Genomic DNA, 576,716 nt, shown 5'->3' with positions numbered 1-576,716 from the left:
TTGAAATCCCAATAGTACAGGGGTTTGGGGAGCTTTCTGATTGGTGAACACATCCATGTGCTGGGGGAGTGAGGAACTCCAGCTCCACAGGGACGGGAGTTCCTATGCTTGGAACCTTTCCATGTGGGTGGAGTGCAGAGCGCATTCCTAGCGGCTGTGGCTGATGCAATGCTGCGAGAATACTCCAGCTCCCAGAAGCCTCCTGGGCATACCCAGGAAGGGAGCTTGCCCACTATAAGGAAGTGACTTAGCGCCAACCACACAGCTCCCTGATCTTTTCAGCCATTGGCTATGAAGGACATGCTGTAACACCCTATAGGCTGAACCCTGGCCTTCTCCACACCAACTATGCCTGAGGGAAAGAGGTCCTCAGTGCTCCAGAAGAAGACCTCGCAGCTGGTGTGCGCCCCATCACCTGGGGGGATGTGGAGGCTTTGGCAGGGCGGGTCCAGAGAATTGCCCCTGATGGGCCCCCAGGCCCTGGTGCTCTGTTCTTGCTTATGTGTGCTATAGTAACCACTGACTCCCAGACACAGGCGGCGGCAGCCCGGGGCTTGAGCCCAGTAGCGCGAGCTGGTGTTTTCAGTTCATCTTTGCAGGATGAGGAGAATTGGGCTGGAGTTGCGATTCACAGACTCCAGAAGATAAACAGCAGCAGCTGTGGTGGGAGGATGAACGGAAGCCAGGGTTGCATTGCTGAGTGGCTGCTGGAAAGGCAGGGAGTGCCTGCTAAACTGCTGGTGGGCTCACTGATACTTTGGGACATAGGGGTGGATGCCATCATGCTCTCCAGAGCCGAGATGGAAATGCTGGCTGCCATTACCACATGCTCCTCCTTGGGACAGTGTAAGACCTGCCAGGATGGCAGGGATGAGGGGGATGTCTGAGGCCTCATGTTTGTGGACTGATTTCCTGGACTACGACCCGAGTGAGCACTGGCTCCTTTGTTGGATGGACTTAGGGATTTTGGACAATGTGAAATACCCTGATGGGGGTGGGGGACGGCTTTGCTGGAGGCCCTTCCCCTGCCCCAGGAAGCTTTTCCCATGGCTAGAAAGAAGGCTGAGGACATTTTGCGCTTTTGGCAAAGTTCTCAGAGACTGGTGAAGTGTACCTCTGTAATTGTTGAAATTGTATGATTTGTCATGTTGTAATTTGTGTAATGTGCCTTGCAACCATATGCAGTATGCAGCCCATGGCAAGCCATCCGTTCTGTGTTTGGATGCTGGGACCTTTGTAGGAAGGGGGCGTGCATTGACCTACGTTCATTTTTTACAATCAAAATGGAACTGTGTTTAATGGCACCTAGAAGGTCTCTGTAACACAATGGGAGGGAAATGACATCCTGACCCCTAAGAGGAATCCCCTGTTTAAGACCCCCATTCTATTTCCTAACTAGTCAAACATTACAGAAGCTTGCTTCATTGTTTAATCCAGCTAATCTATTAGCATATAGTATAATAGGTATTATAGTTGTTTTAGTTCTACTAGGGTTCCGTTGCATAATGTGTAGCATTCAGAAGCTACAACAGCAAGCTGTCATTCATCAAGTCCAATTAGCCTTAATTAAAAGAGAAGGGGGAGATGTGGGTGGAGTGCAGAGCGCATTCCTAGCGGCTGTGGCTGATGCAATGCTGTGAGAATACTCCAGCTTCCAGAAGCCTCCTGGGCATACCCCGGAAGGATGCTTGCCCGCTATAAGGAAGTGACTTAGCGCCAACCACACAGCTCCCTGATCTTTTCAGCCATTGGCTATGAAGGACATGCTGTAACACCCTATAGGCTGAACCCACGTATGTAAGCTAGCTTACTTCCTGAATAAAGTGGATCTGTGTCACTGAACCTGGTCCCCAGAGTCGGATCTTTGCATCTCCATTGTCCTCACCCCGGCATGACTTCTCTACATTTCCAGACTTCATCTTATGTACCTCTTTATCTGGTTGTTCATCTGTATCTTTTATCACATTCTTTATTATATAATGACCCAGTAGACATAAGTAAGCATTTCTTGAGTTCTGTGAGCTATTCTACCAAATGACCAAACTCGAGGAGAGTCATGGGAACCTCGGATTTATAGCCAATTGGTTAGAAGTACAGGTGATAAACTAGGACTTATAATTGGCATCTGGGATGGTAGGAGCAGGCTTGTGTAACTGAGTCAAACTGTGGGCTCTGAGCTAACTCTGGTTAGTGTCAGGATTGAATTGAATTGTGGGACACACAGTTGGTATTGTAGAGAATAGCTTGGTGTGAGGAAAAACCCCACACATCTGCTGTCAGAAGTGTTGTGAGTATGAGAGTAGTGTGAGAATAAAAGAGAAACACAGGACTGTTTTTTCCAGACACCTGGGATGCATCCCCATATACCCTACTCCTGGTCAGGCAGGGGCCAAGAGAGCAAGAAGTCTCCAGGCTACCATTGCCCAGGAAACTCTGGCCCAGAGAAAAGTCATGAAACTTCCTTAAAACTTCTCTACAGGACTCACAACAGGAGGGTCACCTGGTGAACACACACTGGAACCCTGAAGGAGGGCCTCCAAACTACAGGTTGGAACTCATGAAAAGGTCAATAGAATACTGCATAGAACCTGAGAAAAATTTCATGGTTTTTAAATTTTTTATTTATTACTTTTATTTATTTGTTTGTTTATTTATTTATTTATTGTATTTTTCTGAAGTTAGAAGTGAGGATGCAGTCAGACTCCCTCATGCACCCAACCGGGATCCACCTGGCATGTCCACCAGGGGGCGATGCTCTGCCCATCTGGGGTGTTGCTCTGCTACAATGGGAGCCATTCTGGCACCTGAGGGGGAGGCCATAGAGCAGTTCTCAGCACCTGGGCAAACTTTGCTCCAATGGAGCTCTTGCTGCAGGAGGGGAAGAGAGAGATAGAGAGGAAGGAGAGGGGGAAGGGTAGAGAAGCAGATGGGTGCTTCTCCTGTGTGCCCTGACCAGGAATCAAATCCAGGATTTCTACACACCAGGCTGACACTCTACAGCTGAACCAACTGGCCAGGGATATTTATTCATTTTAGAGAGGTTGGGGAAGAGAGAGAGAGAGAGAGAGAGAGAGAGAGAGAGAGAGAGAGAGAGAGAAGGGCAAGGAGAGGAGCAGGAAGCATCAACTCTCATATGTGCCTTGACCAGGCAAGCCCAGAGTTTGAACCGGTGACCACAGCATTCCAGGTCGAAGCTTTATCCACTGCGCAACCACAGGTCAGGCTCATGGTTGTTTTAGGATTTTATTTATTGATTTTAGAGAGAAGAGAGAGAGAGAAAGGTGATGAAGTTAGAGTTGGGAGGAATAGGAAGCATCAACTCATACTTCTCATATGTGCCTTGACCAGGCAAATCCCGGGTTTTCAACTGGTGACCTCAGCATTCCATGTTGACGCTTTATCCACTGTGCCACCACAGGTCAGGCAAAAATTTCATGTTTTTTAATGAATTAGAATGGAATAACATAGTATATCACAGAACAGAACAGAAAACACCAGAATTTATCATGTTTTAAGGGACAGTATTTTTTTGTGAAGCATTCATTTTAAAGTCCCTGCAAAATGTGTTCTTTGCTGTGGGTCTTGGTGAATAATTCTCAGAAATTTCTTCTTGTGGTGCATGTACTGTTCTCACACATCCCCTGCATTTTCCCAATTCTCTACTAAAAATAGATATTAGCTTTAGAAACAGTTTTAAAAATTACTGGAAGACAAACAGATAGGAAGATTAAAACAGTACTTTTGGAGTCTCATCAGAAGGGCCCCAGGCTTGGTGAAGGAAGGGAGGAGAAAAATTGGGGTGTACTTGAGATGTGTACTGGCTGACTTCTGAGGTGGAGCAAAACCATAGTTCCCTGGATATCAAAATTTAGATCTGTCATGTGAAGGAGGATGAGGAAGAAAGTTCTATGTACCCATGGCACCTAAAGAGTTTTCCATTTTCCCTTGGCTGCACCAGTCTCACATGTTGGACAGCCAGTCGGTGGGTCCCATCTTCCCGGGGATAAAGAAAAATAAAATCTTTCAGGATCTCTTTTAGGTATTCGCTTATGTATTTGCATGGAGAGAAATGTAGTCAATGTTTATTAGCAGAATATTATCTTTGAGGAATGCAGAACTATATTAGGATAAAAGAGAATGTTTCTGCTGAGGCTTAGGTAGAGCATCTTCCTCACTGACCCAGGCCACACTCCCCTCTCATTGCAGCACCACTCAGGGTGTGCACCTTGTCCTGGAGGATCTTGGCCTTGGATGAGCTGACCCCTCACACTCTGCTTCCTGATGCCCTCTCCCTCCAGTAGCTTTGATTGCCCACTCTGGGCCTTGGGTCTCCATTTCCTCCATGCCAGCCCTTTCACACCCTGTGCATCTGTGTCCTCCTTTGCCCCCGTTATCACCAGGACCCTGCCTCTCCCTCTCTGCAGGCTCCCTCTCTGGAAGTTCTCATTTTTGGAAAAATGATCCCACATCTTCTGCCCTGAGATCTGAGGCAGATTCCAGAGCATCTCTGTCTCCTCTCACACTCCACAACGGACAATACCAGCTCCTGACCCTGAAGACCTGACAGAGAGTAAAGGCAAGGCCTCCAACCAACTGTAGAAACCTGTTTCTGGATTGTGGTGTACAGAGTCCATCAAGTAAAAACTGGAATTATCCCCCAGTAGAATGTCAAGTTCACGTAGGCCAGGACATTTCTGTATTGTTCCCTGCTGTCTCTTCAGCACCGGGGACAGCGCTCAGCACACAGTGCACGCCCATTAAGACGTTTGTGAAATGAATTAAACGCTTGACGTAGCAATTCCACTTCTGAGGATGTGCGCAAATAAAGCACGCACACATGTGCACAGCATTGTGTGTACAAGAACTAGAGGAGCAAACAAGTAAGAAAAGCCTGTTATTGTCCATTAACTGGCAGTGACTGACGCAGGGTAAATGAATAATGGGGGGGGGTTTGAGCAGCTGCTGAACAGAAAACAGAATATAAAGGACATGCCCAGTTCCCTCTGTTAGTGGAGAAAAGCAGGTGGGAGATGCTCATAGTCCCACCCTGTGTGTTACTATGTGTATGTGTGTAAATGCCAAAAGTCTGGAATCAAACCCCCAGAACTGCCTTCAGTAGTCACATCTGGGGAAGGCAAGGGTAGTGCTCTTCTGCAGACATTGCTGACAACGCTTGTTTCTGGGGGTAAGGCGCATGAGCTCATAGACAGAAACATGTATTAGTTATATGTGTTACTCACTAATGAAACTAACATTTAACAGAATATTTGGCATATTGTAAGAAACATAATGCTGAACTTTTTACTGTTGTTGAATGTTTTCTTTTACTTACTGTACACCTGCTGGTCAGGAGTTCATAGCCTTGCCCATGTATATGAAAGGCTGCCAGGATCTGTCTCTTGTCATGAGCACTTGTCATATCGCTGAGGTAAGGCAAGGAGAGAGAAGGAAAATAAGTGGCAGTGAGCTCCCACTGCCTGATCCATTGATACCTAGATATCTAACCCATTGTCCTGGCTTTTAGGACCCCAAGCACAGTGATTCTACCCTATCTCATAATCTGCATGTACCTCCCACTACTCCTTACAACGAATCTTCTGCTCATGCTAAAGAGACTGTTACCTGTTCTATGAGTTCCTAAGCTAGAGGAAGGTGTGGCCCACACAACAGGAGCAGCCCAAGGGGTTGGTAGCTCAGGGCATCATGGATGGGGACTATCCCTGGACATACAGAACAGAAAGTAAGGAGAGGGAGGAAAACCTCATCATTTAGTCTCAATGCTGCACTTTAAGGGTCTCAGAGAAAGAATGATTTGGGAATGAGTGAAAAGTTGGGATACCAAGAGTGTAACAGAATAGTGCTTTTTTACAAGGGCATGACTTGGATTGAAGTGTCATCTCTTCTTACGCAACTGGGTTCTCTATTTCCCTCAGCCTGTGGGCCCACACCTTAGTCTTCACTTTCCAGTGTCCTGAAGTGAAAAAAAGTTGGTCAAGAGGCATAAGTTGGGTTCTGTTTTTATCAGATTAGATGTCTGCATCCTGCCAAGTGCCCATGGGCCTTCTACTTGGTCTGTTGTCCACATTCTCTAGCTCAAAGACACTGAGATATCAGATCAACATAAATGCTCACCAAATGCCAGTTTGAGTTTTAGCTTTGGCTCCTCTCACTGTCAGATTTAGATTCCCAACCTCTTTACTTACCAGAAGGTCTATTTATTTAGACCTTCTTTCTCTCAGCATATATTGTTAAGGGCGTACTGTGTGTCAGACTTCAGCTGAGGGTGGGGGATACAACTCTGAGTTATATAATGTTCCCAGATTATCACAGATGGAATTACTTGAGCACTTTTCATGCTGTCAACCTTCTAGATTTCACTTAATGTCTTTAAACATTTTACAAACAATGATTATTTCTATTTTATTGACTAGGACTCTAGAGATCAGAAAAATTGGGTGCATAACCCAAAACAACATGGCATTTATATGGATGATATTCATTCTGTGATGCTGGAAGTCATGTTCTCAGGTCTGAGCTGGATATGATCTAGCTCATAAGTCTGCCTGGTCCCACGCTTGCCCAGGATCCACTCCTGACTTCAGGGGAGCTAGATGAGTTGTTCCCAGGTGGTTTCCCCTTACCTGCTGACTTCTCCTTCTCCTTCCCCTTCCCCTTCCCCCTCTCCTCTTCTTCTTCCTTCTTCTTCTTCTTCTTCTTCTTCTTCTTCTTCTTCTTCTTCTTCTTCTTCTTCTTCTTCTTCTTCCTCTTCCTTTAGCAACACAGACAGAGACAGAGAAACCAAGAGAGGAACTGATAGGGACAGACAGGAAGGGAGAGAGATGAGAAGCATCAATTCTTCATTGTGTGTCGGGAGGCGATCCACTAATGCTGGCTAACAAGGTCACAGCAGGAGAAGATCCACAACTGCTGGTTGACAAAGTCACAGCAGAAGAAGACCAATGACTGCTGGTTGATAAAGTCACCGCAGTGAAGACTAATAGCTGTGGGTTGACAAAGTCACCGCAGAAGAAAGGCACAACAATACTTCCCCCTTTGACCTTTTTGAATTAATCTGGCCTTATATCCCCCCTTTTCTGGGTGTGTGCTATTATTTATGGCACAGGGATAATAGTACCGTGCTTTCCCTGTAGATTCGTAGTAATTTCTTTGGAAATGAGACAGAAGGTGTAAGTTCCACAGAAAAGCCTGTAAGCCCCTTGAACTGGGCTCATAAACATAAGAGGCTGGCCATGATATCCCTCATAAAGGGTTAAGTTTGTAGGAGAATTTCTTCTTATTAATCATGTTAGAAAGAATAAAGTTAGAACTTAACTAGTGTATGAATATAGTAAATGAATAAAGTTTAACTAGACATTAGAATCTTAGGTAAGGTGTAGTGGAGTGGCCCGTTGTGTGGCCTTGGATGGGAGCGCAGCTGGCAAGTAAAGAATGTTTTGTTAAAAGACTTGTTTTGTGACTGAAGGCAGTTGCTGGGCTTTTCTCAGTAAAACATTCTCATGAGATTTTTGTATTTTCCAAGAATAAGGAGAGGAATGTAGTGGAATCCATAGCAGCAATAGCAATTAATGCCTTCTGATATTATGTTGCTACTAAGCTATCTTGCAGGTGCACTCTATGTATTTTTAAGCAAAAGTTACTCTTGATGTTATGCCAATTTCTCAGTAAAACACACTTTTTGTAGTCTTGTGAAAAAATTAGGACACTGCATGAACTCAAGGCCATTTGCCTGAGCAAGCGGTGGTCCTTTGCTAGTCCTTGATGATTTCGTCTGCTAATCTCTCTCTGCACCCTTGACTCACAACAACAGTGAAGTAGAGTTATTAATTAGTACTAATCTTTTAGAAGTTTGTACCGATATTGTTATTGCTATTCAAGTTATTGTATAACTGTACTTTGAATGACTTACCACCTGACTTGTAGCTTATAGATATGAATTAACTGTTATCTGGAAATAGATAACCATAGTAAAACTAAAACAATGATGTATTCAAAATACCATGTGATTGTAACTTAGTGTGTGCATAAAAAGAAAGCTAGACCAGCATTTGGCAGAGATGCTTGGCAGTAAATGCTAACTAGAGAATAAAGAGAAAGAAAAGAATTCAGCTCTCTCATTCGATTTCGCCAACGCCGTCTCTTCCTGTGGGACCCCTGGATTCCCCCTGGGGCTGGACCCCGGCAATTGTGGCACCTTAGTTGCTCATCGATTGGTTTCTCATATGTGCCTTGACCAGGGGATTCCAGCAGAGCCAGTGACTCCTTGCTTAAACCAGGCCATGGGATCATGTCTATGATCCCATGCTTAAGCCAGTTATCCTGCACTCAAGCTGGTGAGCCCGTGCTCAAGCCAGATGAGCTCTCGCTCAAGCTGGTGACCTCAGGGTTTCAAACCTGGGTCTTCAGGGTCCTAGACTGATGCTCTATCCACTGTACCACCACCAGGTCAGGCACCTGCTGACTTCTTGATCTGCTGACCAGACAGACACACTTGCATTTTCTGAGAAGCATAGATGTTTCTGCGCCAGCTCTGAGACAGGAGTTATTGGTAGTGACTTCAAGTCATTTTCTTATCTTTTGAGATTCTTGGCTATCACCTTGTGAATATAAAGGTCACACACACACACACACACACACACACACACACACTCTAAGTGCTTTAGAGCTTACAGTAGTACCCTAGGTCACATGCAGTACCATAATTAATGATCCCTACAACTCTGGGAGATCACAACACGAGCAGTATCTTAATTGTGAAGAATCTAGGAGGCTAGAAAGAAGAGAAATGGCCCCAAATAAGGGTGTTTTAAGGACTAGGACACTTATCTTCATGCTCTTTCCAGACAGACACTCTCACAATCAGCAGAAGTCTTCCTGTTAGCAGAAGTGTGGTATACAGAAGATTTGAGAAACAAGAGCATTCTAAGAATCCACAAGGTCTGTGAAAGCAATAAAGGGCTTCTATCAAGTATAAGTGATTGCATATAAGTGAGTAGACAGATGCCAGGAAAATAAATGTAAGAGTAGGGAGAAAACACTACTGGAAGATGTTGTGGAGGAGATGCATTTGAGGAAGGTAGAGAAAAGGCATGGTTCACAGATATTAATGGAGACAGCTAAGAAAATGATGCCTGATGTGACATACTGTCCTACCCTGACATGATCATTTAATGTAGAATGAAGGAAGTGGTTCCCACATCAATTCTGCATGTGTCAAGGTATATTGTGTCATGACTAACAATCTTAGGTTACCTTTCATTCAGTCTCCTCCTTTGGGAAACAGTGAACAATAAATGTAAAACAGGGGAAGTGAAACTATGTTCTTGCTTGTAAACACAGTTTAAATGTGGTAATAATAAAAATTAATCTGGTCTTTTGTGGTCCTTCAAATTCTCTTCTCAACTGTCTCCATACTTGAAACCCAACTCTTAGATCCCTTTCCCCTCTCAGCTAATTTCATCTGCAATTGTGGAATCATTTATTCAGTAAACATTCAGGCACCCCTGAGGCTCTCTAGGCTGAGACTGAGCCTTCAGAGTTGCTTAGGTGCAGACGAGGTCTGAAGGAGTTTCACAGTAGTGAGGAGCTCACAGTCTAAGTGGGTCCCCAGCCATGGAGAGTGGTCCTGTCACAGGCAGAGGGGACTGCTGCTTCCTATTGTGATAGGAAGTGTCCAAATGGAAGGACAGCAGCATATGGTGCAGCAATACCCCTATGGAGACAGTTTGAAGTTCATAAATATTTGAAAACAGGTTGGGTGGAAGGGAGTAAAGGGGGACAAATACACAGTGGTGGAAAATGCTTTGACTTTGGGTTATGGGCACCCAACACAATCAACAGTTCAACTGTTATGGAGATATATATTTTATTTTATTTTATAATTTTATTTTTTTAATGGGGTGACATCAATAAATCAGGATACATATATTCAAAGATAACATGTCCAGATTCTCTTGTCGTTCAATTATGTTGCATACCTATCACCCAAAGTCAGATTGTCCTCTGTCACCTTCTATCTAGTTTTCTTTGTGCCCCTCCCCCTTCCCCTTTCCCTTTCCCTCTCCCCCCTCCCCCCATAACCACCACACTCTTATCAATGTCTCTTAGTCTCACTTTTATGTCCCATGTTCATTGCAGCATTGTTCACAGTGGCCAGGACATGGAAACAACCAAAAAGCCCATCAATAGATGACTGGATAAAGAAGATGTGGCACATATACACTATGGAATACCACTCAGCCATAAGAAATGATGACATCGGATCATTTACAGCAAAATGGTGGGATCTTGATAACATTATACGAAGTGAAATAAGTAAATCATAAAAAACCAGGAACTGCATTATTCCATATGTAGGTGGGACATAAAAATGTTATGGAGATATTTACATGAAACTTATGTACTCTTATTCAGTGGTCCCCAACCCCTGGGCCACGGACCGGTATTGGTCCGTGGGCCATTTGGTACCAGTCCGCAGAGAAAGAATAAATAACTTACATTATTTCCGTTTTATTTATATTTAAGTCTGAACGATGTTTTATTTTTAAAAAATGACCAGATTCCCTCTGTTACATCCATCTAAGACTCACTCTTGATGCTTGTCTTGGTCACGTGATACATTTATCCGCCCCACCCTAAGGGCCGGTCCGTGAAAATATTTTCTGACATTAAACTGATCCGTGGCCCAAAAAAGGTTGGAGACCACTGCTCTTATTGACCAATGTCACACCATTAAATTTAACTTCTAAATAAAAAAATAATTAAGATTTTTTTTAAGTGAGAGGAGGGGAGATTGTGAGATAGACTCCCATATGCTCCCTGACTGGGATCCACCCGGCAACCCTCGTCTAGGGATGATGCTCAAATCAACCAAGCTATTTTTAGTGCCTTAGGCTGACTCTCAAACCAATGAGCTATCTTCAGTGCCTGGGACTGATGTCAGAACCAATTGAGCTACTGGCTATGGGAGGGGGAGAGGGGAAGAAGGAGGAGAGGGAGACGAAGAGAAGCAGACGGTTGTTTCTCCTGTGTGCCCTGACTGGGAATTGAACCTGGGATATCCATATGCCAGGTGGATACTCTATCCACTAGCCAGCAGGCCAGAGCCACAACTAAGATTTTAAAAAAACATATATGAAAACATTTATTAGCTTGGGTATGGTTTGGTCTTTGGATTAAACTACTATCACTGCCTTTGTGGTCTCAGGGAAATTATTTGACATCTGTGTAACATAACATCCTTATAATTATTATGTGCTATTATTGTTATTAATATTCATACAATTATTGGGTATAATAATAGTTACAAAGTCATAAAAATTTCTTATGGATTATGTCACATAAATTAATCCATTGATCTGCTTAAAGTAATATCTGATATCAGTATGAAAACAAAAGAAATATTAGCTATCACAATAGTCTCCCACTCTTACCATATTTACATTCATGCAGGAAAAAAAGGCTATGCCATCCTTCAGATTTGTGAAATGCCTTAGGTGTTTTCTTGGTTGTACATTGGAAACCTCCCGAGGATGTTCATTGAAAAGAAGGTGATCAAGCAGAGTTTTACCTGTTGGTAAAAGTTCCCAAAGTCCAGGGAGACTCCTGAACTATAAGGAAAATGTCCAGCAGATGGAATGATTCACTGTCCAGGTATTATTTTGAGCCTTGATTCTGAATTATCCTTAATAATGGCTTAATATTAATTTAGGGCATAAATTAATAACTTTTCTTATGATGGTTTATAAAATGTAAACTAAATCCCATCACTGCCTCATTCTACTCCATGACATATTTCTTACTTTTTTAAAACACAGAATCGAATGGATTCGTTGGGAATTTGAACTGTATCCACTTAAAATGTGTGGCAACTAGTAATCACTGTAGTCTTAAACTGGGTGAATTTTACAATATGTCAACTATACTTGAATGAAGTTGTTAATTGTTTGATGAAACATGGATGATTTAGTCCAATGGTTCTGGAGGGTTTCCAGTATGGAGACAGTTCTCAAATGTCAAGAACTTTGCAGTGTCCTAGCCACAGCAATCAGACAAGAAAAAGAAATAAAAGGCATCCAAATTAAAAGAAGTAAAACTATCGTTATTTGCAGATGATATGATATCATATATAGAAAACCCTAACGTCTCAGTCAAAAAACTACTGGACCTGATAAATGAATTCAGCAAGGTGGCAGGATATAAAATTAATACTCAGAAATCAGAGGCATTTTTATACACCAACAATGAACTGTCAGAAAGAGAAATTAAGGAAGCAATCCCCTTCACTGTTGCAACCAAAAAAATAAAGTACCTAGGAATAAATTTAACCAGGGAGATTAAAGACTTGTACTCAGAAAATTATAAAACACTGATAAAAGAAATCAGGGAAGATACAAACAAGTGGAAGCATATACCGTGCTCATGGTTAGGAAGAATAAACATCATTAAAATGTCTATATTACCCAAAGCAATTTATAAATTCAATGCAATACCGATTAAAATACCAATGACTTACTTCAAAGATATAGAACACATATTCCAAAACTTTATATGGAACCAAAAGAGAACACGAATAGCCTCAGCAATCTTGAAAAGGAAGAATAAAGTGGGAGGTATCACACCTCCAGATATCAAGTTATACTACAAGGCCATTGGTACTGGCATAAGAACAGGCATATAGATCAATGGAACAGAACAGAAAACCCAGAAATAAACCCACACCTTTATGGACAACTGATATTTGACAAAGGAGATAGGAGCATACAATGGAGTAAAGAGAGCCTCTTCAACAAATGGTGTTGGGAAAATTGGACAGCTACCTGCAAAGAAATGAAACTAAACCACCAACTTACACCATTCAGAAAAACAAACTCAAAATGGATAAAAGATTTAAGTGTAAGCCATAAAACCATAAGCATCTTAGAAGAAAATATAGGCAGTAAGCTCTCTGACATCTCTCGCAGCAATATATTTGCCGATTTATCTCCACGGGCAAGTGAAATAAAAGACAGGATAAACAAATGGGACTATATCAAACTAAAAAGATTTTGCGCAGCTAAAGACAATAAGAACAGAATAAAAAGACAAATTACACAATGGGAAAACATATTTGACAATACTTCTGATAAAGGGTTAATAACCAAAATTTATAAAGAACTTGTAAAACTCAATACCAGGAAGACAAACAATCCAATCAAAAATGGGCAAGCCCTGGTCGGTTGGCTCTGTTGTAGAGAGTCGGCCTGGCGTGCAGGAGTCCCAGGTTCGATTCCCAGCCAGGGCACACAGGAGAAGCGCCCATCTGCTTCTCCATCCCTTCCCCTCTCCTTCTTCTCTGTTTCTCTCTTCCCCTCCTGCAGCCAAGGCTCCATTGGAGCAAAGTTGGCCCGAGCGCTGATGATGGCTCTGTGGCCTCTGCCTCAGGCGCTAGAATGGCTCTGGTTGCAACAGAGCAACGCCTCAGATGGGCAGAGCATCGCCTGCTGGTGGGCATGCCAGGTGGATCCCAGTCGGGCGCATGCAGGAGTCTGTCTGACTGCCTCCCCGTTTCCAACTTCAGAAAAATACAAAAAAAAAAATGGGCAAAAGAAATGAATAAACACTTCTCCAAAGAGGACATACAGATGGCTAATAGGCATATGGAAAAATGCTCAACATCACTAATCATTAGAGAAATGCAAATTAAAACCACGATGAGATATCACCTAACACCAGTCAGAATGGCGCTCATCAACAAAACAACACAGAATAAGTGCTGGCAAGGATGTGGAGAAAAGGGAACCCTCCTGCACTGCTGGTGGGAATGCAGACTGGTGCAGCCACTGTGGAAAACAGTATGGAGATTCCTCAAAAAATTAAAAATCGAACTGTCTTTTGACCCAGTTATCCCACTTTTAGGAATATACCCCAAGAACACCATAGCACTGTTTCAAAAGAAGAAATGCATCCCCATGTTTATGGCAGCATTGTTCACAATAGCGAAGATCTGGAAACAGCCCAAGTGTCCATCAGTGCACGAGTGGATTAAAAAGCTTGGTACATATATACTATGGAATACTACTCAGCCATAAGAAATGATGACATCGGATCATTTACAACAACATGAATGGACCTTGATAACATTATACTGAGTGAAATAGGTAAATCAGAAAAAACTAAGAACTATATGATTCCATACATAGGTAGGACATAAAAATGAGACTCAGAGACATGAAAAAGAGTGGGAGGGAGGAGAGGGAGAGGGAAAGGGGGAGGGGAGGGGCACAAAGAAAACCAGTTAGAAGGTGATGGAAGACAGTTGGACTTTGGGTGATGGGAATGGAGCTTAATCAAATGTCAAAATAACCTAGAGATGTTTTCTCTGAACATATGTACCCTGATTTATCAATGTCACCCCATTAAAATTAATTTTAAAAAAGAACTTTGCAGTGGATTTTCAGCCCCCTGACATTGATTTTGGGGAGTTGGCCTATTGAGCTGGGAGTCATAGGTCTATTGAAGACAGTATGAACATTCTAACCCTGTCTTCTTACAACTGTGCTGTCAGAGGAGAAGAGCAAGTGAACATATCCATCCCCTTTATGGTGAGTAAATACACTGCTTCCATGAGCTAAGATATCTAGACTGTGTCCTATTAATCTGTTACTCTATGTTGCCTAAGCTCACTGACAAATGGGAAAAAAGGGACAGCTCAGTGTGTATGTGTGTGATTACTCTCTCAAACCCCATCCCACAGTCAACACTTTGAATTCAATTCAATTAAGAGTGAGAAAACCATTCAGTTTGGTAAAGTAAAAGTTGATGTCATTAGTGAATGCCTTAATCATTTTGTCTTTTAAGGTGTTTATTTTTTATTTAGAAATTTAATTTAATGGGATGACATTTATCAATAAGAATACATAGTTGTTTTTTGTGTGTGTGTGTGTGACAGAGACAGAGAGAGAGAGAGAGAGAGAGAGAGAGAGAGAGATAGGGACAGACAGACAGGAAGGGAGAAAAATGAGAAGCATGAATTCTTCGTTGTGGCACCTTAGTTGTTCATTGACTGTTTTCTCATATGTGCCTTGACTGGGGGTCTACAGCAGAGCGAGTGACCCCTTGTTCAAGCCAGCAAACTTGGGCTCAAGCCAGTGACCTTGGGCTTTAAGCTAGTGAGCTCACACTAAAGTTGGATGAGCCCACACTCAAGCTGGAAACCTTGGAATTTCAAACCTGGGTCCTTCGCATCCCAGTCCGATGCTCTATCTGCTGTGCCACCGCCTGGTCAGGCAGAGTACATAGGTTTTTTTTTTCTTTTTCCAATTTTCATGGCTTTATACATAAGATACTTGTTAAGCTGGTACATGTCTTTTTAAATTGAATCCGGCTTTAGAGGCCAATTAGACATTACAGATAATCTGTCCGCCATTTTAAAACAAAAGTTACGTAAAAATTTAATATTTAAACAAATGATGAATATAAAATGGTGCTTAAAGAACACTTAAATATATCTCTTTGTAAAGCTGAGGGCTTTTAACAGAAAAGAGAATGAAATGTTTTTCTGATGAAAACAACCCAAGTGTTCAGTGCATAAATTCTGAGTACATAGGTTTTTAAAAAAACAGAACATAGGTTTCAGGAAAACATTTCTGTAGCATTTGAACTGTTAACTGTGTTGTGTGCCCATCATCGCAAATCAAAAATTTTTGTCACCCTATATTTGTCCCTCTTTTTCCCCTCTCCCTGGTAACTATTTCACTTTAAGCCTCAGTTTTATGTCCCACCTATGAGTGCGATAATATATTTCTTAACCTTTTTTAAAAATTTATTTATTAAATTTAATGCAGTGACATTGATAAATCAGGGTACATATGTTGAGAGAAAACATCTCTAGATTATTTTGACATTTGATTGTGCTGTATACCTCTCCCCCAAAGTTAAATTGTCTTCTGTCACCTTCTATCTGGTTTTCTTTTGCCCCTCCCCTCCCCCAACCCCTGTCTCCTTCTTCTCCCCATCCCCCCTCCCCCCACCCCCACCCCTGTTGCCATCACATTCTTGTTCATGTCTCTGAGTCTCATTTTTATGTCCCTTCTATGTATGGATTCATATAGTTCTTAGTTTTTTTTCTGATTTACTTATTTCACTCCGTATAATGTTATCAAGGTCCATCCATGTTATTGTAAATGATCCGATGTCATCATTTCTTATGGCTGAGTAGTATTCCACAGTATATATGTACCAAAGCTTTTTAATCCACTCGTCCTCTAACGGACACTTGGGCTGTTTCCAGATCTTCGCTATTGTGAACAATGCTGCCACAAACATGGGGGTGCATTTCTCCTTTTGGAGCCATTCTATAGTGTCCTTGGGGTATATTCCTAAAAGTGGGATAGCTGGGTCAAAAGGCAGTTCGATTTTCAGTTTTTTGAGGAATCTCCATACTGTTTTCCACAGTGGCTGCACCAGTCTGCATTCCCACCAGCAGTGCAGGAGGGTTCCCTTTTCTCCACATTCTCGCCAGCACTTATTCTGTGTTGTTTTGCTTAACCTTTTTTGATTTACTTATTTCACTTAGTGTGATGTTCTCAAGGTTTATCCATGATGTTGTAAATGGCACTATGTCATCATTTCTTATGGCTGAGTAGTATTCCATTGTATATATATTTATCACATCTTCTTTACCCAATCCTCTATCAAGAGGATTGGATTGGAAACAACACTTTGGTTGTTTCCATGTCTTGGCCACTGTGAATAATGGTGTGATTAACATGGGCATGCATGTGTCTTTACATACCAATGTTTTTGAGTTTTTCAGGTAGATACCCAGTAGGGAGATTGCTGGGTCATATGGCCACTCTATTCTTAATTTTTTGAGGAACTGACATACTGTCTTCCATAATGGCTGGACCAGTTTACATTCCTACCAGCAGTGAATAAGAGTTCTTTTTTTCTCCATAACCTCTCCAACACTTGTTATTACCTGTCTTGTTGATAATAGCCAGTCTAACAGGAGTGAGGTGTCATGGTAATTTTGATTTGCATTTCTCTAAAAGCTAATGAAGATGAGCATCTTGTCATATATCTGTTGGCCATTTGTATGTCTTCTTGGGAGAAGTGTCTGTTCAAGTCCTCTCTCTGTTTTTTAATTAGATTGTTTGCTTCTTTGTTGCTGAGCTTTGAGTTCTTGATATATTTTAGATATTAACCCCTTATTGGAGCTGTTGCTTATAAATATAATCTATTTGGCTGGCTGCCTTTTAGATTTCTTGTCAGTTTCTTTTGATATGTAGAAGCTTTTTTTTGTGTGTGTGTTTTTCTGAAGCTGGAAACGGGGAGAGACAGTCAGACAGACTCCCGCATGCGCCTGACCGGGATCCACCCGGCACACCCACCAGGGGGCGACGCTCTGCCCCTCCGGGGCGTCACTCTGTTGCGACCAGAGCCACTCTAGCGCCTGGGGCAGAGGCCAAGGAGCCATCCCCAGCGCCCGGGCCATCTTTGCTCCAATGGAGCCTCGGCTGCGGAGGGGAAGAGATAGACAGAGAGGAAGGAGAGGGGGAGGGGTGGAGAAGCAGATGGGCGCTTCTCCTGTGTGCCCTGGCCAGGAATCGAACCCGGGACTTCTGCACGCCAGGCCGACGCTCTACCACTGAGCCAACCGGCCAGGGCGATATGTAGAAGCTTTTTAGTTTAATGTAATCTCATTCATTTATTTTTGCCTTTACTTCTCTTACCTTTGGGGTTAAATTTATAAAATATTCTCTACAGCCAAGGTCTATAAGTTTAGTATCTATGTGTTTTTTCTATGTAATTTATTGTTTCAGATCTTATATTTAGGTCACTGATTTATTTTGAATTAATTTTTGTGCAGGGGGACAAACTGTAGTCAAGCTTCATTCTTTTGCATGTGGCTTTCCAATTTTCCCAGCACCATTTATTGAATAGGCTTTCTTTTCTCCATTGTGTGTTTTTCACTCCTTTGTCAAAGATGATTTGCCCATATATATGTGGTTATATTCCTGGGCTCTAGATTCTGTTCCATTGGTCTGTATGTCTGTTTTTCTGCCAATACCATGCTGTTTTGATTATCGTGGCTCTATAGTATAATATAAAGTCAGGTAGTGTGATACCTCTGGCTTCATTCTTTTTTCTCAGGAGTGCTGTGTTTATTCTTTTTTTTTTCTTCTGGTTTCACACAAACCTGGTGATATTTTGTTCCACTTCTTTAAAAAATGACATTGGAATTTTGATGGGAATTGCATTAAATTTGTATATTGCTTTGGGTAATATGGCCATTTTCACTATATTGATTCTTCTGATCCATGAACATGGAATATTCTCCCATTTCATTGTGTCTCTTTCAATTTCTTTTAGTAATGCTTTGTAGTTTTCTGTATATAGGTTCTTCACTTCCTTTGTTAAGTTTATTCCTAGATATTTTATTTTTTGTTGCAATTATAAAAGGAATTTTTTTTCAATTCCTTTTCTGAAGCTTCATTGTCTATGTATAAGAAAGCGGTAGACTTTTGTATACTGATTTTGCATTCTGTGACTTTATTGCATTTGTCTATTGTTTCTAATAGTTTTTCAGTGGAATATTTGGGGACTTCTATATACAGAATCACGTCATCTGCTAAAAGTGATATCTTTACTTCTTCTTTCCATATATGGATGCCTTTTACTTCTTTCTCTTGCCTGATTGCTCTGGCTAAGACTTCCAGTACTACACTAAATAAGAGTGGAGAGAATGGACAACCTTGTTTTGTTCCTGACTTTAGAGGAAAAGCTTTCAGTTTTTCACTATTTAGTATGATATTGGCTGATGTTTGTCATATATAGCCTTTATTATGTTGAGGTACTTTCCTTCTATACCCATTTTATTGAGTGTTTTAAACATAAATGAATGTTGTATCTTATTGAATGCTTTTTCTGCATCTATTGAGATGATTAGGTTATTTTTTCCTTTGTTTTGTTTATGTGGTCTGTTGCATTGATAGATTTGAATATGTTAAACCATCTTTTTGCTCCTAGAATAAACCCCACCTGATTGTGATGTATTTTTTAAATGTATTTGATTTACTAGTATTTTGTTTAAGATTTTTCTATCTGTTATCATTAGAAATATTGGTCTGTAGTTTTTTTTGTGTGTGTGTTGTTCTTGCCAGATTTTGGTATCAAAGTTATGTAGGCCTCATAAAACGTGTTAGGGAGTATTGCTTCTTCTTCTATTTTTTGGAAGACTTTGAGGAGGATAGGTACCATTTCTTTGGATGTTTGGTAAAATTCACTAGTGCAGCCATCTAGTCCTGGACTTTTGTTTTTGAGAAGGTTTTTGATAGTTGTTTCTATTTCCTCTCTGCTATGAGTCTATTTTGGTTTTCCACTTCTTCGTGACTCAGTCTAGGAAGATTGTATAGTTCTAGGAATTTAGCTATTTCTTCTAGATTGCTAAATTTGGTGGCATATAATCTTTCATAATATTCTACTATAATCCTTTGTATATCTATGATGTCTGTGGTAATTTCTTCTCTTTCATTTTGAATTTTGTTTTATTAGTCCTTCCTACTTTTTCTTTAGTGAGTCTAGTCAGTGGTTTATTAATTTTGTTGATCTTTTCAAAGAAGCGCACTTTGTTGTATTAATTTTTTTCTATAGTTTTTTTTTGTTCTCTATTTCATTTAGTTCTGCTCTAATTTTTACTATTTATTTTCTTTTGCTGACTTTGGGCTATCATTGTTCTTCTTTTTCTAGTTCTTTAAGATGTGATGTTAGGTTGTTTACTTGGGATCTCTCTTGTTTCTTGATATAAGCCTGTAATGATATAAACTTTCCTCTTATTACTGCTTTCACTGCATCTTAGAAATTTTGATATGTTGTGTTGTCATTCTCATTTGTCTGTATATATCTTTTGATCTCTGCTTTTATTTGTTATTTGACCCAGTTATTTTTTAGAAGTATGTTGTTTAATTCCCACATTTGAGGGGGGGTGTTATTTACTTCCTTTTTGCAGTTGGTTTTCAATTTCAGAGCCTTATGGCCAGAGAATATGCTTGGTATAATTTCAACCCTCTCCACCTCTCCTACACACCCTTTCCCCTGGTAACCACCGCACTCTATGTCCATGAGTCTCAGTTTTATATCCCATCTATGTGTGAAATTCTTGCCAATCCCTTCTGGCCTGCAAAGTTTCTGTTGAGAAATTAGCTGACAGTCTTATGGAAGCTCCCTTGTAGGTAACTAACAGCTTTTCTCTTATTGCTTTTAATATTCTTTCCTGTCTTTAACTTTGGCATTTTAATTATGTTGTGTTTTGGAATGGGCCTCTTTGAATTCATCTCTCTGTGCTTCCTGGACTTGTATGTTTATTTCCTTCATCAGGTCAAGGAAGTTTTCTGTTACTATTTTTTTCACATAGGTTTTCAATTCCTTGCTCTCTCTGTTCTCTTTCTGGCACCCTCATGATGTGATTGTTGGTACACTTGAAGTTGTCGCAGAGACTCCTCATTTTATCCTAATTTTTTTTGATATTTTTATTGTTCTGAATGGGTATTTTCTGCTTTCTTATCTTCCAAATCTCTAATTTGATCCTGTGCTTCATCTACTCCACTATTGATTCCTTGCAATGTATTCTTTGTTTCAGTTAATGTATTCTTCTTTTCTGACTGGTTCTTTTTTATGTTTTCTAGTTTCATTTTTGTGTTTCCTATCTCTTTGTTGAAGTTCTCACTAAGTTCATCTACTCTTTCCCTAAGTTCATTGGCATTTTTGTGTGAGTGCGTGCATGTGGCAAAGACAGAGAGACTCAGAGAGAGGGATAGATAGGGACAGACAAAGAGGAAGGGAGAGAGTTGAGAAACATCAATTCTTCATTGCAGTTCCTTAGCTGTTCATTGATTGATTTCTCATATGTGCCTTGACCGGGGGGGTTACAGCAGACCGAGTAACCCCTTGCTCGAGCCAGTGACCTTGGGCTCAAGCTGGTGAGCCTTGCTCAAACCAGATAAGCCTGCACTCAAGCTGGTGACCTCGGGGTCTCAAACCTGGGTCCTCCACGTCCCAGTCCAATGCTCTATCTCAGGAGTCGGGAACTTTTTGGCTGAGAGAACCATGAATGCCACATATTTTAAAATGTAATTCCATGAGAGCCATACAACAACCCATTGTACATTATGCATTATCCAATAAAAATTTGGTGTTGTCCTGAAGGACAGCTGTGATTGGCTCTAGCCACCCGCAACCATGAACATGAGCAGTAGGAAATGAATGGATTTTAATACATGAGAATGTTTTATATTTTTTTATTAAAGATTTATCTGCAAGCCAGATGCAGCCATCAAAAGAGCCACATCTGGCTCGTGAGCCATAGGTTCCCGACCCCTGCTCTATCCACTGTGCCACCGGCTGGTCAGACATTGAGCATTCTTATAACCAGTGTTTTGAATCTTGCATCTAGTAGGTTGCTTGTCTCCATTTTGTTTAGTTCTTTTTCTGGAGTTTTGTTCTCGTCTTTCATTTGGGACATGTTTCTTTGTCTCCTCATTTTAGTAGCTGCTATACTTCATCGACTTGGTGGAGTGGTTTTATAAAATAAATATCCTGTCGGGCCTAGTATTCATCCAAGCTTGGCATTCAAGGTGTGCCTCCCCCCCATATGGGTTGTGTACAGCCTCCTGTTGTAGTTGAGCCTTGATTGTTGTTGGCATGCCAATGGGAGTGATTTACCCCCAGGCTGATTGGCTGCAAGGACTGGCTGCAATCACTGTTGACAATCAGCTATGCAGCAGTACACCCCACAGAGCAGGACTTACTTTAACAGGGCTCTGATGTACACTGAGTCTGCCCCTTGAGTGTATCGCTTGTGGGGTGGTTGGGTGGTGCTTTGATATGGTCTGAAGCTGCCCATTGGGTGTGCTGGCTCTGAGGCCTCCTGGGAGGTGCAATGTCAACCATTGCATGTGCCCTGTTTGGGGTCACCCAGCATAAGCTACAGAGTCATGTGCAGATAGCTGCTACCTGTGCTAGACTTGGAAGTGCCTGAGAGAGGTCAAGCTGTGAACCAAGGCCAACTGCCACTAACGTCAGGCTTAGGTCCACTTAACGAGAGGTATTGGGCATGCAGAGGCCAGATGCTGCTTGTTTGAGAGATTTTAAGAAAGTCTGAAGCATGAGCCAGGACAGGTCATTTGTTTGTAAAAGCCACTGGAAACAGCCTGGGTGGGCCCACGAGTTGGTGGTGTAGGGTCTCAGGAAATCACCTTGGTGGGGCTAACAGTGTTAGCCAGGTTGATGGATACTCAGATATAGCAACCACTTGCTGGTTCTGTGGTAAAGGGTTCAGAAAAGGAACAATGGCCTCTGACAGCACTCTGTCTGATAGAAAATTGCCTATCCAGCTCTCATTCTGATGCCAGACACTTCTATTCCTCCCTGTATGTCCCTGCTGCCTTTTAAACTGCTTCCTCAGCATTGGAGCTTGGAGCAAGCATGAGTAAATCCATGTGTGGGCTATTTAAGAGGATCACCTAGAATATCAGCAGTCTTCTGTCTCATTCAGCTGCAATCCATGCTGGTTTTTACAGCCAGAAGTTATGGGGAATTCTCTTCCTGGCATCAGAACCCTGGGGTGGAGAGGCCTGGTGTGGAGCTGGGACCCCCTGCTCTTTGAAGGGACCTTGGAAGGTAAGATAACCTTCCCAATTTTTTTTAAAAGGAAGCATTTTTTTCCTTTTAATTTTTTATTTTATTTATTCATTTTAGAGAGGAGAGAGAGAGACAGAGAGAGGAGAGAGAGACAGGAGAGAGGAGCTGGAAGCATCAACTCCCATATGTGCCTTGACCAGGCAAGCCCAGGGTTTCGAACCAGCGACCTCAGCATTTCCAGGTCAACGCTTTATCCATTGCACCACCACAGGTCAGGCTCCTTCCCAATTTTTATCTGCCACATGTGAGTATGGGACCAGCCAGTTCTGCATCTCTGCCCCTTCTACAAGTCTCAGTGTGACTTTTTCATTATAGGCTTAGTTGTAGCACTACTGTTCAACCAGATTTCAGGCAGTTCTGAATGATGGTTGTTCTGCAGTTTCATTACAATTTTGATGTGGTTGTGGGAGGATGGGAGTACTACATTTGCCTATGCCACCATCTTGACTGGAAGCCAAAGTGTTGTATTTTCATCTCCCAAGTGAAATTTATACTGATTAAAATGTACTTCTCAAATTACTTTGTGATTTACTCTTTGGAGAAGAGAGGACTTTGGATCATGGAGGAAGAAATCCCAAATTTGAGTTGTACAGCTATATAAGAAATGAACAGGTGGGAAATAATGAGAGAAAGATCCCAGTGGATCAGTGAGGGATGGACATCTTTGAAGGCTCAGAAATATCTTTTTAAAGGACATGAACATTTGTTTTCTAACTCTAAATTGTTAGTTTTGTGAATTACTGCTTGATGGTAATCTTGGAATGAGATGGTGAAGAACTAAACTACAATCTAGCCTGTCTTTTTTGCTGATTCTCTTGGTCACCTCAGGTATTTTCAGCTTTCCTGAAAGTCTCTTTTTATTCTATTTGAGTCCTCTCCCTCCAAATCCTGAATCTACTGCCTTTTCAAAATCCTTTCTTCCTATTCATGGCTCCCTAAACTTATCTTCACCATCTCTCCTCAATTTTAAGGTATTTTTCTGAAACAATCCAAGCCACTTATATTTATTACTTTCCTGTTCCAATTTCTATTATGGAAATTTGAGGTTTCCCCACCTCAGGCTCAGAGCATAGGAGAGACATGTACCTCATATCTTTTTTTCTTCTTATTATATACTTAAAATAAAGGTCAACCGCACCAGAGATCTGCTTATGGCAAAGGTGTATTCACAAGGTATGGCTTCTTTTTCTTTCTAGAAGTCTGGTAAGTTGATGACCAGTTGGAGAGGCACTAAGAAAACCAAAACAGGTACTTGAGGCAAGCTATATCTATCAACAAGAAGAATATAACTTAGGAGAGAAGTCATGAATGTCATGGATTTCTAAACCTATTTCCTTAGAATACTTGGGTGGGTTCTTCACACACACACTATAAATATATGGTTCATATGGGAAAAGTTCTAAAGATAATTTAGTCTTACTGAGTCCTAATAGAGGTTTTGTAACTCAGAAATGTTATGAATGTAATGAATGTGGTAAATTATTAATTCATGGCAGGTATGAAAAAAGAATGGAATGAAATCTCATCACTGTACGGTGGGTAAGAAAAGTCATAATCATGACTCATCCTTTGTTCAGCACAATATAATTCAAGTTGGAGAAAAACTGAATTAATTCCCTGAGTGTAGAAAAACTCTCAGCAAGAATCCTCTCCTTACTGCTCATCAAATCATGCAAGCAGGAGAGAAACCCTATGAATGTGAAGAATGCAGAAAAGCCTTCAATAAGAAGGCACACCACAGTGTACATCAGAGAATACACACAGGAGACAAACCCTTTGAATATAACGAATGTGGCAGATATTTCAGAGAGAAATCAACACTGCATATATATCAAAGAACTTGCACAGGTGAAAAACCATATAAATGCAGTAAGTATGACAAAAACTTCCAAGAAGAGACAAAGTTCATTGTACATCAGAGAACTCACAAAGGAGAATGTTCTGAGTGTGGCAAAACCTTCAATCAAAAGGCATACCTCAGTGTACACCAGAGAGCACACACAGGAGAATAACCATATGAATGTAATAAATGTGGCAAATCTTTCAGAGAGAACTCAACATTGCATAAACATCAAAAAACTCATACAAAAGAGAAACTTTATATGTATTCAGGCTGTGAAGAGCCTTAACCCTTAAGCTGAGTCTCGGTGATCATCAAAGAATTTATTCAAGAGAAAAAAACTGATGAATGTACTGTTTGTAGAAAAATATTTTCCCAGAAGTCATATCTCATGTTATATCAGAGAGCTCATACAGGAGAAACATTTGAAAAATCCTAGGAATGCAATTAATGTGATAAAACTTTCTCCCAGAAATCATATCTCATTATATATGAAAGCACTCATATAGGAGAGAAATCTTCTAAGTGTGATAAGTGTAGTAGAGCCTTCAGCAAGAAGTCAAAACTCACTGAACCCACATAGGATAGAAACCCTATGACTGTCCTGAATATGAGAAAAATCTTCTCTAGAAGTTAAGGCTCATGATGGATTAAAGAGCTCAGAGAAGAGAAACTTTGTGAAAAGTCAAAGGAAAAGATGAGGTGGGGGATCATGCTTTAGCTGAGGTGTCAGGCAAGGCCTTTCTGAGGACATGACATTTTGAGCTTAGACCTAAAAATGAGGTGTCAGCCATACTGGGGGTAAGAACATTCCAGGCAGAAAGAATAGCAAGAGGCAAGGTCCTGATGCAAAAACTTGGCCTCTGTACTTGTTATCATGGATGTATATTGAATGACTATTTTATATCACAGAGGTTGTTCAAATCTGTCATCTTTTTTTTAAGTCTGTAATCTTTTAAAGCCTTGAATATATGAGAGCTTTCAGCTAAAAACCAAACCTTCTGTAAATCTTAGCACATATTTACAGCAGACACCCAATTTATCTCAATAAACTTAGTCCCATGGAAATAAGTAGAGAGATATTCCAGTATTATACCAAAGTCTTACAGGAAAAAAAATCTACTATTTAGAATAGTTATTTTGGCATCTTTCATAATGAGGACTAAGTACCATCTATAAGGGAAAAAGATGGTTTACCAGTTAGAGATTTAAAGATAACCACTAAAGGAACAGTGACTATAAATATACTGTAAGTGTTATAAAATATTAGAAAAGGATGTGTAATCAGAACAATGTAAAAAAAACAATGCTAGGGTATCAGACCCAGTTTCCCAAAGTAGCAACAGTTTATAATATAGTATTTCTTCCCCAGTTTCTTCTATGGTCAAGAATTTTGGGTGGATTTCTTGGTGTGGACATTCCCCCTTTTTGAGCTTGATCATGCAGTCTTCTCAGAAATACCTGACAAGATTTTAGAAAATCCACTTGTTGCTTAAAATCAGAATTTATTTCTGCTGCTTTTGGTGAATAACTATCACATTCAGAAATTGGTACCCGCCTGGCTGGGCGGTGGTGCAGTGGATAGAGAGCATTGGACTGGGGTGCTGAGAACTCCAGTTTGAAGCCCTGAGGTCACTGGCTTGAGTGCGGGCTCACCAGCTAGAGCATGGGGTTGTTGGCTTGAGTGTGGGATCATAGACATGAATCCATGGTTGCTGGCTTGAGCCCAAAGGTCGCTGGCTTGAGTCCAAGGTTGCTGGTTTGAGTTAGAGGTCACTGGCTCAGCTGGAGCCCTCCCCCAATCAAGGCACATATGAGAAAGCAATCAATGAACAACTAAGGTGCCACAACTAAGGAGCCACAATGAAGAACTGATGGTTCTCATGTCTCTCTCTTCTTGTCTGTCTATCTCTGTCTGTCTCTCTATTTTTCTCTCTCGTTAAAAATAGAAAAAAGAAAAGAAATTGGTATCCAGTGTGATGGCACCCTTTATGGTCCCTTAAGAAAATGTGAGATTTGTTTATCCAGGCTGATAACAGGATTGGGTTGAAGGCAGGGAAAATCCGGTTGGTATAAAGGAGGGGGACTTGAAAATTCCTTGACATGCAGTGGAAGACAGCTGCTGAAAACAAGGCTTTGGGTAGTTGAGTATCCACCACTAACCAAAGAATACAAAGGACATGAAGGACTGCTTCCTCATGGGGGTGGCTGCTCCAGTGAGGGTGGCAGCACTTAAAGAAAGAGTGGCAAGTTCAAATTCCTAAATTCTCTGCTCAAGAACAGTCTGAAACCCAGGAATTCTGTAAAGAGAAACTTAACTTGTGCATTCATTGAATCCCTGGCTTAAATTCATCAGTTTATCATTTGAAACTTAGGATACTGATTACTGATTGTGAAAGAGTGAGCAGGGGCTGAGAGTTAGAATGGCAATATGTGGGAGGATGTGGGAGAAAGTGAATACTTTTAAACTTTTTTTTTTCTCACTGAGCTTGCTGAAGACACTGTATCTGCTTTAATTAAAGACTCTAGTAACCTCAACTGAGAGTGATACTTTTTAAGGGAAGCCAATTATCTCTACCCTTCGATATTCCACCCTATAACTGGCTTCTATATCAAGCACTTTATGTACTTTACAAACATTAATTCATTCAATTCTTCGAACAACCCCATGAGATAGTTACTGTCATTATCATCCTCATTTTACAAATGAGAAACAAGCACAGAGATATCAAGTGTCTCCCCCAAAACAACATGGCTAGTAAGTAGTAGAGATGGTATTTGAATCCAAGAGAACTAATGCTCTTTTTTTGTGTGTGTGTGTGTGTGACAAAGACAGAGAGAGTGAGAGACAGACAGACAGGAAGAGAGAGAGATGAGAAGCATCAATTCTTCGTTGTGGCACCTTAGTTGTTCATTGATTGCTTTCTCCTATGTGCCTTGACTGGGGGCTACAGCAGAGTGAGTGACCACTTGCTCAAGCCAGTGACCTTGGGATCAAGCCAGCAACCTTGGGTTTCAAGCCAGAGACTTTTGGGCTCAAGCCAGTGACCATGGGGTCGTGTCTATGATCCTCCACACCTCCTACTACCCGGAGTGATCTGGTGTCCCCTGATTAGAGATTTGAATATATGAAAATGATTGAATGGGAGTACTTCTAGGCATTGAAAAAAATGAAGAGAATCAAGCACCAGAGTTCTCTTGAATTCTTTACAGGTACTGCTCTTTATTGAATCCACAAAATAAAGAAAAGGAAGGAAAAGAATATCTGTCTCTGGGAATGAGTTATGAAGTAATTTTCTTTGGGTCAGGTTTTGCCTGCATATTACACCCCTTGAGCCATTGAGATAAATCATGGCCATGACAGTTCCGGATCCAAGAATCCCTGGAAAATGGAAGAAGGGAGGGAAGATGAAGTGGACAGGCTGATGGGGTGTCAGTGCCACTATTCTGGCTGCCCAGGGTTCAAGCTATTCTCATGAACTTACCAGGCATTCATACCATTCCGTAAGGACATCACCTGCTTGGCACACAAGATGTCATCTAGAATATGGCGGTTGAGAAGGTCTAGGGGAGAGGGACATAATGATCTGGTGCATTGGGGACAGGGTGACAGTATATGTGGGGCCCAGGGTGTCTGGATTCCTTGGGGCCTGAATAACATCAACTACTACATTAACTGATTCTGGATAACCTTGATTTACTTGTCTGCTGGTTACCTCAACTGCCATGGTGGCTGGTTATGTACGACTTTAACTCATGTTGACTGACTCTAGATGACCTTGACTGTCATTTTTAGCGGGTTATGAATAATCTCAGACACCATATTGGTTGGTCCTGGACAACCTTAAACTCCATGTTGGCTAGTGCTGGATGATTTCAACTGTCATTTTATGTGGTTATGAATGATCTCAACTGCAATGGTGGCTGGTCTGACATCACCTCAACCACCATGTTGGCTGATTGGAAAGCTATTCAACTGAAAGGTTGGTTAGCCTTGGTAACTTTAATCGTGTATTGTCAGGTCCTGGATGATCTCAACTCCCATTTTTACTGGTTACAATATGAATGACCTCAATCTCCATGTTGGCTAGTCCTTTTCAACCTCAATTACCATGGTGATCGACTATGATGGTAACTGGACTACGATGGGCTTAACTGCCATTCTTACTAGTTAATGATCTCAACCTCCATGTTGATTTTTCCTGGACAACCTTAATTGTCAATTCCATGTTGACTGGTTATAAATAACTTCAACCTCCATGTTGATTGGTCCTCAACTTTCATTTTAGCTAATTCTGGACTGCTTCAACTTCCATATTGACTCAAAGTTAACAACATTACTTTCATTTTAGCTAGTATTGAAAAACCTTAATATTCACTTTACCCTGTCCTAGATAACCTCAACCTCTATCTTGGCCAGTCCAGGACAACCTTAACATTCATGTTGGCTAATCCTGGGTGACCTCTTCTGTCACTGTGGCAGGACTTGGACAATCTCAAACTGGACCCAAGTAACTTCAGTCTCTTTTTATCTATCTTGGGCAACCTCAAACACCATTTTGGCCAACCCTGAACAATTTCTATTGCTATTCAATTTTGTCTTCAACAACACCACACTCTTATCTGGAGACTTCTCTCTTTTCTGCACAGAGGTACCTTGTTTGTGTTACTACAGCCAGATATCTGCTTCTTCCCTTAGAGGCTGAAAAACTTCAATCCCAAATCAGGACAATCTCAATTTCACATAGGGCTAACATTCCTGTTTCCTGAGTCCCAGAAAACTGAAACCTCTATTCTGGGTGAGGTTTGGGAACTCTGAGTCCTCTTGACCTAGGTAACATTTCAGTGCAGTCTGGGTAACAGACTCTAACAGTCCACATAACTCTGTTCCTTTCCCTATTGTTTTTAAGCTTGTTACTGGAAATTATGACATAGATAACCTTTCCCCTGTGTGTTGGGCTAGGCAGGTCTTCAGGGTATCCCATTGCTGCCTTACCATTACAGTCAATGTGACAGAGGTTCTTGGTGGGTGTAACACCATCGTCACACCACCAGGCAGAGTTCAGCTGGAAAATGCCATATTGACGGCTGCCATCAAGATTGTGGTCCACGAGGGAGGTGTCAAAACCACTCTCATAATGTGCCATGCACAGCCCTGGGGTAGGGAGAAGAAAGGTTGCAGATATACATAGGTTAGGTAGAGAGGGGGGGACAAGGAAGTTGTGGGGGTGATGATCTTAGTTTGGTGGTGGTGTTGATGTTGGTGATTTTGGTGAGATGTCAGTGATGGCAGCGGTGATGATATTCATGGTGGTAACAGCAGTGATGATGTTGATGGTAGTGATGGTGTTGATGGTAGAGATGAGGGTAATGGTTGTGAAGGCAATGATGGTAATGACATTAGAGTCAGTTTAAACACTCATTACAGTCAGTCAAGGGGTGATTGAGGATCATGCTCTAGCCTGGGGAGGTGATAAATGACAAGGGAGGCCTGAATCTGAGTATGGTAAGGGGCATAGAATGAGGATGGGGAATGGGGCAACTAGGTCTCACAGTCTCCAATTTTGTAGCCTTGGAAGCCATTGAGGCCTGCCTTCTCCAGCTTCATTGCCAGGTCGCAGCGTTCATAGATCTTGACATTCACAGTGGCCACTATCAGCATGGTCAGGGTCACCACAGTACCCCAGGCTTGCATTATGACTCCCACAAGCCTTCCTAGCAGACTCCTTGCTCCAGACTAATCCTGCAGTGTTCAGAACTAGGGTATTCCGGAACTCTGGGCTCTATGAGCAAAGACCTAAGTGATAGATTCTGGAACACATCTTCCTCAGTGCCAGCTCTTTTAGACTTACACACACACATGCACACACACACACACACACAGAAAAATAAAGACACTGACTTATACACTGAGATGGAAGGAGACAAAAACAAACAAACAAACAAACAAAAAACAACAAAAAGAGAAAGAAGACAAAAACAGAGAGAAACTGAGATGTCAAAAAGAGATACAGAGAGAGTGGGGCTGGGAACACACAAAGGACAGACAGGTCTCACACTTGGCCCACATTCCCCTGCAGTCCTGAACACTGCCCCAGTTAATCTGCTCTGCTGTTAATCATTCTCTAGCACTCGGCTCCCTCCATTTCCACTCACTCTGCCCCTCATCACCTCCATTCCCCTCATTCTTCAGCATAGTCAGCTCTGTTCACTACACTGTGCCTACTATCACCTAGGATTCCTCATGCTTTGCAAAATATGACCACTACGCCCTCACCCTTTGTTCCCCGTTACCTGTGTTTATTCATTCTTAGCACCTTCTTCATTTATTGTGCCCTGTTCTACCCTAATTTATTGAAATCTGCCCCACATTACCCCCATTCAATGACACTGCACCCTGTTACATATTATATGTTATATATTATATGTATACGCATTCTACTGCTTTTCACCTCCATTCTCATTCTGCCTTTTATTCCCCATTCACTTACACTGCCTCTCATCTACTCATATTTATTCACATCAGGCCTCATATTACAGCAACTCCCTAACCCTCTATTTATCGTTACCCAAATTCTCTCACATCATATTTCTTCTTCACCTCCATTCACTCTTTTTTTTTTTTTTTTTTTGTATTTTTCTGAAGTTGGAAACGGGGAGGCAGTCAGACAGACTCCTGCATACGCCGGACCGGGATCCATCCGGCATGCCCAGCAGAGGGCGATGCTCTGCCCATCTGGGGCATTACTCTGTTGCAACCAGAGACATTCTAGCACCTGAGGCAGAGGCCATAGAGCCATCCTCAGCGCCCGGACCAACTCTGCTCCAATGGAGCCTTGGCTGTGGGAGTGGAAGAGAGAGACAGAGAGGAAGGAGAGGGGGAGGGATGGAGAAGCAGATGGGCGCTTCTCCTGTGTGCCCTGGCCAGGAATCGAACCCGGGACTCCTACATGCCAGGGTGATGCTCTACCACTGAGCCAACCGGCCAGGGCTCATTCACTCTTAGTCACATTCATTTCTCACTTTTACCTCCACTTCCTGACACTGTGTCAGATGACTCGCGTTCACTCTCACATGGCACATCCTTCAGCTTTGTTCATTGACTCTGGACCTCATTTTCTCCCTAATTCTCTCTCTACCCCCTTTCACCTCTGCTCTCTCTAATTCTGCCCCCATATTGCCCCCATTTCCTGGACCTGTGCTCTGCATTACTCCTAAACACTAGCTCAAGTTACTTAGGTATACTCACGCTATGCTTGTTCAACTCCATTCTTTCTCGGTTTTCTTTTTATTGTCTCCACTTACTCTCAGTCTGCCTTTCATTATGTCATTCGTTTAAATTCACTCACAGCATAACCCTTATTTCCCTTTGTCACTCCCATTCTGTTCCTGATTCAAGTCTAGTTGCTCCCACTCTGCCCCACACTACCCCTATTCAGTCACACTCTGCCTTGAATTCACCACTTTTGGCTCACATTGGGTTGCATTTCCCCCACCTTACTCACCTTGGGCCATGTGAGTGGACCTTCATACCCTCTCTCTTTGCCTCACAATACCTGTTACTCACCTTCCTCTGCCATTTACTTCCATCCCCTCTCACCCTGCCCAACATTACCTCCATTCATGCACACGCTTCAACTCATTCACCTGGGCCGACTCACACTGGGATTCCTGTACGTCCCTGGAACACTGCCCTGCATTACCTCTATGTAATCCCAGCTTGTCTCTCATTCACCTTTCATCACTCTACTTCCCCTCATAGTATCGCCACTCAAACTCAACCTGATTCACATATTCACATTCTACCATGGATTCATCTTGATTCCTTCTTATTTTGTCCCTGTGTGCACCATTCTTTCCTCTATGCCTCACATTACCTCCATTCACTCCTACTTTCCCCTGAAATTCATCTCTCTTTACTCATATTGTACCTCATAAACCATCATTTATTCACACTTTAACCCTAGTATTCATATCAACTCTAATGTGTTATCAACTCCATTTACATTTATCATCTTTCATTCACTCACAGTCTGCTCCCACTTTAATTCTTTGCTACTTATACCGTGTCTCATTTTCCCATCATTTACTCAGTCTCATCCATAACTTCAGACTAGGGCACAATCTAATGCATAGCTGCTTCCTCACTCTGCACCACACTAGTCATATTCACTCCAGTCTATTGCTTATTCACCTATCTTCTATAGCCCTTTGTCTCACCAAATTTATTCCCAATTTATCCTTCATCTACCATTATTCTCCACCCTCCCAGTACCATGTATCTCCTGTTTACCAACACTCACACCAACCAAGATGGAAAAGTGTGATGTATTGTTCAGGATTCAGTTAGACTGCACATACCAACACCACCACAAATACCAGCAGCTTCAAGAGGTTGGAAGGCGATTCCTCACTTGGAGGCCAGTAGTTCAGGGCGAGTGTGACAGCTCCAAGGTTACCAGAGAACTGTCTCCTTCTGTGCCTTTGCTCCATCAAACACACCTGTTACATCATGGTCCAAAATGACTGCTCACAATTGGCAACAGCTTCACAGTTTTGATAAAATGAATCTTAAGAGCAACTGTCATGATGACTCACCATCAAAGTGGAAGGCCTTTGGGTGGGAGGGTCACATGGGTAGGACCAGCTATCAGCTTTCCATATCACTTCACCTAGCTATCTGCTGCTTAGGACACTGTATGAGGAGGTCTTGCCTATTGGGACTGATGGTAGAGGATGCCCAGGATAGATGGTGGGGGTCCTAGCTCTGCAGCAGAAAAGCTGGCCTCACAGAGTTTGTGGATGTGCACTGTGAACACTGGGACAGTTTCTGAAGGGCTGTATTACTGACTTAGGAACATTTCTGGAGCTTGCAATCACTGTACCCCAACACCTAAAGGATTTCCCTTCCACATGGATGCGTGTATGTATGTATGTATGTGTGTGTACAGGTGGTGGGGAAATGGTGCTTACTGGCTGGAAAAGGCCAGACTGGGATGGGCCTGAAGGTCTGGCTCCTCCTATTTTCTACATTCTAATGCATTCACAGGGTTGATAAGTTTTGCACCCTGGGAGCCAGAGATCTGAGTTACTCCCCTGCTTTCTCACATTGCTTTGTCTGCTAAGAAGCTCCATCTATATTTTTGGTAAAAACATTCCCTAGCTAGTTTTAATGGTTCTAGAATGAGTACCTCAAATACTTTCTGGGAGTTCTGTGCGATGTTAAATAAACAAGAGTATTATTGGGTAGAAGTTGAGGATTTGACCTTGGGAAACTATGTGACCTTGGGCAAGTTACTTAGTCTCCCTGGGACTCAGTTTCTTTATCTGAGAAGTGTGTGGGGTGAATAGGACTGTTCACAGATAGTGAGGACTATCTGAGGCAGGTCATGTCATGTGTTTCACATAGTGCCTGGCACAGAAGAGATTCCGAGGTAGGTCTGAGTCTTCATTATCATTCATCAGGCCTGTTGGCAGAAGCCTCCTCATTGGTCTTCCTGTTTTCGTCCTTGCCCTCTGCAGTCTGGTCTCAACAAAGAAGCCTGTAGATTACCGTTTTACTTTTTCTTATTACTAAAAAAGTTTTATACACGCAGCCTAATTTTATTTAAATCATTATTAACATTTATATAACATTTGGTATGTGCCAGGCATTGTTCTAAACCCTTTACAATTATCAACTAATTTGTCACCACAACCCCAACGAGGAAGGTATTGTCAGTACCCCTGTATTAGAGATGAGGAAATGTAGCACAGAGAAGTTGAACCCTGCCCTAAATTACACAGCTGGTAGGTGAGGGTTTGAAATGAGGTTGTCTCCAACATGTTTATCCGTCTTTGTTTTGTTTTTCTTTTTTCCAAGTGAGAGGAGGGGAGATAGTGAGACAGACTCCTGCATGCACCCCAACCAGAATCCAAGCTAGCCTCAGGGCCTGGATGCTTGAACCAACCAAGCCACTGGCTGCAGGAGGAGAAAAAAAAGAGAAGGGGGAGAGGGAAAGAAGCAGATGGTTGCTTCTCGTGTGCCCTGACTGGTAATCGAACCCAGGATGCCCATAAACTGGGCTGACGCTCTCTCCACTGAGCAAACCAATCAGGGCCCATTTTTTTGGGGGGGGGTTCTGTTTTCTTCCCTGCTGTATTCCCACTATCTAGAACAATACCTGCTGTATAGGAGGTACTTAAGCAAATTCCTGTGGAGCTTATGTTCTGATGGTGCAAGACAAGCCATAACAGAAGTCAAATATATGTGTATTTTTTTCCTTTGTATTTTAGTTCATTTTACAAACACAATGAAAAAAAATCCTGCTAATAGGATTGCCAACTGAGCAGGCCTCAGCAAGCAATTCCAAGTAAATATAGAGCATCCTGGCACACTTTGAGATTGAGGACAAGTCAGGAACCATGACAAGCGACCAGAAATCAGTCAGGAGAGTTGCTTTTACTGAAGGGAGGTTGGGTGGGGTAGGAGAGAACAAGTATGAGGCTGCAACCATTATGACCAACTCCTTTTGATTTTGTGCCTCTTTTTCTTGGGGTCCCCACAACTCCCAGGAGCAGAGGAAGCAGTCAGGTGGTTCTCTGGGCTGCCAGAGTGCTTGCTGCTCTGACTTCACCAGCTTCTCCTACTCCTCTGGGAGGGAGTCCACTGCCTGCGAAGGAGGGGCTTCTTCTGGGCCAGGGATAATAAACCATCTGTGGTCCTGAGCCCTGCCCTCCTGACCTCACTGGGAAGCACAAATATGTGTATTTTTAACATTAATATATAATGTTAGATTGCTTCAGACAGGTCTTTAAAATATCTGATCCCTTTTATGGCTTCTCATTACGTCCAGAATGAAACGTGAGCTCTGTTCCTGGCAGAGGAGACCCTACAGCATCTGGCCGCCACTCTCCTCTCCCTTGCTCACACCTCCTACACTCCCAATACAATAACACTTGTTTCCGTTTCTCCAAAGCGCCAAACTAAGTCTTACTTCAGGGCCTTTATCATTCGTGCCCTCCACCAGAAAGCTTTTTGCTTTAGGTATTTGTGGTCTACTCCTTTTGGACTAAGGAAGCAACTTGACTGCTCCTGCTTTACACATCCCTTTTGCTCCGAAGTGTGTGTGTGCGCGCGCGCGCCTGTATCCCAAGTCGCCATTTATGTATTCTTCACCTCGTTTGCCTTGAAACGCTTGACTGTCAACTTCCAGCCCTAGCCACTGGATGGAGCCAGCGACCCTTCCCTACTTCCTAGATTTTGTGCATGCCTAGCAATCCTGCTTCGTACCCCGTCTTACTGTTCAATTTACACCTGCAAACCCAATGCTGCCCTACAAGTTCAAGACACCAAAATCCTGTCTGCCAGAGCTTTCCTTAATTGGGTGCTTCCCCTTCCTGCAATAAGAAAATTGGTCTTGGAAGTGTTAGGAATGGCGTCCACCGCAGAACAAAGTAAACACCTGTTCAATTCGGCTACCCTCCAAGGTAGAAGATGCGAGGGGCGTAGCCATCTCCTTGGAGTGACATCATCGCGCGGCCATCTTCCCTCTGCGCCTGCGCAGCGGCCCTGTCGCTCTCGCTACAGGCCTTGGGAGGGGGGCTGCGTGTTGACTATTGGCGGACACGGGCTCCAAGCTCCAACTGAGCGTGCGCACACACGGGCCTTGCAGCTCTGTAGGCTGCGCAGCCCGAATTGGTCCCGAAGCGGAAGTGTTTCTGCGGGGTAGTTCTTTTAATGGTCTCTTCTGCAGCAAGCAGAAAAATCTGTTGGGGGGGGGGGGGAGGGCGAGTGCTAGGGGTGATGGGCCGAATGATGGGCGTTCTGGGGAAAGAGTAAAGGGGGATTTGTGAGGGTCATTGATGTGGAGAGTTGTAAGGGAGAATGATAGGATGGTCAGTGAATGAGGTTCTTTGGGGTCAATCGAGGGCAAAGTTATGGGGCTAGTCAGGGTTGGATGGGGCTTGTTAAACGTTGAATTTTACACATTTTCCAGCACAGTGGCCTGCGCTAAGGGTTCTTAGCACCCCCCCAGGCTCCTTAGGGGTGCCCTGTCTCTCCCTCTGCCCTTCTCCCCTTGCCCAAGTCCCCAGTTAGGGACCTGGGGTCAGTGTTCCAGCTGAAGTGAATCTGCACTCGAAGGCTTCCTTCTGGCTCTTGAGCAAGACGGCCCCAGTGAGGTGAGGAGAAGAAAGAAGGCACCTGAGAGGACTCACCTGCCTAAGAGCCTCGCTCAGAGCCTGGGGCTTGGGGGTGGGGGGAGCAGGCCCTGGGGCTACGGGGGCTGCGGAGGATCCGGCTAACGTCCTGGGGTAATGTTTGAAACTGGTTTTCTTGGCGATTAATAGATAAGTAACACATTTGGATTCTACATTAATTACAAAATAGAGGAAAAAACTGAAAAGGAATTAATTATATCTCCCTACATTTAAATGCCCATTCTTAGGCATTTTTTAGAGTGTATAAAGGGTATGCATTTTTAAACATTTTAAAAAAAGTTTTAAAAATGGGTTCCTGCAGTTTTATAACCTTTTATTTTTCATTTAGTTTACTGTGATTCAGCTTAAACATTTATTCTATAGTATTTAAAAAACTTAATTTAGATATATGTACAGAAAAGTACACAGATAGGTGAGGGCTATTATTATGTACAGGGCCAAACTAATGTTGCACACCTGAAACTTACATAATGTAATAAACTGATGTTGCCTCAATAACAAAGTACACAGATAATAAGTACAGTTCTATACAACATTATTTTTAATAGCTACATAGCATTTCATCTCTTGTATTTCCTTAGTTTAATGTTTAAATTTGGCATTGTTAAAATCAATGCTCAGATGAAGGTACTTACAGAGAAATGATGATACATTATTTCATTAAAGAGAATACCTAGAAATACAATTTATAGACCAATATATAAGTATATATAGAAAACCCTTTGTGTTAGATGTTCATATGAGGAAAAGAGTCAAGAAGACACAGGTGGTTAAAACCACATGGTTGCCCAAACTTTCACAGAGCAGCTTCACGTCTAGTTGGTGTGAGGGGATTTCTAGACAGATAATTCTGGACACTGGAAGCCTGATGGGGTCTCTCATATGCTCTATATTTCTCCACTCTTCCAGCTCAGCCTTCACACATCTGCCTTTTCCCAAGAAGAGCAGGAAATGGCCGAAGCACAGGTAAGACTTGTCTGTTTCGTCCTCTGTTTAATCATAGATGTGATGAGCTATGTAGGAATCTCTGATATAAAATGGGAAATTATTTGTAAATAAGCATTGGGATCAGGGAAAATGAGAGACAGCAGCAAGGTCAGTGTAGACATGTGGAAGACTTAGGGTATTGCAGATACTAATGATGAGTTACACATTTCTCTTTGAGCCTCTGGCAGCCAAAGGAAAGGAAATGCAACCAGTAACTTGGCTCACCTTGTTCATTATAGAGAGAGCACACCAAGTCCTCAGTAAAGAAAAGTTTCCTACAATTGGCTTTCAAGACTTTTTTTTAGTATTTTTCTGAAGTGAGAAGTGGGGAGGCAGAGAGACAGACTCCCCCATGCGCCTGACCTGGATCCACCTGGCAAGCCCACTAGGGGGCCATGCTCCATTGCAACTGGAGCCATTCTAGCACCTGAGGCAGAGGCCATGGAGCCATCCTCAGTGCCCAGGCCAATTTTGCTCTAATGGAGCCTTGGCTGTGGGAGGGAAGAGAGAGACAGAGAGAAAGGAGAGGGGAGGGGTGGAGAAGCAGATGGTCGCTTCTCCTGTGTGCCCTGGCTGGGAATTGAACCCGGGACTTCCACACACTGGGCTCATGCTCTACCACTGAGCTAACTGGCTAGGGCCTCAAGACATTTCTTTGCTGGGTCTTCCTGTGGGTGGTGGAGTTTTCTTCAACCACAGCCTGGTGAAAAACACAGTCCCTGGTTTCCTGAAGACGTTTCTTACAGCATTCCTCAGTGAGGTGTAGACTAATGTCAAAATATAGTAATTTGGAAATGAAATATCTTAGGGAACTGCTTGTCTTTCAGATGATTTTCCTGAATTAATTTTCTCAGAATTTTAATTCTCATTTGGCTAAGAGACAAAATCCTGCAGACACCCATAGCCCACCATGTTTTTCTTTTCATTTAAAAATTTTAAACAAATTAGAAACAGACTCCCCTGTCAGAGGGGAGTGGGTTTGGGAGGCTGGGTGAAAAAGGTGAAGGGATTAAGAAAATAAAAAGCACCTCAGACACAGAGAACAGCATGGTGATTTTCAGAGGGAAAGGGGTGTGGGGGCAGGTAGAAGAGGGTCAAGAGGGGATAAATGGTGATGGAAGGAGACTTGACGTTGGGTGTTGAACACACAATACAATATGCAGATGTATTATAGAATTGTACACTTGAAACCTATATAATTTTATTAACCACTGTCATCCCAATAAAGTCAATAAATTTAATTTTTTAATTTAGTGTGTAGTAAATTTAATTGTGTTGTCCAGTTCAATAAATGTTAACACATGTATAAATTGGTGTAACTAATCTGTAGGGTAGGGAATAGTTTCATCAAACCAAAGAACTGCCACATGCTATTCCACCTGTAACCTCAGGCAACCACAGATCTGTTCTGGGTCACTATACTTTTATCTTTTCAAGAGTGTCATATAGGCCCTGGCCGGTTGGCTCAGTGGTGGAGCGTCGGCCTGGCGTGCAGAAGTCCCGGGTTCGATTCCCGGCCAGGGCACACAGGAGAAGCGCCCATCTGCTTCTCCACCCCTCCCCCTCTCCTTCCTCTCTGTCTCTCTCTTCCCCTCCCGCAGCCGAGGCTCCACTGGAGCGGGGATGGCCCTGGCGCTGGGGATGGCTCCTCGGCCTCTGCCCCAGGCGCTGGAATGGCTCTGGTTGTGGCAGAGCGGCGCCCCAGAGGGGCGGAGCATCGCCCCCTGGTGGGCGTGCCAGGTGGGTCCCGGTCGGGTGCATGCGGGAGTCTGTCTGACTGTCTCTCCCCGTTTCTGGCTTTGGAAAAAAAAAAGAAAAAAAAAAAGAAAAAAGAAGAGTGTCATATAAATGGAATCGTGTGGTATGTAACCTTTTTGAAAAGAAACTAAACTGTCTTTTGAGATGATTGACATGCGATTTTAAAATAATACAGAGAAATCCTGTGTATTCTTTATCCAGTTTCTCCCAATGTTAACATCTCGCAAAACTGTACTACAATGTCACAACCAGGATATTGACGTTGATATGGTCAAGACACAGTTCCATCACTGTGAGGATCCCTTGTGTTGTCCTTTTATAGCCTCACCCACTCTTCCCCCCCTCATCCCTTTCCTAGACTCTTAGCAATTACTGATCTGTTCTCTATTTCTAGAATTTTGTCATTTCAAGAAAGTATATAAATTGAATCATATAGTATGTGACCTTTTGATATTGGATTTTTTTCTGGGTATAATTCTCTGGAGATTCAGACAAGTTGTTGTGTATGTCAGTTCTTTTTTATTGCTGAGTGGTATTATATGCTATAGATGTACCAGTGCTTATTTACCCATTCTCCTGTTGAAAGACATTTGAATTACTGTATTTCCAGTTTTGGGCAATTATTAGTGGGGCTCCTTTAAACATAACAGGTTTTTGTGTGAACATCTGTTTTCATTTCTCTACAGTAAATATCGGATTTCTGGGTCATATGGTAAATGTACGTTCACCTTTTTAAGAATCTGCCAAATTGTTTTCCAGAATGGTTGAATAATTTTTCATTTTCACCAGCAAATGTATGTGAATTCCAATTGCTTCACATTTTTGTCAGCTCTTGGTATTGTCAGTATTTTTTTTAAGTGAGAGGAGGGGAAATAGACAGACTCCCACATGCGCCCTGACCGGGATCCACCTGGCAACCCCCGCCGGGGGCTGATGCTTGAATCAACTGAGCTATTCTCAGCACATGGTGCCTATTGTTAGTATTTTTTGTTTTAGTCATTTTAGTAGCATAGCAGTCTATAGTTATGGTTTTAATTTGCATTTCACTAATGGCTGATGACGTTGGATATCTTTATATATGCTTATTTACTTTTTGTATATCCTCTGTTGAAGTGTCTGTGAAGTCTTCTGCCTATTTTTTTAATTGAATTTACTAGGGTGACACTAGTTAACATAATTATACAGGTTTCAGGTACCCAATTCTACAATACATCTCTGTACACAATATTATGTGTTCACTCCCCCAAGTTAGGTCTTCGTTCATTACCATTTAGGCCCCCATGCCCTCTTCCACCTCCCCTCTTCCCAGTGATCACCACACTGTTGTCCATGTCCATCAGTTTCTTTTGTCTTTCTTTTGCTCTATCCCTCTAGCTTACTGATCTAGCCCCCCCCAACCTCTCCCTCCAATAGCTGTCAGCCTACTCTCTATGTATGAGTTTGTCTCTCTTTTGCTTGTTATTTCATTTTGTTCACATATCAGTGAAGTCATATGGTACTCTCTTTCTCTGCCTGGCTTATTTCACTTAGCATAATGATCTCGAGGTCTCTCCATGCTGTTACAAAAAGGTAAGTTTTCTTTCTTTCTTTTTTTAAGTGAGAGGAGGGGAGATAGAGATACAGACTCCTGCATGCACCTCGACTGGGATCCACCCGGCAACCCGCATCTGGGGTTGAATCAAGTGAACTATCTATCCTCAGTGTCCAGGGCTGACACTCGAACCAATCAAGCCACTGGCTGCAACTGGAGAAGAGGGAGAGAAGGGAGAGAGGGAGGAGAAGAGAAGCAGATGGTTGCTTCTCATGTATGCCCTGACTGGGGATTGAACCTGGGACATCCGCTTGCCAGGCCAATGATCTATCCACTGAACCAGCCAGCCAGCACCCTAGGATTTCCTTTTTTTTTATGACCATGTAGTATTCCATTGTGTAAATGTACCACAGCTTTTTTTATCCACTCACCTACTGATGGGAACTTGAACTGTTTCCAGATCTTGGCTATTGTAAATAATGCTGCAGTGAACATAGGGGTGCATATATTATTTGGAATTAGTGTTTCAGATAGAGAGTCACAGAGAGGGACAGATAGGGACAGACAGACAGGAAGGGAGAGAGATGAGAAGCATCAATTCTTCATTGCAGCACCTTAGTTGTTCATTGATTGCTTTCTTATATGTGCCTTGACTGAGAGGGGGCGGCTACAGCAGAGCGAGTGACTCCTTGCTCAAGCCAGTTTCTTGGGCTCAAGCCAGAAACCTTGGTCTTCAAGCCAGTGACCTTTGGGATCAAGCCAATGACCATGGGTTCATGTCTATGATCCCACACTCAAGCCAGAGACCCAGTGTTCAAGCTGGTGAGCCTGCGTTCAAGCTGGATGAGTCTGCACTCAAGTCAGCAACCTTGGAGTTTTGAACCTGGGTCCTCTGTATCCCAGTCTGATGCTTTATCCACTGTGCCACTGCCTGGTCAGGCTGTTTCAGGCTTTTTAGGATATATTCCCAGTAGTGGGATTGCTGTGTCAAAAGGCAGCTCCATTTCTTATTTTTTTGGGATCCCTCTATACTGCTTTCCACAGCGGCTGTACCAATCTGCATTCCCACCAGCAGTGCACGAGGGTTCCCTTTTCTCCAGACCCTGGCCAACACTTGTTTGTTGATTTATAGACAGGTGTGAGGTGATATCTTACTGCACTTTAATTTGCATTTCTCTGGCAGTTAGTGATTTTGAGCATCTTTTCTTGTGCCTATCGGCCATCCATATGTCCTCTATAGAAAAGTGTTCAGATTCTTTGCCCATTTTTTTTTTTGAGTTTTCACCATTTATTTATGACAAATTTCACATCGGTGATGCTCTCCAGTCAGAAGTTCTTTGAGATGATGCTGTCGGCCTTGGTCAGTCGGAGAATGGAGTCATCTGACTCGCCTATCCAGCGAATAGCCCCGCATAGGTTTTAAATTGGCCGTTGAACCTGCCTGTCACTTTGTCAACCTCGGCCACGTTCATCTGGATGGACGCCTGATCCTTGGCGCCGATGATGCGTTTGCTGGCAGAGCATTTCCGTGGCACGTACAGGTCCACGAATTCGCCGGCGTCGTTCTGCCTGTTGGCCGCATGCCTGCTGCCACCACCAGGAGCCCGTCCACGGAAAGAGAGCGCTGCATGCCCCGGCAACTCTATGGGTGTCTTTGCCCATTTTTTAATTGCATTATTTGGGGTTTTTTGGTGTTGAGTTTTATAAGTTCTTTATACATTTTGGGCATTAATCCCTTATCAGATGTATTGGCGAATATGTTCTCCCATTTAGTGGGTTGTTTTTCAATTTTGTTGATGGTTTCCTTTGCTGTACAAAACATTTTAGTTTGATGTAGTCCCATTTGTTTATCTTTTCTCTCCTTTTCCTTGCCTGAGGAGATATATGAGAAAAAATATTGCTATGGGAAATGTCTGAAATTTTACTGCCTGTGTTTTCTTCCAGGATTTTTATAGTTTTGTGTCTAACATTTAATTATTTAGTCCATTTGAGTTTATTATTTTGTATGGTGTAAGTAGGTGGTTAGTTTTATTTTTTTCACATATCTAGTTTTCCCAACACCATTTATTGAATAGGTTGTCTTTACTTCATTGTATGTTCTTGCCTTCTTTTCAAATATTAATTGACCATATAGGCGTGGGTTGATTTCTGGGCTCTCTATTCTGTTCCATTAATCTGTATGTCTGTTTTTATACCAGTACCATGCTGTTTTGGTTACGATGGCTTTGTATTATAGTTTGATAGCAGGTAGCATTATTCTTCCAACTTTGTTCTTTTTTTTTTCAGGATTGTTGTGGCTATTTGGGGGCTTATGTGGTTCCATATAAATTTTTGGAATATTTGTTCTAGTTCTGTGAAATATACTGTTGGAATCTAGATAGGAATTATGTTGAATCTATAAATTGCTTTGGGTACTATGGACATTTTAATAATGTTAATTCTTCTTATCCATGAACGTGGTATATACTTCCATTTGTTTCTATCTTCAATTTCTTTCTTTAGTGTCTTATAATTTTCTGAACAGTACAAGTCTTTTACATCCTTGGTTAAATTGGTTCCTTAATATTTTATTCTTTTTAAAACAATTGTGAATGGTATCATTTTCTTAGTTTCCTTTTCTGATAGATCATTATTAGTATATGAAAATACAACTGACTTCTGGATATTTATTTTGTATCCTACTACTTTACTGAATTTATTTATCAGTTTTAGTATTTTTTTTTTTTGGAATTTTTAGAGTTCTCTGTATACAGTATCATGTCATCATCTGCAAATAATGACAGTTTTACTTCTTCCTTTTCAATTTGGATGCCTTTTATTTCTTTTCTGATTTCTGTGGCTAGAACTTCTAGTACTATATTGGATAAGAGGTGATAGTGAACATCCCTGTCTTGTTCCTGATCTTAGAGAAATGCTTGGCTGTGCTTGTCATATTTGGCTTTTATTACGTTAAAAAAATGCTCCCTCTATTCCTCCTTTACTGGGAGTTTATAACATAAATGGGTGATGAATTTTATCAGATGCTTTTTCTGTATCTATGACATGATCCTGTGATTTTTTCCCTTTATTTTGTTTATGTGGTATATAACATTTATTCATTTGTGGATGTTATATCAACCATGCATACCTGGAATAAATTCCACTTGATCATGATGTATGACATTTGTAATGTATTGCTGGATCCCATTTGCTAATATATTTTGTTAAGGACTTTAGCATCTATTAATCAGGGATATTGGTTTATAACACTTTCTTTGTAATGTCTTTATCTGGTTTTGGAATTAAGATAATGCTGGCTTTGTAAAGTGAGCTTGGGAATCTTTCCTCCTCTTGAATTTTTTGGAATAGTTTGAGAAGGATAGGTGTTAGTTTTTCCTTGAATGGTTGGTAAAATTCACCTTTAAAACCTTCCAGTCAAGGACATTTGTTGGGAGGTTTGTGATTACTGATACAATTTCACTGACTGTAATTTTGGGTTGTTATATTCTCATTTTTATTTGTTTCAGAGTATTGTTTGGTTTGTTTCTTGATCTCATTTTTAGTTTATTCATTGTTTAGTAGCATGTTTTTTTTAGCCTCCATGTCTTTGTGCGTGTGTTTTTTTCCTTCTTTTTGTGATTGATATCTATTTTATACCATTATGGTCAGAGAAGATGCTTGGTATGATTTCAATCTTAAATTTATTGAGACTTGTTTTGTGTCCTAAAATGTGGTCTATACTAGAAAATGTTTCATGTGTATTTGAAAAGAATGTATATTCTGCTTCTTTTGGGTGAAATGCTCTGTAGATATCAATTAAATCCAGCAGATCTAATGTGTCATTTAAGGCCACTGTTTCCTTATTGATTTTCTGTCTAGATGATCTATACATTGATGTCAGTGGGGTGTTAAAAATCTCCTACTATAACTGTATTCCTGTCCATTTCTCCCTTTATTTCCATCAATATTCTGTTTACATATTTAGGTGCTCCTATGTTGGGTGCATAAATGTTTACCAGGGTTATCTCCTGTTGTTAGATTGCTCCTTTATCATTATGTAGTGACCCTCCTTCTTTGTCTCTTAATATAGCCTTTATTTTAATATCTGTTTTGTCAGATATAAGGATTGCTACCCAAACATTTTTTTTTCATTTCCATTTGCATGAACTATTATTTTCCATCCCTTTACTTCTAATCTGTGTGTATCTTTTATTCTGAGGTGGATCTCTTGTAGACAGCATATATATGGGTCTTGCTTTCTTATTCATTCATCTACATTATCTTTTTTTTTTTTTTACAGAGACAGAGAGAGTCAGAGAGGGATAGACAGGGACAGACAGACAGGAACGGAGAGATGAGAAGAAGCATCAATCATTAGTTTTTCATTGCGCATTGTGACGCCTTAGTTTTTCATTGATTGCCCTCTCATATGTGCCTTTACCGCCAGTCTTCAGCAGACCGAGTGACCCCTTGCTTGAGCCAGCGACCTTGGGACCTTGGGTCCAAGCTGGTGAGCTTTTTGCTCAAACCAGATGAGCCCACGCTCAAGCTGGCGACCTCAGGGTCTCGAACCTGGGTCCTCGGCATCCCAGTCTGATGCTCCATCCACTGTGCCACTGCCTGGTCAGGCTCTGTCTTTTTTTTTTTTTTTTTTAATTTTTTTTATTTTAATTTATTCATTTTAGAGAGGAGAGAGAGAGGGAGAGAGACAGGCAGACAGAGAGAGAAGAGAAAGAGACAGGGGGGAGGAGCTGGAAGCATCAACTCCCATATGTGCCTTGACCAGGCAAGCCCAGGGTTTCGAACCGGCGACCTCAGTATTTCCAGGTCGACGCTTTATCCACTGCGCCACCACAGGTCTGTCTTTTTTTTTTTTTTGTGAAAGAGATATATATAGACAGACACAGAGAGGGACAGATAGGGACAGAGAAGCAGAAAGGGAAAGAGATGAGAAGCATCAATTTTTCATTGTGGCTCCTTAGTCTCCTTAGTTGTTCATTGATTGCTTTCTCACTTGTGCCTTGTCCGGGAGGCTACAGCATAGCGAGTGATCTCTTGCTCAAGCCAGCAACTTTTGGGCTCAAGCCAGTGACCATGGGGTCATGTCTATGATCCCACACTCAAGCCAGCGACCCCATGCTCAAGCTGGTGAGTCCCACTCAAGCTGGATGAACCTGTGCTCAAGCCAGTGACCTCAGGGTTTTGAACTTGGGTCCTCTGTATCCCAGTCCAACCCTCTGTCCACTGTGCCACCAACTGGTCAGGCCGTACACACATACTTTTAATTCATACAGTATCTTAGGAATCTTCCTAGTCTTCTCTTATTCTATATTTACATCTCCCTTTTCCAACAGTAAGAGACTGGCTCCTAGCATTAATATGTTGACTCATTTACTCAGTCTTATAATACATAGAAAGTAGAATTAGAATTCCTGCACCCATATCTGTGACAAACCAACCTACTGAGTACAGTACATGATTTGTTTGCATGTCATTTATACTGAGGATATGTAATCAAGGTACTCTGTTTAGAAATTATTTGGATTAATTTTTCACTTTCTCCTATCCAGTGTGCTTATGTTATTTGTTTGGTAGTTTAGTTCATTTATTCTTTTTGCATTCAGTTTTATATTTTATTTTTCATTTTTGTGGATTTTGTTTTACTCTTAACTATATTATATAAAATGTTAACATGTTTTGGAGATAAACTATACAAAAATACATACATAAAATTGTTACCTCTCCCCTGGACCTTCTACCCTACTCTAACTTTACCATGGAGATAACCAATCTTGTTAGTTTCTGATTTATGCTTATGATGTTTCATTTAAAAATAAGCAGATGAATGTATATTTTAAAAGTTTCCTCTTCCATATTCAAAAGGTAATGCAGCAGGTTCTTGGATAACATCATTTTGTTTAATGTCTTTTTGTTATAATATTGATGAAGTGCTGTAGGAATTTAACTCTTTTTTTTTTTTAAATAATTTTATTTTTTTTAATGGGGTGACATCAATAAATCAGGATACATATATTCAAAGACCAGGGTATCTTGTCGTTCAATTATGATGCATACCCGTCACCCAAAGTCAGATTGTCCTCTGTCACCTTCTATCTTGTTTTCTTTGTGCCCCTCCCCCTCCCCCTTTCCCTCTCCCATTCCCCCCTCCCCCCCGTAACCACCACACTCTTATCAATGTCTCTTAGTTTCACTTTTATGTCCCACCTACGTATGGAATAATGCAGTTCCTGGTTTTTTCTGAGTTACTTATTTCGCTTCGTATCATGTTATCTAGATCCCACCATTTTGCTGTAAATGTTCCGATGTCATCATTTCTTATGGCTGAGTAGTATTCCATAGTGTATATGTGCCACATCTTCTTTATCCAGTCATCTATTGACGGGCTTTTTGGTTGTTTCCATGTCCTGGCCACTGTGAACAATGCTGCAATAAACATGGGGCTGCATGTGTCTTTACGTATCAATGTTTCTGAGTTTTTGGGGTATATACCCAGTAGAGGGATTGCTGGGTCATAAGGTAGTTCTATTTTCAGTTTTTTGAGGAACCACCATACTTTCTTCCATAATGGTTGTACTACTTTACATTCCCACCAACAGTGTATGAGCGTTCCTTTTTCTCCACAGCCTCTCCAACATTTGCTATTAGCTGTCTTGCTAATAATAGCTAATCGAACAGGTGTGAGGTGGTATCTCATTGCTGTTTTGATTTGCATTTCTCTAATAGCTAAAGAAGATGAGCATCTTTTCATATATCTGTTGGCCATTTGTATTTCTTCCTGGGAGAAGTGTCTGTTCATATCCTCTTCCCATTTTTTTATGGGATTGTTTGTTTGTTTGTTGTTGAGTTTTATGAGTTCTTTGTATATTTTGGATATTAGGCCCTTATCTGAGCTGTTGTTTGAAAATATCATTTCCCATTTAGTTGGCTTTCTGTTTATTTTGTTATCAGTTTCTCTTGCTGAGCAAAAACTTCTTAGTCTGATGTAGTCCCATTCATTAATTTTTGCCTTCACTTCTCTTGCCATTGGAGTCAAATTCATAAAATGCTCTTTAAAACCCAGGTCCATGAGTTGAGTACCTATGTCTTCTTCTATGTACTTAATTGTTTCAGGTCTTATGTTTAGATCTTTGATCCATTTTGAGTTAATTTTAGTACAGGGGGACAAACTGTAGTCCAGTTTCATTCTTTTGCATGTGGCTTTCCAGTTTTCCCAGCACCATTTATTGAAGAGGCTTTCTTTTCTCCATTGTGTGTTGTTGGCCCCTTTATCAAAAATTATTTGACAATATATATGTGGTTTTATTTCTGGACTTTCTATTCTGTTCCATTGGTCTGAGTGTCTATTTTTCTGCCAATACCATGCTGTTTTGATTGTCGTGGCCCTATAATAGAGTTTGAAGTCAGGTATTGTAATGCCCCCAGCTTCATTCTTTTTCTTTAGGATTGCTTTGGCTATTCTAGGTTTTTTATAGTTCCATATAAATCTGATGATTTTTTGCTCTATTTCTTTAAAAAACGTCATTGGAAGTTTGATGGGAATTGCATTGAATTTGTATATTGCTTTGGGTAATATAGCCATCTTGATTATATTTATTCTTCCTAGCCAAGAACAAGGTATATTCTTCCATCTCATTATATCTTTTTCAATTTCCCTTAACAATGGTTTATAGTTTTCATTATATAAGTCCTTTACATTCTTTGTTATGTTTATTCCTAAGTATTTTATTTTTTTTGTTGCAATCGTGAAGGGGATTATTCTTTTGAGTTCCTTCTCAGTTGTTTCATTGTTGGCATATAGAAAGGCTATTGACTTCTGAATGTTAATTTTGTATCCTGCGACCTTACTTTATTGGCTTATTGTTTCTAGTAGTCTTTTTGTGGATTCTTTGGGGTTTTCGATGTATAGGATCATATCATCTGCAAAAAGTGATACCTTTACTTCTTCTTTTCCGATATGGATGCCTTTTATTTCTTTGTCTTGTCTGATTGCTGTGGCGAGAACCTCTAGTACCACATTAAATAAGAGTGGAGAGAGTGGACAACCCTGTCTTGTTCCTGATTTAAGGGGGAAAGCCTTCAGTTTAGTGCCATTTAATATAATGTTAGCTGATGGTTTATCATATATGGCCTTTATCATGTTGAGATATTTTCCTTCTATACCCATTTTGTTGAGAGTCTTAAACATAAAATTGTGTTGTATTTTATCGAAAGCCTTTTCTGCATCTATTGATAAGATCATGTGGTTTTTGTTCTTTGTTTTGTTGATATGGTGTATTACGTTAACCGTTTTACGTATGTTGAACCATCCTTGAGATTCTGGGATGAATCCCACTTGATCATGATGTATTATTTTTTTAATATGTTGTTGTATTCGATTTGCTAGTATTTTGTTTAGTATTTTAGCATCTGTATTCATTAGAGATATTGGTCTGTAGTTTTCTTTTTTTGTGCCATCCTTGCCTGGTTTTGGTATGAGGGTTATGTTGACCTCATAAAATGTGTTTGGAAGTATTGCTTCTTCTTCAATTTTTTGGAAGACTTTGAGTAGAATAGGAACCAAGTCTTCTTTGAATGTTTGATAAAATTCGCTGGTATAGCCGTCAGGGCCTGGACTTTTATTTTTGGGGAGGTTTTTAATGGTTTTTTCTATTTCTTCTCTACTGATAGGTCTGTTTAGGCTTTCTGCTTCTTCTTGACTCAGTCTAAGAAGGTTGTATTGTTCTAGGAATTTATCCATTTCTTCTAGGTTGTTGAATTTAGTGGCATAAAGTTTTTCATAGTATTCTACAATAATTCTTTGTATATCTACGTTGTCCGTGGTGATTTCTCCTCTTTCATTTTGGATTTTGTTTATATGAGTTCTTTCTCTTTTTTCCTTGGTAAGTCTTGCCAAGGGTTTGTCAATTTTGTTGATCTTTTCAAAGAACCAGCTCCTTGTTCTATTAATTTTTTCTATAGTTTTTCTGTTCTCTAATTCATTTATTTCTGCTCTGATTTTTATTATCTCCTTTCTTCGGCTGCTTTTGGGTTGTCTTTGTTCTTCTTTTTCTAGTTCCTTAAGGTGGGAAGTTAAGTGGTTCACTTGGGCTCTCTCTTGTTTGTTCATATATGCCTGAAGTGATATGAACTTCCCTCTTATCACTGCTTTTGCTGCATCCCATAGATTCTGATATGTCGTATTGTCATTTTCATTAGTCTGTATAAATCTTTTGATCTCTGCACTTATTTCTTCTTTGACCCATTCATTTTTTAAAAGTATGTTGTTTAGTTTCCACATTTTTGTGGGATTTTTTTCCTCTTTTTTGCAGTTGAATTCTAGTTTCAAGGCTTTATGATCAGAAAATATGCTTGGTACAACTTCAATTTTTCTGAATTTGCTGATGTTGTTTTTGTGGCCCAACATATGGTCAATTCTTGAGAATGATCCATGTACACTGGAGAAAAATGTATACTCAGTCACTTTGGGATGAAATGTCCTGTAGATGTCTATCATATCCAGGTGCTCTAGTGTTTTGTTTAAGGCCACTATGTCTTTGTTGATTCTCTGTTTGGATGACCGATCTAGAGCCGTCAGCGGTGTATTGAGGTCTCCAAGTATGATTGTATTTTTGTCAGTTTTTGTTTTAAGGTCAATAAGTAGCTGTCTTATATATTTTGGTGATCCTTGGTTTGGTGCATATATATTAAGAATTGTTATGTCTTCTTGATTCAGTGTCCCCTTAGCCATTATGAAATGGCCATTTTTATCTCTGAGTACTTTTCCTGTCTTGTAGTCAGCATTATCCGATATGAGTATTGCTACACCTGCTTTTTTTTGGATGTTATTTGCTTGGAGTATTGTTTTCCAGCCTTTCACTTTGAATTTGTTTTTATCCTTGTTACTTAGATGAGTTTCCTGTAGGCAGCATATAGTTGGATTTTCTTTTTTAATCCATTCTGCTACTCTGTGCCTTTTTATTGGTGAGTTTAATCCGTTTACATTTAGTGTAATTATTGATACTTGTGAGTTCCCTATTGCCATTTTATATCTTGCTTTCTGTTAGTTTTGTGTCTTGTTTGATCCTTCTCTTTCGTTTTTCTATCTTTTGTTTTTATTTGGTTGTATTCCATACATCTTTCCTCTGTTGCTATCTTTTTTATCTCATGTGCTTCTGTGGTGGTTTTTTCAATGGTGGTTACCTTTGAGTAATGAAAAGGGTCCCTACCCTGTTCATTGTAGCAAACTATTTTGTGAGTACTTTTGCACTCCATCGTCCTTTGCTACTGTTAATCTCCATCTTCTCCCCCTCTTTCTTTTTGTTGTTGTCACAGTTTAAATTTGGTTTTATTGTGTTCTTCTTGGAGCTTTTACTTGTGGCTCTGTTTTTTTTTTTGTTCTTTGTATCTGATTGGAGAACCCCCTTTAGTAATTCCTGAAGTGGGGGTTTTCTGATGATAAATTCCCTCATCTTTTCTGTATCTGTGAATGTTTTTATTTCTCCTTCATATTTGAAGGATAGCTTTGATGGGTATAGTATTCGTGGCTGAAAGTTTCTCTCTTTCAGGACTTTAAATATTGGGGTCCACTCTCTTCTAGCTTGTAGAGTTTCTGCTGAGAAATCTGATGATAATCTAATGGGCCTTCCTTTATATGTTGTATTCTTCTTTTCCCTGGCTGCCTTGAGAATTTTTTCTTTGCTGTTGGTTTGTGTCAATTTCATTATGATATGCCTTGGAGTAGGTTTGTTGGGGTTAAGAAAACTCGGTGTTCTGTTTGCTTCTTGAATTTGAGGCTTTAGTTCTTTCCACAGGCTTGGGAAGTTCTCATCTATTATTTGTTTGAGTATGTTCTCCATTCCATTTTCTCTCTCTTCTCCCTCTGATATACCTATTATTCTTATGTTATTCTTTTTGATGGAGTCAGATAATTCTTGTAGGGCTATCTCATTTTTTTAAATTTTTGAGTCTCTTTCTTCTTCTCTCTGTTGTGCCTCAAGTTGCTTGTCTTCTATTTCACTAATCCTCTCTTCTATCTGACCTGTTCTATTAGCTAAGCTTGTTACTTTGTTTTTCAGCTCGTGAATTGAGTTTTTCATCTCTGTTTGATTTGTTTTTATAGTTTCAATTTCTTTGGACATATATTCTTTGTGTTCATTGAGTTGTTTTCTGAGCTCCCTAAATTGCCTTTCTGTGTTTTCTTGTATATCTCGGAGGATTTTTAGGATTTCTATCTTGAATTCTCTGTCATTTAGCTCCAAGGTTTCCAATATATTAAATTTTTTCTCCATAGATTTTTCCTCATCTAGCTGTGTTACTTCTCTTTCTTTTGTATCCATGATATTCGATTTTCTCTTACTTAATGGCATCTGAGGGTGGTTTTGTTGATAGTATTAATGAGATTAATAAAGAATAAAAAGTTAAAAAAAATAAAAAATCAAAAAGAGTTTTATTTTTTTAAAAAATTAATAATGAAATAAAGAAAAATAAAATAATAATTTTTAAAAAAAGGAAATTATTCCCCCCCTCCTTTTTTCCTCTCCTCTCCCCTTTTTCTTGAGAAAATCTTGTGGTGAACTGTGAATTATAACAAACAATGCCTGTGATGGAGGTCCTGAATCGGGGAAAAGTAATAAAGGGGCAAAAAAAAAAGGAAAAAAAAAAGGGGGGGGCGGTATGGACCCACAAAAAGCAAATAAAGAAAAAATTTGGGTCAAGAATAAAATGATTTGCTTTTAGGTGTTGGTGTTGTCTAAGAGTTATGATGAGAGGAATAAGAGGACAGAAAAATGGGGGGACAAATTTAAAAAACAATATTGTATTTAGTGGAACAAGAACTAGATAAAATGGAGAGCCAGGGATGGGAGCACTGCTAGTGAGTTAAAAAGGTGAAGTAAAAAACCCCCAAAATGCCACAAACATAAGTTTGAGTCCCAGATAAGATAATTTGTTTGTTATTGAGGTTTGAATGAGAGGAGATGTAAAGGAGAAAGGAAGAAACTAATATAGAGGGAGAAAAGAAAGAGAGAGAGAGAGAAAAAAGAGGGAACCAGTAAAAGAAGAAAAAAGAAAGGAGAGAGAGAGAGTTAAGGGTTTTGGAGTGCAACCCTCATAGAAAGGAAGAGGAGAAAAAAGATAATGGGAGATGTAACACTTATGGGTAGTGTAGTTCAAGGAGAGGAGAGAGTAAGACCGGCAGAGAGTTAATCGGCCAAATTGGAGGAGGAAAAAAAGTATCAAGAATGAAGATAAGAGAAACAAACGAACAAATATAATAAAATGGGATAGGTTATAAAGTCTGCGTATTATTCTTGATTTTGAGAGGTTATCTTCTTGTTTTTTCTTTTCTCTCCCTCTTCCTGGTCGGTGACTCTATACCCCAGGTTCTGCCCCTTTGGCACGCTCAGGTAGAGGTTTGCAGTTGATAAGTCTCTATGGCAATGTCATGTATTGTGCTTTAGTCTCGTTGGGAGTCAAGGCTCATTAGCTTTCATAGGCTCCGACAGTGAGAGAGTCCGTGTTCCTGGAGCCTTTCTCCTAGTCTTTCGTTTCTCAATTAGTAGCCTGATAATCCAGCTATGGGTTTGTTGCTGCCTCTGCCTGGAAAGTAAGAGGTTCAAAGAGCTGGCAACTCCCCACTCTATTTCCACTCAGCACAGGGCTCTGGGTAAGGCTCAGTCAGTCAGAGCTGCTAGCATAATCAGGCGGGCTTTCCGCCCACTCAAAGACCTCTGGCTCTGCCACTCTGTCCGGTAACACAGGCGGGCACCCACTTCCGGGGTGCTTGGAGGAAACTCTCATTCACTATCTGCGCGCGCCGACCAGGATATCCAGCCAGTAGTCTCACGCTCTGAGTGAAACCCCCAACCGCATGGAAATTTGCAGCGCTGGAATTCGCTCTCACTCCGTCCCCGTGCGCGGCTTTTGCAAGGCGCTGGGGCGGCCCGAGATTCCGCTTTTGCCCACACAAAGGCCCCTGACTCTGCCCCTTTGTGAAATAACACGGGCGCGCCCTGCCGAGGCACTTGGAGGAATTGCTCACTACCTGTCTGCGCGCGCACACCAGGATATGAGGCCGGCCGCGTTTCCCTGAGTGAAACCCTCACCAGCACGGAAAATTTCCACTGTTGGAATTAGTACTCGCTCCCTCCCGTGCGCGGCTTTCCCAGGGCGCTGGGGCTGCCCAGAGATTCTGCTTTCGGCCCACAGAAAGGCCTCTGACCCTGCCTCTCTGTGGGGCAACACGGACACCCACTTCTGGGGCTTAGGAAGAGATCTCTCGCCCACTAACTGTGCACCAACCAGGAGAACGGGTAAAATGGCTGCCCCGCTTGTCTTTCTTTGTTTGGGTTTGGCGCGAGTGTTAGCTTGTATTGCCCGTCTTGCCACAGGAACAGTTTTTCCTCCGCTAGGATCTCCGTGCCACAGCCTGGTTCGGCCTTTTGTGCGCGGCCTGGATGTATTCACCCCCTTTGCCCGCCTCAGTTTCTATATTCACAGTTACCAGAGAAAGCCGCCCTGTTTAGGTTAGTGAGGAAGGCGGAGCATTTCTTACTCCCTATTTCCTTCAGGATTTGGTTATATATTTAGCCAATTTTTCACTCGACCATACCTTCGGGTGTATTGTGAAGCATCTGGAGGCTCCAAGTATAGGTTTTTCTGTTTCTGGTTGAAGATCTTGTTGAGTTTTGGGGGAGATTTATCGGTATCGCTTCCTACTCCGCCATTACTCTGACGTCATCAGGAATTTAACTCTTGTTTATATCAGTTAGCCTATAGTAAAATTTGTTTCATTGTATGTAGTTTCTCTTGAAGTCACAGAACCTATCAACGATATTAAGCAAGGACTCACTGTATACTTTTTTTATAGATTCTTTTGTACTTTGCTTTATTCCCTTGACAATATATCCTGGAAATTGCTCTGTGTATATTTACAAATATTGTCCTTATTCATTTTTTTTTCTCTGTTCCGTTGAGTGACAGCTGCCACTGGCACAGGCCCAGGGCAAGGATGCAATCAAGGCTTTTCTTTCAGCACCAGCTACCAAGTCCTGGCCCCACTGTCTCGAGGAGGACCTGTGAAAGTGCTAGTGTCCTTATTCATTTTTGAGATATAATTGACATATAACATTATATTTCTGGTATACAGCATAATTATTTGATTATTGTGTATGTTGTGAAATGATCACCACAATAAGTGTTAACATCCATCACCACACAGTTAGATATTTTTCCTTATAATGAGGACTTTTAAAATTTACTCTCTTAGCAACTTTCAAATATCCAGTACAATAATATTAACTATAGTTCCCATGATTTACATTAAAATCGCTACTTATTTTATAATTGGAAGTTTGCACCTTTTGACCACCTTCACCCGCTTTGTCTGTCCCCTCCCCTAACTCTTGCCTCTGGGAACCACCAGTCTGTTCTTTGTATCTATGATTTTTGAGTTTTTCGAGATTCCATGTATATGTGAGATTATACGTATATTGTTTTTCTCTCTCTCACTTATTTCACTTAAAATAATGCCTTCAAGGTCATTCCATATGTTGCAAATTGTTTTATAGTTTCAATTCTTACATTCAGATCTTTACTCAATTTTGAGTTACCTTGTAGGTGTGGTGTAAGATAGTAGTCTAGATTTGCATGTGGCTGCCCAGTTTTCCCAGCACCATTTATTGAAGAGACTGTTTTTTCCATATTCCATATTCTTGGCTCCTTTGTCATAAGTTAATTGACATATATATATATATATATATATATATATATATATATATATATGTATTTTCTGGACTTCATATTCTGTTCCATTGATCTAAGTGTCTGTTTTTATGTCAGTACTACACTGTTTGGATTAATGTAGCTTTGTCATACAGTTTGAAATTAGGGAGCATGAAGCTTCCAGCTTTGTTCTTCTTTCTCAAGATTGTTTTGGCTATTCAGGGTATTTTGTGCTTCCATACAAATTTTAAGACTTTTTGTTCTATTTCTGTGACTCATTTGTTTTTATAGCAGCACAGTATTCCATTAGTGGATGTATGAGTTTGTTCAACCATTGTCCTATGTATTTGAGAATGTTGGTTGTTTACACCAGGGGTAGTCAACCTTTTTATACCTATCACCCACTTTTGTATCTCTGTTAGTAGTAAAATTTTCTAACCACCCACCGGTTCCACAGTAATGGTGATTTATAAAGTAGGGAAGTAACTTTACTTTATAAAATTTATAAAGCAGAGTTACAGCAAGTTAAAGCATATAATAATAATTACTTACCAAGTACTTTATGTTGGATTTTCGCTGTTTGGCAGAATAAATCTTTATAAAACAACTTACTATAGTTAAATCTGTCTTTTTATTTATACTTTGGTTGCTCTGCTACCGCCTACCATGAAAGTTGGAATGCCCACTACTGGGCGGTAGGGACCAGGTTGACTACCACTGGTTTACAGTATTTAGCAATTAAGAATAATGCTGCAATGAACTATATTATGTATATGTTGTTTCCTTTTTGTTTAGGTATATTTTCTATATAAATTTATACAAGTGGCATTGCTAGATCAAAAAGTAAATATAATTGCAGTTTTGTTAGGTACTTCTAAATTCACTCCTGTAGAGGCTGTGCTTTTTCCACTCCCATTAGCAATGTATCATAGTGCCTGTTTCTACATGGCTGCACTAACAGAGTATGTTGTCAGGCTTTAAATTTTTTCAATCTGGTAGAAAAGGAATAGTATCTTTCTATAGTTTGAATTGGCATTAATCTTACTATGAGTAAATAGAAAATAATTTCATATATTTATTTTTTTAAGATTTATTTTTACTAAATTTAATGGGATGGCATTAGTTAATAAGATCATATAAGTCTCAGGTGTATATCTCTATGGTACACAATTTCTTTACCCACTTTTATCCTTTATCCACTGCCACCCCACCCCATTCCCTCAGTAATCACTGCGGCGGACTAGCATGGCTTGTAATTCTGGATCTTGAGGGAGAACGGTGCAGAATTAAGAAAACAGATTTATTGAGAAAAAAGGATAGGATTGGGAGGCCTCTTCAATGCTGATGGCAATATCCAAGTGCCCCATAGCCCCAGTTTGCTTTATTATATAGCCATATGCAAATCAAGGAAGGCCTTGATAGAAAGTTATACATCTGAGGCAAAAACAGGAACTCTCCCAAGGCATAAACAGGAATCCCTCCACCATGCATAAGCGAAATCAACCAACATCTGAATCAAACAAAGAATGAGAGGAAGGGCATGTAAATTGCTTCCAGAAACTTAAGCAAGCAAGTGAAGTGGGTGCAAATACTCAGCATCATAGCTGATATGGAGGTGGTGGGGGGAGAACTTAGCCTTTTGCTAAGCCTCGAATTTACAGAGGATTTTTGCCATTTGCAGTCTACAACAAATCACCATACTATTGTCTGTCTGTGACTTTTATTTTTATATCCCACAAAGCAGTGAAATCATACAGATCTTAGCTTTTTCTGATTTACTTATTTCACTTAGTATAATGTTCTGAAGGTCCATCCGTGTTGTCATAAATGGCAGTATTTCATAATTTCTTATAGCTAAGTAGTGTTCCATTTTATATATGTACCACATCTTCTTTATCCAATCATCTATTGAGGTACTTTGGTTGTCTCCATGTCTTGGCCACTGTGAACAATGCTGTGATGAATATTGGGGTGCATGTGTTTTTGCATACAAAAGTTTTTGAGTTGTTTGGGTAGATTCCCAGTAAAGGGATTGCTGGGTCATAAGGTAATTCTTTTCTTAATTTTTGAGTGACTACCATACTTTCTTCTATAATGGTTGTCCTAATTTACATTCTCACCAGCAGTGAATGGGGTTCCTTTTTCTCCACAGCCTCTCCAACACTTGGTATTACCTGTCTTGTTGATAACAGCCAATCTGATAGGTGTGAGGTTTTATCTCATTGTGGTTTTGATTTGCATTTCTCAAATAGCTAGTGAAGATGAGCATCTTTCCATATATCTATTTGTTTGTGTGTCTTCGTGGAAAAAGTATCTGTTCAGGACCTCTCCCATTTTTTTCATTGGACTGTTTGCTTGTTTGTTGCTGAGCTTTGTGAGTTCTTGACATATTTTGGATATTAGCCTGGAGCTGTTTGTTAATATCATCTCCTATTTGGTTGGTTGCCTATTTGTTTTGTTGTCAGTTTCTTTAGCTGTTCAGAAGCTTTTTAGTTTAATATAGTCCCATTCATTTATTTTTGCCATTATTTTCTTGCCTTTGGTGTCAAATTCATGAAATGTTCTCTACAGGAGAGACAAGATGGCCACAGAGTAGGCTGACGTTCTAACTCCCACATCCCAGAACCAAAGTGGATTACAACTTAATTTTGAGAACAGTCATCTTAAAAGACCAATTTTGGACTAAACAAAGAGGATTCTATAGCCAAGGACCACCAAAGAAGCCACACTGAGACTGGTAGGAAAGGCGGGTATGTGGAAAGGGCTGCCCCACTTCCGGGAGCAAGCAGCAACCTGGAAGGACTCTCGGTGGGGAGAGTTGCTGGGAGAGTTTTGGGTCCTCAGCCACAGAACCGGTGTCTCAGCCTAGAGCCCTGGAGCCTGGAAGGGGTGAACAGACTATCTGGCTGGGAAAGGAGCCTAGATACTGTTTGAGAGGAGACAGAACTCTTGGACCCAGGCTCTGTATTAAAGGGACCGCACGGAGAGCCTCGCTCACAGCTACCTGCCCGGGGCTCCGGTAGCGAGGAGTGCTGGGAGGACTGGGATTGCCAGGAGAGAGTGTGGTTTTGGAGGCACAAAGGGAGACACTTTAAGGGATAGATGCACTAACCCTTGGGCTGAATCACTCCCCAAATCTAAAGTGAACATTTTTCCTTGGAGCAGCAATACCAGCAAAGGGAAGAAATTACCCTCTATACCAGAGGCTCTCCTGCTCCAGTCAGAACAAAGAGGTGCTTAGAGGTAGGCAGCACATTAGGGACACAGGAAGTGAGTGATGAGGTCTGAGCTATACCCCCCCCCACTCTGTTGAGTGCTCGTTGGGGGCCAGCGAGCTGGTGGCGGTGAGGTGTGGCTGCAGGAGCCAGAGTAGTTTGAGCAAGCACATGCAGGCTCACTCACAGAGGCAGAAGCCACAACAGCCGCTGTGGAGGTTGGAGCGAGTGTGCAAGCCCACCCATGGAGTGAGCCTGGGCTACCTTGGAGGCGGTCCGAGTGGGTGCATGTGGGCCTGCCAGGGGCAGCGAGCTGGCACTAGCAGTGCTTGAGTCCAAATGCCCGAGATAGCAACAGCAGAGGCAGGGGCTGGCAGACAGACCACACATCGGGAGCACAGAGGCCACACCCACTGAACCCCTGTGACCACACCCTTCTGAGTGCTGAAAAGGAAGAAAAAATGAAAATAAAGTAAAATAAATAAAAAGTCTGCATAGAATGACATCTGAGGCTAAGGGGCAAGCCACATCTAATGTTGTACCTAATCACTGAATTATAGTACTGAGCCCAACAAGAAGCCAGCAATAAGAGGCAGCAGAAAGTGGATCTCAGGTGAAGTTGAACTTTTAAAGGAACTTCCCCTAGGTCAAGAGTAGATAAAAGTTGGTCTGGGAGTGCAGCTGATATCTACAATGGCACCTGGGCCCAGCAGAGGCAACCACAATATCTGGATCGCCTGTAGCTCCAAAAACATTGATAAGAGCCAGTCATAGGCAGTGACGCCCCACTGATCTGCACCAGGGTCCAGCCAGAGAGGTCCAGGGTAGGCACATCCAGTGGCCAGATATGGAGAGCATCAGTTCAGGACCCAACAACCCTTGTTAGAGTGGTAGCTTAAGGAAGGGCTCCTCACACCTGACCCAGCTAAGACATAGAAAACGCCAACACAAATAGCAAAAAGAATAGTGATAGCAGATAAGTAGCCCACAGCAGATTACAAACAACAGCTCATGCCAACCCAGGAAGACCTAGAAATAACACAACTGAAAATTTGAGGCAGACAATACCAACCCTAGACTCAGCTAGCTATGCAAACAACACATCCAAAAGAAGAGTGTATACACAGATAAAATGGGAAGACAAAGAAACGCAATCCAAATGAATCAACAAGAGAAATCATGAGAAAAAGAACTGAGTGAGATGGAAATAACCAAATTACTGGATGCAGAGTTTAAAATAATAAGATGCTCAAAGATCTTAGAGCAACATCAAGATGGACATAATGAACACCTAAATAAAGAGATAACAAGCATCAAAAAGGACATTAAAATAATAAAAATGAACCAGTCAGAAATTACAAATACAATATCAGAAATGAATACACTAGAAGGAATTAAAAGCATGCTGGATGAAGCTGAGGATCGAATCAGTGATTTAGAAGACAAGATATACGAAAACATGGAAGTGGAGCATCAAAAAGAAAGGAGGCTCCAAAAGTCTGAGGAAACTCTAAGAGAGCCCTGTGACAACAGGAACAGAAATAACATCTACATCATAGTGGTTCCTGAAGGATAAGAGAAAGAAGAAGGAATAGAGAACTTGACTGAAGAAATCATAGCTGAAAACTTCCCTAAATTGATAAAGGAAAAAGTCACAAAAGTTCAAGAAGCACAGAGAATCCCAATAAAGAGGAACCCAAAAAGACCTACACCAAGACACATCATGATTAAAATACCAAAGCTAAGAGATAAATAAAATACTAAAAGCTGCAAGAGAAAAGCAATCACCTACAAAAGAGCCCCCATAAGGATGACATCCGACTTCTCAACAGAAACACTTGAGGCCATAAGGGAATGGCAAGAAATATTCAAAGTAATGCAGAACAAGAGCCTACAACCGAGACTTCTTCTTCTTCTTTTTTTTTTTTGAAAAAAAAAATTTTTTTAATTTATTTATTGGTTTTTAGAGGGGGGAGAGAGAGAGAGAGAGAAAGGGGAGGAGCAGGAAGCATCAACTCCCATATGTGCCTTGACCGGGCAAGCCCAAGCTTTCGAACCGGCAACCTCAGTGTTCCAGGTTGACGCTTTATCCCACTGCGCCACCACAGGTCAGGCACAACCGAGACTTCTTTATCCAATGAGGCTGTCATTTAAATTTGAAGGAGAAATAAAAAGTTTCTCAGACAAAAAAAAAAAAACAACCAAAAAAAAACTCAAGGAATTCATTACAACCAAACCAATGCTGCAAAAAATGTAAAGGGGCCTGTTGTAAACAGAACAAAGGGGGGAAAATCTAGTAAAAGAGGAATGTAGATTTAAAGAATAAAATGGCAATAAACAGCTACATATCAATAGCAACCTTAAATGTAAATGGATTAAATGCTTCAATCAAAAGACATAGGGTAGCTGCGTGGATAAGAAAACAGGACCCATACATATGCTGTCTACAAGAGACCCACCTCAAAACAAAAGATACACATAGACTGAAAGTAAAAAGTTGGAAAAAAATATTTCATGCAAATGGAAATGAAAAAAAAAAAAGCTGATGGCCCTGGCCAGTTGGCTCAGTGGTAGAGCGTCAGCCTGGCATGCAGAAGTCCTGGGTTCAATTCCCGGCCAGGGCACACAGGAGAAGCGCCCATCTGCTTCTCCACCCATCCCCCCTCCTTCCTCTCTGTCTCTCTTCCCTTCCCGCAGCCAAGGCTCCACTGGAGCAAGGATGGCCCAGGCACTGGGGATGGCTACTCGGCCTCTGCCCCAGGTGCTAGAGTGGCTCTGGTCGCAACAGAGCGACGCCCTGGATGGGCAGAGCATCGCCCCCTGGTGGGCAGAGCGTCGCCCCCTGGTGGGCGTGCTGGGTGGATCCCGGTCAGGCGCATGTGGGAGTCTGTCTGACTGTCTCTCCCCGTTTCCGGCTTCAGAAAAATACAGAAAAAAGAAAGAAAAAAAAAGCTGATAGCAATATTTATATCTGACAAAATAGACTTTAAAATAAAGATATAGTAAGAGATAAAGAAGGTCACTCCATAATGATTAAAGGAATAATCCAACAGGAAGGTATGCCCATTATAAATATCTATGCACCTAATGTAGGAGCACCTGAATATATAAAGCAGACTTTGATGGACAAAAAGAGCGAGATCAACAGCAATACTATAATAGTAGGAGATTTCAATACCCCTACTGGATAGATTCTCAAGAAAGAAAATTAACAAAGAAACATCAGACTTAAAGGATACACTAGATCAACTGGATTTAATAGATATCTTCAGAACCTTTCACTCTAAAACAGCAGAATATACATTCTTTTCAAGTGCTCATGGTACATTCTCTAGGATAGACCACATGTTAGCACAAATGAGTCTCAACAAATTTAAGAAGATTGAAATCATATCAAGCATCTTCTCTGATCACAGTGGCATGAAACTAGATATCAACTACAATAGAAAAACTGAAAAACACTCAAACACTTGGAAACCCAATAGCATGTTATTAAATAACGAATGGGTTAACAATGAGATCCAGGAAGAAATAAAAAAATTTCCTTGAAACAAATGAAAATGAGCATACAACAACTCAAAATTTATGGGATACAGCAAAAGCAGTCCTGAGAGGGAAATTCATAGCATTACAAGCATACCTTGAGATGCTAGAAAAAGCTCAAATAAACAACTTAACCCTGCATCTAAAAGAACTAGAAAAAGAACAGCAAGTAAAGCCCAGAGGAAGTAGAAGGAAGGAAATAGTAAAGATCAGAGTAGAAATAAATGACATAGAGCAGTGGTTCTCAAAGTGTGTGCCAGGGCACACTGGTGCGCCCTAGAAGATTTCCAAATGTGCCCTATGGTATTCCTGAGAAATATGTGCCTATTTGGGAACAAAAAACCAATAGGGTTTTCAGAGTTTAGATTTTTGGGAGACAGAGGTGTAGGGAATTGGCTGTAAGCTGACAGTCTGCCCAGCCCCCCCCCCTCCCCACCTCACTTGCCTGATTAGGTTGCAAAAGGCTGTTAAGCTATGGTGCTGGATTGTTTACACTACCCCCCCATGTTCCCCAGAAAGACTGGAGGCAAGTTTCTTCTATCCTTTGTTTGGTTAAGTCGATATGTGTGGTGGGTTTTTGGATTGATGATTAAACATAAGGAATTGTCTCTTGAAGCCTTTTGGATCTTTATAAAAGAAGAATATGTGGCAATATCTAAAAAAGCTTTGAACATTTTACTACAATTTTCAACATCCTATTTGTGTGAATTAGGATTTTCTACCCTCAACACAATTAAGAGTAAAAAGAGAAGAATTCTTCAATGTATTGATGAGGAAATGAGAGTTTGCCTCTCAAATATATGCCCAAACATTGAAGAAATTACCAGGACACATCAGGCTCATGTTTCTCATAAACTCAAGAATGAAAAAACTTAACACATTCACAACAGGACCTGCCAAATTTACTAAAATTTACTAAGAATGTATTTATATATATATAAAGATAACTTTTTTGTCATTTTTCTATTTTTTAACCCCTCTTTTTTATTAATTCTTAAAAGCATAACTGATAAAATATAACATAAAAATGATTTTTATTGTCAGAATAAATGTAATTTTGTCATATTTATTTCATTTAATTACCATAAAATCACGCTTGGACTTTATTTTTTTCTATAATATTTGACTTAATTATTATAACATTTCTCAGAAATTTTTATATAGTGCACCTACAATTATTTGTAGGATTTAAATGCGCCCCAACTTAAAAAAATTTGAGAACTACTGACATAGAGGCTAAAGAAACAATACAGAGGATCAGTGAAACCAAGAGCTGGTTCTTTGAAAAGGTAAACAAGATTGATGAATCTTTAACCAGACTCACCAAGAAAGAAAGGACTCAAATAAATAAAATTAGAAATAAGAGTGGAGAAGTAACAACTGACACAGCAGAAATACAAAGGATTGTAAAAAAATAGTATTAAGAACTATATGCCAAAAAGTTAGACAACCTAGGTGAAATGAACATATTCCTTGAAACATATAATCTTTCATAAAACAATCTGGAAGAATCAGAAAACTGAAAGACAGATTACAACAAATGAGATCAAAACAGTTAAAAAAGAACTTCCAACAAACAAAAGTCCTGGGCCAGATGGCCTCACAGGCGAATTCTACCAAACACTGTATTCAAAGAAGAACTAATTCTATCCTTCTCAAGTTATTTCTAAAAAGTCAAGAGGAGGGAAGACTTCCAAGGTCCTTTATGAGGCGAGCATAGTTTTGATTCCAAAACCTGGCAAAGACAACACAAAGAAAGAAAACTATAGGCCAATATCCCTGATGAATTTAGATGCTAAAATTCTCAACAAAATATTAGCAAACCAGATCCAGCAATACATGAAAAAACTCATACATCATGATCAACTGGGATTTATTCTGGGGAGGCAACACTAGTTCAATATTTGCAAATCAATCAATGTGATTCATCACATAAACAAAAGGAAGGAGAAAAACCACATGATTGTATCAATAGATGCAGAAAAAGCATTTGATAAAATCTAGCACCCATTTATGATCAAAACTCTCAGCAAAGTGGGAATACAGGGAACATACCTAAACATGATAAAGGCCATCTATGACAAACCCACAGTCAATATCATACTCAACGGGCAAAAATTAAAAGCAATCCTCTTAAGATCAGGAACAAGGCAGTGGTGCCCCCTTTTACCACTCTTATTCAATTCAGTTCTAGAAGTCCTAGGCACAACAATCAGACAAGAAGAAGAAATAAAAGGCATCCAAATTGGAAAAGAAGAACTAAATTATCATTATTTGCTGATAATATGATACTGTCGATAGAAAACCCTAAACTTTCAGTCAAAAAACTACTGGACCTGATAAATGAATTCAGCAAGGTGGCAGGATATAAAATTAATATTCAGAAATCAGAGGCATTTTTATACACCAACAATGAACTGCCTGAAAGAGAAATTAAGAAAACAATGCCCTTCATTATTGCAACAAAAATAATAAAGTACCTAGGAGTAAATTTAACCAAGGAGGTTAAAGACTTGTACTCGGAAAATTATAAAGCATTGATAAAAGAAGTCAAGGAAGATACAAAGAAGTGGAATCATATGCCATGTTTGTGGATAGGAAGAATAAACATCATTAAAATGTCTATATTACCCAAAACAGTTTATAAATTCAATGCAATTCCTATTAAAATACCGATTACATACTTCAAAGATATAGAACACATATTCCAAAAATTTATATGGAACCAAAAAAGAGCACGAGTAGCCTCAGCAATCTTGAAAAAGAAGAATAAAGTGGGTTGTATCACACTTCCTGAGATCAATTTATACTACAAGGCCATTGTAATCATAACAGCCTTGTACTGGCATAAGGAACAGGCATATAGATCAATGGAAGAGAACAGAGAACCCAGAAGTAAACCCACACCTTTATGAACAATTGATATTTGACAAAGGAGGTAAGAGCATACAATGGAGTAAAGACAGTCTCTTCAACAAATGGTGTTAGGAAAATTGGACAGGTACCTGCAAAAGAATGAAACTAGACCACCAACTTATACCATTCAGAAAAATAAACTCAAAATGAATAAAATACTTGAATGAGGTGGGATATAAAAGCGAGACTAAGAGACATTGATAGGAGTGTGGTGGTTACGGGGGGTGGGGGAAGAGGGAGAGGGGGAGGGGGAGGGGCACAAAGAAAACTAGATAGAAGGTGACAGAGGACAATCTGACTTTGGGTGATGGGTAAGTAACATAATTGATTGACAAGATAACCTGGACATGTTTTCTTTGAACATATGTACCCTGATTTATTGATATCACCCTAGTAAAATTAATAAAAAAAATACTTGAATGTAAGTCGTGAAACCATAAGGATCTTAGAAGAAAACATAGGCAGTAAGCTATCTGACATCTCTCACAGCAATTATATTTGTTGATTTAGCTCCACAGGCAAGTGAAATAAAGGACAGGATGAACAAATGGGACTATATCAAACTGAGAAGCTTTTGCACAGCTAAAGACAATATGAACAAAGTAAAAAGACAAACCACACAATGGGAGAACATATTTTATAATATGTCTGATAAGGGTTTTTTTTTTTTTTTTTTAATAAATTTTTATTAATGGTAATGGGATGACATTAATAAATCAGGGTACATATATTCAAAGAAAACATGTCTAGGTTATTTTGTCATCAAATTATGTTGCAAACCCCTCGCCCAAAGTCAGATTGTCCTCCGCCACCATCTATCTAGTTCTCTGTGCCCCTCCCCCTCCCCCTAACTCTCTCCCTCCCTCCCTCCCATGTCCTCCCTCCCCCCCCCCTTGGTAACCACCACACTCTTGTCCATGTCTCTTAGTCTCATTTTTATGTTCCACCAATGTATGGAATCATGTAGTTCTTGTTTTTTTCTGATTTACTTATTTCACTCCTTATAATGTTATCAAGATCCCACCATTTTGCTGTAAATGATCTGATGTCATCATTTCTTATGGCTGAGTAGTATTCCATAGTGTATATGTGCCACATCTTCTTTATCCAGTCTTCTATTGAAGGGCTTTTTGGTTGTTTCCATGTCTTGGCCACTGTGAACAGTGCTGCAATGAACATGGGGCTACATGTGTCTTCACGTATCAATGTTTCTGAGGTTTTGGGGTATATACCCAGTAGAGGGATTGCTGGGTCATAAGGTAGTTCTATTTGCAGTTTTTTGAGGAACCACCATACTTTCCTCCATAATGGTTGTACTACTTTACAGTCCCACCAACAGTGAATGAGGGTTCCTTTTTCTCCACAGCCTCTCCAACATTTGCTATTACCCGTCTTGTTGATAATAGCTAATCTAACAGGAGTGAGGTGGTATCTCATTGTAGTTTTGATTTGCATTTCTCTAATAACTAATGAAGCTGAGCATCTTTTCATATATCTGTTGGCCATTTGTATCTCTTCCTGGGAGAAGTGTCTGTTCATGTCCTCTTCCCATTTTTTAATTGGATTGTTTGTTTGTTGTTGAGTTTTATGAGTTCTTTGTAAATTTTGGATATTAGGCCCTTATCTGAGCTGTCGTTTGAAAATATCAGTTCCCATATAGTTGGCTGTCTGTTTATTTTGATATCAGTTTCTCTTGCTGAGCAAAAACTTTTAATTCTGATGTAGTCCCATTCATTTATCTTTGCCTTCACTTCTCTTGCCATTGGAGTCAAGTTCATAAAATGTTCTTTAAAACCCAGGTCCATGATTTTAGTACCTATGTCTTCTTCTATGTACTTTATTGTTTCAGGTCTTATATTTAGGTCTTTGATCCATTTTGAATTAATTTTAGTACACGGGGACAGGCTGTAGTCGAGTTTCATTCTTTTGCATGTGGCTTTCCAGTTTTCCCAACACCATTTGTTGAAGAGGCTTTCTTTTCTCCATTGTGTGTTGTTGGCCCCTTTATCAAAGATTATTTGACCATATATATGTGGTTTTATTTCTGGGCTTTCTATTCTGTTCCATTGGTCTGAGTGTCTATTTTTCTGCCAATACCATGCTGTTTTGATTATCGTGGCCCTATAATATAGTTTAAAGTCAGGTATTGTAATGCCCCCAGCTTCATTCTTTTTCCTTAGGATTGTTTTGGCTATTCGGGGTTTTTTATAGTTCCATATAAATCTGATGATTTTTTGTTCCACTTCTTTAAAAAATCTCATAGGGATTTTGATGGGAATTGCATTAAATTTGTATATTGCTTTGGGTAATATGGCCATTTTGATTATATTTATTCTTCCTATCCAAGAACAAGGAATATTTTTCCATCTCATTGTATCTTTTTCGATTTCCTTTAACAATGCTTTGTAATTTTCATTATATAGGTCCTTTACGTTCTTTGTTATGTTTATTCCTAGGTATTTTATTTTTTTTGTTGCAATCGTGAAGGGGATTATTTTTTTGAGTTCGTTTTCTAATATTTCATTGTTGGCATATAGAAAGGCTATGGACTTTTGTATGTTAATTTTGTATCCTGCGACCTTACTGTATTGGTTTATTGTTTCTAATAATCTTTTTGTGGAGTCCTTCGGGTTTTCGATGTATAGGATCATATCATCAGCAAAAAGTGATAGCTTTACTTCTTCTTTTCCGATATGGATGCCTTTTATTTCTTTGTCTTGTCTGATTGCTCTGGCCAGAACTTCTAGCACCACGTTGAATAAAAGTGGAGAGAGTGGACAACCCTGTCTTGTTCCTGATTTAAGGTAGAAAGTCCTCAGTTTTGTGCCGTTTAATAGGATGTTGGCTGATGGTTTATCATATATGGCCTTTATCATGTTGAGATATTTTCCTTCTATACCCATTTTGTTGAGAGTCTTAAACATAAAATTGTGTTGTATTTTATCAAAAGCCTTTTCTGCATCTATTGATAAGATCATGTGGTTTTTGTTCTTTGTTTTGTTGATATGGTGTATTACGTTGACTGTTTTGCGTATGTTGAACCATCCTTGAGATTCTGGGCTGAATCCCACTTGATCATGATGTATTATTTTTTTAATATGTTGTTGTATTCGGTTTGCCAGTATTTTGTTTAGTATTTTAGCATCTGTATTCATTAGAGATATTGGTCTGTAGTTTTCTTTCTTTGTGCCATCCTTGCCAGGTTTTGGTATGAGGGTTATGTTGGCCTCATAAAATGTGTTTGGAAGTATTGCTTCTTCTTCAATTTTTTGGAAGACTTTGAGTAGAATAGGAACCAAATCTTCTTTGAATGTTTGATAGAATTCACTAGTATAACCGTCTGGGCCTGGACTTTTATTTTTGGGGAGATTTTTAATAGTGTTTTCTATTTCCTCCCTGCTGATTGGTCTGTTTAGGCTTTCTGCTTCTTCATGACTCAGTCTAGGAAGGTTGTATTGTTCTAGGAATTTATCCATTTCTTCTAGATTGTTGTATTTGGTGGCATATAATTTTTCATAGTATTCTACAATAATTCTTTGTATATCTATGATGTCTGTGGTGATCTCTCCTCTTTCATTTTGGATTTTATTTATTTGAGTCCTGTGTCTTTTTTCCTTGGTGAGTCTTGCCAAGGGTTTGTCAATTTTGTTGATTTTTTCAAAGAACCAGCTCCTTGTTTTATTGATTTTTTCTATAGTTTTTCTGTTCTCTATTTCATTTATTTCTGCTCTGATTTTTATTATCTCCTTTCTTCGGCTGGTTTTGGGTTGTCTTTGTTCTTCTTTTTCTAGTTCCTTAAGGTGTGAAGTTAAGTGGTTTACTTCGGCTCTCTCTTGTTTGTTCATATAAGCCTGAAGTGATATGAACTTTCCTCTTATTACTGCTTTTGCTGCATCCCAGAGATTCTGATATGTCGTATTTTCATTTTCATTTGTCTGTATATATCTTTTGATTTCTGCGCTTATTTCTTCTTTGACCCATTCATTTTTTAGAAGTATGTTGTTTAGTTTCCATATTTTTGTGGGTTTTTCCCCCTCTTTTTTGCAGTTGAATTCTAGTTTCAAGGCTTTATGATCAGAAAATATGCTTGGTACAATTTCAATTTTTCTAAATTTGCTGATATTGTCTTTGTGGCCCAACATATGGTCAATTCTTGAGAATGTTCCATGTACACTAGAGAAAAATGTATACTCTGTCGCTTTGGGATGAAGTGTCCTGTAGATGTCTATCATATCCAGGTGTTCTAGTATTTCGTTTAAGGCCACTATATCTTTATTGATTCTCTGTTTGGATGACCGATCTAGAGCCGTCAGCGGTGTATTGAGGTCTCCAAGTATGATTGTATTTTTGTTAGTTTTTGTTTTAAGGTCAATAAGTAGCTGTCTTGTATATTTTGGTGCTCCTTGGTTTGGTGCATATATATTAAGGATTGTTATGTCTTCTTGATTCAACTTCCCCTTAATCATTATGAAATGACCATTTTTGTCTCTGAGTACTTTTTCTGTCTTGTAGTCAGCATTATTAGATATGAGTATTGCTACGCCTGCTTTTTTTTGGGTGTTGTTTGCTTGGAGTATTGTTTTCCAGCCTTTCACTTTGAATTTGTTTTTATCCTTGTTACTTAGATGTGTTTCTTGTAGGCAGCATATAGTTGGATTTTCTTTTTTAATCCATTCTGCTACTCTGTGTCTTTTTATTGGTAAGTTTAATCCATTTACATTTAGCGTAATTATTGACACTTGTGGGTTCCCTACTGCCATTTTATAAATTGCTTTCTGTTAGTTTTGTATCGAGTTTGATTCTTCTCTTTTGTTTTTCTATCATTTGTTTTTGTTTGTTTGTGTTCCATACTTCTTTCCTCTGTTGCTACCTTTTTTAAGTCAAGTGTTTTTGTGGTGGTTTTTTTAAGGGTGGTTACCATTAAGTAATGAAAAGGGTACCTACCATATTCATTGTAGTACCCTATCTTATAAGTATTTCTGCACTTCATCATCCTTTGCTACTGTTAATCTCCATCCTCTCCCCCCTTTTTTTCCTTTGTTGTCACAGTTTAAGTTTGGTTTTATTGTGTTCTTGGTGGAGCTGTTACTTGTGGTGTTGTTTTCTTTTGTTCTTTGAATCTGGTTGGAAAACCCCCTTTAGTATTTCCTGGAGTGGGGGCTTTCTGTTGATAAATTCTCTCATCTTTTCTGTATTTGTGAATGTTTTTATATCTCCTTCATACTTGAAGGATAGCTTTGATGGTATAGTATTCTTGGCTGAAAGTTCCTCTCTTTCAGGGGTTTAAATATTGGGGTCCACTCTCTTCTAGCTTGTAGAGTTTCTGCTGAGAAATCTGATGATAATCTAATAGGCCTTCCTTTATATGTTGTACTCTTCTTTTCCCTGGCTGCCTTGAGAATTTTTTCTTTGTCATTGGTTTGTGTCATCTTTATTATGATGTGCCTTGGAGTGGGTTTGTTGGGGTTAAGAAAACTTGGTGTTCTGTTTGCTTCTTGAATTTGAGGCTTTAGTTCCTTCCACAGGCTTGGGAAGTTCTTGTCTACTATTTGTTTGAGTATATTCTCCATTCCATTTTCTTTCTCTTCTCCCTCTGATATACCTATTATTCTTATGTTATTCTTTCTGATGGAGTCAGACAATTCCTGTAGGGCTTTCTCGTTTTTTATTATTTTTGAGTCTCTTTCTTCTTCTCTCTGTTGTGCCTCAAGTTGTTTGTCTTCTATTTCACTAATCCTATCTTCAATCTGGGCTGTTCTGTTAGCTAAGCTTGTTACCTCATTTTTCAGCTCGGGAATTGAGTTTTTCATTTCTGTTTGATTTGTTTTTATAGTTTCAATTTCCTTGGTAATATATTCTTTGTGTTCATTGAGTTGTTTTCTGATCTCCCTATATTTCCTTTCTGTGTTTTCTTGTATATCTCTGAGTATTTTTAAGATTTCTATTTTAAATTCTCTGTCATTTAGCTCCAAGGCTTCCAATATGTTAAGTCTTTTCTCCATAGATTTTTCCACATCTATTTGTGTTACCTCTTTTTCTTTTGTATCCATAATATTCTATTTCCTCTTTCTTATCGGCATCTGAGGGTGGTCTTATTGATAGCACTAATTAGAATTAATAAAGAGTAAAAAGTAAAAAAAAAAAAAAAAAAGGGTAAAACACCCCACAAAAAAAAACAGTAATAATTTATTATTTCCCCCTTTTTTTTCTCTCTCTTCTCTTTCCCTCCTCTCCCCTCCTCAGGGAGATATCGTGCCTATAATGGAGGGTCTGATTTGGGGTGAAGAGTTCAAGGGGCAAAAAAAAGGGAGTAGGGACCTACTAAATGCAAAAAAAAAAAAAAAAAAGGAAGAAAATCTTAGACAAGCATAAGATGATTTGCTTGTAAGTGATGGTCAACTAAGAGATATAATGAGAGGGGTAAGAGGGAACCAGAAAAAAGGACCAAAAAAGAATAATAAAGAAGAAAAAATAAAAATAATAAGTAAAAATCTGTTGTATTAAGTGGAGCGAAGACTAAATACAATGGAGATCTTGGGTTGGGAGGACCCAAAATGCCACAAAAATAAACAAACAAGAAAAAAAAAAAATAAAAACGAAAGCAAAAAAGAGAAATAAAGCCAAAAAAAAGCCTTGAGTCCCAAATTAACTAATTAGTTCGTGATTGAGGATTATATGAGAGGAAAGTAAAATGAGAAAAGAAAAAAAGAATAGAAAGGAAAAAATAAGAAAAAGAGAAAAACGAAGGAAGAAATAAAATAGGAAGAGAAAAAAACAAAATAAAGCAAGACAAAAAAAAAAAAAAGAGGAGAGAGTGAGAGTTAAGTGTTTTGGAGTATAACCTTAAAGGAGGGTGAGGATGAAGAAGAAAAATAAAATGCAACACTCATGAGTAGTGTAGTTCAAGAAAGGGGAAGCATAAGATGGGCAGAGAATAGAAGGACCGAGGTGGAGGAAATAAAGGCAAAAAGATAGAAGAAACAAACAGCAACAACAACAAAAAAAAATTAGTGGATCAAGTTGTAAAGTCTGTGGGTTTTTCTTGATTTTGAGAGGTTAACTTCTTCCTTTTTCTTTTCTCTCCCTCTTCCTAGTCGGTGACTCTGTACCCCAGGCTCTGCCCCTGTGTCACTCTTAGGTAGGGATTTGCAGTTGATGGGATTCTATGGCAATGTCATATAATTGGCTTTAGTCTTGCTGGAAGTAAAGGCTTGTTGGCGTTTGCAGGGTCCAACGATGAGAGAGTTTGCTTTCCTGGATTCTCTCTCCTAGTCCCCCCTTTCTGAATTAGCAGCCTGGTGATCCAGCTATAAGGCTGCAACTGCTTCTGCCTGGGGAGTAAGAGGCTCAAAGAGCTGGGAAATCCCCACTCTATCCCCACTCAGTGCAAGGCTTTGGGAAAGGCTCTGACAGTCAGGGCCTCCAGTGTAATCAGGCGGGGGTGGGAGTCAATTGTTGTCAAGGTGACTGTTCAGCGCCTATCATTTAGTTGGACCTCTCAACCCAGGCTTTCCACACTTTGTAGCCTGTTTTTGCAGGGAAGAAGAGGCACTAGTCTCTGCTTACGACTAGTGTAGTATAGACCTTATTATCTACCAAGTCCTTCTTGTTAGCATTTATCCCTGAATATGGAGGCTCTATCAATCAGAAGTTGCCCCCGCCCCTTTAGCGAGAGGCACTAAAAAATATCAGGCCTCTTGTCTTGGATCGCTGAACTGAGAGAGATCTTATCAATTAGAACCGAGGGTGCGCAGATTTCATGGGTTAAGCTAATTTCAGTGATTGGGTCGCAGCTGTGCTTCCGAAGGTATTTTAAGCTGCCTGCGCGCGCCCCTCCCCCAACGCTTGATTGTTAGCTTGAATGGCTGGGTGAGATGCCCCGCCCACGGAGAGAATCTCCCAAGCCTCTCCCGCTTGCCCCGCCGCTGGCGGCTGGACCGCACCAGGCGCAGGATAATGGAGCCCCCTGGGTGTGCGGGCCAGCAGGGCGCCCTGGGCACGTGGAATGCCCAAGGCACGCGCGCGAATGGGGCGCTCCGGGCACCGGTGGCCGGCGACCCCCACTCGCAGTGTGCGGGCCGCTGGGAACGTCAGCGGTGCTCAACCGGACCGGGCGTGCGCACGGCTGCTCGCGGCGGCAGCTCGTGGCGGCCGCTGGCGGTGGCGGTTCGCGTCGGCCGCTCGCGGCGGCTCGCGGTTCCCAAGTATATGGGCTGACTCACCACAGGCGCACTTCCTTGCGGTTTGAAAGAACGTCCCTGTGGTAGATTCCTCCACACCCTCGTCTCTCAGATTCAAGTGATAACAGTCCTTTCGCTATCAGTTTGTGTGGAACTCCGGAATGCTCCGAGGATAAATTTTTCTGTTTCTAGTTGATAAATTTGTTGTGATTTAGGGGAGAGCTGTCGGACGCGCTGCTCACGGCGCCATTTCCGTGACGTCACCCTGATAAGGGGTTAATAACCAAAATTTATAAAGAGCTTGTAAAACTCAACACCAGGAAGATAAACAATCCAATCAAAAAAATGGGCAAAAGAAATGGACACTTCTCTAAAGAGGACATAGAGATGGCCAATGGGCATATGAAAAAAATGTTCAACATCACTAATCATTAGAGAAATGCAAATGAAAACCACAATGAGATATTATCTCACACCAGTCAGAATGGTGCTCATTAACAAAACAACACACAATAGGTGCTGGCGAGGATGTGGAGAAAAGGGAACCCTCCTGCGTTGCTGGTGGGAATGCAAACTGGTGCAGCCACTGTGGAAAACAGTAGGGAGATTCCTCAAAAAATTAAAAGTCGAACTGCTTTTTGACCCAGCTATCCCACTTTTAGCAATATAATCCAAGAACACCACATCACTGATTCAAAAGAAGAAATGCACCCCCATATTTATGGTAGCATTGTTCACAATAGCCAAGATCTGGAAACAGCCCAAGTGTCTATCAGTGGACGAGTGGATTAAAAAGCTGTGGTACATATACACAATGGACTGCTATAGGGCCATGAAAAAGAAGGAAATCTTACCTTTTGCGCCAACATGGAAGGACCTAGAAACTATTATGTTAAATGAAATAAGCCAGGCAGAGAAAGAAAAATATCATATGACCTCACTCATCTGAGGAATCCAGTGAACAATGTGAATTGAGAAACAGAATATAGACAGGCGGGATCAAAGGAACTAGAGGGAAAGCAGACAGAGGGAAAGGGAATGATATGACGGGATAATTCTGGAGGTAAAGGGGGAGGGTGTTCCGGGGAGGGGGGAAAGGGGCATGTTGAGGGAAACACAGGGGACAGGGAATGCATTCAAGGGGACACTAGAATCTATGTAAACACAATAAATTAAAATCAATTTAAAAATGAAAAAAGATACATGTATAAGAAAAGAAACGTTACTCACATTGTTATATGGGCATAAAATCTGGACAAATTTGTGTTATCGATAAACAAAGAAATGGCTTATAAATTATGGCACATTAATACTATACAATATTGTGCATCTAGTTAGAAATATGGGCTAGATAAGAGTATGAATGATAAACTATTGAGGAAGAAAAAGTTTCAGAACAATATAAATGTTGTGATTTATTTGTAAGAATAAAAATCAGAACCTTCAAAAAGAGATGTTCTCTACGGCCAAGGTCCATGAGATTAGTACTGTTTTCTTCTGTGTAATTTATTGTTTTATATTTTATATTTAGGTCTTTGATCCATTTTGAATTAATCTTTGTGCAAGGAGACAAGGTGTAGTCAAAGTTTCATTCTTTTACATGTGGCTTTCTAATTTTTCAAGCACCATTTATTGAAGAGGCTTTCTTTTCTCCATTGTGTGCTTTTGGGTCCTTTGTCAAAGATTAATTTGCTCATCTATATATAGTTTTATTTTTGGTCTCTCAGTTCTGTTCCATTGGTCTGTATGTGTGTTATTCTGCTAATATCGTGTTGTTTTGATTATTCTGATGCTTGAGGATTTCCTATAGTCATTTTATGTTTTGTTTTCTGGTAGGTCTGTATCTCTCTTGGTTCTTCTCTTTTGTGTTTCAGTTATTTTTGTTTGGTGGTATTCCATACTTCTTTCACCTGTTTCTTCATTAAGCTATCTGTTTCAGTAGTGGCTGTTTTGTGGGTGGTTACTATTAGTTTATTAAAGAATAATTTTCATATATACAAGTCTTTTGTCCTACGAGTGCTTCTGCACTCCATCCTCCTTTGCAACTTCAGATCTCTTATCTTCTTCCCTTTTATGTTATTGTCACAGATTATCCTTGTTTATATTGAAACCTTGTTGGTGCTTTTATTTGTAGTTTTATATTGTTTTGTTCTTTTATTCAGTAGAATAACCCCCTTTGAGTATTTCTTGCAATGGGTTTTTCTGGTGATAAATTTCCTCAGCTTCTGTATGTCTGCAGACGTTTTTATTTTTCCTTCATATTTGAAGGATAACTTTGATGGATATAGTATTCTTGGCAGGTAATTCCTCTCTTTCAGTACTTTGAATGTTTGGGTCCACTCTCTTCTGTATTGTAGAATTTCTGCGGAGAAATCTGATGAAAACCTGATGGGCCTTCCTTAATGTTATGTTCCTCTTTTCCTTAGCTGCCTTGAGAATTATTTCTTTGTCATTGACTTTTTACAGTTTTATTACAGTGTGACTTGGAGAAGGTCTGTTTGGGTTGACGTAACTCGGCATTCTGTTTGCTTCTTAGATTCAAGGATATAACTCTTTCTATAGGCTTGGGAAGTTCTCATCAATTGTTTGAATAGGCTCTCCTTTCCCTCCTCCCTCTCTTCTTCTTCTGATATACCCAATAGTCTTATATTGCTCTTTCTGATGGAATCAGAATGAATTGTAGAGCTCCCATTTAGAAAAATTCTTGAGTCTCTTCTTCCTTCTGTATCATCTTAGTTGCCAGTCTTCAATATTACTGATTCTCTCCTCTGTATGTGCTATTCTATTAGATAAACTTGCTAGCTCATTTTTCAGTTCATATATTGAGTTTTTCATCTTTTTTTAAAGTTTCAGTCTCCTTGGTGAGGTACTCTTTTTTCTTTATCTGAGTTCATTAAATTGACTACCAGTGCTTTCTCTCATCTCATTGAGTATTTCCAGAAATTCAATTTTGAATTCTCTATTGTTTGATTTCACAGTTTCTATGTGATTGAGATTGCTTTCTAAAGATTTTTCATTTTTTTCCCTGAACTATGTGTTTTTCTTGTGTAGCCATGGTATTAGTTTTTTTCTGCCTCAATGGCATTTGGGAATGGTATTGTTGACATCAAACAACTTCAAGTACAAAAAAATACAATAAAAAATAGAAAAATTTAAAAATTCCTAAAAAGTAAAAAAATTATACACACTAAAAGAACAAAAAGCATAAAACAATAATAAAAAACAGCCTGACCAAGTGGTGGTGCAGTGGATAGAGCATCAGCCTGAGATGCAGAGGACACAGATTTGAAACCCTGAGGTTGCAAGTTTGAGCCTGGGTTTACCAGCTTGAGTGTAGGGTCGCTGGCTTGAGTGTGGGATCATAGACATGACCCCATGGTTGCTGGCTTGAGCCCAAAGGTTGCTGGATTGAAGCCCAAAGGTCGCTGGCTGAGCCCAAGGTCACTGACTTGAGCAGGAGGTCACTGGCTCAGCTGTAGCCCGCTAGTCCAGGCACATATGAGAAAGCAATAAATAAACAATGAAGGTGCTGCAATGAAGAATTAATGCTTCTCATCTCTCCCCCTTCCTGTCTGTCTGTCCTTCTCTGTCTGTCTTGCAAAAAGAAAATCAAAACAAAGGAAATATCCACAAAAATAAAATTAAAAGAGAATAAAATTCAAAAAAAAAGAAGAAAAAGTTTCAGTTCCGAGAGTTTTTTCTGTTTTTTTTTTTGTTTTGTTTTGTTTTTTTTTTCCTGCTGTACCATTGGATCACAAGATTTAGCTCTGTAATTCCTGTGCTGACCTCTGCTGAGATTTTGCTGTGGTGATGATGGAGATAGCCTGCAGTTGTAATGATGAGTAGGGTGTATTGTGAGGACTTTACCACTTTAGCAATGGTTATTTCAGGCCTCTGGGTGCTCCTGCCCATGTCTCAACAAGCCAGGGGACCAGACAGAGAGCACTTCTGTTTGTCAGGGCTAAGAGCGGCCCTGTAGAACTAGCTGTGGGTTATGTCTCTGCACCTTTCTGTACCCTGCGAGGGGAGGGAGGTGAGATCAGGGAGGATGGGAGGCTGCACTTTGTTATTCTATGTCTCTGTGCTGAGTGCTGGCTGCCAGCAGGCCATGGGGATGCTGGAAGTGAAGTGATCCCGTTTGCCAACACTTTGGTTTACCATCTCTCAAACTGCCCCGCCTCCCGATCTCTCTGCTCCTCCCCACAGAAGATGACCCAGTCTGGGTTTCTTCCCTCTCTGGAGCCCCAGCAGACAGAAATCCACACAGTCCAGGTTTCTCTCCAGACCGGAACATGAGTGCGTCTTATCTTCTGTCCCCTCTTCTCAACACTTCCTGCCTTTAGTCGATTGCATGTATGGATCTTTTCAGGCAAGCCTGCTGGCCTTACTGGGGTTCTTTTACTGCATTATAGCTATTCAGTTTGTTGAAATTTCAAGGGGAGAGATTAAGGGTATCTCTCATACCACCATTACTCTGACATCATCCTCAATCTATTCATGCTCCCTTGCCCTTACTGCGAATAGCAGATTTTCCTTTGTTTATTAGCTCTTTCTCTTTTGTTGTTTATTTTCTCATCTGCCTTTGCAAGCCTCCAATAAATGGATATAGCCTGATACTTTCCGACTCCACAGTTTCTCTACCATCAGCCTGAATACAATATGAACCTGCCTGCCTCGGCCACTGGCATTACACTCAGTAATATTACATTTTATGGATTCCAGTTTGTGTATTCATTTGCTGGTTGAAAAACATTTAGTTTGTTTCTGACTTGGGTGATTGCAAACGTAAATATAATAAATATAAATAAATATTCATGTACAAGTTCTGGGGTTTACATAAGTTTTCATTCAATTTGGGTAAATATACCCATGAGTGGGATTGCTGGGTCATATGGGAATCTATGCTTAACTTCTTAAGAATCTGGAAAACTGTTGTCCAAAGTGGCTGTGCCATTTTGCATTCCTACCATTGAGAGTTCCAGTTCCATATCCTCACCAACACTTGTTATTTTCAAGTATTTTTTTCCTTTCTCATAGGTGTGTAGTGGTGTCTCATTATGGTTTTAATTTGCAGTTTACTCATGACTAATGATGTTAAGCCTGTTTGTACGTGCTTGTCATTTGTATATCTTCTTTGGTGAAGTGTCTCTCTTTTGCCCTTTTTCATTCTTAGCTTTGAGAGTTCTTTATATATTCTCATTACAACTTCTTTGCCACATATGTGACTTGTAAATATTTTCTCCCATTGTGTGACTTTTTATTTTCATTACAGTGTCTTTTGAATTTTGGTGTCACATTTAAGAAATTATTTGGCTAACCTAAGGTTAAAAAGATTTTCTCATAGTTTCTTCTAGAAATTATATAGGTTTAAATTTTACATTTAGGTCTGTAATCCATTTTGAGAATGTATTTTTATTTTTTTTATTTAGAAAATTAACAGGGTGACATTTATCCACAAGAGTAAATAGGTTTCAGATAAACATCTCCATAGCATTTGAACAGTTGATTATGTTGTATACCCATCACCCAAAGTCAGATCTTTTTCCGTCACCTTATATTTGTCCCTCTTTGTGCCCTTCTCCCTACTCCCTCCTCCTGAAGAGTTTATTTCTATATGTGTTGGAGGTATTAAGTAAAGTTCTTTTTTTTTTTTTTGCACCTGGATATCTAATTGTTCCAGTATCAATTGTTGAAACGAGAATTCCCATTTTCCATTGAATTGCCTTTGCACTTTTGTTATGAATAATTTAAGTATAAATATATAAAATGCATTTAATTATACATGAAGTACAGTATATAAGTCTCCAGCTTAATGAATTATTGCAAAATGAACACACTATGTAACAACCTCATAGGTCAAGATTAGAACATAATTAGGACCTCCAAATCCCCGCTCATGCTCTCTTCCAGTAAATGCCACTCCCAAAGGCAATCACTTGCCTAGCTTCTAACATCATGTATTGGCCTTGCCCGTTTTCTTACTATATTTAAATAGAATCATGCAGTATATAACCATTTGTGTCTGGATTCTTTTACACAACAGTATATGTGTGAGATTCATCTATATTGGATATTCAGTTGTAGTTCATTCATTTTTATTACCCTGCAGTATTCCACTGAATGACTGGGCTACAATTTACCCATTGTATAGTGAGGGCCATTTTTTTTCCTCCACAGTTTAGTCTTAGAAATAGGGCTACAGTGAACATCACTGTACTTGTTTCCTAGAGCACATGTTCATGTTTTTCTCTAAGGTGTGTACCTTTGAGTAGAATCACTGGATCATAGTGTGTGCAAATAATTAACTTTTGTAGAAACTGTTGTCCCAAGCAATTATACCAGTTTATATTCCTACTAACAGTGTGTGAAAGTTCCCACATCAAAACCATCTTATGGTATTTTAGTCTGCTTAATTGTAACCCTTCTGGTGGGTGCCTAGTGGTGTCTCATTGTGGCTTAAATTTTCATTTGCCTAAGTGCTAATAGATTGAGTCCATTTCATTGATTACCTGAATGCTAATGCGGTCAAATACATTTTCTCATGTTCATAGATCATTTGGTTTTTCTTTTTAGTTAAGTGCCTATTCACATATCTTGTCTATTTTTTGTGTTGTTTGTATGATTCTTACTGATTTGTAGAGGTTATTTTATATGTCCCAGATAAGATCCCTTTATCACTTCCGAATGTTGTGGATAATCTTTGCATCTGTAGGTTGCCTTTTTACTGTTGTGCTTGTAATTTTGTAACATTTATAAGTCTTTTACTTTAAGAGTAGTGCTTTTCATGTTTTATTTTAGAATTCTTTCCTTATCCCAAGACTGTGAAAACATTTTTCTATATTATTTTCTACACACTTTATTGTGTTACCTTTCACATTACATTTACAATTTACCTATAGCTCATTTTTATGTATGGTGAGTGTTAGGGGTTAAATGTCATTTTCCCTCATGTAGATATCAGTAACTCATCCACATTTATTTGGAAAGATCATCTTCTCCCCATTGCTTAGCAAGCCAACTTTGTTGTAACTCAGGTGTCCATACATATTTGGATTCTTTCCTTAGTTCTACTGGACTATTTGTCTAGCCTTGTGTTAATACTACATTGTCTTACATGTTCTATTATTTAATGGAATAGGTTTTTTACCATGATTTGTGATTTCCTCACTAGGTAGGTCACTAACTTGATGTTAATTAGGCATCCTGTATTAAGACATCATCCTGAACTGGGAACCCAATCAAAAGTTTCCCTAAATTCCATCCTCATCACCCAGTGATCAGCATTTTAGAATAAAAGATATGTGTAATTACAGGGACTCGTGACATTTGAGGAGGTGGCTGTGTATTTCACCCAAGAGGAGTGGCAGTACCTGAACCCTCCACAGAGAACCCTGTACAGGGATGTGATGCTAGAGACCTATAGCCACCTGGTCTCTGTGGGTAAGAATGACTTCCTCAGGTAATTTTTCTATTTTTGATTATTGTGTCCAATAGAGGGCCCTTACTTTCTCAATTTCAGAATTTTGCAAGGTCTCTGAACTGTTTGAAGAGTTTGACACTGAGTTCCAGGGATCAGAGTTTCTTTTCCCCTTTTGCCCTCCTGACAAGGTGTTTGTGAACTCAAAACCCAGGTGAAATGATTTGACTTAAACATTTTGTCAAGCAATAGGTCTCTTGTGTTGCCCCAGACTCTACCTTCCGCTTTCTTAGAGGCTCTGAAGATCAAGGAGGTGTTGCTGTCATTTTTCATTAGCAGGGCAACAGGCTACCAAACCAGATCTCATCCTCAAACTGGAGGTAGAAGAGCTGTGCCTGGCAGAAGGAACCGTCCCAATTCAGAGCTTCTCAGGTAAGTGGGATTGAACCAGGCTATGGGGACATGAGGTCCCAGCTTGTCAGTCAGGAGTGAGGACCTCTGAAAGGGCTTTCAGGAATATCTGGGGAAAGGATGTGGCTCTTTGATGTTGTTCAAGGACAGGAACATAACACCCCAGACAGAAGAATGACTCCCCTGCCCCATGCCACACCTACCAGATCATTCTCCTTAAATTGGTGCTTACTCACAAGTTTCTGCATAGTTCCTATCCCCATTGCGTATGCCGATCCCCTGCCTCCAAGCTCTGCCACTTCTACCCTCGTCAGTTCTCACTGTTTTATCTTTATCTGAAGACAGGCCCACATTAGTCACAGCCCTAGGCTAATGCTGCACTTCCAGATGGAATTAGCTGATTTTATTCAGCTTAGAGATTCCTATCAGATTTACCTTAAAACATCTTGCTTATCTCTTTTTAAAAAGAGCTTTATCTCAGAATTTACATACTCTAGAATTCACTCTTTTGAAATACACAAATTCATTGATGTTTAGTATATTTAGGGTTGTGCAACCATCACCACTACCTAATTTTAGAACATTATCATCAGCCCAAAAAGGAACCCCTCTTATCAGTCATTCTCCACCCACCCCCGGCCCCTGGCAGCCACTAATCCATTTTCTGTCTCCAAGGTTGTGCCTATTATGTACATTTCATATACTAAATTGAACATAAAAAATGCAGCCTTTTATGTCTGGTTTCTTTCACTTCTTGGCATGTTTTCAAGGGCCGTCTGTCCATATTGTAGCATGTGTCGGTACTTCATTTATGGCACAATGATATTCCATTGTACGGAGACTGTGTTTTATTTTTCACTTGATGGACATTTAAGTTGTTTCCACTTTAATGTTTCTGTGAACATTAATGTAGTTTTTGTGGTGATGTATGTTTTCATTTCTTTTTTTTAAAATTTTATTGGGTGACACTGGTTAACATAATGATAGAGGTTTCAGGTGTCCAATTCAACAGTACATCTCTGTACACTGTACTGTGTGTTCGTCCCTCCAATCAAGTCTTCATCCATCACCATTTATCCCCCTACACCCTCCTCAACTCTTCCTCCCCAGTGGTCTCCACACTGTTGTCCATGTCTGTGAGGTGTTTTTTTTTTCTTTTTGTATTTTTCTGAAGCTGGAAACGGGGAGAGACAGTCAGACAGACTCCCGCATGCGCCTGACCGGGATCCACCCAGCACGCCCACCAGGGGGCGACGCTCTGCCCACCAGGGGGCGATGCTCTGCCCCTCCGGGCGTCGCTCTGCCACGACCAGAGCCACTCTAGCGCCTGGGGCAGAGGCCAAGGAGCCATCCCCAGCGCCCGGGCCATCTTTGCTCCAATAGAGCCTTGGCTGCGGGAGGGGAAGAGAGAGACAGAGAGGAAGGGGGGGGGTGGAGAAGCAAATGGGCGCTTCTCCTATGTGCCCTGGCTGGGAATCGAACCTGGGTCCCCCGCACGCCAGGCCGACGCTCTACCGCTGAGCCAACCGGCCAGGGCCTGTGAGGTGTTTTTATGTCCTTTTCTGCTCTATCCCTCCACCTCCCTCACCGAACCCCTCCACCTGGCAGCTAGCTGTCAGCCTGCTCTCGATGTATGAGTCTGTTTCTATTTTCGATGATTTCCTGTCTTTAGAGTACATACACAGGAGTGGAATTGTTGAACAATGTAATAACTGTGTTTAACATTTTGTGCAACTACCAAACTGTACATATCCTGTTCATCAAAATCTTTTATCCAGTGGTTTTAACATTCCCTGATGCTTCTTGCTTAAATCAAATTTTACTGAGACTGTTGAAAAATGATGAAGTTTTCTATCATTCCCTTTACATTTGTGAGTTGGCACTCTTCTGTAATGGACTCTCTCATACTGCATCTCCATTACTGTACTTCACTAATTAATTTTAGTCTCAGTAAGAATTCATGGATTTCTGTTTTCCAATGTATTGTAGCCCATTAATTTCTACTGTCATGATTCACTTTGATGTTCAAATTATTCTCAGTTTGGCTAGTAAGAATCCCCTCGGCTGGTTCTGATGTCTTTTGACATGTTTCCATCATTCCTTCAGCACTTTATAGCTCAAAAATATGTTGCAAGTTCACCTTGTATTTTCCTCATTTCTGACCTGGAATGAGTCACTTCTCCAAGGGCCTCTGATTGCATTTAGTGGGGAATGGTACATAGAAATCAGGATTTAGATGCTGGGTTTGCTCATAGCTACTCAGATTCTTGCCTTATAATTTACAGACGATTCCCCTTCATCTGCTTTTTCCCCTTGTACTTATTTAAGTAACTGGGTCATTTGTCCTTTAGTGTCTCACATTCTGGATTTTGCTGTTAAGTACCGCATAGTGGTATTCAACATATTCCTCTCCCCTGTTTTTCTTGCAAATTGATAGTTGGATCTCAAAGCTTCATCAGATTCAGGGTTCTAGTTTATTATTTTTTTTCTTTTAGCAAGATTACTTACTAGGTGATGTAACATACATCTATCTGGAGGCATGTTATATATGATTGTCTCTTTTTTTCTGTTATGAGTCATTTATAATTATTTAGATTTAACAATTCATTAATGGTTGCAAAATGGTAATGCTCCATCATTCCTTATTTGTTGATTAACTAAAAATAATTCTGTAAAGAGGGATTGCTCTGTTTCGTTATATATGAGTTTTATATTATACAAAATGTACATAGTATACATATGAGTTTTTCCATTTACTTACTAGTTTTCAAAATAAGGAGTTGGACAGTGTACAAAGATGAGTTGTATAATTAGGCATCTGAAACCTGCATAATTATGTTAACCAGTCTCACCTCAATAAAACAACTAAAAAAAATAAGGAATTGGTTTTGTAGCATCATTTAAAGGTGACTAATGTGCCTTTTTAAGTATCACTTATGGATTAGGGATTTAAACATGTTTATGTTTTAATCCATTGCCTTATCCCTGTTATGAATCAAAGTGTTCCATCTCTGGCCAATGAAAACTCTTTCAAGTTGGCTTCCGAATCCTTGGTAGATTCCTTACTTTCTGGTGTTACAAGATGTTCCAGGATCATTTTACATATTTCCTATCTCGTATTTACTTGTGGCACTGGAGAAGACTCAAGTCCCTGGGGCTTCTTCCTCCTCGGTTCTTGTCACGATTGTGAGAATAAATTTAGGTGAGAGACAGGGTGCAGTGTTCAAGCAAAGCAAGCAGTTTATTAAGCAAAGCTAAACACTTGGCACAAGCCATAAATGGGCAAACTCAGCTAGTCTGAGCGCCCTGCCTGTTGGGGTCTTAGGAGTTATATACTCTTACCTTCAAGGCTTTGTTTCCCTGTTATCAGGGCTAATAGGGTTTCAAAGTTCCCCTTTGTAGTTTTTCTTGTAACTGTTGGGACACCTGCTTATCTTATTTTGTCAGGTCTTGGGTCTGCTGACTCCTTCATTCAGTGGGTGAGATAACCCACCTTTTGTTCCCCTTCTGCTTTTCCTGCCCTGATAACTGTCTATGCTCTAATACCCGGAATCAGACACTTCTAGGAGCCCTGGTTCTTTTCAGTGATAAATGTTGTGAAACCACAATTTGAATGTTAGAGAATAGTTTCATTGACAGAGCTAGTAATTATGTAAATAAATTTTTTTAAAAGAAAAAATACACCATGTATTTAAACTGGTATTTCCAAATCAAATTCTAGACTTAAAAGTTTTTATTAATATTCCATCTGATGATAGTGTTAACCTAAAAATAAAAGACCAAAGTGTGAGGCAGTAAACATTTATTTGAGATAAAAAAGAATAGCTATTCAGTACAAATTGGTAGTTACAAAATAGTCACAGGGATGTAAAGTACAGCATAGGCAATAGAGTCAATAATACTGTAATAACTATGTATGGTGCCAGGTACTGGAAATGGGGGGCAACCACTTTGTAAAATATCTGATTGTTTAACCACTCATTTATGCACCTGAAACTAATACAAAATAATATTCAATGTCAACTATAATTGAAAAAGTTTCAAGTTCTTTAACAACAAAAAGAAAGAAATAGCTATTTGGGAAGCACTGATTCAGGCAGAAACCCAAATGATGTTCTGATGAGGAGAAAAAGGCAAGGGGTATTAATAAGAAAGGGAAGGGAAACAATTACATTAACAGAAGGAAGTCATTTCTATAGGTGCAGATAAGCTAACATAGTGATGCCAGTTCTAAGCAATATTTTTAATTTTCAGTTCAGCAGTTTGGTAGTTATCAGTCTGGTAGTCATAATATCTGCTTTCTTCTTATCTTTTCAAACAGTTGTTTGAGATACAACAGGCCCAGTCCAAAGTCCCCCCCCCCCCGTTTTTAACATTCCAAGGTTTGAGGAGTACCATGTATAAGGCAGTTCCTCGAGGATGGCAGCTCCAACTCCATTTGAAAGTGGTTCCATTTATATTATATTTTACAGTTGGATTGTTAGTATTATTTTGAGACTGCTGAATGTGTATAGAGGGTTGAATCAGTTGAAGTAATCATGTTGGTGCCACTGAGAATCAAGACTTCTAAGCATGGTAATTACGAAATACAGATGAGAGGACATTTATTATTAGGGAACCCTTTTATATTCTATTTTCTTGTCTGGTCATATAAAATTTGCAAATGTTAAAGAACAAAAATTCAGCCAAGTAACTTGTAAGACATAATTGACAGTATTAAACAATTCATGAACCGGGGAGCATTCCATCTAGCAAACAGAAAGGAGCTCCAAAGAGCTGTACAACCTGGAAAGTGTTTATAGACAGGAGAGTGGGGTAAGGAGGCTTAAAAGAGTGTATTATTTCAGGCAAGGTCACCTTCCCTTAGGGGAAGTCAGGGATTCTTATCAGACAGATTACCTCATTAGTATTGATCAGGAAATCCAAGAGTGGTTTTAAAATTCTACTACTGGCAGAGAATGAAACTGCAATTATTAAGCCTTGGTGAGGCTTACCACCACAAGTTACTCCATTTTGGGTCTATTGTTTCTTTTTCTTTTTTTTTTTTTTTTATTCAGTGAGAGGAGGACAGGCAGAGACAGACTCCCACATGTGCCCCAACTGGGATCCACCCAGCAAGCCCACTAGGGGGCGATGCTCTGCCCATCTGGAGCTGTTACAATGGAGCCATTTTTTAGCACCTGAGGTGAGGCCATGGAGCCATCCTCAGTGCCTGGGGCCAACTCGCTCTAATTGAGCCATGGCTGGAGGAAGAGGAGGAGGAGGAGGAGGAGAAGGTGGAGTAGGAAGGGGGAGGGGGAGGGGGACAGAGAGGAGGAGGAGGAGGAAGAGGGAGAAGTGAGAGGCAGAGGGGTAGAGAAGCAGATGGGCATCTCTTCTGTGTGCCCTGACCGGAAATCGATCCCAGGACATCTACACGCTGGGCTGACGCTCTACCACTGAGCCAACTGGCCAGGGCCTGTTTCTTTTTAACACAAATGTTTGCTTGGTTCTAAATTCAAATCTAGAAAACAGGTATAATCCAAGAAATCCAGCTTCTTTCCCAATACTACTGTCAGATATAACTATTTACTACAGTTTTAAAGTTTATCCTTTTTTGTAACATGAGCCCATATAAACATATATTTATATATTTTTCCTTCTTTAGAAAAATGCAGTTTTATTAACCTAGTTTTCACTTGATATTCAAGAACATGTGTAATATGCTGAAATATTCCTTATTTTATAGTAATATAGTGGCTCTTAGTAATAATAACAGTAGTAGTAGTAGTATAGTCATTGTTTTAGTTCACATTTTTTTTTTTGTATTTTTCTGAAGCTGGAAATGGGGAGAGACAGTCAGACTGACTCCCACATGTGCCCGACTGGGATCCACCCGGCACGCCCACCAGGGTTGACGCTCTGCCCACCAGGGGGTGATGTTCTGCCCCTCCGGGGCATCGCTCTGCTGCGACCAGAGCCACTCTAGCGCCTGGGGCAGAGGCCAAGGAGCCATTCCCAGCACCCGGGCCATCTTTGCTCCAATGGAGCCTCGGCTGCGGGAGGGGAAGAGAGAGACAGAGAGGAAGGAGGGGGGGTGGAGAAGCAAATGGGTGCTTCTCCTGTGTGCCCTGGCTGGGAATCGAACCCGGGTTCCCCGCACGCCAGGCCAACGCTCTACCGCTGAGCCAACCGGCCAGGGCCATTTTAGTTCACATTTGAAAGTACTTTCTATGTGCCATTCATACTTTTATAGATACTTTAGTCATATCAACAACCATTTGGGTGGGCGCTGTTATAATTCCTGTTTTCCAGGTGGGAAAGTAAGATACAGATGGATTAGATAACTTGCCTAAATTCACAGAGCAAGTGAAAGGCAAAGACAGGGGTAAGGCCAGTAGCTGCAGCCATCACAGCCGCCTGGTTCGTGCAGGTTCCCATTTAATTCAGATAGATCATAATGAAACAACGGAGCCAAGAACTGGTGGGCCATCCTTTATTCCAGCTCACAATTGGCGGGTGAGAAAATACACACAGCAGGAAAACAGTTCCCTTTCCATTCAGGGTTCCCAAAGCCACGGACTTTCTCCATTTTTTTCTAGAATCAAAGGCCTCACCAGCCTTATTCACCTCTGTTCCCCATCTCCTTCTCTCTGCACAAACTGGCTTCTCATTCAGCTCCCCGCCATCTTGCTGTCTGCCTCCTCTGCCACCATGTGGCCTTTCTTTCCTGCAACAACGTGGTCTCTCCTCCCTTCTCTGCAACAATGTGGTCTCCCCTAAAATGGCCTCCTATCTCCTCCTTTTAAAACTTTTTTTTAACTTAAAATTTTATTTTTAATTTATTGTGTTGATATGGTTTCAAGTGTCCCATTCAGTATAACACCCTCTATACACGGCATTGTATCCCCTCCCCCATTTTTTGATTAATTTTAATGGGGTGTCCTTTTAAAACTTTTAAGTGCAAAAGCCCTTCCCTAGCACACATTAGTATAACCAAGCCCCTTCCCAAGCAGGAAGGCAATTAGCTGCCCCATGTGGGCAGCACCATTTTAATAAAAGCAAAACCAAATAACACAAATTTTACAAACTTATTTGCCTAACAACAGGATTTGATCCTGGGCTACACAGGGCCCATGACCCTAACCACATGTGCTATGCTGCTTTTTACAACCTAAGAGGATTCAGATGCAATGGCTCCTTGATGGGGCTTGGGTCCCATCAGACGTATTTTGTACAAGCTTTTTCTGTGATTCTAATGTTTACTCCTGGTTAAGGATCTATGCTTTGCAATCCAAAGAAAGGATGTCACAGGAAGAGAAACCACAGTTGCATGCGCCATTTTAAAATTCAGTATTATTATCATAAATATTGTTCTTATTAAGTCTAAGCAGTGATATGAGTAGTTTAGTTATTGTTATTTCAATTTCTCTGTATGTTTGAAAATTTTTATATAAAATTTTAGGAAAAGGTAAGAGGAAAAGTAAACTTCAAAATTGATAAAAATTAAATATATGTGCAAAAAGTATTTACCATATTTTATTGCCTTCAAGATACCATTGGATTTTAAGACACACCATTAATAAAGAAAGTTGCCACCAATTTATTTTTGACATGTCATTGATTGTGAGGTGCATCTGGATTCATTAATGTTAAAATGTGGAATGATACTCATCTTGTGGTTAATGAAACATGATATATTAAAGGCAAGGTTTACAATTTTAACTGTCTGAGTGGTACAGATGAACAACTACTTTAGGAGTCAATAAAAATTAAAGTTGTAGAGGTAAGTTTTGAAAAGACTGAACTTCTTGAAAATTATCTAGATTCTGAATTTAGCAAAATATGGAGGGCTAGGCTGTATGGGTGATGGAACGTGAGAAAGGGTTTGGAGTTCATCATAGACATAACTCTTAGTGGAAATAGTATGGACAGGAGCAGAAGGAGCTGTTGAAGAACTGAATACAATGGTAGATGGATACAAAGATGAATCCAGATTGGTCAGAGATCTTTAGATTTTTCTTTGTTTTTTTGTATGACTAATTATTCTGAAATTTTCATTTACTGGGATTGTTGTAAACAGTGTAAGTCAGGTACAGTTAATATGGTAAATGAAGATTAAGGGTGATCACCACAGTTGATGGGAATCAGAGATGATGTAAATGTGGAGATAAAGACTTTGGTGTCAGCGTCAGATTGTTCTTGGTAACAAAAAAGGCTAGTAGGTGGGAGTTGAGTAAAAGAACAGAATTTAACAATCAAGTTTCTCTCTGTAGGAACTCTGGTAAAACAAGATAATAATATCAGTTTTCCTATGGCAGGGCATTTCTAAAGAGGGTCCATTTCACAATGTCAAAGTATAAAAATGGTTTATTCTACTTCTTTCTAGAAGAATACTGCCAAATTGATGAACAGATTGAGAGACAGCATCAGGATGACAAAGATAAATGTTTGTTGATGCAAGTTGGATTCCCAGACAAGAAAACAATTACTACCAAGAGTGAACATGACTATAATGAATTTGGAAACATACTTTATCTGAGTACAAACCTTGTTGCTTCAATACAAAGACCGCATAAACATGAGTTGTTTGGAAATGATATGGTAGATAATTTAGACTTACTTAGTAGAAGCTCTGTAGGAAAGAAACATGATAATGGACGTGCAAAATTATTATTCTATACTGAATATGAGAAAACAACTCCTGGAGTGAGAACCTATGGATATAAAGAGTGTGGGAAGACCCTCAGGCGAAAGAAAGGTCTTAGTCTACATCAGAGAATTAAAAATGGAGAGAAACCCTTTGAATGTACTGCATGCAGGAAATCTTTCAGCAAGAAGTCACATCTCATTGTACATTGGAGAACACATACGGGAGAGAAACCTTTTGGATGTACTGAATGTGGAAAAGCATTTAGCCAAAAATCACAGCTCATTATACACCTGAGAACTCATACAGGAGAGCGACCCTTTGAGTGTCCAGAATGTGGAAAAGCTTTCAGAGAAAAGTCAACTGTCATCATACATTACAGGACTCACACAGGAGAGAAACCTTATGAATGTAACGAATGTGGAAAAGCCTTCACTCAGAAGTCAAACCTCATCGTCCATCAGAAAACCCACACAGGAGAGAAAACTTATGAATGCACTAAATGTGGAGAATCTTTCATACAGAAGCTGGATCTAATTATACATCATAGTACTCATACAGGAAAGAAACCCCATGAATGTAATGAGTGTAAGAAAACTTTCAGTGATAAGTCAACTCTCATTATACATCAAAGAACTCACACGGGAGAGAAACCTCATAAATGCACTGAATGTGGGAAGTCTTTCAATGAGAAGTCAACTCTGATTGTGCATCAGAGAACTCATACAGGAGAGAAACCCTATGAATGTGATGTGTGTGGGAAAACCTTCACCCAAAAGTCAAACCTTGGTGTACATCAGAGAACTCATTCAGGAGAGAAACCCTTTGAATGTAATGAATGTGAGAAAGCATTCTCTCAGAAATCCTATCTCATGCTCCATCAGAGAGGTCATACAGGAGAGAAGCCCTATGAATGCAATGAATGTGAAAAAGCATTTTCCCAGAAATCATATCTCATTATACATCAAAGAACTCATACAGAAGAAAAACCCTATAAGTGTAATGAATGTGGCAAAGCCTTCAGAGAAAAGTCGAAGCTCATCATACATCAGAGAATTCACACAGGAGAGAAACCCTATGAGTGTCCTGTATGTTGGAAAGCTTTTAGCCAGAAGTCTCAGCTCATAATCCATCAGCGAACACACACAGGAGAGAAACCCTATGCATGCACTGAGTGTGGCAAAGCCTTTAGAGAAAAATCAACATTCACTGTCCACCAAAGAACTCATACCGGAGAGAAACCCTATAAGTGTACAGAATGTGGGAAAGCATTTACCCAAAAATCAAACCTTATTGTACATCAGAGAACGCATACAGGAAAGAAAGCCCATGGGAAAGGCCATACCCGGAAGTCAAAGCTCATTGCACATTAGAGGGTAAATCAGTAGTGTCTGTTATGTTCCCTGAAGGAAAGTTTTGTCAATTAACATTTTTTAAAGTGTGTTTTGACTTCTCGTTTAAATCTAGGGAATAAAGTCAGTCTTTTTTCTTTTCATCTCAGTCTTCACCCAAAAACTACACGGAGAAAAAGAAGCAGAAGTGTAATCTCTGTATGTGACAAAATTAGGACATATCAGAAACCCTGATGAGAGGGCTGCCACAGGCTGATATAGGAGATCTCAGAGAGAGACTGCTCAAGGCTCCAGATGTGAGAACACTAGTAATAACTCACAGCTGAGGTTCAGGACACACTCTGAGTGCAGCACCATATACAAACACAACAGCAGTCACCCAGGGAATGGGTAGATGGGAGGAAGGATGTTTCCAAGACCCATTTAGTGTCTGAGTAGAGACAGGCAGGGGCTTAGACAAGGAATTTCCCAGACAAGCCATATTTAGCAGAAGCTAGTCTGTACTAATCAAGGAGCAGTTGGTGGGGGCTGAGGCAAGAGAAGGGAGTGTTTCTTGTGACAGACCCTACAGCTGCCCTTATTTACTGATTCCAGAAAAGTCAAGTCTGAAAAAACTACCAAATGGGGAAACAATCCTGGTTCTAAGAAAACCTCTAATCTACCTTAAATGTGGCCCCAGTTTCTTTTTCTACATGAATCTCCGGCAAATATCGAGTCCAAGAAAAACTCTTATTCAAAGAGGAATGATTTCAAAGTAATCAAAACCACAAGTGTACATGGTTTTGCCAGCAATTCCACTTCTAGGAGTGATTATCTCAGGCAGGTACAAAATGATGAACACATACAGAGGCATTCATTGATGCACTGTTTGTGACTGCAAAAGGTTGGAAGCTGTCTAAATGACAACACCAGGGGTCTGGTTCCTGAGATCCTGGTATGTTGATAACAGCAAATTCCTAGGTAGACAAATGAATAAAATATATAAAGAATTTGTACACTACTTATGTAGTGATGTGAGATGATCTCTAACATACATTATTACTTGGGAAAAGCAAGGTGCAGGATACTGAGTATAATGTGTGACCATTTGTATATAAAAAGGAGAACAAATGGTAAGTACATAATTGAGTGTATGCATAAACTGTTTCTGGAAAGATACACAAGAATCTGGGAACCATAATTACCTCTGGGAAAGAAAAAGAAAGTGGGTGGCTGGGGGGATGGGATTGGAGGGAGGTAACCATATCCTTTTATAACTTTTGAAAATTATACTATCTGTATGTACTACCTTTTCAATAAATAAATAAAACTTTTAAGAAGCATAGTTTGTTTTATTACTATTATAATGAAGTCAGATTCTAATACAGGGTTTCATGGTATTTAATAGAGATATGCTCAATGTGGAGTTTTAATTTTTTAGTGTGAATAAACTGAATAATCAGCCTGACCAGGTGATGGCGCAGTGGATAAAGTGTCGGACTGGGATGCAGAGGACCCAGGTTCGAAACCCTGTGGTCGCCAGCTTGAGCATGGGCTCACCAGCTTGAGCCCAACGTCACTGGCTTGAGCAAGGGGTCACTGGCTCGGCTGGAGCCCCCCCAGTCAAGGCACATATGAGAAATCAATCAATGAACAACTAAGGTGCCGCAACAAAGAATTGTTGCTTCTCATCTCTCTGCCTTCCTGTCTCTGTCATACAAAAAAAAAAATTGAATAATCAGATAGAACAATAGATATCCAGTGCGTTTCAAAGGCACACAGGTATGACTTTCCTGGAAGTGTCAAAGTGAATCTCACATCAGCTGGGAGCACATCATGTAACCTAAAATAATTGAGACTGGTACGCATTTCTTAGTATGCACAGTGACATCTGAAAATATTCCTTACTAAAGCCTGCTACTGGCTTTCCATATCTTAACAAAATGATTTAAATTATTTCATTTGTATTTATGTGTGTGTGATTTTAACAAGAGTTATAAAGCATGAATCCACAGAAAAGTTAAGTAACTCGACCCCCAGATCATACTACTGCTGGGGACTACATTTTCCAAGGTGAGGGACAGATTGGGATCTATAGTCTGAATGGATACAGGCAAAGACTACATAACAGCACATCTGCTCCGAAATAAGACCCGGTGTGTGAATGACTGTATTTGTAGCCCTCATGTTTCTGTGGTGGAATAGGACAACCCAATCTATGTAAAACCTGGGCATGGTCAGTGGATTCAACAAAACAGGTGGATGAGTGAGACCTGAGACCATGCCTACACCCTCCCAGGCTTTGTTTATTCCCTAAATTAGTCTGTAAGAAAATAAGTCATGGACTCATTTTTTTTTTTTTTTTTTTAGTTACGTTAAGTCAGACATGTCACACACGGTGGGGCAAAAGTAGGTTTATAGCTGTAAGTACATAAAACAAGTTTATTCTTGTATTATTATTTATTAATTATTGCATTATTTTCCATACAGACTGTAAACCTACTTCTGCCCCACCCTGAATTTAGTGCTTTTCTAGGGAGAAGGAGACTTGGGGCAAATGTGAGCTGACTTTCTTGCTCTTTGTGCGGGCTGCTGAGAGAATGCCCAGAGGCACTAGAAGAGAAACATCATTTTCCTGCTGATAAAGAATATTCCTGGGGTCAGGGCCAGCAAAGGTCATCCTGGTGTGGGGTAGAGGAAGTCATATCTTGCCATTTCAGGTTAATCTTGGACTTCTGCTGCCTGGGACACAGATGGCAATCTAATGGGTCACATGTCGGTGAATGTTGATGAGGGCAGTGATGGGTGAACAGCAGGATGTGGATAAATGGACTGGAGTTAGGAGAAGAGAGATACAGGAGTAATGAAAGGCCAAATGTGGGGGAATGGAGTATTGAGGGGCAGAGTTGGGGTGTATAGGAAGAGTATGGAGAGAGAGGAATATACAGTGGAGTGGTTCCTGGAAGAAAACAAGTAAATAAGAGTAATGCTGGGAGAGTGGGAGTGAGTGGAGTTTAACTGAACGGGCAGACTGATAGGAGGTACAGTGGGAATGATGGTGGTGAACGAGGCTGAGTAGGGGTGATTGGGGCAGAGTAAAGAGCAGCCAAGCAAATGGCAAAATGTGGCAGAGCGTTAGTGAGTGCAGAGACAAAATATGGGCTGTCAGTGTGGGAACTGGGAAGTGAATGGCACTCTGTGCAGTGAGCAACGGATCTGTGGAGTTGGCCTGTGGGGTCTTGGCTTCTCATTAGTGCAAGATCTCATGTTGATGGTGAGAAGTTGGTGAGGAATAAGTGAGTAGAGGAGGCAGGACATGGTCACTGGAATTTCTCTTATTGCTTTAATTAAAAGCTCTAAAATGAGATTCATTATGATCCCTCTTTAGTCTGTTCCCCAGGACCACTCTGGGATAGGGATCAGCTCTATGACTCTTTATTAGCCCTATTAGCACCCAGATCAGTTCAAGGTCCCCAGTATTGTAAGACAAAATATGACATAATTGGTTCTTTAGCAAGATTCCAAACTATGAATTATCCCTTCTCACCTCATCTTCTGGGACTTGTTAATATGAGAATTCCCTTGATACAATGATGAACTCCAACATACTACCAGCAAGGTATGCCAGAGGTCTCAGAATAGAAAGGCTTACAGACTAAATTAAAATGCTTGTTGTATGGCTTATTAAATCAATGTAAAATATATTTAAAAGTACATCAAGGAAGAATGAGTTAACACATTTAGGGCGAAAATATAATGAACCATATTTTCTGAATCCTTTGTTATGTAATGTTGATACACCTTTTCTATGTCTCTTGCATCAGCTTCATTGGTTACTAGTATCAGAGTTGAGGTTTGAACAAGGGTCCCAAGAAGACAGAAGGTGCTCAGAGCCAGTGGCATACTCTGCTCACCTAAGATCTAATTCACCAATTAGCCTCCTGCATGGTCATGGGATTTACCTGTGTTCAGTGGAACAATACTGAGTGTCACCAATTGATGGCTGATTTTACTAAAATGTAACTCTTGGCTGAGGTGATAGGATTACTTATGGCTTGGTCATTGCATTCCTTCCATCTTTAAGTAACACTCTTGTTTGTTCCATCATATATTCCATTTATTCTATTATTTTTTGTATATTCCACACACTACTAACCTACTTGATAACTACATTTAACATGTCTTAAGAATTCTGCCTGTGTCTCTAAAGCTGCTTGCTTCCTCATTATCTAGATTTCACACATGAAGCTAGTTCAAGTTCCTAACTCACTATCTATACTTAACACTTATGAGTTACCTCCATTACATTTATTTTCATATCATCTGGAGAACAAGCAATTGAGAAAAATCAAAAGAAGTTCTTTCAAAAGATTTTAAAAAGTCAGAAACCCTAAACTGATCAAGAAACAAAGAGAAACCCAAATTTTCAAATCAGGAATGATATAATGGACTTCACCACATGCTATAACATTAAAATGACAGTAAGGGGATTATGAAAATACTTTATGCCAAGAAAGTTGATAATTTAGTCATTGTAACCAATAAAGGATAAAAATCACAATAAGCCATATAGATGCAGAAAAAGGGATTTCATAATTCGATACCCATTCATAATAATTCTTAACAAACTGGAACTAGTAGAGAACTTACTAAGCTTGGTAAAGGGTGTGTTTTTTAAAAAGACAGCAAAATTTAATGCTGACATGATACCTTTCCTCCTGAGATTAGAAATGAAACAAGGATGTCCACTTCTATTTAACACTGTTCTGGAGACCCTAGTCAGTGAAATAAAGCAAGAAAAAGAAAAGTAACAACTGAAAATAAAACTCAATCTCTGCAGTTGATATCTGTGCACACAAAGTCCAAAAGGATCTACAGATAAATTATTAGAATTAATAAGTGAATTTAGCAAGGTTTCTAAATATAAGTTCAAACACAGAAATTGTTTTTCTTTGTACCAGTAAGAAACAACTAGAAGACAACTTCAATTTGGGGGAACAGAGAAGACTAATGGGGTTCTATAATGGACATCCTTGGAAGAAGACATTTAAATGTGGGTGGGGCGGAATCTGCTTGTAAGACTCGGAGAAAACCCCTTGAAGGATTCTCCCAAGGATGAGAGAAGAAAGTAGAAAAAAAAACAAGCCACAAAGTTAAGGACAGATCTATAAATGTCTGAATGTATCAGCAAAGGAATTGATGACAACTGGAGGCAGGAGAAGTGAAAAAGCCAGGGAAAGGGATAATGACCTAGAAAGGCTAAAGGAGTCAGGGATCAGATCTTGAGGACAAAGATGGAAGGAAGGTATGGTTCTTTCTCAAAGCCAAGCAAAGAATTGAGGGAGACATGTGGAAAGGTCATTTAATCCGAGGAGCTTACATCTACGTCATGTAACTGCCAGAGGCCTACCTCCTCTTTTTTAAGGAAGACTGATGGAAAAATATCAAAGGAACCACGCCCCCCAGACAGCAGCGAGAATCTTCCATCTACCATACCCAGTCTTTCTAGTTATCACTCACCCAGGAGACTTAAAATTTTTCTCTCTTCTTTCTCAAACATGAAGATCAGTTCTGGTTTGGTAACTTGACTGTAAGAAGACATGATTCATGCCAGGGTTTGGGAGGCCTCAGAAAACTGAGGAAGAGACAACTTCAGGAACTATACAATGAAGCTGCCCAATTATATCTTGGCAAAGTCTGGTCATTTCCCTTGGGAGGTAAAAGAACAAACACCGAGAGTAATGGCGGGGTAGGAAGCGATACCGATAAATTTTCCCCAAAACTCAACAAGATCTTCAACCAGAAACAGAAAAACCTATCCTTGGAGCCTCCAGATGTTTTGCAATACACCCAAAGGTATGATCGAGTGAAAAATTGGATAAATATATAACCAAACCCCAAAGGAAATAGGGAGTAAGAAATGCTCCCCCTTCCTCACTAACCTAAACAGGGCGATTTTCACTGGAAACTGAGAATATAGAAACTAAGGCGGGCAAAGGGGGTGAATAGATCCAGGCCGCGGCACAAACGGCCGAACCAGGCTGTGGCATGGAGATCCAAGCCAAGGAAAAACTGTTCCTGTGACAACCCGGGCAATACAGCTAACACTCGCGCCAAACCCAGACAAAGAAAGACAAGCGGGGCAGCCATTTTACCTGATCGCCTGGTAGGCGCATAGTGGGTGAGAGATTCCTTCCAAAGCCCCCGGAGGGTGTGCCTGTGTTACTCCACAGAGAGGCAGAGTCAAGGCCTTTGTGTGGGCCGAAAGCCTCCGGGCTGCCCCAGCACCCGGGGAGAGCCACACACGGGGAGGGAGCGAGAGCTAATTCCAACACTGGAACTTTTCAGTGCGGGTGGGAGGTTTCACTCAGAGGGCAAGACTCAGGCCTCACATCCTGGTCTGCGCACACGGAGAGTGGGAAGGAGACTCCTCCCAGCACCTCCGGAGTGGGAGCCCATGTTGTCCCACGGAGGGGCAGAGTCGGGGGCCTTTGTGTGGGCCGAGGGCGGAGTCACAGGCTGCCCCAGCGCCTTGAAAAAGCCACACACGGGGACGGAGCGAGAGCCAATTCCAACACTGGAACTTTTCAGTGCGGGCGGGGGTTTCACTCAGAGGGCGAGACTTCCGGTCTAACATCCTGGTCTGCGCGTGCAGACCCTCCCGTGTTACCAGACAGAGTGGCAGAGCCAGAGGTCTTTGAGTAGGCGGAAGCCCCGGCTGATTATGCTAGCGGCTCTGACTGACTGAGCCTTACCCAGAGCCCTGTGCTGAGTGGGAATAGAGTGGGGAGTTGCCAGCTCTTTGAGCCTCTTACTATCCAGGCAGAGGCAGAGGCAGCAGCAACCCCATAGCTGGATTCTCAGGCTACTAATTGAGGAAGGAAAGACTAGGAGAGAGGCTCCTGGAACACAGATTCTCTCACTGTCGGAGCCTATAAATGCTAATGAGCCTCGACTGCCAATGAGACTGAAGCACAATACATGACATCGCCATAGAGACTTATCAACTGCAAACCTCTACCTGAGTGTGCCAAAGGGGCAGAACCCGGGGTACAGAGTCACCGACCAGGAAGAGGGAGAGAAAAGAAAAAGCAAGAAGATAACCTCTCAAAATCAAGAATAATACGCAGACTTTATAACCTATCCCATTTTATTATATTTGTTCATTTGTTTCTCTTATCTTCATCCTTGATTTTTTTTTTCTTTTTTTTTCCTCCTCCAATTTGGTCATTTAACTCCCTACCGGTCTTACTCTCTCCTCTCCTTGAACTACACTACCCATAAATGTTACATCTCCCATTATTTTTTCTTTCCTCTTCCTTTCTCTCTATGAGGGTTGCACTCCAAAACCCTTAACTCTCTCTCTCTCTCCTCTTTTTTCTTTTTTCTTCTTTTAGTGGTTCCCTCTTTTTTTCTCTCTCTCTCTCTTTCTTTTCTCCCTCTATATTAGTTTCTTCCTTTCTCCTTTACGTCTCCTCTCATTCAAACCTCAATAACAAACAAATTATTTTATCTGGGACTCAAACTTATGTTTGTGGCATTTTGGGGGGTTTTTACTTCACCTTTTTAACTCACTAGCAGTGCTCCCATCCCTGGCTCTCCATTTTATCAAGCTCTTGTTCCACTAAATACAATAGTAATTTTTTAATTTGTCCCCCCATTTTCCTGTTTCCCTCTTACTCCTCTCATCATAATTCTTAGTCAACCAACACCTAAATGCAAATCATTTTATTCTTGATCCAAATTTTTTCATTATTTGCTTTTTGTGGGTCTATACCCCCCCTTTTTTATTTTATTTTATTTTTTATTATTTTTTTTCTTGCCCCTTTATTACTTTTCCCCAATTCAGGCCCTCAATTACAGGCATTGTTTGTTCTATTAAATACAATATAATTCACAGATCACCACAAGATTTTCTCAAGAAAGAGGGGAGAGAAGAGAGAAAAAAAGGAGGGGGGGAATAATTTCCTTTTTTTAAATTTTTATTTTATTTTATTTTTCTTTATTTCATTATTAATTTTTTTATTAAAAAAACAACTTTTTTTCAATTTTTTATTTTTTAACCTTTTATTTTTTATTAAATCTCATTAATACTATCAACAAAACCACCCTCAGATGCCACTTAGGAAGAGAAAATCGAATATCATGGATACAAAAGAAAGAGAGGTAACACAGATAGATGAGGAAAAATCTATGGAGAAAAAATTTAATATATTGGAAACCTTGGAGTTAAATGACAGAGAATTCAAGATAGAAATCCTAAAAATACTCAGAGATATACAAGAAAACACAGAAAGGCAATTTAGGGAGCTCAGAAAACAACTCAACGAACACAAAGAATATGTCCAAGGAAATTGAAACTATAAAAACAAATCAAACAGAGATGAAAAACTCAATTCACAAGCTGAAAAACGAGGTAACAAGCTTGACTAATAGAACAGGACAGATAGAAGAGAGGATTAGTGAAATAGAAGACAAGCAACTTGAGGCACAACAGAGAGAGGAAGAAAGAGACTCAAAAATTAAAAAAATTGAGATAGCCCTACAAGAATTATCTGACTCCATCAGAAAGAATAACATAAGAATAATAGTTAAATCAGAGGGAGAAGAGAGAGAAAATGGAATAAAGAACATACTCAAACAAATAATAGATGAGAACTTCCCAAGCCTGTGGAAAGAACTAAAGCCTCAAATTCATGAAGCAAACAGAACTCCGAGTTTTCTTAACCCCAACAAACCTACTCCAAGGCACATCATAATGAAATTGGCACAAACCAATGGCCAAGAAAAAATTCTCAAGGCAGCCAGGGAAAAGAAGAATACAACATCTAAAGGAAGGCCCATTAGATTATCATCAGATTTCTCAGCAGAAACTCTACAAGCTAGAAGAAAGTGGACCCCAATATTTAAAGTCCTGAAAGAGAGGAACTTTCAGCCACGAATACTATACCCATCAAAGCTATCCTTCAAATATGAAGGAGAAATAAAAACATTCACAGATACAGAAAAGATGAGGGAATTTATCATCAGAAAACCCCCACTCCAGGAATTACTAAAGGGGGTTCTCCAATCAGATACAAAGAACAAAAAAAAAGCCACAAGTAAAAGCTCCAAGAAGAACACAATAAAACCAAATTTAAACTGTGACAACAACAAAAAGAAAAGGGGGAGAGGATGGAGATTAACAGTAGCAAAGGATGATGGAGTGCAAAAGTACTCACAAAATAGTGCACTACTATGAACAGGGTAGAAACCCTTTTCATTACCTAAAGGTAACCACCATTGAAAAAACCACCACAGAAGCACATGAGATAAAAAAGATAGCAACAGTGGAAAGATGTATGGAATACAACCAAATAAAAACAAAAGATAGAAAAACGAAAGAGAAGGATCAAACAAGACACAAAACTAACAGAAAGCAATCTATAAAATGGCAATCGGGAACTCACAAGTGTCAATAATTACACTAAATGTAAATGGATTAAACTCACCAATAAAAAGACACAGAGTAGCAGAATGGATTAAAAAAGAAAATCCAACTGTATGCTGCTTACAGGAAACTCATCTAAGTAACAAGGATAAAAACAAACTCAAAGTGAAAGGCTGGAAAACAATACTCCAAGCAAATAACATCCAAAAAAAAGCAAGTGTAGCAATACTCATATCTGATAATGCTGACTACAAGACAGGAAAAGTACTCAGAGACAAAAATGGCCATTTCATAATGGCTAAGGGGACACTGAATCAAGAAGACATAACAATTCTTAATATATATGCACCAAACCAAGGAGCACCAAAATATATAAGACAGCTACTTATTGACCTTAAAACAAAAACTGACAAAAATACAATCATACTTGGAGACCTCAATACACCACTGACGGCTCTAGATCGGTCACCAAACAGAGAATCAACAAAAGATTTTGTGGCCTTAAACAAAACACTAGAGCACCTGGATATGATAGACATCTACAGGACATTTCATCCCAAAGTGACTGAGTATACATTTTTCTCCAGTGTACATGGATCATTCTCAAGAATTGACCATATGTTGGGCCACAAAAACAACATCAGCAAATTCAGAAAAATCGAAGTTGTACCAAGCATATTTTCTGACCATAAAGCCTTGAAACTAGAATTCAACTGCAAAAAGGAGGAAAAAAATCCCACAAAAATGTGAAAACTAAACAACATACTTTTAAAAAATGAATGGGTCAAAGAAGAAATAAGTGCAGAGATCAAAAGATATATACAGACTAATGAAAATGACAATACGACATATCAGAATCTAAGGGATGCAGCAAAAGCAGTGATAAGAGAAACCACATGATCTTATCAATAGACGCAGAAAAGGCTTTCGATAAAATACAACACAATTTTATGTTTAAGACTCTCAACAAAATGGGAATAGAAGGAAAATATCTCAACATGATAAAGGCCATATATGATAAAACATCAGCTAACATATCACTTCAGGCCTATATGAACAAACAAGAGAGAGCCCAAGTGAACCACTTAACTTCACACCTTAAGGAACTAGAAAAAGAAGAACAAAGACAACCCAAAACCAGCCGAAGAAAGGAGATAATAAAAATCAGAGCAGAAATAAATGAAATAGAGAACAGTAAAACTATAGAAAAAATTAATAGAACAAAGAGCTGGTTCTTTGAAAAGATCAATAAAATTGACAAACCCTTGGCAAGACTTACCAAGGAAAAAAGAGAAAGAACTCATATAAACAAAATCCAAAATGAAAGAGGAGAAATCACCACGGACACCGTAGATATACAAAGAATTATTGTAGTATACTATGAAAAACTTTATGCCACTAAATTCAACAACCTAGAAGAAATGGATAAATTCCTAGAACAATACAACCTTCCTAGACTGAGTCAAGAAGAAGCAGAAAGCCTAAACAGACCTATTAGTAGAGAAGAAATAGAAAAAACCATTAAAAACCTCCCCAAAAATAAAAGTCCAGGCCCTGACGGCTATACCAGCGAATTTTATCAAACATTCAAAGACTTGGTTCCTATTCTACTGAAAGTCTTTCAAAAAATTGAAGAAGAAGCAATACTTCCAAACACATTTTATGAGGCCAACATAACCCTCATACCAAAACCAGGCAAGGATGGCACACACAAAAAAAGAAAACTACAGACCAATATCTCTAATGAATATAGATGCTAAAATACTAAACAAAATACTAGCAAATCGAATACAACAACATATTAAAAAAATAATACATCATGATCAAGTGGGATTCATCCCACAATCTCAAGGATGGTTCAACATACGTAAAATAGTTAACATAATACACCATATCAACAAAACAAAGAACAAAAACCACATGATCTTATCAATAGACGCAGAAAAGGCTTTTGATAAAATACAACACAATTTTATGTTTAAGACTCTCAACAAAATGGGTATAGAAGGAAAATATCTCAACATGATAAAGGCCATATATGATAAAACATCAGCTAACATCATATTAAATGGCACAAAACTGAAGCCTTTCCCCCTTAAATTAGGAACAAGACAGGGTTGTCCACTCTCTCCACTCTTATTTAATGTGGTAGTAGAGGTTCTAGCCAGAGCAATCATACAAGACAAAGAAATAAAAGGCATCCATATCGGAAAAGAAGAAGTAAAGGTATCACTTTTTGCAGATGATATGATCCTATACATCGAAAACCCCAAAGAATCCACAAAAAGACTACTAGAAACAATAAGCCAATACAGTAAGGTCGCAGGATACAAAATTAACATACAAAAGTCAATAGCCTTTATATACACCAACAATGAAACAATTGAGAATGAACTCAAAAGAATAATTCCCTTCACGATTGCAACAAAAAAATAAAATACTTAGGAATAAACATAACAAAGAATGTAAAGGACTTATATAATGAAAACTATAAACCATTGTTAAGAGAAATTGAGAAAGATATAATGAGATGGAAGAATATTCCTTGTTCTTGGCTAGGAAGAATAAATATAATCAAGATGGCTATATTACCCAAAGCAATATACAAATTTAATGCAATTCCCATCAAAATTCCAATGACATTTTTTAAAGAAATAGAGCAAAAAATCATCAGATTTATATGGAACTATAAAAAACCCCGAATAGCCAAAGCAATCCTATAGAAAAAGAATGAAGCTGGGGGCATTACAATACCTGACTTCAAACTCTATTATAGGGCCACGACAATCAAAACAGCATGGTATTGGCAGAAAAAATAGACACTCAGACCAATGGAACAGAATAGAAAGTCCAGAAATAAAACCACATATATATAGTCAAATAATTTTTGATAAAGGGGCCAAGAACATACAATGGAGAAAAGAAAGCCTCTTCAATAAATGGTGCTGGGAAAACTGGAAAGCCACATGCAAAAGAATGAAACTGGACTACAGTTTGTCCCCCTGTACTAAAATTAACTCAAAATGGATCAAAGATCTAAACATAAGACCTGAAACAATAAAGTACATAGAAGAAGACATAGGTACTAAACTCATGGACCTGGGTTTTAAAGAGCATTTTATGAATTTGACTCCAATGGCAAGAGAAGTGAAGCCAACTAAATGGGAAATGATATTTTCAAACAACAGCTCAGATAAGGGCCTAATATCCAAAATATACAAAGAACTCATAAAACTCAACAACAAGCAAACAATCCAATAAAAAAATGGGAAGAGGACATGAACAGACACTTCTCCCAGGAGGAAGTACAAATGGCCAACAGATATATGAAAAGATGCTCATCTTCTTTAGTTATTAGAGAAATGCAAATCAAAACTGCAATGAGATACCACCTCACACCTGTTAGATTAGCTCTTATTATTATTTTTTTTAATAAATTTTTATTAATGTTGATGGGATGACGTTAATAATTCAGGGTACATATATTCAAAGAAAACATGTCTAGGTTATCTTGTCATTAAATTATGTTGCATACCCCTCACCCAGAGTCAGATTGTCCTCCGTCACCCTCTGTCTAGTTTTCTCTGTGCCCCTCCCCCTAACTCTCTCTCTCCCTCCCTCCTGCGTCCTCCCTCCCCCCACCCCTGGTAACCACCACTCTCTTGTCCATGTCTCTTAGTCTCGTTTTTATGTTCCACCAATGTATGGAATCATGTAGTTCTTGTTTTTTTCTGATTTACTTATTTCACTCTGTATAATGTTATCAAGATCCCACCATTTTGCTGTAAATGATCTGATGTCATCATTTCTTATGTCTGAGTAGTATTCCATAGTGTATATGTGCCACATCTTCTTTATCCAGTCTTCTATTGAAGGGCTTTTTGGTTGTTTCTATGTCTTGGCCACTGTGAACAGTGCTGCAATGAACATGGGGCTACATGTGTCTTTACGTATCAATGATTCTGAGGTTTTGGGGTATATACCCAGTAGAGGGATTGCTGGGTCATAAGGTAGTTCTATTTGCAGTTTTTTGAGGAACCACCATACTTTCCTCCATAATGGTTGTACTACTTTACATTCCCACCAACAGTGTATGAGGGTTCCTTTTTCTCCACAGCCTCTCCAACATTTGCTATTACCCGTCTTGTTGATAATAGCTTAAAAGGAATCCTCATACACTGTTGGTGGGAATGTAAAGTAGTACAACCATTATGGAAGAAAGTATGGTGGTTCCTTATGACCCAGCAATCCCTCTACTGGGTATATACCCCAAAAACTCAGAAACATTGATACGTAAAGACACATGCAGCCCCATGTTCATTGCAGCATTGTTCACAGTGGCCAGGACATGGAAACAACCAAAAAGCCCGTCAATAGACGACTGGATAAAGAAGATGTGGCACATATACACTATGGAATACTACTCAGCCATAAGAAATGATGACATCAGATCATTTACAGCAAAATGGTGGGATCTTGATAACATTATACGAAGTGAAATAAGTAAATCAGAAAAAACCAGGAACTGCATTATTCTATACGTAGGTGGGACATAAAAGTGAAACTAAGAGACATTGATAAGAGTGTGGTGGTTACAGGGGGAGGGGGGAAAGGGAGAGGGAAAGAGGGAGGGGGAGGGGCACAAAGAAAACTAGATAGAAGGTAACAGAGGACAATCTGACTTTGGGTGATGGGTATGCAACATAATTGAAAAACAAGATAACCTGGACTTGTTGATCTTTGAATATATGTAACCTGATTTATTTTTGTCGCCCCATTAAAAAAATAAAATTATAATTAAAAAAAAACAAAAAAAACTATTAAACATAAAAAAAAGAACAAACACCTCCTCCCAGGTCCAAAAGGGATGAGGCCTCTTTCACCCCTGAACTATTTCAGTACTTGAGACGTAAGAAGTTCCCATATAACTTTTCCTCATCTCCCAGGGATGATGTTGGTTCTTAAATTGGCCCCTGTTCTTGGAAGGCAAGTAGACACTGAAGAAAGAGGCAGACCACTCCAGATTGGTACGGGGCAGTTTTCATAAGCAAGAGCATTTACTTATTATGCTTGTCTTGAGTGGCTGCAAGACAAGTAGATCTCTGCACTGACATGCCAAATCTTAAAAGTTAATATAAAGGCCTTAGCTGGGCTCAGTCACTATACTATCCAGATGGCCTCCATGACATGACATGTTTCTTTCTCAAGGCTGAATCTTTGAAAAGAGTCCCCACTGAGGGAACAGTGGGGGAAGTGTACATTCCAGCTCAGCTCCAGCTCACAGGCCAACTGGCTGTTATGCCCTCTTCAATTACCTTCTCCAGCTTACCTTGACCACTTCAGATGGAGCCATCATGTCATTACAGGACCAGTGACAACTGAGGATGAGGCTAAGGACTTCACCTGGCAGGAGTAATAGCACCTGGACCCTGCTCAATATGAAGATTTGATCATTGAATTATGGCAGCCCCCACCTGGTCCCTGGGTAGTTTTGTATTTGTCATTCTTGTGTCCTGCATAGCACTTTTTATTTTTAGGTTTTAGAAGTTATCTTTCTTATTCATCTTCATATGCCACTGATTCTGTGATAACATGGTAAGTCCTTCTGAAGTGGGCATCCCTGGGTGATGAGGTAAAAATATATGGGACATTCTTACTTCTCTGTTCACAAAAAGTATGCCTTCAACCTGCTTTTGTTATGCATTGGAAGAGAAACAAACATTTAATTTCTAAATAATAATAATAAAAAGAAATGTCTGCTTTCGGTGATGACAGAGAAGATTTTAGCATACTGATATTCCTACTAAGAACAACTAAAAAACTGGATAAAGGACAAAAAATATTTGGAGGCATCAGAAAGCTGCCGAGGCACCTGAGATTTAAGAAGCCAAGATGCCAGAGACTTAAAAGACCAAAGTTGTTAGACCAGATGATGACCAAGCCCAACCATAGCATGTGCTACGTATAAGAGCCGTAGCTGTTCTAAACAGTCCCTCCCTTAGACCAGGGGTAGTCAACATTTTTACACCTACCACCCACTTTTGTATCTCTGTTAGTAGTAAAATTTTCTAACTGCTCACCAGTTCCACAATAATGGTGACTTATAAAGTAGGGAAGTAACTTTATAAAATTTATAAAGCAGAGTTACAGCAAGTTAAAGCATATAATAATAATTACTTACCAAGTACTTTGTCGGATTTTTGCTAAGTTTGGCAGAATAAATCTTTTTTTCTTTTTTAACAGAGAGAGAGACTCAGAGAGAGGGATAGACAAGGACAGACAGACAGGAATGGAGAGAGAGGAGAAGCATCAATCATCAGTTGTTCTTTTTTGTTTGTTTTTTTTTTGTATTTTTCTGAAGCTGGAAACGGAGAGACAGACAGACCCCCGCATGCGCCCGACCAGGATCCACCCGGCACGCCCACCAGGGGCGACGCTCTGCCCACCAGGGGGCGATGCTCTGCCCCTCCGGGGTGTCGCTCTGCTGCGACCAGAGCCACTCTAGCGCCTGGGGCAGAGGCCAAGGAGCCATCCCCAGCGCCCGGGCCATCTTTGCTCCAATGGAGCCTTAGCTGCGGGAGGGGAAGAGAGAGACAGAGAGGAAGGAGGGGGGGCGTGGAGAAGCAAATGGGCGCTTCTCCTGTGTGCCCTGGCCGGGAATCGAACCCGGGTCCCCTGCATGCCAGGCCGACGCTCTAACCGCTGAGCCAACCAGCCAGGGCCAGAATAAATCTTTATAAAACAACATACTATAGTTAAATCTTTTTATTTATACTTTGGTTGCTCCGCTACCGCCCACCATGAAAGCTGGAACACCCACTAGTGGGCGGTAGGGACCAAGTCGACTACCACTGCCTTAGACCCTGCAAGTTGGGACTCTGGGCCTTTTGTGAGTACCTCCTTGAAATTTGATAAGTCTCTCTCCAGTGCCTGAAACTAAGTGGGCCCAGTGCCATCCAGAAAAGTCACCAGGCCTACTTCTAGTACTGCAAGCAGATTGCTCTTGCTGCATGGCATTACATTTATTTCATGGGCTCTTGTGAGATTATGCCATCGGGATGATGCTCACATTGAGTACAAGATGTGTTCTGCACTCTGGGCTATATGGACCCATCCCCAACCCTTAGGCTTGAGCGACATGTGTGGGCCCATGTATCAGCTCATCTGTCACTGTTCCAACTGTACTGTCACCTCTGTCTTCAGCACCCAAGAACAGTGAGTGCCTTTATTACGCAAAAATGTGGAGAAAGATATACCATGCAAAGACTAACTCAAGAAAGCAGGTGTGTCTACACCAATATCAGGCAGGGGGACATGAACCTCCAAATTCAGCATATTCATGAACACTATGGAGAGAGCAAGAGGAAAAAGAGAAGGGAGGTGTACTTAGGCAGCTTCGACTGCATCTGTCTATAATGGTTTGTTTGGTTTTTTTGCAAAGGAGAAAGAGAGAGACAGAGAAGGACAGACAGGAAGGGAGAGAGATGAGAAGCATCAGCTTGTAGTTGTGGCACCTTAGTTGTTCATTGATTGCTTTCTCATATGTGCCTTGACCAGGGAGCTCCAGCTGAGCCAGTGACCCCTTGCTCAAGCCAGCGACCTTGGATTCAAGCCAGCGACTTTTGGGCTCAAGCCAGCAACAATGGGGTCATGTCTGATTCCATGCTCAAGCCAGTGACCCTGTGCTCAAGCTGGTGAGCCTGCACTCAAGCTGACGACCTCGGGGTTTCAAACCTGGGTCGTCAGCATCCCAGGCTGATGCTCTATCCACTGCACCACCACCAGTCAGGCTGTAACGGTTTATTTATAAAAAAATATCTGAAGCAAACATGGAAAATTATAGAGAGCTATTAAAACTGGGCAGAGAGATTACTCAAGTATTGTTCTCTACATTTGGGTTGAAATATTTCATAATTTCAAAAACTAATTTTGAAATAAAAAGACATGCTAATAAAATAACAATGGACATATTTTTCTTTTTTTATTTTATTCATTTTAGAGAGGAGAGAGAGAGAGAGAGACAGAAAGAGAGAAGGGGGGAGGAGCTGGAAGCACCAACTCCCATATGTGCCTTGACCAGGCAAGCCCAGGGTTTTGAACTGGTGACCTCAGCATTTCCAGGTCGACACTTTATCCACTGTGCCACGACAGGTCAGGTGACATATTTTTCTTTTAAAAAATATTTTTCTGAAGTTGGAAACAAGGAGGCAGTCAGACAGACTCCCGCATGCGCCCGACCGGGATCCACCGGCATGCCCACCAGGGGGCGATGCTCTGCCCATTTGGGGTGTTGCTTTGTTGCAACAATGGACATTTTTAAAGGCAAAAACATTAAGCAGGACAAAGATGGATATTTTATATTAATAAAAGGTAAAATTCATCAAAAGACATAATGGCATTGCATGTTTATGTACCTAACAACATAGAATTAAAAGGTATACAGCTGTTAAAATAAAAGAGTGGGATAAATTTTCAATTACTGAGACATAAACTGGCACACTTCTCTTGGCATAAACAGAAAAGAAGTAGATGACTCACTTGAGCAGCACAATTACTGGGCCTGATATATACATAACACATGGATATGAGTGCACATATTCATATTTAAATCTAATGGAGAATAAACAGGAAACATTTACAAATATAAATTACTGGGAAAATCACAACTAAAATTCCACAAATCAGGGACGTTTTATCTATGCACAATGCAATAAAATGATCTTTGAATTAAAGAAATTATAAACAATTTAGAAATGAAGAACAATGAATGAGCATAAAATATCAGTATGTAGAATGTGGGTAAAACGGAATTAAAAGAAAACTGCACATACTTAATATATAAATTGTAAGTAAAGTCTAGAAAAAAATGAATCAAACATTTAATGCAAAAACAGTAAAATAAGTTCAAACAATGTTAAAAGTAGGAATTAATAATGATAAAATTAGATATTAACAAATAAGACAAATTACTAGGTTTTATTAACAAAATCACTAGATTATACCAAAGATATCTGGTTAATAAAAAAGATCAAAGAGCCTGGGGAGATGACGTCAGAGTAATGGCGGGGTAGGAAGCGATACTGATAAATCTCCCCCAAAACTCAACAAGATCTTCAACCAGAAACAGAAAAACCTATCCTTGGAGCCTCCAGATGTTTCACAATACACCCAAAGGTATGGTCGAGTGAAAAATTGGCTAAATATATAATCAAACACCGAAGGAAATAGGGAGTAAGAAATGCTCCGCCTTCCTCACCTAAACACGGCGGCTTTCTCTGGGATCTGTGAATATAGAAACTGAGGCGGGCAAAGGGGGTGAATAGATCCAGGCTGTGGCAAAAACGGCCGAACCAGGCTGTAGCACGGAGATCCAAGCCGAGGAAAAACTGTTCCTGTGGCATCCCGGGCAATACAAGCTAATACTCGCGCCAAACCCAGACAAAGAAAGACAAGCAGAACAGCCATTTTCCCCGATCCCCTGGTCGACGCACGCAGATAGTGGGTGAGGGATTCCTTCCGAAGCCCCGGGAGTGGATGACCATGTTGTCCCACAGAGAGACAGAGTCACGGGCCTTTGTGTGGGCTGAAAGCGGAATCTCTGGGCAGCCCCAGCACCCTGGGAAAGCCACACATGGGAGGGAGCAAGAACTAATTCCAATGGTGGAACTTTTCCGTGCTGGTGGGGGTTTCACTCAGAGGGAAACGCGCCCGACCTGAGATCCTGGTCTGCGTGCACAAATAGTGAGCGAGAAATTCCTCCAAGTGCCTCGGCAGTGCGCGCCCGTGTTATCGCACAGAGGAGCAGAGTCAGGGGCCTTTGTGTGGGCCAAAGCAGAATCTCGGGCCGCCCCAGCACCTTGCAAAAGCCACGCACGGGGATGAAGCGAGAGCCAATTCCAACGCTGGAACTTTTCCATGCGGTTGGGGGTTTCACTCAGAGCGTGAAACTGCCGGTCTGATATCCTGGTCTGCACACGCAGATAGTTAGTGGGAGTTTCCTACAAGCGCCCTGGGAGTGGGTGCCCGCCTGTGTTACTGGACAGAGTGGCAGAGCCAGAGGTCTTTGAGTGGGTGGAAGCCCCGCCTGATTATGCTAGCAGCTCTGACTGACTGAGCCTTACCCAGAGCCCTGTGCTGAGTGGAAATAGAGTGGGGAGTTGACAGCTCTTTGAACCTCTTACTATCCAGGCAGAGGCAGAGGCAGCAGCAACCCCATAGCTGGATTATCAGGCTACTAATTGAGGAAGGAAAGACTAGGAGAAAGGCTCCAGGAACACGGACTCTCTCACTGTCAGACCCTATAAATGCTAATGAGCCTCAACTGCCAACAAGACTAAAGCACAATACATGACATCGCCATAGAGACTTATCAACTGCAAACCTCTACCTGAGCGTGCCAAAGGGGCAGAACCTGGGGTACAGAGTCACCGACCAGGAAGAGGGAGAGAAAAGAAAAAGCAAGAAGATAACCTCTCAAAATCAAGAATAATCTGCAGACTTTATAACCTATCCCATTTTATTATATTTGTTCGTTTGTTTCTCTTATCTTCATTCTTGATATTTTTTTTCCTCCTCCAATTTGGACGATTAACTCTCTGCCGGTCTTACTCTCTCCTCTCCTTGAACTACACTACCCATAACTGTTACATCTCCCATTATCTTTTCTTTCCTCTTCCTTTCTCTCTATGAGGGTTGCACTCCAAAACCCTTAACTCTCTCTCTCTCTCCTCTTTTTTTTTCTTCTTTTAGTGGTTCCTTCTTTTATTCTCTCTCTCTCTTTCTTTTCTCCCTCTATATTAGTTTCTTCCTTTCTCCCTTACATCTACTCTCATTCAAACCTCAATAACGAACAAATTATCTTATCTGGGACTCAAACTTATGTTTCTGGCATTTTGGGGGGTTTTTACTTCACCTTTTTAACTCACTAGCAGTGCTCCCATCCCTGGCTCTCCATTTTATCTAGTTCTTGTTCCACTAAATACAATAGTAATTTTTTAATTTGTCCCCCCATTTTTCTGTTTCCCTCTTATTCCTCTCATCATAAATCTTAGTCAACCAACACCTAAAAGCAAATCATTTTATTCTTGACCCAAATTTTTTTCCTTATTTGCTTTTTGTGGGTCCATACCCTCTTCTTTTTTTTTTTTTTTTTTGCCCCTTTATTACTTTTCCACAATTCAGGCCCTCCATTATAGGCATTGTTTGCTATAATTCACAGTTCACCACAAGATTTTCTCAAGAAAGAGAGGAGAGGAGAGGAGAGGAAAAAAGGAGGGGGGGGGAATAATTTCCTTTTTTTAAAATTTTTATTTTATTTTATTTTTCTCTATTTCATTATTAATTTTTTTTTTAAAAAACAACTCTTCGATTTTTTATTTTTTAAATTTTTATTCTTTATTAAATCTCATTAATACTATCAACAAAACCACCCTCAGATGCCATTAAGAAAGAGAAAATTGAATATCATGGATACAAAAGAAAGAGAGGTAACACAGATAGATGAGGAAAAATCTATGGAGAAAAAATTTAATATATTGGAAACCTTGGAGCTAAATGACAGAGAATTCAAGATAGAAATCCTAAAAATCCTCCAAGATATACAAGAAAACACAGAAAGGCAATTTAGGGAGCTCAGAAAACAACTCAACGAACACAAAGAATATATGTCCAAGGAAATTGAAACTATAAAAACAAATCAAACAGAGATGAAAATCTCAATTCACGAGTTGAAAAACGAAGTAACAAGCTTAGCTAATAGAACAGGTCAGATAGAAGAGAGGATTAGTGAAATAGAAGACAAGCAACTTGAGGCACAACAGAGAGAAGAAGAAAGAGACTCAAAAATTAAAAAAAATGAGATAGCCCTACAAGAATTATCTGACTCCATCAAAAAGAATAACATAAGAATAATAGGTATATCAGAGGGAGAAGAGAGAGAAAATAGAGTGGAGAATATACTCAAACAAATAATAGATGAGAACTTCCCAAGCCTGTGGAAAGAACTAAAGCCTCAAGTTCAAGAAGCAAACAGAACTCCGAGTTTTCTTAACCCCAACAAACCTACTCCAAGGCATATCATAATGAAATTGGCACAAACCAACAGCAAAGAAAAAATTCTCAAAGCAGCCAGGGAAAAGAAGAATACAACATCTAAAGGAAGGCCCATTAGATTATCATCAGATTTCTCAGCAGAAACTCTACAAGCTAGAAGAGAGTGGACCCCAATATTTAAAGTCCTGAAAGAGAGGAACTTTCAGCCACGAATACTATACCCATCAAAGCTATCCTTCAAATATGAAGAAGAAATAAAAACTTTCACAGATACAGAAAAGATGAGGGAATTTATCATCAGAAAACCCCCACTCCAGGAATTACTAAAGGGGGTTCTCCAATCAGATACAAAGAACAAAAAAAAAAAAACAAAGCCACAAGTAAAAGCTCCAAGAAGAACACAATAAAACCAAATTTAAACTGTGACAACAACAACAAAAAAGGGAGGGGGGAGAAAATGAAGATTAACCGTAGCAAAGGACGAAGAAGTGCAAAAGTACTCACAAAATAGTTTGCTACAATGAACAGGGTAGGAACCCTTTTCATTACTTAAAGGTAACCACCATTGAAAAAACCACCACAGATGCACATGAGATAAAAAAGATAGCAACAGAGGAAAAATGTATGGAATACAACTAAATAAAAACAAAAGATAGAAAAACGAAAAAGAAGGATCAAACAATACACAAAACTAACAGAAAGCAATATATGAAATGGCAATAGGGAACTCACAAGTGTCAATAATTACACTAAATGTAAACAGATTAAACTCACCAATAAAAAGGCACAGAGTAGCAGAATGGATTAAAAAAGAAAATCCAACTGTATACTGCCTACAAGAAACTCATCTAAGTAACAAGGATAAAAACAAATTCAAAGTGAAAGGCTGGAAAAAAATACTCCAAGCAAATAACATCCAAAAAAAGCAGACGTAGCAATACTCATATCTGATAATGCTGACTACAAGACAGGAAAAGTACTCAGAGACAAAAATGGCCATTTCATAATGGCTAAGGGGACACTAAATCAAGAAGACATAACAATTCTTAATATATATGCACCAAACCAAGGAGCACCAAAATATATAAGACAGCTACTTATTGACCTTAAAACAAAAACTGACAAAAATACAATCATACTTGGAGACCTCAATACACCGCTGATGGCTCTAGATCGGTCATCCAAACAGAGAATCAACAAAGACATAGTGGCCTTAAACAAAACACTAGAGCACCTGGATATAATAGACATCTACAGGACATTTCATCCCAAAATGACTGAGTATACATTTTTCTCCAGTGTATATGGATCATTCTCAAGAATTGACCATATGTTGGGCCACAAAAACAACATCAAAAAATTCAGAAAAATCGAAGTTGTACCAAGCATATTTTCTGATCATAAAGCCTTGAAACTAGAATTCAACTGCAAAAAGGAGGAAAAAAATCCCACAAAAATGTGGAAACTAAACAACATACTTTAAAAAAACGAATGGGTCAAAGAAGAAATAAGTGCAGGGATCAAAAGATATATACAAACTAATGAAAATGACAATACGACATATCAGAATCTATGGGATGCAGCAAAAGCAGTGATAAGAGGGAAGTTCATATCACTTCAGGCATATATGAACAAACAAGAGAGAGCCCAAGTGAACCACTTAACTTCACACCTTAAGGAATTAGAAAAAGAAGAACAAAGACAACCCAAAACCAGCTGAAGAAAGGAGATAATAAAAATCAGAGCAGAAATAAATGAAATAGAGAACAGAAAAACTATAGAAAAAATTAATAGAACAAGGAGCTGGTTCTTTGAAAAGATCAACAAAATTGACAAACCCTTGGCAAGACTTACCAAGGAAAAAAGAGAACGAACTCATATAAACAAAATCCAAAATGAAAGAGGAGAAATCACCACGGACACCATAGATATACAAAGAATTATTGTAGTATACTATGAAAAACTTTATGCCACTAAATTCAACAACCTAGAAGAAATGGACAAATTCCTAGAACAATACAACCTTCCTAGACTGAGTCAAGAAGAAGCAGAAAACCTAAACAGACCTATTAGTAGAGAAGAAATAGAAAAAACCATTAAAAACCTCCCCAAAAATAAAAGTCCAGGCCCTGACGGCTATACCAGCAAATTTTTCAAACATTCAAAGAAGACTTGGTTCCTATTCTACTCAAAGTCTTCCAAAAAATTGAAGAAGAAGCAATACTTCCAAACACATTTTATGAGGCCAACATAACCGTCATACCAAAACCAGGCAAGGATGGCACAAAAAAAGAAAACTACAGACCAATATCTCTAATGAATACAGATGCTAAAATACTAAACAAAATACTAGCAAATCGAATACAACAACATATTAAAAAAATAATACATCATGATCAAGTGGGATTCATATCCGAATCTCAAGGATGGTTCAACATACGTAAAACAGTTAATGTAATACACCATATCAACAAAACAAAGAGGAAAAACCTCATAATCTTATCAATAGACGCAGAAAAGGCTTTTGATAAAATACAACACAATTTTATGTTTAAGACTCTCAACAAAATGGGTATAAGAAGGAAAATATCTCATCATGATAAAGGCCATATATGATAAACCATCAGCTAACATCATATTAAATGGCACTAAACTGAAGGCTTTCCCTCTTAAATCAGGAACAAGACAGGGTTGTCCACTCTCTCCACTCTTATTTAATGTGGTACTAGAGGTTCTAGCCAGAGCAATCAGACAAGACAAAGAAATAAAAGGCATCCATATCGGAAAAGAAGAAGTAAAGGTATCAATTTTTGCAGATGATATGATCCTATACATCGAAAACCCCAAAGAATCCACAAAAAGACTACTAGAAATAATAAGCCAATACAGTAAGGTCGCAGGATACAAAATTAACATACAGAAGTCAATAGCCTTTCTATACACCAACAATGAAACAATTGAGAACGAACTCAAAAGAATAGTCCCCTTCACGATTGCAACAAATAAAATAAAATACTTAGGAATAAACATAACAAAGAATGTAAAGGACTTATATAATGAAAACTATAAACCATTGTTAAGGGAAATCGAAAAAGATATAATGAGATGGAAGAATATACCTTGTTCTTGGCTAGGAAGAATAAATATAATCAAGATGGCTATATTACCCAAAGCAATATACAAATTTAATGCAATTCCCATCAAAATTTCAATGACATTTTTTAAAGAAATAGAGCAAAAAATCATCAGATTTATATGGAACTATAAAAAACCGCGAATAGCCAAAGCAATCCTAAAGAAAAAGAATGAAGCTGGGGGCATTACAATACCTGACTTCAAACTATATTATAGGGCCACGACAATCAAAACAGCATGGCATTGGCAGAAAAATAAACGCTCAGACCAATGGAACAGAATAGAAAGTCCAGAAATAAAACCACATATATATAGTCAAATAATTTTTGATAAAGGGGCCAACAACACACAATGGAGAAAAGAAAGCCTCTTCAATAAATGGTGCTGGGAAAACTGGAAAGCCACATGCAAAGAATGAAACTGGACTACAGTTTGTCCCCCTGTACTAAAATTAACTCAAAATGGATCAAAGATCTAAACATAAGACCTGAAACAATTAAGTACATAGAAGAAGACATAGGTACTCAACTCATGGACCTGGGTTTTAAAGAGCATTTTATGAATTTGACTTCACAGGCAAGAGAAGTGAAGGCAAAAATTAATGAATGGGACTACATCAGACTAAGAAGTTTTTGCTCAGCAACAGAAACTGACAACAAAATAAACAGAAAGCCAACTAAATGGGAAATGATATTTTCAAACAACAGCTCAGATAAGGGCCTAATATCCAAAATATACAAAGAACTCATAAAACTCAACAACAAACAAACAAACAATCTAATAAAAAAATGGGAAGAGGACATGAACAGACACTTCTCCCAGGAGGAAATACAAATGGCCAACAGATATATGAAAAGACGCTCATCTTCTTTAGCTATTAGAGAAATGCAAATCAAAACTGCAATGAGATACCACCTCACACCTGTTCGATTAGCTATTATTAACAAGACAGGTAATAGCAAATGTTGGAGAGGCTGTGGAGAAAAAGGAACCCTCATCCGTTGTTGGTGGGAATGTAAAGTAGTACAACCATTATGGAAGAAAGTATGGTGGTTCCTCAAAAAACTGAAAATAGAACTACCTTATGACCCAGCAATCCCTCTACTGGGTATATACCCCAAAAACTCAGAAACATTGATATGTAAAGACACATGCAGCCCCATGTTTATTGCAGCATTGTTCATAGTGGCCAGGACGTGGAAACAACCAAAAAGCCCGTCAATAGATGACTGGATAAAGAAGATGTGGCACATATACACTATGGAATACTACTCAGCCATAAGAAATGATGACATCGGATCATTTACAGCAAAATGGTGGGATCTTGATAACATGATACGAAGCGAAATAAGTAAATCAGAAAAAAACAGGAACTGCATTATTCCATACGTAGGTGGGACATAAAATTGAAACTAAGAGACATTGATAAGAGTGTGGTGATTGCGGGGGCAAGGGGGGAAAGGGAGACGGAAAGGGGGAGGGAGAGGGGCACAAAGAAAACTAGATAGAAGGTGACAGAGGACAATCTGACTTTGAGTGATGGGTATGCAACATAATTGAACGACAAGATAACCTGGACTTGTTATCTTTGAATATATGTATCCTGATTTATTGATGTCACCCCATTAAAAAAATAAAATTAATTAAAAAAAAAAAAAAAAAAAAAAAAGAAGAGCCTGACCAGGCGGTGGCACAGTGGATAGAGCGCTGGACTGGGATGCGGAGGACCCAGGTTTGAGACCCCAAGGTCTCCAGCTTGAGCGCGGGCTCTTCTGGTTTGAGCAAAGATCACCAGCTTGGGCCTAAGGTTGCTGGCTCAAGCAAGGGGTTACTTGGTCTGCTGAAGGCCTACAGTCAAGGCACATATGAGAAAGCAATCAATGAACAACTTGCAGGGGTCCCCAAACTACAGCCCGCAGGCCGCATGCAGCCCCCTGAGGCCATTTATCCGGCCCCAGCCATACTTCGGGAAGGAGCACCTCTTTCATTGGTGATCGGTGAGAGGAGCACTGTATGTGGCGGCCCTCCAACGGTCTGAGGGACAGTGAACTGGCCCCCTGTGTAAAAAGTTTGGGGACCCCTGAAAGGTGTTGCAACGAAAAACTGATGATTGATGCTTCTCGTCTGTCTCCGTTCCTGTCTGTCTGTCCCTATCTATTCCTCTCTCTGACTCTCGCTCTGTCTCTGCTAGAAAAAAAAAAAGAAAAATTATAAGTGAGAAATGGAACATTATTAGACACACAAAAAAGATTTTAAATAAATAAGACCCTAATCTAAGATTTCTAGTTAAAAAGGTAAATGACCACATATACTTATCCCTTGTCTCTCGAGACACAAATATATTGCCTTTAAAATTTTATTTGAAAAGAATTATAAATCCATCAGAATTGAAGGAATGGGAGAGGCATTTCCATTCATGTTAAAAACTTAGCAAACGAGAAATAGACAAGAACTCTTTTTTTAAAAAAATTTTAATTTAATTAGGTGACAATAATAGTATATAGGTTTCAGGTAGACATCTCTATACAATTGGAACTGTTGATTGCATTATGTGCTCATCACCCAAAGTCAAATCCTTTTCCATCACTGTATATTTGTCCCTCTTTAGTCCCCTCCATGCCACCTCCCTCGCCCTGGTAACCACTTCACTTTTTTCTATGTCCATGGGTCTCAGTTTTATCCCACTGGCGTGTAAAATCGTATAGTTCTTAGCTTTTTCTGATTTACTTATTTCACTTAATAGAATGTTCTTAAGGCCCACCCATGTTGTCATAAATGTACCACTTCATCTATCCAATCCTTTATCAAGGAACACTTTGCTGATTTCCATGTCTTGGCCACTATGAATAAGGCTGCAATGAATATGGGAGTGCACGTGTCTTTGCATACCAATGCTTTCCAGTTTTTCAGGAGATACCAGTAAAGGAATTGCTGGATCATATGGTTATTTTATTCTTAATTTTTTGAGGAACCACCTGTTTTCCATAATGGGTGTACCAATTTACATTCCCACCGGCAGTGAACGAGTGTTCATTTTTCTCCAAAACCTTTCCAACACTTGTTATTACTGTCTTTTTGATAATAGCCAATCTAACAGTGCGAAGTGGTATCTCATTGTGGTTTTGATTTGCATTTCTCTAACAGCTTGAAAAAATGAACATCTTTTCATATATCTATTTTTGTATGTCTTCATGGGAAAAGTGTTCTGGTTCTCTCTCATTTTTCAAAATAAATTTTTATTAATTTTAATGGGGTGACATCAATAAATCAGGGTACATATGTTCAAAGAAAACATCTTCAGGTTACCTTGTCATTCAATTATGTTGCATACCCATCACCCAAAGTCAGATTGTCCTCTGTCACCTATCTGGTTTTCTTTGTGCCCCTCCCTCTTCCCTCCCCCCCCCCCCCGCAACCACCACACTCTTGTCCATGTCTCTTAGTCTCGCTTTTTTTTTTTTTTTTTTTTTTTACAGAGAGAGAGTCAGAGAGAGGGAAAGACAGGGACAGACAGACAGGAACGGAGAGATGAGAAGCATCAATCATTAGTTTTTCGTTGCATGTTGCACCACCTTAATTGTTCATTGATTGCTTTCTCATACGTGCCTTGACCACAGTCCTTCAGCAGACTGAGTAATCCCTTGCTCGAGCCAGCGACCTTGGGCTCAAGCTGGTGAGCTTTTGCTCAAACCAGATGAGCCCTTGCTCAAGCTGGCGATCTCGGGTTCTCGAACCTGAGTCTTCCGCATCCCAGTCTGACACTCTATTCACTGCGCCACTGCCTGGTCAGGCTCTTAGTCTTGTTTTTATGTCCCACCTATGTATGGAATCATGCAGTTCTTAGTTTTTTCTGATTTACTTATTTCACTCCGTATAATGTTATCAAGATCACATCATTTTGTTGTAAATGATCCGATGTCATTATTTCTTATGGCTGAGTAGTATTCCATAGTGTATATGTACCACATCTTCTTTATCCAGTCATCTATTGAAGGGCTTTTTGGTTGTTTCCATGTCTTGGCCACTGTGAACAATGCTGCAATGAACATGGGGCTACATGTGTCTTTACGTATCAATGTCTCTGAGTTTTGGGGGTATATACCCAGTAGGGGGATCTCTCCCATTTTTAAATTAGATTGTTTGCTGGTTTGTTGCTGAACATTGTTAGTTCTTTATATATTTTAGATATTAACCACTTATTGGAGCTGTTGTTTGCAAATATTTCCATTTAGTTGGCTGTCTATCTGTTTTGTTGTCAGTTTCTTTTGCTGTGCAGAAGCTTTTTAGTTTGATGTGTCGCCATTCATTTATTGTTACCTTTACTTCCCTTGCCTTTGGGTTCAAATTCATAAATTGTTCTCTATGGCCAAGGTCTATGCGTTTAGTACCTATGTTTTTTTCTATGTAAGTTATTGTTTCAGATCTTATATTTAGATATTTGATCCATTTTGAATTAACTTTTGTGCAGGGGGACAAGGTGTAGTAAAGTTTTGTTCTTTTCCATGTGCTTTTCCAATTTTCCCAGCACCATTTATTGAGGAGGCTTTCTTTATTGTGTGTTTTTGGCTCCTGTGTCAAAGGTTATTTATCCATATATATCTGGTTTTATTTCCGAGCTCTCAATTTTATTTCATTCAACTGTCTGTCTGTTGTATTTCTGCCAATACCATGCTGTTCTGATTATCCTGGCTATGTAGTACAATTTGAAGTCAGGTAGTCTGATGACTCTGGCTTTGTTCTTTTTTATCAGGATTCCTTGGACTATTCAGAGTCTTTTATGGTTTATTCAAATGTTGTGATTTTTTTCGTCTATATCTTTTAAAAATGAAATTAGGATTTTAAAGAAGATTGCATTAAATTTGTATATTACTTTAGGTAATATGGCCATTTTAACTATGTTGATTATTTCCATCCATGAATATGGCATATTTTTATTTTATTTTAGTTTGCTGTGTTAATATAGTTACAAGTGTTCCCTTGAATATAACTCTCTCTCCCCTCCATGTTCTCCTTGATACCCCTTTGGCCCCTTCCCCCTACTTCCTTCCCCCCTTTCCTCCATGATTTACTATCCTGCCCTCTATCTCTCTGTTATGTGTATATACTTTCCCTAATGTCCTTCCTTTCTTTGATCCCCTCCTCTCATCATGACCCTTTCCCTCTGACCTCTTTCACTCTGGACTCTTTAACCCCTTCTCTGCCTCTCTTCTGTTCCTCAGTTCACATTGTTCATTGGATTCCTCATATTAGTGAGGTCATATAATATTTCTCTTTCTATGCCTGGCTTATTTCGCTTAGCATAGTAGACTCCAGGTCCATCCATGTTTTCGCAAAGGATAAGATTTCCTTTTTAAGACAAACTACACAATGGGAGAACATATTTGACAATACGTCTGATAAGGGGTTAATAACCAAAATTTATAAAGAACTTGTAAAACTCAACACCAGGAAGACAAACAACCCAATCCAAAAATGGGCAAAAGAGATGAATAGACACTTCTCCAAAGAGGACATACAGATGGCCAATAGGCATATAAAAAAATGCTCAACATCACTAATCATTAGAGAAATGCAAATTAAAACCACAATGAGATATCACCTCACACCAGTCAGAATGGCGCTTATCAACAAAACAACACAGAATAAGTGCTGGCGAGGATGTGGAGAAAAGGGAACCCTCCTGCACTGCTGGTGGGAATGCAGACTGGTGCAGCCACTGTGGAAAACAGTATGGAGATTCCTCAAAAATCTGAAAATCGAACTGCCTTTTGACCCAGCTATCCCACTTTTAGGAATATACCCCAAGGACACCATAGAACGGCTGGAAAAGGAGAAATGCACCCGCATGTTTGTGGCAGCATTGTTCACAATAGCGAAGATCTGGAAACAGCCCAAGTGTCCGTCAGAGGACGAGTGGATTAAAAAGCTTTGGTACATATATACTATGGAATACTACTCAGCCATAAGAAATGATGACATTGGATCATTTACAATAACATGGATGGACCTTGACAACATTATACGGAGTGAAATAAGTAAATCAGAAAAAAAAAAACTAAGATGAATCCATACATAGAAGGGACATAAAAATGAGACTCAGAGACATGAACAAGAATGTGATGGCAACAGGGGCGGGAGGTTGGGGGAGGGGGGAGGGGGTGAAGAAGGAGAGAGGGGTTAGGGGAGGGGAGGGGCACAAAGAAAACCAGATAGAAGATGACAGAAGACAATTTAACTTTGGGGGAGGGGTATACAGCACAATCAAATGTCAAAATAATCTAGAGATATTTTCTCTCAACATATGTACCCTGATTTATCAATGTCACTGCATTAAATTTAATTTAAAAAAAACTGAAAAAAAAGGAAAAAAAGACTTACATTAAACATTTGTAAAATAAAAAAAATAAAAAAATAAAAAAGATTTCCTTTTTAACAGCCCATAGTATTCCGTTGTGTATATGTACCACAGCTTTTTAATCCACTCATCTACTGATGGACACTTGGGCTGTTTCCAGATCTTGGCTATTGTAAACATTGCTGCAATAAACATGGGGTTGCATTTCTTCTTTTGAATCAGTGATTTGTTATTCTTAAGATGTATTCCTAGAAGTGGGATAGCTGGGTCAAAGGCAGTTTTTTAATTTTCTGAGGAATCTCCATATTATTTTCCACAGTGGCTGCAGCAGTCTGCATTCCCACCAGCAGTGCAGGAGGGTTCCCTTTTCTCCACATCCTCGTCAGCACTTATTATGTGTTGTTTGTTAATGAGCACCATTTTGACAGGTGTGAGATGGTATCTCATTGTGGTTTTTAAAAAATTTATTTATTTATTTAATTGTGTTTACATAGATTCTAGGGTCACCCCGAATGTATCCCCCCTCCCCCATATTCCCCTCAACATCTCCCTTGCCCCCCTCCCTACAGCACCCTCCCTCCTTCCCTTCAGATTTATCCCATCCTATCTTCCCCTTTCCCTCTGTCCTCTTTCCTCTGGTCCCTTTGATCCCTTCTCTGTCTCAATTCCGTTCCTCAGTTCTTATTGTTCCTTGGATTCCTCAAACAAGTGAGGTCATATAATATTTTCTTTCTCTGCTTGGCTTATTTCACTTAACATAATAATTACCAGGTCCATCCATGTTGTTGCAAAAGGTAATATTTCCTTTTTCATGGTCCCATAGTATTCCATCGTATATATGTACCACTACTTTTTAATCCACTCATCCACTGACGGAACTTGGGTTGTTTCCAGATCTTTGCTATTGTGAACAATGCCACCATAAACATGGGGGTGCATTTTTTTTCAGTTGGTGATACTTTTCTTTGGGATATATTCCTAAAAGTGGGATGGCTGGGTCAAAAGGCAGATCCATTTTTTAATTTTTTGAGGAATCTCCATCCTGTTTTCCACAGTGGCTACACCAGTCTGCATTCCCACCAGCAGTGCAGGATGGTTCACTTTTCTCCACATCCTCGCCAGCACCTATCATGTGTTGTTTTGTTAATGAGTGCCATTCTGACTGGTGTGAAGTGGTATCTCATTGTGGTTTTAATTTGTATTTCTCTAATGATTAGTGATGAACATTTTTTCATCTGTCTATTGGCCATCTGTATGTCCTCTTTAGGGAAGTGTCTATTCATTGTTTTTGCCCATTTTTTGATTGTATTGATTGTCTTCCTGGTGTTGTTTTACAAGTTCTTTATAAATTTTGGTTATTAACCCCTTATCAGATGTATTGTCGAATATGTTCTCCCATTGTGTGGTTTGTCTTTTTATTCTGTTTTATTGTCTTTAGCTGTACAAAAGCTTTTTAGTTTGATATAGTCCCATTGGTTTATCCTGTCTTTTATTTCACTTTCCCATGAAGATAAATCAGTAAATATATTGCTGTGAGAGATGTCAGTGAGTTTACCGCCTATGTTTTCTTCTAAGACCCTTATGGTTTCATGACTTACATTTAAGTCTTTTATCCATTTTGAGTTTATTTTTGTGAATGGTGTAAGTTGGTGGTCTAGTTTCATTTTTTTGCAGGTAGCTGTCTAATTTTTCCAACACCATTTGTTAAAGAGACTGTCTTTAGTCCATTGTATGCTTTTACCTCCTTTGTCAAATATCAATTGTCCTTAAAGGTGTAGATTTATTTCTGGGTTCTCTGTTCTGTTCCATTGATCTATATGCCTGTTCTTATGCCAGTACCAAGCTGTTTTGAGTACAATGACCTTGTAGTATAACTTGATATCAGGAAGTGTGATACCTCCCACTTTATTCCTCTTTTTCAAGATTGCTGAGGGTATTCGTGTTCTTTTTTGGTTCCAAATAAATTTTTGGAATATGTGTTCTATATCTTTGAAGTATGTCATTGGTATTTTAATTGGTATTGCATTGAATTTATAAATTGCGTTGGGTAATATAGACATTTTAATGATGTTTATTCTTCCTAACCACAAACATGGTATATGCTTCCACTTGTTTCTATCTTCCTTGATTTCTGGTTTTAAACTGCATTTCTCTAATGTTTAGTGATGTTGAACATTTTTTCATATGCCATTGGCCATATGTATGTCCTCTTTGGAACAATGTCTATTCAGTTCTTTTTCCCTATTTTTGGTTGGATTGTTTACTTTCCTGGTGTGGAGTTTTACAAGTTCTTTATAGATTTTGGTTATTAATCCCATATTGGACGTGATAGCAAATATGTTCTCCCATTGTGTGGGTTGTCATTTTATTTTGCTCATGTTGTCTTTAGCTGTGCAAAAGCTCTTTAGTTTGATATAGTTTCATTTGTTCATCCTGTCCTTTATTTCACTTGCCCTCAGAGCTAAATCAGTAAATATATTGCTGCGAGAGATATCAGAGAGCTCACTGCCTATGTTTTCTTCCAAGATAATCATGGTTTCATGACTTACATTCATGTCTTTTATCCATTTTGAGTTTATTTTTGTGAATGGTGTTAGTTGGTGATCAAGTTTCATTTTTTGCATGTATCTGTCCGATCTTCCCAGGATCATTTGTTAAAGAGACTGTCTTTACTCCATTGTATGCTCTTACCTCCTTTGTCAAATATCAATTGGCCATAAAGGTGTGGGTTTATTTCTGGGTTCTCTGTTCTGTTCTATTGATCTGTATGCCTGTTCTTATGCAAATACCAAGCTGTTTTGAGTACAATGGTCTTGTAATATAACTTGATATCAGGAAGTGTGATACCCCCCCCCACTTTATTCCTCTTTTTCAATACTGCTGAGGCTATTCGTGTTCATTTTTGGTTCCATATAAATGTTTGGAATATTTATTCTATATCTTTGAAGTATGACATTGGTATTTTAATAGGAATTGCATTGAATTTATATATTGCTTTGGCTAGTATAGACATTTTAATGATATTTATTCTTCCTATCCATGAACATGATATATGCTTCTGATTGTTTGTATCTTCCTTGACTTCTTTTATCAATGTTTTATAATTTTCTGAGTACAGGTCTTTAACCTCCTTGATGAAATTTACTCCTAGGTACTTAATTTTTTTTTTTTTTGCAATAGTGAAGGGGATTGTTTCCTTAATTTTTCTTTCAGACCATTCATTGTTGGTGCATAAAAATGCCACTGATTTCTGAATATTGATTTTATATCCTGCCACCTTGCTGAATTTATTTATCAGTTCCAGTAGTTTTTTGACTGAGACTTTAGGGCAGTAGTTCTCAAAGTGTGCACCAGGGTGCACTGGTGTGCTCTATAAAACTTCCAGGTGCGCCTTTATGGTATTACAGAGAAATATGTACCTGTGGGGACCAAAAAACAACAGGGTTTTTGAGTTTAGATTTTTGGGGGACAGAGGTGTAGGGAATTGACTCTCTAAACTGACAGTCTCCAGCCCCCCACATCACTTGCCTGATTAGGTTGCAAAAGGCTGTTAAGCTGTGGTGCTGGATTGTTTACACTGCCCCCATGTTTCCCAGAAAGACTGGAGGCAAGTTACTTCTATCCTGTGTTTGGTGTAAAGTTAAGATGATATATATGGTAGGGGTTTTCTGCACTCAGCACAATTAAGAGTAAAAAGAGAGGAATTCTTCAATGTATTGGTGAGGAAATGAGAGTTTGTCTTTCAAATATATGCCCAAACATTGAAGAAATCACTAGGACACATCAGACTCATGTTTCTCATAAACACAGGAATGAAAAAACAACACATTTGCGCTGGGACCTGCCAAATTTACTAAATCTTACTAAGAATGTATCTATATATATAAAAAGATAACTTTTGTCATTTATTTATTTATTAGCCCTTTTTTCACAAATGCTAAAAAGTATAACTAAAAAAATGTAACATAAAAATGTTTTTTAATGTCAGAATAAATTTAATTTTGTCATATTTATTTCATTTAAGTACCGTAAAGGCATGCTTGGACTTTATATTTTTCTTTCATATTTGACTTAATTATTATAACATATTTCTCAGAAATTTGTAAATAGTGTGCCTGCAGTTATTTGTAGGAGTTTAAATGCACCCTGACTTCAAAATGTTTGAGAACCACTGCTTTAGTGTTTTCTATGTACAGTATCAAGTCATCAACAAATAATGAAAGTTTTACTTCTTTTCCAATTTGAATGCCTTTTATTTCTTCTTCTTGTCTGATTGCTGTGGCTAGGACTTCCAGAACTATGTTGAAAAGAGTGGTGAAAAGGGGCACCCCTGCTTTTTTCCCGATCATAAGAGGATTGCTTTTAATTTTTGCCCATTGAATATGATGTTGGCTGTGGGTTTGTCATAGATGGGCTTTATCATGTTTAGGTATGTTCCCTGTATTCCCACTTTGCTGAGAGTTTTGATCATGAACAGGTGCTGGATTTTATGAAATGCTTTTTCTGCATCTGTTGATATTATCATGTGATTTTTCTCCTTCCTTTTGTACATGTGATGAATCACATTGATTGATTTGCAAATATTATACCAGCTTCACCCCCCCAGAATAAATCCCATTTGATCATGATGTATGAGTGTTTTCACATATTGCTGGATCCGGTTTGCTAATATTTTGTTGAGAATTTTAGCATCAACGTTCACCAGGGATATTGGCCTATAGTGTTCTTTCTTTGTAGTGTCTTTGCCTGGTTTTGGTGTAAGGATTATGCTCCCCTCATAAAAGGAGCTTGGAAGTCTTACCTCTTTTTGAATTGTTTGAAGTATCTTGAGAAGACTAGGAGTTAGTTTTTCTTTGATTATTTGGTAAAATTTGCCTGTGAAGCTGTCTGGCTCAGGACTTTTGTTTGTTGGGAGTTTTTATGATAACTGTTTCTATCTCATTTGTTGTAATCAGTCTGTTTAGGTTTTCTGATTCCTCCAGATTGATTTTTGAAAGATTATATGTTTCAAATAATTTGTCCATTTCACCTAGGTTGTCCAATTTTTTGACATATAGATCTTCATAGTATTTTCTTAAAATCCTTTGTATTTCTGTGGGTGTTAGTTATTACTTTTCCACTTTCATTTCAATTTTATTTATTTAAGTCTTCTCTCTTTTTCTCTTGATGAGTCTGGTTAAAAGTTGATAAATCTTGTTTACCTTTTCAGAGAACCAGCTCTTGGTTTCATTGATCTTCTATTGTTTTTTTTTAGCTTCTGTGTCATTTATTTTCACTCTGATCTTTATTATTTCCTCTTTCTACTTCCTCTGAGCTTTACTTGCTGTTCTTCTAGTTCTTTTAGATGCAGGGTTAAGTTGTTTATTTCAGATTTTTTCTTAAAAGTATGCCTGTAATGCTATGAAGTACAATCTCAGGACTGCTTTTGCTGTGTCCCATAAATTTTGAGTGATTGTATCTTCATTTTCACTTGATTCAAGGAAATTCTTTATTTCTTCTTTGGTACCATTGTTAGCCCATTCACTATTTAATAACATGTTATTTAGTTTCCAAGTGTTTGCATGGTTTTCATTTTTTTCTATTTAGTTGATTTCTAGTTTCATGCGATTGTGACCAGAGAATATGCTTGATATTATTTCAGTCTTCTTAAATTTGTTGAGACTCGTTTTGTGTCCTAACATGTGGTCTATCCTATGAAAATGTACAATGAGCTCTTGAGATACACAGACAAGATGGCAATGGAGTAGGCGGACATACTAACTCCCACCTCCCATAACCAAAGTGGATTACAAACTAATTTTAAGAACCATCATCTGGAAAAACCAACTTTGGACTAAACTAAGAGGACTCTTCAACCAAGGAACACTGAAGAAGCCACACTGAGACTGGTAGGAAAAGCAGAAATGTGGAGAGGGCTGCCCAGCTCCCTGGAACAAATGGCAGTTAGGAGAGACTCATGTGGCAGGAAGTGAATTTAGCAGAGAGGGCAGGGTCCTAAGTCCCAGGAACAAAGCCCCAGCCTGCAGCCCCACAGCCTAGAAGAAGCGTATGGACAGTATTTAGCTGGAAACAAGACAGGATACTATTTGTGAGAAAAAGACTGATTTCTCAGACCCAGGATTCTTCTGAAAGGGACCGTGCAGAAAACCTCTCTCACAACCACTCACCTGGGGCTCCAGGGGACAGGGAGAGAGGAGAGAACCAGAGTAGCAGAAGAAAGTATAATCTAGGAGGCACAGGGAGAAACATTTTGAGAGACAGCCACCCTAACCCCTGGGATGAGTCATTCCCCAAATCTGAAGTGAATATTTCCCCTGGAAACAGCAATACCAGCAAAGGGAAGCAGGACACCAGCCAAAAAGCTCTCCCGTGGCACTCAGAGCAGAGTCACTTAGAAGGAGCGAGCTTTCAGGACTACAGTAGTGAGTGTTAGGGTCTGAGCTGCAGCGCCCCCATCCACACAGCTGAGGGCTTGCATGAGGTCGGGCGGTGGTGGGACATGGAAGCGCGGTACTGTCGGCAAGGGTGGATGCCAGCTGGCCACCACTGAGGCCCAGGTGTGAGCTCAGTCTTGCCCGACTGGGGAGTAGGGGGTGTGCAAAAGTGGTCAAGCCCAGCTGCAAGCCAGGCCGCCTGCAATCCAGCCTGCGGGGGAAGGGCAGGAGCCCCGGAAGGGGTGGAGACCACCCTTGAGCAAGGGCACAGGAGCACAGTCCTGCCCTGCCCACAGAAACAAGGCTTGTAGCCTGACTTGGGAGCCGGCTCCTCCAGCGGGGGTGGAGCCAAAAGCCCAGAACAGGCAGAGTCCCACTACTGAGCGTGGGCTTGCAGTCCGGCCTGGCCTGTGGAGCCAAGGCTTGCAGCTGTCCCACGAGTGGGCTCCTCCTGCAGGGGCGGGGTACAAGCCCAGAATTAGGCAGAGACCCACAGCTGAGCAAAGGTGCTCACCCCTGCCCTCAGAGCCGAGCATAATGCCACTTGCGGGGGCGGGTTGAAGGCCATAGCCAGCGAGGCTTGTACACCTGAGCACGTGATCACAGCCACTCCTGTGAAGGAGAGGCAGAAACCACAGCAACAGCCCCAGTGGGCAGGCACCAGCAATGCCTATACCCGAACGCCCTAGGCAGAAACAGTAGAGGGTGTGACGGGCCTGCAGACAGACCAGACCTAGGGAACACAGAGGCCACACCCAGTGGACTCCAGTGGCCAAAACCTTCTTTTACACAGACAAAATAAGAAGGCAGAGAAATGCAACACAAATGAATCAAGAGAAATCCCCAGAAAAGGACCTGAGTGAGTCAGATATAACCAAATTACCAAATGCAGAGTTTAAAATAACAATTGTTAGGATGCTCAAAGATATTAGAACAACTATATATGGTCATTATGAATACCTAAATAAAGAGATAGCAAATATAAAAAAGAACATTGAAATAATAAAAAAGAATCATTCAGAAATGACAAATACAATATCAGAAATCAAGAACACAATGGAAGGAATTAAAAGCAGGATGGATGAGGCTGAGAATCAAATCAGTGAGTTAGAGGACAAGATAAATAAAGGCATGGAAGCAGAGCAGAAAAAAGAAAAGAGACTCGGCCCTGGCCGGTTGGCTCAGTGGAAGAGCGTCAGCCTGGTGTGCAGGAGTCCCAGGTTCGATTCCCGGACAGGGCACACAGGAGAAATGCCCATCTGCTTCTCCACGCCACCCCCTCTCCTTCCTCTCTGTCTCTCTCTTCCCCTCCTGCAGCCGAGGCTCCATTGGAGCAAAGATGGCCCTGGCGCTGGGGATGGCTCTGTGGCTTCTGCCTTAGGTGCTGGAATGGCTATGGTTGCAACAGAGTGACCCCCCAGAGGGGCAGAACATCGTCCCCTGGTGGGCATGCCGGGTGGATCCCGGTCGGGCGCATGCGGGAGTCTGTCTGACTGCCTCCCTGTTTCCAGCTTCGGAAAAAAGAAAAAAAAAAAGAAAAAAAAAAGAGACTCAAAAAGTCTGAGGAAATTCTAAGAGAGCTCTGTGACAACATAAAGAGAAATAACATCCACATCATAGGGGTTCCTGAAGAAGAGAAAGAACAAGGGATAGAGACTTTGTTCAAGCATATCATAGCTGAAAACTTCCCTCAATTAAGGCAGGAAAACATCTCACAAGTTCAAGAAGCATAGAGAACTCCATTAAAGAGAACCCCCCCCAAATCTACACCAAGACACATCATAATTAAAATGCCAAAGCTAAGTGATAAAGAGAAAATATTAAAAACTGCTAGAGAAGCCTGATCTGTGGTGGCGCAGTGGATAAAGCGTCAACCTGGAAATGCTGAGGTCACAGGTTTGAAACCTTGGGCTTGCCTGGTCAAGGCACATATGGGAGTTGATGCTTCCAGCTCCTCCCCCTTCTCTCTCCTCTCTCTCTCTCACACACTCTCTATCCTCTCTAAAAATGAATAATAATAAAAAAAAACTTAAAAAAAATAAAATAAAAACTGCTAGAGAAAAAAAGAGACTATCACCTACAAAGGAGCTCCCATAAGAATGACTTCTGGCCCTGGCTGGTTGGCTCAGTGGTAGAGCATCAGCCTGGTGTGAGGGGGACCCAGGTTCGATTTCCGGCCAGGGCACATAGGAGAAGCGCCCATTTGCTTCTCCCCCCCCTTCCTCTCTGTCTCTCTCTTCCTCTCCCGCAGCCAAGGCTCCATTGGAGCAAAGATGGCCCGGGCGCTGGGGATGGCTCCTTGGCCTCTGCCCCAGGAGCTAGAGTGGCTCTGGTCGTGGCAGAGCAACACCCCGGAGGGGCAGAGCATCGCCCCCTGGTGGGCAGAGCTTCGCCCCTGGTGGGCGTGCCGGGTGGATCCCAGTCGGGCGCATGCAGGAGTCTGTCTGACTGTTTCTCCCCGTTTCCAGCTTCAGAAAAATACAAAAAAAAAAAAAAAAAAAGAATGACTTCTGACTTCTCAACCGAAACACTTGAGGCCAGAAGGGAATGGCAAGAAATATTCAAAGTAATGCAGAACAAGACCCTACAACCAAGATTACTTTATCCAGCAAGGCTATCGTTTAAAATTGAAGGAGAAATAAAAAGCTTTACAGACAAAAGAAAAAAACTCAAGGAATTCACTACAACCAAACCAAGGCTGCAAGAAATGCTAAGGGGCCTGTTGTAAATAGATCAAAGGAGAAAAAGAATATAGTAAAAGAGTAATATAGTTTTAAAGAATAAAATGGCAATAAACAATTACATATTCATAACAACCTTAAATGTAAATGGCTTAAATGATCTGATCATAAGACATAGGGTAGCTGCGTGGATAAGAAAACAGGAACTATACATATGCTGTCTACAAGAGACACACCTTAAAACAAAGATGCACATAGACTGAAGGTAAAAGGATGGAAAAAATATTTCACGCAAATGAAAGTGAGAAAAAAGCTGGGGTAGCAATACTTATATCAGACAAAATGGACTTTAAAACAAGGACTATAGTAAGAGGTAAAGAAGGTCACTACATAATGTTAAAGGGAGCAATCCAACAGGAAGATATAACCGTTATAAATATCTACACACCTAATATGGGAGCACCTAAATATATAAAGCAGACTTTGATGGATTTAAAGGGCTAGATCAACACCAATTCTACAATAGTAGGGGATTTCAATACCCCACTAACACTACTAGATAGATCCTCAAGAAAGAAAATTAATGGCCCTGACCAGTTGGCTTAGTGGTTGAGCATCAGCCTGGTGTGCAGGAGTCCTGGGTTCGATTCCCAGCCAGGGCACACAGAAGAGGTGTCCATCTGCTTCTCCACCCCTCCCCCTCTCCTTCCTCTCTGTCTCTTCTCTTCCCCTCCTGCAGCCAGGGCTCCATTTAAGCAAAGTTTGCCTGGGTGCTGAGGATGGCTTTGTGGCCTCTGCCTCAGGCGCTAGAATGGCTCTGGTTTCAACAGAGTGACACCCCAGATGGGCAGAGCATCGCCCCCTGGTGGGCATGCCGGGTGGATCCTGGTCGGGCATACACGGGAGTCTAACTGCCTCCCCAATTCTTAACAAAGAAACAGCAGACTTAAAGGACACACTAGATCAACTCAATTTAACAGGTATCTTCAAAACCTTTCACCCTAAAGCAGCAGAATATACATTCTTTTCAAGTGCTCATGGTACATTCTCTAGGATAGACCACATATTAGGGCACAAAAGTGGTCTCAACAAATTTAAGAAGATTGAAATCATATTGAGCACTTTCTCTGATCATAATGGCATGAAACTAGAAATGAACCACAACAGAAAAGCTCAAAAACTCTCAAACACATGGAAACTAAATAGCAGGTTGTTAATAATGAATGGATTAAGAATGAGATCAAAGAGAAATAAAAAAATTCCTAGAAACAAATGACAATGAGCATACAACAACTCAAAATCTGTGGGACACAGCCAAAGCAGTACTGAGAGGGAAGTTCATAGCACTACAGGCACACTTGAAGAAACTAGAAAAAGCTCAAATAAACAACTTAACCCTGCATCTAAAAGAACTAGAAAAAGAACAGCAAGTAAAGCCCAAATATAGTAGAAGGAAGGAAATAATAAAGATCAGAGCAGAAGTAAATGACATAGATGCTAAAGAAACAATACAGAAGATCAATGAAACTAGGAGCTGGTTCTTTGAAAAGGTAAACAAGATCGATGAACCTTTAACTAGACTCACCAAGAAAAACAGAGAGAGGACTCAAATAAATAAAATTAGAAATGAGAGTGGAGAAATAACAACTGACACAACAGAAATACAAAATATTATAAGAAAATACTATGAAGAACTGTTTGCCAAAACCTAGACAACCTAGATGAAATGGACAAATTCCTTGAAACATACAATCTTCCAAAGATCAATCTGGAAGAATCAGAAAACCTAAACAAACTGATTACACCAAATGAGATCGTAACAGTTATCAAAAAACTCCCAATAAAGAAAAGTTTGGGGCCTGATGGCTTCACAAGTGAATTCTACCAAATATTCAGAGAAGAACTAACTCCTATCTTCCTCAAGCTATTTCAAAAAATTCAACAGGAAAGAAGACTTCCAAGCTCCTTTTATGAGGTGAGCATAATTCTGATTCCAAAACCAGGCAAAGACAACACAAAGAAAGAAAATTATACACCAATATCCCTGATGAATATACATGCTAAAATCCTCAACAAAATATTAGCAAACCAGATCCAACAATATATGGAAAAAATCATACACTATGATCAAGTGGGATTTATTCTGGGGAGGCAAGGCTGGTACAGTATTTGCAAATCAATCACTGTGATTCATCACATAAACAAAAGGAATGAGAAAAATCACATGATAATTTCAATAGATGCAGAAAAAACATTTGATAAAATCCAGCACCTGTTCATGATCAAAACTCTCAGCAAAGTGGGAATACAGGGAACATACCTCAACATGATAAAAGCCATCTATGACAAACCCATAGCCAACATCATACTCAATGGGCAAAAATTAAAAGGAATCCCCTTAAGATCAGGAACAAGGCAGGGGTGCCCCCTTTCACCACTCTTATTCAACATAGTCCTGGAAGTCCTAGCCACAGCAATCAGACAAGAAGTAGAAATAAAAGGCATTCAAGTTGGAAAAGAAGTAAAACTATCATTGTTTGCCAATGAGATGATATTGTATATAGAAAACTCTAAAATCTCAGTCAAAAAAGTACTGGACCTGATAAATGAATTCAGAAAAGTGGCAAGATATAATAAAATTAATACTCAGAAATCAGAGGCATTTTTATACGCCAACAATGAACAGTCAGAAACAGAAATTAAGGAAACAATCCTCTTCACTATTACAACCAAAAAAAAATAAAGTACCTAGGAGTAAATTTAACCAAGGAGACTAAAGAGTTGTACTTGGAAAATTATAAAAAATTGATAAAAGATATCAAGGAAGATACAAACAAGTGGAAGCATATATCGTACTCATGGTTAGGAAGAATAAACATCATTAAAATGTCTATATAACCCAAAGCAATCTATAAATTCAATGCAATACCAATTAAAATACCAATGACATACTTCAAAGATATAGATTACATATTCCAAAAATTTATAGGGAACCAAAAAAGAACACGAATAGCCTCAGGAATCTTAAGAAAGAAGAATAAAGTGGGAGGTATCAGACTTCCTGATATCAAGTTATACTACAAGGCCATTGTACTCAAAACAGCTTGGTACTGACATAAGAACAGGCATATAGATCAATGGAACAGAACACAGAATCCAGAAATAAACCCACAGCTCGATGGACAACTGATATTTGACAAAGGAGGCAAGGAAATACAATGGAGTAAAGACAGCCTATTTAATAAATGGTGTTGGGGAAATTGGACAGCTACCTGCAAAAAAATGAAACTAGACCACCAACTTACACCATTCACAAAAAGAAACTCAAAATGGATAAAAGACTTAAATGTAAGTCGTGAAACCATATGTATCTTAGAAGAAAACACAGACAGTAAGCTCTCCGACCTCTCTTGCAGCGATATATTTGCCTATTTATCTCCGTGGGGAAGAGAAATAAAAGACAGGATAAACAAATGGGTCTTTATGAAACTAAAAAGCTTTTGCACAGCTAAAGACAATAAGAACAGAATAAAAAGACAAACTACACAATGGGGGAACATATTTGACAATACATCTGATAAGGGGTTAATAACAAAAATTTATAAAGATCTTTTAAATCTCAACACCAGGAAGACAAACAATCCAATCAAAAAATGGGCAAAAGAAATGAATAGACACTTCTCCAAAGAGGACATACAGATGGCCAATAGGCATATGAAAAAATGCTCAACATCACTAATCATTAGAGAAATGCAAATTAAAACCACAATGAGATATCATCTCATAACAGTCAGAATGGCGCTCATCATCAACAAAACAACACACAATACGTGCTGGCAAAGATGTGGAGAAAAGGGAATGCTTCCTGCACTGCTGGTGGGAATGCAGACTGGTGCAGCCTCTGTGGAAAACAGTATGGAGATTCCTCAAAAAATTGAAAATCGAACTGCCTTTTGACCCAGTTATCCCACTTTTAGGAATATACCCCAAGAACACTATAGAACAGCTCCAAAAGGAGAAATGCACCCCCATGTTTGTGGCAGCATTATTCACAATAGCGAAGATCTGGAAACAACCCAATTGTCCGTCAGAGAACTAGTGGATTAAAAAGCTTTGGTACATATATACAATGGAATACTACTCAGCCATACGAAATGATGACATCGGATCATTTGCAATAACATGGATGGACCTTGATAACATTATACAGAGTGAAATAAGTAAATAAAAAAAATCTAAGAACTGTATGAATCCATACATATAGGGGCATAAAAATGAGACTCAGAGATATGGACAAGAATGTGATGGTAACAGGGTGTGTGTGTGGGGAAATGGGGCGAGGAAGGAGAGAGAGGGGTTAGGGGGAGGCGAGGGGCACAAAATAAATCAGATAGAAGGTGTCGGAAGGCAATTTGACTTTGGGTGAGCGGTATGCAGTATAATCAAATGTCAAAATAACCTGCAGAAGTTTTCTGTCAACATATGTATCCTGATTTATCAATGTCACTGCATTAAACTTAATAATAAAAAAATCAATGGGAAGTACAAAATAAAGGAAAAGAATGTATATTCTGCTGCTTTAGGGTGAAAGGTTCTGAAGATGTCTATTAAATCCTGTTGATCTAATGTGTCCTTTAAAGTTGCCATCCTTTGTTAATTTTCTGTCTTGAGGGTCTATCCATTGATGTTAGTGGTGTATTAAAATCCTCTATTATAATATTGCTGTTGATCTCACCCTTTATATCCATCAAAATCTGCTTTATATATTTAGATGCTCCTATATTAGACACTTAGATTTTTTTTTTTTTATAATTTTATTTTTTTAATGGGGTGACATCAATAAATCAGGATACATATATTCAAAGATAACAAGTCCAGGTTATCTTGTCGTTCAATTATGTTGCATACCCACCACCCAAAGTCAGATTATCCTCTGTCACCTTCTATCTTGTTTTCTTTGTGCCCCTCCCACCCCCTATCACTCTCCCATTCCCCCCTCCCCCCCGTAACCACCACACTCTTATCAATGTCTCTTAGTTTCACTATTATGTCCCACCTACGTATGGAATAATACAGTTCCTGTTTTTTTCTGATTTACTTATTTCGCTTCGTATCATGTTATCAAGATCCCACCATTTTGCTGTAAATGTTCCGAAGTCATCATTTCTTATGGCTGAGTAGTATTCCATAGTGTATATGTGCCACATCTTCTTTATCCAGTCATCTATTGATGGGCTTTTTGGTTGTTTCCATGTCCTGGCCACTGTGAACAATGCTGCAATAAACATGGGGCTGCATGTGTCTTTACGTATCAATGTTTCTGAGTTTTGGGGATATATACCCAGTAGAGGGATTGCTGGGTCATAAGGTAGTTCTATTTTCAGTTTTTTGAGGAACCACCATACTTTCTTCCATAATGGTTGTACTACTTTACATTCCCACCAACAGTGTATGAGGGTTCCTTTTTCTCCACAGCCTCTCCAACATTTGCTATTACCTGACTTGCTAATAACAGCTAATCGAACAGGTGTGAGGTGGTATCTCATTGCCGTTTTGATTTGCATTTCTCTAATAGCTAAAGAAGATGAGCATCTTTTCATATATCTGTTGGCCATTTGTATTTCTTCCTGGGAGAAGTGTCTATTCATATCCTCTTCCCATTTTTTTATTGGATTGTTTGTTTGTTTGTTGTTGAGTTTTATGAGTTCTTTGTATATTTTGGATATTAGGCCCTTATCTGAGCTGTTGTTTGAAAATATCATTTCCCATTTAGTTGGCTTTCTGTTTATTTTGTTATCAGTTTCTCTTGCTGAGCAAAAACTTCTTAGTCTGATGTAGTCCCATTCATTAATTTTTGCCTTCACTTCTCTTGCCATTGGAGTCAAATTCATAAAATGCTCTTTAAAACCCAGGTCCATGAGTTGAGTACCTATGTCTTCTTCTATGTACTTAATTGTTTCAGGTCTTATGTTTAGATCTTTGATCCATTTTGAGTTAATTTTTGTACAGGGAGAGAGACTGTAGTCCAGTTTCATTCTTTTGCATGTGGCTTTCCAGTTTTCCCAGCACCATTTATTGAAGAGGCTTTCTTTTCTCCATTGTGTGTTGTTGGCCCCTTTATCAAAAATTATTTGACTATATATATGTGGTTTTATTTCTGGACTTTCTATTCTGTTCCATTGGTCTGAGTGTCTATTTTTCTGCCAATACCATGCTGTTTTGATTGTCGTGGCCCTATAATAGAGTTTGAAGTCAGGTATTGTTATGCCCCCAGCTTCATTCTTTTTCTTTAGGATTGCTTTGGCTATTCGGGGTTTTTTATAGTTCCATATAAATCTGATGATTTTTTGCTCTATTTCTTTAAAAAACGTCATTGGAAGTTTGATGGGAATTGCATTAAATTTGTATATTGCTTTGGGTAATATAGCCATCTTGATTATATTTATTCTTCCTAGCCAAGAACAAGGTATATTCTTCCATCTCATTATATCTTTTTCGATTTCCCTTAACAATGGTTTATAGTTTTCATTATATAAGTCCTTTACATTCTTTGTTATGTTTATTCCTAAGTATTTTATTTTTTTTGTTGCAATCGTGAAGGGGATTATTCTTTTGAGTTCCTTTTCAGTTGTTTCATTGTTGGCATATAGAAAGGCTATTGACTTCTGTATGTTAATTTTGTATCCTGCGACCTTACTGTATTGGCTTATTGTTTCTAGTAGTCTTTTTGTGGATTCTTTGGGGTTTTCGATGTATAGGATCATATCATCTGCAAAAAGTGATACCTTTACTTCTTCTTTTCCGATATGGATGCCTTTTATTTCTTTGTCTTGTCTGATTGCTGTGGCGAGAACCTCTAGTACCACATTAAATAAGAGTGGAGAGAGTGGACAACCCTGTCTTGTTCCTGATTTAAGGGGGAAAGCCTTCAGTTTAGTGCCATTTAATATGATGTTAGCTGATGGTTTATCATATATGGCCTTTATCATGTTGAGATATTTTCCTTCTATACCCATTTTGTTGAGAGTCTTAAACATAAAATTGTGTTGTATTTTATCGAAAGCCTTTTCTACATCTATTGATAAGATCATGTGGTTTTTGTTCTTTGTTTTGTTGATATGGTGTATTACATTAACCGTTTTACGTATGTTGAACCATCCTTGAGATTGTGGGATGAATCCCACTTGATCATGATGTATTATTTTTTTAATATGTTGTTGTATTCGATTTGCTAGTATTTTGTTTAGTATTTTAGCATCTGTATTCATTAGAGATATTGGTCTGTAGTTTTCTTTTTTTGTGCCATCCTTGCCTGGTTTTGGGATGAGGGTTATGTTGGCCTCATAAAATGTGTTTGGAAGTATTGCTTCTTCTTCAATCTTTTGGAAGACTTTGAGTAGAATAGGAACCAAGTCTTCTTTGAATGTTTGATAAAATTCGCTGGTATAGCCGTCAGGGCCTGGACTTTTATTTTTGGGGAGGTTTTTAATGGTTTTTTCTATTTCTTCTCTCCTGATAGGTCTGTTTAGGCTTTCTGCTTCTTCTTGACTCAGTCTAGGAAGGTTGTATTGTTCTAGGAATTTATCCATTTCTTCTAGGTTGTTGAATTTAGTGGCATAAAGTTTTTCATAGTATTCTACAATAATTCTTTGTATATCTACAGTGTCCGTGGTGATTTCTCCTCTTTCATTTTGGATTTTGTTTATATGAATTCTTTCTCTTTTTTCCTTGGTAAGTCTTGCCAAGGGTTTGACAATTTTGTTGATCTTTTCAAAGAACCAGCTCCTTGTTCTATTAATTTTTTCTATAGTATTTCTGTTCTCTAATTCATTTATTTCTGCTCTGATTTTTATTATCTCCTTTCTTCGGCTGCTTTTGGGTTGTCTTTGTTCTTCTTTTTCTAGTTCCTTAAGGTGGGAAGTTAAGTGGTTCACTTGGGCTCTCTCTTGTTTGTTCATATATGCCTGAAGTGATATGAACTTCCCTCTTATCACTGCTTTTGCTGCATCCCATAGATTCTGATATGTCGTATTGTCATTTTCATTAGTCTGTATATATCTTTTGATCTCTGCACTTATTTCTTCTTTGACCCATTCATTTTTTAAAAGTATGTTGTTTAGTTTCCACATTTTTGTGGGATTTTTTTCCTCTTTTTTGCAGTTGAATTCTAGTTTCAAGGCTTTATGATCAGAAAATATGCTTGGTACAACTTCAATTTTTCTGAATTTGCTGATGTTGTTTTTGTGGCCCAACATATGGTCAATTCTTGAGAATGATCCATGTACACTGGAGAAAAATGTATACTCAGTCACTTTGGGATGAAATGTCCTGTAGATGTCTATCATATCCAGGTGCTCTAGTGTTTTGTTTAAGGCCACTATGTCTTTGTTGATTCTCTGTTTGGATGACCGATCTAGAGCTGTCAGCGGTGTATTGAGGTCTCCAAGTATGATTGTATTTTTGTCAGTTTTTGTTTTAAGATCAATAAGTAGCTGTCTTATATATTTTGGTGCTCCTTGGTTTGGTGCATATATATTAAGAATTGTTATGTCTTCTTGATTCAGTGTCCCCTTAGCCATTATGAAATGGCCATTTTTGTCTCTGAGTACTTTTCCTGTCTTGTAGTCAGCATTATCCGATATGAGTATTGCTACACCTGCTTTTTTTTGGATGTTATTTGCTTGGAGTATTGTTTTCCAGCCTTTCACTTTGAATTTGTTTTTATCTTTGTTACTTAGATGAGTTTCCTGTAGGCAGCATACAGTTGGATTTTCTTTTTTAATCCATTCTGCTACTCTGTGCCTTTTTATTGGTGAGTTTAATCCGTTTACATTTAGTGTAATTATTGATACTTGTGAGTTCCCTATTGCCATTTTATATCTTGCTTTCTGTTAGTTTTGTGTCTTGTTTGATCCTTCTCTTTCGTTTTTCTATCTTTTGTTTTTATTTGGTTGTATTCCATACATCTTTCCTCTGTTGCTATCTTTTTTATCTCATGTGCTTCTGTGGTGGTTTTTTCAATGGTGGTTACCTTTGAGTAATGAAAAGGGTCCCTACCCTGTTCATTGTAGCGAACTATTTTGTGAGTACTTTTGTACTCCATCGTCCTTTGCTACTGTTAATCTCCATCTTCTCCCCCTCTTTCTTTTTGTTGTTGTCACAGTTTAAATTTGGTTTTATTGTGTTCTTCTTGGAGCTTTTACTTGTGGCTCTGTTTTTTTTTTTTCTTTGTATCTGATTGGAGAACCCCCTTTAGTAATTCCTGTAGTGGGGGTTTTCTGATGATAAATTCCCTCATCTTTTCTGTATCTGTGAATGTTTTTATTTCTCCTTTGTATTTGAAGGATAGCTTTGATGGGTATAGTATTCGTGGCTGAAAGTTCCTCTCTTTCAGGACTTTAAATATTGGGGTCCACTCTCTTCTAGCTTGTAGAGTTTCTGCTGAGAAATCTGATGATAATCTAATGGGCCTTCCTTTATATGTTGTATTCTTCTTTTCCCTGGCTGCCTTGAGAATTTTTTCTTTGCTGTTGGTTTGTGTCAATTTCATTATGATATGCCTTGGAGTAGGTTTGTTGGGGTTAAGACAACTCGGAGTTCTGTTTGCTTCTTGAACTTGAGGCTTTAGTTCTTTCCACAGGCTTGGGAAGTTCTCATCTATTATTTGTTTGAGTATGTACTCCATTCCATTTTCTCTCTCTTCTCCCTCTGATATACCTATTATTCTTATGTTATTCTTTTTGATGGAGTCAGATAATTCTTGTAGGGCTATCTCATTTTTTTTTAATTTTTGAGTCTCTTTCTTCTTCTCTCTGTTGTGCCTCAAGTTGCTTGTCTTCTATTTCACTAATCCTCTCTTCTATCTGACCTGTTCTATTAGCTAAGCTTGTTACTTCGTTTTTCAGCTCGTGAATTGAGTTTTTCATCTCTGTTTGATTTGTTTTTATAGTTTCAATTTCCTTGGACATATATTCTTTGTGTTCATTGAGTTGTTTTCTGAGCTCCCTATATTGCCTTTCTGTGTTTTCTTGTATATCTCAGAGGATTTTTAGGATTTCTATCTTGAATTCTCTGTCATTTAGCTCCAAGGTTTCCAATATATTAAATTTTTTCTCCATAGATTTTTCCTCATCTAGCTGTGTTACCTCTCTTTCTTTTGTATCCATGATATTCGATTTTCTCTTCCTTAATGGCATCTGAGGGTGGTTTTGTTGATAGTATTAATGAGATTTAATAAAGAATAAAAAGTTAAAAAAAATAAAAAAAATTAAAAATCGAAAAGAGTTGTTTTTTTAAAAAAAATTAATAATGAAATAGAGAAAAATAAAATAAAATAAAAATTTTTTAAAAAAGGAAATTATTCCCCCCCTCCTTTTTTCCTCTCCTCTCCTCTCCACTCTTTCTTGAGAAAATCTTGTGGTGGACTGTGAGTTATAACAAACAATGCCTGTGATGGAGGGCCTGAATTGGGGAAAAGTAATAAAGGGGCAAAAAAGAAAAAAAGAAAAAAAAAAAGGAAAAAAAGAAAAAAGAAAAAAAAAAGAGCGTATGGACCCACAAAAAGCAAATAAGGAAAAAATTTGGGTCAAGAATAAAATGATTTGCTTTTAGGTGTTGGTTGTCTAAGAGTTATGATGAGAGGAATAAGAGGAAAACGGAAAAATGGGGGGACAAATTAAAAACTTACTATTGTATTTAGTGGAACAAGAACTAGATAATATGGAGAGCCAGGGATGGGAGCACTGCTAGTGAGTTAAAAAGGTGAAGTAAAACCCCCCCAAAATGCCACAAACATAAGTTTGAGTCCCAGATAAGATAATTTGTTTGTTATTGAGGTTTGAATGAGAGGAGATGTAAAGGAGAAAGGAAGAAACTAATATAGAGGGAGAAAAGAAAGAGAGAGAGAGAGAAAAAAGAGGGAACCAGTAAAAGAAGAAAAAAGAAAGGAGAGAGAGAGAGAGTTAAGGGTTTTGGAGTGCAACCCTCATAGAGAGAAAGGAAGAGAAGAGAAAAGATAATGGGAAATGTAACACTTATGGGTAGTGTAGTTCAAGGAGAGGAGAGAGTAAGACCAGTAGAGAGTTAATCGGCCAAATTGGAGGAAGAAAAAAAAGTATCAAGAATGAAGATAAGAGAAACAAACGAACAAATATAATAAAATGTGATAGGTTATAAAGTCTGCAGATTATTCTTGATTTTGAGAGGTTATCTTGCTTTTTCTTTTCTCTCCCTCTTCCTGGTCGGTGACTCTGTACCCCGGGTTCTGCCCCTTTGGCACGCTCAGGTAGAGGCTTGCAGTTGATAAGTCTCTATGGCAATGTCATGTATTGTGCTTTAGTCTCGTGGGAGTCGAGGCTCATTAGCATTTATAGGCTCCGACAGTGAGAGAGTCCGTGTTCCTGGAGCCTTTCTCCTAGTCTTTCCTTCCTCAATTAGTAGCCTGATAATCCAGCTATGGGGTTGCTGCTGCCTCTGCCTGGATAGTAAGAGGCTCAAAGAGCTGGCAACTCCCCACTCTATTTCCACTCAGCACAGGGCTCTGGGTAAGGCTCAGTCAGTCAGAGCTGCTAGCATAATCAGGCGGGCTTTCCGCCCACTCAAAGACCACTGGCTCTGCCACTCTGTCTGGTAACACAAGCGGGCTCCCACTTTTGGGAGGCGCTTGGAGGAAACTCTCACTCACTGTCTGTGACCAGGATATCCAGCCAGCAGTCTCACACTCTGAGTGAAACCCCCAACCGCAGGGAAAAGTTGCAGCGTTGGAATTGAGTCTCGCTCCGTCCCCGTGCGCGGCTTTTGCAAGGTGCTGGGGCGGCTCGAGATTCCGCTTTGGCCCACACAAAGGCCCCTGACTCTGCCCCTCTCTGCGATAACACGGGCGCCCAGTGCGGAGGCACTCGTTGGAATCGCTCACTCCTTATCTGCGCACGCAAACCAGGATATGAGGCCGGCCGCGGTTCCCTCTGAGTGAAACCCTCACCAGCACGGAAAATCTCCACCGTTGGAAGTAGTTCTCACTCCCTCCCGTGTGTGGCTTTCCCAGGGCGCTGGGGCTGCCCAGAGACTCTGTCCTCGGCCCACAGAAAGGCCTCTGACCCTGCCTCTCCGTGGGGCAACACGGGCACCCACTCTCGGGGCCTAGGAAGAAATTCTCGCCCACTAACTGCGCACCGACCAGGAGACCGGGTAAAATGGCCGCTCCGCTTGTCTTTCTTTGTTTGGGTTTGGCGCGAGTGTTAGCTTGTATTGCCCGGGTTGCCACAGGATCAGATTTTCCTCGGCTTGGATCTGTATGCCACAGCCTGGTTCGGCCGTTTGTGCCACGGCGGCCTGGATCTATTCACTAGATCTATTCCTTTGCCCGCCTCAGTTTCTATATTCACAGTTACCAGAGAAAGCCGCCCTGTTTAGGTTAGTGAGGAAGGCGGAGCATTTCTTACTCCCTTTTTCCTTCAGCGTTTGGTTATATATTTAGCCAATTTTTCACTCAATCATACCTTTGGGTGTATTGCGAAGCATCTGGAAGCTCCAAGTATAGGTTTTTCTGTTTCTGGTTGAAGATCTTGTTGAGTTTTGGGGGAGATTTATCGGTATCGCTTCCTACCCCGCCATTACTCTGACGTCATCCTCTGGGTTCCTCTTTAATGGGACTCCTGTGCTTCTTGAACTTGTGTGATTTTTTCTGTCATCAATTTAAGGAAGTTTTCAGCTATGATTTCTTTAATCAGGTTCTCTATCCCTTGTTCTTTCTCTTCTCCTTCAGGATCCCCTATGATGCAGATGTTGTTTCTCTTTGTGTTGTCACAGAGCTCTCTTAGGCTTTCCTCAGACTTTTTGAGCCTCTTTCCTTTTTGCTGCTTTGCTTCTGTGCTTTTGTTTATCTTGTTCTCTAAATCACTGATTTGATCCTTTGCTTCATCCAGCCTGCTGTTAATTTTTTCTAGTGTAGTCTTTATTTCTGACATTGTATTTTTCTATTCTGACTGATGCTTTTTTATGATTTCAATGTCTTTTTTGATGCTTGCTATCTCTTTATGTAGGTGTTCATTACGGCCATCCATTGTTGCTCTAAGATCCTTGAGCATCCTAACAATCATTATTTTAAATTCTGCATCTGGTAATTTGGTTACTTCCATGTCATTCAGTTCTTTTTCTGGGTATTTCTCTTGTTGATTCATTTGGATTGCATTGCTCTATTTTCCCATTTTTTTTTCTGTGTATAGACTCCTCCTTTGAGTGTGATGTTAGTATAGCTAGCTGAATCTAGGGTTTAAGTTGTCTGTTTCCAGCTATCTGTTGTGTTGGTTGTAGATTTTCTTGGTTTGGTATCATCTGTTGTTTGTAATCCACTGTGCAGCTACTGTTCTTTTTGCTGTTTGTGTCAGTGGTTTCTGTGCCTGGGTAGTGTGATAGGGGCCAACCTGTCTATAAGGATCAACTTCCTCCTACTTAGAGCTGTCAGTAGCTCCATACAAGTGGCAAGCTCTGAAAGATTTGCCTTCACTCTTTAGCTGTTCCAGCTCCTCTTGCAGCTGCTTTGTCTTTCTAGAGTATTTTGTTGAAAGACTGTAGTGTGGGCCTGACTGGCCTCACCTAATTAACCCCTATACAGATTGCAAGCTTGTTAAGTTAGGGCAGCTGAAGTTGGGACTACAACATTAGTGGGATCCCCTACTTCAGGGGTCTTGGGCTGTAGCTCAGTACAGGGATTGTGGCCCCTATTCCAGGGCCTAATCTCTCAGCCTCTGCTGGATACTCGAATTTTATTTCTCCCCAACAAGGTGAGCTGAAGAAAAGTGAATTTTTCTGAGTTTCTCTTTCTTTGCCTTTGGCTGCTCGCTGGGTCCAGCAGAGAACTCCAGGAATTAGGATGGGTAGTGGGCATAGCTTGCTCCTTGGCCCCAGTTGTCACTCTATCCAGACTTTTTTTTTTTTTACAAATCTCCATAGGGCATTGCCACAGGAGTGTGGTGGGTATGGCCTCTGAGATCCAGAGGTGTGGACTGCCAGCCAGCTCTCCAGGGGCAGGGTGCATTCTCAGCAGTGGAGAGGGGAGATGTAGCTCGGGTGTCATGGGAAATCTGAGTCTCTGACCGTCCCCCTGCTTCCTCGTGTTTCTGAACAACCCTTTTTCATGGCTGGATCTGGAGAGATTTCTGGAGGTGGGGCAGCTGCCTTTCCCCAAGCTGGTGCGGGAAAAAGGGATTGCTCTTCCTATGAAAATGGTTGCTCCAGCACTGGAGAATGACTTAGCGTACATGTTCTGGTCACTGTCATTATGTCTCTCCCTGTGCCTCCAACTTTACTCTCTCCTCATGCAAGTGCAGTCCTCTCAGCTCTCCTACCCCTGGAGCCTCAGGTAAGTGGCTGTGAGATTTTCTTCTCTTTTCACCACTCAATGCTATCTGGTTGCCTCTTTTAGTCACTGGGGCTCAAGGCTGGGTGTAAAGCCAGTAGCTATGGTCACCATCACAGCCACCTGGCCCATGTAGGTTTGCATCTGATTCAGACAGACAGTAATGAAACATTGGATCCAAGAACTGGTGGGCCATTAGTTTTAATCTTAGCTTGCACCTGGCAGGCAAGAAATACACACAGTGGGAAAACACTTCCCATTCCATTCAGGGCTCCCAAAGCCACTGACTTATCCGGGTTTCCTAGAATCAAAGTTTTCTAGCTCACCAGCCTTATTCACCTCTGTTCCCCATCTCCTTCTCTCTGCACAAACTGGCTTCTCCTTCAGCACTCCACCATCGTGGCTGCTTCTCTTCTCCCCCACATGGACTTTCTCTGCTCTCTTTTATAGTGTAGAAATCAAAACCTTTAATCTAATATACAAACAAGGAAGTCTCTGATACAAAGCCACTTATCTGAGACATAATGGGATTCCTCATGAGAGTGCACCATCCCCCACCATGCAACAGTCAAGGGTGTGGGGAAAAGCTTAGTTTTAAAACTAAGCCCGTTAAGCTATAAGGATCCTGCCTGCTTACAGCCTGTCCCCCATACCCAATGCAAATTATAAGTGAGCAAACATATATTTACAAACTTATTTGACCAACACTGGGTCTCCGGGCCTGGGGATGAGAACCCCCATCTCTCGGGGTCCCTTCCCTGCAGTTAGAGTCCCTCTGGACACTCTACCACCCCTCGCTCCTGGGAGTGGGGCACCCCTACTGTGTCTCTGCCCTTCCTACCAGTCTCAGTGTGGCTTCTTTGGTTATCCTTGGTTATAGCGTCCTCTTCGATTCGTCCAAAGTTGGTTTTTCAGGATGATTGTTCTTAAATTAAGTTGTAATCCAATTTGGTCCTGGGAGGTGGCCGTTGAAACATCTGCCTACTCCATTGCCATCTTGGAATCCTCCCTTATATTACTCTTTCTGATGGAATCAGACAATTCTCATAGAGCTCTGTCAAAATTTTTAAAATTTGTTAGTCCCTCTCTTCTGTCTGTAGCATCTCTATTTTCTTTTCCTCAATGTCACTGTTCCTCTCCTGTATCTGGCCTATTCTATTAGCTTAACTTGCTACCTCATTTTCCATTCATGTATTGAGTTATTCATGTCTGTTCGGTTCTTTTTAAAAGTTTTAATCTCCTTAGTGAACTACTAATTTTGTTCATTAATTTGTATTTTTGAGCTCACTAAATTGCCTATCATTGTTTTATTTAATCTCATTGTTTTCAGAACTTCAATTTTGAATTCTCTCGTTCACTTCCAAGGTTTCCATGTGATTGAAATTTCTTTCTGGAGATTTTTCATTTTACTTCTGAACTAGTTGTCTTGTGTAGCCATGGTATTTTATTTCTTCTTTCTTGATGGCCTTTGAGAGTTACATTGTTAAGAACTCTAACAACAACAAAAAACAACTAGAAAAAGAAAAACAAAAAATAAATATATAAAAATTGAAAACAAAATTTAAAAATGATAAAGAGAAAAAAGAAAAAAGAAAAGGAAAAAAATTTTCAGTTTTGAGAGGTTACTGTTTTATTCCAGTAAGTGTTGCTGTATTACAAGTTTTAGCTCTGTGAACTCACTGGGCTGACCTCCACTGAGATGTTGTCACTGTGATCTGTCTGTGCCTCTCTCCATCCCTGCAAACTGAGGGAGACTAGATCCAGGAGGCTAGGGGCCACACTGTTTTTTTTTTTGTCTCTGCACTGAGTGTGGGCTGCCGGCAGACTGTGGGAACACTGGTTGTGACCCCCACACTCTGCAGCCACTTTGGTTTAGTATCCCTGCTGTGCTTTCCAACCTCTCAGCTCCTCCTGGAAGAGTAGACTCAGTCACTCCAGGCCTCTCCTCTCTCTGTAGCCCCAGCAGAAAAAAAACCCAGTCATCCCGGACTTCACCCCTCTTTGTAGCTCTAGTGGGGAAAAACAAAACAAAACCCGGTCACTCTGTGTTTCTCTTCTCTCTCTGGAGCCTACTGTAAGTATGTTTTATCTTTTGCCCCCCTTTTCAAACCTTCCCACCTTTAGTCCATTTTGTGCATGGATTTTTCAGGCAAGCCTGCAAACCCAGCTGGGGTTGCTTTGCTAAGTTATAGATGTTCAATTTGCTGACATTTCAAGGGGAGAAATCAGGAGTATCTCTCATGCTGCCATTACTCGGACACCATCCCAGTTTTTCTATTGTAGTAGATACTAGTTTTGTGCCATTGTGGTCAGAGATGTTTGATATGATTTCAAACTTCTTAAATTGAGATGTTTTTTGTGTCCTAACATGTGGTCTATCCTAAAGAATGTACCATGTGCACTTGAAAAGATTGTATATTCTGCTCCTTTGGAGCTGAAATGTTCTGAAGATATCAATCAAATACAGTTGATTAAGTGTGTCATATAAGGCCACTGTTTCTTTGTTGATTTTCTGACTGAAGGCTATTTTTTAAAATTTATTTATTAAATTTAATGCAGTGACATTGATAAATCAGGGTACATATGTTGAGAGAAAACATCTCTAGATTATTTTGATATTTGTGCTGTATACCCCTCCCCCAAAGTTAAATTGTCTTCTGTCACCTTCTATCTGGTTTTCTTTGTGCCCCTTCCCTCCCCCAACCCCTCTCTCCTTCTTCACCCCATCCCCCCTCCCCCCACCCCCCACCCCTGTTGCCATCACATTCTTGTTCATGTCTCTGAGTCTCATTTTTATGTTCCTTCTATGTATGGATTCATGTAGTTCTTAGATTTTTTTTTCTGATTTACTTATTTCACTCCGTATAATGTTATCAAGGTCCATCCATGTTATTGTAGAGGATCCGATGTCATCATTTCTTATGGCTGAGTAGTACTCCATAGTATATATGTACCAAAGCTTTTTTTTTTTTTTTTGTATTTTTCTGAAGCTGGAAATGGGGAGAGACAGCCAGACAGACTCCCGCATGCGCCCGACCGGGATCCACCTGGCACGCCCACCAAGGGCTACGCTCTGCACACCAGGGGGCGATGCTCTTCCTCTCTGGGGCATCGCTCTGCCGTGACCAGAGCCACTCTAGCGCCTGGGGCAGAGGCCAAGGAGCCATCCCCAGCGCCCGGGCCATCCTTGCTCCAATGGAGCCTTGGCTGCGGGAGGGGAAGAGAGAGATAGAGAGGAAGGAGGGGGTGGGGGTGGAGAAGCAGATGGGCGCTTCTCCTATGTGCCCTGGCCGGGAATCAAACCCAGGTCCCCCGCACGCCAGGCCGACGCTCTACCGCTGAGCCAACCGGCCAGGGCCTGAACCAAAGCTTTTTAATCCACTCATCCTCTGACGAACACTTGAGTTGTTTCCAGATCTTCGCTATTGTGAACAATGCTGCCACAAACATGGGGTGCATTTCTCCTTTTCAAGCCGTTCTATGGTGTCCTTGGGGTATATTCCTAAAAGTGGGATAGCTGGGTCAAAAGGCAGTTCGATTTTCAGATTTTTGAGGAATCTCCATACTGTTTTCCACAGAGGCTGTACCAGTCTGCATTCCCACCAGCAGTGCAGGAGGGTTCCCTTTTCTCCACATCCTTGCCAGCACTTATTCTGTGTTGTTTTGTTGATGAGCACCATTCTGACTGGTGTGAGGTGATATCTCATTGTGGTTTTAATTTGCATTTCTCTAATGATTAGTGATGTTGAGCATTTTTTCATATGCCTGTTGGCCATCTGTACGACCTCTTTGGAGAAGTGTCTATTCATCTCTTTTGCCCATTTTTGGATTGGATTGTTTGTCTTCATGGTGTTGAGATTTACGAGTTCTTTATAAATTTTGGTTATTAACCCCTTATCAGACGTATTGTCAAATATGTTCTCCCATTGTGTAGTTTGTCTTTTTATTCTGTTCTTGTTGTCTTTAGCTGTGCAAAAGCTTTTTAGTTTGATATAGTCCCATTTGTTTATCCTGTCTTTTATTTCACTTCCCCATGGAGATAATCATCAAATATATTGCTCCGAGAGATGTCGGAGAGCTTACTGCCTATGTTTTCTTCTAAGATGCTTATGGTTACACGGCCTACATTTAAGTCTTTTATCCATTTTGAGTTTATTTTTGTGAGTGGTGAAAGCTGGTGATCTAGTTTCATTTTTTTGCAGGTAGCTGTCCAATTTTCCCAACACCATTTGTTAAAGAGGCTGTCTTTACTCCATTGTATTTCCTTGCCTACTTTGTCAAATATCAGTTGTCCATAGAACTGTGGGTTTATTTCTGGGTTCTCTGTTCTGTTCCATTGATCTATATGCCTGTTCTTATGCTAGTACCAGGCTGTTTTGAGTACAATGGCCTTGTAGTATAACTTGATATCAGGAAGTGTGATACTTCCCACTTTATTCTTCTTTTTTAAGATTGCTGAGGCTATTCGTGTTCTCTTTTGGTTCCAAATAAATTTTTGGAATATGTGTTCTATATCTTTGAAGTATGTCATTGGTATTTTAATTGGTATTGCATTGAATTTATAGATTGCTTTGGGTAATATAGACATTTTAATGATGTTTATTCTTCCTAACCATGAGCACAGTATATGCTTCCACTTGTTTGTATCTTCCTTGATTTCTTTTATCAATGCTTTGTAATTTTCCGAGTACAAGTCTTTAGTCTCCTTGGTTAAGTTTATTCCTAGGTACTTTATTTTTTTGGTTGTAATTGTGAAGGGGATTGCTTCCTTAATTTCTGTTTCTGACTGTTCATTGTTGGTGTATAAAAATGCCTCTGATTTCTGAGTATTGATTTTATATCCTGCCACTTTGCTGAATTAATTTATCAGGTCCAGTAGTTTTTTTACTGAGACTTTAGGGTTTTCTATATACAATATCATATCATCTGCAAATAATGATAGTTTTACTTCTTCTTTTCCCACTTGAATTCCTTTTATTTCTTCTTCTTGTCTGATAGCTGTGGCTAGGACTTCCAGGACCATGTTAAATAAGAGTGGTGAAAGGGGGCATCCCTGCCTTGTTCCTGATCTTAAGGGTATTGCTTTTAATTTTTGCCCTTTGATGGATTTAAAGGGCGAGATCAACAGCAATACTATAATAGTAGGGGATTTCAATACCTCACTAACATCACTAGATAGATCCTCAAGAAAGAAAATTAACAAAGAAACAGCAGACTTATTGGAAACACTAGATTAACTCGATTTAATAGATATCTTCAGAACCTTTCACCCTAAAGCAGCAGAATATACATTCTTTTCAAGTGCTCATGGTACGTTCTCTAGGATAGACCACATGTTAGGGCACAAAAGTACTCTCAACAAATTTAAGAAGACTGAAATCGTATCAAGCACTTTCTCCGATCACAACGGCATGAAACTAGAAATGAATCACAACAGAAAAGCTCAAAAATTCTCAAACACATGGAAACTAAATAGCAGGTTGTTAAATAATGAATGGATTAAGAATGAGATCAAAGAAGAAATAAAAAATTCCTAGAAATGAATGACAATGAGCATACAACAACTGAAAATTTTTGGGACACAGCGAAAGCAGTGCTGAGAGGGAAGTTCATAGCACTACAGGCACACTTTCAGAAGCTAGAAAAAGCTCAAATAAACAACTTAACCCTGCATCTAAAAGAACTAGAAAAAGAACAGCAAGTAAAGCCCAAATGTAGTAGAAGGAAGGAAATAATAAAGATCAGAGCAGAAATAAATGACATAGAGGCTAAAGAAACAATACAGAAGATCAATGAAACTAGGAGCTGGTTCTTTGAAAAGGTAAACAAGATTGATGAACCTTTAACTGGACTCACCAGGAAAAAGAGAGAGAGGACTCAAATGAATAAAATTAGAAATGAGAGAGGAGAAATAACAACTGACATAACAGAAATACAAAATATTATAAGAAAATACTATGAAGAACTGTATGCCAAAAAACTAGACAACCTAGATGAAATGGACAAATTCCTTGAAACATACAATCTTCCAAAAATCAATCTGGAAGAATCAGAAAACCTAAACAGACCGATTACAACAAATGAGATCGAAACAGTTATCAAAAAACTCCCAACAAAGAAAAGTCCAGGGCCCGATGGCTTCACAACAGAATTCTACCAAATATTCAAAGAAGAACTAACTCCTATCCTTCTCAAACTATTTCAAAAAATTCAAGAGGAAGGAAGACTTCCAAGCTCCTTTTATGAGGCGAGCATAATTCTGATTCCAAAACCAGGCAAAGACAACAGAAAGAAAGAAAATTATAGGCCAATATCTCTGATAAATATAGATGCTAAAATCTTCAACAAAATATTAGCAAACCGGATCCAACAATATTTGGAAAAAATCATACACCATGATCAAGTGGGATTTATTCTGGGAGGCAAGGATGGTACAATATTCGTAAATCAATCAATGTGGTTCATCACATAAACAAAAAGAAGGAGAAAAACCATATGATAATTTCAATAGATGCAGAAAAAGCATTTGATAAAATCCAGCACCCATTCATGATCAAAACTCTCAGCAAAGTGGGAATACAGGGAACATACCTCAACATGATAAAAGCCATCTATGAGAAACCCACAGCCAACATCATACTCAATGTGAAGGCTATTTATTGATGTCAATGGTGTGTTAAGATCCCTTACTATTACTGTATTGCTGTTAGTCTCTTTATTTCCATCAAATTCTACTTTATATATTTAGATGCTCCAAATTGGGCACATAAATATTTACAATGGTTATATCCCTTGTTGGATTGCTCCCTTTATCATTATGTAGTGACCTTCTTTGTCCTATAGAGAGAGGGACAGGAACAGACAGGAAGGGCGAGAGACGAGAAGCATCAAGTCTTTGTTGTGGCACCTTAGTTGTTTATTGACTGCTTTCTCATGTGCCTTGATTGGGGGCTACAGCAGAGTGAGTGACTCCTTGCTCAGGTCAGTGACCTTGGGCTCAAGCCAGTGACCTTGGGCTTCAAGCCAGTGACCTTTGGGCTCAAGCCAATGACCCTGGGGTCATGTCTATGATCCCATGCTCAAGACAGCAACCCCACATTCAAGTGGGATGAGCCTGCATTCAAGCCAATTACTTTGGGGCTTCAAACCTGAGTCTCTGATAGTGAGAAAGTGCTGGACATCATAAATCCAGAGGAGAGCTTGACACTGGACTGAGGGAGAGCTATCCCTGACTCTATAACAGGTTACAGAAGGAAGAGGTTGCTGCAGCCAGGCCCATAATTTGGGGGTACTCTGAAATGAGATGTCTGCATCCCTGGGGACTACTAAATGAGAGGTAAATTGAAAAGGCAGAGACATCAGTCTGATACTAGTCACCTAAGTTCAGGTGGGGTGAGCACATTTAAAAGCAACAAGCATATCTCAGCTGTTGTGACATTCAATTATTCTGCTGTAAATGACATTATTTTACCCCTATCATAGAGGTATATTGAGATCTTAACTTTTGGGCTGAGTTGGCTAAAGCATTACTTAAAGTGACTACAGGAAGTTTATATTGTTCCTCACAGGACTCTGAGGAGGTTGCTGTATTGCTTAACAGGGGTTGTCAACCAGGAGAAGTGTGCTGGACCTTGCTCCCAGGCAGCTCTTTATCACATGCAACCTGGCGAGAAGGTAGAATCTCAAACTCCAGGGAAAGACAGATGGAAAGTAGAATGTGGGGAGGCAAAATGGTGCTCTCTACAGGCACGGGCAGCATGATACCACCATGGTAGTGGTGAGAAGAATTTAGCATTTGCCAATGATTCTCAAAGTAATAAAGACAGAAGAAGCATGACGGGAAAGTCAATAAGGAGGGGCTGATTCTCATTTGGAGGAGACACATCTTCTCTCATCCTGAGGCCTAGTCTTAAGGAACTAGCAATGGAACCAAATTAGAAAGTAGCTGCCAGTATTTTTTTTAAATTTATTTCCCTTAGCTTAATACTGTCTAGGTATATACATATGATCGAAAATGGTAAGATTTCATTCTTTTTTATGGCAGAGTAATATTCCATTCTATATATTATATGTACCACTTCTTAACCAATTGTCCATTGATAGGCACTTAGGCAACTTAGGTTGCTTCTGTATGTTTGCTATTGTAACTAATGCTGCAATGAACACAGAGGTGCATATATTCTTTGAAATTAGTATTTTAGATTTCTTTGGATAAATAACTAGAATTAGAATTGCTGGGCTAAAAGGTAGTTATATTTTTAATTTTTTGAAGAACCTCCATACTGTTTTCCACAGTGGCTCTATCAATTTTCAATCCACAAACAATGCAGAAGGGTTCCCCTTTCTCTACATCCTCACCAACACTAGCTGTTTGTCTATTTATTGATGATAGCCATTCTGACAGGTATGAGGTGATCTCTCATTGTGGTTTTAATTTGCATTTCTCTGACAATTAGTGATGTTGAGCATCTTTTCACATGTCTATTGGCCATCTGTATGTCCTCTTTGGGGTAATGGCTATTTAGGTTCTCTGCCCATTTTTTTATTGGATTGTTTTTTGGTGTTAAATTGTATGAGTTCTTTATACATTTTAGATATTAACCCCTTATCAGATGTATCATTGGTGAATATTTCCTCCGAATCAGTAGGTTGTCTTTTGTTTTGTTAATGGTTTCCTTTGCTGTGCAAAAACTTTTTAGTTTGTTTGATGTAGTCTCATTTGTTTATTTTCTTTTGTTTCCCTTGCCTGAGGAGATAGATCAGAAAAAACATTACTAAGAACAATGTCAGAGAGTTTACTGCTTGTTTTCTTTTTGGAAGTTTATGGTTTCAGGTCTTACATTTAAGTCTTTATTCCATTTTGAGTTTATTCTTGTGGTCTAGTTTAATTTTTTTGTCTATGTATCTGTCCATTTGTCCCAATGCAATTTATTGAATAGACTGTCTTTACACCATTGTATATTCTTGCCTTCTTTGTCATAGATTGACGATACAGGCGTGAGTTTATTTCTGGGCTCTCTATTCTGTTCCATTGATTGATGTGTCTGTTTTTATGCCAGTAACACACAAACAAACAAAACACAAACAACCCCCCCAAGCCACTTAAAAAAAACTAATGTACAATTGACATATTACATTGTGTAAGTTTAGGTTGTACAACATGTTGATTTGATGTATTTAGGTATTGCAATATGATTACCACCATAGTGTTAGCTAACACCTCCATCATGCCATATATTTTTGTGTTTAGAACATTTAAAATCTAGACTCTTAGCAAATTTCAAGTATATAAAACAGAATTAACTATAACCACAATGCTGTACATTAGGTCACCAGAACGTATTTATTTTCTAACTGCAAATTGATACCATTTGATCAACATCTCCCTATCTCCTCACCCTCTAGTCCCTTATACCCACCATTCTACTTTGTTTCTGAGTTTAGCATTTTTATATTTTGTGTATATGTAACATTATACAATATTTGTCTTTCTCTGTCTTACTTATCTCACTTAGCACAGTGCCCGTAAGCTCCACCCATGTGGTTACAAATGGCAGGATTTCCTTCTTTCTCATGAATAATATTCCCGTGTGTGTGTGTGTGTGTGTGTGTGTGTGTGTGTGTATGTGTGTGTGTGTACACACATATATACCACATCTTCTTTCACAAAATAATTCCAGTACCAGGTGGCTTCAGTGTCAAATTCTACCAAACATTAAAGGAAGATATAATACCATTTCTACACCAACTCTTCACAACTCATTTTATAAGCCCAGCACTACCCTGATATCAAAAGAAAAATATAATCAGACAAAAATTAAGAAAACTAAAACCATTGTTCTACATAAATAATCATGCCAAAATTCTTAACAAAATTTTTAGCAAATTGAGTCCAGTGATATATAAAATGATAATACATCATGACTAAGTAGGGTTTAATTCTAGGAATGATAGATTTAACTATCAAAAAGTAATCTAATCACTAGTTTTACATAAATAAGTCACAAGGATGCAATGAACAGCACAGAGAATATAGTCAATAATATTAAAATAACTTTGTATGGTTACTAGACATATAATGACCACATCATAAGGTATAAAAATGTAGAATCACTGTTGTATACCTGAAACTAATATAATATTGTCAACTATACTTTAATTTAAAAACCTATGTAATTCAACAGATTAACAAACTAAAAAATAAGAAAGATCAGCCAAATAGCTGGAGAAGAAAACATTTGACAAAATCAAACATCTGTCCTTGGTAAAAAACTATCAACAAATAAGGAATAGAAGTAACTTTCTCTTCTATTTTCTTTTTTTTTTTTTTTGTATTTTTCTGAAGCTGGAAAACGGGGAGAGACAGTCAGACAGACTCCCGCATGCGCCCGACTGGGATCCATCCGGCACGCCCACCAGGGGCGAAGCTCTGCCCATCAGGGGGCGATGCTCTGCCCCTCCGGGGCATCACTCTACCGCGACCAGAGCCACTCTAGCGCCTGGGGCAGAGGCCAAGGAGCCATCCCCAGCACCCGGGCTATCTTTGCTCCAATGGAGCCTTGGCTGCGGGAGGGGAAGAGAGAGAAAGGAAGGAGGGGGAGTGGAGAAGCAAATGGGCGCTTCTCCTATGTGCCCTGGCCGGGAATCAAATCTGGGTCCCCCGCACGCCAGGCCGACGCTCTACCGCTGAGCCAACCAGCCAGGGCCAGAAGTAACTTTCTCAACCTGATAAACAGCATATTTGAAAAACCTACAGCTAACATCATACTCAACAGTGAAAGACTAAATGTTCTCTTTCTAAAATCAAGAAAATGGCCAAGCCTGACCAGGTGGTGGTGCAGTGGATAGAATGTTGACCTGGGATGCTAAGGTCCCAAGTTCGAAACCCTGAGGTTGCTAGCTTGAGTGTGGGTTCATCTGGCTTGAGCATGGGCTCACCAGCTTGAGTGCAGGGTCACTGGCTTGAGTGTGGGATCATAGACCTGACCCCATGGTCATTGGCTTGAGCCTAAAAGTCACTGGCTCAGCTGGAGCCCCCCAGTCAAGGCATGTATGAGAAAGCAATCAATGAATAGCTAAAGTGCTGCAACTATGAGTTGATGCTTCTCATCTCTTTCCATCTCTGTCTGTCCCTGTCTGTCTCTCTCCCTTTTACAAAAAAAAAGGAAAAAGGCCAAGATATTCACTCTGATTACTTCTATTCAGTATTGTACTACATGTTCTAGTCAGTGCACTAAGACAAGAAAATAAATAAAAGGTCATAGTGGAAAGGAAGAAGCAAAATTATTATTTATTACAGGTGACATTACTGTCTATGTAGAAAAGTTTACATAATCTACAAGAAAGCTATTAGAACTAATAACTGAGGATAGCAAGATTATGGGATACAAGATTAATATATATAAGCCCATTGTATTTATATATACTTAAATAACTACTGCAAATTTAAATTAAAAAGTAAGTAATACTATTTAAAATATTATAGACATATGAAATACTTAGGGATAAATTTGACAAAATGTGTAAAATTTGTACTGTAGAAAACTATAAAATACTTTTGAGATAAATTAAAGAAGACCTAAATACATGCAGAAATGTACCCTTCTTCATGGACCTGAAAATTCAATTTTGTTAAAATGTCATTTCTTTCCAAATAAACCTGTAGATTCAATTCAATCCCAATCAAAACCCAAGCAGACTTTTTATAGTAACCAGCAAGCTAATTTTAACATTCATTGGGAAATTCAAGTGACCTAGAATTGCCAAAAGAAATGTAGAAGAAAAAAAAAAAAGAAATGTAGAAGAGTAAAGTTGGAGGACGCATACTAACTGACTTCAATACTTATTATGAAGCTACAGTAGTCAGAAATACTACAATATTATAGAAGCTACAGCAATGACAATAGTAGTACTGTCATCAAGACAGATAAACAGAGAAACTGAACTGAAGTACTTCCAGAAATAATTCAACAGACTGATTTTTTTACAGAAGTGACAAGGCAATTCAATGGAGAAAGGATAATCTTTTTCAACAAATAGTTCTGGAGCAACTGGAAAGCCATATACAAAACAAAATAAATCTAAACCCTTTCCTAAGACCACACACAAAATTAAATAAAAATGGACCACAGAACTAAATGTAAGGGCTAATATTATAAAACATCTAGAAGCAAGCGTAGGATAAAATCTTAGTGACCTTGAGGTTTGCAAAGATTTCTTAAACCTGACTCAAAAAGCATGGACTATAAAAGAAAGTATAAATGGACTGGAATTATTAAATTAAAAATTTTGCTCTTCTGTTATTCAAATGAAAAGGCAAATCTGAAAGAAAAAAGTTTGTAAAATATTTACTCAATAAAGACCTTATGTTTAGATATATAAAGACTTCTTTCAACTCAATAAGACAAACAGCACAGTTAAAAGTGGGCAAAATGGCCCTGGTCCATTTGCCCAGTGGATAGAGCATCAGTCCAGCATATGGATGTCCTGGGTTTGATTCCCGGGCAGGGCATACAACAGAAATGACCATCTGCTTCTTTCCATATCCCTGTCCTCCTTCTCTCCTTCTCTCCTCCCACAGCCAGTGGCTCAATTGGTTTGTGTCGGCCCCAGGTGCTGAGGATAGCTCAGTGGTTCTGAGTGAATCAGCCTAAGGTGCTAAAAATAGCTCAGTTGATTCAAACATCAGCCCTAGATGAGGCACATGTGGGAGTCTGTCTCATTATCTCCCCCACTTCTCACTTAAAAGAAAAATTGGCAAAGTATTTTAAAAGATACATCAACTAAGAAGATATATAAATGACAAATAAGCCCAAGATGCTTAATGGCATTAGTTATTAAGAAAGTATAAATTAAATCCACAGTTGGATACCACGCCATTCCCACTGAAGTGGCTAAAATTAAAATGGCAAAAATCCGAAGTGAATGGACACATAGCCTGCTGGTGGGAATGTAAAATAGTACAGCTCTTTGTAAAACAGTTTGGAGGACGTCAGATAAATGGCGCCGTGAGGAGCATGACTGACAAATCTCTCCAAAATTTCAATAAGTTCATCAACCAGAGACAGAAAAATCTATCCTTGGAGTGTCCGGGAGTTCCACACACTGAAGGCGAAGGTAGGGTCGAGTGAAAAATGGACTAAATATATAATCAACCCTGAAGGAAATAAGTTGGACAAAGGAACACTCTGCCTTCCTCACTAACCTGAGCAAAGGCTGCTTTCACTTGGAACTGAGAGTTGGGGGAGCTAAGGGTGTGGAGGAAGCTAGGCTGTGGCACAAACGTTGGTTCAAGCCGAGGAAAGAGTGTGCCTGTGGTGAATCAGCAAATGCAAGCAAACACCCGTGCGCCACTAGCAGCAGCTGCCAGCAGCACGTAGGGAGTGTGCCAAAGCAAACTTCCCTATGCCCCAGCTTCTCTAGGCGGGTGGGGTGCCTCACCCAGCCATTCAAGCAATCAAGTGTTGGGGGAGGGGGGCACAGGCAACTTGCAGTCCTTTCTGGAGATCAGCGGACCCAATCGCTGAAATTAGCTCAACCCAGTCTGCTCACCTCCCAACTGACCTACGTGACTCTAATTAACAAGATCTCTCTCAGTTCAGCGATCTAAGACAAGAGGCGTGATATTTTTTAGTGCCTCTTGCTAAAGGGGTGGGGGCAACTTCTGATTGGCAGAGCTTTCATACGCTAAAAAGAGGGACTTGGCAGATGTTAAGACCTCCTGTACTGAAGGCAGCGACTAGGGCATCTTCTCCCCAGCCAAAACAGGTTACAAAGTGTGGAAAGCCTGGGGAGAGTGGTCTCACAGAGTGCTAGGCATGGTGAATAGGCCTGGAGGCTCATAGAAAGTCACCTTGAGAGCAACTGGCTCCCAGCCCCGCCTGATTATGCTGGCGGCTCTGACTGCCAGAGCCTTACCCAGAGCACTGCATTGAGTGTGGATAGAGTGGGGATTTGCCAGCTCTTTGAGCCTCTTACTCCCCAGGCAGAGGCAGCAGCAGCCTCATAGCTAGATCATCAGGCTGCTAATTCAGGAAGGAGAGACTGGGAGAGAAGCTCTGGAAAAACGGACTCTCTCATTGCCGGAGCCTGCAAACGCTAACAAGCCTTGACTACCAACGAGACTGAAGTCTAATATATGACATCACCTGCAAATCTTTACCTAAGTGTGCCACAGGGCAGAGCCTGGGATACAGAGTCACCAACCAGGAAGAGAAAGAGGAAAAAAAAGGAAGAAGTTAACCTCTCAAAATCAAGAAAAATCCACAGACTTTATAACTTGTTCCAATATTTTTTTGTTTCTTTCATCTTCTTGCCTTTATTATTATTATTATTTCTATTTCCTCCACCTTGGTCCTTTTATTCTCTGCCCATCTTATTCACTCCTCTTCTTGAACTACACTACCCATAAGTGTTACATTTTATTTTTCTTCTTCCTTACTCTCCATGAGGGTTACACTCCAAAACCCTTAACTCTCTCTCTCTCTTTGATTTTTCTTCTTTTCTTTTCTCCTTTATCTTATTTCTCCCTCTCTATTAGTTTCTTCTTTTCTCTCCTTTTACTTTTCCTCTCATTCAATCCTCAATCACGAACAAATTATTTAATTTGGGATTCAAGTGTTTTTTTTTTTGTGGCATTTTGGGTGCTTTTTACTTTGCTTTTTAACTCATTAGCATTCCTCCCAACCCAAGATCTCCATTCTATTTAGTTTTTGCTCCACTAAATACAATAGTTATTTTTTTCCTTTTTCCTTTTTCCTGTTTCCCTCTTATCCCTCTCATTATATCTCTTAGTCAACCATCGCTTACAAGCAAATAATTTTATACTTGACCCAAATTTTTTTCTTTTTTGCATTTTGTGGGTCCTTACTTCCTTTTTTGCCTTTTAAACATTTCCCCCCAACTCAGGCCCTCCATTATAGGCAGTTTTTGTTCCATTTAGCATAATATAATTCACAGTTCATCACATTTTCCTAAGGAGGAGGGAAGAGGAGGGAAAGAGAAGAAAGAAAAGGGGGGGCAGAATCATAATTATTTTTTTCCATTTTTTTTTACTTTTTATTCTTTATTAATTCTCATTAGTGCTATCAACAAGACCACCCTCAGATGCCATTAAGAAAAAGGAAATCCAATATCATGGATAAAAAGATAGAGAAGTAGCACAGATGGATGTGAAAAAAATCTATGGAGAAAAAATTTAATATATTGGAAACCTTGGAGCTAAATGACAGAGAATTTAAAATGGAAATCCTAAAAATACTCAGAGATACACCAGAAAACACAGAAAGGCAATTTAGGGAGCTCAGAAAACATCTCAACAAACACAACGAATATATTACCAAGGAAATTGAAACTATAAAAACAAATCAGAGATGAAACACTCAATTCATAAACTGAAAAACGAGATAACAAGCTTAGCTAATAGAACAGGCCAGATAGAAGGTAGGATTAGTGAAATAGAATACAAGCAACTTCAGGCACAACAGAGAGAAGAAGAGAGAGACTCAAAAATTTTAAAAAATCAGAAAGCCCTACAGGAATTGTCTGACTCCATAAAATAGAATAACATAAGAATAATAGGTATATCAGAGGGAGAAGAGAGAGAAAATGGAATGGAGAATATATTCAAACAAATAATGGACGAGAACTTCCCAAGCCTGTGGAAAGAACTAAAGCCTCAAATTCAAGAAGCAAACAGAACACCGAGTTTTCTTAACCACAACAAACCTACTCCAAGGCACATCATAATGAAAATGGCACAAACCAACAACAAAGAAAAAATTCTCAAGGCAGCCAGGGAAAAGAAGAATACAACATATAAAGGAAGGCCTAATACATTACCATCAGATTTCTCAGCAGAAACTCTACAAGCTAGAAGAGAGTGGACCCCAATATTTAAAGCCTTGAAAGAGAGGAACTTTCAGCCAAGAATACTATACCCATCAAAGCTATCCTTCAAATACGAAAGAGAAATAAAAACATTCACAAATACAGGAAAGATGAGGGAATTTATCAGCAGAAAACCCCCACTCCAGGAAACACTAAAGGGGGTTTGCCAACCAGATTCAAAGAACAAAACAAAACAATACCACAAGTAAAAGCTCCACCAAAAACACAATAAAACCAAATTTAAACTGTGACAACAAAAGTAAAAAAAGGGGAGAGGACGGAGATTAACAGTAGCAAAGGATGATGAAGTGCAGAAATACTCATAAGATAGTGGACTACAATGAATATGGTAGGTACCCTTTTTATTACTTAATGGTAAGCACCCTTGAAAAAACCACAACAGAAGCACACGACTTAGAAAAGGTAGCAACAGACGAAAGAAGTATGGAATACAAACAAACAAAAAAAAAAGAGAAGAATCAAACAAGATACAAAACTAACAGAAAGCAATTTATAAAATGGCAATAGGGTAGCCACAAGTGTCAATAATTACACTAAATGTAAATGGATTAAACTCACCAATAAAAAGACACAGAGTAGCAGAATGGATTAAAAAAAATCCAACTGTATGCTGCCTATAAGAAACACATCTAAGCAACAAGGATAAAAACAAATTCAAAGTGAAAGGCTAGAAAACAATACTCCAAGCAAATAACATCCAAAAAAAGCAGGTGTAGCAATACTCATATCTAATAATGCTGAGTACAAGGCAGAAAAAGTACTTAGAGACAAAAATGGTCATTTCATAATGATTAAGGGGACACTGAATCAAGAGGACATAACAATTCTTAATATATATGCACCAAACAAAGGAGCACCAAAATATATAAGACAGCTACTTATTGACCTAAAGAGAAAAGCTGACCAAAATACAGTCATACTTGGAGACCTCAATACAGCGCTGATGGCTCTAGATCGGTCATCCAAACGGAGAATCAATAAAGATATACTGGCCTTAAATGAAACACTAGAGCACCTGGATATGATAGATATCTACAGAACATTTCATCCCAAAGCGACAGATATACATTTTTCTCTAATGTACACAGAACATTCTCAACAACTGACCATATGTTGGGCTACAAAAATAACATCAGCAAATTCAAAAAAATTGAAGTTGTACCAAGCATATTTTCTGAACATAAAGGCTTGAAACAAGAATTCAACTGCAAAAAAGAGGAAAACCCCCCACAAAAATGTGGAAACTAAACAACATACTTTTAAAAAATGAATGGCTCAAAGAAGAAATAAGCACAGAGATCAAAAGATATACACATACAAATGAAAATGACAATACGACATATCAGAATCTCTGGAATGCAGCAAAAGCAGTAATAAGAGGGAAGTTCATATCACTTTAGGCCTATATGTACAAACAAGAGAGAGCCCAAGTGAACCACTTAACTTCACACCTTAAGGAACTAGAAAAAGAAGAACAAAGAAAACCCAAAACCAGCTGAAGATAGGAAATAATAAAAATCAGAGCAGAAATAAAGGAAATAGAGAATAGAAAAACTACAGAAAAAATTAATAGAACAAGGAGCTGGTTTTTTGAAAAGTTCAACAAAATTGACAAACCCTTGGCAAGACTTACCAAGGAAAAAAGAGAAAGGACTCATATAAACAATCCAAAATGAAAGAGGAGAAATCACCACAGACATCATATATATACAAAGAATTATAGAATACTATGAAAAACTATATGCCACCAAATTCAACAATCTAGAAGAAATGGATAAATTCCTAGAACAATACAACCTTCCTAGACTGAGTCATGAAGAAGCAGAAAGCCTAAACAGACCAATTAGCAGGGAGGAAATAGAAAAAACTATTAAAAACCTCCCCAAAAATAAAAGTCCAGGCCCACACGGTTATACTAGTGAATTCTATCAAACATTCAAAGAAAACTTGGTTCCTATTCTACTCAATGTCTTCCAAGTAATTGAAGAAGAAGCAATACTTCCAAACACAGTTTGTGAAGCTAACATAACCCTCATACCGAAAGCTGGCAAGGACGGCACAAAAAAAGAAAACCACAGACCAATATCTCTAATGAATACAGATGCTAAAATACTAAACAAAATACTGGCAAATCGAATACAACAACATATTAAAAAAATAATACGGCCCTGGCCAGTTGGCTCAGTGGTAGAGCAACAGTCTTGCGTGCGGAAGTCCTGGGTTCGATTCCCAGCCAGGGCACACAGGAGAGGCGCCCATCTGCTTCTCCATCCCCCCTTTCTCTCTGTCTCTCTCTTCTCCTCCCGCAGCTGAGGCTCCATTGGAGCAAAAAGATGGCCTGGGCGCTGGGGATGGCTCCTTGGCCTCTGCCCCAGGTGCTAGAGTGGCTCTGGTTGCAACAGAACGACGCCCTGGGTGGGCAGGGCATCGCCCCCTGGTGGGCGTGCTGGGTGGATCCCGGTCGGGCACATGTGTGAGTCTGTCTGACTGCCTCCCCGTTTCCAGCTTCAGAAAAATACAAAAAAAAAAAATAATACATCATGATCAAGTGGGATTCATCCCACAATCTCTAGGATGGTTCAACATGTGTAAAACGGTTAATGTAATACACCATATCAACAAAACAAAAAACAAAAACCGCATGATCTTATCAATAGATGCAGAAAAGGCATTCAATAAAATACAACACAACTTTATGTTTAAGACACTCAACAAAATGGGTATAGAAGGAAAATATCTCAACATGATAAAGGCCATATATGATAAACCATCAGCCAACATCATATTAAATGGCATAAAACTGAGGACTTTCCACCTTAAATCAGGAATAAGACAGGGTTGTCCACTCTCTCCACTCTTATTTAACGTGGTGCTAGAAGTTCTGGCCAGTCTAATCAGACAAGAAAAAGAAATAAAAGGCATCCATATTGGAAAAGAAGTAAAGGTATCATTTTTTGCAGATGATATGATCCTATCTATCGAAAACCCCAAAGACTCCACAAAAAGATTACTAGAAACAGTAAACCAATATAGTAAGGCCTCAGGATACAGAAGAAACATACAAAAGTCCATAGCTTTTCTATATGCCAACAATGAAATATTAAAAAACGAACTCACAAAAATAATCCCCTTCACGATTGCAACAACAACAAAAAATACCTAGGAATAAACATAACAAAGAATGTAAAGGACCTATATAACAAAAACTACAAAGCATTGTTAAGGAAAATCGAAAAAGATACCATGAGATGGAAAAATATTCCTTGTTCTTGGATAGGAAGAATAAATATAATCAAAATGGCCATATTACCCAAAGCAATTTATAAATTTAATGCAATTTCCATCAAAATTCCTATGACATTTTTTAAAGAAATGGAACAAAAAAGCATCAGATTTATATGGAACTATAAAAAACCCAGAATAGCCAAAGCAATCCTAAGGAAAAAGAATGAAGCTGGGGTCATTACAATACCTGACTTAAAACTATATTATAGGGCCACGACAATCAAAACAGCATGGTATTGGCAGAAAAATAGACACTCAGACCAATGGAACAGAATAGAAAGTCTAGAAATAAAACCACATATATATGGTCAAATAATTTTTGATAAAGGGGCCAACAACACACAATGGAGAAAAGAAAGCCTCTTCAACAAATGGTGCTGGGAAAACTGGAAAGCCACATGCAAAAGAATGAAACTGGACTACAGCTTGTCCCCTTGTACTAAAATTAATTCAAAATGGATCAAAGACCTAAATATAAGACCTGAAACAATAAAGTACATAGAAGAAGACATGGGTACTAAACCCATGGACCTGAGTTTTAAAAAGCATTTTATGAATTTGACTCCAAAGGCAAGAGAAGTGAAGGCAAAGATAAACGAATGGGACTACATCAGAGTAAGAAGTTTTTGCTCAGCAAGAGAAACTGACAACAAAATAAACAGATAGCCAACTAAATAGGAAATGATATTTTCAAACAGCAGCTCAGATAAGGGCCTAAATATCCAAAATATACAAAGAACTCATAAAACTCAACAACAAACAAACAGACAATCCAATAAAAAAAATGGGAAGAGGACATGAACAGACACTTCTCCCAGGAAGAAATACAAATGGCCAACAGATATATGAAAAGATGCTCATCTTCATTAGTTATTAGAGAAATGCAAATCAAAACTTCAATGAGATACTACCTCACACCTGTTAGATTAGCTATTATCAACAAGACAGGTAATAGCAAATGTTGGAGAGGCTGTGGATTAAAAGGAACTCTCATTCACTGTTGGTGGGAATGTAAAGTAGTACAACCATTATGGAAGAAAGTATGGTGGTTCCTCAAAAAACTGAAAATAGAACTACCTTATGACCCAGCAATCCCCTCTACTGGGTATATACCCCCAAAACTCAGAAACATTGATACATAAAGACGCATGTAGCCCCATGTTCACTGCAGCACTGTTCACAGTGGCCAAGACATGGAAACAACCAAAAAGCCCTTCAATAGAAGACTGGATAAAGAAGATGTGGCACATATACACTATGGAATACTAGTCAGCCATAAGAAATGACGACATCGGATCATTTCCAACAAAATGGTGGGATCTTGATAACATTATACGAAATGAAATAAGTAAATCAGAAAACACCAAGAACTACATGATTCCATACATTGGTGGGACATAAAAACGAGACTAAGAGACATGGACAAGAGTGTGGTTACTGGGGGGGGGGGCGTGGGAGGGAAGGAGGGAGAGGGGAAGAGGGAGGGGGAGGGACATAAAGAAAACTAGATAGAGGGTGACGGAGGACAATCTGACTTTGGGTGATGGGTATGCAACATAATTGAATGACAAGATAACCTGGACATGTTTTCTTTGAATATATGTACCCTGATTTATTGATGTCACCCCATTAACATTAAAAAAAATTATTTATTAAAAAACCCAAAAAACAAACAAACAAACAAAAAACAGTTTGGCAGTTTCTTAAATAATTAATATATACTCATCATGTGACCAAATCATTCATTCCTAGGTATTTACACAGGAAAAATAAAATGATATCCACACAAAGACTTGTATACAAATGTTCATTATCAGTTTTATTTTGTAACAGCCCAAAACTAGAAACAACAGATTTCTATCAACACATAAATGGATAAACACATTTGGTGTATCTATATAATTAAATACTACCTAGCAATAAAAAGGAATATAGATGCGTGTAGCAACACAAATGAATTACAAAACAATTGTGCTGAAAGAAGCCAAACAAACTATAATACCTATAGTGTAATTCTATTTATATAAAATTTTAGAAAATGCAAACTAATCTATAGCAACACAAACAGATCAGTGGTTGCCTGTGGATGGAGGGAAGGCTGTGGAGAAAGAGGGTTGGATGATAAAGAGGCATAAGGAAACTTTTTTTTTGTATTTTTCTGAAGCTAGAAACGGGGAGACAGTCAGACAGACTCCCGCATGCGCCCTACCGGGATCCACCCGGCATGCCCACCAGGGGGCGACGCTCTGCCCACCAGGGGGCGACGCTCTGCCCCTCCGGGGCGTCGCTCTGCTGCGACCAGAGCCACTCCAGCGCCAAGGAGCCATCCCCAGCGCCCGGGCCATCTTTTGCTCCAATGGAGCCTCGGGCTGCAGGAGGGGAAGAGAGAGACAGAGAGGAAGGAGAGGGGGAGGGGTGGAGAAGCAGATGGGCACTTCTCCTGTGTGCCCTGGCCGGGAATTGAACCCGGGACTTCTGCACGCCAGGCCGATGCTCTACCACTGAGCCAACCGGCCAGGGCCGCATAAGGAAAGTTTTGGGGGCGATGGATAATTTTTTAAAATTCTAATATTTTTCAGTGGAGAAATTTTTGAAATGTTATTTTTGCTGTAGTGATGGTTTTAAAGGTCCATACGTATATCAAATGTCATCAAATTGTACACTTTAAACAAGTTCTACTTACTTATGCTAATTATACCTCAGTAAAGCTGTAAACTATGTTTTGGGGACAATAGGAGAAATTTGAAAATGAATTAGAGGGGGTAGAGGATGGGTGAAAAAGGTGAAGGAAAATATAATGAATAAAAGAAAATGGACTGAACATGAGATATTATGGAATTAGTTTGATAATGATAATCTAGTTATATGGGAGAATGTCCTTATTTTTAGGAGATAAATGCTCAAGTATTTGACTGTAAAGTTATAATGTCTATAACATGAATTTTCAGAAAAAAACTTACATGGTTGAATCTAGATGAAAGTTGTATGTGTGTTCATTATACCACTTTCAATATTTCTACATGACTGAAAATTTACATAATTAAAATAAGGGAAAAACACAATAATGTTATGGAATATTGTTTTATTGACCATCCTCCTCTTCAGAGAAAGAGACGTTATCTGTACTGTCCTGGAACATAAATAAGTCTCAGTACATTGACTGTTAATGTTTAGACAATAAGAAATATGAGAGATTCATGGAGAATTAACTCTGAACAGGAGGCTAGAGCCAATCACATACAACCAAAAAGAATGATATGAAACAAATATCAACTGTTATTAAATGGATGGAGAGGGTTACAAAGACACATTACTTATGTAATTGATGTCCCTGAAGAGGAAAAGAAATAGATCAGAAAAAAGTTAAACAAAATAAACCTTCCATGAAATAAAAGGCTTGAGTCATGATTGGAACAGCTTACTATAACCTAAGTAAAATCAAATTAACAATAAACTCAAGATTAAGGCATATGCTTTTAAACATCCCTAACTTCAAGCATAAGGAAAGAATCATGTGGCACAAAGATAAAAGAGAAAAAAAGAGAGGATGGTTTAAGACTTCTCAGTGGAATCACTCAATTTTATTTTATTTTATTATTATTTTTTTTTTGTATTTTTCTGAAGCTGGAAACGGGGAGAGACAGTCAGACAGACTCCCGCATGCGCCCGACCAGGATCCATCCGGCACGCCCACCAGGGGCGATGCTCTGCCCACCAGGGGCGATGCTCTGCCCCTCTGGGGCATCGCTCTGCCACGACCAGAGCCACTCTAGTGCCTGGGGCAGAGGCCAAGGAGCCATCCCCAGCACCCGGGCCATCTTTGCTCCAATGGAGCCTTGGCTGCGGGAGGGGAAGAGAGAGACAAAAGAGAGGAAGGAGGGGGGGGGATGGAGAAGCAAATGGGCGCTTCTCCTATGTGCCATGGCCGGGAATCAAACCCGGGTCCCCCGCACACCAGGCCGACGCTCTACTGCTGAGCCAACCGACCAGGGCCGAATCACTCAATTTTAGAGAAGACCCTGACCTGTGGTGGAGCAGTGGCTAAAGCGTCGACCTGGATTGCTGAGGTTTGAAATCCCAGGCTTGCCTGGTCAAGGCACATACAAAAAGCAACTAGTATGAATTGATGTCCCCCACCATTCCTCTCTCTTCTCTTTCTAAAATCAATAAATAATTCTTTTAAAAAATTTTAGAAAAGAAACATTTACCAAGTTCTCAGGAAAAGAAAGTGTAACATTAACACTCAGGTTCAATCAAGTAGGTTCCCTATGAGTATTATAAAATAAGAAATTTTTATATGAATTAGAGCATGCACAACTGTGGGAGTAGCAGAGGAAGTAAAGGTATGGAAGTGGTAGTTGGAAGATTAGAGAGGTCAATAAACCTGACCTTTTGAGACACTGGCATGGATGGATAAGTCAGAGCGTACAGGAAAATCTGAGAAGCCAGGCACATCCAGTTGCTGAAGTGAGACTGTGATGGGGGGAGCTGATAGAAAAGTCTGAAGCCTTTCTGAGCCTCTGATAGTAGTCCTGGGCTGCTGTTGACCACCAAGGCTGGGGAATGCAAAGAAGGACTAAACACGGAGTGGAAGAGAGTAAGAAAGAATTAAAACCTCCTGGCCTGACCAGGCTGTGGCGCAGTGGATAGAGCGTCGGACTGGAATGCGGAAGGACCCAGGTTCGAGACCCCGAGGTTACCAGCTTGAGCACGGGCTCATCTGGTTTGAGCAAAAGCTCACCAGCTTGGACCCAAGGTCACTGGCTCCAGCAAAGGGTTACTCGCTCTCCTGAAGGCCCACAGTCAAGGCACATATGAGAAAGTAATCAATGAACAACTAAGGTGTTGCAACGCGCAAGGAAAACCTGATGATTGATGCTTCTCATCTCTCTCCTTTCCTGTCTGTCTGTCCCTGTCTATCCCTCTCTCTGACTCTCTCTCTGTCTCTGTAAAAAAAAAAATAATAATAATAATAAATAAAATTTAAAAATATATATTAAAAAAAAAAAAGAAAAAAAAAAAAATTAAAACCTCCTGGGTACCTCTGTGTCTGTCCTTCGCTGAATATAATAGCAAACTTTTAGAGTAATGGTTTGCTCCTTCCCTTTGACCTCCCAAATCTCTTGCAATTTCTACTTCTGGCCAACTCTAACCTGGAGTAAAACAGGATTCTTGAAAACGCATATCTCAGTATAACCCAGATAACAATAGAGCGATATAGCCCAGTGACCTAATGTTTTTACTACAGGGAAAGCTTCATGGTGAAGTAACATTACCTGAGTTCAGTAATCCCTTGGAGTTTGCTATTTTCTTTAAAGTTAAATCCATTTCTCAAATAATGCTCACCAAAGTCAACAATGACCTCCTTATCACAAAATGCAAGAACCAGTTTTCCATCCTCATATGAATTTAACGTCTGGAATGGCTAATTCTTCCAAATGCAATGCTCCTTAAGAACACTGCCAACTGCAAACATCCTGCTCACCTGGCATGTTTCTACCTCTTGGTCTGCTCCTTCCCATTATCCTCTATAATTAAATTCTTCCTGACCTACTCCTCAGAGATGTTGATAGCATAGACTGTGGTCCTAGGCCTGCTTTTCCTGTTACTACATACATTTCCTGTTACTACATTTCTTTAGAGGGTTGGATGAGATGAAGATATCACAGACAAAGCTCTCAAATCCTACCCAAGTAGAGAGTTGTAGGGGACCTAGGCAGGCTCAGGAAGTAGGGTGTATTTAATATTCATCAAGAACTTCTTTCCATGCATAGTTCTAAGTACTTTATACAGATTAGTGCATTAACTTCTTCTTATGGGTTGAACTGTGGTCCCCCAAAAAAGGTATTGAAGTTCTAAGCCCCAGTACTTCAGAAGTACAACCCTTTATTTGGAAATAGTCTTTTCAGAAGTAATTAAGTTAAATTAAGGCCATTAGGGTGGGTCTAATCCAGTGGTTCTCAAAGTGTGCGCCAGGGTGCACTGGTGCACCCTAGAAGATTTCCAGGTGCGCCTTATGGTATTCCAGAGAAATATATGCCTGTTGGGGACCAAAAACACCAACAGGATCTTTGGAGTTTAGATTTTTGGGGGACAAATGTGTGGGGAATTGGCTACAGCTGACAGTCTGCCCAACTTCCCACCTCACTTGCCCGATTAGGTTGCAAAAGGCTATTATGCTGTGGTGCTGGGCTGTTTGCACTACCCCCCATGTTTCCCGGAAAGACTGGAGGCAAGTTTCTTCTATCCTTTGTTTGGTGTCAAGTTAAGGTGATATGTATAGTGGGGGTTTTGGATTAATGATTAAATGTAAGGAATTGTCTCTTGAAGCCTTCTGGATTTCTATAAAAGAAGAATATGTGAAAATATCTAAAAAAGCTTTGAACATTTTACTACAATTTTTAACATTCTATTTATGTGAATTAGGATTTTCTATCCGCAACACAATTAAGAGTAAAAAGAGAGGAATTTTTCAATGTACTGATGAGGAAATGAGTTTGTCTTTCAAATATATGCGCAAACATTGAAGAAATCGCTAGGACACATCAGGCTCATGTTTCTCATAAACACAAAAATGAAAAAACTTAACACATTCATGCCGGGACCTGCCAAATTTACTAAATGTTACTAAGAATGTATCTATATATATAAAAAGATAACTTTTTTGTCGTTTGAAAAAAATTTTCAACCCCCTTTTTTTTTTACAAATTCTAAAAAGCATAACTCAAAAAATGTAACATAAAAATGTTTTTTAATGTCAGAATAAATTTAATTTTATTGTATTTATTTTCTTTTTTTTTTTTTTTTTTTCTTTCTTTTTTCATTTTTCTGAAGCTGGAAACAGGGAGAGACAGTCAGACAGACTCCCGCATGCGCCCGACCGGGATCCACCCGGCACGCCCACCAGGGGCGACGCTCTGCCCGCCAGGGGGCGATGCTCTGCCCATCCTGGGCGTCGCCATGTTGCGACCAGAGCCACTGTAGCGCCTGGGGCAGAGGCCACAGAGCCATCCCCAGCGCCCGGGCCATCTTTGCTCCAATGGAGCCTTGGCTGCAGGAGGGGAAGAGAGAGACAGAGAGGAAAGCGCGGCGGAGGGGTGGAGAAGCAAATGGGCGCTTCTCCTGTGTGCCCTGGCCAGGAATCGAACCCGGGTCCTCCGCACGCTAGGCCGACGCTCTACCGCTGAGCCAACCCGGCCAGGGCTATTTATTTTCTTTAATTAGCATAAAAGCACACTTGGACTTTATATATTTTTCTTTAATATTTGACTTAATTATTATAACATATTTCTCAGAAATTTGTATATAGTGTGCCTACATAGGATTTTAAATGTGCCCCAACTTCAAGTTTGAGAACCACTGGTCTAAACTAATATGACTGGTGTCTTTATAAGAAGGAAAATCAGACACAGACACAGAGAGGGAACATGACACACGGAGAAAATGGCCATGTGGCTAGAGTAACACATCTACAAGCCAAGGAATACCTGAGGCTACTGAAAACTAGGAGAGATATAGGGAATAGTTCCTGACACCTTGATTTCAGACTTCCGGCCTCCGAAACTGTGAGACAATAATTCTTTTTTTAAGCCACTCAGTTTGTGGTATTCTGTTACAGCAGCCCTAGGAAGCTAATACACTTCTCATGCCAAATCTGAGATAAGTACTAGTGTGAAATCTTTTAAAGCTGAAGAAATCAGGACAGAGAGTTTAGTCTATACAAGGTCACATAACTAATAACGAGTAGATTGAGGCTTGAAACCATAGCATGCTTGTTTGTGAGCCTATCTATCTAATCACTATGCAAACTGCCTCTTAATAATTTTAACAGCTTTGTTCCTAGTGACAAAAAAGTTGAATGAGGGAGGGGTTATAAATCTTAATATGCAAATGTTGAATAAACTGTTGCATATTCATCCCATGAACTATCTCCCAACCATTCAAAAGAGCTATTGTTGAGTAATAAAGCAAGATACAGATATGGTTGTTTAACATGATCCCACCCTTGAAAATCAAAGAAAGCAAACCTTATATAGCTTCTATCTGATTACAAGCATGGTAACATATATGTACAATCACGTGCCAAATAATGACATTTTGGTCAACAACAGACCATATATACGACAGTGGTCCTGTAAGATTATAATTGAGCTGAACAATTCCTGTCACCTGGTGCACGGTAACATCATAGCACAATGTGTAGTATAAATAAACCTATTGTGCTGCAAGTCACATTAAAGCAGAGTACATACAATTATGTACAATACATAATACTTGATAATGATACTAAATGACTGTTATTGGTTTACATATTTACTATACTGTATTTTTATCATGCAGGCGTCCCCAAACTACGGCCCGTGGGCCTCAATGCAGCCCCCTGAGGCCATTTATCCAGCCCCCACTGCACTTCTGGAAGGGGCACCTCTTTCATTGGTGGTCAGTGAGAGGACCACTGTATTTGGCAGCCCTCCAATGGTCTGAGGGACAGTGAACTGGCCCCCTGTGTAAAAAGTTTGAAGACCCCTGCTAGAGTGTACTCTTTCTTAGGAAAAATGTTTGCTGTAAAACAGTATGTTATGTTGCCTGACCAGCGGTGACCCAGTGGATAGAGGTCCCAGGTTTGAAACCCCAAAGTCACCAGCTTAAGTGCAGGCTCTCTGGCTTGAGCAAGGTATCACTGGCTCGGCTTGAGCCTCCTGGTCAAGGCATGTACAAGAAACAATCAATGAATAACTAAAGTGAAGCAACTATGAGTTGATGCTTCTTAGTCTCTCTGCTCCCTCTGTCTCTCTCTCCTTTCCTCTGTCTCCAAATCAATAAAAATGACAGACACATCCTATCAAACAGTATGCTGTGTTAAACCAGCAGCAGCCTCATACATTTTGTGTTTGTGCATCTCTTGATAGCATCATTTATCTCGTGCTTGATTCAGTCTCATGTTGTTTTATAAATTTGTTTAGCCTAAGTATGCAGTGTCTGCAAAGTCTACAGTAGTGTACAGTAATGTCCTAGGCTTTCACATTCACTCACCACTCACTGACTCACCCAGAGCACCTTCCAGTCCTGTAAGCTCCACTCATGGTAAGTGCCCTATGTAGGTGCACTATTTTTTATCTTTTATACTGTTTTACTGAACCTTTCCTATGTTTAGATACATGGATACCATTGTGTTATAATTGCCTATAGTTGAATAAACTGTTGCATATTCATCCCGTGAACTATCCCATTACCTCTGCTTCATTCAATTTACTAGAGCCAAGTCATTAAACCCAGCCCAAACTCAAGGGGAGGAGATTACACAATGTGTGGAGACAGGAGAGGGGCTCATTCAGGGTCATCTTGGAGGCTTCCCACCACGGTAGGCTTGACCACGGTTTGGTGGCTAGGATAGCTTCATTTAAATGTCTGGCGGTTGAAAATCTGGTTGGTCTAGCTAGGGCACCTCAACTCGGACGGCTCATTTCTGCTCCATCACTGCTCCATGTGGTATTCAGCACAGTAACATGCGGTACACATTTGTAGTCTAGGAGTGATAGGCCATACCATAGAGCCTAGATGTGTAGTAGTTTATAACATCTAGGACTGTGTAAGCACACTATGCTTGCACAATGACAAGATCACTTAAGGATGCATTTCTCAGAATGTATCTCCATCATTAAGTGGTGCGTGACTGTCTATGTGCACAGATTAAAACTTTAAAGTATTTATAGTAGTTGATTAGTACTGGTTATCTGTTAGAATTGAATAGTGGAGGAGGAAATTCAGGAAATAATAAATATATTGGTTAGTTTTTTTCTGGGTCACAAGCCACCTAAAACATAGTGGTTTAAAACAAACATTTTAATCTATGATTAGGTGAGTTGTCTGGGATGGGTGGGATACATAGATGGCAGGCTTTTCTAGTCTGGGATGATGTATTACTAATTCATTCTTCTATAACAAATTACCCTAAAATTTAGCTTTTTTTTTTTTTTAGCGAGAGATAGGAAGAGAGAGAGAGATGAGAAACATCAACCAGTAGTTACGTCACTTTAATTGTTCATTGATTGCTTCTTATCTGTGCCTTAACTGGGGGGCTCCAACTGAGCCAGTGACCCCTTGCTCAAGCCAGCAACCTTGGGCTCAAGCCAGTGAACATGGGGTCATGTCTATGATCCCATGCTCAAGTTGGTGACCCCACACTCAAGCTGGTGAACCTATGCTCAAGTTAATAAAAATGACACACACATCCTATTAAACAGTATGTACAATGTAAAAGCCCACACTCAAGTCAGTTACCTTGAGGTTTCAAACCTGGGTCCTCAGAGTCCCAGATCGATGCTTTATCCACTGCACCACCACCTAGTCAGGCAAATTTAGCATCTTAAAACAACAAACATGTATTATTTTAGTTTTTGTGGATCAGGAATTTAGGTGTGGCTTAGAGGTGTGACTTTGGCTGAAGGTCTCTCATAAGGTTGCAGTCAAGCTGTCAGCTGAGGCCATGGTCTCCTTTGAAGGTTAGACTACGGAGCTCCCAAGCTCGCTTATATGAGGCCTTCCACAGAGCCGCCTCATGAGATGGCAGCTGGTCTTCCCTAGGGTGAGCCATCTGAGAGCACCCCAAAATGGAAGCCATAGTCTTTCTATAACCTAATCTTTGAAGTGACATCCATTACCTCTGCTTCATTCAATTTACTAGAACCAAGTCATTAAACCCAGCCCAAACTCAAGGGGAGGAGATTACACAATGTGTGGAGACAGGAGAGGGGCTCATTCAGGGTCATCTTGGAGGCTTCCCACCACGGTAGGCTTGACCACGGTTTGGTGGCTAGGATAGCTTCATTTACATGTCTGGCAGTTGAAAATCTGGTTGGTCTAGCTAGGGCACCTCAACTGGGATGGCTCATTTCTGCTCCATCACTGCTCCATGTGGTCTCTCATTGTTCAACATCACAATCCAGGCTTTACCACATGAGGGCTCAGGAGGCCAAAGAGCAGCAGAAATTTAGTACTTTTCAAGCCTCTGCTTGGGTCATATTTGCTAATGAGCCACTGACCAGATATGGTATCTAAAAGGAGACCATTCGGACTTCTGGAATCTTCCTGTGGTGTAGACATCTTTAAAGAACACAGTTCCCATTTGTATAACAAGATAAAATCTGGAAAATCTACAAAATCGTAACTTTTCTTGATCTCATCAGAGAGCTAACATCATAGAGCAACCAACTAACTTGACATATGACAAGTTTTTCACTGGGTCACCTGTGGCAGTGCAAGAAGGAAGATGGGCTCACCATACCAGCACTAAGAATTCAGCAAGAATTTTTAATAAACCTCTAAAAGCTGAGTGTGGGATAGCGTGGGACTATAGAACCCCTGAGAGCTGGAGACCTAAGAGTTATTGGCTCTCACCTACAGGCTCTTTCCCAGAGACCTCAACTAGGTGCTCCTAAAAAACATCAGGGGTAGGCCAGGAGATTAGGGAATACCTCTCTCAGTGGTGTAGGTCTGCAATGAGACAGTTGCCGATACAGAAATGGTACAAAGCCTCAGTGGGACCCTACTCCTTTATAGAACAAAAGCCTTAAGCCACTGGGGAAAGTGCAGCAAATTCTGTTGTCTCCAAGACACAAGTAAGATCCACTGTGCCTAGAGGAAGGGAAAAGTAAAAAAATGCCTACTCATGGAGTTAGAGCAAGTGACCATCCTGGGCCCATGGTCATTAAAAGCCTTCTACCAGTAGGAAGAGGCAGGATCACTGAAAAAGCCCCACCCACAAGACCTAGGATACAAACTTGTCTAAAACTGAGGCTGGCCCAGGATAACTCCTACCCTCTCAACAATAGGTCACTTAGACCCAAGTAATAATAGCAGTCTGCTACTAAGGGAGAGGCAAGAGCATGGACAGAGATCTTCCCTGAGGTGCGGGCACACAAGAAAGCCTAAAGATCAGGTGGTGCAGGAACACTGAGAAAAATTCTCTGAAAAATCAGTGCCTATCCTAAGCATAAAGCAACACTAGAGAAATCTGAAGTCTATGGTACACTGAAGGTAACCAGAGCAACAACAAAACCCAAACCCAACCTAAATCCTGACTAGATAGACTCAATCCCCCTACACTAATGACCTATCAGAAAAGTAACCATGTCTATTTCCATGAAAAAGTAATATTTACCTCGGTTTCTACTCTCCTACATACAACATCCGACATTCAGCCAAATATTACTATTGTTAGATGCAAAAATAGCAAGAGAAAGCAATCCACTGTCAAGAGACAATAGCAATCAACAGATACAGACTCAGGTGACGTGGTTGTTGGAACTATCAAAAAGGAAAGTTACAATAACAGTGATTTAATATGTTAAAGAGAATAGTAGAAAATGTGAACAATAGACATGAACAGATAAGGAATTTCAACAGGAAGGTGGAAACTCTTGAGTCGAATGGAAATAGCAGAAATAAAAAAAAATAACATAACTGAGATGAGGAATGGCTTCAATGAGTTCATCAGTAGACCTGACAAAGCCAGAGTAGGGGTTAAAATCAGTGAACTTGAAAACAAGTTAATAGAAATTATCCTAACTGAAATACAGAGAGAAATAAAGGTTTAAAAAGAGCATACATGTAGGGATAGGAGAAACTTGTAGCATTTTTCTAGCTAACACTGTCTATCTTCTGATCAGAAATTATGTACAATACCATACCATCCAACAATATGTTCACCCCATTCCAAGATCTCCAAATGTCTCATCCCAAATTCTGGCACCGTGTTTAAATCCAGGACCTCAAGTCTCCTTTCTGTAGCATGTTCAGATGTGGCTGAGGCTCTTCGGGTGCAGTTTCTCAGTTTCTTGATCCAGAGACCTGTGACTTGAATGACAAGTTATATAAACACCACCCCTCCGACACACACACACACACACACACACACACACACACACACACACACAACATAGGGACAGAATTAACTGCCATACTCCAATTCAAAAAAAGGGGAAGAACAAAAAGTCACATATCCATCACTGTTCTGTAAGAATTCTGATATCCCACAGAACAAATGTTGTCAGGTCTCCCTGCTCCAGGGGCAGACGTTTCTTGATTAGGTCACAGTTCTGCCTGGGAATGGCTGCCCCGTCCATTTTAATATATTGTTCTTGGGTCTTCTCTCTGAGACTTCCTTCTTTTCCCATAAGAAATGGCCCATGTGTGCCACTGAGTAACTTTCTCAGCTTTACTCCTATTCATAGAAGTCAGAGAGGGAAGTCCAGAGGTCACTTTTCATTCTGGACTGTTTCTGTCTCTTTAAGTCCAACTTGGAGGAGGTAGTTTCATTAGTAAAACATAATTAGAAACTTTAGAGGTTTTGTATGAATCTGGTATGTGCTATATTTATTCTATGCCTCAAACGCCACATTGACAATTCTTTTTAAGACAGGCTCCTCCCTACTTTGAGCAGTGTGTCAGATTACTGGGGACAATGCCATGAAGCTTACAGAAGCCAGTTAGCTAGCTGAGACAGTCTCCTAAATACCAACTTTAAAATTTCATACATTTTAAGAGGGTATTACAGCCACTCATGACTTGATCTATATCCTGAGCCCATTTTTCACCTTGAAAATATTTTGATGGCTGGAGAGACCAGAGATGTAAAACAGTTATTTTCTAACCCAGCAAGTCCTGGATTTTTAAAAATAATTCTTCTGAATTCTGCTTGTAAATGGAACAGTCATTCTCTTAAATCATGCCTCTCTTTCTGTGCCTTATATGCAGCTAATGGAAGCAAACTAATCCAAGGTTCGGTTCAAAATCTCCTTAGCCAGATCCACAGGTTCCTTTTGTACATTCTGTATCTTCCCACAGAGTATGGGGACTGTTTTGCTATTTATTCCCTTACTAAATAACATGGGATGCCATCTCTTTCAGCCTTTCTTAACACTTTTTCTCATTGTTTTTCCAGTCTCTACCTGCTGCCCAGGCCCAAAGCCAATGTACAAAACTTATGTTTTAATACAATGCCCCCCCATGCATACATTAAGTATTATTAGCATTTGCTGTTCAACAAAGTACCCCCAAACTTAGCAGTTTAAAACATGATTTTATTTATCTCACAATTCTCCAGGTTGGCTGGGGTAACTGGGACAGCTCTTCTGCTATGCACTGGCTTGGCTGGGGCTGGAGGTCAAGGAAAGCCATGCTCCCATGTCTGCCAGTTGGCCTAAGGGGCTTGGCTGGGCAGACTCATCTTTGCTCCATCTGCTTACTCATCCCTAAGTAGAATAATCTGAGCTTCTTCATATAAAGGTCTTAGAATTTCAAAGAGTAGCAAGACAGTAAGCCTCAAAGTAAGATTTTTCACACTTCTTGAATCTCTTTACTAATGTACAGTGGCCAAAGCAAGTCACATGGCCAAGCTCAGAGTCACAGAGTAGAGAGAAAGCTCTACCTCTCAGTAAGGGGAACAACAGAGTAACACTGCAAAGGAGCATGCATAAAAGGACGGGAGAGATCTGTGGCTATTTTGCACTGTACCACAATGAAAGAGGATAAAGCCCTGGCCGGTTGGCTCAGCGGTAGAGCGTCGGCCTAGCGTGCGGAGGACCCGGGTTCGATTCCCAGCCAGGGCACACAGGAGAAGCGCCCATTTGCTTCTCCACCCCTCCGCCGCGCTTTCCCTCTCTGTCTCTCTCTTCCCCTCCCGCAGCCAAGGCTCCATTGGAGGAAAGATGGCGCTGGGGATGGCTCTGTGGCCTCTGCCCCAGGCGCTAGAGTGGCTCTAGTCGCAACATGGCGACGCCCAGGATGGGCAGAGCATCGCCCCTGGTGGGCAGAGCATCGCCCCTGGTGGGCGTGCCGGGTGGATCCCGGTCGGGCGCATGCGGGAGTCTGTCTGACTGTCTCTCCCTGTTTCCAGCTTCAGAAAAATGAAAAAAAAAAAAAAAAAGAAAGAGGATAAAAATACGATGTCATGGGAACCAGTATGAATGATAGGATTACATTTATGTGTTCATGTAAAATTATATCTGCAGATATGTGTATATATAAAACCATCATGACTAAAACTGAATTCATGTGAGAGAAAATTCAATAGAAAACATATTTGATAGACATTCAATTAAAAAAATGAACTTCAATTATTCCTCTTGTGCAATGTGTTTGTTCAGCCACAGCCGACCTACAGCACTAGTAGGTCTACACATCAAATATATTATTTTCTTGTCCACCTTTCAATTGTTGTCACTTTAAATTGCTTAATATAACACAGTAAACACGACTGACATTTACATAAGTTTACACACTCCCTTATAAAGAATTGGTAACAATTTATCTTATAATGCTTTCTTTACAATAGAAAGTCTTTTCCTTAATGTATCAAACTGACAGCATTTTTCCCATGTGAGTTCTATTATATTTTGTGAGGTTGTACAAATAAGAAATCTCCTCTTCATTCAATGCATTCTTAGAGGATCTCTTCTAAATAATTCTTTTCATCTCAGGCAAGAGAGTCTGATGAATACTTTTTATTATGCAGTATAGTCATAAAATCTTTCTTGGATGAATTTTATGATATATACTTAGACCTGACTTCTGTGATAAGGCTTTCTCATTTTCAAGAAACGGTTACTTTCACGTATGATTATTGCGATGCATACTAAGAACTGATTTCTGGGTAAAGCCCTTTCCACAGTCACTGCATTTATAGGGTTTCTCTCCAGTGTGAATGGTCTGGTGTTTATTGAAATTTGACCTGTCAGTGAAGGCTTTCCCACATTCTGCACATATATATGGTTTCTCTCCTGTGTGAATTCGTTGATGCACTTTGAGATGTGGTTTTTTGGAGAAGGATTTCTCACAGTCAGGGCATTTATAAGGCTTCTCTGTAGTATGAATTCTCTGATGTGTAATTAACTCTGACTTCTGGATAAAGGCCCTTCCACAATTAGCGCAAACATAGGGTTTCTCTCCAGTGTGAATTGTCTGGTGCTTATTGAAATTTGATCTGTCAGTGAAGGCTTTCCCACATTCAGCACATATATAAGACTTCTCCCCAGTATGAGATTTCTGATGAGTATTGAGATTTGACCTGTTGGTGAAGGCTTTCCCACATTCAGTGCAGACATAGGGTTTCTCACCTGTGTGAATTCTCTTGTGCATCTGGAGCTGTGATTTAGAAGGGAAAGATTTCTCACAGTCATTGCATTCATAAGGTTTCTCTCCAGTATGGATTCTTTGATGTGCTACCAAGTGAGCCTTCTGGATGAAGGCCTGCCCGCATTCGGCACATATGTAGGATCTCTCTCCTGTATGGATTCTCTGATGCATCCTGAGTGTTGATTTTTGGGTGAAGGCTTTCCCACACTCACTGCACTTGTGGTGTCTCTCTCCAGTATGAATTTTCTGATGTACATTGAGGGCCGAGTTCAGGGAGAAGCCTTTTCCACATTCACTGCATTCATAGAGTTTTTCTCCGGTATGAGTTGTCTGATGCCTAAGTAGAGATGACACCTGGAAAAATGATTTTCCACATTCACTGCATTTATAGGGCTTTTCTCTAGTATGAGTTTTCTCATGCATAATTAATTCTGAATTCTGGATGAATGCCTTCCCACATTCAGTGCATATATATAGTTTTTCATCTCTATGAACTCTCAGGTATATACTGAGTAGTGGTTTCTGTGTAAAAACATTTACACATTTCTTAATTTCATGAGGTTTTTCCATAGTATGCATTCTCTGAGATGCAAAGAGGTGTGACTTCTGGGTGAATATCTTCCCAAACTCAGTACACATATTTGCTTTTTCCCCAATAGGAAATTTCAGATTGTGACTGAGTGCTTGTTTGAGGTTAAGGGCTTTTCCACACTGATTACTCTCACAAAATTTCATTCCTGTATGCCTGTTTTCATGGTTAGTATAAGAAGAACTCTGAGTGGAAATCTGACTGTGTCCAGCAATTTTATCAAAGTTTTTTGTTGCTTTGTTTTTAGTATGAATATGTAAGTCTAAATTATGCTTAAAATGCTTTTCAAATGAGTCACACTTATGGAGTCTTTTTTGTGAAGCAATAATATGATCTGGGCTTGGATGAACACATATTCCACTGTCTTTATATTCATAATACCACTCTGTGTTCAGTATTTCCTTATTGGTGAATGTAGCATGACTCACAGGTTTGTTCTGTTTTTCTTGATATCTTTCCATCTGTTCAGCATTGTGCCACAGTTCCAAAATGGAATACAAAGAATTATCTCTTATATCTTCACCCTCCATTTCACTAGGAAATGAAGCTTTCCCAGAAATTCTTTTTTGCGAGGTCTTAATACCAAACTTCCCATCTAAAAAGAGAGAAAAAAGTAAAATCGACACAGAGTAGATAACAGAAAATTAAAAGGCACATATAAAATAATCCACATAGAACACAAGAAAACCAGCAAATCTCATGATGATGACAATGATGATAGGAAATACATCTATAGCACTTATTATGTGCCAAACTCTTACAAGACACTTAAGATGTTTCAGGCATTGTTCTAATAAATACATACATGTGAACTCATTTAATCCTTTCCAAAGTCCTATGACGTATTTTTTCTATTATTCACCTACTGTAGATCAGAAAAGTAAAGCTCAGAATGGTTATATGTATAATTTGTCTTAAAACATGTTTATTAAGTATTGGAGATTAAAGTTCAACATAAGCTCAGTTTAGCTCAATTTTGGTAGGGGGCTTGCATATTAAGTCGAGGGACCGAAGATTTAAAGGACAAGGTTTTTCAGGGAAAATGTTGATGGAGAGCCGAGGCTTGGAGGGGGTGACCCAGAGCTTAAGTCCTAATTAGCTTGAGATTCTAAATCCTCACTAATCTTGTTGCTTCTTGCTCATTAGCAACAATATCAAATTTATGTGATCAAAATCCAAATTTGCTAAGAGAGTATATCCTAAAAGTTCTCATCACAAGGAAAATAACATTTTTATATCTATATGAGGTGAGTGTTAACTAAACTTATTGTAATCATTTCACAATGTATGTAAGTCAAGTCATTAGGCTGTATACCTTAAACTTATACAGTGCTGTGTGTCAATTATATCTTTTAAAAAAACCTGAAAAAATTATTCATGCCTCTAGGAAAGATATTGTGGTAACAGCCATCTTGACCAATATAAACAATAAATGGATGTCTGTACTATAATTCTCTATCACATGTAATTGTTTACTATTAAATGTAACACCCTCAAGAGCTGAATATACACATAGAACATTTGCTAAAATTGTGCAGAGTGTATTCTCAGACTACAACAAAATTAAATTAGACAACATAAAGGAAACAGACAAATTACTTGAAAAAATACAACCTATGTATGACAAAAGATGAAACAGGAAATCTAAAGAGCCCTATCTATGTATATAAAGAAGTTTAATTTGTTATTAAAAGTTTCCCATTAAGAAAACTCCAGGGCTAGACAGTTTCACTGGTGAATTCTGTGAAACAGCATAAGAATAATAACGTATACACAAACTATTTTAGAAAATAGAGAAAAAAACTCATTCACAACTCATATTATGTGGCCAAGCATAACCCCAATACCAAAACCTGACAAAGGCATTTAAAAATAAGAAAACTACAAACCAATTTCACTCATGAAAATATTTAAAAATAAAACATAAAAAGAGAATCTAACAATATACAATTAAGGTAATATATCATAATCACTAGTATTTATCTCAGAAATACAAGGTTAATTTAACGTTTGAAAATTAATAACCTGATGAGGAGGTGGCACAGTAGATAGGCATATGACTGGGATGCAGAAGACCCAGGTTCAAAACCCTGAGATCACTGGCTTGAGCGCGGGCTCACCAGTATGAGCACGGGGTCACTGGCTTGAGTGTGGGATTATAGACATGACCCTATGTTTGCTGGGTTGAGCCCAGAGGTTGTTGGCTTGAAGTCCAAGGTCACTGGCTTGAGCAAGGGGTCATTCACTCTGCTGTAGCCCCCCATTCAAGGCACATATGAGAAAGCAATCAATGAACAACTAAGGTGCTGCAACAAAGAATTGATGCTTCTCATCTCTCCCTTCCTGTTTGTCTGTCCCTGTCTGTCCCTTTCTCTGTCTCTCTGTCTGTCACACAAAAAAGAAAATGAATAAATTTACATATTCACAAAATAAAAGCATTAACTCTTATCACTCTAGTAAGATGAAGAAAAAGCATTTGACAAAATTCAACACTTAACTATGATATGATTTAAAAAGAACAACAACCTCTTTAATAAGCTAGGATTAGAAAGGAACTTATTATATAACCTGATAAAAGGCAGATTCAAAAAACCTGCAGCTAACATCGTACCTAATGATATGATATTTTGTCCCTGCTATTGAAAACAAGGCAAGCATGCCCACACTCACACTTCTATTCAAAATCAAACTGAAGGTCTTAGACAGTGAAATAAGGAAAGGAAAAGAAATAAAAAACATGAGTTTGGACAGGAAGAAGAAAAAGTATCCCTAAAGTGATAATGATACTTACATAAAAAATCTCAAGGAAAGAACTAATAGGTGGATTTAGTTATGCCTCAGGATACAAAGTCAATGTGCAAATATCAATCACTAGTAATCTATGCTAGCAATGAGCAATCTGAAAATAAAACTTTAAAAAGCAATGCCATTTACAACAGTGTCAAAAACATTAAATACTTAATGAAGAATGCATAAGACTTCTACACTGAAAACTATAAAATCTAGCTGAACTAAATCAAAGATCTAATAAACAAATATAAAAAATATCTGTGTTGGTGGATTAGAAGGCTCAACATTAAGATACCAATTCTCCTAAAATTGATCTACAGAGTCAACTTGACTCCAAATAAAATCTCAGCAGGCTTTTTAAAAATAAAATACAAACTAATTCTAAAATTACATGGAAATGCAGGTACCTAAAAGAGACAAAGTAATGAAAACAAGCAAAGCTGGAGAACTTATCCTATCTGATTTCAGGACTCACTATAAAAGCAAGTATGGGTTTGCCAAAAGGACTGTGTATTAACTATATTTTCTTATAGTCTGTATTCTTCATACTCTGCTACCTGCTGCCTTGCTGATCCCGGAGAGACTGTCCCTCTCAGGGCTAGTTAATTTCTAGAGATAGCAAATGACTTCCCTGAGAGCATACCTTTCACATGCAAACCAACCAATCCAGAACCTATATCCACCAACTATCTCCTGTATCAATTTTCATAAGTTGAGCCACTCTGTGGTCTAATCACCTCAGGGCCAGTTACTAGGCAACTAGGGACAGTCTTTACATTCCAGAGCCTTCAAAGAAGTACTCAAACTAGCCAATAACCTGTCCAGCCTGCTTACTCTGCCTCACTCATTCTTTCCCATGAAAATCACAATAAAGGATCTTGTCCCATGAAAATCACAATAAAGGATCTTGCCTATGTTCTCCCCTCACAACTTCTGCCTCCTGACTGAACCTGGTGATTTCCTTTGGGGTCTTGCATGGTGTGGCATGATCCCTCCTGCTGGGAGCTGTGAATTACAAACTATCTTTTCAATGGCAGTCATCTCTGGATCTCATATGGTGGCCTCACCATATCTAAATAATAATAACACCAATATTTTAAAACAGAAAGACATATTGATCAATTGTGCAGAATAAAGAGTCTAGAAATAGGTTCATATATGTAAAGTTAATTGATTTTGATTAACATTTTAGGAAATTCAATGGGGAAAAGGAAGTCTCTTCAGCAAATGGTTCTGGAACAACTGGATTTCATATTGAAAAAATGAACATCTGTCCTTACATCAAACACACAAAATGGATGATAGACCTAAACTGAAAAAGCTAAAACGATTAAACTTATAGAAGAAATGTGAGAAAAACCTTTGTGACCTATGGTAGGCAAAGGTTTGTTTTTGTTAAACAGTTCACAAAAAATACTGACAAGTTTTTAAAAGATGATAAATTAAACTCCATCAAAATTAAAATATTTTGTCTTTGACAGACACCATATAAGAAAATAAAATTGCAAGCCACAGATTGAAATAAAATATTGGCAATACATAGATTTGGCAAAGGAACTGGTTCCAGCAAATATATACAACTCTTACAAACTCAATAAGAAGACAAACAACTCAACAAAAACGAGAAAAATACTTGACTAGACACCTCACAAAAAAATGTATGAACGGTCAATAAGCACATGGAGATACTTAACATCATTACCACTAGAAGAATGCAACTTAAAATCATAAGGAGATACCATTACATATCTACTATAATATAAAAGTTAAAGAGACTGATGATAGCAAGTGTTGGCAAAGATGTGGAGCAACACGCATCCTCGTGTATTGCTATTGGGAATAAAATGGCACAACCACTTTGGAAGACAGTTTGGCCTTTTCTTATAAAGGTAATCATACAGTTACTATATGACTGAGCAACTCCATTCCTAGGTATTTATCCAAGAGAAATATAAACATATGTTCACACAAAGACATATTAAAATGTTTACTGCAGCTCATAATAACCAAATAATAACCACCTGTCATCAATGGGCATATAGACAAATTACCATGTATTCATACCATGGAATAGTATTCAGCATCTAAAACAGGGTTCGGGAAACTTTTTGGCTGAGAGAGCCATGGACGCCACATATTTTAAAATGTAATTCCGTGAGAGCCATACAACAACCCGTGTACATTACACATTATCCAATAAAAATTTGGTGTTGTTCCAGAGGACAGCTGTGATTGGCTCCAGCCATTCGCAACCATGAACATGAGCAGTAGGAAATGAATGGATTGTAATACATGAGAATGTTTTATATTTTTAATGTTATTATTATTATTTTTTTACAGAGACAGAGAGAGTCAGAGAGAGGGACAGATGGGGACAGACAGACAGGAACGGAGAAAGATGAGAAGCATCAATCATCAGTTTTTTGTTGTGGCACCTTAGTTGTTCATTGATTGCTTTCTCATATGTGCCTTGACCGTGGGCCTTCAGCAGACTGAGTAACCCCTTGCTTAAGCCAGCGACCTTGGGTCCAAGCTGGTGAGCTTTGCTCAAGCCAGATAAACCCGCGCTCAAGCTGGCGACCTGGGGGTCTCGAACCTGGGTCCTCTGCATCCCAGTCCGACGCTCTATCCACTGCGCCACCACCTGGTCAGGCAATGTTATTATTATTTTTAAAGATTTGTCTGTGAGCCAGATGCAGCCATCAAAAGAGCCATATCTGGCTCATGAGTCATAGGTTCCCGACCCCTGATCTAAAAGGAACAAACTAGTGATATACTCAATAACATGGATAAATCACAAAATCATTATGCTGAGTGAAAAGATTAACACAGTATGATTCCATTCATATATAACATTAATAGACAGAAATATAATCTATAGTGACAAGAAGCATGTCAACAGTTGCCTGGAGCTGAAGTGGTGGTAAACATTGACTACAAAGGGCATGAGAAAGAATTTCTGTGTGATGGAACGTTATATATCATGACTGGGTGGTGGTCATACTAGTGTGTCCTTTGTTAAAACTCAGTAAACTGTACACCTGAAATGAATAGTTTTTTGTAAGCAAATTATACCTTAATAAATAGAATCTAATGAACAAAATGAACTAACAAGCAAAATAAAGACAAACTCATAAATAGAGAGCAGGCTGACAGCTGTTGAGGGGTTTAGGGGACTGTGTGTGGGGGGGTGGAGGGATTGAGCAAAAAAGAGAACTCATGGACAGGGACAACAGTGTGGTGAGTGCTGGCGGAAGGAAGGAGGGGAGGTAGAAAAGGGTAGGGGTAGATAAACAGTATGGACAAAGACTTGACATGGGAAGGGTGAACACACAATACAGTATACAGATGATGTGTTACAGAATTGTGCACCTGAAACCTGTATAATTTTGTTAAACAGTGTCACCCCAATAAATTCAGTAAAAAGGAAAAAAAATATTTCTTTTTAATTGAGAGCAGGGGAGGCAGACAGATAGACTCTCACATGTACCCTGACTGGGATCCACCTGGCAAGCCCCCTATAGGACAATGCTTTACCCATCTGGGGTGTTGCTTTGTTGCCCGGCAACTGAGCTATTCTTAGTGCCTGAGGCAAGGCCACAGAGATATCCTCAGCACTGGGACCAACTCTCTCGAGCCAATCAAGCCATAGCTACAGGGAGTATGGGGGGAGAAAGAGAAAGAGGGGAGCGGAAGGGGTGGAGAAGCAAATAGTTGCTTCTCCTGTGTGCCCTGACCAGGAACTGAACCTGAGACATCCACACATCGGGCTGATGCTCCAACACTAAGCCAACCAGCCAGGGTCCAAAAATAGTGTGTTTTTTGTTGTTGTTGTTGTTGTTTTTTGTATTTTTCTGAAGTTGGAAACGGGGAGAGACAGTCAGACAGACTCCCGCATTTGCCCGACCAGGATCCACCTGGCACGCCCACCAGGGGCAACGCTCTGCCCACCAGGGGGTGATGCTCTGCCCCTCCGGGGCGTCGCTTTGCCGCGACCAGAGCCACTCCAGCGCCTGGGGCAGAGGCCAAGGAGCCATCCCCAGTGCCCGGGCCATCTTTGCTCCAATGGAGCCTTGGCTGCGGGAGGGGAAGAGAGAGACAGAGAGGAAGGAGGGGGTGGGGGGTGGAGAAGCAAATGGGCGCTTCTCCTATGTGCCCTGGCCAGGAATCAAACCCGGGTCCGCCGCACGCCAGGCCGACGCTCTACCGCTGAGCCAACCGGCCAGGGCAAAATAGTTTATTTTTAAAAGAAAAAAATAATACATTACAGGTATCACAAAGTCAGAAGATGGGAGAGAGGCATGGACATGGGGGTGTGTGTGGAGAGGAGTAAAGAATCTGAAGGTGACATGTACAAAGAGAAGAGGTGAGGCTGGTTGCAGGTGACAGTTTATTGGTATCTTAAAGTGAGAATCCTGGTATCTTAAAGTGAAAGGAAGAAGAAATTGAAAGCATAGTAGGAAAAACAGGAGTGAGGCAAAGAAGAAAAATTCATTAAAACCTGAGTATATATGATAAGACTCTAAGACCCTGGGGTTGGGGTTAAGTAATGAAGCACAAACATGTAATGAAAGAAAAGAATATCCAAGAAATCAACATTCATAGTGAAGAAGACTGGCATATGATCCAGAGTACAGGAATTGTGGGAATTCTCCTGGAGGGAACCCAAACAAAGACAGTTGATAACAGTAGAGAAAATAAAAGGAGAGAGCAATTTGGTACCTGAGAGGCCAATGTTATTTATTCTTAAGCAGTTTCTAAAGTTTAAATCTTCAAGACAAGCAGCAACAATAGCATTTTAAAGGCAACAGCCTCTTTTAGGAAAAATTATTTCTATGTCCTCCTTTTGCCTGGGTCACACTCACTCACCTGAACAGCTTTGATGTGGGGTTTCTTCCTCCAACATCCATGGCTCCTCTCCTTGTTCCAATTTGAAGATGACCTCTGGTTTGGGAACTTCATATCCTGTTAATAAGACATAATAGAGAACTGGGTCTAGCCAATTGCTTTCCATTTGTTCTTTAGAAAAGTACCTACATTTCATCGGGAAAACACTAATAATCACAGAGGTTGAAAGGGACCAAAGAATGTCAAACCAGTCAAGGATGACATCATCACACACTTACAATGTCCCAGAACACTCAGCAGCTGAGAATGGAAATACCCTTACTAAGATTCTCTCTTAGCTTCCTAGATCTGCTATATCAAACTACCATTAACTGGTTGACTCAAAACCACAGAAATATACTGTCTCATATTTCTGGAAGCTAGAATTCTGAAATCAAAGTATTAGTAGGGTTATGTTCTGTCTGGAGGCTACAAAGGGAGAATCCTTTCTTGCATCTTCTCGTTTCTGCTGTTGGCAATATTTGGCATTCTTTGGGTTGTCAATGCATCACTCTAGTCATTACATGGCTGTCTTCTCCTTGTGTGTTTTCTCATCATCTTCCCTTTATGCTTGTTTATTTCTGTGCCCAAATTTCCCTTTATTATAAGGACAATAGTTAGATTAGGGCAAAATCCCATGACTTCATTTTAACCCGATTACCTCTGTAAAGACCCTATTTTCAAATAAGGTCACATTCTGAGGTACTGGGGGTTAATACTTCCACATATCCTTTGGGAAGGGCATAATTCAACCCATTAGAGCTTGCCCTCTAAGTCTTAATCATTCCAGCATCGACTCCTAAGTCAAAAATCACCAACTCAAAGTGTCAAATATCATCTAAATCAGCCAAATCAGTTATGGGTCTGACTTGAATATGAGTCATCTTGGGACTAAATTACCCTCCCTGATAGCCTATAAAAGCTGACAAATTACCTGCTTCTAAAACACAATGGTGGGACAGACATAGGATAACTATTACCTTTTGAAATAAAAAAAGGGATTGCAAGCAAGTTTGAAAGCTAGCAGGGCAAATTCCATTCAATTTTAAAGGTTTGAGAATAATCCTCATTAAATAAATGATCTGTCCATCAAGTCCACTGGGGTTGTGCTATTACCCCCTTGGCCCTGGGCCAGGAATGGCAGCACTCACTATTACCTTTAGTGGTTCACTAGCAAAATGATTGCTTCTTGTTCCCACGACCTTATACTCTGCTGGTCTAGAGGTCTTCATGCCAAAAGGAGGAATGCTTTCACCAGGAGATAGAACAATGATTCCACTGAACTGGAAGTTAAGGGTACTGTGGGCTGCTGATGCCTTGGAATCAACAGGCAAAGAAGGGAGTTCTTGTGCTGCCAGGTGTGATTGAATCTGTCTACAAAGGAGAAATTGGACTGCTATTGCACAACGGAGGTAAGAAATACAGTACAGGTAATCCCTTAAAGCATACTACCATTGACTTTACTATAAGTAAAGTCAATGGAAAATTACAACAATCCAATTCAGGCAGGTCTATTAAATGGCCCCAGACCCTTCAGGAATGAAGGTTTGGGTCACTCTAACAGGTCAAGACCACAACTAGCTGGGGTGCTTGCTGAGGGCAAAGGGAATAAGGAATTCTGCCTCAAGGCCACACACAGAAACCTTGCCTCAGTTTACAGTCTGTTGGTCTGCCCTCCAGATTCCCAACTCAACACTGCAATCAGCTCTTATCTAAATTTCAAGTCTGCTGGCCTACAGTATAAATTTCAGACTTACAGTCTCCACAATCGACTGAGCCAATTCCTTAAAATAAATCTCTTCCATCCTATGTATATGAAAGTATCTAATATATATACATGTGTGTATGTGTGTGTGTGTCTATTCTGTATATATGCACATACATATGTATTGTTGGTTCTATTTCTCTGGAGAACCCTAATACAGATTTTGGTACCAAGAGTAGTTCTAGAGGAACAGAATCTTGAATCTTAAGGATATCTTAAGGATGCACTTTTTGAATTGGTTATGGGGTTTCTAGAATTCATTCCCTATTCTAATTACATTTAAAGGCATTAATGACTGTTTCCAGAAGTAAAGATGACACCAACAGTCTCTGGCATGAAGCAACAATATATATATATATATATATATATATATATATATATATATATATATATATATATATCACCATTGGATACTCTTAAATGCTTATAAGAGGGAAGATTCTGGATGACCATGCAATTTAAAACATTAGAAATTTTTGGAGAGACTGTGGGATGACATCAGAGTAATGGCAACTTGAGAGATACCCTTGATCTCTCTTTTTGAAATTTCAACAAATTGAACAGCTGTAACTCAGTGAAGGAACCCCAACTGGGATCCTAGGTTTGCTGAAAAGATCTGTGCATTGAATCAACTAAAAGTAGGAAGGGTAAAAACAGAGGGTGGGGAATAAAGTAATTGGTGAAGCTCCAGAGAGAAATGAGGCCGAGAGCCTCTGAATTTTTGCCTGCTGGGGCTCCTGAGAAGCATGAAACCTGGAATGATGGGTCTTCTTCAGTTGGGAGGAGCAAAGAGATTGAGGAACATCTGGAGGGACACTGAACATAAGCAGTGGCAAAGCAAGAGGTCACTGCCAGCAGCCTGTATGTACTCAGGACAAAGACAGAGAAATAAACAGTGTGGTCCCCCAGCCTCCCAGATCCTGTCTCACTCCCCTTGTGTCTACAGAGAGTGACAGGGAGATACCCCACTCTTTCCCTGAAAACAGAGGTGCTCTGGGTCTAGTTCCTTGGTCTGTTGAGACACAATAAGGAGCATCCAGAGGCTTCAGATTGCCATTGCTAATGTTGTAAACCTCACAGGATGCCCTACCCATCACCATGAATGCATCTCCACCTCTAACTCATCATAGTAGCTTCTCACAGAGCTAAAACTTTAAATCCAGCACCACCTACTGGAAAATAATAGAATAACTTCTCCTTTTTCTATCTGAGGTATTTTGGGGTTCTTTTGCTGTTGTTTTGTTTATTTTTGTGGTTTATCTTTTTTTATTTTTAAAATTAATTCTTTATTTTTATTTCTCTTTAATTTTTATTCTTTATTTTTATTTCTTGTTTGATTTCTTAACAGAACCACTCTCAAATGCTATCAAGGCAGAAAAAAAGAATACCATGACTACTCAAGAAAGAGACGCAGTTCAGGAAGAAAATGAAAAATCTCCAGAAAGTGATCTCAATCACTTGGATACCTTGGAGGTAAACAATTGAGAATTCAAAATTGAAGTTTTGAAATACTCAATGAGATGAGATAAAACACTGATAGGCAATTTAGTGAGCTCAGAAAACAAAACAAGTACCTCACCAAGGAAACTGAAACTTTAAAAACAGAGATGAAGAACTCGATGCATGAATTGAAAAATGAGCTAGCTAGTTTACCTAGTAGAAAAGGCCAGATAGAGGAATCAGTGACATCAAACACAGGTAACTAAAGGTGATACAGAAGGAAGAAGAGAAACTCAAGAATTAAAAAAAAAATGAGAGAGCTCTATGAAAACTATGTGACTGCTTCAGAAAGAGCAATATAAGAAAAATGGGTAACCTGGCCAGGCGGTGGCACAGTGGACAGAGTGTTGGACTGGGTCACAGAGGACCCAGGTTCAAAATCCCAAAGTCGGTGGTTTGAGCACAGGCTCATCTGGCTTGAGTGTGAGCTCACCAGCTTGAGCGCAGGGTCGCTGGCTTGAGCATGGGATCATAGGGATGATCCTATGGTTGCTGGCTTGATCCTAAAGGTCACTGACTTGAGCAAGGAGTCACTCGCTCTGCTGTAGCACCCCAGTCAAGGCCCATATGAGAAAGCAATCAATGAACAATTAAGGTGCTGCACTGAAGAATTGATGATTCTCATCTCTCTCCTTTCCTGTCAGTCTGTCCCTAACTGTCCCTCTCTCTGTATCTCTCTCTCTGTCTCTGTCACGAAAAGAGAAAGAAAAGAAAAGAGGATATGTCAGAAGAAGAAAGTGAGAGGCTATTGAAACAAATTATTCATGGGAACTTCCCAAGCTTGTGGAAAGAATTAGAGCCTCAACTCAAAGAAGCAAACAGAAAGTCAAGTTACCTCAACTGAAACAGGATTTCTCCAAGTCACACTAATAAAACTGTCAAAAATCAGTGGCAAAGAAAGAATCTTCAAAGCAGTCAGGGAAAAAAAAAGAGCATAACATACATAAGTAAAGTCACAGGATAAAAATATCAAAATACAAAAGTCTATTGCTTTCCTATATGCCAACAATACAACTTCAGAAAATAAACTGAGAAAAAATTCCTTTCACAATTGTAACCACCACAACAACAAAAATACCTAAAAATAAACTTAAAAAAGGATGTGAAGGACCTATATACTGAAAAGTCCAAAGCTTTACTAAAAGAAATTGAAAAAGACACAATGAAATAGAAAAATATTCCATGTTCATGGATTGGAAGAATCAACATAGTTTAAATGTTACCCAAAGTAATATACAAATTTAATGTCATCCCCATTAATATCCTAACTTCATTTTTTAAAGAAATAGAACAAAAAAAATCACCAGATTTCTTTGGAATCATAAAAGACCCTGAATAGCCAAAGCTAACCTGGGAATAAAGAATGAAGCTGGAGGTATCACACTACCTGACTTCAAATTATACTATAGAGCCATGATAAAACAGTGTGATACTGGCAGAAAAACAGACATACAGACCAATGGAACAGAGAGCCCAGAAATAAAACCACATATACATATATGGACAAATCATCTTTGACAAAGAAGTAAAAAACACACGATGGAGAAAAGAAAGCCTTTTTAATAAATGGTGCTGGGAAAATTGGAAAGCACGTTCAAAAGAATGAAACTTGACTATACCTTGTCTCCATGTATGAAAATTAATTCAAAGAGGATCAAAGGTCTGAATATAAGATCTGTAACAATAAATTACATAGAACAAAACACAGGTACCGAACTTAAGGACCTTGGCTGTAGATAATATTTTATGAATTTGACTCCAAAGGCAAAAGAAGTAAAGGCAAAAATAAATCAATGGGACTATATTAAAATAAAAAGCTCCTGCACAGGAAAAGAAATCAACAACACAAAAAGGCAGCTAACTAAATAGGAGATAATAGTCACAAACAACAGCTCTAACAAAGGGTTAATATCCAAAATATGTAAAGAACTCACAAAGCTCAACAGGAGAGAAGCAAACAATCCAATTAACAAATGGGGAGAGGACCTGAACAGACACTTGTTGCAAGAAGCCATACAAATGGCCAAAAGATATATGAAAAGATGCTTGTCTTTGCTAGCTATTAGAAAAACGTAAATCAAAACTGCAATGAGATACCACCTCACACCTGTTAAGTTGGCTGTTATCAACAAGACAGGTAATAACAAGTGTTGGAGAGGCTGTGAAGAAAAAGGAACCCTCATTCACTGCTGGTGGGAACGTGAACTGGTACAGCCATTATGGAAGACAGTTTGGTGGTTCCAGTAATCCCTCTACTAAGTATCTACGCCCAAAACTCAAGAACATTGGTACATAAAGACACATGCACCCCCATGTTCATCGCAGCATTATTCACAGTGGCCAAGACATGGAAACAACCAGTGTCCTTCGATAGAGGATTGGATAAAGAAGATGTGGTACATATATACTATGTAATACTACTCAGCCATAAGAAATGATGACATTGTGACACTTACAACAACATGGATGGACCTTGAGAACATTATGCTGAGTGAAACAAGTAAATCAAAAAAGCTAAAAACTATATGATTTTATGCATAGGTGGGAAATAAAAACAAACTCACAATCATAGATAAAAGTGAACTGGTTACCAGGGGAGGGGAGTAAAGAGAGACAAATATTTCATACATGGTGACGGAAAATGATTCGGCAGTTCAAATGCTATGGAAATGTTCACCTGAAACCTTGTACTTTTATTGATTAATGTCATCCCATTAAATTTAACTTCTAAAAAAAAATTCTGTCAAAAAGCATACAAATACAATATAATATGATTGGCTCATTGCTCCTGATGTCTCTGGACACACTGGGAAAAGCAAAGGATGAGCTCAGGGGGTTCGCAGCTCAAGCACTGCATGAATGACTGAAAATGCCACTTTGTCCTGAAACAGAAATAGCTTCTGTAGCTGTAGCGCTGAGATTGTTGAAAACCAAATCCAGAGTCTCATCCTGAGAGTGTCTACATTTCAACCCAAATGGAATTCCCAACTTGTAGGACATGTGCTGTGAGAGTGAGGGCACTGATTGGAAAGGGAGGAGGGCCTGAGCACTGAAATGTGGTCATATGAAGACACGGAACTTCTAAATTCTGATGAGTCTTTTTTGCCAAAAGAAGCAGCCTTTCTACCCCCGACTGAGCAGACTACCCCTGCTTTGCCTGAGGAGCCTGCAACAGCCTCTCCTGGGGTACTCACCTTGCAAGGCACTGCTGATTCCCATTAGAATCCACCCCTACACCCCCCTTTGCTTCTAGATCTATAACTAGACTCAAGTCCCATCAGGCCCCAAAGGGTAAGGTGCAGAGTGTGACCCATGGGAAGGTTACACATTAAATGAACTGCATGATTTGTCCAATTGATACAGATAGAAATCTGGGAAATACAAGTGGAAGTGGATATTAAGAGTGTGGGGTAATGGAAGAAACAAAGGTGGATCAGTCTGAATTTATTGATTTGGGCAAACTAAGCAGAATCTGAATTTAATATTGCTAACTTGAAGGGTTAGACAGGGCTTGAACAGTTTGTTTGGTTGGCTGAAACATAGACCAAAAAGTGACCTATACTAAGTGCAGTTTAAGTGCCAGAACTGCTCTGGGACTGTAGAGAAAGGTATCCAGAGGCTTAGGGAAATTGGAATGTTAAAGTGGATTTATCATGTAAGATCTGCTAACCCACACTGGGAGGGTCCAAACAACACATATGTCATCGTGACTGAGAAATCAATTTGTGAGGGGGCTCCCAGTGTCCCTGAAGAGAGCTCTGTGAATGCGCTTCTCTGTAGGCCAGAAATTACAGTAGGAACTGCAGCCAGCTAATTGGGAAATCTAAATGCAATGTCCAGGGGTGTCAGGGGCCAAGTAGAGGCACTTAACTGCCAAATGCAAAGTGGACGTGATTATGGTAATAAACAGCAGGTTCAAACCAGATTCAGCACAGTCTGATTTGCAGAGAACTACTGTTGTTGGCTACTTGATCATGATATCCCTAGAAAAGAGATAGATGGGAAGCTACTAAATCCTTACTTGGTCTGTATAAGAAGAAGAGTTCTAGGTCAAATGAACACAAGTCTAATTTGAAACATAAACAGAGTACTGAGTCATCAATCAATTTCCAGGCTTGGGCCAGTTTATAGACTCAGGAACCTCTGAATGAGAGAAGACCAGATCCCTTGAGGAAGGGCTCCACTAAACTACCAAAAAGTAATACTATATCGCCTGACCTGTGGTGGTGCAGTGGATGAAGTGTCGACCTGGAAATGCTGAGGTCGCCGGTTCGGGACCCTGGGCTTGCCTGGTCAGGGCACGTATGGGAGTTGATGCTTCCAGCTCCTACCCCCCTTCTCTCTCTCTGTCTCTCCTCCCTCTCTCTCCCTTTCCTCTCTAAAAAATGAATAAATAAATTTAAAAGGTTGCTAAAACTATTAAAAAAAAAAAAAAAGTAATACTATTAACATTTCTCCCAACCTTCCCTGAAGGGACCGACAGCCCTTGACCAAGGTGAATGTGCACTGAAGACAAGTAAATAATGAGGCTTTTCAGAAATTACTGGGCACTGGCTCTGAACTAACCACTGATTCCTGGAGACCCAGAAGGTCACTGTGGCCCGCCAGACAGAGCAGGGGCTAATGAAAGTGGTGTGATCACTGGAGTTTTAGCTCAGGTATGTCTCACTGTGGGCCCAGTGGGTCCATGAATCCATCCTGTGGTTATTTCCTGAGTTCAGGAATGCATAATTGGAACAGACATATACAGCAACTGGCAGAATCCTCACACTGGTTCTCTTACCTGTTGAGTGAGGGCTATTATGGTGAAAGGCCAAGTGGAATTGCAGAGAGTGCCACCATCAAGGACTTGAAGGAGGCAGGGATGGTGATTGCCACAACAGCCCCATTCAACTAGTCTATCCCGCCTGTTCAAAAGATAAATGGATCTTGGAGAATGACAGTGGATCATCAGAAGCTTAACCAGGTGGTGACTGCAATGGCAGGTGCTGTACCAGATGTGATTTCATTGTGAACAAATTAACACACCCCTTGGTACCTGGTATGCAGCTACTCATCTGGCAATTGTTTTCTTCCCTCCCTCCCTCTTTCTCTCTCTTTTTTTTCAATACCTGTTAGTAAAGACCACTAGAAGCAGTCTGCCCTTTACCAGGGTGACTGTGCTATAAACAAGGTGTATATATAAGGCAAGTCCTACTATACGTCTTTACCATCTTACCTCAGAGGTATATCAACTCTCCTGCCCTATACCATAATTTGGTCTACAGTGATCTTGATCACGTTTCTCTTCCACAGGATATCATCCTGGCCTATTACACAGATAACATTATGCTGATTGGACCTAGTAAATAAGTAGCAACCATTCTAGACCTTTGGGTAAAATATCTGTGTATCAGACACTGGGAAATAAATTTGACAAAAATTTAGGGGCCTTTACTTCAGTGAAATTTCTAGAGGTTCCTTGTTGTATGGGTCATGTTAAGATATCCCTTCTAAGGTAAGAAAGTTTTCGCCTCTGGCTCCTCCTACAAGTAAAGAGACACAATGCCTCCTGGGCCTGTTTGGATTTCAGAGGCAGCATATTCCTCATGTGGGTGTGTTACCATGGCCCACTTACCGAGTGACCGAAAAAGCGTTAGTTTTTTTTTTTTTATTTTTTTTATTTATTTTATTTTATTTTTTTAATAAATTTTTATTAATGGTAATGGGATGACATTAATAAATCAGGGTACATATATTCAAAGAAAACATGTCTAGGTTATTTTGTCATCAAATTATGTTGCAAACCCCTCGCCCAAAGTCAGATTGTCCTCCGTCACCCTCTATCTAGTTCTCTGTGCCCCTCCCCCTCCCCCTAACTCTCTCCCTCCCTCCCTCCCATGTCCTCCCTCCCCCCCACCCTTGGTAACCACCACACTCTTGTCCATGTCTCTTAGTCTCATTTTATGTTCCACCAATGTATGGAATCATGTATTTCTTGTTTTTTTCTGATTTGCTTATTTCACTCCTTATAATGTTATCAAGATCCCACCATTTTGCTGTAAATGATCTGATGTCATCATTTCTTATGGCTGAGTAGTATTCCATAGTGTATATGTGCCACATCTTCTTTATCCAGTCTTCTATTGAAGGGCTTTTTGGTTGTTTCCATGTCTTGGCCACTGTGAACAGTGCTGCAATAAACATGGGGCTACATGTGTCTTCACGTATCAATGTTTCTGAGGTTTTGGGGTATATACCCAGTAGAGGGATTGCTGGGTCATAAGGTAGTTCTATTTGCAGTTTTTTGAGGAACCACCATACTTTCCTCCATAATGGTTGTACTACTTTACAGTCCCACCAACAGTGAATGAGGGTTCAAAAGCGTTAGTTTTGAGTGGGGCCCAGGATAAGAGAATCCTATGCAACTGGTCTGGGCTGCTGTGAGAGCTTCTGTTCCTGAGCCCTTAGACCCAGTAGATCCAGTGGGTTTTGAAGTGGCAACGGCAGGTAGAGACGGAACCTTCGGCAGGCCCCTCTAGCTGAACCACAGCACAGATCCTAGGGTTTTGGATCACAGTCATGCCACCCTCTGTGAATAACTGGTCTCTTTTTAAGAAACCGCTTTTGGCTTGCTACCGAGTCTCAGTGTACTCGCTCACTGAATTTAAGCATATTAGTCAATGGAGAAAAAAAACTTCCCATGGATCTTCTCAGTAACAATGAGTGAACACAGAAGAGCCCAGTACTGACTGAATCGAATCCTTGTCCTGTGATGGGACACAGGACATGTGCCATATGGAAGACCCACCTCCTGCATCACTCACGGGAAACCCAGGTCCTTCTGATCAAGGCCTAACCTGTGGATGGTGTGAGACCAGTAGCAGTCCCTGGGCACTGAGCCTGGGTCTTCTTGGAGTTGTGTTATTTGAGAATGTAGCCTAAAGTGCAGCCTAAAGTGAATGGTAAACTCCACCTAAGGCTAAATCTCAGCATGAAATCAATAGTCAACAAGTAAGGGGAAATTGAAAAGAACTTTGAAGAAAGTGTGTAACTGTTGAGAGGTATGACTTCAAATCAGATGTGGCAAGCTAACACCTTCTGCCCTCGGTGGTAGTCCTGCCCCCTCATCCGTGGAACCAAGTGGATGATGACCCACCATCTGGAACCAAAGAGATGACAGCTTGTCTCCCTGCGTCTGCTTGGCCTGTGCCCTCTGGGCCCTTGGTGGCCGTGACCGCCGGAACCATTCTCGGGCTCCTTCATTCCTTTTCTTGAAGTTTAACACACGTTCACAGCCAAATAGTTTTATCAGACTGTTTCCTGTCTTTAGAATCCAACAAATCTAAAGCCTTCCTTCATTTTTTTTCCTGTCTGTCCTCTTCAGACTGACTGGATCCACAAGTCATACACCAATTTCTTTAGCAACTGTTTGTCCAGCCACACTCTTGGTGTTCTTTCTAGAGTACACCTCATTTTTTTGCAATATGGATAGGCTGAGAATTTTCCAAATCTTTACGCTCTGGTTCCTTTTTACTAACAATTCCTTCTTCAATTTCCTTCTTTCTTCTAACATTTTACTCTAAGTTATAAGGAGAAACCAGTCCATGTCTTTAATACTTTGCTCAGAAATCTCCTCAGCAAAATATCCAAGTTCATCGTTTACAAGTTCTACTTTCCATCCAAGAGAACACAATACAGCCAAATTATCTGCCACTTTATAACAAGATTGCCTTTCCTCCAGTTCCCAATAACACGTTCCTCACTTCCACCTGAGACCTCACCACACCACTGTTAGCATTCACATTTTCACCAACAGTCTCTTCAAGGAAATCTAGGCTTTTTCGATCAAGCACCTCAAAACCTTTCCACTCTCTACCCATTGCCTCATTACAAAGTCACTTCCATGTCTTTTTAGGTATTTGTTATAGCAGCACCACACTTCCGGGTGTAAAAATCTGTATTTGTTTTTTAGGGTAACTATAACAAAGTACCACAGACTGGGAGGCTTAAAACAACAGAAATTTTTGCCTTACAGTTCTCGAGGCTAGAAGTCCAAAATCAAGGTTTCAGCAAGGCCAAGCTCTGCCTCTTTCTGGGCTTCTGGTGGTCTCAGGCATTTCAGTCATATGGCCATCTTCTCCTTGTGTGTATTCACATTGTCTTCCTTGTGTGTGTGTTTGTGTCTGTGTTTAGATTTCTCTCTTTTCTTAATAAAGACACCAGTCACAATGGATTAGGACGCACCTGAAGAATCTAATTTTAGCTTGATTACTTCTGTAAAGACCCTATCTTCAAATAAGGCAACATTCTGAGGTACCGGGGGGTTAAGACTTCAATATATCTTATTTAGGGGACACAATTTTACCCATAACAGGCTTCTCACAGATTCACAGAGTGGCTGTGCTCACCCACTGAGAGCAGATGTCTGTAATTCTCCAGCATCACCTCCTGGTACAGGCGCCTCTGTCTAGAGTTCAGTTGCTGCCATTCCTCCCTGCTGAAGTCCACAATCACATCCTCAAATGACACTGAGACCTGTAACAACACAATCCTGTTCAAGGTGACATGGTCAACACTGGGGAGTGGGGAGAAAAGAAATAGAAAACAGTTTTTAATGATCTTTCACCATAATATAACATATAGTATGCTTATTAAATACCTAGTTATAGATAATGCTGTGTAAACTACAAACATCAAATCATATATTTCTGCTATTCACTGTATACAACATTTAGTCTTTCATTTTTAAAAAGAAAAATTTTGTACAGAATTTGACCTTGATCCTATTTTGTTGCTTATTTTAATAAGAAATTTGTGTTCTATAACTTTTAGGAGGAAGCATTATACTTTTTTTTAACTTCACATGGCTCTCTCTACTGTTGCATATATACTTTCAAAAATATGGCCATTTCTTTAAGGTCTTTTTATTGCTCATGTCTAATTTAATTCCATAGTGGTCAGAAAATATATTCTGTATGATTTCAACATATGGTCTATCTATGTGACTGTGTCATATGCCTCTGGAAAAGAATAATATTTGGCTGTTGATGGGTGTAGTGTTCCATAATATATAAATCAAGTTGGTTGAGTGTTGCCAAAATTCCCTATCACTTTACCCATTTGTCTTCTACGCATTCAACCAGTTATTTGTTAAGTTTTTGGTAAAAACTGACAAGGAGATGTTAGTTTATATGGTTATGCAAAGGACACAGAATAGCCAAAACAAGGAAGAGTATGAAATATTTATACCATGTAATGTTAAGACTTCCTATAAGTTTTGGTACTGATGTAAGTACAGTTACATAGATCAATGGAACATAATAGAGAATCCAGAAACAGGTCTGCACATATATTGGTGATTGTTTTTTTGACAAAGATGCCAATGTGATTTAATGGAGAAAAGAAGAATCTTTTCAAAAAAATTGTGCTTGAACAAATGGATAACAGTATTGGAAAAAAACAAACCTTGAACCATACTTAACACCACATATAAAAATTAACTCCAAAATTAAGAGAAATTAAGTTCCAACATGACTGAATTGCTTTTATTAGACCAACCCTCAACAGACAAAAACTATAAACTCTAAACAAAATATAAAAAAAAATCAACAGAAGACACTGAAGAGCAACCAAAATCAGGCATCTACTAGAAGAGAGTTGGCACAAGAAGGGATGATATTGGATATGCTTACCATTTTTACAGCTTTTAGTTTGCAAATAGGCCCAGTCAGCCATGCAAGGTAACTAAAAGTCCAATGAAAAATAACTTTAATCTCACTGACTTGAATCAGAGTGTTTCGCAGTTATCAACGCTCACTGGAAAGTCAAGGGGAAATCCAGACAGAGAAGAGTGCTTACATTCTGTGTATGAACTCTGCCCAAATCTCTGCTTAGACGAGATCGGGCGCGTTCAGGGTGGTATGGCCGTAGACACCTGGCAAAATCTCTGCTTAGCTAATTAGATTAACTAAAATTTGAACTACTACACACCACAGAGAAGGTAGTTTCCAGTTTTAGTCCAGCCAACTTAGTGCTTACTAAACAAACAAAAAAATCAGCAATGTTTAAGAGAACTAAACAAAATCTCAAATCTCTACAATTTATGATTTATAACGACCAAAATGCAATCCCAAACAACACAGAAAGAGACAGAAAGGTGAAAAGAGAAAGAGAAGAGGTTCAAGAGTAAATACAGAGACAGACCCTGAGATGATCCAAATGCTGGAATTAACAGAAAAGAACTTCAAACCAGTTATGTATAAGTGTGCTCAAGAACATAAATAAATAATACGATCATAATGAATAATAGGATAGCTCAGTGGTCGGCAAACCGCGGCCCGCAAGCCACATGCGGCTCGTTGGCCCCTTGAGTGTGGCTCTTCCACAAAATCCCATGTGCAGGTGTGCAGGTACGCACGGGGGTGTCAGTTGGTGGGGGGGGCAGGAGACACGGCGCAGGCAGGCTGTGGGATATGCAGTATGGGGGAGGCGCACATGATCCATGCACGAGTTGAGTAAGCCAGTCAGTCAGCAGTCTCCTGTGCAGTGGTTAGTGCTAGTCGCGTCCGCAAATCACGCGGGTGACAAAAGTACCTACTTGAAGCATAAAGTTACCTGTATTTTTCCAACCAGCTGCAAATCCTAAGGTATTTTTGTCATCAATTTAAGAATTGTAATTATTTTGTGTTGGTGGCTTTATTATTATAAAATGAAACAGTTTTTAGGCCCTGGCCAGTTGGCTCAGTGGTAGAGTGTCGGCTAGGCGTGCAGAAGTCCCGGGTTCGATTCCCGGCCAGGGCACACAGGAGAAGCGCCCATCTGCTTCTCCACCCCTCCCCCTCTCCTTCCTCTCTGTCTCTCTCTTCCCCTCCCGCAGCCAAGGCTCCACTGGAGCAAAGATGGCCCGGGCGCTGGGGATGGCTCCTTGGCCTCTGCCTCAGGCGCTGGAGTGGCTCTAGTCTCAACAGAGCGACGCCCCGGAGGGGCAGGGCATCGCCCCCTGGTGGGCGTGCTGGGTGGATCCCGGTTGGGCACATGCGGGAGTCTGTCTGACTGTCTCTCCCCATTTCCAGCTTCAGAAAAATACAAAAAAAAAAAATGAAACAGTTTTTTAGGTGCCCTGTCTGACATGGCTACAAAGAAAAAGCAAAGAAAAACGGAAGAAGAAAACCATGAATTTAAAGTTGAATGGACCGAGACTTTCACGTTTATTCAAAATTTAAATGGCCTTCTGATCTGTTTTATTTGTCAGGGAAAACTGGTGCATAACAAGAAATCAAATTTGGAGAGACACTTTACAACTAAACACGTGTCATTTAGTACTAAATGTCCTGTCGGTGATGCAAGGAAGAAAGCAGTTGAGGAACTTCAGAACAGTTGAGAAAAATCAAGTTCTGTATTTAATTACTGGATGCAATCTACCAACAATGTTAATATTGCAAGTTTTGTGGTTAGTCAAGAGATTGCAAAGAGAGGAAAACCATATACAGATGGCAAATACATAAAAAAGTTGTTTTATAAATGCATCTGAAGAGCTATTTCGGGATTTTAAGAACAAAGCAGATATTCTAAAAAAAATTAAAGAGTTACCATTGTCTGCTAAAACAGTAGAAGATAGAACAGTCAAAATGTCTTAGAATATAATCAACTAGCAAGTTGAAGATCTTAAATTGCTTTCAGCTTTATCAATAGCAGTTGATGAGTCTTGTGACATAAATGATACAGCGCAAGTTTCACTTTTTGTATGATTTATTTCATCTACAGGTCCTAAAGAAGAACTTTTAGGATTATTGCCACTCAAAGGTCAAACATGTGGAGAGGATATAGCAAATGCTGTAAACGAGTGCATTGAAAGCCATCATATTCCACTTGATAAAAGTGCCTCAATTTCAACAGGGCGAAAAGTATGACGGGCATAAGAAAGGGGTTTGTTGCTATTTTGAAAGAAAAAATTAATCACGAGATACTTACCATTGCATTATTCATCAAGAAGCCCTTTGTGTGCAGACATTTCCAGAAGAAATCTGCATAGTTATGGAATTGGTGATTAAGATTATCAACTCCATTATAGCTAAAGCTCTTAATCATCGCCAATTTAAAGAACTTTTAGTTGAAATGGAGAGTGAGTACGCAGATCTTCTGCTGCATAACAAGGTACATTGGTTGTCAAGAGGAAACATTTTGAAACGTTTCGCTTCCTTATTAACAGAAATTAAAGCATTTCTCCTTGAGAAGGGTGTTCACTATCCAGATCTAAACAACGATCAGTGGATCCAAAATTTTTATTTCATGGTAGATGTTAATGTCTCATCTAAATCAGCTTAATCATAAACTACAGGGGAATGGGAACACAATTTTTTTGATGTTAGAAGAAGTTATTTCATTCGAAAACAAATTATTTTTGCTCAAGATTTTGAAAGAGAAACTTTGATTCACTTTCTAGCCTGTTGAAACATTGCCAAGAAAATAATTCTGATATTGACATTTGTTATTTCAAAACAACACTTTTAAATATGAGGGAAGCTTTTCTCAACAGGTTTCAGGAATTCAGAAACAGCAAAGCAACGTTGTTAGACGTTTGTTTGCCTTTGTTAAAAAACATCTTAATGCTACTGTAACAGAATTAAAATTTTCTCCCTTTAATATTGACATTTGGCAACTTTGAAATGCAGTTGCTGGATTTAAAAGACAAAGAATTGTGGAGCTCGAAATTTGAACGTCTATACACTGATATAGAAATATTCGAGAAAAACAAATGTGAACTCAGTTCAAAGCACAAGTGATTTGCTTTGAAAGACTTGGAGAAGAAAGATATGTTGATTTTTAACACCTGGAACAGTATTCTTGACTCATATAATCAGCTGAAAAAACTAGCATTTGCTGTTCTTTCCTTATTTGGGTCTACATATTCATGTGAACAATCATTTTCAAGGATGAACCTTATCAAGAGTAAATTGAGAAGTCGTCTTATTGATGAGAACCTAGAATTGTGCATAAAATTAAAAACAACAACATACAAACCTGACTTACCCAAACTTTCCAAGGAAATGCAAGGCCATTGTTCACATTAGTGTTTGTCAGTCATTGTCATGATTTCATTTTCTGGTTACCTTACAATTTAATTTTATCAATAAATAATATCGTTTGTTTGTTGTTGAGTTTTATGAGTTCTTTGTAAATTTTGGATATTAGGTCCTTATCTGAGCTGTGGTTTGAAAATATCAGTTCCCAATTAGTTGGCTGTCTGTTTATTTTGATATCAGTTTCTCTTGCTGAGCAAAAACTTTTTATTCTGATGTAGTCCCATTCATTTATCTTTGCCTTCACTTCTCTTGCCATTGGAGTCAAGTTCATAAAATGTTCTTTAAAACCCAGATCCACGAGTTTAGTACCTATGTCTTCTTCTATGTAGTTTATTGTTTCAGATCTTATATTTAGGTCTTTGATCCATTTTGAATTAATTTTAGTACACGGGGACAGGCTGTAGTCGAGTTTCATTCTTTTGCATGTGGCTTTCCAGTTTTCCCAACACCATTTGTTGAAGAGGCTTTCTTTTCTCCATTTTGTGTTGTTGGCCCCTTTATCAAAGATTATTTGACTATATATATGTGGTTTTATTTCTGGGCTTTCTATTCTGTTCCATTGGTCTGAGTGTCTATTTTTCTGCTAATACCATGCAGTTTTGATTATTGTGGCCCTATAATATAGTTTAAAGTCAGGTATTGAAATGCCCCCAGCTTCATTCTTTTTCCTTAGGATTGCTTTGGCTATTCGGGGTTTTTTATAGTTCCATATAAATCTTATGATTTTTTGTTCCATTTCTTTAAAAAATGTCATAGGAATTTTGATGAGAATTGCATTAAATTTATATATTACTTTGGGTAATATGGCCATTTTAATTATACAAATGGCCAACAGATATATGAAAAGATGCTCAGCTTCATTAGTTATTAGAGAAATGCAAATCAAAACTACAATGAGATACCACCTCACCCCTGTTAGATTAGCTATTATCAACAAGACGGGTAATAACAAATGTTGGAGAGGCTGTGGAGAAAAAGGAACCCTCATACACTGTTGGTGGGAATGTAAAGTAGTACAACCACTATGGAGGAAAGTATGGTGGTTCCTCAAAAAACTGCAAATAGAACTACCTTATGACCCAGCAATCCCTCTACTGGGTATATACCCCAAAACCTCAGAAACATTGATACGTGAAGACACATGTAGCCCCATGTTCATTGCAGCACTGTTCACAGTGGCCAAGACATGGAAACAACCAAAAAGCCCTTCAATAGAAGACTGGATAAAGAAGATGTGGCACATATACACTATGGAATACTACTCAGCCATAAGAAATGATGACATTAGATCATTTACAGCAAAATGGTGGGATCTTGATAACATTATACGGAGTGAAATAAGTAAATCAGAAAAAAACAAGAACTACATGATTCCATACATTGCTGGAACATAAAAACGAGACTAAGAGACATGGACAAGAGTGTGGTGGTTACCAGGGGTGGGGGGAGGGAGGACGCAGGAAGGAGGGAGGGAGGGAGGGAGTTAGGGGGAGGGGGAGGGGCACAGAGAAAACTAGATAGAGGGTGACGGAGGACAATCTGACTCTGGGCGAGGGGTATGCAACATAATTTAATGACAAGATAACCTAGACATGTTTTCTTTGAATATATGTACCCTGAATTATTAATGTCATCCCATTAACATTAATAAAAATTTATAAAAAAATAAATAAATAATATCATTATTAAGTATGATGTCAAGTTTTATTCAACATACCTATAGTTTAACTAAGACTTAAAACATTAAGTTTATTAAGTTAATTTTAGGGAGTATTGTGGAGTGAAAGAAGATGTAATGTCAAGGACTGAGAAAGGTATGTTGAGACGGTTTAGAAATATAAAGAGGATGAACAAAAGGAGATAGACAAAACAAGTATACAAGATGAATGTGGATGGGAGAGTTGGAAGGGGCCGACTTCAGTGAACGTATAATACTTCAATCAGATTGAGGATGTTTTTAGCAAAGGCCAGCTTAGAAGTACCCTAATTAAGTTAATAACAATGTAGCTACCTATATAGTTTAAGTTTAAAAAATTTGGCTCTCAAAAGAAATTTCAATTGTTGTACTGTTGATATTTGGCTCTGCTGACTAATGAGTTTGCCAACCACTGGGATAGCTCAACTGAGAAATAGAAACTATAAAAAATAACCAACTGAAAAGTCTAGAACTGAAAAAAACAACCTGAAACTGAACAAATCAAAAAAATCTCTGGATGGGCTTAACGGCAGAGTAGAGGTAACAGAAGAGCTAATGAACATAAGACAAACCAACAGAAATGATCAAAAGTGAAAAGCAGAGAAAATCCTTGAAAAAACAAAACAAAACAATAGAGTCTCAGGGATGGGTAAGAAAAAATCAAATAATATACATGTAATTTGAAGCCCAGAAGGAAAGGAGAAAGGGGAAGAAAAGATTTTTTTAAAAAATAATAGGCAACAGAGGTTCAAAACCCCAAGGTTGCCAGTTTGAGTGCGGCTCATCTGGCTTGAGTGCGAGCTCACCAGCTTGAGTGCAGTCTACTCAGCTTGAGGGTAGGATCATGGATATAACCCTATGGTCACTGGCTTGAGCCCAAAGGTCGCTGGCTTGAGCCCAAGGTCACTGGCTTGAGCAAGGGGTCACTGGCTTGGCTGAAGCCCCTTGGTCAAGGTACAAATGAGAAAGCAATCAATGAACAACTAAGATGCCGCAGCTATGAGCTGATGCTTCTCATCTCTCTCCCTTCCTGTCTGTCTATCCCAACAATGGCTTTAGGTGACCCCGTGTTTTGGTCGTTCGACCCCCGCCGGGGTCGTGACCCACAGGTTGAGAACCGCTGGTCTATCCCTTCACCTCTTGCTATTAAAATATAAAATAAAATAATAAATGACAAATACAGTAAAGTTGCAGGATACAAAATCAATATACAGAAGTCTACTGCTTTCTTATATGCCAACAATGAAACTTCAGAAAATGAATTGAAAAAAACAATTCCTTTTACAATTGCAATAGCAACAACAACAAAATACTTAGGAATAAAGTTTTCAAAGGATGTGAAGGACCTATATATTGAAAAATACAAAGATTATTAAAAAAATTGAAAAAGACACAATGAAATGATAAAATAGTCTATGTTCATGGATGGGAAGAATCAACATAATTAAAATGGCCATATTACCTAAAGTAATATACAAATTTAATGCATCCCCATTAAAATCCCAATGTCATTTTTTAAAGAAATAGAACAAAAAATCACCAGGTTTGTGTGAAACCATAAAAGGCCCCGAATAGCCAAAGCACTCCTGAGAAAAAAAAAGAATGAACCTGGAGATATCATACTACCTGACTTCAAATTATACTACAGAGCCACGATAATCAAAACAGCATGGTACTGGCAGAAAAACAGACATACAGACCAATGGAACAGAATTGAGAGCCCAGAAATAAAACCACATATATATGGACAAATCAGCTTCAACAAAGGAGACAAAAACACACAATGGAGCAAAGAAATACTCTTCAATAAATGACATTGGCAAAACTGGAAAGTGACATGCAAAAAAAAAAAGAAACTTGACTACATTTATCATCTTGCACAAAATTTATCATCTTGCACAAAATTTAATTCAAAATGGATCAAAGGCCTAAATATAAGATCTGAAACAATAAATCACATGGAAGAAAACAATAAACTCATGGACCTTGGCCATAGAGAATATTTTATGAATTTGACCCTAAAGGCAAGGGAAGTAAAAGCAAAAATAAATGAATAAAAAGCTTCTGCACAACAAAAGAAACTGACAACAAAACAAAAGGCAGCCAACCAAATGGAACATGATATTGATAAACAACAGCTCTGACAGGGGGTTAATATCCAAAATATATAAAGAACTCCAAAGCTCAACAGCAAACAAGCAAACAATCCAATTAAAAAATGAGGAGAGGACCTGAACATTTTGTTATGAAGACATACAAACTACAAATATATAAACAAAAAGATGCTCATCTTTGCTAGCTATTAGAGAAATGCAAATCAGAACTACAATGAGATACCACCTCACACCTGTTAGATTGGCTATTATCAACAAGACAGGTAATAACAAGTGTTGGAGAGGCTGTGGAGAAAAAGTAACCCTCATTCACTGTTGGTGGGAATGTAAACTGGTATAACCAGTATGGAAAACAGTATGGCAATTCCTCAAAAAATTAAGAATAAAGCTACCATATGACCTAGCAATCCCTTTACTGGGTATCTACCTGAAAAACTTGAAAACATTGATACGCAAAGACAGAAGCACCTACATGTTCATCGCAACATTATTCACAGGGTCCAAGACATGGAAACAATGAAAGTGTCCCTCGACAGAGGATTGGGTAAAGAAGATGTGGTACATATGTACAATGGAATATATCCTCAGCCCTAAGAAATGATGACATATTGCCATTTATGACAACATGGACACTGAGAACATTATACTGAGTGAAATAAGCAAATCAGAAAAAGCTAAGAACTTTATGATTTCACTCATAGGTGGGATATAAAACTGAGACTAGTGGGCGTGGACAAAGTTGAAGTGGTTACAAGAGGGAGGGGGAGGGTAGTAAAGAGGGACAAATATATGGTGACAGAAAATGATTTGACTTCGGATAATGGACACACAATGCAATCAACAGTTTAAATGCTATGGAGAAGTTTTCCTGAAACCTGTATGTTCTTATGAACCAATGTACCTCATTAAATTTAATTCTTAAAAAAGAAAAAAAAAGATATGTAATGTGTCAATACAACAGCCCCGTGTGGCCAGTGGAATAGCCTAGCAAAAGCTGCAAGGTCACTGTGGATTACTGCCAGTGAAATTCAGCTGTCACTCCCATGGCCCTGGCCGTTCAAGACATTGTGGTTGTAACACATTGCACAGACTGATGATGGCACTTGAGATGCTGGGTTGGATGCTGCCTGGGTTTTCCTTTTTTATCCCAGTGGAGATGGAAGACACTTCATAGATCTCTTGTGCTCCTATATCTCTTGCTGGGTATGACAAAAAAGCAAGAGAATGTCTTTTCCCTGGCATTTTTCAGGTTTGTATTGGCAGCAAGTAATGCTGAGGTTGGCTTCCAGGCTGTTATTGAGCAACAGGTTTCCCGGGTTCAGTGTTCATTTCCCATGATGCAACTCATAGCACACACTGGCAGCTGTGCAGGATGACCTGAACCGCCTGTGGGAACTGGGCCTTAGGGAAACCGCAGCCAATAAGTTTTTTTTTTAAAGGAATTTTCCCTGTGGCCAAAGGCAAAACGACCTTTCCCCACCCCTTCCCTTTTCTTAGAGCATTTGCTTGACAAAACTACATGTATCTTTCCTCTGCCCCTTTGATAGGTATTCAATCTTTTGAAAAGCTAAATAAACCTGTTATCAGAATTACAGCCTGGGAGCCACCTCTATGAAATACAAACATCGAGAACAAAAGAGCCCCTATCTGCCTGTCACCTTTGGAGCTTAGGCTAGGTGCCTAGCTCCAAGCTGTAAACCACCTGCTTGTCATAGAGACAGGAGAAGTTTCATTTTGTTTTTGAATACAGCCAATTAACTAGCACAGATGGCTAACCCAATTACTAGGTAAATTTAGGATGAACTATGAAAGAATGCAGAGAACACATGCTGTCATATCCTTTTGCATGAGAACAAATTATCATTTATTTTGAGAACATGTATGTGATGGACTCTATCTGCTCTGCTACACAAAAGAGTGACATTGCTTTTCATCTTCGCAATCTCATTAGCAGATTGCCCATGATGCAAATCAGTGTGGTTTAATATTCAGAAATAAAATTATTTTCTTTCTTTTATACAATTGTAAAAAGTATAAAAACGACGATTTCCTAGGTTTCCCGGAGATTAAAAAAAATTTCCCCAATCATCTGCTGACGAGAATGAGATGGCCTGAAAGTTTCTCAACTGATCAGACCAGCTGAAGAGCAGTGAACTATAGAATGTTTCCCTCCTAGCTCTATGCTCTTTCAAAATACTAGCCAAGTGAATCATACTCTCCAAATTTCAGATTTTATTCGAGTAAGCATATGTTATAGAAGACCTAAAGTCCATCAAGATTACTGTTAGCCGTGATGGTGGGAAAATATGGGAAGCCAAAAATGTTGCCTGCAGTTCTGTCTCTTAAAGGGTTAATACACAGAGTGGGGCAAAAGTAGGTTTACAGTTGTGAGTAGGTGAAACAGAGTTTATTCTTGTATTATTATTATTATTAATTAGTGGCCTGAGGATGATGCCTTTGATTTCAGCAAATTAACTAAAGATGTGGTAAGTTTTAGTAGCATCTCATGCCCTGCAAATGAATTACTTGCGTTCACAGGATGAATATTGTAGAGCCAGTAGCTGCGGCCACCATCACAGCCGCCTGGCCTGTGCAGGTTCAGGTTTAATGCAGACAGACGGTAAGGAATCAACCGAGCCAAGAACTGGTGGTCTATTTTCCTTTATTATAGACTCGTGCTGGCAAACAAGTAAAAAACAAACACACAGGACACCAAAACCCACTCATATGTTCCTTCAATTCCACATCAAGAGAATCTTTCCAGTTTTCCTAGAATCAAAGGCCTTCACTAGTCTTATTCACCTCTGTTCCCCATCCCCTTCTCCTGCACAAACTGGCTTCTCCTTCAGCAGTCTGCCATTTTGGCTGCTTGCTTCTTCCACCACCACGTGGCCTCTTCCCTCTCCAACAACATGGTCTCCTCTCTAAAATGGCCTCCTCGCTCCTTCTTTTAAAACTTTTCAGCGGGACAACCCCCTCCTCCAGCACACATTAGTATAACCAAGCCCCTTCCCAAACATGAAAGGCAATTAGCTTTATCACACGAGAGCATCATCATGTGAGCAGTGGCCATCTTTAACAATAAGAGTGAGAAAAAAACAGAAAATACATTTTACAACTCATTTGCCCAACAAATATCATTCTAGGAAGAAAGTTTAAAATTATTTGGAAAGATTGAAGAAAATGGAAGAGGAAATGGGAGAGGAATGGTTTCAACAAACCCTCCTCCTTTCTCAGCTGTCGCCACTCCCATTGTTTTCCTTCCAGCCTCAAAATGACTCCCGGTAAGAGGGAAGCTTTGAGAGAGCCAATTCTGATAATTAGCAGATTTCCTTGCAAAGAGAGATGAGGATACAATTTTTTGAGCCAGTATGAATTATCTTCCCTGTGTGATATTTGTGTGCCTCATGCCCTAATTCCTGAGGGGAATCCAAGTTGTGCTGCTCCAAAATAAGCCTGCTGGGATACTGATTTTTCACCTGGACACTAAGGAGCAAGACTGAGAAGAACCTTTGACCCTTCCCCCTTACCTGCCTAAAGAAATTCAAATAGAAAACCCTGCTCAAGAAAGGGACCATCACCTTAGCATCATAATACAAAACTAAATGTGACAGACAAGGATAAATCCAGCAAAGCCTCTTTGTTGGACTTCCTTCTATGTCCCATTGTTTGTGGGTGACCCAGCAAGAATTTGTTTACCATGTTTTTGTTCTTTCTCATCCACCTGTGAACTTTACCTTTGAAACACCAGACCCTGCCTCCTTTCTCCTTAGTTCAAAAACGGCATATAAGCCTCAGTTGCTCAATGTCTTCTTGGGACTCATATTCTTACGGAACCCCCATGTGTACATCCATAATAAACATTAAACAATTTCTTATGTTAATGTCTCATGTTAATTTGATTATCCCAGCTAGAAGAACTTCGAAGGTGGGAAGAGAGGCTTTCTTTGATCCCCACACTCCAATTCCATTTCCTGCTTAGCCTACATTCCACCTCTAAGAGTCTCTTCTCATCCACATATCATATAGCTAAGGAAGCAGAGATGATAAAGCAACATTATCAGGGAATAATTGAGAACTTGGATAAGAGACTGTGATCCTTAAAGACAACAAGATGGAGAGCCTTTGCAGTCATCACTTGGAAAAGAAAAACAAAAACAAAAAAAAGGTGCTAGGCTGATAAGAATCTACATGGGATACATTGGTGGGACATAAAAATGAGACTAAGAGACATGGACAGGAGTGTGGTGGTTACGGGGGGTGGGAGGAGGGAAGGAGGGAGAGGGGGAGGGGAAGGGGGAGGGGTACAAAGAAAACTGGATAGAGGGTGAAGGAGGACGATCTCTCTTTGGGTGATGGGTATGCAACAGAACTAAATGACAAGATAACCTGGAAATGTTTTCTTTGAATATATGTACCCTGATTTATTGATGTCACCCCATTAAAATAAAAATTTATTTATATATAAAAAAAGCAGACTTTGCTTTGTTCTATAATCAGTACTTCTATTTAAGGAACAGTTGGTCGTTCACAACCCACTTTCATATGGACCATGCCAGCTGATCCAGTGCGAGTATTTTATAAATATGGAGGAAGTGTGGAATAAAAGGGGAGCATGCTGGTTTAGAGCCCTGTGAAGCTCTGCTCAACTCTGACCCCTTCCCTTGGACAAGCCATGGCGGTTCTCTCGTTGGCTTGCTATGTAAAATGAAGAAACATGCCAGTTACCATTGATAAAACGGTAGAGTTCCATCAGTGGTTATTTTGTTTTAGAAAGTAAGCAAAAAAGGACATATTCCTGCCTAGCTACGATAGTGATTACTCAGATAAAAAGGGAAATGATAAAAAAAAGAATCTACATGGGAAAGGAAACTAAAACGCCATCTAATTCTACATATTTCTTGACTCAATGAAAAGATAGCCAGTCCTTCCTACCCACATGACTCATAAAGGAGGGTGTAGGGCAGGGGTCCCCAAACTACGGCCCACAGGCCACATGCGGCCCCCTGAGGCCATTTATCCGGCCCCACTGCACTTCCGGAAGGGGCACCTCTTTCATTGGTGGTCAGTGAAAGGAGCATAGTTCCCATTGAAATACTGGTCAGTTTGTTGATTTAAATTTACTTGTTCTTTATTTTAAATATTGTATTTGTTCCTGTTTTGTTTTTTTACTTTATTATCGTGGCTCTATCATGTATTTTTTTTTTTGTATTTTTCTGAAGCTGGAAATGGGGAGAGACAGTCAGACAGACTCCCGCATGCGCCCGACCAGGATCCACCCGGCACGCCCACCAGGGGAGATGCTCTGTCCCTCCAGGGGGGGGGTCGCTCTGCAGCAACCAGAGCCACTCTAGCGCTTGGGGCAGAGGCCAAGGAGCCATCCCCAGTGCCCGGGCCATCTTTGCTCCAATGGAGCCTTGGCTGCAGGAGGGGAAGAGAGAGACAGGGAGGAAGGAGGGGGGGTGGGGAAGCAAATGGGCGCTTCTCCTATGTGCCCTGGCCGGGAATCGAACCCGGGTCCCCCGCATGCCAGGCCGATGCTCTACCACTGAGCCAACCAGCCAGGGCCTAATTAACAGGGATTTTTAAAGCATTAGACTTACTACCCTTACCAAAAAGACAAACTTATTCAAAATATATTCAAGAGATGTGCTATTTGTCAGCAGAATTCTTTACAGGCAACTACTAAGGTAAGCACCAGACGCCTTTCCCTACCAATTGGTGGGAGTTGGATTTCACAGAAGCAATGCTTGCAGAAGGTAAGTTTTGTCCAGTTATGGTGTGTATGTCAGGATAGCTTCAAATAATTGCTTTCTTCAAAAAGCCAATACTTAAGCAATGGTAAGGATTCTCTAAATAAACATAATTTCCATTTTGAAGCTACCAGTATACTGAATCAGACAGAGGAAGTCAATCTATTTCCACTGTTTTTCAGGATAGAAAGAAAGGGAATTTTTCAATTCCAAGATGGTGATGGAGTAGGCAGATGGATGTTCCACTCATCTCCTCCCAGGACCAAACTGAAGTTATAATTATAACTATATTTAAGAACAATCATCCTGAAAAACCAACTTGGGACTAAAAGAAGAGTAGTTTATAACCTTCATTCACAGAAGAAGCCATATGGAGACTGGTAGGAAGGGCAGAGATGCAGAAAGGGCTGCCCCACTCCCAGGGGCAAGCAGATGCAGGAAAGTTTGCCATGAGAGGTGTGGATACTAAACCCCAGGCTGGGTACTCCAGCCTAGAGCACCAGAGCCTAGAAGAGGTGACCACATCGCATTTGACAGTGAAAAGAGGTGAAGTTTCCATCTACGAGAAAGAGATGGGAGATCTCAGAGATGTGGGCACCCTCTTAAAGGTCCAGTGCAGAAAATCTCGATCATAGCCACTTACCCTGGGCTCTGGCAGAGGGAGGGCTGAGAGGGCCAGAGTCACATGAGGAGAATGTGAAATTGTTAAACTCAGGGAGAAGCTCCATGAGGTCACAGCCACCGGAACCCTTGTGCTGAATCATTCCCCAATACTGCAGTTGTCATCTTTCTTGGGTGGAGCAGTCCCCTCTGTGTGGCATCAGCCTGGGGAAAGCAACTGCCTCTTCTTTGGAAATCTCTCTTGCCCCACCCTATAGACATTGGGTCTTGCTGAGAAGTAAGGAGTCTTAGCCAGGAATCAAGGGCTGAAAAAATTCAGGGATGACAGTGACTCAATTGTTTGGTGTTGAAGCTTGAGCTTTCCCCCTCACTTTCCTGAGAATATGACTGGTGCTTCTGCCCCACAGGAGATTGAGTAGAAGCTGTCTGGACTGTGGGCAGACCAAATCTCTGGGTGTCAGAGGCCTCATCTACTGGACTCCTAGTGAAATCCTTACAAAGGTCTGTGAAAAAATTCAAGACAGACTGACCCCTGGGACCCTGGGGTGAGAATCATACCCACTACCTTTCTTAACACCTGATTAGCCCCAGCATCTATACTCTACCAGAAGTTTCTTCAGGGGACAAGCCCAACAAACAGCCAGCAGACAGAAGCAGCAGGAGGTGGATCTCAGGGAAATTTGGGCTTTTTACTGACCTGCCCCAGGCCCAGGGCTAATAACAGCCAGCCTAGGTGTGCAGCCTGGACCTTCCACGTGCACCAAAGACAAATTCTGGATTGCTTGTATCTCCAAAAAGGTTGCTGAGTGCCAGTCATGGGCAGTGTCTTACACTGGTCTGTACCAGTTTTCCTCCTAAGAGGTCCAGAACCAAAATATCCAGAGGCCAGCTACAAACAACATCAGAGCAAGACCCAATTACCCTTACTAGCGCATATCCAAAGGAGAGCTTGTCAGGTGCCAAATCCAGCTGAAGCTAATTCTGTTTTCTGTGGTCAGCACCTACACAGCAGCTCGTATACACTGAATGAGGTAGAGCATCACAGTTGGTCAGCCAAAGTCTCAAATATCCTGCCCCACTGGCCTAAGATCCACAAGGGGAAAGGAGAGAGGCTGAGCTCAGATATTCAAAAAGTGAGTTCCTTGGAAACTATTGTTGGGATTGGTAGAAGGGCTTAGCCACCTTCTGGGAAGTCAAAACAAACCCCAGTGGAAGACTCTCTCAACCTTCCTCCCTGGCACCAGGAACTCTCCAGGTAAAAGAACTACTGCAGAGAGGACTGTTGGCCCCACCAAACATGACCTTGTGGGTTGCCTTGATGGGGAGAAATAGAATTAGAACACCTAGCAGTGGCCAAGGGACTATGCCCTGGAGTAGAGGCCACAGTCCCCATACTGAGCTTCTGACCAAGAGACCCTAAAGTAGGGGGTCCCACTAAATTTATCTTCTTGATCTCAGTTGCCCTAACCCACCAAGCTTGTGACCTGTGAAGGGGTTGGTGGGATGAGGTCAGTCTGAGCCCACTTTACAGTCTTTCTAAGGAAGACCAGGCAGTTGTAAGAGGAAATGTGGAGGCAAATCATAAGGAACATGGGCCCTTTTATGGAGCTGCTGTCAGCTCTAAGCAGGATGAAGTCGATCCTTACACACAGGTTGGCCCCTACCACAGACATCCAGGCACAGAAAATGCAGAAACAAACAGTTAACAGAGTTGTCGGTCCAGACAGGTAGGCCACGGTGGGTTACAAACAACGTCTGACATCAACTTGTAACTAAACTCCTCCCAGGAGGACCCAGAACCAGCACAACCAGTAGTAGGATGCAGACCACAACAATGCTGGACTCAACTAGCCACACAAGTTGCATGCCCAAAGGCAGAATTCTGCAGGCACCAGACACTGCTGAGAATAACTGTGCCCCATAGGACAGACACTGCACAGCTGACCCTTAGAGTCAGCCAGCCTGAAGGGTTAACTCCAGCCATGAAAGGACCAACACATTCAAGACTCATATAGAACAGGAGGGTAAATATAACCCTCAGGAAACATTGCTAAGCAAGGAGTTTAGGTGGTCTGAAGGTTATTATCATTGAGACCACCTTTGTCATAAGATGTTACAACAAATTTGGGAGTCACAGCAGAGCTACCTAATACAAAGACAAAATAGGAAGACAAGAAAATATGCCCCTAATGAATCAACAAAAGAAATACTCACAAGAGGATGACGTCAGAGTAATGGCGGAGTAGGAAGCGATACCGATAAATCTCCCCCAAAACTCAACAAGATCTTCAACCAGAAACAGAAAAACCTATACTTGGAGCTTCCAGATTCTTCGCAATACACCCAAAGGTATGATTGAGTGAAAAATTGGCTAAATATATAACCAAACCCCGAAGGAAATAGGGAGTAAGAAATGCTCCGCCTTCCTCACTAACCTAAACAGGGCGGCTTTCTCTGGTAACTGTGAATATAGAAACTGAGGCGGGCAAAGGGGGTGAAGAGATCCAGGCCGCCGCAGCAAAAACGGCCGAACCAGGCTGTGGCTCAGAGATCCAAGCCAAGGAAAATCTGATCCTGTGGCAACCCGGGCAATACAAGCTAACACTCGCGCCAAACCCAAACAAAGAAAGACAAGTGGAGCGGCCATTTTACCCGGTCTCCTGGTCGGTGCGCAGTTAGTGGAAGAGAGATTTCTTCCTAAGCCGCGGAAGTGGGTACCCGTGTTGCCCCACGGAGAGGCAGGGTCAGAGGCCTTTCTGTGGGCTGAGGGCAGAGTCTCTGGGCAGCCCCAGCGCCCTGGGAAAGCCACGCACGGGAGGGAGTGAGAACTAATCCCAACGGTGGAGATTTTCCGTGCTGGAGGCTGTTTCACTCAGAGGGAACCGCGGCCGGCCTCATATCCTGGTTTGCGCGCGCAGATAAGGAGTGAGCGATTCCTCCGAGTGCCTCGGCAGTGCGCGCCCGTGTTATCGCACAGAGGGGCAGAGTCAGGGGCCTTTGTGTGGGCCAAAGCGGAATCTCGGGCCGCCCCAGCGCCTTGCAAAAGCCGCACACGGGGACGGAGCGAGACTCAATTCCAACGCTGCAACTTTTCCCTGCGGTTGGGGGTTTCACTCAGAGCGTGAGACTGCTGGCCGGATATCCTGGTTGCAGACAGTGAGTGAGAGTTTCCTCCAAGCGCCCCGGAAGTGGGCGCCCGCTTGTGTTACCGGATAGAGTGGCAGAGCCAGAGGTCTTCGAGTGGGCGGAAAGCCCGCCTGATTATGCCAGCAGCTCTGACTGACTGAGCCTTACCCAGAGCCCTGTGCTGAGTGGAAATAGAGTGGGGAGTTGCCAGCAATTTGAGCCTCTTACTATCCAGGCAGAGGCAGCAGCAACCCCATACCTGGACTATCAGGCTACTAATTGAGGAAGGAAAGACTAGGAGAAAGGCTCCAGGAACACGGACTCTCTCACTGTCGGAGCCTATAAATGCTAATGAGCCTCGACTCCCAACGAGAATAAAGCACAATACATGACATTGCCATAGAGACTTATCAACTGCAAACCTCTACCTGAGCGTGCCAAAGGGGCAGAACCCGGGGTACAGAGTCACCGACCAGGAAGAGGGAGAGAAAAGAAAAAGCAAGAAGATAACCTCTCAAAATCAAGAATAATCTGCAGACTTTATAACCTATCCCATTTTATTATATTTGTTCGTTTGTTTCTATTATCTTCATTCTTGAGACTTTTTTTTCCTCCTCCAATTTGGCCGATTAACTCTCTACCGGTCTTACTCTCTCCTCTCCCTGAACTACACTACCCATAAGTGTTACATCTCCCATTATCATTTCTCTTCTCTTCCTTTCTCTCTATGAGGGTTGCACTCCAAAACCCTTAACTCTCTCTCTCTCTCTCCTTTCTTTTTTCTTCGTTTAGTGGTTCCCTCTTTTTTTCTCTCTCTCTCTTTCTTTTCTCCCTCTATATTAGTTTCTTCCTTTCTCCTTTACATCTCCTCTCATTCAAACCTCAATAACAAACAAATTATCTTATCTGGGACTCAAACCTATGTTTGTGGCATTTTGGGGGGTTTTTACTTCACCTTTTTAACTCACTAGCAGTGCTCCCATCCCTGGCTCTCCATATTATCTAGTTCTTGTTCCACTAAATACAATAGTAAGTTTTTAATTTGTCCCCCAATTTTTCCATTTTCCTCTTATTCCTCTCATCATAACTCTTAGAAAACCAACACCTAAAAGCAAATCATTTTATTCTTGACCCAAATTTTTTCCTTATTTGCTTTTTGTGGGTCCATACGCTCTTTTTTTTTCTTTTTTCTTTTTTTCCTTTTTTTTTTTTTTTTTTTTTTTTCTCTTTCTCTCTTTTTGGCCCCTTTATTACTTTTCCCCAATTCAGGCCCTCCATCACAGGCATTGTTTGTTATAACTCACAGTCCACCACAAGATTTTCTCAAGAAAGAGGGGAGAGGAGAGGAGAGGAAAAAAAGAGGGGGGGAATAATTTCCTTTTTTAAAAAATTTTTATTTTATTTTATTTTTCTTTATTTCATTATTAATTTTTTTTAAAAAAAACAACTCTTTTCGATTTGTTATTCTTTTATTTTTTTTAACTTTTTATTCTTTATTAAATCTCATTAATACTATCAACAAAACCACCCTCAGATGCCATTAAGGAAGAGAAAATCGAATATCATGGATACAAAAGAAAGAGAGGTAACACAGCTAGATGAGGAGAAATCTATGGAGAAAAAATTTAATATATTGGAAACCTTGGAGCTAAATGACAGAGAATTCAAGATAGAAATCCTAAAAATCCTCCGAGATATACAAGAAAACACAGAAAGGCAATATAGGGAGCTCAGAAAACAACTCCATGAACACAAAGAATATATGTCCAAGGAAATTGAAACTATAAAAACAAATCAAACAGAGAAGAAAAACTCAATTCACGAGCTGAAAAACGAAGTAACAAGCTTAGCTAATAGAACAGGTCAGATAGAAGAGAGGATTAGTGAAATAGAAGACAAGCAACTTGAGGCACAACAGAGAGAAGAAGAAAGAGACTCAAAAATTAAAAAAAATGAGATAGCCCTACAAGAATTATCTGACTCCATGAAAAAGAATAACATAAGAATAATAGGTATATCAGAGGGAGAAGAGAGAGAAAATGGAATGGAGAACATACTTAAACAAATAATTGATGAGAACTTCCCAAGCCTGTGGAAAGAACTAAAGCCTCAAGTTCAAGAAGCAAACAGAACTCCAAGTTTTCTTAACCCCAACAAACCTACTCCAAGGCATATCATAATGAAATTGACACAAACCAACAGCAAAGAAAAAATTCTCAAGGCAGCCAGGGAAAAGAAGAATACAACATATAAAGGAAGGCCCATTAGATTATCATCAGATTTCTCAGCAGAAACTCTACAAGCTAGAAGAGAGTGGACCCCAATATTTAAAGTCCTGAAAGAGAGGAACTTTCAGCCACGAATACTATACCCATCAAAGCTATCCTTCAAATACGAAGGAGAAATAAAAACATTCACAGATACAGAAAAGATGAGGGAATTTATCATCAGAAAACCCCCACTCCAGGAATTACTAAAGGGGGTTCTCCAATCAGATACAAAGAACAAAAAAAAACAGAGCCACAAGTAAAAGCTCCAAGAAGAACACAATAAAACCAAATTTAAACTGTGACAACAACAAAAAGAAAGAGGGGGAGAAGACGGAGATTAACAGTAGCAAAGGACGATGGAGTGCAAAAGTACTCACAAAATAGTTCGCTACAATGAACAGGGTAGGGACCCTTTTCATTACTCAAAGGTAACCACCACTGAAAAAACCACCACAGAAGCACATGAGATAAAAAAGATAGCAACAGAGGAAAGATGTATGGAATACAACCAAATAAAAACAAAAGATAGAAAAACGAAAGAGAAGGATCAAACAAGACACAAAACTAACAGAAAGCAAGATATAAAATGGCAATAGGGAACTCACAAGTATCAATAATTACACTAAATGTAAATGGATTAAACTCACCAATAAAAAGGCACAGAGTAGCAGAATGGATTAAAAAAGAAAATCCAACTGTATGCTGCCTACAGGAAACTCATCTAAGTAACAAGGATAAAAACAAATTCAAAGTGAAAGGCTGGAAAACAATACTCCAAGCAAATAACATCCAAAAAAAAGCAGGTGTAGCAATACTCATATCGGATAATGCTGACTACAAGACAGGAAAAGTACTTAGAGACAAAAATGGCCATTTCATAATGGCTAAGGGGACACTGAATCAAGAAGACATAACAATTCTTAATATATATGCACCAAACCAAGGAGCACCAAAATATATAAGACAGCTACTTATTGATCTTAAAACAAAAACTGACAAAAATAGAATCATACTTGGAGACCTCAATACACTGCTGACGGCTCTAGATCGGTCATCCAAACAGAGAATCAACAAAGACATAGTGGCCTTAAACAAAACACTAGAGCACCTGGATATGATAGACATCTACAGGACATTTCATCCCAAAGTGACTGAGTATACATTTTTCTCCAGTGTACATGGATCATTCTCAAGAATTGACCATATGTTGGGCCACAAAAACAATATCAACAAATTCAGAAAAATTGAAGTTGTACCAAGCATATTTTCTGATCATAAAGCCTTGAAACTAGAATTCAACTGCAAAAAAGAGGAAAAAAATCCCACAAAAATGTGGAAACTAAACAACATACTTTTAAAAAATGAATGGGTCAAAGAAGAAATAAGTGCAGAGATCAAAAGATATATACAGACTAATGAAAATGACAATACGACATATCAGAATCTATGGGATGCAGCAAAAGCAGTGATAAGAGGGAAGTTCTTATCGCTTCAGGCATATATGAACAAACAAGAGAGAGCCCAAGTGAACCACTTAACTTCACACCTTAAGGAACTAGAAAAAGAAGAACAAAGACAACCCAAAACCAGCCGAAGAAAGGAGATAATAAAAATCAGAGCAGAAATAAATGAATTAGAGAACAGAAAAACTATAGAAAAAATTAATAGAACAAGGAGCTGGTTCTTTGAAAAGATCAACGAAATTGACAAACCCTTGGCAAGACTTACCAAGGAAAAAAGAGAAAGAACTCATATAAACAAAATACAAAATGAAAGAGGAGAAATCACCACGGACACCGTAGATATACAAAGAATTATTGTAGAATACTATGAAAAACTTTATGCCACTAAATTCAACAACCTAGAAGAAATGGATAAATTCCTAGAACAATACAACCTTCCTAGACTGAGTCAAGAAGAAGCAGAAAGCCTAAACAGACCTATCAGTAGAGAAGAAATAGAAAAAACCATTAAAAACCTCCCCAAAAATAAAAGTCCAGGCCCTGACGGCTATACCAGCGAATTTTATCAAACATTCAAAGAAGACTTGGTTCCTATTCTACTCAAAGTCTTCCAAAAAATTGAAGAAGAAGCAATACTTCCAAACACATTTTATGAGGCCAACATAACCCTCATACCAAAACCAGGCAAGGATGGCACAAAAAAAGAAAACTACAGACCAATATCTCTAATGAATACAGATGCTAAAATACTAAACAAAATACTAGCAAATCGAATACAACAACATATTAAAAAAATAATACATCATGATCAAGTAGGATTCATCCCAGAATCTCAAGGATGGTTCAACATACGTAAAACGGTTAATGTAATACACCATATCAACAAAACAAAGAACAAAAACCACATGATCTTATCAATAGACGCAGAAAAGGCTTTCGATAAAATACAACACAATTTTATGTTTAAGACTCTCAACAAAATGGGTATAGAAGGAAAATATCTCAACATGATAAAGGCCATATATGATAAACCAGCAGCTAACATCATATTAAATGGCACTAAACTGAAGGCTTTCCCCCTTAAATCAGGAACAAGACAGGGTTGTCCACTCTCTCAACTCTTATTTAATGTGGTACTACAGGTTCTAGCCAGAGCAATCAGACAAGACAAACAAATAAAAGGCATCCATATCGGAAAAGAAGAAGTAAAGGTATCACTTTTTGCAGATGATATGATCCTATACATCGAAAACCCCAAAGAATCCACAAAAAGACTACTAGAAACAATAAGCCAATACAGTAAGGTCGCAGGATACAAAATTAACATACAGAAGTCAATAGCCTTTCTATATGCCAACAATGAAACAACTGAGAAGGAACTCAAAAGAATAATCCCCTTCACGATTGCAACAAAAAAAAAATAAAATACTTAGGAATAAACATAACAAAGAATGTAAAGGACTTATATAATGAAAACTATAAACCATTGTTAAGGGAAATCGAAAAAGATATAATGAGATGGAAGAATATACCCTGTTCTTGGCTAGGAAGAATAAATATAATCAAGATGGCTATATATACAAATTTAATGCAATTCCCATCAAAATTCCAATGACATTTTTTAAAGAAATAGAGCAAAAAATCATCAGATTTATATGGAACTATAAAAAACCCCGAATAGCCAAAGCAATCCTAAAGAAAAAGAATGAAGCTGGGGGCATAACAATACCTGACTTCAAACTCTATTATAGGGCCACGACAATCAAAACAGCATGGTATTGGCAGAAAAATAGACACTCAGACCAATGGAACAGAATAGAAAGTCCAGAAATAAAACCACATATATATAGTCAAATAATTTTTGATAAAGGGGCCAACAACACACAATGGAGAAAAGAAAGCCTCTTCAATAAATGGTGCTGGGAAAACTGGAAAGCCACATGCAAAAGAATGAAACTGGACTACAGTCTCTCCCCCTGTACAAAAATTAACTCAAAATGGATCAAAGATCTAAACATAAGACCTGAAACAATTAAGTACATAGAAGAAGACATAGGTACTCAACTCATGGACCTGGGTTTTAAAGAGCATTTTATGAATTTGACTCCAATGGCAAGAGAAGTGAAGGCAAAAATTAATGAATGGGACTACATCAGACTAAGAAGTTTTTGCTCAGCAAGGGAAACTGATAACAAAATAAACAGAAAGCCAACTAAATGGGAAATGATATTTTCAAACAACAGCTCAGATAAGGGCCTAATATCCAAAATATACAAAGAACTCATAAAACTCAACAACAAACAAACAAACAATCCAATAAAAAAATGGGAAGAGGATATGAATAGACACTTCTCCCAGGAAGAAATACAAATGGCCAACAGATATATGAAAAGATGCTCATCTTCTTTAGCTATTAGAGAAATGCAAATCAAAACGGCAATGAGATACCACCTCACACCTGTTCGATTAGCTGTTATTAGCAAGTCAGGTAATAGCAAATGTTGGAGAGGCTGTGGAGAAAAAGGAACCCTCATACACTGTTGGTGGGAATGTAAAGTAGTACAACCATTATGGAAGAAAGTATGGTGGTTCCTCAAAAAACTGAAAATAGAACTACCTTATGACCCAGCAATCCCTCTACTGGGTATATATCCCCAAAACTCAGAAACATTGATACGTAAAGACACATGCAGCCCCATGTTTATTGCAGCATTGTTCACAGTGGCCAGGACATGGAAACAACCAAAAAGCCCATCAATAGATGACTGGATAAAGAAGATGTGGCACATATACACTATGGAATACTACTCAGCCATAAGAAATGATGACATCGGAACATTTACAGCAAAATGGTGGGATCTTGATAACATGATACGAAGCGAAATAAGTAAATCAGAAAAAAACAGGAACTGTATTATTCCATACGTAGGTGGGACATAATAGTGAAACTAAGAGACATTGATAAGAGTGTGGTGGTTACGGGGGGGAGGGGGGAATGGGAGAGGGATATGGGGTGGGAGGGGCACAAAGGAAACAAGATAGAAGGTGACAGAGGACAATCTGACTTTGGGTGGTGGGTATGCAACATAATTGAACGACAAGATAACCTGGACTTGTTATCTTTGAATATATGTATCCTGATTTATTGATGTCACCCCATTAAAAAAATAAAATTATAAAATAAAATAAAAAAAAAAAAAGATATACATTCTCAAAAAAAAAAAAAAAAAAAGAAATACTCACAAAAAGAGTTAAATGAAATAGAAGTAACAAAACTACAAGATGCAGAGTTTAAAATAATGGTATTAGGATTCTCAAGGATCTTAAAATGTTAGAGCAAGAACGAATGATCTAAGTGAGAATTTAAACAAAGAGATAGTAAGCATTGAAAGGACATTGAAATCATAAAAAAGAACCAGTCAGAAATAGGAAATATGAAAACAATCTCCTTCACTATTGCAACAACAACAAAAATAAAGTACCTAGAATAAATTTAACCAAGGTAATAAAAGACTTGTACTTGGAAAATTATAAGACATTGATAAAAGAAATCAAGGAAGATACAAATAAGTGGAAGGATATACCAGGTTCATGGATAGGAAGAATCAACATCATTAAAATGTCTACACTACTCAAAGCAATCTATAAATTCAATGCAATTCCTATTAAAATACCAATGGCATACTTCACTGATCTAGAACAAATATTCTAAGAATTTATACGGAACTAAAAGAGAACCCAAGTAGCTTCAGCAATCTTGAAAATGAAGAACAAAGTAGGAGGTATCACACTTCCTGATATCAAGTTATATACTACAAGTCCACTGTAATCAAAACAGCTTGGTACTGGCATAAGAACAGGCATATACAAATCAAAACTGCAATGAGATACCACCTCATACCTGTTAGATTAGCTATTATTAACAAGACAGGTAATAGCAAATGTTGGAGAGGCTGTGGAGAAAAAGGAACCCTCATACACTGTTGGTGGGAATGTAAAGTAGTACAACCATTATGGAAGAAAGTATGGTGGTTCCTCAAAAAACTGAAAATAGAATTACCTTATGACCCAGCAATCCCTCTACTGGGTATATACCCCAAAAACTCAGAAACATTGATACGTAAAGACACATGTAGCCCCATGTTTATTGCAGCATTGTTCACAGTGGCCAGGACATGGAAACAACCAAAAAGCCCGTCAATAGATGACTGGATAAAGAAGATGTGGCACTTATACATTATGGAATACTACTCAGCCATAAGAAATGATGACATTGGATCATTTACAGCAAAATGGTGGGATCTTGATAACATTATACGAAGTGAAATAAGTAAATCAGAAAAAACCAGGAACTGCATTATTCCATACGTAGGTGGGACATAAAAGTGAAACTAAGAGACATTGATAAGAGTGTGGTGGTTACCGGGGGAGGGGGGAGAGGGAAAGGGAAAGGGGGAAGGGGAGGGGCACAAAGAAAACTAGATAGAAGGTGACAGAGGACAATCTGACTTTGGGTGATGGGTATGCAACATAAGTGAACGACAAGATAACCTGAAGTTGTTATCTTTGAATATATGTATCCTGATTTATTGATGTCGCCCCATTAAAAATAAAATTATTAAAAAAAAAAGAACAGGCATACAGATCAATGGAACAGAACAGAGAACCCAGAAATAAATCCACACCTTTAAGGACAATTGATATTTGACAAAGGAGGCAAGAGTATACAATGGAGTAAAGACAGCCTCTTTAATAAATGGTGTTGAGAAAACTGGACAGGTACATGAAAAACAAATGAAACTAGACTACCAAGTTACACCATTCCAAAAACAAACTGAAAATGGATAAAAGACTTAAATGTAAGTTGTGAAACCATAAAAATCTTGGAAGAAAACACAGGCAGTAAACTCTCCAATATCTCTCAAGCCAATATTTTTGCTGCCATATCTCCATGGGCAAGTGAAATAAAGGAAAATGTAAATAAATGGGACTATATCAAACTAAAAAGCTTTTGCACAGCAAAAGACACCTTTAACAACATAAAAAGACAACCCACACAATGGAGAACATATTCACCAATACATCCAATAAGGAGTTAATAACCAAAATTTATAAAGAACTTATAAAACTCAATACCAGGAAGGTAAACAATCAAAATGGGCAAAGGACTTGAACAGACACTTCTCCAAAGAGGACATACAAACTGTCAGTAATCATCAGAGATGCAAATTAAAACCACAATGATATATCACCTCATACCTGCCAGAATGGCTCTCATTAACAAATCAACAAACAAGTGCTGTTGAGGGTGTGGAGAAAAGGGAACCTTCCTGCACTGCTGGTGGGAATGCAGACTGGTGCAGCCACTGTGGAAGAGTATGGAATTTCCTCAAAAAGTTAAAAATGGAACTGCCTTATGACCCAGATATCCCACTTCCAGGAATTTGTCCTAAGAACAAAAAACACTACTTCAAAAGATATGCACCCTCATGTTCACTGCAGCATTGTTTGTAATAGCAAAGATCTGGAAACCACTCATTTGTCCACCAGTTGATGAGTGGATAAAAAAGCTGTGGTATATTTACCCAGTGGAATACTATGTGACTGTGAAAAAGAAGGAAATCTTACTTACTTTTTGTGATGGCATGGATGGACCTGGAGATTATTATGGTTAGTGAAATAAGTCAGGCAGAGAAAGACAAATACCATATGATCTCACTTATATGTGGAGTTTAGTGAACACAATAAACTGAGGAACAAAACAGAAATAGAGGCAAGGTCACAAGAAACAGATGGACAGCTGTCAGAGGGAAGGGGGAAGAGGTGATGGGACCGAAGAAGGTGAAGGGATTACGGAAAATCATATATACATAACACATAGATACAGGCAACAGGGTAGCAACAGCCAAAGAGAAAGGAGGGGTGGAAGTAGGAGGAGGGGGAAATATGGGGGCAGAAAGAGACTGCATAGGGCATGGAGGGTGCGATGTGGTGTGTAGAGTGTGTTATATTGAGTAGAGCAGTTGAAACCATGTGAACACAATAAATTAAAGAATTTAAAAAGGTGGAAATTACAAGCCACAGTGTACAGGGGTCCCCAAACTTTTTACACAGGGGGCCAGTTCACTGTCCCTCAGACTGTTGGAGGGCTGGACTATATAAAAAAAAAACAACTATGAACAAATCCCTATGCACACTGCACATAACTTATTTTAAAGTAAAAAAACAAAACAGGAACAAATACAATATTTAAAATAAAGAACAAGTAAATTTAAATCAATAGACTGACCAGTATTTCAATGGGAACTATGCTCCTCTCACTGACCACCAATAAAAGAGGTGCCCCTTCGGAAGTGTGGAGGGGGCCGGATAAATGGCCTCAGGGGGCCACATGCGGCCCGCAGGCCATAGTTTGGGGACCCCTGGTGTAGGAAAAAGGAGAGACAACAGAGGACTTATAGCCAGAACGTATCAAGAACAACAAAATAGTAAGAAAAAGCAGACTACAGAACAGTCAGAGGTCTTATTTGAACAGACATGTAACAGGGTGCCCAATCTCATTAATTGTAAGGGAAATGCAATATTTAAACCATAATGTAATACCACCAACTCCCAACAGAATGGCTAAAATGAAGAAGACTGACCATGACAAATTATAGCAAGGATGAGGAGCCATATGAGCAGCTCATATGCAGCTGGGGAGAGTATAAATTGGCACAATCTTTTAGGGAAACATCTTAGCCTTCATCAAAGCACATTTAGACCATATGAGGAAACAATTCTAGGAAAATAACAACAGAAACCCTTGGCTGATGCACCAGGACACATGTATAAATGGTCACTGTAGCATTTATATTATAACACGAGACATGTGGAGAACTGTCTCCCCACAATATCCTCCCTTCATTTGTGCACTGTCTTGCCTTCTGCAAAATTTCCCATTAGTATACTACTCTGTCAGCCACTCTGATTAATGTCACTGACAGAGATGAAGGCCAAAACTGTTCAGTTTATCTTATGCAACAATTAATTAATCAACAGGACTCCAGGTGGCAGAATGAGGCCAATCTGCAGTATTTTGTTCAACCATGATATCCATGGTTCCAGATTCAATCAGCTGAACAAATCCTTTAAAGCCATCAAGGCTTATCTTACAAAGCCAGGTGTCTTTCTATCTAAATTTCCAAATTGACTTTTCCACTTGGTGTGAGACACTAGTCCAGGTACAGCAGGATGTATTAGTGATTGCACAGCTTCTGCTTTGGCCCAAGGGGGCAATTTCATCATCTGTAACAACCCTGTATGGTAAGCTGAGCCTGACTTGCCTTCCAGTGCTAAGATAGTGTGTGGATCACCTCAGATAAAAGCAGGGACAAATGTTCTACCACTTTTTTAAATTGGATGATTCCTATCATAGGACTATGTACCCTTATGGTGTGCATAAATAACAAGCCATTCACTCTTCTAGAAAGCTCTTGCTAGCAGCCAAGTACGTAGCCTCCTTTTGGAGAGATCCTGAAAATCATTTAAAGGCTACCTGAACCACCAGCCACCATGTTAGACACTTGCAGGTCGCTTATGACCACCCTTAAGGTGCAGATCACATTATTTTTGGAAGGAAGGAGAGTTACTGCCTGGCTTCTGCACAAGAATGACAATCCCAGGGTGCTCCCAGAAGGAAGTATTGTTTACAAGTGTAGGGACCCCCTAAGGGGGGGTCAGGAGTCATAGGTTAACAGTGCCTCCAGTATGGCCTCTCAGATGTACTGGATGCACTGGAAGATAATCTAACTGTTAAAGACAAAACTGAACAGGAAAGGAAACTGATTTTATTCAGGCTATTGCAATCAGGAGAGCACAGATGTGAAGATCAGTGTCTCGGCAGGATGGTTTTGCTTTTACTTTCATAGTGAGGATTACACAAGTTATGATGGAGAGAGATTTACAGGTGAGATTGTTTCTGTATTCAGAAGTCTCTGTCAGCTGGAAAGGAAATTCTTATCTCTGTGTCTAGCTATAGTTTAAGGGGACAAATTTCTAATCTCAGTTAATCATTCATGAGGCAATGGGGAGTTGGAGGGTCTGTGTCTGGCCTTTTAGCAAGTTCAATAAAAGGAGAAAGTTTTGTGCTTGGCCTTGTCACAAGTCAACCCCAGGAGTCTTATAGGGGAGCTCATAAGAAAGAGTGGACAGCAAATCTTATCTAAGTCATAAGGGGAAAGGTGTTATTTGCGGTAAGTCATTTCTAAGGTCATAAAAAGGTGACGGGATTTCTTAATTGTTGACTGGGAATTTTACACAGAAGTTATCTCATGTCACTGGCTATTTTTTCGTAATTGAGTATGAAAGTGAAACAATCTAAATAAATTCAGTATAATATATTTATACATAATGAATTTAAATGAAACTTTGTACATATCTGCTACATTATATTTTATACATATTATATATTTTAGTAATTATTTTGGTGTGGTATACTGTATAGCAATCACCTACATGTAATGATACTTTTGTAATACTATAATTGCGATAAAAACTTAGTATCAGACTCATGGACTTGGGTTTTAAAGAGCATTTTATGAATTTGACTCCAATGGCAAGAGAAGTGAAGGCAAAAATTAATGAATGGGACTACATCAGACTAAGAAGTTTTTGCTCAGCAAGAGAAACTGATAACAAAATAAACAGACAGCCAACTAAATGGGAAATGATATTTTCAAACAACAGCTCAGATAAGGGCCTAATATCCAAAATATACAAAGAACTCATAAAACTCAACAACAAACAAACAAACAATCCAATAAAAAAATGGGAAGAGGACATGAACAGACACTTCTCCCAGGAAGAAATACAAATGGCCAACAGATATATGAAAAGATGCTCATCTTCGTTAGTTATTAGAGAAATGCAAATCAAAACTGCAATGAGATACCACCTCACACCTGTTAGATTAGCTATTATTAACAAGACAGGTAATAGCAAATGTTGGAGAGGCTGTGGATTAAAAGGAACCCTCATACACTGTTGGTGGGAATGTAAAGTAGTACAACCATTATGGAAGAAAGTATGGTGGCTCCTCAAAAAACTGAAAATAGAATTACCTTATGACCCAGCAACCCCTCTACTGGGTATATACCCCCAAAACTCAGAAACATTGATACGTAAAGACACATGCAGCCCCATGTTCATTGCAGCATTGTTCACAGTGGCCAGGACATGGAAACAACCAAAAAGCCCGTCAATAGATGACTGGATAAAGAAGATGTGGCACATATACACTATGGAATACTACTCAGCCATAAGAAATGATGACATCGGATCATTTACAGCAAAATGGTGGGATCTTGATAACATTATACGAAGTGAAATAAGTAAATCAGAAAAAAACAGGAACTGCACTATTCCATACGTAGGTGGGACATAAAAGTGAAACTAAGAGACATTGATAAGAGTGTGGTGGTTACGGGGGGAGGGGGGAGAGGGAAAGGGGGAAGGGGGAGGAGGAGGGGCACAAAGAAAACTAGATAGAAGGTGACAGAGGACAATCTGACTTTGGGTGATGGGTATGCAACATAAGTGAATGACAAGATAACCTGAAGTTGTTATCTTTGAATATATGTATCCTGATTTATTGATGTCGCCCCATTAAAAATAAAATTATTAAAAAAAACTTAGTATCAAGAAAAGTCACTTTTTTATAATAAACAACATGACTGAACACGACAAAGAAAATATTTTACAATATCCTTGATATGTATGTTCAAACTGCGAGCAGTTAGAAGATAGTCCAAGTTTAGACAGCTCAACACTGTGATTGTTTTTGTTTACTGTACCTTTGATTTTAGGGTCTCACATCTGGAGGAGTGGGAAGAAAAGGAGTCCGCATGACAATATAGAACGGTGTGCTGTTTTTTGAACTTTGACCTTCAGGGTGAAGAGTCACAAATACAATAATCCTATATTAACCTGAGCTTCAAAAGTTGAAATAGCTAATGTAAGTGCAAACACGAGTTAACTCGTGAGCAGTCAACAATGTGTTAACTGTCACCGTTTTCAGGGCTCAGGTGAAGCTGAGGATTGTCAAGGTTCTTCAGTTCTATTTGGAAACTTGATCTAGTTCTTGTTATTGGAGAGCCTGCCTGAAGGTGTTCATTCTAACCCATCCTATATGTTCATGCCACCAGCTGCATGGTATTCTTCCACCCCACAGAATGACTAACAGCTAGGGGAGGTGGTTCCAGGAGAGGAGACATTTGGAGGTGTTTACAGGTATTCTGTGTGTGTGATGCAGGAGCTGGGGCCCTCCCTGCTGTTTCCAATAGACTTCTCAGCAAGCTTAAGGGGAATGATGATAAATTTAAAGACCTTGCATCAGTTTGGGGGAGATGTTACCAGGGCATATTCCTTTGTGAGGAAGGATCCAGAGGTGATTTTAAAAGACAGAGATTATTAATGCTCTTCCCTTTCCTGTACCTCCCAGAGTCTAAGGTTTTTCATGTTCAGTTTCTGTGTTGTTGCTCAACCTATACTGTAGTGGAATAATCCATTGCATGACCTTGGATGGGAACACAACCAACAAGAAAAGAATGTTTTACCAAGAGAATTGTTTTGTGATTTGAAGGCTAGTCACTGAAACAAGTCTATGTGACCGAAAGCATCTGCTAGACTCTCTTCTTAGGCTATTCATTGAGATAAAAGAAAGGAATGTTGTGAGAACCATAGAAGCAATAACAGTTAATGCTTTTTGATATTGTATTGTTATTAAGCTATCATGCAGATGTATTCCATATATCTTTAAGTAAAGGTTATGCTTGATGCTATGCCAATTTCTAGGTAAACAAGCTTTTGGAAATCTTGTGAATAAAAATAGGACACAGCGTGAACTCGGTGCCATTTGCCTGAGCAAGCGGTGGTCCTTTGCTAGTTCACTGACATTTCGTCTGCTGATCTCTCTCTCTCTGCGCCCCCGACTCACAACAACATTTGGCACCCACTGTGGGGCCTTAAGGGAAAATTAGGAACGGATGAAACCGAAAGGGTAAGTTGGACGCGCTGTGTACGAGAAACTTTCGGGATCTACTAGCAAAGTCATGGGGAATTTCCACTCATTATTACATGATTATGTACAAGTTTTAAAATCCCTTTTAAAGGGCTTTGTTACGTCTTCTAAATGCTATTCAGAAACATTGTTATTGGTATACTCCTGAACATCTAATCAATTGAATTTGAATGTTTGGCAACAAGTAGGGAAATCTTTAGCCACACTCATCAGCACGGAGATCTGTTTGATGCTGAAATGTGGGCTGCTTATAATCTTATTGCTACAGCCCTTGGCCCTTTGCAATCAGATGGAGATTCTGTTAAAGACTTGAGTGAGGTTATTTATAATGACCCTGAAGGACCTGATTCAGCACAGAATAAACAGAATAATGACTTGGACAAAACTGTCTCTGCTTCTGAAGTTACTGATAATCTTAATGAAATTCAGCCATCCACAGGCTTTCATCTCTCTTTCTTAAAAAATGAGGGAGCCCTATAGATGATGTTGCCTGTCTAAAACATTGATTAAATAAACTACAATTTACACTAGAACAACAGAGGATGGAAATCAGTTTACTGCTTTTCCTGTTCAAAAGCAAAATACATGTCAGCCTACAGCTCCTCCAATTCAAGGTCAAGAAGTAATTGGTACTGGCAGGAAAAGGATTTTTCAATTCCCTGAAATCTCTGAAATGCCAACAGGCGCTTATGCATCATGATGGTTTAGAATCTAATTCTAGTAATTTTTCTGCATCTATTTTTCCAATTATTCAAAAGCCTTTCCCTCCTAATGCACAATATCCTGGGGGAGGGCATAATGTCCAATTCGACCAAATTGAATTTACTTTCTTAAAGCTAGTCAAACAATCTGTTGCTACGTATGGACCTCAGTCCTCATATGTTCAAGGCCTTATCTCTTCCTATTGTAATGATCATTTAATGATTCCTTTGGATTGGGATTTACTTGCTAGTATGGTTTTGGAACCAGGACAATATTTACAATTCAAATCTTGGTGGAGAGAGGAGGATCTTTGAATAAATAATCCCCTGGGAGCTACTTTTTTTTTTCATTTTTCTGAAGCTGGAAACAGGGAGAGACAGTCAGACAGACTCCCGCATGCGCCCCACCGGGATCCACCCGGCACGCCCACCATGGGATGATGCTCTGCCCACCAGGGGGCGATGCTCTGCCCATCCTGGGCGTTGCCATGTTGCGACCAGAGTCACTCTAGCACCTGAGGCAGAGGCCACAGAGCCATCCCCAGCACCCGGGCCATCCCCGCTCAAATGGAGACTTGGCAGCAGGAGGGGAAGAGAGAGACAGAGAGGAAAGCACGGCGGAGGGGTGGAGAAAGAAGCAAATGGGTGCTTCTCTTGTGTGCCCTGGCGGGAATCAAACCCGGGTCCTCCGCACGCTAGGCTGACGCTCTACCGCTGAGCCAACCAGCCAGGGCCCCCGGGAGCTACTTTTGAAATGCTCATCACGTTGGCGCTTATGCAGCTGTGGGACAACAAACTGGTTATACTGATGCTGTTATAGCTCAGATTAGATCGCTTGTCTTAAAGCCTACTTGCAAATCACTGGAGTGACAAGGGAGAAAAGCTTGCAGCTTTACATTAGTTGGTACAAATTCAATTAGAATTAGGACATATAGAAGAATCATGAAGTCCTTAGAATTCTCTAGTCTTTGTAATAATAAAATAAATACTGATTTTCTTTGGTGTTTTAGCTACAATCCTCTGAGCTATCATTTTGTTTCTTTCTTATTCTTTGCCTAGAAACTGAGGCAGGGGACATGTGTTAGGTCTACTATAGAAAATATCCCAGCAGCTGCCAAGAAAATTTTCTTGGGGAAATTGTTTAGTCCCATCCATCATCAGTCTCTCTGTCAGAAAATGCCCTGATTAAAATCAGGCAGGCATCTTTTTAGTCTGACTGTGCTCTGAAATCCTGGGTTTCTCTTTGGTTTGTCTGGTCCTTTTTGTCTGATTCTAATTTCTGTTTAATTTTTGTTTAATGTTGTCTAAAATGTGATTTTTAAGGCCTGAATTAAGTGTTTACATGCAAAAACTAAAAATGCCGGCTTTTATATTGAAAAAAGTTTCACCCATATATTTTTTGCTTTAAAATTAGAAATTATTCGGAGCACTCATTTAAATTTAAACTGAATTGAATATGGATCCTTAAGACTTGCTAATTTGGTTAATACATTGTAAGGTGTATTCAAAGTTTGAAGTCAAATAAGAATTCAAGTATTAGGATTAATTAAAGTTATATGTTATACTTGTGTTTCTGTGTTGAAAATTATCTTGTTTGTGTGTAAAAATATGCTCAAATCTGTAAAACTAAGGAATTAAGTAAAATTAAGTCATCTTAAGAATTTATCTCGGCCCTGGCCGGTTGGCTCAGTGGTAGAGCGTCGGCCTAGCGTGCGGAGGACCCGGGTTCGATTCCCGGCCAGGGCACACAGGAGAAGCGCACATTTGCTTCTCCACCCCTCCGCCGCGCCTTCCTCTCTGTCTCTCTCTTCCCCTCCCGCAGCCAAGGCTCCATTGGAGCAAAGATGGCCCGGGCGCTGGGGATGGCTCTGTGGCCTCTGCCCCAGGCGCTAGAGTGGCTCTGGTTGCAACATGGCGACGCCCAGGATGGGCAGAGCATCGCCCCCTGGTGGGCAGAGCGTCACCCCTGGTGGGCATGCCGGATGGATCCCGGTGGGGTGCATGCGGGAGTCTGTCTGACTGTCTCTCCCTGTTTCCAGATTCAGAAAAATGCAAAAAAAAAAAAAAAGAATTTATCTCAAGCTGCTTCAGGCAGTTGGCTGCTTGTAAGGCCACATCCTGAAAAGGGAGGCACCGAGGAAAGCAGGAATTTAGTTCCTCTGATGCCCTACTTTAGACTTAACAATACAAGACTTTTAGATATAGCTGATGCATCTCTTATTTCTAAGCAACATTAGTTTTCTTTTTAGCTTGCTTAGGCAGTAGTCACTAAGCTGCAAGGCTTAGGGAAAGTCCCTAACAAAGCTCTAAGATTTTTTTTTACAATAGGAAAATAACAAGGGTCATTTAGCCTCTGATGGGGAAAAACTGTTATCTTGTAAATAATTAAAAAGAGCAACTTTTTAATTTAGAGTCTAAACTTTCTGACAAGGAGATTTTTATACTATGACCAAATTTTTGACAAAGTTCTTAAAGAGTTAAAAATGGCTTGCTCCCGGTATACAAATAACTGTCTTTATACGCAGGAACTGCTATCCTCCTTTGTGGACTCTGAATGTTTATCTCAAAAGATTTAGAAATGTTAGCTCGGATTGTTCTTTCAAAAGCGAAAGAGTTACAATTTATGACTTAGTAGGAGAATCAGGCTTGTATTCAAGCTAATCGGAATGCTAATCCTAACCATCTTATTAATATTACACAAGATGAACTTTTTAGATGAACAGTTTGCTAATTTACAACAGCAATGTAGGCAAAATGTAGGGGTGAGGATTTGCTCTTATCTCCACAGATACGGGGCCAGTAGATACCTTCCAGAAGATTGAAGCCTCGGCATAAGTCGGAAATAGAAAAAAGGGAGATTTGACAATTAAATAAGCTTATCCAGGAGGCAAAAAAAATGTTTTAATTAAGACTAAGACTTCAAAAAACACCTTTAACTGTTTCTAACAATGCTAGCTGTTGTGTCTATAACAATAAGCAGAACTAACTATTCTTACTAAGTTTATATTACTTCCACAAGCAATGTTGAATAGTCCGACACTGTATCAACATTATGTAAATAAACCTTTAGAAAAAATTCATCAGAAATATCCTCAATCTTTAATAATCCATTATATAAATAACATATATATTAATAGCTTGTAAAAATAATGCTTAACTTTCAGTAGTTCTTAAAGATGCTTCTGAAACCTTAAATGGGTATAGTTTAATTATAGCTGAAGATAAAATTCAAATATCCTCTCCTATTGTTACTGATTCACAATATATAGAACGTATAGTTAAACTTACAGAAGCTATTTATATTTCAAATGATAGTTCTAGATTGCACAAATTGTTTCAAGAGTTACAACTTTTATTGTAAAAACAAAGTTTGCCTGTCTATATAACACACATTCGTTCTCATACAGCTTTACCAGGACCTATGTCTACTACAAATAATAAAGTTAAGCAATTACTCATTAGGTCAATAGAAATAGCTACTAAATTTTATACAGAGACTCATACAAATAGAAAAGGTTTAATGCAAAAATTTTAAATGACCAGGCAGGAAGCTCGGAATATTGTTAGAAACTGTCCTCAGTATATAGTACAGTATGTCCATAAAGTCATGGTGCACTTTTGACCGGTCACTGGAAAGCAACAAGACGATAGAAATGTGAAATCTGCACCAAATAAAAGGAAAACTCTCCCAGTTTCATACCTATTCAGTGCAGTTCAATGTGGGCTCACACACAGATTTTTTAGGGCTCCTTAGGTAGCTATCCTATATAGCCTGTACAGACTTATCACTGACTGATGGCCTACCAGAATGGGTTTCTCCACCAAACTGCTGGTTTCTTTCAACTGCTTATCCCACCGAGTAATGTTATTCCTATGTGGTGGCGCTTCGTTATATACGTGCCAATTTCACGTTGCACTTTGGTCACGGATTCGAATTTAGCGTGCCACAGAACACACTGAACTTTCCTTTGTACCATCCACATCTCGACTGACATGGCCATGGGCTGCTCCGCTGCGCTGTATACATGGTGTTATGTCATCATCTGCACATGTGCACATGCTGCCACATCATCCTACAGAAACTGGGAGGGTTTTCCTTTTATTTAGTGCAGATTTCACATTCCTATTGTCTTTTGTTGCTTTCCTGTGACTGGTCAAAAGTGCACCACGACTTTACAGACATGCTGTATAATAAATGCTCCACCATTACCGAGAGGAATGAATCCTAGAGGACAACACAGTAATAACCTGTAGCAAATAGATATTACTCATATTTCTTCTTTTATAAAACTATCTTATGTACAATTTTACTGACACTTATTCTTCCTTTCAATAGACCACACCTTTGCCTAGAGAAAAGGCTGAATGTGTCATTCAACATCTTATTGAAGCTTTTAATGTTATAGGCATTCCTAAAGCAATTAAAACTGACAATAGTCCTGCCTATACATCTGCTAAATTTCAACAATTCTCAGCCTTTTAGAATATTAAACATACTACTAGAATTCCATATAATCCACAAGGACAAAAAGCAATTATTGAACGCAGTAATTGCACTCTGAAAAATATGTTACTTAAAAAAAAAGGAGAGAGAAGGAAGATTATCCCCTAGACTTATGTTACACAAAGCTTTATTTACTTTAAATTCCTTAAATACAGGACAAAATAATTTTACTGCTGCAGACAGACATTGGACAAAAAATAACAGTTCTAAGATTAATCAACCTGTGCATTATAAAAATGAGTTGGATCAATAGGTACCTAGTGTAGTACAACATTGGGGAAGAGGGTTTGCTTGTGTCATTGCAGAATCCAGTGAAGTCCTTTGGAGTCCTGCTCGCAGAATTAAACTAACAACATGAATAAGAACAATAGATTCTTTCCATATCTACCCATTGCTGAGATGGAAGAAATGGATTTTGAAAAAAAAACCTAACACCATGATCAAGTGGGATATATTCTTGGGAGGCAAGGCTGGTACAATATTCGCAAATCAATCAATGTGATTCATCACATAAACAAAAGAAAGGAGAAAAACCACATGATAATATCAATAGATGCAGATAAAGTCCAGCACCCATTCATGATCAAAACTCTCAGCAAAGTGGGAATACAGGGAACATACCTCAACATGATAAATGCCATCTATGACAAACCCACAGCCAACATCATACTCAATGGGCAAAAATAAAAAGCAATCACCTTAAGATCAGGAACAAGGCAGGGGTACCCCCTTTCACCACTCTTATTCAACATAGTTCTGGAAGTCCTAGCCACAGCAATCAGACAACAAGAAGAAATAAAAGTCATCCGAATTGGAAAGGAAGAAGTAAAACTATCATTATTTGCAGATGATATGATATTGTATATAGAAAACCCTAAAGTCTCAGTCAAAAAACTACTAGACCTGATAAATAAATTCGGCAAGGTGGCAGGATATAAAATCAATACTCATAAATCAGAGGCATTTTTATACACTAATAATGAACTATCAGAAAGAGAAATCAAGGAATCAATCCCCTTTACCATTGCAACCAAAAAAATAAAGTACCTAGGAATAAATCTAACCAAGGAGATTAAAGACTTGTACTCGGAAAATTATAAAACATTGATAAAAGAAATCAGGGAAGATACGAATAAGTGGAGGCATATACCGAGCTCATGGTTAGGAAGAATAAACATCATTAAAATGTCTATATTCCCTGGCCGGTTGGCTCAGTGGTAGAGCATCGGCCTGGCGTGCAGAAGTCCCGGGTTCGATTCCCGGCCAGGGCACACAGGAGAAGCGCCCATTTGCTTCTCCACCCCTACCCCTCTCCTTCCTCTCTGTCTCTCTCTTCCCCTCCTGCAGTGAGGCTCCATTGGAGCAAGGATGGCCCGGGTGCTGGGGATGGCTCCTTGGCCTCTGCCCCAGGCGCTAGAGTGGCTCTGGTCGCAACAGAGCAACGCCCCGGAGGGGCAGAGCATCGCCCCCTGGTGGGCGTGCCGGGTGGATCCCGGTCGGGCGCATGCGGGAGTCTGTCTGACTGTCTCTCCCCATTTCCAGCTTCAGAAAAAGAAAAAAAAATGTCTATATTACCCAAAGCAATTTATAAATTCAATGCAATACCGATTAAAATACCAATGACTTACTTCAAAGATATAGAACACATATTCCAAAAATATATACGGAACCAAAAGAGAACACGAATAGCCTCAGCAATCTTGAAAAGGAAGAATAAAGCAGGAGGTATCACACTTCGGATATCAAGTTATATTATAAGGCCATTGTACTCAAAACAGCATGGTACTGGCATAAGAACAGGCACATAGATCAATGGAACAGAACAGAGAACACAGAAATAAACCTACAGTTCTATGGACAACTGATATTTGACAAAGGAGGTAAGGAAATACAATGGAGTAAAGACAGCCTCTTCAACAAATGGTGTTGGGAAAATTGGACAGCTACCTGCAAAAAAATGAAACTAGACCACCAACTTACACCACTCACAAAAATAAACTCAAAATGGATAAAAGACTTAAATGTAAGCCGTGAAACCATAAGCATCTTTGAAGAAAACATAGGCAGTAAGCTCTCTGACATCTCTCGCAGCAATATATTTGCTGATTTGTCTCCACAGGCAAGTGAAATAAAAGACAGGATAAACAAATGGGACTTTATCAAACTAAAAAGCTTCTGCACAGCTAAAGACAATAAGAACAGAATAAAAAGACAAACTACACAATGGAAGAATATATTTGACATTGCACCTGATAAGGGGTTAATAACCAAATTTATAAAGAACTTGTAAATCTCAACACCAGAAAGACAAACAATCCAATCAAAAAATGGGCAAAAGAAATGAATAGACAGTTCTCCAAAGAGGGCACACAGATGGCCAATAGGTATATGAAAAAATGTTCAACATCACTAATGATTAGAGAAATGCAAATTAAAACCACAATGAGATATCCCCTCACACCAGTCAGAATGGCGCTCATCAATAAAACAACACAGAATAAGTGCTGGCGAGGATGTGGAGAAAAGGGAACCCTCCTGCACTGCTGGTGGGAATGCAGACTGGTGTAGCCACTGTGGAAAACAGTATGGAGATTCCTCAAGAAATTAAAAATCAAACTGCCTTTTGACCCAGCTATACCACTGTTAGGAATATACCCCCAAAACACCATAGCACTGTTTCAAAAGAAGAAATGCACCCCCATGTTTATGGCAGCATTGTTCACAATAGCAAAGATCTGGAAACAGCCCAAGTGTCCATCAGAGGACGAGTGGATTAAAAAGCTTTGGTATATATATATACTATGAAATACTACTCAGCCATAAGAAATGATGACATAGGATCTTTTACAACAACATGGATGGGCCTTGATAACATTATAATGAGCGAAAGAAGTAAATCAGAAAAAACTAAGAACTATATGATCCCATACATAGGTGGGACATAAAGATGAGACTCAGAGACATGGACAACAGTGTTGGGGGTACAGGGTGGGGGAAGGAGAGGGAGGGGGTTGGGGGAGGGGAGGGGCACAAAGAGCATGGCTTTTCAGCATTTGCCATATTCCCCCTTTAATCTATAGACAGACAGCAAATATTTACTTATGGTGTTTCCACTATAAAGACTGCTGTCTTAGGGACAAATGCTGATGAACTATTTCAGTAGTTCCTCCTTCTTCAAAGACTTATATGTCAACATAGAGCTCCATGTTTCATAGGACATACTCAAGCTCACTCCCATGCTCCCTGGAGCTTTAACACAAGGGAATGCCCCCCCCTTTTTTTTGGTTGTATTATTTCTTTCTTTCTTTCTTTTATTTATTTTTTGTATTTTTCTGAGGATGGAAATGGGGAGACAGTCAGACGGACTCCCGCATGCGCCTGACCGGGATCCACCTGGCATGCCTACCAGGGGAGAATGCTCTGCCCATCTGGGGTGTTGCTCTGGTACAACCACAGCCATTCTGGTGACTGGGGTGGAGGCCATGGGGCCATCCTTAGTGCCCGGGGTGGCTTTGCTCTGGTGGAGTCTTGGCTCGGGGGGGGGGAGGAGGTGAGAGACGCAGAGGAGGGAGAGGGGGAGGGGTGGAGAAGTAGATGGGCGCTTCTCCTGGGTGCTCTGGCCAGGAATCGAACCCGGGAATCCTGCACAGCAGGCCAATGACTCCTACGGGTCTACCATATCATGCTTTTTACTTAAAAAAAAAAATTTACATTTCTTTTGAAGGCTGATGAACAGGAGACACCAAATCTTTTTCGCCTGCAAACTACTACCTTCTTTATTAGATCCAGATAATAACACTGTTTTGTCTTTTCCAAATAGCTCCAGGTATATGGAAAAGGTTTATATAGATGGATGGGGATCCTCAAACCCCTCAGCGAGATCTTCTGAGAATGGCTTTTAAGATACCTAGAGGCAGAAAAAGCCCAATAGAGATCAGGGGAACTACCAGCTTTTAGGATACACCCTTAAAGGCTCCAACGCCCCAAAGGGGTCTCATAGGATGCCATCTGGGTCCTGCTTCAATAGTGGAAAGGAAGGTCATTGAGCTAAAGCCTGCCAGGCTTACATTCCTTTGCTGTGAGGAAACAAGGACACTGGAAGGTAGGCTTCCCCCTTGCTCCTCTAAGGAAGGGTTCAGTCTCTTCCAGCCCTGCTCCAGCCACCTATGACCTAACCTTGCCCAGAAAGCTGGAGTTTGCCACTGAAGGCTGAAGGTGCCTAGTGCCGTCAGACCCATCTATGACACTGTGGATGAGCCTAGGGTATTTCTTCCAAGAAGCAGGTAAACTGATCTCATTTGCACAAGGGCCACTTAACTATGTCTTGCCTGAATAGTCAGGTGTTTTATTCTTCCCTCGAAGATCTCTGTTGTGGGTGTTGATAGTCCTACTTTCTGCTGCTTTGCTTAATATATAGTGTTTCCTTTATCCCTCCTACCTCAATGTCCCACTCATTTTTCAGGCTGGGACCTACTCCTAATTTAGAGCTCTCTTTCCCCCTTTTGCCAACTTGTATTATGAATCTACCTTTGCCACCCAGCTTAGTGTATCCCAAGGTTCTCTTTACCATGCCACAGTTGCAGAGCTCCAGGAAAAAGCAACCTGGTCTCAACTCTCCAGGCAGAGGAGAACAGAAGCTCCATATCTACGCATGCTGCAAATGGCTTTTCCAGTCTACCTGAATCATTACCAGCTAGAAGCAGCAGTCATTGGGACTTGGTCATGATCTGCAAAATATAGAATGGTGACAACAATTCCAGTGCCATGTGGACTTTTCCTGTGTGGACTTTTCCTGGACTCCTGCTCCCTGTGACAGCTCCTAACAGACTGAACTGTGGTTGGGTTGCATTTTTCAGGGATTTGGCATGGTGATGGGGCCAATTTGGACTTGGTGAACAGATTAAGGACACTACTTTTTTATGGATTCTTGCTGTATTGGCCAAGAGTTTGCTTAAAGGCTTCTAATCACTGTAAAAAAAATAGAAGACTGGATAAAGAAGATGGGGCACATACACACCATGGTATACTATTCAGCTAGAAGAAATGATGACATCGGATCACTTACAGCAGAATGGTGGAACCTTGATAACATTATGTGGAGTGAAATAAGCGAATCAGAAAAAAACAAGAACTGCAGGATTCCATACATTGGTGGGACATAAAAGCTAGACTAAGAGACATAGACAGGAGCGTGGTGGTTACGGGGGGTGGGGAGAGGGAAAGGGGAAGAGGGGGAAGGGGAGGGGGAGGGGTACAAAGAAAACTGGATAGAGGGTGATGGAGGACAATCTCTCTTTGGGTGATGGGTATGCAACAGAACTAAATGACAAGATAACCTGGAAATGTTTTATTTGAATATATGTACCCTGATTTATTGATGTCACCCCATTAAAATAAAAATTTATTTATAAAAAATATGAAAAGAAAAAAAACCTTAGAGGTGCTGCTGCTTGATATTGAAAAAATTAAAATACCAAAGTTGGGGTCAACTTAAAAAGCTGATCTTTAATAGTAAAAAGATGCTACAAGCTTCTAGAAAAGAAGAAAATGCTACCAACCTATTTTTAGCAATGATTGCTTTGGTAACAATTCCAGTAAGTAGAGCTGAAAATTTTAGTTATTGGGCATATGTCCCTAATCCTCCATTAAGTAGAGCTATTCATTAGGAAAATAGTGCCTTTCCTATTTTTGTTAATGACTCTAATTGGCTTCCAGGACCTTTTAATGATAGAGGTCCCTTAGCACCTTTGGAAGAAGGCATGAAATTAGAAAATTATACAACAGGAGTTGAGGGATTACCTATATGTACAGGACATGAGCCACATTGTTTGAAAATAGAAGCTCAAGCTTGGCTCTCTATTGTCAAAAGTAACAGTAAAGGAGAAGGAAAAAAACGTTTGTTACAAGGATATGGATTTAAAAGTAATACATCTGTACATGAAACATCATAGATTAAAGCCCTCATGGTTCTGCCCGAGTTAAAGGGCAGGGTGCTGATCTAAGGTGGCATAAGAACAATGGTTTAATTATAGCTGGTGGTCAAGGTAATTATACTATCATATGCCATGGAGGAGGGATGTCACCTCAAGCTCCACATACAAAATTTGGTCCTATGCAATATCATTTGTGGAAAGTTGCCACGGCACTTAAACATATGTTAGTGTAGAAAGGAAAAATCTGGAGAAGTTATCCTTCTAATCATACTATGTTAATCTTTAAGAAAAATGAAACACATTTCATATCTGCTTATGTTAGATTGCCTTATATGTTTATTATAGATGAAACCAAATAGACAGCTGAAAATTATTCAATAACTTGCAACAAGTGTACTTTTTATATATGTATTAACTCTTCTATTTTTTTTTTAATGAAAATAGTCAAAATCTTTACATTTTAAGAACCTGAACAGGAGTCTGGATTCCAGTACAGATGCATTGGATGTGGCAGGGTTCCCCTTCCATGATGCTGTTACAACATCTTATTAAGTCCTTGAAGCGAACCAAGAGACTGGTTGGACTGATTATTGCCATCGGTGTAGAACTAATAGCTGTAACCACCGCAGCTGCTATATATGGAGTTGCATTACATCAAAGCATATAGACTGTGGACTTTTTGCAAAACTGGCATGAAGATTCTGAACAACTGTGGACTTCTCAATAACATATAGATAGTAACATTAATACTAAAGTTAATTATTTAGAGCAGACTAAGATTATGTTAAGAATTCAAATTGTTAGCCTGCAAAGACAAATTAAACTAAGATGTGATTAGAATGTAACTACTTTTTGTGTTACCCCTATTCCTTAAAATCATACTTATTTCCCTTAGGAAAATGTTAAAAAGCATTTGTTAAATCATGATAATATGACTAAAGAAATCATTGAATTACAAAGATATATTCATGAAGCTTTTCAAAGAAAATTAGAAATTCTGACAGGTCAACCTATATTGAAGGGATTAATAGATAATTTATCATAATTAAATCCTATTGAACATATTAAAGGATTTTGGGGATCTACTGTGGGACTTTTTATAATAGTATTAATTCTATGTTTTCTTTTATATATAGTCTGTCGACAAATTAAAGCAAGAGAAATAAGGGATGAATAACAGAAGGCTGTGTTTTCTGTGGTGCATCATAACATTCAGCATAAACAAAAAAGGGGAAATGTAGTGGAATAATCCATTGCATGACCTTGGATGGGAACACAGCCAACAAGAAAAGAATGTTTTGCCAAGAGAATGTTTTGTGATTCAAAGGCAAGTCACTGAAACAAGTCTATGTTACTGAAAGCGGCTGTTAGACTCTCTTCTTAGTAAAACATTCTCATAAGATTTTACTGCTCTCTCCAAGGCAATTCCTTGAGATAAAAGAAAGAAATGTTGTGGGAACCATAGAAACAATAACAGTTAATGCTTTTTGATATTGTATTGTTATTAAGCTATCATGCAGATGTAGTCCATGTATCTTTAATTAAAGGTTATGCTTGATGCTATGCCAATTTCTAGGTAAACAAGCTTTTTGAAATCTTGTGAATAAAAATAGGACACAGTGTGAACTCGGCGCCATTTGCCTGAGCGAGTGGTGGTCCTTTGCTAGTTCACTGACATTTTGTCTGCTGATCTCTCTCTCTCTCTGTGCCCTGATTCACAACAACACTACACTGACACAAAATCATTGTGGTTTATTCTAGAAGCTATGAATTCACTTCCCCTCCAATCATCTCCTACTAGTTTCCAGACCTTTCATTTCAATGTGTCAGATATAAGAGGGACAGGGCTATTTTTGTAAATTTGTAGAGATCTGTTATATTCTACTCTTTGGCTCACATGGAACACAGTAAGCAATGTAATGAACCAAGTGCTAATTATCTTTATGATCTAGGACAGTGTCAGTACAACCAGAGAATCAGGTGACTGCACCAGAATTAAATTTAAATCTCAGCTGAACAGATGGGGATGACATCACAGTAATGGCGGTGTGAGAGATACTCCTGATCTCTCCGCTTGAAATTTCAACAAATTGAACAACTATGTAGCAACGGAATACCAGCTGGGCTCACAGATGCACCTGAAAGATCCACATACCGAATGGACTAAAGGTGGGATAGTGTGAAAAGGGGGAGGAACATAAAATGCATTCATGATGGGCTTTGGAGAACAGAGGAGACAAGCCTGGAGAGACTGTATTTTTTTCCCTCAAGTGGGCTACAGGTAGGAGGGAAGCTCAGTCTCTCTGGATTTTGTCTGAGGGGTACGGAGAGGGAAACTCAGAGTGACTAGGTCTTCTTCTGCCAGGAGGAGTGGTGAGATAGAGGGGCAGAGGGAGAGAGAATCCTAAGCATCCAGAGCAAGAGGTCATGGTCAGTGTTCCTGTGAGTTGCCTGCAGCCTACACTTGGCTGAGACAGAGAAAGCTAAAGTGTGGCCCCTAAGCATCTGAGAACATGTCTCCCTCACCTCCTGGATAAGAGAATAGCAGAGAGAGACACCAGAGTGAGCTCTGCAGATCAACACTCTCCCTTGAAGAACAGAGGTGCTACAGTCTGGTCCCCAGATCTGTTGAGATGTGGGAGGACTGCCCAGAAACCTGAGGTCACCATTGCTAGAATGGTAAAGCCAGAAAGCTGAAGCTGTAAAACCCTCACAACACACTCCACCCACTAACGCAACTGTAGGCCCACCTACATCATTGCCAAAGAAAAGTCTCAATGGAAGACAGCCCAGGAACTTCACAGAGCTAAAAATTGTAATACAGTGACACCTACTGGAAGAAACATCTCAAAACCAAAATTCATATTTCCTTTTTATCCCTTTTTCCTTATTTCTTTTTATTCTTATTCTTTTTCTCTTACTCTCTTTTGAATTTCATTTTCTTTAATTTTTATATTTTTATTCTTATTTTTGTGGGTGTTTTGTTTTTCACTTTTTTGTTTGCTTTCAATCTTTTCTGTGATACTTCTTGTCAAAAAATTTTAAGTTTTTATATTTTTATTGTATTTTTTATTTTAATTTTTTAGTGGTTCTTTTGTTAGATTTTTTTTTATGTGCCCTGACGACAGGCATTCAGCAACCAAGAAACCCCTTGCTAGAGCCAGCAACATTGGGCTCAAGCTGGTGAGCTTTTTGTTGCTCAAACCAGATGAGCCCTCGCTCAAACTGGCGACCTCGGGGTCTCGAACCTGGGTCTTCCGCATTCCAGGCGGACACTCTATCCACTGCGCCACTGTGTGGTCAGGCTAGTTAGGGTTCTTAACAATACCACTCTCAAATGCCATCAAGAAAGAAAAAGTCCAATACCATGGCTAAACAAGACAGAGAAGTAGTACAGAAAGAAAATGAAAAATCTTCAGGAAAATTTCAATCACATGGAAACCTTGGAGTTAAATGACAAAGAATTCAAAATTGAAGTTCTGAAAATACTCAGTGAGATGTAAGAAGATGCCAATAGGCAACTTAATGAGCTCAGAAAACAAATTAATGAACAAAACAAATACTGCACCAAGGAGATTGAAACTTTACATACAGAGATGAAGAACTCAATGCATGAACTGAAGATTGAGGTAGCAAGTTTGGCTAATAGAACAGGCCAGATAGAGGAAAGAATCAGTGACATCGAAGACAGGCAACTACAGATGCTACAGAGATAAATGGAGAATGACTTATGAATTAAAAAAACTGAGAGACCTCTACAAGAATGGTTTGATTCCATCAGAAAGAGCAATATAAGAATAATAGGTATATAAGAAGAAGAGAGGAGAAAGGAATGGAGAGCCTATTCAAACAAATAATTGATGAGAATTTCCCAAACAAATGAAAGGAGTTAGAGCCTCATATCCAAGAAGTAGACAGAATACTGAGTTACCGCAACCCAAAGAGATCTACTCCAAGGCATACTGTAATAAAATTGTCAAAATCAATAATAAAGAAAGAATCTGAGAGTGGGTCCAAATATTCAAAGTACAGAAAGAGAAATTACAGCCAATAATACCATATCCATCAAAGTTATCCTTCAAATATGAAGGAGAAATAAAAACATTTACAGACATGCAGAAGCTGAGGGAACTTATCACCAAAAAAACCCCACTATAGGAAATACTCAAGGGGGGTTATTTGACCAGATACAAAGAACAAAATAAATCAAAACTACAAGTAAGCCTGACCAGGTGGTGGCACAGAAGAAAGAGCATTGCCTTGTGATGCTTAGGAGCCAGGTTTGAAACCCTGACATTGCTGGCTTAAGCGTGGGCTCATCCTGTTTGAGCATGGGCTCACCAGCTTGAGCACGGGGTTGCCAGCTTGAGTGTGGGATCACAGACAAAATCCCATGGTTGCTGGCTTGAGCCCAAAGGTCACTGGGCTGAGCAAGGGGTCACTAGATCTGCTGGAGCCCCCCGGTTAAGGCACATACGAGAAAACAATCAATGAACAACTAAGATGCCACAATGAAGAAAAGATGCTTCTCATCTCTCTCCCTTCCAGCCTATCTATCCCTGTCTGTCCCCCCCTTCTCGTTTAAAAAAAAATAAAACTACAAGTAAAAGCTCCAACAAGGTCACAATAAAAACAAGAATAATCTGTGACAACAATAACATAAAAGGAGAGAGGATAAAGATCTGCAGTAGCAAAGGAGAATGGATTGCAGAAGCACTCATAAGACAAAGGACTCTTGTACAGATGAATATTTTTCTCTTACTAACCTAATGGTAGCCACCCACAAAAAAGCCACCACTGAAACACACAGCTTAAAAAAAGAAGAAACAGGGGAAAGAAGTATGGAATACCACCAAACAAAAACAACTGACAAACAAAAAGGAGAAGAACCAAACAAGATACAGAGCTACCAGAAAACAAAACAATAAATTGTTATAGAAATCCTTGTGTCAATAATTATCCTCAATGAAAATGGACCGAGCTCACCAATAAAGAGGCACTGAGTAGCAGATTGGATCCAAAAGCAAAATCCAACCATAGGCTGCCTTCAAGAGACACATCTAAGCTGCAAGGACAAAAGTAGACTCAAAGGTTGGAAAACAATTCTCCAAGCAAATAATATCTAAAGAAAAGCAGGTATAACCATATTCATATCTGACAATGCTGACTTCAAGACAACAAAGGTAACCAGAGACAAAGTTCAACATTTCATAATGACACAGGGACACTGTATTGAAAAGACATAACATTTCTCAATATATCTGTACCAAACCAAGGAGCACCAAACTGTATAAGACATCTACTAACTCAGTGGTAGTCAACCTGGTCCCTACTGCCCACTAGTGGGCGTTCCAGCTTTCATGGTGGGTGGTAGCGGAATAACCAAAATATAAATAAAAAGATAGATTTAACTACAGTAAATTGTTTTATAAAGATTTATTCTGCCAAACAGCGAAAATCCGACATAAAGTACTTGGTAAGTAATTATTATTATATGCTTTAACTTGCTGTGACTCTGCTTTATACATTTTATAAAGTAAAGTTACTTCCCTACTTTATAAATCACCATTACTGTGGAAACGGTGGGCAGTTAGAAAATTTTACTACTAACAGAGATACAAAAGTGGGCGGTAGGTATAAAAAGGTTGACTACCCCTGTACTAACTGATCTAAAAATAGAAGCAGACAAAAACATGATCATACTTGGAGATTTCAAAACACGATTGATGGCTTTAGATACATCATCAAAACAGAAAGTCATTAAGAAATATAGACCTTAAATGACACACTGGACCAAATGTACATAATAGACATTTTTAGGACATTTCATCACAAAATGACATATTACACATACTTCTCCAGTGTGCATGGAACATTGCAAAAATAGTCCACATGTGGAGCCACAAAGTTAACATCAACAAAATCAAGAAGACTGAAACTATACCAAGTATACTTTCTGACCATAAGGTTTTGCAATTAGAATTCAACTCTAAAAAGCAAGTAAAGAAACCCAGAAAAATGTGAAACTTAAACAACAGCCTTCTAAAAAATGATTAGGTCAAAGAAGAAAGAAAAGCAGAGATCAAAATATATATACAGACAAATGAAAATGACAACACGACACATCCAAATTTCTGGGATGCAGTGAAAGCAGTAATAAGAGGGAAGTTTATTTCCTTACAGGCTTATATCAAGAAACAAAAGATTCCAAGTAAACAACCTAACATCACACATTAAGAATCTAGAAAAAGCCCTGGCCGGTTGGCTCAGTGGTAGAGCGTCGGCCTGGTGTGCAGAAGTCCCAGGTTTGATTCCCGGCCAGGGCACACAGGAGAAGCGCCCATCTGCTTCTCCACCCCTCCCCCTCTCCTTCCTCTCTGTCTCTCTCTTCCCCTCCCGCAGCCAAGGCTCCATTGGAGCAAAGATGGCCCGGGCGCTGGGGATGGCTCCTTGGCCTCTGCCCCAGGCGCTAGAGTGGCTCTGGTCGTGACAGAGCAATGCCCTGGAGGGGCAGAGCATCGCCCTCTGGTGGGCAGAGCGTCGCCCCCTGGCGAGCGTGCCAGGTGGATCCTGTTCGGGCGCATGCAGGAGTCTGACTGTCTCTCCCTGTTTCCAGCTTCAGAGAAATACAAAAAAAAAAAAAAAGAATCTAGAAAAAGAAGAACAGAGGCAACCCTAAGTCAGCAGAAGAAAGAAAATAGTAAAAATTAGAGCAAAACTAAGTAAATAAAGAACAATATCTATAAAAAATTAATTCAACAAAAAGCTGGTTCTTTGAAAAGATCAATAAAAATCGACAAACAACTGGCTAGACTCACTAGAGGAAGGACTTGTGTAAATTAAATCGAAAATGAAAGAGAAGAAATTACCACAGACATCATAGATATACAAAAGATTATAGTAGAATATTATGAAAGATTATATGCCACCAAATTCAACAACCTAGAGGAAATGAATGAATTCCTAGAACTATACAATCTTCCTAGACTGAGTCACGAAGAAGTGGAAAATTTAAATAGACCTATAAGCAGAGAGGAAATAGAAACAACTATCAAAAATCTCCCAAAAAACAAAAGTCCAAGGCCAAACAGCTACACTGCTGAATTCTACCAAACATTCAAAGAATATTTGGTACCTGTTCTTCTCAAAGTCTTTCAGAAAATAGAAGAAGCAATATTCCCCAACACATTTTATATATAACCCTCATAACAAAACCTAGCAAGGACAATACAAAAAAACAAAACTACAGACCATTATCTCTAATGAATATAGATGGAAAAATCCTAAACAAAATACTAGTAAAATAATACATCATGATCAAATGGGATTCGTTCCAGCACAAGGGTGGTTCAACATACAGAAATTGATCAACATAATATTCCACATCAACAAAACGAAGAACAAAAATCATATGATCCTATCAACAGTTGCAGAAAAGGCATTTATAAGATACAATATGCTTTTATGTTTAAAATACCTGTACTCAATAAAATTGGAATAGAAGGCAAGTACCTCAACATAATAAAGGCCATACATGACAAACCATCAGCTAATATCATACTAAATGGTGAAAAAATGAAGGCCTTTCCTCTGAAATCAGGAAAAAGACAAGGCTGTCCACTCTCTCCACTCTTATTCAACATAGTTCTGGAAGTTTTAGCCAGAGCAATCAGGCAAGAAAAAGAAATAATTCGACTTCTTCTTTTCCATATCTAGAAAGAAGTAAAGGTATCACTTTTTTGCAGATGACACGATCCTGTATACAGAAAACTCCAAAGCTTCTACTAAAAAACAATTAGAAACAACAACAAAAAATACAGTAAAGTCACAGAATACAAAATCAGTATGCAAAAGTCCACAGCTTTTCTATACGCCAACGATGGAACACCGGAAAATGAACTCAAAAAAACAATTCTTTTTACATTGCAACATTAAAAAAAAACACCTAGGAGTAAACTGAACAAAGGATGTGAGGGACCTATATACTGAAAACCACAAAACAATATGGAATGAAATTGAAAAAGACAATGAAATGGAAAAATATTCCATGTTCATGGATTGGAAGAATCAACATAATTAAAATGGCCATATTACCCAAAGTAATGTACAAATTTAATGCAGTCCCCATCAAAATCCAATGTCATTTTTTAAAGAAATAGAACAAAAAATCACCAGGTTTATATGGAACCATAAAAAACTCTGAGTAGGCCCTGGCCGGTTGGCTCAGCGGTAGAGCGTTGGCCTGGCGTGCGGGGGACCCGGGTTCGATTCCCGGCCAGGGCACATAGGAGAAGCGCCCATTTGCTTCTCCAACCCCCCTCCTTCCTCTCTGTCTCTCTCTTCCCCTCCCGCAGCCAAGGCTCCATTGGAGCAAAAGATGGCCCAGGCGCTGGGGATGGCTCCTTGGCCTCTGCCCCAGGCACTAGAGTGGCTCTGGTCGCAGCAGAGCGACACCCCGGAGGGGCAGAGCATCGCCCCCTGGTGGGCAGAGCATCGCCCCTGGTGGGCATGCCGGGTGGATCCCGGTCGGGCGCATGCGGGAGTCTGTCTGACTGTCTCTCCCTGTTTCCAGCTTCAGAAAAATACACAAAAAAAACAACAACCCCCAAACAAAACAACAACAACAAAAAAAACTCTGAGTAGCCAAAGCAATCCTGGGGAAAAAGAATGAAGCTGAAGGTACCACACTACCTGACTTCAAATTATACTATATAGCCACAAAAATCAAAACAGCATTGTACTGGCAGAAAAACAGACATATAGACCAATGAAACAGAATGAAGACCCAGAAATAAAACCACATATATATGGACAAATCATCTTCGACAAAGGAAGCAAAAACACACAATGGGGGAAAGAAAGCTTTTCAATAAATGGTGCTTGGAAAATTGGAAAGCCACATGCAAAGGAATGAAATTGGACTACAGTTTGTTCCCATGCACAAAAATTAATTCATTGTACAATTTCATTCCTTTGCATGTGGCTTTCCAATTTTCTCAGCACCATTTATTGAAGAAGCTTTCTTTCCCCCATTGTGTGTTTTTGCTTCCTTTGTCGAAGATGATTTGTCCATATTTGACAGTACGTATGATAAGGGGTTAATAACCAAAATTTATAAAGAACTTGTAAATCTCAACACCAGAAAGACAAATAATCCAATCAAAAAATGGGCAAAAGAAATGAATAGATACTTCTCCAAAGAGGATATACAGATGGCCAATAGACATATGAAAAAATGCTCAACCTCACTAATCATTAGAGAAATACAAATTAAAACCACAATGAGATATCACCTCATACCGGTCAGAATGGTGCTCATCAACAAAACAACACAGAATAAGTGCTGGCGAGGATGTGGAGAAAAGGGAACCCTCCTACACTGCTGGTGGGAATGCAGACTGGTGCAGCCTCTGTGGAAAACAGTATGGAGATTTCTCAAAAAATTGAAAATTGAACTGCCTTTTGACCCAGCCATCCCACTTTTAGGAATATACCCCAAGGACACCATAGAATGGTTCCAGAAGGAGAAATGTACCCCCATGTTTATAGCAGCATTGTTCATAATAGCGAAGATCTGGAAACAGCCCAAGTGTCTGTCAGAGGATGAGTGGATTAAAAAGCTTTGGTACATATATACTATGGAATACAACTCAGCCATAAGAAATGATGACATCGGATCATTTACAATAACACGAATGGACCTTGATAACATTATACGGAGTGAAATAAGTAAATCAGAAAGAACTAAGAACTATATGAACACATGCACAGATGGGTCATAAAAATGAGACTCAGAGACATGGACAAGAATGTGATGGTAACAGTAGGGTAGAGGGGTGGGGAGGGGGCGAAGAAGGAGAGGGAGGGAGTTGGGGGAGGGGAGGGGCACAAAGAAAATCAGATAGAAGGTGACAGAGGATGATTTGACTTTGAGTGAGGGGTATGCAGCACAATCAAAGGTCAAAATAATCTGGAGATGTTTTCTCGGAACATATGTACCCTGATTTATCAATGTCACTGCATTAAAATTAATAAAAATAAGATTAAAAAATTAATTCAAAATGGATCAAAGATAAATAAATTACATAGAAGAAAACATAGGTACTAAGCTCATGGACCTTGGCCATAGAAAACAATTTATGAATGTGACCCCAAAGGCAAAGAAAGTAAAGGCAAAAATAAATGAATGGGACTGTATTGAACTAAAAAGATTCTTCAAAGCAAAAGAAAACTGACAACAGAACAAATAGGCAACCAACTAAATGGGAGATGATATTTGCAAAAAACATCCTTGATAAGGGGTTAATATCCAAAATATATAAAGAATTCACAAAACTCAACAAGAAACAAGCTAACAATCCAATTAAAAAATGAGGAGGACCTGAACAGACACTTCTCCCAAGTGGACATACAAATGGCCAACAGATATATGAAAATATGCTCATCTCCACTAACAGAGAAATGCAAATCAAAAGTACAATGAGATACCACCTTACACATTAGATTGGCTGTTATCAACAAGACAGGTAATAACAAGTTGGAGAGGCTGTGGAGAAAAAGGAACCCTCATTCACTGCTGCTGGGAATGCAAATTAGTACAACCATTATGGGAGAAAGTACGGTGGTTCCTCAAAAAATTAAGAATAGAACTACCATATGACCCAGTAATCCCTCTACTGGGTATCTACCCCCAAAACTCAAAAACATTGATACCTAAAGACATATGCACCCCCATGTTCATTGAAGCATTATTCATAGTGGCCAAGACATGGAAATAACCAAAGTGTCCCTTGATAGAGGACTGGATAAAGAAGATGTGGTACATATATACAATGGAATACTACTCAGCCATAAGAAATGATGACATATTGCCATTTACGACAACATGGATGGACCTTGGGAACATTATACTGAGTGAAATAAGTAAAGCAGAAAAAGCTAAGAACTGCATGATTTCACAAATAGGTGGGATATAAAACTGAGACTCATGGACATAGATAAAAGTGAAGTAGTTACCAGGGGAGGGGGACATGAGGGACACGGACAAAGGAGGAGGTGGGGAGAAGGGTGTAAAGAGGGACAAATACCAGGTGATGGAAAATTATTTGACTTTGGATGATGGATATACACCATAGACAACAGTTCAAATGCTATAGACATGTTTATCTGAAACTTATGTACTCTTATTGATCAATGTCACCATATTAAAGTTAATCTTCTGAATAAAATTAAAAAATTAAAAAAAATTAAAGTCTCTTGGGTGCCCTTCCTTCAGGCTGATATTGCCACCCAGAGGGTTAGCGTTGCTTTTAGGTGGGGGGGGGGGAAAGATTATACTGAAGAATGTTTGAGACAAGATCCCAAATTGTCAAAATATGTCCATCCATATAATCCCTAACACCTTTTATCCAGATCATTACCCAGGGAACGGCTGACAAGAGATGACTCCTTTTTGGGGCCAGCCATATTCATGGACTAAACTGCCTTACTAGAGAGTGTGCATGGAAGAGGAAGAGTTGAGGGAAGTAGTGTCTGAAATCCTGTTGAGTTCCTTTTTTGAGGAGGTCATTCCAATGCTCAACAGTACCATATGCTGGTGGATGGTATGGAGCATGGAAGTCCACTGAATATCTTGACTATCAGGCCATTGCTGTATGGCTTTTGCAATAAAACATGTTCCGTTTTTAGTCTGCAAATAGTCTAGAAAGTAGAAAACCTGACACAGGTTAATTTTAACTGCCACAATTGTGTGGCTGGAGTGGGCTGAGCAGACTGAAACATGAAACAGCTACCTTTTAACCTGAAAAACCAACATTAACCTGATGCAATGTTAGTGAAAGCTCTGAAAGGGGTCTTGGGGTGTTATGCAGTCAGTTGACCGGGAGCAGGTGCTATGTACCCTTCCTCATCACAACAGGTCATCTTTTGGAAGGAGTCACAAGTTTGGTATAAAATAATAGCTTCTGCATCAGAAAGGCAGAATGTGTTATTTGTGCCCAGTCTGTGATGATGGATGTATTGCCATGTATCATGTGATGAAGGATCCAGAAATCAATGGCAGTAATCTGGCAGTGAAGGCTCAGTCAGCAGCTTGATTCCAGTCAGTGTTATCAGAGAATAGATCTTTACCATGGGCATCTACATGGGTAACCCAGACGATTCAATTAGTAGCTGCAATTTGTTTCCACAGTCCATACCACAGAGGGCTGTTTATTCTTTCAGTCTGCAATCTTCCAAGTGGGAGACTGAACAGCTGGGCATTGGCAATAGCTCAGAAATAAATAAATATCAAAGAGATTATTGTCCGGAGTTATGAGAATGGCCTTGAGTTCTGCCTGTTGAGTAGAGTGCCCGCATCCAATCTCAGTGTTGCTTTGGTGGAACAGCCCAGTGGGAATCATTAGATTCCAATTTAGCCAGACCATTAGTGGATCAGGTCCAGGCATTGGGGGAGCCTCTGTAAATCGAGAGCCCATTAAGCTCAGCAGCCTTGCTCCAGTTGGCAGAGTAGGAAATAAAATTTCCCCCAAAGGATGGCTGTCCCATTTTTATGTAATGCCAAGATGCTGCTGGGACCAGGCCAGTTGTGGTCTGGAATATACTCTTTTTTATTGACAGGTGAAGCTTGTTGGGTCCCTCCCACCTTGTTAGTCATTGAGTTTGAATTGACCAACCCCCAAATGGAACTCTCAGGCTGCAAGAGAGGTGCAAGGCCATCATGGGTCAGGTGTCCAGTTTTGACAAAGGCCCAGTAGCAAGCTAATAGCTGCTTTTCGTAAGGGGAGTAGGTGATAGCTATGTAAGGAGGATGACAAGGCCAAAACCACAAGGGATTGTTCTGAGTAGACGCTGCCTCCCTTTGCAAGAACCTCAATTGGCAAAATCATCAGTTATGCAGTTGGTAGCTCCAGAGGGTCATATAGGCTTTTTGGGACTGAAGGTAGGAAGCCAAAAATGTGCCACAGCCTGCTGGACAGCATTCTGCACTGCCTGTTGGTTTGTGCCCGACTCAGAGGACATTAGTTTGCAGTTTAGGATCCAGAAGAATGGCCAGGTGAAGAACATACAGTCTCCCATACCCAGACAGTTTAGTAGGGTGCTGGGCTTCCTTTTTGCTGTGGGGTTCAAAGAGATAGAAGTTTTTCCTTTACTGAATGGAAGATAGAGCATTGTGAATCCACCCAGAGATCCCAGGCACTTTACTTGGTGATCTAGCCCCTGAATTTTGTCAGTGTTTACCAGCCACCTCTGATGGCAAAGGCATGATTAACCACAGAAGAGCTGTTGAGACCGAGGCTTCTGACTGGCTGACCAAGAGGACTTCACCTATATAGTGAAAAGTTTGGAGAGCAAAAGGTAGAGGCTGTCACCCTAAAGCTTGACCCACTCACTGGTATTAAACACCAGGGTACGCTCATTACTCCTGGGACAGCACTGCAAAAGTGTATTGAAGGTCTTACCATGTGAATGCAGCTTGGGCTCAGTCCTTGGTGTCAAGAACTGGGAAAGGTATGAAATTTTTACCCTACTTGTAAACTAAGAGGTGCCAAGTATGTACCAGCGGTTCTCAACCTGTGGGTCGCGACCCTGGTGGGGGTCGAACGACCAAAACACAGCGGTTGCCTCAAGCCATCGGATGTAGACAGAAGTCATGAGACTCCTGAGTCAGAGATGAAAGACTTTATTACTCACAGAAAAAAAACCCCACAGATGACGTCAGAGTAATGGCGGGGTAGGAAGCGATACCGATAAATCTCCCCCAAAACTCAACAAGATCTTCAACCAGAAACAGAAAAACCTATACTTGGAGCTTCCAGATTCTTCGCAATACACCCAAAGGTATGATTGAGTGAAAAATTGGCTAAATATATAACCAAACCCCGAAGGAAATAGGGAGTAAGAAATGCTCCGCCTTCCTCACTAACCTAAACAGGGCGGCTTTCTCTGGTAACTGTGAATATAGAAACTGAGGCGGGCAAAGAGGGTTAATAGATCCAGGCCGCCGCAGCACAAACGGCCGAACCAGGCTGTGGCACGGAGATCCAAGCCGAGGAAAATCTGATCCTGTGGCAACCCGGGCAATACAAGCTAACACTCGCGCCAAACCCAAACAAAGAAAGACAAGCGGAGCAGCCATTTTACCCGGTCTCCTGGTCGGTGCGCAGTTAGTGGGAGAGAGATTTCTTCCTAAGCCCTGGAAGTGGATGCCCATGTTGCCCCACGGAGAGGCAGGGTCAGAGGCCTTTCTGTGGGCTGAGGGCAGAGTCTCTGGGCAGCCCCAGCGCCCTGGGAAAGCCACGCACGGGAGGGAGTGAGAACTAATCCCAACGGTGGAGATTTTCCGTGCTGGAGGGTGTTTCACTCAGAGGGAACCACGGCCGGCCTCATATCCTGGTTTGCGCGCGCAGATAAGGAGTGAGCGATTCCTCCGAGTGCCTCCGCAGTGCGCGCCCGTGTTATCGCACAGAGGGGCAGAGTCAGGGGCCTTTGTGTGGGCAAAAGCGGAATCTCGGGCCGCCCCAGCGCCTTGCAAAAGCCGCGCACGGGGACGGAGCGAGACTGAATTCCAACGCTGCAACTTTTCCCTGCGGTTGGGGGTTTCACTCAGAGCGTGAGACTGCTGGCCGGATATCCTGGTTGCAGACAGTGAGTGAGAGTTTCCTCCAAGTGCCCCGGAAGTGGGCGCCCGCTTGTGTTACCGGATAGAGTGGCAGAGCCAGAGGTCTTCGAGTGGGCGGAAAGCCCGCCTGATTATGCTAGCAGCTCTGACTGACTGAGCCTTACCCAGAGCCCTGTGCTGAGTGGAAATAGAGTGGGGAGTTGCCAGTTCTTTGAGCCTCTTACTATCCAGGGAGAGGCAGCAGCAACCCCATAGCTGGATTATCAGGCTACTAATTCAAGAAGGAAAGAATAGGAGAGAGGCTCCAAGAACACAGACTCTCTCACTTTCGGAGCCTATAAATGCTAATGAGCCTCGACTCCCAACGAGACTAAAGCACAATACATGACATTGCCATAGAGACTTATCAACTGCAAACCTCTACCTGAGCGTGCCAAAGGGGCAGAACCCGGGGTACAGAGTCACCGACCAGGAAGAGGGAGAGAAAAGAAAAAGCAAGAAGATAACCTCTCAAAATCAAGAATAATCTGCAGACTTTATAACCTATCCCATTTTATTATATTTGTTCGTTTGTTTCTCTTATCTTCATTCTTGAGACTTTTTTTTCCTCCTCCAATTTGGCCGATTAACTCTCTACCGGTCTTACTCTCTCCTCTCCTTGAACTACACTACCCATAAGTGTTACATCTCCCATTATCATTTCTCTTCTCTTCCTTTCTCTCTATGAGGGTTGCACTCCAAAACCCTTAACTCTCTCTCTCTCTCTCCTTTCTTTTTTCTTCTTTTAGTGGTTCCCTCTTTTTTTCTCTCTCTCTCTTTCTTTTCTCCCTCTATATTAGTTTCTTCCTTTCTCCTTTACATCTCCTCTCATTCAAACCTCAATAACAAACAAATTATCTTATCTTGGACTCAAACCTATGTTTGTGGCATTTTGGGGGGTTTTTACTTCACCTTTTTAACTCACTAGCAGTGCTCCCATCACTGGCTCTCCATAATATCTAGTTCTTGTTCCACTAAATACAATAGTAAGTTTTTAATTTGTCCCCCCATTTTTCCGTTTTCCTCTTATTCCTCTCATCATAACTCTTAGACAACCAACACCTAAAAGCAAATCATTTTATTCTTGACCCAAATTTTTTCCTTATTTGCTTTTTGTGGGTCCATACGCTCTTTTTTTTTTCTTTTTTCTTTTTTTTTTTTTCCTTTTTTTTTTTTCTTTCTCTTTTTGCCCCTTTATTACTTTTCCCCAATTCAGGCCCTCCATCACAGGCATTGTTTGTTATAACTCACAGTCCACCACAAGATTTTCTCAAGAAAGAGGGGAGAGGAGAGGAGAGGAAAAAAGGAGGGGGGGAATAATTTCCTTTTTTAAAAAATTTTTATTTTATTTTATTTTTCTTTATTTCATTATTAATTTTTTAAAAAAAAAACAACTCTTTTCGATTTGTTATTTTTTTATTTTTTTTTAACTTTTTATTCTTTATTAAATCTCATTAATACTATCAACAAAACCACCCTCAGATGCCATTAAGGAAGAGAAAATCTAATATCATGGATACAAAAGAAAGAGAGGTAACACAGCTAGATGAGGAAAAATCTATGGAGAAAAAATTTAATATATTGGAAACCTTGGAGCTAAATGACAGAGAATTCAAGATAGAAATCCTAAAAATCCTCCAAGATATACAAAAAAACACAGAAAGGCAATATAGGGAGCTCAGAAAACAACTCCATGAACACAAAGAATATATGTCCAAGGAAATTGAAACTATAAAAACAAATCAAACAGAGATGAAAAACTCAATTCACGAGCTGAAAAACGAAGTAACAAGCTTAGCTAATAGAACAGGCCAGATAGAAGAGAGGATTAGTGAAATAGAAGACAAGCAACTTGAGACACAACAGAGAGAAGAAGAAAGAGACTCAAAAATTAAAAAAAATGAGATAGCCCTACAAGAATTATCTGACTCCATCAAAAAGAATAACATAAGAATAATAGGTATATCAGAGGGAGAAGAGAGAGAAAATGGAATGGAGAACATACTCAAACAAATAATAGATGAGAACTTCCCAAGCCTGTGGAAAGAACTAAAGCCTCAAGTTCAAGAAGCAAACAGAACTCCAAGTTTTCTTAACCCCAACAAACCTACTCCAAGGCATATTATAATGAAATTGACACAAACCAACAGCAAAGAAAAAATTCTCAAGGCAGCCAGGGAAAAGAAGAATACAACATATAAAGGAAGGCCCATTAGATTATCATCAGATTTCTCAGCAGAAACTCTACAAGCTAGAAGAGAGTGGACCCCAATATTTAAAGTCCTGAAAGAGAGGAACTTTCAGCCACGAATACTATACCCATCAAAGCTATCCTTCAAATACGAAGGAGAAATAAAAACATTCACAGATACAGAAAAGATGAGGGAATTTATCATGAGAAAACCCCCACTCCAGGAATTACTAAAGGGGGTTCTCCAATCAGATACAAAGAACAAAAAAAAACAGAGCCACAAGTAAAAGCTCCAAGAAGAACACAATAAAACCAAATTTAAACTGTGACAACAACAAAAAGAAAGAGGGGGAGAAGACAGAGATTAACAGTAGCAAAGGACGATGGAGTGCAAAAGTACTCACAAAATAGTTTGCTACAATGAACAGGGTAGGGACCCTTTTCATTACTCAAAGGTAACCACCATTGAAAAAACCACCACAGAAGCACATGAGATAAAAAAGATAGCAACAGAGGAAAGATGTATGGAATACAACTAAATAAAAACAAAAGATAGAAAAACGAAAGAGAAGGATCAAACAAGACACGAAACTAACAGAAAGCAAGATATAAAATGGCAATAGGGAACTCACAAGTATCAATAATTACACTAAATGTAAACGGATTAAACTCACCAATAAAAAGGCACAGAGTAGCAGAATGGATTAAAAAAGAAAATCTAACTGTATGCTGTCTACAGGAAACTCATCTAAGTAACAAGGATAAAAACAAATTCAAAGTGAAAGGCTGGAAAACAACACTCCAAGCAAATAACATCCAAAAAAAAGCAGGTGTAGCAATACTCATATCGGATAATGCTGACTACAAGACAGGAAAAGTACTCAGAGACAAAAATGGCCATTTCATAATGGCTAAGGGGACACTGAATCAACAAGACATAACAATTCTTAATATATATGCACCAAACCAAGGAGCACCAAAATATATAGACAGCTACTTATTGATCTTAAAACAAAAACTGACAAAAATACAATCATACTTGGAGACCTCAATACACCGCTGACGGCTCTAGATCGGTCATCCAAACAGAGAATTAACAAAGACATAGTGGCCTTAAACAAAACACTAGAGCACCTGGATATGATAGACATCTACAGGACATTTCATCCCAAAGTGACTGGGTATACATTTTTCTCCAGTGTACATGGATCATTCTCAAGAATTGACCATATGTTGGGCCACAAAAACAACATCAGCAAATTCAGAAAAACTGAAGTTGTACCAAGCATATTTTCTGATCATAAAGCCTTGAAACTAGAATTCAACTGCAAAAAAGAGGAAAAAAATCCCACAAGAATGTGGAAACTAAACAACATACTTTTAAAAAATGAATGGGTCAAAGAAGAAATAAGTGCAGAGATCAAAAGATATATACAGACTATTGAAAATGACAATACGACATATCAGAATCTATGGGATGCAGCAAAAGCAGTGATAAGAGGGAAGTTCATATCGCTTCAGGCATATATGAACAAACAAGAGAGAGCCCAAGTGAACCACTTAACTTCCCACCTTAAGGAACTAGAAAAAGAAGAACAAAGACAACCCAAAAGCAGCCGAAGAAAGGAGATAATAAAAATCAGAGCAGAAATAAGTGAATTAGAGAACAGAAAAACTATAGAAAAAATTAATAGAACAAGGAGCTGGTTCTTTGAAAAGATCAACAAAATTGACAAACCCTTGGCAAGATTTACCAAGGAAAAAAGAGAAAGAACTCATATAAACAAAATCCAAAATGAAAGAGGAGAAATCACCACGGACACCGTAGATATACAAAGAATTATTGTAGAATACTATGAAAAACTTTATGCCACTAAATTCAACAACCTAGAAGAAATGGATAAATTCCTAGAACAATACAACCTTCCTAGACTGAGTCAAGAAGAAGCAGAAAGCCTAAACAGACCTATCAGTAGAGAAGAAATAGAAAAAATCATTAAAAACCTCCCCAAAAATAAAAGTCCAGGCCCTGACGGCTATACCAGCGAATTTTATCAAACATTCAAAGAAGACTTGGTTCCTATTCTACTCAAAGTCTTCCAAAAAATTGAAGAAGAAGCAATACTTCCAAATACATTTTATGAGGCCAACATAACCCTCATACCAAAACCAGGCAAGGATGGCACAAAAAAAGAAAACTACAGACCAATATCTCTAATGAATACAGATGCTAAAATACTAAACAAAATACTAGCAAATCGAATACAACAACATATTAAAAAAATAATACATCATGATCAAGTGGGATTCATCCCAGAATCTCAAGGATGGTTCAACATACGTAAAACGGTTAACGTAATACACCATATCAACAAAACAAAGAACAAAAACCACATGATCTTATCAATAGATGCAGAAAGGCTTTCGATAAAATACAACACAATTTTATGTTTAAGACTCTCAACAAAATGGGTATAGAAGGAAAATATCTCAACATGATAAAGGCCATATATGATAAACCATCAGCTAACATCATATTAAATGGCACTAAACTGAAGGCTTTCCCCCTTAAATCAGGAACAAGACAGGGTTGTCCACTCTCTCCACTCTTATTTAATGTGGTACTAGAGGTTCTAGCCACAGCAATCAGACAAGACAAAGAAATAAAAGGCATCCATATCGCAAAAGAAGAAGTAAAGGTATCACTTTTTGCAGATGATATGATCCTATACATCGAAAACCCCAAAGAATCCACAAAAAGACTACTAGAAACAATAAGCCAATACAGTAAGGTCGCAGGATACAAAATTAACATTCAGAAGTCAATAGCCTTTCTATATGCCAACAATGAAACAACTGAGAAGGAACTCAAAAGAATAATCCCCTTCACGATTGCAACAAAAAAAATAAAATACTTAGGAATAAACATAACAAAGAATGTAAAGGACTTATATAATGAAAACTATAAACCATTGTTAAGGGAAATCGAAAAAGATATAATGAGATGGAAGAATATACCTTGTTCTTGGCTAGGAAGAATAAATATAATCAAGATGGCTATATTACCCAAAGCAATATACAAATTTAATGCAATTCCCATCAAAATTCCAATGACATTTTTTAAAGAAATAGAGCAAAAAATCATCAGATTTATATGGAACTATAAAAAACCCCGAAAAGCCAAAGCAATCCTAAAGAAAAAGAATGAAGCTGGGGGCATAACAATACCTGACTTCAAACTCTATTATAGGGCCACGACAATCAAAACAGCATGGTATTGGCAGAAAAATAGACACTCAGACCAATGGAACAGAATAGAAAGTCCAGAAATAAAACCACATATATATAGTCAAATAATTTTTGATAAAGGGGCCAACAACACACAATGGAGAAAAGAAAGCCTCTTCAATAAATGGTGCTGGGAAAACTGGAAAGCCACATGCAAAAGAATGAAACTGGACTACAGTCTCTCCCCCTGTATAAAAATTAACTCAAAATGGATCAAAGATCTAAACATAAGACCTGAAACAAGTACATAGAAGAAGACATAGGTACTCAACTCATGGACCTGGGTTTTAAAGAGCATTTTATGAATTTGACTCCAATGGCAAGAGAAGTGAAGGCAAAAATTAATGAATGGGACTACATCAGACTAAGAAGTTTTTGCTCAGCAAGAGAAACTGATAACAAAATAAACAGAAAGCCAACTAAATGGGAAATGATATTTTCAAACAACAGCTCAGATAAGGGCCTAATATCCAAAATATACAAAGAACTCATAAAACTCAACAACAAACAAACAATCCAATAAAAAAATGGGAAGAGGATATGAATAGACACTTCTCCCAGGAAGAAATACAAATGGCCAACAGATATATGAAAAGATGCTCATCTTCTTTAGCTATTAGAGAAATGCAAATCAAAACGGCAATGAGATACCACCTCACACCTGTTCGATTAGCTGTTATTAGCAAGTCAGGTAATAGCAAATGTTGGAGAGGCTGTGGAGAAAAAGGAACCCTCATACACTGTTGGTGGGAATGTAAAGTAGTACAACCATTATGGAAGAAAGTATGGTGGTTCCTCAAAAAACTGAAAATAGAACTACCTTATGACCCAGCAATCCCTCTACTGGGTATATACCCCCAAAACTCAGAAACATTGATACGTAAAGACACATGCAGCCCCATGTTTATTGCAGCATTGTTCACAGTGGCCAGGACATGGAAACAACCAAAAAGCCCATCAATAGATGACTGGATAAAGAGGATGTGGCACATATACATTATGGAATACTACTCAGCCATAAGAAATGATGACATCGGAACATTTACAGCAAAATGGTGGGATCTTGATAACATGATACGAAGCGAAATAAGTAAATCAGAAAAAAACAGGAACTGTATTATTCCATACATAGGTGGGACATAATAGTGAAACTAAGAGACATTGATAAGAGTGTGGTGGTTACGGGGGGGAGAGGGGAATGGGAGAGGGATAGGGGGTGGGGAGGGGCACAAAGAAAACAAGATAGAAGGTGACAGAGGACAATCTGACTTTGGGTGGTGGGTATGCAACATAATTGAACGACAAGATAACCTGGACTTGTTATCTTTGAATATATGTATCCTGATTTATTGATGTCACCCCATTAAAAAAATAAAATTATAAAATATAAAAAAATAAATAAATAAATAAACTACATTGAAATCTCAAAAAAAAAAAAAAAACAAAACAAAAAAAAACCCACAACAACAGCCAAGTAGCTTAGTTGCATTTTAAGGGGAAAAACATTAAAAATAAACTCTACTGCAAATCCAGGAAATCCATTCCACGAATGTAGAATAGAAAGAAAACCATTTTATTAATGAAAAAGCACTAAACCAGACTGCATTGCACATCACAGGCAATTGGCAAAGGAGATTGCAAAACTGAAATCTCACCCTTTTGTTTAGCTGAGCAAATACAGTCCATCACGTGCATATTCTCTAGATAAATGATAACTTGTTCTCATGCAAGAAGACTTGACAATGTATGTTCTCTGCATTCTTTCAAAGTTCATCCTAAATTCACCTGGTATTGGAATGGCAATCTGTGCTAGTTAATTAGCTTTTTCCAAAGGTAAAATCAAACTTCTGTCTTATGACAAAAGGTGGTTACATCTTAGAGCCAGTCACCTACCCTTAGCTCCCAGGGTATCTCTGACATTTGTATTTCAAAGAGATGACTCTCGGACCCCTAAGGAAAAAAAACTTCAAAAAAAGAAAAGAAAAAAAACATTTCTGGGCTGTAATTTCAACAAAAGCTTTATTTACCTTTTAAAAAGATTTATATTCATATCAAAACAGAGGAAGGACTTACAAATACCAGTTTTCTCCAGGAAATGCTATAGGAAAAAGAAAGTTCTCTTTCCTGTTCAGCAACAAGGAAGATCCCCCTCCCTTTTTTAATGGGTCATATGGTATTTGTCTTTCTCTGCCTGGCTTAGTTCACTTGGCATAATAATCTCCAAGTCTATCCATGCTGTTGCAAAAGGTAAGATTTTCTCCTCTTCACAGCTGCATAGTATTCCACTGCATAAATGTAGCACTGCTTTCTTTTTATCCACTTGTCCACTGATGGACACATAAATTGTTTCCAGATCTTGGAAACAATGCTGCAGTAAACATGGGGGTACATATCTTCTTTCGAAGTAGTGTTTTGGGATCCTTAGAAAAAAATTCCTAAAAGTGGGATAGCTGGGTGATAAGGCAGTTTCATTTTTAATTTTTTGAGGAAACACCATCCTATTTTCCACAGTGGCTGCACCAGTCTGCATTCCCACCAGTAATACAGGAGGGTTCCTTTTTCTCCACATCCTCACCAGCACTTACTGTTTGTTAATGAAAGCCATTCTGGCAGGTGTGAGGTGATATCTCATTGTGTTTTTAATTTGCATTTCTCTAATGATTAGTGATGTTAAACATTTTTTCATATGCCTATTGGCCATCTATCTGTATGCTCTCTTAGCAGAAGTGTCTATTCAGGTCCTTTGCTTATTTTTTAATTGGATTGTTTACTTCTCCAGTGTTGAGTTTTACAGGTTCTTTATAAATTTTGGTTATTAACTCCTTATCAGATGTATTGACGAATATGTTCTACCATTGAGTGGGTTGCCTTTTTAATTTTGTTTAAATGAGAGGCCAGGATAGTGAGACAGATTCCTGCATGCACCCAAACTGTGATCCACCTGCAACCCCCGTCTAGGGATGATGTTCATATCAACAGAGCTATTCTCAGTGCCTGAGGCTGAAGCTCAGACCAACCGAGCTATCCTCAGTGCCTGGGGCTGACACTTGAACCAATCAAGCCACTGACCAATGAAAGGGGAAGAAAGAGAGAGCAAGGGGAGAGAGAGGGAAAGAGAAGCAGATGATCAATTCTCATGTGTGCTCTGACTGAGGATTGAACCAGGGATGTCCGTATGCCAGGTCAATGTTCTATCCACTAAGCTAACCAACCAGGGCCCTTTTAATTTTGTTAATGGTGTCTTTTGCTGTGCAAAAGCTTTTTAGTTTGATATAATCCTATTTATTTTGTCCTTTATTTCACTTACCCATAGAGATATATTGGCAAAAATATTGCTACAAGAGATGTCTGAGAGTTTACTGCCTATGTTTTCTTCCAAGATTTTTATGATTCCATGACCTACATTTAATGACTTTTATCCATTTTGAGTTTATTTTTGTGAATGACATAAGTCGGTAGTCTAGTTTCATTTTTTGTTTTGCATGTATCTTTCTAATTTTCCTAACATTTATTTTATTATTCTTTGACAGACAGAGAGAAGGACAGATAGGGACAGAGAGACAGGAAGGGAGAGATGAGAAGCATCAAGTCTTTCTTGTGGCACCTTAGTTGTTCATTGATTGCTTTCTCATGTGTCTTGACCAAGGGGCTACAGCAGAGCAAGTGAATACTTGCTCAAGCCAGCAATCTTGGGCTCGAGCCAGCGAACTTGGGCTTCAAGCCAGTGACCTTTGGGCTCAAGTCAGTGACCATGCTTCACATCTATGATCCCATGCTCAAGGCTGCGACCCTGCACTCAAGCCGGATGAGCCCATGCTCAAGCCACCGACCTCGGGGTTTCGAATCTGTGTCCTCAGCATACCAGGTCAAAGCTCTATTCCCTGCATCACCGCCTGGTCAGGCTCTTTTTCTACTTCTTTTAAGTGCCAGGTTAGATTATTTATTTGAGTTTTTTCTTGCTTCTTCAGGTAGGCCTGTACAATAATGTGATGAACTTCCCTCTTGGGACTGCTTTCACTGTGTCCCACAGATTCTGAGTTGTATGTAGATCTTCATTTGTTTCAATAAAATTTTTTATTTCTTCTTTGATTTCATTGTTAACCCATTTGTTATTCAATAACATGCTATTTAGCCTCCAAGTGTTTGAATGTTTTTCAGTTTTTCTGCTTTAGTTGATTTCTAGTTTCATGCCACTGTGGTCAGAGATGAGATGTTAGATATGATTTCAATCTTCTTAAATTTATTGAGACTTGTTTTGTATCCTAACATGTAGTTTTATCCTAGAGAATGTACCATGAGCACTTGAAAAGCATGTATATTCTGATGCTTTAGGCTGAAGTATTCTGAAGATATCAATTAAATCCAGTTGACTTATTATGACATTTAAGACCACTGTTTCTTTGATGATTTTATATTTGAAGGATCTCTCCATTGATATTAGTGGGGTATTAAAACACCCTACTATGATTGCATTGCTGTTAATCTCTCCTTTCCTGTCTATCAAAATCTGCTTTATATATTTAGGTGCTCTTATACTGGGTGCATAAATTTTTATAATGGTTATATTCTCTTATGGGATCACTCCCTTTATCATTCATTATGTAGTGATCTTCTTTGCTCCTTGCTAGAGCCCTTGTTTTAAAGGCTATTTTGTCAGATATAAGTATTGCTACCCCAGCTTTTTTTTTTCCTTTTCATTTGCATGGAATATTTTTTTCAATCCCTTCAATCCCTTCAGTCTCTGTGTATCTTTTGTTCTGAGATGGGTTTCTTGTAGACAGCATATATGGGTCATGTTTTCTTATCCATTCAGATACCCTATGCCTTTTGATTGGAACATTTAATCCATTTATATTTTTTAATCTATTTTTAAATCCAGTTACATTTAAGGTTACTATTAATATGTATTTTTTTGGTCTGGAAAGCTCTTTATTTCTTCAGTTTTAAATGATACCTTTGCTGGATAGAGGTCTTGGTTGTAGGTTCTTGTTTTGCATCACTTTGAATGTTTCTTGCCAATCCCTTCTGTCCTGAAGTGTTTCTGTTGAGAAGTCAGATGTCAGCCTTATGTGGTCCCTTTGTGGGTAATTAATTGCTTTTCTCTTGCAGCTTTTAGTACTCTTTTCTTTGTCTCTTATCTTTGGCCTTTTAATTATGATGTGTCTTGGTATGGACCTCTTTGGGTTCATCTTTTATTTATTTTTTTAACAGGGACAGAGAGAGAGTCAGAGAGAGGAATAGATAGGAACAGACAGACAGGAATGGAGAGAGATGAGAAGCATGAATCATCAGTTTTTCATTGCGACACCTTAGTTGTTCCCTGATTGCTTTCTCATATGTGCCTTGACCGTGGGCCTTCAGCAGACAGAGTAACCCCTTGCTTGAGCCAGCGACCTTGGGTCCAAGCTGGTGAGCTTTTTTATTTTTGCTCAAGCCAGATGAGCCTGCACTCAAGATGGCAACCTTGGGGTCTTGAACCTGGGTCCTCTGCATCCCAGTCCAATGCTCTATCCACTGTGCCACCACTTGGTCAGGTTGGGCTCATCTTCAATGGGACTTTCTGTGCTTCTTGAACTTGTGTGACTCTTTCATCAGATTAGGGAAGTTTTCAGCTATAATTTCTTCAAACAAGTTCTCTATCCTTAGTTCATTCTCTTCTTCAGAAATCCCTGTGATGCAGGTGTTGTTTTGCCTGAGTTTCTTAGAGTTTCCTCAGGTTTCTTGAGCCTCCTTTCTTTTTGCTGCTTTGATTCTGTGCTTACGTCTATTTTGTTCTTTAAATTCCTGATTTGAGGCCCTGGCCGGTTGGCTCAGTGGTAGAGCATCGGCCTACTGTGCAAGAGTCCCAGGTTCGATTCCCGGCCAGGGCACACAGGAGAAGCGCCCATCTGCTTCTCCACCCCTCCTCCTCTCCTTCCTCTCTGTCTCTCTCTTCCCCTCCCGCAGCCAAGGCTCCATTGGAGCAAAGTTGGCCCGGGTGCTGAGGATGGCTCCATGGCCTCTGCCTCAGGTGCTAGAATGGCTCTGGTTGCAACAGAGCAATGCCCTGGATGGGCAGAGCATTGCCCCTTGGTGGGTGTGCCAGGTGGATCCTGGTTGGGTGCATACAGGAGTCTGTCTGACTGCCTCCCCATTTCCAACTTCGGAAAAATACAAAAAAAATAAAATAAATTCCTGATTTGATTCTCCACTTCATCCTACCTGCTGCTGATTTCTTCTAGTGCAGTCTTCATTTCAGATATTGTATTTGCTGTTTCTGACTAGTTATTTTTTATGGTTTCAATATCCTTTATAACAGTATTTTTCATTTAAGTTCTCACTAAGATCATCGATTGTTATTCTAAGATCCTTGAGAATCCTAATAACCACTATTTTAAACTCTGCATCTGGTAATTTGGTTACTTTCATTTCATTTAGTTTTTTCTCTGGGTATTACTCTTGTTGATTCATTTGGGGCATATTTCTTTGCTCATATTGTCTGTGTATTAGGTAACTCTGCTCTAACTCCCAAATTTGTTTGATGTGTTTATGAAGAAGGTGGGTTCAGTGGTAATAACCTCCTGACCACCTGAGCTCCTTGCTCTAAAAATGTTTCTTGAGAGTTATATTTATCCTCCTGTTGTATGTGAGTTTTGGATGTGTTGGCCCTTTCATGGGTGGAGTTAACCTTTCAGGCTAGCTGGCTCTATGGGTCAACCTTGATCATGTGTATTAGGCACTATTCAGTGTCTCTCCTATGGGGTGTAGATATTTTCAGCAGGATTTGGTGCCTGCTGGACTCCTCCTTTAGGTGTGGCACTTGTGTGGCTAGCTGAGTCTGCCATTGGTGCAGTCTGCAACCCTCTACTGGTGGTGTTGGATCTGGGTGGTCTTGGGCAGAGTTCAGTTACGAGTTAATGTCAGGCATTGTTTGTAACCCAATGTAGGCTACCATCTGGAGCTACCTCTCTGTTCACTGTTTGTGTCTGCATTTTCTGTGCCTGGGTGTGTGTGGGAAGGACCAACCTGTGTATAAGGATTGACTTCCTCCTGCTTAGAGCTCACAGTAGTTACGTAAAAAGGCCCAAGTTCTTCAGGATTTGCCTCCACGTTTCAGTTACTCCACCTCCTCTCACAGCTACCTTGTTTTCCTGTAGAGTCTTCTGTAGAAAGACTATAGAGTGGGTTCAGAGTGGCCTCACACCACGAACTCCTCTGCAGGTTGCAAGTCTGGTGGGTTAAAGCAACTGAGGCCAGGAGGACAACATTTGTGGGACCTCTATTTGGGGAGGTCTCTTGGTCAGCAGCTTGGGTATGAGGAAAGGGGCCCCTACTCCAGAGCCTAAACCCTCAGTCACTGCTGGAACTCCAATTCTGTTTCTTTCCAGAGAGATGAGCAGCAATTTCTGGTTGCATGGGTTTGGCAGTACACTCAGCAGAAATTCTTTCAGCTGAGCAGCCCCTGGTCTCAGGGAAGATTGAGAGAATCTTCCACTGGGGCTTAGCCTCCTTCTGAGGAAGGTGATCAGTTTCAACAATAGTCTCCAAGGAACTCACACTTTGAATGTCTGGACTCTAAGACTCTCTCCCCTCCATGTGGGGAACGTAGCTCAGTGGGGCAGGGTATCTGGGACTTGGGCAGCTGACAGGAGGCTCCAGCTCATCCAATGTGTGCAAGCTGCTGTGCAGTTGCTGACCACTGAAAGCAGAATTTTTCTCATCTGTGTTTGTTGCCTGATGTGCTGTCCCTTTGGATACGATTCTAGTAATGCTGGTTGGATCTTTCTCTGACATTGTCTGTAGCCTTTTACAAGGGAACCTGGTACAGACCAGTGTGAGACAATGCCCCTGACTGGCCCTCAGCAAACATTTGGTTCTATAAGCAATCCAGAGTTTGTGGCTGCCTCTGCTGAACTTAGATGCACATGGAAGGACCAAGCTGCACACCTAGGCTGGCTTTTACCACCACTGGGCCTGGAGCAAGTCACCAAAAGACTCAAGGTTCCCTGAAATCCTCCTCCTATTGCTTCTTTCTGCTAGCTGTTTGTTAGGCTCGGCTCCTGGAAAAACTTCTGGTAGAGTATAGGGGCTGGGGCTAATCCGGCATCAGGAAAGGTGGCAGGTGTGGTTCCCACCCCAGGGCCCCAAAGTTTCAGTCTGTCCTGAATTTTTTTATGACTTCAGTAGGGTGTGGCCACTAGGAGTCCAGTGGGTGTGGCCTCTGTCACCAAGAGATTTGGGCTGCCCACTGTCTGAACAGTTTCTACTGAATTTCCTGTGGGGCAGAAGCACCATATTCTCAGAAGAGTAGGGGGGAAAGTTCAGGTCACAATGCCAGACAACTGAGTCACTGTCACCTCCTGAGTCTTTTCTGTCCCTACTTTCTGGCCAAGACAACTTACTTCTCACAGGGCCAATGTCTATAAAGTGAGATAAATGAGATTCCCAAGGTGAGGCAGTTGTTTCCCCCAGGCTGATGCTGCACAGAGGGTACCGCTCCACCCAAGAAAGACTCCAACTGTGGTATTGTTGAATGATTCAGCAAAGGGGTTCTGGTGGCTGTACCCTACCATGTCTCTCCCCTGAGCTGCTAATTTCATACTCTCCTCATGTGACTCTAAGTCTTCTCAGCCCTCCCTCTGCTGGAGCACAAGATAAGTGGATGTGATGAGATTTTCTAAATTGACCCTTTAAGAGGGTGGTTGCATCTCTGATAACTCCTGTCTCTTTCTCACAGACAGAAACCTTGCCTTTTTTCACTACCAAATGATATGTGGGCACCTATTCTAGGCTCTGGTGCTCTAGGATGGAGCGCCCAGCCTGGGGCTTGGGACCCACACTTCTTAGGGTTCATCTCCCCACAGTGAGAGTCCCCAGAGCCTCAGCCACCACTTGCCCCTGGGAGCAGGGTAGCCCTTTCCGCATCTCTGCCCTTCCTACCAGTCTCGGTGTGGCTTCTTCTGTGTACCTTTGGTTACAGACTTCTATTCCCTTAGTCCTGAGTTTATTATTCAAGATGATTGTTCTTAAATTTAGACATAACTCCAGTTAGGTCTTTGGGGAGGTGAGTGGAACATCCATCTGCCTAGTCTGTTGCCATCTTAGATCCGTAATTTTCTTCTTTGTGGAAGTGATTATCATAAAAGTCAAGATAGTAATTACCTTTGGAGTAGGACAATTCTTAAATGTTGACTATGAATACTTTCTAGACTGACATAGTGAAAAATCACCAAGCTGTAAATGTTTTTTGTATACTTTTCTGTATATATGTTGTATTTCACAATAAAAGCATTTTTATAAAGATAGGTTTTGCCTGGTCTGTGGTGACACAGTGTAGACAGCATTGACTTAAACTACTGAGGTCACTGGTTTGAAACACTGGGTGTGCCTAGACAAGGCACATACAACAAGCAAGAAGCAAGCAATGAATAACTAAAGTGAAGCAACTATGAGATACTACTTCTTGTTCACCCCACTCCTCTGTAAAATCAATAAATAAATATTAAATATATATATACAGGCTTAATTGCCTTGGCTGTTTTGTTCAGTGGTAGAGCATTGGCCCATGCATGTGGATGCCCCAGGTTCATTGCCGGTCAGAGCACACTGAAGTGCCCATCTACTTCTCCACCCATCCCCCTCTCTCTTTTCTCTCTCACTCTCTCTATTCTCTACTCCTGCAGCATTGCTCGATTAGAATGAGTTGTACCAGGAGACTGAGGATGGCTCCATAGCCTCCGCCTAAGGCACTAAAAAATGGCTCAGGTAGCAACAGAGCAAGGGCACCAGATGTGCAGAGCATCGCCACCTATTGTGCTTGCCAGGTGGACCTGGTCAGGGCACATGCAAAACTCTGTCTCTGCCTCTCCTCCTCTCATTAAATTTAAAAAAATGCATATAGTTAAGAGAGGGGTATACACATACACATGAGAAAAAATGAACAAAAATTCTTTGTTCATGGCAGCATGATTTATACTTTGTATTATATTTTACCAAAATATTTTAAATTAACATAATTATAAATGTTTGTTCACTAGGGTATCTTTTATGAAAAAGGAGAAAGTAAAAATGTATCCTTAGTTGCTTTTATTTTTATAAAGAAACCCTAATCATGTGGAAAAAACTAACCTGGCTATACGCATGAGATATAGGTGAACATACAGAAGAAAGGTAGGTAAGAAAATTTAGATTATGTAGATTTTTATATTTTTAAATTGTGTTTTTCATTTTTGAGCTCTGTTTTTATATTGTTATTCAAAATTAAATTTAAAAACTGTTACTGCCCTGGCTGGATAGCTCAGTTGGTTAGAGCGTCATCTCAAAGCACAGAGGTTGCCAGTTTGATCCCCAGTCAGAGCACATACAGGAACAGATCAATGTTACTGTGTCTTTCTCTGTCTCCCTTCCTCTCTCACTAAAATCAATAAATAAAATTTTAAATAAAATGTTACTAACATTTTTAGTGACAAAATGCTGCATCCATTAAACAAAAATAGCATGTTCTTAAAAGGGAATATTCTGAAAAAAAGCAATTTAACATAAAAATATATAACAGCATTAATGAGAGACACAAAACATTTAGAAGATAAAGTTTTCATAAAAACCTACTTGAAGGATTCCAAGATGGCGACAGAGTAGGCGGACATTCCAACTGCCACCTCAGAGGACCAAATTGGATTACAACTTAATTTAAGAATAATCATCTTGAGAAACCAACTTTGGACTAAAGGAAGAGGACTCTATAACCAAGAATGACAAAAGAAGCCACACTGAGACTGGTAGAAATGGCAGAGAAACGGAAAAGGCTGCCCTGCTCCCAGGAGCAAGGAGTCCTTTTGGACCCTCACTGCAAGGAGGGTTGCCCTGAGAGGTGTGGGTGCTCAGCCCTAGGATCGGAGTCCCAAGCTAGAGCTCCAGAGCCTAGAAGTGGTGCCCAGACAGCATTTGGCAGTGAAAAGAGCAGGGTTTTTGTCTTCAAGAAAGAGACTGAGCTTTCCAAAATGCAGACTCCACCTTAAAGGTCATGTGCAGAAAATCTTGTTCACAGCCACTTACCAGGGCTCCGGTGGAGGGAGAGCTGAGAGGACTGGAGTTTCATGAGGCAAGTGGAAAGTTGGAGGCCAGGGAGAGATACTGTGGGGGATGGCCACCAGAACCCCTGTGCTGAGACATTCTCCAGTACTGCAGTCACCATCTTTCATGGGCCGAGCATCTCCTTTGTGCAGCATCAGCCTGGGGAAAAGCAACTTCTCTGCCCTCAGGAGTCTCTCCTACCCCAATCATGGTCATGGGTCATTCTGAGAGGCCAGGAAGCAGGGGGCACATCAGTGGCTCAGTTTTTTGGTGTTGAGACCACAGAGTTTCTCCACACACTCCCAATTCTAGGACTGGTGCTTCCACCTCACAGGGGATTCAGTAGAAACTGTTCAGAGAGTGGGCAGACCACACCTCTGGGTTTGAGGCCACACCCACCGAACTCCTGGGGCCACACCCTACTGAGGTCTGTGAAAAAAGTCTGGACTGATACCTGGGAGCAAGAGATGGAGCCACACCCACCACCCTTCCTAATTCCTGAATTGCTACAGGAACTAGACTCTAGCAGAGGTTTTTTTCAGTGGCTGAGCCCAACAAGGATCCAGCAGACAGAGGCTGGAAGGACTCAGGGAAACTTGGTGTTTTAAGCGGAACTTGCCCTAAGCCCAGTGTAGGTAAAAGCCAGCCTAGGAGTGCAGTTTGGTATTTCCATGTACACCTGGGCCCAGCAGAGGCAGCCAAAAATCTGTATTGCTTGTAGCTCCAAGAAGGTTGCTGAGGGCCAATCACAGGCAGTGTCCCCCACTGGTCTGTGCTGGGCTTCTGCTTGGGAGGCCCAGGGCTGGCAAATCCAGGGGCCAGCTGCAGAAAGCATTGGTTCAGGACCTAAAAAACCTTGCTAGAGTGGTATCATAAGGAAAGGTTCTTCACACCTGGCCCAGCTGAGGCAAGTTCCACTATCTGTGATCAGCAATGGTACAGCAGCTCATGTGCATTGAATAGGGTGGAGCTTCGCAGTCAGCCTGCCTGGGTGCTGGATATCCTGCCCTGCTGGCCTAGATTCCATAGGGGAAAGGAGACAGGCATGCACCATGGACATTTATTGTGTTGGTCCCTGTGAGTCTATTGTTGGAGCTGGTTGAAGGGCTTAGCCACCTTTGGGGGAGCACAGTCAGCCCCAGGAGAGGACTCTCTCAGTCTTCTTCCTGAGACCAGGGTCTCATCAGCTGAAAGAACTTCTGCAGAGGGAAATGTTGGCCACAATCAGTATGAACCTGCTGCTCACCCTGTTGTAGAGAAATAAAATTTGAGTTTCCAGCAGTGGCTGAGGGATTAAGCTCTTGAGTAGGGGCCACATTCCCTGTAATAAGGTCCCGACCAAGGACCCCAGAAGTAGGGGTCCCACTAACATTGTAGTCCCAACCTCAGCTGCCTTAACCCACCAAGCATGCAACCTTTAAAGGCATTGCTTGGGTGAGGCCAGTCTGAGCCCACACCACAGTTTTACTATAGAAGACTGTGGGAAGACCAGGCAGCTGCAAGAGGAAGACGAGCAGCTGAAAAGTGGAGGCAAATCTTACAGAGCTTGAGGTTTTATGAAGCTGTTGCCATTATAAACAGGTGGGCCCCTCCAACACTACTGAGGCAGAGAAAACACAGACACAAACATCAAAAAGTACAGTAGCTGCAGACAAGTAGTCCACAGAAGGTTACAAACAACAGCTGATGCCAACCCAAGAAGTGGGTGGCAGACAGCACCAACCCCAGACTCATCTACATGCATAAGCAGCACGCCCAAAGGTAGAGTCTAGCAAGCACCAGACACTGTAAGAAATAAATATGCCCAACAGGACAGACATTGCACAGTGTGTAAGACAAATGATTGAGAATGACCCTTAGACTCAATCACCCTGAAGGGATAACCGTACCTAGGAAAGGACCAACTGCATGGAATACTCAAATATATAGTAAGAGAAAAAATAGTACCCTCAAGAAGCATTTCCAGCCATGGCCGGTTGGCTCAGTGGTAGAGCGTCGGCCTGGCGTGCAGGAGTTCTGGGTTCGATTCCTGGCCAGGGCACACAGGAGAAGCGCCCATCTGCTTCTCCACCTCTCCTTCCTCTCTGTCTCTCTCTTCCCCTCCCGCAGCTGAGGCTCCATCGGAGCAAAGTTAGCCCGGGCACTGAGGATGGCTCCATGGCCTCTGCCTCAGGTGCTAGAATGGCTCTGGTCACAACAGAGCAATGCCCCAGATGGGCAGAGCATCGCCCACTGGTGGGCATGCTGGGTGGATCCCGGTCGGGTGCATGCGGGAGTCTGACTGCCTCCCCATTTCCAACTTCAGAAACACACACACACACACACACACACAGAAAAAAGAAGCATTCCTAGAACAAGGAAGTCAGGTAGCCTGGAGGTCAGTACCACTGAGCCCATCTTTATAAAGACACCACAAAAATTTCAAAGTCAGACAGCACTACCTAATGTAAAAATGCACAGAGAAAATGGGAAGATAAAGAAATGCAACCCAAACCAATCAACAAGAGAAATCCCCAAAAAAGAATTGAATAAGATGGAAGTAACCAAACTACCAGATGCAGAGTTTAAAACAATGATTTTTAGGATGCTCAAGGATTTTAGAGAAATAATAGATGGACATAATGAGCTCCTAAATAAAGAGATAGCAAGCTTAAAAAGGACACTGAAATCATAAAAAAGAACCAGTCAGAAATGACAAATACAATATCAAAAATGAAGGCTACACTAGAAGGAATCAGTAGCAGGATGGATGAAGCAGAGGATCGAATCAGCGATTTAGAGGACAAGATAATTGAAAGTACAGAACAGAGTAGCAAAAAGAAAAGAGGATCAAAAAGACTGAGGAAACTCTAAGAGAGCTCTGTGACAACATGAAGCAAAATAACATCCATATCATAGGGCCATGATGGCGAACCTATGACGCGTGTGTCAGCACTGACACATGTAGCCATTTTCTTTTCTTTTTTTTTACACATAGCCATTTTCGATGACACTCGGCCGCATGTGGCTGCATACCAGAGAAGTATGGGGCCGCATGCCAAGAAGGACGTTTCATCCTTGGCTCCTGCACGGCCAGGTGCAGTAGCTGAGGACAAAACATTTGCTGTAGTGTAGACACTCTGTGCCAGAGGTCTGTAGGCCAAAACAACAGAACCCAGGCATAGAGTGTCTAGTTCTGGGACTTCCGGTTAGATCGTTAGGGGATCTTTGACCTCACTTCTGGCCGGCACAGTAGGGCGCAGCGGAAAGCCACGGGGGACACATCTCTGGGGGCCCTGTGATCGCCATTACCAGCAACCACATAACCACAGCAACCATCATCCAATCTACTGTTCTGGGGTGTTGTGGATTTCTAATTGACCATCATTACTGAGATAAGTGAGGGGGAGGTTGGGAGAGGCAAGGGCCTGTGCTATGGGTGCCGTTTCCCACCATTAGAAATAGTGGCAGCCATCTTAATTTACATAAGATGCAACTTGCAGAATTTCAAGACAGCATCTGGGCTCAGGTGTTTGTTGACTTGAGGTCAAAGCTTGAGAATCTGGAAAGATGCTGCTTGGAGAATCAAGAGGAATGCCACTACGAACAGGAAATTTGGAGTGCCTGGAACCGATTACCAGACACTTTTAGGACCCTGAAAAATATAGCAATGGTTTTATTCACAATTTTTCCCCCTATGTACTTTTGTGACACCTTATTCTCAGCATTAAATAATATCAAAACCAACAAAAGAAACAGATTGACAGATGAAGTTAGTAGCGCTTGCTTGGGCTTGAAGTGTACAAAATACCAACCTTCAATTGACGATTTAGCCAATGAAATTCAGCAACAAAAAAGTCATAATAGGCAGGTTAGTTAAAGAATTTCCCCCTCCCCCACTTATCTTAGTTCACAGGACCCCACACAAGTTAAATAATATCAAGACCCACAAAAGAAACTGACTGACAGATGAACAAAGAAGTCACTAAGCAGGTAAGTTAAATAATTAGTTTTTGGTTTATTAAGTACAGTTATATATTACAATTATATATTTTTGTTATTTAAACTATAAACATTGTGAAATTATGGGTTTTTTCTCAAAGTGATATACCACCGAAGTTATGCATGGTTTTTTGGTGAATTTTGACACATCAAGCTCAAAAGATTGCCCATCACTGTCATAGGGGTTCTGGAGGGAGAAGAGAACGAACAAGGGATAAAGAACCTGTTGGAAGAAATCAAAGCTGAAAACTTCCCTAAATTGATGAAGGAAAAAGTCACATAAGTTCAAGAAGCACAGAGAGTTCCATTAAAAGATATTTCATAATTAAAGTGCCAAAGTTAAGAGAAAAAGAAGGACTACTAAAAGCTGAAAGAGAAAAGCAGTTAATTACCTCAGAGGAGCCCCCATGAGGATGACATCAGACTTCTTGACAGAAACACTTGATACCAGAAGGGATTGGCAAGAAATATTCAAAGTGATGCAAAGAAAGAACCTACAATCAAGCCTCGTTTATCCAGCAAGGCTATTGTTTAAAATTGAAGGAAAAATAAAAACCTTCAAAGACAAAAAAAAAAACCAACAAAACTCAAAGAATTCATTACAACCAAACCAGTGTTGCAAAAAATGTTAAGGGGTCTGCTGTAAAAGAGCGAAGGGGGGAAAAATTCAGAAAAGGAGGATTGTAGATTTGAAGAATAAAATGGCAATAAATAAGTACATGTCAATAATAACCTTAAATGTTAAATGGATTAAATACTCCAATCAAAAAACACAGGATAGCAGCATGGGTAAGAAAACAGGACCCGTACATACGTTGTCTACAAGAGACCCACCTCAGAATAAAAGAGATACATAGATGGAAAGTGAAGGGATGGAAAAAAGTATGTCATGCAAATGGAAATGAAAAAAAAAAAGCTGAGGTAGCAATACTTATATCTGACAAAACAGACTTTAAAACAAAGGCTATAGTAAGAGATAAAGTCACTACATAAAGATAAAAGGAGCAATACAATAGGAGGATATAACCATTGTTAATATTTACACACATAATATAGGAGCACCTAAATATATAAAGCAGATTTTGGTGGACATAAAGGGCAAAATCAACAGCAATAGTATAACAGGGGATTTTAATACCCCTCTAACATCAATGGATAGATCCGTCAGACAGAAAATTAACAAAGAAACAGCAGCCTTAAATGACACACTAGATCAACTGGATTTAATAGATATCTTCAGAACCTTTCACCACAAAGCAAAAGAATATACATTCTTTTCAAGTGCTCATGGTACATTCTCTAGGATAGACCACATGTTAAGACACAAAACAAGTCTCAGTAAGTTTAAGAAGACTGAAATTATATCAAGCATCTTCTCTGATCGCAATGGCACAAAACTAGAAATTAACTTCAATAGAAAAACTGAAAAAACATTCAAACACTTGGAGGCTAAATACCATGTTATTAAAAACAAATAGGTTAACAATGAGATCAAGGAAGAAATAAAATATTTCCTTGAAACAAATGAAAATGAACATACAACAACTCAAAATTTATGGGACACAGCAAAAGCAATCCTGAGAGGGAAGTTCATAGCATTACACACATATCTTATGAAGCAAGAAAAAGCTCAAATAAACAACTTAACCATGCATCTAAAAGAATTGGAAAAAGAACAACTACTAAAGCCCAGAGGAAGTAGAAGGAAAGAAATAATAAAGATGAGAGCAGAAATTAATAACATAAAGGCTAAAAATATATATATATAAAAGATCAATGAAACCAACAGCTGGTACTCTGAAAAAGTAAACAGGATCGATAAACCTTTAACCAGACTTATCAAGAACAAAAGAGAGAGAGGACTCAAATAAATAAAATTAGAAATAAAAAAGGAAAGTAACAACTGACATGGCAGAAATAAAAGGATTGTAAAAAAAAAAATACTATGAAGATCTAAATGCCAAAAAATTAAACAACCTAGGTGAGATGAATAAATTCCTAGAAACATACAATCTTCCAAGACCTGACCTGATCTGGAAGAATCAGAAAACCTAAACAGACCAATTACAACAAATGAAATTGAAACAGTTATCAAAACACCCCCCCCCAAAAAAAAGTCCTGGACTGGATAGCTTCACAGGTGAATTTTACTAAATATTCAAAAAGAACTAACTCCTATCCTTCTCAAACTATTTCAAAAAATTCAATAGGAGGGAAGACTTCCAAGCTCCTTTAATGAGGCAAGTATTATCCTCATTCCAAAACCAGGCAAAGACAATACAAAGAAAGAAAACTATAGGCCAATATCCCTGATGAACTTATATGCTAAAATTCTCAACAAAATATTAGCAAACCAGATGCAGCAATACATTAAAAAACTCATACATCATGATCAAGTGGGATTTATTCCGGGGAGGCAAGGCTGGTACAATATTTGCAAATCAATCAATGTGATTCATCATATAAACAAAAGGAAGGATAAAAATCACATGATTGTTACCAATAGATGCAGAAAAAGCATTTGATAAAATCCAGCATCCATTTATGATCGAAATTCTCAGCAAAGTTAGAAAACAGAAAACATAACTTAACACAATAAAGGCCATCTATGACAAACCAACAGCCAACATCATACTCAATGGACAAAAGCAATCCTCTTGAGATCAGGAACAAGGCAGGGATGCACCTCTCACCATTCTTATTCAATATAGTTCTGGAAGTCCTAGCAACAGCAATCAGACAAGAAGTAGAAATAAAAAGCATCCAAATTGGAAAAGAAGTAAAATTATCATTATTTATTGATGACATGGTTTTGTACACATAAAACCCTAATGTCTCATTCAAAAACTACTGGGGACGTCAGAGAAATGGCACCATAAGGAGCGATACTGATAAATCTCCCCAAAAATTCAACAAGATCTTCAACCAGAGACAGAAAAATCTATCCTTGGAGCCTCCAGAAGTTCCACACTAAACGTGAAGGTATGACTGCGCGAAAAATTGACTAAATATAAAATCAACCCCGAAGGAAATAAGGAGGAAGAAACACTCCGCCTTCCTCACTAACCTAAATAAGGGCTGCTTTCACTGGGAACTGAGAGTATGGGAACTCACGCGGGCATAGGGTGTGAATAGAACCAGACTGCGGCACAAACGTCAGAACCAGGCTGTGGCACGGACATCTAAGGCGAGGAAATACTGTGCTTGTGGCAATCCAGTAAACACAAGCTAATGCTCGCTCCAAATCCAGACAAAGAAAGGCACTTGGGACAGTCATCCGCCCAGATCTCCTGGTTGGCGCGCGCAGATAGTGGGAGAGAGATTCCTCCTAGAGCCCCAGCAGTGGGCGCCCGTGTTCCTGGACAGAGGGGCAAAGTGAGAGGCCTTTCTGTGGGCCGAAACCAGAGTCTTGAAATCGCCCCTGTGCCCTGAAAAGCAGTGCACGGGGAGTGGAAGTGAAATTGCCTATGTTCGAACTTTTTTGTGAGAACGGGGCACCTGACTGGGAGTGAGAGACGGCTGGCCGAATATCCTGGTCAGTGAGCGCAGATAGTGGGTGAGAGATTTTCCTGGGAGTGGGCGCCCGTGTTCCTGGACAGAGGGGCAGAGTCAGAGGTCTTTGTGTGGGCCAAAGCCCCGCCTGATTATACTAGCGGCTCTGACTGATTGAGCCTTACCCAGAGCCCTGCGCTGAGTGGGAACACAGTAGGATTTGCCAGCTCTTTGAGCCTCTTACTCTCCAGGCAGAGGCAGCAGAAACCCCATAGCTGGATCATCAGGCTACTAATTCAGAAAGGAAAGACTAGGAGAGAGGCTCCGGAAATACGGACTCTCTCATTGGCGGAGCCTGCAAATGCTAATGAGCCTCGACTGCCAACGAGACTGAAGCCCAATACATGACATCGCCATAGAGACATATCAAATGCAAACCTCTACCTGAGCGTGCCAAAGGGGCAGAACCCGGGGTACAGAGTCACCCACCAGGAAGAGGGAGAGAAAAGAAAAAGCAAGAAGATAACCTCTCAAAATCAAGAATAATCCACAGACTTTATAACCTACCCCATTTTATTATATTTGTTCGTTTGTTTCTCTTATCTTCTTGTCTTGATTATATTCTTCCTCTTCCAATTTGGTCGTTTAATTCTCTGCTGGTCTTACTCTCTCCTCTCCTTGAACTACACTACCTACAAGTGTTACCTCTCCCATTATCTTTTCTTTCTTCTTCCTTTCTCTCTATGAGGGTTGCACTCCAAAACCCTTAACTCTCTCTCTCTCTCCTTTTATTCTTTTTTCTTCTTTTTGTGTTTTCCTCTTTCTTTTTTTTTCTCACTCTATATTAGTTTCTTCTTTTCTCCTTTACTTTTCCTCTCATTCAATCCTCAATCACAAACAAATACTTTATCTGGGATTCAAATTTTTCTTTGTGGCGCTTTGGGGTTTTTTTACTTCGCTTTTTTAACTCACAAGCAGTGCTCCCAACCCTGGCTCTCCATTTTATCTAGTTCTTGCTCAACTAAATACAATAGTAATTTTTTATTTTTTCCACATTTTCCTGTTTTCCTCTTATTCCTCTCATCATATCTCTTAGTCAACCATCGCCTAAAAGCAAATCATTTTATTCTTGACCCAAATTTTTTTCCTTTTTTGCACTGTCTGGATCCATACCCCCTTTTTTGCCCCCTTATCACTTCTCCCTAACTCAGGCCCTCCATTATAGTTTTTGTTCTATTAATCACAATATAATTCACAGTTCACCACAAGATTTCTTCAAGAAGGAGGGGAGAGGAGAGGAGAAGGGGAAAAAAAGGGGGGTATAATAATTTTTTTTACTTAGTCTTTTTTATTTTTATTTGTTTAACTTTTTATTCTTTATTAATTCTCATTAATACTATCAACAAAACCACCCTCAGATGCCATTAAAAAAAAGAAATAGAATATCATGGATACAAAAGACAGAGAGGTAGCAGAGATAGATGAAGAAAAATCTATGGAGAAAAAACATAATATATTGGAAAACTTGGTGCTAAGTGACAGAGAATTTAAAATAAAAATCCTAAAAATACTCAGATATATACAAGAAAACACACAAAGGCGATTTAGGGAGCTCAGAAAACAACTCAGTGAATACAAAGAATATATTACCAAGGAAATTGAAACTATATAAACAAATCAAACAGAGATGGAAAAACTCAATTCATGAGCTAAAAAATGAGTTAACAAGCTTAGCTAATAGAACACACAATGGAGAAAAGAAAGCCTCTTCAACTAATGGTGCTGGGATAACTGGAAAGCCACATGCAAAAGAATGAAAATCGACTACAGTTTGTCCCCTTTTACGAAAATTAATTCAAACTGGATCAAAGACCTAAATATAAGAACTGAAACAATAAAGTACATAGAAGAAGACAGGTTCTAACTCATGGACCTTGGTTTTAAAGAGCATTTTATGAATTTGACTCCAAAGGCAAGGGAAGTGAAGGCAAAAATAAATGAATGGGACTACATCAGACTAAGAAGTTATTGCTCAGCAAGAGAAACTGATAACAAAATAAACAGACAGCCAACTAAATGGGAAATGATATTTTCAAACAACAGCTCAGATAAGGGCCTAATATCCAAAATATACAAAGAACTCATAAAGCTCAACAACAAACAAACAATCCAATAAAAAAAAAATGGCCCTGGCCGGTTGGCTCAGCGGTAGAGCGTCGGCCTAGCGTGCGGAGGACCCGGGTTCGATTCCCGGCCAGGGCACACAGGAGAAGCGCCCATTTGCTTCTCCACCCCTCCGCCGCGCTTTCCTCTCTGTCTCTCTCTTCCCCTCCCGCAGCCGAGGCTCCATTGGAGCAAAGATGGCCCGGGCGCTGGGGATGGCTCTGTGGCCTCTGCCCCAGGCGCTAGAGTGGCTCTGGTCGCAACATGGCAACACCCAGGATGGGCAGAGCATCGCCCCCTGGTGGGCAGAGCGTCGCCCCTGGTGGGCATGCTGGGTGGATCCCGGTCGGGCGCATGCGGGAGTCTGTCTGACTGTCTCTCCCCGTTTCCAGCTTCAGAAAAATGAAAAAAAACAAAAATAAAAAAATAAAAAATAAAAAATAAAAAAAATGGGAAGAGGACATGAACAGACACTTCTCCCAGGAAGAAATACAAATGGCCAACAGATATATGAAAAGATGTTCATCTTCATTAGTTGTTAGAGAAATGCAAATCAAAACTGCAATGAGATACTACCTCACACCTGTTAGATTAGCTATTATTAACAAGACAGGTAATAGCAAATGTTGGAGAGGCTGTGGAGAAAAAGGAACCCTCATTCACTGTTGGTGGGAATGTAAAGTAGTACAACCATTATGGAAGAAAGTATGATGGTTTCTCAAAAGACTGAAAATAGAACTACCTTATGATCCAGCAATCCCTCTACTGGGTATATACCCCCAAAACTCAGAAACATTGATACATAAAGACATATGTAGCCCCATGTTCATTGCAGCATTGTTCACAGTGGCCAAGACATGGAAACAACCAAAAAGCCCTTCAATAGAAGACTGGATAAAGAAGATGTGGCACATATACACTATGGAATACTACTCAGCCATAAGAAATGATGACATCGGATCATTTACAGCAAAATGGTGGGATCTTGATAACATTATACGAAGTGAAATAAGTAAATCAGAAAAAAACAGGAACTGCATTATTCCATATGTAGGTGGGACATAAAAGTGAGACTAAGAGACATTGATAAGAGTGTGGTGGTTACGGGGGGAGGGGAGAGAGGGAGAGGGAAATGGGGAGGGGCACAAAGAAAACTAGATAGAAGGTGACAGAGTACAATCTGACTTTGGGTGATGGATAGGCAACATAGTTGAATGACAAGATAACCTGGACATGTTATCTTTGAATATATGTATCCTGATTTATTGATGTCGCCCCATTAAAAAAATAAAATTAAAAAAAAAAGAGTGTGGTGTTTGGGGGGGAGGGAGAGGGAAAGGGGGAGGGGGAAGGGCACAAAGAAAACTGGATAGAAGGTGACAGAGGACAATCTGACTTTGGGTGATGGGTATGAAACATAATTGATTGACAAGATAACCTGGACATGTTTTCTTTGAACATATGTACTGTGATTTATTGATGTCACCCTAGTGAAATTAAAATAAATAAATAAAAAAGTGATTAGTCAATACGACTCTAATGAGGTTATCACTACACAGCTCTACATGGGGAAAGTCTCAGTGCTATAGGTTGAGAAACAGTTCCAGAAATTCCTTTATAATTTGTTTGGCGTAAGGTTTTTATTGTGTCTTTAGCCAGTAGAGATTTTGATATTTTTTCTATCTGAGATTGATACATGATGCAATTGTCTATACTACTTTATACACAATAGCTTTATTTCAGTAATACATACATATACATTTTATATTAGGTACATGAACAAAAGAATGAAAACTACATTGCTCAAAAGTATGTTCTCAAACTGGCTACCAAAACTGGAGAACTGGAGTAATATTTAGTTTCCCATAAAAATTGGGGCTTCTGTTCTTAATTAAAATTTAATATCATCATTTCAATCTTTATTTTAACATTTATCATGCAAATTATAAAATCCAGAGAACCGCCTGACCTGTGGAGGCGCAGTGGATAAAGCGTCGACCTGGAACGCTGAGGTCGCCGGTTTAAAACCCTGGGCTTGCCTGGTCAAGGCACATATGGGAGTTGATGCTTCCTGCTCCTCCCTCCCCCCCCTCTCTCTCACCCTCTCTCCTCTCTAAAAATTAATTTAAAAAAAGAAAAATTAATAAAATCCAGAGAACCATCTCAGTCATCCTAAGGTAACACGTATTGAACCTTGCCTATGGAGAGCCACAACATGAAGAATTTTACATGTATTATCTCATTCAAACCTTACACCAACTCTGTGAGATAAGCAATTGAGGTTTGAGATACTTAAAAACACATATAGTCACACAGCTAGTTATTTATGGAGCTAGCAATTTATGGAACTAGTAATTTGTGAACCAAAATTTGATTCAGATTTTATTTTCCTTTTGTGATATTTTCCTAAAACATGTGCATTAATTATTTAGCTTTACCCTGGGAGACCTGTATTTGTATGTGTTGCTTGTGTTTTACTAAAAACCAAAATATAGCCTGACCAGGCGGTGGCGCAGTGGATAGAGCGTCGGACTGGGATGCAGAAGGACCCAGGTTCGAGACCCCAAGGTCGCCAGCTTGAGCGTGGGCTCATCTTGCTTGAGCAAAAAACTCACCAGCTTGGACCCAAGGTCGCTGGCTCCAGCAAGGAGTTACTTGGTCTACTAAAGGCCCCTGGTCAAGGCACATATGAGAAAGCAATCAATGAACAACTAAAGTCTCACAACAAAAAACTGATGATTGATGCTTCTCACCTTCTCCGTTCCTGTCTGTCTGTCCCTATCTACCCCTCTCTCTGACTCTCTCTCTGTCCCTGTAAAAACAACAACAACAAAAAAACCCAAAATATATTATAGGTAAAGGGATTTAAAACATTTTCAATAGTAATACATTAAAGTTTTACAATAAGGAATTTAACAATCTATTAAAAGTAGTTATTTAAAAGGTAATAAAGTTACCTTTCGAACAAAAACAAAACAAAACAAAAAAACTACTGGACCTGATAAATGAATTCAGCAAGGTGGCAGGATATAAAATTAATATTCAGAAATGAGTGGCATTTTTATACACCAACAATAAACTGTCTGAAAAAAAATTAAGAAAACAATCCCCTTCACTATTGGAACAACAACAACAAAAAGTATCTAGTAGTAAATTTAACCAACAAGGTAAAAGACTTGTATTCGGAAAATTATAAAACATTGATAAAAGAAATCAAGGAAGATACAAACAAGTGGAAGCATATACCGTGCTCATGGTTAGAAAGAATAAACATCATTAAAATGTCTCTATTATCCAAAGCAATTTATAGATTCAATGACATTCTTATTAAAATATCCATGGCATACTTCAAAGATATAAAACAAATATTCCAAAAATTTACATGGAATGAAGAAAGAACAATAATAGCCTCAGCAATCTTAAAAAGGAAGAATAAAGTGGGAGGCATCTCACTTCCTGATATCAAGTTATACTACACGGCCATAGTAATCAAAACAGTTTGGTACTAGCATAAGAACAGGCATACAGATCAATGGAACAGAACAGAGAACCCAGTAATAAACCCACACCTTTATAGTCAATTGATATTTGACAAAGTAGGTAAGAGCATACAGTGGAGTAAAGACAGTCTCTTTAATAAATGGTGTTGGGAAATTTGGACAGGTACCTGCAAAAAAAATGAAACGAGACCACCAACATATACCATTCACAAAAATAAACTCAAAATGGATAAAAAATTTAAATGTGAGTTGTGAAATTATAAACATCTTGGAAGAAAACATAGGCAGTAAACTCTCCGATATGTCTCGTAGCAATATTTTTGCCAATTTATCTCCATGGGCAAGTGAAATAAAGGACAAAATAGACAAATGGCAGTACATAAAACTAAAAAGGTTTTGCACAGCAAAAGACACCATGAACAAAAGACAACCCACACAATGGGAGAACATATTCACCAATACATCTAATAAAGAGTTAATAACCAAAATTTATAAAGAACTTCTAAAACTCAACACCAGGAAGGTAAACAGTCCAATGAAAAAATGGGCAAAAGAATTGAATAGACACTTCTCCAAAGAGGACATACAAATGGCCAATAGGTGTTGTGGACCGTAAATGGTAAAATGCCTTTGTAGACTCGAGGCTTAGCAAAAGGCTAAGTTCTTCCCCCTTCACCTTCATATTGGCTATGAAGCTGAGTATTTGCACCCACTTCACTTGCTTCCTTGACTTGCTGGAAGCAATTTACATGCCCTTCCTCTGACTCTTTGTTTTCAGATGTTGGTAGATTTCACTAATGCATCCTGTTTATGCCTTGGGAGAGTTCCTATTTTAAGCCTTGGATGTGTAACTTTGTATCAAGGACTTCCTTGATTTGCATATGGCTACATAATAAAGCAAACTGGGACTATGGGGCACTCGGATACTGCCATCAGCATTTGAAGAGTCCTCCCAGTCCCGTTTTTTCTTAATAAGTGTGTTTCCTTAATTCCGCACCATTATTAGGAGCCACGCTGGTCCACGGGAAGTGGCGCCCGAACAGAAGACTTGAGTATGAGTACGAGGAAACTAAAACTGAAGGAAGGTGACGGAACTCCCCAAAGTGAAGTGCGCACAGTGAGTAAAGAAAGTTTTTGGGGAAAGTGTAGTCAGGAGTAAAAGATTATGGGACAGATAGGGTCAAAAATAAGGGACCTTTTTGTAGAAATGTTTCTGTATGAAGACAAATTGTTGTCTGAAGAGTATCAGGGTGAGCTGGAAACAGAGGGATGTGAATACGAGGATAACTTGGAGTCTGAGGAAGACTCGGGGAATGAAAAATCTGTGGCTATAACTGCCTTAGCCACAGGGCCTTCACTGCGCTCAGCTCCTTCCTACATTCAACCCTCTGCTCCTCCGTTTCCTTATTGGGCTGATTGCGGAGTCTATAGCTCAAAATCTGGGAAATCCCCTCTCCAACAATCTATAGACCAGGCTCAAAATGTAGGGGAAACAATAAATGGCTTTACCTGTTTTCTTGTTGTAGATAGACAGGATGATACAGGGAGACTAGTGCGAGAACATAAACCTGTACCTTTTAGAACTCTGAAAGAGCTTAAACTTGTTTGTGTTCAGTATGGGCCTACTGCCTCTTTTTCACTTGATTTATTAGATACTATTAGTGCAAAGCCTCTTCCCCCAAATGACTGAAAGGGGATTGCTTGTGCTTGTCTCTCCAAGGGTAATTATTTGCTGTGGAAGTTGGACTTTCTTGAGACTGGATAGGAGACTCAGGTATTAGGAAAACTACAGCTTTTCCCGTCATGGTCTGATTTTCTTTCATGTTTTAATTACAATCTTCTGAACTATCATTTTGTTGCTTTCTTATGCTTTGCCTGGAAATTAAGGCAGGGAATCTGTGTTGGATCTGACTATAGAAAATATCCCAGAGAGTAATGGTGCGGTAGGAAGCGATACTGATAAATCTCCCCCAAAACTCAACAAGATCTTCAACCAGAAACAGAAAAAACTATCCTTGGAGCCTCCAGATGTTTCGCAATACACCCGAAGGTATGGTCGAGCGAGAAATTGGTTAAATATATAATCAAACCCAAAAGGAAATAGGGAGTAAGAAATGCTCTGCTTTCCTCACTAACCTAAATAGGGCTGCTTTCACTGGGAACTGAGAATATAGAAACTAAGGCGGGCAAAGGGGGTGAATAGATCCAGGCCATGGCACAAACGGCTGAACCAGGCTGTGGCACGGAGGTCCAAGCTGAGGAAAAACTGTGCCTGTGGCAACCCAGGCAATACAAGCTAACATTCGTGCCAAACCCAAAGACAGACAAGTGGGACAGCCATTTTCCCCGATCTCCAGGTCGGCGTGCGCAGATAGTGGGCGAGAGATTCCTTTGAAATCCCCGGGAATGGGCACCTGTGTTACCCCAGAGAGAGGCAGAGTCAGAGGCCTGTGTGGGTTTCACTCAAAGTGTGAGGCGGACAGCTTGAAATCCTGGTCTGTGCGCATGGAGAGTGGGTAAGAGTTTCCTCCGAGCACCTCAAGAGTGGGCACCCATGTTATCCCACAGAGGGGCAAAGTAAGGGGCCTCTGTGTGGGCCAAAAGTGGAATCCGCAGGCCACCCTAGTGCCCTGAAAAAGCCGCACATGGGGAGGGAGCGAGAGCCAATTCCAATGCTGGAACTTTTCCGTGCGGGTGGGGGTTTCACTCAAGAGGGTGAGGCGGCCGGCCTGTTATCCTGGTCTGCGTGTGCAGATAGTGAGCGAAAGATTCCTCCGAGTGCCTCGGCAGTGGTCGCCCGTGTTATCCCAAGGAGGGGCAGAGTCAGGGGCCTTTATGTGGGCCAAAAGCAGAATCTCCAGGTCGCCTCAGCGCCCTGAAAAAGCCGCGCACTGGGAGGGAGCAAGAGCCAATTCCAACGCTGGAACTTTTCCGTGTGGGCGGGGCTTTTACTCAGAGTGTGAGACTGCCGGCCTGACATCCTGGTTTGCACACAGATAGTGAGCAAGTTTCCTGCAAGCGCCACGGGAATGGGAGCCCGACCGTGTTACCGGACAGAGTGGCAGAGCCAGAGGTCTTTGTGGGCGGAAGCCCCGCCTGATTATGCTAGCAGCTCTGACTGAACGAGCCTTACCCAGAGCCCTGTGCTGAGTGGGAATAGAGTGGGAAGTTGCCAGCTCTTTGAGCCTCTTACTATCCAGGCCGAGGCAGCAGCAACCCCATAGCTGGATTATCAGGCTACTAATTCAGGAAGGAAAGACTAGGAGAGAGGCTCCAAGAACACAGACTCTCTCACTGTCGGAGCCTATAAATGCTAATGAGCCTCAACTGCCAACGACACTGAAGCACAATACATGACATCGCCATAGAGACTTATCAATTGCAAACCTCTACCTGAGCGTGCCAAAGGGGCAGAACCCAGGGTACAGAGTCACCGACCAGAAAGAGGGAGAGAAAAGAAAAAGCAAGAAGATAACCTCTCAAAATCAAGAATAATCTGCAGACTTTATAACCTATCTCATTTTATTATATTTGTTCATCTGTGTCTCTTATCTTCATTCTTGACTTTTTTTTTTCCTCCTCCAATTTGGTCGTTTAACTCTCTGCCGGTCTTACTCTCTCCTCTCCTTGAACTACACTACCCATAAGTGTTACATCTCCCATTATCTTTTCTTTCCTCTTCCTTTCTCTCTATGAGGGTTGCACTCCAAAACCCTTAACTCTCTCTCTCCTCTTTTTTCTTCTTTTAGTGTTTCCCTGTTTTTTCTTTCTCTCTCTTTCTTTTCTCCCTCTATATTAGTTTCTTCCTTTCTCCTTTACGTCTCCTCTCATTCAAATCTCAATAACGAACAAATTATCTTATCTGGGACTCAAACTTATGTTTGTGGCATTTTGGGGGTTTTTACTTCACCTTTTTAACTCACTAGCAGTGCTCCCATCCCTAGCTCTCCATTTTATCTAGTTCTTGTACCTCTAAATACAATAGTAATTTTTTCATTTGTCCCCCCATTTTTCCGTTTTCCTCTTATTCCTCTCATCATAACCATTAGTCAACCAACACCTAAAAGTAAATCATTTTATTTTTTTTACAATTTTATTTATTTATTATAGAGAAGGGGGGGAGGAGCAGGAAGCATCAACTCCCATATGTGCCTTGACCAGGCAAGCCCAGGGTTTTTTTTGTTGTTGTTGTTGTTTTTATTGTTGTTTTTTCTTTTTGCATTTTTCTGAAGCTGGAAACAGGGAGAGACAGTCAGACAGACTCCCGCATGCGCCCGACCGGGATTCACCCGGCATGCCCACCAGGCGCGACGCTCTGCCCACTAAGGGGCGATGTTCTGCCCATCCTGGGCGTCGCCATGTTGCGACCAGAGCCACGCTAGCGCCTGGGGCAGAGGTCACAGAGCCATCCCCAGCGCCCGGGCCATCTTTGCTCCAATGGAGCCTTGGCTGCGGGAGGGGAAGAGAGAGACAGAGAGGAAAGCGCGGCGGAGGGGTGGAGAAGCAAATGTGCGCTTCTCCTGTGTGCCCTGGCCGGGAATCGAACCCGGGTCCTCTGCACGCTAGGCCGACGCTCTACCGCTGAGCCAACCAGCCAGGGCAAGCCCAGGGTTTTGAACCAGCAACCTCAGTATTTCCAGGTTGACGCTTTATCCACTGCATCACCACAGGTCAGGCAAATCATTTTATTCTTTTTTTTTTAAATTTTTTAATTATTTATTTATTCATTTTAGAGAGGAGAGAGAGAGAGAGAGAGAGAGAGAGAAAGGAGAGAGAGACAGGGGGAGGAGCTGGAAGCATCAACTCCCATATGTGCCTTGACCAGGCAAGCCCAGGGTTTCGAACCAGCAACCTCAGTATTTCCAGGTTGACGCTTTATCCACTGCATCACCACAGGTCAGGCAAATCATTTTATTCTTGACCCAAATTTTTTCTTTATTTGCTTTTTGTGGGTCCATACCCCCTTTTTTTCTTTTTTTCTTTTTTTTGGCCCTTTATTACTTCTCACCAATTCAGGCCCTCCATTACACGCATTGTTTGTCCTATTTAGTACAATATAATTCACAGTTCACAAGATTTTTCTCAAGAAAGAGGGGAGAGGAGAGGAGAGGGAAAAAGGAGGGGGGAATAATTTCCTTTTTTAATTTTAATTTAATTTTTCTTTATTTAATTATTATTTTTTTGAAAAAAACTTTTATTTTTTTAACTTTTTATTCTTTATTAAATCTCATTAATACTATCAACAAAACCACCCTTAGATGACATTAAGGAAGAGAAAATCGAATATCATGGATACAAAAGAAAGAGAGGTAACAGATACATGAGGAAAAATCTATGGAGAAAAAATTTAATATATTGGAAACCTTGGAGTTAAACAACAGAGAATTTAAAATAGAAATCCTAAAAATACTCAGACATATACAAGAAAACACAGAAAGGCAATTTAGGAGCTCAGAAAACAACTCAATGAACACAAAGAATATATGTCCAAGGAAATTGAAACTATAAACACAAATCAAACAGAAATGAAAAACTCAATTCACGAGCTGAAAAACGAAGTAACAAGCTTAGCAAATAGAACAGGTCAGATAGAAGGTAGGATTAGTGAAATAGAAGACAAGCAACTTGAGGCACAACAGAGAGAAGAAGAAAGAGAATTAAAAAATTTAAAAAATGAGATAGCCCTACAAGAATTATCTGACTCCATCAAAAAGAATAACATAAGAATAATAGGTATATCAAGGGAGAAGAGAGAGAAAATGGAATGGAGAACAAATTCAAACAAATACATGAGAACTTCCCAAGCCTGTGGAATGAACTAAAGCCTCAAATTCAAGAAGCAAACAGAACTCCGAGTTTTCTTAACCCCAACAAACCTACTCCAAGGGACATCATAATGAAATTGGCACAAACCAACGGCAAAGAAAAAATTCTCAAGGCAGCCAGGGAAAAGAAGAATACAATATATAAAGGAAGGCCCATTAGATTATCATCAGATTTCTCAGCAGAAACTCTACAAGCTAGAAGAGAGTGGACTCCAATATTTAAAGTCCTGAAAGAGGAACTTTCAGCCACGAATATTATACCCATCAAAGCTATCCTTCAAATACGAAAGAGAAATAAAAACATTCACAGATACAGAAAAGATGAGGGAATTTATCATCAGAAAACCCCCACCCCAGGAATTACTAAAGGGGGTTCTCTGTTCAGATACAAAGAACAACAACAACAACAAAAAGCCACAAGTAAAAGCTCCAAGAACACAATAAAACCAAATTTAAACTGTGACAACAACAAAAAGAAAGGGGGGTAAGAGGATGGAGATTAACAGTAGCAAAGGACGATGGAGTGCAAAAGTACTCACAAAATAGTGTGCTACAATGAACAGGGTAGGAACCCTTTTCATTACTTAAAGGTAACCACCATTGAAAAAACCACCACAGAAGCACATGAGATAAAAAAGATAGCAACAGAGGAAAGATGTATGGAATACAACCAAATAAAAACAAAAGATAGAAAGATGAAAGAGAAGGATCAAACAAGACACGAAACTAACAGAAAGCAATGTATAAAATGGCAATAGGAAACTCACAAGAGTCAATAATTACACTAAATGTAAACGGATTAAACTCACCAATAAAAAGGCACAGAGTAGCAGAATGCATTAAAAAAGAAAATCCAACTGTATGCTGCCTACAAGAAACTCAAATAAGTAACAAGTATAAAAATTCAAAGTGAAAGGCTGGAAAACAATACTCCAAGCAAGTAACATCCAAATAAAAACAGGCGTAGCAATACTCATATCTGATAATGCTGACTACAAAACAGCAAAAGTACTTAGAGACAAAAATGGCCATTTCATAATGGCTAAGGGGACACTGAATCAAGAAGACATAACAATTCTTAATATATGTGCACCAAACCAAAGAGCACCAAAATATATAAGACAGCTACTTACTGACCTTAAAACAAAAATTGACAAAAATACAATCATATTTGGAGACCTCAATACACCGCTGACGGCTCTAGATCAGTCATCCAAACAGAGAGTCAACAAAGATATAGTGTGGCCTTAAACAAAACACTAGAGCACCTGGATATGATAGATATCTACAGGACATTTCATCCCAAAGTGACTGAGTATACATTTTTCTCCAGTGTACATGGATCATTCTCAAGAACTGACCATATGTTGAGCCACAAAAACAACATCAGCAAATTCAGAAAAATTGAAGTTCTACCAAGCATATTTTCTGATCATAAAGCCTTGGAACTAGAATTCAACTGCAAAAAAGAGGAAAAAATTCCCACAAAAATGTGGAAACTAAACAACATACTTTTAAAAAATGAATGGGTCAAAGAAGAAATAAGTGCAGAGATCAAAAGATACATACAGACAAATGAAAATGACAATAGGAGATAATAAAAATCAGGGCAGAAATAAATGAAATAGAGAACAGAAAAACTATAGAAAAAATTAATAGAACAAGGAGCTGGTTCTTTGAAAAGATCAACAAAATTGACAAACCCTTGGCAAGACTTACCAAGAAAAAAAGAGAAAGAACTCATGTAAACAAAATCCAAAATGAAAGAGGAGAAATCACCACAGACACCATAGATATACAAAGAATTATTGTAGAATACTATGAAAAACTTTATGCCACTAAATTCAACAACCTAGAAGAAATGGATAAATTCCTAGAACAATACAACCTTCCTAGACTGAATCAAGAAGAAGCAGAAAGCCTAAACAGACCTATCAGTAGAGAAGAAATAGAAAAAACCATTAAAAACCTCCCCAAAAATAAAAGTCCAGGCCCTGACGGCTATACCAGCAAATTTTATCAAACATTCAAAGAAGACTTGGTTCTTATTTTACTGAAAGTCTTCCAAAAAATTGAAGAAGAAGCAATACTTCCAAACACATTTTATGAGGCCAACATAACCCTCATACCAAAACCAGGCAAGGATGGCACAAAAAAAGAAAACTACAGATCAATATCTCTAATGAATACAGATGCTAAAATACTAAACAAAATACTAGCAAATCGAATACAACAACATATTAAAAAAGTAATACATCATGATCAAGTGGGATTCATCCCAGAATCTCAAGGATGGTTCAACATACATAAAACGGTTAATGTAATACACCATATCAACAAAACAAAGAACAAAAACCACCTGATCTTATCAATAGGCGCAGAAAGGCTTTCGATAAAATACAACACAATTTTGTGTTTTAGACTCTCAACAAAATGGATATAGAAGGAAAATATCTCAACATGATAAAGGCCATATATGATAAACCATCAGCTAACATCATATTAAATGGCATAAAACTGAAGGCTTTCCCCCTTAAATCAGGAAAAGACAGGGTTGTCCACTCTCTCCACTCTTATTTAATGTGGTACTAGAGGTTCTTGCCACAGCAATCAGACAAGATAAAGAAATAAAAGGCATCCATATCGCAAAAGAAGAAGTAAAGGTATCACTTTTTGCACATGATATGATCCTGCAAAAACCCCAAAGAATCCACAGAAAGACTACTAGAAACAATAAGCCAATACAGTAAGGTTGCAGGATACAAAATTAACATACAGAAGTCAATAGCCTTTCTATATGCCAACAATGAAACATTTGAGAACGAACTCAAAAGAATAATCCTTTTCACGATTGCAACAAAAAAAAAAAAAAATACTTAGGAATAAACATAACAGAGAATGTAAAGGACTTATATAATGAAAACTATAAACCATTGTTAAGGGAAATTGAAAAAGATATAATGAGATGGAAGAATATTCCTTGTTCTTGGTTAGGAAGAATAAATATAATCAAGATGGTCATATTACCCAAAGCAATATACAAATTTAATGCAATTCCCCTCAAAATTCCAATGACATTTTTTAAAGAAATGGAACAAAAAATCATCAGATTTATATGGAACTATAAAAAACCCCGATTAGCCAAAGCAATCCTAAAGAAAAAGAATGAAGCTGGGGGCATTACAATACCTGACTTCAAACTATATTATAGGGCCAAGACAATCAAAATTTTTCTTCCAACATGGTATTGGAAGAAAAATAAACACTCAGACCAATGGAACAGAACAGAAAACCCAGAAATAAAACCACATATATACAGTCAAATAATTTCTGATAAAGGGGCCAACAACACACAATGGAGAAAAGAAAGCCTCTTCAATAAATGGTGCTGGGAAAACTGGAAAGCCACATGCAAAAGAATGAAACTGGACTACAGTTTGTCCTCCTGTACTAAAATTAACTCAAAATGGATCAAAGATCTAAACATAAGACCTGAAACAATAAAGTACATAGAAGAAGACATAGGTACTAAACTCATGGACCTGGGTTTTTTCCTGTGGTGGTTTTTTTTTTTTTTGTATTTTTCTGAAGCTAGAAACGGGAAGAGACAGTCAAACAGACTCCCGCATGTGCCCGACCAGGATCCACCCGGCACGCCCAACAGGATGCGACGCTCTGTACACCAGGGGGCAATGCTCTGCCCCTCCGGGGCGTTGCTCTGCCACGACCAGAGCCACTATAGTGCCTGGGACAGAGGCCAAGGAACCATCCCCAGCACCCGGGCCATCTTTGCTCCAATGGAGCCTTGGCTGCGGGAGGGGAAGAGAGAGACAGAGAGGAAGGAGGGGGGTGGAGAAGCAAATGGGCGCCTCTCCTATGTGCCCTGACCGGGAATTGAACTCGGGTCCCCTGCACGCCAGGCCAACGCTCTACCGCTGAGCCAACCAGCCAGGGCCTGGACCTGGGTTTTAAAGAGCATTTTATGAATTTGACTCCAAAGGCAAGAGAAGTGAAGGCAAAAATTAATGAATGGGACTACATCAGACTAAGAAGTTTTTGTTCAGCAAGAGAAACTGATAACAAAATAAACAGACAGCCAACTAAATGGGAAATGATATTTTCAAAAACAGCTCAGATAAGGGCCTAATATCCAAAATATACAGAGAACTCATAAAACACAACAACAAACAAACAATCTAATAAAAAAATGGGAAGAGGACATGAACAGACACTTCTCCCAGGAAGAAATACAAATGGCCAACAGATATATGAAAAGATGCTCATCTTCTTTAGTTATTAGAGAAATGCAAATCAAAATTGCAATGAGATACCACCTCACACCTGTTAGATTAGCTATTATTAACAAGACAGGTAATAGCAAATGTTGGAGAGACTGTGGAGAAAAAGGAATCCTCATACACTGTCGGTGGGAATGTAAAGTAGTACAACCATTATGGAAGAAAGTATGGTGGTTCCTCAAAAAACTGAAAATAGAACTACCGTATGACCCGGCAATCCCTTTACTGGGTATATACCCTTAAAACTCAGAAACATTGATACGTAAAGACACATGAAGCCCCATGTTCATTGCAGCATTGTTCACAGTGGCCAAGACATGGAAACAACCAAAAAACCCTTCAATAGATGACTGGATAAAGAAGATGTGGCACATATACACTATGGAATACTACTCAGCCATAAGAAATGATGACATCGGATCATTTACAGCAAAATGGTGGGATCTTGATAACATTATTCGAAGTTAAATAAGTAAATCAGAAAAAAAACAGGAACTGCATTATTCCATATGTAGGTGGGACATAAAAGTGAGACTAAGAGACATTGATAAGAGTGTGGTGGTTACAGGGGGAGGGGAGAGAGGGAGAGGGAAAGGGGGAGGGGGAGGGGCACAAAGAAAACTAGAAAGAAGGTGACAGAAGACAATCTGACTTTGGGTGATGGGTATGCAACATAATTGAACAACAAGATAACCTGGATATGTTATCTTTGAATATATGTATCCTGATTTATTGATGTCGCCCCATTAAAAAAATAAAATTATTAAAAAGAAAAGAAAAGAAAATATCCCAGCAGCTGCCAGGAGCAAATTTTCTCGGGGAGATTTTGTTTAGTCACATCCTTCAGTCCATCTGTCTGAAAATTCCCTGACTAATATCAGGCAGGCATCTTTCTAATCTGTATGTGAACTGAAATCCCGGGTTTCTCTCTGGTTTGTCTGGTTCGTCTAATTCTTGTTTCTGTTTAGTCTTTGTTTAATGTTGTCTAAAATGTGTCTGTTTTTAAGGCCTGAATTAAGTTTTATTTTGCATGCACAAATTGGAAATGCTGGCTCTAATATTTAGAAAAAATAAAATGTTTTTAGAACTTATAAGGAGTGCTCATTTAAATTTAAATAGAATAGAATGTAGATCCTTAAGACTTACTGATTTGGTTAGTGCATTGTGAGGTGTGTTCAGAGTTAGGAGCCAAATAGCAATTTAAGTATTAGGATTAATCAAAGTTATATGTTATACTTGTGTTTTTTTGTGTGTAAATTGTCTTGTTTATGTGTAAGGTTATACTCAGACAAAACAAAGGAATTGAGCAAAATTAAGCAGGGCCCTAATAAGTCATTTCAAGAATTTGTCTCACAGCTAATTCAGGCAGTTAGAAGAATAGTATAAGGATGCTAATTCTGCTTCTCAGGCCACATCCTGCAAAAGGGGCTCCAAGGAAATTGGTGATTTGGCTCCTCTGATTTTGCCAATTGGATTAAAAAAATAGGTCAGAAACGCCCTGAAATGGAACTAACAATACAAGGGTGTAAACTTAAAGGACTTTTAGATACTGGAACTGATGAATCTGTTATTGCTAAGCTACATTGGCCTCCTTCCTGGCCCACTCATGCAGCAGTCACAGAATTACAAATCCCCTCAACAAAAAGCTCTAGTTTTTATAATGGGAAGATAACGAAGGTCATTCAAGATTTTTTAATCCTTATATGCTTTCTGGATGGCCATTTAATTTGTGGGGTAGAGATGTTTTGAAAAATACGGGAGCATTGCCTGTCAGTCTTAATGGTTTAGTCAGTACTGAGATGCTTGATAGGGGATTTTTGCCCACTAAGGGACTAGGAAAAAGAAGAGCGGGAAATTCTAACTCCCATAGAAGTGGCACCCAATACTAGAAGGCATGGATTAGGATATCAAAATTTAGCATAGGGGCCTTGGTAGCTCCTGCTACCTCAATAATGCATTGTGCCGACCCAATTACTTGGAAATCAGATAATCTGGTATGGGCAGACCAATGGCCCCTTTCTCAGGAGAAACTTAAGGCTGCTGCTCAATTGGTACAAGAGCAGTTACAGCTCGGTCACATTGAACCATCTAATAGTCCATAAAATACGCCTATATTTCTCATTAAAAAGAAATCAGGAAACGAGGCTATTACAAGATTTGAGAGCAATAAATAAGACTATGGAAATTATGGGTCCTCTCCAGCTAGAACTTGCTTTCTCTACTGCCATTCCATGGAATTTTCACCTTGTAATTATTGATTCAAAGGATTGCTTGTTTACTATTCCTTTAAGCCCTCATGATTGCAAGCGTTTTGCATTCAGTGTTCCTTCAGTTAATTTCCAGGCTCCAATGGAGCGATACCAGTGGAGAGTTTTGCCTCAAGGTGTGGCTAACAGTCCCACCTTGTGTCAAAAATATGTTGCTCAAGCTATCTCTCCAGTACAAAGGCAGCACCCTAAGGCATACATAATTCATTATATGGATGATATTCTTATCGCTCATCCAGATAAATACACGGTGTTGATCATTTTGCAACAACTAGAATATTCTTTGAAAGAATCAGGACTTTATACAGCTCCTAAAAATGTACAGCAATCTTTACCTTTTTCTTATTCAGGACAAATTATTGAGGGACAACAAATTTGTCCACAGAAATTAGAAATACAGATCATTTGCAAACTTTAAACGATTTCCAGAAACTGTTAGGAGACATTAATTGGTTTAGACCTTCCTTGAAATTAACTACCGGGGAACTGAAACCACTTTTTGATAGTCTTAGAGACTCTGCTGAACCAGCTTCTCCTCGGCTACTTACAGCTGCAGGACAGAAAGCTTTAAAGTTTGTAGAAAAAGCCTTGCAACAAGCACAACTAAAATGCATAAATTCTGAAGAATCAATTGCCTTACTAATTTGTCCCTTGAGTTACACTCCAACGGGACTACTGTGCCAAGTTTCACGTCCTATTAAATGGATTCATTTAGCTGTTACTCCTAAGAAAGTTTTATCTCCATATTTTGATCTTGTTGCCTCCTTGACTATCAAGAGGCATAGGCGACCCTTACAGCTTATAGGTTTTGAGCCTCAAATTATTGTTGTTCCTTTTTTCAAAGGATCAATAACAATGGCTCTGGAAAACTTCCACTAAGCAAATCGCTTTTGCAAATTTTACAGGCCAAATTGATTCTCACTACCCAGCTGATAAAAGTTACATTTGTATTTCCTAAAACAATTGTTAATAAGCCCATTCCTGAAGCACCTACAATCTTGACTAATGGGTCCAGCTCAGGAATGGCAGGCTTAATAATCAATGGACTTTATACTAAAACAGTCAACTTAAAATCAGCTCGAAGAGTAGAATTACATACCATAATCATGGCTTTTCAGCATTTGCCATATTCCTCCTTTAATCTATATACAGACAGCAAATATTTACTTATGGTTGTTTCCACTATAGAGACTGCTGTCTTAGGGACAAATGCTGATGAACTATTTCAGCAGTTCCTCCTTCTTCAAAGACTTGTATGTCAACATAGAGCTCCATGTTTTATAGGATATACTTGAGCTCACTCCATGCTCCCTGGAGCTTTAGCACAAGAGAATGCCCTTGTTGATCAAGCTATCCAAAAGAAAATGATTTGGAGCAACCATGACGGATTGAGCAATTCAGTCTCATACTATTCATCACCAGAACGCTGCAGCCCTGTGTAAACAGTTTCAACTTTCTCGGGAAGCAGCACGGCAGATTCTTAAATCCTGTCCAAGGTGTCCTATACTATAATCTGTCCCTTCATTTGGAGTTATCCCTCAAGGACTCCTACCAGGACAACTTTGGCAAATGGATGTTTACTCATATACCTTCATTTGGCAAACAGTCCTATGTCCACGTTACAGTGGATACATATTCTGGATTTATAGTATCCTCTGTCAGAACAGGAGAGGCTGCTAAGCATGTTATAACTCATTGTTTGTACGCACTTTTTATTATTGGACTTCTTGATGTGATTAAAACTGACAATGCTCCTGCATATGTAGCAAAAGTATTTACTGTATTTTGTCAAACCTTTCAAATTACGGGTATTTCTTATAATCTTTAAAGTCAAGGTATTATTAAAGTGTACCCAGAAAATATTTTAAGGTCAATTTTAAAAAATTTAAAGGGGGGAGTCATATCCTGGAACTCCTATGGGTCTACCATATCATGCTTTTTACTTTTAAAAAAATTCTTTTGAACGCTGATGAACAGGAAATGCCAAATCTTTTTCTCCTGCAAACTTCTACCCTCTTTTATTTGATCCAGCTAATAACACTGTTTTGTCCTTTTCCAAATAGCTCCAGATATACGGAAAATGTTTATATAGGCAGATGGGATCCTCAAACCCCTCAGCAAGATCATCTGAGCATGGCTTTTAAGATACCTAGAGGCAGAAAAAGCCCAATAGTGATCAGGTGAACTATCAGCTTTTAGGATACACCCTTAAGGCTTCAGCACCCCAAAGGGGTCTCATAGGACTCCATCTGGGCCCTCCTTCAATAGTGGAAAGGAAGGTCATTGAGCTAAAACCTGCCAGGCTTACATGCCTTTGCTGTGAGGAAGAAGGGACACTGGAAGGTAGGCTTCCCCCTCGCTCCTCTAAGGGAGGGTTCAGTCTCTTCCAGCCCTGCTGCAGCCACCTGTGACCTAACCTTGCCCAGAATGCTGGGGTCTGCCACTGAAGGCTGAGGTGCCCAGGGCCATCGGCCCCATCTACGACACTGTGGATGAGCCTAGGGTATTTCTTCCAAGTAGCAGGTAAACTGATCTCATTTACAGAGGGGCCACTTAACTATGTCTTGCCTGAATATTCAGGTTTCTTATTCTTCCCTCAAAGATCTCTGTTGTGGGTGTTGATAGTCCTATTTTCTGCTGCTTTGTTCAATATATAGTGTTTCCTTTATTCCTCCTGCCTCAATGCCCCAATCATATTTCAGGCTGGGACCTACTCCTAATTTAGAACTCCTTTTTTCCTTTTTGTCCAATTTACAGATTTACCTCTACCACCCAGCTTAGTGTATCCCAAGGTTCTCTTTACCACGCCACATTTGCAGAGCTCCAAGAAAAAGCACCCTGGTCTCATCTCTCCAAGCTTAGGAGAACAGAAGCTCCATCTCCACATATGCTGCAGATGGCTTTTCCAGTTTACCTGAATCATTACCAGCTAGAAGCAGTGGTCATTGGGACTTTGACGCTAGCTGCAGAGTGTGGAAGTGTGACAGCAATTCCAGTGCCATGCAGACTTTTCCTGGATGTGGACTTTTCCTGGACTCCTGCTTCTGTGACAGCTTTTGATGGACTGAACTGGGGTTGGGTTGCATTTGCAGAGATTTGGAATGGTGTTGGGGCCAACTTTGACTTGGTGAACATGTTAAGGACATTACTCTTTCATAGATTCTTGTTATATTGGCCAAGAATTTGCTTAAAGGCTTTAATCACTGTAATGTATTAGAATGTTTGTTTGGGTATCTGTTAGCATTGGCTATACTAATATTGTGTTTGTTCTGTATTTTTTCAGCCTGCTTCCAAATTAGAATCAGGGAAACTAGGAAATCAGATGAGTGCAAATCTCAGCACACAAATTAAAAATAAAAAAGGAAAGGAGGACATGTTCTGGACCGTAAATGGCAAAAAGCCTTTGTAGACTTGAGGCTTAGCAAAAGGCTAGGTTCTCCCCCCTTCACATTGGCTATGAAGCTGAGTATTGCACCCACTTCACTTGCTTACTTGACTTGCTGGAAGCAATTTATATGCCCTTCCTCTGACTCTTTGTTTGTTTTCAGATGTTAGTAGATTTCACTAATGCATCCTGTTTATGCCTTGGGAGAGTTCCTGTTTTAGCCTGGATGTGTAACTTTGTATCAAGGACTTCCTTGATTTGCATATGGCTACATAATAAAGCAAACTGGGGCTATGGGGCACTCGGATATTGCCATCGGCATTTGAAGTCTTCCAGTCCGATTTTTTCTTAATAAGTGTGTTTCCTTAATTCTGCACCATTATTAGGAGCCGTGCTGGTCCACAGCAAATAGGCATATGAAAAAATATTCAATGTCATTAAATCATCAGAGAAATGCAAATTGAAACCACAGTGAGATATCACCTCACACCTCTCAGAATGGCGCTCAGTAAAAAATCAACAAACAATAAGTGCTGAAAAGAGTGTGGAGAAAAGGGAACCCTCCTGCACTGCTGGTGGGAATATAGACTTGTGCGGTAACTGTGGAGAAGAGTATGGAGTTTTCTCAAAAAATTAAAAATGGAACTGCCTTTTGACACAGCAATCCCACTTTTAGGAATATATCCTAAGAATACCAAATCACTGATTCAAAAGAAGATATGCGCCTGACCAAGCAGTGGTGCAGTGGATAGAATGTTGGACTGGGATGCCGAGGACCCAGGTTCAAGACCCTGAGGTCGCCAGCTTGAGTGTGGGCTCGTCTGGTTTGAACAAAAGCTCACCAGCTTGGACCCGAGGTCGCTGGCTCCAGCAAGGAGTTACTCAGTCTGCTGAAGGCCCACGGTCAAGGTACATATGAGAAAGCAATCAATGAACAACTAAGGTGTTGCAACACGCAACGAAAAACTAATGATTGATGTTTCTCATCTTTCCATTCCTGTCTGTCTGTCCCTATCTATCCTTCTCTCTCTGACTCTCTCTGTCTCTGAAAAACAAACAAAAAAAGAAGATATGCGCCCCCATGTTTATGGCAGCATTGTTTACAACAGCCAAGATCTGGAAACAGCCCAAGTGTCCATCAGTGGACAAGTGGATCAAAAAGTGTGGTACAATGGAATACTACACGGCCCTGAAAAAGAATGAAATCTTACCTTTTGCAACAGCATGGATGGACCTGGAGATTATTATGCTAAGTGAAATAAGCCAGGCAGAGAAAGACAAATATCATGTAATCTCACTTATATGTGGAATCTAATGAACAAAGTGAACTGAGCATGGAATAGAGGCAGATGTGGGGTTACAGGGAGCAGAGGGACAGCTGTCAGAAGGAAGGGGGATGAGGGGATGGCATCAGAGAAGGTGAAGGGATTAGTGAAATTATATATACATAACATGTAGATATAGATAACAGGACAGCAAATCCCAAAGGGAAGGGGGGAGGGAGCTTGAGGGAAGGGAGCAAAGGAACGGTAATGGGGGATAAGGGGTTGGGGGTGAGGAAGTTATATTGAGTGGGACACTTGAATTCATGTTAACACAATAAATTGAAATTAATGAAAAAATTTTTAAAAAATGAAAAAAAACAAGTGCTAGAATAAAGAACTGTTAAGTGCAAAAAAATAAAAATAAAAACTACTTGAAAGAAAATCAAAAGGGAAAGAAATGGAAATCTGTAGAATAAAGACTAAAAGAAAAAAGGATCAAAAACCAAATACGAAAAGTTTTTTGAAAAGCAGAGAAAATATGTGTGTGAGAAGAAAAGGACTAAATTGGAAAAAGGCTTTTAAAATTCTGCACAAAAATAATTTCCAACCTAAAATTCTGTATCTAGGCAAAAAGATATATTTAGCATCAGAGGCATTTATTACTTTTTTACTTGTATAAATTTATTTCTACAATTATATATATATTAAATAAATATATTTTGGCATGACATTTTCAGACATGCAAAGTTTCATAAAATCTATCTGTCATGTATCCATTTTCACGGATAGATTGGAGGATGTGCTCCCACAAAATGAGAGGGTAAACCAAGAAAGAGAAAGACACAGGATCCCTAGGAAAGCGGATATGCAACAAGACAGAGGTGAAAAAGATTTCTTGGGGGATGGCAAAGAGAAGACACCAAGATAACTGCTGTGTGTGAAGCTGAGAGAGCAACCAGATCAGCCTCCAGCAACGCAGTAAGTTCCAAAAAAGATTTCTATAAAGAGAAGACATTGATGCCCAGAGTTGAGATCAGCCACACCTACTACTAGCTGTATGATCTTAGGCCACATTGCTTTTCTCTATGCTTTAGTTTCCCTCTATAAAATGAGAATAACAATGGCATCCACTTCTTGAGGTTGTTATGAAGATGTATTAGTATGTTTTGTGTGTGTATAATAGTGCTGGGCACACAGTAAACATTATATGTGTTTACAATTATTGTCACTATGATTATTACCTAATATGTCTGAATACACAGAGAGGAGATTTAAACAACGAGGAAGAATTTGGAGTTGAATTATTGATATGTATATAGTAAAGGAAAGAAATTACTAAACTAGAAAACTGTTAATTCTAAGGAAAATAAAAAGTTGTATAGAAATAGTAACTACAGCATGGATATCACATGATTCATACTATAAACATTCACAGTAATAAACATTGATGGTGGATCTGATCAAAATAATGATACTTACAGACAGATGTGTATGTGAGTGAGGGTGTGCAGAAAAGCTAAATCTCCACCTCCTACAGTGGAAAGTCAATAAATAATGCCCAAAAATAAAAATAAAAATAAGAAAACCTGTTAAAAAGATTAAGTGCTTACCTCTAGGGAACTGGAATCGGGGAGAAACAAAGCTGGAAAGAGCCATTTTTTAAAAGAAGACTTAGAGAACTACTGACAATTTTTACCATTTGTAAATCAAACTAAAAAATGACTTTAAATTACGATGTGAAAAGATACAAAAATATACAAGAAATGATAATGATGATAATGGATTATTAACCTTAATATTAAGCCTGACCTATGGTGGTGCAGTGGATAAAGTGTCAACCTGGAACTCTGAGGTCACTGGTTCGAAACCCTGGGCTTGCCTGGTGAAGGCACATATGGAAGTTGATGCTTCCTGTTCCTCCCCCCTTCTCTCTGACTCTCTCTCCCCTCTCTAAAATGAATAAATAAAACCTAAAAAAACCTTAATATAAAAAAACTATTTAAAATAAATAAATCAGCAATGAATAGGAGAAGGAAATTCACACAAGGGATTAATAAATTACCAATAAAAATCCTCTGATTATGCTACCTAATTTTTTTAAGTCATACATATTAAAATAATGCAATGTTATCATTCATTCTGAATAAATTCCTGCCCTTGGGTGCCTCTTCCTCCTCCTTACCTCACAGGAGTTTTCTCTTCTTCCTGCAGTCAGGGCCAAGGACCACTGGGGAGAGCTCTGGTTGGCTGGCATGTTTACTCTGGGACTCAGCCCTCAGGATCTCTTGAGGACAACAGCTTTTCCCAGGAGCCTATGGCTGGGCAGGGTCCACGGACTCAACCAGAGCTGCTGGGACCAGAGGAAAGATCCTGCAGCCTTCACTATGGAGTCTAGTCTGGGGACTTCACAGAGACTCCAAGAAACCTAGAAAGAAAAGTATTCACATGGTCAGTCATTGAGCATTCACCCCACAAACGTTACTTGGGGGCACCAGAGTTCAGCTCACGGCACTGGATGCTGTGGGATAGACAAGGTCTAACAATACCAATTCCAGTTATTAATCAAAATAAAATGTGAGTGAGGCCACAGATTTACACTAAAATTAAAAAGGGTTTAAATTCTATCTTGGCCAACTTTTAGCTATGAGAATATAAAATGCTTCTTCAGTTATTTTTTTTTTTTCAAAATGAGTCAAAACTGTCTCAAGGGCTTGTGAAAATTAAATAAGATGGTGTTTGTAAGGCACTTAGCACCAGAATGGCCCAAGTAAAGTTTTAATTGATATTAGCAAGTATTGTTATTACGAGGAATCATATAATGTGCAAAAGCAGGTACCTCATTTAATTTGCACAACAATCCTGTCATCTATGTGTTGCTGTAATCATTATATCACTTTATACATGCGACAATCTATCTGGCTTCAAAGTTCACATTCTCAACACCATACCAACGGCACCTGTTAGTAGTAGGCTAAAAATAAAAGTAGTTCTGAGTAGATACTGAAAACATGACTGTGATTTGGAATAAGGAAAATATTAATAGCCTGGGACTAAAATTCTTTAATTACCTCAAAATACTCAAAGGTAAAAAACTGTTTATCCTCCTATTGAGGGAGGAAAGGGTGTCTCAGTGTCCAAGCTGAGGTACAATTTTATTCTAGTCAACCAATAGAGGAGAGGCACTACAGATTTAGTCATTCTTTATAGGAATGGGAAAATATCCACATAAAATGAAGAGGAATTTAATTAAGACAACAAAAATGAGAGACAGGATGAAGAGAAAACAAGGAAGTAAAGTAAGGAGCAAAGTAAAAGGCATGAACAAGTAAGTTTTTAAACTCATAAAGATGATGTCATACCAAAGAAAGAGAATATACTTTTTTTTTTTGTAGTTTTCTGAAGTTGGAAATGGGGAGGCAGTCAGACAGACTCCCACATGCACCCGACCAGGATCCACCCAGCATGCCCAACAGGGGGCGATGCTCCGACCATCTGTCGCAACCAGGGCCATTCTAGCGCCTGAGGCAGAGGCCATGGAGCCATCCTCAGTGCCCGGACCAACTTTGCTCCAATAGAGCCTTGGCTGCAGGAGGGGAAGAGAGAGGCAGAGAGGAAGGAGAGGGGGAGGGGTGGAGAAGCAGATGGGCACTTCTCCTGTGTGCCCTGGCCGGGAATCGAACCCGGGACTCCTGCACGCCAGGCCGAAGCTCTACCACTGAGCCAACCGGCCAGGGCTGCTTTCTTTTTTTATGCCCATGGAACTTTTACAAAACTCTATCAAGTAACTTGTCCACAAAAAAAATCTGATAGGTGTTTTAATGTTGGAAATTAACAGGCTACATTCTCTGATCATAGTATAAAGTGTTCAATTTCATTAGTCATTAGGGAAACGTAAATCAAAACCAAAATTTTCCATTAATTAGGAGACAACAGCAAGTCTTCCTAAGGTGTGAATAACCTGGAACTCTCATACATTGCTGGTAGAATTGTAAAAAAAAAATGCAGCCATTCTGAAAAACAGTTTGGCAAAATGTTACCCACAGAGTCACCATATGTCCCAGGAGTTACAGTCCTAGGTATCTACCCCAAAAAAGTGAAAACACATGTCTACTCCAAAACTGTACACAAATATTCATAGAGTCAAAAAATGAAAACTACCTAAATACACATCAACTGAAGAATGGATAACCAAATGTGGAATATCCATACAATAAAGTTATTTAGCAATAAAAAGTAATAATACATGCTACAACATGAATGAACCTTAAAATCATTATCTTACATGAAAGATGCCAGTCACAGAAGAACACATATTTTCTAATTCCATTCATATGAAATGTCTAAAATGGGCAAATATACAGAGACAGAAAATTAATTAAAGATTTCCCAAAGCTGGGGGTTTGGAGGTGGCATGAATGGTGAATGTCTGCTAATGTATACAAGGTTGAAAATGTGCTAAAATCACATTGTGGTGATGATCGCATAATTCTGTGAATGTACTTAAGACTATTGGATTGGGTCCTGGCCAGTTTTGCACAGTGGATAGAGCATCAGCCTGGCATGTGGACGTCCCAGGATCGATTCTGGTCAGGGCACACAAGAATTGACTATCTGCTCTCTCCCTCTCTATCTCCTCTTTCTCTCACTCTTCTCCTCTCGCAGCCAGTGGCTCGATTGGTTTGAGTGTTGGCCCTGGGTGCTGAGGATAGCTCGGTTGATTCAAGCATCAGACCCAGACAGGGGTTGCAGGGTGGATCCCGGTTGGAGCACATGCAGGAGTCTATCACCCTTCCTCTCACTTTAAAACAAAACAAAACAAAAAAACACTGAACTGTATACTTAAAATGGGTGAATTTTATGATACTGGAATATATCTAAATAAGTCTGTTTTAAAAGAAAAGAAACCGTTTCCTAAATAACCCAGGACCAAAGTGGGAAATCAATACAGAAGCTACACAATGTTTACCAGCAGTCACAGAACATACTAAACTTATATATAAAGTGAAGTGTGCAGCTTTAAATGGCTTTATTTTTAATTAAAAATAAATATTACAAAAAAGAACTATGTTCCACCTAAAACATTCAAAACAGAAAAAACGGAATTAAACTAACCTCCCCCAAAATAAAGTAGTACTGAATAAAAATAAAATTTTGAACGATCAAATAAGTATAACAATAGGAAGTTTAAAGCAAACAAAGAGTTGGATCTTTGAGATGACCAATGTCGTAAATAATGCACTAACAAACCAGATAGAGAAGAGTTTATATATGTGTGTGTGTGTGTGTGTGTGTGTGTGTGTGTGTATATATATATATATATATTGAGAGGAATAATCTTTCCCAGATAAGGCAGTGGTTCAAAGTAGTTATTGTGGGATATCATGTATAACTGTGCAGCAACACAGTTTAATATTGATGTGAAAGAGGTGCTCCCCCAGCAAAAAACATAAATTAACAAGGTTAACAGAGAAAAAGACATAGAAGAGAACAATGAATGTAGAAGAGACCAGAACAAGAAGGACATAAGACAACAAATACAAAGACTGAAAAGCAGAAAGGAAAGGTGGCCAGCCCAGACCTCAGGGACTGGAGAACATTACAGCGATAAGTTCCCTGGGTTTCATTCTCCCTCCCATGTATCAGACAAGGCGCTGGAGAAGCCTGTAACTCAAAATTGTCAACAGGCACAGGCAAACAAAACTCTAAGAAAAGCCTACTCCCCTTAATCACAAAGAACCAAGGAAAGTGTGGCTGAACTGAATATACTCACCCTACTCCAGCCAAATAGTAACAGAACAAACACACTTTCTCTTCAAGCACCCATGCAACATTCTCCCAAACATACAATATCTAGGGTCATAAAACAAACCTAAACAAATTAAATTATAAAGCATATGTTCCTTATTTTAAGAGCATTGAACTAGATAATCAATAACAAAAAGATAACAGGAAAGCCTCCAAACACTCGGGAATTAAGAAATACATTTCTATATAATCCATGGATCAAAGAGGAAGTCTCAAAGGAAATTAAAAAGTAGCCTGACCAGTGGTGGCACAGTGGAGAAAGCGTCAACCTGGGACGCTGAGATCCCAGATTCAAAACACTGAGGTCGCAGCTTAAGCACAGGCTCATTCGGCTTAAGCATAGGCTTGCTAACTTGAGCACAGAATCTCCAGCTTGAGCAAGTGGTCACTGACTTGGCTTGAGCGGACCCCCACACCCCATCCAGGATTGTATGACAAGGAATCAATGAATAACTAAAGTGAGTGATGCAATTACAAGTTGATGCTTCTCATCTTTCTCCCTGTCCCCTTCTCTCAGTCTCTCTCTCTCCCTCTCAAAAATAAATCAATGAATAAAAATAAAAATACAACATAATGATATTCGTGGAATGCAGATAAAGCAGTGCTGAAAGGGAAATTTATAAATTTAAATGTTTATATTAGAAAAGAATTAAGGTCTTAAATCAATCATCTAAATTGCCACTTTAAGAAACTAGAAAAAGAGCAAAGTAAACCCAAAACAAGCAGAAGGAAAGAAGTAATAAACATAACAGCAGAAAACAATGAAATTAAAAACAGAAACAATGAATTTGAAAACAAAAATAAAGAAAAATCAATGAAAGCAAAAGCTGGTTCTTTGAAAACATTGATAAAATTGGTAATCTTCTAGGCAAGACTGACAGACAAAAAGAAGACACAAATCACCAACAACAGAAATGAAATAGGAGATATAACTACAGTTCCTGCAGCCATTAAAAGGGAACAGAATACCACGCACAACTTGATATACATTAATTCAACAACTTGGATGAAATGGTCCAATTCCTCACAAAACACAGACTCCCACAACTCATCCACTATTAGCTACTCTGAAAAGATATTAACTAAATAATCTGAACACTCGTGTAACAACTACAGAAATTGAAGACATAATCAAAAAGTTTCCAAAAGAAAATTTCCAGGCCCAGAAGGTTTCACTGCAGAGTTCTACCACATATTTAAAAAAAAAAAAAAATTAGCATAATTTTTCCACAATCTCTTCCAGAAAACATAACACTTCCCAGCTCGTTCTACAATGTCAGTATTGCCTTAATATTAAAACCAAAGACAATACAGAAAAGGAAAACTATAGACTAACATTTCTCATGAACTTAGATGCAAAAATTCTCAAAAAAAAATATTAGCTAATCAATTCCTGCAACACATAAAGAGAATTATACACCACAATCAAGTGAAATTTATTACAGGAATGTAAGGCTGGTTCAATATTCAAAACTCATTGTACTCCTCCATATTCACAGGCTATAAAGATAAAATATCATAAGATCATATAAATTCATATAGTACGGCAAAATTCAACATCTATTCATGATACACGTAGACAAACACACAGATCAATGGAACAAAAAGTAGTCCTACACAAGTATGGCCAACTCATTCATTCATTTACTCACTTTATCTATCTAATCTATCTATCTATCTTATCTATCTAATCTATCCTATCTATCTATCTATCTTATCTATCCTATCTATCTATCTATCTTTCTATCTATTTATGTGAGAGCAGGGAAGGCAGAGAGACAGACTCCCACATGCCAGGACCAGGATCCACAGGGCAAGCCACCTATGGGGCAATGTTCTGCCCACTGGGGTGTTGCTCAGTTGCAACCTGAGCTTTTTTAGTGCTGGGAGCCAACTAGCTCCAGCCAATCCAGCCAGGGCTGCAGGATAGGAGAGGGGGGAGGGGGTAGGTAGATAGAGGGGAGGGGGAGGGGTAGAAAAGCAGATGGTTGATTTTCCTGTGTGCCCTGACCAGAATCGCACCAGGGACATCCACACCTGGGGCAGACGCTCTACCACCGAACCAACCAGCCAGGGCCTGCCAATTTATTTTTGACAAAGGTGCAAAATAACAGGAAGGACAGTCTTTTCAATAAGTAGCATTAGTACTTGGCGCTTGAGTAACTGGACATTCAAATAAATAAACCTCAATCTAAGTCTCACATTTCATACAAACTTAACTCAAATGGATCATGAACAGCAGGAAGGAGAAATGGACAACTCAGTATCACAGTGGAAAATTTATCTCTCCTCTCCCTGGAACAGAAGCAGCAGATAAAAAAAAAATTGTACAAATCGTGTACAACACAACTGACAACTAAATAATTAAATATTATTGTCGAGTTATAAATGGAACATTTACAAAAATTCACCACTCACTAGGCCATGCATCCTCTCATATTTCAAAGAATGAGCTTCATGTAGACATTTTTCAGACCACGTTTTTCTAAGGTTAGAAATCATGAAACAGATAAACTTTTGTAAACTGAAAACACACTTCTAAATAACTCAATGGGCAAAAGAAAAATTATCAACTCTTAAAAACACTTCAAACATAATGCATCAAACCTTGTGGGTTTTAGAGTGAACTTAAAAACCTTAATATTGATATGAGAAAAGAGGAAATCCTGCAAAGTAATGAGTGAATCATTCAACTACAGTTAAACAAACGAGTACCTCACTGACCACACAAAATTCCTCAACACTCACCCTCCCCAGGGCCGCATCACTGCAAAACGCCTCCTGCACAGCGCACTGAGATTCTCCTGACTACTGTTAAGCCTCGACTCAGAACCACAGCCGCTTCCGGTCACCACCCCTAGCACCGCCCTTTCTCTGGATTTGGAGCTTCGCAGGAATGGGGCGTGGTTCTACACATGCGCAAAACCACATTTGAAGCCACAGTCAGCCAAGAATCAACATGGAGTTGCTACTGAATCAGTGTTTTAGGGCATTAGGTGCCATTGGGCAGCCGTGGGGAACATGACCGTACTCGGGTCGCGCTTCCTCATGGGGTTCGCCATGGTGGAGGAGGGGCCGTTCAGTACTGAGGATGAGGAAGCCTCTAAAGTCACAGAGCTGAGCAGTGGAGGTGTCTCGTAGGTGGTGGGAGGAGCAGGGTTAGAGACGTTTCCCTGGGCAGGCTTCCTGAAGGAGGGGTCTTTGGATCTGTACTCTATGGATCTGAAATAATGTTCAGAGAAGCCGAGGGGCCTTTGGAAAGAGGCAGAGATGCCTGTGGCTGTCAGCTCTTGGCGGATACCATAGGATGAGAAGGGGGTAAAAGACGGGTTACAGGCCTCTCCTGGAACATACCACGAGGGGAGAAGGGAAAGAAATCAGAAATGTGCAGGCCCCGCCCCTCAACTATAGCACTGGAGAGAAAAAAGGGAGAAGTCAGCGTTAGCTTCCCCTCTACTGTACTTGTGGAGGTTGGTTATGGGGTTTGAGTGTTCCCATAATCTACATTTTTTCCACTCCAGCTACCCAAGCTAAAAGTATAATAATACATGAAATGTAATAATTATATAGTTATATAATACTTTTTCTTAACCTAATGTAATATGTCACTAAAAACATCTTTAAGAAACTATTATTTTTATTTCTATGTAAAATAAAATCTACATAGTGATAGCTACCTTACTTTGCAAATGTAGTTTTAAGACAAGACTGATACTGCCCTTCAACCAGTTTTCTTTCCCTAATGATCTACAATACGGAAAGTATGAAGATGCCCTGCCCTTCTGAGAGATGTCACTGTGGCAAATGGGGAAGAAGTTGTACTGCCTTTCACTTGACAGTACCTATACTGTCAACAGCAAGGTCAAATATCTCCTCCTCCATGGTATCCTCCAGACAGAGGTAGAAATCTGAGGGCATTCCCGAATCCTCAGGTTGAGGGAACTCCTATAACCCTGGTCTGGGTGTTTATTGAATAAGTAAATGAAAGAAGAAATGGAATCAATGGAAGTACATTTGGCATGTATACACTTGTAACAGAGTGCCTGGAATCATTGTTAATGTTGTTGAGTGTCATAATAGTACTAGGATATGTTTAAGAAAAATAGATCTGTTAGACCATTTCAGAGAAAAAAAGATAGAGCCAACAAACATATGAAGGGATGTTCAAAGTCATTAGTGATTAAGGGAATACAAATCAAGACATGTTGAGGTGACATTTTACATACACCCATTCAATTTGCAAAAATTTAAGTCTGAAAATACCAAGTGTAGGAGAGGATGTGCACCCACCAGATTTTCTGACCTGTTGAAGGAATGTAAACAACTGAAACCACTTAGGAAACAGTTGGCATTCCCTTCAACAGTGAAATATACCTCATCATCCAGCCAGTCCTCTCCTAGGAATATATCCAAAAGAAACCTTGCACATGAAAGTGAGGATATGTGTGGCATCCTGTTATTGACAGCAAAACCTGAAAACAAAAATGGATGGTCATCAACAGGAGTCAAAATGAATGAACTAGAATAATACCCAACAGTATGGATGAATATTAAGGGAAAAAATCTTATAATTCCCAAAAGACTGTATAAAGCATAACTCACTTATATAAAACTAAAAGCTACTAATATAAAGAACATGAACTATTTAGGATTGTGTGTAGTTGTAATAAAATTATATAAAAAGGGCCTGACCTGTGGTGGAGCAGTGGATAGAGCATCGACCTGGAGCACTGAGGTCACTGGTTCAAAGCTCCAGGCTTGCCTGGTCAAAGCACATGTGGGAGTTGATGCTTCCTGCTTCTCCCTCCCTTCTTTTTCTCTCTCTTTCCTCTCTCTAAAATGAATAAATGGAAAATAATTTTATAAAAAATAGATTAACTTAGCCTGACCAGTGGTGGCGCAGAAGATAGAGCATCAACCTGGGACACTGAGGTCCCAGGTTTGATACCCAGAGGTCGCCAGCTTGAGTGCAGGCTCACCAGCTTGAATGCAGAGTTCCCACTTTGAGTGTAGGATCATTGACATGAACCCGTGGTCCCTGGCTTTAGCCCAAAATCACTGGCTTGGCTAAAGCCTCCCCATCAAGGCATGTATGAGAATGAATCAATGAACAACTGAAGTGAGTGACACAACTACGAGTTGATGCTTCTCATCTCTCTCCCTTTCTGTCTCTGTCTCTGACTGTCAGTCACTCACTAAAAAAAATAGATGTAGGGACTCAGGACGATGTTTACTTCAGTTGAGGGGAGGCAGGACAATGAATTGGGGGAACACATGAATAGGTGGAGGTTATTGTCAAGGCCCTACCTTTTCTTTTAGGTGGTAGGTGCATAACTGTTAATTGTATTATTAAAACTAAGTATTTCAATTAATTGGGAATATTTAATGGTTAGATCAATAGCTACACGTAAAAAGAGAAAGTTTGCATGGAGAAAAGTACTGCCGTTTCCCTGAATGGGGCAGGAAAACCTTTGGTAGAATGAGCAAGGAGGCAGGAGCCTCACAGCTCTCACACTTACTAAGGCTGCTGCCATATACGTGCTCTGGCTCCGGCCCACCTCATCACGCCACTCATCTGCTCCAATGTTTTTCTTCATATCTTTCTTTCCTGACCTACCTCACCACTCCCTAGCTCCTCGCCATGCTTATGTTTTCTTCATAGCCTTCCTTTTTAACAGAAATTATCTTATTCATTTACTGTTTGCTCATTTCCTTGTTTGTGCTGATACTGCAATGATTTCTGCTTCTCACATATCAACTTCTTATTTTTTGGCATATTTACCACACATGTAGAGAGCAGCAAAACACACACACTGGATTCATTTTCTTAAAAGATTACTTATTTCCGCTTGGTCTGTGGTGGCACAGAGGATAAAGCATCAACCTGAAATGCTGAGGTCGCCAGTTCAAAACCCTGGGCTTGCCCCGTCGAGGCACATATGACAAGCAATCAATGAACAACTAAAGTGAAGCAACTATGAATTGATACTTCTCATTCCCCTCTCTCCTAGATCTGTAAAATCAATAAATAAAATATTTTTAAAAACAAATTATTCCCTCCAAAAACCTCTTCAGATATCTCTGAATGACACAATTAATTATAAAATTGATTTGGTATGAGTAATGCAGGAAATACTAAAGAGACAGAGACCTTGTAAGTATATGAGATTCTATTTGTTCTTCATCAAATGTTTATTGATCACCAGTAACAGCCCTTAGTACTTGATATTTGGTAAAACAGAAGAGCCCCCAAATCCTTAGCTTCGTTGACCTGCATCCTAATAGAGAAGAGAGCTAATAAACATTGTTTATTAAAAGGCTGTATCTGCTAAAGGGCAGAGTGATGTGACTTAGAAATGTTGGGGGACAGTCACTTTAAATAGGAGGATCAGAGTTACCTTTTAAACTCTATCACTGATTTCCTACATCCTGGAGTAGACCAGTTGCAAATCTTCACATTTATGTGAGTATCCATTTAAAAACAAAGAAGAATGCAAGGTCAGAATATTTTCATACTGCAGCTAAAGACAAAATAGTGAGCACATCTGTGTTGTACAATAGATTCAAGGAATAATGATGTCTAAAGAAAATTACTTAAGTGACTGCAATAAAGTTTAAAGGTGTTATTAAGCTGGTATGCATCAGATAACTCTACAATAGAAGCAGAGCTAGGGTTTTATAGGGGAAAGTTGAGTTCATGTCCCTGAAGTTTTTTACTTTTTAAATTAAACTCACAATTTGGGAGGGCCAATCTTGTTTTCATGTACCTCGTGGGATTGGAGCCCCATAACATCAGAACAGTATTTTCTGAGAATTGTTTTGTAAACCTTGAAGCCAGTGGTGGGATTCAAATAATTTTAACAACTGGTTCTCTGCCCTAATGAACGTTTTAAGTATAAAAAAACAATATACCAAAAGGTAGTTTATTATTTCATGCATTTAATATTTTTTTAAAAAATTCCTCTTTTTTATTTTTATTTTTTTGCAGAGACAGAGAGTGAGTCAGAGAAGGACAGACAGGGACAGACAGACAGGAATGGAGAGAGATGAGAAGCATCAATCATTAGTTTTTCATTGCGCGTTGCAACACCTTAGTTGTTCATTGATTGCCCCCTCACATGTGCCTTGACCGCGGGCCTCCAGTAGACGGAGTAACCCCTTGCTGGAGCCAGCGACCCTCGGCCCATGCCGGTGGGCTTTTTGCTCAAACCAGATGAGCCAATGCTCAAGCTGGTGACCTCGGGGTCTCGAACCGGGGACTTCCGCATCCCAGTCCAACGCCCCATCCACTGCGCCACCGCGTGGCCAGGCTCATGCATTAATATTTAAATAAGAATAATAAAAGAGGTATACAAAATTAGGTTTAATAAGAGTTTAAAAATATTAATGGAAAATATTAACTAATACCTGACAAAAAACAATAAAACTATTAAGATATTTCCATATTGCTTCTTGATTGGTGTCCTCACTTGCAATTTTCTTCATTTTTGACCAAGCATCATTGGTTGTGTGATTTATCCTTAATGATCTTCTCACTGTAGGGGTAGGATCTCATTCCTTGCAGGCGTCCCCAAACTACGGCCCGCGGGCCGCATGCATCCACCCTGAGGCCATTTATCTGGCCCCCGCCGCACTTCCGGAAGGGGCACCTCTTTCATTGGTGGTCAGTGAGAGGAGCACTGTATGCGGCAGCCCTCCAATGGTCTGAAGGACAGTGAACTGGCCCCCTGTGTAAAAAGTTTGGGGACTCCTGCAAGGGTAGGCCAGTTAGACTAATAGTCATTGTGTTTGATACATTAGAAACAGTTAGGTGATTTCTCTTCTCTGAACATATTATGTTCGTTTTTGTGTGTTTTTTTAACTTCACTTAGAAAATTAACTTAAACAGGCTGACACTGATCAATAAGAGTATATAGGTTTCAGGTAAACATTTCTATAGCATTTGAACTATAGATTATGTTGATTTGACCCATAACCTAAAGTCAAATCATTTTACGTCACCTTATATTTGTCCCTTTCTACAGCCTTTGCCTTACCCCCTTCCCCACATCCTCCTTCCCCTGGTAACCACTTCACTTTTATCTACATCCATGAGTCTCAGTTTTATATTCCACTTATGTGTGAAATCATACAGTTCTTAGCTTTTCCTGATTTACTTATTTATATCAGTATAATGTTTTCAAGCTCCATCCATGTTGTTGTAAATATCACTATGTCATCATTTCTTATGGCTGAGTAGTATTCCATTGTATATATGTACCACTTCTTCTTTATCCAATCCTCTATCAAGGGACAATTTGGTTGTTTCCATGTCTTGACCACTTTGAATAATGCTTCGATGAACATGGGGTGCATGTGTCTTTACGTATCAAAATTTCTGAGTTTTTGGAGTAGATACCCAGTAGAGGGATTGCTGGGTCATATGGTAATTCTATTCTTAATTTTTTGAAAAACCACCATACTTTCTTTCATAATGGTTTTACTAATTTGCATTTCCACCAGCAGTGAATGAGATGTTGCTGTCACAATGATGTAGGTGGGACCAAAGATGCGTTGGTGGGGGGGATATGTTGTGAAGGCTTTACGGCTTCAGCTTTACAGCTTCAATTTTATGGCTTTATGGCTCTAGCAATGGCAATCTCAGGCCTCTGGGTACTCCTCCCCATGTCTCAACAGACCCGGGGACCAGATGCAGAGCACCTCTGTTCTTCAGGGGAGAACAGGGCTCTGGAGAGTTAACTGTGGGGCTTGTCTCTGCCACTCTCAGTACCACAAGGTCAGAGAGGCAGGATCTAGTAAGCTGGGGGCCACACTTTAGTTTTCTCTGTCTCTGCTAAGTGCAGGCTGCAGGTAGACTGTGGGAATACTGGCCATGACCACATGCTCTGGCTGGTTTGGTTTATCTCACCTTTGCCCCTCTATCTCACCACTCCTCTCAGCAGAAGGAGACCCTGAGTTTCCTTCTCTGTACCCCTCAGACAAAATCAAAACAGCTTGAGCTTCTCTCCTCCCTGTAGTCCAAAGAGAGAAAAAAAACTCAGTCACACTGGGTTTGTCTCCTCCTCAGAGCTGTCCGTGAGTGCATTTTATCTTCTGACCCCCTTTTCAACCCATACCACTCATAGTCCATTCAGTGTGTGGATTTTTCAGGCATACCTGTGAGCCCAGCTGGGGTTCTTTCACTGCATTGTAGTTGTTCAACTTATTGAAATTTCAAGGGAGAGAGATCAAGAGTATCTCTCATGCCGCCATTACTCTGACATAATCTGTCTGATTATTTAAAAATAAAATTTAAAGTAATTACTCAAATTCTTAGATGTGAGAATGGGCTTTTGGCTGTGCAAGAAAATGTCCTTGTTCTTAGGAGTGTGTCAATATACAAAGATGACCCAAATGAGGATAGAGACTATTTACAATTTTTTATAGCAAGGGAGTCAGCTACCATCACTTGCGTTTGGCAGAGATTCAACGGCAAGCAGGAGAGTGAGAAAGCTTTATACTGAAAAAAGTAAGGTTTTAGGTGTGCCTTAATAGGAGACTACTGGCATTGGGAAGCTGGAGGTGGGCTAAATAGAAACAGGGCATACTATGTTATTGGTTAGGGGAACAGATTTGGCTTTCTATGGTGGGACCAGAGTTGGAACTGGAGAGTGGAGGCAAAAATTAAGAGTCTGGTAGTCACTGACCAAGACCTGACCAATTGATGCAGAGGTAGTGGTTTGTCTTCCTATGCCTACAGAGGTTGTAGGTCAGAGTTCTATTATTCTATTATTATCTGGTCATAGTCCATTTGAATATTTAGTCCCTCAAGAGATATGTGTTGAGTATTAAGCTTTGAAGGAGCATGTCTGCAGCTTACTATAAAATGTATTATACCATTTATGACAAACCCTCAGCCAATATCATGCTATGTGTTGAAAACTGAAAGATTTTCCTCTAAAATCAGAAATAAGACAAGGATGCCCACTCTCTCCATTCTAATTCAACATAGTTCTGTAAGTCTTAGCCAGAGCAATTAGGCAAGAGAAAGATATAAAAGGCATCCATATTGGGAAACAAAAAGTAAAGGCATCACTTTTCACACATGACATGATTCTGTTTATAAAATACCCCAAAGACTCCACTGAAAGACTATTAGAAACAATAAACCAATACAGTAAAGTTGCAAGATATGAAATCAATATACAAAATTCTACTACTTCCTGTACACCAACAATGAAACTTGAGAAAATGCATTTTAAAAATTCCTTTTACAATTTCAACAACAACAAAATGCCTAGGAATCAACTTAACATAGGATGTGAAAGACCTATATACTGAAAACTACAAAGCATTATTAAAAAGAGATTGAAAAAGGCACAATAAAATGGAAAGATATTCTGTGTTTGTAAGTTAGAAGAATCAACATAGTTAAAATAGCCATATAATAATAGCATATTACACAGAGCAATATAAAGATTTAACACAATCCCAATGAAAATTCTAGTGTCATTTTTTTTAAAAGTAGAAAAAAATGATCATATTTGTATGAGACCACAAAAGACCCCAAATAGACAAAATAATCCCAAGAAAAAAGAACAAAGCTGGAAGTATTATGCTACTTGGCTTTATATTATACTATAGACTGAGTCACCATCTTGGAATTCTTTGGGTCCCTTTTTGCCTTCTCCTTTCTTTGCATTCAAGGCAGGATTTCTATCATCTCTTAGTATTTTTGGTCACTGAGTTCTTCCTCTGCCTGCTAGCTCCAAACTCCTTGTCTTGTTGAGGATCCAGAGAGCCCAGGCAAAATGCCAACACATTTCTCTGTCCAGCTGGTGGCACATCTGTATTTATCATGAGTTCAGTTCAATACCCATCTCCTGTATGTAATCTTCCCCTATTATTGCCAGCCCACAGTTAAACATATCAGGCTCTAGAGCTTTGACAGCGAGGTACAACAACACTACATCATACAGTGACTGGGTCATGCTTGCTGTTGTATTAAGAAGAATAAACCAAAGAGCATCAGGGTGAAACAAGGAGACTGCTGAGCCGATGATGGTGATGACTCAGATGTTAGAAAATAAGAAAAAAAATGATGTCCGAGTAATGGCAGCATGAGAGATACTCCTGATCTCTCCCCTTGAAATTTCAACAAACTGAACAACTATAACACAGCAAAGGAACTCCAGGTGGGCTTGCAGGCACACCTGAAAGATCTGTGCACTGAATGTATTAAAAAATTTTTGTTAGTGTTCTTAACAATACCACTCTCAAATGCCATCAAGGAAGAAGAAATCAAATATCATGGCTACACAAGACAGAGAGGTAGTTCAGAAAGAAAATAAAAAATCTCCAGAAAACGGCCTAGCGTGCGGAGGACCGGGGTTTGATTCACGGCCAGGGCACACAGGAGAAGCGCCCATTTGCTTCTCCACCCCTCCGCCGCGCCTTCCTCTCTGTCTCTCTCTTCCCCTCCCGCAGCCAAGGCTCCATTGGAGCAAGGATGGCAGGGGCGCTGGGGATGGCTCCTTGGCCTCTGCCCCAGGCGCTGGAGTGGCTCTGGTCGCTGCAGAGCGACACCCCGGAGGGGCAGAGCATCGCCCCCTGGTGGGCAGAGCGTCGCCCCTGGTGGGCGTGCCGGGTGGATCCCGGTCGGACGCATGCGGGAGTCTGTCTGACTGTCTCTCCCTGTTTCCAGCTTCAGAAAAAATGCAACAACAAAAAAAAAATCTCCAGAAAAAAATTTCAATCATATTGTAAACTTGGAGTTAAATAATAGAGAATTCAAAGTTAAAGTTCTGAAAAAACTCCACAAGATGCAAGAAGACATGAATAGGCAACTTAATGAACTCAGAAAACATACTAATGAGCAAAACAAATACCTCACCAAGGGGACTGAAACTTTAAAAACAGAGATGTAGAATTCAACACATAAATTGAAAACTGAGGCAGCAAGTTTGGCTAATAGAACAAGCCTGATAGAGGAAAGAATCAGTGATATTGAAGACAGGCAACTAGAGATGCTACATACAGAGAAGAAAGAGACTCGTGAACTAAAAACAAAACAAAACAAAACAAAACTGAGAGAGCTCTATAAGAATTGTCTAAATCAGGCGTCCCCAAACTACGGCCCGCGGGCCGCATGCAGCCCCCTGAGGCCATTTATCCGGCCCCCCACCGCACTTCTGGAAGGGCTACCTCTTTCATTGGTGGTCAGAGAGAGGAGCACTGTATGTGATGTGGCGGCCCTCCAACATTCTGAGGGACAGTGAACTGGCCCTCTGTGTAAAAAGTTTGGGGACCCGGCCCTGGCCGGTTGGCTCAGCGGTAGAGCGTTGGCCTGGCGTGCGGGGGACCCGGGTTCGATTTCCGGCCAGGGCACATAGGAGAAGCGCCCATTTGCTTCTTCACCCCCACCCCCCTCCTTCCTCTCTGTCTCTCTCTTCCCTCCCGCAGCCCAGGCTCCATTGGAACAAGGATGGCCGGGGCGCTGGGGATGGCTCCTTGGCCTCTGCCCCAGGCGCTAGAGTGGCTCTCGTTGCGGCAGAGCGACGCCCCGGAGGGGCAGAGCATCGTCCCCTGGTGGGCAGAGCGTCGCCCCTGGTGGGCATGCTGAGTGGATCCCGGTCGGGCGCATGCGGGAGTCTGTCTGACTGTCTCTCCCCGTTTCCAGCTTCAGAAGAAATTAAAAAAGAAAAAAGTTTGGGGACCCCTGGTCTAAATCCATCAGAAAGACCAATATAAGAATAATGGGTATATTAGTAGAAGAATAGAGGAGAAGGGAATGGAGAGCTTATTCAAACAAATAATTATTTAATTATAATTGATGAGAATTTCCCAAACAAATGGAAAGAGAGCCTCAAATACAAAAAGCAAACAGAACTCTGAGTTACTGCAACCCAAACAGACATACTCCAGGGCACGTCATAATAAAATTGTGAAAAATCAATGACAGAAAAAAATCCTCAAGGCAGCTAAAGAAAAGAACATAACCTATAAAGGAAAGCTCATTAGGTTATCATCAGACTCCTCAGCAGAAACTCTACAAGCCAGAGGAGAGTGGACCCAAACATTCAAAATACTGAAAGAGAGGAATTACCAGCCAAAAATACTATATCCATCAAAGCTATCCTTCAAATATGGTGGAGAAGTAAATATTTTCCAGACATGCAGAAGCTGAGGGAATTTATCACCAGAAACTCTCCCCACTATAGGAAGTACTCAAGGGGAGGTTGAGGGGTGAGGGTGTTATATTGAGTGGGACACTAGAATCCATGTTACCACAATAAATTTAAAAATTTTTAAAAAATCCTTGAGGTCTCTGTCTTGAATTTGAGCTCACCAACTTGAGCACAGGGTCAATGGATTAAGCACAGGTTTGCCAGCTTGAATGTGGGGTCGCAGGCTTGAGCGCAGGACCATCAACATGATCCTGAAGTTGCTGGTTTGAGCCCATAGTTGTAGGTTGGAGCCCAAGGTCACCAGTTTGAGCAAGGGGTCACTATCTCAACCTAAGCCCAGGGTCACCAATCAAATCGCTGATCAAGGCACATATGAGAACCAGTCAAGGCACAACTAAATGTAACAACAAGTTGATGCTTCTACCTTCTTCTTTCTCTCTCTCTCTCAAAAAAAATTATCATATAGCAAAATTAAATTTTTGTTGTACAGTTATTTTAATTTAAATACATGTATAGATTTGTGTATGCACCACCATCATGAGGACATAGAACAGTTCCATTACATCTCTCTAAAAAACAACTCTCATCACACCTAGGGTATTTAACAACGTTACAATAATACCATGCAGTTCAAAATCAAATTTTTCTAATTATCCCCAAAATGCTTTACTTTTATAAAAATCCCAAATCCAAATAAGGTTCATACATTGCATTTGGTTGTCATGCTTAAGTCTCTAACCTATCTTTAGTCTTTAAATGTATTTTTCCAGTCTATTTTGTCTTTCACAGCCTTGATATTTTTGAAGACCCTATGTCAATTGTGGTATAGATGGCTGTACATTTCTTATTGTTTCTTCATTAAGAGATTCAGGTCAAACAACTTAGGAAAGAAAATCTACATCGATGAGGTGGCCCTCTCAGTGAATCACGTCTGCAAGCATGTTTCCGTGCATCCTATATTTGGTAATACTAAATTTAATTACTTTATTGTAAATATATGTTTTTATTTAGGGTAATTCTTTGGGAACCCTGTGAATAATCTGTTTCCCAATGTATTAATTTGCTAGGGCTGCCATAACAGAATATCATAAACCGGTTGACTTAAACAACAGAAGTTTATTTTCTCACAGTTTTGAACGCTCAAAATCTAAGATCAAGGTACTGGCAGGTTTGGTTTCTCCTGAGGCCTTTGTACTTGTTTTGCATATGGTCATCTTTTTACTGTTTGTTTACATGCTTATCTTCTGTGCACACCCAGTGTCTCTCTACATATCCTAATTTCCTCTTCTTTTTTTTTTTGACAGAGACAAAGAGAGACAGAGAGAGGGACAGATAGAGACAGACAGACAAGAAGGGAGAGAGATGAGAAGCATCAATTCTTCGTTGTGGCACCTTAGTTGTTCATTGATTGCTTTCTCATTTGTGCCTTGATGGGGCAGGAGGGAGCTCCAGCAGAGCAAGTGACCCCTTGCTCAAGCCAGCAACCTTGGGCTCAAGCTAGTGAGCTTATTCAAACCAGATGATCCCGCGCTGAAGCTGGACCTCGGGTTTTGAACCTGGGTCCTCTTCATCCCGGTCCAATGCTCTATCCATTGTGCAACTGCCTGTTCAGGCTAATTACCTGTTCTTATAAGGACACCAGTCAGATTGGATCAGGGTTTACCCTAAAGAGCCCATTTTAATGTAAACCCCTCTTTAATGGCCCTATCTCTAATATGTCACATTCACATTCTGAAATACTGGGGTTAGGGTTTCAATGCATAAATTTTGGAGGAACACATTTCAGCCCATAATACTCAAATAAGCTTTTACAAAATGGTTTTGCTGTTGTTTTTTTAGGGAGAGAGCGAAAGACAGAAAGACAAAGACAGAGACAGACAGAAAGAGAGAGATTAGAAGCATCAACTCTTTGTGGCACTTTATTTGTTCATTGATTGCTTCTCATACATGCCTTGACCAGGGGACTCCAGCTGGGTCAGTGACTCCTTGCTCAAGCCAGTGATCCTGGCATTTCAAACCTGGACCCTTAGCATCTCAGGTCAATGCTCTCTCTACAGAACCACCACCTGGTCAAGCCACAAAATGGTTTTAGCCTTCATTGATGATCCTCACCTAAAACAATGATTAACTTAGGGATTGCAAAATGGTGATTTTCTAATTCTATTATCTTTCTATATTAGCTAATATTATTCTATAAAGAGCCTGACCAGGTGGTAGCACAGTGGATAGAGTATCAGACTGGGATGCAGAGGACCCAGGTTTGAAACCCCAAGGTTGCCAGCTTGAGCATGTGCTCACCAGCTTGAGCACGGGGTCGCTGGCTTGAGTGTGGAATCATAGACATGACCCCATGGTCGCTGGCTTGAGCCCAAAGGTCACTGGCTTGAAGCCCAAGGTTGCTGACTTGAGCCCAAGGTCGCTGGCTTGAGCAAGGGGTCACTTGCTCTGCTGTAGCCCCCCAGTCAAGGCACATATGAGAAAGCAATCAATGAACAACTAAGAAGACTAAGGAGTCCCAAGAAATAATTGATACTTCTCATCTCTCTGCCTTCCTGTCTGTCTGTTCCTCTCTCTCCTAATCTTCTCTGTCTCTGTCAAAAAATAAATAAAATAAAATAAGAGCTTTCTTTCCCTATTCATGTTTGTTTAGAATTATTATATTCATGTGCCAGTATCAGATTTATTGCTTTTTTGATTGTAGATACATTGTGTAATACACAAGTAAAGTTTAAGAAATATCAGTGCAATTAACGAATAGTAAGTACTACTGTAACATTCTACTAGAACAGGGGTCGGGAACCTATGGCTCGTGAGCCAGATGTGGCTCTTTTAATGGCTGCATCTGGCTCGCAGACAAATCTTTAATAAAAAAAATTATAACGTTAAAAATATAAAACATTCTCATGTATTACAATCCATTCATTTCCTACCGCTCATGTTCATGGTTGCGGGTGGCTGGAGCCAATCACAGCTGTCCTCTGGAACAACACCAAATGTTTATTGGATAATGCGTAACGTACACGGGTTGTTGTATGGCTCTCACGGAGTTACATTTTAATATGTGGCGTTCATGACTTTCTCTCTGACCCCTGTACTAGAACTAGGGGATACAGTTTGTATTAATTGATTTTAGTTTCTTTCCCCAGTTGCAACCTGTCAGAGGTACTGTTTCCCAGATCCTACTTCGTCTTGGCTTTGAAACAATGTTGTTTTCTTACTTCTAAGAAAGAAATGGACCATTCAGTAAGCACTTGTTAACTTCACTTCTATGTACTATTAACCGAGTTTTTCTTTTTCTTCACATCTAACCTATGAGGTATCTAAGGAAAGCTTTATTCAACTTTATTCTAATGTTACATCTTGATGCTTTCTGATTCTACTGACTGGCATTATGTTGATGACCTGATTTCATTGATTTCTTTAAGCCCAACTGATGAACACTTGGATTTTTCCCTCTGTATTTCTCTATTTCAAACAATGCCACAATGAACCACTTGTAATTGACCTTTTAAACATGTGTGGGTGTAGAATACAGTCTCAGAAATGCAGGTTCTGAGTCATAATTAAATGTGTTTTAATTTGGTAAATATTTCCATATGCACCTCTGTATGATTTTATCACTTTGACTACCCCCAATAGTTGATGAGAGTGTCAGTTTTCCTACAAAATCACCAGCAGAGTGGGTTGTTAAGCGTTTATATTTTTGCCAGTCTAATAAGTTGATAACTGGTATGCTAATTGTGGTTTTAATTTTCATTTCTCTTAATATGAAGGTGGTTGAGCATCTTTTCATATGGGGTAAGTGTAGGTGGGCAAAGGGGGAAAATGTGAGGATGGAAAAAGACTTTGCCGGGGTGATGGGCTCACAATGCAGTGTGCAGATGACTGATGTTTTATTGAGCTGTACACTTGACACCTGTATGGTTTTCAGAACCAATTCCTCCTCAACAAATTTAATTTTTAAAAAAGAATTTGCAAAATAAGAAGGACAGTCTGACCAGGCAGTTGCGCAGTGGATAGAGCAGGGGTCCCCAAACTTTTTACACAGGGGGCCAGTTCACTGTCCCTCAGACCGTTGGAGGGCCGGATCATAAAAAAAAAACTATGAGCAAATCCCTATGCACACTGCACATATCTTATTTTTAAGTAAAAAAACAAAACGGGAACAAATACAATATTTAAAATAAAGAACAAGTAAATTTATTTATTTTTTTAATTTTTTTTTTTTTTTTTTGCATTTTTTCTGAAGCTGGAAACAGGGAGAGACAGTCAGACAGACTCCCGCATGCGCCCGACCGGGATCCACCCAGCACGCCCACCATGGGGCAACGCTCTGCCCACCAGGGGGCGATGCTCTGCCCATCCTGGGCGTCACCATGTTGCGACCAGAGCCACTCTAGCGCCTGAGGCAGAGGCCACAGAGCCATCCCCAGTGCCCGGGCCATCTTTGCTCCAATGGAGCCTTGGCTGCGGGAGGGGAAGAGAGAGACAGAGAGGAAGGTGCGGCAGAGGGGTGGAGAAGCAAATGGGCGCTTCTCCTGTGTGCCCTGGCCAGGAATCGAACCCGGGTCCTCCGCACGCTAGGCCGACGCTCTACCACTGAAGAACAAGTAAATTTAAATCCACAAACTGACCAGTATTTCCATGGGAACTATGCTCCTCTCACTGACCACCAATGAAAGAGGTGCCCCTTCTGGGTGTGCGGCAGGGGCCGGATAAATGGCCTCAGGGGGCCGCATGCGGCCTGCGGGCCATAGTTTGGGGACCCCTGGGATAGAGTGTTGGACTGGGAAGCAGAAGACCCAGGTTCAAGACCCCGAGGGTGCCAGCTTGAGCGCGGGCTCATCTGGCTTGAGCACGGGCTCATCTGGCTTGAGCACAAAGCTCAGCTCACCAGCTTGGACCCAAGGTTGCTGGCTTGAGCAAAGAGTTACTCGGTCAACTGAAGGCCCGCGGTCAAGGCACATATGAGAAAGCCATCAATGAACAACTAAGGTGTCGCAACGAAAAACTGATAATTGATGCTTCTCATCTCTTTCCGTTCCTGTCTGTCTGGCCCTCTCTCTCTCTGTCTCTGAAAAAAAAGGACACCAGCATTACTAAGTCCAATAGTGTCTCTCCTCTCTAGATCAGGGCTGACCACAGGAAAAGCTGCTACAGAATTTTGTTCACATGTTGAGGATGGAGGGCTGCAAAGCACTGGAGGCCCATTTACAGCCAGTTCTCAGACCCAGAACTCATTGACTGGAGAGGAGGTTGGTCCGCAGGAGAAAGAATCCTACAGTACTACAGCAAGTACCAAAGCAAACAAAAACAAAATAAAACAAAACCCTGGCATAGAGGACCAGGGTACTATTCAGTAAGCACTTTTTAACTTCACTTCTATGTGCTATTAACCGAGTTTTTCTTTTTCTTCACATCTAACCTATGAGTTATCTAGAATTAGGTCATTTAGAAGCCCCCCCCACTCCCTGCAGCCTTGTTAGAAAGGAATACACCTATTTATCCTCTAGTACCTGTATTATTTCACTTTTTGTATTTCTATCTCATTCATTTACAGTTTATTCTGTCTAAAAACTTTCAAATCTGAGGCTGAGCTGAAAAGGATAAGGAAAGCTTTATTCAGACTGCTTCACAGTAGGGAGTCCCTTGCTGAACAAAAAGCAATATCGTGCCAAGTATTTTCTGAATTCTAGAAGAACAAGAGACATAGAGTTAGCACATCTAAAATTGTCCTTTTTGGTTTTGTCTGTGATCAGACAGATGACAGGGTGGTACTGTTTTTATTTCTTGTGCTATCAAATTGTTTATTTTCAACAGCAGAACATTACATCCCAATTGTTTTTTAAAAAGTTCAATTCCAAGATGAAAAACATTAAAGGCTGTCTTTTTTCTCAATTGCCTCCTCATTACTCCCTCCACCACTTTCTCAATTTTAGTTTAAAACTAAAGTTAGGGGTCTTCTTGGAATCTATTATTGGAATCTTACAATTCTCATGTATGGTATGAAGTATAGATCCAATTTAATCATTTTACAAATGGCCATCCAGTAGTTTAAAAGTATATCTTTGCCCCAGTGACTTGAGATAACTCATCATATACAGTTCTGAATCTTTATATATACTTGGGTCTATTTGGAATGTTTATTTCTATTCTACTGGTCTGTTTCTCCATTTATGAGTTAGTATCACACTGTTTTAATTATAGAGGCATTGTAGTATGATTTAGAGTTGGGCAAGGCTAGCCTCTCTCATTTCTCTTCATTTCTTTGCATCTTATTTCCACCTGGATTTTAGGTAGTCTGGCTCCTGAGCTGATCCACCTACTTATTGTGTATCTCTATGATATTTATTGACAAAAATCTTTTTGGTGGCATAAATGGTTGAGATATGGTAAAAACAACAATTGTGTTGTGATAGATTGATTCATGGGCCCAACACTTCAGCCCTTCCTGCATCTATATCCTTCCCTTGGCCTCACATGTGTAGAGCATACTTCCCTTCCTCTTCACCTTGGATGCCTTGGATGCATATGTGACTTACTTTGACCAATTGCACGTGAAATTAAGTGTGTGAATTCTAAGTCTAGATTTTAAAAGGCACAGAACCCCCATCACTGATCCCAAAGATCCTGTATTATAAACGCCACAGATTTTATTATATTTAACTATACAGAGCCTATATACCCCATACCACAACCCTCCATTAGTCACCCCACAGTTTTCCCATGCCTTCTTTTGTTTCTGCCATAACCATGAGAAGACTGCCTCCACGGGGAATCTCTACCACTAAAACTTGGGCTATAGAATGAGAGACTTGTGAAGTAGGGACGCCACACCTGCTGCAACCTTAAATAGAGCCACCCAACCAAGCCCAACCTAGATAAGCTGAACCCCAACTAAACTGTAAATCTGTGAGAACTAAAGCTTATTGACACATGACAATGAGATCTATGATAACTACCCAATAGCTAGATAAAATTAGCTTTAATCACTCAGTGTAATGTCTCCTAGGTTCCTCCAGCATAAAATCACTATTTACCCCTTTATAATTCTTAAGTAGTTTGTTGTAAAATACTTCAAGACTATGTAAATACTCTGCTCCTCATCTAACGTCTACCCACTAGTTTACTGATGACCATTTTCTAACTCTACCATTTCCTTATTAGCTGACATTCTACTATAAAGTCTCTCTTCTCTCCAATTTCTTTATTTTTCATTTATTTACTTATAAATGTATATGCTCATAGATCCTTATTTTACTCAATCAGTTTATAATCTATTACTATATTTATTTTGAAAATTTAAAATATTCTCAAATTCGGCCAGTGGAAATCACCTCCAGCTAGATTTTTAGCTTCTTTTGGCAGGTTGCCATGATTCCTTAAGGGCATCATGACTCTCTAGCACAACAAAATATTTGGGTTCATCTTGTACTTTTCTTGCCCCAGCCCAGAATAACTCATATTTTCTACTTAATAACTTTTTAATGAGTTTTTATTACGGTATATAACATAGTATGCTTACTAAATACCTAATATTATGTAATATTTAGCAATTTACTCTGTTCGTGCAGTAAAAGTTATCTTTGCTGAAAAAAAAAAAACCTGAGTCCTACACTAAACTTTCTTAAGTTTTCCAGTGAATTTGAGAACTGCCAGAAACACCTTTCCTGGGCAGTTGAGTACCAGATATTATGCTGGGAACTAGAAAGAGAGAAATAGATTATACACACCCTTGATTGTAACAACCTGACATCTCCAAATCAAATACAAGTAGGTAGGAAAGGTGAATTCTTTGTGCAGGAGGAAGTTTACCTACCAGTGTTAAAAAACCTTAAATTGGAAGAAAAGGCAGATAATGCAAAGTGCAAAGGTGTGGAAGTAAAAAAAATGTATCTGATGTTAAATAGCCCTATGTAGAAGAAAGGTCTACATCACACTTAGGAAAGCAAAATGAGTAAAAAAATATGAGGACAGGTACTAGACTCCATTGTGGCAAAAGTATACATTATTTCACTTGAACTAATGGGTTGCCACTAAAGGATTTTATTTTTTTATTTTATTTTTTTATGTCTGGCTTCATTAACAGTGACTATAGAATTATATATTTTCCCACTTATCTTTTATATAGCTTTTCTTTACTGTTTCAGTAAATATTACTATTTTATGAAGAAAACATAATAATTAGGTTGGATATAGTATTTCAACTTTTTTTTTCACCTGTTGTGCAAAGCACTTTATTTATTTTTATATAAATAAATTTTTATTAATTTTAATGGGGTGACATAAATAAATCAGGGTACATATATTCAAAGAAAACATGTCCAGGTTATCTTGTCATTCAATTCTGTTGCATACCCATCATCCAAAGTCAGATTGTCCTCCGTCACCTTCTATCTAGTTTTCTTTGTGCCCCTCCCCCTCCCCCTCTTCCTCCTTCCCTCCCCCCCCTGTAACCACCACACTCTTGTCCATTTCTCTTAGTCTCTTTTTTATGTCCCACCCATGTATGGAATCCTGCAGTTCTTGTTTTTTTCTGATTTACTTATTTCACTCCGTATAATGTTACCAAGATCCCACCATTTTGTTATAAGTGATCCAATGTCATCATTTGTTATGGCTGAATAGTATACCATGGTGTATATGTGCCACATCTTCTTTATGCAGTCTTCTATTTTTTTTACAGTGATTAAAGCCTTTAAGCAAACTCTTGGCCAATACAGCAAGAATCCATAAAAGAGTAGTGTCCTTAACAAGTTCACCACGTCCAAGTTGGCCCCAACACCATGCCAAGTCCCTGATAAATGCAACCCAACCCCAGTTCAGTCTGTTAGGAGCTGTTCCAAGGAGCAGGAGTCCAGGAAAAGTCCACATCCAGGAAAAGTCTGCATGGCACTGGAATTGTTGTCACAATTCTATACTTTGCTGCTCACATCCAAGTCCCAATGACCGCTGCTTCTATCCAATCAAAAAATGGGCAAAAGAAATGAATAGACACTTCTCCAAAGAAGACATACAGATGGCTAATAGACAGATGAAAATGTTCAACATCACTAATCATTAGAGAAATGCAAATTAAAACCACAATGAGATACCAGCTCACACCAGTCAGAATGGTGTTCATTGACAAAACAACACATGATAGATGCTGGCGGAGATTTCTCAAAAAAATTAAAAATTGGACTGCCTTTTGACCCAGCCATCCCACTTTTAGGAATATATCCCAAGAACACCATTTCACTGATTCAAAAAAAGAAGTGCACCCCCATGTTTATGGCTGCATTGTTCACAATAGCAAAGATCTGGAAACAGCTCAAGTGTCCATCAGTGGACGAGTGGATTAAAAAGAAGTGGTATGCCCCAGCCGGTTGGCTCAGTAGTAGAGCATCAGCCTGGCATGCAGGAGTCCCAGGTTCGATTCCGGCCAGGGCACACAGGGGAAGCGCCCATCTGCTTCTCCACCCTCCCTCTCCTTCCTCTCTGTCTCTCTCTTCCCCTCCCACAGCCAAGGCTCCATTGGAGCAAAGTTTCCCCGGGCGCTGAGGTTGGCTCTGTGGCCTCTGCCTCAGGTGCTAGAATGGCTCTGATTGTGGCAGAGCGACGCCCCAAGATGGGCAGAGCATCGCCCCCTGGTGGGCATGCTGGATGGATCCCAGTCAGGCGCATGAAGGAGTCTGTCTGACTGCCTCCCCGTTTCCAACTTCAGAAAAAGAAAAAAGAAAAAGAAGAAGTGGTACATATACACAATGGAATAGTATGCAGCCATGAAAAGGAAGGAAATATTACCTTTTGCAACAACATGGATGGACCTGGAAACTATTATGCTCAGTGAAATAAGCCAGGTAGAGAAAGAAAAATACCATATGACCTCACTCATTTGAGGAATCCAATGAACAATGTGAACTGCTGAACGTAATTAAACCTGAAGGGAAGGGGGGAGGGAACTGTTGAGAGAGCGGAAAGGGTGTTGTTGAGGGGAATATGGGAAACGGGGATGCATTCGGGGAGACACTAGAATCTATGTAAACACAATAAATCCAAAAAAATAAAAAAATTTAAAAAAACCTTGAGTCTGAAGGGCGAAGGCCGCGGCGGTGGCGGCAGCAGCGGCAGAGGGGTCTGTGGGCCATCGGGGCTCCGGGCCTTTCCGCAGCACCATCTTGTGCTGTTGGCCCGTGGGGAGGTGAGGGGTAGGCAGCCGGGGTGGGGGGTGGGAAGAGCAGGGGTCTACCGGAACGGCCTGGAGTCTGAGGAACTGGAGCCTGAGGAATTGCTGCTGGATCCCGAGTGGAGCTTGAGCCTGAGGAGTAGCCGCCCCGTCCCGCGCCCCACCAGGGGCTCCGGGGCCCTGGGCCTGGCTCAGGAGACCCCAGGAGCCAGGAGAAGGAGGAGGAGGAGGAGGAGAAGGAGGAGGAGGAGGAGGAGGAGCCGCGACAGGTCGAGGGTGATCCAGAGGACGGCGCGATTTAAGACCTGGAGCTGGAATCTATCAAAGGTCTAGTCAAGGAGATGGAGGAAGAAGCTGAGAAGCTAAAGGAGCGAGGTAGAGAAGCAGATGAATACAAGTCCACCCAATACAATGCTGGCCTAGTGATCATGTCTATTGAGGAGAAGATGGAGTCTGATGCCCGTTCCATGTATGTTGGCAATGTGGACTATGGTGCAACAGCAGAAGAGCTGGAAGCACACTTTCATGGCTGTAGTTCAGTCAACTGCGTTACCATACTGTGACAAATTCAGTGACCATCCCAAGGGGTTTGCATATATAGAGTTCTCAGACAAAGAGTTAGTGAGGACTTCCCTTGCCTTAGATGAATCCCTATTCAGAGGAAAAGAAATCAAGGTGATCCCAAAACGACCCAACAGACAAGCAATCAGCACAACAGGCAAGAGTTTTCCACGAGCCCGATACCATTCCTGGACTACTAACTACAACAGTTCCCTACTCGATTCTACAGTGGTTTTAACAGCAGGCCCTGGTGTCATTCTACAGGGGCCTGGCTAGAGCGATTTCATGGTATTACTAAAAAAGAGTGTGTATTAGTAGGAGAGAGAGGGAAAAAAGAGGAAAGAAGTGGGGGGAAAGAATTTAAAAAAAAGAAAGAAAAACAGAAGATGACCTTGATGGAAAAAAAATATTTTAAAAAATAAGGATATTCTGTGGAAGGGGGGAATCCCATAACTAACTGCTGAGGAGGGACCTGTTTTGGGGAGTAGGGGAAGGCCCGGGGAGTGGGGCAGAGGGCTGCTCATTCACTCCGGGGATTCGCCATGGACTCAACTCATCTGTGCAAGCTGCTCCCCCTGAGTCCCTGTCCCACTTCACCCTCTTGGTGGCTGCTCAAGGGTAGGTGGGCATGGGTGGTCGGAGGGTTTTTTTGTTTTTGTTTTTACCCAGGGCTCTGGAAGGACACTAAACAGTTCTGCTTGTTACCTTCCCTCCATCTTCTCCCTAACTTTCACAGTACCCTCCTGCCTGCTCCTGTCCTGCCAGGTCAACCACCCACCCCCACCCCTCTTTTCTGGCTCTCTGTTCCTCCAGATTGCCTGCTGATCTATTTTGTTTCCTTTTTTGTTTCTTTTTCTGTTTTGAGTGTCTTTCTTTGCAGGTTTCTGTAGCTCCCAGCTCCCAGTGGCTCCAGTGTAAATTTCCCTTTCTCCTGGGGAAATGCACTACCTTGTTTTTTTTGGGGGGGGGGGGTTGGAGCCATTTTTTGTTTTTCAGGGTTTTTTCTCCCTTTTATTTGGAGGGAATAGAAGGAAGTGGGCACAAGGAGGTGGGAGGTGACTTTTGTTTATTTTTTAGCTCATTTATGGGGGAGGGTGTTTTTAAATATGTCATAAATAAAGTTTGAAAACAACTTCTCCAAAGAGGACATACAGATGGCCAATAGGCATATGAAAAAATGGTCAACATCACTAATTATCAGAGAAATGCAAATTGAAACTACAATGAGTTATCACCTCACACCTATCAGAATGGCTGTTACCATTAAATCAACAAACAAGTGTTGGCGAGAATGTGAAGAAAAAGGAACCCTCAAGCATTGTTGGTGGGAATGCAGCAACTATGGAGAACAGTTTGGAGGTTCCTCAAAAGTTAAAAATGAAATTGCTTTATCACTTAGCAATTCCATTTCTGAGTATATATCCCAAGAAACCCAAAACACTGACTTAAAGGAATATATCCACTTCTATATTTATTGCAGCATTATTTACAATAGCCAAGATAGGAGAGCAACCCAAGTGCCCATCAGTAAGCAGGTGGATAAAGAAGTGATGGTGCATACATACAATGGAGTATTTCTTAGCCGTAAAAACGAACGAATTCTTACAATTTGTGACAGCATAGATGGACCTAGAGGGTATTATACTGAGTGAAATAAGTCAGAGAAAGACAAATACCATATCATTTAACTTATATGTGGGATCTAAAAAACAATGTAAATCAACAAAACAGAAACAGACTCATAGATATGAAGAACAGAGTGATGGTTGCCAGAAGGGTGGAGGATTGAGGGACTGGGTATAAAACGTGAAGGAATTGATAAGTACAGACTGGTAGTTACCAAACTGTCATGGGGATGTAAAGCACAGCGTAGGAAATACACTCAGTAATATTGTAATAACTGTGTGTGGTGTCAGGTGGGCACTGGCAATATCAGGGGGAGCACTTTGTAAAGCATGTGATTGACCACTATCCTGTACACCTGAAACTAATACAAAATAATATCGAATGTAAAATGTAATTGAAATTTTTTTTTTAATTTTTAAAAGGAATAAAAATTATTTTAAAAGAAATAAAAATTATGTGTAATTAGATAATAAAAATTTCCAACCTAATGAGTAAGGGGGAGGGACAAAAATAAACAGAAACTTCATTAAGCTATTAAGAAGGATAAAAGTTGCCTGACCTGTGGTGGCGCAGTGGATAAAGTGTCGACCTGGAAATGCTGAGGTCGCAGGTTCGAAACCCTGGGCTTGCCTGGTCAAGGCACATATGGGAGTTGATGCTTCCAGCTCCTCCCCCCTTCTCTCTCTCTGTCTCTCCTCTCTCTCTCTCTCTCTCTCTCTCTGTCTCTCCCTCTCCTCTCTAAAAATGATTAAATAAAATAAATAAATAAATTTAAAAAAGAAAAAAAAGAAGGATAAAAGTTGTATTTAGGAAATAGTAAGAATGATAAGCATATATAATAAAAAGATAAGGTTATCATAATTACATAAATTTAAATGGACTGAATCTCAAGACACAAATGTGGGATCAGGGCAAAAGTATATTTATATACAGTAACAAGAAGTATATCTTAAAGAGAAAAACACAATGGTTTAGGTAAAGATTCTCCAGGTTAATGGTAGCAAAATAAAAGCAACACTTGTGATGTACTTATCAAAGTAAAATTCAAGGTCAACAGCACTAAACAAGCCAAACAAGGAAAATCCTTTAGTGGCATTGTGTAAAATGGCCCACGATATAGACTTTAAGATTTCCTTCTCTTCCCCCCTAAATACCCCACAGAACCACAAGAAATTTGTTTAGAAATATTATAACATTTATTTATATCTTTTGATAATATAACACCTGAAGTAGACAAAAAGAGAAAAGTATCAGAGTAAAGAAACAATTATCAAACTAGATTGGAAAGTTGTAAGGAGAAACCTGTACCTAATAGCGAATATAGTTTCTTCTTCTATATCTATGAATGTGGTAGAATATTCATTTAAGTATCCAGCTCACAAAGGAAAACTTGAATAATGTTTACAAATTCATATTCAATGGCTACATTCTCTAATCATGGGAAAACCACATTAGGAACAAAAAGGAGAAAAGACAAATTACCTTAATCAGTAAAAAACTAAGAGATTTCTCTCAATAGCTAGGATCAAAATAATAAATCAGTTCTGAAGTTGCACCTTTTATTGCAGAGTTTAGAGAAAGTGTATAGCCTCAAATCCATGACTATTAAAAAAACAAACTAGGAAATCAAGATTAATTGAATTAGGGATTTAGATTTCATTGATAGGTGGGATATAATACAAAATGCAACAACTGAACAAACTCACAGATACGGAAAGCAGAGTGGTGTTAAGAGAGGGGAAGGGCTTGGGAAGGATGAAGAAGGTAAAGAAGGTCAAATGCATGGTGGTGGAAGGGGAGTAGGCTTTGGGTTGTGAGCACAGAATAGAATATACAGGTGTTGTATTATAATGTCATACATCTAAAATTTATATATTATTAACCAACGTTACCCTGATAAATATAATGAAAATACTAAAGAAATTAGAAAAAGAACAACAAACAACACAAACACATGAATATGAAACACAAAATAACTTAAGAAATGGTCATTCAAAAAAAATAAAGCTTCAATAAATAAATAAATAAATAAATAAATATAAACTTAGAGAGTATAAATAAAATAAAAGTTGGTCCTCTCAAAAAAGTATATAGATCAGTCCCTAAAAAATCTGATCCAATTGAAAAGAAATAAAAAATACAATATTCATAATAAAAAGGAAATATTACACCAAAGTGCTAGTAATATAAGCTAAATATAAATATATAAAATAAATATAAATATTGTGAAATGTGAAGTATAAATCTAAAGCAACATACTTAAATACTTAGGTGAAATATGTGAGTCCCTGGGGAAATATAATTGTAAAAATTAATGAAAAAATTAATAAGGGACCAGTGTTTACAGGCAGTGTTACCAGGCACACCTCCACTGGCACAGGAAGCCTGGCTGGGGCTGGCAAAGACAGATGTGGCAGAAGTTCTAGTCCCCTTCTGACAACCCTGTAGGCCTGGAACTGACATGACTAGATGGGGCCTCAATGGACAGGGCAGGCTAGAAAATGGAACCAGAGCAGGGTGTTGGGGCAAGGAAGACAGGATGTGATGAGCAAGGATGAGGGGAGATGACTGACTGAAACTGGACTGGCAGGGCCAAAACTGACAGAAAGGGCTGGGACATCATGGGATGATCCAGTCATAATGACCATGACACCTTGAATTCTCTTCAGTCTCTCAAAGTGGAAGCATCAGAGAGAACTATCCCACACTCTTCTATCCCCCACCCCAACATTTTCCCAACATCTCTGACCTAAGGAATATTAGCAATTACTCAGAAGTTGGTGAATTGGTTGTGCACTATTCAGGCACCAACTATATATCTGATGGCCCAGAATGGGGACTGCAGGGAACAAGGGTCAGGACTGCCAGATCCCTTTTGTAAAGTGCCAGCTCCTCTGACAAAAGAGGACCCACTGAACACTGAGTGGGCATCACTTCATAGCTACCCCTGCATGGGCACTGCAGCCTGTTCCTAAATACAGTTGCACTGTTACCCACTACCGTTGGAGTTTCAGAATTGAGTTTGTGGCCAAATAGGTTTAGGGGCCATCAGGGCATATTAAATGCCCCAGGTCTTCCAAAGTTTATTTTAAAAACTCTGGGCAGTGGGAAATGACAGCAGGGCAGATTCCCCTAGCCCGTCCCAGGTTCAGGAATGGGAAAATGAATAGAAACAGGAGAAAATTTTGAGGACCTTTTCCAAAAATGGGTAGACAAAAACAGGGGACCAAATGATGAAACAGAGAAACACAGAGACACCCTGCGATGCCTTGAAAAAGAAGTTGTTAAAGAAACAGGTGTGTGAGGAATTTATGGAGTGTCTCCCTTGCACAGGATATTGGGTATAGGACCTCAGTTGAACAGGGCTCATTTGTCTACTTTGGAACGCAGGTCAGTGGTAAGTGGGTCGTGCTGGATTGTCTGGTGAAGCATCAGGGCCAGCAGACCTGCCCGGTTCTTCATAGCTGTGCGCACCTTCTGCTCCTGCTCAGTCAGCTTTTCCAGCTTGTACAACTGTGGAAGATCAGTATAAGTGGGGGATTCTAGGATTCTATCCTGCCCCTCAGCTGCACTCAGCATTGTAGCCTACCGCTCGCACACGCTCTAGGTCCACCTCGGCACGCCTCAGCTTTTCCCAGCAGTAGTGGTGGCTGCACAGGCGTTTTGGGAGGCGACAGAAATTACCAGTGAGTTCAAAGATATTGTGCACTAGCGGGCAACCACACACCTCATCCTCTGATACCTGTGGAGAAGAAGGAGTGACCCACCAAGGAGGAAGAGAAAATTCAGTGATTAGGTAGAGAAGAAGGGCAAACAGGGATGATCAAGAATGGAGGATAAAGGAAGACATTAACAAGTAGGGATGGAGGAATTGGGTAATCAGATAGGAAGAACAAAAGAACAGAGAAATCAAATAGGAAAGAGAGAAAGGGTGGAGGGAAGATCTGACAAGGAAAAGTAGATGAATGAGGGTTGGCAAGGCATGGAGGAGGTAGGGACAAGGCAGAAAAAGTGGGTAGATGAAGGCTGTTTAAACAGAGAGGAAGAAGTTATTTAAGAGATGACAGGCAGGGAAAAGATGATTGGGAGCAGTGAGGCAGGGAAAATAAGAATGGAGATAAGTCAGAAAGTGAGGGAGAGAGGAAATGAGGGCAGCCGTGCAGAGGAAGAGAGAAAAGTGGGTGGTTGGAAAAGGGGTAGGAAAGGAATGGAGGATGGTTGAACAAGGAAAAGAGGATGAAGGATGGTTATGCAGTGAGGAGCAGAAGAATAGAGAGTGGTCAGGCAGAGAGAGAAAAGTGGTGGTCAAGCAAGGAGGATACAAATAAACAGCAGTCAGGCAGAGAAAAATAAGTATCGAAGGTGATCGAGAAGTGAGGAGAGGAGACTGTAGGGTAGTCAGGAAGGGAAGAGGGGAGAAAAGTGTTGGTCAGGATGTATAAATGCAGTCAGGCAGGAGGAAGAGGGAAACAGGAGGCAACCAAGCAAGAGAGAGGAGTAGGGTGGTCAGGCAAGGAGGAGGGAAGGAATGGAGGGTGAGAAAGAGAGTCTCACCTTGGGGTCTTTTGAGTGCTCAGGACACAGCACCTGGAGCCGCTTACAATACCTCTTACTCTGTGGGTCATAAACATCGCAGAAGAGTCTTGTGGTTCTGAGGTGAGATTGAAACAGATATAAAAATCAGGAGGAGGGAGGCCCCATCCTGAACTCTGTCCATATTTTTTCCCCAACGTCGCCCATACCTTGCCCTTAACCTGCCCACCTCTGTCTGTGAGCCCAGCCCCTGATCTTGCCCACCCTGTTCCTGACCATGTCCGTATTATGTCTTTGACTTTGATAAGCACCCACACTCACCCCTCAATGCAAGTGGGGTCCAAGGACCCAAAGGACGCTTTGCACTCAAACTGGGAAGAAAGATTACAAATAGAAGGAAATGTGGATGAACACGGCATGCCCTCTGATGACAAAGTCCCAAACAATACATTTGTCCCCTGTCCGCCCAGCCAATGGCCCCCCTCCCCACTCCCTGATGCCCCAATCTTTGCTTTCATACTGGGGATGGAACAAAAACACAATGATAGAACCATGGATGTGTGTTGTAATCCCTACTACAAATAAACACCCAGTAAGCAAACATGTCCCCCTCCCCATGAACCCCACCCAGCCAAAAACACCCTTGCCCTGTCAGCCTCTAGCCAATGCCACAACCTTGGTGAAGCAGTGTTCCATGTGGCACAGGGCAACACCCATACTGATAGATTTTCCGCAGGAGACACAGAAGATCTTTTGGTGGACGTTGTCCATTTCTTTGGTTCTCTACACAAGACAGTGGAGGAACCAGTGAAGAAGTGAAGAATGGAAATGGGCAAGGCAAGACACCAGGTACTTCCAACTCACCTCCTCATCCTTGCACACAGCCTGCTGCTTTCCACGCAGAATGATAGCCTCAAGTTCATGGAACTGACACTCCATGTCCTTCAGGCGAGCGTGGGTGACCTGCTGCTCACGGAGAATGTTTTCGAGTATTTTCTTGCCATGCTCCTCAGCAATGCAGGGGCTGCTTTGCCATTGCTGGATGCGCTGGGGCAGGATCTCATAGATGCGTCTGGAATGGGAAATGGTAAGAAATGGAATGGGTAGGTAGGGGCAGTTAAAGAAGAAATGGGTGAATTACCGGATGGTAAATATATAGGATAATAAATGACATATAAGTGAATGCTGGTAAATGAGTGATTAAATGGTGGACGGATAGGTAGATGGGTAGATGGCTAGGAGGGTAAACAACTTTAAAAATGAATGAGTAGCTTGGTGGATGGAATGCAGATGGATGGTTCAGTGGGTGGGTGGTTGTAAAGGTGAGCGAGTGGATGAATGGTGGATAAATGGGTAGGAAGAGGATAGACTTACAGACAGCAAAGATCATGCTTTACCCAAGCCCCTGTTGATTACCCTCCAGGTGAACTCACTGAGCTGCCAGATTCATGCCACAGTCATCTGAGCAGTACTTGGAGCCTGGCCGGGTGGGATTCACACAGCCAGACCCCAGGCACTGCCGTAGCACGGCTGAGTCCTTGGCATCCATCTGATCTGGATGTTTCCGCTTTTCCATGTGTTTCTGTTTCTTCTCCTTCTGTGGGACAACCATGCTCAGAGTAGGGGCAGGGGAGTCCCTTGATCCTGTACCCCTGGGCCTTGCATTCCACACCCAACATATGCCTCACTGTTCACCACTCCAACATTTCTAGTACCTTCCCTTCCACTTTTTTCTTCTGTGTCTCCATTTTCTTCATATACACCACCTACTTCTTCAGTACAAGATCCAGGAACGGGAACTCCTCAAAAACAACAACAACAACAAAAAACTACTTTGTTATGTAACAAGCTGTCATTCAAATCAATGGATAAAATAAGTCATTTATTAATTCAAGATTATGTAAGTTGACAATTGGAATAGGTTCAGCTGGGCAGTTCTGCTGGTTTTGCCTGGGTTGTTCCATATGGTTGTAGTCAACTAGTAGCTGTTTGGTTTTAGATGGTCTCACTCACATGTTTGGAGTTTGGTGGGTCAGGTGGTGGAGTTAGGTGGTGGAACCATGAGTCTCTACCAGCTGGCAGGCTAGCCTGTGCTTTTTCACATGGTGACTGGATTCCAAAAGCATCAAAAAAGCTGAAGCCCCAATTTTTAAGCATATTTTAAGCCTCTGAATGCTTGCTAGCTCCCTGTTGGACATCCAGGGCTGTAGGCCAGGAAAATGCTGACAGATCCCCTACTTGTTTCTTTTTTTTTTTTTTTTTTTTTTTTGTATTTTTCCGAGGTTGGAAACGGGGAGGCAGTCAGACAGACTCCCGCATGCGCCCCACCGGGATCCACCCGGCATGCCCACCAGGGGGTGATGCTCTGCCACAATCAGAGCCATTCTAGCGCCTGAGTCAGAAGCCACAAAGCCATTCTCAGCGCCCGGGCAAACTCCACTCCAATGGAACCTTGGCTGCAGGAGGGGAAGAGAGAGACAGAGAGGAAGGAGAGGGGGAGGGGTGAAGAAGCTAATGGGCGCTTCTCCTGTGTACCCTGGCCAGGAATCGAACCCGGGACTCCTGCACGCCAGGCCAATGCTCTACCACTGAGCCAACTGGCCTGGGCCCCCAACTTGTTTCTTTCTTTCTTTTTTTTTTTTTTTTGTATTTTTCCAAAGCTGGAAATGGGGAGAGACAGTCAGACAGACTCCCGCATGCGCCCAACCGGGATCCACCCGGCACGCCCACCAGAGGCGGACGCTCTGCCCACCAGGGGGCGATGCTCTGCCCCTCCGGGGCGTCGCTCTGCCATGACCAGAGCCACTGTAGCGCCTGGGGCAGAGGCCAAGGAACCATCCCCAGCGCCCGGGCCATCTCTGCTCCAATGGAGCCTTGGCTGCAGGAGGGGAAGAGACAGAGAGGACGGGGGGGGGGGGGTGGGGGGGGGTGGAGAAGCAAATGGCCGCCTCTCCTACTTGCCCTGGCCAGGAATCGAACCCGGGTCCCCCGCACGCCAGGCCGACGCTCCACCGCTGAGCCAACCGGCCAGGGCAGCAACTTGTTTCTTAAATGATCTCTGGACACTCCCCTGCCTCCTCTCTCCTCATTGTTGACCCTCTGTCTTCATTATACCCATCCTTCTACCCAGAGGCTCTGTCATTCTAGCGCCTGAGTGGAGGCCATGGAGCCATCCTCTGTGCCCTGGTCAGGGCCAATATAGACATTTTTAAAGTTTGTATGTATATGCACACACAGGCAAACAAATCACTACTTTCAGTGATTAATAGAGCAAGCACACACATCAGAAGAATATACATATTTTCAACAAGGTAATTATTATTTGGCAAACATGTACTACTTTCAAGTTAGAGATACAATATTAACAAACATTGACTCTGGTAGCCTTAAAGGAAGTCTAAATACATTCCAGTGAATTAGTATCACACAGGTCACAGATGTTACCATTAGAAATTAATAAACAGTTGCTACTGAACCATAAAAAAATGACTTCCTGCTGTTTACGACAACATGAATGGACCTTGAAAACATTACACTGAGTGAAATAAGTAGGTCAGAAAAAACTAGTAACTATATGATTTCACACATAAGTATGATATAAAACTGAGACTATGGACATAGATAAAAGTGAAGTGGTTACCAGGGGGAGGAGCACATGGGGAGGTAGATAGGGGGCAGGGGATGAGGCAATGAGGAACAGTATGCATTGATGGAAAGTGATTTGACTTTGAGTGATGGGCACACAACATAAACAGTTCAAATCCTATAGAGATGTTTACCGGAAACCTATGTACTTTTATTGATCAATGTCACCATGTTAAAGTTAATTTCTAAATAAATAAAAATAAATTAATAAAAGGCTTAATTGAAAAGGCATTTCAAAATAGTTTTTGATAAAGAGATAAATAACTGAAATAAGAAAAAACACTTAGGCCTTGGCCGGTTGGCTCAGTGGGAGAGCGTCGGCCTGGCGTGCAGAAGTCCCGGGTTCAATTCCCGGCCAGGGCACACAGGAGAAGCGCCCATTTGCTTCTTCACCCCCCCACCTCCTTCCTCTCTGTCTCTCTCTTCCCCTCCCGCAGCAAGGCTCCATTGGAGCAAGAATGGCCCGGGCGCTGGGGATGGCTCCTTGGCCTCTGCCTCAGATGCTAGAGTGGCTCTGGTCACAACATAGCGGCGCCCGGATGGGCAGAGCATCGCCCCCTGTTGGGCGTGCCGGGTGGATCCTGGTTGGGTGCATGCGGGAGTCTGTCTGACTGCCTCCCAGTTTCCAGCTTCAGAAAAAAACAACAAAAAAGCAAAAACAACAACAACAACAAAAAAACCCAAACACTTAGAACTTAACAAAAAGAAAAGCAATGCAGACCAAACACTGGTCTTAGATGGAACTTTAAGATGAAAATATTAGGAAAAAAGGAAGACGGAAATTACTGATCTAAGCATTTAACTCAAATTAGAACAAATATGCATCCTAACTTCAAAGATCCCAATTATCAACCACAAAATCTCCCTCGCCCATCCCTCTGAACACAAAACCCACATTTCCTGGTCAAACCCTTACAAAATACCTCAGCGAGCGCTAAATTGTGGAGAGCTTCGCAGTAGGCGATGCCGAATGACTACCTTCCGCTTCAGTACCCACCTTAGCCCCGCCCTTTCTTGAATATGTTGGTTTTGCGCATGCTCAAGACCCCGTGGAAAGCTGGGATTCCCGGTCAAAGTTCAAATAGTGTGGTAGCCGGGAAACCATAGCAGCCAAGCATCTGCCATTCCACAGAACACCATTGACGGACCTACATGATACATTTGTCTGTTTTGATGCCAGCATCTACTGTTTTACATATTGGAGTGACTGATCATTGATCATTGTATATGGCAGAAATATCGATCCTCTTATTATTTTCATTTTGAATAATTTCATATTATTACTATTTTACTGTTGTTTTAATCATGAGGTAGGCAATGAGAAAAAACAAGCAAAAAACACATAAATCCATTATTAAAAGTCAAAGTACGAGGCTCCATTGGAGCAAAGATGGCCCGGGCGCTGGGGATGGCTCCTCAGCCTCTGCCTCAGGCGCTAGAGTGGCTCTGGTTGCAACAGAGCGACGCCCCGGAGGGGCAGAGCATCGCCCCCTGGTGGGCGTGCCGGGTGGATCCCGGTCCGGCGCATGCAGGAGTCTGTCTGACTGTCTCTCCCCGTTTCCAGCTTCAGAAAAATACAGAAAAAAAAGTCAAAGTAGAAAAAGTATAGAAAAATTAAAGTAGAAAAAATATAGAAAGCAAAATGTAAGAAGGTAGGAATAAGTTAATAATTGAAGTTTATATTTTATTACTTAATCAGTAATAAAAAGTGTTATGGAGTAAACTCTGCAGTTAAAGTCAAAGATGATCATTTTGGGTAAAAATGAACAAATCTAGTCATATGCTATTTATGTCAAACCTAGCAAATCATAAAAATACAGAAACATTTAAAATAAAGTAATGGAAGAAAATTTGCCAGGCACATGCTAATCAAAATAAGCAAGATCAGACTAAATATCAGACTAAAAATTTTAAGACAGAAAGTATTCATTGAAATTGAAAAGGTTGTTCCATAATGACTGGATGCACCATGAATATGTAAAAATATCAATCTTACACACAATTAAATGGTGTAAAATAAAGAAAAATATATTAAAACAAGCTAAAATAGAATAGAATATTCTCATTATAAAAGATTAAAGTCACCTTATTCTTTTAATTCCCACTCATCCGTCAAGACTCAGCTTTGTTTCCTTCCTATCTGGATGGCCAGCATCTCTTCTGAATGAACTTATGGACATAATTATAATAGCAAGGATGTTCCTTTCACTGTAACCTTGAAATTAGATAGGAAATGGGGACATTGCCTGAAATATCACATCTGTTTTGTATCTGTCTTAGTAGAAATAAGGGCAGGGACAGTGTTGGTCTTGGTCACTGCTGATCGTCAGTGCCCAGTTACCACACAGCACATGGGGTATCTAGTAGCCACTGGTGTTCTAAGGAATATGCCAGGGATCCTGCCTGTATTATTTCTTAAGGATAAAAGCGAATATATACTGTAACTTGCACCAGAGTTCCATTTAACTAATCATTGACAAGGAAAACAAAGTTTAAAAATGTTAAGATCTTTCTGATAGGAAGCTATTTTCCTGATTAAAACCTGGCATCTAATGACAGTGTCCCCAAATAAATCTTCAGAACTTATATGAAACCCAGTTTTGGTATTGAGACAGGAGGTGAAAAACCCAAGCTAACTCACAAGCAATCTGTGAACTTTAAAGAAAGCATTACCTCTCCATGGCCATGAAAGTTTATAAGTACTATTTGTGGTGTCTAAGCTAGTATTTTAACAAAGCTGACAAGCCATTAGCTAGACGAACTAAGAAAAAATGGAAGGAAAATTATTAAAATAATAAATGAAAGTGGGGACATTACCAATGAATAAATAAAACCCAGAAACAAATGTTTATGTCTATGGTCAAATCATTTTTGAGAAGGCTGTCAAAACCATTAAATGGAGCAAAACAGTTTTGTTTTGTTTTTACCACTTGTGCTGGGAAAACTAAATATTCATATGCAAAAGAATAAACCTGGTGAAGGAAATACATGCACAAATCCAAGAAGTACAGAAAGTCTCAAATAAGATGAATCCAAAAAGGCCCATGCCAAGATGCATCATAATTAAAATGCCAAAGGTTAAAGACAGAGAGAGAATCATAAACACAGAAAGAGAAAAGAAGTTAGTTACCTACAAAGGAGCTCCCATAAAGAGTTCTTCACTACGAAATCAATAATACAAGAAATGTTAAAGGGTCTTCTTTGAGAAGAAAAAGAAAGAAGAGAAAAATAATATGAATAATAAAATGGCAATAAATGTATATATATGGTAAATTACTTTAAATGCAAACAGATTAAATGCTTCAATCAAGAGACACAGGGTAGCCTGACTGGTGGTGGCAGAGTGGACTGAACATTGACCTGGGACACTGAGGTCCTAAGCTCAAAACCACAAGGTGGCCAGCTTGAGCACAAACTCACCAACTTGAGTGTGGGATCTCCAGCTTGAGTGTGGAACCATCAATGTGATCCCATGATCCCTAGCTTGAGCCCAAAGGTTGCTGGCTTGAAGTCCAAGGTTGCTGACTTGAGCAAGGTGTTATGGACCCAGCTTGAGGTCCCTTGTCAAGGCAGTATGAGAAGCAATTAATGAACAACTGAAGTGCTGCAATTGTGAGTTGAAACTGATGCTTCTCTTCTCTCTCCCTTTCTGTCTCTCTGTCCCTCCTGACTGTCCCTCTCTCTTTCACTCTCACTAAAAAAAAAAAAAAAAAAAAAAAAAAAGGAAATGAAATGTTTGGATATCAACCCTTTATCGTATATATTATTTGTGAATATGTTCTCCCATTCAGTAGGATGCTGAAACCTCAGGTTTGAAGGCCAGATGTTGCCGGCTTGAGTGTGGGTTCACCAGCTTGAGTGTGTGGTTGCCGGCTTGAGCATGGGATCATAGACATGACCCCATGGCCGCTGGCTTGAGCCCAAGGTTGTTTCCTTAAGCAAAGAGACATTGGCTGGCCCCAGTCAAGGCACATGCAAGAAACAATCATTGTACAACTAAAGTGGCACAACTATGAGTTGATGCTTTTTACCCTCTCTCTCCCTTTCCGTCTCTCTCTCTCTCAAAAAAAATCTTAAAAAACCAAAAACTAAAGCTGTCTCCAATAAGAATATCTGACCAATAATATATATATATAAAAGAAATTCTGTTGTTTTGATACCATGTGGAAATAATGATCCTCACCAAAACAGTATCTGCAGTCTATGTATATGTTAACTCTTTGTATCCCTTGCTAGATGCCAGGTTTAAGTCATACCTAAAAGTTTGGATAGTTTTGTTAACTTGACTTCAGGAAAAGAATTGGATTTGATATCTTAAGGAGTGACAGCATACTCAGCTTGAAAATATTCTTGTTCAGTCTTAAATATGACCCATCTACAAAAAATTTTAACTCTGTGTCTTATAAGGTAGTTTTGAATAGACCAGAGTGAAGCATGGAAAAGTCTTTGATTAAAATTTAAATGATCGTGATCTTTTCCCTCCTCTGGTAGAGGGAGTAAGATAGCTAGAGTAAGAGTTATGATGTATGGTGATATGAGCTGGGAATGGAAGCAGCAATTCACAGGGAGTGCAGCTAATTTAAAATATGGGAATAATATTTAAATACACATTTCATCAAAGAAAATATGTAGATGGCAAATAAACACATGAAAGATGCTCAACATCATTAGTCATTAAGGAAATGCATATTAAGACCACAATGGGATAACACTATACGCCTATTCAAATGGCTAAAATTAAAAAGACCAACTATGCCAAGTGTTGATAAGGATATAAAGGATCTAGAATTGCTAATGGGAATGTGAAATGATACTGCCACTTTAGAAAAGTTTGGCAATTTCTTAAAATATTTCACATATACCTACCACATCATCTAGCTGTTCCACTCCTAGATATTTGCTCAGGATGAAAGGAAATATATCCATACAAAGAAAAGTACACAAATATTCAGAGAAGCTTTATTTAGAATAGCCCAAAACTAGAAACAACTCAAATGCCCCTTAATAGGTGAGTAAATAAATAAGCTGTAGTATATCTATACAATCAAATACTACCCATCAATAAAAAGGAATGGGTTATTAATATATACAACAACATTGATAAACCCTAAAATATAATTATGCCAAGTGAAAGAAGCCAGACTTAAAAGACTACATACTGCATGATTCCATTTATAAACATTTCTAGAAAATGTAAACTAAACCATAAAACAAAAAGCAAATGACTGGTTGCTTGGATATTAGATGGGAAGATAAAAGGGATTAAAATAGTCAACCTGGAAGCACTCCTCCTGGAAATTTGAACAACCAAATTAACAATGATGGTATTAGATTATAACCCATAGAATAAAATAAGTATCCACCTGTTTACAAAAGGCATAACAAAATCCTAAGTTCCCAGGAAGATTGAAAATAAAAGGATGTAAAAATTAAATATGGTGAAAATGGTAAATTTTATGTTATACATATTTTACCACAATAAAAAGAATGGAAAAAATATTCTGATTTGCTTATGCCAGAAAAACTTGGCCCCCAACTCTGTGTTTAATAGGAGCAGTGATACTAAATATTGATTTCTCTTCTTTAAAAAAAATTTTTTTAATTTACTCATTTTGGAGAGAAGTAGAGAGGAGCAGGAAGCATCAACTTCCATATGTGCCTTCAACAAGCAAGCCCAGAGTTTTGAACCAGTGACCTCAGCATTCCAGGTCGACACTTTATTCATTGTGGCACCATGGGTCAGGCAATATTCAATATTCCTTTCTTGTTCTTGATTTTAAAGGGACTGTTTCTAATGTTTTGCTGTTAAAAAAGATGTTTCAAAACTGTAGCAATGGTTTCATGAGTATGTACTTACCTCCAAATGCAAGTTGCATACATTAAGTAAATATAGCTTTGTCATCATACCTCAATAAAGTGGTTTTTTAAAAAAGAAACATTTGGCCCCTTCTTTTGTGTCCTTCTTAACTGCTTTATTCTCTCATATGCTATATCCAACCCATCAGAAAATATTGTCAAGGGTCCACTCTGAAGAGAGACACCAACAAAGGCAATTCTACAGTTATAACATTTATATGGGCTCACTCCCATTTTTACTTACCTTGTGCAACATAAGTGAAAGCATCCAGAGTTTCCATCCAGCACAAGTTCTCCTATGTTTATCAAGGGAAAAGGAATCACCAAAGGCTTTCTCACGAATCTTACATTCATAGAGTGTCTCCCCAGTGTGTATTATCCTGAGTCTGAAGACTAGAGTCTTTTTCCATATTGATTTATACTCACAAGGTTTTTCTCCAGTGTAAATCTTCATGTGACTCATAAGGGGTGTGGGAAAACTAGAGGCATTTTCAGCCTAATATTCATAGAGTTTCTCCCCATTACATAATCTCTTCTGTTTTTATTTTAATTGCTTGAATTTAGAGACAGAGAGGATGGGAGGAGAGAGAGAGAGAGAGAGAGAGAGAGAGAGAGAGAGAGAGAGTATTCATTTGTTGTTCTACTTAATTGTGCATTCATTGATCACTCCCCTTGTGTGTGGTGACCAGGAATCAAACCCACAACCTTGGTGTTTCAGGATGACGCTCTTAACTGACTGAGCTAACTGGCCAGGGCCTCTTCTTCTTTATCAGGTAAGAGTCTTTGTTAGGGGGTTTTCCATATTAATTTCATTCATAAAGTTTTGCTCTATTGTAAATTCCCATGTATGTTTTATGGATAGCCTTACACTAAAGGTCTTTCCACATTAAATACACCCAAAATATTTTTCTTCAGTGTGAGTTATTTCTTTTAAATATATTATTTAGAAAATTAATTTTAACAAGGTGACATTAGTAAATAAGAGTACATAAGTTTGAGGTAAATATTTCTATAGCTTTTGAACAGTTGATTATGTTGTGTGCCCATCACTCAAAGTCAAATCATTTTCTGTCACCTTATATTTCTCCCTCTTTACACCCTTTGCCCCACCACCTATCCCATCCTCCTTCCCCACACCCCCACCTTCTGGTAACCACTTAACTTTTAAGTATACATATCCATGAGTTTCAGTTATATATCCCACCTATGTGTGAAATTATACAGTTCTTAGATTTTTCTGATTTACTGATTTCACTCAGCATAATGCTCTCAAGGTCCATCCATGTTGTCCTAAATGTCACTATATCATTTCTTATGGCTAAGTAGAATTCCATTGTATATATGTACCACTTTTTCTTTATCCAATCCTCTATTGAGGAACACTCTGGTTGTTTCCATGTCTTGGCCACTTTGAATAATGTTGCGATGAACATGGGGTCACATGTGTCTTTACATATCAATGTTTTCAAGTTGTGGGGGTAGATACCAAGTAGCAGGGAGGAAATAGAAAAAACTAAAAAAACCTCCCCAAAAATAAAAGTCCAGGCCCTGACGGTTATACTAGTGACTTGGTTCCTATTCTACTCAGTCTTCCAAAAAATTGAAGAAGAAGCAATACTTCCATACACATTTTATGAGGCCAACATAACCCTCACACCGAAACCTGGCAAGGACGGCACAAAAAAAGAAAACTACAGACCAATATCTCTAATGAATACAGATGCTAAAATACTAAACAAAATACTGGCAAATTGAATACAACAACATATTAAAAAAATAATACATCATGATCAAGTGGGATTCATCCCAGAATCTCAAGGATGGTTCAACATACGTAAAACGGTTAATGTAATATCAACAAAACAAAGAACAAAAACCACATGATCTTATCAATAAATGCAGAAAAGGTATTCAATAAAATACAACACAACTTTATGTTTAAGACACTCAACAAAATGGTTATAGAAGGAAAATATCTTAACATGATAAAGGCCATGTATGATAAACCATCAGCCAACATCATATTAAATGGCATAAAACTTATGACTTTCCACCTGAAATCAGGAACAAGACTCTTATTTAACGTGGTGCTAGAAGTTCTGGCCAGAGCAATCAGACAAGAGGAAGAAATAAAAGGCATCCATATTGGAAAAGAAGAAGTAAAGGTATCACTTTTTGCAGATGATATGATTCTATACATCGAAAACCCCAAAGACTCCACAAAAAGATTACTAGAAATAATAAACCAATACAGTAAGGTCACAGGATACAAAATTAACATACAAAAGTCACTATATGGCCTTCCTATATGCCAACAATGAAATATTAGAAAATGAACTCACAAAAAACAATCCCCTTCACGATTGCAACAACAAAAAAAATAAAATACCTAGGAATAAACATAACAAAGAATGTAAAGGACCTATATAACGAAAACTACAAAGCATTGTTAAGGGAAATCGAAAAAGATACAATGAGATGGAAAAATATTCCTTGTTCTTGGATAGGAAGAATAAATATAATCAAAATGGCCATATTACCCAAAGCAATTTATAAATTTAATGCAATTTCCATCAAAATTCCTATGACATTTTTTAAAGAAATGGAACAAAAAATCATCAGATTTATATGGAACTATAAAAAACCCAGAATAGCCAAAGCAATCCTAAGAAAAAAGAATGAAGCTGGGGGCATTACAATACCTGACTTAAAACTATATTATAGGGCCACGACAATCAAAACAGCATGGTATTGGCAGAAAAATAAACACTCAGACCAATAGAACAGAATAGAAAACCCAGAAATAAAACCACATATATATAGTCAAATAATCTTTGATAAAGGGGCCAACAACACACAATGTAGAAAAGGAAGCCTCTTCAACAAATGGTGCTGGGAAAACTGAAAAGCCACATGCAAAAGAATGAAACTCAACTACAGCTTGTCTCCTTGTACTAAAATTAATTCAAAATGGATCAAAGACCTAAATATAAGACCTGAAACAATAAAGTACATAGAAGAAGACATAGGTACTAAACTCATGGACCTGAGTTATAAAGAGCATTTTATGAATTTGACTCCAAAGGCAAGAGAAGTAAAGGCAAAGATAAATGAATGGGACTACATCAGACTAAAAAGTTTTTGTTCAGCAAGAGAAACTGACAACAAAATAAACAGACAGCCAACTAAATGGGAAATGATATTTTCAAACAACAGCTCAGATAAAGGCCTAATACCCAAAATATACAAAGAACTCATAAAACTCAACAACAAACAAACAAACAATCCAATAAAAAAAAATGGGAAGAGGACATGAACAGACACGTCTCCCAGGAAGAAATACAAAAGGCCAACAGATATATGAAAAGACGCTCATCTTCTTTAGCTATTAGAGAAATGCAAATCAAAACTCCAACAAGATACCACCTCACACCTGTTAGATTAGCTATTATCAACAAGACAGGTAATAGCAAATGTTGGAGAGGTTGTGGAGAAAAAGGAACCCTTATTCACTGTTGGTGGGAATGTAAAGTAGTACAACCATTATGAAAGAAAGTGTGGTGGTTCCTCAAAAAACTGAAAATAGAACTACCTTATGACCCAGCAATCCTTCTACTGGGTATATACCCCCCAAACTCAGAAACATTGATACGTAAATACACATGTAGCCCCATGTTCATTGCAGCATTGTTCACAGTGGCCAAGACATGGAAACAACCAAAAAGCCCTTCAACAGAGGATTGGATAAAGAAGATGTGGCACATATACACTATGGAATACTACTCAGCCATAAGAAATGATGACACCGGATCATTTACAACAAAATGGTTGGATCTTGATAACATTATATGGAGTGAAATAAGTAAATCAGAAAAAACCAAGAACTACATGATTCCATACATTGGTGGGACATAAAAACGAGACTAAGAGACATGGACAAGAGTGTGGTGGTTACCGGGGGTGGGGGGAAGGGGGGACGTGGGAGGGAAGGAGGGAGAGGGGAAGGGGGAGGGGGAGGGGCACAAAGAAAACTAGATAGAGGGTGACGGAGGACAATCTGACTTTGTTTTCTTTGAATATATGTACCCTGATTTATTGATGTCACCCCATTAACATTAATAAAAATTTATTTTATATATATATATATATATATATATATATATATGAGCCACAATGATCAAAACAGCATGGTATTGGCAGAAAAATAGACACTGAGACCAATGGAACAGAATAGAGAGCCCAGAAATAAAACCACAAATATATAGTCAAATAATCTTTGATAAAGGGGCCAACAACACACAATGTAGAAAAGAAAGCCTCTTCAGTAAATGGTGCTGGGAAAACTGGAAAACCACATGCAAAAGAATAAAATGCAACTACAGTTTGTCCCCTTGTACTAAAATTAATTCAAAATAAATCAAAGACCTAAATATAAGACCTGAAACAATAAATTACATAGAAGAAAACATAGGTACTAAACTCATGGACCTTGGCCATAAAGAGCACTTTATGAATTTGACTCCAAAGGCAAGGGAAGTGAAGGCAAAGATAAATGAATAGGATTACATCAGACTAAGAAGCTTTTTCACAGCAAGAGAAACTGACAACAAAATAAACAGACAGCCAACTAAATAGGAAATGATATTTTCAAACAGCAGCTCAGATAAGGGCCTAAATATCCAAAATATACAAAGAACTCATAAAACTCAACAACAAACAAGCAAACAATCAAATAAAAAAATGAGAAGAGGGCATGAACAGACACTTTTCCCAGGAAGAAATACAAATGGCCAACAGATATATGAAAAGATGCTCATCTTCATTAGCTATTAGACAAATGCAAGTCAAAACTACAATGAGATACCACCTCACACCTGTTAAATTAGCTATTATCAACAAGACAGGTAATAACAAGTGTTGGAGAGGCTGTGGAGAAAAAGGAACCCTCATTCACTGCTGGTGGGAATGCAGAGTAGTACAACCATATGGAAGAAAGTATGGTGGTTCCTCTCCCCATTTTTGAATTGGATTGTTAGTTTTATTTGTTGCTGAGCTTTGTGAATTCTTTATATAGTTTGTATATTAAACCCTTATCAGAGATGTTGCTTGATAATATCATCTCCCATTTAGTTGGCTGCCTAATTATTTTGTTATGAGTTTCTTTTGCTGTGCAGAAGCTTTTTAATTTGATATAGTCCCATTCATTTATTTTTCCCTTTAAGTCTCTTATGTTTGGGGACAAATTCATAAATTGTTCTCTATGGCGAAGGTCCATGAGCTTAGTACCTATGTTTTCTTCTGTGTAATTGATTGTCTCAGATCTTATATTTAGGTCTCTGATTTATTTCAAATTAATTTTTGTGCATGGAGACAAACTGTAGTCAAGTTTCATTCTTTTGCATGTGGCTTTCCAATTTTCCGGCAGTTTATTGAGGAAGGTTTCTTTTCTTCATTGTGTGTTTTTGGCTACTTTGTCAAAGACGATTTGTCCATATATATGGTGTTTTATTTCTGGGCTCTGGATTCTTTTCCATTGGTCTGCATGTCTGTTTTTCTGCCAATACCATGCTGTTTTGATTATTCTGGCTCTATAGTATAATTTAAAGTTAGGCAATATGATACCTCCAGCTTCATTCTCTTTCCTCAGGATTGCTTTGACTATTCATGGTTTTGTTTTGTTTTTATGGTTCCATATAAACCTGGTAATTTTTTGTTCTATTTCCTTAATAAATGACATTGGGATTTTGATGGAGATTGCATTAAATTTGAATATTGCTTTGGGTAATATGGCCATTTTAACTATGTTGCTTCTTCCAATCCATGAACATGAAATATTTTTTCATTTCATTGTTTCTTTTTAAATTTTTTTTTCAATAATAGTTTGTAGTTTTCAGTATATAGGTTCTTCACATTCTTTGTTAAATTTATTCCTAGGTATTTTGTTGTTGTTGTTGCAATTGTAAAAAGAATTGTGGTTTTTTAAAATAAATTTTTATTTTAATGGGGTGACATCAATAAATCAGGGTACATATATTCAAAGAAAACATGTCCAGGTTATCTTGTCATTCAATTCTGTTGCATACCCATCACCCAAAGAGAGATTGTCCTCTGTCACCTTCTATCAAGTTTTCTTTGTACCCTTCCCCCTTCCCCTCTCCCTCCTTCCCTCCCCCCGCCTCCCGTAACCACCAAATTCTTGTCCATGTCTCTTAGTCTCGTTTTCATGTCCCACCAATGTATGGAATCCTGCAGATCTTGTTTTTTTTCTTATTTACTTATTTCACTCCATATAATGTTATCAAGATCCCACCATTTTGTTTTAAGTGATCCAATGTCATCATTTCTTATGGCTGAATAGTATACCATGGTGTATATGTTCCACATCTTCTTTATCTTGTTGTTGTGAGTCGGGGGCGCAGAGAGAGAGATCAGCAGATGAAATTATCAAGGACTAGCAAAGGACCACTGCTCACTCAGGCAAATGGTCCGGAGTTCGTGCTGTGTCCTAATTTTATTCACAAGACTTCAAAAAGCTAATTTACTGAGAAATTGGCATAACATTAAGTGTAACTTTTACTTAAAGATACATGGAGTGCACCTGCAAGATAGCTTAGTAACAACATAATATCAGAAGGCATTAATTGCTATTGCTTCTATGGATCCCATAACATTCCTCTCCTTATCTTAAGGGATAACTTTGGAAAGTACAGAAATCTTATGAGAATGTTTTACTGAGAAAAGCCCAGCAACTACCTTCAGTCACATAGACCTGTTTCAGTGACCCGCCTTCAAGTCACAAAACAATTTTCTTGGCAAAACATTCTTTTCTTGTTGGCTGTGTTCCCATCCAAGGCCATGCAGTGGGTTATTCCACTACATTTCCCCCTTTTTGTTTATGCTGAATGTTATAAAGCACCACAGAAAACACAGCCTTCTGTCATTCATCCCTTATTTCTCTTGCTTTGATTTGTCAATAGACTACATATAAAAGAAAACATAGAATTAATATTATTATAAAAAGTCCTACAATGCATTCTTAAAATTCTTTAATATATTTAATAGGATTTAATTGCAATAAATTATCCATTAGTCCCTTGAATATAGGTTGACATGTTAGAATTTCTAATTTTCTTTGAAAAGCTTCATGAATATGTCTTTGTAATTTAATATTTTTAGTTACATTATAATGATTTAACAATTTTTTAAACATTTTTCTAATGGAAATAACTATGATTTTAAGAAATAGGGATAACACAAAAAGTAGTTACATTCTAATTACATTTTAGCTTCATTTGTCTTTGCAGGCTAACAATTTGATCTCTTAACATAATCATAGTTAGAACAAACTATCATTAACTTTAGTATTAATGTTCCTATTTATACATTATTGAGAAGTCCACAGTTGTTCAGAATTTTCATGCCATTTTTGCACAAAGTCCACAGTCTGAATACTTTGATGTAATGTAACTCCAGATATAGCAGCCACAGTGGTTACAGCTATTAGTCCTATAATGATGGCGATGATTAGTCCAACCAGTCTCTTGGTTTGCTTCAAGGACTTAATAAGATGTTGTACAGCATCATGGAAGGGGAACCCTGCCACATCCAATGCATCTGTACTGGAATCTAGACTCCTGTTCAGGTTCATTTTTTTTTTTGTATTTTTCTGAAGCTGGAAACGGGAAGAGACAGTCAGACAGACTCCCACATGCGCCCGACCGGGATCCACCTGGCACGCCCAACAGGGGCGCCGCTTTGCCCACCAGGGGGCGATGCTCTGCCCCTCCGGGGTGTCGCCCTGCCGTGACCAGAGCCACTCTAGCGCCTGGGGCAGAGGCCAAGGAGCCATCCCCAGCGCCCGGGCCATCCTTGCTCCAATGGAGCCATTGGCTGCGGGAGGGGAAGAGAGAGACAGAGAGGAAGGAGGGGGGTGGGGGTGGAGAAGCAAATGGGCGCTTCTCCTATGTACCCTGGCCGGGAATCGAACCCGGGTCCCCCGCACACCAGGCCGACGCTCTACCGCTGAGCCAACCGGCCAGGGCTCAGGTTCTTAAAATGTAAAGACTTTGACTATTTTATTAAAAAGAATAGAAGAGTTAATACATGTATAAAAAGCGCATTTATTGCAAGTTATTGAATAATTTTTAGCTGTCTATTTGTGTCGGGAGCCGATCAACGACTGCTGGCTGACAAGGTCACAGCAGGAGAAGATCCACAACTGCTGGCTGACAAGGTCACAGCAGGAGAAGACCCACAACTGCTGATTGACAAAGTCACAGCAGAGAAGACCAATGGCTGCGGGGTGACAAAGTCACCGCAAAGGAAAGGCATAACGATACTTCCCCCTTTGAACTTTTTGAATTAATCTAGCCTTATATCCCCCCTTTTCTGGGTGTGTGCTATTATTTATGGCACAGAGATAATAGTACCACGCTTTCCCTGTAGATTCGTAATTTCTTTGGAAATGAGACAGAAGGTGTAAGTTCCACAGAAAAGCCTGTAAGCCCCTTGAACTGGGCTCATAAATATAAGAAGCTGGCCATGATATCCCTCATAAAGGGTTAAGTTTGTAGGAGAATTTCTTCTTATTAATCATGTTAGAAAGAATAAAGTTAGAACTTAACTAGTGTATGAATATAGTAAATAAATAAAGTTTAACTAGACAGTAGAATCTTAGGTAAGGTGTAGTGGAGTGCCCATTGCGTGGCCTTGGATGGGAGCGCAGCTGGAAACAAAAGAATGTTTTGTTAAAAGGCTTGTTTTGTGACTGAAGGCAGTTTCTGGGCTTTTCTCAGTAAAACATTCTCATAAGATTTTTGTATTTTCCAAGAATAAGGAAAGGAATGTAGTGGGATTCATAGCAGCAATAGCAATTAATGCCTTCTGATATTATGTTGCTACTAGCTATCTTGCAGGTGCACTCTATGTATCTTTAAGTAAAAGTTACTCTTAATACTATGTCAGTTTCTTAAATAGCAAGCCTTTTGTAGTCTTGTGAAAAAAGAATTAGGACACTACATGAACTCAAGGTTATTTGCCTGAGCAAGCGGTGGTCCTTTGCTAGTCCTTGATGATTTCGTTTGCTATCTCTCTCTGCGCCCTTGACTCACAACAACAGTAAAATAGAGTTATTAATTAGTACTAATCTTTTAGAAGTTTGTACCGATATTATTATTACTATTCAAGTTATTGTATAACTGTACTTTGAATGACTTACCACCTGATTTGTAGTTTATAGATATGAATTAACTGTTATCTGGAAATATGTAACCATAGTGAAACTAAAACAATGATGTATTCAAAATACCATGTGATTGTAACTTAGTGTGTGTGCATAAAAAGTAAAGTTAGACCAGCCTTTGGCAGAGATGCCTGGCAGTAAATGCCAACTAGAGAATAAAGAGAAAGAAAAGAATTCGGCTCTCTCACTCGATTTCGCCGACGCGGTCTCTTCCTGTGGGACCCCTGGATTCCCCCCTGGGGCTGGACCCCAGCATATTTGGTTTCACCTATAACAAATATATAAAGCAATCTAACATAAGCAGATATGAAATGTGTTTCATTCTTCTTAAAGATTAACATAATATGATTAGAAGGATAATTTTTCTAGATTTTCCTTTCTACAATACATTGACATATGTTTAAGTGCCATGTTTACTTTCCACAAATGATATTGTATAGGACCAAATTTAATATGAGGAGCTTGAGGTGACATCTCTTCTCTATGCTATATGATAGTATGATTACTTTGATTACCAGCTGTAATTAAACCATTGTTCTTATGCTACCTTAAATCAGCACTCTACCCTTTAACTTGGGCAGAGCTATAAGGGTTTTAATTTATGACGTTTTATGTACAGATGTATTACTTTTAAATTTGTATTTTTGTAACATTTTTTCCTTCTCCTTTACTGTTATTTTTGACAATAGAGAGCCAAGCTTGAGCTTTTATTTTTAAACAATGTGGCTCATGTCTTATACATATAAGTAATTCCTCAATTCCTGTTGTATGATTTTCTAAGTTTACGCCTTCTTTTGAAAGTGCTAAGGGACCTCTATCATTAAAAGGTCCTAGAAGCCAATTAGAGTCATTAACAAAAATAGGAAATGCACTATTTTCCTAATGAATAACTCCACTTAATGGAGGATTAGGAACATATGCCTAATAACTAAAATTTTCAGCTCTACTTACTGGAATTGTTACCAAGGCAATCATTGCTAAAAACAGGTTAGTAGCATTTTTTTTCTAGTAGTTTGTAGCATATTTTTACCACTAAAGATCAGCTTTTTAAGTTGAACCCAACTTGGTATTTTAGTCTTTTCAATACCAAGCAGTAGCACCTTTAAGATTCTTTTTTTGAAATTCATTTCTTCCATCTCAGCAATGGGCAAATATGGAAAGAATCTATTGTTCTTATTCATGTTGTTAGTTTAATTCTGCGAGCAGGACACCAAAGGACTTCACCGGATTCTGCAATGACACAAGCAAACCCTCTTCCCCAATGTTGCACTACACTAGGCACCTATTGATTCAACTCACTTTTATAATGTATAGGTTGATTAATCTTAGAACTGTTACTTTTCGTATAATGTCTGCAGCAGTCAAATAATCTTCTCCTGTATTTAAGAAATTTAAAGTAAATAAAGCTTTGTGTAACATAATTCTAGGGAATAATCTCCTTTTTTCTCCCCCCTTTTGTTCAAATAATATATTTTTTAGAATGTAATTATTGCGTTTAATAATTGCTTGTTTTTGTGGATTATATGGAATTCTAGTAGTATGTTTAATATTCTAAAATGCTAAGAATTGTTGAAATTTAGTAGATGTATAGGCAGGACTATTGTCAGTTTTAATTGCTTTAGGAATGCCTATAACATTAAAAGTTTCAATAAGATGTTGAATGACACAGTTAGCCTTTTCTCTAGGCAAAGGTGTGGCCTATTGAAAAAAAGAATAAATATTAATAAAACTGTACATAAGATAGTTTTTTTTAAAGAAGAAATATGAGCAATATTTATTTGCTACAGGTTATTACCGTGTTGCCCTCTAGGATTTATGCCTCTCAGTAATGAAGGAGCATTTATAATTCTATACTGAGGACAGTTTCTAACAATATTCCGAGCTTCTCACCAGGTTATTTTAAATTTTTGCATTAAATCTTTTTTATTTGTATGAGTTTTTGTATAAAACTTAGTAGCTATTTTTATTGATTTAATGAGTAATTGATTAACTTCATTATTTGTAGTAGACATAGGTTCTTGTAAAGCTGTATAAGAATAAATGTGAGTTATATAGCTAGGCAAATTTCATTCCTACAATAAAAGTTGTAATTTTTGAAACAATTTGTGTAATTTAGAACTATTATTTGAAATATAAACAGTTTCTATAAGTTTAATTGTATGTTTTACATATTGTGAATTAGTAATAATGTTAATAGGACAGGATGTTTGAATTTTGTCTTTAACTATAATCAAACTACACTGATTTAAGGTTTCAGAAGAGAAGCATTTTTAAGGATGACTGAAAGTTCAACATTATTTTTATAAGCTGTTAATATGTTATTTATATAATGGATTATTAAAGATAACAAATTTTTTTAAAGGTTGATTTACATAATGTTGATATAGTGTCTGACTATTCAACATTGCTTATTTAAGTAATATAAATTTAGTAAGAATAGTTAGTTATGCTTATTGTTATAGACACAACAGCTAGCATTGCTAGAAACAGAGTCAAAGATGTTTTTTGAAGTCTTAGTCTTAATTAAAACATTTTTGCCTTCTGGGTAAGTTTATATAATTGTCAAATTTCCCTTTTTTCTATTTTTAACTTATGCCGAGGCTTCAATTTTCTGGAAGGTACTTACTAGTCCCGTATTTGTGGAAATAAGAGCAAATTCTCACCCCTACATTTTGTTTACATTGCTGTTGTAAATTAGAAAACTGTCCATTTAAAAAGTTTAGTATTAGCATTTTGATTTGCTGGAATACAAGCTTGATTTTCCTAAATTATAAATTGTAACTCTTTTGCTTTTGAAAGAACAGTTCAAGCTAACATTTCTAAATTTTTTGAAATAAAACATTCAGAGTTTATGAAGGAGGATAGCAGTTTCTGCGTATAAAGAAAGTTAGTTTTATACTGGGAGCAAGCCGTTTTTAACTTTTTAAGAGCTTTGACAAAAATTTGGTCAAAGTGAGTATAAAAAACTCCTTGTCAGAAAGTTTAGACTGTAATTTTAAAAGTTGTTGTTTTAATTATTTATAAGATAAATGTGTTTTTTTTATTAGAGGTCAAATGACCCTTGTTATTTTCCTATTGTAAAAGAAATTTTAGAGCTTTGTTAGGGACTTCTCCTAAGCCATGCAGCTTAGTGACTACTGTGTAAGTGGGCTAAAAAGAAAACTAATGTTGCTTAGTAATAAGAGATGCATTAGCTTCTATATTTAAAAGTCTTTTGTATTGTTCAGTCTATTATAGGGCATTAGAGGAACTAACTTCCCGCTTTCCTTAGTGCCTTCTTTTTCAGGATATTGCCTTACAAGCAGCCAGCTGTCTGAAGCAGCTTGAGATAAATTTTTAAAATGACTTAATTTTATTTAATTCCTTAGTTTTACAAATTTGAGCATATTTTACACATAAACAAGACAATTTTCAATACAGAAACACAAGTATAACATATAACTTTAATTAATTCTAATATTTGAATTCTTTTTTTTTTTTTTTTCTTTTTCATTTTTCTTAAGCTGGAAACAGGGAGAGACAGTCAGACAGACTCCCGCATGCGCCCGACCGGGATCCACCCGGCACGCCCACCAGGGGCGACGCTCTGCCCACCAGGGGGCGATGCTCTGCCCATCCTGGGCGTCGCCATGTTGCGACCAGAGCCACTCTAGCGCCTGAGGCAGAGGCCACAGAGCCATCCCCAGCGCCCGGGCCATCTTTGCTCCAATGGAGCCTTGGCTGCGGGAGGGGAAGAGAGAGACAGAGAGGAAAGCGCGGCGGAGGGGTGGAGAAGCAAATGGGCGCTTCTCCTGTGTGCCCTGGCCAGGAATCGAACCCGGGTCCTCCGCACGCTAGGCCGACGCTCTACCGCTGAGCCAACCGGCCAGGACTAATATTTGAATTCTTATTTGATTTTAAACTTTGCATATACCTTACAATGTATTAACCAAATTAGCAAGTCTTAAGGATCCATATTCTAATCAATTTAAATTTAAATGAGCGCTCTTTATACAATAATTTCTTATTTTAAAGCAAAAATATATGGATGAAACTATTTTTTCAATATAAAAGCTGGCATTTTTAATCTTTGTATGTAAACACAATTTAGGCCTTAAAAATCACATTTTAGACAACATCAAACAAAAACTAAACAGAAATTAGAATCAGACAAACCAGACCAGATAAACCAAAGAGAAACCCGGGGTTTCGGAGCACAGTCAGACTAGAAAGATGCCTGCCTGATTTTAATCAGGGCATTTTCTGACAGAGGGACTGATGATGGATGAGACCAAACAAAATTTCCCCAAGAAAATTTTCTTGGCAGCTGCTGGGATATTTTTTATAGTTAGATTCAACACATGTCCCCCACCTCAGTTTCCAGGCAAAGAATAAGAAAGAAACAAAGTGATAGTTCAGAGGATTGTAGCTAAAACATTAAAGAAAATTAGTATTTATTTATTTTATTATTACAAAGACTAGAGAATTTTAAGGACTTCATGATTCTTCTATATGTCCTAATTCTAATTGAATTTGTACCAACTGATGTAAAGCTTAAAGCTTTTCTTCCTTGTCTCCAACTTCATGAATTTGCATCCAGGCTTTAAGACAAGCTATCTAATCTGAGCTATAACAGCATCAGTATAACCAGTTTGTTATCCCACAGCTGCATAAGCACCAACACCTATGAGCATGTCAAAAGTAGCTCCGGGGGGATTATTTCTGGTGTTCATGTGAGATATTTGAAAAGCCTCCTCTTCCACCAAGATTTTAATTGTAAATATTGTCCTGGTTCCAAAACCTTACTAGCAAGTAAATTCCAATTCAAAGGAATGATTAAATGATTATTACAATGGGAAGAGATCAGATCTTGAACATATGAGGACTGAGGTCCATACGTAGCAACAGATTGTTTGACTAGCTTTAAGAAAGTAAATTCAAATTGGTTAAATTGCATATTATGCCCTCCTCCAGGATTTGGAGCATTAAGAGGAAAAGGCTGTCGAATAATTGGAAAAATAGATGCAGAAAAATTACTAGAATTAGATTCTAAATCATCATGATGCACAAGCACTTGTTGCATTTCAGAGATTTTTAGGGAGTTGAAAAATCCTTCCCCTGCCAGTACCAATTAATTTTTGACCTTGAATTGGAGGAGCCATAGGCTCACATATATTTTGCTTTTGAACAGGATAAGCAGTATACTGATTTCCATTCTCCTGTTGTTCCAGTGTAAGTTGTAGTTTATTTAATAAATGCTCAACATCATCCATAGGGGCTCCCTCATTTTCTAAGAAAGAGGGATGAAAGCCTGTGGATGGCTGAATTTCATTAACATTATCAGTAACTTCAGAAGCAGAGACAGTATTGTCCAAGTCATTATTCTGTTCATTCTGTGCTGAATCAAATTCTTCAGGCTTATTAAAAATAAGCTCACTCAAGTCTTTAACAGAATCTCCATCTGATTGCAAAGGTCCAAGGGCTGTAGCAATAAGATTATAAGCAGCCCACATTTTAGCATCAAGTGGATTTCCGTGCTGATGAACACAGCATAAAGATTTTCCTACTTGTTGCCAAACATTCAAATTCAATTGATTACAGTGTTCAGGAGTATAACAATAACAATGTTTCTGAATAGCATTTAAAAGACGTAACAAAACCTTGTCTTTTATTTGGGTTCCAGACCCTTTTAAAAGAAATTTTAAAACTTGTACATAATTGTCCCATAATGAATGGGAATTTCCCATAACTCTGCTAGGTACCCGAAAGTTTCGCGTACACAGCATGTCCAACTTACCCTTTCGGGGTTCCATTTGTTCCCAATCTCTTCTTAAGGCCCCACGTTGGCACCAAATATTGTTGTGAATCGGGGGCACAGAGAGAGAGATCAGCAGACGAAATTATCAAGGACTAGCAAAGGACCACTGCTCACTCAGGCAAATGGCCCCGAGTTTGCGCTGTGTTCCCATCCAAGGCCATGCAGTGGGTTATTCCACTACATTATCTAGTCTTCTATTTTTTTTTTACAGTGATTAAAGCCTTTAAGCAAACTCTTGGCCAATACAACAACAATCCATAAAGGAGTAGTGTCCTTAACAAGTTCACCAAGTCCAAGTTGGCCCCAACACCATGCCAAGTCCCTGATAAATGCAACCCAACCCCAGTTCAGTCTGTCAGGAGCTGTCACAAGGAGCAGGAGTCCAGGAAAAGTCTGCATGGCACTGGAATTGTTGTCACAATTCTATACTTTGCAGCTCACGTGCAAGTCCCAATGACCGCTGCTTCTAGCTGGTAATGATTCAGGTAGACTGGAAAAGCCATCTGCAGCACGTGTGGATATGGAGCTTCTGTTCTCCTCTGCCTGGAGAGATGAGACCAGGTTGCTTTTTCCTGGAGCTCTGTGACTGTGGCTTGGTAAAGAGAACCTTGGGATACACTAAGCTGGGTGGCAAAGGTAGATTCATAATAGAAGTTGGCAAAACGGGGAAAGAGAGCTCTAAATTAGGAGTAGGTCCTAGCCTGAAATATGAGTGGGGCATTGAGGTAGGAGGAATAAAGGAGACACTATATATTTAAAAAAGCAGCAATCAATGAACAACTAAGGTGTTGCAATGCGCAATGAAAAACTAATGATTGATGCTTCTCATCTCTCTCCGTTCCTGTCTGTCTGTCCCTGTCTATCCCTCTCTCTGACTCACTCTCTGTCTCTGTAAAAATATAAAAAAAAAGCAGCAGAAAATAGGACTATCAACACCCACAACAGAGATCTTCGAGGGAAGAATAAAAAACCTGACTATTCAGGCAAGACATAGTTAAGTGGCCCTTGTGCAAATGAGATCAGTTTACCTGCTTCTTGGAAGAAATACCCTAGGCTCGTCCACAGTGTCGTAGATGGGGCTGACGGCCCTGGGCACCTTCAGCCTTCAGTGGCAAACCCCAGCTTTCTGGGCAAGGTTAGGTCATCGGTGGCTGGAGCAGGGCTGGAAGAGACTGAACCCTCCCTTAGAGGAGCAAGGGGGAAGCCTACCTTCCAGTGTCCCTGTTTCCTCACAGCAGAGGCATGTAACTCTGGCAGGCTTTAGCTCAATGACCTTCCTTTCCACTATTGAAGCAGGACCCAGATGGCATCCTGTGAGACCTCTTTGGGGTGTTGGAGCATTTAAGGGCGTATCCTAAAAGCTGGTAGTTCCCTGATCTCTATTGGGCTTTTCCTGCCTCTAGGTATCTTAAAAGCCGTGCTCAGAAGATCTCGCTGAGGGGTTTGAGGATCCCCATCCGCCTATATAAATCTTTTCCATATATCTGGAGCTATTTGGAAAAAGACAAAACAGTGTTATTAGCTGGATTAAATAAAGAAGGTAGTAGTTTGCAGGCGAAAAAGATTTGGCATCTCCTGTTCATCAGCATTCAAAAAAAATTAAAAAAAAATTTTTTAAGTAAAAAGCATGATATGGTAGACCTGTAGGAGTTCCAGGATATGACTACCCCCTTTTAAAATTTTTAAGTTGACCTTAAAATATTTGCTGGGTACACTTTAATAATACCTTAACTTTAAAGATTGTAAGAATGACAAAATACAGTAAATGCTTTTGCTCCATATGCAGGAGCATTTTTAGTTTAACCACTTTAGGAAATCCAATAATAGAACAATGCATACAGACAATGAGCTATAACATGCTTAGCAGCCTCTCCTGTTCTGACGGAGGTTACTATAAATCCAGAGTAAGTATCCATTGTAACGTGGACATAGGACTGTTTGCCAAATGAAGGTATATGAGTAACATTCATTTGCCAAAGTTGTCCTGGTAGGGGTCCTTGAGGGTTAACTCCAAATGAAGGGGCAGATTGTAGTATAGGACCCCTTGGATAGGATTTCCCAATCTGCCGTGCTGCTTCCCAAGAAAGTTGAAACTGTTTACACAGGACTGCAGCGTTCTGGTGATGAATAGTATGAGACTGAATTGCTCGATCTGTCATGGTTGCTCCAAATAATTTTCTTTTGGGTAGCTTGATCAACAAGGGCATTCCTAGGCCCTGGCCTGTTGGCTCAGTGGTAGAGCATTGGCCTGGTGTGCAGGATTCCTGGGTTTCATTCCCATCCAGAGCACACAGAAGAAGCGCCTATCTGCCTCTCCACCCCTCCCCCTCTCCTTCCTCTCTGTCTCTCTCTTTCCGTCCTGCAGCCAAGGCTCCACCGGAGCAAAGCCACCCCGGGCGCTAAGGATGGCCCCGTGGCCTCTGCCTCAGGTGCCAGAATGGCTCTGGTTGCAACAGAGCAACACCCCAGATAGGCAAAGTATTCCCCCCTGGTAGGCATACCAGGTGGATCCCAGTCGGGCGCATGCCGGAGTCTGTCTGACTGCCTCCCCATTTCCAACTTCAGAAAAATACAAAAAAGAAAAAGAAAAAGAAAAAAAATAAATAAAAAAGAAAAAGAAAAGAAGAAAAAAAGGGGCATTTCCTTGTGCTCCAGGGAGCATGGAGTGAGCACGAGTATGTCCTATGAAACATAGAGCTCTATGTTGACATACAAGTCTTTGAAGAAGGAGGAACTGCTGAAATAGTTCATCAGCATTTGTCCCTAAGACAGCAGTCTTTATTGTGGAAACACCATAAGTAAATATTTGCTGTCTGTATATAGATTAAAGGGGGAATATGGCAAATGCTGAAAAGCCATGATAATGGCATATAATTCTAGACTTTGAGCTGATTTTAAGTTGACAGCTTCAGTATAAAGTTGTCCATTGATTTGCAAGAGAGATTTGCCATTTAGTGGAAGTTTCCCAGAGTCATTGTTGTTGATCCTTTGAAAAAAGGAACAACAATAATTTTGAGGCTCAAAACCTATAAACTGTAAAGGTCGCCTATGCCCCTTGATAATCCAGGAGGCAACAAGATCAAAATATGGAAGTGTATTCCATGGGCTATTAGATGGTTCAATGTGCCCAAGCTGTAGCTGCTCTTATACCCATTGAGCAGCTGCCCTAAGTTTCTCCTGAGAAAGGGGCCATTGGTCTACCCATACAAGATTATCTGATGTACAAGTAATTGGGTCTGCACAATGCATTATTGAGGTAGCAGGAGCTCAAGGCCCCTATGCTAAATTTTGATATCCTAATCCACACCTTCTTGTATTGGGTGCCACTTCTATGGGGGTGAGAATTCCTCGCTGTTCTTTCCCTAGACCTTTGGTGGGCAAAAATCCCCAATCAAGCATCTGAGTACTGACTAAACCCTTAGGACTGACAAGCAACACTCCCATATTTTTCAAAACATCTCTACCTCACAAATTAATTGGCCATCCAGGGAGTACATAAGGCTTAAAAAATCCAGAATGACCTTCTTAATCTTCACAATGTAGAAAACTAGAACATTGTTGAGGGGATTTACTCTGCCCTATACCTTGTAATTCTGTGGCTGCTGCATGAGTGGGCCAGGAAGAAGGCCAATGTAGCTTAGCAATAACATATACCTCAGCTCCAGTATCTAAAGGTCCTTTAAATTTATGCTCATGTATTATTAGTTCCATTTCAGGGCGTCGCTGACCTATTTTTTTTTAATCCAATTGGCAAAATTAGAGGAGCCAAATCACCAATTTTCTTGGGGCACCTTTTGCAGTATGTGGCCTGAGAGGCAGAATTAGCATCCTTATACTATTCTTCTAACTGTCTGAATTAGCCGGGAGACACATTCTTTTTTTTAAATTAATTTTGATGGGGTGACATTGATAAAATTGTCTTCTGTCACCTTCTAACTGGTTTTCTTTGTGCCCCTCCCCTCCCCCAACCTCCTCCCTCTCCTCCCCCCCACCCTGTAACCCCAACACTGTTGTCCATTTCTCTGAGTCTCATTTTTATCAATATGTTCCACCTATGTATGGAATCATAGTTCTTAGTTCTTTCTGATTTACTTATTTTGCTCAGTATAATGTTATCAAGACCCATCCATGTTGTTGTAAAAGATCCAATGTCATTATTTCTTATGGATGAGTAGTATTCCATAGTATATATATACCAAAGCTTTTTTTGTGTGTGTGTCTGTCTTTTTCTTTTAATAATTTTATTTTTTTAATGGAGCTACATCAATAAATCAGGATACATATATTCAAAGATAACATGTCCAGGTTATCTTGTTGTTCAATCATGTTGCATACCCATCACCCAAAGTCAGATTGTCCTCTGTCACCTTCTATCTAGTTTTGTTTGTGCCCCTCCCCCTCCCCCCTTCCCTCTCCCTCTTCCCCCTCCCCCTGTAACCACCACACTCTTATCAATGTCTCTTAGTCTCACTTTTATGTCCCACCTACGTATGGAATAACGCAGTTCCTGTTTTTTTCTGATTTACTAATTTCACTTCGTATAATGTTATCAAGATCCCACCATTTTGCTGTAAATGATCTGATGTCATCATTTCTTATGGCTGAGTAGTATTCCATAGTATATAATATGTACCAAAGCTTTTTTTTTAATACTTTATTTATGGGTTTTACAGAGACAGGAGAGAAAGGGAAGCATGGAATGGGAAGTATCAACTCATAGTTGCTTCATGTTAGTTGTTCATTGTTTGCTTGTTGTATGTGCCTTGACCAGGGAAGCCCAGGGTTTCGAACCAGCAACCTTGGCATTCCAGGCCGAAGGTTTATCCACTGCGCCACCACAGGCCAGGCTGTACCAAAGCTTTTTAATCCACTCATCCTCTGATGGACACGGGCTGTTTCCAGATCTTTGCTATTGTGAACAATGCTGCTGTAAACATGGGGGTGCATTTCTTCTTTTCAAACAGTGCTATGGTGTTCTTGGGGTATATTCCTAACAGTGGTATAGCTGGGTCAAAAGGCAGTTCGATTTTTAATTTCTTGAGGAATCTCCATACTGTTTTCCACAGTGGCTGCACCAGTCTGCATTCTCACCAACAGTGCAGGAGGATTCCCTTTTCTCCACATCCTCACCAGCACTTACTCTGTGTTGTTTTATTGTGAGCGTCATTCTGACTGGTGTGAGGTGATATCTCATTGTGGTTTTAATTTGCATTTCTATAATCATTAGTGATGTTGAGCATTCTTTCATATGCCTATTGGCCTCTTTGGAGAAGCGTCTATTCATTTCTTTTGCCCATTTTTGGATTGGATTGTTTGTCTTCCTGGTATTAAGTTTTACAAGTTCTTTATAAATTTTGGTTATTAACCCCTTATCAGATGCATTGTCAAATATATTCTCCCATTGTATAGTTTGTCTTTTTATTCTGTTCATATTGTCTTTAGCTGTGCAGAAGCTTTTTAGTTTGATAAAGTCCCATTTGTTTATCCTGTCTTTTATTTCACTTGCCTGTGGAAACAAATCAGCAAATATATTGCTGCGAGAGATGTCCGAGAGCTTACTGCCTGTTTTCTTCTAAGATGCTTATGGTTTCATGGCTTACATTTAAGTCTTTTATCCATTTTGAGTTTATTTTTTGTGAGTGGTGTAAGTTGGTGGTCTAGTTTCATTTTTTTGCAGGTAGCTGTCCAATTTTCCCAACACCATTTGTGGAAGAGGCTGTCTTTACTCCAATGTATGCTCTTATTTCCTTTGTCAAATATCAGTTGTTGATAAAAATGTGGGTTTATTTCTGGGTTCTCAGTTCTGTTCTATTGATCTATATGACTGCTCTTATGCCATATAGAACAATTGCCTTATAATATAACTTGATATCCGGAAGTGTGATACCTCCCGCTTTATTCTTCCTTTTCAAGATTGCTGAGGCTATTCGTATTCTCTTTTGGTTCCATATAAATTTTTGGAATATGTGTTCTATATCTTTGAAGTAAGTCATTGGTATTTTAATCGGTAGTGCATTGAATTTATAAATTGCTTTGGGTAATATAGACATTTTAATGGTGATTATTCTTCCTAACCATGAGCACGGTATATGCCTCCACTTGTTAGTATCTTCCATGATTTCTTTTGTCAATGTTTTATAATTTTCCAAGTACAAGTCTTTAATCTCCCTGGTTAAACTTATTCCTAGGTACTTTATTTTTTTGGTTGCAATGGTAAAGGGGATTGATTCCTTGATTTCTCTTTCTGACAGTTCATTGTTAGTGTATAAAAATGCCTCTGATTTCTGAGTATTGATTTTATATCCTGCCACCTTGCTGAATTCATTTATCAGGTCTAGTAGTTTTTTGACTGAGACTTAGGGTTTTCTATATACAATATCATATCTGCAAATAATGATAGTTTTACTTCTTTTCCAATTTGGATGCCTTTAATTTCTTTTTCTTGTCTGATTACTGTGGCTAGGACTTCCAGAACTATGTTGAATAAGAGTGGTGAAAGGGGCACCCCTGCCTTGTTCCTGATCTTAAGGGGATTGCTTTTAAATTTTGACCATTGAGTATTATATTGGCTGTGGGTTTGTCATGGATGGCCTTTATCATGTTGAGGTATGTTCCCTGTATTCCCACTTTGCTGAGAGTTTTGATCATGAATGGGTGCTGGATTTTATCAGATGCTTTTTCTGCATCTATTGAAATTATCATGTGGTTTTTCTCCTTCCTTTTGTTTATGTAATAAATCACATTGATTGATTTGCAAATATTGTACCAGCTTTGCCTCCCAAGAATAAATCCCACTTGATCATGGTCTATGACTTTTTTTCATATATTGCTGGATCTGGTTTGCTAATATTTTGTTGAGGATCTTTGCATCTAAGTTCATCAGGGATATTGGCCTATAATTTTCTTTCTTTGTGTGGTCTTTGCCTGGTTTTGGAATCAGAATTATGCTCGCCTCATAAAAGAAGTTTGGAAATCTTCCTTCCTTTTGAATTTTTTGAAATAGCTTGAGAAGGATAGGAGTTAGTTCTTCTTTGAATATTTGGTAGAATTCACTTGTGAAGCCATCAGGCCCAGGACTTTTCTTTTCTTTTTTGGGAGTTTTTTGATAGCTGTTTCAATCTCATTTGTTGTAATTGGTCTGTTTAGGTTTTCTGATTCTTCCAGATTGATTTTTGGAAGATTATATGTTTCAAGGAATTTTTCCATTTCATCTAGTTTGTCTAGTTTTTTGGCGTACAGTTCTTCATAGTATTTTCTTTCTTTCTTTTTTTTTTTTTAATTTTTCTGAAGCTGGAAACAGGGAGAGACAGTCAGACAGACTCCCGCATGCGCCCGACCGGGATCCACCCGGCACGCCCACCAGGGGCGAAGCTCTGCCCACCAGGGGTGACGCTCTGCCCACCAGGGGGCGATGCTCTGCCCATCCTGGGCGTCGCCATGTTGCAACCAGAGCCACTCTAGCGCCTGAGGCAGAGGCCACAGAGCCATCCCCAGCGCCCGGGCATCTTTGCTCCAATGGAGCCTTGGCTGCGGGAGGGGAAGAGAGAGACAGAGAGGAAAGCACGGCGGAGGGGTGGAGAAGCAAATGGGCGCTTCTCCTGTGTGCCCTGGCCGGGAATCGAACCCGGGTCCTCCGCACGCTAGGCTGACGCTCTACCGCTGAGCCAACTGGCCAGGGCCATAGTATTTTCTTACAATATTTTGTATTTCTGTTGTGTCAGTTATTTCTACACTCTCGTTTCTAATTTTATTTATTTGATTCCTCTCTCTTTTTTTCTTGGTGAGTCTGGTTAAAGGTTCATCGATCTTCTTTACCTTTTCAAAAAACCAGCTCCTGGTTTCATTGATCCTCTGTATTGTTTCTTTAGCCTCTATATCATTTATTTCTGCTCTGATCTTTATTATTTCCTTCCTTCTACTAGCTCTGGGTTTTACTTGCTGTTGTTTTTCTAGTTCTGTTAGATGTAGGGTTGAGTTGTTTATTTGAGCTTTTTCTAGCTTCTTGAGGTATGCCTGTAATGCTATAACCTTTCCTCTCAGGACTGCTTTTGCTGTGTCCCATAAATTTTGAGTTGCTGTATGCTCATTATCATTTGTTTCTAGGAATTTTTAAATTTCTTCTTTGATTTCATTGTTAACCCATTCGTTATTTAATAACATGCTATTTAGTTTCCAAGTGTTTGAATGTTTTTCAGTTTTTCTGTTGTGGTTGATTTCTAGTTTAATGCCATTGTGATCAGAGAAAGTGCTTGATATGATTTCAATCTTCTTAATTTTGTTGAAACCGCTTTTGTGCCCTAACATGTGGTCTATTCTAGAGAATGTACCATGAGCACTTGAAAAGAATGTATATTCTGCTATTTTAGGGTGAAAGGTACTGAAGATATCTATTAAATCAAGTTGATCTAATATGTCCTTTAAGTCTGCTGTTTCTTTGTTAATTTTCTTTCTTGAGGATCTATCTAGTGATGTTAATGGGGTATTGAAATCCCCTACTATTATAGTATTGCTGTTGATCTCACCCTTTACGTCCATCAAAGTCTGCTTTATATACTTAGGTGCTCCTATATTAGGGGCATAGATACTTATAATGGTTATATCTTCCTTTTGGATTGCTCCCTTTATCACTATGTAGTGACCTTCTTTATCTCTAACTATGGTCTTTGTTTTAAAGTCCATTTTGTCTGAAATAAGTATTGCTACTCCAGCCTTTTTTTCATTTCCATTTGCATGAAATATTTTTTTCCATCCTTTTATCTTCAGTCTGTGTGCATCTTTTGTTTTAAGGTGTGTCTCTTGTAGACAGCATATGTATGGGTCCTGTTTTCTTATCCACACAGCTACCCTATGTCTTTTGATCGGATCATTTAATCCATTTACATTTAAGGTTATTATTGATATGTAATTATTTATTGCCATTTTATTCTTTAAAACTGTATTCCTCTTTTGCTATATTCTCTTTCTCCTTTGATCTGTTTACAACAGGTCCCTTAGTGTTTCTTGCAGCCTTGGTTTGGTTGCAGTGAATTCCTTGAGGTTTTTTTTGTCTGTAAAGTTTTTATTTCTCCTTCAATTTTAAATGATAGCCTTGCTGGATAAAGTAGTCTTGGTTGTAGGCTCTTGTTCTGCATTACTTTGAATATTTCTTGCCATTCCCTTCTGGCCTCAAGTGTTTCTGTTGAGAAGTCAGAAGTCATCCTTATGGGGGCTCCTTTGTAGGTGATAGGCTTTTTTTCTCTAGCAGCTTTTAATATTTTCTCTTTATCACTTAGCTTTGGTATTTTAATTATGATGTGTCTTGGTGTTGATTTCTTTGGGTTTCTCCTTAATGGAGTTCTCTGTGCTTCCTGAACATGTGAGAGTTTTTCCTGCCTTAATTTAGGGAAGTTTTCAGCTATGATATGTTTGAACAAAGTGTCTATCCCTTGTTCTTTCTCTTCTTCTTCAGGAACCCCTATGATGCAGATGTTATTTCTCTTCATGTTATCACAAAGCTCTCTTAGAGTTTCCTCAGACTTTTTGAGTCTCTTTTCTTTCTTCTGCTCTGCTTCCATGCTTTTATTTATTGTGTCCTCTAACTCGCTGATTCGATTCTCTGCTTCATCCATCCTACTTTTAATTCCTTCCATTGTATTCTTTATTTCAGATATTGTATTTGTCATTTCTGACTGATTCTTTTTTATTATTTCAATGTCGTTTTTTATATATTTGCTATCTCTTTATTTAGGTTTTCGTAATGACCATCTATTGTTGTTCTAATATCTTTTATTTTTTTTGTATTCTTCTGAAGCTGGAAATGGGGAGAGACAGTCAGACAGACTCCCGCATGCGCCTGACCGGGATCCACCTGGCATGCCCACCAGAGGCGACGCTCTGCCCACCAGGGGGCGATGCTCTGCACCTCTGGGGCATCACTCTGCTGCGTCCAGAGCCACTCTAGCGCCTGGGGCAGAGGCCAAGGAGCCATCCCCAGCGCCTGGGCCATCTTTGCTCCAATGGAGCCTTGGCTGCGAGAGGGGAAGAGAGAGACAGAGAGGAAGGAGGGGGGGTGTGGAGAAGCAAATGGGCGCTTCTCCTATGTGCCCTGGCCGGGAATCGAACCTGGGTCCCCCGCACGCCAGGCCAATGATCTACCGCTGAGCCAACCGGCCAGGGCCACTAATATCTTTGAGCATCCTAACAATCGTTATTTTAAACTCTGCATCTGGTAATTTGGTTATATCTGATTCATTTAGGTCCTTTTCTGGGGATTTCTCTTGGTTCATTTGTGTTGCATTTCTCTGCCTCTGCATTTTCTCTTCACGGGAGTGGCTGTGATCACATATTCGGGTGCACAAGCCTTGGTGGCCTTGGCCTTTGCCCTGACCCCATGGATGACATTTTGCTCGGTCCTGAGGGCACTGGCAAGCACCTATGCTCAGCTGTGGGTCTCCGTCTGTTTCTGGGCTTTTGCCCCACCCTTGCAGGAGGAGCCTGCTCGTGGAACAGCTGCTAGCCTTGGCTCTACTGGCTGGGAAGGACTGGGTGCCCATGCTCAGCTCAGTAGCGGAACTCTGCCTGTTCTAGGCTTTCGCCTCCACCCCCGCGGGAGGAGCCGGCTCCCAATTCAGACCACAAGCCCGGGTTACAAGGAGGGGGAGGGGGCAAGTCTGTGCTCCTGTGTCCTTGCTCAGGGGCTGGTCTCCACCCTTTTCAGGGTTCCCACCCTTCTCCCGCAGGCTGGATTATAGGCTGCTGGCAGCTGGGCTTGACTGCTTTTGCATGCCCCCACTTCCCCAGCCGGGTAAGACTGAGCTCACACCTGAGCCCAGTGGTGGCCAGCTGGCTTCCATCCCTGCCAACAGAATGGCACTTCTGTCTCCTGCTGCACCTGACCTCCTGCGAGCCCTCAGCCACGTGGGTGCGGGCACTGCATTTCAGACCCTAACACTGACTATTGTAGACCCGAAAGCTCCCTCCTTCTAAGCAACTCTGCTCTGAGTGCCACGGGAGAGCTTGTTTGGCTGCTCTCCTGCTTCCTTTTGCTGGTATTGCTGTTTCCAGGGGAAATATTCACTTCAGGTTTGGGGAGTGACTCATCCCAGGAGTTAGGGTGGCTATCTCCCAAAATGTTTCTCCCTGTGCCTCCTAGATTACACTCTGTTCTTGCTACTCTGGTATTCTCCTCTCTCCCCCCATCCCCCGGAGCCCCAGGTGAGTTGTTGTGAGAGAGGTGTTCTGTGTGGTCCCTTTAAGAAGAATCCTGGGTCTGAGAAATCAGACTCTTTCTCACAAACAGTATCCTGACTTGTTTCCAGCTAAATACTGTCCTTATGCCTCTTTTGGGCTCTGGGGCTGCAGGCTGGGGCTTTGTTCCTGGGGCTCAGGACCCTCCCCTCTCTGCTAAACTCAATTCCTGCCACGCAAGTATCTCCCGACTGCCGTTCATTATGGGGAGCTGGGTAGCCCTCTCCGTGTTTTCGCTTTTCCTACCAGTCTCGGTGTGGCTTCTTCAGTGTTCCTTGGTTGAAGAGTCCTCTTAGTTTAGTCCAAAGTTGGTTTTTCCAGATGATGGATATTAAAATTGGTTTGTAATCCACTTTGGTTCTGGGAGGTAGATGTTGGTAAGTCAGAATTGTGGGAGGGTTTTTATTGTTGTTGTTCATTTTCCAAAGTTACATCATTGGCATATAGAAAAGCAATGGACTTTTGTGTATTGATTTTGTATCTTGTGACTTCATTGTATTGGTTGATTGTTTCTAATAGTTTTTTGGTGAAGTCTTTGGGATTTTCTATGTATGAGATCATTTCATCTGCAAAAAGTGATACCTTTACTTCGTCAACTTGGATGCTTTTTATTTCTTTCTTTTGTATGATTGCTCTGGCTAAAATTCCAGAACTATGTTGAATAAGAGTGGATAGAATGAGCAGCTTGTCTTGCTACTGATTTTAGGGGGAAAAAAGCCTTCATTTATGCAGAAGAAGCTGATATTTTGTCATATAAGGCCTGTATTATGTTGAGATACTTTTCTTCCATTCTGATTTTATTGAGTGTTTTAAACAGGAAGGGATGTTCTAGCTTATCAAATGCCTTTTTTTTGCATCGATAGGATCATATGATTTTTGTTCTTTGTTTTGTTGGCGTGGTGTATTACGTTGATTGATTTCCATATGTTGAACCGTCCTTATGCTCCTGGAATGAATCCCACTTGATCATGGTATATTTTTTAAAATATGTTGTTGTATTTGATTTGCTAATATTTTGTTTGTGGTTTTTGCATCTGTATTCATTAGAGATAATGGTCTGTAGTTTTCTTTTTTTGTGTTGTCCTTGCCAGGTTTTGGTATCAGGGTTATGTTGGCCTCATAAATGTATTGGAGAATATTACTTCTTTTATTTTTTTGAAGACTTTGGGAAGGATAGATACCACATCTTCTTTGAATGTTTGGTGGAATTCACTTGTGTAGCCATCTGATCCTGGACTTTTTTATGGGGGAGGTTTTTGATAATTGTTTCTATTTCCTCCCTGCTTATAAATCTATTTAGGTTTATTACTTCTTCATGACTCAGCCTAGGAAGATTGTATAGTTCTAGGAATTTATCTATTTCCTCTAGGTTTTTGAATTTGGTGGCATATAATCTTTCATAATATTCTACTATAATCCTTTGTATATCTATGATGTCTGTGGTAATTTCTCCTCTTTGGTTTTGGGTTTTGTTTGTATAAGTCCTTCCTCTTTTTTCCTTAGTGAGTCAAGTCAGCGATTTGTCGATGTTATTGATCTCTTCAAAGAACCAGCACTTTGTTGTATTAATTTTTTCTATAGTCTTTTGTTTTCTATTTCATTTAGTTTTGCTCTAATTCTTGCTATTTCACTTCTTCTGCTGACTTTGGGTTGCCTTCTTCTTTTTCTATTTCTTTAAGGTGTGATGTTAGGTTGTTTACTTGGGATCTCTCTTGTTTCTTGATATAAGCCTGTGCTGATATAAATTTCTCTCTTATTATTGCTTTCACTGCATCCCAGAGATTTTGATATGTCGTGTTCTCATTTTCATTTGTCTGTATATATCTTTTGATCTTTGTTTATATTTCTTCTTTGACCTAGTCATTTTTTAGAAGTATGTTGTATAATTTCCACATTTTTGGGGGTTTCTTTGCATCCTCTTACAGTTGAATTATAATTTAAAGCCTTATGGTTAGAAAATATACTTGGTATAATTTCAATCTTCCTGAATTTGTTGATGTTAAATTTGTGGCCCAACATATAGTCTATCCTTGAGAATGTTCCTTGCACCTTAGTAGAATGTATAATCTGATGTTTTGGGATGAAATGTCCTGTAAATATCTATTATATCCATTTGGTCCAGAGTGTTGTTCAAGGCCAATATTTCTTTACTGATTTTCTGTTTGGATGATCTATCCAAAGCCATCAATGGTGTATTGAAACCTACAAGTATGACTGTGTTTTTGTCTAATTCTATTTTTAGATCAGTTAATAGATGTCTTATATGTTTTGTTGCTTCTTAGTTTGGTGCATATGTATTAAGAAGTGTTACATCGGCCCTGGCCGGTTGGCTCAGCGGTAGAGCGTCGGCCTAGCGTGCGGAGGACCCGGGTTTGATTCCCGGCCAGGGCACACAGGAGAAGCGCCCATTTGCTTCTCCACCCCTCTGCCGCGCTTTCCTCTCTGTCTCTCTCTTCCCCTCCCGCAGCCAAGGCTCCATTGGAGCAAAGATGGCCCGGGTGCTGGGGATGGCTCTGTGGCCTCTGCCTCAGGCGCTAGAGTGGCTCTGGTCGCAACATGGCGATGCCCAGGATGGGCAGAGCATCGCCCCCTGGTGGGCAGAGCGTCGCCCCTGGTGGGCGTGCCGGGTGGATCCTGGTCGGGCGCATGCGGGAGTCTGTCTGACTGTCTCTCCCTGTTTCCAGCTTCAGAAAAATGAACAACAACAAAAAAAGAAGTGTTACATCTTTATCTCTGGTTACCTTTGTTGTCTTGAAGTCAGTATTGTCAGATATGAGTATTGCTAAACCTGATTTTCTTTAGATATTATTTGCTTGGAGAATCATTTTCCAGCCTTTCACTTTGAATCTATTTTTGTCCTTGCAGCTTTGATGTGCCTCTTGAAGACAGCGTATGGTTGGATTTTTCTTTTTGATACAATATCTTATTCTGTGCCTCTTTATTGATGAGTTCAGTTCATTTACATTTAGGGTAATTATTGACACTTGAGGGTCTTATATCCATTTTATGTTTTGTTTTCTGGTAGCTCTCTGTCTTCTTTGGTTCTTCTCTTTTTCGTTTCTGTCAGTTGTTTCTGTTAAGTGATTTTCCATACTTCTTTCCTCTGTTTCTTCTTTTTTAAGATGTATATTTCAGTAGTGGCTTTTTTGTGGTTAGTTACCATTAGGTTATTAAGAGAAAAACATTCATATGTACAGGAGTCTTTTTTCTCATGAGTGCTTCTGCATCAATCCTCCTTTGTTACTGCAGATTTTTATCCTCTCCACTTTTGTGTTATTGTTGTCACAGATTATTCTTGTTTTTATTGTGTCCTTGTTGGAGCTTGTTGTTGTGGTTTTGATTTGTTTTGTTCTTTGTGTCTGGTTGAATAACCCCCTTGAGTATTTCCTTTAGTGGGGGTTTTCTGGTGATTAAACTCCCTCAGCTTCTGTATGTCTGTAAAAGTTTTAATTTCTCCTTCATGTTTGAAGAATAACTCTGATGAACATAATATTCTTGGCTGATACTTCTTCTTTTTCAGTACTTTGAATGTTTGGGTCTACTCTCTTCTGGCTTGTAGAGTTTCTGCTGAAAAGTTTGATGATAATCTAATGGATTTTCCCTTACATGTTATGTTCTTTTTTTCCCTATCTGCCTTAAGGATTCTTTCTTTGTCATTAATTTTTTATAATATTATTACTATGTGCCTTGTAGTAGGACTGAGTTGTGGTAGCTTGGTGTTCTGTTTGCTTCCTAGATTCGAGATTCTAACTCTTTCCATAGGCTTGAGAAATTCTCATTAATTATTTGGTTGGATAGGTTCTCCATTCCCTTCTCCTCTCTTTTTTTTCTGATATACCCATTATTCTTATATTGGTCTCTCTGATGGAGTCAGAACAATTCTTGCTCTCTCAGTTTTTTAAATTTGTGTGTCTCTCTGCTTTTCTCTCTGTAACATCTCTAGTTGCCTGTTTTTGATGTCACTGATTCTTTCCTCTATCCAGCTTGTTCTATTAGCCATATTTGCTACCTCAGATTTCAATTCGTGTATTGAGTTCTTCAACTCTGTTTTCAAAATTTTAGTCTCCTTGGTGAGGTGTTCATTTTGTTTTTTGAGCTCATTAAGTTGCCTATTGGTGTCTTCTTGCATCTCATTGAGTATTTTCAGAACTTCAATTTTGAATTCTTTTTTTTTTTTTTTAATAAATTTTTATTAATGGTAATGGGATGACATTAATAAATCAGGGTACATATATTCAAAGAAAACATGTCTAGGTTATTTTGTCATCAAATTATGTTGCAAACCCCTCGCCCAAAGTCAGATTGTCCTCCGTCACCCTCTATCTAGTTCTCTGTGCCCCTCCCCCTCCCCCTAACTCTCTCCCTCCCTCCCTCCCATGTCCTCCCTCCCCCCCCACCCTTGGTAACCACCACACTCTTGTCCATGTCTCTTAGTCTCATTTTTATGTTCCACCAATGTATGGAATCATGTAGTTCTTGTTTTTTTCTGATTTGCTTATTTCACTCCTTATAATGTTATCAAGATCCCACCATTTTGCTGTAAATGATCTGATGTCATCATTTCTTATGGCTGAGTAGTATTCCATAGTGTATATGTGCCACATCTTCTTTATCCAGTCTTCTATTGAAGGGCTTTTTGGTTGTTTCCATGTCTTGGCCACTGTGAACAGTGCTGCAATGAACATGGGGCTACATGTGTCTTCACGTATCAATGTTTCTGAGGTTTTGGGGTATATACCCAGTAGAGGGATTGCTGGGTCATAAGGTAGTTCTATTTGCAGTTTTTTGAGGAACCACCATACTTTCCTCCATAATGGTTGTACTACTTTACAGTCCCACCAACAGTGAATGAGGGTTCCTTTTTCTCCACAGCCTCTCCAACATTTGCTATTACCCGTCTTGTTGATAATAGCTAATCTAACAGGAGTGAGGTGGTATCTCATTGTAGTTTTGATTTGCATTTCTCTAATAACTAATGAAGCTGAGCATCTTTTCATATATCTGTTGGCCATTTGTATCTCTTCCTGGGAGAAGTGTCTGTTCATGTCCTCTTCCCATTTTTTTATTGGATTGTTTGTTTGTTTGTTGTTGAGTTTTATGAGTTCTTTGTAAATTTTGGATATTAGGCCCTTATCTGAGCTGTCGTTTGAAAATATCAGTTCCCATATAGTTGGCTGTCTGTTTATTTTGATATCAGTTTCTCTTGCTGAGCAAAAACTTTTAATTCTGATGTAGTCCCATTCATTTATCTTTGCCTTCACTTCTCTTGCCATTGGAGTCAAGTTCATAAAATGTTCTTTAAAACCCAGGTCCATGATTTTAGTACCTATGTCTTCTTCTATGTACTTTATTGTTTCAGGTCTTATATTTAGGTCTTTGATCCATTTTGAATTAATTTTAGTACACGGGGACAGGCTGTAGTCGAGTTTCATTCTTTTGCATGTGGCTTTCCAGTTTTCCCAACACCATTTGTTGAAGAGGCTTTCTTTTCTCCATTGTGTGTTGTTGGCCCCTTTATCAAAGATTATTTGACCATATATATGTGGTTTTATTTCTGGGCTTTCTATTCTGTTCCATTGGTCTGAGTGTCTATTTTTTTGCCAATACCATGCTGTTTTGATTATCGTGGCCCTATAATATAGTTTAAAGTCAGGTATTGTAATGCCCCCAGCTTCATTCTTTTTCCTTAGGATTGTTTTGGCTATTCGGGGTTTTTTATAGTTCCATATAAATCTGATGATTTTTTGTTCCATTTCTTTAAAAAATGTCATAGGGATTTTGATGGAAATTGCATTAAATTTGTATATTGCTTTGGGTAATATGGCCATTTTGATTATATTTATTCTTCCTATCCAAGAACAAGGAATATTTTTCCATCTCATTGTATCTTTTTCGATTTCCCTTAACAATGCTTTGTAATTTTCATTATATAGGTCCTTTACGTTCTTTGTTATGTTTATTCCTAGGTATTTTATTTTTTTTGTTGCAATCGTGAAGGGGATTATTTTTTTGAGTTCGTTTTCTAATATTTCATTGTTGGCATATAGAAAGGCTATGGACTTTTGTATGTTAATTTTGTATCCTGCGACCTTACTGTATTGGTTTATTGTTTCTAATAATCTTTTTGTGGAGTCCTTCGGGTTTTCGATGTATAGGATCATATCATCAGCAAAAAGTGATAGCTTTACTTCTTCTTTTCCGATATGGATGCCTTTTATTTCTTTGTCTTGTCTGATTGCTCTGGCCAGAACTTCTAGCACCACATTGAATAAGAGTGGAGAGAGTGGACAACCCTGTCTTGTTCCTGATTTAAGGTAGAAAGTCCTCAGTTTTATGCCATTTAATAGGATGTTGGCTGATGGTTTATCATATATGGCCTTTATCATGTTGAGATATTTTCAATTTTGAATTCTTTATCATTTTATTCCAAGGTTTGCATGTGATTGAGATTTTTTTCTGGAGATTTTTCATTTTCTTTCTGAACTATGTCTCTGTCTTATGTAGCTATGGTATTTTATTTCTTCTTCCTTGATGGCATTTCATAGTGGTATTTTTTAAGAATCTTGACAAAAAAATACTTTTGTCCATTTGGTGCATGGATCTTTCAGGTACACCTGTGAGCTCAGCTAGGGTTCCTTTGCTGTATTGTCATTGTTCAATTTGTTGAAATTTCAAGGGGAGAGATCAAGAGTATCGCTCACACTGCCATTACTCTGACATAATATTCAGTATGAGTTTTCACATGAGTCCTAAGTGAAGGGATCTTTTGGAAGGCTTTCCTGAAGTCATTCATAAGCCTTCACCCTGATGTGTATTCTCTTGTGATGAGTAAGGTTAGCCTTCATGTTGAAAACTTCAAAAAAAATTATATTCATTGGGTTTCTCTTGAGAATAAAATCTCCCCTATTGAAGAGATGAGTGATGACTGGAGAAGGTTTTCTGTTTATTATTGTCATAGGAACTATCTTATGACATAATATATTATATCCTACCCATTATATTCTTAATGATTCCCTGTGCATGTATATGGACCCTGCCCTATGTTTTCTCAAGTTGAAAGGGTTACTCTTCTGTAATAAAGCTCTATCACGCTCTTTATCCTCATACAGAGATTTTTCTGGCCTGACCAGGCAGTGGCACAGTGGATAGAGCGTTGGACTGGGATGTGGAGGACCCAGGTTCGAGACCCCGAGGTCACCAGCTTGAGCGCGGGCTCATCTGGTTTGAGCAAAATCTTACCAGCTTCAACCCAACGTCGCTGGCTTAAGCAAGGGGTTACTCAGTCTGCTGAAGACCCACGGTCAAGGCACATATGAGAAAGCAATCATTGAACAACTGAGGTGTTGCAACACGCAACGAAAAACTAATGATTGATGCTTCTCATCTCTCCGTTCCTGTCTGTCTGTCCTTGTCTATCCCTCTCTCTGACTCTCTCTCTGTCTCTGTAAAAAAAAAAGGAAAGAAAAAAAGATTTTTCTGGTAACTTTTTTTTTTAGAGAGAGAGGGAAGGATAGACAGGGACAGACAGACAGAAAGAGAGAGAGATGAGAACATCAACTTGTACTTGTGACACTTTAGTTATTCATTGATTGCTTTCTCATATATGCCTTGACCGGGAGTGGGAGGAGGATCTAGCTGAGCCAGTGACCCCTTGCTCAAGCCTGTGATCCCACACTCAAGCTGTGAACCTGTGTTCAAGCCCAATGAGCCCATGCTTAAGCCAGTGTCCTTGGAATTTTGAACGTGTGTCTTCAGCATCTCAGGCAAGTGCTCTTTCCACTGAACCACTGCCTGGTCAGGCCTGTAACTTTTAAGGCTGAATTATTTTATAAACACTTAATATTTTATTTAAATTAATGAAAATAATTATATATAATTTCCCAGTGGGGGGAATCATGTTTTGAACTGTTACGATATTCATAGTATCTTTCCTGAGACACTGCTTTCTCCTAAATGAATTACACTTACCTAAATGACTTTCTTAGTTCTTAGATGGTGTATTAATTTATATTAATTTACGGTTGCTTCTTTAACAAGTTACCACAAAGTTAGTGGCTTAAAGCAACAGAAATATCCAGTCTCATAACTCTAATAGCACCTGTAATACATGCCTTAGTTTATATTTTCAACACTAAACTCTGAGTTCTTCCTGACTTATTCTTTTTTTTTCTCCAACATTGAGAATAGTACCAAAATTAGTGTAGGCATGAGAAAAACACTTAACAAAACATTTCCCCAGTGATAACATGGATTTCTTGAGACAAAGACATTTTTATCTCCTTATGGAGTGTCCATCACAGCACTCTGAAGAATGTGATGCTCAAGGGAGGAAAGTCAACCTGAGAAGAGGGCTGGGAGTTGAATGGGAACATTTCTGTGTAGTGCTCCCCTAGCCATAAGCAGCTCAAAACCTGACAAAACATGTTCAGGAATCCAGGCAACAAATGCTTCAGTCTATTTTAGGAAACTCCTAGCAAAGGATAAATATCTGTCTTCTGGAGAAGTATCAAGTTTCTATTCACTTGTAAAAATTTGTCATCAACCCAGAAGCCATTATTTCCTCCCCTTTGTCTCTTTCAGGAGACAGGAAGGCTACTGAAACAGTGGAGCCAAGGTAATCCAAGCTTCCCACATTTTATAGTCACCAGCCCTCTGCTGTCACATACACTAATTTTGAGCCCCTCCTCTCTCCCTATGCCTTCATATTGCTGGCATAAGAATTCAGGGTAGTTGTTTCTCACCCAGCACCAGAAAAGAAGACTCTGGGCTTTGATACCCATGAGGAAGAGATTAGTAGTTCCAGTTTGGAAATATAGCTGGCCAAGTCAATCTCAGTCCTCCTCGATCCAGTGAAATTTGGAGTCATTTCACCACTAATAATCAACCAATAATAATGCAACCTAAATCATTAGCTATTTCACTGCAGTAGACCAGGTTGCACATGAGAGATACTTTTAAAATGGAAAATGCTCTGCTATATTCATATTAATTTTAAGTGCCATTTGCTGGAGATTGTCCTGATAACTTTACCTGCACTTACCCATTTAACTCTTATAATGATTCTGTCAAGACCTAGGTGGGTGGCTCAATTGGTTGGAGCATCGTCCCAATGTACCAGGATTGTAGGTTCAATCCCTGGTCAGGGCACATGCAAGAAGTAGCCAATGAATGCATAAATAAGTGGAACAACAAATCATCTCTCTCTCTTCCTTCTTCTCTCTCTCTAAAAAAATCAATTAAAATGTTTAAAAAATAATTCTGCCAGGTACGTATTATTCCCCCCACTTAATAGCTGAAGAAACTTAGGTATAAAGATGATTATTAACTTATAATAGATAAAAGGGGTTATTAACACACTCAGTATTTGCACAGTCTTTGCCTCTCTCAGAGACTTTTCCCCTTCAGTATTTCAACAGCTCCTGAGAGGTTTCTCATTAAAGTGGCTGTCCTGCTCTGAGTACCTTCCCTCCTCCTTCAGAGACTGGGGAAGACAGCACACAGACCTTCCCCCCCCCAGTGACCTCAGTCTCTCTCTCCCATCACCTTCCACCTGGGCCAGGCTGAGGAGGGTGACTCTTAACAACCACAGTACTGTATAACTACGATACAACAGCCTCTTGGTGCCTCTGTTTCCCATTTCTAAAATGGGTACCCATAGCCATTGGTGGGATGCTTTGGAATGTCAAGGAGCAGAGGTGGATAGCACAAGTCACACTAGAAACTGCTTTATATACATTTTGTATAAGAACCACTTTTGAAATGTTTATTTTCTTTAGTCGGTTTTAATGGGTGACAGTACTGCATCACATGCCACACAGCTCAAGGTGAAAATTTTCTAATAAAATTTTCTTTTAAAAAAGTAAAGAATCTTGAGCCCCAACCCAGATCTCCTGAGTAAAAAAGACCATTATCTTAAACAAGATCCTCAGGAGTTTCAGGTGCATGGTTAAATTGCACAAGCGCTAGGCTGGACCTCTGCTGGTCACCATAAACCACTAGCAAATGAACTGTCCTGGGCCATTCAGATATCCTGGAGCTCCTCCTGCTGGCAAAATATCTGTGTTTCAGGCCCCAATGCCTGCATTCAGGCCCTTCATTCTCATTTATTAAATCCATTCAGCTATCTATCTGGAACTTGCTACATAAAGGCACTGAGGATTCATCAGTGAAGAGTCATGAACCACAATGCATATGGAGAACTTACATTCTATTGATGCAAGGCAGAAATTAAATTAGTAATAAATTATATATCAGGTGATGTTAAGTTCTGTTGGAAAAACAAACCAGGCTGAGGGAGTATAAGGTGCCACAGACATGCACACATCCAAGAGTCTTTGTATTGATAGGCCGGGCTAATTCTGAGTCAGATAAGAGAAATACAGTGTGTCTGTAAAGACATGGTGCAATTTTGACTGGTCACAGGAAAGCAACAAAAGACGATAGAAATGTGAAATCTCACCAAATAAAAGAAAAACCCTCCCAGTTTCTGTAGGATGAGTGGCAGCATGTGCGCATGCACAGATGATGACATAACACTGTGTATACAGCAAAGCATCCGACAGCTATGCCAGTCTAGATGTGGATGGTACAGAGGAAAGTTCAGTGTGTTCTGTGGCTCGCTAAATTCGAATTCGTGATCAAAGTACAACGTGAATATGGGTGCACCACCACATAGGAATAACATTACTTGGTGGGATAAGCAGTTGAAAGAAACCAGCATTTTGGTGGAGAAACCCCGTTCTGGTAGGCCATCAGTCAGTGATGAGTCTGTAGAGGCTATACGGGATAGCTAACTAAGGAACCCTAAAAAATCTGTGCATGAGCCCACATCGAACTGCACAGAATAGGTATGAAACTGGGAGAGTTTTCCTTTTATTTGGTGCAGATTTCACATTTCTATCGTCTTTTGTTGCTTTCCTGTGACCGGTCAAAAGTGCACCATGACTTTACGAACACACTGTAGATAATTATATTTCTGAGAAGAAAGATAACCATTTTGCAGAGCACTATAAATTGAGACCTGGCTTGCTTAAAAAATTGTTTTGAAACCCCAAAGCAATAGAAAGAACTAGACTATTATGGCTTTGCAAAATCTCGGAGAGATTTCTGATATTGGTGTACTTCAACTTACCCTAACCAGGATGTGCTGAAGTGAATAGTTCTTGGCCCACTCCATCTGCAGAGGGCAGAACTTGGGTCTCCTCCCAAGATGGAGAGATGTAGAACAATAAGTATCTAAAGAGCCCCCATACGCCCTGGCTGGTTGGCTCAGTGGATAGAGCATCAGCCTGGCCTGCAGACGTCCTGGGTTCTATCCCCAGTCAGGGCACACATGAGAAATAACAATCTATTTCTCTCTACTCCCTCACCCCCTTCTCTCTCTCTTCCCCTCTTGCAAATAGTGATTCTATTGGTTCAAGCATTGCCTTCAGGCACTCTGCTGATTCGACCCCAGACAGGGGTTGCCAGGTGGATCCTGGTCAAATGGGGAGTCTGTCTTTCTACCTCCCTCCTCTCACTTAAAAAATTAAAGAGCTCCTATACCAAAAATACCTTCTATGGCCACCCCCCATGCCCATATTCCAGTATAATCAAGAGAAAATCATAAGAAAAACCCAGGTTGGGGGACATTCTACCAAATACCTGGCCAGTACTTTCGACTGTCAAGATCATTAAAAACAAGGAGGGAGTGAGAATCTGTCACAGAGCAAAGAAGATTGGAGACATGACTCCTACTATAAATGCAATGTGACAGTTGGATTGGATTCCAGGACAGAAAAATAACATTAATGGAAAAAAGCTGGTGAAATCCAAATAAAGCTTGGAATTTTAGTTAATGGCAATGTATCACTGTTAGTTTCTTTGTTTTTGACAAAGATACCGTTGTAGTGAAACCAGCAAGAGTATACAGACTTCTCCACACTAAAGTTAAAATTTAAAGGAGTCTTTTATTCAAAGCCAATGACCCCTCAGAGACCTAAGCCAGGTAATCATGAGGCCCAAACACAGTATGAAGTTAGCTTTTAAAGATAAATTTACACACTGCTTGGGGTACGGGGAAGAGGGGAAGCTTAGCGGTAAAACAAAGCAGTGAAACAAGCTCTTTTACAATGTTTATAAGATTAATTCAGGGAGAAACATTCTGGGAACATCTGCAACCTTGAGGAATAAGCCCAAGGCCAAAGCCTGAGAAACCAGCCTCAAGGCCACAGCCTGAGAAACCAGCCTCAAGGCCAGGGGTAGGAAGTCTTTTAGAAAAAGTAAGTTTTGCTGAAAGTCTCTTTGTTTTACAGAAAGGAAGTTCTGCTATTCCATTTCAATACCATGAAAATAAAAGATTTTAATAATATGTAAAAAAGAGTAAGAGTTATACAAAAACTCTTCATATTATGTTTGCAAATTTTCTGTAAATATAAATTATTTCAAATTAAATGGTTTGAAAAAACAGTTTAGCCCTGGCAAGATAGCTCAGTTGGTTAGGGCATCGTCCTGAAGCACAGAGGTTGCTGATTTGATTCCCTGTCAGGGTACATACAGGAACAGATCAATGTTTCTGTTTCTCTCTCTCTTTTCCTTCCTTCCTTCCTCTCTCACTAAATCAATAAATAAACATTTTAAAATATTTTAAAAGTAAATAAATAAAGTTTAAATACTGTTCAAAAGGTTGATACTTGTTAAAGCTGGGTGTAGTACTATTATAAGAGACCTAACTAATTGTAACCCCCTTTGTATTGTAAGTTACCCAGGACTAGCTTATACATGTAATCTATAATGAAACTACATTTTACTATTTTTGTTCATTTTAGGGAAGTTATTATGCAGGCTCAACAGTCTGAAAAAATGCAGACATTAGGGGGCCTGCCACTGACCGTTAAGAAATTTGAACCAGGATGACAAGATGGTGATGGAGTAGGCAAATGTACCAACTTCCACCTCCAGAACTAAAGTGGATTACAAACTAATTTTAAGATCCATCATCTGGAAAAACCAACTTTGGACTAAACTAAGAGGACTCTCCAACCAAGGAACACTGAAGAAGCCACACTGAGACTGGTAGAAAAAGTGGAAATGCAGAGAGGGCTGCCCAGCTTCCCAGAGCTAATGGCAGCAGGGAGAGACTCGTGTGGCAGGAAGTGAGTTTAGCAGAGAGGGTAGGGTCCTGAGTCCCAGGAACAAAGTCCCAGCCTGCAGCTCCAGAGCCTAGAAGAGGCATATAAACAGTATTTAGTTGGAAACAAGAAAGGATACTGTTCGTGATAAAGAGACTGATTTCTCAAATCCAGGATTCTTCTTAAAGGGACTGTGCAGAAAACCTCTCTCACAACCACTCACCCGGGGCTCTGGGGGACAGGGAGAGAGGAGAAAACTGAAGTAGCAGGAAGAGAGTGTAATCTAGGAGGCACAGGGAGAAACATTTTGAGAGACAGCCACTCTAACTCCTGGGACGAGTCACTCCCTAAATCTGAAGTGAATATTTCCCCTGGAAACAGCAATACCAGCAAAGGGAAGCAGGACACCAGCCAAGCAAGCTCTCCCGCAGCACTCAGAGCAGAGTCACTTAGAAGGAGGGAGCTTTCGGGACTACAATAGTGAGTCTTAGAGTCTGAGCCGCAGCGCCCCCACCCACACGGGCTAACCCGAGGGCAGGCTGCGATGGGACGCGGAAGCATGGTTCTGTTGGCAAGGGCAGAAGCCAGCTAGCCACCACTGAGGCCCAAGTGTGAGCTCAGTCTTGCCAGGCTGGGGAGGAGGGGATGTGCAAAAGTGGTCAAGCCCAGCTGCAGGCTGCCTTCCAGCCTGGGGGGGCGGGAACCCTGGAAGGGGCGGAGACCCGGCCCTTGAGCAATGGCCCAGTAGCACAGCCTTGCCCCACCTGAACTGAGGCTTGTGGCTTGACTTGGGAGCCAGCTCCTCCCACGGGGGAGGAGCCAAAAGCCCAGAACAGGTGGTGTCCCACTATAGAGAGTGGGCACGCAGTCCTGCCCGGCCTGTGGAGCCAAGGCTTGCAGCATCCCACGAGCAGGCTCCTCTTGCAAGGGCGGGGTGAAAGCCCAGAATCAGGTGGAGACCTGCAGCTGAGCAAAGGTGCTTACCCCCACCCTCAGGTCTGAGCATAACATCACCCGCAGGGGCAGGTGAAGGCCAAGGCCACCGAGGCTTGTACACCCGATCATGTGATCACAGCCACTCCCGTGAAGGAGAGGCGGAAACCACAGCAACAACCTAAGTGGGCAGGCAACTGACACGCCCATACCCAAATGCGCTAGGCAGCAACAGCAGGGGGGTGGTGGGCCTGCACACAGACCACACCTAGGGAACACAGAGACCACACCCAGTGGGCTCCAGTGGCCAAAATCTTCTTTTACACAGACAAAATGAGAAGGCAGAGAAATGCAACACAAATGAATCAAGAGAAATCCCCAGAAAAGGACCTAAATGAATCAGATATAACCAAATTACCAGACGCAGAGTTAAAAATAACGATTGTTAGGATACTCAGAGATATTAGAACAACAATAGATGGTCATTACGAATACCTAAATAAAGAGATAGCAAATATAAAAAAGGACATTGAAATAATAAAAAATAATCAGTCAGAAATGTCAACTACAATATCAGAAATGAAGAACACAATGGAAGAAATTAAAAGCAGGATGGATGAAACTGAGAATCGAATCAGCAAGTTAGAGGACAAGATAAATGAAGGCACAGAAGCAGAGCAGGAAAAAAAAAGAGACTCAAAAAGTCTGAGGAAACTCTAAGAGAGCTCTGTGACAACATGAAAAGAAATAACATCTGCATCATAGGGGTTCCTGAAACAGAAGAGAAAGAACAAGGAATAAAGACTGTTCAAACATATCATAGCTGAAAACTTCCCTCAATTAAGGCAGGAAAATGTCTCACAAGTTCAAGAAGCACAGAGAACTCCATTAAAGAGAGACCCAAAGAAATCTACACCAAGACACATCATAATTAAAATACCAAAGCTAAGTGATAAAGAGAAAATATTAAAAGCTGCTAGAGAAAAAAAGAATATCACCTACAAAGAAGCCCCCATAAGGATGACATCTGACTTCTCAACAGAAACACTTGAGGCCAGAAGGGAATGGCAAGAAATATTCAAAGTAATGCAGAACAAGAGTCTACAATGAAGACTACTTTATCCAGCCAGGCTAACATTTAGAGTTGAAGGAGAAATAAAAAGCTTTCCAGACCAAAAAAAAAAAACCTCAAGGAATTCACTGCAACCAAACCAATGCTGCAAGTTATGCTAAGGGGTCTGTTGTAAACAGATCAAAGGAGAAAAAGAATATAGCAAAAGAGGAATACAGTTTTAAAGAATAAAATGGCAATAAACAACTGCATATCAGTAATAACCTTAAATGTAAATGGATTAAATAATCTGATCAAAAGCCATAGGGTAGCTGCGTGGATAAGAAAACAGGACCCATACATATGCTGTCTACAAGAAACACATCTTAAAACAAAAAATGCACACAGACTGAAGATAAAAGGATCGAAAAAAATATTTCATGCAAATGGAAATGAAAAAAAAAAGCTAGGGTAGCAATACTTATATCGGACAAAATGGACTTTAAAACAAAGGCTATAGTAAGAGATAAAGAAGGTCACCACATAATGATAAAGAGAGCAATCCAACAGGAAGATATAACTGTTATAAATATCTATGCACCTAAATATAGGAGCACCTAAATATATAAAGTAGACTTTGATGGATTTAAAGGGCAAAATCAACAGCAATACTATAATAGAAGGGGATTTCAACACCCCACTAACATCACTAGATAGATCCTCAAGAAAGAAAATTAACAAAGAAACAGCAGACTTAAAGGACATATTAGATCAACTCGATTTAACAGATATCTTCAGAACCTTTCACCCTAAAGCAATAGAATATACATTCTTTTCAAGTGCTTTTGCTACATTCTTTAGGATAGACCACATGTTAGGGCACAAAGGCGATCTCAACAAATTTAATAAGATTGAAATCATATCGAGCACTTTCTCTGATCACAATGGCATTAAACTAGAAATCAACCACAACAGAAAAACTGAAAAATATTCAAACACTTGGAAACTAAATAGCATGTTATTAAATAACAAATGGGTTAACAATGAGATCAAAGAAGAAATAAAAAATTCCTAGAAATGAACAATAACAAGCATACATCAACTCAAAATTTATGGGACACAGCAAAAGCAGTCCTGAGAGGGAAGTTCATAGCATTACAGGAATACTTCAAGAAGCTAGAACAATCTCAAACAACTTGACTCTGCATCTAAAAGAATTAGGAAAACAACAGCAAGTAAAGCCCAGAGCTAGTAGAAGGAAGGAAATAATAAAGATCAGAGCAGAAATAAATGACATAGAGGCTAAAGAAACAATACAGAAGATCAATGAAACCAGGAGCTGGTTCTTTGAAAAGATAAACAAGATGGATGAACCTTTAACCAGACTCATCAAGAAAAAGGAGAGAAGACTCAAATAAATAGAATTAGAAATGAGAGTGGAGAAATAACAACTGACACAACAGAAATACAAAATATTGTAAGAAAATACTATGAAGAACTGTACACCAGAAAACTAGACAACCTAGATGAAATGGACAAATTTCTTGAAACATATAATCTTCCAAAAATTAATCTGGAAGAATCATAAAACCTAAGCAGACCAATTACAACAAATGAGATAGAAAGAGTTATCAAAACACTCCCAAAAAAGAAAAGTCCTGGGCCTGATGGCTTCACAAATGAATTCTACCAAATATTCAAAGAAGAACTCCTATCCTTCTCAAGCTATTTCAAAAAATTCAAAAGGAAGGAAGACTTCCAAGCTCCTGTTATGAGGCGTGTATAATTCTAATTCCAAAACCAGGCAAAGACAACACAAAGAAAGAAAATTATAGGCCAATATCCTGATGAATATAGATGCTAAAATCCTCAACAAAATATTAGCAAACCGGATCCAGTAATATATGAAAAAAATCATACACCATGATGAAGTGAGATTTATTCTTGGGAGGCAAGGCTGGTACAATATTCACAAATCAATCAATGTGATTCATCACATAAACAAAAGGAAGGAGAAAAACCACATGATGACATTGCATCATTTACAACAACATGGATGGACTTTGATAACGTTATACTGAGCAAAATAAGTAAATCAGAAAAAACTAAGAACTATATGATTCCATACATAGGTGGGACATATAAATGAGACTCAGAGACATGGATAAGAGTGTGGGGGTTATGGGGTGACGGGGAGGAGAGGGAGTGGGTTGGGGGAGAGGAGGGGCACAAAGAAAACCAGTTAGAAGTTGACGGAAGACAATTGGACTTTGGGTGATGGGAATGCAGCATAATCAAATGTCAAAATAACCTAGAGATGTTTTCTCTGAACATATGTACCCTGATTTATCAATGTCACCTCATTAAAATTAATTTTTAAAAAAAGTAATTTGGACCACATGGCCAAGATGGTTCTGCAGATAACCTTAGCTTAACGAGACCTGTTTTGCTTCTGTAATCCCGCTTAGCTAGGTGCCTGTATTCTGCTCTTCTCCCCTCGCCCAAAAATGTGGTTTCTGCCTTTAAAAGCGAACCCCTGAGCTTGTTCAGGGCCATATGATTTGAGCCTATATTGAGCTCCATGCAAGCTGCCGGCAATAAATTTCTCAAAATTTTCCTATAACTGTGTCTCTTTGGAACTCATTGGTCATTTTACAACAGTATAAGGTGGAGCCATTATACATCTTTCTTCACTTTAATATATGTTTGAAAATATTTGTAATAAAATATCGTTAAGAAAAAAAAAAGAGCTCATGCTGATTCTTTGAAACATTTACTAAGGCAAACGTGTAATAGAACTAAGAAAAAAAAAGAGAAAAAAGACATCCTGAAAATAGAATGGGAAGGAGGAAATAATCACAAAGACAATAGCAACTTTAAAAAACTTATCGAATATTTTAAACAAATATGTCTTAATTCAAAACCTGATTGTTACGATCTGAATCATGTTTCAGTCTTAGCTTCACTAAAGGAGGATGATACAGTATTAAGAAGCACATAGCACCATCTCTGAAGCATGACCAAAAAATTTTAACTTTAATTTAGCATCTAGAACTAGCTCATGTTTACAAGAAATACGAAGAATGGGAACACAAATTGAAAGACACCCTAATGAAAAAATCAGCTGAATTCAAGTTGTAGAACATTCAACAAGGCAAATAACCAGAATTCTCCACCAAATCAATTTCATTTAAAAAGGGAGAGGACTAGCTTTTCTTCACTCCATGGATGTACCTTTGCTTTGTTTCTCCTAAGCTTCAAGTGTCCTTCTTTTGCCTCTGTAATTTGTTTCTTGAGCCCATTTCTTCTACCACTCACTTCTTCTACCTCTGTGACTTCCTAAATAAACTTTTTGGAGGAAAATGAAAGACAGGAGGAATCTGTTATGACTTGAGACATAACAGCCAAATAAAATGTAAACCTTCAGGTTAGTAACACTAAGCCCATTTTTTCACATAAAGACATCACAAGTTTGAAAGTCAAAGCAAAGCTACCTAATACACAGACAAAATGGACAAAGAAATATGCCCCAAATGAATCAACAAGTGTAATCCCCAGAGAAAGAACTAAATGAAATTAAAGTAACTAAACTACCAGATGCAGAGTTTAAAATAATGGTTCTTAGGATGCTCAAGTAACTCAGATTAAGAATGGATAATCAGGCCCTGGCCAGTTGGCTCAGTGGTAGAGTGTTGGCCTGACGTGCAGGAGTCCCGGGTTTGATTCCTGGCCAGGGCACACAGGAGAAGCTCCCATCTGCTTCTCCACCTCTCCCCCTCTTCTTCCTCTCTGTCTCTCTCTTCCCCTCGGGCAGCCAAGGCGCCATTGGAGCAAAGTTGGCCCGGGTGCTGAGGATGCTCTATGGCAGGGGTCCCCAAACTTTTTACATAGGGGGCCAGTTCACTGTCCCTCAGAACATTGGAGGGCCGGACTATAAAAAAATATATGAACAAATCCCTATGCACACTGCAAATATCTTATTTTAAAGTAAAAAAACAAAATGGGAACAAATACAATATTTAAAATAAAGAACAAGTAAATTTAAATCAACAAACTGACCAGTATTTCAATGGGAACTATGGGCCTGCTTTTGGCTAATGAGATGGTCACTGTCCGGTTACATATTTGTCACTGCTAGTCAAAACAAGTGATATGATGTGCTTCCGGAGCCTTAACGCATGCGTCCTGTGTCACCGGAAGTAGTACTGTACATGAGTGACTCAGCGCTTTGCGGCACCGCCACATATAGTACTCCAGGAGCACAGGATGTGGATGCTCCTCTCACTGACCACCAATGAAAGAGGTGCCCCTTCCAGAAGTGCGGTGGGGGCCAGATAAATGGCCTTAGGGGGCCGCATGCAGCCCGCAGGCCATAGTTTGGGGACCCCTGCACTATGGTCTCTGCCTCAGGCACTAGAATGGCTCTGGTTGCAACAGAGCAATGCCCCAGCATCGACCCCTGGTGGGCATGCTGGGTGGATCCCGGTCAGGCTCATGCGGGAGTCTGTCTGACTGCCTCCCCATTTCCAACTTCAGAAAAATACAAAAAAAAAAAAGAAAAAAAAAAGAACAACGGATGATCAGGCACTATGAGAGAAATGGTGCCATAAGGAGCGATACCAATAAATCTCCCCCAAATTTCAAAAAGATCTTCAACCAGAGACAGAAAAATCTATCCTTGGAGCCTCCAGAAGTCCCACACTGAATGCAAAGGTATGATCGAGCAAAAAATTGAGTAAATATATAATCAAACCCGAAGGAAAAGATGGAGAAAGGAACACTCTGCCTTCCTCACTAAAACGCTACGATCTTATTCCCCAACCCAATAAATAAAGGCTGCTTTCACTGGGAACTGAGAGAATAGGAACTAAGGCAGGCAAAGGGTGTGAATAGAACCAGGCTGCAGCACAAATGTTCAAACCAGGCTTTGGCACGGACATCCAAGCCGAGGAAAAACTTTGCTTGTGGCAACCCAGTCAACACAAGCTAACGCTCGCGCCAAACCCAGACAAAGAAAAGCAAGTGAGGCAGCCATCTGCCCGAATCTCCTGGTCGGCGCGTGTGGATAGTGTGTGAGAGATTCCTCGTAGAGCCCTGGGAGTGGGCGCCCATGTTACCGGACAGAGGGGCAGAGTCAGAGGCCTTTGTGTGGGCTGAAACCGGAGTCTCAGGGTTGCCCCTGCGCCCTGAAAAGTGGCACGCGGGGATTGCGCAGGAGCGAAATTCTCTACGCTCGAACTTCTCTATGTGGGTGGGACACCTCATCCGAAGTAAGAGGTGGCTGGCGTGATATCCTGGTCAGCATGCGTGGAAAGTGTGCAAGAGATTCCTCCTAGAGCCCCAGGAGTGGGCACCCGTGTTCCCGGACAGAGGGTCAGAGTCAGAGGCCTTTGCGTGGGCAGAGACTGCAGTCTCAGTGTCACCCCAGTGCCCTGAAGAGCAGCGCGTGAAAGCGAGATTCCCTATGCTCGAACTTCTCCAGGTGGGTGGGGCGCCTCACCCAGCCATACAAGGTAACAGACCCATGAAGGATTACCTTAACCCACGGTCTGCTCGCCTCCCAACTGACCTATGCAACCCTAATTGACAAGATCTCTCTCAGGTCAGCGATCTAAGACAAGAGGGGTGATATTTTTTAGTGCCCTTATTATGCTATGCATGTAGAGGTGGGGGCAACCTCTGATTGGCAGAGCTTTCATACTCAGAGCTTTCACACTCAGGGCTATATGTTAAAAAGAGTGATTTAGCAGCTTGTAAATTCTCCTGCTTTGCAAACAGTGACTAGGGCATCTTCTACCCAGCCAAAACAGGTTACAAATTGCCAAAAGCCTGGGGAAAGTGGTCCACAGAGTGCTGAGGCATTAAGGCATGCCTAGAGAAGCATAGGAAGGCACCTTAAAAACAAGTGGCTCTCAGCCCCACCTGATTATGCTAGCAGCTCTGACTGATTGAGCCTTACCCAGAGCCCTGCGCTGAATGGGGATAGAGTGAAGATTTGCCAGCTCTTTGAGCCTCTTACTCTCCAGGCAGAGGCAGCAGAAACCCCATAGCTGGATCATCAGACTGCTAATTCAGGAAGGAAAGACTAGGAGAGAGGCTCTGGGAAAACAGACTCTCTCACTGTTGTAGCCTGCAAATGCTAATGAGCCTCGACCGCCAACAAGACTGAAGCTTAATACATGACATTGCCATAGAGACTTATCAACTGCAAACCCCTACCTAAGCATGCCACAGGGGCAGAACCCGGGGTACAGAGTCACAGACCAGGAAGAGGGAGAGAAAAGAAAAAGCAAGAAGATAACCTCTCAAAATCAAGAATAATCCACAGACTTTTTAACCTATCCCATTTTATTATATTTGTTTGTTTGTTTCTCTTATCTTCTTGTCTGGATTATTTTCTTCTTCCAATTTGGTCATTTAATTCTCTGCCGGTTTTACTCTTTCCTCTCCTTGAACTACACTACCCATAAGTGTTACATCTCCCATTATCTTTCCTTACTTCTTCCTTTCTCCCTATGAGGGTTGCACTCCAAAACCCTTAACTCTTTCTCTCTCTCCTTTTGTTCTTTTTTCTTTTTTCTTCTTTTTGTGTTTTTCTTTTTCTCTTTTACTCCCTCTATATTAGTTTCTTCTTTTCTCCTTTACTTTTCCATTCATTCAATCCTCAATCATGAACAAATTATTTTATTTATCATGAAAAATTATTTATTTTTCCTTGTAGCCTTTTGGGTGTTTTTTACTTTGCTTTTTTAACTCATTAGCAGTGCTCCCAACCCTGGCTTTTCATTTTATCTAGTTTATGCTCCACTAAATACAATAGTAATTTTTTAATTTTTTTCCCTTTATCCTGTTTTCCTCTTATTCTTCTCATTATATCTCTTAGTCAACCATCAACCAAAAGCAAATCATTTTATTCTTGACCCAAATTTTTTTCTTTTTTGCATTTTGTGGGTCAATACCCCCTTTTTTGCCTCTTTATCACTTCTCCCCAACTCAGGCCCTCCATTATAGGTAGTTTTTGTTATATTGAGCAGAATATAATTCACAGTTCCCCACAATTTTTTCTCAAGAAGGAGGGGAGAGGAGAGGAGAGGATAAAAAGGAGGAAATAATTTTTTAACTTTTTATTCTATATTAATTCTCATTAGTACTATCAACAAAACCACCATCAGATGCCATTAAGGAAAAGGAAATAGAGTATCATGGATACAAAAGACAGAGAAGTAGCACAGATAGATGAGGAAAAATCTATGGAGAAAAAATTTAATATATTGGAAACCTTGAAGCTAAATGACAGAGAATTTAAAATAGAAATCCTAAAAATACTCAGAGATATACAAGAAAACACAGAAAAGCAATTTAGGGGGCTCAGAAAACAACTCAATGAACACAAAGAATATATCACCAAGGAAAATAAAACTATAAAAACAAATCAAACAGAGATGAAAAAGTCAATTCACAAGCTTAAAAACAAGGTAACAAGCTTAGCTAATATAACAGGCCAGATAGAAGGTAGGATTAGTGAAATAGAAGACAAGCAACTTCAGGCACAACAGAGAGAAGAAGAAAGAGACTCAAAAATTTAAAAAAAATAAGAAAGCCCTTCAGGAATTGTCTGATTCCATAAAAAAGACTAACATAAGAATAATAGGTATATCAGAGGGAGAAGAGAGAGAAAATGGAATGGAGAACATATTCAAACAAATAATAGACGAGAACTTCCCAAGCCTGTGGAAAGAACTAAAGCCTCAAATTCAAGAAGCAAACAGAACACTGAGTTTTCTTAACCTCAAAAAACCCACTCCAAAGCACATCATAATGAAACTGGCACAAGCCAACGACAAAGAAAAAATTCTCAAGGCAGCCAGGGAAAAGAAGAATACAACATATAAAGGAAAGCCTATTAGATTATCATCATATTTCTCAGCAGAAACTCTACAATCTAGAAGAGAGTGGACCCCAATATTTAAAGCCCTGAAAGAGAGGAACTTTCAGCCAAGAATACTATACCCATCAAAGCTATCCTTCAAATACGAAGGAGAAATAAAAACATTCACAGATACAGACAAGATGAGGGAATTTATCATCAGAAAACCCCCACTCCAGGAATTACTAAAGGGGGTTTTCCAACCAGATACAAAGAACAAAACAAAACCAAACCGCAAGTAAAAGCTCCACCAAGAACACAATAAAACCAAATTTAAACTGTGACAACAAAAACAAAAAAAGGGGGGGGGGACGGAGATTAACAGTAGCAAAGGACGATGGCGTGCAGAAGTACTCACAAGATAGTGTACTACAATGAACAGGGTAGGAACCCTTTTCATTTCTTAATGGTGACACCCTTGAAAAAACCACCACAGAAGCACATGACTTAAAAAAGATAGCAACAGAGGAAAGAAGTATGAAATACTAACAAACAAAAACAAAGGATAGAAAAACAAAAGAGTAGAATCAAACAAGGCATGAAACTAACAGAAAGCAATGTATAAAATGGCAATAGGGAATCCACAAGTGTCAATAATCACACTAAATGTAAATGGATTAAACTCAACAATAAAAAGGCACAAAGTAGCAGAATGGATTAAAAAAGAAAATCCAACTGTATGCTTCTTACAAGACACTCATCTAAGCAACAAGGATAAAAACAAATTCAAAGTTAAAAGCTGGAAAACAATACTCCTAGCAAATAACATCCAAAAAAAAGCAGGTGTAGCAATACTCATATCTGATAATGCTGACTACAAGACAGCAAAAGAACTCAGAGACAAAAATGGTCGTTTCATAATGATTAATGGGACACTGAATCAAGAAGACATAACAATTCTTAATATATATGCAACAAACCAAGGAGCACCAAAATATATAAGACAGCTACTTATTGACCTTAAAACAAAAACTGACAAAAATACAATCATACTTGGAGACCTCAATACACCGCTGACAGCTCTAGATTGGTCATCCAAACATAGAATCAATAAAGATATATTGGCCTTAAACAAAACACTAGAGCACCTGGATATGATAGACATCTACAGGACATTTCATCCCAAAGTGACAGAGTATGCATTTTACTCCAATGTACATGGATCATTCTCAAGAATTGACCGTATGTTGGGCCGCAAAAACAACTTCAACAAATTCAGAAAAATCGAAGTTGTACCAAGCATATTTTCTGATCATAAAGCCTTGAAACTAGAATTCAACTGCAAAAAAGAGGAAAAAAACTCCACAAAAATGTGGAAACTAAACAACATACTTTTAAAAAATGAATGGGTCAAAGAAGAAATAAGCTCAGAGATCAAAAGATATATACAGATAAATGAAAATGACAATACAACATATCAGAATCTATGGGATGTAGCATAAGCAGTGATAAGAGGGAAGTTCATATCACTTCAGGCCTATATGAACAAACAAGAGAGAGCCCAAGTGAACCACTTAATTTCACACCTTAAGAAACTGGAAAAAGAAGAACAAAGACAACCCAAAACCAGCCAAAGAAAGGAGATAATAAAAATCAGAGCAAAACCTGACCTGTGGTGGCACAGTGGATAAAGCATCAACCTAGAAATGCTGAGGTCGCCGGTTCAAAACCCTGGGCTTGCCTGGTCAAGGCACATATAGAAGTTGATGCTTCCAGCTCCTCCCTCCTTCTCTCTCTCCTCTCTCTCCCTCTCTGTCTCTCTCACTCCCTCTCTCTGTCTTCTCTAAAAATGAATAAATAAAATAAAATAATTTAAAAAATAGTTTCTTAAAAAAAATTACAGCAGAAATAAATGAAATAGAGAACAGAAAAACTATAGAAAAAAATTAATAAAACAAGGAGCTGGTTCTTTGAAAAGATCAACAAAATTGACAAACCCTTGGCAAGAGTTACCAAGAAAAAGAGAAAGGACTCATATAAACAAAATCCAAAATGAAAGAGGAGAACTCACCAAGGATATCATAGATATACAAAGAATTATTGTAGAATACTATGAAAAACTTTATGCCACTTAATTCAACAATCTATAAGAAATGGATAAATTCCTAGAACAATACAACCTTCCTAGACTGAGTCAAGAAGAAGCAGAAAGCCTAAACAGACCAATAAGTAGGCAAGAAATAGAAAAAACTATTAAAAACCTCCCCAAAAATAAAAGTCCAGGCACAGACGGTTATACTAGGGAATTCTATCAAACATTCAAAGAAGACTTGATTCCTATTCTACTCAAAATCTTCCAAAAAATTGAAGAAGAAGCAGTAGTTCCAAACACATTTTATGAGGCCAACATAACCCTCATGCTGAAACCAGGCAAGGACAGCACAAAAAAAGAAAACTACAGACCAATATCTCTAATGAATATAGATGCTAAAATACTAAACAAAATACTAGCAAATTGAATACAACAACATATTAAAAAAATAATACATCATGATCAAGTGGGATTCATCCCAGAATCTCAAGGATGGTTCAACATATGTAAAACAGTTAATGTAATACACCATATCAACAAAACAAAGAACAAAAACCACAAGATATTATCAATAGATGCAGAAAAGGCATTCGATAAAATACAGCACAATTTTATGTTTAAGACCCTCAACAAAATGGGTATAGAAGGAAATATCTCAACATGATAAAGACCATATATGATAAACCATCAGCTAACATCATATTAAATGGCACAAAACTGAAGGCTTTTCCCCTTAAATCAGGAACAAGACAAGGTTGTCCACTCTCTCCACTCTTATTTAACGTGGTGCTAGAAGTTCTGGCCAGAGCAATCAGACAAGACAAAGAAATAAAAGGATTCCATATCAGCAAAGAAGAAGTAAAGGTATCACTTTTTGCAGAGGATATGATCCTATACATCAAAAACCCCAAAGAAACTACAAAAAGACTACTAGAAACAATAAGCCAATAGAGTAAGGTCGCAGGATACAAAATTAACATACAAGAGTCCATACCCTTTCTATATGCCAACAATGAAACATTTGAGAATGAACAGAAAAAATAATCCCCTTCACGATTGCAAAATAAAATAAAATAAAATACCTAGGAATAAACATAACAAAGAATGTTAAGAACCTATATAATGAAAACTACAAAGCACTGTTAAGGGAAATCGAAAAAGATACAATGAGATGGAAGAATATTCCTTGTTCTTGGATAGGAAGAATAAATATAATCAAAATGGCCTTATTACCCAAAGCAATATACAAATTTAATGCAATTCCTGTCAAAATTCCTATGACGTTCTTTAAAGAAATGGAACAAAAAAGTAATCATGTTTATAGGGAACTTAAAAAAAACCCTGAATAGCCAAAGCAATCCTAAAGAAAAAGAATGAAGCTGGGGGGCATTACAATACCTGTCTTCATACTATATTATAGGGCCACAACAATCAAAACAGCATGGTATTGGCAGAAAAATAGACACTCAGACCAATAGAACAGAATAGGAAGTCCAGAAATAAAACCACATATATATGGTCAAATAATTTTTGATAAAGGGGCCAACAACACACAATGGAGAAAAGAAAGCCTCTTCTACAAATGTTGCTGGGAAAACTGGAAAGCTACATGCAAAAGAATGAAACTCGACTACAGTTCTTCTCCTTGTAATAAAATTATTTCAAAATGGATCAAAGACCTAAATATAAGACCTGAAACAATAAAGTACATAGAAGAAGACATAGATTCTAAACCCATGGACCTTGGTTTTAAAGAACATTTTATGAATTTGACTCCAAAGGCAAAAATAAATGAATGGGACTACATCAGACTAAGAAGTTTTTGCTCAGCAAGAGAAACTGACAACAAAATAAACAGACAGCCAACTAAATGAGAAATGATATTTTCAAACAACAGCTCAAATAAGGGCCTAATATCCAAAATATACAAAGAACTCATAAAACTCAACAACAAACAATCCAATAAAAAAAAAATGGGAAGAGGACATGAACAGACACTTCTCCCAGGAAGAAATACGAATGGCCAACAGATATATGAAAAGATGCTCATCTTCTTTAGTTATTAGAGAAATGCAAATCAAAACTGCAATGAGATACCACCTCACACCTGTTAGATTAGCTATTATCAACAAGACAGGTAATAGCAAATGTTGGAGAGGCTGTGGAGAAAAAGGAACCCTCATTCACTGTTGGTGGGAATGTAAAGTAGTACAACCATTATGGAAGAAAGTATGGTGGTTCCTCACAAAACTGAAAATAGAACTACCTTATGACCCAGCAATCCCTCTACTGGGTATATACCCCAAAACTCAGAGACATTGATATGTAAAGACACATGCAGCCCCATGTTCATTGCAGCATTGTTCACAGTGGCCAGGACATGGAAACAACCAAAAAGCCCGTCAATAGATGACTGGATAAAGAAGATGTGGCACATATACACTATGGAATACTACTCAGCCATAAGAAATGATGACATCAGATCATTTACAGCAAAATGGTGGGATCTTGATAACATTATACAAAATGAAATAAGTAAATCAGAAAAAAACAGGAACTGCATTATTCCATACGTAGGTGGGACATAAAAGTGAGACTAAGAGACATTGATAAGAGTGTGGTGGTTATGGGGGGAGGGGGGACAGGGAGAGGGACAAGGGGAGGGGGAGGGAAAAGGGTAGGGGGAGGGACACAGAGAAAACTAGATAGAGGGTGACAGAGGACAATCTGACTTTGGGTGATGGGTATGCAACATAATTGAATGACAAGATAACCTGGATATGTTATCTTTGAATATATGTATCCTGATTTATTGATGTCGCCCCATTAAAAAATAAAATTATTAAAAAATTAAAAAAGAAATAGTAAGCATTAAAAAAGACATTGAAACCATAAAATAGAACCAGTAAAAAATGGTGAATACAATATCTGAAATGAAGACTGCACTAAAAGAAATCAATAGCAGGTTGGATGGACTGAAGGATTTAACCAGTGATTTAGAGGACAAGATAAACATAAGCATAGCTTGAGCAGGCAGTGGTGCAGTGGATAGAATGTTGGATTGGGATCCATAGGACCCAGATTTGAAACCCCAAGGTTGCCAGCTTGAGCCCAGGTTCATCTGGCTTCAGCACGAGCTCACCAGCTTGAGAGCAGGGATGCTGGCTTGTGTGTGTGATTATAGACATGACCTCACGGTCACTGGCTTGAATCCCCAGGTCGCTGGTTTGAGCCCAAGGTCACTGACTTCAGCAAGGGGTCAATTGCTCTGCTGCAGCCCCCAGTCAGGGCACATATGAGAAAGCAATCAATGAACAATGAAGGTGCTGCAATGAAGAATTGATGTTTCTCATCTCTCTCCTTCCTGTCTGTTTGTCCATATCTGTCCCTCTCTTTCTCTCTCTCACTAAAAAACAAACAAGCAGAAAAACAAACACACAAAAAACCCACAAGCACAGAAGCAGAACAGCAAAAAGAAAAGAGGCTCAAAAGGACTGAGGAGGCTGACCAGGTGGTGTTGCAGTGGATAGAGCATCAAACTGGGATGCAGAGGGCCCAGGTTCAAAACTCCAAGATCCCCAGCTTGACGTGGGCTCAGCAGCTTGAGCGTGGGATCATAGACATGATTTCATGGTTACCGGCTTGAGCCCAAAGGTCACTGAATTGAAACTAAAGTTCGCTGGCTTGAGGCTAAGGTCACTCGCTCTAGTGTAGCCACTCCCATCAAGGCACATATGAAAAAGCAATCAATGAACAAGCAATCAATGAATAACTAAGATGCCACAACAAAGAATTGATGCTTCTCATCTCTCTCTCTTCTTGTCTGTCTGCCCCTATGTTTGTCCCTTTCTTTGATTCTCTCTGTCTCTGTCAAAAAAAGCAAGCAAACAAACAAACAAACAAAAGACTGAGGGAATTCTAAGAGACCTCTGTGACAACATGAAGAGAAACAACATCTACATCATAGGGGTTCCTGAAGGAGAAGAGAATGAACAAGAGATAGAGAACTTGTTTGAGGAAACCAGAATTAAAAACTTCCCTAAATTGGTTAAGGAAAAGTCATACAAGTTCAAGAACACAGAAAGTCCCATTAAAAAATGAACCCAAGAAGGACCATATCAAGACATATCATAATTAAAATGTCAAAGTTAAGAGACAAAGAGAGAATACTAAAAGCTGCAAGAGAAAAGCAATTAATTACCTACAAAGTAGCCCCTATAAGGCTGACATCAGACTTCTCAACAGAAACACTTCAAGCCAGAAGGGATGGTCAAGAACTATTCAAAGTGATGCAAAAGAAGAACCTAAAACCAAAACTACTCTATCCAGCAAAGCTATCATTTAAAATTGAAGGAGAAATAAAAAACTTTCCAGACAAAAAAAATGGATAAAGGAGTTCATTACCATCAAATCAGTACTGCAAGAAATGTTTTAAAATCTGCTCTAAGAAGAGGAAAGGAAAAAAAAATCAAGAGAAAGAGGATTATGGGTTTAAAGAATAAAATGGCAATAAATAAGTACTCATCAATAATCACCTTAGATGTAAATGGATTAAATGCTCCAATCAAAAGACATAGAGTAGCTGCATGGATAAGAAAACAGGATCTGTATATATGCTGTCTACAAGAGACCCACCACAGAGCAAAAGATACACAGAGACTGAAAGTGAAGGAATGGAAAAAAAATACTTCATGCAAATGGAAATAAAAAAAATCTGACAAAATAGCTTTTTCTTTTACTTGTTTGCTTTTCTGATGTTCTTGTTTAATAAAAAAAAGCAGTTGAATCAAATGCTTTTTTTATCGCTTCATATTTATTTTGAAATATCCCCTAATATTTGTAAGCAGTATATAAAAAATTGTCTCACATAGTTACAGAGACTGAGAAATACAAGACCTGTAGTAGGAAAGCTAGAAACTCAGGAGAGTAGAAGGCATAGTTCTAATTTGAGTCCACAGGTCTGAATACCAAGGAAGCTAATGATGTAAGTTCAAGTCCAAATCTGAAGCAGGAGAAGACTTATGTCCCAGCTCAAAGACAGCCAGAGAGAAAGAATTCTTTCTTATTTAGCCTTTTCTTCTATTTAGGCCTTAAACAGAATGGGTTAGGCCCACCCACATTGGAGAGGGCAATCTGCTTTACTCAGTCTACAGATTCAAATGCTAATATTACCCAGAAACATCCTCACAGATTTACTCAGAATAATGTTTAACCAAATACCTGGACACTTCATGGCCCAGTCAAGTTGACACAAAAAATTAACCATCAAAGCATGAATGAATCGAGATTACACAAACTGACAGAAAACAGGTTACTGTCTATGTGCAGAAGGTGCTCACAATAGAAATTGAAAAGATGTATTTTAAAAAAAAATGAAGCTGCATTTCTTGCAGATCTGATTCTATGACCTGTGTTGGCTCACCTGTTTTATACCCAGTCTTCACAGGCACAATTGACAATCATGGAAGCCTTCTCCACCTCCTCCCCCACAACACTGCCTCTCTCTGAAGTACTATGTATCCTATAGCCATCTCTGTGTCCCACAAAACACCCAGCACAAAGTCTTGCACAAAGTAGGAGTTCAGGAAGTGACTTTGAATGAATTAATGATCTGAAGATCTCTTTCTTTCAGGTATATTAAAATCACAAAGAAAGAAATTAAAGCATAGGAGAAGGGATGACAGAAAGTTGAGTGTCTATTGGGATGGGCTCTAGGCATGGTGTCTGGGGACCCAGAGCATAGTCTGGGTTCTGCCACTATCTCTGTGGCCTCGACTTATTGCTTAGACTTTCTGAGTATCAATTTCTTCAACTTTGTGATTGGCATACTAATACCTGTCCTACCTGTCTCAGAAGCACTGGGAGCTTTAAAGGAGATTGAATGGGGTGTTTCCTATAAAAGTACACAATATATTATAAAAATGCTGTAAAATGTGTAGTGGTTTTGTTGTCATTGTTTCTTTTTTTAAAATTAATTTTAATGGGGTAACATTGATGAATCAGGGTACATATGTTCAGAAAAAGCATCTCCAGGTTATTTTGACATTTGATTATGTTGCATACCCATCACCCAATGTCAAATTGTCTTCTGTCACCTTCTATCTGGTTTTCTTTGTGCCCCTCCCCCCTCCTCACCCTCTCCCTCTCCTTCCTCCCCCACCATCCCATAACCACGACACTCTTGTCCATGTCTCTGAATCTCATTTTTCTGTCCCACCTATGTATGGAATCATATACTTCTTAGTTTTTTATGATTTACTTATTTCATTCAGTATAATGTTATCAAGATCCATCCATGTTGTTGTAAATGATGCGATGTCATCATTTCTTCTGGCAGAGTGGTATTCCATAATATATATGTACCAAAGCTTTTTAATCCACTTGTCCACTGACAGACTGACTGACACTTGGGCTGTTTCTAGATCTTCGCTATTGTGAACAATGCTGCCATAAACATGGGGGTGAATTTCTCCATTTGGAACAGTGCTATGGTGTTTTTAGGGTATATTCCTAAAAGTGGGATAGCTGGGTCAAAAGGCAGTTCGATTGTTAATTTTTTTGAGGAATCTCCATACTGTTTTCCACAGTGGCTGCACCAGTCTGCATTACCACCAGTAGTGCAGGAGGGTTCCCTTTTCTCCACAACCTAGATGGCATTTATTCTGTGTTGATTTGTTGATGAGCGCCATTCTGACTGGTGTGAGGTGGTATCTCATTGTGGTTTTAATTTGCATTTCTCTAATGATTAGTGATGTTGAACATTTTTTCATATGCCTACTGGCCATCTGTATGTCCTCTTTGGAGAACTGTCTATTCATTTTTTTTTTCCTGTTCTTATTGTTTTTAGCTGTGCAAAAGCTTTTTAGGTTGATATAGTCCCATTTGTTTATCCTGTCTTTTTTTTCTTTTTTTTTTTTTTTTGGTATTTTTCCAAAGCTGGAAACGGGGTGGCAGTCAGACAGACTCACGCATGCGCCCGACCGGGATCCACCCGGCTCTGCCCAACTGGGGTGTTGCTCTGCTGCAACCAGAGCCATTCTAGCACCTGAGGCAGAGGCCATGGAGCCATCCTCAGCACCCAGGCCAACCTTGCTCCAATGGAGCCCCGGTTGCAGGAGGGGAAGAGAGAGATAGAGAGAAAGGAGAGGGAAGGGGTGGAGAAGCAGATGGGTGCCTCTCCTGTGTGCCCTGGCCGGGAATCAAACCCGGGATTCCTGCATGCCAGGCCAACACTCTAACACTCAGCCAACTGGCCAGGGCCATTATCCTGTCTTTTATTTCACTTGCTCATGGAGATAAATCAGCAAATATATTGCTGCAAGAGATGTCGAAGAGCTTACTGCCTATGTTTTCTTCAAGAATGCTTATGGCTTTACGGCTAACATTTAAGTCTTTTGTCCATTTTGAGTTTATTTTTGTGAATGGTGTAAATTGGTGGTCTAGTTTCATTTTTTTCAGGTAGATGTCCAATTTTCCCAACACCATTTATTAAAGAGGCTGTCTTTACTCCATTGTATGCTCTTACCTCCTTTGTCAAATATCAGCTGTCCATAGAGCTGTGGGTTTATTTCTGGGTTCTCTGTTCTGTTCCATTGATCTATATGCCTGTTCTTATGCCAGTACCAAGCTGTTTTGAGTACAATGGCCTTGTAGTATAACTTGATATCAGGAAATGTGATACCTCCTCCTTTATTCTTCCTTTTCAAGATTGCTGAGGTTACTCGTGTTCTTTTTTGGTTCCATATAAATTTTTGGAATATGTGTTCTATATCTTTGAAGTATGTCATTGGTATTTTAATTGGTATTATATTGACTTTATAAATTGCTTCAGGTAATATAGACATTTTAACAATGTTTATTCTTCCTGACCATGAGCACGGTATATGCTTCCACTTGTTTGTGTCTTCCTTGATTTCTTTTATCAATGTTTTATAATTTCTGAGTACAAGTCTTTAATCTCCTTGGTTGAATTTACTCATAGGTACTTTATTTTCTTATTGCAATAGTGAAGGTGATTGTTTCCTTAATTTCTCTTTCTGACAGTTCACTGTTGGTGTATAAAAATGCCTCTGATTTCAGTGTATTAATTTTATATCCTGCCAACCTTGCTGAATTCATTTATCAGGTCCAGTAGTTTTTTCACTGAGACTTTAGAGTTTTCTATATATTAATATCATATCATCTGCAAATAATGATAGTTTTACTTCTCTTTTCCAATTTGGATGCCTTCTATTTCTTCTTCTTGTCTAATATCTGTAGCAAAGACTTTTAGAACTATGTTGAATAAGAGTGGTGAAAGGGGGCACCCCTGCCTTGTTCCTGATCTTAAGGAGATTGCTTTTAATTTTTGCCCATTGAGTATGATGTTGGCTATGGGTTTGTCATAGATGGCCTTTATCATATTGAGGTATGTACCCTGTATTCCTACCTTGCTGAGAGTTTTGATCATGAATGGGTGCTGGATTTTATCAAATGCTTTTTCTTCATCTGTTGAAATTATCATGTGGTTTTCTTCCTTCTTTTTGTTTATGTGATGAATCACATTGATTGATTTGTGAATATTGTACCAGCCTTGCCTCCCCAGAATAAATCCCACTTAATCATGGTGTATGATTTTTTTCATATATTGCTGGACCCGGTTCGCTAATATTTTGTTGAGGATTTTAGCATCTATATTCTTCAGGACATTGGCCTATAATTTTCTTTCTTTTTGTTATCCTTGCCTGGTTTTAGAATCAGAATTATGCTTGCTTCATGAAAGGAGATTGGAAGTCTTCCTTCCTCATGATTTTTTGAAATAGCTTGAGAAGAATAGTAGTTCTTTGAATATTTAGTAGAATTCACTTGTGAAGCCATCAGGCCCTGGACTTTTCTTTGTTGGAAGTTTTTTGATAACTGTTTTGATCTCATTTGGTGTAATCAGTCTGTTTAGGTTTTTTCATTCTTCCAGATTGAGTTTTGGAAGATCGTATGTTTCAAAGAATTTGTCCATTTTATCTAGGTTGTCTAGTTTTTTGGCATACAGTTCTTTATAGTATTTTCTTACAATATTTTGTATTTCTGTTGTGTCAGTTGTTATTTCTCCACTCTCATTTCTAATTTTATATATTTGAGTCCTCTCTCTTTTTTTCTTGGTGAGTCTAATTAAACATTCATCGATCTTGTTTAGCTTTTCAAACAACCAGCTCCTGGTTTCATTGATCCTCTGTATTGTTTCTTTAGCCTCTATGTCATTTATTTCTGCTCTGATCTTTATTATTTCCTTCCTTCTATTACATCTGTGCTTTACTTGATGTTCTTTTTCTAGTATTTTTAGATTCAGGATTAGGTTGTATATTTGAGCTTTTTCTAGCTTCTTAAAATATGCTTGTAGTGCTATGAACTTTCCTGTCAGTGCTGCTTTTGCTGTGTCCCATAAATTTTGAGTTGTTGTATGCTCATTATCATTCGTTTCTAAATTTTTTTTATTTCTTCTTTGATCTCATTCTTAATCCATTCATTATTTAACAACCTGCTATTTAGTTTTCATGTATTTGAGAATTTTTGAGTTATTCTGTTGTGATTGATCTCTAGTTTTATGCCATTGTGATCAGAGAAAATGCTTGATATTATTTCAATCTTCTTAATTTTGTTGAGAGCACTTTTGTGCTCTAACATGTGGTCTGTCCTAGAGAACGTACCATGAGCACTTGAGAAGAATGTATATCCTGCTGCTTTAGGGTGAAAGGTTCTGAAGATATCTATTAAATTGAGTTGATCTAGTGTGTCCTTTAAGTCTGCTGTTTCTTTGTTAATTTTCTTTCTTGGGGATCTATCTAGTGATGTTAGTGGAGTATTGAAATTCCCTACTATTATAGTATGGCTGTTGATCTCACCCTTTATATCCATCAAAGTCTGCTTTATATATTTAGGTGCTCCTATATTAGGTGCGTAGATATTTATGATGGTTGTATCTTCCTGTTGGATTGCTCCCTTTATCATTATGTAGTGACCTTCTTCATCTCTTACTATAGCCTTTATTTAAAAGTCCATTTTGTCTGATAAAAGTATTGCTACCCCAGTTTTTTTTTCATTCCCATTTGCATGAAATATTTTTTTTCCATCCTTTTACCTTCAGTCTATGTGCATCTTTTGTTTTAAGGTGTGTGTCTTGCAGACAGCATATGTACAAGTCCTGTTTTCTTATTCATGCAGCTACCCTATGTCTTTTGATTGAATCATTTAATCTATTTATATTTAAGGTTATTTTTTTTTGTATTTCTCTGAAGTTGGAAATAGGGAGGCAGTCAGACAGACTCCCACATGTGCCCGACATGGATCCACCTGGCCATATTAGCACCTGAGGCAGAGGCAGTAGAGCCATCCTCTGTACCTGGGCCAACTTAGCTCCAATGGAGCTTTGGCTGCAGGAGAGGAAGAGAGAGACAGAGAGGAAGGAGAGCGGGAGGGGTGGAGAAGTAGATGGGCACCTCTCCTGTGTGCCCTAGCCGGGAATCAAATCTGGGACTCTTGCACACCAGGCCGATACTCTACCACTGAACCAACTGGCCAGGGCTACATTTAAGGTTATTATTGATATGTACTTGTTTATTGCCATTTTATTCTTTAAAGCTATATTCCTCTTTTGCTATATTCTTTTCCCACTTTGATCTGTTTACAACAGGCCCCTTAACATTTCCTGCAGCATTGGTTTGGTTGTAATGAATTCCTTGAGATTTTTTGTTTGTTTGTTTTTTCTGGATAAAAATCCACTGTTTTTTAATTCTCCTTCAATTTTAAATGATAGCTTTGCTGGATAAAGTAGTCTTGGTTGTAGGTTATTGTTCTGCATTACTTTGAATATTCCTTGCCATTCCCTTCTGGCCTCAAGTGTTTCTGTTGAGAAGTCAGATGTCATCCTTATGGGGGCTCCTTTGTAAGTGATAGCCTGTTTTTCTCTAGCAGCTTTTAATATTCTCTTTATCACTTAGCTTTGGTATTTTAATTATGATGTGTCTTGGTGTAGGTCTCTTTGGGTTTCTCTTCAATGGAGTTCTCCGTGCTTCTTAAACTTGTGAGAGTTTTTCCTGCATTAATTTAGGGAAGTTTTTGGCTATGATATGATTGAACAAAGTCTCTATTCCTTGTTCTTTCCCTTCTTCTTCAGGAACCCCTATGGTGCAGATGTTATTTCTCTTCATGTTGTCACAGAGCTGTCCTAGAGTTTCTTCAGACTTTTTGAGTCTCTTTTCTTTTTTCTTCTCTGCTTCCATGCCTTTGTTCAACTTGTCCTCCAACTCGCTGATTCAATCCTCAGCTTCATCCATCCTGTTTTTAATTCCTTCCATTGTAGTCTTTATTTCTGATATTGTATTTGTCACTTCCAACTGAAACTTTTTAAATATTTCAATGTCCTTTTTTATACTTGCTATTTCTTTATTTAGGTGTTTGTAATGATCATCTGTTGTTGTTCTAAGATCCTTAAGCATCCTCACGATCATTATTTTAAACTCTGCATCCAGAAGTTTGGTTATTTCCATATCACTTTGTTCTTTTTCTGGGGGTTTCTATTGTGGTTTCATTTGGGTTGCACTTCTCTGTCTTCTCATTATGTCTTTGTGTTTGGGTGTATTGTCTGTAGAGCTGGTTGAGTCTAGGATTGGTGTCGTCTGCCTCCAATTTACAGTTGCGTAATTTCTAGGTCTTGTGTTGGAATCAGTTGTTATTTGTAATCCACTGTCCGATTTGGCTTTTCTAGTAGAGCCACTTTGGAGTCTTGATTTGTTTGTTTTCTTCTCAGTTTTCTTAACATGGTGGTACTCTTGTTTACTGATCTCAGCAGGGGGCTTTACTTGAAACTGTATCCAGGAATGCGGTGGGTGTAACCTGAGACTCTGAAGGCCTCTTCTGCCAGTTTCTCTCTCCGGGGGCAGGGTGTTTTCTCAGCTTCAGTATGGGGAGGTGTATTTCAGATCTCTGTGGAGACCTGAGTTACTGCCCCTCCTCCCCAATGCTTGTTTTCAGCTGTGTCTTGTTGTGCTGATTGGAGATGGAGAGATGTCTGGAGATAGGTTACCCAGAACCACTTTAGTCTTGTTTTGTGTGCAATTATCAACCCCTCTCTTAGCTATGGCCACCTCCAACACACTGGATGAGTTAGCTTCTCAGGTCATCCCATGCATTCCTCTGCCCCTCACCTTCTGTCTCTCCTTCTCCCCTTTCCTTTTGGAAGACAAGCCAGCCCTTTCAACAAACCTCATTTCCATGTCCCTGGGCAAGTGGCTATGAGCAATATTTTCTGCTGTTTTCCTTGGAGTGAGAGCCCTTCTGGGCTCTCAGCCTCACTCCCCCTCCCTTCATTCCTGTAAGAAGGGGAGACCTCCGCTCCTTGGTGCTCCCTATGAGGCTCAGTGTGGCTTCTTTGCTCCTTGGTTTTTGAGAGTTGTTCTTGTAGTCCAGAGTTGGTTTTTCATGCTGATTGTTCCTAAATTAATTTGTAATCCAGTTTGGTGGTGTGAGCTTAGAGTCTGTGCATCTGCCTACTCCATTGCCATCTTCAGGTCCTGACAAAATAGCTTTTAAAACAAAGGCATAGGTCAGGCACTAGAATGGCCCCAATTGCAGTGCAGCATCACCCCAGAGGGGCAGAATATCACCCTGTGATGGGCATGCCAAGTGGATCCCAGTCAGGTGCATGCAGGAGTCTGTCTGCCTCCCCCCAGCTCTCATTTTGGAAAAATACAAAACAAAAAACAAAGGCATAATGCCTAGCCAGGCAGTGGGGCAGTAGATAGAGAATTGGACTGGGTCTCTGAGGACCCAGGTCTAAAGCCCCAAGGTAAACAGCTTGAACATCGGCTCATCTGGCTTGAGTGCAGGCTTACTAGCTTGAGCATAGGGTTGCTGGCTTGAGTGTGGAATCATAGATATAATTACATGGTTGCTGGCTTGAAGCCCAAGGTCGCTGGCTTGAACAAGGGGTCACTGGCTTGGGTAGAGCCCCCCCCCCAGTCAATTCACATATTAGAAATCAATCAAAGAACAACTAAGGTACCACAAAGAAGACTTGATTCTTCTCATCTCTCTCCCTTCCTGTCTGTTTGTCCCTATCTGCCCCTCTCTCTGTCTGTGTTGCCATAATGATAATTAAAATGATGATAATAATAATAATAATAAGAGCTATAGGAAAGGACAAAGAATGTCACTACATAATGATAAAGGGAGTTATCCAACAAGAGGATATGACCATTGTAAATAAGTATTTATGCACCCAAAATAGGAGCACTTAATATATAAAGCAGATTTTGATGGACATAAAAGGCAAGATCAACAGCAATACTATAGTAGTAGGGGATTTTAATACCACTCTAGCATAAGTGGGTAGATCCTCCAGACAGAAAATCAACAAAGAAACAGCGGCCTTAAATGACACATTAGATCAACTGGGTTTAATTGATATCATCAGAATACTTCACTCCAAAGCATCAGAATATACATTCTTTTCAAGTGCTCATTGTACATTTTCTAGGATATGCCACATGTCAGGACACAAAACAAGTCTCAATAAATTTGAAAAAACTGAAATTATATCAAGCATTTTCTCTGACCACAATGGCATGAAACTAGAAATCAACTACAATAGAAAAACTGAAAAACATTTAAACATTTGGAGGCTAAATAGTATGTTATTAAAGAACGAATGGGTTAACAATGAGATCAAGGACAAAATAAAAAATTTCCTTGAAACAAATGAAAATGAACATACAACCAAAATTGTATGGGACACAGTGAAACCAGTTCTGAGAGGGAAGTTCATAGAATTACAGGCATACCTTAAGAATCAAGAAAAGACTCAGATAAACCATCTAACCCCGCACCTAAAACAACTAGAAAAAGAACATCAAACAAAGCCAGAGGAAGTAGAGGAAGAACATAATAAAAATCAGAGTGGAAATAAATGACATAGAGGATTAAAAAATACAAAAGATCAATGAAATCAAGAATTGGCTCTTTGAAAAGGTAAACAAGATAGATGAACTTTTTTATTTTTTTAAATTTATTTATTCATTTTAGAGAGGAGAGGGAGAGGCAGAGAGAGGAGAGACAGAGAGAGAGAAGGGGGAGAGGAGCTGGAAGCATCAACTCCCATATGTGCCTTGACCAGGCAAGCCCAGGGTTTCGAACTGGCGACCTCAGCATTTCCAGGTCGACGCTTTATCCACTGCGCCACCACAGGTCAGGAAATAGATGAACTTTTAACCAGGCTCATCAAGACAAAAAGAGAGGATTCAAATAAATAATTTTATAAAGGAAGAAGAAGTAGTAACCAACATCACAGAAATAAAGAGGATTGTAAGAAAATGCTATGAAGATCTATATGCCAAAAAAAAAAAAAAAAAAAGGACAACCTAGGGGAAATGAATAAATTCCTAGAAACATATAATCTTCCAAAACTCAATCTGGAAGAATCAGAAAACCTAAGCAGACCGATTATAACAAATGAAATTAAAACAGTTATCAAAAAACTCCCAGCAAGAAAAAGTCCTGGACTACATGGTTTCACAGGCAAATTTTACTAAACACTCAAAAAAGAGCTAATACCTATTCTTCTCAAGCAATTTCAAAAAATTCAAGAGGAGGAAAGACTTCCAAGTTGTTTTTTTTTTACAAGATAAGCATTATCCTAGTTTCAACACCAGGTACAGACACTACAAAAAAAAAGAAAACTATACACTAATATCCCGGATTAATATAGATGCTAAAATTCTCAACAAAATATTAGCAAACCAGATCCAGCAATACATTAAAAAGGTCATGCATCATGATAAAGTGGGATTTATTCCAGGGAAGCAAGACTGGTACAATATTTGCAAATCAATAAACGTAATTCATCACATAAATAAAATAAAGGATAAAAATCACATGATTATATCAATAGATACAGAAAAAGCATTTGATAAAATCTATCATCTATTTATGATCAAAACTCTCAGCAAGGTGGGAATACAGAGAATATACCTCAACATAATAAAGGCCATCTATGATAAACCAACAACCAACATCATACTCAATCAGCAAAAATTAAAAGCAATCCCCTCAAGATCAGGAGCAAGACAGGGGTGTCTGCTTTCAACACTCTTATTCAACATAGTTCTAGCCACAAAAAAATCATAGATGAAGAAAAAATAAAAGGCATCCAAATTGAAAAGTAAAACTGTCATTATTTGCTGAGGACATGATACAGTACACAGAAAACTTTAAAATCTCATCTAAAAAACTACTAGACCTGATAAATGAATTTGGCAAAATGGCAGGATATAAAATTAATACTCAGAAATCAGGGGCATTTTTATACACCAACAATAAACTGTCAGAAAGAGAAATTAAGGAAACAATCCCCTTCACTATTGCAACAACAACAAAAAAAAATAAAGTACTAGGGATAAATTTAACCAGGGAAATAAAAGACATACTCAGAAAATTAATGGACATTTAAAAAAGAAATCAAGGAAGACAAAAACAAGTGGAAGCATATGCTGTGTTTATGAATTGGAAAAATTAACATTACTAAAATGCTCAAATACTCCAAAAATGTATGTGGAACCAAAAACTAACCCAAATAGCGTCAGCAATCTTGAGAATGAAAAACAAAGCGGGATCACACTTCCTGATACCAAGCCAAAATACAAGGCCAATGTAATCAAAACAGCCTGGCCCTGGCATAAGAATGAGCATATAGATCAATGGAACAGAACAGAGAACAAATACAAAAAACATCATGCCTTTATGGTCAATTAATGTTTGATTAAGGAGGAAAGAGTATATACAACAGAGTAAAGATTATCTCCTCAATAAATAGTGTTGGGAAATAGCAAAAAATGAAAGTACACCACCAACTTACACTATACACAAGAATAAATTCAAAAATGGAAAAAAGAGTTAAATGTAAGCTGTGAAACCATTAAATTCCTAGAAGAAAACATAGTCAGTAGAATCTCAGATATTTCTTGTAGTAATATTTTGCTGATATATCTCATTGGACAAGTGAAATAAAGGAAAAAATAAACAATTGGGTCTACATCAAACTAAAAAGCTTTTGCATGGCAAAGGAAGCCATCAACAAAATGAAAAGATAACCCAATATATAGGAGAACATATTCTCCTATGAAGGAAAAGACTCTGCACAAATATAAACGGTAGTTAACTTCAGAGCAGGGGTTACTTGGAGACAGGAGATCTTGGAGTATGTTAACCATAACAGGAGACTGGCCTGGGGTTACTTAAATGCAAGTACACAGGATTCTTGGAAGAATGCCTTCAAGAACCAGATGTCCTTTATGATTAATAAGCTCTGAGACTCTGACTCTTCTCGTGTCCTTAATCATGAAGGAAACAGTAGACGTGCAGGGTTGGGGATGAAACGGGTGGGAAAAAATTTTTTTTGTAGCTTTCTAGTTTTATCTGCTAAGCTGTGGCTTTTAGAACTCAATAAATATGCAGTGGCACAGTTTCTCGGGGCTGATTCCGCCTAAGAGTTTCAGCCTTCTGCTACACTACTTTCATCTGATGTGTCTTATTCCTTGCAAGTTATGTAACACATCAATACATCTGACAAGGGGTTAATAACCAAAATTTATAAAGAACTTATAACACTCAACACCAAAAAAGCCCACAAACAATCTAATTAGAAAATGGACAAAGGACCTAAATAGACACTTCTCCAAAGAGGACATACAGATGGCCAATAGACATAGGGAAACATGCTCAATGTCATTAATCATCAGAGAGATGCAAATTAAAACAATGATATTACTAAAAGTCAGTGGATGAGTGGATCAAAAAGTTGTGGTACATTTACACAATGGAATACTACTCAGCTGTAAAAAAGAAGGAAATCTTACCTTTAGGGACACCATGAATGGACCTGGAGATTATTATGTTAAGTGAAATAAGGCAGGCAGAAAAAGACAAATACTATATAATCTCACGTATACATGAATCTTATGAACACAATAAACTGAGGAACAAAATAGAAACAGCGGTAGGATCACAGGTAACAGATGAACAGCTGTCAGAGGTGAGGGGTTTGACGGGGCTGGCTGGATGAAAGAAGGTAAAAAGATTAGGCAAAAAAATACACACACACACATAATATATTGATATAATCAACAGGGTGGCAATAGCCAGAGGGAAAAGAGCGGTATTAGGGGGAGGAGGGAAAATCTGGGAGAAATGGCCACAGAAAAAGACTTTTCTTAGTGTAGGGTGGGGGGAGCACAATGTGTTGTGTAGAGGGTATTATATTGAGTTGTACATTTGAAACTGGTATGGTTTGGTGAATGATTCATCCCAATAAATTAAAAATAAATTTAAAACACACACACAAAGAAACATTAAAAGAAATTTTAGAATTTTATTTTGAAAACTTTATTCTTTTGAGGCCATGTTGTTAGATATATACAGGTCCTGGATAACTTTCTGGTGTATTGTTTATGTTCTGTAGTATAGACGTACCTTAATCAGAGTTACCCATTATTGACAGACATTTAGGTTGTTCATAATATTTTGCTGTTACATTAAATGCTGCCATACATGTTCCAATAATACTTTGTTACAAAACGGAGGTAATATATCTATAAAATTAATTCTTAGAAGTGTAATTCCTGGGTCAAATAGTAAATGTGCTTTACACTTGTAAAAGATATTCCCAATGAAAAAGTTCTGCAGACAGATGTTGGTGATGGTTGCACAGCAATGTGAATATATATACTTAATGCCACTCAAGTACACTTTAAAAAAATGGTTAGGGGACCTGAAGATGGCAGCAGAGTAGGCAGACGCACAGACTCCCAGCTCACACCACTGAACTGGATTACAAACTAATTTAGAAAAAATCAGCATGAAAAACCAACTCTGGACTACAAGAACAACTCTCAAAATCCAAGGAGCAAAGAAGAAGCCACAACAAACCTGGTAGGGAGTGCCTGAATATCCTCTGCTTACAGGAACAGAGGGGGGTTGAGGCTGAGAGCCCAGAAGAGCTCTCACTCCAAGGAAAAGAGCAGAAAATACTGCTCACAGCCATTTTCCTGGCAAACAGGGAACGAGGTATGTTGAAAGGGCCAGCTTCTCTTCCAAAAAGAAAGGGGGAGAGAGAGAAACAGATGGTGAGGGGCAGAGAAATGCAGGGGACGACCTGAGAAGCTCATCCAGTACTGGAGGCAGCCATAGCTGGGGGAGGGGCTGATCCTTCCACAAAACAAAAGATTAAAGTGCTTCCGGGTCACAGATCTCTAAACATCTCTCCAGCTCCAATAAGTGCAACAAGACACAACTGAAAACAAGAAGTGGAGAGGAGAGGCAGTAACTCAGGTCTCCATAGAGATCTGAAATACACCTCCCCATACTGAAGCTGAGAAAACACCCTGTCCCAGAGAGAGAAACTGGCAGAAGAGGCCTTCAGAGTCTCAAGTTACACCCACCATATTCCTGAATACAGTTTCAAATAAGCCCCCTGCTGAGATCAGTAAACAAGACTATCCCCTGTTAAGAAAACAAACAAATCAAGACTTCAAAGGCCGTCCAAATCCAAAAGTGGATTACAAATAATAGCTGATACCAACCCAAGAAGACCTAGAAATAACACAATTGAAAACTGGAGGCAGAGAACACCAAGCCTAGACTTGACCAGCTCTACAAACAAAACACCCAAACACACAGACATAATGAGGAGACAGAGAAGTGCAATCTAAATGAAACCACTAAAGAAACCTCCAGGAAATGAACTGAGTGATACGGAAATAACCAAACTTCTGGATGCGGAGTTCAAAATAATAATTGTGAGGATGCTTAGGGATCTTAGAACAACAACAGATGGTCATTACAAACACCTAAATAAAGAAATAGCAAGTATAAAAAAGGACATTGAAATATTAAAAAAGTTTCAGTCGGAGGTGACAAATACAATTTCAGAAATAAAGACCACAATGGAAGGCATTAAAAACAGGATGGATGAAGCTGAGGATTGAATCAGCGAGTTGGAGGACAAGTTGAACAAAGGCATGGAAGCAGAGAAGAAAAAAGAAAAGAGACTCAAAAAGTCTGAAGAAACTCTAGGACAGCTCTGTGACAACATGAAGAGAAATAACATCTGCACCATAGGGGTTCCTGAAGAAGAAGGGAAAGAACAAGGAATAGAGACTTTGTTCAATCATATCATAGCCAAAAACTTCCCTAAATTAATGCAGGAAAAACTCTCACAAGTTTAAGAAGCACGGAGAACTCCATTGAAGAGAAACCCAAAGAGACCTACACCAAGACACATCATAATTAAAATACCAAAGCTAAGTGATAAAGAGAATATTAAAAGCTGCTAGAGAAAAACAGGCTATCACTTACAAAGGAGCCCCCATAAGGATGACATCTGACTTCTCAACAGAAACACTTGAGGCCAGAAGGAAATGGCAAGAAATTTTCAAAGTAGTGCAGAACAAGAGCCTACAACCAAAACTACTTTATCCAGCAAGGCTATCATTTAAAATTGAAGGAGAAATAAAAAGCTTCCAGACAAACACACACATACACACACACACACCAAAAAAAAAAAAACAACTCAAGAAATTCATTACAACCAAACCAATGCTGCAGGAAATGTTAAGGGGCCTGTTGTAAACAGATCAAAGTGGGAAAAGAATATAGCAAAAGAGGAATATAGCTTTAAAGAATAAAATGGCAATAAACAAGTACATATCATTAATAACCTTAAATGTAAATGGAATAAATGATTCAATCAAAAGACACAGGGTAGCTGCATGGATAAGAAAACAGGACCCATACATATGCTGTGTATAAGAAACACACCTTAAAACAAAAGATGCACATAGGCTGAAGGTAAAAGGATGGAAAAAAAACATTTCATGCAAATGGAAATGAAAAAAAAACTGGGGTAGCAATACTTATATCAGTCAAAATGGACTTTAAAACAAATGATATAATACAAGATAAAGAAGGTCACTACATAATGATAAAGGGAGAAATCCAACAGGAAGATATAACTATTATAAATATCTATGCACCTAATATAGGAGCACCTAAATATATAAAGCAGACTTTAATGGATATAAAGGGCGAGATCAACATCAATAGTATAATAGTAGGGGATTTCAATATCCCACTAACATCACTAGATAGATACTCAAGAAAGAAAATTAATTTTAAAAAATACAGTAACCTAGAAACTCAACTCAGAACCAAATGTTTTCTAAAAAAATGTTAGCTGATGCATTTTTTTTCATTAAAGAAGGAATGGCAAAGTTAGAAGAGCAAGATCTTGATACAGAGAAGTTCACCATTTACTGTACAGTTATTGAAGGCCTGAGATGCCACAAGACTTTTATGATAAGAAAAAGAACAGCTCTGTACAAACCTCCCTTGATGGCTTCTTCAAGAAACTGACTCTGTCTGCAGAATCAAACCCCGATTCTCTAACACCAGTTCTATCCTCATGTAATTAGAATAATGCATGTGAGCACTAGAAGATATGGAATTAACAGTTTGTAGAGGCAATTTTTTCATGTTTTTTTCATCACATTTATTGGGGTGACACTGCTTAACAAAATTATACAGGTTTTAGGGTCACATCATCTGTACACTGAATTGTGTGTTCACCACCCCAAATCAAATCTCCATCATTATGAATTACACCCTCTATACCAGTGGTTCTCAACCTTTCTAATGCCATGACCCCGCAATACAGTTCCTCATGTTGCGGTGACCCCAAACCAAAAAATAATTTTGGTGGTTACGCCATAACTGTAATTTTGCTACAGTTATGATTTGGAATGTAAATACCTGATATGTATTATGTATTTTCCGATGGCTTTAGGCGACCCCGCTGGGGTCGCAACCCACAGGTTGAGAACCGCTGCTCTGTACCCTCCTGAACTCTCATCCCCAACAATTACCACATGTTGTCAGGTTCCATGGTTTTTGTTCTTATATTTTCGTATTTGCTCAACTCTTTCACCTGCATCCCCAGCCCTATAACCACCCTGATATTTCTCAGCCTGCTCTCTATCTGTCTGTCTTTATTTTGCTTGTTAGTTTATTTTGTTCATTAGACTTCACATATTAATGAAATCATATGGTACCTGTCTTTATCTGACTGGCTTATTTCACTTAGTGTAATAGTCTTCACATACATTCATACTGTCGCAGAGAGTAAAATTTCCCTTGTTTATACAACCAAGTAGTATTTCATTGTGTAAATGTACCACACTTTTAATCCACTCATCTACTGATGGGCACTTGGGTTGCTACCAAATCTTGTCTATTAAAAATAATGCAATGAATAAAGAAGTGCATATATTTTTTTCAAATTAGTGTTTTTGGTTTCTTCAGATAAATTCCCCAAAGTGGAATTACTGTGTCATAAGGCAGTTTCATTTTTTATTTTTTTGAGGTAACCTCATGCTATTTTCCACAGTGGCTGCACCAGTCTGCATTTCCAGCAACAGTGCAAGAGGATTCCCTTTTCTCCACATCCTAACACTTGCTGTTTTTTGATTTATTAATGATAGCAATTCAGACAGATGTGAGGTGATATCTTATTCTGGTTTTAATTTACCTTTCTCTGATAATTAGTGATATTGAACGTTTTTTCATATGCCTGTTGGCCATATGTTTGTCCTCTTTGTAGAAGGGTCGATACAGGTCCTTTGCCCACTATTTAAATTGGATTGTTTGTTTTTTTGGTGTTGAATTTTATAAATTCTTTATAAATTATAAATATTAACAATTTAGCAGATGTCTAGTTGGTGAGTATGTAATTCCATTGAGTGAGTTATCTTTTAATTTTGTTGCTGGTTTCCTTTGCTGTATGAAAAAATTTTAATTTGATGTTATTACATTTGTTTATTTATTTTTTGTTGTTTCCCTTGCTTGAAGCGATGTGTCAGAAAAAATTAACTGTCCAAGATTTTTCTGCCTATGTTTCCTTCTATGATTTTAATGGTTTCAAAACATTTGGGTCTTAATATGTTTTATTTTTGTGTGTAATGTGAGATGGTCTAATTTTATTTTTTCAACATCATTTGTTGAATAAACTGTCTTTCTCCCATCCTATATTCTTACCTCCTTTGTCAAATACTAATTGACATTAAAAGCAGGAGTTTAAAAAGAAAGAAAAAAAATTAACAAAGAAACAGCAGACTTAAAGCACACACTAGATCAACTCAATTTAATAGATATCTTCAGAACCTTTCACCCTAAAGCAGCAGAATATACATTCTTTTCAAGTGCGCATTGTACATTCTCTAGGATAAACCACATGTTAGGGCACAAAAGTGGTCTCAACAAATTTAAGAAGATTGAAATCATATCAAACACTTACTCTGATCACAATGGCATGAAACTAGAAATCAACCACAACAGAAAAACTCAAAAATTCTCAAACACATAAAAACTAAATGGCAGGTTGTTAAATAACGAATGGATTAAGAATGAGATCAAAGAAGAAATTTTAAAAATTCCTAGAAACGAATGATAATGAGCATACAACAACTCAAAATTTATGGAACACAGCAAAATCAGTACTGAGAGGGAAGTTCATAGCACTACAGGCACACTTTAGGAAGCTAGAAAAAGCTCAAATAAACAACTTAACCCTGCATCTAAAAGAACTAGGAAAAGAACAGCAAGTAAAGCTCAAATATAGTAGAAGGAAGGAAATAATAAAGATCAGAGCAGAAATAAATGACATAGAGGCTAAAGAAACAATACAGAGGATCAATGAAACCAGGAGCTGGTTGTTTGAAAAGCTAAACAAGATCGATGAACCATTAACTAGACTCACCAAGAAAAACAGAGAGAACTCAAATAAATAAAATTAGAAATGAAAGTGGAGAAATAACAACTGACACAACAGAAATACAAAATATTGTAAGAAAATACTATAAAGAACTGTATTCCAAAAAACTAGACAACCTAGATGAAATGGAGAAATTCCTTGAAACATACGAACTTCCAAAAATCAATCTGGAAGAATCAGAAAACCTAAACAGACCGATTACAACAAATGAGATCAAAACAGTTATCAAAAAACTTCCAACAAAGAAAAGTCCAGGACCTGATGGCTTCACAAGTGAATTCTACCAAATAGTCAAAGAAGAACTAACTCTTATCCTTCTCAAGCTATTTCAAAAAATTCAAAAGGAAGGAAGACTTCCAAGCTCCTTTTATGAGGTGAGCATAATTCTGATTCCAAAACCAGGCAAAGACAACACAAAGAAAGAAAATTATAGGTCAATATCCCTGATGAATATAGACGCTAAAATCCTCAACAGGTCCTGGCTGGTTGGCTCAGCGGTAGAGTGTCGGCCTGGTGTGTGGGGGACCAGGGTTCGATTCCCGGCCAGGGCACATAGGAGAGGCGCCCATTTGCTTCTCCACCCGCCTCCCTCCTTCCTCTTTGTCTCTCTCTTCCCCTCCCGCAGCCAAGGCTCCATTGGAGCAAAGATGGCCTGGGCACTGGGGATGGCTCCTTGGCCTCTGCCCCAGGCACTAGAGTGGCTCTGGTCGTGGCAGAGCGATGCCCCGGAGGGGCAGAGCATCGCCCCCCAGTGAGCAGAGCATCGCCCCTGGTGGGCGTGCCGTGTGGATCCCGGTCGGGCGCATGCGGGAGTCTGTCTGACCATCTCTCCCTGTTTCTAGCTTCAGAAAAATACAAAAAAAAATCCTCAACAAAATATTAGCAAACCAGATCCAACAATATATGGAAAAAATCATACATCATGATCAAGTGGGATTTATTCTGGGGAAGCAAGGCTGGTACAATATTCACAAATCAATCACTGTGATTCATCACATAAACAAAAGGAAGAAGAAAAACCACATGATAATTTCAATAGATGCAGAAAAAGCATTTGATAAAATCCAGCACCCATTCATGATCAAAACTCTCAGCAAAGTGGGAACACAGGGAACATACCTCAACATGATAAAAGCCATCTATGACAAACCCACAGCCAACATCATACTCAATGGGCAAAAATTAAAAGCAATCCCCTTAAGATCAGGAACAAGGCAAGGGTGCCCCCTTTCATCACTCGTATTCAACATAGTTCTGGAAGTCCTAGCCACAGCAATTAGACAAGAAGAAGAAATAAAAGAAATTCAAGTTAGAAAAGAAGTAAAACTATCATTATTTGCAGATATGATATTGTATATAGAAAACCCTAAAATCTCAGTCAAAAAACTACTGGACCTGATAAATGAATTAAGCAAAGTGGCAGGAGGGGAAGAGAGAGACAAAGATAAAGGAGAGGGGGAAAGGTGGAGAAGCAGATGGGCACTTCTCCTGTGTGCCCTGACCAGGAATCGAACCCAGGACTTCCAGACACCAGGCGGATGCTTTACCGCTGAGCCAACCAGCCAGGGCCTGGCTTTAAGGTTTTTAAAAGCTAATCATGCATTAATTTTATGTAGAGAAATGAATTGATATAGTCTCTCATGACTTCAGAATTTTATGTCATTAGAAAGAATTTCACTGTACAAGAATAAAAAAATTCTCATTTTGTTTTCTTCTAGCACACTGACGGCTTCATTTTTACATTTAAATCTTTAATTCACCTGGAATTTATTTTTTTATTATTAAAAAGATTTTATCCACTTAAAATAGAGAAAGAGAGAAGGGGGAAGGAGTGGGAACATCAATTCATAGTTGCTTCTCGTATGTGTCTTGACCAGGCAAGCCTGTTGTTTAGAACTTGTGAACTCAGCATTCCAGGTTAACGCTTTATCCACTGCGCCACAGGTCAGGCCATCTGGAATTTATTTTAGTGTAGGACAGCGGTTCTCAACCTGTGGGTCGCGACCCCGGCTGGGGTCGAACTACCAAAACACAGGGGTCACCTAAAGCCATCGGAAAATACATATTTATTATACAATACACAGGTTGAGAACCACTGGTGTAGGAAGTACAGGAAAGTTCTAATTTTATTATTTTTTGTGAGTTCCATGAAATGTTTCCTTTTGTTGATGAATTTGATCTTTTCCTCATAAACAATACAAATCAAATAATTGACCCCATTTACATTTTTGCTATGACTCCAGGAAAATCAGAAACAAATTCACATCTAAGGAAAGAAATGAATTTCATAACCAATCCCAATTTTACCTCATGTTAATCTATTTGCTTTATATTTTCTGTGCTCCTACATTTATTTTTCAATTTTATGGGATATATTCTTATCAGGTTCTAAATATCCAGTGGAAAATAAAGTAGGCAATAAATGGACAAATAAGTTATAACTCATCTGGGCCTCAGTCATTTCCTGCTGTTCTTGGGTAAAGGCAAGACAGAGATCTCTGAGAAAGAGCTAGGGGAGGCCTGGGGATAAGAGGTTGAATGTAGTGGGGGAGCAGAAAAATAGAAACACAGATATGAGAGATATGATCTGCCTCATACCACCCAGAAGCACTAGCCTGAAAATGCCCACCCATAAGCCAAGTTAGAGGTTGCCAGAGAGGCCCATGTACTTATACCCGCAACTTATTTATTAGTGACTGATATGATTGTGTAGAGCTGACATGATCGGAGTTGGCAAACTATTTTGTAAAAGACCAGATAGTAAATACACAATGTTTTTAGGCCATATATAGTCTCTTTGGCAACTACTCAACTCTGCCATTGTAGCATGAAAGCAAATACAGATAATAAGTAAATAAATGAGTGTGGCTGTTTTCCAAGTAAACCTTATTGTTGGACACTGAAATTTGAATTTCATATAATTTTCACATGTCACAAAATACTCCTTTTTTACTTTTTTCAAGCATTTAAAACTATAAATAGTATTCTTAGCTTGAAGGCGGTAGAAAAACATCAAGGATCAGCAAATGAGGGGCTATAGTTTGCTGACCCTGATGAAGAGCCTAGATGAGGAAGTTTGTTATTGGGGGTATTTGTACAATTGTCTCTTGATACTTCATTTACAGTGCAGTGACCTCCCTTAGATACATAAAGTCTAGTTCTAGAAATTTATTGCAAGGAAATAATCATAGTCACACATACCCAAATTGAAAGAAAAGACTGCTATTCCACCTTGGATTACAACAATGAAAAAAACTGGACACATCCAAACATCCAGTAAAAGAGTAGTGGCTCAAAAACCCAAGGTTAGCCTGGGCTGGTTGGCTCAGTGGATAGAGCATCATCACAGTGTGTAGACATCCTGGGTTTGACCCCCAGTCAGGGCACACATGAGAAGTGACCATCTGCTTCTCATCCCTTCCCTCTCCCTCTTCTCTCTCTTCCCCTCTCTCAGCCAGTGTTTTGACTGCTTCAAGCATTGGCCCTGGGCACTGAAGATAGCTCAGTTGATTCAAGCATCAGTTCCAGACAGGGGCTGCTAGGTGGAGCCCAGTCCAGGCACATGTGGAAGTCTGTCTCTCTATCTCCCCTCCTCTCATTTTAAAAAAATATCCAAAAACCCAAGGTCAATCCTAAAGATTCCACCAGAAAAGTACAAGATCTAATGAGTGAATTCAGCAAAGTAGCAGGATACAAATTTAATATTTAAAAATCAGTGGCAGTTTGATATACTAATAATGAACTATCAGAAAGAGAAATTAAGAAAACAATCTCATTTACTACTGTGACAAAAAATAAGTACCTAGGAATAAATGTAACCAAGGTAAAAAGAGGTAAAAGATCTGCACTCAGAAAATGATAAGATACTGAAGAAAGAAATTAAGGAAGATACAAATAAGTAAAAGCATATATCATGTTCATGGATAGAAAAAAATTAATATAATTAAAATGTCTACACTACCCAAAACAATATCTACAGATTCATCACAATTCCTAATAAAATACCAATGGCATATCTCAAAGATCTAAAACAAATATTCCAAAAATTTACACGGAACCAAAAAAGACTATACTACAAGGTCATACTAATCAAAACAGCATAGTATTGGTACAAGAACAGGAATACAGATCAATGGAAAAGAATAGAGAGCACAGAAATAAACCCATGCCTTTATGATCAATTAATATTTGACAAAGGAGGCAAGAACATAAATGGGAGAAAGATAGTCTCTTCAATAAATGGTACTTGGAAAATTGGATGGGTACATGCAAAAGAATGAAACTAGACCAGCAACTTATACCATACACAAGGATAAACTCAAAATGCATTAGTCTTAAATGTTAGACTCAAAACCATAAAAATCCCAGAAGAAAGCATAGTAAAATTTCAGACATTTCTCATAGCAATATTTTTGCCAATATCTGTCCTAAGGGCGAAGAAACAAAGGAAAAAGTAGACAAATGGGACTATATCAAACTAAAAAGTTTTTGCACAGCAAAATAAACTATTAACAAAATGAAAAGAGAGCCTGACCTCTGGTGGTTCAGTGGACAAAGTGATGACCTAGAATGCAGAGGTCACCAGTTTGAAACCCCGGGCTTGCCCAGTCAAGGCACATACAAGAAGCAACTACGACAAGTTGATGCTTCCCCCAACACTTTCTCTCTCTTTCTAATCTCCTCTCTCTAAAAAAAATTAAACAAAAGAGAACCCACTGAATGGGAGAACATATTTGCTAATGACACATCTGATAAGTGGTTAATTTCCAAAATATAAAAAGAACTTACATAGCTCAACATCAAGAAGATAACCCAATTAAGAAATGAGCAGGGGAAGACAAGATGGCAATGGAGTAGGCAGATGTACCAACTTCCATCTCCCAGAACCAAAGTGGATTACAAACTAATTTTAAGATCCATCATCTGGGAAAACCAACTTTGGACTAAACTAAGAGGACTCTTCAACCAAGGAACACTGAAGAAGCCACACCAAGACTGGTAGGAAAAGTGGAAATGCAGAGAGGGCTGCCCAGCTCCCTGAAGCGAACAGCAGCCGGGAGAGACTCGCGAGGCAGGAGGTGAGTTTAGCAGAGAGGGGAGGGTCATGAATCCCAGGAACAAAGCCCCAGCCTGCAGCACCAGAGCCTAGAAGAGGCGTATGGACAGTATTTAGCTGGAAACAAGACAGGATACTGTTTGTGAGAAAGAGACAGATTTCTCAGTCCCAGGGTTCTTCTTAAGGGGACGGTGCAGAACACCTCTCTCACAACCACTCACCCGTGGCTCCGGGGGACAGGGAGAGAGGAGAGGACCAGAGTAGCAGGAAGAGAGTGTAATCTAGGAGGCACAGGGAGAAACATTTTGGGAGACAGCCACCCTAAACGCTGGGACGAGTCACTTCCCAAATCTGAAGTGAATATTTCCCCTGGAAACAGCAATACCAGCAAAGGGAAGCAGGACACCAGCCAAACAAGCTCTCCCGTGGCACTCAGAGCAGAGTCACTTAGGAGGAGGGAGCCTTCAGGACTAGAGTAGTGAGTGTTAGGGTCTGAGCTGCAGCGCACCCACCCACACAGCTGAGGGTTCCCTGGAGGGCGGGTGGCGGCGGAACGTGGAAGCATGGTTCTGTTGGCAAGGGTGGAAGCCGGCTGGCCACCACTGGGCCCAGGTGTGAGCTCGGTCTTGCCCAGTTGGGGAGGAGAGGACGTGCAAAAGCGGTCAAGCCCAGCTGTGGGCCGCCTGCAATCCAGTCTGCAGGGGAAGGGCGGGAATCCCAGAAGGGGTTGAGATCTGCCCTTGAGCAAGGGTGCAGGAGCACAGCCTTGCCCCACCTGTGAAACCGAGGCTTGTGACCTGACTTGGGAGCTGGCTCCTCCCGTGGGGGTGGAGCCAAAAACCCAGAACAGGCAGAGTCCCGCTACTGAGTGTAGGCATGCAGTCCCGCCTGGCCTTTGGAGCCAAGGCTTGCAGCCATCCCACGAGTAAGCTCCTCCTGAAGGGGCGGGATGAAAGCCTGGAATCAGGTGGAGACCTGCAGCTGAGCAAAGGTGCTCGCCACTGCCCTCAGGGCCAAGCATAACGCCACCCATGGGGGCGGGGTGAAGACCAAGGCCACCAAAGCTTGTAAACCTGAGAATGTGATCACAGCCACTCCTGTGAAGAAGAGGCAGAAACCACAGCAACAGCCCCAGTGGGCAGGCATTGGCAACACCCATACCCCAATGCCCTAGGCAGCAACAGCAGAGGGGTTGGCAGGCCTGTAGACAAACCATACCTAGGAAAGAGAGGCCACATTCAGTGGACTCCAGTGGCCAAAACCTTCTTTTACACAGACAAAATGAGAAGGCAGAGAGATGCAACACAAATGAATCAAGAGAAATCGCCAAAAAGGACCTGAATGAATCAGATATAACCAAATTATCAGATGCAGAGTTTAAAATAATGATTGTTAGGATGCTCAAAGATATTAGAACAACAATAGATGGTCATTACAAACACCTAAATAAAGAGATAGCAAATATAAAAAAAGAACATTGAAATAATAAAAAGGAATCAGTCAGAAATGACAAATACAATATCAGAAATGAAGAACACAATGGAAGGAATTAAAAGCAGGATGGATGAAGCTGAGAATTGAATCAGCGAGTTAAAGGACAAGATAAATAAAGGCACGGAAGCAGAGCAGAAAAAAGAAAAGAGAGTCAAAAAGTCTGAGGAAACTCTAAGAGAGCTCTGAGACAACATGAAAAGAAATAACACCTGCATCATAGGGGTTCCTGAAGAAAAAGAAAAAGAACAAGGGATAAAGACTTTCTTCAAGCATATCATTGCTGAAAACTTCCCTCAATTAAGGCAGGAAAACATCTCACATGTTCAGGAAGCCCAGAGAACTTCATTAAGGAGAAACTCAAAGAAATCAACACCAAGACACATCATAATTAAAATACCAAAGCTAAGTGATAAAGAGAAAATATTAAAAGCTGTTAGAGAAAAAAAGACTATCACCTACAAAAGAGCCCCCATAAGGATGTCTTCCAACTTCTCAATAGAAACACTTGAGGCCAGAAGGGAATTGCAAGAAATATTCAAAGTAATGCAGAACAAGAGCCTACAACCAAGACTACTTTATCCAGCAAGGCTATCATTTAAAATTGAAGGAGAAATAAAAAGTTTTCCAGACAAAAAAAAACAAAAAAAAACACAAAAAAACCTCGAGAAATTCACTACAACCAAACCAAGGCTGCAAGAAATGCTAAGGGGCCTGCTGTAAACAGATCAAATGAGAAAAAGAATATACCAAAAGAGGAATACAGTTTTAAAGAATAAAATGGCAATAAACATTTACATATCAATAATAACCTTAATGTAAATGGGTCAAATGATCCGATCAAAAGACATAGGGTAGCTGCGTGGATAACAGAACAGGACCCAAGCCCTGACCAGTTGGCTCAGTGGTAGAGCGTCGGCCTGGCGTGCAGAAGTCCCGGGTTCAATTCCCGGACAGGGCACACAGGAGAAGCACCCATCTGCTTCTCCACCCCTCCCCTCTCCTTCCTCTCTGTCTAGCTCTTCCCCTCCCACAGCCAAGGCTCCATTGGAGCAAAGATGGCCCAGGCGCTGGGGATGGCTCCTTGGCCTCTGCCCCAGGCGCTAGAGTGGCTCTGGTCGAGACAGAGCGACACCCCGAATGGGCAGAGTATGGCCCCCTGGTGGGCGTGCCAGGTGGATCCCGGTGGGGCGCATGCCGGAATCTGTCTGACTGCCTCCCCGTTTCCAGCTTCAGAAAAATACAAAAAAAAAAAAAGTGGTCTCAACAAATTTAAGAAGATTGAAATCATATCAAGTACTTTATCTGATCACAATGGCATGAAACTAGAAATCAACCACAACTGAAAAACTGAAAAATACTCAAACACTTGGAAACTAAATAGCATGTTATTAAATAACAAATGAGTAAACAATGATATTAAAGAAGAAATTAAAAAATTCCTAGAAATGTACGATAATGAGCATACATCAACTCAAAATTTATGGGACACAGCAAAAGCAGTCCGGAGAGGAAGTTCATAGTATTACAGGCATACCTCCAGAAGCTAGAAAAAGGTCAAATAAACAACTTGACCCTACATCTAAAAGAACTAGAAAAAGAACAGCAGGTAAAGCCCAGAGCTAGTAGAAGGAAGGAAATAATAAAGATCAGAGCAGAAATAAATGACATAGAGGCTAAAGAAACAATACAGAGGATCAATGAAACCAGGAGCCGGTTCTCTGAAAAGGTAAACCAGATCGATGAACCTTTAACTAGACTCACCAAGAAAAAAAGAGGGAGGACTCCAACAAATAAAATTAGAAATGAGAGTGGAGAAATAACAACCGACACAACAGAAATGCAAAATATTGTACGAAAACACTATGAAGAACTGTATGCCAAAAAAGTAGACAACCTAGATGAAATAGACCAATTCCTTGAAACATACAATCTTCCAAAAGTTAATCGGGAAGAATCAGAAAACCTAAACAGACCAATTACAACAAATGAGATTGAAAAAGTTATCAAAAAACTTCCAAAAAAGAAAAGTCCTGGGCCTGATGGCTTCACAAGTGAATTCTACCAAATATTCAAAGAAGAACTAACTCCTCTCTTTCTCAAGCTATTTCAAAAAATTCAAAAGGAAGGAAGACTTCCAAGCTCCTTTTATGAGGAGAGCATAATTCTGATTCCAAAACCAGGCAAAGACAACACAAAGAAAGAAAATTATAGGCCAATATCCCTGATGAATATAGATGCTAAAATCCTCAACAAAATATTAGCAAACCAGATCCAACAATATATGGAAAAAATAATACACCATGATGAAGTGGGATTTATTCTTGGGAGGCAAGGCTGGTACAATATTCACAAATCTATCTATGTGATTCATCACATAAACAAAAGGAAGAAGAAAAACCACATGATAATTTCAATAGATGCAGAAAAAACATTTGATAAAATCCAGCACCTATTCATGACTAAAACTCTGAGCAAAGTGAAAATACAAGGAACATACCTCAACATGATAAAGGCCAACTATGACAAACCCACAGCCAACATCATACTCAATGGGCAAAAATTAAAAGTAATCCCCTTAAGATCAGGAACAAGGCAGGGGTGCCCCCTTTCACAGCTATTATTCAACATAGTTCTGGAAGTCCTAGCCACAGTAATCAGACAAGAAAAAGAAGTAAAAGGCATCCAAACTGGAAAAGAAGAAGTAAAACTATCATTATTTGCAGACGATATGATATTGTATATAGAAAACCCTAAAGTCCCGGTCAAAAAACTACTAGACCTGATAAATGAATTCAGCAAGGTGGCAAGTATAAAATTAATACTCAGAAATCAGATGCATTTTTATACACTAACAATGAACTGTCAGAAAGGGAAATTAAGGAATCAATCCCCTTTACCATTACAAGCAAAAAAATATAGTACCTAGGAATAAATTTAACCAGGGAGATTAAAGACTTGTACTCAGAAAATTATAAAACATTGATAAAAGAAATCAGGGAAGATACAAACAAGTGGAAGCATATACCATGCTCATGGTTAGGAAGAATAAACATCATTAAAATGTCTATATTACCCAAAGCAATTTATAAATTCAATGCAATACTGATTAATATACCAATGATTTACTTCAAAGATATAGAACACATATTCCAAAAATTTATACGGAACCAAAAGTGAACAAGAATAGCCTCAGCAATCTTGAAAAGGAAGAATAAAGCGGGAGGTATCACACTTTCTGATATCAAGTTATACTATAAGGCCATTGTACTCAAAACAGCCTGGTACTGGCATAAGAACAGGCATATAGATCAATGGAACAGAACTGAGAACCCAGAAATGAACTCATACTTTTATGGACAACTGATATTTGACAAAGGAGGTAAGAGCATACATTGGAGTAAAGACAGCCTCTTCAACAAATGGTGTGGGGAAAATTGGACAGCTACTTGCAAAAAATGAAACTAGACCACGAACTTACACCATTCACAAAAATAAACTCAAAATGGATAAGAGACTTAAATGTAAGCCGTAAAACCATAAGCATCTTAGAAGAAAACATAGGCAGTAAGCTCTCTGACATCTCTCGCAGCAATATATTTGCCGATTTGTCTCCATAGGCAAGTGAAATAAAAGACAGGATAAACAAATGGGACTATATCAAACTAAAAAGCTTCTGCACAGCTAAAGACAATAAGAACAGAATAAAAAGACAAACTACACAATGGGAGAATATATTTGACAGTGCGTCTGATAAGGGGTTAATAACCAAAATTTATAAAGAACTTGTCAAACTTAATACCAGGAAGACAAACAACCCAATCAACAAATGGGCGAAAGAAATGAATAGACACTTCTCCAAAGAGGACATACAGATGGCCACTAGGCATATGAAAAAATGCTCAACATCATTAATCATTAGAGAAATGCAAATTAAAACCACAATGAGATATCACCTTATACCAGTCAGAATGGCGCTCATCAACAAAACAACAAGAAATAAGTCCTGGCAAGGATGTGGAGAAAAGAGAACCCTCCTGCACTGCTGGTGGGAATGCAGACTGGTGCAGCCACTGTGGAAAACAGTATGGAGATTCCTCAAGAAATTAAAACTCAAACTGCCTTTTGACCCAGCTATACCACTATTAGGAATATACCCCAAGAACACCATAGCACTGTTTGAAAAGATGAAATGCACCCCCATGGTCATGACAGCATTGTTCACAATAGCGAAGATCTGGAAACATCCCAAGTATCCGTCAGAGGACGAGTGGATTAAAAAGTTTTGGTACATATATACTATGGAATACTACTCAGCCATAAGAAACAATGACATCGGATCATTTACAACAACATGGATGGACCTTGATAACATTATACTGAGCGAAATAATTAAATCAGAAAAAACTAAGAACTATATGATTCCATACATAGGTGGGACAGAAAAATGAGATTCAGAGACATGGACAAGAGTGTGAAGGTTACAGGGTGGGATGGACGGGTGGGGAGGGGGTTGGGGGAGAGGAGGGGGACAAAGAAAACCAGTTAGAAGTTTACAGAAGACAATTGGACTTTGGGTGATGGGAATGCAGCATAATCAAATGTCAAAATAACCTAGAGATGTTTTCTCTGAACATATGTACCCTAATTTATCAATGTCACCCCATCAAAATTAATTTAAAAAAAAAGAATTTGTCTCACAGCTAATTCAGGCAGTTAGAAGAATAGTATAAGAATGCTAATTCTGCTCTTCAGGCCACATCCTGCAAAAGGGGCCCCAAGCAAATTGGTGATTTGGCTCTTCTGATTCTGCCAATTGGATTTAAAAAAATAGGTCAGGAATGCCCTGAAATGGAACTAACAATACAAGGGCATAAATTTAAAGGACTTTTAGATACTGGACCTGATGTATCTGTTATTGCTAAGCTACATTGGCCTCCTTCCTGGCCCACTCATGCAGCAGACAGAGAATTACAAGGTATAAGGCAGAGTAAATCCCCTCAGCAAAGTTCTAGTTTTTTACATTGGGAAGATTAAGAAGGTCATTCTGGATTTTTTAAGCCTTATGTGCTCCCTGAATGGCCAGTTAATTTGTGGGGTAGAGATGTTTTGAAAAATACGGGAGCATTGCTTGTCAGTCCTAAGGGTTTAGTCACTACTCAGATGCTTGATCGGGGATTTTTGCCCACTAAGGGACTAGGGAAAGAACAGCAAGGAATTCTCACCCCCATAGAAGTGGCTCCCAATACCTGAAGGTGTGGATTAGGATATCAAAATTTAGCATAGGGGCCTTGAGCTCCTGCTACCCCCAATAATGCATTATGCAGACCCAATTACTTGGAAATCAGATAATCCGGTATGGGTAGACCAATGGCCCCTTTCTCAGGAGAAACTTAGGTCAGCTGCTCAATTGCTACAAGAGCAGCTACAGCTTGGGCACATTGAACCATCTAATAGTCCATGGAATACACTTCCATATTTTGATCTTGTCACCTCCTTGATTATCAAGAGCCATAGCCGACCCTTACAGCTTATAGGTTTTGGGCCTAAAAATTATTGTTGTTCCTTTTTCAAAGGATCAACAACAATGGCTCTGAGAAACTTCCACTAAATGGCAAATCGCTTTTGCAAATCAATGGTCAACTTTATACTGAAACAGTCAACTTAAAATCAGCTCAAAGACTAGAATTATATGCCATTATCATGGCTTTTCAGCATTTGCCATATTCCTCCTTTAATCTATATACAGACAGTAAATATTACCTTATGGTTGTTTCCAGTATAAAGACTGCTGTCTTAGGGACAACTGCTGATGAACTATTTCAGCAGTTCCTCCTTCTTCAAAGACTTCTATGTCAACATAGAGCTCCATGTTTTATAGGCCATACTTGAGCTCACTCCATGCTCTCTGGAGCTTTAGCACAAGGGAATGTCCTGGTTGATCAAGCTACCCAAAAGAAAATTATTTGGAGCAACCATGACAGATTGAGCAATTTAGTCTCATACTATTCATCACCAGAACGCTGCAGCCCTGTGTAAACAGTTTCAACTTTTTCGGGAAGCAGCATGGCAGATTGGTAAATCCTGTCCAAGGTGTCCTATACTACAATCTGTCCCTTCATTTGGAGTTATCCCTCAAGGACTCCTACCAGGACAACTTTGGCAAATGGATGTTACTCATAAACCTTCATTTGGCAAACAGTCCTATGTCCACGTTACAGTGGATACTTACTCTGGATTTATAGTAACCTCTGCCAGAACAGGAGAGGCTGCTAAGCATGTTATAGCTCATTGTCTGTATGCATTTTTCTATTATTGGATTTCCTAAACTGGTTAAAACGGACAATGCTCCTGCGTATGTAGCAAAAGCATTTACTGTATTTTGTCAAACCTTTGGAATTCTGGGTATTTCTTACAATCTTTAAAGTCAAGGTATTATTAAAGTGTACCCAGCAAATATTTTTAAGGTCAATTTAAAAAAATTTAAAAGAAGGAGTCATATCCTGGAACTCCTATGGGTCTACCATATCATGCTTTTTACTTAAAAAATTTTTAAATTTCTTTTGAATGTTGATGAACAGATGTCAAATCTTTTTCTCCTGCAAACTTCTACCTTCTTTTATTTGATCCAGCTAATAACACTGTTTTGTCTTTTTCCAAATAGCTCCAGATATACAGAAAAGGTTTATATAGGCAAATGGAGATCTTTAAACCCCTCAGCGAGATCTTCTGAGCAGGGTTTTTAAGGCACCAAGAGGCAGGAAAAGCCCAATAGAGATCAGGTGAACTATCAGCTTTTAGGATACACCCTTAAAGGCTCCAATGCCCCAAAGGGGCCACATAGGATTTCATATGGGTCCTGCTTCAATAGTGAAAAGGAAGGTCATTGAGCTAAAACCTGCCAGGCTTACAAGCCTTTGCTGTGAGGAAAAAGGGACACTGGAAGGTAGGCTTCCCCCTCGCACCTCTAAGGGAGGGTTCAGTCTCTTCTAGCCCTGCTCCAGCCACCTATGACCTAATCTGGCCCAGAATGCTGGGGTTTTCCACTGAAGGCTGAAAGTGCCCAGGGCCACTGACCCCATCTACGACACTGTGGACGAGCCTAGGGTATTTATTCTAAGAAGCAGGCAAACTGATCTCATTTGCACAAGGGCCACTTAACTATGTCTTGCCTGAATAGTTAGGTTTTTTATTCTTCCCTCAAAGATTTCTGTTGTGGGTGTTGATAGTCCTATTTTCTGCTGTTTTTTAAATTTTTTATTTATTTATTTATTTATTTTGCATTTTTCCGAAGCTGGAAACGGGGAGGCAGTCAGACAGACTCCCGCATGCGCCCGATCGGGATCCACCCGTCATGCCCACCAGGGGGCGATGCTCTGCCCCTCTGGGGCGTCGCTCTGTTGCATCCAGAGTCATTCTAGCGCCTGAGGCAGAGGCCACAGAGCCATCCTCAGCACCCGGGCCATCTTTGCTCCAATGGAGCCTCGGCTGCGGGAGGAAAAGAGAGAGACAGGAAGGAGAGGGGGAGGGGTGGAGAAGCAGATGGGCACTTCTCTTGTGTACTCTGGCCAGGAATCGAACCCAGGACTCCTGCATGCCAGGCCGATGCTCTACCACTGAGCCAAACAGCCAAGGCCTGCTTTGTTTAATATATAGTGTTTCCTTTATTCCTCCTACCTCAATGCCTCACTCATATTTCAGGCTTGGTCCTACTCCTAATTTAGAGCTCTCTTTCCCTGTTTTGCCAACTTCTATTATGAATTTATCTTTGCCACCCAGCTTAGTGTATCCCAAGGTTCTCTTTACCACACCACAGTTGCAGAGCTCCAGGGAAACGCACCCTGGTCTAATCTCTCCAGGCAGAGGAGAACAGAAGCTCCATATCCACACACGCTGCAGATGGCTTTTCCAGTCTACCTGAATCATTACCAGCTAGAAGCAGTGGTCATTGGGACTTGGACGTGGGCTGCAAAGTATAGAATTGTGATAACAATTCCAGTGCCATGCAGACTTTTCCTGGATGTGGACTTTTCCTGGACTCCTGCTCCTTGTGAAAGCTCCTAACAAACTGTACTTTGGTTGGGTTTCATTTGCAGGGATTTGGAACGGTGTTGGTGCCAACTTGTACTTGGTGAACATGTTAAGGACACTACTCTTTTATGGATTGTTGTTGTATTGGCCAAGAGTTTGCTTAAAGGCTTTAATCAATGTAAAAAAAATAGAAGACTGGATAAAGAAGATGTGGCACATATACACTATGGTATACTACTCAGCCATAAGAAATGATGGCATCAGATCATTTACAACAAAATGGTGGGATCTTGAAAACATTTTACGGAGTGAAATAAGTAAAGCAGAAAAAACCAAGAACTGCATGATTCTATACATTGGTGGGACATAAAAACGAGACTAAGAGACATGGACAAGAGTGTGGTGGTTATGGGGGTGGGGTGTGAGGGATGGAGGTAGAGGGGAAGGGGAGGGGGAGGGGCACAAAGAAAACTAGATAGAAGGTGACCGAGGACAATCTGACTTTGGGTGATGTGTATGCAACATAATTGAATGACAACATAACCGGGACATGTTTTCTTTGAATATATGTACCCTGATTTATTGATGTCACACCATTAAAATTAATAAAAAATTTTTTAAAAAAGAAATGAGCAAAGGACCTGAATAGACACTTCTCCACAAAGGACATATAGATGGCCAATACGTATATGAAAAAATGAGCAGTGTCAGTAATCATCAGAGATGCAAATTAAATCCACAATAATATATCACCTCACACCTCTCAGAATGGCTATCATCAATAAATCAACAAGTAACAAGTGCTGGCAAGGAAGTAGGGAAAAGAGAACCCTCGTGCACTATCGGTGGGAATGCAGACTGGTGCAGCCATGGTGGAAAACAGTATGGAGTTTCCTCAAAAAAACTGAAAATGTAACTGCCTTTGACCCAGCTGTCCCACTTCTGGAAATATATCCAAAGAAACCCAAAACACTAATTTGAAAGAATATACACACCCCTATGTTCATTGTGGCATTATTTCCAATAGTCAAGATCTGGAAACAGCTCAAGTGCCCCTCAGTAGATGAGTGGATAATAAAGTGTGGTACATATACACAATGGAATACTATTCCACTGTAAAAAGGAAGGAAATTTTACTTTTTGGGACAGCAGGGATGGACCTGGAGGTTATTATGCTAAGTGAAATAAGCCAGTCAGAGTAAGACAAATACCATATGACCTCACTTTTATGTGTAATCTAATGAATTAAACTGATGATCAAAATAGAAACAGAGACATAGATACATGGAACAGACTGACAGCTGTCAGAGGGAAGGAGGTTGGGAGATTGGATGAGAGAAGGTGAAGGCATTTTTAAAAGCACTATATATCTATAACATATGTATAACATTTATATATTATATATTTTTGTATATTTATATTTACATATATGATATATAATACATATATACATACATAAAACACAGACACAGACATTGTGGTGATAGTGGAAAAGGAGGTGGGGTATGTGGAGGTGGGCAAAGGGGGGATTAATGGGGACAGAAAAGAGACTTTGCTTTGGGCATTGGGTGCATGATGCAGTGTGCAGATGATGTTTCATTGAGTTGTACACTTGAAACTTGTATGGTTTTGTGAACCAATATCACCTCAATAAATTCAGTTAAAAAAAAACCAAGGCCATCCAAAAGATGGATTGCTATGAGCCATTTCAACAGTTATCCTGTGGTCTGGAAAGATAGCAAATGTCAAATATTAACAACTGATGAGTCTAAGTGAAGTTGTATGGGTGCTCACTGACAACGTTTCTGTAGGTTTACAATGTAAAAATAAAGTGACATGGTTTCAAAAACTAAAAAAATGTTTTTGTGAAATGCAAGTTAATAGACTTACACAGACCCATCTCTAGCTCATGAGAACTCTGTACTCCCTGTTAAAGGTAACAAATGTAACACCCTTTTTCACAGGAAAATAATACAGATTAATTTATCTAACTACCCAGTGCCTGTTTCAATCACACTAAATTTAATTTTAACTATATGTAACATAAAAGATTTACCAAGAAAATATTTTTTAATGTTAATGTTTCCTTTACATTTTGTTCTAAAGGCAAAGAAAATCCTGACTTGCTTAGATTTTGAACATTTTAGGAGAAAATAACTTTTACACATGAAACACATTATCTGGGAAGAGTTCCCCGGTATGGGTGGAGACACTAGTCCCTACAGGCGGTAATAGCATTTGGGGAATTCCTGAGTCTTGATTCTCCTCAGGGCTCGGATCTAGACTTGCTGGGTTATATGCTACTACTTGAAAATCTAACATGGGGAATAAATTCATTCAGTAACTTGAACGCAAACAAAAAAATTAATGAAAAGCTTACACATTTAAAAAAAACATAGAAACTATGACTAACTACAGGATAGCCGATTTTAGACAGACAGGAGGACTTCAGCGACCCTCCATTTACACTCCTATTGAATGAGGTGATTAAAGATAGTGCGTTGTCAATTTCTGCTTGAACCCCAGTTATGCACTATGAGGCATAGAGCTGGAATTATCAAGAATTGTCGAAAATTTGTCTCCGTTTAAAACTTTTTAAATGCTCACATTCATTCATTCCTATCACCTAGAGTCAAAGTCAAATTTAATGTGTATAAAAAAAAAAAAATCCAGGGCGATAGTACTACCCCTTGTACAGGGATACACTACCCCTTGTACAGACCAAAATCATAATCAAATCTTGCCATCCTGCTTCCAAGGCTCTGGCTTTTAAATACTAAATATTTTTTACTCTACCTCCACCTAAGAGTCCCGCCTGCCCTAGAAACCACCAAATCCCATGAAATCCCACCCACACCAGCCACGCGAAGGTCCACAGAAGCTGCCCGCAGAGTCCCTGTTCCAACTCTGCAGTCTTCCTTAATTTCCTGGGATTCCGTAAAGCCCCCAAACACCTCTTTCCCACTTCTGCCATTTTCTTTCGCTCAGGACCGCCCCTCCCCACCTGGCTATTTGGTTGGCCCGCGCCCTCGTCGTGCGTCATTCAGCCGCGCCACCCGGAAGCCGTGATCGCCCCCATCGTCCTTATTGCCGGTGGCTCTAAGGTGAGGGCTGGGTTTGGGTATCCCTGGGTGGCGGCGTCCTCGAGTTGGAAGGGGAAGAAGGTGGGTCCCCTCCCTCCCCAATCGTCAGCCGGACATGCCGACTCGCAACGTGTAGAGGGTGCAGATGTACTGTGCATGAGGCCACGCTGAGTGGTCAACGTAGTCTTCTCCTTTCCCATTCCTCAGGAGCTCATCATGGCGACGCCCCCTAAACGGCGAGCGCTGGATGCCACCGGGGAGAAAGTGCTGCGCTATGAGGCCTTCATCTCTGACGTGCTGCAGCGAGACCTGCAGTGAGTGACAGCGCGGGAGGAGGGGCGTAAGGAACGTGTCACGTGGTGAGCGGGGCGGTAGGAGTCAGGGTCTAGCTTTCTGATTGGTGAGTAAGGCGTTCGGATCCCGGCCTTACGGACCATTACAGAGAAAAGGAGGGCCGAAGGTCGGGGTGCAACTTAATAGTCGTGGCGTCTAATACGTAAAGGTGTGTCGGCGCCTGCGTAGCCTTGGAAGGTTAAGAACTAGAGTTTCCAGGCTGGAGTTCTCAGGAACGAAACCTGTTTTGGCTATTTAGCTGTCCGTGTGAACACACTGTACCACGCCTCGACTTTCTGTGTCTTGGTTGGAGCTTTTTTCTAGGATGGGAATAGGATATTCTAATTGGAGGGAGGCATTGGGAGTAGTATACGAATAATTATGATGCTAACATATATGGGGTTTACTGTGTGGCAGGTACTATTCTAAGTACTGTATAATAAACATTCGTTTAATTCGGCTAATGACTCCATGAGGTTATACTTGTCATTCTATTTTATAAATGGGGAAATTGAATCCCAAAAAGGTTATATATACTTACCAAAGTCACATAGCTATTAGTAAGAGCCTGGATTCAAACCCCAGCAGTCTGACCGAGTTCAAATCTTAACTTCTGCCTTAAAACCCCTCTTTCGGGCACAGTGACTTTGGGGGTCTCAGAGTCATGCTATGAGGTATTCCAAGAAGGACGGCTTCCTGTTGGTTGTCATTTTACTCTTGTCTTATCATGTCCTATCAGAAAGGTACTGGACCACCGTGACAAGGTATATGAGCAGCTGTCCAAATACCTTCAATTGAGAAATGTCATTGAGCATCTGCAGGTAAAGATGCCAGGACTGGGTGTCTTCTGTGTGTGTGTGGGGGGGGGTGCATGGGAGGAGATACCCCAAACCAAAACCTGTCACCTGACCTAAAAGTTGACCACTAACCCCTACTTCTTTTTCCCTGGCCCCACAGGAAGCTAAGCACTCAGAGTTATGTATGCAGGTGGATTTGGGCTGTAACTTCTTCGTTGACACAGTGGTGTGAGTGTCTATGCACCCCTCCAAGTCCACAGCGTTCAACTTTCCCCTTCCTTCATTCAACAAATATCTTTTTGAGTGTTTTCTATGTACCAGCCACTGTGCTAGGTGCTGGAGATGTGACAGTGAATGAAGTAGGACAGAGTTCCTGCCTTCCTGAGCTTCAACTTAGGGAAAGCAGGGGAGGGGAGTAAAAAAAAATCTTAAATAAACTTATGGTATTTTAAACAGGGATAAGAACTTGCCCCACTTCCTCTAACCACTGTCTTCCTAGCCCAGACACTTCACGGATCTACGTGGCACTTGGATATGGTTTTTTCCTGGAGTTGACACTGGCAGAAGCCCTCAAGTTTATTGATCGTAAGAGCAGTCTCCTCACAGAGTAAGTCTATTCCATGAGGATAGTGTGTAAAAACACCACCATTTTCAACACTCCTCTCTGTTTCTCTATGAGTTCCTGGGATACTTAGGGATCCATCTCTCTTTCTCCTCAGGGATGGGGCTGAGGAAAGTGAGTATGCAAATCTCAGCCCCAGGTGAAGTACATATTAAGCACTCAGTGATGGTCTTTGTATTTTTTTAATTTTTTTTTAGCAAAGGAGAGAGAGAGAGAGAGAGAAAGGGAAAGACAGACAGGAAGGGGAGAAATGAGAAGCATCAACTTGTAGTTGCAACACTAGTTGTTCATTGATTTCTTTCTCATATGTGCCTTGATGGGTTGTGGGGGGGGTGCTTCAACTGAGCCAGTGACCCCCTGCTCAAGCCAGCTACCCTGGACTCAAGTCAGTGACCCTGGGCCTCAAGTCAACAACCATGGGGTCATGTCCATGATCCTGTGCTCAAGCTGGTGAGCTCATGTTCAAGCCAGATGAGCCTGCACTCAAGCCAATGACCTAAGAGTTTCGAATCTGGATCCTGAGCATCCCAGGTCGATGTTCTAACCACTGGGCAACCACCTGGTGAGGCTGATATTTGTATTTTTCATTCACACCAACATTTTATTGGGCTTCTGCTGTATGCCAGACTCTGCTTGATGCTGGGGAGGCAGCTGTGAACAAGACATGGCCTTCTTGAAGGCTTACATTCTAGAAGAACTAGATTGTTACACATAACCATAATTTTGACCAGATCCATGGGGTCTCAGCCTATAAGTCACTAACAATAAAACAAGTTACCTCTGACTTCACCACCTGCTAATTTTTTCCTTTTGCTCGTTCAGTGTTCTCACCACACTGACCTTCACAGGCTTCTTTAAGCACCTCAGAATGATCCCACCTTGCCTGACCTGTGGTGGCGCAGTGGATAAAGCGTCGACCTGGAATGCTGAGGTCGCTGGTTCAAAACCCCAGGCTTACCTGGTCAAGGCACATATGGGAGTTGATGCTTCCTGCTCCTCCCTACCTTCTTTCTCTCTCTCTCTCCTCACTAAAATAAATAAAAAATTTTTTTAAAAAGAATGACCCCACCTTAGGGTGATTGCAGTGGCTGTTCTCTGCCTGCAGTACTCCCTCCCCGGGTACCTGCATGGCTCCTTTCTCCTCACTCAGGGTAAGTCTAGCTTTCATGTCAACCTCACCGAGGTCTTCTGTGACCTAACTTTAAAACATAGACAACCCCTGGCACTCCTGATTCCCTTCCCTTGTTCTATTTTTTTCTTTTTTCCCTAGTACTTATGACCTCCTTCCTAATGTGCAGCTTGCTTCTTTCTAATGTTCATTGCCTTCTCCCATTGGGATATAAAGTTTACAAAGGCAGATATTTTGTCTATACCCCAAGTAACTAGAATAGTACATAGCATATATAGTAGGCGCTCCGTGTTTGTTGAATGAATTTAAAAGTGTATGCTGGAAACAGGTTGAAGTAAGGATTGAACAGATCTCTGTTGGTGGTGATGGGGAGGTAATGTGGGAAGAAAGTATAGGCTCTGGTTGCTTTTAAGGTTTTGTGCAGGGAAGGAAAAATGGGAGTTTAGATGAGAGGTTTGAAATGTAACCAGGGAAGGCCTCCCAGAGGAAGTGACATTTGAGCCACTTGGCTGAGTGGACAAGACAGGGCTATCTGGGGAAGAGCATGCCTGGCAAGGGGACCTGTGTACCTACCACGTTAGAGAAGCCAGGAGAGGCGAGCGTGGCTCAGGTGGGAGTGGTGAGGGGACGCTGGGCAATATTCTTAGACTAACAGCACCTCACTGAAGTGAATACCACTCATCTAAAATTCCTTCTGGGTTATATTTATCTTTATTTCTATATTCATTTCTTCCAAAGTTGCCTCCCTTAGGTTTTCAGTACTTCTCTTTTCAGACTTTTCCAGGGTTTCAGTGTTAGTGGATGAAAAGAGCCTCAGACCTGCTGAGATTTCTAAATCTTAGTGAGCAGACCAGTCAGTGAATAGTTTGGTTGAGGGGCCTACTTTCACAGGCCAATGAATTCTGAACTGGTAGTCATTTAGACCAAGACTATTTTTTTATTCATTTTTTTAGAGAGGAGAGGGGAGAGACAGAGAGAGAGAGAAGGGGGGGAGGAGCTGGAAGCATCAACTCCCATATGCAGGGGTCCCCAAACTACGGCCCACGGGCCGCATGCGGCCCCCTGAGGCCATTTATCCAGCCCCCGCTGCAATTCTGGAAGGGGCACCTCTTTCATTGGTGGTCAGTGAGAGGAGCATAGTTCCCATTGAAATACTGGTCAGTTTGTTGATTTAAATTTATTTGTTCTTTATTTTAAATATTGTATTTGTTCCCGTTTTGTTTTTTTACTTTAAAATAAGATATGTGCAGTGTGAATAGGGATTTGTTCATAGTTTTTTTTATAGTACGGCCCTCCAACAGTCTGAGGGACAGTGAACTGGCCCCCTGTGTAAAAAGTTTGGGGACCCCTGCCCATATGTGCCTTGACCAGGCAAGCCCAGGGTTTCAAACTGGCGACCTCAGCATTTCCAGGTCGACGCTTTATCCACTGTGCCACCACAGGTCAGGCAAGACTTTTTTTTTTTTTTTTTTTTTTTTTTTTTATAAATTTTTTTATTTATTCATTTTTAGAGAGGAGAGAGAGAGGGAGAGAGAGAAACAGAGAGAGAGAAGGGGGAAGGAGCTGGAAGCATCAACTCCCATATATGCCTTGACCAGGCAAGCCCAGGTTTTCGAACCGGCGACCTCAGCATTTCCAGGTCAATGCTTTATCCACTGCGCCACCACAGGTCAGGCGGCAAGACTATTTTTTATAACAAAGCTCTCCTTATTATATCACAGGATTCATGGGCCTTTCAAATATATTTTAATTTTATGAGACTTGATGTCTTTCCCTAAAATGAGGTATTTAAGTTGTCACGCCTGCCCCTTTGTCTGGTCTTTTTGATATATTGGCATGGTCAGTTAGTGTGATGAGAAATGTAGTTCAATCTCTTATTACTTAAGTATAATTAGTAGGACTCCCTAGAAGCAGGAGTCTAGAAGATGAGGATTTAAGTCTGTGTAGCTCACTCTCCCCTTTAAAATGGTCATGGCAAACTTTAAACTTTATTTCAGGTCATTTTATGTAGCTAAAATGGCCTATTGGTCCTTCCTGTTCTTAGTATATTTCTTTGTTTGGGGAGTGGGAGGATCAAGTCTCTTTGTGTATGCTTTCCTGATTGCACAGAGAAGTACACATTCACACCTATAAACGGACATGTCATTGTAGAAGGAACAGAATAACCATACGATTGTTAACACTGCCTTACCTATTAAAGCAGTAGCAATAAATTAAATGTATCCCTTTTGTGTTACAACTAGCATTTGGTGACTTTTATATTTTTCTCCTTTTTAAATGTTGAACTGATAGCCTTTCATAGACTAAGCTTGTACCATTAAGTAATTTTGTTTTGTTCTTTGATGTCCAAATTGTCCCTGATCAAGGGATCAAGCTGATCAAGTTCATTCCTCCATTCTTCGATCACTACCCTAGATATTCTTGAAAGCATTCTTGCTTTCTGGCAACAACGTCATCCTCTACTTATTTCTTGTGCATAGATTCAACCGTCTTTTGTGGACTTCAGGTTCCTTTAAGTGGACTAGTTCATTCCCTTATTGTTTCAACATACTTTGGGTGCTTACTATGTGCCGCACACTGTTTTGGTTCCTGGGGATACAGTGGGGAATAAAGCAAACCAAATCTCTGCCAAATCTTACGCAGTTCATATTCTAGTCAGGGGAGACATACCAAAAGCATGTAAATGATGTAGTGTGTTACACGTTGACAGTGCTACAGAGAACAGCAAGGAATGCAAATAAGCAAAATTACTATTGCAGTTTTAAATAGAATGCTTAATTGGATGTGGGGTATGAGAGAAGGAGGAGTCCAGGTTTCTGGCTGAACAACTGGAAGGATGAAGTGCTGTTATCTGCGATGGAGAAGATGGGGAAGGAACGTATTTGGAGGCAAATATCAGGAGTTCAGTTTAGGATCTGTTGAGTGTGAGATGCTTGTTAAACAGTGAAGTTGAGCTTTTGATGTAGTTAAAACTCCCAAGGTTGGAGTTCAGGAGAGAGGTCTGAACTGAAAATATATATAAATTTGGGAGATATTGGTATATAAATAGGTTTGTAGTAAGTAGTTGTTTCCTGTATGTGCCTTGACCAGGCAAGCCCAGGGTTTTGAACCGGCAACCTCAGTGTTCCAGGTCTACCCTTTATCCACTGCGCCACCACAGGTCAGAATAGGTTTGTACTCTTTCTTTCTAATTTATCATCCTATGTTGTTGTCTTCTCCTTTCTTACAGTATTTAGTTTCCCTAAAACTGACTCCTACATTTACAGAGAGCTTACCACAATAAATTCCACAATCCTTATCACAATATCAATATCCTGCATGACCTAGCCCCTTCCTACTTCTTGGACCTTATACCAATTTTCTTCCATCATTCACTTAACTTTCTAATACTCTGGCCTGACTGCTCCTCAGAAAGCTCTTTCCTATCTCTTGGCCTTTTTGTGGAAAAGACCTTCCTACTGTTTAACTCTTACTCGTTCATCATTCTTCAGAAAAGCCTCCCTTGACCCTTTATTTCAATAAAGGATTCTTTTGGGTGACACTGATCCCAGTTGGCTTATATAAGGAATCTACTGGTTTATGTAATTCAACATTCCAGGGCCAGAGTGGCTTCAGGGAATTCCAGCTTCCTAGTTGATTATGCCTTTCTGAGTCCTCTCTTACACCTGACATCCAGCCCTTTGGTAAGTCCTGTTGACTCGACCTTCAGAATATATCCCAAATCCAATGATTTCTCATCACCTCAGCTGCTGCTGCTGTGGTCTAAGTCTCTGTCTCTCACCTGTTTTACTGTAGTAGCTTCCTTACTGGACTTACTGCTTCCATACCAACTCTCCTTATCCCCTATCAATTCCCCAACAGCAGCCAGATGGATCCTCTAAAACCCTAGTCCAGAGGTCGGCAAACTCATTAGTCAGCAGAGCCAAATATCAACAGTACAACGATTGACATTTCTTTTGAGAGCCAAATTTTTAAAACTTCAACTATATAGGTAGATACATTCCTTATCGAGGCAGCACCCGCACGTGGTATTTTGTGGAAGAGCCACACTCAAGGGGCCAAAGAGCCATATGTGGCTCGTGAGCCATGGTTTGCCGACCAGGGTCCTAGTCAGTTCACATCCCTGCTGTGATCACAACCTAGCTCTTGTCCCACTTACAGTAAAAGCCAGTGTTCTTACCTTGACCTTGTAGGTTTTACATGATCTGTCTCCACTGCTTACCTCTCTGACCACACCTTCTACAATCTACCTTTGCTTATTCTTCTCCAGCCACACTGGCCTCTCTGCTGTGCCTCAGACATGGCAGGTACATCCCCACCTCAGTGCCTTTGCATTTGCTGCCCCTGGTGTCTGAAACACTGATCTTCCATATATCCAGATGATTCACTTCTTCATTTTAAGTCTTTACTCAAATGCTTCTGAGTGAAGTTATCACTAAACACTCTACTTAAAATTGCAGTCCCCACTCCTGTACTCCTTATCCTCTTATCATCTAAATTTTTTCACCCTACTTAGAGCCCTCTGACATACTCCATATATTTTATTTCATCATTTGTTGCTCTCAATGAGAATTTGAGCTTCACGAGGCTGCGGTTTTTGTTTGTCTTTCTGCTGTCTCCCCAGTACCTAAAACCACCTGGTATAGAGTGGGGATTCAGTAAACGTCTTTGAATTAGTGCAGTCCAGATGGTGGCCGGGCATCTCTGCACAGGAGCAGGTCAGATAGTGGGATGTCCTACCACCTGTCGTGTGGAAATCACCCAGGACATAGATAGTTCCTGAAGTGATGAGGAAGCCATGCCCTCATTGTCATGGGGCCCCCTTCACCTTTTCTGGTTTATTTTCTCCAGGCTCAGCGACAGCCTCACCAAGGACTCCATGAATATCAAGGCCCATATCCACATGTTGCTAGAGGTGAGAGCTGCTCTCCCCACTCCCAGACTCTGTCGCCAAATGCATTTGGGGTGGTGACCTGTGGAAGGGAGAGAGCCAGAGACTGGAAGGCCCATCTGTCTCTCTAAATTGGAGCCAAGCTGGAGCCAGGTGGCTCTGAGGGAGGGAAGGTCAGAGCAAGCCTGGGGCAGGGCCTGGACTTAGTCTCTGTTCAGTCTCTTCTATCTTCTTTTTCAGGGGCTTAGAGAACTACAAGGCCTCCAGAATATCCCAGAGGAGTCTCACCATTGACTTCTTCCTCCCTCTCCAGACATTAAAAAGCCTGAATGCCTTTTTGAGTCATGTGGCCTTCTTTTCACCCTCAACCCCTATTGCTTGCTAATGTGCCATTTCTTTTTTTCTTTTTCTTTTTTTTTTCTGAAGTTGGAAATGGGGAGGCAGTTAGACAGACTCCCGCATGCGCCCAGGATCTACCCGGCATGCCCACCAGGGGGGATGCTCTGCCCATTTTGGAGCGTCGCTCTGCTGCAGTCAGAGCCGTTCTAGCGCCTGAGGCAGAGGCCACAGTGCCATCCTCAGCGCCTGGGCAAACTTTGCTCCATGGAGCCTTGACTGCGGGAGGGGAAGAGAGAGACAGAGAGGAAGGAGAGGGGGAGGGGTGGAGAAGCAGATGAGTGCTTCTCCTGTGTGCCCTGGCCGGGAATCGAACCCGGGACTCCCACACGCCAGACCGACGCTCTACCACTGAGCCAACCAACCAGGGCTTAATGTGTCATTTTTAAATCACAAGGTTACAAGGAGGCCCAGAGATCCATTCTGTGTGTAACCTTTAAAGCGCCCCCTAAGTCCAGCCTGGCAGCATTTGCGACTCAACTTCCTGCTCTGCCTGCTCTTCTGTTGCCTTAGCAACTTGGGCTCCCACCTGACCCTTCCATTTTTTTTCTTGGACACCTCTCTTAATTTTACCATAGAGAATGGGCCAATTCAGGGTGGAGGATTGTTCCCATGGCAATCAGCCTTTTACTTCTGGCCCTAAGGTTTTATCTCTCTCCCATACCTCAATCACTCCTCAGGTACCTTAAATTACACTCGTGTAGGGCTCAGCCCAAATTGGCCTTGCTACTGCGTCTAAATAGTTCCAGCTTCCACCAATGGGCACAGAACCAGATCCTGCCCTCCCTGGTCCGGTCCCTATTCTAGGCTGAGTCCAGCTTCCAATAAATGTAGAGCCAAATTCAACCTTTTATAACTGGCTGCAGCTTGACCCTGCCCTCCTTGGCATTTAATTTCCGCCACTCTGCTCCTGCGCTTGTCTGGCAGCTGCCCTACCCTTGCTCCGTTCTAAATTTGTCTTTTCTAGCCAATCACTATAGAGTTACACTACCCGCCTACGCAGAGGCCTGGCCCGACCCCTTTCCTGCCGGCTGTTAACGCCCATTTCTATATAAGCCCTGCTTCCGTTAGGCCACACCGCGGCCAGCTCCGCCCCGTTCGTGTTTTGGCAGCTGCCTAGGAGTCCCTCGTTCCCCAATCAGCAGAAAGCAGAGCCAACCCACCCCAATCCTCCAAGGCTGTCTTCCGTTATGGGCCAATCAGTGCGAGGCAGGCGCCTCCAGAACCTGGTCAATTGCCCAAGGTCTATCAATCTTCCTTTGGCCAATCAGCGCAAAGCTCCGGCGGGACCAAGAACGCCCCCTTGGAACCCGCCATCTGCGTTCCATCAGTTTCTCTTGGGCCAATTGCCGCATAGCTCTGTGGGACAAGGCCCGCCTTCCCAATTCTGGACGTCGCGGTCAATCTATGGCGCTTGGCCAGTTAGCGAGCCGCGGAACGCTCGGCTCCTCCTTCCTGAGCCCACGTGAGCGGTGGGGAAACGCAGGGGCGGCTTCTAGGTGTTGCCGCTGCCGCCACTGCCGCTGCCGCCAGCACCACCGTCACCGCCACCGCCGCTGCCGCCGCCTCAGAACCCGGGCCTGGGGGGCGGTGGGGCCGCGCATGGAGCCCCCGCCCCCCGGAGCTGCCAACACCGCCGCTGCCCTACGCACAGGTGAGCCGCGGCCTGGAGGGTGGAGGGCTCTGGCCGTGACCCCACGTATCCTTCCCGCCCCCGCGCGAGGGATGTGGCTTGGCCCGTGGCCTGCTGGTGTGTGACTCTCCACCACCACCACGGCTGGTGGACCTGCCTGTGGCGTTGTCCTCTCCCTTCGCCCCCTGTAATGGATATGACTGTGGCCTAACCCTCCTTGTTTAATAGTGGATCGGTCTGCGAGCTTATATTTCTCCCCACCTCACTTTACAGTGGACTCGTCCATGGTCTTGCCCCCACCCCCACTTACAGGGCATTGTCCAACTTTTTGACAGTAGGTTCGTTTATTTCTCCTCTCTTCAACTTGCAGGGGCCCCGTCTGTGGCCTTGTTTGTTCCACCCCTGCTGTTCCTTGGAGCGAATCAATCCGTGGCGTTGTACCCCTCCACTCCTCTTTTAACAGTAAATTAATCTGTGAATTTGTATCCCTGCCTCCTCCAATTCTCCAGTACATCAGTCCATGGCTTGATCACACACATGGGCACACACACCATTTTACAGTGGATCAGCCCACAAGCTTGTATTCACATGCCTCTAGTTATCACCCTATCCTCCGTCTTCTGTATACTGTCACTCCTCCAATCCTTGGGCTTCTCCCTTCTTTTTAATAGTGGGTCAGTTTGGTGCTTCGTGTCTTTCCATAGTCAGTAGCCCAGTCCATTTCCTTGACCCCTCTCCTTTTAATCAGTATCTGTGTGATTTTTCTCCCCCTCCACTATTGTGCAGCAGTCGATGTGCTTTTCTTCATCCCTTGTCCAGTCAATAGGATAAGCCTTTACACTAACTCCACCCCTCCTTTCCTTTGCAGTGGATCTGTTCATTAGCCTTTCTGCTACCCATGTGCTTGCAATCATAAACCTTCCCCTCTCCTGAGTCCAGTGCTTTGTAATCCCTCCTCCAGAAGGGTCAGCCTGTATGCTTTTTTTCTCCCTTGCTTTCCTTGTGGTGGGTCAGCTGTGGCCTTCCCTGGCGTCCTCCCTCTTTCTTAATGGTGGATCAGTTTTTGTGCTTGTTGAACCCAGCTCTTTTTTACTCCAGAACACACCGTCTTATGCACACTGTTAACCATCAAGACGTTCTTCCTCACAATATAGTAAATGAATATATTAGTGATCATGCTAATAGGAGTTAACATTTATTGAACACCAACTAACATTTGAGTACCAGGCAAAGTGCTTTATATTAATGAGCTCATTTAATCCTCATCATAACCCTGCTAGATAGGTATTGAGGAAACTTTGGCATAGGGAGGTTAACTATCTTACTCAGTGGTGACCCAGTAAGTACCGGGGTGCCCCTCATAATACAGGATAATTTTTGAGGCTCCCCTCTCTCACCTCATCCCATCCTATAGGAGGCCCCACTCCTTAAAAACTAAATTAGTTCCATCTCCAAGCTCTTGTTTTTGCTCCTCCCTCTGTCTGCAGATCTGTCCCCACTGCACACCTTGTCTCAGCAACCGTCCACCCCCATCCCAGAATCTGTGTGACCATAGTGATTTAACCACTTTCTCTCTCAACCTGTTTCCTCATTTGTAAGATGCAGGGGAGGGGGTTAGAATGACAATTCCCTCCAGTGTAAAGAAAGAGTAGCTGTGAGGTAATGACTATACAGGTAACCCCTCTGGCCTTACCTCCTTTACTCCTAACTCTGTTCCGGCCACACTGACCTCCTCACTTGTCCTCAAACACACCAGTGGACCAGCCTCAGAGCCATTTTTTCTGCGCATAACATTTCACCCCCAATCTGTGCATGGTTCCTTTTGGGGCTCTGTTCAAATGTCACCTCATCCCTGACCATCGGAATGTGCTTGCCTAGCAGAACTAAAGCCCCCTTCTCTGCTTTATTCCTCCCTCTGCCCTTTATTACTATCAATCACACTGTGTAGTTTACCAATTTATTGTGTTCTCTCCTCATTAGGAGTCCCATGAGTGCTTACAGGTTTTTTTTTGTTTTGTTTTGTTTTACATTTTTTTTTTATTCATTTTAGAGAGGAGAGAGAGAGAAGGGGGGAGCAGGAAGCCTCAACTCCCATATGTGCCTTAACTAGATAAGTGCAGGGTTTTGAACCTGCGACCTCAGCATTCTAGGTCAAAGCTTTATCCACTGCACCACCACAGGTCAGGCGAGTGCTTACAGTTTTTGTCTGCTTAATCACTGCTGGGTCTCTAATGCCTAAAAACATACCTAGTATATACAGTAGGTACTTAATAGAAATTTATCGCATGAATGAATGGGAAAAATATAATTTCAGATAGGTCAGGGTGGGGGGACAGGTGGGGGTGAAGAGGGCATATAAGAGCTAATTAAGAGGTTAGTTTTTTGGGACTTCATTCAGCAAACACTCACTGAGCACCTACTAAGTACCAGGCACTCTTCTAGGTGCTGGGGATGTAGGAGGGAACAGAACAGACAGTCATTTCTGCCCTTGAGCATACGTTTGTTAAAAGTGGAGGAGACAGACTATATAAATAAAACAAGTAAAATTATATAGTTAGACAAGTGCTAAGGAAGAAAAATGAAGTAGGGAAGATTAAAATAGAATATTAGGGTGGTTGAAATCTTAGGCACAGGGCAGGCCTCACTTAGAAGGTGACTCTTGAATTAAGGCCTGAAGGAGGTCAGAGAGGGAGCCATAGTGTCTAGTGCAGCGGTTCTCAACCTGTGGGTCACGACCCGGGCGGGGGTCGAACGACCAAAACGCAGGGGTCACCTAAAGCCATCGAAAATACATATTTTATTTAAAAATGTATTGTATAATAAATATGTATTTTCCGATGGCTTGAGGCAACCCCTGTGTTTTGGTCGTTCAACCCCGGCCGGGGTCGCGACCCACAGGTTGAGAACCGCTGGTCTAGTGGAAGAGTGCATTGGGCAGAAGGAACAGCTGATGCAAAGTCCCTGAGGTGGGATTGTGCCTGGCATGTTCAATGCACACAGAGGCCAATATAGCTGGAACAGAGTGAAGGGAGGGCTAGGAGGCGAGATCTGAGAGGTAGTGGGAGACCGGTGATACAGGTTGGAGGGGAAGGGTTGGAAAGGGAGAAGGGTGACACACTAGCAAATAGCTAACATTTCTTCAGGGTCTACCATGTGCCACAGGTACTTTTCTAAGTCCTTTATGTATGCTGACATTTAATCCGTACAAAAGCCTTTGAAAGCAGGTGTATTTTGAGGATAATTTACTTTGAGAATGAAATATCCCCATTTTACAGATGCAGATTCAAGAGAGGTTGAGTGACTTGCTCAAGGTCACAGAGCTAGAACAGGGCAGAAGAGTAGGAGGTTGAAGACTCAGAAAGAATAGCTTTGCAAGGGCAGACAAGTCATTCAGAGCACTGGATCACAAGAGGAAGAATAAATTCTGCCTTGAAGGTAATGGAACTTGATGATTGTGTGATAAAGGGTTCATCGGATGCAGGAAGGGGGGAGGGCACTCCTGGCAGGGAGAACAGTACATATATATATATTCTCAGAGATGGGAGCTAGATGAATTCACAGGGCGCCCATGATGTAGTATGCCAAATCTGTGCCCACCTCAGAGCCTTTGTACATGCTGTTGCCTCTGCCCGAAGCATGCTTCCCACAGATGTCAGCATCGCTTGCTACCTCGCCTCCTTCAAGTCTCTGTTCAAATGTCATTCCTCAGAAAAGCCTTCCCTGCTTACCCTGTGTAAAAGAGCATTCTTGTTACCCTCTAGCATCTTACCCCTCTGTTGTTCTTCGTGGAGAGCTGGTGTTATAAGGTGGCCAGGATTCACCTGACTGGGTTTGAACCCGGGCTCTGCCAGCTTCCAGCTGTGTGCCCTTGGGCAAGTTACTTAACTTCTCTGTGCTTCCATTTTCTCATCAAAATGGAAGGGTATAGTAAAGCCCACCTGATAGTGTTGGTTTGAGGATTAAATGAGTAAAATGGTGTGCATCTGTAAGGGCTATATGACTGGTTCCGATTTTTAAAATTAATATTATTCACAGTGTGCAGATAGGTGACTACAAGGCCTCTGAGACTGGCCATCTCCAAAACTGACCTTTTCATCTCCCCTCAAAACCTTTCTCCTACAGCGCTTCCATCTTAGTTGATCCCAGTTCCATCCTTCCTGGTGATCAGGCCACAAACAGAATCACCCGATTTCCTCTCTCACCCCCATCTTATAAGTCAGCAAATCCCGCTGCTACCACCACCGTCTCTCACTCGAACTATTGCAGTAGCCTCTGCAGCCACTTACCGGTTCTCTTCATAGAAGCCAGAGGGAACTTGTTAACATCCAAGTCACAGCCTGTCGCCACCTTGTTCACAACCCTCTCATGGCTCCCGTCTCACTCAGAGTCAATCCTTATGGGGCCCGAAAAAAGCTGTCGCAGTCTGGCCCCCGTTACCCCTCTGTTGTCATCTACTACTGTCCCCTAGCTCCCTCCTGTCTGGCCATGCCAGGCTCCTTTCTCTTCCTGCAGCCTGCCAGGCGCGCTCCAGCCTCAGGACCCTTCACCCTGGCTATTTCCTCTGCCTGGATCACTCCTCCCTAGGTCGTCACAAACCTGACTTCACCTCTTTTAGGTCTTCACTCAAATATCACCTCCTCCGTGACAACCCCTCCCCTGGCTGTCCTTTAAAAATAACTCCTTCCCTTTTTCACTTTTTCCCATAGCTCTATCATCATCTGACTTATCATTGTTGACTTGTTTATCTTGTCTGTCTGCCTCACTAAAATGTCACTTGCACTGGAGCACCTGGCCCACAGTTGGCACTCAATAAATGCTTGCTAAATAAATGAGATGAAGAAAGGTAAAGACGTTAGAATAAGACAGATCACTAGAACTCTTATTAGGGGTCAAGTGGGATATGTTGATAAACAAAATATAAAACCTGTGTGCTATTGAGGCTTGAAGCAAACTGTCATATTTCACCTAAATTGATAGGTTCTGTTGCCACTGAAAGAGGAACTGCTATAATTGCCTGTCTTTGCCACCAGGAGTCACACTGAACTCTTTGTGCCTTCGAAACAAACTCAGGGCTCCTGTGCCAGGACTCTCTTCATGGCTTTGTATAGTTACCTAAAATTGTGTCTGCTGAATGAACATTAAAACAGCTCAGACATTAAGAAGATCATATTGTATATTTAATTACAGATTAAGGAATCTAGCTATAAATAAATAATAGAGGGAAGTTCTTTGAAAACCGATTTGGAAGGTCTTATTCTTAACTCAGCAATCCCAGCCAGTGAACAGTTGATTGACGGAAGCTCATTCTTTAAGGAATGGGAAGCTCCTGTTTATTTCCCATTTGTGCTCAGAAAAGAGTAGTTATGGGAGGACAGGGAAGGTCTTGTTCTCTGCAGGATATGCCAAGGGGAGTAGTCAGTGTGAACGGCGATTTAGCCCAATGGTTTGAAAGCTTAGACAACTGGAATCTGACTGCCTAGGTCCAAATCCTGGCTCTCCACCTAGAGCCATGTGGCCTGTAGATGTCACCAAGACGTTCTGTGCTTCATTACTGTACCTATTCCCCAGAGTTGTGACGAGGGAGAAATGAGTCAATACCTATAAAAATAACAGTGCAGGTCTGTATGCCCTTATCTAAAACCTTTGGGTTTCAGTATTTCTAATTTTTCAGATTTTAGAAAGGTAACAAGGTGCACCTATAAGATGTTACATAACACCCTTAGTGAGCTCCATAATCGGCCACATTCAGATTTCTGCAGCAAAATGTATGAACAGTCACACTAAGTAAGGATCAATAAAGACCACAAAGGGCCCTGTTTTGTTTCAAATCAGGTTTTGCTTCCAAAAGGGTCACAAAGAAGCCTTCTGTTCTTGGAGCTTTTTGGAATACTGGATAAGGGATTATGTACAAATCAGAAACTAGTATTTGTTTAGAGCTTATGCTACTCCAGCATATTATATTTATTCTGTACAATAACCCTATGAACTAGGTGGTGTATTGTTGTTATCCCTATTTTACAGATGGGGAAATGGAGGCACAAAGAGGTTAAAGAACATGCCCAGGGATCACACTGCCAACAAGTTGCAGAACGAGGCAGGATTCCAACCTGGCAGTCTGGTTGCAAGGCCCAGGCTATTCCAGTAGGCCATATTGCCTGATTATATTAATGCCTAGCATGTAGTAAGCACTCAATAAATGGTAATTACGGCGGTCATGAAGAAGAACATACAGGGACAGTAACAGGTCTGAGGAGTGTGGGTAGAGAGACAGAAGAAAGCAGGCATTCAGTTCTAGAAAGGCTTCATAAAGGCGAGGCCCCTGGGGCTGAGACGTGAATGATGAAGATTTCTAGGCAGAAGCAGCAAGGGAGCCCCACATGATGTGATCTGCCTTTGAGAGAAGCTGGCAGAAGGAACCTCCTGGAAAACTTGATTTTTTAAAACGTTTATTTTATTGATTGATTTTATTTATTGATTTAGAGAGAGAGGAAAAGGAGTGAGAGATACGGAGACAGGAACATAGATCTATTCTTGTATGTGCCCTGATCAGGAATCAACCAGCAACCTCTGCGCTTCAGGACGAAGCTCTAAGCAACCAAGCTATCTGGCCAGGGCTTTTTTTTCTTTTTCTTTTTTGGTTGTTTTACTTGATGTTTAATGTGGTAGAAAATGCAAATAAAATTTTTCATATGAGGGGCATTATACTGCTTTAATAAATTATCATGAATTTAGCTGCTTAAAACATGAACTTATTATGTTACAGTTCTGTAAGTGAGAAGTCCTGCACGGGTCTCACCAGGCTAAATCCAAGTGTCAGGAGGGCTGCACTACTCTCTGGAGGCTCCATTTTCTGCTCTTTCAGGTTGTTGACAGAATTTAATTCCCTGAGGTTATAGGAGCGAGGTTGCTATTTACTAACTGGTTGTCATCTGAGGGCCATTTCAAGCTTTTAAGAGGCCACCACGTTCCATCGTCAAAGCCACCAATGGCAGGTTAAGTCCCTGTCATGTTTGAATCTCTCCTGCCTCATCTTGCTGAGCTGGCTTTTTCTCTCTTTTGCTTTTATTAAGAGTGTATTTGATTACTCCTGGCCGGATGGCTTGGTGCTTTAGAGCCTCGTCCTGAAGTGCAGAGGTTGCCAGTTTGATCCCCAGTCAGGGGGTACATAGTAACACATCTCTGTTCTCCTCTCTCTCTCTCTCTCTTTCTCTCTCCCTCTCCTTCTCCCTCTCCCTCTCCCTCTCCCTCTCCCTCCTCCTCTTTCTTCTTCTTACTCTAAAATCAGTCAATTAAAAAAATTTTTTGTGTGTGTGTTTTTCTGAAGCTGGAAACGGGGAGAGACAGTCAGACAGACTCCCGCATGCGCCCAACCGGGATCCACCCGGCACGCCCACCAGGGGCAACGCTCTGCCCACCAGGGGGCGATGCTCTGCCCCTCCGGGGCGTTGCTCTGCCGCGACCAGAGCTACTCTAGCGCCTGGGGCAGAGGCCAAGGAGCCATCCCCAGCGCCCGGGCCATCTTTGCTCCAATGGAGCCTTGGCTGTGGGAGGGGAAGAGAGAGACAGAGAGGAAGGGGGGGGTGGAGAAGCAAATGGGCGCTTCTCCTATGTGCCCTGGCCGGGAATCGAACCCGGGTCCCCCACACGCCAGGCCGACGCTCTACCGCTGAGCCAACTGGCCAGGGCCTCAATAAAAAAAATTTATAAAAGAGTTTATGTGATTAGATTGAGCTCATCCAAATAATCCAGAATAATCTCCCTATTTTAAGATCTGTAACCTTAAATTCATCTGCAAAGTTCCTTTTGATATGTAACGTAATGCAGTGTGTCCGTAAAGTCATGGTGCACTTTTGACCGGTCACAGAAAAGCAACAAAAGACGACAGAAATGTGAAATCTGTACCAAATAAAAGGAAAACCCTCCCAGTTTCTGTAGGATGATGTGCAGCATGTGCGCATGCGCAGATGATGATGTAACACCGTGTATACAGCGGAGCAGCCCACTGCCATGCCAGTCGAGATGTGGACGGTACAGAGGAAAGTTCAGTGTATTCTGTGGCTCGCTAAATTCGAATCCGTGACCAAACTGCAACGTGAATATCGGCATGTTTATAACGAAGCGCCACCACATAGGAATAACATTACTCAGTGGGATAAGCAGTTGAGGGAAACCAGCAGTTTGGTGGAGAAACCCCGTTCTGGTAGGCCATCAGTCAGTGACGAGTCTGTAGAGGCTATATGGGATAGCTACCTAAGGAGCCCTAAAAAATCTGTGTGTGAGCCCACCTTGAACTGCACTGAATAGGTATGAAACTGGGAGTGTTTTCCTTTTATTTGGTGCAGATTTCACATTTCTATCGTCTTTTGTTGCTTTCCTGTGACCAGTCAAAAGTGCACCATGACTTTACGGACACACTGTATATTCATAGGTTCCAGAGATTAGGACATGGGCATCTTTGGGGGGGGGGCGTTACTCTGTCTACCACAGTCTTCCCTCTGGCCCCCAAAGATTCACATTTGTCCCACATGCAAAATTTCTTCATACTCTTCTAATGTTTCCAAAAGTCTCATCCCATTACAGGAGAGGCTGAGCAGCTAAGAATTTAGTCTAAGGGTGTTTATGGAATGATGGTGGGCTTTGGGGACAAAGGTGGAAGCAAGATGGCAAGAAAAGAATTTTCTTCTGCTGACCTCTGCCCTGTTCTGTGTCCACAGTTTCTTGGCTCTGAGCCACCTGCCCTCCAGGTATCCCTGGGATGGCGTGAGCATTCCCCCAGCGATGGACCCCTCTGTGACGCTGTGGCAGTTTCTGCTGCAGCTGCTGAGAGAACAAGGCAATGGCCACATCATCTCCTGGACCTCTCGGGATGGTGGTGAGTTCAAGCTGGTGGATGCCGAGGAGGTGGCCCGGCTGTGGGGACTGCGCAAGAACAAGACCAACATGAATTATGACAAGCTCAGCCGGGCCTTGCGGTACTACTATGATAAGGTAAGGCCTCGGAGAGTAGGGCTGGGAACCCAGTAATTTATATCAGTTACTTTATTTTCTTTCTTGCTATAGCTATAACTTTGAAACCAATATTAAACTTTACCATTTCTTACCCTATCCTCTGGTACTCTCAGACCAATGTTGGGTTCCCCCAACCATTTTATCTCAGTTATTTTCTTGTCTTACTGCTTTGGCTGAAACCTTCAAAGTCATGCTGTCCTACCACACCCCACACAACATTTCATGTTCTTACCCTATTCCTATAGCCAAAACTCTGAAAATACTATTAATAATGACTTTTTCTCATCCTGTGCTTTGGGACCTCTGGACCAGTCCTAGACTCCCCCTGTTATTTCATAATCTACTGTTCCTCCAGAATAAGAATTCCAGAAGATTCTTATTCTAGAAACAAAGCCTCTATGACAGTATCATGCTAACCGTTATCATCCTCTGAGACTCTTTTAACATTTTCATCAATTACTTTCTTTAGGTAAAACCTCCCAAACAACATATATAATGAAAGCTCTGTACCCCATGCTCTTGTGTTCCCAAAGCAACACTGGTCCACCCCAGTATTTATATCAGTTATTTTATTTTATCATCTTACTCCTATAGCTTAAAATTTTCCTCATCCTCTCAGACTTCTAGCCCAGCACTGGATTTGCCCTCTCCCCTAATATTTATGCCAGATTTTTAATCTTATGTCTTTATCTGAAACTTCCAAAACAGTATTAATGAATATCCTTTCGATCTTTTTCTGAGTAACACAAACCCACCCTGTGACAAAGCTGACCAGAATTAAGATGTCCCGAGGGTACCTAGTGCCCCCTGGATGCCTCTTGTTCCCCAGAACAGCCCTGGACCCTATACTGCACACCCAGCCATTTATAGCTTTTATTCCATTTTCATATTTTATTCCTTTAGCTCAAACCTCCAAAACAATATTAATAATGAAGCTACCTCACTGTGTTCTGAGACCACCAGAACATCCCTGAGACCCTCTAGACCTATCCTGAAGTATCCCAAACATGCTCTGTGACCCACCCAAGTCAACGTAGAGACTCTGCCCCGAATTTATATCAGGATTCTAATATTCTTGTCTAGTTGTTATCAGTTACTTCATTTTCTAATTGCCTTAGCTTAAACCTCCACAAAAGTATTCAGAATGTAGCTCGTCATCCTGTTGTCCTAGTGACCTTGCCCTGTTCCACATCTGTCTCAATAGCTTTAAATAAGCCTCTGTATTAGTAATTCATCACTACATCTTCCACATTAGTCTCTTCCAACACTTATATCAGTTATTACATTTTCCTGTCTTTTTTTTTTTTTTTCAGAGACAGAGTCAGAGAGAGGGATAGACAGGTAAAGACAGACAGAAATGGAGAGATGAGAAGCATCAATTATTAATTTTTTGTTGCTCATTGCGACACCTTAATTGTTCATTGATTGCTTTCTCATATGTGCCTTGACCGCAGGCCTTCAGCAGACCGAGTAACCTCTTGCTCGAGCCAGCAACCTTGGGCTCAAGCTGGTGAGCTTTTGCTTAAACCAGATGAGCCCGCGCTCAAGCTGGCAACCTCGGGGTCTTGAACCTGGGTCTTCCGCATCCCAGTCCGACGCTCTATCCACTGCGCCACCACCTGGTCAGGCGTCATTTTCCTGTCTTACTGCATTCACTAGACTCCAAAACAGTGTCCTGGCAGCCACCCTTAAGGCCTGACCCTGTTAACCTAAGATACCCCTGGTTCCTGGAGCCAGGAGGAAAGCCTGCTTCTATGCCCGCTCCTCTATGTGGGCCCCATCTAGAGAGGAGCCACTAGGTGTGGGGGGGTGTCCGAGATGGGGGAGGGGAATTGGACTGACGGAAATGAAAAGTGACAGAGGGAGATTTGGAGGGGGCATGGGTGAGGGAGATTTGGGGGTAAAGGGGAGAAGGGCAGCAGACTAAAAGGAGAATTATGGAAGGGAGAATAGAGAAGGGGGAGAAACTGGGGAAAAATAGAGAGAGGGGAATTGGGATGGAGAAGAAAGTGAGGGAGAAACTAAAGCAGGAGAAGGGAGGAGTCCAAAAATTGAGAGATGGATGGTATAAAGTAGGCTGGGAGGGGGCCAAATGGGGAGGCAGACGGAGTGGATGGTGTATGTGTAAAAAGACAGGAGAGGAGGGGGCAACAGGGAAGAAAGACACTAGGAGACACACCCTTACACCCCCCCCCCAATACACAGCCTGCTTCCACCCTGGTCCTTTTTGTCTAAGGCCCCCTATCCTGTCTCCTCCCCAGAACATCATCCGCAAAGTGAGTGGCCAGAAGTTCGTCTACAAGTTTGTGTCCTATCCCGAGGTCGCAGGGTGCTCCACTGAGGATTGTCCGCCCCAGCCCGAGGTGTCTATCACCTCCACTGTGGCCAATGTGGCCCCTGCTCCTGTACATGCTGTCCCCGGGGACACTGCCTCTGGGAAGCCAGGCACGCCCAAGGGTGCAGGAATGGCAGGCCCAGGTGGCTTGGCGCGAAGTAGCCGGAACGAGTACATGCGCTCAGGCCTCTATTCCACCTTCACCATCCAGTCCCTACAGCCACAGCTACAGCTGCCGCTGCACCCAAGGTCCATCTCAGTGCTTTCCAATGCTGCAGCAGCAGGAGCAGCAGTGCCCCCCTCAGGGAGCAGGAGCACCAGTCCAAGCCCCTTGGAGGCCTGCCTCGAGTCTGAGGAGGCTGGCCTGCCTCTGCAGGTAAGGGCTGAGATACGGAAATTCAGGAAGAGGAGGGATGTACAATTTCCAAAGGAGGAGGGGTAAGAAAAGGGACATAAATGTTCTATTACAGGAGATATGGTGGAAGGGGGGACACAAATCCCCTTGGAGGAAGGGTTGGGGAGGTGAGCTATGCTAGTACTGAAAAGAAAGGAGATTAAGTGCACTACGATTGTATTAGGTGCCCTGAACATGCGTTTTGCTTAATATACTGGTTCTTTCACTTCAGCATTCCCAGAATCAACTGGAGGGCTTTTAAACCCACAAGTTGCTGGGGCATACCCCCAGAGTGTCTGATTATATGGGTCTGGGGATTTGTATTTTTAACCAGGCAGATGCTGATGGTCCTTAAAGAAATTTTTTGAGATCTGCTTTCAGGACTTGGGGCAGTATCCCCGGGAGTACCACCTCGCCCTGCTCCTGTTGGAGGATCTGCCCCGATGCGCAGTTTTGCCCCCAGTACCAAGTAACTCTTTCCAAGGGAAGACATTGCTTCACTACCCCAGCAACCCATACCTACGTCCTCCTCTCCCAGGTCATCCTGACCCCGCCCGAGGCCCCGAACCTTAAATCAGAAGAGGTGAAGGTGGAGCCCGGGTTGGGCCGGCCACTGCCCCCAGAAGTGAAAGTGGAAGAGCCCAAGGAAGAATTCCACGCGGCAGCTAGTGGGGAGGCGGGGTTTGTGCCGGAAGCCCCTAGGGCGGGGCGGGAAGTCCCTCCACCAGAGGGAATGTCTTCCCGTCTTCCTGCGGTTGTTATGGAGACTGCAGCGCCGCTGGGCGGCCATGGGGCTTCCACAGCTTCTACCCCAGAGATCGCCCAGCCTCAAAAGGGCCGGAAGCCCCGTGACCTGGAGCTGCCACTAAGTCCTAGCCTGCTAGGTGGGCCAGGACCTGAACGGACTCCAGGATCGGGAACTGGCACCAGTCTGCAGGCACCCGGCCCAGCGCTAACACCATCCCTGCTACCTACGCACACATTGGTGAGTGCCTATGGAAGGGTGGGGCTGGCTCCCAGGGCCAATGGGATTGATGCGGGGCGAGGTGCTTAAGAGGCATTAGGCTGACCCCGAGGGCCAACGTGGTTATCTCAGTGAGTGGAGGGTGCAGGCTTCAAGTGTGATTGGCTGCCTGGGGTTCGAGGGACAGGGCTTGATTAAAGAAGGGCAGGAGCAAGCCTCCAAGGCTGAGGGATGAGGTTAGAATGAAAGGCAGGCCTGGGGAGCTTTGTGGGCGGGGACTGAAGGACTGAAAGGCCTTGTGTGGGAACTGTTTCTGAGCTGGGGCATGGCGTGAAGAACCTGAGCGGGGCTTTTTGGTCTGGAATTTCCTTTTTCCTTAGTGGGCCTCCTGTGAGCTGTGAAGGCAGAACTAAGAGTTGGAGGTTGAGCCTGAGCTATATTGGAATGATAGCTTCTAGGGTTTGAAAGCATATGGACAGGGTATTTGTAGGTGGTCCTGCCTGAGGCTGGGGTGGGCTCTCAGGAGTTAGGAGGGGTTGCCAATGTAAAGTTGGAATGATGTCACGGGCATGGCCTTAATAGTTATGGTCCAGGCCTGTGCACTTTTGTTGAGTGACCTCAGAAGTCTGAATGAGATATCTGGTGGGGCTGGAACCAAGATCCTTCCTTTTCCCCACACCTGCTCTCTGCTCACTTGAGCTCTGACCACCTGTTCCCCACAGACCCCGGTGCTGCTGACCCCCAGCTCGCTGCCCCCCAGCATTCACTTCTGGAGCACCCTGAGTCCCATTGCACCCCGTAGCCCAGCCAAGCTCTCCTTCCAGGTGGGTTCTCCTTCCCCCATCTCGGACTGGGTGGGATGACCTAACATGACCCTCATCCATGACTTTTCCCTATTTCTGTCCCCAGTTTCCGTCCAGTGGCAGCGCCCAGGTGCACATCCCTTCCATCAGCGTGGATGGCCTCTCAACCCCCGTGGTGCTCTCCCCAGGGCCCCAGAAGCCATGACTACCACCACCACCACCACCGGCCCTTTCTGGGGTTACTTATGCCCTGAACTTCTCCCCAGCCAGCCGTCTCAAGGAGAAGCATAGTTCTGTTGACAGACTCGTGTTGTGGTCATGGTGAGGTGCGGATTCTTAGGAAGAAGGATCTCTCAATAACTTTTTCACAGAAAACATACTATTCCTCTCTTCTGGTCAGTCCCCCAGTGGCCGCCCTTGCACGTCCCTGCCGCAGTGGTGGGGGCGGTTTATTTATTTATTTTTTGAAGGCCACTGGGAGGAGCCTGGCTCAGCCCTTTTGGAGGGAGTGGGAGGACATCTTCCCCAGCTCCACATATTTCCCCCAAGATGAGACAATCGGGGTCTGGTTTGAGAAGAACCTTTCTTTATTTATTTCTCAGCCTGCCCTTCGGAAGCTGAGGGAGCCCTGTCTCCATTTTGGGGTGTGGGTAGAAGAGCTAGCTTGTTGTTTTTTCGTATTCCTGGCTATCCCCAAGGGTCCGGGAAGAATTTGTGCCATTAAATGGTTCAGGAGTCTTGACCAAGTCAGACTCATACCCTTGGAGTAGAAATTCCCACTGCCCCCCCAGCCTTTTTCTCTGACAGCCTGTCCTTTGTCAGCCACCTTTTTGGCTAGGGACAAATGCCCCTTTTGTTCTTCCGCCCCTGAGAAGCCATTCCTGTGTCTGCCAAACTCCTGGGGTCCTGCCTCTTACCTCCCAATGGAGGGTTTTTTTGTGGGAGTGGTCCCCGTCTGGGGGGCCCTCCAGCCAGTACTCCAGGTCTCCCTGTTCCCCGTCCTCTGCCATTTTGATAGTATAATCTATTTTTAAACAGGGCTTTTCAATAAGGGAGAGGGGGCACCTCTTCCTATATCTGAGATGGGGTGGGTGGGAAGGAAGGGATTTTGGGGGGGTTCTTCCTGCCACCCCCAAGTGTTTATTTTTGATACCAAATGTGTATTTTCAGCTCCCTCCCTCCCAGCCTCCCAATTTCCTGCGGGCGGGTACAAAGGACCCTTTAAGTGTCCCTGGAGTTGGGAGGGAGGAATAGGGGGCATAAAGCCTGTCCTATCTGAATTCCAGGCTGGAGAGGGTGCATTCAAAGGATTCCTGGGCTCACCAGCTGACAGCACCAGCCCAGGCCTAGGGACCTGGGGGTTGGTGATTTGGGGGACGGTGCTACACCTGTCTCCACTGTTTGTTTTTCTTCCCCCAAAATGGATCTTTTTTTTCTAAGAGTCCCAGAGAATGGGGGAATTACTCCTGTAAATATATATTTTTAAAGGTGATGCTTGAGGCTGCTAGCATTTTTTTTCCCCCTGAAGCCATGGGGGCTGAGTGTGACAGGCATTACTGTGTATAAAAGGCCGTAAGGATGTGAGATTGATTGTGGGAGAGGATGATATTGTGTGTCAGAAACAGTAGTCAAGACTGCAGATGGTAACCAGGTGTGAAAAAGAAACTATAGAAACTGTGGTGTGTGTGTGTGTGTGTGTGTGAAATCGTGTGAGTGGAAGTTGTAACCAGAAACTTGACATGTGTCTTTGTGAGTAATTGAGTCTGTGTTTCAGGAAATCACGGTACAGATGAATGAGTGATTAAGGTACTATACAAAAAACTGGTGGTGTGTGTGAGGTGAATGTTTATGAGCAGGTAGTGGGGACTACAGTTAGTTGGACAGGCTGATGGTGAACATGACAAACGGAGTGATCAAAACAAAATGTGAGAGCCTGTGGGCGTGAAAGAGTCACTGTATGTAAGCAGGTGACTGTTGGGAGGTTCATTGCATGTGAAACTGTTCGTGCAAGGCTGTGGTATTAGCTAAAGTCGTGGGAGAAGTTGGTTATATGAGAGAAAATGGCTGTGAAGCCAGATGGGTGCCTGAGACATGAAATATACAAGAATGCGTGATTATGTGTATGAATACTGTTCATGTGAGACTAGCAAAGACTGAGAAACAGAAAAAAATAGCTGTGAGTAGGAAGGTATGAGAGGCTGTAACTGTGTGTGCATGCATGTGTATGCATACCTAAAACTAGTGGCAATTAATTGAAAGTTACTACAGTACTCTAGTCTAGCCCACAGATTCAGGGACTGTGAAAGTGAGAGAAAACGATGATGAGACTCCCTGGCCAGGTAGCTCAGTTGGTCAGAGCATCGTCCCGATACACCAGGGTTGTGGGTTCAGTCTGCCGTCAGGGCACATACAAGAAGCAACCAGTTGGTGTATGGATGAGTGGAACAACAAATAGATATTTCTCTCTCTTTCTCTCTCTCTCTCTCTCCTCTCAAGTCAAATAAAGTTTTTTTAAAAAATGATGATGAGACTGTGTCTAAAATGGTGCAAGAGGCTGCATAACTGTAAAGGATGATAAGTAACAACAAAGCCAGAGCTATGTGAAAGATAATTGAGCCCTTAGTATAAGAAACTGTGTATAAGGCTTATGGAGAGCCTAGTATCAATTGTGAATTAGTGGCCACAGAGATGTAAGAAACTGACTGAAGGAAAGTGATCGTGACACTGAATGGGTAACTGAGACACTGTCAGAAGCTGTGTGGGTGTGTGTAAAACTTTGCAAGGGACTTTATTACAGACTGTATAGTCTCCTCTGGTGGAGCTGCTTGAGCAAAAATGTGAGGTGACTAAGACGATGTCTGAGATACTGTGTGATTATGTATGCATATGAAACTCTTAGCTATAATCAGACTGCGTGCGTGGAATGGGGCCTTGAGTGTGAAGAGGTAGGAGAGATGGTGGTTTTGTGTGTGTGCAAGAAATTTCACGAGAAGCTAGTGGTGGCTGTAAATCAGTGACTATTTGTGTATGACGGCCTAAGCAGTTGAAACACCTCATCAAAAGACGTGACTGCATGTGGAAAACTGACTGGTACAAGTAAATATTGGTCACATTGGCCAAATGAGACACGCTATAACACGGTTGTGTGTGTGAATTGTTAGTAGGAAACAGTCGTAAGAGTGGGAATCAGTGACAGAAAATGACTCTGAGTGACTGAGAATGTTTGAGAAGCTGTGTGATCTTGTCTGTATGTGAGCCCGTTCATAAGAAACTACAGTGGAGGCCATAAATCCAGAGCTGTGTAACCATTTAAAAATAGTGAGAGAAAATGATTGAGACCCAATGAGGCTGCATGCCTAAGAGAAAGCCCTCCTCTGTTTGTCCTCATCCTCCGCGGCCCCTCCTCACCCCTATGCTCCATTTCCCCCGCAGTTCTGCAAAACTTGAAATGCTGGACTTCCCCAGGGCTTTTCCTAGCTTCCCTTCCCTCTTCTCAGGAGCGCTGGTCAAGTCCAAAAACTTGAGACACAGTTTATCCCCCCACCCCAGTGATGCTCACATTTTTATCTCTAACTCAAGACGCTTCCTCATAAGCACTTCACAGAATTTCTAAAGTTTTATTTTATTTATTTCTGCATTCAGCAAATGTTTATTAAGCCCTGCAGACACAGCAGTTAAAACATCAGACAAAAATCTTTACCCTTGTGGAGCTGGTAATTGAGTGAGGGTGACAGACAAGACGTAGATGAATGCATCATACGAGGTGGCAGTCCAAATAATTACATGAGATAAGACTCTTTGTTTAAGTAAGAAATCTGCAGAGTCATTTTATTGTTCAAATGTAGGAGAAGATGAAAGCACCGACAATCCTCTTCACAGGGAATCCTATGAGTATTTATACAGTTTGGGAACAAAGGAAATATCAGTTATAACATTATTACCAGGGCAACGGGTGATTAGATAAAGCAGCCAACCAGAAATACAGGTTTCTTGAATATCTTTTCACAGAATAACAGCACTGGTGTCTGAAATCTTGGAACGTTAACAAGACTTCTTTGTTCAAAGCAAACTTTCTGAGACAGGCTTATATTATCAGGAAACAGAGTACATCTCAATGTCAACACACCTTATCACCCATAAAACGATAATATTCTTGAGAAAGTTCTGTTTTAACGTTAAACCTGACAAAATCAAATCCTTTTTATTTTAATTTGGGTCATTTCTCCCCAAATGCAGGGGTCATTTCTTAGACACCTTCCTGTTATTTTAAAAGATTCTTGTTTTTAAAATGGCGCTGGAGTTTCACTCATTATGGATTATAAAAAGATATTAGTTTCTGCCTTTCTTAGACACCTTCCTGTTATTTTAAAAGATTCTTGTTTTTAAAATGGCGCTGGAGTTTCACTCATTATGGATTATAAAAAGATATTAGTTCCATGGAACTCAGTTTTATCTGAATGGAAAAATGGGTTGAAGAGAAATTAATTATTAACAGTAAAATAAGGAGCATGTAGAATAGGTTTTCAAGATGAGAACTACAAGGGGAAAGAGTGGTCAGGGACTAGAGTAATGGTTCTTACACTGTGGTCCTTAGACCAGTAATGTAACTGTCACCTGGGAACCTCTTAAAAATGCACATTCTTGACCCAAGACCTACAGAATCAGAAACAGGGTATGACAGCCATCTGATTTGACCAGCCTTTCAGGTGATTCTGATGCACACTAAGGTTTGAGAGCCACTGGGCTAGAGAGTGACAGGTGTGCCATACAAAAAAGGTATCTGAGGAAAGCCTCTGTGAGGGAGGTGACACTTAGTACTTGTGTCTTCTTTTAGAATGTAAACCCCTTGCCTGACCTGTGGTGGCGCAGTGGATAAAGCGTCGACCTGGAAATGCTAAGGTCGCCGGTTCAAAACCCTGGGCTTGCCTGGTCAAGGCACATATGGGAGTTGATGCTTCCAGCTCCTCCCCCGTCTCTCTCTCTCTCTCTCTCTCTCTCTCTCCCTCTCTCCCTCTCTCCCTCTCTCTCTCTCCCTCTCCCTCTCCCTCTCTCCTCTCTAAAATGAATAAATAAAATAGAATGTAAGCCCCTTGAGGAACCAGATTTGGGGCTGTCCTATTCTCTGCTCCATTCAATGATGAGAACATCTAGTACACTAGGTGCTCAATAAAAGTTGGATAAATGTATTTAACAAACAGAGTATCTACTATATGCCAGGCACTGCTAAGGACTTTAAAAATCTTAGCTCCCATTCTTCACAACAAACCCTATGATGCAGGCTCAGGGAGTTGGATGTCACCTACCCAAGTTACTCTGATGGAACATGACCAGGTCAGTTTCCTCCCAACCACCCCCTCCACAGGCCCTGAAGGTGACCCCAGCTGGGCCTCTGGGACAGTGGATATCCCCAGTTCACTCCTTGAGAATCTTTTCACATTCTTGTCACTTCTCTTTCTCACTTCCCTTGTGCTAACTTTCCTTCCCCATGCTGACCACAGGAAGCCTCCCTTTCAGGAAAGAGGAGGTTGGGTCAGGATGAGGAATGAAGAAATTACCCCGATGCCCACTCCACCATGCTGAGCATGCCATACTTGTTTCACCTTTGGTCATCCCCATGAGGTTGGTCCTGTCATGTAGAGTGTGATTTTACCGGTGAAGAAACAGGGTCAGAGAGGTTCAAGTGACTCGCCCAAGGTTCTACAGCTAGGAAGCCCATCTTGCTGCAAATTCCTATGCTCCATTTCCCTCCAGTAAGAATTTGTTCAAAGAGCATTGATTGAGTGCTGAAAGGTTACTGGGCGGGGTGTGGGGTGCTGGGATTACAGTGACAAAACATAACCAAGAGTGAGACAGGAAATAAGGATGTGGGGAGAGGAGGTGGCTCAGGGACAGCGGTGACAAGGGAAAGGTGGGAGCTGAAAGGACCTGCCCTCCCCCCAGTTGCTGCCCTTTGCCCTCCCAGTTCCTCCTGCCCCTGGTTCCTCTTTCCTACTGAGTCCCAGAGCAGGTCAGCTCACATAAAACCAGGCAGAGCTGCAGGAGTGCAGCGCCCAAGATGCCCACCCCAGCACAGGCTGCTTGGTTGCTGCTGCTGCTGCTGCCGCCACTGCTTCTGCTACTCACCCTGCCAGCCACAGGTGAGTGCCTGAGCCCAGCTGGCCCTCAGGGGTGCCCAGGCACACCACACCCCTGACCAGACCCCTTTGTCGCCCCCCCCCCAACCCCGGTACAGGCTCAGACTCCGTACACTGCTTCACCGAGTATGAGGAATCCTCAGGCAAGTGCAAGGGCCTCCTGGGGGGAGGCGTTCGTGTGGAAGACTGCTGTCTCAACCCTGCCTATGCCTTCCAGGAGCCTGGCAGCAAGTTCTGTCAGGCATGCAGGTTAGGGGAAACCTGGGCTTGGGGGAAGGCAACCCAGAACTGGACTCCTCTGAGATTTGCAAGGGTGGTGCCGAGGTGCTGATCTTGACCATAGCTCCAGGCTTCTCAGCCTCGGTTCCATTGACATTTGCAGCCAGAAAAATTATTATTGGTTGGGAGGGGGCCAACCTGTGCATTGCAAAGTGTTTTGTAGCATCCCTGGCCTCTAATTAGATGCCTGTAGCAACTTTCTGCACCAGTTGCAACAACCAAAATGTTTCCACACATTACTAAATGTTCCCTGGGGTACAAAATCACCCCTGGTTGAGAACCACTGCTATAGTTTACATATATTGAGTACTTTCTGCATACTGGAAGCATTATGGGTGGAGTGCAGCTCAGGTATTTCTGAAGGTGGCTGAAGCCCCCTAATTGTGATGACAGCTCATATTGAGCGCTTACTATATAAGATGCATTGTGGAGGCAGGAAAGAGTGGGGAATTCTGAAGACAGCTCCAGGCCCCTAATTGTGATGACACTTCACATTCATTGAGCACTTCCTGCATACCAAATGCATTGTAAAGGTCAAGGGCAGCTGGAAGATTTCTGAGGGTAGCTCAAGTCTCCTAATCATGATGCCAGCTTACATGTATTGAGCATTTACTGTATCCCAGACATATTGCCTAATTGCTTACTGTATATCCCACATACACTGTGGGGAAGGAGAGCTTGGGGATTTTTTTGAGGGGCAGCTCTGGGTCCCTAGTCACCTCGGCAATTCACATCTCTTTAACATTATGCTGTGCAGGTGTTTGAGGATAGAACTGGGATATTTCTCTTGGGTTCTCTGAGCTTACTGGGATGATGGCTCCTATTTAAGCACTTCCTGTTTGCACAGTGGTGGCCTAGTGGGTTTCTGACAGCAGTTCTGGGCCCCTAGTCCTTACATTTGCTTACTGCATACCTGGCACTGACTTTGGGGAACTTCAGAGGGTAGCTCCATATCCCTGATCGTGAAGGTAAATGGTATTTATTAAGTACTTACTGTGTGCCCATCCCTTCCCGTTCAGTCCCCTAACATCCTTAAGAAGTAGGTACTCTCATTTCACACATATTTACCCCACATCCCCATCTATGGCGGCCCACACTCTTCAGTCCTCTACACTATCATTGCCAGCTTGCACCAGGATGGGACATATGTGCTTCTCTCTGCAGGCCCCCACGATGGTCACCGTGGTCCCAGTGGTCCCCCTGCTCAGTGAGCTGCACTGAGGGCTCCCAGCTGCGGCACCGGCGCTGCATAGGCCAGGGCGGACAGTGCCCTGAGAAGGCGCAGCCTGGGGCCCTTGAGTGGCAGCTGCAGGCCTGTGAGGACCAGCCGTGCTGTCCTGGTGAGGAGGATTAGCAAGGCAGACATGCACTGCCTGTTACCCAGCGCTGGGAACAATTGGGACAGAGGTCCTGAGGGTGGGACTGTGCCTGATGTTTGTGAGACCCTAAGGAGGAAGTCAAGTGTGGCTGGAGGAGAGTGGTAGGAGGTGAGGTGAGAGGGAGCCTGATCTCTGTGGGCCATTGTGAGGATGTTGGTTTTTATTTTGAGTGACATGGGGGCTCTGGGCAGAGGAGAAACATGCTCTGACTTGGGCGAAACAGAGGAATCAGTGTGCCGGTGACTGCAGTAGTCCAGATGAGCAGTGATGATGGACCAAGTGTGACAGAGGATGTAGGGACAGGACTAGCTGATGTAGGGTACATGAAGAAGTGAGGACCCCTGAATGACACCCCACCTCCATCCCATCCCCCTCTCTTCTCTCCCACAGAGATGGGTGGCTGGTCCAACTGGGGGCCCTGGGCTGCTTGCTCTGTCACCTGCTCCAAAGGGATCCGGACCCGTCATCGAACATGTGATCAGCCCACCCCCAAGTGTGGGGGCCACTGCCCAGGAAAGGCACAAGAGTCAGAACCCTGTGACACGAAGCAGGTCTGCCCCAGTGAGTGAGGGCAACCACTGGGCACTGGAGCAGGCACCCAGGATGGGTCTGAGGGTTATAGGAGGGAACTGCCAGGGTGGGAAGACTTCAGCATGCATGACCACACTTGGCCTCCCCTACCCCACCTCACCACAGCACACGGGGCCTGGGCTGCTTGGAGTCCCTGGGGCCCCTGCTCAGGCTCCTGCCATGGTGGACGCGTCGCGCCTGTGGAAAGACGAAGCCGCACATGTTCTGCACCTGAGCCCTCCCTGCAGCCTCCTGGAAAGCCATGCCCAGGGACAGCCTATGAGGAGCGGTTCTGCAGTGGCCTGCCGCCCTGTCCAGGTACATAGGGATAAGGCCTCTGACACACTGCTCTTGATTTGGGCACAGACGCTCTGTCATTTCGTGGCATAGATCTTAGACCATTTGACCACTGAGCTCTTTGTTTAGGGACGGTCTGCCTCTAGGGCCTAGGGGATGAAGGGGGGAGACTGGGGTGGCCTTTCCTCACTCCTGTTCCCCTCCTCCACAGTGCCTGGAGGCTGGGGACCATGGGGTCCAGTGAGCCCCTGTCCCGTGACCTGTGGCCTAGGCCAGACCTTGGAACAACGGACATGTGATCAACCCGTGCCCCAGCATGGGGGCCCCTTTTGTGCCGGTGATGCCATCCGGACCCACATCTGCAACACAGCTGTGCCCTGCCCTGGTCAGCACCTTAAGATGCACTATTTCCATGCCTGAGCCTCCCACCCTTCTCTGCTGCCCAGTTCCTGCTGCTAAGGCCTTGTTCCTGCCTCAAATTCCTCCATTCCTGCCCCCAATGCCTTGGCTGTACCTCTGATCCCCCATTCCCACATATGATCACTCCCACTCCCTCCCCCAGCACTCATTTCTTCCCTTCAACCCCCTTGCTGGCTGCCTTCTTTGGTGTGAGCCCCTGCTGCCTCTGTCTCTGCAGTGGACGGAGAGTGGGGGCCGTGGGAGGAATGGAGCACCTGTGTTCGCCCGAAGATGAAACACATCAGCTGTGAGGAGATCCCTGGCCAGCAGACACGCTCAAGGAGCTGCAAGGGCCGCAAGTTTAATGGACATAGATGTGTTGGGGAACTACAGGATATCCGGCACTGCTATAACATCCAGCGCTGTAACTGTGAGTGCTCCTCAGACGATGCTATGAGAGTGGGCAGCCCATGAAGTGACAGGGGTTTCTGACTCTCTGCCATGGACCCCATGTCCCTGTAGCCTCTCTCTCACCCCCTAAGTCCAACAATTCTGACTCATAACTCTTTTCTCTCATTGCAGGGCAAGGCTCGTGGTCAGAGTGGGGTACCTGGGGGCTGTGCACGCCCCCGTGCGGACCCAACCCTATCCGTACCCGCCAGCGCCACTGCAAGGCCCATCTCCCCAAGTTCTCGTGAGTGAGGAGGCAGAGTGTGCCTAAGAAGGGGTGATGAGATTGCTATGTCAGCGTTAGCGTTCAGGGCGGGAGAGTTAGCTACCCCCTGCCAGGGCTTCTACCACTGGGCCTAAGGTGACTGCCTTGCTGTGTGCCATTTCCCAGATGCAAGAAGTAGTGGAAACAAAAAAAGCAGCTGAGAAAGAAGATATTGAAGGAAGAGTTTATAGCCTCTGTGTCCTTAAGTCATACTCATTCAGTCACTCAGCCATTCTCCCACTCATTCAGTCCTTCATGTGTCCATTTGCTTTGCTCTCTCAGTTACCCATGCTTTGATTGGCTTGTTCAGCCACTCAGTCTCTCATTCCTTTTCACTTACTCATTCCTCCAGTCACTCATGCCTCCACGAGTGACTTGCTATCTCACTCAACGTCTCACTGCTCTCAGGCACTCTAAGTAAGGCCTTCTTGGCAATAGTTGCAGACACACACAACCTGGACCCCAAGAGATCCGGGTAGGCAGGGCCCTGACAGAAGACATATGAGCAGTGGTTGGTAAGTGGAAAAGGGACTGTCACCTCAACCTGGGTCTGGGAAACTGATCAGGCCTCTAATAGGAAAGGGTCAAGACTGTGTGAGTAGAGTCCTGGACACAGGTGGTCAGCCACTCAAAGAGCTTCCTGGTAGCCAGGGTGGCCCAGGTGTGGGAGAGGGTTAAAACACTCACTTATCCCTTCTTATTTCCATATAAAGTACATCAAGCTACTAGATTAAGTGGCTTATTCCCTTCTCATGGAAGGCCTACAATCTGGAAAGTCACCTCCAGCGGTGGGTTTTAGAGTGGGTCCTGAAGATGAGTTAGGGGTGTTGAGTGGAGACATGAAGGACTTGACAGAGTGAAAGAATGAATGGAGAGCCCTGGCCGGTTGGCTCAGCGGTGGAGCGTCGGCCTGGCGTGCGGGGGACCCGGGTTCGATTCCCGGCCAGGGCACATAGGAGAGGCGCCCATTTGCTTCTCCACCCCACCCCCTCCTTCCTCTCTGTCTCTCTCTTCCCCTCCCACAGCCAGGGCTCCATTGGAGCAGGGATGGCCCGGGCGCTGGGGATGGCTCCTTGGCCTCTGCCCCAGGCGCTAGAGTGGCTCTGGTTGCGGCAGAGCGACACCCCGGAGGGGCAGAGCATCTCCCCTGGTGGGCAGAGCGTCGCCCCCTGGTGGGCGTGCCAAGTGGATCCCGGTCGGGCGCATGCGGGAGTCTGTCTGACTGTCTCTCCCCGTTTCCAGCTTCAGAAAAATACAAAAAAAAAAAAAAAAAATACAAAAAAATACAAAAAAAAAAAAGAATGAATGGAGAAAGGGCTGATTGAGAAAATCAGGATGTGAGTGAATGGAGGGCTTGCCTAGTGAGAGAAATAACCCAGGCAAAGACCATTCTGGACATGGGACTGAGCCTGGGTAGAGTAGAAGAGAGAGATTGCCTTGGGCAGAGATTTGGGCACAACAGCAAGGCCTTGAATGTGGGGGCAATCATTTGTTTTTTCCAGTGGGAATTGGGAAGAGCAATGTAAAAGGGTTTGAGCTGTAAGAGAAGGTAGCTCATGTCAAGTAGTAACAACCACTGCCATTTACTGAGCACTTAATGTGTATACCACTCTGAGTAGTTTACCTGAATTAACTCATTTATCCTCACTCAGCTCAGTGAGGTGGATATTATTATTATTATTATTATTTCCATTATTCCCTTTTTTTTTCCTGAAGTTGGAAACAGGGAGGCAGTCAGACAGACTCCCGCATGTGCCCGACTGGGATCCACCCGGCATGCCCACCAGGGGGCGATGCTCTGCCCATCTGGGGCATTGCTCTGTTACAACCAGAGCCATTCTAGCGCCTGAGGCAGAGGCCATGGAGCCATCCTCAGCGCCCGGGCCAACTTTGCTCCAATGGAGCCTCGCTGCAGGAGTGGAAGAGAGAGACAGAGAGGAAGGAGGGGGGTGGGGTGGAGAAGCAGATGGGCGCTTCTCCTGTGTGCCCTGGCCAGGAATCGAACCCGGGACTCCTGCACACCAGGCCAACGCTCTACCACTGAGCCAACCGGCCAGGGCCCCATTCCCATTTTTCAGATGAGGGAAAGTAAAGCACAGGGAAGATAAATAAATTGTCCAATAAATCAGTTAAAAAATAGTGTTGAGCACATAGTATGCACTCAGTAAGAAGTTGCTGAATGCATTCTTGCCTTCCCTGAGCTTCTCCTCTCCACTTCTCCCCTCATGTCTCAGGCCTACTGTTACCATCGTTGAAGGTGAAGGTAAGAAGAACGTGAGCTTCTGGGGGAAACCATGGGCACTGTGCGAGATGCTACAGGGGCAGAAGGTGGTGGTGGAGGAGAAACGGCCATGTACACACGTGCCTGCCTGCAAAGACCCTGAAGATGAGAAGTTTTAATACCTTTCTTCCACTCTGATGCCCTGACCTCCCAGACCTCAATAAACCAGCTTTTTCTCCACAAGTGGGGCAATAGCATCTTCTAGTCCAAAGGATACAGCACAGGCAAAGTTGCAGTGGCCTGTTGTGAAAAACTATTTTCCACTGCCACAGTTTGCAGGAATGAAGGCGAGTATCCATCCCCACTGCCGGAGCCCCAGTGTCTGCCTCCCACCCCCACCCCTCAGTGCCTGGGTGCACCCAGCAGTCCCTCTGCAGAGCTATGTGTTATGGGTTTCCTGTTTTGGCTACTTGGCCTGCCAAGTACTTTCTGATTGGCTGACAGGCTTGTTAACTGTCTGGTTCCTAAAGCTCCCTGGGTTCCTACCCATGGGAGCCTCTGGCCTGTTAACCGTCTCAGCTCCTAAAGCTCCCTAGGTCTCCGCTCCTAAAGCTCCCTAGGTTCCCACCCGGGGGAGCCTCTGGCCTGGCAGATTTCACATCAGCCCTGGGTGAACAGCAGCAGACAACAGAGGCGTGTCGAGTGGGCACCCTGCTGCACCAGCACCTGCATCCACACCCACACACTCCCAACAGCTCAGCTCCAATGCTGCAATTAGCAGTGACAAATAGCTCCAGGGCGGGAGAGTGAGGGGCAAGGAAGTGCCTATGAAGTGCTCTAAACTGGGGGAGGGGCAAAGAGAAACTAGAGTCGGCATCTGCCAGGAAGAGCCCAAACCCAGATACAGATTCTTCTTAGCATTTTTTCATTCAGCACTTATTAGCGTAGGCATCTGGGGTGAGGAAGGGCTAGTAGAAGGAGAGGGCATCTGAACAAGGGAACAGACTCAGAGTAGGTGATCTTTTCCTTTGAACACTTACTCAACACATCAATGCCTGCTGTATACTAACAATAGTCCTGAACATTGTGGGAGATAGGGAAGAAGAGGAGTCAGAGTGGTACATGTCTCCACAGTGAAGAAAATAAACCCAGACATCCTTAACATTTGCTCATTCATCTACATGAATACTGGCGAGACAAAGCATAAGCATCATCATAATTATGATACTAGAGAGTACTTGCTGTGTGCCTGGTAGTGTTTTAAGCCTCCATAGCATGAGTTCATTTAGTCTACAACGAACCTATGAGTATCAGTATTATTATCCACATTTACCAAGAAGAAAACAGACCCAAAAGGTAGTGGGCTGGACATTTCTGAAACTCCATGTCAGGAATGGAGTTTAGGACTTAGTGCTGTGAGAGGGGGTGCACCTCTGTGTGGGAGGGTTCATATGGAAGATTTATGATACCCGGAATCTGTCAGGATATTCAGTTCCCTGGGTTGATTTCCTCTTGTGTGAAATGGTTCAGTTGATGGGTTGAAATGAAGACAAAGTTGATAAATATTTGGTCATCCTGGGAGGAATAATCCAAAATGAGGAATCTGGTTGCTAATACAGAATATAAGAAAGGTATGTGTTTTTACAAGAAAATGGAAGTTTGTGTACATGTAGTGTGAGACACATAGCTTTGTGTATGTGTGATGTACAGAACTATGGTTGTGTGCAAATATTAAGGATGTACTGAGTGTATGTGCATGAGTGTGAAGTTACAATCATGTGTTCACCATAACAGTGTGAGTTATAGGGGGGTATGCGTGCACACATGCGCATTACAGCAACATAGATATGTGTGTGAGTTATAAACAGGTACACACAACAAGAAAAACATTCTTGGAGGCCCTTCTTTTATTTTTTTTTACATTTTCTTTTATTAATTTTTTAGAGAGGAGAGAGAGTGAGAGAGAGAGAGAAGGGGGAGGGAGGAGCAGGAAGCATCAACTCCCATGTGTGCCTTGACCAGGCAAGCCCAGGGTTTTGAACCGGTGACCTCAGCGTTCCAGATGGATGCTTTATCCACTGTGCCACCACAGGTCAGGCAAGGCCCTTCTTTTAAATTCCTGCTGGAGAAGATGGAGGCAGTGTAGAGGAGCCTTACCTCTGCCTCAAGGAGTTGAGGCACTTCTGGGAGGAATCCTCATTCTGCTACAAAACAATCTGCAAAAATATTAATTCCTGGAAATTGAGCCACTTGGAGAAAAGGAATGATGCTGAGGTCCTCGGTACTAGGAACCTGGAAATGAGGCCCCTGGGAAGAGGCAGGCTGGGGACAAGTTCCTGAGGAGCCAGAGGTCTGTAGACCTGCAGCTGCTCCTGTTCCCCAGAGAGGGTGCCATAGGTCTCTAGTACAATTTGTTTGCTTCAGTTAACTGAGCAAAAAACTGGGGAGCACATACTTTAAAATGTTGGAAAATACCCGATTCTTGAGAAGAGTTGGAAATGAAATGCCAGAGAGGGCATCCAGGAGAGCGAGGGAATGAATGGCCAAAGCAAAGGCCTGGGGGTGTGACTAAAGTTGGCTGGGATGGAAGTAGAGGACAGTTTGGAAGTATTTGACCTGAAGACTGTGGGAGGCTGGGAGAAGAGAAGATGGAATCCAAGTCCTGAGGGAGGACACTTCCTTGGTCCAAGATGAACCTTGAGGCATTGGGAGGGGAGGACATTCTTGGCAGAAGTGACAGCACATACAAAAATGGAGGTTGTCTCTCCCCACCCCCCACCCCATAAGAGGTGAGTCAAGTGATCATTTTTAGTTTGAAGGCTGGCACTCTGACTCCAGACCCTACACCATTATTTAAATGGGCCAATTTCTAACGTACAAAGAATGGACACATGATTAAATGGATGATTCACCTGAAAATCCTGCAGGGTGAGACTTCAAATTTGCCTACTTCTTAACGTATCTTCTACGTCACTACCATCATCAGTCACTATGGCCCACAAGGCCCTGCCCTGCCCGTTACTGCTGACCTCTCTGGCCCCATCTCCTGCCACATCCCCCTTGATCATTTTGTTCCAGGCACAGTGGTACCTCTTTCTGGCACATTCTAAAAAAAAATAAATGTATGGATCACATAGTGAAAATGACTCCTTAGGAATGAGTTGGAATTCTCAAGTCCCTTCATCTGTAAAATGGAAATGATATTAACTACCTCATAAGATTGTTGGGAGGGTTGAATAAAATACATGTAAACAGCTCAGTTAAGCATTGGGTCCAATCAGCCAACACAGGATTATTTTAAAATAGATTAGTGCTTTCATTGTCATGAGGATCTTAATAGGAGCTGAGAATTGTTTTCACAGCCCACCTCTGTCCAGACTATAAAGGCTATTTGCTCATGTGGCAAACATTTGGCATTTACTGTGTGCGTACCTTAGGATAAGTCTGCCTCTGTGGAAAGTTTGTGGTGCAGAGGGAGACAGCCATGGGCACTAATGATACCAGGTGGTTATCATGGGTTTTGGCTGTGTCCAGGGCAAACAATTAAGGGTGTAAGGACCCAGTGTGTGTGTAAAGGGAAATATATGGACAACACCAGGGCTAGAGTTCAAGGAGTGTGTGTGTGTAGCTGATCTAGTTTTGTCCATCATTGTCTGTGGGTATGTATTTTGTCTGGGTGTGCATACTTGTGTGAGTTTCCCTGGTTCTCTGTATGTTGGTGTGGTGCCTGTGTACATTTGTAAGTGTATATATATGCATGCACGTATGCCTGCCTGCCTATGTGTGTTACCCTGGGCTGTGTGTGTGAACCTAGATTGGTGTATGTCCTCTGTACATGCCCCCATGTGTTTCCTTATTTGTGTGTGTCTGTGTGTGTCTACATGAATTTCCATGTATGTATCATTCCATGGGGGCTGCTAGCCCCCTAGGGCAAGGGTGTGTACCCCTCCCAAATGTCCACCTCCACCTATATATAATGTCATCTACATCTTCTCCGCACCTCTCTGCCTAGCTGAACCTGTGTGTACGCCGGAAACTGATCTCCCTGCGGGAGGTACTGCTTGTGACCCCACCCCTCGCCGTGAGGGTGTTTATTTCTCTACTTTCGTGTTTCCAGGTGTGCCTCCATTCCCAACCCCACATGCCTTCTGTGGTGAATAACATCACTGAAACCCGAGTAACTATGGAGGGTCCTGTGTATGAATCCGACTAGGTGTGAAGACCAGAATGAGGCGGGGTGGGGGGCTGGCCTGACCACTCACTCCGACACTCCCGACAAACAGCCACCCCGCCCCCACACCCCAGATTGCGCATCCCCAATCAGAGGGGGTAGGGAACAGGATGCGGCGTGGCGCGTGCGCACTGTTCCGTTCAGCACCGCGGACAGCGCCTTCGCCCCCGCCTGCTGGCGCACGCCACCGCCGCCCCAGCACTGAAGGCGCACTGACGTCACTCGCCATTCCTCCTCAAACTCCCCTTCCCGGTAGCCTTGGTCGCGTCCGCGCTGCCGCCGGCCCAGTCGGACTGTACCACACGAGGCGCGAGATAGGGAGGCACGGGCGCGACCATCCGCGCTGCGGCGGTGGCGACTCAGCGCTGCCTCAGTCTGCAGCGAGCAGCGAAAGAGTCGCGTCGTGCCTGAGAGCGCAGCTGTGCTCCTGGGCCCCGCGCGGTCCGCCCTCGCGGCTCCTGACCAGACTGCTCCTAGGACCCCCTGCCCCTCGCCGCAGCCATGAACTACCTGCGGCGCCGCCTGTCCGACAGCAACTTCATGGCCAATCTGCCAAATGGGTACATGACAGACCTGCAGCGCCCGCAGCCGCCCCCGCCGCCACCTGCTGCCCCCAGCCCTGGAGCCACGCCCGGTCCTGCGACCGCCACTACAGAGAGGGCCTCCTCGGCTGCCCCCATGGCCTCTCCGGCTGCCCCTAGTCCTGGGTCCTCTGGAGGCGGTGGCTTCTTCTCGTCGCTGTCCAACGCGGTCAAGCAGACCACTGCTGCTGCAGCCGCCACCTTCAGCGAGCAGGTGGGCGGCGGCTCTGGGGGCGCAGGCCGTGGGGGCGCCGCCGCCAGGGTGCTGCTGGTCATCGACGAGCCCCACACCGACTGGTAAGCCACTGCCGCAGAGATCTCCCCGTGGGCCTGGGTCCCCAGATGGTTCCATGATGAGCAATTATCGAGCACCACTTGTGTGTCCAGCACCTGATCCTCTCACCTAAACCCTTTTCCTTTAAATTATTCTGCTTGGTGCTTCTTGTGGGCCCCGCCCTTACCAGCCCTCCCCCCACCCCCCAAAGACTTCTCGACCCATACAGGGAGCAGTCATCGGGCACTTGCTGTGTTCCTCTTTCCCAAAAGCCTTGGCTTCCATGTATTCTGTGAACATTTGAGAGCTCATGTGCCCTCCAACCCTCTCACCAAAGGCCTTGTCCTCTAATGGATCTTGTGAGCATTTATCAAATACCTGCAGTGTGCCTCAACAGGAGCCTTTCTCCAAGGCCTTTGGCTTCCATGAATTTTGTGAACATTCATTGAAAGCTTGACATGTGTCCTGTCCCCCTCAACCCTTGCCCTAAGGCCTTCTCTCTAATAGATCTTGTATTTATCCAGACTAAGTTAAGTGCTCTACCCCAGCCTTCTCCTTAAAAACCATTTAAACTATTCAGTGGACAGTGATTGAGTGCCTGCTGTGTAGCCCATCAAAGCTTCTCACCAAAGGTATTGCCTTTAATGGATCCTATAAACCTTTATGGAATGCCCTCTGTGTGCCCCAACTTCAGGCCCCCTTTCCAAGGACTTATTTCTTTAAATAATCTAGAAAGCTTGACGTATGCTTCATTCCCAATCCCCTTTCTTAAACATATCATTTTCCTCAAATGAGTTCCATGAGCATTTTTGAACCTTCTGTGTGTGACTCATCTTCAGACTCCCTCCCCAAAATCCTTCTCCAACAATAGATCTAGAAGGCATTTATTGAGTGCTTCTTTTATTCTCCATTCTCAAACTACTTCTTCAAAGACTTTTCCTTCAGTATAACCACCTAGCACCTATCAACTGCTTACTGTGTGAGCCTTCTCTAAAGAGTCTTTCTTCCTGTGTATTCAGCGTGCGTTTATTGGGTGCCTGCTGTTTACCACATCCCCAAACCCTTTCCCCAATGCCTTTCCTCCAGTGGCTTTAGTCTGCATGTATTGAGCACCTTCTGCATGATGCAAAGTTAGACCCTCTCCCTAAAGGCCTTTGCCTCCAATTAATACAGTAATCAGGTATACAGCACTGTGTGCACTATTTCAATCTCCCTTTCCAAAGACCTTACTTATCTTTTTAATCACTTCTTGGAGCATTTGTGGAGCACCTGCTATATGCCTGAACTACCTGTGCCTTCTCCACAAAAGTCTTTCCTCCCCATAGATGGAAAATCAAGCTTGCATAGATCGAGTTTCTGCATCTTCACTCCCCTTCCCCAAAAGATTTTCCTCCAATTGATCTAGTGATTGTACACCCATCCTTAGCCCTCCCTCAAATACCTTTTCTCTGAATGAATTCAGTGTGTGTTTACTCCCTGTCTGCCAGGTGCTCAATTCTAATCACCTTCCCTCAAAAGCACGTTCCCCCAGTGGTTCCTATGAGCATGTATGGAGTGACTTCTGTGTTCTCATCTCTTCCCCAAAGACCTTTTCTTCCAGTGGATCAAGTGAGTGTGTATGCAGTGCCAGTTGTGTATAGGGAGTACACTCCCATTCATTACCCCTAGGAGAACCTGCACCTATCATAAAACCTCTATTCAGGGTCCTTCCTTTGGTAAATCCAGAGCCCAATTTATAAAGGTTACCCCTTTCCCACTCCTTTCAGTGTCCCTAAGATTCTCTCTCCTACTCTTAAGTCTGGACCCTAAAAGGTCTTCCTTCTATTTATGCCACTAAACATTTATTGATCACCTACTATATATATAAAAAAGTCATTCCAAGCCTGTAAGTTCTGCCCCTGTCTCAAGTGCTTCTTCCCCAGGGGTCTGCTTCATCCTAAATATATTGAGTACAAGTTCTTTACTGGTTAGATAACCACACCCCCCAGGAACCCTTACCCAGCAGCCTTTCTATTTGGAGCCATTTATTCATCCTACAGATATCAACTGCATACTTTCTATGTTTCAGAGTGTGGGATGCATTTATTAAGCATTACTGTATACTAGAACAACCCCTCCTTCAGTTCTTCCTTCTAATTCTAACCGCAGGCTGGATTTGCTCTATCTTTTCCTCCATTTAACGCCACAATTCTCCGATGAACACTTATTATATGCTACTAAGAACCCCTTATTCAATGCCTCTTCTCATCCCCTCCTTGTAGCCCCAATTCCCCCTTCAACAATCTTCATTCTGACAATCCTGAAGCTCTTAACGTGCACCTACTATATTCTGGCCAGGTTCCCCCCCACACACACACTTAGTAGCCATCTTCCCAAATGCCCCTTTCCCCAATTAATCTAAAAAGCATTTATTAATTTCTTACTGTATTCTGTTCAAACAATCACATTCCAATCCCTGCTGCAGGCTCTTCCAGTCTTTTCTCCAACAACCCATAGAGCATTTTTGAACACATGCTAAACTTCCTTCACCAACACCCACTCACACAGATGTCATCTTCCTGGCTGAATTTGCTCCACTGACGTCAGCAAACCTTCGTGAGGCCCCTTCTGAACACTGGTAACCACCCTCCTTTAGACTTCTCTTCTTCACTCACCCTCCAGGCAGGTGCTTTGCTGCTTTGTCTTTCATTCCAGCAAGAACTTATTATTTACCTACTGAATATTGACAAGACCCTTTCCCGTTCCATAATCACTACTCCAGTGTTTATGACAACCTGCTGAATTCAATGAAAGGTCCTTCTCTTCCCCTTCTGCATCCCAGAACCACCCCACCTTAATCCTAGCAGCTGCTCCAGTCTTTTCTCCAGTCAATCTAACAAATATCTATCTAGTATCTATTATAGGTGGAGTCGAATGGATAAAGGGAGAGAGCCTGTATACACCAGGCTCAGTGTGGGGATCAAGAGACTTCTGCATCATCTACTTGCTAACAATCAGAACTATGCAAGTTTTAGGGACCTCAGGGAGAAGTTGTACAAACTCTAATGGATTATACACCTAAGTACAGTCTGACACCTTTCCCACAAAACCTAACCACTCTCATTCTTTTTCTGGTCCCAAGTCCTCCTGATTTAAACTTGTAAACTGAGTTGAGACTCATCTACCCTTTTTAGAGAAAATTTAGTCCAGTGTTTTCTAAACTGTGGGCCACCTATTGGCTTGTGACCAGTGTTTCATTTGGTTCATGAAGTAGGGTAAACAAAAATAGAAAATGACAGAGTATATCATACATAGTAAGTGGAATTATTATTTAGCAAATAAGAAATATAATCAATAATATATGTCATATATTATATATGACATGCTGTATAATGCATTTATTATATAATGGGTTTATAGTATATAATACCTATATGTGTGTGTTTTTCTTCATGAAGTGGAATAAGATAGAACAAAAAATTTTAAATTTTATTGCACATAGTATTGTTTACTGACACTTTCATTCTAATTATATATGTATATTTAAACATTCTACTATATATTCTAGATACATTTACACATAATATGTAATATATCATATATTGTATGTTATATAAGACAGCTTATCTTATATTTGCTGTATAACATATTACATGTGTCTTATATAATATATAGTATATATATATATATATAGGGTGGGTTATTATGTAAATATGTATATATGGGTTATATAAACTATGTTTCTTATTGTGGCTTCCTTTCTGAGACTTCCCTGGAAGCAGACCTTGAGAATCTGGTATTTGCATGCAGATTTCTTGGGGAGAGCTCTGGGTAGCAACACCTGTTGTGGAGTAGGGGTAGGGGAAGTAGTGGTTAGCAGTGGGAAAGGTTGAGCTATGACACAGCCACGACAGAGGCCTCAGCCAATCCTCTGGGGAGTTGTGGAGCTGGGAGAACCCCCTAGAGCAGGGGTCCCCAAACTTTTTACACAGGGGGCCAGTTCATTGTCCTTCAGACTGTTGGAGGGCCAGACTATAAAAAAAAACTATGAACAAATCCCTATGCACACTGCACATATCTTATTTTAAAGTAAAAAAACAAAACAGGAACAAATACAATATTTAAAATAAAAAACAAGTAAATTTAAATCAACAAACCGTTCAGTATTTCAATGGGAACTATGCTCCTCTCACTGACCACCAATGAAAGAGGTGCCCCTTCCAGAAGTGCGGCAGGGGCCAGATAAATGGCCTCAGGGGGCCGCATGCGGCCCGCTGGCCGTAGTTTGGGGACCCCTGCCCTAGAATTATCCCAATGGAGTTAGAGTATCCATGCTTTTGAATCCCTGCATCAGTCAGTCTTTGACGGCAGGCTGCCCCCTGGGAGGAAGAACAATCTTGGGGAAGGCAAATTTGTGCTGCAGAGGGAAATTCCCAGGGTGGGACAGCTGTTCCCAGAAACCAGGGGGTAGATGTGAAAGCCTGAGGGGAGGGGAAAGGTGAGGGTCTGGGTGGAGCACGCAGTCCACCTCTTGTACTGCTCAGGTTCATTTGCTTCTTAGAGTAAGTTCACCCCATCTGGGAACAGCATTTCCTGGACTGTAATTGGCTTTTGTTTTCTGAGGAAAACTTGAAAGAACACGATTAGTAGGATGAATTACAGCCTCCACTGCCACAGTTGACAATGTGGCATAAATAAATTATATGCGTTTGTCTTCTTCTTCTATACATTCTAGATTCCCCTCAGCTTCAGTTAACACCTCTCCTGGTCTCAGTGGCTTGCCTGGTGCATGACACATTCTCTCACCCTTGAGAGATCCCTGAACCCTTGGTGCCCATGCTCTCCTCAGGCTGTGGCTGCTGTACTTGTCCATTTGCCACCAAACTTGAGCAAGGAGTACCAACAGATGCCAAAGCAGATCACCTGGTGCCTCCGTGCCCCCACTGTGTAACAGCAGCCCTGCCTCCTCCTGATGATCAGGGTCGCACACCCCTGCCCAGACAATGACTCTTATTCATGTCTGTTGGCATGCAGAACCTGAAGTGTCCAGGTAGCACTCAAAGCTTAGAATGTAATGGGATTCTTGCTGTGTCCCCTGGTAGCAGTGTCCCCCCTTGGAGAACCAGGACCTCTAACCTTGCAGAGCCCTGAGGAAACAGGAAGCACACATTCCAAAAGTGGATCACTGGGATTGATGGTAAGCTGGGCCACTCCTACTTTCACCTCTGGGTTCCCAGACCCATGTAGTTTCCTTATTAGAAACAGCACAAACAGTGGTCATTGATTTAGGGTGTATACTGAGTTTTGGAGGATGGTGTTCCCTTCTTGCATAGTATAACCTATAAGCTATGATCTTAGCTGCGGTTACAAGAAGTTGTTCCAAAACTATCAGGTTAGCAACTTCTGGGTGCTGTGGTATATATGATCATCTGTTCATTCCATGGTCATGAACCCACTTTTGCACCTCCTTTGCTGTTTGATGCAATGTTACGTGGGATCCCATACCGATGGATCAAACACTGTGTATGTTGTTGGTCAGTGATGCTGGCCAATGTCCTGCAGTCAGGAAAGGCAAACCAATACATAGAATATTCCAGTCAAAATTAATCATTAGTCTTTCCATGGTGGAAGAGGCCACAAAGTAGCTCGTTGGTCTTCTTGAGGGATGGTGCAGTGTCAGGGACTCAACATTGGTCTCTGTTGCTGGCAGGTTGAACGTTCTGTAATAATTCTGTAAAACCCACATAGAGTCTCTGTCTTTCTCACTCTTGCCACTTCATACACGTGCCCATCTGCCAGCACTGAGGCGACTGATTCAAGAGGCTGGCTGACATAATCTGGCTGACTCATTCTGTCTACTTGGTTGCTTAGTGCTACTTCCATGATGGATGCTGCCTGCTGGGTGTTAACAAACAACAAAGATCTCTGCTCCTCATTCCACTTCATCTCCACTCCCACATGTCTAGCCACATTTTTGTGACCCAGACCTCCTTGTTTTCATTTTTCAATAGCTTTCTTTCAAAGCCTCTGACAAATTAGCTAAGCCATTAGTCACTGCCCATCAGTGAGTATATATTCTAATCTTAGGCCGCTTCTCTTTCCCCACAAAATAAGTGGCCAGGTGTCTAGCTCGAAGCTTTCCCAATTGGGAACTCTGCCACTCTTTTCAAGGCCACTCTGAATGGAGCTAGAGTGCAGCCACTGTTTATTTTTGGCTCCCACCCACATACCAAGGCAACCCATTTGTGAAGCAAGCTTAGACTTTTTCTTCCTTTATCTGCTGGTTTTAAGGTGTCCCCTTAGTGAGCTGAGGGAGGCACCAGCACAGCAGTGTGCATGACAAGCATCAGAGGTGGATTTAACGGCGGGCACACCGGGCACGCGCCCTGGACCCCGGCTTCTGAAGGACCCCGCAAAACCGCAATTTTACATTTTTTTCTAATGACACCAAGTTTGGTTTCATATGTGCAATTTTAACATTAATCGTACATAATACTTTTTATTTATTTAAAAATATGGTTAACATGTATTTTTATTTTCTCTGTCTCTCTCTTTTTAAAGGGGTCCAATATTTTCTTCTGCACCCAGTGCCTCAACCGACCTTAGTCTGCCTGCGACAGGCATTTAGGTTACCTGCTCAGGCAGCTTGGTTGGTCCTGCTTGGGCTCAGTCATGGCTGCTGGGCCTGTCTGACTTTATTACTTGGCAGGCCTCGGTGCACAGTTACTTGGTACCCCATGGTCAAGAATTCTGTCTCTATCAGGACCCAGTACGACACCAGGACTTGTTTTTCAAAAGGCACGTACTTCTCTGCTGCAGATGGCATGGCCTTGCTTCAGAACCCCGGGGGCCTCCCATTCGAGCTTCTCTTAAACTCTATACCGCATCTTTTCTCACTATTGACACTTCTACTATCACAGGATCTGCTGGATCATGTTGCCTGAGTGGCAGGACTGCTTACCATCACAGCCTGACCTGCTGCAGAGCACTTTGAGTCAATGCAGTATGTCAGGGGCTGTCTGTGCTCCACCCCCAACAAATGGTTCCTTGTTGCCTGCTGGCTTCTGGGTGACTCAGCTCCTCAATGGCATTAGAGTCTCTTTGTAGTTTGACTTCTCTGTCCCACTGTTTTAGGTTAACTTCTATGGAAACAGGTTTGGAAGCAGAAATTTACAAGTAGGAAACTTATTAGAGAGTACCTTTGGGATCAACACCTATAAGGAGGGCAGGGTTGGGCAGAGGGAGAAGCTGTTCCACGATGTGGTTGCATCAGAGCCTTAACCTGATCGTAGAGGGAGCTCTGGGACTGAGATTGTCCTTCATTCTTTTTTTTTTTTTTTTTTTTTTTTTTTTTTGTATTTTTCTGAAGCTGGAAATGGGGAGAGACAGTCAGACAGACTCCCGCATGCACCCGACTGGGATCCACTCAGCATGCCCACCAGGGGTGACGCTCTGCCCACCAGGGGGCGATGCTCTGCCCCTCTGGGGCGTCGCTCTGTGGAGACCAGAGCCACTCTAGCGCCTGGGGCAGAGGCCAAGAAGCCATCCCCAGCGCCCGGGCCATCTTTGCTCCAATGGAGCCTTGGCTGCGGGAGGGAAAGAAAGAGACAGAAAGGAAGGAGAGGGGGTGGAGAAGGAGATGGGCGCTTCTCCTATGTGCCCTGGCTGGGAATCGAACCCGGGTCCCCCGCACGCCAGGCCGACGCTCTACCGCTGAGCCAACCGGCCAGGGCCGAGATTGTCCTTCAGATTCAGTCTGTATGGAGGCAAAGAGGCTGACCTTTATACCCACTCAGACCAGATATAAGCTATGAGCTGCCTGGAGTAGGTATAACCTTGGCTAAAGCAGTTCCCTGTGACATAAGACAGTTTCCACTGGGACACAACCATGAGCTGTTAATAGCTGATGTTCAGGATGCATTAGCTCTGAAGAGAAGATCTGAGTAGAGTACCCACTACACTTATGGTCAAAAAGGTTTGAAAAATAGTGATATAGTCTGCACTATATCACTTTATTTTTAAAGTCTGCACTTATCATTTTATTTTAAGTCTGCACTTATATTTTTATTTATTGCTTTCTTATGTTTAGAGAGAGACAAAGAAACATCAATTTGTTGTTCCATTTACTTATACATTCATTGGTTGATTCTTGTATGTGCCCTAACCTGGGATGGAACCTGCAACCTTGGTGTATCGGGAAGACACTCTAACCAACCGAGCTACCTGGCCTGGGTCTCCTTTTATAAGTAAAAAAAAATACACTGATCTAAAAATTATTCTCTTCCAACACTTGTGAAGGGTCAGTGTCAGTAATAGAGTGTGTGTGGAGGGGGGGGGGTGGAGAGAGAAGGAAATAACTCTGTCTGAGTTCTTTGGGATATGTCAGTCAAGTCACAAGGACCTGTTTATGCTGTGCATATATGTCAGAGACCCTGATTGTGTGCATGTAGGTGAACCCAGGAGTGGCTTCTCCCTTCCTCTTCCTCCTATAAGAAAATTGAGGACAAGCTTCTGCCTGTGGAGAAGCTTGTCAGATAGGAAATCCTGGGTCTTGGGAAGAGGCCATAGGAAATCTAGCCCAGCTGGAGATGGATGTAGGTGAGAACAGTGACATAGCAGTTCGTGATATGTCTACTGCTGCTTCTACCCCACTTCTCTCCTAGGATTTTCACTCATCCGCAGGTACATTCTTTTCCACCCCCATCATTGCAGTCTCCAGCTTCTGTAGAACCACTGCCAGCCTGCACCCCTCAATCTGCCCCTCCTTTTCTGATACCTATGCCCACCCATGTCTGTTCTGTCCCTTAGCACACAGTCACACATGGTGAATGCCCTCCTCCTTGGGAAAGGGCCAGAGAACAAAGAGATGCTTCAGGCTGTACAAGCAGATACAGACACTGAGATCTACCCAGGCACGCTTCATACATTTGTATTCTCTAAGGTTCTTTGCTGTTTACAAATCTTCATGCAATTTTAAAGTATGTTACAGTTTACAAATCACCCTCATTTTCCAAAGCTTTCCAAAAATATTTATAATAGCAGTGTGACTGGCAGACCTGCTCTCTGGGGGTTAAGGACTTATTTTAAAAATTTTGCAATGTCCTTTGGCATTACACACCTTAACGAGGATTACTTTATTGTTCACAAAGCACTGTTTGAGTTTTCAAAGTATTTCAACAATCATAAAATCACTTTATGGTTCTCTAGAGGCACTTCAGGGGCAAAGGGGCAAAGACTGGCCTGGGTTTTGTCTTCCTGAGATGTGAGCATTGATGGATGTGCTCTTCTTTTTCTCTACAGGGCAAAATACTTCAAAGGGAAAAAGATCCACGGAGAAATTGACATTAAAGTAGAGCAGGTTAGTGAAGACAGGTGGATCTGGGGATCAGCTGTCCACATTGCAAACTGCGTGGTTATTTATGTGTGATGCGAATGAATCACTGATTTTTTTCCCTTTCCAGGCTGAATTCTCTGACCTCAATCTTGTGGCTCATGCCAATGGTGGATTCTCTGTGGACATGGAAGTTCTTCGGAATGGAGTGAAGGTTGTGCGGTGAGTATAAAAAGAATACCTTGAGTGGTAGAGCGTCGGCCTGGCGTGCAGAAGTCCCGGGTTCGATTCCCGGCCAGGGCACACAGGAAAAGCACCCATCTGCTTCTCCACCCCCCTCTCCTTCCTCTCTGTCTCTCTCTTCCCCTCCCGCAGCCAAGGCTCCATTGGAGCAAAGATGGCCCGGGCGCTGGGGATGGCTCCTTGGCCTCTGCCCCAGGCGCTAGAGTGGCTCTGGTCGCAATAGAGCGACGCCCCGGAGGGGCAGAGCATCGCCCCCTGGTGGGCAGAGCGTCGCCCCTGGTGGGCGTGCCGGGTGGATCCCGGTCGGGCGCATGTGGGAGTCTGTCTGACTGTCTCTCCCCATTTCCAGCTTCAGAAAAATACAAAAATAAAAAATAAAAAATAAAAATAAAAAGAATACCTTGGTGTTTTGGGAGAGACGTAAGGACTCAGATATGAGGGAGGATCTCCACCTCCATACCCATCCTTCTGTAAGCAAGAACTTAGGCACATTACAGTAGCCAAGCTATGGAAACAGCTTAAGTGTCCATTGATGGACAAATGGATAAAGAAGATCACACACACACACACACACACACACACACACACGAATATTATTCAGCCATGAGAGAAAAGAAAATCTTGCCATTTGTGACAACATAGATGGACCTTGAGGACATAATGCTAAGTGAGATAAATCAGAGGAAGACAAGTACTGCATGATATCACTTATATGTAGAATCTTAAAAGGCAAAAAATTTATACAATCTAAAGAGAAACCATAGTATATATATATGTAGAATCTTAAAAAGCCAAACTCATAAAACAGAGAATAAAATTGAGATTGCCAGGGGGTGGGGACTGAGAGAATAGGAGAGATGTTTAACAGTATAAACTTGCAATTAGTAGATAAATAAGTCCTGGAGATCTAATGAAATAGTATAGTGAATATAGACAATGTTGTATCATAATCATCAAACATGCTGAGAGACTAGATCTCAATTATTCTGCCACAAAAATGAAATGATAATTATGTGACATAATAGATGTACTAACTAATGCTACAATGGCAATCACATTACAGTATATAAATGTATACAATCAACATGTCAGTTGTACACTTTATTTTATTTTTATTTTTGAGTGTCTATTGTATTGATTTTAGAGAGCGAGAAAGGAAGGAGAATGAGAGAGAGAGACAGGAACATCAACCTGCACCACTATGTGCCCTGACCAGGGCTTGAACTGGCAACCCCTGTACTTCAGGACAATGCTCCAACCAACTGAGCTATCCAGCCAGGAAATTTGTACACTTTAAATTAAACAGTTATCTGTCAAATATATTTCTTTCTTTCTTTCTTTTGTCAAATATATTTCAATGAAAAAAAAAAAAAAAACAGGCACAGAATATAGGAGATAGATTTTCTGAAAAAAGAGGCAAGGGTCCCAGCAAACCACAAAACAAACTTTTTAGTTATTCATTCAACAAATATTTCTTGAGCATCTATTGTATACCAGGCGCTGCTCTCAGCATTTTACATTCAACAAACATTTATTGAGCACCTGTTGTATGACAGGCACTGTTCTACATGCCGAGGACCTGGCAGTGAACAAAACAGAACCCCCAAATGACAAAACGCCTCTGCCCTCATGATGCTTACATTCTACTGTGGGATACACACAATACACAAATAAATTAGCCTGACCTGTGGTGGCGCAGTGGATAAAGCATCTGACCTGGAATGCTGTTACCAGTTTGAAGCCCTGGGCTTGCTTGGTCAAGGCACATACGGAAGCAACTGCTATAAGTTGATGCTTCTCCCGCCTCCTTATCCCCTCTTTCTCTCTGTCTCTCTCCTCTCTCTAAAAATCAATAAATAGGCCCTGGCCGGTTGGCTCAGCGGTGGAGCGTCGGCCTGGCGTGCGGGGGACCCAGGTTCGATTCCCGGCCAGGGCACACAGGAGAAGCGCCCATCTGCTTCTCCCCCCCTCCCCCCTCCTTCCTCTCTGTCTCTCTCTTCCTCTCCCGCAGCCGAGGCTCCACTGGAGCAAAGATGGCCAGGGCCCTGGGGATGGCTCCTCGGCCTCTGCTCCGGAAGCTAGAATGGCTCTGGTCGCAACAGAGCGATGCCCTGGAGGGGCAAAGCATCGCCCCCTGGTGGGCGTGCCGGGTGGATCCCGGCTGGCGCATGTGGGAGTCTGTCTGACTGTCTCTCCCCGTTTCCAGCTTCAGAAAAATACAGAAAAAAAAAAGATTAAAGAAAACAAATTGAAAATGTAAATATACTAAGAAAAATATATAGCAGCAAAGGGATGTAGGTATTGTTGGCGGGTGGAGGGATCTACAATTTGAATGGCATTGACCATTTTAGTGCAAGAGACATTTGAGGAAAGACCTGAAGGAAGGGAAGGAGAGCTACATGCAGGAAGCTAGGGAGAAAATGTTTCAGGCAGAGGGAACAGCCCGGTAAAGGCTCTGAAGCCAGAATTTATACTGGGCAACATCCTCTGGAGACAGATAGTAGTCTGAGAGTTTGTGACCAGGGAGCTATCAGAGCTGAGCAGGTATCCTGGAAGCTGGCGTTGGTGAGGATAGGAGCAGGTCGGAAAGGCTTTAAGGGGGTCACCAGATGGGGAGAGGGTAGAAAGGATGCTTGTGGCAGAGGGAACAACTTGTGCATGTGTGCTGAGGTGAGAAACCAGTTAACAATTTCTAGGAGCTGTGGAGATATGGCAGCTTGCTCTTTGATCTAAGGCTGTTGGGAAGCTTCTGGGGGAAGTCCTAAATACTCCCACCCTTTAACCCCAGGACTCTGAAACCGGACTTCGTGCTGATTCGTCAGCATGCCTTCAGCATGGCACGGAATGGAGACTACCGCAGTTTGGTCATTGGGCTGCAGTATGCTGGAATCCCCAGCGTTAACTCTTTGCATTCTGTCTACAACTTCTGTGACAAGCCCTGGGTGGTAAGTGACAAAAAGGGTGCTATTGGCAGAGGGACTATCTCATGCATGCATGTGGGAGCTCAACATCACTATGATTTTTGAGAACTGAGGAAGTTTGGAACCCTAGTTTGGAGACTCCCTCCAGGTGAAAGACTTGCTGACCTGTCTCTCCTGACTCTCATAGTTTGCCCAGATGGTTCGACTTCACAAGAAACTGGGGACAGAAGAATTCCCTCTAATCGATCAGACCTTCTACCCCAATCACAAAGAGATGGTGAGTCTGGGGGAAGTACAGTGGGCAGGAGGGAAAAGCATCATGCCTACTGCAATAGTATTGCCAGTGGGTGTGTTACCATCGGCACATTGTCAAAGAGTACAGGTAGATTGTGCCTGTGGAGAATGAAGTTGCTTTGGGAAGGGTTTAATAATACCATAAATTTACTTATGTGGTTACAAGTGTGATTTAAATAATTGATCCTGTTACATAGAGTATCTATACTCAACAGTACTACAAATTGATTTCTAATGTAAATTAACAGAACTAATATAATGAATCAGATTATATTACATATAGAAATTAAGTCATTGTTACTGACATTATCAAATATTCCTCTTGATAAAAATGTTACTAATGGGGCCCTGGCCGGTTGGCTCAGTGGTAGAGCGTCGGCCTGGCGTGCAGAAGTCCCGGGTTAGATTCCCGGCCAGGGCACACAGGAGAAGAGTCCATCTGCTTCTCCACCCCTCTCCCTCTCCTTCCTCTCTGTCTCTCTCTTCCCCTCCCACAGCCGAGGCTCCATTGGAGCAAAGATGGCCCGGGCGCTAGGGATGGCTCCTTGGCCTCTGCCCCAGGCGCTAGAGTGGCTCTGGTCGCAGCAGAGCGATGCCCCAGAGGGGCAGAGCATCGCCCCCTGGTGGGCAGAGCGTCGCCCCCTGGTGGGCGTGCCGGGCGGATCCCGGTCGGGCACATGCGGGAGTCTGTCTGACTGTCTCTCCCCGTTTCTAGCTTCAGAAAAATACACACACACAAAAAAATGTTACTAATGTTTCAAATTAGGATTCGCAATAAAAATTATCAGTAGCAATGTTATAAATTAAATTGCTTACAAATAACAATTGAATTGTTGGTTACCATTATCATAAAATATAATCACCAATATTACAAATTATCACCAATACTGCAAATTATTGATACTGGTGTGAATTTTTTTATTTTATTTTAGTGAGAGGTAGGGAGGCAGAGAAATAGACTCCCACATACGCCTCAACTGAGATCCACCCGGCAAGCCCCTGACCGGGCCACGCTCTGCCCATCTATGGCTGCTGCTCCATTAGTCAACAACTGAGCTATTTTAACACCTGAGGTGAGGCCATGGAGCCATCTTCAGTGCTTGGGACCAATTGCTCAAACCATTTGAGCCATGGTTGTGGGAGGAGATAAGAGAGAGAGAGAAGGGGGAGGGAAGGGGGTAGAGAAGCAGATGGTCGCTTCTCCTGTGTGCCCTGACTGGGAATTGAGCCCAGGCCTTCCATTGGCCAGGGCCTGGGGTAAATTATGAGTACCAATGTTATAAATTAAATTATAGTTCCTAATAGAAATTGAATAATTATAACTATTATCAAAAACTATAACTATTATTACAATTATCAATATTACAAATTATGCTCTAATATAAATGGTAAATCCTTATTTTGGATTATATTATACTTAATAATAAAAACTGTATTATCGGCCCTGGCCGGTTGGCTCAGTGGTAGAGCATCGGCCTGGCGTGCAGGAGTCCTGGGCTCGATTCCCTGCCAGGGCACACAGGAGAAGCGCCCATCTGCTTCTCCACTCCTCCCCCTCTCCTTCCTCTCTGTCTCTCTCTTCCCCTCCCGCAGCTGAGGCTCCATTGGAGCAAAGTTGGCCCGGGTGCTGACGATGGCTCCGTGGCCTCTGCCTCAGGCGCTAGAATGGCTCTGGTCGCAACAGAGCAACGCCCCAGATGGGCAGAGCATCACCCCCTGGTGGGCATGCCGGGTGGATCCCGATCATGTGCATGCGGGAGTCTGTCTGACTGCCTCCCCGTTTCCAACTTCAGAAAAATACAAAAAAATAAAAAACAAACAAACAAAAAAACCTGTATTATCATTACTAATAGCATCAAATATTATAACTACCATTATAATTTACTACCAGTGTTACAAATTATGGTGATCAATATAAGCGATTAATACCTCTGTTGTGAATTAAGTTATAATTACTAAAATAAATTAAACTTTTAGCCCTGGCCAGATAGCTTGGTTGGTTAGAGCATCATCCCAAAGTACAGAGGTTGCCAGTTCAATCTCCAGTCAGGGCGCATACAGGAACAGATCAGTGTTCCTGTCTCTCTTTCTCCCTTTTTCTCTCACTAAAATCAATAAGTAAAAAGACTTACAATAAATAAACTACTAGTAAAACATTGTAAAATATTATTAAAAATTATTGTCGCCTGACCAGGCAGTGGTGCAGTGGATAGAGCGTCGGACTGAGATGCCGAGGACCTAGGTTCGAGACCCTGAGGTCGCCAGCTTGAGCGCAGGCTCATCTGGTTTGAACTAAAAGCTTACCAGCTTGGACCCAAGGTCGCTGGCTCGAGCAAGGGGTTACTCGGTCTGCTGAAGGCCCACGGTCACGGCACATATGAGAAAGCAATCAATGAACAACTAAGGTGTCACAATGCGCAACAAAAAAATGATGATTGATGCTTCTCATCTCTCCGTTCCTGTCTGTCTGTCCCTGTCTATCCCTCTCTCTGACTTTCTCTCTCTGTCTCTGTAAGAAAAAAATTATTGTCAATGTTACAAATTAAGATTGCTAATATAAATTATGAGTAACTATGTTTTGAATTATCTTATAGTCACTAATAGAAAGCATTATTAATATGGGTAACATTCTAATTGTTACTATAAATAATTAATGATATTAAAGTTATGATTACTAATATAAATTATGAGAACTTAATTTTATGAATCAAATTTTAGTTACAAATAGAAATTGATGCCTGACCAGTGGTGGCACAGTGAATAAAGCGTACACTCATAATGCTGAAGTCTCCTGTTGGAAGCCTCAAGGTCAAGGTCACTGGCTCTGAACAGGGGCTCCTCAGCACAGGGCTGCTGGCTCAAGCCAGGGATCATTCACATGATCCCAAAGTTCACCATCTGGAGCCCAAAGGTCACTGGCATGAAAAGCCCAAGGTGGCTAGCTTGAGCAAAGGGACACTGACACAGGCCTGGTCAAGGCACATATGAAAAGCTCAATGTACAACTACAAGTTGATGCTTCTCAGCCTCTCTTCCCTCTTTTGGAAGCAATCAATGAACTAAAGTGAAAGCAACTAAGAGTTGATGGCTTTTGCCCTCTCTCAGTCTCTCTCTCCCTTCCTGTCTCAGTCTCTCTCGAAAGAAAGAAAGAAAGAAAGAAAGAAAGAAAGAAAGAAAGAAAGAAAGAAAGAAAGAAAGAAAGAAAGAGAAAAGAAAGAAAAGAAAAAGAAACTGCCCTGGTTAGAGCATCATCCTGAAGCACGGAGTTTACCGGTTCAATTCCTGGTCAGGGGACATACAGGAACAGAAGAATGTTCCTATCTCTTTCTCTCTCTCTCCCTCTTCCTCTCTCACTAAAGTCAATAAATAAAAATTAAAAAGAAAGAAATATTAAAAAAGAAAAAGCAATTGAATCACCATTACTAATGCTGACAAACTAAAATATTTTTTTAATTTAACAATATTACAAATTATGCTTACTTACATAAATAATCATTACTAGTTTTATTAATTAAATTACAATTAAATATCAATATTGACCCAACATCACCAACTTGGCTGAATAACACTGGCACTACTATTAAAAATTCTTATCAGCCTAACCTGTGGTGGCGCAGTGGATAAAAGGATCAACCTGGAATGCTGAGGTCACTGGTTCAAAACCCTGGGCTTGCCTGGTCAAGGCACATAATGGGAATTGATGCTTCCTGCTCCTCCTCCCTTTTCTCTCTCTCTCTCTCTCTTCCCTAAAAATAAATAAATAAAATCTTAAAAAAATTTCTTATCAGTATTACAAATTATGATCACTGATATATAATTTCACAGTGTTATAAAGGAAGTTAACTTACAGATGAACATCAAATTATTAGTTCTAAGGAAACTCAATTTGTTTATCATTATAAAGATAATTCTACATTCTTTGAGAGACAGTATATCTGACTATAATTAAGAGCATGGACTCTGTAGCCAGAATTTCTGTATTGGAAACCTAGCTCCACAATGTACTAGCTTTTTAACATAGGAAACATCATTGAAATGCTTTGTGCCTCAGTTTACTCATTTATAAAGTGTGAATAATAATAGTTTCTGTATCATAGAATTGGTGTGAGAATTAAATTAATGAATGAAAGTGATTAGAACAGTGCATCTGTTATATATTAACTGTTATTTAAATGTTAACAAGGTTTTCTTTTATTCCTAGCTTGTTGAACGTTTTTATCATAAAAGGGTGTTAGATTTTGTTACATGCTTTTTTGTGTTTATTGATATGATCATGTGGGTTTTGTCCTTTATTCTATGAATATGATGTTTACATTAATTGGTTTTCATACAAGTTGGGCCACACTTGCATTCTTGGACCAAATTACACCTGACTTGATATATGGTCTTTTTACATGTGGGATTCAGTATTTTGTTGAGAATTATGGTTTTTATAATTACAAGAGCCATTGGTCTATAGTTTTCATATGCTGTCTTTGTCTGGTTTAGGTATCAACCTCATAGAATGAGATGGACAGTGTTCCCTTCTCTTCTATTTTTGAGAAGAGTTTGTGACAGATTGGTTTTAATTCTCTTTAAACGTTTGTTAGAATTTACCAGTGTGGTCCTGGGCCTTTCTTTGCAGGAAGTATTTTTTAAATTACCATTAGTCATTCAATCTCCTCACTTACTTTAAGTTTATTAAGATTTTCTATTTCTTTTTGAGTCAATTTTAGTAGTTTATGTCTTTTTAGGAATTTGTCCATTTCATCTAAGTTTTTTAATTTATTGGCATACAATTGTTTTGAATACTGTCTTATAATCCTTTTCTGTAAGATCAGATGTCCCCTCTTTCATTTGTGATTTTAATAATGAGTTTTCTCTATTTTTTTTCATAGACTAAAGGTTTGGCAGTTTTGTTGGTCTTTCCAGAGAGCTAACTTTTAGTTTCATTGATTTTCTCTATTGTTTTTCTGTTTTCTTCTTTCATTTATTTCTACTCTAATCTTTATACTTCTTTTCTCCTGTTTGCTCTGTGCTTATTTTGTTCTCAAGATGGAAGATTAGATTATTGATTTGATATCTCTCATCTTTTTATTTATTTATTTTTATTTTTTTACAGAGACAGAGAGAGAGTCAGAGAGAAGGAGAGACAGGGACAGACAGGAACAGAGAGATGAGAAGCATCAATCATTAGTTTTTTTTCGTTGCACGTTGCAACACCTTAATTGTTCATTGATTGCTTTCTCATGTGTGCCTTGACCGCGGGCCTTCAGCAGACCGAGTAACCCCTTGCTCGAGCCAGCGACCTTGGGTCCAAGCTGGTGAGCTTTTGCTCAAACCAAATGAGCCCATGCTCAAGCTGGAGACCTCGGGGTCTTGAACCTGGGTCCTCGACATCCCAGTCCGACACTCTATCCACTGTGCCACCACCTGGTCAGGCTCTCTCATCTTTTCAAATTTTCCCATTTACAACTATCAGTTTCCCTCTTGTCACTACTTTAGCTACATACATTAAGTTTTGGTATGTTGGATCTTCTTTTCCATTCATCTTAAAGTATCTTCTAATTTCCCTAGTGATTTCTTCTTTGATCCATTGGTTATTTAGGAGCATATTGTTTGCTTTCCACATATTTGTAAATTTCCCAATTTCCTTCTGTTATTGGTTTCTAATTTCATCCAGTTGTGGTCAGAGAACATTTGTATGATTTCAGTCCTGTTACATTTATTAAGATTTGTTTTGTGGCTTAACATATAGTCTGTCCTGGAGTTGTTCCATGTGCACTTGAGAAGAGGGTGTATTCTCCTGTTGTAGGGTGGAGTTCTACAGATGTCTGTTATGGCCTGTTGCTTTATAATGTAGTTCAAGTCTTCTCTTATTGATCTCTGTTTGGTTATTATATCTTTTACTTAAAGTGAGGTTTTAAAGTCTGTAACCATTATTGTTGAATTATTTCTCCTTTCAATACTGCCTGTTTTTGTTTTATGTATTTTAGAGTTTTATTGTTATGAGCATATTGTTTCTCATTGCTGTATCTTTTTGATAGATTAACTCTTTTATCAGTATAAAATGGCCTTCTTTACTTTTAGTAACAATTTCATTTTCAAGTCTATTTTATCTGATGTTAGTATAACCATTCCAGCTTTCTTTTAGTTACTGTTTGCATGGTAAATATTTTTCCATCCACTTACTTTCAACTTATTTGTGTCTTTGAATTTAAAGTGTGTCTCTTGTAGACAGCATATAATTGGGTCATATTTTTTAAAATTTATTCTGCCTATCTCTTACTTTTAATTGGAATGTTTAATTAATTTACATTTAATGTAATTAGTGGTAAAGTAGAATTTATGTTTATAATTTTGCTATTTGTGTTCTATATTTCTTATGTCTTTTTTTCCTCCATTAATGTATACTTTTGTGTTAAGTAAATATTTTCCATGTTTTTTAAAAAAATAATTTCCTTAGCCTAACCAGGTGGTGGCGCAGCAGATAGAGTATTAACCTGGAATGCTGAGGACCCAAGTTCAAAACCCTGAGGTTGCTGGCTTGAGTGCAGGTTCATCTGGCTTGAGCACAGGCTCACCAGCTTGAGCATGTGGTCACTGGCTTGTGTGGGGGATCATAGACATGACCTCATGGTTGCTGGTTTGAGCCCAAAGGTCACTGGCTTGAAGCCTAAGGTTGCTGGTTTGAGCCCAGGGTTGCTGGCTTGATCAAGGGGTCACTGGCTCTGCTGGAGTCCCCCCACACACATACACTCGGTAAAGACATGTATGAGAAGCAATCAATGAACAACTAAAAATGCCTCAACTACGAATTGATGCTTGCATCTCTCTCCCTTCTTGTCTGTCTGTCTTTGTCTGTCTCTGTCTTTCTCTCTCTCTGTCTGTCTCTTGCTAAAATAAGAAATATATATATTATTTCCTTAGTGGTTTCCCTGGGGATTACAATTAACATCTTAATTTATATCATTCTTATTTGAATTAATACTAATTTAATTTCAATGGTATTTTAAATATTTTAAAATTTCTTCTTCATAGCTTTATTCCCTCACCACTCCTTTGTGCTATTATTGTCATACAAATTACACCTTTACACATCATGTACTCATGAATATAGACTTAAAATTATTGCTTGATGCATTTGGGTTTTAAATCAGAGAAATAAAGTGTTACAAACAAAAGAAATATATTCATAGCATTTTTTATATTTACCTATATAGTTACTTTTACAAGTGATTTTTATTTCTTCATTGGAATTTGAGTTACTGTCTAGTCATTTCAATTCAGCCTGAAGGACTTTCTTAGTATTTCCTGTAGAACTGTGCTCGTGATCAATTATCTCAGTTTTTGTTTATCTGTGAATGTCTTAATTTCTCCTTTTTTTGATATTAAAACAATTTTTATTACATTTTACCTTTAATATTATTTTGTATTAGTTTCAGGTGTGCAACTTAGTGGTTAGACAATCATATACCCTATAAAATGTCCCCCTTGATATTTTCAGCTCCCAACTGGCACCATGTATAGTTATTACAATATTATTATTATTATTATTATTTTTCATTTTTCTGAAGCTGGAAACAGGGAGAGACAGTCAGACAGACTCCCGCATGCGCCCGACCGGGATCCACCCGGCACGCCCACCAGGGGCGGTGCTCTGCCCCCCAGGGGGCGATGCTCTGCCCATCCTGAGCGTCGCCATATTGCGACCAGAGCCACTCTAGCGCCTGAGGCAGAGGCTACAGAGCCATGCCCAGCGCCCGGGCCATCTCTGCTCCAATGGAGCCTTGGCTGCGGGAGGGGAAGAGAGAGACAGAGAGGAAAGCGCGGCGGAGGGGTGGAGAAGCAAATGGGCGCTTCTCCTGTGTGCCCTGGCCGGGAATCGAACCCGGGTCCTCCGCACGCTAGGCCGACGCTCTACCGCTGAGCCAACCGGCCAGGGCCTACAATATTATTGACTATATTTCCAATGCTGTACTTTACATCCCCATATTATTTTGAAACTACCAATTTGTATTTTTCAATCCCATTCCTTCATTTTTGAAGTATCATTTTTAAGGATATAAAACTCTTACTTGACAATATTTTTCTTTCAGTGTTTTTAATATGTTCCATTGCTTTCTGTCATCTAAGTTTTCTGTGAGAAATCAGCTATTAATTTTACTGAGGATCCCTTGAATGTGATGACTCACTTCTCTCTCTTTGGCCTTTTTAAGTTTGTTTGTGATGCATCTAGATGTAGATCTCTACAGGTTTATCCTACTTAAAGTTCAGTGAGCTTCTTGGATGTATAGATTAATACTTTTATAAAATTTGGGAGGTTTGCCTGACCTGTGGTGGTGCAGTGGATAAAGCATTGACCTAGAATGCAGAGGTTGCTGCTTCAAAACCCTGGGCTTGCCTGTTCAAGGTACATACAAGAAACAACTACAGTACTATGAGTTGATGATGCTTCCTGTTCCGCCCCTTTTGTATCTTTCTCTCTCATCTCTAAATTCAATAAATAACATCTTTTTAAAAAAAAATTGGGAAGGTTTTCAGCACCTTGCTCTCTCTTCTCCCCTTTTGGGACTCTCATTATATGTGTTTTGACATATTTTATAGTGTTCCACAGTTCTCTGAGACTCCATTCATTTTGTTTATTTTTTCCTTTATGTTCCTCAGATTGGATTATCTCAGTTGCCCTAGCTTCAAATTCACTGATTCTTTCCTCTGCCAGCACAAATCTACTGTCGAGCCCTTATTTTTTATTTCAGTTACTGTATTTTTCAATTTCAGTATTTTATTATTTAGAATTTCTGTCTCTTTATTGATAATCTATTTGTTAAAACACCGTTCTTATTTACTCATTTACTTCTTTAAACATGGTTTTCTTTAGTTCTTTGAAAATATTTTAAATAGCTGATTTATAGTCTGTCTATTAATTTTAGCATCTGGGCTTCCTCAGGGACAGTGTCTATTGACTGCTTTATTTTTCTGTGTTTGGGGTATTTTATTGTTTCTTTGACTGACTCAATTTTTTGTTGAAAATTTAACATTTTAAATATTATGATGTGGTAACTCTGGAAATCAAATTCTTTGCCATCTTTAGGGTTTGTTTTTGTTCTTTGTTTTTTAGTGCTCTTCCTGAACTAATTTTGTAAAGTTTGTATTCTTTGTCATATATGACCACTGAAGTTTCTGGTCCATTAGGTTAGTGGTCAATTCATGATTGGACAGATACTTCTTTAAACACTTAGAACCAGTAAATCTCCAAGCTTTTGCTGGTGGACTCTGTGTGCATGTCGGTGTATGCCTTCAATGCTCAGGCAGAGTATTTACAACTTTGCATTAGCCCTTACTACTTGTGCAGAGCCTCGAGGTCAGCCAGAGATCTTAGACATGCACACAGCCTTATGCATATTTGTGGCTTCCTAGATTCCCAGGAATATCTCAGAACTTTTCAAGTCTCCTACGGAGATCTCATTACCCAATTTTTCTGTTAGAATTTTTGGTCAGCTTATAGTTTGTCATAGGTAGAGTTTTCTAAGAAAGTGCCAGACAATTCAAATAAGGATAGTTTTCTGTGAATGAAATTTTGAAGGGACTCCAACCTTGTTCTGCCTCCTCCTGTGTTTGCTAGGCTGCCGATTTACATCAGAATAGCAAGGCTTTTGTTTTCAAGGCTTTTGTAGAGGTAGGGGGAAAGGGATGGGAACAGGAAAAGTTCAAATGCCACAAAACTGCCTGTTCTTTCTGAGATTCAGCTATTTTTTTAAAAATGCTATAAACTTTTGGTCAATTTTCAAAGGTCTGAAAAAATTTGATTTTGACAATTTTTTCTCAGTATTCTGATTACTTTTTGGAGGAGAGGATTTTTATAAGTGCTTACTCTTGCATTTCCACTGACATCAAGGCATATTTTGTTTTTTCCCACCTTGATGCTAGGATAATGTATTTCAAAGGCAAGATATGGCAGCTAGGTGTACTTATTGCTACTGGAATGTCCTTGCATCTAGGCTTCCTCATTGTACAGAGCAAGGAAATTCCATATATATAATATATATGTCATATGAAATTTTCTAATATTACATATATATAGTGTATTCAGACCAATTACTCTAGTTTTAATTCAACACATTACAGCGTTTCCGCAATTTTATATTTTATTTCTAACCTTACCCCATTCTATATTTTATTTCTCTTCTCTACCAATGAGAACCTTAGCCTCCAACATAACCAATATATTTACTCATTTGCTCCATACTACAATACACAGAAAACATTTTTAGAATATAAACACTTATACGACTGTGAAAAATGAATTTAGTAAGTTGGAGTGTGACATGTGTTAGCCTTTTTATGTCTTTAGACAAGGATATACAAAGTACTCATTCCATAGTTTCTTGGTTGCCTAGCTGGGTAGTTCAGTTTGTTGAAGCATCGTCCTGATATGCCAAAGTTACAGGTTTGATCCCCGGTCAGAGCACATACAAGAATCAACCATTGGATGTATAAATAAGTGGAACAACAAATCAGTTTCTCTGCTCTCTGTCTCCCTTCTTGTCTCTCTAAAATTAAGTAATCAATAAAATTTTTTAAAAAGTTATTTGTTTTAGTTCATATTATTTCTCATTCAGCATGGTTATGTTAGTTTATGTTATTTATTCTAGTTCAAATGTAGACTGTTTCTCTTTGTATTAAATTTTAGTTTCCTCCCTAATTATGCTGATTTAATATTAAAATTTTAAATGTAAGACAGCATGATTCCAAAAGTCAAAATATAAAAAGGCATATGAAGATAAAATTTAAAATCTAGATAAAATGGGCAATTTTCCAGGGAAACATAGTTAACAAGAATTGACCCTATTAAAGCTTAACAGTCCAGTCTCCATAAAAGAAATAAAGTTATTAAAAAACTACTCCATAAAAAAGCCTCAGGCCCAGATGTTTTCACAGGGAAATTCTACCAAACTGTTAGTGAGCAGTAAATACCAATACCAAATAAATTATTTCAGAGAACATAAAATGAAGAGAAACTTTCACATTATTTTCTAAAAGAATTATAACATTGAGAACACAAAAAAATGCATTAACCATTTTAGTCATGAATATCAATATGAAAATCTAAATAAAATATTACCAAATGAATTCAAAACTACATTAAGAAAATAAGAACTTCCAGTGAAGATGATGGTATAGGCAAATGCGGCACTCTAATCCTCCCCCCCCCCACACACACAACCACCTCAGAATTACAACTAAACTACAGAACAACTATCATTCAGAACCATCTGAAATCTAGCTGAATGGCAGTTCTACAATGAGGGATTTAAAGAAGCCACATCAAGACTGGTCAGAGGGCCTGACCAGGCGGTGGCGCAGGGGATAGAGCATTGGACTGGGATGCAGAGGACTCAGGTTCGAGACCCCAAGGTCGCCAGCTTGAGCGTAGGCTCTTCTGGTTTGAGCAAAGCTCACCAGTTTGGACCCAAGGTCACTGGCTCAAGCAAGGGGTTACTCGGTCTGCTGAAGGCCCACGGTCAAGGCACATATGAGAAATCAATCAATGAACAACTAAGGTGTCGCAACAAAAAACTGATGATTGATGCTTCTCATCTCTCTCTGTCCCTCTGACTCTCTCTCCCTGTCCTTGTAAAAAAAAAAAAAAAGAGTGGTAGGAGGGGCAGAGACACGGAACAGGCTGATCCCACACCCACAAGTGGAGGTTTAAAATTGGGAAGGATAGCTTGGCTGCAGAGATTACTCCTGAGCAACGAAGGGTCCCAGCCCCACACCAGGCCTATCCGTGCCAGCGAGAGAAGTTCCCATAACTTCTGGTGAAAAAAACCAGAGGAGATTGTGGCTGAAGGAGAGAGCAGGCTGCTAGAGTCCCAGGTGTTTCTCTTAAAGGACCCACACACAGAGACTTACTTGGACTTACTCCCTCTAAGCTCTATCCAGCTTGAAAGGAACTAGGGACATCTGTGGAGCTGGAGACATCAAGACAAGAGCTGGAGGGCAGCTTTTTTCCAGACAAAAGTGCTAGCAGATGCCATTGTTCCTTTTTTAAGATACCCTTCCCCCCCACAGAGCCAACAAGGGGGCGCCATATCAGAATTTCCATCAACCTAGCTCCCATTGTTTGCCCCACCCAGGTGATTCCCTGAGGTCCAGCTCCACCCAACTTGCAGCTCCATCTTCTGAACCATTTTCAGTGGCTTGTCCGTACAAACTGCCTGTGTTAGCTCAGGCTTCGGACTTTCCTAAAACCTCTCAAACAAACAGCATGTGGCTTCTGAATACCCCATATCTCTTGCTAAGTGGCCCCAGACCCAGCACTAGCAGCAGCTGGCCTGGTTCACAGCTTGGCACCTCCAAATCCAACACAAGTAGCAGCCATCTGCATATTGCTCTGTAGTTTGTGCCAGGTGGTCCCAGGCAGGGCAGAGGAAATGGCTGATCTTACACCTCCCAGGAGGTCCCAGAGCAGGAGCACTTGATGGACCAGAATACAACCTTACCACCTCCACAAGCAACACACTCAAAGAGCAGATTCCGTGAGCACCAAAGCCCCACTGAATCAAGTCCTGCTCCTTAGGGTCAGCTCCTACACAACAGCTCCTCCACTGTAGTTGCAGCCAGTTCTTAAAGCTGATCAGCTTAGGAGTCAGTCCTTCACAGTGACACCAACAACAATCAAGGCTCAACTACAACAAGACAATGCACACAACCCACATAGGGGTGCACCTGTAGGGCCCACCGCAGGTGACTGGGGAGGCTCTGACACTGGACCCTACAGGACACCTACTACACAAGGCCACTCTACCAAGTCTGGGAGATGTAGTAGCTCTACTTAATACATAGAAGCAAACAGAGGGAAGCAGCAGCAGAACAGAGAATGTGGAGACAAAGAAACATGTCCCAAATGAAAGAACAGGAGAACGTTCAAGAAAAAGAACTAAACAAAATAGAAGCAGGCCATCTACCAGATACAGAGTTCAAAACACTAGTCATAAGGATGCTCAAGGAACTTAGTGAAAACTTCAACAAAGAAATAGTAAGCATAAAAAAGGACATAGAAACCATAGGAAAAACTAGTCAGAAATGAAGGATACACTAACTGAAATGAAGAATAATTTACAGGAATCAACAGTAGAGTAGATCAAGCCAAGAATCAAATCAGCAATTTGGAATATAAGGAAGCAAAAAAAACCCCACCCAATCAGAAGAGCAAAAAGAAAAAAGAATTAAAAAAATGAAAATAGTGTAAGCAGCCTCTGAAACAACATTTACACCAATGGGTGATGGAGGGAGAAGGGAGAGAGCAAGAAATTGAAAATCTATTTGAAAAATAATGACAGGAAACTTCCTTAACCAGGTGAAGGAAATAGATATACAAGTCTAGGAAGCACAGAAAGTTCCAAACAAGATGAACCCAAGGAGGCCCACAACAAGTCACGTAATTAAAATGCAAAAGGTTAAAGACAAAGAGAGAATCTTTATTTATTTATTTATTTATTTATTTTTGACAAGAGAGAATCTTAAAAGCAACAAGAAAAAAGCAGTTAGTTACCTACAGAGAGCTCCCATAAGACTTGTCAGCTGATTTCTCAACAGAGACTTTACAGGACAGAAGAGAGTGGCAAGAAATATTCAAAGTGATGAGAAGCAAAGACCTACAACAAAGGTTACTCTACCCAGCAAAGCTATCATTTAGAATTGGACAGCTAAAGAGCTTCCCAGACAAGAAAAAACTAAAGGAGTTCATCACCACTAAACCAGTATTATATGAAATGTTAAAGGGTCTTAAAGAAGAAGAAGAAAAAATAAAGATAAAAAGTATGAACAATAAAATGGCAACAAACACATGTCTATCAACCACTGAATCTAAAAAACCAAATAAACAAGCAGAACAGAAACAGACTCATAGATACAGAAAACATTTTGACGGTTGCCTGTTAGGGGGTCGGTTGGGGGATGGGTGAAAAAGGTGAAGGATTAAGAAGTACAAATTGGTTGTTACAGAACAGTCATGGGGATGTAAAGTACAACATAGAGAAAATAGTAATGTTTTAATAACTCTGTATGGTGTCAGATGGGTACAACGCTTATTAGGATGATCACTTAGTAAGTCATATAATGTCTAATCACTGGGTTGTACACCTGAAACTAATATAATATTGTATGTCAACTGTTATTAAAAAATTTTAAAATGATTAAAATGAAAATATTATAGTGTAACCAAGTAAGTGAGTTTACTTCTGGGCATACAGGAATGGTTTGTTATAGGTAATGTATTAATATATATAATACAACATATTTGTAGATCTAAGGAGAAAACCATTATTTCCATAAGTGTGTACTTTTTTAAGTAAGAGGAGGGGAGATAGTGAGACAGATCTCTGCATGAGCCCCAACCAGGATCCACCCAGTAACACCCATCTGGGGTTCACGCTCGAATCAACCTACCTATTCTTAGCACCTGAGGCTGATGCACTAGAACCAATCAAGCCAGTGGCTGCGGGAACGGAAGAGGGAGAAAAGGGAGAGAGAAGCAGATTGCTTCTCTTGTGTACCCTGACTGGGAATCAAACCTGGGACATCCATACATCCACTGAGCCAGTTGGCCAAGGCTAAATATTTTTAAATCCTTTGGCAAAATTCAACATATATTCTGATAAAAATCTGCCAAAAATAGAAATCAAGTGATACCCTCTTATCATGATAAAATTTGTATACCTCAGTCCTAAAGTTATTAACTTAATGGAACAACATGGAAGGCATTTCCACCAAGATCAGGAACAGGACAAAGTGCCCACTGTCTCCACTTCTTTTCAATATTGTACTTGTGGATATTGGACCAATGCAAACAGACTAAGAAAAATAATTATAGATGTAAGAGTGGGTAAAAAGGAAATAAAAATAGCTCTATTTATAGATGATATGATAGTACACCTAGAAATCCCCCAAAGAATAACAAAGTTAATAAAACAACAAAAGAATTCAGTAACAACAGAATATAAAATCAACATACAGAAATCAGCAGTTTTCATATGCACGGATAACAAAATAGAATGACAATGGAGAATAAGTCCCCATTTGTGGTTACAAAACAAAAAAGATAAAATACTTTGGGATAAAGTTAACAGGGGATATGCAAACTTATATGAGAAGTTTAAAACACTCCTGGAAGATATAAAGGTAGACTTACACAAATGGAAAGTTGTTCCTTGTTTTTGGATAAGATGAAATAACATCACAAAGATGTCAGTTCCCTTCTCAGCTTATATGTTATAAATTTAATATGACCCTCCTATAAGCTTTTATCTACATCTGGACAAATTGAGAGTGAAATTCATATGGACATGCAAACATGCAATGATAATCAAGAAAACACTGAGTCTGGGTGGATTAGTCGTATCAGCCTACAAGGAGTCCAATCCCTCTGCCAGCAAATGATGTATTGTACAGAGCTTTTCTCATTTAAACAGTATGATACTGACATATGAATAGACAGACTGACAGACTAAAGGAAGAAAAATTAAAAGTCCAGATATAGATTCATTTGCATATGGAAATGTAGTAGGTGATAAATGTAGCAAGCTTTGTTTTTGACATTTAAATTCTTCATTGGTCTAAAATTGATTTTCTTTTATTCTTTTTTTTAGCACTCTTGCAAACATCTTTATTACTTAACACTTCTCTACATGCATTATAGAATGACTGTCACATTCATTCACTTACATAACAATATTCTCAAAATAGCAAGCACGTAGCACTGGGTTTTTTTTAAGCGAGAGAAAAAGAGAGAGAGAGGACAGACAGGATGGGAGAGAGGCGATAAGCATCAATTCTCCATTGTGGCACCTTAGTTGTTCATCAATGATTGCTTTCTCATATGTGCCTTGACTGGGGGGTGGGGGTGGGGCTCCAGCCGAGGCAATGACCCCTTGCTCAAGCCAGTGACCTTGGCCTCAAGCCAGCTACCTTGGGCTTCGAGCCAGTGACCTTTGGGCTCAAGCCAGGCACCTTTGGGCTCAAGCCAATGACCATGGGATCATGTCTATGATCCACACTCAAGCCAGCGACCTCACGCTTAAGCCAGTGACCTCAGGGTTTCAAACCTGAGTTCTCTGTGTCCCAGGCCAATGTTCTATATCCACTGTGCCACCAGCTGGACAGGCACATGTAGCACTCTTAACAAATATTTTTATTACATGTATTTGTTGGAATTGACTTTCATATGCAGTGTGAGGTAGGTAAGGGTCCAATTTCATCGTTTTCCTTTTAGGCAATCCTTTTCCCCCAACTGATCTGCTATGCTACCTCTGTCATATACTAAAATCTCACATATGGCCTGACCTGTGGGGGCGCAGTGGATAAAGCATCGACCTGGAAATGCTGAGGTTGCCGGTTCAAAACCCTGGGTTTGCCTGGTCAAGGCACATATGGGAGTTGATGCTTCCAGCTCCTTCCCCCTTCTCTCTCTGTCTCTCTCTCCTCTCTCTCCCTCTCTCTCTCCTCTCTAAAAAAAATGAATAAATAAAAATTAAAAAAAAATTAAAAAAAAAATCTCACATATGCGTGGAGCAGGTTCCAGACCCTATTCTAATCCACTGGTCACTTTCTCTATACCTGTACCAATGCAGTACTATCTTAATAACTATATTTTCTCATTAATTCCCGATATTATTTAGGAATATCAGGTAGAGTAGTTGAACCTCCTGGTTGTTCTGTAGCTGTATAGAGGCTATTTTTGTCAGGACAGAAAGAACAGAATTTCAGAGGCCAGGAAGAAGACAGAGTTAATGGTGGGTAGTGGTGGTGGGTGGTGGCAGAGGCATTAGACCTCTTGTAGACCAACTTGCCACCCTATTTCCTCTTTGTTCCTCACCCCGCTGTGCAGCCCGTAGGGGCAAAAGGTAGGCCTGAATTTGCAGAAGTAGTTTCCACACCCCATTTTGTCCTTTTTTTTTTTTTTTTTTTTTTTTTGTATTTTTCTGAAGCTGGAAACAGGGAGAGACAGTCAGACAGACTCCTGCATGCGCCCGACCGGGATCCACCCGGCTTGCCCACCAGGGGGCGACGCTCTGCCCACCAGGGGGCGATGCTCTGCCCCTCCGGGGCGGCACTCTGCCACGACCAGAGCCACTCTAGCGCCTGGGGCAGAGGCCAAGGAGCCATCCCCAGCGCCCGGGCCATCTTTGCTCCAATGGAGCCTTGGCTGCGGGAGGGGAAGAGAGAGACAGAGAGGAAGGGGGGGTGGTGGAGAAGCAAATGGGCGCTTCTCCTATGTGCCCTGGCCGGGAATCGAACCTGGGTCCCCTGCACGCCAGGCCGACGCTCTACCGCTGAGCCAACTGGCCAGGGCCCATTTTGTACTTTGAAGCTCTGATGGGAAGGTTGCCTAGCCTCCATCATGTGGTGGGAAACACAGATCCGGACTCTGGCTCCACTACCACATCTACTCCCATCCGAGGTGCAGACCGCCAGGAATCTTCAGTGCTGCTCAGCTCAGCATGTCTTAGTTGTCACCAGTCGAGGTAGGGTACATGGGAAGACCCTGTTAAGCACAATTTGACTTCTCTGTACACCAGGTTTCTTAGCTGGATGATCTGCTTATGTCAACTTGATCGTGTAGACTTAGGGGTGGGGGTGCTATGGGAATAAGAACTTCACCTCCCTTGCTATCTGCATTCTAGGTGATTGATTTATGGCTCCACAAATATTTTTTTCTTTTTCTTTTTCTGCAATAACATTTATTTCAGAAGAGAAACCATATTAGAGCATCATTGATAACAAAAGTTATTTTTTACACTTTTAGCAATTCTAATAACAATTGGATTTTATACGCACTCAGCAAATATTTAAAAAGGTTCACAATGTAACAGGTGGAGTCCAATCCCAAAATCTCTCTGGATCCAGTCCTTTCTGTGAGTTCAGGATTCGTGGTATCTGTGCAGTGAGGAAAGAGAGGGTGCTTTGGGGTGGGAATTAATGGGGTCAGGGATGCAAGGATTGTGTGAAAGAATAGGGCAGAAGTGAGTGAGGAAATGAAGGAAAGAGCAGGAGAGATATGTCATAGGTTGGGAGGTTTTCATTTAAGGGGCCAGTGTCACTGAGATGTAACAAATCCCAAAAAGCAGACATATTATAAGTATGTAACTCATTGAATTCTCACAAAGTGAGCACACTTTTGCCGCTTACACCCAGATCAAGAAACAGAACATGATCAGATAGATTCCCCATCACAAAAGTTGATGGTTTTTGTGATGGTCAAGGGGGCAGTTGGGGGAAGTTGGTGGGATTAGGGAAGTTTTGAAGTTTGAGGAAGGCAGTCACCAGCTCACTGTGGCTGAGTAGAAGTTTGGGTCCAAGGCAGGAGCCTGTTGTATCTGAAGATTCAATAACAGCTATCGGGTCACCAGTGAAGGTAGCTAAGTTTACAGCTTCGTGTTCTTGCCAGTGCTCAGCCAAGCAGATGTCCTTGCATGGACACTGCAAGGTTGGGTTCAAGTATGTGGCTTTGCGGGGGTGTCAGTGAAGCGCCTGGAGGTGGTTGGGCAGGGAGCACTGCTCCACATGCTTTTCTCCTCATAGTTTCTGCTTCTGGAAGAGAAGGACAGCAGGGACTAAGAAAGAGCAGGAGGGCCAGGGCACAGTGAAAGGGAATAGTGAAAGGTGAAACAGGGAAGAGTGGAGAGCAGGAAGGAAAGAAGACAGCAAGGATGGGGGAACAGGGGTAGGGAAAGGGATGTGGAACATGGAGAAGGAGCAGAGGGCAGGAAATAGGGAGCAGGGCAAGGAGCAGGGGACAAGGAAAGGAAGTAGGGGCTGGCGAACAGGAACAGGGAGCAGAAAGAACAGGGCAGACTTGGTGCTGTGGCTGTAGGCATACCCGCGAGGTGCACTCAAGACCCAGCGGCATTCTTCCTTGTAGATGTTCAGGAAGCCTCCCTGATATGCTCCTCCCTGAGCCACTTCTACAGTACACCACTCACTCCCTGAAGTGCAGGTTCCCATCTTTCAAAGAGCCAAGAGGAGAACAGATATCATGCCCTGATTGTCTCTAGTGTGACTAGAGTCCTTTGGCCAAGAGAGACTGTGATCTCCCCCCAAGTGGTCAGTCCAAGATTCAAGACACTATTGATCAGGGACTGAATGTGTGTGCTTGGCTGCTGTTGGAAAACACAGTATGCTGGGATGGGCGACACTTCATGGGACAATTCCTCAAGAAAGGGACACTTTATTCCAGTGCTGGAACAGGCCTGAGGATGAGGACTTCATGCAAAGTGAGGACAGGCTGGCTGACCTGTGATAAGGAATTCCTAAAGGGGAACCTCTCCTCATGTGCAGACATAACTACATTGTTCTTTATATTCAGGTACTTCTGTGAACCAGAGGTACGGGACCCCTTTAGGAACTTGATTGTCTGTGAGGGGGGGAAGGGAGAGGGACACTAAAACAAAGGAGCATTTAGAGGTTGAGGATGTGTGGTCTGAGTATCATATCACATCAGTAGCCTTTAGCTCGCAGAGACCCACCCCAGTCCCTCAGCCAGAACAGGGTCAGGAGCTTGTATTTTGGTGGTGAAACAGGTGGGGGGAAGAGGTGTGCAGGGTGCCCCCTAATTTGACCTCATAATGCCTCATGGTCTCAGTGAGGGAATTGAGCCCCAGGAATCAAGCCATGAGGATGTGGGGTGGGAGAAATGTGTCAGGCAGGGGACCATTTGGAGTTCAGGAATTCAAGATGTTCTTTATCCCCAAGACTCTTGAAAAAAAAACAAACCCCAATTAGCAGTTTGCAGAGCACCTCCTCTCCAAGTTCTACCACGTCAGTGGCTTTATCCCCCTTGTGGAACCTGACTGTGAGTCCCTGTGTTAGAGGCCTCTCTGAGGTCTGCCCAAACTGACCCATGTTCCAGTTACAGCAAACAGTATGGGATGTGGCTGCTAGCACCTGAAGGCCCACCTACAGGTGGTCATGAACAGACCAGGAGAGAAACAGGCACCAGCAGGAAGGCAGGATTCATGGCAGAGGCATGAGGGATGTGGTAGGGGGAGGGTTGAATCATGGCCTTTCCCCAGCCCAGCTCAACCCCAAGCAAAACAGGATTCAGAAAGCAGCCATCTAGGCCCTGGCCGGTTGGCTCAGCGGTAGAGCGTCGGCCTGGCGTGCGGGGGACCCGGGTTCGATTCCCGGCCAGGGCACACAGGAGAAGCGCCCATTTGCTTCTCCATCCCCCCCTTCCTCTCTGTCTCTCTCTTCCCCTCCCGCAGCCAAGGCTCTATTGGAGCAAACATGGCCCGGGCGCTGGGGATGGCTCCTTGGCCTCTGCCTCAGGCGCTAGAGTGGCTGTGGCCTCGGCAGAGCAACGCCTGGGAGGGGCAGAGCATCGCCCACTGGTGAGAAGAGAGACGCCGCCTGGTGCGCGTGCCAGGTGGATACCGGTCGGGCGCATGCGGGAGTCTGTCTGACTGTCTCTCCCCGTTTCCAGCTTCAGAAAAATACAAAAAAAGAGAAAAAAAAAGAAAGAAAAAAAAAAAGAAAGCAGCCATCTAATACTACTGCTTTCTAGGGGTCTGGGGTCAGGAGGAGGCCCCCATGCTGTGGTGGGGCAAAGGACACTGAGTCTGGACCTCTGGTACCAATGGCCCCACCTCCATCCATCAGAGCTGTAGCTTTCCACAAAGTTCAGCAGGACGTCCAAGCTCAGGGGTGTGAGGGGCGGCCTGGGCATTCTTTCCCATATGAAACTTCTATTTTGCTCTTTCAAGAGATCAAACCTTCAGTCTTCTACTGGGGTAGGGATTGGTACTTGGGGAATGTTTCTGCGGTTCTAACAGCTTCTTATGCACACTTCCAACTAATCTTTTTTAAAGCTACACCTTCACCCCCACATGCAGAGAGAACTTATGCGCTAATCTTTTTCTTGGGGGGGGGCAGTCTGTACAGTGCAATTGGGTTTGGCCCTCAGATCTTACCAGTACTGGCATAGGAGGTGTCCAGGGTTGGATAGTGAGATATAGGTGTCAGTCACTATTCATAAAAGAAAGTGCTGGTCTAATAGAAATCTACCTCTTCATCGGTTATTGGGGGTGGGGGAGAAATGTTTCAACATATGGGGTAATATATTGGGAGCTGTTCTAGCAGCGAAAATTTCAAATTAGAACTATCTAAGGATGAAGGAATGTGTTAATCAATAGGAGCTATATGGATGGGTGGGGTTTTATAAATGGAAATAATTTCAAACAGGCTTATCAGTGACATAGATAGCAATGATGTGTATTACTGAATGGGAAGATTTGACAAGGGGGCTCATCAGTAAGATCACTTTGATGGGCATATCTGAATGAGGAGATATGCTATTGGGGCAAGATATGTGAATGGGGAGATTTGTCAATAGAGGTTGTCAATGGGGATTATGTCAATGAAAGTCATTTATGAATAGAGAAATTTGTCAATTGGGTACTCATTTGGGGATATGCCAATGGATGGATAATTATGAAGAGAGATATTTGTCAATGGGGTCCATCAGTGGGTGATAGATTGCTGCTGGTTACTTCTGAATGGGGGATTTGTCAATGGAAGTCATCAATGTGGATATGTCAATAGGATATTTATGAGTAAAGAGGTGGTTCAACAGAGGTATTTGTTAGTGGGGTGTTTGTGAAAGAAAGGGTTTATACTTTTCAAAGGAAAAGATTTACCAAGGCCCAGATTTGTCACCTGTAGTCTTGGCAACAGTAGAGGTTTATAAATGTGTTTTTCATCCACAATGAAAACTACAGAGTGGGATTGTTATCATTGAGGGGAAGGGTTGTCCTCAGAAGTCTATGAAAATATTGGTATTTTTCAGTGGCAGGATTTGCACACTGGGAAGCAGTGTACAAGTATCATAATAATAAGGAAAACAACAAATGAGCATGATAAATATTTGTAACATCTCTAGGGGACATTATCAGGATCAAGAGTTAAACTAAGGTTTCCAGGATGCATTAAATTATTATTACTGATATTATATGTTATTTCCAATATTGTAAATTATTATTCCTAATATTAAACACTATTTGCAATATTGCAAATAATCATTACTGATAATAATTATTACTAAAGTTATACATTAAATTATATTTATCATACTGTTAGTAATAATTAATACTCATAAGCGCTATGTGGCTAGCACTGTTCCAGGCAACTTACATGTATGACCTCATTTAATGCTCACATTGTCCCTTTGAGTTAGGCACTTTTTATAGATGTGGAAACTGAGGCACAAAGAGGTAATATGATTTCCCCAAGGAAATAGAGCTAATACATGGAAGGGGAAGGGTTTGAATGCAAGTGATCTGGCTCCAGCATTCATGCTGTTAATCATTACACTACGCTACCGATCTAGAAATGAAATCATTGTTAGTAATAATACATCTGAAGTTATTGTTAGAAGAATTTCATGTGTTTTGAACTGAATAAAACATACCCAGTGGATGAGTACACCCACAGATTATCCTCCATCTCTAGCAGGATTCTGGATAGGAACTGTGATGCCCATTTTCTAGAGAGAAGTACTAAGGTCCAGGTGAGGTAAAGGCCAGCTCCCAGGCTACCCATTGAGCTGGACCCCATGCCACACACCTCACAGGACTGTCACCCTCACATTTCCTCTCAGCCATCAGAGTCTCTCACAATCAGAGATTCACAGACACACTGAATGCTGGGGCAAGGAGTAACTCACTTTACTCACTTCAGTGGATTTTCTAGAATTTGGATTTTCTAGAATTATAATGGGGAGATACAGTGACCTCAGGACTACAGATATTCTGCCAGGATCTGGGGGAGGTGGCCTTGTATGCTGCTGTGGACTCTGTGAAAAGGGCTGAAGTAAAAGTAAGGCTTGGTGGTCCACCCTGTTCATGAAGCATTGGTGTCTTGACCCAAGGCACCACCTGCAAGTGGGCAGGACAGAAAGAGAATTGGCTTCCACACTGGACTCCATCCTTCTACCACCACTTTCTATGTCATTTTCCTCTCAGTGGTTAAGATAGCTGAGGGCTCAGGGAACTGGTACTGGGGTCAGGGAACAACATAAGAGTGCAGGCAGCTGTTGGTACTAAAGCTTGGTGAACTGTCAAGAGCTGCCAAACTCTTGCTGGCAGCTGAGGCAATAGTGACACAACCACAAAGGCCAAACCAGGACCTAGGTCCTTCTTACAGTTGTACCTATCAGTGAAGGCTGCCATTTACCCCTTTTGGTAGCCAGGGTTCCAAAAGTTATTGTTAGAAGAATTTCATGTGTTTTGAGCTGAATAAAACATACCCAGTGGTATGCCGATCTCCTCAAGGCATAATTAAGGTGTAGATGTTGATGAAGAAATTGTTACTGCAGTGGTTGTGCCTTGAGCAAGCAGATAAGCCCTGGGTCTTCAAGATCCACCCATTCTGGCCTGGGACATACTTTGGGCCCCGAGGGAAACTTCAGGAGTGCAAAAGGATAGGACCACAGAAGAGCCAGGAGGCCATGCTCGGAGATCCAGAATACCCTGGAGGATACCTTGGTTCTTTTTTCTTTTAATTCTTTTTTTTATTATTTTTTATTCAGAGAGAGAGAGAGAGAGAGAGAGAGAGAGTGTCAGAGAGAGGGATAGATAGGGACAGACAGACAGGAACGGAGAGAGATGAGAAGCATCAATCATCAGTTTTTCATTGCGACACTGTAGTTCATTGATTGCTTTCTCATATGTGCCTTGACCGCGGGTCTTCAGCAGACCGAGTAACCTCTTGCTCGAGCCAGCGACCTTGGGTCCAAGCTGGTGAGCTTTTTTTATTTTATTTTTATTTTATTTTTTATTATTAATCTTTAGAGAGGAGAGAGAGAGAGAGAGAGAGAGAGAGAGAGAGAGAGAGAGAGAGAGAGAGAGAGAGAGAAGGGGAAGGGAGGAGCAGGAAGCATCAACTCCCATATGTGCCTTGACCAGGCAAGCCCAGGGTTTTGAACCGGCGACCTCAGCGTTCTAGGTCGATGCTTTATCCACTGCGCCACCACAGGCCAGGCTGGTGAGCTTTTTTTTTTTTTTTTTCATTTTTCTGAAGCTGGAAACAGGGAGAGACAGTCAGACAGACTCCCGCATGCGCCCGACCGGGATCCACCCGGCCCGCCCACCAGGGGCGGTGCTCTGCCCCCCAGGGGGCGATGCTCTGCCCATCCTGGGCGTCGCCATATTGCGACCAGAGCCACTCTAGCGCCTGAGGCAGAGGCCACAGAGCCATGCCCAGCGCCCGGGCCATCTCTGCTCCAATGGAGCCTTGGCTGCGGGAGGGGAAGAGAGAGACAGAGAGGAAAGCGCGGCGGAGGGGTGGAGAAGCAAATGGGCGCTTCTCCTGTGTGCCCTGGCCGGGAATCGAACCCGGGTCCTCCGCACGCTAGGCCGACGCTCTACCGCTGAGCCAACCGGCCAGGGCCTGGTGAGCTTTTTTTGCTCAAGCCAGATGAGCCTGTGCTCAAGCGGGTGACCTCGGGGTCTCAAACCTAGGTCCTTGGCATCCCAGTCTGACGCTCTATTCACTGCGCCACCGCCTGGTCAGGTTCTTATTGGCAGGAGCAGTGGATAGTCCAATGGGAAGGAATTTGAGGGTCCTTTTCTTCACCAAAGAAGATATATTGGAGCCTTTTTTCAAGCAGACTCAAGTCAACAGGTAACTTGAGTGTTCCACTGAATGTTTGTACCAATCTGAATTTCTGGTTCCTGTGGGCCTCACTTGAGTCAAGACCTTTGGAGTGTAAGAGGCAAGACCAGGGACTGGGAAGGGCCTGGAGGGGCCCGGGCCCAGCTGTGGTAGGAGGGAATTCTAAGAGAGGGAGTGTCGGGAGAATCCCTTACTCAGGTATTGAAGAAAGATGAACCAGGAAGGTGAGGCCCTGGTCTAGAGGCTTGTTTTAGTAAGGGGGCAGCTGTGTAGGGGGCGGTGTGGGCTGATGTCCTTGGTTGGCTCTGATTTTGAACCCTTACCTGCACTTCACTGCTGTCAAAGTTGGTCAGAGGAGTGAGGGAAGGACAGGTGGAGGCAAAGGGGATTTCTAGATCATACCTTCTGCCCATCTTTCTATTCCCCAAACAAGCACTTTCAAGGAGTCTCCCACAGGCCATAGTTGGGGAGAGGGTAGCAAGGCTGCCCCTTCTTCCAGAGTCCTTGGCTGGGTTATGTGGGGTGGGGGTCTGGGACCCTTGGGGCCTTCCCTTTTTACTCAAGTCAGACTCATAGTACAAAACTTAAGGGTGGGGACAGTAACACCCCCAGGTTTGGATAGGTCAGGACATCCTCATTGGATGACATCAGGGCAATGCAGGAGGTGAGGAGGAGAGCTGTTAGCCAATTGATAGGTCATTTGTCAACGGACTTGTCACTGGAGGGATCTGTGAATAGGGAAATTTGCCAATGAGGTAGTAAGTTGTCAGCAGTAGATAATTTATGAACTAGAGAACCCTGGGAAAATAGGATTTATGTTATTCTAGTAAAATGTTTTAAAGTAATGAGTAGAGAGATTAGTCAATAAGCTGTGATTAATAGCACAGGTTAAATTATTGACATTGCAGAATCAATAATGCTAATGGCAATGTAGAGAATTATTACCAATACCTCATCTATATATTTTTTTCTTCTTTTCCAAGTGATAGGGGAGATAATGAGACAGACTCCCGCATGTGCCCAGACAGGGATCCTCCTCGCCACCCCCATCTAGGGCCGATGCTCTGCTATTTTTTCTAGAGTCATGCTCACAACTGAGCTATTTTTTAGTGCCTGAGGCAGAGGCTCCACAGAGCCATCCTTAGTGCCCAGGGCTGATGCACTTGAACCAACTGAACCATGGCTATGGGACGGGAAGAGAGAGAAGCAGTAGGGGGAAGGGGGTAGAAGCAGATGGGCACTTCTCTGTGTGCCCTGACTGGGAATAAAATCCAGGACCTCCACACACTGGGCCGACGCTCTTACCACTGAGCCAACTGGCCAGGGCCACCAATACCTCATAAGTAAATACCTTTAAGTAAAATATAAAAAGCCAACGTTTTGCACCCCTTGTCCAGGGTGCTCCCATCAGCTCATCAGTGATATGGGTTTTATTTCCAGACACTACACAGGGACACTGCCTGCTGAGTGGTAGGTCTTTATTTCATTGTTTTGAATAAAGACAGGAATGGGAGAGGGGGTGAATACTGTGCAGGTTTCAGCTTCTGGTGGGGGCAGGATTCAGGCGCTCCGGAGCCGCAAGGACTGCCAGTTGCACATCCCTGTCTTCTGTGGCAGGCAGGCAAGGTGGCGGCTCTGGAAGCCCTTATCAGAGCCTGTGAGCAGCTGGTCTGTCCACAGACAGTGAGTGTTACTCTGCAGTTTGCAGGGAATAGATGAGCATGGAAATACCTGGAGGAGAGGAGGGAGGTACATCTCTGAGGGCTTCTTCTCCTACCCCTGCCTCCCCTATGGAGCAGAATGTACCCCTCCTCAGCATTCAACATTGAGCTGCTAGAGAGACCTCATATCACTCCACCTGGATATAGACTCAAGAATATTCCCTCCCATTGGGGGAACAGTCATTAGACTCGGTGAAGTGACAGTAATCCAGCAAAAGGATCAGATCCTTGGCGATTAGGTACAGTTATGGGCATCAGTCAGGTGAGTCTCCTGAGAACTGTCCCATAGTATAGGGAACAACTGGCAGTAACAGGCAACAGCTGGTGGGTGGAGAACGTAAGCATAAAAAGGAGACTGTGGAGCTCACACAGTTACTGGGTCACAGGACATTCAGGAACATCAAGGACCAGTTCTGGAATAGTCAAAAGGGCAATGTAACTTGCCCTCATGTATAAAACAGTCACAGCTGAAAAGCAATGATCAGATGTGCTGGGGAAGAGTCAGTGGGTTGGGGAACAGCACTTTGGGTTTTTGGAGAACATTCTAGGGAACCAAGGAGCAATCCCATGATGGTCAGGAACAAATGTCAGGACTACAGTATAGTCACAAGGGAGAGTGAGAGGGACAGGAAGCAGCCGAAACAGTGAATCCCTAGGTATAAGGTGCTGGGCAAAGGAACGGCATTCAAAAGAATGTCCAGAACAGTCTCGGGGTTGGGGGAACAGCAAGAAAGATCAGGGACACCCCTGGATCAAGGATTTGGGGAGCAGCCGTAGGGACAAGAAATAGCCAGAGGGAGCAAGAAACAAGACATTGTTTAGGGAAGAGCCCACGGCGCCCTCTCCAGGTGGCAGGCAGAGCCCAGGCACTTACTGTGCATTCCTCACAGCCAGCAGTGTAGAGCTTGGTGAAGCCCCGGCGCTGAGCAGAGCTCAGACTGTTCCATGGAACAACGAAACTGCAGGTAGTTATGTGCAGGTGTCCATTCAACAGTTGTCCTGGGAAAGGGGGAATAACAGGCAGCTTCTGATTGGTTGGGCCAGGGGGTGGGACCAGATCAGAGCCTGACTGGCATCCCTGGAGTACAGACCCAGCTGGGAGCCTTCCAATAAACTGAAACTGGGGAGGGACCCTTCCCTCAGAGCTTTGCTGCCTCGAGGTCGCCCAACTGCATCTGAGGGAAGGGTGGCATGGCCCAGGACGAGGGGGTAGAGCCTCACCAGCGATGAGAAACTCCTCACTGCGGTTCTTGGACTGGTGGAGGTATCCACAGACGCTCTCCATGGCTGGGGTGTAGACGAACCGGATATCAGGGGCATCCCCCAAGGCGTTGAACCCTTTGAACATCTGTTGATGAATGAAAAGAGTGTCTTTTGCTGACATGATTCTCCCACTCCACCTTCTTCATACAGCATCCTGAGATCACAGCTAAATCCTCAGCAGCTGATGGCCAGAGGTGTTTTTTTGTTTGTTCTGGCAGGGAGACAGATGTTAGGACTGTTGAGAAAGGGGCAGGGGGGGTACCTTGGTCATCTTGATCTCGTAATGCCGGTATAAGGTGGTCTGGTTGACTTCTGCTATCCCCATGAACCTGGCTCTGATGACTGAAGGAGAGGAGGGGGGAAAACAAGTCAAATGGACTATGTGAGCCAATAAAAATAAAACAATCATAAAAACCCCAATCACAATAGTCATACTAGCAAAACATATACTTAACTAGGGGTTACTGGATGCCACACAACACACTAAGAGATTTACACATTTGTTAACTGATTCACCCATATTGTGAGCACCTACTCTTTGCCAGGCACTGCTTTAAGCCTTTTTCATATATTCATCATGTGGTTCATTCATTCAATGAATGTTTGCCAGGCACCCTTCTGAGTGATAGGGACACAACAGTGAACAAAACACAGAAATTCCTTCCCCTGCGGAGCTCACATTCTAGCCAAGAGGAGACAGACTAAACAAAAGCAAAATAGCTAAGTCTATGGAATGTTAAAAGGTATTAAAGTGTGATGGGGAACTTCAGAACTGGGTAAGGGGAACCAGGAGTACTAGGGGACAGGGGCAACATTTTGGGAAGGTAACAGTTGAGGCAGTCGCTCGTATGGATACCAGCGGGGAAGGGAGCAGCCTGTGCAAAGCCCCTGAGGAGGAACGGGGCCTGGAGTAATCAAGGAAATGAGTGAGGATGCCAGTGTGGCAAAGTCAGAGTCGAGGCAAGGCTGAGTGGAATTCTAGAGGTGAGCACCATCCTGAACCGCACTGGACTGAGAGAAAGCAAAGCAATGTGTAAGCAGAGTGGGGTCCACTCACCGAGGTCCGAGTTGCAGAAGGCCATCTGCGGGTGGGGTGGAACACAGGTACAGGCCCTGCAGGGGGCTGTCAGACACAGCAACAACAGGATGCCGGAGGCCAGGGGCGCAAACGGGGCCATGGTGGGTTCTACAAGGGTGGGGAAGGGGGGTCAGTGGCTTCCAGTCCCGCTGATCCCAGGACCTGGGCAGGCTTCCCCCCCATTCCCCCCCAAGCATCCTGGATGAGGATTAGGCTGCCACAATTGGACAAAGGGGTTGGGGGGTTTGGGGATTTTAAGGGGGTGGGTATTTGAGAGCCCAGAGGATTTTAGGGGGCTAGGGGGTTGGGAGAATTTCAGAGTTGTGGAGTTTGAGTGATTTAGGGGACTGGATAAGTGAGGAGATTATGGTGCTGTGGTGTTTGGGGAAAAGGGGGCTGGGAGAATTTGAAGACGGGGGTTAGGGAAATCAATGTGGAGGAGTTGGGGATGAGGAATTTGGGGTTGGGCAAACTGGGCGTCTGGGGGGTGGTTGGGTGTTCAGGCTTGTGCATAGTGAGAGATAGAGGAGGCTGGGAGTTAAGGGGGGCTGCGGAGTTCGGAGTTCGGAGGAGGCTGGGGGTTTAGGGAGTTGGAGGAGTTTGGGGGCTTGAAAGAGTGGGGATGCCGGAGGGATTTGGAAGCAGAGGAAGTCTTGAGGTTTAGGGAGTTGAGGATCTAGGAGTCTAGGGTATTGGGGGAGCTGGGAGAGTTTGGGGAGCTTCAGAGGTTTGTGGGTGGGGGATTTGGGAGGCAATGAGAATTTAGGTGAGTTGGCCGCTTGGGTGGCATCTGTGATATTGAGGCTCGGGAGCTTGGGGGAGTTGGGATGATATCAGGGGTTGGAAGGAGTTTGGAGCAGTTCCAGCCCCCACCCGGACCCTCTCCCCTTGAGCAGCCCAGGGTTCTGGTGCCTGCCTTTCAGGCTTGAGCAGCCAGCTTTCAGCAGCAAGAAAATTCCAGCCCAGGTCCAGGCCCTGCGGCTGCCCGGGCCCCTGCCTACCTCTGGTGTAGCCTCTCTAGGCGCTGCGTCTGCGGCGATGGCGGCAGTGCCTGAGCAGCGGAGGATAAATGTCCACGCGAGGGGCGGGGGCGGCAGTCGTGCGGAAACCACAGGCCTCCAGGCTTCCTGGATGTATTACTCATCCGCCCACCGTCAGTGGCTGCCAAGGGGCGGGCTGAGGGCTGCCGAAAAGGAGCTTCACCCTCCTCTCATCCCGCTGGGCCTCGCCCTAATCATCCCCCTCCCCCATCTCCAAGTCCGGTCCCAGTACTTGCCGGAGGCCTCAGTGGAGGGCTGAGAGTCAGGATTCCCCCAGTGCAATTCCCCCAAGTCTCCAAACTGTCTCCATAGTCTATCCGATCATCCACTGCTTGCAAACTCCCCATGGCTGAAGCCTGAATTAGTTCATTTCATCAATAAACATTTCTTTTTTAAACTTTCTCTTTATTTAATGTTTATTTTATTGATTTTAGGGAGAGAGGAAGGGGGGCAGAGAGACAGAAACATCAATTTGTTCTTGTATGTGCCTTGATCTGGGATCCTCTGCTCTTCTGGACGATGCTCTCACCAACAGAGCTATCCACCGGGCATTTCTTGTGCACCTACTGTATGTATTATCAATCATACACAAAAATTCCCCTCGGCCCTGGCCGGTTGGCTCAGTGGTAGAGCGTCGGCCTGGCGTGCAGGAGTTCCAGGTTCGATTCCCGGCCAGGGCACACAGGAGAGGCGCCCATCTGCTTCTCCACCCCTCCCCCTCTCCTTCCTCTCTGTCTCTCTCTTCCCCGCTCGCAGCCAAGGCTCCATTGGAGCAAAGTTTGCCCGGGCGCTGAGGATGGCTCTGTGGCCTCTGCCTCAGGCGCTAGAATGGCTCTGGTTGTAGCAGAGCAACGCCCCAGATGGGCAGAGCATCGCCCCATGGTGGGCATGCCGGGTGGATCCGGGTCGGGCGCACGCGGGAGTCTGTCTGACTGCCTCCCCGTTTCCAACTTCGGGAAAAAAAAATTCCTCTCTGGTAGATCCGGCATTCTAGTGAAGAGTGGGGGAGGCAGAGAGGACACCAAGTAGAAGTAGTGGAGGGAGATAAGGTAGGTGAATGGAGGACGAATACAATGGGGGGTAACTGAGGCACGGAGAGATTAAGTGACTTATTCAAGATCACAATAAGTGGTAGGACTAGGATTTGAACTCAGGGGGCCTGGATCCAGAGCCTGGGTCTTAACCCTGCACAAAAAAACAGGCAAATAACATTTATATAACATCAACTGTGTAGCAGGCACTCAGCATAATTTATCTCAAAGCTCACAATTTTCGCAACATGGGTGGATATAGAGGGTATTATGCTAAATGAAATAAGCTAGAGAAAGAGAAATACCAAATGATTTCACTTATATGTGGAATCTAAAACACCAACCGAAGTAAAACATGCATATAGACACAGAGAACAAACTGGTGGTTGCCAGAAGGGGGAATGGGGTGGGTGAAATAGCTGAAGGGGATTAAGAAGTACAGACTTCCAGTTATAAAACAAATAAGCCATGGGGATGCAATGAACAGCACAGAAAATATAGTCAATAATATTGTAATAACTTGATAGACTGACAGATGCTAACTAGAATTATCATGGTGATCATTTCGTAGCGTATAAAAATATTAAACCACTGAGTCATACAAACCACTGAAACTAACATAACGTTCTATGTTAACTATAATTCAGGGTGTTTTTTTTAAAAAAACCTCATAATAAGGTTCTGAGATGGGTACCAGTATTATTCCCATTTTACAGATGATGAAATATGAGGCATAGAGTAATTGAAGAACTTTCCCAGGATCACAGGGCATGGCTAGGTTTTGAACTTAAGCCAGGTGGCCCCAGGATCTAACCCAGGCTTAGGAAGTGAGGAAGGTGCTGGTGAATTACTGAGTACTGAGGTGAGGGGAGTTGAACAGTGGTGAAAGAGGCCAGTGAGTCAGAAGAAAGCTGATACCTTCCCATCCTGCCCTACCCCTTCCCCACCAACTCCTCCCCACCGTGCTCCTGTGTGTGGGGGTGTTAAGCAATCCCTGCCTGCCAGCTTCCAGATGCTACTAGCATCTTCCCTAGGATCCTGGGAAAGGGCTCTGAGGGCTGATTAACATCCTTTGTTGTTCAGGGAGTTCAGACCAATAATAGTAACGGTATTGATGACAGCAGTCACTTATTGAGCACTTACTGAGTACCGTGCCCTGAAGTCTTTGTGTAAATTCTTTTATTCAATCTTCATTACCTTTTGCTAATTAAGCTAGATTAACTCAGGGAGGTTAGCCCAATCAACAGCACCATCAGCACAAAAAAAAAAACAAAAACAAAAAAAAAACTACCATCAACACTTATGGAGTGCTTACTGGGTATCAAGCACTGTTTTGAAATCTTTGTAAGCACTTTCAGTCAATCCAGATTACTTCTTGCTAATGTTGGCTAACCAAGGGACGTTAAACCAATTGTAGTAATAGCAACCAAGCACTCCTGAAGAATGCAGACTTCCTGTGTACCAGATATTGTGCTAAGCATTTTTCCCGACAACGAATCTGTTCCTCAAAATATCCCTGTGAGTTAGAGACTGTTCATATTCTCATTATGCAGATGAGAAAACTGAGACACACTAAGAATCGAGTGACGTACCCAGGAATGGCAGTGAAGAAATGACTGTTGGGGAGACAAGGGGAAGGACATAAACCAGGAATCTGAAGAAGCTGATTGTGCAAGTGAGGGAGTGAGAGTGAATGAGACAGGGGGCTGAGTAAGTCAGCAGCGGGGCCAAAGGGAGAAGTGACGAAAGGGAAAGTCGTGCTGCAGCCCCTCACTGACCCTGGTTCTGACGCCAGCTCTCTGACTCTGACACCTGAGTCAGCACAGAGTTTTGCCAGCTGTCTACATGTGAGGGGTTGTGTCCATCCAGGTTAATGTGCAGGGGTTTTTTATTCATTTTTTAGAGATGAGAGAGAGAGAGAGGAGAGACAGAGAGAGAGAGGAGAGATAGAGAGAGAGAAGGAGGGGAGGAGCTGGAAGCATCAATTCTCATATGTGCCTTGACCAGGCAAGCCCAGGGTTTCGAACCAGCGACCTCAGCATTTCCAGGTCGACGCTTTATCCACTGTGCCACCACAGGTCAGGCCAATGTGCAGGTTTTTAAACTGGTGGGATTTCATGGAGGGGTGTCCCGGTATGTGACCATCTATGGGGCTGGGTGTGCATGGAGGGCCGTGGGGCCCAACTGGGTGTGCAGAAGGGACACTTGGCAATCTCCACAGCACACCAAGTGCTTGGGCCTGATTGTGCCCTTTGTACAGATTAGGAAACTGAAGCCCATAGAGGGTTAAGTGACCCGCCTGGGGACCCACATGGTTTTAGCAAGAGGAGAGGCCAAGATTCAAAGCTAGGGCTCTCCAGATGATCCAAGAATGTAGCGCTCCACTCATGAACACATGTGTGGGCACACACACACAGGTCCACAGCGTTGTGTTCAGGCCGAGGTCCAGAGGAAATAAGGAGGGTTTATAAAAAGAGGAGCCTAGTCTGACCAGGCAGTGGTGCAGTGGATAGAGTGCTGGACTGGGACATGGAGGACCCAGGTTTGAAACCTCGAGGTCGCCAGCTTGAGCATGGGTTCATCTGGTTTGAGCAAGGCTCACCAACTTGCGCCCACGGTCGCTGGCTTGTGCAAGGGGTCACTCTGTCTGCTGTAACACCCCCCCCCCCCTTCAAGGCACATATGAGAAAGCAATCAATGAACAACTAAGGTGCTGCAACGAAGAATTGATGCTTCTCATCTCTCTCCCTTCCAGCCTGTCTGCCCCTATCTGTCCCTCTCTGTCTCTGCCACACACAAAATTTTTTTTTAATTATAAAAAGAGGAGCCTAGAAAATCAGGACAGGGGGTGTGCTGCGTACAGCTCTCTGCTGTGTCTGCCCCTGAGAGTTGCCTGTATGCCTTTAAGTGGTATGTGTGCAGCTGAGTGTTTACTGTAGCCCTGTGTGTTTTGTGTTGCTTCTGGGAGTTGCACGTCTGCCTCTGTAAAGCAGGTCTAGATTGCACATGTAATTGTGGATATTCCTCCCCTCTGTGAGTTGTGTGTCTGAGTGTTACATCATCATCCGCTGCCTCTGGGTGCTTCCCTGCAACGCTACCTAGATGATCCCCATAAACCCATCCCAACTCAGTGCCTCTCAGGGCCCCATAATGACGCCAATCTTTTGGGAAATGAGGAAGGTGGGAGTGCAGAGGGAGGGTGACGCCTGACGGTCAATGGGTCACTCTGAGCCTGCGGGCTTCCTGTGCCTGTCGGGAACTGGGAACCACTGCCACCCCCAGCCACCCCTCCGGGAATGGCATTTCTCTACCCTGCGGGGCAGCTGTCTGCACAGCAGACAGAGGGCATGGCCCTGTGTGCATCTGTACTATGGTGGGGCTGGGGTTGCCCAGTCCAGTCCCCTCGATCCTGCCCAGGGTCCAGGAGACTTGACTTATCCCTGCACCTGCATGTGTGAGCATGTGAGCATGTGTGTGCATGCACACACCCAGGAGTGTCATCTCTTTGCTTAGGAGGGTTGCAGTGTCTCCGGTTGTGTGTATGCCTCTCTGTGTATGTGGCAAGACATGTTGTGTCCCTAGATAGACGTTTGTGTGCCTGGGAGTGTAGTGTGGGTTTCTGTGTTATAGGTCTCAGTGGTTCTATTAATACCTACAAGTGTGTCTACCTTTCTAGGTATGTACTGTGGGTCCTTCTGTTTGTTGTGTGTGGCTAGGAGTGTTGAGTGTGTGTGAGTGTTGACTACGTGCCCTGTTCTGTTGTGTGTGCCTCTTAGAGTTGTGTATGCCTCTGCATTTCATGGTTGTGCCCTGAGGGCTGTCTTTATATTACATGGGTAATCTTTCATATAGTATAGATTTGGGTGATGGGAGGGGGTTGTGTGTGCGTCTGCGCGCCCAAAAGTGTTGTGTGCTGCTGGGCCAGGAGGCTAGCCAGAAGCCCTGGCCCCCAGCCCACGCTGTGAGCACTGGGCAGGTTGAATGACTGTGGGCATCTCCACAGTTGGAGAGTGAGATGTGCTCCGGAGGCTGTGCTGGCTGCAGGTCTCTCCGTCTCATGGGTCTCAACATGCATGGGCATCTGTGGGTTGGGTTGTGTAGATCTGAGTTTTGAGGGTTTGTGTGTGCGTCTCTAGGTTGTGTATGTGTGTGGACAAGGCTTACATACAAGGCCTGGCTGAGGGGTCCAGTTGTTACATGCTCACCACCACACCCCCATGCACACACATGCACACACTCACTTCTCTATCATCCAGTCACTGTATAAACAAACTTTCCCTTTTCCGGAAAAGGCCCCCACCCTGATCCCATGCCTCTGCCTGGGAAAGCAGAGGCGGGAAGTCTGGGGGTGGTGGAGGGAGGGACAGGCAGACAGGGCTCTGGGTTTGATCTTGAGATCAGAGGTGCTGTGTGACTCCCAGCTGCTGTCTGCCTGTCTCTGACTTGCCTCTTCTGGGAAATGGCTTCTAATGTGGCTCCTAGTGGATAGGCTCCCCTCAACACCACCCCCACCCCTGGCAATCAGCCCTCCTGCCCTGACCATGCTCTGCCTTTCCACCTACCAGCTCAGCAGCACAACGTACCCTGTGGTTGTGAAGATGGGGCATGCGCACTCTGGGATGGGCAAGGTGAGTCCCTGGGTTGGGGTGTGACCCTGTGTGTTTGTAAATGGTGCACGCTCCTGGCATTGTGCATATGTATGTAAATGTATATTTTGTATTCAATGCACACCAGTAATTCTGTATGATTGTGTGTCCTGGGGCGTTTTTATCTGTTTCTATCTTTTCCCTCACATTCTTAGATTTTGTTGGCCCAATTTTCTATCATGCACTTGGCTAGCTTTATGTGTCCTGTTATTTTGTTAGCGTATACAGCATTGTATCTGTGTAGATGCATGCCTCTGTGTTGAACACACACTACGTAATCCTTTATATTCAAGGGTCTTGGGGTCCTGTATGCTTTTCCAACATCTGATTTTGTCTGTGTATGTAGAAAGCAGACTTGCAATTTGTATGTTGTGTATCCATGCTTCTGTTGTATATTGTCTACAACTAATTTTATTACTGTATGCATATACTGTATATACACACAATTTTCCCACAGCTTATTGAGACATAGTTCACTTACCATACCACTTACCCATCCATGCATGAGTACCTTGGTATGTCTGCTGAATTTCTGTGTACTTAGCTCACCTGTGTCATTTGTGTGCACACCTCCACCCTGAGGCACCGCCATTGCTGCCCCTTCCTGCCAAGGCCCTGATCCCCACCCCCCCCACAGGTCAAGGTGGACAACCAGCATGACTTCCAGGACATCGCAAGTGTCGTGGCACTGACCAAGACATATGCCACTGCTGAGCCCTTCATTGATGCCAAATACGACGTGCGCGTCCAGAAGATCGGGCAGAACTACAAGGCCTACATGTGAGTGGATAAAATGAGGCCTAGGTAGGGGTCCCCAGCTCTGCCTTGTGCAGTTCAGGCCCCCTGAGCCTCTCTTCTCCCTCTCTCCCAGGAGGACGTCAGTGTCAGGAAACTGGAAGACCAACACTGGTTCTGCAATGCTAGAGCAGATTGCTATGTCTGACAGGTGGGTGGCCTGAACTCTGGGGGTGGGGAAGGGAGGGTGGGAGTGTGGCTGCTTAGGCAGGCACTGACAGGCTTTCTTTCCCCACGTTGCCAGGTACAAGCTGTGGGTGGATACATGCTCAGAGATTTTTGGGGGACTGGACATCTGTGCAGTGGAAGCACTGCATGGCAAGGACGGAAGGGATCACATCATTGAGGTGGGAGCAGCACCCGGGGATTTACGGGGGGAACCGAGGGCGGCGCACGGCAGCCACACTGTACACTGGGACGCACGCCATGGCCCGGAAAGTCCTCGGCAAATGGCAAAATGTTTAGTATACTGTAAAGTGCCTTGGACTGGGACACGCTGGCAAATGCCAAATACTTAGTAAACTATCAACTGCTTTGTGAACTTGGACATACATCCTCAGTAAATAGCAAAAACACTTGTTAAACTATAAAGTGCTCTGTGAACCGAGCCCTCTCGGTGAATGGCAAAGCACTTAATAACCTTGAAAATGTTTTGTAAACTGACAGGTCCTTGGCAAACAAACAAGTACTTTGTAGACTCTAAAGACCTTTGAAAAGAGTACTTGTTGATACTAAAGCATTCTGTAAACTACCTTATAAAATTAGGATGTGCTTGGTGAACAGCAAAGTGCTTTATAAAACTATAAAGGAAGAGCTCTGTAAACTGGAAGTCCTTGTTATTGAAACAAAACACTTTCAAAATTCTAAAGCTCTTAGCAAACAGTGGTGCCTCTGGTAAATAGTAAACCAATTTGTAAATGGTAAAATCCGCCTTGAAAATTTGGAGTGTTTGGTAATCAATAGCACTTCGTACATGATAAAGCATTTTCTAAAAAGACTGGTGCCATTTGCAAAGCACTGTCTAAAGTCTAAACACACTGCATATGCCACAGTCCTTTGTGAAGGGCAAGGAGCTTTGTAAACTGTGAAGTACCATGTCAACCACAAAGTTCTTTGTAAAGGACAGAGCACCCGGCAAACCAGAAAGCCAGGGTCATCAAGTGTTCTGTCGAGGGCCAGACAGTGCACACTTTAGGCTTTGTGGGCCACAGAGTATCCTTGAAGCTACTCATCTCTGTAAAAGCAGCCATAAACAACATGTTTAAAATGTGTGGCTGGGTTCCAATAAAACTTTGTTTGTTGACATAATTTTCACATGCTATGAAATCTTTTGATTTTTTCCAACCATTAAAAATGTAAAACCATCCTTAGTTCGTAGACCATAGAAAAACAGGTGCTGGGCTGGATGTGGCCCATGGTGCCTAATTTGCTAGCACCTCATGAGCTGTTTAGTACTGTGGAGTAGACAAGCTTTGTTCACACTGCACACCAGTAACTAACAAACTGAAGCTCATTTCCTTGGCAACCACCATGCCTTCTTCCAACTTAAAAGCACTTTGTCACTGTCACCCTCACATGCACTTCCTGCCTCTCTCCTCACTGGGTCTCCATTCTAGGTGGTGGGCTCCTCCATGCCGCTCATTGGTGACCACCAGGATGAAGACAAACAGCTCATCGTAGAACTCGTGGTTAACAAGATGGCTCAGGCCCTACCCCAGCAGCGGGACGTGTCCCCCGGCAGGGGCTCCCACAGCCAGGTCAGCTAGTGGTGGTCAGGCCAGCCCTTGGTCCTGGTGTGTCACAGAGTTAATCATCAGCTGGGGCATCACAATTACGCATGTGGTGGCGATTTCCCATTGTTTTAAAAAAAATTAATAAATAGCTGCTACCCTGAATTCCTTGAGTGCCTCCCGACACCTCCTCTGGGGGTCCCCTCCCAACAACCTGACATCTCCTCAGCTTAGCCACAAACATGGCAACACCCAGCACACAGGGAACCCATGTTATTCTGATTGGCTGATGCTCCACTGACCGGTAGCTATTTTTAACTTCTGCTCCACTCCTCTACCGCAGACTCCGTCCCCAGGCGCCCTGCCCTTGGGCCGCCAGATCTCCCAGCAGCCCTCGGGGCCCCCGGCTCAACAACGACCCCCACCACAGGGTAAGTGAGGAGCCAGTCTCCTGGGTGCCTACCGTCCTGCAGCCCCCGACCCCCTACCCCTCACTTGCCAGCTCTCACATGTGAACTCTTTCTCTGTCCCTCAGGTGGCCCTCCGCAGCCGGGCCCAGGCCCCCAACGCCAGGGACCCCCACTGCAGCAGCGCCCACCCCCACAGGGCCAGCAGCACCTTTCAGGCCTTGGACCCCCAGCTGGAAGCCCCCTGCCCCAGCGCCTACCAAGTCCCACGTCAGTGTCACAGCAGCCTGTGTCCCAGGCCCCACAGCTGACCCAGGGTCAAGGCCGCCAATCCCGGCCAGTGGCAGGAGGGCCCGGGGCACCTCCAGCAGCCCGCCCACCTGCCTCCCCATCTCCCCAGCGCCAGTCGGGTCCCCCACAGGCTACCCGTCAGACATCCGTCTCTGGTCAGGCTCCACCAAAGGCCTCAGGGGCTCCACCGGGTGGTCAGCAGCGCCAAGGCCCACCCCAGAAACCTCCTGGCCCTGCTGGCCCCACCCGCCAGGCCAGCCAGGCGGGTCCCATGCCCCGCACTGGGCCACCCACCACGCAGCAACCACGGCCCAGCGGCCCCAGCGGCCCAGGCCCCGCTGGACGGCCCACCAAGCCACAGCTGGCCCAGAAACCTAGCCAGGATGTGTCGTCACCTGCCACCGCCAATGCCGGGGGACCTCCGCACCCCCAGCTCAAGTAAGGGGACTCCACAGCAGCCCAAGCCTTGCTGCTCACAGAACATGTTCCTATACCAGGAAGGCAGCCCCAGCTCCCAAGCTCCTTGGACCCAGATGCTAGCCAGGGGTCCTGAGAGCTCTCTCCAGTCTGGGCCAGACCTCTCCCCCAAACTGTCACCCCTCTCAGTCCACAGAGGTTCTTGCCCTCCATCCCAGAGATTCAGTGCTAGAATCCCAGAGAAACTCCACTTTTAGTTCAGTCTTCCCAGCAGTCTCTGGGAAAGTCCCCTCCTCCAGCCCAGATACTTTGCTGACCCTCCTTCAGTAACTCTCCACCCACCAAGTCCTCCTCCTGACCAATCCACCCACCGACCCTCTCTGCTGCCAAACTCATCCTCGAGACTCCTCCGGGCCAATGTCCCAAACGACCCACTACCCAGTTCAGTCCTGTATCACCTCACACTCTTTCTAGTCATCCTCCTACTTTTCCTACAGTCTAGCCCAGCGATTTTCGACCTTTTTCATCTCATGGCAGAGACCTAGTTGCTAGACTTTTGTGGCATACCAAAAAATATATTTTTTGCTGATCTAACAAAAAAAGTAGGAGTAATTTTGATTCATTCACACTGGATGGCTAATGTTGGCTGCTGTGATTGCTTTATTTGACAATCTAAGGGAAAAGAAGTCAGTGTCCCTGACTAAATTCAGGAACTGCATTTCTTACAAAAAAAATTGATTTCAGAAAGGAAGGGAGAAACACTGATCTGTTGTTCCACTTACTTAAGCATACATTGGTTGAATCTTGTATGCCCGACCAAAGATCGAACCCATAACCTGGGGTTACTGGGACAATGCTCTGACCAACTAAGCTACCCAGCCAGGGCAGTACTGCATGTTTTAAAAATTCTGGTGGCACTCCAGTTGAAAATCACTGATCTAGGCTCCTTTCTGGTCTATCCCCAAGTCCTTCTGGTCCGTCTCCCTCCTCCCAAATCATCACACCATTCTCTCTGCCTGTTCTGGCCCATTCCAGATCTGCCCGTACCTTCGCTCACGAGTCCTTGCTGTCACATGCAACTGCTCCCTCTTAGATTTGTCCCTCCCAGCCTGTCCTTGATCTAAGCCCCCCCCCTCCCCCCGCAGCATACACATTCTTCCTGGACTCCTTACCGTTAGACTGGAAACCTCCCTGCCCATCTTCACCTTTCTATCAAACTCCTCCCGGTCTAGCCCAGATTTGAAGATTCAGCCCAGGACTCTTCCCATTAATCCCAGACTTCTTCACCTTGGATTCAAGTGCTCCCAGCCTGGACCAGGGCTCCCTGACTCCTGCCTGAGCACCTATCAGGGTCCAGGCCCATGCTGATGGGTGGGAGGGTCACAGGCACCGCCCCAGGACCAGGGGGGCAGGGCTGGGGCCGGGCCTGGGGTAACATTGTGTTTCTCTCCCCCTCCTCCCTTCCTCTTCCCCCCTTCCTCCCACACCTCCACCTTGTCTCTCTCTAGCAAATCCCAGTCTCTGACCAATGCCTTCAACCTTCCAGAGCCAGCCCCGCCCAGGCCCAGCCTTAGCCAGGACGAGGTGAAAGCTGAGACCATCCGCAGCCTGAGGAAGTCTTTCGCCAGCCTCTTCTCTGACTGACACCCTACCCTGAGAACCCCTAAAATTCCTGGGCAACCCCTCTCTGGGCCCTGGATCCATTTCTCATTTTGGAATCTCCAACTCCCTTGAGAAGCCCTCTCCTGGTCCAACAAGAGCCCTCTTCTCACTCAGAATGCCCAAATCCCTAGGGAACCTTCACGCCTGGTCCGAAACCTATTTCTCATGTTTGGAGTTCCCAAGTCCTCCCGGAAGGACACTTCTGGTCACCTCAAGACCTACTTATCAGTTTTAGAACCTGCCAACTCCTGAAGACCTCCATTCCTGGTCCTCAGAGTGCGTTTTCCTTCCCAGAAGCTCCCAAACACCAGGCAACCCATTCTGGCATTCTGGCCCTAACACCAGAGACCCCTCCTGGAGCCCTGAAATTCCTGGAAAACCCTACTCCTGGTCCCAGAGCTCTCAAGCACACTGCTCTCCATCAAAATTTTCCAAACCCTTAAGAAACCCCTACCTTTGGGCCCCTTTTCATGGATCTGCCGTTTCTGGAGACCCACCTCTTGAAATGCCACCACCTACCTGCCCCCACAGGATTTCCCTCCACCTGCCCCCACAACTCCCTTCAACACACTGGGAGCTCCTCCCACTGCTAGACCCCAGTTCCCAGGGAGCCCTGCCCCACTTTCCTGCCTCTGACAGCTGTCTTTAAATATGCAAACTCCACCCACCCTCCCAGAATCCTTTGCACATGGGAGGCCAGTGGTCCCCCACTTCCCCACCTTTGCCGTGATGTCTGTGTCTGTGACTGACGTGGCCTCCTCTCGTGCGGTGCTTGGCATATGTGGTCCTCGTTCATCGTGCCGCCTGTGGTGATGCGTGCAGTGGCGCTGTTTGTGTGGTCCGCACCTCCCCCCAACCTCCGCTCCTTGCCTGGACTCACCCCTACCCCTCAGAGGCTCTGAATCCCACAAGAGTCGGGAAGCAAAATAAACAAGCAGAGGCCCAGCAGAATTCTGTGCTTCTTGATGAAGAAAGAGGGGAGTCTTTGAATGGTGGGAGAGACAAGAAGGGACCCCCAAATCCATACGGGGTGCTGGGGACCCCGGAATCCAGTGGAAGGCACATCAGGCACAAATTCCAGAGAGGTTCTGAGTGGAATCTGTGCTATAAATCCCAGCCATTGGAGATATAGGAGCTCCCAAATTTAGAAGTATCCCCAAAGGCAAGAGGAAATCAAACTACCGAGGAGGTGGAGGTCTCAGTCTTAAGGGTCCCCCAATTCGAGAGACTGGAAAAGCACATGAGGACCCCTCATCTCCCAGGGCAGGAATGGGGTATCCTGAGGCAGTATCAGGGCAGAGATGGAACATCAATTGGCTGGTAGGCAGGGCTCCTTGGTGTAGAAAGCTGAGACTGGTTCCCTGGTGGCTGGGGACAGGGCCTAAGGCACAAGGCGGGCTGCGCTGAGGAGGCAGGCGGGCAACTCATCAGCCTGGGTGCGGTGCAAGGAGGGTTCGGAGGCACTCCGCTCAATCTTGGGGAGTGACCGCTGCAGCAGCTCAATCGTGGCCAGAATCTGGTGGCAGGGTCACATGAGGAGGAGTGTCCAGAGCCACACGGGCACCCCACCACCACCAAACCCCAGCCTTACAGGGAAGCACACACACACACACAGTGTGAGCCTTGAACACGCAGGGTTCACATTCCCACCTTGGAGTCTTCCTCCTCCTCAGAGTCCCTTCCCCAGGACACCCAGCCCTCCGACCCGGCCCACCTGGGGGAAGAGGGGCCGCTCCTCCCGTTGGAACTTGAGGCAGTCGGACAGCAGGCGCCGCATGGCCTTCGGGCAGTTGCTGGAGATTTTGCTGAGGTCCGGGGACAGATAGCCACGGCCCACCATAAAGATAATCTGGGGGTGGGGAAGACGGGAACGGCTTATCTGGGGACCTAGGCCGGGAGCCCAGGGAATTTTCGTCTCAAAGAACTTGGGAGATTCCTTTTGAGGAACTGGGGTATTCTGGGTATTGGGGCTCTGGGGGTTGTGCTATCTTGTGAACCCAAGGATTCCCGGTCTCTGAGGTCTTAGAAGGATTCTCTGCTTGCAGAGCACAGGGATTTAGGCTTGAGGAAATCAAGGATTGTAGGTATCTGGGGCCCAGAGGATTATAAGTCCATAGGTTTCTAGGGGGCGTAGGGGTCTGGAAAGTACTGAGTCTAGGGGAAACATGAACTTCTGTGGAGGGAGGGAGCTAAAGGATTCTAGCCTTCAGGAGCTTTTATTGTTGTGGGGGTCTGGGGCCTGAGGGCTGAGTTCATGTGGCCTGTACGAGTACTGGTATATGGAGTCTAGGATTATCAGTTTCTGAGGGCCTAGGAGATTCCAGGCCTTGAACCTAGAGGACTGTGAGAGTCTAAGGCCTAGCAGGGGTCCCTAAACTTTTTACACAGGGGTCCAGTTCACTGTCCCTCAGACCGTTGGAGGGTCACCATATACAGTGCTCCTCTCACTGACCACCAATGAAAGAGGTGCCCCTTCCAGAAGTGCGGCAGGGGGCCGGATAAATGGACTCAGGGGGCCGCATGTGGCCCACGGGCCGTAGTTTGGGGACACCTGGCCTAGAGTATTGTGGGTGCCAGGGAGCCGAAGCCTGCCAAACACCCAAGGCCTGAATATCGTGAATATCTGTGAGTACTCTAAAAGCACAAAGGGATTCTATTTCTGAAGAAATGAGATTCTAGGCTTTGGGGACTTGCAGGATTTTGAGTTCCCAGGTCAGAGGACTGGCAGTTGTTGAAGGGTCCAGAGAGCTTCTGGGTATTTGGGGGCCTCAGAGGGGGGGATTGTGGGCATAGGGGATTCAGGAGATTCTGAACTTTGAGGACTCAAGAGGATTGTGGCTGAGGGAGAAGAAGGGGATTCTGGGTATAGGAGACCAAGAGGATTCTGAGAGTTCTAAGCCCAGAAAACGTGGGTTTTCTGGAGGAAGTGTGGCATTCCTCAACTGTGCAAAGGAGATCTGGGGTTTACAGGATGAGGGACCCCTTAGCTTGGGAGACTGCAGATAAGGCATGGCTCTTACCTGGTCACGGCTGCCAATGTGACTATAAGGCAAGGAGCCAGTCATGAGCTCGTAGAGCACAACGCCATAGGCATAGACATCCGACTGGAAGCTGTAGGGATTCGGGTCCTGCATACGGATCACTTCAGCCGCCTTCGATAGGCCAGACCAGGCAGGGGAACCGTGGAGGTCAGCAAATGGCTGGCCCACAGTCCCAGATACCACTAGCCACACTGGGTACAACTCAAGAGCCACCCACACAGGGTGAAACATGAGAAGTCTAGATGAACAGGCACCCCATGTCCCAGTCCTGCTGCCCACGTCCCTATTTGCCCCTGGTCCAGACCCTGGCCTAGTCTGGCCCAACTCACCATCCACAGCACAGAGCCTGAGGGCTGCTCCAAGGGCTGAGCCCCACTCCACCGTGTCTTCACTGTGGCCAGGCCGAAGTCGCCGATCTTCACTGTGAGCCCCTCATGTAGGAAGATGTCCACTGGGGTCAAGGGCCACTACAAGGACTCCCAATAGCCACACCTCTCATCCTGACTGTGAGGCTGTCATTAACACCTCCACATCAGCCATGCCTCTAACCCTAGCCAGTAGTCCTCCAATGTCACAAAAACCCACCACAACCTTGACTTGGGTGGGGAGCTCCAATTAACGCCCCTTACACTTGGACCCCTTGTGACTGCTGACCAGGAAGCCCCTTTAAGGGTACCCATACTCTGTAATACCTTCCACAACTGCCACACCTTAGACTCTGACCAGAGTCCCCAAGGACAACACCTGAACAAACTGTAACTCTGATTCCTGACCAAGAGACCCCAGTAAAGGTTCCTCACCAGCCACAGCTCTGCCACCTGGCAACGGCCATGTGACACATGGCCCCTATTCATCCCTAGAAACACCTCCAAGAGACATCCCTCTAAATCCTCTTCCCACCGCAGCCCTTAGACAGGGACAGGTAGATACTGTTAGACTTGAGATCCCGGTGGATGATGTTCTTGGCATGGAGGTAGCTGTGGGAGTGGAAGCAGGTGGCAAATTGGCTGGGGCTACCTCATCTCCCTCCCGCAGGTCCCCCAACCCCCTTCCTAGTCCCCAGGCCAGGAGGCTCACTCCATGCCCTGGGCAGTCTGCCGGGCCACGTCAATAAGCTGGACCATGTCGAAGCGTGTGTCGGCCACGTGTAGGTGGTGATAGAGGCTGGAGCCCTCGCACCACTGTGTGATGATGGCGAACCCTGGCCGGGTCATGAAGCCCATGAACAGCAAGATGTTGACGTGGCGTGTCTTCCTGCAGGCAGGGAGGGAGGTATTAGGGCAGGGAGGGAAAACTGTCATTCACTTTTTGAGCATCAGGAATGGTGCTGTTCACTGTCGCCTCCTGTCATCATTCCCACCCTACCTTTCAGGAAGCTCAGGGCCAGACTATAGCCAGATTCAATGAATTTGTGAGATATCTTTGCTGGGCTGATTTGGAGCTGGGACTTATGCTCTGATTTTCTTCATCCCAGTTTTCCAACAAAAACAAGAGGGGTAGATTACCACCCCCAGCCCTCTACCACCCAGTAGTGTCTTAAACACCAGCACCTGCCATACCTCTAACTCTGACCATTACCTGGACCTGTGATCATTTTAGAGATGAGAAAATAGAATGCCAACTTATCAATATTACACGGTATCAGCATAATATTGATAAATGGCAGGTAGAAAATATCAGTGGTGTGATTATATTGTTTCCACAGGAGGCTTAGACGTAAAGAACTTGGGGCTTGACTCAAGTTAGATCCTCTGTTCCAATCCACGCTTCCCCAGGTGCTCACTCTGCAACCTCAGGAGGACACTTAGCCTGCGTCTCATTTTCCTCAACTGTGAAAAGTACATTAGCTACCTTGGTGATGTTGGGAAGAGGAAGTAAATAATCCACAAGGCACATGAACAGCACTGAACACAAGCAAGCCCTGTTGTTAGTGCTCCTGGCTACCTGGCTCTACCTCACGGCAACCCTGTCACTGAGGAACAGATCAGCCCTAACTTAGACAAAAACCTTCATTCCTTATAGAAGTACTAACTTCAGTTAGGGTAACACAAATGTAAACACAGTTGACCCTTGAACTACATGGGTTTGAACTGCACAGATTCACTTACACATGGAATTTTTTTCAATAAATAACTATCTTTTTTTTTTTTCTTGTGGGAGAGACAGAGTCAGAGAGAGGGACAGACAGGAACAGAGAGAGACGAGAAGCATCAATTCTTCGTTGCGGTTCCTTAGTTGTTCATTGATTGATTTCTCATATTCACCTTGACTGTGGGTGCTACAGCAGACTGAGTAACACCTTGCTCGAGCCAGTGACCTTGGCCTCAAGCTGGTGAGCCTTACCCAAACCAGATGAGCTTGCACTCAAGCTGGCAACCTCAGGGTCTCGAACCTGGGTCTTCCACGTCCCAGTCCAACACTCTATCCACTGTACCACTGCCTGGTCAAGCATAACTGTACGGTTTTTAATCTGAGGTTGGGAGCCCACAGATTCAGGGGTGCAACTGTGTGCACTGAGATAGGCTGTTTAATATATAGGACTTGAACATCTGCAGATTTTGGTATCTGCAGGGAGGTCCTGGAACCAATCCCCCATGGATATTGAGAAACAACTAAGTTTTGGGAGAGCCAAAACTTATACATGAATTTTCAACCACGCAGGGAGGTTGCCACCCCTTACTTCCACATTGTTCAAGGGTCAACTGCAACATCACTGATGCTCTGCAATTCTGCCATGTCGGAGCAGATAATACAGCACCTAAGCATTCTTCAGAGCAGTCATATTGTGGTTAAAATATTAATATAATGCAAATTAAGAGCATGCTCAAATCACTATTTCATTGAGAACAATTTTTCTTACTGTGTCATCCATTATGAGGATAAACATTAAAACGGCACAAGTTATGATAACATCAACTTTGTAACATAACTGTGCCCACCTGTCAGAGAGGAAAGCCCATGTGTAGGCCTAGGAGTGGTGGTAGTTAGTGTGGAAGAAAGGGAACACCAGGGTTTCTCAGCGCAAATGAATTAATATAGTATTAATGATAAGTTAAGTAGAACAACTACAATCATAAATTAAACAATGATTAAATTATGGTTATGATTATAGTTAATACAGTTGACCCTTGAGCAACACATGGTACAGTTGAAAATCCACATATAATTTTCAGCTCTTTCAAAACTTAATTCAGCCTGACCAGGTGGTGGTGCAGTGGATAGAGCATCAGACCGGGACATGGAGGACCCAGGTTAAAAACTCTGAGGTCGCTGGCTTGAGCACAGGCTCACCAGCTTGAAAGCGAGGTCACTAGCTTGAAGCCCAAGGTCGCTGGCTTGAGCAAGGAGTCACTCGCTCTGCTGTAGCCCCCTGGTCAAGGCACATATGAGAAAGCAATCACTGAACAACTAAGGTGCCACAATGAAGACTTGATGCTTCTCATCTCTCTCCCTTCCTGTCTGTCTGTCCCTATCTGTCCCTCTCTCTGACTCTCTGTCTGTCAAAAAGAAGAAAAAATTAAAACACATTTTGTATGGGCCATGGCTGCTTTGCTCTGTGGTAGAGCATCGGGCCCGTGTGAAGATGTCCCGGGTTTGATTCCCAGTCAGGGCACATAACAGAAGCACCCATCTTCTTCTCCACCCTCTCCCTCTTCTCTCTCTTTCTCTCTCTGTTTCCCTCCTGCAGCCATGGCTCAATTGGAGTGAGTTGGCCCCAGATGCGGAGGATGACTCCATGGCCTTCGCCTCAGGCGCTAAGAACTTGGTAGCTGAGCAGCAGACTAATGCCCCAGATGGGCAGAGCATCATCCCCTAGCGGGCTTGCTGTGTGGATCCTAGTCGGGGCACATGCAGGAGTCTGTCTATGCCTCCTCTCACGGAATAAAAAACAAACAAAAACCTCCCCACATTCTGTATGTTATATGTATTATATACTATATTCTTACAATAAAGTAAGCTAGACAAAAGAAAACATTGTAAGAAAATCTGAGAAAGAGAAAATATTTACAGCATTATTAAAATACATCCACATATAAGTGGAACCATGTTGTTCAAGAATCAACTGCAGTACTGCTCTTCAAATAATGCCATTATTATAATTAATTAGTGACAAGAATGCTACACAATAAACGTAACTCTAAGGACACAGTACACGCAGTGAAGAAGGGAAGATGCAAGCTCCCTGGCAACGCAGCTAACTAGCATTATGCTATTAATGAAAGTGCACTCAGTGATGTTAACGGAGTCCCGCAGCCATACCCATTTCACAGCAGGCAACCAAGACCCAGAGCTACTAATTAATGTCAATATTAACCCAAACACAAACCATAACGTCATCAGAGGTATTCTAAACATACCTGTTTCCCAGAGGGGAAAGGGACACTTGATACAACTTAACATTTATGCTGTTAATGACACGAACACAGGTGATGCGCAGAAGCGCCCAAGCATGGCCTTTCCCCGGACGCACCAAGGCCGGGCCCACTGCCCTCTCCCGGCATCCACACACACGTGCAATCTCACCTGAGCACCTGCATCTCGTTCTTGAAGGCCTGGGCCTGCTCAGCTGTGGGTTGGGCCACCTTGAGCACCTTCACAGCCACATCGCCATGCCACCGCCCGCGAAACACGGTGCCAAACGAGCCCGTCCCGATCCTCTTCAGCAGCTGCACCTCACTGGGTGGCACCTCCCAGTAATAGCCCGAGTCCCGGTACCCCAGATTCTTCTGTGGGCCACACGGTGGCATCTCAGGGGCCTGCCCACATCCCTTATCACTCAGCCTGTGGTGCCCCCCACAGGTTCCCCTGGAGCTTACCACTTTCTTCTTGTCATCAGCCAAGGACTTCCTCTCCCGCTGTTCTGAAGGGGACTTGGAATGTGGGGACTTCCTCCCCGAGGACACACTGGCCAGGCTGGGGCTCCCCCGGGGGGCTCCATCACCACCACCTCTACTACCAGCAGCTGTGGTCGTGAAGAGGATGTGAGTGGAGGCAAGTGAGGCGGAGGGGGGCGTGGGGCACAGGCAGTGGGGGCTCACCATCAGTGCTGAAACTCTGGGCAGTGAGCTGGAAGAAGAGGGACAGGAGTCAGACGACGTGGAAGCCAACAGGAATGGTTCTCCCTTCTGCCTGCTGGTCTCCCGTGACTTCCCTCCTCAACACCAACCTGAATGAGGCTGGAGTCCATGGGGGCTGTGGTGCTGACCATGTGGACGTTGGGGGTAGACGTGGACCGGATGCGCTGGAGGGGGGCGTTGGCTGGGGCAGGAAAGGGGAAGTGCTCAGGGTCTCGATGCTGAGTGCAGGAGCTGCCAGAGGAAAGGCTGTGAAATAACTGTTGAATGAATGGGAGACCCAGCAAGCTGCCCCCTGCCCCCTCCCTTTCGTAAAACCTGTGCTTAGCTCATACTGAGTAAACATCCACTATTAGTACTATTATTCATTTGTTCAAGAAACATTTATTGAGTGCTTGCCATGTGCCAGACACCATATTAGGTGGTGAAAATAAAACTGTGGGCAAAACAAATGAAAGTTTTTGCCCTCATGGGGATGATGTTCCAGTAGGGAGAGAAAATTAAAAACAACAAAGGATACTTAATCTATCTGATGGTGATAGGTGCAATAAAGGAAAATATAAAGCATCTGGAGACAGAAAGTGTCACTAGTGACATCAGGAAGAGCTCCTCTAAGGAGGTGACATTTGAGAAAAGACCTAAGGAGAAACAGTGAGCCAAACAGTGCGAGAAAAAGTAACATACAACACTTTATAACTATATGCACTATTAAAATATATCATGTGTTACATAACATATGACCTATATTAAAATGGTAATGCTTCAAAATATACATATCACAATGTTATATATGTTATATGTCCATGTTACATGTTATATATATTACAAAAATATTTAATGTTCCCTTCCACTATCCTAAAATAAAATTCATACAGAATTTATCCACATACACCAATAATTAAAAATAACATAACATGCCGTAACTTTATCATTTTATATATTACATAATACATATATATATATATATATATATATATATATGATGTTAATAGAGACAGACTTGTAGCTAGAGAGCCGGTTGACAGCTGTAGGGGAGAGGCACTGGGTGAGGGGACTTCCAGGAATGAGAAAAAAGGATGAAAAAGAAAAAAGAAAAAGAACTCATGGACACGGACAACAGTGTGGTGACTGCAGGGACTGGGGGGACAGGGAGGCGGAAGAGAGTGTCGCTGGGGTAAATGGGGACAGAGCAGGACTTGATTTGGGGGGGTGAGCACACAATATGGTGTCCAGAAATGTGGTGTAGAATTGGGCACCTGAAACCTGTATAATTTTGTTAACCAGTATCACCCCCAATAAATTCAATTAAAAAATATATGATGTTCTATATCATATAAAAACTAAAAACATTATAAATCTAACACGATACATTAACATATACATGTAAATATAGACATTACAAAATATATAATAGACATATAAAATGCAACTTTTAGAAACTTTTGATATATTAGGGCAATAATGTATTTTAATATAGAAATACTATAGTATTATAATACTTAACATAAAGGAGAAATAGAAGGGAATTTATAATAAAACAATTTGTATTTCAAAATGGAAAGGCTTGACCATGATTATATTGAAAGAATTAATGAAGTAATTAGAAGTTAGGTGCTTTTATGTGTATACATATATACACACATACATATTTAAAATTAATAAGAACATATACTCTGTACCAGATCTTTTTCTAAGCACAGGATATGTCTTAATTCATTTAATCCTCAACAGAACCCCATGTGGTAAAAGGTATCATTATCCTCTCTTTACAGATGAGAAAATCTTTACAGAACGATTAGGTGACTTGCTCAAGGTCCCACAGCTCCACACCCTTACTCCCACTTGCAGGTGCTCCACAAATATTTGTCAGGTACACGAAGAACGGCTGTGGTCAGAAGCCTGTGCACTCTTGCTCACTCGCTCTCACCCTCCCTCCCTCTGGAGCATGCCCACAGCTTTCCTCCTTCTTCCCTCAAGGTACATAGCTTTGCTCTCTCTGCTAAGCTGCAAGGGCTCTTCTTTTGCCTTTGTAACTTGTTTCCTGAACCCACACAGCCCAGCTGGCTCACTCTTTCTACCTCTGTGACTTTCTAAATAAACTTTCGCTTGTATTTGGGGAAAGAAGTTTGCGGTATACAGGGGTCTCCAAATCTTTTTCTCCAGACATTAGCTGTTCAACTTAGGCATCCCTACCTGGGACCCTGAGGGGTTAGTGGCTCATTCAGAGGAAAGTTTGAGGGAGCCTCGTGCTGTCTGGAGCCTCCGGACAAATCCTGGATACTGTGGTAGAACCTTAAGGGCATTAAGGGTAGGAGGAAAAGGGTCAGCGGTCTGTACGAGTCTCGTGGGTGGGCACCTGTCCTCCCCATTCCCCCACCCACCCCAGGCCAGGCTCACTGTCGGCAGTTGGTACTCATGTCAACACAGACTGTGGGGACCTTAGAGGAACAATGCTGGTGGAACTTGTAGCCACAGGTTTGGCAGCGGAAGCCATGGAACAGAAACTTAAGGCAGAAGTCACAGAACGCCAGGCTGAAGAACGTCTTCCGTACCTGCTACCACAAAGCAGGGAAGGTTACGGCCTGGTTAAGGACCTGCCCCCACACGCAGGGTCTGCCCCCACTATCTACCCTGTACTCACAAAATTGTGCATGGTCAGTGGGACATCTTCAAGGACCTCCACAATGAGCTCCTCGCCATCCAAGGGGGCAATGGCTGTGTCCCAGGCAGTGACTGTCTTTCGCCTGCAGGAGGCATGGAAGGGACTGAGTGGGAGGGTGGACAGACTGAGGCCCTGGGAAGTCAGGGAACCCCTGAAAGTCCCTCCAAGTCTGCCATCCATGGAGTCATCTGGCATGTTTCATTCTCATCATGGCAACCTAACCCTAGGTACTAGTTACTATCGTTGCCCCACTTTACAGATGGGGAAGCTGAGGCTCAGGGGGATAAAGTGACTTACTTGCCCAAGGCCACAAGGGAGTGTGTGTGACAGAACAGTGTGAAGAGTCCATGCTCTCAACTGCAAGACGAGGAACAGATGAGATGGTGAATAAACAACTAAATCTCAGAAGTGCTAAGCAAGCCCCTGAAGAAAATGGCTGATGAGGCATTGAAACAACAAATAAAAAGCAATGTATGAATTGAACAAAAACTTAAGGAACGCCAGAACAAAAGAATAAATGGAAGGTCAGCAAGGCCCAACTCAAGCCGACAAAGAATGGGAAAACAGAGGTAGGAGAGAGCTGACAAATTGATGAAATACTTAAAGAACAAAATAGCGGGCTGTCCCTCCCAGGAGCATGCCCACACCTTCTTCCCTCTCAGTGTGCATCTCCCACACCAGGGGTCCCCAAACTACAGCCCGCGGGCCACATGCGGCCCCCTGAGACCATTTATCCGGCCCCCACCGCACTTCCAGAAGGGGCACCTCTTTCATTGGTGGTCAGTGAGAGGAGCATAGTTCCCATTGAAATACTGGTCAGTTTGTTGATTTAAATTTACTCGTTCTTTATTTTAAATATTGTATTTGTTCCCGTTTTGTTTTTTTACTTTAAAATAAGATATGTGCAGTGTGCACAGGGATTTGTTCATAGTTTTTTTTATAGTCTGGCCCTCCAACAGTCTGAGGGACAGTGAACTGGCCCCCTGTGTAAAAAGTTTGGGGACCCCTGTCCTACACTCTAAGGGTCCCCGCCAGACCTGCAGCCAGAGGAGCAGTGGGCCGCGGCAGCTCTTCCCGAGCTAGCCCCTGAGCCTGTCCCCAGGGCCCCTGTTCTGACTTTGCAGAGCCAAAGCAGCCTGCCTGGGCCCTATCCTGCTGCTTCTTCTATCCTAAGCCCTTACTTGTTTCACTGTCTCCAGTTTTCATAAATTTACTCTCAAAAAGGAAAAAAATAATAAAAAAACAGAAATGAATAAAATGATTGAGTGGGATGAAGACTTGAGGTCCAAGGAGAGAATGTGTTGCTGATCTTACAGGCCAATGAACTAAAGAAGTAACGAAGCAAAAGCTGGTTGGACTTATGGATTCACTGAACTAAGACTAATGGAGACTCCACAGTGGAGTGAAGTAGAAGTCAGATGACTCCGAGGAGAGGAGAGCATACTGGGAACCCAGAGGGTGAGGGAGGTGCCAGGCTTACCCTTTGATGAGCCGGTAGACCACGCAGCAATCCTGATTGAGACCCCGCACCTTGAGAGCCTTGTCGAGAGAGTCATAGACACTCATGCCATCCCGGACAGTTACCTGTACAGATGTGGGGGTTAAGAGTTCAACAGGGAACCCGGCCAAGTCTCCCACCCCTCAGCAAAGCTTCCTCCCAGCCCTAGGTACCCTTCTGATCCAAGATTTCCAACTGGGCCCATCTGCACCCCTGCCAGCTTTGCTATCAGACTCACCACTGTGCGTTGCTTGTTGGGCAGGTACACTTTGACAGTGCCCACTGCCCGGGATGGCTCGGCCCCATTGGCAGGGGGGGCCCGTGGCGGCTCCATGGGGCCTAGGACTTTGTCAAGATGGGCTGAGGTGGAGCTGGGCTGCTGCCATTGGGTTCCTAGAAAACAGAAGAGGAATTGCAAGTCCAATAATGATCATCTGGAATCACAGTGGCAGGGAACAAAAAAAAAAATTCAATCTCCAGGCTCCACGTCACCCCCACCCGGTACGTTAATTTCCACACAGCAGTAAGTAAAGGAACCTTGAAATAGATCCAGTTCCTCCTCTGCTCAGCTTTGCCAAGATCTCTGCATGGGGCTTGGTGGGGGTGGGATAACACAATGAGAAACCCCACACACTATCCTGGAGGGCACAGGAGTCCACAAGTCTCTGCTGGGGGCTAATGGGGCAGTCTGCACTGGGGCGTGCCAGGTACATAAGGGATAAGAACGGTCTGTCCTGCCTTTTTAATGAAGAGGAAAGGTTACCAGAGACGGCGCTGAAGGAAGAGTCACAGACAGGGTGAAGGACAGAGTGAACGGGAACAAATGGGAGATCATCAGATATTGCCCTTAGTTTGGGGGAAATGGGAATTGCATCAAGAGACTTCTTAAGGGCACTCTGGGCATCCCTAAGCCCTGGACAGTAATAATGGTAGGCTCACAGGTACTTGTTGGTCAAATAAGTTTGTAAATATGATATATAGGTTTGCTCGCTTATAGTTTGCATTGGGTGTGGGAGACAGGCTGTAAGCTGGCAAAGTCCTTGTAGCCCAAGGAAAGGCTTTAAGACTAAGCCTTTCCCACCCTTCTAATACTAAGATATTCTCAAAACTAAGCTTTTACCCACACTCTTATGAGGGATCCCATTTATGCCTCAGATAAGTGGCTTTGTATCAGAGACTTCCTTATATTGGCTTAAAGGCTTTAATTTTCTACACTATAAAATAAAGCAGACCGGGGGTGTGCTCTCTCTCTCTCTCTCCCTCCCTCCCCCTCTCCGTCTCCCTCTCTGGGTTCCTGCCATCAGCAATGCAGAGGCCTCCCTGATCCCTTGCCCTCCATGGGAAAAGCAGCAGGTTTTCTGCTTTTCCTTGGCTTTTCTTGTGGCTTGCCTGTCTTGGTGAGACACCAATAAACAATAGAATGGCCCACCATCCTCCGACTCAGCCGTTTCTTTAACATCTGCCGAATTCAATGAGAACCTGCTTGTGAATGGCCACGATGATGGCCCCTGGCCATACAGTACTGTTAGGGAGTCACCAAACTGTGATGGGTAGTTCAGAGGCTCAGCAGATACTATGTTGAAGGGAAATGTAACGAAGGTCACTAGACTGTAATAGGGAGAAGAGTGGATAATGGCGGTCACCAGACATTCTCAGGTGGAAAAGTGCATCCCAAGCATTACTGAAGTGAGATGAATGGAGGTAAAGCAGGGGGGCTCCAAAATTATTCGTCAATTAACGAAGGGGTAACATACATATATCTAGTGGCAATGGAAGGAAGTTAGGGAGAGCTAGAGGAGTAACGAGGGAATTCTCAAAACATTGAGTTACTGATCCAGAATAAAAAGGCGAGTAGTGAGCCCCGTCTCCACGCACTTCTTGTTGTTGGTAAGAAAGGTTTATCAGATACCTTAAGGAGGTTTAGAGGGGATCCCGGTACAACACACAACAGCCTATGAACCATTCCACCGGGCCCCACCAACCGAGAGCATTCAGGCTCTGCGCAGGCGTGATACCACACGCGGCGGGCGAAACCATCCCCCAAAGCCTTGCACCCATGTTCCTGTCTACCCGCCACTACTACCCGCCGCTGTCGACGATGGTCTCGCCCCGGGTCAAACCACTCCTCCGGTTCCGGGCGGGGTCGCTGGGGCCCGGGCGCACCCAACCTGTAGCTAAGCTTTCGGTCCCGGCTCCCGGACCAAGCGCGGCGGCCGCTCCAGAAACCTAACCTAGCCAGGCCCGCCCTCACCTGTCAGGCTGCAACGGCCGCCGCCGCCTCCATCTTGAGCCTGTCTTCTTGTTTCCTCATAAAGTCCGCCTCCACCGCCCCTTGGGCTTTCACTATTGGTACCACAGGACTCAGCCCTCTATTCTTATTGGGTTAAGGTCATGCCTGTCAAGGCAGGACCAGCGGAATGTGGATCATGTTCCGGATTAGGAGGGGCTGCCTGAAACGTCAGGGTCTGAGGCAAATTCGCACGTCCTGGTTTGCGCAGGCGCACTCAGGAGGAGATTTGCATGTCATGGGCTCTAACTGTAATCGTGTTATGCCAGAATAAAGCAGACCTACTTTTCGATTACTTGGGGCTGACTTTAGGGGTACCTGAATCTGGGTGGAGAATACTTAAGTGCCCTTTTTGCTCCAATGACCTGGAGCCCTAAGTAATCATTTGGGATTTTCCTGGGTCTCAGTTTTACCATCTTTAAAACGTTTCCAATTCTGAGAGTAATAGCCTTTGATAAGAACCATTCTCTAGTGTGGCCAGGCTGGGGGGTCTGACCTTAGGAGAGGCAGCCAGCTGTTCTGACAGGCTTCCGTTAGGATCAAGATTTTGAAAGTCTAGTCATAGATGGCTAAGTGAAGAGGCGAGGGAAGTGTGGACATGGAATTGGGCACAAGCGCAGGGAAATGTGTGGAGGAATTGAAGGGTAAATACAATTTTTTAAGACAACTTTAACCTGGTGTCAAAAGTGAAAGAGACTTTCCATCCTCCCTTTTCTTAGAGCATTTCCTTAAAAAACAACAAACAAAAAAAACCTTGAAACTACATTTTTTTTCTGTCCCTTTGGGATGTATGTAAATCTTTTCAAAAGCTAAATAGACCTCCTGACATTTTTATGACCCAAGGATACTGTTCCAAGGGCCTTAGAGTCATCTCTTTGAAATGTAAACATCAATGGGGATAGCGCCCCTATCTAACTCTCAGTAGCAATTTTATCTAGGCAGCTGGCTCCAAGTTGTTAGCTGCTTGTCAAAGATAAGTGTTTCATTTTTCCTTTGGTTAAAGGCAGATGGCTACCCCAATTACCAGGTGAATTTGAGATGAACTATGTGTAGCAAGTGGTGCTGTAAAGTTCTTATACTTGAGGACAAGTTATTGTCTTTCTTGAGAACATCCACGTAATGGGTTGTATCTCCCTGGCTGTTTAAAAGAATGAGATTTTTCTGTCTTCCCAATGTCTTTAGCGAATTGCTTGTGGGGTGCACCGCAGTTTAAAATTATTTATTTATTTTTTACAGAGACAGAGAGTGAGTCAGAGAGAGGGATAGACAGACAGTAACAGAGAGAGATGAGAAGCATCAATCATTAGTTTTTCATTGCGCGTTGCAACACCTTAGTTGTTCATTGATTGCTTTCTCATACGTGCCTTGACCGCGGGCCTTCAGCAGGCTGAGCAACCCCTTGCTGGAGCCAGCGACCTTGGGTCCAAGCTGGTGAGCCTCGTTCAAACCAGATGAGCCCGCACTCAAGCTGGCGACCTCAGGGTCTCGAACCTGGGTCCTTCCACATCCCAGTCCGATGCTCTATCCACTGCGCCACCACCAGGTCAGGTGGGTGCACCGCAGTTTAGTTTAACTCTTTACAATAATAAAACTATTTCATTCTTTTCTACCTCTGTTGAGAGGATTCACCGAGTCCTCACAAGATTTTAATTCTTTACCCAACAGCATGAATGGCCTGTTGTATTTGAAATGACTACAGTTTCCTGTTTGGAGCCTCAGCGACCCTCTGTGAAGTGCGAAGGGTCAAAGAAAAGTCACTAGGTGAGGGGGCCTCAACATGCTTCACCTTGTATTTATAAAGTGCTTTCTCAAGGAGAGAGACAGAAGTTCTCCTTACTGGGCTGTCATATAACCTCCATTTCCCATCGCCCCTTTTCTATTCAGATCTTTGTAAGGACCAAGAGAAGATCAGAAAACAAGCAGGGCACTAATGGAACAGGGAACTTAATTAAGGGTTACAGGCAGGTCCTGCTCCTGTTCTGTTAGGAATAACATGCCCAAGGTCGTTCAAGAAGCAGAGACAGATAGGGACTCTGGGAGGCTGAGAGAGAAGAAAAAAAAGAAAAAAGAAAAAGAGACAAACGTTTGCATTCTATTGGTTAAAAGACCCTTATTAGAAGTTTAGGTTTAGAATTCGCCAATGAGCTAGACCCCAGCCCCTGTTGCTATGCTATGTGCAGCCCCCTTAGCAAATAGGTTACCGCCACATCTGCTTCTGTATTAGGCTTGCTTGCTTAGCTTATAAAAAGGTTTAGCTGTGAGTGCTAGGTGCGATTCCCATCTGCAGCTCCTTGTGAGCACAGTGTCTCTGGACACCTCGGGAATTTGCCCCTGCGCAGGTAAAACTGGCCAATAAAGTTACATCTATACTCCTGAAAGTCTCCGACATTTGTTCTTGTACCCGGTGGATGTTACAATCTTCACCATTCAACAGCTAAAATTAAAAAGGCTGACAGTAAATAGTACATATTGATAAGAATGTGGGGCAACTGGACTTTCATGGATTGTTACTGTGAGTGTAGAATGGTACAACAATGGGATCATGGACCGCTACTGTTAACCTAAAATTAAAAGGCCAAAATGAGAGGCAAGAAGCATTTATTTGAGATCCAAAGAATAGCTATTTAGAATGCACTGATTCAGGCAGAAACTCAAATAATGTTCAGATTAAGAAGCAAGGCAGGGCCCTGGCCGGTTGGCTCAGTGGTAGAGCGTCGGCCTGGCGTGCAGAAGTCCCGGGTTGATTCCTGGCCAGGGCACACAGGAGAAGCGCCCATCTGCTTCTCCACCCCTCCCCCTCTCCTTCCTCTCTGTCTCTCTCTTCCCCTCCCGCAGCCAAGGCTCCATTGGAGCAAGGATGGCCCGGACGCTGGGGATGGCTCCTTGGCCTCTGCCCCAGGCACTAGAGTGGCTCTGGTCGCGACAGAGCGATGCCCCGGAGGGGCAGAGCATCGCCCCCTGGTGGGCAGAGCGTCGCCCCCTGGTGGGCGTGCCGGGTGGATCCCGGTGGGGCGCATGCGGGAGTCTGTCTGACTGTCTATCCCCATTTCCAGCTTCGGAAAAATACAAAAAATAAAAAAAAAAATTAAAAAAAGAAGCAAGGCAGGGGGTATTTATGAGAACGGAAAAGGGAACAATTACATCTGTAGAAAGAAGGCATTTTTACAAGTGCAAATAAGCTAACATAGTGATGCTAAGTCTGAAGAATGTTTTTAATTTTCAGTACATTAGTCATAATGTCTGCTTTCACGTTATCTTTGCAAACAGTTGTTTGGGATACAATGCAGCTTTAGGTCTAGTTCAAAGGTTATTTTGCCCAGTTCACACATTACAGAGGAGTAGGACGTGCAAGGCAGTTTCTCCAGGATGGTAGCTCTGACTCCATTTTAATTTTCTTTTTTTTTAAGTTATTTTTTAGATTTTATTTATTCATTTTCAGAGAGAGAGAGAGAAAGAGAGAGAGAGAGAGAAGAGAGAAAGAGAGAGAAAGGAGAGGGGGAGAAGCAGGAAGCATCAACTCCCGTATGTGCCTTGACCAGGCAAGCCCAAGATTTTGAACCGGCAACCTCAGCATTCCAGGTCGATGCTTTATCCACTGCGCCACCACAGGCCAGGCCTAATTGTTTTTCATTGATTGACTTTAGAGAGACAGAGAGAGGAAAGGGGAGAGGGAGAGAAGCATTTGTTTTCCACTTAGCTGTGAATTCATTGGTTGCTTCCTGTATGTGCCCTGACTGAGGATCGAACCCACAACCTTGGCATTTCAGAAGACGCTCTAATTGGCCAGGGCCTCTGACTCCATTGTAAAGTGGCTTCTTTCTTTCTTTCTTTCTCTCTCTCTCTCTCTCTCTCTTTCCTTCCTTCCTTCCTTCCTTCCTTCCTTCCTTCCTTCCTTCCTTCCTTCCTTCCTCCCTCCCTCCCTCCCTTCTTCCCTTTCCTTCCTTTCCTTTCCCTTCCCTTCCCTTCCCTTCCTTCCTTTCCTTTCTCACTCTCTCTCTCTCTCCCTCACCTGCTTCCTTTCTTCTCTCCTCTCCTCTCCTTTCCTTCCCTCTTTCTTCTTTCTTTTTTTCCACTACTGAGCAACAAAAGAGCCAAACTACTTCATGTGTCTGTAAATCTTATAGACGTAAGGTCAAATGAAAGGAACCAGACACAAACGAGAAATACAGTATTATTCTATTTGTATGAAATTCTAAGCCAGGCAAAACTAATCTATAGTGAAGGAAAATCACAATAGTTGTCTTGCGGGAGAATGACTGAGAAGGGCACAAAGGAACTTTTAAAGGTGACTGGACAGTTAGTTCAGTATGCATTTGTCAAAAATTCATCTAACTCCATAGTGAGAATGGGTACATTTTATTGTATATAAAATATCACTCAATTTAAAAGTGCACGGCAAAAAATGATTTCCAACGTAATTCTAAACATTATGATTTCTTACAAATTCTTATTGGTTAGAGAAATTTTTTAAGTTCTATTTTTGAAATTGGATCCCTGGACCCTACCCCATCTCCCACTGTGGGAGCCATGGCATCATATGAGGTCAGGCACAACTCTAGTTGGAGCTCAGTGAGGGGCTTCAAGATGCTCATCAAAAGGAAGAATGATTTCTGGGTCAGCATAGTACATTCTAAAATGTCAATTAATTTGAATATTATTTAATTTGTTTAAAAACTTTAATTTCTAGACAGCATTTGAAGACAGATTTTTGGCTATGCTGCATAACATTTTGAAAAATATGAGCAAAATCCGACCTGCTGTTTGGAGAGCTAGAGGATGGGAGGGTAGGCAGGGGTCACACTCAAGCAGGCATCCCCAAACTACAGCCCCCTGAGGCCATTTATCCGCCCCCGCCGCACTTCCGGAAGGGGCACCTCTTTCATTGGTGGTCAGTGAGAGGAGCACTGTATGTGGTGGCCCTCCAACGGTCTGAGGAACAGTGAACTGGCCCCCTGTGTAAAAAGTTTGGGGACCCCAAGGGCAATGCTTTTTCTCTCAAGAACTCACTCCAAACCCAATGCTATAACTGCCACAACTTCAGCCAGGTACTTCTTCACAGATACCTCACAAGCCATGAAGGTCGTTAAAGTGACTTGGGTTATCATCATCATCGACCATCAGGCGCCCCACATATTGAAACAAAAATTAAAACCTGAACTAGCTGATTATGGTTTTCTGAAATTCCCCCTAGAAAATATCCATCTAGAAATTTAAAAAGATTTTAAAGTGGTTGATAGCTTTTATTACTGTTGATTTTAAATTCTTAGAAACATGTCTGGAAAACATACACAATCTGTTCTCCCACTGCGTTTGTAATTCTACCCGGGTTACAGCTGAGGAAATTGTGCCCCAACCTGAGGGACAGAGGAGTGAGAGATCCAGCAATTGAAGTTTGGTAAAAGTATTCGAACAGGGGGCGGGGCAGGGCAGGGGCACCTCCTTAAGGAATCTGGATCCACCCCAGCAGTCCTACGTGCCCAAGGCTCTCCTATAAAAACTACCACTCCCATTTCTCCAGCGCCACCGCCCTCACCCGCTCCTGCCGCTGCCTGTAGAACGCCGCTTCTGAGAACACATCACACAGCTACCCATTTTGAGAGACATTACCCCGCATAGCACGAGATAAAGCTGTAGGCCTACTGGCCGGGCTCATCGGCCTCCACTACGGGCTATGCTTGACCACCAGCTGCGGTCTGCAAAGAGCCATTCTGCATTCCGGCCCCCAACAGGCAGCGATGCCAGCCAATAGCAATGCAGTGGAGGGCGAGCTTTGGGATACCACGGGAGAAGAGAGAGGATTTCAGACTAGCAGACCAATACCTACGCATAGAAGGTGGGCTTTGGGCCAACCCAGCCAATGGGAGGCGGTGTGGACCTGAGACTTGCTACGAACTAGCAGCTTAAAATTACTTTCAGCAGCTAAAGAAAAAAAGTTACCTTCAGCAAAATAAAATTGAAAGTAAATTGTAATTGAAAAAAAATAAAGATACTTTTAAATGAGTGGCAATGCAACTATAATTTTTCCATCTACAGCAGAAAATGGAAGTTTCCACTTCTGAATATTCCTTGAAGAGATATACAACCCTGGGATCAGAGTGTGGGAAATTTGCAAGTAAACCTAAACATTATTTTAATAGTCTATATTAAAAGGTTTCATCTAACAAAATGCATTGGACATAATTTGAATTTGTTATCCCTGTAATCCAAATTGGTGAAAAACACACCATTAAATCAACAGATAAGGTTCTTTTTTAAAAATTAATTTTAAAAAATTCATATGCTGCATATGGTACTGCCATGTTCTCATAAAGTTAAATGTGCACGTTTGAATGTTTTCTTTTAATTTTTTATTTATTGATTGATTTTAGAGAGAGGAAGGAAGAGAGAGAGACAGTGGTGGGATTCAACTGGTTCACACCAGTTCGGGAGAACTGGCACCTAATTTTTGGTTGAGTTCAGCAAACCGGTTATTAAAATGGCACTTGTAATCAGGGTTCTGTCTAAGGTGGACGCCTAGGCAGCCACCCAATGTGGGAATCACAAATTTACATTCCTTGCTCTTTTTTAATGTTCATCTGCACAACAGTGTATTCTAAGTGCCCATAGTAATATTCATTCCATAGGTGGAAAAAATTGCAAGTGAGGATGCCAATCAAGAAACAATATGGCCCTAGCTGGTTGGCTCAGTGGTAGAGTGTCGGCCTGGCGTGCAGGAGACCCGGGTTCAATTCCCGGCCAGGGCACTCAGGAGAAGCGCCCATCTGCTTCTCCACCCCTCCCCCTCTCCTTCCTCTCTGTCTCTCTCTTCCCCTCCCACAGCCAAGGCTCCATTGGAGCGGGGTTGGCCTAGGCGCTGAGGATGGCTCTGTGGCCTCTGCCTGAAGCGCTAGCTAGAATGGCTCTGGTTGCAGCGGAGCTACGCCCCAGATGGGCAGAGCGTCGCCCCCTGGTGGGCGCGCCGGGTGGATCCCGGTTGGGCGCATGCGGGAGTCTGTCTAACTGCCTCCCCATTTCCAACTTCAGAAAAATAAAAAATGAAAAAATGAAACAATATGGAAATATTTTAAATAACAGCTTTATTGTTTTTTGTCAGGTATTATTTAATATTTTTTCATTAATATTTAAAAAATCTTATAGCATGATTTAGTTTTGTGTACCTCTTTTATTGTTCTTAAGTATTAAATGCATGAAATAATAAACTGCCTTTCAGTATATATTTTTTTATACTTAACACGGTCATTAGGGCAGAGAACTGGTTGTTAAATTATTTGAATCCCACCACTGGAGAGAGACAAACATCAACTGGTTGTCCCACTTATTTACTCATTCATTGGTTGCTTCATATATGTGCTCTGACCTGGGGAACCTGCAACCTTGGTGTATCAGGACCATGCTCTAACTAACTGAGCTACCCATTTTCAATTTGCAAACCCATGTATTAGAATGAGAGAAAAAAATTATTCTCAGTTATTTCTCAATAAAGCTGGAGGAAAAACAGAAAAAATAATAATTAAACCAAATAACAGTCCTGTGATTCTCTGATGAAGAAATCCTTTGGCGAGTATGATTATTTCTTAGAAATAAAAAACAACACTCAAGTATGAAAATATTTAATAGGCAAGCAAAGGGATAAATATAAACCTACAAACTGATTAGTAGAGCCCCCTTTGAGATGTCATGGATGCTGACAAACATCCCCTCCTGGTAGCTTACTTGTTAGGGATCATAATTTAATATGGTCCTTAATAATTTTTAAAAAGGTTTTATTTATTGATTTTAGAGAGAAGGGAGAGAAAAAAAGGCAGTAGGAGAGGAGCGGGAAGCATCAACTTACAGTTACTTGTCATATATACCTTGACTGGGCAAGTCTGGGGTTTTGAACTAGAAACCTCAGCATTCCAGGTCGATGTCCTATCCACTGCACCAACACAGGTCAAACTAAATTTAAAATTTTTTTGTTTGTTTGATTTTGTTTTGTTTTTATCGAGAGGAAGGAGGGGGCAGACAGGAAGGGAGAGAGATAAAAAGCATCAACTCATAGTTGTGGCACCTTTGTTGTTAATTGATTGCTTTCTTATACATGCTTTGACCCAGGGGGCTCCAGCCAAGCCAGAGTGACCCCTTGCTCAAGCCAGCAACCTTTGGGCTCAAGCCAGTGACCATGGGGTCATGTCTATGATCCCATGCTAAAGCCACTGACCTCGCGGTTTCAAACCTGGGTCCTCAGTGTCCCAGGTCAATGCTCTGTCCATGGCACCACCGCCTGGTCAGGCTAATTTTTAAGTTTTTAATTAATTAAATAAATAAACAGAAAGCAAGTTTCCTAAAAGAAATGACTCTGAAATGTCTACTTTTGGTTTTCATCAGAAATACATTTGAACCCTGGCCAGGTTCAGTTGGTTAGAATGTCAGCCTGATAGCCAAGGTTGTGAGTTCATCTGTGGTCAGGGCACATACAAGAATCATTTCGCAGGGGTCCCCAAACTTTTTACACAGGGGGCCAGTTCACTGTCCCTCAGACCATTGGAGGGCTGCCACATACAGTGCTCCTCTCACTGACCACCAATGAAAGAGGTGCCCCTTCCGGAAGTGCGGCGGGAGGGGGGGCGGATAAATGGCCTCAGGGGGGCCGCATGTGGCCTGGGGGCTGTAGTTTGGGGATGCCTAAAATGAATGCATAAATAAGTGGAACTGGCCCTGGCCGGTTGGCTCAGCGGTAGAGCGTCGGCCTGGCGTGCGGGGACCCGGGTTCGATTCCCAGCCAGGGCACATAGGAGAAGCGCCCATTTGCTTCTCCACTCCCCCCCTCCTTCCTCTCTGTCTCTCTCTTCCCCTCCCGCAGCCAAGGCTCCATTGGAGCAAAGATGGCCCAGGCGCTGGGGATGGCTCCTTGGCCTCTGCCCCAGGCGCTAGAGTGGCTCTGGTCACGGCAGAGCGACGCCCCGGAGGGGCAGAGCATCGCCCCCTGGTGGGCAGAGTGCCCCCCCCCCCCCCGTGGGCGTGCTGGGTGGATCCCGGTCGGGCGCATGCGGGAGTCTGTCTGACTGTCTCTCCCCGTTTCCAGCTTCAGAAAAATACACACACAAAATAAATAAATAAATAAATAAGTGGAACAACAAATCAAAGTCTCTCTCCCTGCTTCCTCTCTAAAATCAATCAATCAATCAATCAATCAATCAATTTTTAAAAATGTATTTAGGCTGGCCAGGTGATTTAGTGGATAAAGCGTCGTCTCAGTGCACTGAGATAACGGGTCCCATCAGGGCACATTTGAGAAATAATTAATGAGCATACAACTAAATGGAACAACTAAGTGGAACAGCGAGTTGATGCTTCTCTCTCTCTTCCTTCCCCTTTCTCCCCCTTCCTCTCTCTCTGTTAAATCAATGGGGGAAATTGCATTTGGTACAAATTTTCTCAAGGTTAATCCATTGATTCCAAGCACATATACACTGACCCACAGTTGTGTCATAGGTAAAAAAAAAAAGTTTAATATCTGTTGGTTTATATCACTTGTACTTGATAAATCCCTATTCAATTTATTAGACCACTGTAAATGAGATTTCAGACAAATACACTTCATTTTAAGTGAGATTTCAGACAAATGCTTTTCAAATAAGTTTTATTTATTTTTCTTTCTTTATTTATTTTTTTTGTATTTTTCTGAAGCTGGAAACGGGGAGAGACAGTCAGACAGACTCCCGCATGCGCCCGACCGGGATCCACCCGGCACGCCCACCAGACGCTCTGCCCACCAGGGGGCGATGCTCTGCCCCTCCGGGGCGTCGCTCTGCCGCGACCAGAGCCACTCTAGCGCCTGGGGCAGAGGCCAAGTAGCCATCCCCAGCGCCCGGGCCATCTTTGCTCCAATGGAGCCTTGGCTGCGGGAGGGGAAGAGAGAGACAGAGAGGAAGGAGTGGGAGGTGGAGAAGCAAATGGGCGCTTCTCCTATGTGCCCTGGCCGGGAATCGAACCTGGGTCCCCCGCACGCCAGGCCGACGCTCTACCGCTGAGCCAACCGGCCAGGGCCTCAAATAAGTTTTAATTATTTCTGGATAAATGACCCACATGTGTTTTCTGCTATATCATTCTTGATACCATATACATAGTAGATACAGCCCTTTGTATCTATAAAAGAAGTCCTTAATGTTTTTGTTCCACCCATGTAAGTGTTGTATATCACTGATATGTGGTATGAGAAAAACAATTCTGAAATTACCCAGAAGGCCTTAGAAATTGACCACTTTTCTAGTTAGATTGTGTGAGTATCCCTATATCCTGCTATATAACTATGTGACCTTGGACAAGTCTTTTTCCTTTTCTGTGTTTCGTTTTTCTTTTTTTTCCTTGAACTCATTTTATTTATTTTTTTCCTTCCTTTTTTAAAAATTTTATTAATTTTAACTTATTGTGTTTACATGGATTCAAGTGTCCCACTGAATATAACTCCCTCATCTCCCACCCCTGTGTTTCTTTTTATACCCCTTTTGCCCCCCTCCCCCAACTCCCTCGCCTGTTCACTCTAGGATTTGCTGTCTTGTTATCTGTATCTCTGTGTTATGTATAAATAATTACACTAATCCCTTTACCTTCTCTGATCCCATCTCCTCATCCCCCCTTCCCTCTGACAGCTGTCTCTCTGGTCCCTGTGACTTTGCCTCTGCCTCTATTCTGTTCCTCAGTTCACTTTGTTCATTAGATTCCACATATAAGTGAGATCACATGACATTTTTCTTTCTCTGCCTGGCTTATTTTACTCAGCATAATAATCTGCAGGTCCATCCATGCTGTCATAAAAGGTAAGATTCCCTTCTTTTTCATGGCCACGTAGTATTCCATTGTGCATATGTACCACTGCTTTTTTAAAAATTCATTTTAGAGAAGAGAGAGAGAAGAGGGGGAAGAGCAGGAAGCATCAACTCCCATATGTGCCTTGATTGGGCAACCCCAGGGTTTTGAACTGGCGACCTCAGCATTATAGGTCAATGCTTGATCCACTGTGCCACCACAGGTCAGGCTTTACCATAGTTTTTTTTTTTAACATGAAATTTATTTTAATTTATTGTGTTTACATAGATAGATTCTAGTGTCCCCCCGAATACCTCCTCCCCTCCTCGTGTTCCCCAGTACATCCCCCTCCCTGTAATTCCCTACCCCCTTCCCTCTAGGATTTGCATTTTTTTTTAAAGATAGTCAGAGAGAGGGATAGATAGGGACAGACAGACAGGAACAGAAAGAGATGAGAAGCATCAATCATCAGTTTTTCGTTGTGACACCTTAGTTGTTCATTGATTGCTTTCTCATATGTGCCTTGACTGCGGGCCTTCCGCAGACCGAGTAACCCCTTGCTCGAGCCAGCGACCTTGGGCTCAAGCTGGCGAGCCTTTGCTCAAACTAGATGAGCCCACGCTCAAGCTGGTGACCTCGGGGTCTCAAACCTGGGTCCTCCGCATCCCAGTCCGACGCTCTATCCACTGCGCCACTGCCTGGTCAGGCAGGATTTGCTTTTCTACTCTCATCCCATCCTATCATCTTATCATCCCCTTTCCTCTGTCTGCTTTGCCTCTGGATCCTCTGATCCCGCCTCTGTCTCTATTCTGTTCCTCAGTTCATATTGTTCGTCAGATTCCTCAAATGAGTGAGGCCATATAATATTTGTCTTTCTCTGCCTGGCTTATTTCACTTAATATAATAGTTTCCAGGCCCATCCATGTTGTTGCAAAAAGTAATATTTCCTTCTTTTTCATGGCTGCATAGTGTTCCATTGTGTATCTGTACAACATCTTTTTAATCTACTCATCCATTGATGAACACTTGGCTGTTTCCAGATCTTCGCTATTGTAAACAATGCTGCAGTAAACATGGGGATGTATTTTTTCTTTTAAATCAGTGATTTGGTATTCTTAGGATATATTCTTAAAAGTGGGATAGCTAGGTCAAAAGGCATTTCCATTATTAATTTTTTGAGGAAACCCCATACAGTTCACCACAGTGGCTGCACAAGTCTGCATTCCCACCAGCAGTGCAAGAAGGTTTCCTTTTCTCTACTCACTCGCCAGCACTTATTGTGTTTTGTTTTGTTAATAAGCACCCCATTCTAACAGTTGTAAGGTGGTATCTCATTGTGGTTTCAATTTGCATTTCTCTGATGATTAGTGACATTGAACATTTTTTAAAATGCCTATTAGCCATTTGTATGTCTCTTTGGAGAAATGTCTATTCAGTTCTTTTACCCATTTTTTAATTGGATTGTTTACCTCCTTGGTGTTAAGTTTTAGAAGTTCTTTATAAATTTTGGTTGTTAACCCCTTATCAGACGTACGGCAAATATGGTCTCCCATTGTGTGGGTTGTCTTTTAATTTTGTTCATGGTGTCTTTTGCTGTGCAGAAGTTTTTCAGTTTGATATAGTCCCATTTGTTCATTCTGTCCTTTATTTCACTTACCCATGGAGATAAATCAGCAGAAATATTGCTACAAGAGATATCAGAGAGTTTACTGCCTATGTTTTCTTCCAAGATGTTTATGGTTTCTCAACTTACATTTAAGTCTTTTATTTATTTTGAGTTTATTTTTGTAAATGGTGTAAGTTGGTGGTCTAGTTTCATTTTTTTGCATGTATCTGTCCAATTTTCCCAACACCATTTATTAAGGAGACTATCTTTACTACTCCACTGTATGCTCTTAATTCCTCTGTCAAATATTAATTGATCATAAAGGCGTGGGTTTATTTCTGGGTTCTCTATTCTCTGTTCTGTATGTCTCTACTTATGCCAGTACCATGCTGTTTTGATTACAATGGCCTTATAGTATACCTTGATATCAGAAAGTGTGATTCCTCCCACTTCATTCTTCATTTTCAAGATTACTGAGGCTATTTGTGGTTTGTTTGGTTTTATTTTGGTTCCATATAAATTTTTAAAAATATTCTATATCTTTGAAGTATGCTGTTGGTATTTTGATAGGAATTGAATTGCATTTTAAGATTGCTTTTGGTAATATAGACATTTTAATAATGTTTATTCTCCCTATCCATGAACATGGTAGATGCTTTCACTTGTTTGTATCTTCCTTGATTTCTTTTATCAAAGTTTTATAATTTTCTGAGTACAAGACTTTTACCTCCTTGGTTAAATTTTCTCCCAGGTACTTTATTTTTTGTGTGTGTTGCTATAGTGAAGGGGATTGTTTCCTTAATTTTATTTCAGATAGTTTATTGTTGATATATAAAAATGCCACTGATTTCTGAATATTAATTTTATATCCTGTCACCTTGCTAAATTCATTTATCAGGTCTGGTAGTTTTTTGGCAGAGACTTTAGGGTTTTCTATGTACAGTATCATGTCATCAGCAAATAATGATAGTTTTACTTCTTCTTTTCCAATTTGGACGTCTTTTATTTCTTCTTCTTGTCTGATTGCTGTGGCTAGGACTTCCAGAAGTATGTTGAATAAGAGAGGTGAAAGGGGGCACCACTTCCTTGTTCCTGGTCTTAAGGGGATTGCTTTTAATTTTTGCCCATTGAGTATGATGTTGGCTGTTGGTTTCTCATAAATGGCTTTATTATGTTGAGGTATGTTCCCTGTATTCCCACTTTGCTGAGAGTTTTGATCATAAATAGGTGCTGGATTTTATCAAATGCTTTTTCTGCATCTATTGATATAATCATATGACTTTTATCCTTCTTTTCATTTAATTGATAAATTACATTGATTGATATTTAAATATTATGCCAGACTTACCAGAATAAATCTCACTTGATTATGATGTATGATTTTTTCCATGTATTGCTGGATCCAGTTTTGTTAATATTTTGCTAATTTTTTTTTCAGAGGCAGAGATAGACAGGGACAGACAGACAGGAATGGAGAGAGATGAGAAGCATCAATCATCAGTTTCTCGTTGCGACTTCTTAGTTGTTCATTGATTGCTTTCTCACATGTGCCTTGACCGTGGGCCTTCAGCAGACCGAGTAACCCCCTGCTGGAGCCAGCGACCTTGTGTCCAAGCTGGTGAGCTCTTTGCTCAAGCCAGATGAGCCCGCGCTCAAGCTGGTAAGCTCGGGGTCTCGAACCTGGGTCCTTCCGCATCCCAGTCCGATGCTCTATCCACTGCGCCACCACCTAGTCAGGCTATTTTGCTAATATTTTGTTGAGGATTTTAGCATCTAAGTTCATCAGGATATTGGCCTATGGTTTTCTTTCTTTGTAGTGTCTTTACCTGGTTTTGGAATGAGGATAATGCTTGCCTCATAAAAGGAGCTTGGAAGTGTTCCCTCTTCTTGAATTTTTAGAAAGAGCTTGAGGAGGATAGGTGTTAGTTATTTTTTAAATATTTGGTAAAATTTGCCAGTGAAGCTATCCGGTCTAGGACTTTCGTTCACTGGGAGTTTTTTGATAACTCTTTCAATTTCAATTTTTGTAATTGGTCTGTTTAGGTTTTGTGATTCTTACAGATTCAGTTTTGGAAGATTGTATATTTTTAGGAATTTATCCATTTCACCCAGGTTGTCCTATTTTTGGCATATAGATCTTCATAGTATTTTCTTATATTTCTTTGTATTTCTGCAGTGTCAGTTGTTACTTCTCCACTTTCATTTCTAACTGTATTTATCTGAGTTCTCTCTTCTTTTCTTGATTAGTCTGGTTAAAGGTTCATCAATCTTGTTTACCTTTTCAGAGAATCAACTCTGGTTTCATTGATCTTTTGTATTTTTTTTTTAACCTCTGTGTCATATATTTCTGCTCTGATCTTTATTATTTCCTTCCTTCTACTTCTTCTGTGCTTTATTTGTTGTTCTTTTTCTTGTTCTTTTAGATTCAAGGTTAAGTTGTTTATTTGAGCTTTTCCCTGCTTCTTAAGGTATGCCTGTAATGCTATGAACTTCCCTCTCAGGATTGCTTTTGTTGTGTCCCATAATTTTTGAGTTGTTGTATGTTCATTTTCATTTGTTTCAAGGAAATTGTTGATCATCTCATCAATCCATCGTTATTTAATAACATCTATTTAGCCTCCAAGTGTTTGAATGTTTTTCAGTTTTTTTTAATTGTAATTGATTTCTAGTTTCATGCCATTGCAATCAGAGAAGATGCTTGATATGATTTTAATCTTCTTAAATTTGCTGAAACTTGTTTTGTGTCCTAATATGTGGTTTATCCTAGAGTATATACCATGAGCACTTGAAAAGAATGTATATTCTGCTGCTTTGGGGTGAAAGGTTCTGAAGATGTCAATTAAATCCAGTTGATCTAGTGTGTCCTTTAAGGCTGCTCTTTCTTTTTAAATTTTCTGTCTGAAGGATCTATCCATTGATGTTAGTGGGGTATTAAAATCCTCTACAATTATAATATTGCTGTTGATCTCACCCTTTCTGTCCATCAAAATCTGCTCTCTCTATATATTAGATGCTCCTATATTAGGCTCATAGATATTTATAATGATTACATCTTCTTTTTGGATTGCTCCTTTTATCATTATGTAATGACCTTCTTTTTCCCTTACTATAACCTTTGTTTTAAAGGCTATTTAGTCAGATATAAGTATTGCTACCCCAGCTTTTATTTCCTTTCCATTTCTGTGAAATACTTTTTTCCATGCCTTCACTTTCAGTTTATGTATATCTTTTTTTCTGAGGTGAATCTCTTGTAGACAGCATATGTATGAGTCCTGTTTTCTTATCCATGCAGCTAGCTACCCTATGTCTTTTGATTGGAACATTTAATCCATTTACACTTAAGGTTATTATTGACATGTACTTATTTATTGCCATTTTATTCTTTAAATCTACATTCCTTTTTTTCTCAAAAATTTTTCCTTTGCTTTTTTACTGCAGGCCCCTTAACATTTCTTGCAGTACTGGTTTGGTTGTAATGAATTCCTTGAGACAATTTTTGTCTGGGAAACTTTTTATTTCTCCTTCAATTTTAAAGGATAGACTTGCTGGATAAAGTAGTCTTGGTTCTTGTTTTGCATCACTTTGAATATTTTTTGTCAATCCCTCAGACCTCAAGTGTTCCTGTTGAGAAGTCAGATGTCATCCTTATTGGGGTTGCTCTGTAGGTAATTAACTGCTTTTCTCTTGCAGCTTTTAGTATTCTTTCTTTGTCTCTTAATTTTGGCATTTTAATTATGATGTGTCTCGGTGTAGGCCTCCTTGGGTTCCTCTTTAATGGAACTCTCTGTGCTTCTTGAACTTGTGTGACTTTTCCTTTATCAATTTAGGGAAATCTTCAGCTATCATTTCTTTAAACAGGTTCTCTAGCCCTTGTTCATTCTCTTTTCCTTCAGGAACCCCTATGATGCAGATGTTTTTTCTCTTCATGCTGTCACAGAGGTCTCTTAGAGTTTCTTCAGTCTTTTTGAGCCTCTTTTCACTTTGCTGCTCTACTTCTGTGCTTATGTTTATCTTGTCTTCTAAATCACTGATTTAATCCTGTGCTTCCCTCAGCCTGTTGTTGATTCCTTCTAGTGCAGTTTTCATTTCTGAAATTGCATTTGTCATTTCTGACTAGTTCTTTTTTATTATTTCAATGTCCTTTTTGATGCTTGCTATCTCCTTATTTAGGTGCTTATTATGTCCATCAATTATTGCTCTAAAATCCTTGAGCATCCTAAAAATCATCATTTTAAACTGTAATTTGGTTACTGTCATTTCATTTAGTTCTTTTTCTGGGGATTTCTCTTTTTGATTCATTTGGGTTGCATTTCTTTGTCTACCTATTTTGTCAATGTATACACTCCTCCTTTGGGCATGCTGCTTGTGTAGCTAGCTGAGTCTAGGGTTGGTACTGTCTGCCACCAGCTACCAGTTGTGTTGGTTCTAGATCTTCTTGTTTTGGCATCAGCTGTTGTTTGTAGCCAACTGTGGGCTACTTGTCTGCAGCTACTGGTCTTTTCGCTGTTTGTGTCTGTGTTTCTGTGCCTGGGTAATGTGGGAGGGACTAACCTTTGTATAAGGATCAGCTTCCTCCTACTTAGAGCTGCTTAGAGCTGACAGAAACTCCATAAAAGCCCCAAGCTCCGTAAGATTTGCTTCCACTTTTCAGCTGCTCCACCTCCACTTGCAGCTGCCTGGTCTTCCCAGAGTCTTCTGTAGAAAGACTGTAGTGTGTGCCCAGACTGACCTCACCCAACCAACCCCTCAACAGGCTGCAGCTTGTTGGGTTAGGGCTGCTGAGGTTGGGTATACAACATTATTGAGACCCTTTACTTCAGGGGTCTCTTGGGCTCAGTACACAGATTGTGGCTCCTATTTCAGAGCCTAATCTCTAAGCCACTGCTGGATACTCAAATGTTATTTCTCCCCAACAAAGTGAGCAGCAGTTTCAGGTCAAGTGGGGCCAACAGTCCCCTCTGAAGAAGTTCTTACAGCTGATGAGACCCTGGTCTCAAGGAGGGAGGGAGACTGAGAAAGTCTACTCCTGGGGCTGACTGTGCCCCCCTGAAAGTGGCTAAGCCTCTCTACAAGATCCAACAGTAGGCTCCCAGGGACCCACACTTTGAATGTCCTTGCTTCAAGCCTCTCTCCCTTCCCCCTTTGGAGCCTAGCCCAGCAGGGTAGGATATCTAGCACCCAGGCCGGCTGATAGTGAAGCTCCACCCTATCCAATGTAACATGAGTTGCTGTGCTGGTGCTGATCACAAAGAGCAGAACTCACCTCAGCTGGGACAGGTGTGAGGAACCTTTCCTTAGGATACCACTCTAGCAAGGGTTGCTAGGTTCTGAACCAATTCTCCCTGCAGCTGGCCACTGGATGTGCCAGCCTTGGTCCTCTCTGCCAGAAACCCAGCTCAGACCAGTGGGAGACATTGCCCATGACTGGCCCTCAGCAACTTTCTTGGAGCTACAAGCAATCCAGAGTTTGTGGCTGCCTCTGCTGGGCCCAGGTGCACATGGAAATACCAGCTGCACACCTCGGCTGGTTTTTACCCACTCTGTGCCTGGTGGAAAGTCTACTTAAAAGTCCAAGGTTCCCTGAGTCATTCCTTCTGCAGCCTCTGCTGCTGGCTGCTTGTTGGGCTTGGAAGCTGAATAAGCCTCTGCTAGAGTCTAGTGCATGCAGTAATTCAGGGATTAGGAAGGGTAGTGGGTGTGGCTCCAGCCCTTGGCCCCAGGTGTCAGTCTGTCCAGACTTTTTTCACAGACCTCAGTAGGGTATGGCCCCAGGAGTCCAGTGGGTCTGGCCTCTGAGACCCAGAGGTGTGGTCTGCCCACCCTCTGGACAGTTTCAACTGCCTCCCATGAAATGGAAGCACCAGTTTTAGACTCAAGGGCATGGGAGGGGGTAGCACTGTCCTTGTGTCTTAGTTTTCTTATCCCGTGGTGGTATCCACACAGGTTAAGGCAAACCAAGACCCTTCACTGCTTGGCAAGTGTCCAATGTAGTCCACCTGCCATTGGGTTAGGGGTGTCCCACCCCAATGTATCTTCCCACTGTTATGGGGGGAATGTGGTTCTCTTTCAGCACACACTGGGCATTGCTGACATGTGATCATTACTTCTGTATTACAGTGAGAGGCCCCAGGCCTCAACATATGGTTCTTTCACCTTTGTGGCATCATTTCCAATGTAGCCATTCAGCAGTGTCTGTCACTGGAGTGTCTTCTAGCCAGTGGAGTCCTGCCAAGGCATCTGCTTTGGTCATTGCCCAGACTCTGCAAAGGTTGGTGACTTCTGATGTGGAATACAGTCACAATCTTCATGGCACATATTCCATAGGTCTCCCCACATGGCCTGCTCTTAAAGGGGTTTCTGATGTATTATCCGTCCTGCACATTCCCAGGCAGGGAGTCAAAGTGTCAGTCCTCGGTATAATGCCCAACTCTCTGTACAGATGGTTAGTGGTCTGGGGTCCCACGTAATGACAATCCAAACTCCTCAAAGTTCAGCCCATTAACTGCTTTGTCATTCCCCATCCTCTAGCCAGATGTTCTGTCACAGGTTGATATGCAATGGCAGACCACCAGGGTGGGGTATCTTGGCAGGAGCCATCTGTGTACCATGCTTCTTCAGGAAAAGTTACTTCCCCTCATGGACAGGTGATGACAGCAGCGTCTCCGGCTCAGTCTTTGGTTGTCCAGCATCCTGATATGTCACTAGCTCTAGAATGGCCTGCACTTATTTACTTGGGCTAGTGGTAAGGTGACTTCTCTGTTGGATATATGCACTTCACTTGATTAGGATAGATGTCTGTGCTACCATATTCTTGGGCTGTTGCATGAACCAAGTGCACCCAGCTGGCAATAAGGTAGGTGGTGAAGACTTTGACTAAGGCCAGTCCTGTTATGGTTTTTGTCACTAAAAGGGCTTGGTACACTGCATTAATTTGTTGTTCAATGAGACTATATAGGCCCTCAGCCCCATGCCATAGTTGAGACCAGAGCCCTAGTGGTGTCCTCACCCTGTCTTCATGTTGCCATAACTCCCAACTATACCCCTCAGGTGTTACATGAACATTGAGTTCACACGGTTGGCTCTGGTTGATTATGCCCAGAGCCTGGACAATGGCTACGGCTCACTTAGTGACCTTACAAGCTGCCTTGTGGTGCTCCATCCAATCCCAGGCTGCCCCTTTCTGCAGGGGAGCATAAAGGGGTCACACCAGTTAAGCCAAATGGGGAATGAAGACCCTTCAATAGTTTAACAAACCTAAAAACTCCCACAGTTGCTTGGCCTACTGTGGTCACAGATACACCTGTACTTTTTCTGTGACTGTGGCCAGCATCACCTTTGTCTTACTCAACCAGATAACCCCCAAGAATGTGACAGAAAAGTCAGGGCCTTATACTTTGTACTCATTGACCTTTCATCTTTGCTGTCAGAGGTGGGTAAGCTAAGAGGGAGCTGCTTTCTCTAGGATAGGAAGAGAGTCAGAGGTTAGCATGACATCATCAAGACAATGATACTATAGCACTTCTGCCGGCCTGGACCAGGCTGACAAATCATTTGCCAAAAGCCTGTGACAGATAGTGGGGATGTGTGGCTACACCATAGGTAGCATAATGAGGGTCCATTGTCACCCCTCCAAAGTAAAAACAAATTGGTCTTGACTATCTTTAGTAATAGCTACAGAAAAGAAGCATTAGCTAGGATGAGAATGTAGTGATATGTCCCAAGCTGCTAACTCAAAGCATCTAGCAAGTCTGTCATATTGGGAACCACTGAAATGTGGGCACTACTTTGTTTCACTCTCTGTAGTCCACAGTCATGTGCCAGATGCCATCCAGCTTGCGGACAGACCACATGGGCACGTTGTAGGGACATGAGCTTGATGAATTATGTTTACTTTGGCCAATTCCTATATGGTTGCTGTTATCTCAACATGCTCCCCTGACAGGCAGTACTGGTAAACATTCACCAACTGTCGAGGGGATGGTAGCTGTACAGGGGTGTACTGAGCATGTCCCCTTAGAACAGCCTTTATTACTCTTGCTTTAAGCAAAATTTCCTGATAGTAACCCACCAGTACATCAATTCCAAGCATATACTCAGAAATAAAAGATACATACTCTCAGAAAGGATGGTAGGGGGGAGCTCTCCCACCCCAAGGGAGAAAGTAATGGCTCACACGCATATGGCAATCTTCCTTAGCTGTCAATGATTGGAAAAGGCTCCCTGAAGTGTTCAGGATTGCCATACATGAGTGTACACTCAGCCCTAGTCTCCATGAGAGCCAATACCCAGTAGACATTTTGTGAGGACCAATAGGTGGTTAACTCCATATATGGCCTCTGGTCCTCAGAAGTCCCCTGCACTCTGGTCTCTTGGCCTACATCTTAGGGAAGCAGGAGGTCACCCTCTCCCTAAGCGTCATCCTCAAGGTGTGCAGGGGGCAAGTGGACCAGGAAGTCCTTGATGTCTGGCAGTGGGGGGGGGGGCAATGGAGTAGCAATTGTGGATGGAGTTCACTCCAAAGAATGCACACTTGTCTTTGGCAAGGGCTGCTATTTTTGCTCTTCTGTTAATTGTTGCCAAAGAGCAAGGAGGACTTACTTGGGCTGCCCATCAATCTTGGCAGTGTCTGCTTCCACTTTCACAAAGTCTATCCATAGCTGCTTGTGGGAAACCCTGATGGGCCCACTCTTACCAGTGGCAGTGTCTCCCTTGTCCTTGTCCTTTTCCTCCTTTTACCTGTCTCATCCCCTTTTCTGCCTCATGATCTCTACTTCTCCCAAATTGGTGACCGTCTGGGCTACAACTTGTATAGGCTGCCCCTACATTGGTAGTGAGAATGGAAATGAGAGTGCCAAAATACGTGGGAGGGGCCATCTGCACCACTTGGTCCCTTATGCCAGCCGTAAAGATCTCCATATCTAGTTCCTGTGTATTATGGTTGTAAATAGCATGCAGAATGCCTAACTTACAGATAAATTGCTGCAATTTTGCAAAGGTTGACCACTGACTCGAAGAGAAAGGCAGAGCCCCTTCATTAGGCCTTGTTGTGTGGCACCCTACCATCAACCAAATCCACAGGGACGTAGTCTGCACAGCCTGGAAACTGGTGCCATGTATCTGCTGGCACAGGGAGGGATGAGCTGTGTGAGAGGACATTTGGGATAGTGCTTCCCTTGTTAAAGAAATACCATCAGCACCTACGTCCCACAGGCATAAAAGCCAGGCAGCTATGCTCTCAGTACCTTTTTTGCATTTTTTTGGGGGGAGGAGAAGAAACGTTAACTTGTAGTTGCAGCACTTTAGTTGTTCAATGATTGCTTTTCTTTTCTTTTTTTGTGACAGAGACAGAGAGAAGGACAGATAGGGACAGACAAGAAGGGAGAAAGAGAGATGAGAAGCATTAATTCTTTGTTGTGGCACCTTAGTTGTTCATTGATTGCTTACCCATATAAGCCTTGACCAGGGCGGGGCGAGGGGCTACAGCAGAGCGAGTGACCCCTTGCTCAAGCCAGCGACTCAACACTCAAGCTGGTGAGCCTGTGCTCAAGCTGGATGAGCCTTCACTCAAGCCGGCAACCTTGGGGTTTCGAACCTGGATTCTCTGTGTCGCAGTCCAATGCTCTATCCACTGCACCACCGCCTGGTCAGGCTCAATAATCACTTTTCATATGTGCCTTGACTGGGAGGCTTAAGCCAAGCCAGTGACCCCTTACTCAAGTTAGCGACCTTTGATTTCAAGGCAGTGACCATGAAATTATGTCAATAATCCCACACTCAAGCTGATGCCCCATGCTCAGCTGGGTGACCTTGGGGTTTTGCCCCTGGAACCTGTGTCCTAGGTCAATGCTCTATCTATTGTACTGCCATCGGCCAGGCTTTCAGTACCTTTCTGGTGTAATTGAGCCACCACTTTAGCCAGTTCCACCTAAGTATACAGCTGAGTTGTGTTGTGGATGACCTGCTGAGTGGGAAGGAGGTTGCACTCTTGGTTGCTGACACTTAATCTTTTGTGCTACCACCTGGCAGGGTGTCAAGGAATCTTCTGCCACTTCAACATTATTAACCATTATTTTACTGTCACCATTGGAGTCAGAGTCACTCTCCAGTAGTTGGGATCCATTTCCATGTGTACCACTCCCTTTGAGAGACCACTGCTCTGACCCAGGCCAGAGCCAAGGGGCAGCACCAACTACAAGCAAGGTGGCAGGATAATTCTGTTAACTGCTCACTGGTCCATTCTAGATGTTTTCCCAAAACCTCCTTATTATCAACTTGCATAATGTCCCTTTCTAGCTTGTTTCTCTTCCAAATGCTATACTGTTGATTCCGTGGCTGTTTCTGCATGATGCTGTGCAAGGCACCGAGGAGGAGCCATGCAAGCACTACCTTGGCTGTCCTTAAGTCTTCCTTACTGCACAACTCCAAATGGTCCCCCACCACCTTCAGGGTGACTAAGACAACAAAACTTTCAGGGCTATCCCCCCAGTCCCTTGGCAGACCCTAAGAGTCCACCAATGTAGCCAGCCTGGGATTCCCCTGGCATTCTCCCACTCAGCATGTCGCTTGGGATCAACTCAACTCGGGTGTTCCTTGGGATTGTGTAATCCTGCTGGCTATGCCAGTTTTAACACAGGTGTCCAGACCTTGAAAATGGATCTGGTTTTGTTGCAAGATCCTGAAGAAACCATAAGGAGGACCAGATGGAGTGGACATAGCCTTTATTACTTATATACAGGGGCAGCATTGATGGCAGCTGCTTGATGAAGGCTCCACACCCTGCTGGGTGGAGTTGTGGTTTAAATAGTTAAGCCTTGGGTTGTCACTCAAGCAAAACTTTTTGTCTATGTACAAGCAAGCAGGTGAGCAGGGGGTAGAAGGAAGAGTACATACCATTCTGTATTGTTCCTCCTTGATACATATCTGGTGACTCAGTTCCATTGTTCTTAGTAAAACCTTAGTTACAGTTTTATTACCCTTTATCTCATGGTCCATGGTCAGGATCTGTGACTATGGTGCCATGTGGCTAGTAAGGGGGAAGGGTCATGTTCAGCATTGGGTTCAATTTGTTCTTCTCTTTCTAGTTGCTTATTGAGGAGGCTGAGATTATTGATTTGAGATCTTTCTTTCCTGATACAGATATTTCCCTTAAATACTGCTTTAGCAGCATCCCACAAATTCTTTGTTAAAATTTAATTTTAATGTAGTTTGATATTTTTAAATTTTCCTCTTGATTTCTTTTTTGATCTGTGGGTTATTTAGAAGTACATTGTTTAGTTTCCAAATATTGGAGGATTTTCCAAATGTCATAATGTCATTGGTTTCTGCCTACTGGATCTGTCTATTTCTTAGAGAAGGGTGTTGAAATCTCCAGCTATGATAGTGAATTAATCTGTTATTGGTTTCTAAATTCAATTTAAATTTGGTCAGAGAACATATTTTGTGTGACTTTAATTCTTATAAATTTATTGAAACTTGTTTTATGGCCCAGATATGATCTATATTGATAAATGTTCTATGTGTACTTAAGGAGAACATATTCTGCTGTTGTGGTATAGGCTGTTTTATAAATGTCAATCAGATAAGGTTGGTTAATATGTTGTTATAAACTGAATTGTGTTCCCCTAAAACTCATATGCTGAAGCCTTAACCCCCAATGTGACTATATTTAGAGATAGGGGCTTTAAAGAGGTAATTAAGGTTCAGTGAAGTCATAAGGTTGGGGCCCTAATCCAATAAGACAGGTATCCTTATTTTTATTGATTTTAGCAAGAGAGTTAGAGAGAGAGAGAGACAGGAACATCAATCTGTTCCTGTAGGTGCCCTGACTGGGGATCAAACAGGTAACCTCTATGCTTCAGGATGATGCTCTATCCAACTGAGCTTTCTGGCCGGGGCCAGACTGGTGTCCTTATAAGAAGAGGAAGAGACACCAGGGATGCACACAAACCAAGAAAAGAACCTGTGATGACACAGTGAGAAGGCAGCTGTCTTCAGGTCAGGGAAAGAGGCCTCAGGAGAAATAAAAACTGCCAATACCCTGATCTTGGACTTCCAGCCTCCAGAACTATGAGAAAATAAGTGAATGTGTAAATAAGTGGAACAAAAAATTGATGTTCCTCTCTCTCTCTTACGTCCTTTCTCTTTAAAATCAATAAACAAAGTTTTAAAAATGGATGCTTCTGTCTCTCTTAAATCAATCAATCAAAAATTTTTGAAAAATCAAAATGTCTTATCAATGTTTCCTTGGGAAATTACTAAAACTAACAAGTTTTTTAGTATTCACAAACATGAACTTATCTCAAAACATTTACAATTTTATAGATATGAAAATTTCATTCTAAATAGCATTCTCTCTCATAGGAA

The 576,716-nt window shown here is 41.2% G+C and overlaps 10 protein-coding genes, 1 long non-coding RNA gene, 2 other non-coding genes and 2 pseudogenes across 16 annotated transcripts; 7 read left to right on the top strand and 8 right to left on the bottom strand.

The window, feature by feature from the left end:
- Nucleotides 1-27,820: 27,820 nt before the first annotated feature.
- LOC136317065 (sperm acrosome-associated protein 5-like) lies at nt 27,821-30,257 on the bottom strand. Its single transcript, XM_066249572.1, has 4 exons — nt 30,092-30,257; nt 29,535-29,693; nt 28,024-28,102; nt 27,821-27,920 (listed from the first exon to the last, which is right to left on the bottom strand). Exons 1-4 carry the CDS (start codon nt 30,231-30,233, stop codon nt 27,821-27,823), a joined length of 480 nt encoding a protein of 159 aa, XP_066105669.1. The 5' UTR covers nt 30,234-30,257.
- Nucleotides 30,258-36,298: 6,041 nt separating this feature from the next.
- LOC136317064 (zinc finger protein 182) lies at nt 36,299-91,524 on the top strand. The gene is made up of 5 exons (XM_066249571.1): nt 36,299-36,700; nt 37,649-37,705; nt 80,883-81,009; nt 81,323-81,418; nt 89,766-91,524. The coding sequence occupies exons 2-5, from the start codon at nt 37,691-37,693 to the stop codon at nt 91,397-91,399; spliced, it is 1,872 nt and encodes a 623-aa protein (XP_066105668.1). The 5' UTR covers nt 36,299-36,700; nt 37,649-37,690; the 3' UTR covers nt 91,400-91,524.
- Nucleotides 42,288-44,166, bottom strand: LOC136317282 (small ribosomal subunit protein eS21 pseudogene; annotated as a pseudogene).
- On the bottom strand, nt 54,954-55,082 carry LOC136318023 (small nucleolar RNA SNORA30/SNORA37 family). Its single transcript, XR_010727994.1, has one exon. It is a non-coding gene; the product is annotated as a small nucleolar RNA SNORA30/SNORA37 family (small nucleolar RNA).
- A 77,873-nt stretch (nt 91,525-169,397) lies between the features above and the next one.
- Nucleotides 169,398-171,756, bottom strand: LOC136316841 (uncharacterized). Its single transcript, XR_010727807.1, has 2 exons — nt 170,025-171,756; nt 169,398-169,608 (listed from the first exon to the last, which is right to left on the bottom strand). It is a non-coding gene; the product is annotated as an uncharacterized lncRNA (long non-coding RNA).
- An 8,088-nt stretch (nt 171,757-179,844) lies between these two features.
- Nucleotides 179,845-314,981, bottom strand: LOC136317063 (zinc finger protein 81). The gene is made up of 5 exons (XM_066249570.1): nt 314,882-314,981; nt 308,511-308,753; nt 201,049-201,175; nt 189,376-189,471; nt 179,845-182,311 (listed from the first exon to the last, which is right to left on the bottom strand). The coding sequence occupies exons 2-5, from the start codon at nt 308,580-308,582 to the stop codon at nt 180,603-180,605; spliced, it is 2,004 nt and encodes a 667-aa protein (XP_066105667.1). The 5' UTR covers nt 308,583-308,753; nt 314,882-314,981; the 3' UTR covers nt 179,845-180,602.
- On the top strand, nt 270,895-270,970 carry TRNAS-ACU (transfer RNA serine (anticodon ACU)). The gene has a single exon. It is a non-coding gene; the product is annotated as a tRNA-Ser (tRNA).
- Nucleotides 314,982-329,092: 14,111 nt separating the features above from the next.
- On the top strand, nt 329,093-336,326 carry LOC136317748 (polyadenylate-binding protein 2-like; annotated as a pseudogene).
- A 4,694-nt stretch (nt 336,327-341,020) lies between these two features.
- Nucleotides 341,021-443,471, bottom strand: LOC136317747 (CXXC-type zinc finger protein 1-like). The gene is given in 11 exon segments (XM_066250501.1): nt 341,021-341,167; nt 341,244-341,396; nt 342,209-342,305; nt 342,509-342,558; nt 342,863-342,970; nt 343,052-343,259; nt 343,621-343,800; nt 343,886-343,989; nt 344,201-344,321; nt 431,419-431,601; nt 443,284-443,471. Coding segments are annotated over 11 exon segments (1,539 nt in total).
- On the top strand, nt 443,467-451,618 carry UXT (ubiquitously expressed prefoldin like chaperone). 2 transcript variants are annotated; one of them, XM_066249187.1, is made up of 7 exons: nt 443,467-443,592; nt 443,719-443,825; nt 444,584-444,665; nt 444,802-444,869; nt 445,141-445,248; nt 451,244-451,307; nt 451,524-451,618. In XM_066249187.1, exons 2-7 carry the CDS (start codon nt 443,728-443,730, stop codon nt 451,575-451,577), a joined length of 474 nt encoding a protein of 157 aa, XP_066105284.1. In that variant the 5' UTR covers nt 443,467-443,592; nt 443,719-443,727; the 3' UTR covers nt 451,578-451,618. The 2 variants fall into 2 exon arrangements, with proteins under 2 accessions (XP_066105284.1, XP_066105283.1); XM_066249186.1 differs by having other exon boundaries at nt 443,481-443,532.
- Nucleotides 451,619-453,133: 1,515 nt separating this feature from the next.
- ELK1 (ETS transcription factor ELK1) lies at nt 453,134-468,309 on the top strand. The gene is made up of 6 exons (XM_066249032.1): nt 453,134-453,333; nt 462,027-462,300; nt 464,583-465,032; nt 465,589-466,035; nt 466,737-466,838; nt 466,924-468,309. The coding sequence occupies exons 2-6, from the start codon at nt 462,091-462,093 to the stop codon at nt 467,020-467,022; spliced, it is 1,308 nt and encodes a 435-aa protein (XP_066105129.1). The 5' UTR covers nt 453,134-453,333; nt 462,027-462,090; the 3' UTR covers nt 467,023-468,309.
- A 4,358-nt stretch (nt 468,310-472,667) lies between these two features.
- On the top strand, nt 472,668-479,066 carry CFP (complement factor properdin). The gene is made up of 9 exons (XM_066249887.1): nt 472,668-472,954; nt 473,050-473,200; nt 474,395-474,570; nt 475,000-475,170; nt 475,306-475,497; nt 475,688-475,861; nt 476,114-476,305; nt 476,458-476,569; nt 478,825-479,066. Exons 1-9 carry the CDS (start codon nt 472,873-472,875, stop codon nt 478,988-478,990), a joined length of 1,416 nt encoding a protein of 471 aa, XP_066105984.1. The 5' UTR covers nt 472,668-472,872; the 3' UTR covers nt 478,991-479,066.
- Nucleotides 479,067-483,387: 4,321 nt separating this feature from the next.
- Nucleotides 483,388-537,808, top strand: SYN1 (synapsin I). Of its 2 annotated transcripts, none has more exons than XM_066250408.1 (13): nt 483,388-483,920; nt 493,177-493,234; nt 493,338-493,429; nt 496,239-496,395; nt 496,559-496,648; nt 532,014-532,076; nt 532,732-532,874; nt 532,966-533,040; nt 533,134-533,236; nt 534,506-534,646; nt 534,963-535,050; nt 535,155-535,755; nt 537,281-537,808. In XM_066250408.1, exons 1-13 carry the CDS (start codon nt 483,544-483,546, stop codon nt 537,306-537,308), a joined length of 2,016 nt encoding a protein of 671 aa, XP_066106505.1. In that variant the 5' UTR covers nt 483,388-483,543; the 3' UTR covers nt 537,309-537,808. The 2 variants fall into 2 exon arrangements, with proteins under 2 accessions (XP_066106505.1, XP_066106503.1); XM_066250406.1 differs by having other exon boundaries at nt 483,389-483,920; nt 537,243-537,808.
- Nucleotides 522,777-526,534, bottom strand: TIMP1 (TIMP metallopeptidase inhibitor 1). The gene is made up of 6 exons (XM_066249205.1): nt 526,379-526,534; nt 525,357-525,485; nt 524,562-524,641; nt 524,258-524,384; nt 523,911-524,035; nt 522,777-523,046 (listed from the first exon to the last, which is right to left on the bottom strand). Exons 2-6 carry the CDS (start codon nt 525,475-525,477, stop codon nt 522,876-522,878), a joined length of 624 nt encoding a protein of 207 aa, XP_066105302.1. The 5' UTR covers nt 525,478-525,485; nt 526,379-526,534; the 3' UTR covers nt 522,777-522,875.
- A 530-nt stretch (nt 537,809-538,338) lies between the features above and the next one.
- Nucleotides 538,339-552,032, bottom strand: ARAF (A-Raf proto-oncogene, serine/threonine kinase). Of its 2 annotated transcripts, none has more exons than XM_066250409.1 (16): nt 551,924-552,032; nt 549,911-550,065; nt 549,655-549,758; nt 548,154-548,256; nt 547,910-548,064; nt 547,706-547,804; nt 545,605-545,761; nt 545,477-545,504; nt 545,255-545,400; nt 544,962-545,164; nt 541,515-541,691; nt 541,368-541,414; nt 540,767-540,885; nt 540,417-540,548; nt 539,111-539,245; nt 538,339-538,912 (listed from the first exon to the last, which is right to left on the bottom strand). In XM_066250409.1, the coding sequence occupies exons 2-16, from the start codon at nt 550,004-550,006 to the stop codon at nt 538,778-538,780; spliced, it is 1,836 nt and encodes a 611-aa protein (XP_066106506.1). In that variant the 5' UTR covers nt 550,007-550,065; nt 551,924-552,032; the 3' UTR covers nt 538,339-538,777. The 2 variants fall into 2 exon arrangements, with proteins under 2 accessions (XP_066106506.1, XP_066106507.1); XM_066250410.1 differs by having other exon boundaries at nt 545,605-545,746.
- Between the last annotated feature and the right edge of the window lie 24,684 nt (nt 552,033-576,716).

The sequence above is a fragment of the Saccopteryx bilineata genome, chromosome X (assembly GCF_036850765.1).
Source record: "Saccopteryx bilineata isolate mSacBil1 chromosome X, mSacBil1_pri_phased_curated, whole genome shotgun sequence".
Taxonomy (NCBI): domain Eukaryota; kingdom Metazoa; phylum Chordata; class Mammalia; order Chiroptera; family Emballonuridae; genus Saccopteryx; species Saccopteryx bilineata.
The sequence above is the reverse complement of the archived record's forward strand: the minus strand, read 5'-3'. Positions and strand labels throughout refer to the sequence as shown.

What these genes read in the sequence shown, in the direction of transcription:
- LOC136317065 (XM_066249572.1), bottom strand. Translation starts at nt 30,233, where the DNA reads ATGCAAGCCTGGGGTACTGTGGTGACCCTGACCATGCTGATAGTGGCC. An exon ending in CTGTCACATTGACTGTAATG is followed by an intron (nt 28,103 to 29,534) that starts GTAAGGCAGCAA and finishes CCTCTCCCCTAG; the next exon opens with ACCTTCTCAACCGCCATATT. An exon ending in CGGAATGGTATGAATGCCTG is followed by an intron (nt 27,921 to 28,023) that starts GTAAGTTCATGA and finishes TCCATTTTCCAG; the next exon opens with GGATTCTTGGATCCGGAACT.
- LOC136317064 (XM_066249571.1), top strand. An exon ending in TAGCCACCTGGTCTCTGTGG is followed by an intron (nt 81,010 to 81,322) that starts GTAAGAATGACT and finishes ATTTTTCATTAG; the next exon opens with CAGGGCAACAGGCTACCAAA. An exon ending in CCCAATTCAGAGCTTCTCAG is followed by an intron (nt 81,419 to 89,765) that starts GTAAGTGGGATT and finishes ACTTCTTTCTAG; the next exon opens with AAGAATACTGCCAAATTGAT.
- LOC136317063 (XM_066249570.1), bottom strand. Translation starts at nt 308,582, where the DNA reads ATGCCAGCCAACCAGAGCTCTCCCCAGTGGTCCTTGGCCCTGACTGCA. An exon ending in CAGACATCTGCTCTCAGTGG is followed by an intron (nt 189,472 to 201,048) that starts GTGAGCACAGCC and finishes TCTTATTAACAG; the next exon opens with GATATGAAGTTCCCAAACCA. An exon ending in CCCACATCAAAGCTGTTCAG is followed by an intron (nt 182,312 to 189,375) that starts GTGAGTGAGTGT and finishes CTCTCTTTTTAG; the next exon opens with ATGGGAAGTTTGGTATTAAG.
- UXT (XM_066249187.1), top strand. Translation starts at nt 443,728, where the DNA reads ATGGCGACGCCCCCTAAACGGCGAGCGCTGGATGCCACCGGGGAGAAA. An exon ending in TTCTTCGTTGACACAGTGGT is followed by an intron (nt 444,870 to 445,140) that starts GTGAGTGTCTAT and finishes CTGTCTTCCTAG; the next exon opens with CCCAGACACTTCACGGATCT. An exon ending in AAGAGCAGTCTCCTCACAGA is followed by an intron (nt 445,249 to 451,243) that starts GTAAGTCTATTC and finishes TATTTTCTCCAG; the next exon opens with GCTCAGCGACAGCCTCACCA.
- ELK1 (XM_066249032.1), top strand. Translation starts at nt 462,091, where the DNA reads ATGGACCCCTCTGTGACGCTGTGGCAGTTTCTGCTGCAGCTGCTGAGA. An exon ending in TGCGGTACTACTATGATAAG is followed by an intron (nt 462,301 to 464,582) that starts GTAAGGCCTCGG and finishes TCTCCTCCCCAG; the next exon opens with AACATCATCCGCAAAGTGAG. An exon ending in TGCTACCTACGCACACATTG is followed by an intron (nt 466,036 to 466,736) that starts GTGAGTGCCTAT and finishes TGTTCCCCACAG; the next exon opens with ACCCCGGTGCTGCTGACCCC.
- CFP (XM_066249887.1), top strand. Translation starts at nt 472,873, where the DNA reads ATGCCCACCCCAGCACAGGCTGCTTGGTTGCTGCTGCTGCTGCTGCCG. An exon ending in TGGCCTGCCGCCCTGTCCAG is followed by an intron (nt 475,498 to 475,687) that starts GTACATAGGGAT and finishes CCTCCTCCACAG; the next exon opens with TGCCTGGAGGCTGGGGACCA. An exon ending in GCCCATCTCCCCAAGTTCTC is followed by an intron (nt 476,570 to 478,824) that starts GTGAGTGAGGAG and finishes CTCATGTCTCAG; the next exon opens with GCCTACTGTTACCATCGTTG.
- SYN1 (XM_066250406.1), top strand. Translation starts at nt 483,544, where the DNA reads ATGAACTACCTGCGGCGCCGCCTGTCCGACAGCAACTTCATGGCCAAT. An exon ending in CGCACTCTGGGATGGGCAAG is followed by an intron (nt 532,077 to 532,731) that starts GTGAGTCCCTGG and finishes CCCCCCCCACAG; the next exon opens with GTCAAGGTGGACAACCAGCA. An exon ending in CAGATTGCTATGTCTGACAG is followed by an intron (nt 533,041 to 533,133) that starts GTGGGTGGCCTG and finishes CCACGTTGCCAG; the next exon opens with GTACAAGCTGTGGGTGGATA.
- TIMP1 (XM_066249205.1), bottom strand. Translation starts at nt 525,477, where the DNA reads ATGGCCCCGTTTGCGCCCCTGGCCTCCGGCATCCTGTTGTTGCTGTGT. An exon ending in TGAGGAGTTTCTCATCGCTG is followed by an intron (nt 524,036 to 524,257) that starts GTGAGGCTCTAC and finishes CCCCTTTCCCAG; the next exon opens with GACAACTGTTGAATGGACAC. An exon ending in CTGGCTGTGAGGAATGCACA is followed by an intron (nt 523,047 to 523,910) that starts GTAAGTGCCTGG and finishes CCTCTCCTCCAG; the next exon opens with GTATTTCCATGCTCATCTAT.
- ARAF (XM_066250409.1), bottom strand. Translation starts at nt 550,006, where the DNA reads ATGGAGCCGCCACGGGCCCCCCCTGCCAATGGGGCCGAGCCATCCCGG. An exon ending in GTCTACCGGCTCATCAAAGG is followed by an intron (nt 548,257 to 549,654) that starts GTAAGCCTGGCA and finishes TGCCTCCTGCAG; the next exon opens with GCGAAAGACAGTCACTGCCT. An exon ending in CTAACCCCTCAGGGTCCCAG is followed by an intron (nt 545,762 to 547,705) that starts GTAGGGATGCCT and finishes GTTATTTCACAG; the next exon opens with CCTTTCCTCTGGCAGCTCCT.